The sequence below is a fragment of the Geotrypetes seraphini genome, chromosome 6 (genome assembly GCF_902459505.1).
Source record: "Geotrypetes seraphini chromosome 6, aGeoSer1.1, whole genome shotgun sequence".
Classification (NCBI taxonomy): Eukaryota; Metazoa; Chordata; class Amphibia; order Gymnophiona; family Dermophiidae; genus Geotrypetes; species Geotrypetes seraphini.
In genome coordinates this window covers 244,279,425-244,856,140 of record NC_047089.1, presented here as the reverse complement: position 1 = coordinate 244,856,140, position 576,716 = coordinate 244,279,425, and the positions used below count along the sequence as shown (strand labels likewise).

Sequence of the window (576,716 nt, the reverse complement as noted above, 5' to 3'; positions counted from 1 at the left end):
CTATCAAATGATCTAAGTAGTTTACAATTCAAGTATTTTTCCCTGTCTGTCCTGGTGGACTCACAATTTATCAAACATACCTGGGGTAATGGAGGACTGTCACAAAGAGCAGAGTGGGATTTGAACTCACAACCTCAGGGTGCCGAGGCTGCTGCTCTAACCACTACACCAGGGGTGGGCAACTCCGGTCCTCGAGGGATGGAATCCAGTCGGGTTTTCAGGATTTCCTCAATCAATATGCATGAGATCTATTTGCATGCACTGCTTTCAATGCATATTCATTGGGGAAAACCTGACTGGATTCTGGCCCTCGAGGACCGGAGTTGCATATCCCAACACTACACCATTCCTTCTTCTGTTGTTAAAAAGTGCCATTTTTCGCTTTTGGAAACTCTGGGCTATTAAGTTCTATTTTACCTTTAAGGCTTTCTGCAGAGCAATGAAGGCCTTCCGCTGCCTTAAGTGTGTTGATTCCTCTACAGCAGGGGTAGGGAACTCCGGTCCTCGAGAGCCGTATTCCAGTCAGGTTTTCAGGATTTCCCCAATGAATATGCATTGAAAGCAGTGCATGCAAATAGAACTCATGCATATTCATTGGGGAAATCCTGAAAACCCGACTGGAATACGGCTCTCAAGGACCGGAGTTCCCTACCCCTGATTTAGACTATTGGTGCAATCTTTGATTCCAAGTACCTTGGATTATTGCAACCTGATTTATTTAGCCTTGTGTAAAAAGAATAATATCCAGAACACCGCTGTTAGACTAATATTTAACCTTAAGAGATCTGATCATGTCTCAGGCTACTATCAGAAATTACACTGGTTGCAAATTGAATCAAAGATATTATTCAAACTTGGGTGCTTTTGTTATAAAATACTATTATGGCTTAATTTATAACATTTTATTGAAGAAGTCAGTAAATATACAATAATAAAATACAATAAAATAGTAATTACATTAAAATTCATCATACTACTTTCCATCAAATGTCTTTCATTTCTTCAAAATATATTTCCAAATTACCCATTGCATCTCTCAATACCCTCCCCCTATTTCCTACCTCCTTCTCTTTTCCTTATTCACCTTTCCCGCCATCCTCTGTTCTCTATCCCCCTAAATTATGTGTAAACCTTTTATTAAAGAAATAAAATAATCCAAAAATTAACCCCCCCAAAATCCAATGAAAGTTGACAAAAATAAAGAATAATAAAAAGATAAAAAACTGGAAATTTTAAAATAAATAATCATAGCTTTAATGTAAATCATTAAACTTCTTGCCTTAGTTGAAAGATTCTGAATACAGTATACGGATAATTCCAAGCTATGTCTCTGAGCATTTCTTCTTTGTAAACAGACGGCGCCTTGTTTGTGAAATTAGGTTTTTTTGCTTTTCCCTCTGTAAAGGATTGTTTATATAAGAGATTTTTCAGTGGAATTATGGCTTACCGGGCTGCTCTGCGATAAGATCAGTTCTTATTCCTATATTAACTTTAGAAAATTGTTAAAAACCTATCTTTTTAAGAAAAACCGTTTAGCAACTAAATTGTTATATCCCTGCGTATCTGCAGTCTTCTTTACTTGTAAACCGCACAGAGCTGTGAGGTTGCAGCGGTATATAAGAGTACTGTTATGTTATATGAGGGTCATTTCATAAATAATGCACACTATTTTTTTTTAATTAACATGTTTTATTTTTTTTTCAAATATTTCTTTACAATCCTTCAATATAGTCTCCTTGCTTTGTAATGCCCAAGTCCCAATGTCCGGGAAGCTTCATTATTCCCTCCAAGATACCATTTTTGATTAGTTGGTGAAAGGCTCGGGTGGTTCATAGACAACAACGCGGAAGACAAAGGCGCGCGCCGACAACTGAGCACAAGATGGAGGCGTGCGCCGAAGAAAATTACTGTTTTAGGGGCTCCGACGGGGGGTTTTGTTGGGGAGCACCCCCAGTTTACTTAATACAAATCGCGCCGGTGTTGTGGGGGGTTTGGGGGGTTGTAACCCCCCACATTTTACTGTAAACTTAACTTTTTCCCTAAAAACAGGGAAAAAGTGAAGTTTTCAGTAAAATGTGGGGGGTTACAACCCCCCAAACCCCCCACAATGCCCCCACAACACGGCGCGATCTGTATTAAGTAAAGTGGGCGGTTCCCCCCTCCACGCCCCCTCCCGTCGGAGCCCTAAAAACAGTAATTTTCTTCAGCGCGCGCCTCCACGCTGCGCTCAATTGTCTGCTCGCGCCTTTGTCCCGGCGCGCTTTTGACCTGACACCGGCTCGGGTACTGGCGGAAGAAAGCTCTTCCAGAGATGCAAAATAATGTCCACACATAGGTTGTTTCAACTTTGGAAAAAGGTTGAAGTCTGGTGGACTCATGTCTGGACTGTAGGGAGCAAGAGGTAACACCTCCCAGCCGTATTCGCGTAGTTTTTCAATGACGACATTTCCTATGTGCGTGCAAGCGTCATGAAGAATGAGTGGCCCAGCCAAGAGCAACTGAGGTCGAGTTTGTGCATTTTTCTGCGCATTGTTTTGCAAAAAATCATGTTAATACACTGCTGCGACACTTCTTCCACATGGAACTTTGTCTGTGATGATTGATGCCTTCATGATCATAAGTAAAAATCATTTTTTTTGACTTTTGATTGAGCTCGTCGAAAATTTTTTCGTTGTGGGGAAGATGGACCTCTCCACTCATCATTGAAAAACTACGCAAATATAACTGGGAGGTGTTACCTCTTACTCCCTACAGTCCAGACATGAGTCTACCAGATTTCGACCTTTTTCCAAAGTTGAAACAACCTATGCGTGGACATTGTTTTGCATCTCTGGAAGAGCTTTCTTCCGCCGGTACCTGAGCCATTCGGCATCTGAGCTAAAATGGTGTCTTGGATGGAATCATGAAGCTTCCTGGACGTTGAGACTTGGTCATTGCAAAGCAGGGAGACTATATCGAAGGATTGTAAAGAAATACTTGGAAAAAAACCCCATAAAAACATGTTAATTAAAAAAATAGTGTGCATTATTTATGAAATGACCCTCATAGAATAAGGTGGACAGTAATTTCGCAGTTAAAACTGTGAGCAATTGCTTTGTTGAAAGCAGAGAGGGCCATTAATGCCCATTCCAAGAAACAGTTCAAAACCCCCTTATCCTTTGCTGTCATCCTGTCCTTTCTGAATGAGATGGACGGTGCTGTGTGCTATGAATGACACTGCATTAATCACTTGTCACCTAGCAGAAGATAAATCCCTTTCTGCAGCTCCCAGTAACACCCACCCACTAGAAAATTGCTTCCCACCCTCTTCCCTCTTGGCAATGTTAGAATCATACAAATTTAGTGGTACAAAAATGTTTTTTTATATTATGGAAATTACGGACCATTAAAAAATATTTTAATTCTTTATTTTTGTCAACTTTCATCCAGGGTGAGGGATTTCATTTAGGGGAAGATAGTGGGTAGGGGATGGAATTAAGAGGGGTGTAGATAAGATTGAATTAATTCATATGGAAATTAAATTTGAAAGAATGATTTAAATTTGTATGAAATATTATTGTGATTCTTATTGGATTGAATGTATTTTTGTATTATCCTATTGTACTGATTATTTGATTCTTTCAATAAAAATTGTTATACATAAAAAAAAAAAAATACTTTGATCCAGTGTCTTTTAGGCTATTGGCACAATCATTGATCTTACCCATTCTGGATTATTGTAACATCATTTATTTGGGATCTCCCCTCAAAATTTTAAGATGATTGAGAATAATTCAGAATACCGTGGTTCGTCTGATTTTTGGTCAGAAGAAGAATATCGTCTATTGCAGGGGTGGGCAATTCCAGTCCTCGAGAGCCGGAGTCAGGCCAGGTTTTCAGGATCTCCACCATGAATATGTATGAGATGGATTTGCATGCACTGCCTCCTTGAGATGCAAATCTATCTCATGCATATTTATTGTGGATATCCTGAAAACCTGATCTGGCTTCGGCTCTCGAGGACCGGAATTGCCTACCCCTGGTTTATTGCATTAGTTAGCGCTAGAAGGAAGAGTACTATTTAAATTTTCTTGCATTTGTTTTAAGTTGATATCAGGAGAGTCTCCAGTTTATTTGTCTCCTCATTTCGAGTTATATAGACCAGTGTTCTTCAACCACCGGTCCATGGACCAGTGCCGGTCCACAGAAATTTCCTGCCGGTCCACAGGGCCATGTGCATCAGGTCCAAAACAGTGTTCTTCGACCGCCAGTCCACGGTGCGATCAATGCGGCATTATCTTCGGGCCAGCTCCCTCTTCCTAACTGATTCAGTGCACAAAGCCAAGGGCAGCGGCTCCTATGGGCATCGTGCGCCTAAACCGGAAGCCTTCTCTCTGACGTCGCAACGTCAGAGAGAAGGCTTCCAGATGAGGCACGGGACGTGCAAGGTGCAATTAGTACTATTATGGGGGCGGGGTATGGGGTGGAGATTGGGTAGAAATGGGCGGGGTCTGGCCCACGACTTAGCCCTGTGTTCTTTAACAGCCGGTCCACAGACCGATGCCGGTCCACAGAATAATTATTTTAGTACTGCCGGTCCATAGGTGTAAAAAGGTTGAAAAACACTGATATAGACCATCAAGGAGTACAAGAAGTTCTCACTTATTTGCCTATCCTAAGCCAAATGGTGTCCGATATAAGACCTTCTTCAATAGGAACTTAGCGTTTCAAGCAGGTAAATTATAATTCTGGCTTGGTGAATGTATTCATCAAGCCATGTCTTATTGTTCTTTTCAAAAATTAGTCAAGTCTTCTCTGTTTGACAAATTCATTACTTAGTTGGGTATTTTTAAGATTGTAATCACATTTTTAACTTTTTGTATGATTTTATTTTTATGGTATGAATGTATTTTGCCGGCTGTTCAGTTTCTTATGGTGTAAACCACCTAGAACTGTTGGTAACGGCGGTATAAAAGAATAAATTTATTATTATTATTCTAAGAAGAAACACATGTTGGGAAAATAAATAGGGTCAACGTGGGAATATTTTTGAGTTGACGCTCTTTGCCCTCAAAGATGGAGGTTGCCGGCAGCCACTTATTAGAGCGTTGGAAATCTGGAGTTGGTCGAGATTTGGAAAAACATCACTAGGAAGACAAGCTTATACATAAAATAGAAAGTGGGCGCAGCAATCCTGCTGTCAGGTAGTTTTCTTGGTGGCAAGTTGCAAAAATTGGAATAATTTATTTATAAATGATCTGGAAATTGAAACTATGAGTGAGGTGATTAAATTTGCAGCCTATTATTATGGGGCGGGGTCTGGGGCAGAGCTTGGGCGGAGTCTGGGGCGGAGCTTGAACACTCCCAATCATTTTCAAAAGTTGGTTCCTATGGCCCTGTCTGACTACTTATATATGCATTAAAGAAAATATTTAGTGGTTACTCAATTGTTGAATCAAAACACATTATAACCACTAATAAAAACTGAAACATCACTTATGGTATTAATAATAATAATAATTTATTCTTATATACCGCCATACCAAAAGAGTTGTAGGCGGTTCACAACAACCGGGCAAGCACATAAAATACAGATGAAATACAACAGATTGGAATAATAAAATTTAACAATAATCAGAATGCATATTACAATGTAAAGTTACCTGGGTTGCAAGCCTCAGATTATGGAGCTTTACCCACTATGGGTTTTCTACAGAAGAAATTCCTTTTCTCCTGCTCCTGCTTTTCAAGATAAGTATAGTTTCTGCAGCATTCTGCCCGTTCTGTTGTATGAAATGAACTCGTAGCCCTTTCAGGACCAAGGGACATATTTGTCCCATAACTTTAAAATCCTATAAATTTTGATTGGGATAGTCTACAGTTCTAAATTTGATATGTACGGATTCCATATGATACTGTCTTTATGTAAACAAACTGGTTCCGACATTCATTCATTAGCGTCGTTGCTAGATTGACGAGAAGATTCACTAGCCACACTGTCCATAAGCCAGAAGTGTGATTTTTTTAAATAAAAATAATGATATTTCACAAAAAAAAAAATCAATTTTTTGGCATCTGCAAGCCCTTTTTACCATAAAAATGTCGTCAAAACCACAAAAATTGGCCTACGATCCTTATGGTCCTGAAAGGGTTAAGCTAATTGTCCTAAAAAAAATTAAAAAACAGTGTGCTGAGTCTATAAAAATCAGTGAGACATTTTTTTTAGATTAACTTTTTTATAGTAAGAGTAATTTGTGGATTCAAGCCGGGATGTAAGAAGGAGCAGGAGAAAACCCGTAGTGGGTAAAGCTCCATAATCTGAGGCTTGCGACCCAGGTAACTCTAATACCTTCAATGACGTTTCAGGCATCATCACTGAATATATCTCAAGCCTGCAGAAGAGCCAGATCCTCCCCAGCACCGCCCCTCAGTACCCCAGTGCTGTCCGGCTTTGAGTTGTGTGGTCTGAACTGATATTTTAGCGACAGAATTAAGTGGCGCTCAATATCAGCGCTGGTTCGCTCAGCGTGCTTTCAGCAGACAGGAGCCTCTCCTTCTTACATCGACCGAGCAAACTACCCGGAACCTTGTCCACGCTCTCGGAACCTCACGCTTAGATTACTGCAATCTACTCGGTGTCACCTCCCCTCCCCCCCCCTGCAATCTGTGCAAAACTCTGCTGCGCGACTCATCTTCTACCAACCTCGCTACGCTCATGTCACCCCTCTCCTTAAGTCACTTCACTGGCTCCCTATCTGCCATCGCATACAGTTCAAAGAACATAAGAATTGCCGCTGCTGGGTCAGACCAGTGGTCCATCGTGCCCAGCAGTCCGCTCATGCGGCAGCCCCTTGGTCAAAGACCAGCACCCTAACTGAGACCAGTCCTACCGGCGTTAGTCCTCGTTCATTATGAACTTGTCTAACTTTGTCTTGAATCCCTGCAGGGTGTTTTCCCCTATGACAGACTCCGGAAGAGCGTTCCAGTTTTCCACCACTCTCTGGGTGAAGAAGAACTTCCTTACGTTTGTACAGAATTTATCCCATTTCAACTTTAGAGAGTGCCCTCTCGTTCTCCCTACCTTGGAGAGGGTGAACAACCTGTCTTTATCTACTTTGACTTGAATCCCTGGAGGGTGTTTCCCCCTATGACAGACTTTGGAAGAGCATTCCAGTTTTCTACCACTCTCTGGGTGAAGAAGAACTTCCTTACATTTGTACGGAATCTATCCCCTTTCAACTTTAGAGAGTGTCCTCTCGTTCTCCCTACCTTGGAGAGGGTGAACAACCTGTCTTTATCTACTTTGACTTGAATCTCTGGAGGGTGTTTCCCCCTATGACAGACTTCGGAAGAGCATTACAGTTTTCTACCACTCTCTGGGTGAAGAAGAACTTCCTTACGTTTGTACAGAATCTATCCCATTTTAACTTTAGAGAGTGCCCTCTCGTTCTCCCTATCTTGGAGAGGGTGAACAACCTGTCTTTATCTACTTTGACTTGAATCCCTGGAGGGTGTTTCCCCCTATGACAGACTTCGGAAGAGCATTCCAGTTTTCTACCACTCTCTGGGTGAAGAAGAACTTCCTTACATTTGTACGGAATCCATCCCCTTTCAACTTTAGAGAGTGCCCTCTCGTTCTCTCTACCTTGGAGAGGGTGAACAACCTGTCCTTATCAAGATCTTATTGCTGACCTACAAGTTTGTTCATTCTGTTGCCCCCTCAATCTCTCTCCTTCTACACCTCCCAGAGAACTCCATACCACATCAGTCCTTTTTATCTGCAATTACATTGGTTACCTTTCGAGGCACGCATTCTTTTTAAATTAGGCTGGCTTTGCTTTAAAGCTCTTTTTGGTCTGGCTCTAGGATACCTATCCTCCCAATTCAGTTTTTATAGATCATTAAAAAATACTCATAATAATTTTATGTTTATGTATCCTTCTGTTCAGGCTTGTCATTACAAGAGATTTTTAAATAAGACATTTGCCTTTCAATTAGGAAAAATAAACTCCGGGTTAAGCCTCCTGATCTTTCAAATGTATTCTTATAATGTTTTTAGAAAGTTTTTTAAAAACACACTTGTTTGATAAGTTTATTACATAACTTTGTTCTTAACTGTATATTTTCATCATGTTTTTTTCTGAACTTATGTACATTTCACTGATTATGTACAGATCTTCTCTGTGAACCGCCCGGAACTTTTATGGATGGACGGTATACAAGAATAAAGTTATTATTATTTCTCAGATCAGCTGTTTTAGCTGTACCCTTGTCCTCCACTGCCAATTCCAGACTTCGTTCCTTTCATCTAGCTGCCCCTTATGCCTGGAATAAATTACCTGAGTTTGTCCGTCAATCCCCTTCCCTTTTTTAAAAGCAGACTGAAAACTCACCTTTCTGATATAGCTTTCAATCCTTAACCCTACTCCTCTGCCCTCCAACCCAGCTAGCTAGTGATATCCTGTTTAGATTGTAAGTTTTTTGGAGCAGGGACTGTCTTCTTTGTGACTCTGTACAGTGCTGCGTACTTCTGGTAGTGCTATAGAAATAATTCATAGTAGTAGTGTGAAGAGTTTCAGTCTTTGGGAAGCAGAGCTGAGCTTGTGATTAGAGAATGACACGGTGGCGGTTTACCCGCGGCCACCGCATTTTAGCCGCGGGTCACCGCCGAAAACGGGGAAGAAAACTAGCAGTCGCTGCGGCGACGGGGACAAGGCCATTCACCGCCCGCGGGGCGGTGAATGGGTCTTGTCCCCGCAGTGAGGCATGAAGGATCGCGCGGTCCCCACAGCTCACACCCGCCTGCCCAATCGATTCTAGTGTTTAGCCAGCTCCCTCCCTTCTCCTCACCTTAGTTTGTAGATTTTCTTTTTCGGCGACCCGCACGCTATCAGAGAGCCACGCACCCGCCGCTGCTCAGTTTCGATCTTCTGCTCTGACGCAACCGGAAACAGGAAGTTGCAGCAGAGCAGAAGATTGAACACTGAGCAGCCGCGCGTGTGCGGCTCTTTGGGAAAGCGTGCAGGTCGCTGAAAAAGAAAGCCTGCAAATTAAGGTGAGGAGAAGGGAGAGAGCTGGCTAAACACTAGAATCGATTGGGCAGGCGGGTGGGGGCTGCGAGGACCGTGCGATCACCCGTGTTCCCGGCTCAAACTGTAAGGAGGGAGTGAAAGGGAAAAGGATTCTGGGCCAAGGGGATGAAAACGGAAAGAAAAACCCACAGCAGGAAAGAAAGGGAAGGACAGGCAGGTGAGCCAGATGCTAGAAGCAGGGGGGGGGGGGGGAAGAAAGAGGGAAAAAAGCTAGATGGGGTTGAAAAGAAGAGACACACTGGTATGGAAGAGGAAGATAGGGGAAATCTGGACACAGGAAGGTAACAGAAAGAGGGGAAATTATGTGCATGGGGCATAGGGACAGAGACATAAAGGGGACATGCCATGGGGATGGTATATGGACACAGGGGGGGGGCAATGGCAGATACATAGGGGAGATATTAGAAAAGTATATAAAATCGTACCCGTTTGAGGCTTTTATGTATGCAGCAGTGACGGTGACGGGGCGGTGAATGGGATGGCAGTGGCGGTGACGGGGCGGTGAAGAGGATGGTGAGACGGGGACGGGGCGGTGACGGGGATGGTGAGACGGGGACGGGGCGGTGACGGGGATGGTGAGACGGGGACGGGGCGGTGACGGGGACCAATTTTTTCACCGTGTCATTCTCTACTTGTGATGTCATAATGCCTCATTCCACCAATAAGAGCCAACCTCATCAGTGATGTCACAATGGCTCGATTGTCCTGTACTCCCCTCTGAAACTGTTCCTCTTAACTGTTTCCATGATATCCTGTTTGTCTGTCTTGCCTGTTTAGATTGTAAGCTCTTTGGAGCAGGGACTGTTTTCTTCTTCTTTGTGACTCTGTACAGCGCTGCGTACATCTGGTAGCGCTATAGAAATAATTCATAGTAGTAGTGTGAAGAGTTTGTCTTTGGGAAGCAGAGCTGAGATTGTGATGTCATAATGCCCCATTCCACCAATAAGAGCCAACCTCATCAGTGATGTCACAATGGCTCGATTGTCCTGTACTGCCCTCTGCCCTCCAACCCAGCCAGCTGATTAACCCTTCCCCTTAACTGTATCCATGACATCCTGTTTGTCTGTCTTGGCTGTTTAGATTGTAAGCTTTTTCGAGCAGGGACTGTTTTCTTCTTCTTTGTGACTCGTGCAGCGCTATGTGTGTCTGGTAGCAATATAATAGTCGCTGCTGGCAAAAAAAAAGAGGGAGAAGACCAGAGCCACTGTCTCCTCAAAAACCGGTTTATTCTAGGCATTATTAGCATAGTTCTCCAGTCAGCACACAGCACTTCTTACCTGATTGTTCTCCTGTATGGGCAGAGAGGAATGCAGGCCCCATATATGGAAGTTTTATAGTCGATTGTGGGTCCAAAGTGCTTTTTCTGCCTAAGGCCCACTGAAGGGTTAATCCTGCCTTGACTGTAGCTGATTGTAGCTGGTCTGGAACTATTGATGAAAAGACGTGAGCAAAATCCCAAATAGGCAGACTTTCACTGGTTGCCATAGATTTCTGGAAGGGTTAAAGGTCAGGTCCAGCCCTACAGTCCTTATCCTTTTCTGCAAATGAGTTTCATCGTGAGCGTTGTATTTGACCTTCTAACACATTTGCGTAATTGGCTTTGAAAGCCAGAGAAGGGAATGATTTGATTGGAGGTGCCAATCTGCATAGTTCTCACGCAGGGCGATTTTTTGCAGAATATATCCACCATAAGACTCAGTCAGCTTTTTCGGGATCCAGCTCATGCTCTGAGCAGACACTGGATTTTGTGTTTTCAGGTGAAAGGTTTCTGTCTTGTGCAGTTTTACAGGCTCCACAATCGACATTACTGTCTAATTACAGGTTTAAGGATGGGGGTAAAGTCATTTAGCAAAATTCTCATACTTGTTATCCAGCAAGTCAACATTTGATTGAATGGGTCTGCTCTTGGCTAAAATGCTAGGAAACTGTGACTGGGGGGCACATCACTTTAGTCTTAGGAGAAGTATAGATCCTTCATCACCCTGAGACACAATTCTAGTGATTCACCTGGTTATTGTCACCTCAAAAATGTTACCATACTTAATCCCAACTTTATTCAAATAGTCATTCTAGGTATAAGCTGTGGAACACTTTTTTTTTTTTGGGGGGGGAGGCCCAAAGACCCTACCGCATAATAGTAATAATTGTAATACTATTTTTTCCATTCATTTTTCAAATACAGTATACACACAATATAATCTTATTAACAACACATAATGGTTAACCACAAGATTAAATTACACAATGCATACTGTATGCTTCTCAACATTCATTCCTACCAGAACACAGATAATTCCTGTGCAAATACAAGACCACAAACTAAAAGTACTAATATATACAAATGAAATCCTAAGATTCAAGACTCTGCATGCAGTACAACCCCCAGAGAAATAGAAACAAATGCATCTCTTCCTGAACAGTGCAAAATATAAACAGCAGATGTAAATTCTCAAAATTGACACAATTCAATCGCTAAATTGAAAATAAAATCATTTCCTATACCTTTGTTGTCTGGTGATTTTGTTTTTCAAACCATCTTTTCCCAGCCTCTGGCTGCACTGCCTTCTGTCTGTGCTCTTAACTTTGTATCCAGGGCCACCTTATCCATTTGCTGGCTTTCTCTCCTTCACTTTCTGCCATCCATCCATCTTTAGAATTAAATTTTAATATTCAACTTTCTTCCATTTTTCTGCTTTCTTCTCAAAATCTATCTACTTTTTCATGTCTTCCCTTCCCATGGATCCATGTGTACCATCTCCTCCCTCTTTCTTCTCCCCTATTCCTATCTGCCCATAAGAAGTATTTCTTTTTATCTCTTCCCTGCCACACTCATTGCTGTGCATCATCTCCTCCCTCTGTCTCCCCTTCCCCTCCATCCCTGTGCACCATCTCATCCCTATCCCATGGTCAGACAACTCTGTCTTCCCCCTTCCCCCCTCATATGGTCTGGCATCTTTCTCCTTTCCTTCCCCTAGCCCAGAATCTGTCTCCTCTTTCATGGTCTGGCATCTCTCTCTCCCTCCCTTTTCCCAAGGTCTAATATCTCTCTCCTTTTATCCTCTCCTCCCTTCAGTCTGGCATCTCTTACCTCCCCTCCTTCACTTCCATTCCGTGGTCTGGCATCTCTCTCTCTCTTTCTCATTCCAGTGGTCTGACATCTTTCTCTTACCTCCTTCCATCACCCTTCTCCGAAATCTGACTTCTCTCCCTTCTTTGAGTCATCTCTCCTCTCTCCCAGTGTAACATTTCTCCCTCCCTTCTCTCATGTCCAACAAATCTCTCTCTTCCTCATGTATACCATCTCTTTCCCTCCCACTCCACACACCTAAGTCCAAGAATTTTCTTTTTCTCTTCCCTCACCCACTGTCAGCATCTCTCCCTCCATTCCTATCCCCCAGCCCATGCAGCATCTGTCCGTCTTGCTTTTCCAAACCCCCTCCCCCCGTAGCCCATGCAGCATGTCCTTTCTTCATTCCCAACCCCAGCCCTCCTCTCGCAGCTGGATCCTATGGTTCCCCGACTCCCCCACCTACCTACCACCACCCCACCGCTGAAATTTAAAATCTTCGGGCAGCCGACATGAAGCCAGCCTCCCACCATTGCCCTGCCCCAGAAGTGTTCTTTTTGCAACATGCTGCAGAAAGAACACTTCCGGGGCAGGGCGATGTCAGGAGGCTGGCTTTGCGTTGGCTGCCAGAAGATTTTAAATTTCAGCAGCAGGGAGGTGGTAGGTGGGGGAGTCGGGACTCAAGGAGGTTCCTGAAGAGTGTAGTGTCAGGCGCACAGTTACTGTGGGCCACATAAAATGACCAGATGGGCCGTATTCAGCCTGCGGACCTTGTGTTTGACACATATGATATAGAGAATGACACAGAGACAAAGTTTTCCTCGTCCCCACAGGAACTCATTTTCCCGTCCTGTTCCCATGAGTTCTTTTCCTGACCCCGCCCCATTCCTGCAAGCTCCGTCCTCATCTGCACAAGCCCCAAACACTTTAAAATCCTAAGTAGCAACATTCTAGAGCTCAGACTGTGATGTCATAATGCCTCATTCCACCAATGCCTGAGCTCCGTCCTCATCTGCACAAGCCTCAAACCCTTTAAAATCCTAAGTAGCAACATTCTAGAACTCAGACTGTGATGTCATAATGCCTCATCCCACCAATGCCTAAGCTCCGTCCTCTTCTGCACAAGCCTCAAACCCGTTCAAATCCTAAGTAGCAACATTCTAGAGCTCAGACTGTGATGTCATAATGCCTCATCCCACCAATGCCTGAGCTCCGTCCTCATCTGCACAAGCCTCAAACACTTTAAGATCATAAGTATTCGATGCTTGTGTGGTGAAGGCAGAGCTTGGCGTGAATGGACAGGGACAATACTCGTGGGTCCGGGACGGGAAAATTGAGATCCTGTGGGGACGGGGACAAATTTGTCCCTGTGTCATTCTCTATTATGATCCCAGGGCATGGGAGAGCATTCACCAGTTCAACATGACCTTAATTCTGGGCCGCCTGGAGTGTAAATGACAACAAAACTTAAGATGGAAGAAAAATATATTAAAAAACATAAATAATGAAAAAAAGGTTATACTATTTAGACAGTATGAGAGAACCTGGGGGTATCTGAGGAACTTCCATGACATACTGTCCCCTGGATAACCAAAATAAGTGAGAGCTAACAAGGCCATTAGAGATCAAATCAGATATGGAAGAAATCATTTACTGCACTCACATCAAAACAAACCTTTTATCTGTCATCTGTTATCTGTGCAGAAGAGGCTTTTAATTTCATCTCATTATTTCTGAATAGCAGATCTCGTGTTTGTGATTAGACTCTGGCTCCAAAGCACTCCTAATTTAATCTATTCATTAGGGGACATTTTCAGATCTTATTATTTGATGCAGAACTGGTGTCCATGACAGATTATACCGAAGCTGTCTAGAATTTGGTCATTATAAGCTGCAATAATTTGTAGCCTGCTGTGTCCTCCATGTTGCTAGTTCCCCTAAGTGTTTCTTTATTTGCTGAAGTGTTCAGTGAAGACTATTATCTTTATTCCTTTCTTGAACTTTTTGGTGTCCTTTTCTAGCGTGAAACTCCCTGGGAAGGGAGTTCCATATTGGGGCCAATTGGTGTGACCCAGTATGGCAAATGTATATTACTTCAGTTTGGTTTGAAAGAGAAAAAGGACTACATAGGCAGTGTGTGATAGAAACATTGACTCAAGTAATTGTGCATACAGAAAATGACACAGGGACAAATTTTCCCTGTCCCCGCAAGTTCTTTTCCTGTCCCTGCGCCATTCCTGCAAGCTCCAGCCTCATCTGCACAAGCCTCAAACTCTTTCAAATCATATGTAGCAACATTCTAGAGCTCAGACTGTGATGTCATAATGCCTCATTCCACCAATGCCTAAGCTCCGTCCTCATCTGCACAAGCCTCAAACACTTTAGAATCCTAAGTAGCAACATTCTAGAGCTCAGATTGTGATGTCATAATGCCTCATTCCACCAATGCCTAAGCTCCGTCCTCATCTGCACAAGCCTCAAACACTTTAGAATCCTAAGTAGCAACATTCTAGAGCTCAGATTGTGATGTCATAATGCCTCATTCCACCAATGCCTAAGCTCCGTCCTCATCTGCACAAGCCTCAAACACTTTAGAATCCTAAGTAGCAACATTCTAGAGCTCAGATTGTGATGTCATAATGCCTCATTCCACCAATGCCTAAGCTCCGTCCTCATCTGCACAAGCCTCAAACACTTTAGAATCCTAAGTAGCAACATTCTAGAGCTCAGATTGTGATGCCATAATGCCTCATTCCACCAGTGCCTAAGCTCTGCACAAGCCTCAAACACTTTAGAATCATAAGTAGCAACATTCTAGAGCTCAGATTGTGATGTCATAATGCCTCATTCCACCAGTGCCTAAGCTCTGCACAAGCCTCAAACACTTTAGAATCATAAGTAGCAACATTCTAGAGCTCAGATTGTGATGTCATAATGCCTCATTCCACCAATGCCTAAGCACCGCCCTCATCTGCACAAGCCTCAAACACTTTAAAGTCATAAGTAGCAACATTCCAGAGCTCAGATTGTGATGCCATAATGCCTCATTCCACCAGTGCCTAAGCTCTGCACAAGCCTCAAACACTTTAGAATCATAAGTAGCAACATTCTAGAGCTCAGATTGTGATGTCATAATACCTCATTCCACCAATGCCTAAGCTCCGTCTTCATCTGCACAAGCCTCAAACACTTTAAAGTCATAAGTAGCAACATTCCAGAGCTCAGATTGTGATGCCATAATGCCTCATTCCACCAGTGCCTAAGCTCTGCACAAGCCTCAAACACTTTAGAATCATAAGTAGCAACATTCTAGAGCTCAGATTGTGATGTCATAATACCTCATTCCACCAATGCCTAAGCTCCGTCTTCATCTGCACAAGCCTCAAACACTTTAAAGTCATAAGTAGCAACATTCCAGAGCTCAGATTGTGATGCCATAATGCCTCATTCCACCAGTGCCTAAGCTCTGCACAAGCCTCAAACACTTTAGAATCATAAGTAGCAACATTCTAGAGCTCAGATTGTGATGTCATAATGCCTCATTCCACCAATGCCTGAGCTCCGCCCTCATCTGCGCAAGCCTCAAACACTTTAAAATCCTAAGCAGCAACATTTTAGAGCTCAGATTGTGATGTCATAATGCCTCATTCCACTACTAAGCTGCGTTAGGGCATTAACGCACGGAATAGTGAACGCTACAATGCCGTGCGCGCTAGACGCCGACGCCAGCATTGAGCTGGCGTTAGTTCTAGCCGCGTAGTGCGGGGTTAGCACACGCTAATCTGCTGTGTGCGCTAAAAATGCTAGCGCACCTTAGTAAAAGGAGCCCTAGACAAATGCTGGGTTGCATCAGAAGGAGCTTCATCAGCCGAAAGCCTGAAGTCATCCTGCCGTTATACAGATCCATGGTGAGACCTCACCTGAAGTACTGTGTTCAGTTTTGGATGCCACATGATCAAAAAGATGTGAAGAGAATGGAGTCAATCCAGAGAATGGCCACTAGGATGGTCTCAGGACTTAAAGATCTCCCATATGAAGAACGTCTGAACAGGCTGCGCTTATATTTTCTCGAAGAGCGCAGAGAAAGGGGGGACATGATAGAAACATTCAAAGACATCGCGGGCCGCATTGAGGTGGAGGAAGAAATCTTTTTTTCCTACGGGTCCCACGGCGACAAGAGGGCATCCGCTAAAACTCAGGGGGGGGGGAAGATTTCATGGGGACACCACTTGTATTTCTTTCTTTCTTTTATTATTTTAAAATTCAAAACAACAAAGATTACCATACTAGTGCCTTCTTCTATGCAAGCCCCCAACATCTCTGAACAAATCCTGGTGGAAACAGGAAGCTGCGTGAGAGGGAAGCTTTGGGCTGAGCACCGCTTGCGATCCTCTTACTTGCCGTCAAGGCCAAGGCCTGTCGCGGTTTAAAAAAAAAAAAATAAAATCGGAAAGAAAGGTGAGGGGACGGGAGACCCCCCAGGGCAGCTGCTCTGTTTGCCCATTTTCAGCGGGCCCCCCTGGACCATTTCGGGCCCTAGACCCATGCCTACTGGGCCTACCCTTTAATCTGGCCCTAGATGGGGGGCAGAAGTTGAACACAGAAACAAATCTATCAATAAACAATTACAGAAGCTCTTATTGTTTTTCTCAAAATGCACTAGAGAATCACAGAGAGAGAGAGAGAGAGATGGCGCTTTGAATCCAAGTGTCTGAATTATATAATAATTTGTACTTGTACCTTACTTAATGGAACTCACAGCTGAGAAACTTTTCCCCAAAACAAATCAGTCCAAAACTGAGCTGAATAAAAATTGATTCTGATTACTCCGAGCCAGTCTAGGCATTTCTAGATTGCTTGACAAGCAACAGAAATCATCATTTTCACAGTTTCCACCTGTCACGGAAGCCGCGCTTATCAAGTTTGCTGGATAACATGATAACTCAGCAGAATTTACTTCTGACTGCAGAAAGGGGACATATTAAATCGGGCAGGTGCTAAGGAAAGATGAACAAAGGCAACTGAACTCCACTTCCAACCCTCACAAGAAAAGAAAGCGCTTGCTCTGACAGGATTTCTGTCTCATGCCTTGTGATTTATTCTCCCATAACTGCCTCTCTTGTCCATCAGATACTCTCTGAGACCGAACTCCTTCTCCATCGAGAAGTTTAGGAAGCTAGTGACAGATCAATAAATCATTTCTGAGACTTCCTGAAAGTCTCTTTTGGTGGTGGTCATGGTGGTAGCATAAGAGCGTAAGAATGGCCTCAGCTGGGTCAGACCAGTGGTCCATCGTGCTCAGCAGTCCGCTCAAGCGGCGGCCCTCTGGTCAAAGACCAGCGCCCTAACTGAGACTAGCTCTACCTGAGTATGTTCTGGTTCTGCAGGATCTTGTCCAACTTCGTCTTGAATCCCTGGAGGGTGTTTTCCCCTATAACAGCCTCCGGAAGAGCGTTCCAGTTTTCCACCACTCTCTGGGAAAAGAAGAACTTAATTATGTTTGTACGGAATCTATTCCCTTTTAACTTTAGAGAGTGCCCTCTCGTTCTCTCTATCTTGGAGAGGGTGAACAACCTGTTTTTATCTACTAAGTCTATTCCATTCATTATCTTGAATGTTTCAATCATGTCTCCTCTTTTCAAGGGAGAAGAGGCCCAGTTTCTCTAATCTCTCACTGTACAGCAACTCCTCCAACCCCTTAACCATCTTAGTCGCTCTTCTCTGTAGTACCGTGTCCTTCTTCATGTACGGCGAACAGTGCTGGACGCAGTACTCCAGGTGAGGGCGTACCATGGCCCAGTACAGCGGCATGATAACCTTCTCTGATCTGTTTGTGATCCCCTTCTTTATCATTCCTAGCATTCTCTTCGCCCTTTTTGCCGCCACCACACATTGCATGGACAGCTTCATCGACTTGTCAATCAGAAATCCCAAATTCCTTTCCTGGGAGATCTTTCCAAGTACCGCCCTGGACATCCTGTATTCGTGCATGAGATTTTTGTTACCGACATGCATCACTTTACACTTATCCACGTTGAACCTCATCTGCCATGCATTTTAGTTAGGGTTACAAAACATCCGGATTTCCCCGAACATGTCCTTCTTTTGAGGACATATCTGGGGGTCCGGATTTCTTTTCAAAACCCAGCACTTTGTCCGGGTTTTGAAAAGCTTTCCTTCACGCAGTGGAGCATCCGCGATAACGTCGCGTGCATGTGCACGTGATGTCATCATGACACATCTGCAGATGTCCTGCCCAACAAGAGCAGGGAGCAGGGTGAGTCCAGGGCGGGATTGGATTGAGACCAGGGTGTGACAGGGCAAGGATGGGTTGAACTGGGCGGGTCTAGGGGGTCCGGATTTTCCAGATGGAAAATCTAGTAATCCTAATTTTAGTACATGCATAAGATTGATATTAAAGCCTGGATTCTCAAAATGGAAGGCACTGGTAAGTGACTGAACAGCATCTAAGTTAAGTATTTCATTTGCCCATTAACAGTGCCGTTAAAAGCCAATTAAAAACTAATTAAAAAAGTAGGCACCACGAGGCACCTACAAAAAAAGCCACTTGAATTGTGTCTATGCAGACACTTACTGGTTCTGAACGTCAAAAGAGATGTGGTTATGGATAGGGTTGACAAAATTCATCACCGTTCCCGTCCCCGCGGATAACCACGGGAAATAATCCCATGTCATTTTCTAGTGTCTATTTCAACCTCAGTCCTTCTACACCAGCATTCTTCAAAGCAAAGCTTGCGGGTCAGCGGTTGTGGCCATTCATACTCTGATTCTTCCCTCTCTCCTTAAAGAATGACATGAAGATGGTTTCCCGCGGTTATCCGCGGGGGCGGGAACGGTGATGAATTTTGTCACCATGTCATTCTCTACTTTACATGCTGTGTCATGATTAGACAAGATTCAGAGTCGAGAATGACACGGTGACAAATTCAACACTGTTCCTGTCCCCGCGGATAACTGCGGGAAATAATCCCATGTCATTTTCTAGTGTCTATTTCAACCTCGGTCCTTCTACACCAGCATTCTTCAAAACAAAGCTTGTGGGTCAGTGGTTGTGGCCATTCATACTCTGATTCTTATGTGAGCCAAGGATAATGAAGTCATTGTGACATCACTGATGTGATTGGTTCTTAGGCACTGGTGGAATGAGGCATTATGACATCACAATATCTGCTCTGGATACCAGAGACTGTCATTCTGTAGTGTCTATCTCAACCCCAGTCCTTCTACACCAGCATTCTTCAACGCAAAGCTTGAGGGTCAGTGGTTGTGGCCATTCATATTCTGATTCTTCCCTCTCTCCTTAAAGAATGACATGAAGATGGTTTCCCGCGGTTATCCGCGGGGACGGGAACGGTGATGAGTTTTGTCACCATGTCATTCTCTACCACGGAACACTGACAGCGTCGGACTACACAGAGAAAGTTCAGGATCTCTTGAGCATTTGAAGTAATTGTGAATGGAAATGCTCCAAAAAATCTAACTGCAAGTACAAAAAAAAGAGGCCTTTCAATATATGTAAACTGAGATTGTGATGCTTACAAACACGATGAGAGCCTGTTGCACCAAACCTAGATAAGAAGTTATTTGTAAGTTTGTTTCAATTGTTTGAGCACTTGCTTGGCACTTTTTGAACTTTGACTTTTGCTGGGCATCAGAGGGAAGGTTTTTATGCCGATGACTTAGATCAGTGGTCTCCAACTCCAACCCTTTGCAGGGCCACATTTTGGATTTCTAGGTACTTGGAGGGCCTCAGAAAAAATAGTTAATGTCTTATTAAAGAAATGACAATTTTGCATGAGGTAAAATTACTTATAGCTTATAAATCTTTCCTTTTGGCTAAGTCATAATAATAATATTGTAATTTATAACTAAAGAGACTTATGATCAAGAAACTGTTTTGTTTTACTTTTGTGATTATGATAAACATACCGAGGGCCTCAAAATAGGACCTGGCGGGCCGCATGTGCCCCCCGGGCCGCGAGTTTGAGACCACTGACTTAGACAGAGAATTTGGAGGGTATTCCTCTGTATGACTCCCGTATATACTCTGAGACTTTTCCTTTCCTCTGTTTTGTTCTCTCTTTTGTTATTTGGTGGTGGTAGTAATAATATATTTAAAGCAAGAAATTGAAGAAGTCACTTTTGGAGCTTTTTGTACTAGGTGAGTCCTGTGTGAGTTCTTTGTTATTTTTGAATATTATTACCTACTATCCCATATTTAATGTTTTGGCTTGACGTGTTGAGTCAGGCACTTTGTTCCAGGCATAAGATGCAGCAAGATGGACGGAACAGAGACTGGAGTTGGCTGTAGAGGAGAAGGGTACAGATAAGAGAGACTTATCCAATGAGTGGAGTGCCTGGGGGTGGGGTGGGGGGGGGGGGAGTATGTGGAGAGATTCTGAGCAGCTGCGAAGTGAATGCACTTGTTGGTCAGTAAGAGGAGTTTGAACTGTATGCGGAAATAGATAGGGAGCCAATGAAGTGACTTGAGGAGAGGGGTAATGGTGGCGTAGCGACATAGACGGAACATGAAGCGTGCAACAGCGTTCTGAACAGATTGAGGGGGAGAGAGATGGTTTAGAGGAAGGCCAATGAGAAGCAGACTGCAGTAGTCTAGCAACAGGTGACAAGGGTATGAATGAGGATCTTAGCAGTGCGCTCAGAAAGGAAGGGTCTAAGAACATAAGAATTGCCACTGCTGGGTCAGACCAGTGGTCCATCGTGCCCAGCAGTCCGTTCATGCGGTGGCCCTCTGGTCAAAGACTAGCACCTTAACTGAGACTGGCCCTACCTGCATACGTTCTGGTTCAGCAGGAACTTGTCTAACTTCGTCTTGAATCCCTGGAGGGTGTTTTCCCCTATGACAGACTTTGGAAGAGCGTTCCAGTTTTCCACCACTCTCTGGGTGAAGAAGAACTTCCTTACGTTTGTACGGAATCTATCCCCTTTCAACTTTAGAGAGTGCTCTCTCATTTTCCCTACCTTGGAAAGGATGAACAACCTGTCCTTATCTACTTTGTCTTGAATCCCTGGAGGGTGTTTTCCCCTATAACAGCCTCCAGAAGAGCGTTCCAGTCTTCCACCACTCTCTGGGTGAAGAAGAACTTCCCTACGTTTGTATGGAATCTATCTCCTTTTAACTTTAGAGAGTGCCCTCTCGTTCCCTCTACCTTGGAGAGGGTGAACAACCTGTTCTTATCTACTTTGTCTTGAATCCCTGGAGGGTGATTTCCCCTATAACAGCCTCCGGAAGAGCGTTCCAGCTTTCTACCACTCTCTGGGTGAAGAAGAACTTCCTTACGTTTGTACGGAATCTATTCTCTTTTAACTTTAGAGTGCCCTCTCGTTCTCCCTACCTTGGAAAGGATGAACAACCTGTCCTTATCTACTAAGTCTATTCCCTTCAGTACCTTCAATGTTTCAATCATGTCCCCTCTCAATCTTCTCTGTTCGAGGGAGATAACTCAAACCTTTTGCAGAGCCACATTTTGGAATTGTAGGTTCTTGGAGGGCCTCAGAAAAAAATAGTTAATGTCTTATTAAAGAAATGACAATTTTGCATGAGGTAAAACTCTTTATAGTTTATAAATCTTTCCTCTTGGCCAAGTCTTAATAATAATATTGTAATTTATAGCTAAAGAAACATATGATCAAAAAACTGTTTTATTTTACTTTTGTGATTATGATAAACATACCTAGGGCCTCAAAATAGTACCTGGCAGGCCACGAGTTTGAGACCACTGTTGTAGAGAAAGAAATGACAGGTTTTGGCATTCTGTTGGATAAGTGAAGAGGAGAGAAACGAGTCAAAGATTACTCTAAGGTTACAAGCCAATGAGACAGGGATGATGAAGGCATTGTTTACAGAAATAGAGAGCGGGGAAAGAGGGGAGACAGGTTTAGGTGGAAAGATAAGGAGCTCAACCTTGGCCATGTTCAATTTTAGATGGCGGCGAGACATCCAGGTAGCAAGTTGAGATTTCAGGTGTAGAGAGATAGCTCTGAGAGTCGTCAGCATAGAGGCGATCCGAGCACCAAGGGAAGAAATGTAGATGGAAAAAAGACGTGGTTCCAAGACAGAGCCCCAAAGTACATACATTTAAAAAACAAACCTGCAAAGAACAAAATGAAATAAATAAAAACTATTTTGCAAAAGAAAGCCAAGTGCAATAGCTCCATTTATGATTCCAACTATTGTCTACGATGGAGAAGCTGCTGGGAGCATTAGGGCTCCTTATGATAAACTTCCATTTCATTCTGCTTTCACACTTTATTTATGAATTCAGGTACTATTTCTCACACACATACTTTAGCTCTGTCAAGAGCTGAGCTCCACAGCTCAGTGGGAGCTGATCCTTCAGCGAGATTTATTGTCTCACTGTTAACCTTTCTAAAATTTAATATTCATTGTATAAATACAACTGGGTCGATATTCAGCATCTCCTTCTCCCCCCCCCCCCCCCCGTCTCCCTCCTCTCCCCCTTCTTCCTCCTTGTAGTTCATAATTCTATGATCAATTTGGAATGTAACCTCTTGTAATTTGTTCTAACCAATGTGAACTGCCTAGAACTCTTCTGGGTATGGCGGTATACAAAAATAAAGTTATTATTATTATTATTCTGTATCATTTATGTCAAATGTAATTGTCTGAACCTTGTTCCCACCACCCCTTTTTATTTTTAAAATTTCATGCTCTATATTATGTTAGCATTGTAAGCCGACCAGATACATGTCGATGGTCGGTATAGCAATGTATGAATAAACCTGGAAGAACAGCCATACTGGGTCAGTCCAATGGCCCATCTAGCCCAGTCTCCTCTTTCTAACAGGTCACAGTACAGTACAGTTTTAGAAAAGAGACAGACAGAAACGACCTTTTAAGATGTGATAGTTTACACCCTCACCATCTTGGGGATAACATCCCTATTGGGTCGTTTTTACACTTGAAGCGGTTATGCTCAACCCAAGAGGATTTCATTGGCAAGGCTAAAGAAATGCATTGAAGATTTTTAGCAAGAGGAAGCTTACAAAAGAGCGTTGCAGGCACATCGGTCAATGTTACGGCAATCTACCAAGGAACTGGAGGATTCAACATTAGAATGTGTCTTACTCTATCCCCAGCATGCATTTCATATTAACCGAATAATTAAGTCACGTTGGAGTGTATTACAATATCATCCATGTTTCCAAGAGCCACCCCGTTTTGCGTTTTCTAAAGGTCTTCATTTGAGACAACGCCTTAAGAGGTCTCAATTTTTTTCCGGTATTTCATTACCACTATATGATGGAAGGGGCCATTCTTTTTGCGAGAATTACAAAGAGACCTGAACAAACTAGGGGAGTGGGCGACGAGATGGCAGATGAAGTTCAATGTAGAGAAATGTAAAGTATTGCATGTAGGAAGCAGAAACCCGAGGTACAGCTACAAGATGGGAGGGCTGTTATTGAGTGAGAGTACCCAAGAAAGGGACTTGGGGTAATAGTGGACAAGACAATGAAGCCGTCGGCACAGTGCACAGCGGTCGCTAAGAGAGCGAATAGAATGCTAGGTATAATCAAGAAGGGTATTACAACCAGAACGAAAGAAGTTATCCTGCCCTTGTATCGGGCGATGGTGCATCCGCATCTGGAGTACTGCGTCCAATATTGGTCGACGTACCTTAAGAAGGATATGGCGATACTCGAGAGGGTTCAGAGGAGAGCGACACGTCTGATAAAAGGTTTGGAAAACCTTTCATACGCTGAGATTGGAGAAACTGGGTCTCTTTTCCCTGAGACTCTTCTCCTTTTCTCAAGGGAGAACAATCCCAGTCTCTTCAGTCATATCCACCTTGAGTACGCTGGATTACTGCAACATTCTATATCTGGGAGCTTAAAAGAAGGCACTTAACAAGCTGAGATTAATTCAGAACACTGCGGTCCGGCTCATCTTTGGTTTTAAAAAATGGGAACATATCACCCCATACTTCCAGATACTCCACTGGTTGCCAGTGGAATCCAGAATACTCTTCAAGTTTGCCTGCATCAGCTACAAAACTATCTTTGGGATGCTACCAACTTACCTCGCCTCTCAATTCATGCTCAACAGCTCTAATAAGAGCTCTCGCAGAATAAATCTCTTTAATTACCCATCCCTGAAATCATGTCTCTACAAGAAGTTCCTAGACAGAATGTTATCATTCCAGGCAGCCAAACTGAACACATGGCTCGTAAAACCCATTCTCGAGGCCACTCCTTACGCCGACTTCAGAAAATCACTGAAGACCCGTCTCTTTAACAAATTCTAATTCCCAATTCTTGCCCAATCCCCCTCAGCTATCCTCATTCCAATCCCCAATTCTCTTGATTTTAGATTAACTCATCCTTCTTCCCATTTGTAAAGGTATTCCACCCAAATTGTTTTCCCCTGCACCCCAATCTCTGACTAGATACTTCCTTTTGATTCAAACCATCTTGGTTCTCTTCCATTTGCAATTTGTATCCCAGAAAGTACTTTTTCTGTTCCCCTTACATCTCATACACTCATTGTATGTATCTTGTTGTAAACATCTCTTACTTCTTGTTGTATGTAACTTCTCATTGTATGTAACTTGTTGTAAACCGCTTTGAACTTATGGTATAGCGGTATATAAGAAATAAAATTATTATTATTATTATTATTAAGTCGTTCCTCGTATTCCAAGTTCTCCATACCTTTTATTAGCTTCGCTGCTCGTCTCTGCACCCTCTCCAGCAGTTTTACATCCTTCTTCAGGTTGGGGGACCAATGTTGGATGCAGTATTCCAAGTGGGGTCTGACCATTGCTCTATAAAGCGGCATTATAACTTTCTCCTATCTACTCGTGATTCCATTCTTTATCATGCCCAACATTCTATTTGCTTTCTTTGCCGCCACCGCACATTGTGCTGACGGTTTCAGGGTCCTATCTATCTTTTAAGGCCAAACCTGGCCAAACCCACACATACATCAAAATATAAAATTCCAAAAGTTGTACAAGATGCCTCAATAAAACACATCAATAAACCAGTGTGTGGCACTGTGGTTAGAGCTACAACCTCTGCACCCTGAGGTTGTGGGTTCAATTCCCATGCTGCTCCTTGTGACCCTGGGCAAGGTCCTTAATCCCCCCCTCCCCATTGCCCCAGGTACATTAGACAGAGTGCGAGCCTACCAGGACAAAAAAGGGAAAAATCCTTGAGTACTTGAATGTAAATCACTTCGGTTATAAGTGGTATAAAAATAAAAAAGTGCAAGAAGATAAAACAAAACCAAAGGTTGTGACCTTGTGCATGGTTCCAAATTAATTCTACCCTGCTTCTTGTCCTCACATCACCTTTAAACAAGGACTTTAATGGTAGAAAGATGAAAAACATTTCTAAGTGAGCAAACCTGGATAATTCTAAAGAGATCAATGAATTCCCAATATCCTCCCCACCCCCACCGCAATTTCTCTAGTTGGTACAATTTTGCTGCAGCTACAGCAGTTGGACTGAACATCATAGCTCGGAGTACATGATCACAGCTGTTCTTGTCAAACAGATGAAAACCAGCAATTGCACGAGGCGGGAAACTGACAGGCAGTGGCATAAGTGGTTCCATTCTTGCGTCTAATGGCACGCTCGGAAACATGGCCTTCAAAAGAGATCAGAAAAAGAGTAAAAGCGATGCCACACTGCACCACGGGATGTGGGCTGGGAAACAGCTTCTAATACAAATGTGAATTTTGGCATCGGACGAGCAGAGCCACTGAATTGCCTGCTGGCTCTATAAGAAATAAGAGAGATAATAGGAGATAATTTTCGGTGGCAGCGGTCAGCGTATTTATTTCAATGCCAACCACAGTATTTACATAAACATGTATACTCAGCAGTGACCCCTGCTGTTACTATCTCAAAAAATAAAACAGGAGACTTAGAGTTAGGGTTACCAGATTTTCTGTTTGGAAAATCTGGACCTCTTGGACCAGCCCCCAGGCCCACCCAGTTTCACCCATTCCCGCCCCACCCTGCCCCAGTCCCACCCCTAAGTCCCGCCCCCCCCCCCCCCACTGTCTGCTCTTGTCGAGCAGGAGGACATACGCGCACGCAAGAATGTGACACGATGATGGCACGTGCTCGCGAGCATGACATCATCATGTAGATGTCCTCCTGCCCGACGTGATTTTGAGAAAGCTTTTCAAAACCCGGACGAAGTATACAGCTCGTGGGGGTTAGGTGCAGAGTCGGCCCGTGAATAGGGAAAAAATGGCGAATAAGTTTTTGGCCCGTCTCTGACTGATTCCCCCCCCACACACACACAATACCATAAAAATTGGAATAAGAACATACATACCTGCCTCCAGAACATCAGCACCTGACATAGGAAAGCCTAGTAGAGCTGCACAGAGGTGGCTTAAGTAGTCTGGGGGTTGGGCTTGTGAACCATAGAGAAGAGGACCCAGGCCCATAAGCCACTCTAATCACTGCATTCATGGTGAAACATGTGCACCCCCCAAAACCCTACTGTACTGCCATATACGTGCCACCTGCAGCCATGTGGGCTCCTGGGGTGGTAGACAGATGGGTCTAGTAGGTTTTGGGGGGACTCACCATGACCTATAAGAGAGTTGTGGTGAGATGTTTATGTGGCACCCTTTTTGTGAAGTTCGCAGCAGTGCCCTGTAAGGTGCACCACTACGCTGTTGCCGTGTCTGGGCGTCCAGTCCATTACTTTGCTGACCCCGCCCACGTCCAAAAGGTCTTGTTCTAGGCGTTTTTGTCTTGCATGAATTTTTGGACAAGAATGGGGTATAAGGATAGATGACTTAGCGGTCTGGACGATCAAACGGCCGGACGTAGAAGTAGACGATTCTCTTAAAAAAAAGAAATATTTTGGACGTATTTTTCGAGAATGGTCTTTTAACATGTCCAACTTTGGGCCACGAGTGACTTATATCCCAAACGGACGTATTTTGACATATTCAATGCACAAAGTGCCTTTATTCAAAGCCTTTACAAATGGTTTAATCAGGCCTAGCTTTATATGTAGTGGTGGCAGTAGGATTCTATCTTGTGCTACCAAAGGTTCAATGATTACATATTGTCCTCCAACCACCATATATTCCCTCAGAGGCCAATCTTTATTTTGCCCATTGTTCACGTTTGGCTCTACTATCCCATAACCATATCTAAGAAACTAGAGCTAATGCGGTCTACCCAATGCAATTTTCTGAATCAGCCCTCCAAATAACCCCAGGAACAGGTCAAAAACCCAAGGCACCAATATTTTTTGTTGTTGTTGGCTATTTTATAAGACATTAATGTCACCATTTGACATAAGTTTCTTGGTACCCATATTGCAGGTAAGGGATAGAGTTAGCAAGTTCATTAGCAATGGAAGATTTGGTTTTAATGAACTTGCTAGTTCCCCTCACCTTATGGAGGAAGACAGCTCTCCTAGGACAGACAGACCCTCTGGCGCTCCTGAGCTGAGTCCTCAGTACCTTCTCCATCGCCTTAGCAATTAGCTGTGTTAATGACTAGGGACAACACGCCCTACGACTAGCTAGCCTCAGGAAGACTGACCCCTAAGCTGTGCCTACATTCCTCCGGAGCTTCTGAAGCTCTCTTCCTTCTCTGGATTCCTGTGGAAGATTTAAGACAATGCCTGGCCCTGAATTCATGGCCTTCTATCCTTCTCTTCAAAAGCAATGAAGGAGATACCCCCTGATTAGTGACTGACAGGCAGGCCCATTCTCCATTAACTCACACTACAAGCAGAGTCAAACTGGGGGCCGATAATCCACAACGTTTGTCGGAGCACATTAAGGGGTTGATTTGAGCCCCCGTATCTATAGCCTTAAAAATAGGATCTTTTCCATTTATAAGAAGAAAAACTTAATTAAGGAGTATTATTAGATTTTATAATTGGTACCAAGATGCTAAAGTGATTTTCTTTTTTTTTTTCAATTTAAGGAAAGAGCAACTTCTCTAAGGCCGAGCGTTATTTTAATTAGTTTTCTTGCTGGGAAAAGAATTCAGCCCTTCCAGAGGGCTCTGAATTAAGAGCTACCTCAGATAAGAGAGAATTATCACAGTTTAATTTTCTCCGAAACGATCCACATGGGGAGGGGGGAAGGGGAAACCTAAAATGGTTTACGACGTGAAAAAAACTTTGCACAAAGTTTGAAGGGTGCTGGACATTTCATTTTATATTTGCATAGAACAGAAAATGTCATGCAGCTGTGTGCGGCACTGCAGCTGTTAACTGGGAACATGAATCAGTGGGGACAGAGCTGGCACCGGAGTCCTGGAATTATTTATTACTGGTGCTAAGTAGCTCTGCAGATGTTCTCTGGATGCCATCATTTCCCCATGCAAAGTACTTATGTAAGAAAAAGAGGGACTGGGGAGGGGGGATTAGATATTTTCCACTTAGAAATCCTGTCACATCCACTAAGACAAAAAGGCATGCCCTTGTATGCAAGCTAAGGATAGGCGTGAGAACGGTGGTGTCAAAGGTCTGAGGTTGAGAGACACTCTAAAGCAGTGTTCTTCAACCACCGGTCCATGGACCAGGGCCAGTCCACAGAAATTTCCTGCCGGTCCACAGGGCCAGCACGTGCATCAGGCCCAAAACAGTGTTCTTCGACCGCCGGTCCTAGGTGCGATCGATGCGGCGTTATCTTCGGGCCAGCTCCCTCTTCCTAACTGATTCAGTGCACAAAGCCACGGGTAGCGGCTCCTACGGGCGTCCTGCGCCTGAACCGGAAGCCTTCTCTCTGACGTCGCATCGTCAGAGGGAAGGCTTCCAGATGAGGCACGGGACGTGCAAGGTGCAATTAGTACTATTATGGGGGCGGGGTCTGGGGTGGAGATTGGGTAGAGATGGGCGGGGTCTGGCCCACGACTTAGCCCAGTGTTCTTCAACCGCCGGTCCACGGACCGATGCCAGTCCACAGAATAATTCTTTTATTCCATAGGTGTAAAAAGGTTGAAAAACACTGCTCTAAAGAATGACACGGGATTGTTTCCCATGGTTATCCACAGGGACGGCAACAGTGATGAATTCTGGCACCACGTCATTCTCCAGTTTGAAGGTCTCAGTGGAGTGTGTTAGAAAATTTAGGAGGCGAATGGGGGTGGGGCATTGCTAGACTTAGGAAGGTGATACGTTATGCCAATATATGGGAGATCTTTAGTTATTAAATAAACATATATCTGTCCATCATTTAGGTTCAGGGAGTTAACAGGGTGTGTTAATATGTTTGTGGATCAGTGGATTAATATATTGGGTTTAGATGGTCAATAAAATGTATAGCAACTTTGGGGGGTTTTTTGGGAGGGGGTTCAATTACCAGTGTTATTAGGCTAAGGGGGTAGATAGAGGGCCTCAATTATCTACTCCGCTCCAGGGTAAGGTTACCAGATGTTTGGATTTCCCCAGGCATGTCCTTTTTCTTAGAGGACATGTCTGGGCGTCCTGACGGCTTTTCAAAACCTGGCACTTTGTCCAAGTTTTGAAAAGCTGGTGAGATCAGGGGCGGAGCTGGAGTGCATCTGCACATGATGCATTCCAGCCCCAGCCCAAAGAGATGAGGTTTCGGGGAGGGACCCAGGGGAGAAACGGGACAGACCCTGGGCGGTCCCGGAGCAGAACAGGGCGGGGTCATGAGTCTTCTTTTTGCCAGATGGAAAATCTGATAAACCTACTCCAGGGTGTTTAACCACATCCCAGCCTGAGCCCCACCCTCCGACTCAGCCTCTGACGTGACAGGATTGCGCCACCTGCTGTAAGGTACCTAAACTGCAACCTCAGTGAAGGAATGTTTTTAGGGACAAATGCTGTGCCCCCCAAACCCAGCCCCACACAAACCTCGTCTCTTCGGGCTGGAGTGCATTATGCGCAGATGCACTCCAGCCCTGGCCCTGATCTCACCAGCTTTTCAAAACCTGGACAAAGTGCCAGGTTTTGAAAAGCCGGAGTAGATAGAGGCCCCAAGGGAAGAGATCTCCAGGAGGAACACAAACAATGATCCCAATGGGTAGGGATACCATATGGCTCCAGAGAAAGGAGAACGGATTGGAACATTTGGATTTTACTTCCATTGAAAGTTTTGTTCCTGTCCCTTCCCATTCCTTTAAGGTCTGCCTTAACCACACAAGCCTCAAACACTTATGATTTTAAAGTGTTTGAGGCTTGTGCAGATGAGGACGGAGTGTAGGCATTGGTGGAATGAGGCATTATGACATCACAGTCTGAGCTCTAGAATGTTGCTACTTAGGATTTTAAAGCGTTTGAGGCTTGTGCAGATGAGGACGGAGCTTAGGCATTGGTGGAATGAGGCATTATGACATCACAATCTGAGCTCTAGAATGTTGCTACTTAAGATTTTAAAGCGTTTGAGGCTTGTGCAGATGAGGATAGAGTGTAGGCATTGGTGGAATGAGGCATTATGACATCACAGTCTGAGCTCTAGAATGTTGCTACTTAGGATTTTAAAGCGTTTGAGGCTTGTGCAGATGAGGATGGAGCTTAGGCATTGGTGGAATGAGGCATTATGACATCACAGTCTGAGCTCTAGAATGTTGCCACTTAGGATTTTAAAGTGTTTGAGGCTTGTGCAGATGAGGACAGAGCTTGCAGGTTTGGGGCAGGGACAGGAAAAATAACTCGTCAGGACGGTATGGGAAAAAGTTCCCACAGGGACGGGGAAAAATTTGTCCCCGTGTCATTCTCTACTTCCATTGAAAGCAGTGGAAGTAAAATTCAGATGTCTCAATCTGTCCTCCTTTTTCTGGAGCCATATGGCTACCCTACCAAGGAGTTATGGCTTGGCTATGCCTTTTCTTTATCCATAGCCAGAGGACCCTTTTTCCACAGGTGTTTCTGTGATTCTACTGTTTTCTACTGTGTTCAAAGGTAATAATAATAATAACAACTTTATTCTTGTATCCCGCAATACCATGGAAGTTCAATGCGGTTAACAATAGAAGAGACTGTACATTTACAGCGATGATACATATTACAGTGTTGTTACATTTGCAGAGATGTTACATAAATGGCAGTAATAAAAAGGCATATACTAAAGAAGAGACTGTACATATACAGCGATGTTACATGTTATAGCGGTGATACATTTACAGAGATGTTAAATATGAGGCTATGAAAAGGCAGGGCAATTAGATAAGACAGAGATTGAGAAAGAGAGGCCATAGTGGCTTGGGAGGGGGGCGAAGTCAGGTATCCCTGAAGAAGGCTAAATAGTGCCGAAACACTGCCCGTGCAGGGTCTGACCATCTAAATGCAACAATATATTACACAGTGATTTTATTTTCCTGAAATGTGTTTGGTTTTTAGTACATTGTGATATTTTTATTTGTTAAAGACTAATAAACCGAACCATTTAACCTCTTGGAAGTCCAGGATCTGGTTCCACACTTTTCACTTCTGAACATTCCGGTTTCTTGTGGTACCCAGGCCCCATTTAAGACCCTCCCTGCGATGCAGACCACTCCACATTGCTGTATGTTTGTTAGAAGTATTCTAAATATTTACGGGTGTGATTGGCATGTAAGTGCCAGCGCCTATTTATAGAATTACCCCTTATAAAGTCACCGTGCCCTTAGCAGCCGTAGACTGGGCTTTGGTGCCTGCACTGTGTCTTTAAAAGAATTTTAAAAAAAAAGGTTCACTGAAAATACTCAAATCTCACAGCAGGAGAGACAAGAGGCACAAGAAAGTCTCTGTGGAAGGATTAAAGCAGGGCATCAACAAAAGAAGTGCCGGGGATTTACAACTCTGTCCAAAATGAAATTCAGGCTGAGCCGAGCACAAACCTTTCTAACAGGTTATTGATGTTTGAAGATTGCAAGACACTTGTACTTTCTTTGGCTGGAATCCAAGAGCATTCTAGGTGCTCGACATTAAAATAAATATGTTTTAAATACTGGGGTGTTTTGTTTGTTTTTTTCTTTTTTCCGAAAGCCAGACACTTTGATGAAGAAGGCATTTGACAGCAGGGGCTTTGGAAAATGAGCTGCAGGAGGCACTCGCCGATCCTCCAGAAAAAATAAAGCATGAAATTGCACTGCCTTTATCTCTTAGCGTTGCAGACATATCGGAAAGTTCTGCAAGCACGGTAATAACAGGCGATGGGGAGAGCGTTAAAATGATTTTGATGGGCTCAGCCTTTGGGCTCCGTGTTAGCGCTCTGCAGGGCTCTCAGGGTTTGGATTTTAGAGTTTTAGTTACTTCCCCCCCCCCCAAATTTGAGCTTTTACAGTTCCAGTTTTGTAGGTATTTTCCTACTTACAGCCTAAACTGTCACCGAGTTAATGGCTTTCTCAGGGAGACTCAGCAGACATTAGTTTGAATCCCGAGCCTGACTTCTGCTATCTGGGATGCTTGGGATGGGATTCTATGGAGGCTGCGTTCACAGGAAGTCTTTGCCATTGTGCAACAGTGACACCTAGAGGGCAATTTTATAACGAGTCACCCGATCACCTCTCATTACACAGTTTCATAAAGACATACTGGTGCCTCTTTGTCTCTATAAAATTGCCCTTCAAAAGCAGCAGGAATTGCAGTTATAATGGAGCAATTTATTTTTATACTAGGTGCCGTTGACTTGTGTTCGAGTCCTAGCGATTTGATGATATCATCAAGTATTTTGTGGCAGAATACAGAAGTAGATTGTCAGGCCTTCTGCACTGTGTGAATTCCATGCTGTCGCCGTTGTCACATCAAATGCAATCCTCCGTCTCCAACACTACCCATCCGCTGCTGTCCAGATGGGTGGTGCATCGTTAATCTGTTTTTTTTTTCAAGATGGCGCCAGGATAGGTAGTTGGAGAAGGCGCCACCCTCCTTGTTTGTCTTAATTTTATTTTATTCTCATTTTTATCCCCATCTTAAGTTCGTTTTTATTCTTTTTAATTTTGTTCTCTTTTTTTTTTGTCCCAATTCTGATCTGTCAAGGCTGGACGGTGAAAGGATTAGGTCCCAATTACTGCCCCACCCTCTCCTGTCATTTGCAAGCCAGATGCATCTGGGGACATATCTTAGAGGCAAGAAATTATCTCCGAAACATGTCCAGTTTATTGAATGTTCTGTAGCTCTTTTATATCATTTTACATGAGTCAATGTCGTCAGCATGTGACGTAAATACAAACCATATATGGACACAGGTCACATGAAACTTTAAAGAAATAACAAGCATCTTTCCAAAGGGTGCTTTGGTCAGCAGAGCCTTAGTCTTATCTAAAGCTGCTTGCAAATACAGCTTATGAAAACAATTGAATTCACTTCACAACAAGATAAGAACACATCTTCTCAAACATAAAATGGCCTTGCAGTATTTCAGCAAGAGAAGGCAAACAGTGTCTGGATTTACAGCTTCAAACACAGTTGAAAGAAAAACTGCAAGACACATGAAAAGTATCCCTTCAGACGGGAATTTATCATTTCATTTCATTTCATCGGTGCCGACCGTTGGTTCTAACGGTCTTGACGGCAATGGGCTCTTACCAGTCTTTGGCCGCCAGGAAGATCTTGTGCTGCGGCGAGGTGTGGTGGAGGGGGAATGTTTCTCCCTGCAGTCGGCTTGTCGGGAGGATGGCGCGTTGGAGGGAGCTCGGAGACTGCGCATCTGGAGAGAGAGGACGGCCCTTGAAGTGGGCTGGCGGGACGTTGGAGGGCCCTGCAGTGATCGGTGACATCGCACGGCCAGAGATCCCGACGAATCGGCCCCGCTGCTGCCCCTCCTCCGGCAACGATTTGATGGCTGTCGCTGATGGGTGGGAGCTGCAAGTCAGCGGAAATCAGGTGCTGCTGGCTGATGCTTGGTGCCCGGCGAAGAGTGGCTCTGGGGTTGCAGTCGTCTTCTTGGTCATCCGCTGCCTTCGGGGCCCTGTAGAGACCTCATCTGCTTTGGGACTTTGAGTCTTTTCTTTTTTCTTATTTGAATTGTACCCTTCCCCCATCATTCTTGGAATTTTGTCATATCTTTTCTGTTTTAATGGTTCATAGACAACTCGGCGAAAGACAAAGGCGCGCGCCGACAACTGAACGCAAGACGGAGGCGCGCGCTGAAGAAAATTACAGTTTTTAGGGGCTCCGACGGGGGGTTTTGTTGGGGAGCCCCCCCCAGTTTACTTAATAGAGATCGTGCTTGCGTTGTGGGGGGTTTGGGGGGTTGTAACCCTCCACATTTTACTGTAAACTTAACTTTTTCCCTAAAAACAGGGAAAAAGTGAAGTTTTCAGTAACATGTGGGGGGTTACAACCCCCCACACCCCCCACAACGCCCCCACAACGCGGCACGATCTTTATTAAGTAAAGTGGGGGGGTTCCCCCCTCACGCCCCCCCTGTCGGAGCCGTAAAAATTGTAATTTTCTGCGGCGCGCGCCTCTGCGCTGCGCTCAATTGTCTGTGCGCGCCTTTGTCCCGGCGCGCTTTTCACCTGACACCATTTTCATAATTATTTACCCAGGGACTTTAGCTAGATTGTGAGCCTTCGGGGCAGATAGGGAAGTTCTAAGTACCTAATTTTATTTCATTCTAACCCGTTCTGGGCTCCTGGGAAGGACGGGCTATAAAAATGAATAAATTAGTCTGACATGTCCGCTGAAACCTGTCCGCCTCATTGGCTTCCAGTGTCGCATCGAATAACCTACAAAATATGTCTCTTAACTCCTAAATCACTAATCTACAAAGTCCCATCCTTTATTGATAGAATTGCAAAACCATATTCTTCTTCTAGAATAGTGTTCTTCAACCACCGGTCCGTGGACCGGTGCCGGTCCACAGAAATTTCCTGCTATTCCTGCCCAAAACAATGTTCTTCCACCGCCAGTCCACGGTGCGATCGATGCGGCGTTATCTTCGAGCCAGCTCCCTCTTCCTCACTGATTCAGTGCACAAAACCACGGGCAATGACTCCTACGCGCGTTCTGCGCCTGAACCGTAAGCCTTCTCTCTGATGTCGCAACATCAGAGGGAAGGCTTCCAGATGAGGCGCGGGACACGCAAGGAGCTACTGCCCGCAGCTTTGTGCACCGCATCAGTGAGGAATAGGGAGCCGGCCTGAAGATAACACTGGGGGCAGGCCAGAAGGTAAGGCATGGAAGGAGGGAGACAACAAAGGTAGGGGGGAATGATTTTATTTTTGAATTTAGTGATTGAATTATGTCAATTTTGAGAATCTACATCTGCTGTCAGTGTGCTTTGTGTAGTTTAATTTTGTGGTTAACCATTATGTGTTGTTAATAAGATTATATTGTGTGTATCTATGAAAAATGAATGGAAAAATAGTGTTTCAATTAGTACTATTATGGGGGCGGGGTCTGGGGTGGAGATTGGGTAGAGATGGGCGGGGTCAGGGGGTGGAGATTGGGTAGAGATGGGCGGGGTCAGGGGTGGAGTCTGGGTAGAGATGGGCGGGGTCTGTCCCACGATTTAGCCCAGTGTTCTTCAACCGCCGGTCCGCGGACCGATGCCGGTCCACAAAATAATTCTTTTATTTCTGCCAGTCCATAGGTGTATAAAGGTTGAAGAACACTGTTCTAGAACTAAGTTGCGCAAGCGTTTTTAGCGCACACAGAAAATGACCACACGCTAGACCACGTGCAACGCTTCTAGACCTAACGCCAGCTCAATGCTGGCATTTAGGTGTAGCATGCACGGCCATGTAGCGTGCGCTATTTCATGCGATAAAGATCTAGCGCACCTTAATAAAAGGAGCCTTTAGATCTAGTGACCAACGCTTGTTGGTTGTTCCTTCCCTCAAATCCATCAATACGCGCAGACAATACATATTTTCAGCGAGATAGACAAATTTAGAAGCAAGTTGAAATGCTTTCTTTTTAAAGATGCTTTTGACTGCTAACTCCTTTCAGTTAGGCCACTCTTTTAATCATTAAACATAGAATATGACGGCAGAAAAGGGCTGTAGCCCATCAAGTCTGCCCACCTTAATGACCCACCCCCAGACTTCACCCGGCTAGAGATCCCACATACATATCCCATTTCATTTTGAAATCGAGCACGCTGCTGGCGTTAATCACCTGCAATGGAAGTTCATTCCAATGATCGACTACCCTTTCGGTGAAGAAATACTTCCTGGTGTCGCCATGAAATTGCCCACCTTTGATTTTCAGCGAATGACCTCTTGTGGTTGAAGGTCCTTTAAGAAAGAAGATATCGTCTTCCACCTCGATGCGGCCCGTGATATATTTAAAAGTCTCAATCATGTCCCCCCTCTCTCTACGTTCCTCGAGCGAGTATAGTTGCAGTTTATTCAGTCTTTCCTCATATGGGAGGTCCTTGAGTCCCGAGGCCATCCTGGTGGTCATTCGCTGAACTGACTCGATTCTCCGCACATCTTTTTGATAATGTGGTCTCCAGAATTGAACACAATATTCAAGATGAGGTCTCACCATGGATCTGTACAGGGGCATTATAACTTCGGGCCTCCGGCTGACGAAACCTCTACGGATGCATCCCACCATTTGTCTAGCCTTGGATGCAGCTTTCTCCACCTGCTTGGCAGTTTTCATGTCTGCACTAATGATTACTCCCAAATCACGTTCTGCCCTAGTCCTAGCTAAGGTCTCACCATTCAGAGTGTAAATTCTGCATGGGTTTTTGCTGCCTAGGTGCATGACCTTACATTTTTTGGCATTAAAGCCCAGCTGCCAAGTCAAGGACCAATGTTCCAATAAGAGCAGGTCCTGCTCCATACTGTCGGGTAAGGTGCTGTTATCTACTATGTTGCATATTTGGCGGCGTCGGCGAATAGTGTTATTTTACCTTGAAGCCCTTGAGTCAGGTCTCTTATGTATATGTTGAAAAGGATCGGTCCCAAGACTGATCCCTGTGGCACTCCACTGGTCACCTCCGATGTATTGGAGGGGGTACCGTTAACCACCACCCTCTGGATTCTACCGCTTAACCAGTCATTGACCCATGTCGTCAATATCACTCCCAATCCCATCGAAGTCATCTTGCTCAACAATCTGCGGTGCGGGACGCTATCAAAAGCTTTGCTGAAGTCCAAGTACACGACGTCTAGAGACTTCCCCATATCCAGTTTCCTTGTAACCCAGTCAAAGAAGCTGATCAGATTGGATTGACAGGACCTTCCCTTTGTGAATCCATGCTGCTGGGGATCCTGTAGATTCTCCTCGGTCAGGATCGTATCTAATTCTTGTTTAATAAGTCTTTCCATGAGTTTGCTCACTATTGAGGTGAGACTGACAGGTCTGTAATTCGCAGCCTCCGTTCTGCAACCTTTTTTGTGCAATGGAATGACGTTAGCTGTTTTCCAGTCCATGGGGACTTTTCCGGTACTTAGGGAAAGATTGAACAGCACGGATAGCGGTTCCGCCAGGACATCACACAACTCCCTAAGAATCCTGGGGTGTAGATTGTCCGGTCCCATGGCTTTGTTCACCTTGAGTTTTGATAGTTCACCATGGACGCTGCTGGGTGTAAACTTGAAGTTTTGAAACGGGTCTTCCGAGGTTTGCCTTGCCTGCAGTTGTGGACCGGTCCCCGGCGCCTCACAAGTAAAGACTGAGCAAAAGTATTCATTTAGTAGTTTGGCTTTATCAGAATCCGTTTCTGCATAGGTCCCGTCTGTTTTCCTGAGACGTACTATCCCATCTGTGTTTCGTTTCCTGTCGCTAATGTATCTGAAGAAGGATTTATCCCCTTTTTTAATGTTTTTCGCTAGTTGTTCTTCTGTTTGAATCTTGGCCTCTCTGACTGCCGCTTTGACTGCTTTAGACCTGGTCAGATAGTCTTCTTTTGTCACCCTGTTTCCTGTATGCTTGTAGGAAATAAAAGCTTTTTTTTTTTTCCTTGACAAGATCCGAGATCTCTGCAGAGAACCACTGGGGCTTGTTCTTTCTCCGTCGTTTGCTTACTGTTTTTATATAGCGGTTTGTTGCCTCATGCAAGGTGCATTTCAGGATTGACCACATAGCCTCTACGTGGTCAATCCTGAAATGCACCTTGCATGAGGCAACAAACCGCTATATAAAAACAGTAAGCAAACGACGGAGAAAGAACAAGCCCCAGTGGTTCTCTGCAGAGATCTCGGATCTTGTCAAGGAAAAAAAAAAAAAAGTTTGTTTTTTTTGGGGGTGGAGGGTTCTCTCTCTCTCTCTTTTTTTTTTTTACTATTATTTTATTTTCATTTAACCCTTTTGCTATTTCCCTCGGTCGTCTCATTTCCTATTAACTATTGTATTTCTTCCCTTTTCCTTCCTCCTGGCTCTGTTCGTACTGTGCGTTTTGTCTACGTCATTTCTATTGTTTTCCCGAATTTTGCCATTTTTTTTTATTGCTTCATTGCTTATTTGTTCATCCCTTTGCATTAAGATTATGTTTGTGTTTCTGTTGATTTCAGATTTGCTATACCGCTCCTGCATTTTACTGACCTAAGCGGATTACAATGTATCAAACTAAAATGAAATTAGGTGCTTGAGAAAAATGACCCTATAAGTCCCGAAGGCTCACCAATCTAGCTAAAATACCCGATTAAAATAAAAATATGTAATAACATATAATTTCCAAGATCAAAAATCAAAGAAGGAAAGAAGATTAAAAAATCTAAAATAAAATAAATTTAAGAGATAGAAAAGTCTCTGAAGCGATCCATCAATTTTTAAATAAACTTGAAACTACCGAGGGCATAGCTTTCAGCTTCTCAGAAGCGCACAAGCCCCAGTGGCACGACAAGCCCCACGGACCTGTGTCAAATAAATATGGGTGTACATTGCAATTCCATCCGCACTCCACCTGAAATCTACCCTGACCATGTCTACTCCAGAGTCACAGGCATGGAGGGGCATAATCGAAAGGGACGTCTAAGTCCATTTGCGTCCATCTCGCAAGTCGTTCAAAGTTAAAAAGAGCCTAAGATACATTTTCCAAAGAGATGTCCAACTTTTTTTTACTTTCGAAAATCGTCTAATTATACGTCCTGCCGCTAAATCGTCCATCTTTATACCAAATTTCCGTCCAACCTTCCATCCATGTCCAAAATGCCTAGAATCTAATTTGGACAAATTCAAAAGTAATCTTAAAACTTTTTTATTTAACGACGCTTTTATTATTTAATTTTATTCGGCTTCTTCTTCTATATTTTTACAAGTTTCGGAATCAAATCATTTTTTATTGCTAGAATATTTTTTCAATCTTCTCTCCTTTTATCCCACCCATATGTGTTTTCCTTAATTTGTTTCCCACTCTGCTCAAACATATTGTAATTTCTCCCCCTACTTATCCTAATGTTTCCAATTTGTCTCGTAGCTAGTTTATGTTTTGTTGTGTTTTTTTTATTTTTTTTTTTAATTTAATATATTGTAACTTTTATATATTGTAATTTTAAACATTTGTTAATCGCTTTGAAATTGACAAAGCGATCAATCAAATACATATTAAACTTGGAAACTTGGAAACAAGCCCTGTTGGACATGGGAGGGGTCTGCAAAGTGATGGACTGCACACCCACACATGCCAACTAAATAGTGGGGTACCTTACAGGGCACTGCTGTGAACTTTACAAAAAGGGTGCCATGTCTTCTCCTCACTACAGCTCTCTTATAGGTCATGGTGAACCCCCCAAACCACCTCCAGAATCCCCTAGACCCACTTATCTACCACCCCAATAGCCCTAATGGCTGCAGGAGCCACTTATATGCCAATACAAAAGGGTTTTGGGGGTGTATAGGAGAGTGCACATGTTTAAGTATCAATGCAGTGGTTACAGGGGCTTATGGGCATGGGTCCTCCTCTCTATGGGTCCCTAACCCACCCCCAAGATGACTTAAACTGCCTCTGGGCTGGACAGCAAGGCTTTCCTATGCCAGGCGGCCAGGTGATGATGGTCTGGAGGCTGAAATTTTAAGTTTTGGATAAAATTTTTATGGGGGTGGGGGGGTCTGTGTTATGTTTTGAAGTGCTTATCTGGTGAGTTTAGGTGGGTTTTTGTGACTTAGACCATGTTTTTCATGGTCTAAGTCACAAGGGCCAAGTTCTGTCGATCCTGGGCTGTATAACTTTTGGTTATACATGCTGTACAACTAAGTCTAAGCCGGCCCACGTCCCGCCCAACTCCCGCCCTCGACACACCTCCCGAAACGCCCCGTTTAGCTTTGGACGTTGAGCGGCACTATGAAGGCCTAGATCATTTAGAAATATGTCCAAAACCCGTTTTTATTTTCGGCGCTTGGACGTTTTTGAGAAATGTTCATCCAAGTGCTGACTTAGGCCGGATTTTGGATGTTTTTCTCTTTCGATTATGAGCCCCAAGTATATGAGTTCTCGTTATCACATATATCTGTCTTATGAGCATCAGAGCTTTTACCTCAGTGGCCAGTGATAAAAAAATCCTAAGGCACCTTGATCTCAACTTTTTTTTCTGTTACAATACACCTAATGGACAATGCCTGTGGGTGAGACACACTGCATACTACATTCTAAGGCTTAAATATTTATTGAAAACGCTTATAGCCCACCTAACCCTAAGCGGGTTCCAAAAGCATGTATATAACTACAAAACAAGGCAAACTTAAAATATAAGAAAACATTAAAACAATATACATTTCAACTTACAGACATTAATTCTAACTTAGATCAATAAAAATCTTCAAAACAAACAAACAAACAAATATCTATATACTAGTCTTTAAGCCCGTTACATTAACAGGTGGTAGAATAGATGTGCATCTGTCTTTCTTTCTTTCTCTCTCTCTCTCTTTGGCCACAGTCTGTCTTTTTTTCTGTGTGTCTCTCTCTCCTTGTCCACTGTCTGGTTTTTTCAGTCTCTCTCCTTGGCCGTTTTCTGTCTGTCTTTCTTTCTGTCTCTCTCTCTCTCCTTGGCCGCTGTCTGTCTGTCAGTCTTTTTTTCTGTGTGTGTCTCTCTCCTTGTCTGCTGTCTGTTTTTTTTTGGTCTCTCTCCTTGGCCGCTTTCTGTCTATCTCTCTCCTTGGCCGATGTCTGTCTGTCTTTTTTTCTGTGTGTCTCTCTCTCCTTGTCCACTGTCTGTTGTTTTTTTTCGGTCTCTCTCCTTGACTGCTTTCTGTCTGTCTTTCTTTCTTTCTTTCTTTCTGTCTGTCTCTCTCTCTCTCCTTGGCCAATGTCTGTCTGTCTGTCTGTCTTTTTTTTCTGTGTGTCTCTCTCTCTCCTTGTCCACTGTCTGGGTTTTTTTTTTTTTTTCTTTCAATCTCTCTCCCTGGCCCCTTCTCCTTCTGTCTGTGTCTTTCACTCCCACCTACCTGTCTTTCAGTGTGTGTGTCTCTATTTCTGTCAGTCTGTCAATCTCCCTGCCCACTTTCCCAACTACCTTTTTATTTTTTATCACGCGTTGTGTTGGAAAGGGCAACTGGCACACAGAAAAGTAAATCGCCTCGTAGCTCCCAAAGTGCGCATGCGCCAAATGCGCATGCACTGCACGCTCCAACATTTCTCTGCCGGCCACGGAGCTACGGAGCACGGAATCACGAAGTTTGAAGTGTGCATGCGCGCTAAGGGTATTATTATATAGGATAGGGCTCCTTTTACTAAGCTGCATTAGGATATTACATTATATTACATTACGGATTTCTATTCCGCCTATACCTTGCAGTTCAAGGCGGATTACAAAAGATTTGACTGGACATTTTCCAGTGAAGATACAATTTTTTTTTTTTTACAACAGAGGAGATATAGCTGGAAAGATTCCGAGGGGATTTACAAGTTGGATAGCAAATTGACAGTGCAGAACTGTGTGATATAAACAAATAGATTACATTTAGAGTAGGTAAGATTACAATACATTTCAGGGATCTGTTTACTTGGTAGGTGATTTGGGGAGGATTTTATAGGGGAGAATTATCTGGAGGTAGGTGAAGAGGGGTTAAGATATTTGGATGAATTTTTTGAAAAGCAGGGTTTTGATTTCTTTTCGGAAGGTTTTGTAGTCGTCCGTTGTCGTCAGACAGAAAGCGGCCAAGAAGAGAGACCAAAAAAAAACAGACAGCAGACAAGGAGAGAGACACACACAGAAAAAAAGACTGACAGACAGCCAGCGGCCAAGGAGAGAGAGAGAGACAGAAGGAAAGACAGACAGAAAACGGCCAAGGAGAGAGACTGAAAAAACCAGACAGTGGACAAGGAGAGAGAGACACACAGAAAAAAAGACAGACAGACAGACATCGGCCAAGGAGAGAGAGAGACAGAAAGCGGCCAAGGAGATGGAATGGTTGAGTTTTGCTGCTTGTGTTGCTAGAAGGTTGTCAAACATTTTCTTGCGCTTGAGTGGGGGGGGGGGGGGGAAGGCAAAAGTGTTCGTGTGGAATAGTGCACGCTACATTGCCGTCGCACTAGACCTTAACGCCAGCATTGAGCTAGCGTTAGTTTTTCCACGTAGTGCGCAGGGTAGCGCGTGGTAATTTCCTGCGTGCGCTAAAAACGCTAGCGCACCTTAGAAGAAGGAGCCCATAATTTGGCGCAGTGGTTAGAGCTACAGCCTCAGCACCCTGATGTTGTGGGTTCAAACCCCACGCTGCTCCCTGTGACTCCGGGCAAGTCGCTTAATCCTCCACAGCCCCAGGTACATTAGATAGATTGTGAGCCCATCGGAACAGACAGGGAAAATGTTTGAAGTACCTGTATGTAAAACCACTTTGAATGTGGTTGTTTAACTACAAAAAGGTAGTATATAAGTCCCAATCCCTTTCCCTCTCCAGTATGAATCCTTTCATGAGTTCCAAGGCTATAGTTATCACTGAATCTTTTATCACATTCAGAACATTGAAATGGTTTTTCTTCACTGTGCATTCTTTTATGACTTCTAAGATTATTTTTTGATTGAAACTTTTTATCACTAAAAAAAATGTAAAAAAAATATGTGCTTGATAGTACTTATATACCTCCCCCCTTTTACAAAACTATAGCGCAGTTTTTAGCGCCAGTCGCGGAGGTAAAAACGGACTGTGGCTTTTTTAAAAGGCGGGAACAGTTGGAAAATGTAGGTGAGAAGAACAAAGATTCCTTTGAGGTAAATAAGGAACCAAGAGCTCCTTTTACCAAGGTGCGTTAGGGCCTTAACGCGCAGAGTAGCGCATGCTAAATTGCTACGCGCGCTAGACCTTAACGGCAGCATCGAGCTGGCGTTATTCTAGAAGCGTACCGTGCGGTCTAGCGCGCGATAATTTTGCGCGTGCGCTAAAAACGCTAGCGCACCTTCGTAAAAGGAGCCCCAAGTTATTAGCCAAGAAAGAAGGAAGACCTGAAGACCGAACCTGAGAAGAGCGTACATTGTACTTGAAAGGAGTTCAAGGTCGATGGAGGGTTAGGGATGGCCGCCGACCATAGGAGATAGCCAGGCTACTTCCCGCAGTCTGAATAAAGGGCCATGTGTGCTTATTTCGAAATTCTACAAATATTATTTAATGTTCAATAATTTTTTATTGAGTTTTAAAAATAAAATATACATCACAAAAATCTTACAAAGAATCTCATCTCAACTCAGTTAATACATTGTAGATATATAAATTCAAAGAAATCAACAATCAATTATCATCACAATACAAACACGACGTATGAGGAGAGACTGGAAGCCCTGAATATGTATACCTTAGAGGAAAGGAGAGACAGGGGAGATATGATTCAGACGTTCAAATACTTGAAGGGTATTAACGTAGAACAAAATCTTTTCCAGAGAAAGGAAAATGGTAAAACCAGAGGACATAATTTGAGGTTGAGGGGTGGTAGATTTAGGGGCAATGTTAGGAAATTCTACTTTACGGAGAGGGTAGTGGATGCCTGGAATGCGCTCCCGAGAGAGGTGGTGGAGAGTAAAACTGTGACTGAGTTCAAAGAAGCGTGGGATGAACACAGAGGATCTAGAATCAGAAAATAAGATTAAATATTGAACTAAGGCCAGTACTGGGCAGACTTACACGGTCTGTGTCTGTATATGGCCGTTTGGTGGAGGATGGGCAGGGGAGGGCTTCAATGGCCGGGAGGGTGTAGATGGGCTGGAGTAGGTTTTGACGGAGATTTCGGCAGTTGGAACCCAAGCACAGTACCGGGTAAAGCTTTGGATTCTTGCCCAGAAATAGCTAAGAAGGAAAAATAAAAAAATTTAAATTGAATCAGGTTGGGCAGACTGGATGGACCATTCGGGTCTTTATCTGCCGTCATCTACTATGTTACTATATTACTGTTACGATAAAGTACCTCCCAACACTCCCTCCTCTCTTCCCATCCCCCTTCCCCCCTCCACCCATCCCATTCCCAAATATTACTAATAAATAGTGCTTCACTTTCTAATTACAAATGTAATGAGTTCACTCCAAAACTGCGTGCTCTGACTGACAATTGCTGTCTATAAGGTTCCCAGGTCATCCCAAATTTACCCTGTTTTTTATAAGATGGGGAGGTCGCCCTAGCTTCCAGAATCATAAGAGCATGAAATGCTGCCCTCCAAAAACAAAAGAAGCAAAAATTCATTCTTTTTTTTTTTTCTGTCTTGCTACTGAAACTAATTTTGACAGTGACATTTTCTTTTTAAATAAAAAAGCGCCTAGCTGAAATCAGCATGTGTGGGCATGCTGAGGAAGGAAGGTCAGATGCAAATTAGGTTTTAGTCAGCGCTTCATACTATCTTCCACTCGCTAAGACCTATCATGCAACATCTGTCTCACAGCAGGTGTTAACCGGATAGCTCCTATATTATGTCCGTGCTTTTTGAACTTAATCTCCTCTCTGACCCCATTTTAATAACTGAAAATGTATTTGACCCCCCCACTTCCCCTCCTCTCCCTCGCTGCCCCTCATCTAAGACAGGGAGCCAGCAACAGCAGTGATAGTATCAGCTCAGTGCCTCAGTCCGTGCATGCTGTCAGATTCCAACAGGAAGCCTCCCCTAATCCTAGCAGAGCTCACAGGATCAATGCTGACTGCCTATTGAGAGTAGGGTTACCAGTTTTCGGGCCGCAAAAATCCGGACACAGGGCCCCCCACCCTTTTCTGCCTCCCTGTTCCTCCTTCAGCAATGCCCCACGCCCTCCCAGTTCAGCCCTGCCCCCCATAAACCTCCTCTCTTCTTCCCCGACAAGCTCCGGCCGCGTCTGGAGAGCCTGGAGCACGCGCCGATGTGTGTGACGTCATCCGCCCCTGCTCAGATGCCCTTCAGACGCGGCTGGAGCTCGTCGGGGCTCTCTAAAACCCGTACAAACTTCCAGGTTTTGGAAAGTCCGTCCGGGACCCTGGACAGTCCTCTAAAAAGAGGAAAGGTCTGGGGTTTTCTCGGGCCCTAATTGGGAGGTTCGGAGTGGCACTCTTTTTCTCGACAGCAACATTACAACAGCGAGGACGGCCGGTGACCATCAGGCAACCAATTGTTTTTCAAGTGCTTTTATTAATGCACTTAGGAAACAGATTTAAAAAAAAGACTTGAAATGGGCCGTGTTTCGACGCTTAGCCTGCATCAGGAGCCCATACTATAGTTCCAACAGCCCCACTGAGCAAACTGAATATATATTAAGCAGCTTATATGCTGCTCTAACCTGGCCCAGTCACCAGTTATGTCCGTGAAGTAGCCAGCTAGGGCACAATATTCATTGGCTGACGGCTAAGTTGAGTAGCCAGATAGACTCACCTATCTTTGGCAGCTACAACTTAGCCAGCCAGCAGATGAATATTTTAGCAGTTAAAAATAGACCAAAAATTCAATGCTGGCCACCAGATACGGCTCAGCAATGAATTTCTGGGTCCACGCTGACTGCGGGAGTTAGCCTGGCTAACTTCTGCAGTCTAAGTATCAGTAGCAATCTACCCCAGAGCAAGACTTAATTGTGTGCAAATTCCCTCGGCCAAATTTGCACACACAAACGGACATAGATATCGCCACTTCCAGTTCACCCAAACTATACCCCTGTGCATCCCACAATGACTTCTGGGCTCGAAGCGTCGGAAGAGGTGGTGGAGACAGAGCCTCTGTCTGAATTCAAGAAAGCGTGGGATGTTTAAAGCCAAATTAAAAAGCTACTTATTCAGGGACACCTTTAACTAATCGGATGCTGAGAACATAAGAATAGCCTTACTGGGTCAGACCAATGGTCCATCACGATTTCCAATCCAGGTCACTAGTACCTGGCCAAAACCCAAAGAGTAGTAATATTCCATGCTAACGATCCAGGGCAAACAGTGGCTTCCCCACCAGGGCCGTATTAACGGACAGGCCCAGTAGGCGCATGCCTAGAGCCCAAAACTGTCAGGGGGGTCCGTTGAAGGAGGGCAAACAGATGAGGCAACGGCGACGGCCCCCCCCCCTGACATCGACGGCAATGCGGGCCCGGGCTCCCCCCTCCCCCCAGCATTGACGCTCCTCCATGGGTCCCCTCCCCCCCTCTGGTGCTCAGCCCATAGCTTGTCTTCGAAGACTGAAGTAACATGCTGCCTCCAACTGGAAGGGAGCTAGCTACCCGACCCCTGCCGCCGCAACTTCCTTTTGCCGCGGTGGGTGTGAGTGACCTCAAAGACAAAGCAGAGTGGAGGAGAAGGAAGCGGATTGGGTTTCTGAGAGGCTGAACCGGCAGGGGCCGTGCCTGATAGCTGTCCCTCGCCACGGCTTGCATCTCATTCGCGTCTCTGTGTTTGGGGCTTCTCTTGTCCAGTCCCAACTTTGTGGGTCCGAAAAAGGAGGGCACAAGCCTACAAAGCATCTTGTGGAGCCTTGCGCGACATTGTACGCGCCTGTAAATGGGCCGCTGTCTATGTGCCTTGAAACTTTAGTTTACTGTTGTGATTTGGAGGGGGGAGGCTTTCCTTTTTTTGTTTCCATTTCATTTTAATAAGAGACAGGGTCAGCCTGGAGCGGTTCTGTGCGGCAGAGGAGATGGGGGCATAGAAAGCAGCCATGGCAGAGGACAGAGAAAGTGGCCACAGCAGAGGAAACAGGACTGACCAGAGGAAGCAGCCGGCAGGCAGAGAGCTGCAATCCTGGGCAGCTTTGCTTATAATTAATGCTGGCTAGCAGAGATGGCAATGGGGTGAGGAAAGGACATGCTGATTGGGAGCTTGGGGAAGGGAAACTAGATAGATAGGAGTAAGGGAGGGCAGAATGAGAAACAGGAGCAAGAGGGTCAGGGAGAGAGACAGGAGCAAAGGAGGGCAGGGAAACAGGAGCAGTTCCCTCAGGGCAGGAAAAGACATAGACCTAGAGGCATAGCCATGGGTTGGCCCAGGCCCACCCAGCAGCCGAACATCTCTGATCTAGCTGGACGGGATCCCCAGGCCTTGCTAGCTAAAAACTCCAAAAACCTCTCCGTCCTGCATATTTTGTAAAGTTCAGATCTTCGCCAGCAGCAAGCAGCCTGACTGATACACTGTTCAAACCAGCCCCACAGCTTTCCATCAGACACAACTTCCTGTCTGCTTAGATTGTCAGAAGCACTATATTGGTCAAGCTGGTTGCTGCCAGTGAAGATATGAATCCTAAAAGGTACACAGTCACAGTGGCAACAGAGGAGTTGAGAGACCAGATCACCCAGGTGGGAGAGGAAGAGACTAGATTGCCTGTGGGGTGGGGCTCTTATGCCCACCCACTTCGATTTCTGGCTACCCAAAATTAGGTGCCGGGGAGAGGGTGGAAGAGAGATGGGGAAGATGCTAGGTTGGGGTAAAGAGAGAGAGAACTGGGGAGAAGGGGGAAATTCTGCATTTGGATAGGAGGACAGGGAGAGGGGGAAATTCACAAGGAAGGAAGGGAGAAAGTCTGCATATAGAGGGGGAGGAGAGAGAGGGAGCAACGAAGAGGGGAGATATACTGCACATAAAGGAAAGGGAAGAAGAAAAGATAAACAGATTTGAGAAGGAGGCAGAAAAATTGAAGAAAGCTGAAGGTGAAAGATCCATTCCCACCTTTTTATCTGTCTATTTGGCACTGAACAAGAAATGAAGTGAGAAAAGAAATAGCAGATGGGAAGGAGACCTGGGGGAAGAGAGATGCCAAGATCATGGGAGGGAGGGAAAGAAAGGAGATACCAGGCCATGGAGGGGGAGGCAGAGATGGAAGAGAAGGAGAGGAGAGAGATGCTAGGACATGGGGGAGGGAAGGAAAGGAGATTAGAGATGCCAGACCAGAACAATGGAGAGGGGGTGAAGCTGAGATGAATCATGTACAAAGGAGAGAAGGGGCACAGGATAGACAGTTTATTGAAGGGAAATAAAAGAGGAGAGAGGGCGGACACTGGATGGAAGGAAGAGAATGATGAGAAGATGAGGAAAGCAGAAACCAGACGACAAAGGTAGAAAACAAATTTCTATTTGTTTTATTTATTTTTGCTTTAGGATAAAGTATTATTATAGCTGTGTAGATAATCATTTATTAATAGGAAATGGAAATAAGGTGATCCTGTTTATTGGACTAATTTTAATACATTTTTTAACTAATTCAGAGACCATAACTCCTTTTGTCAGGTCAGGACAGGGATACTGTAACAGCAGTATAGTTTACTGACCTGAAGAAAGCGGTTTTAACCCCTGAAAGCCAATTGAGAAAAGCCAATCCTAAAAGACCCTAAGGGAGCAACAGACCAACCATCTAATTATAGACATATAGCCTCAATCCCACTCTACATCAAACTAATGGAAGGCCTAGTAGCTAAAGACCTAAACGTATACCTAGATCACCATAACTTACTCCACCCCACACAATCCGGCTTCAGAACCAATCACAGCACGGAGACCCTACTTGGAACACTCATGGACATCACGAGACAACACCTCTGCACAGGAAAAAAAATGTTGATCATACAGCTAGACCTTTCTGCAGCCTTTGATCTAGTAGACCACGACATCCTGTGGTAAGCAGACTATGCCTGCTAGGAATGTCCCAAGAGCAGTGCACAAGTCAGGTTTAGGCTCCAATCAAACCGGTTTCCGTACCAACCATTCTACAGAGTACTCATTACTTGGTCTCACTACATCCATAAACTATTATCTAGATCACCACAAATCCGTTCTTCTAATCTCCTTGGATCTTGCTGCAGCTTTTGATACCATCGACCATTATCTCTTATTACAACGTCTTGCATCCATAGGCGTAGTTGATCATGCTCTGGAATGGTTCCGCTCTTATTTCTCCGATAGAACCTATACAGTACAGTTCGACACATCAAAATCAAATCCTTACCACTCTAATTTTGGAATCCCACAAGGTTCTATTTTATCACCTTTATTATTTAACATCTACTTGGCTCCTCTTCTGACTCTCTGTCAATCAATAGGGTTTACAGTATACGCTTACGCCGACGATCTTCAAATTTTGCACCCCATTGACCCAACCAATCATTCCGAGATTCAGGCAATTAATCAAAAATTAAGTAAAATTCACGACTGGCTAAACATTAATAAGCTATCACTGAGTATCTCAAAAACTAATACTCTCCTTTTCCCAGGAAAAGAGGGAGCTCAACTAATTTCTCCAGTCGTCATTGATAACATTCCACTATCATCAGTCACAACCACAAAAAGTTTAGGTGTTCTCATAGACAATAAGTTAACATTTCGACCACAAATAAATGCCTTAGTTAAAAACTGTTTCTATAAACTGAGAATGATCCGATCATTAGCCCCTCTTCTTGACATTAGTTCCCTCAATATTCTGATACATTCACTCGTTATATCAAAATTAGATTATTGTAACTCACTTTTAAAAGGAATTTATCATAAAGACTTAAAACGTCTGCAGCTGATTCAAAATACTGCTATTAAAATAATTTCTGGAGCAAAGAAGTATGATCATGTAACCCCTCTCCTTCAAAATGCCCACTGGTTGCCAGTCTCACAAAGAGTAACATATAAATTGCCCTTTTAACATTCGGAACTCTGCAGTCAAATGCCCCAGCCTTCATAGATAGATTACTGATTCCATACGACCCACCAAGATCCCTAAGGTCCATATCTCAATTTAACCTCAATATTCCTTCCCTAAAAAATATTGGCACACGCCGTACCTCAATTTTTTCAGTTACAGCCCCTACATTCTGGAACGCTCTTCCACTATATTTAAAAATGGAAAAAAAACTTAAAAAAATTTAAAAGCAACTTAAAATGTTTCCTTTTTAACGACGCTTTTAACTGAAAAAAAGGGGCTCATTTTAGAGATTAAATAATATTTGTTTTTAATTCATGCCCATTTCCCTAATTCCTTTTGTGTTTACCCTAAATGTTTCTTTCATTTACTTTACCAATTGTATTTCTTTCCCCCTTTACCATTTGTGTTTATCGCATGCCAGCCCATAATTACCTAGTACGTTCTATAGTCTGTTATGTAGTTTATAGAAAGTTTGTTCTAAATGTTATATTTTCTTTTTTGCTGTAATGTTATTTTATATTCTGTACAACGCTTTGAAGAAACGAAAAAGCGTTTAATCAAAAATTAAATAAACTATAAACTATAAACTCCACACAATTACCTACTTTTAAAACCCAATTTCAGTCAGTGGATGAGTTTCCTTCTGTGTCCTGTAGAGGGAGTAGGAGGGAAGAACTGCGGGATTCCCATCCCCCACACAAGCCTAGGGTGATTAACAGGAAATCACTTCCTCCTGAAGGTTTGGGGCGGGGCTGCAGACTCCTTAACCTGAAGTCCCAGTTACTGGAGAATCAGAAGCAGCAGGGACTTGGAGAGGACAGGTTCCAGCGCTCAGGGCTGAGAGCTCTGAATGCCAGCCAAACTCCAGAAGCTATGGAGCTAACAGAGGCTGGTGAGGACATGTCTCTTAATCTGCTGGAGAAGACACAGGATATGGAACTGGAAGCCAGTACTGAGTCCATTATTGAATTGCCTAGTGAAGATATGGAGATATGCTGTGTGAGAGGCAAGTGACTGACCATTGAATGTTTTTGAAAGTTTGCTTTGTTAATTGCTTGCCTGTGCTGACTATTTTAAGGCAGCTGAAGAACAAAATAAATTATCTTTTGAACTTGGTAAAAGACTGAATTGTTGGAACTTGTTTTCCTTTTTTCTTTGGGAGAAGTGAACTGTTCCCAGTCCCAGACAGAGGGGTTAGCCCTGTGTTCATAGTGGTGGGATAGAGGGCCAATTTTCATGGCAGTTTAACACCACACAGAGCACTCTGTCTGGCCAGCACTCTGATGCTGAAGAAGCCAGTGTAATTACACTGACTTATTTGGAATTGAGGCAACTCTGAAGATTGTGTATTTTGAGTTTTTCTTTTCTTTTGGATACATGCTGATGGACTTTGAGTTTGTGAACTTTGGCAACTTATTTAGTTTTGCCTTATGGACATTGAGTCTGAGTTATGAACAGAATCATCCTGACAAAGCTTGATATTTATTTTTACTTTAAGAATTAAAGCTCAAGTTTATTTTGAAAAGAACTTACCTGGTGTGGTAGTGTCCTTATCTAAACGCCATATTATTTTCCTTGTGCTGCCCGCAGCGGCTCACAAGAGGTTTTTCTTGTACCGGTGGCCCAAGACACCTTGCCCTGAGACTGCCGGTTACAATCCTCATACAAACTCTAAATGCAATAGGAATTACAGGAAAAGTTCTAACATGGTTTAAAGGATTCCTACAATCCAGAACTTATAAAGTAAAAACAAACAAAGAAAAATCGGATCCCTGGTCCAACCCATGTGGAGTGCCACAAGGATCTCCCCTATCTCCCACACTCTTCAACCTATACATTGCCTCCCTAAGTTCCTACCTAGATAAACGAGGCATTACCTCCTACAGCTACGCAGATGACATCACCATACTCATCCCCTTCGACCAACTTGAACCATCCATGATAGGCACAATCCATGAAATACTTGAAACAGTAGCAACATGGATGAAAGAACACAAACTAAAACTTAACCCAGAAAAAACAAACTTCATCCTCCTTGAAAACTGCAAAACCCCAACCCTGACAAACATAGAAATAAATTCAATCTCATACCCCATACTTCCCACGCTAAAACTCCTTGGAGTGCTGATAGATAGAAGTTGCACCATGCAACCACAAATCAACAAAATTATAAAAACATCATTCGCCACCATGAGAAACCGTAGACAAGTCAGAAAATTCTTCGACAGAAAACAATTCCAACTGGTAGTTCAATCTCTAATCCTAGGCCTAATAGATTACTGCAACATTCTATATCTTCCCTGCCCAACATCAAAGATAAAACAAATCCAAACAGTACAAAACACAGCCCTAAGACTTATCTACTCTCTGAAAAAGTACGACCACATCACGGAGGCCTACCACGACTCTCACTGGCTCCCAATTCAAGCCAGAATTCAATTCAAATTCCTTTGCCTACTTTTCAAAGCCACAAATGGAGACAGCCCTTCCTACTGGAACAATCGACTAACTTATTCCACCTCAATCAGACACAGGAGAACACACACAATATTCGCACACCCACCAACCAAAAAGGTCAAACGAAAAAAAATATATGACAACCTACTGGCCACCAGAGCAGCGAACCTGGACCAACAACTTGCCAACCTGCTGACTTCATCCACAGACTATAAAACTTTCAAAAAAGAAACTAAAACCTTACTCTTCAAAAAACACATAAAACCAATTATCACTCTACCAACAAATTTCCAAACTCCGCCAACAACTACTACACTCGCCTCAGCAAATTAGAAAACCTTACCATATAAGCTTATGTATTAAGATCATAACAATTCTTATGTAATCCGCCTTGAACCGCAAGGTAAAGGCGGAATAGAAGTCACTAATGTAATGTAATGTATTAGTCCAATAAAATGGTAGGCACTAAATTTTCTTCCCGCCATGCCCCATGCCTCCTACCCAAATGCATAATATAAATTGGCGGGCTTCCCAAAGCCCTGCCAGCTGAAGAGTTCTTCCTCTATGAAGGAAGGGGGGATTTGGTCAGAGATGTTTGGAGGTTGCATGGAAGAAAAACCACCAGTATGGTAATCTTTGTTGTTTGTTTTGAATTTTAAAATAAAAGAAATAAAGTGAAAGTAAAGAAGAAAATGGGTAAATAAATGGGGACGGAGCAGGGGTGTGGAAGGGGGTGGGGTGGGGTGGGGCAGGGGACCCAGTGGACCTGCGTGCCTAGGGACCCTCAACAAATTAATCCTGCCCTGCTTCCCCTTGTCTTTCTCAATAACAGACTATGAATTTTCCTCCAGGAATATGTCCAAACCTGACTTCCCCCAAGTCTTTCTCAATAACAGATGATGGACTTTTCCTCCAGGAACTTGTCCAAACCTTTCTTAAAACCAGCTACACTATCCGCTCTTACCACATCCTCTGGCAACGCGTTCCAGAGCTTAACTATTCTCTGAGAAAAAAAAAAAAAATTCCCCCTGTTGGTTTTAAAAGTATTTCCCTGTAACTTCATCAAGTATCCCCTAGTCTTTGCAATTTTTAACGGAGTGAAAAATCGATCCACTTGTACCCGTTCTACTCCACTCCGGATTTTGTAGACTTCAATCCTATCTCCTCTCAGCCGTCTCTTTTCCATGCTGAAGAGACCTAACCGTTTTAGTCTTTCCTCATGCGAGAGGAGTTCCATCCCCTTTACCATCTCGGTCGCTTTTCTTTAAACCTTTTCTAGCGCCGCTATATCTTTCTTGAGATAAGGAGACCAGAATTGAACGCAATACTCCAGATGAGGTCGCACCATGGAGCGATACAGTTGCATTATAACCATCCCTTTTTTAATAATTCCTAGCATCCTGTTTGCTTATTTGGCCTCCGTCGCACATTGGGTGGAAGGTTTCATCATATTGTCTACGATGACACCCAGATCCTTTTCTTGGGCGCTAACCCCCAAGGTGGACCCTAGCATCCGGTAACTGTGATTCAGGTTATTCTTCCCAATGTGCATCACTTTGCATTTGTCCACATTAAGGGCTCCTTTTACTAAGCTGCCATAGCGGTTTTAACGCACGCTTAGCACGTGCAGAATTGCCGCGTGCGCTAGACGCTAACGCCAGCATTGAGCTGGAGTTAGTTCTAGCCATGTAGCATGGGTTTAGCGCACGCTAAAAAACGCTATCGCGGCCTAGCGAAAGGAGCCCTTAAATTTCATCTGCCATTTGGCGCCCAGTCTTCCAATTTCCTAAGATCCGCCTGCAATTTTTCCACAATCCACAACTTTGAACGGTTTAGTGTCATCTGCAAATTTAATCACCTCACTCGTCGTTCCAATTTCTAGATCATTTATAAATAAGTTAAATAGCACCGGTCCTAGTACAGACCCCTGCGGCACTCCACTGTTTACTCTCCTCCATTGAGAAAAATGATCATTAAACCCTACCCTCTGTTTTCTATCCAATAACCAATTCCTAATCCACAACTGAACTTTGCCACCTATCCCATGACTCTTTAATTTTATCAGGAGCCTCTCGTGAGGAACTTTATCAAAAGCTTTCTGAAAATCTAGATACACCCCCCTCTCACTCTATCAACCGGCTCCCCTTTCCTCTAGAGTCCATTTGACATCTCCACTTAAAGCAGGCAAGCCTTGATCAATTAAATTCCCTTTTGTGTTTTCCCGTCTTCGTTTTCTTTCCTATACTAATTTGTAGTTCCTCCCTCTATTTCCCTCTCGTTGAAAGTATGTCAGTGATGCCCCCCAATAATCTTCTGTTTCCCCCATTTTTTAACTGTTCATCGCTTTGTGATCTATGAAAAAGCGATTTTATCAAACCTTTAGATAAATTTGAAACTTGGATAGGCTCGTGAGACCTCTTAGAGAGAGAGGAAGAGATAATGGTTACTGCGGATGGGCAGACTGGATGGGCCATTTGGCCTTTATCTGCCATCATGTTAGAATGTTTTATAACCATAAAGATCTATGACCTCACAATGCAGGTGTAAAGAGCCTTAGCCAATAGGAAGAGGAGGAGATAGTAGACGCTATGGATATACCATTTGGCCTTTATCTGCCATCATGTTTCTATGTTTATTTTTCTCTAGGTATTTTCTTGGTAACGCCAATTTTTATAATGAAGCGGCTCAGCCGTCTGATTTATCGTCCTTAAACTGTGCAGGTGTTCTTTAGTACAGTAATCGGGTTTGGACAAACTTCTCCTTTTGAGCTTTGAAGCATGCCCCTGACACCTGAAGATAAGTGATCGTTATTCTTTTCCCCAAGTGTGCTACGAGGACTGGAACAAAGTGACAAAAGCAGCTGCGGCAGTGCATCTGGTCCCCTATATCTAATTGAGCAGAGCAGACTTGAGCGTCATTGTGCGGAATATGAGAATAGTCACTACCTCTGCAAAGAGAAAGTCAAACTAAAATCAAATGCAGGCAGCACCGTGTGAGAACTGTGATGGAGAGAGAATCTGAAAGGACAGAATACAGAGAAAAAAAATGAAATTAATTTGGACTATGGGAGACAATAAGATGCTCAATAATAGACGTGGCAAGGATGTTTTAAGATCTGTCCTGTTACTCGTCACCCCGGCCTTTTCATTTATTCTCAGAAAGGACATGCTGTTCCAGTTATACGGCTGTAACTCCTCGCAAGAGACAGCAGTTACCCTTTTGTATGGTGAAGCTCAGGTCCGTTTTAATGCATAGGAATCCTTAACCTAAGCTCTATCCTGTTAGAGCAGTGGTCTCAAACTCGCAGCCCGCCAGGTACTGTTTTGAGGCCCCTTGGTATGTTTATCATAATCACAAAAGTAAAATAAAACCGTTTCTTGATCATATGTCTCTTTAGCTATAAATGACAACGGATTCAGAACACCGCAGCCAAACTAATCTTCACAAAAGGCAAATTCGACCATGTCTCCCCGCTTCTATCTAAGCTTCACTGGCTCCCAGTCTTCCTCAGGGTTCGTTACAAATGCGCCTGTCTTACCTTCAAATCTCTTCACGGCATCCTTCCTCCCCTCTTTCCTTTATCCTGGCTCTCGAACACTCATTCCACCAGATCCACTCAGAAATTCAAACTATCCTTCCCTTCTCTAAATGGCATCTCTCATACAGGAAAACTCGGAACATCCCTCCTCTTTAGGATCACCGAGCTATGGAACAGCTTTACTGCCCATCTCCGGTGTTCGACCTCCCTCCAACACTTCAGAAAACATCTGAAAACCTGGCTTTACGCCAAAATGTAACTTCCCCCTCCCTTCCCCCCTCACCTTCCATTTACCAAACCCTCCTTCCTTCCATTGGAGTTCCTTTCTCTGTTTTTAATTCCTGTAAACCGTGTCGAGCTCCACTTCTGTGAAGATGACGCGGTATATAAACTTAAGGCTTAGTTTAGTTTAGTTTAGATTATTATTAAGACTTAGCCAAAAGGAAAGATTTATAAGCTATAAAGAGTTTTTACCTCATGCAAAATTGTCATTTCTTTAATAAGACATTAACTATTTTTTCTGAGGCCCTCCAAGTACCTCCAAATTCAAAATGTGGCCCTGCAAAGGGTTTGAGTTGGAGACCACTATGTTAGAGAGAGAGCTCCAGATGGCAACAACAATTCTAATGACCACTAGGGGGCATCAGGTGTCGAGATGGTGTTAATGCTTGCACCTGAATCGCTGAAACAAACACTTATTCACTAATTTACGTGGGTAACTGTGTGCTCTGCCCATGTGTACACCTGCTTTCAAACTACTTTGCACATAGCTGGAATTTTGGCATTTATATACATACAAGGGTGGTTTGATAAGTCTGGTAAATCAGCAAGTTAAGCAACGTAGTCTCCATCGAGGGCTATTTGCTTAGTTCAGTGAGTTTCCAGGTTTTTTCCGTAAGCTGTTTTTCCTACGATATTAAAAACTGGAAACACACTGAACTGTGTTTAGCTCTCGGTTGTGACTACATTGTTTAATTTGCTGTTTTACCAGGGGCGCTAGTGAGCTCTGAAGAGAACGGCTGCTTGAAAGCGAGCCCCGGCGATTCATTTTATAAATCAAAACACACATACAATTTCCAGCTGTTAGTTACCTTTTAAACAACAAATCAAGGTAATCAGAATGTCATCTGGTAAAGGAAATAAGAGATCAAAGCCTGATCTGCCATCTCCAGCCAAACAATCAGGCCCAAAGCAAGAAGAAAATTACACCGCGGAAATACGTGGGGAGCTTAGAGCGCAGAAAGAATTAATGTTGAATACAAAAGAGGATATTGAGGAGATCAAAGATGACATTGTCTCAATGAAAACCAAATTCACCCAATTGTGCAATCAAGTAGAAAAAGTCGTGATGAAACAGAAAACCATGGATGAACATTTTAAAGACCTATGCCAACTTAAGCGCTTGGCGCGACTTGAAAAGGACATAGACCAAGCAAACAATTGAGCGTGGAAGCATAACATTTGTCTCCTTGGACTCCCAGAGGGCAGAGACAGTCAGGATCTAATTCAATTTTTAGGTCCTTGCTCACTTCATTACTTGAGCTTACATTTGACCGGCCATTTGAAATTGAAACTGCTCACCGAGTTCCATCACAACGTCTTAGCCGTGGCAGATTCACTTATTGCATTATAATCATACATTAGAAATTATGCAGAAAGCAAAAATCGAGAGCACCTTTGCAGTTTGAAGGAAACAACACCCTCCTTGTGTCAGACTTAAGCAAAAATACACCTGAGGAAAGAATTGCTGGCATATAGACCTCGGTTGAAGGGGCTCAATGCAAAATTTGGAATATTTTACCCCGCGCGACTCAGTTACACTACAAAATCGCACAAAGGACTTCACGGATCCTGAAGCTCTTGCCAGTGGCGTAGTGAGGGTGATCGGCGCCCGGGGAAGTGGCGACCCTCTCCCACCCTCTTCTCTGCCCCTGCACCTTCCTGACCCTCCCCCCCTGCTGCACACGTGCTCCTCTTCCCTTCCCCCATACCTCTTTAATGTTCCCAGCATGAGCAGCATTACGATCTTGTGGCCCACGTTGTGTCGGCTCTCCTTCTGGCGTCACTTCCTAGGCGCGGGACCTGGAAGTGACATCGGAGAGAACTGACACCACTGCGGGAGGAAGTTCATGATGCTGCTCATGCTGGGAAAATGAAAGAGATACGGGGAAGAGAAGGGACGCACGCACACGACAGGGGGGTTTGGGAAGGCGCAGGGAGGGCGGGTGCCGGTGCTCCCACCAAGATGGCACCCAGGGCAGACCCATAAGAACATAAGAACTGCCATCTCCGGATCAGACCCATGGTCCATCGAGTCCAGCGATCCGCACACGTGGAGGCCCAGTCAGGTATACACCTGATGTAGTTTTAGTCACCCATATCCCTCTATGCCTCTCGTAAGGAGATGTGCATCTAATTTGCCATTGAATCCTAGCACAGTGGATTCCTTAATAACCTCCTTTGGGAGAGCATTCCAGGGGTCTACCACTCGCTGCGTGAAGCAGAACTTCCTGACATTTGTCCTGGACTTGTCCCCCCTTAGCTTCAAACCATGTCCTCTTGTCCGTGTCACGTTGGACAATGTAAATAATTTATTTTCCTGCTCTATTTTATCGATGCCTTTCAGTATTTTGAACGTCTCGATCATGTCCCCTCGCAGCCTCCTCTTCTCAAGGGAGAACAGTCCCAGTTTCTTGAGTCGTTCCTCATATTCCAAGTTCTCCATACCTCTTATTAGCTTTGTTGCTCGTCTCTGCACCCTCTCCAGCAGTTTTATATCCTTCTTTAGGTTGGGAGACCAATGTTGGACACAGTATTCCAAGTGTGATCTGACCCCCCCCTTGCTGAATATTTAGAGTTCATAATGCCCAGCTCAATAGATAAAAGATCATCTTTATAACACTGCACCTTACTTCTATCACATTGTTAATATGAAGACTACGACTACTATTATTATTTATCATTTATATAATGCCGAAAGGCTTGCGCAGTGCTCTCTACATTTTGACATTTTATAGACGGTCCCTGCTCAGAAGAGCTTACAATCTAACTTGGACAGACTGGACATATTAAAGATGCGGAACCCAAAGTGAGAGGAGTTAGGAGTCGAAAGCCTTCTCAAAGAGGTGGGCTTATAAACGGGCCTTGAGCACTGCCAGAGACAGAGCCCGCTGTAGGGATTTGGGCAGCTTGTTCCAAGCATATGGTGCAGCAAGGCAGAAGGGAAGGAGTCTGGACTTGGCAGTTGAAGAGAAGGGTGGAACTCATGGGGAAGGGAGAACATAGGGGGAGATAAGTGAAGAGAAATAGCGAGGGGCAGCTGAATAAGTTCATTTGTAGGTTAATTTCATTTTATTTATTTATTCACTTTTCTATACTGTTCTCCCAAAGGAGCTCGAAACAGTTTACATGAATTTATTCAGGTACTCAAACATTTTTCCCTGTCTGTCCCAGTGGGTTCACAATCTATCTAATGTACCTGGGGCAATGGGGGGATTAAGTGACTTGCCCAGGGTCACAAGGAGCAGTGTGGGATTTGAACCCACAACCTAAGGGTGCTGAGGCTGTAGCTTTAACCACTGTTGGTATATTTCTTCATTATAAGTTTGTGAATTTTGCACTCTCATTATTATGCCACTTAAATGAATCTCTATTAATGTAAAGAGCTTACAAAATCCTATCAAGAGAACCAAGATCATTCAGTACATTTCTAATCAACACCCCAATATTGCACGTCTTCAGGAAACTCATCTGTCAGCTACTGAAAGAAATAAAATCATTTGCAAATGGGCTTTACAACCATTTTCCTCACCTGGGGATGGTAAGAGAAATGGAGTTTCTATATTAGTTAAACGTTAGAAAGATATAGCGTTATTCCATTAAGGGAACCCACTCGGAATGGCCTTGCTTCAACTGCAACCACCTGTAATTGTGAGACTTTAAGAGACCAAATACTTGTTGCAGTCGTGAAAAATCAAACAGTTTTCCATTAGATACGACATCATCCAATGTACGAATGCCTGCCTGCATCCAATTCTTCCAAGCGATCCCAGCACCGCCTATTTGAATCTTGGAGTTCAACCATAAGGCCTGAAAAGTAGAATTCATTATCGGAATATCTGTTAATTTATCAATAAATGTAATTGTTTTCCATGTGTCCAATATTATAATGTATAATGTATGTAATTATAAAAACTTATTATAGCTTGCAGATCCTATGCTACCAGACAGATTTGTTAGGACATCAGGCCGCCGGGTGGTATAAATTAATTTTGGAAACTTTGAACAAAAAAACAAATAGTCTGAGAGATATTTGGAGCATTGAGATTAAGCAGTATATTTCTGCATCTCGATGGCCACAAATTTGGACTTGGAGATTACGATGTACAGCGTCAGCATCTATTGGACAAACTTGGTTATTCTTATTACATAGGATTTTTTGGACCCCCAGTTCGTTTGCATAAGGTAGATAGTTCTAAGTCTAATAGATGCTTGCATTGTCAAATTGATATATTACATTACATTAGGGATTTCTATTCCACCATTACCTTGCAGTTCAAGGCGGATTACAAAAGAATTACCGTATCCAAGATGTATTACAACAAGAACTTACAAAAAAAAAAAAAAAAAATTGGTCATTTTCAAAAAAGAGTAAGAAATGGGTAAGGTTATTTGTTTGGGGTAGTTGGCTTTAGTGAGAGGTGGAGTTTGAGATTTGCGGTATTATAGGGACCTTGGATCATCTGTTTTATTGTTGTCCATTGATACTTAATTTCTGGAAGTCAGTTTGGGGACAAATGAATATTATTCTTGAGTCATCAATCCCGTTAACCTACGAAGCCATAATCTGTGGTACAATATTGCATATTAAGCCTTCTTTAGATAGATATAAAAGTCGGCTCTTCTTGATTATGACCGGAATAGCCATCCAGATGATTACGCGTAACTGGAAGAGTTACGACAGACTGAATTACACATTTTGGTGAGCAAATATTTGTTCCACGTATAAATATGAGAGAATGAATGCGGAGTGTTTGGGGTCTAGTATGACGTTCAATAAGGTGTGGAGCCCATTGACTGCATATGTTGAATTGCAATGAAGGTCAGGTATCTCCCTTTTTACAGATTCCTTACACATCTGGGGGGAGAGGAGGAAGGTATTTGGGATTTCTATAGGTATTTATCTATAATATTGCAATAATATATGCATATGCAGTGTAATAGTTATGTGAGGAAGGGAGGGAGAAAAGGATTGGTAATGGATTAATTTTGTGTATTTTAAGTTCGTTATGTATAATGCTCATATTTAATATAGTTGTATTGCACTGTCAAAATTTGAAAATCAATAAATAATTAAACAAAAAAAGAGAGAAAGATATAGCAGCGTTAGAAAAGATTGAAATAAGAGCGACCAAGATGATGAAGGGGATGGAACTCCTCTCGTATGAGGAAAGACTAAAAAGGTTGGGGGCTCTTCAACTTGGAAAAGAGATGGCTGAGGGGAGATATGACTGAAGTCTACAAAATCCTGAGTGGAATAGAACGGGTACAAGTGGATCGATTTTTCACTCCATCAAAAATTACCAAGACTAGGGGGACACTCTACAGGGAAATACTTTTACAACTATTAGGAAGAAATTTTTTTTTTTCACTCAGAGAATATCTGGAACATGTTGCCAGAGGTTGTGGCAAGAGCAGATAGCATAGCTGGTTTTCAGAAAGGTTTGAACAAATTCCTGGAGGAAAAGTCCATAGTCTGTTATTAAGACATGGGGGAAGCCTCTGCTTGCCCTTGATTGGTAGCATGAAATGTTGCTACTATTTGAAGTTCTAGAATCTTGTTGCTCTTTGGGATTCTGGAATCTTGCTATTCTTTGGATTCTGTATGGAATGTTGCTACTCCTTGGGGTTCCGGAATCTTTTGTTACTCTTTGGGATTCCAGAATTTTGCAATTCTTTAGGATTCTGGATGGAATGTTGCTACTCCTTGGGTTTTGGCAAGGTACTAGTGACCTGGATTGGCCACAGTGAGAATGGGCTACTGGGCTTGATGAACTTTTGGTCTGACCCAGAAGGCTATTCTTATGTTCTTAGTTTTCTAAGTGGTGCAGTTATCCATGGCCTTGGTTTGTATCCTGGTCTAACCACTGTAACCCTTTATGGTGCTACTTTATCTAATGCCTTTGGCAAAACTAAATTCCACCCCGGAATCATGTCTCCTAAATCAAGTTCCTCATCTATTGGTATATTTTCTCTCACTTCTGTTTTTTTAAATCATCTACCTCAAAATTTGGTCTAATCTTAATCTTACTTTCATGTTTCTTTTCCTCAGTTGAATTATCATAATTCTGTAATACAAAATTAATAAGCATATGGTCAGACCAAATTGCTAATTGTCCTATAGGTGATTGATGTAGCATTATTGTCAGTTTCTTCCCCAAAAAGATGAAATCTAATTTATTTTTCCTGCTTTAAAATCAACCATCTGTTTAAAACCACATGCTGTTAATACTTGACGATTCTTAGATTTGCTCTAATTCCTCATATTCACATGGCATATTAAAATCACCTAAAATACATAAAGTTTCCAAATTGATAGAAAGACTTAAAATAAATTCTAAAAAAAAGTGGAACAATCTGTCCTTAAGGAACCTGGAGGTCTGTAAATTAAGCTATAATGATGACCATCCTTTGATTCATTACAAATCACCTTAAATGTTAATTCTTCACAATAAAAGATTACTATCCCAACACCTCTCTTATAAAATCTAAAGGTCCATTCCCATTTATACCCAGAAGGACATTGCCGCACTATAAGCAAATCGGATTTAATCAGCCATGATTCAGTAACACAGAAAATGTCACAATAACCATTCTTCAATGATATAAAAAAATAATTGCTACTTTGTTCCTCACAGATTTTGCATTCACCAAACCAATGTTCATTTCATTCTCATTCTTCCTCTGCCTTAAATCTATGGATTAGAGAATGACACAGAAGAAAAAATTTGTCCCCGTCTCCGCCCCATCCACACAAGCTTGGTACCCGTCCCCGCGAGCTCGGTCCCCGTCCCCGCAAGCTCGATCACCATCCCGCCCCGCGAGCTCAGTCACCATCCCGTCCCCACGAACTCGGTCACCATCCCGTCCCCGCGAGCTCGGTTCCCGTTCCCGCAAGCTCGGTCACCATCCCATCCCCGCGAGCTCGGTTCCCGTTCTCGCAAGCTCGGTCACCATCCCATCCCTGCGAGCTCGGTCCCCGTCTCCGCAAGCTCGGTCACCATCCCATCCCCACGAGCTCGGTTCCCGTTCCCGCAAGCTCGGTCACCATCCCATCCCCACGAGCTCGGTTCCCGTTCCTGCAAGCTCGGTCACCATCCCGTCCCCGCGAGCTCGGTTCCCGTTCCCGCAAGCTCGGTCACCTTCCCGTCCCATGAGCTCGGTTCCCGTTCCCGCAAGCTCGGTCACCATCCCGTCCCTGCGAGCTCGGTCCCCGTCTCCGCAAGCTCAGTCACCATCCCGTCCCCGCGAGCTCGGTTCCCATTCCCGCAAGCTCGGTCACCATCCCGTCCCCGCGAGCTCGGTTCCCATTCCCGCAAGCTCGGTCACCATCCCATCCCTGCGAGCTCAGTCCCCATCTCCGCAAGCTCGGTCACCATCCCATCCCCGCAAGCTCGGTCTCCGTCCCCGCCAACCATCTGATCCCATCCACACAAGCCTTGAATAGTTTCATATTGAACTTATTTTCTTAAAGTATAAAAAGAAACAATAGTCTGTACAATTGTCATTTTATAAATCAAAGTTCTGATCCTTTTGTCCCCCTTATGTTGGAATACCCTTAGACTTTGCCATTTGAGAAACACACAAAGATATAAGTTAGCCTTCCCTTCCTTTAAGGGAATTAAATCTGCTGGGAAGCTCAGTCGATCTTTAGTTTTCAAGTTTGTGAAGATCTGGAATGAACTTCCTGACTCCATTAGGCTTTTAGGCCAGCTGCAATTATTTCGTAAATTCCTGAAAACTTTGTTGTTCTCGCAATTTTTAAATGGTTTAACTACAACCTCAACGAAATGATATTATAGTTATTTTTCTTATGCTTTTTTTATGTACTTTAGTTTTTAATTAGTTCTTCCTTCTCTTATGTTTTCTGCTATGTACTCTAGTCTTAATTATATGTGAACCGAGTCAAGCTCCACTGGGAGATGACCCGGTATATAAACCAAAGATTAGATTATAAATTTTTATCAACACAACTAATATACTACTTTATCCTAAAGCAAAAAAAAGAAGAAAAGAAATAGAATTAATTTTTCTACCTTTGTTGTCTGATCTCTGCTTTCCTCATCTTCTACTCATTCAATTCCTTCCATCCACTGCCTGCCTTCTCTCTGCCTCTTCCATTTGCTCTGTTACTGTAGCTCTCCTCCCCCCCCCCCCCCCCCATTGGTCTGGCATCCATCTTCTTCCCTCCGATCCCCCCATAGTCTGGCATCTCTGTCTTCTTCCCTTCCAGCGTCTCCCCCCATTCTCTCTTCCCCATTTCCCTTCAGCGTCTTCTCCCCACTCTCTCTTCCCAATTTCCCTTTGGTATCTTCTCCTCACTCTCTCTTCCCCATTTCCCTTCAGCTTCTTCTCCCCACTCTCTCTTCCCAATTTCCCTTCGGTATCTTCTCCCCACTCTCTCTTCCCACGCGCTAAACGAAGAATACTAATGCAAGCTCTATGGAGGCATTAGCATTTAGCGTGCACGGCATTGTAGCGTGATGAGGTCTCAAGCGTGCAGGATGAAGCATAGCATGGAAGACATGGAGCGGCAGACAAGGCATGAGAGATCGAAGCATGGCCGACAGTTTGGCAAATGTAGTATGGGGCCAGATTCTGTAAACAGCACCTTAATAGGCAGCCGCCTACAAAAATAGGACTGGCCGCGTTTCAATCACGCTTTGGTGCGTAGGCCGGGGGTTTTGCAGGGTAGGCCAGACAAAGCGACGAAAGTTAGCACAGTAAAAAGGCAGCCCTAACTTTTGTTATCTGAGCAGAGGTACGAATACTGACCAGCACCCAAATAGCTTCCTGTGACTGAGCAAACCCTGAATATTCAATGCCACGGCTCAGCAGTAAATGTTGGGGTGCTAGTGTACCATGGGCGGGATGGTGGCAGGGTCCACTCTGGGTCCAGGGAGTTGGAGGGTGTTTGAAATGGTCCTGTGGCCATGGTTTGCATGTGCGGGGCCGTCAGCTTCACCGGCTCCCGCCCTCTCTGACATGAACTTCCTGTTCCGGGGCAGGAGACTGGCTGAGCCAACGGTCACACGCTGCAACCCATCCATGACTCCCCCTCCTGCTGCCTGGAGAAGGGGGGGATTGCTCCAGCTGGAGGAATGGGCCACTGTTCAGGATGATCGCTAATGCAGATACGTCATTGTATTGTGACTAAGGGGTCCTTTTATTGAGGCATGCGCTCAATGCTAAGGCATCCATTATATTCTATGGGCGTCTTAGCATTGAGCGCGCACTAAGGCCGTGTCCGATCTGGGCAGGTTCGATGGATTCACAAACTAATGGGGGTTGCAGCTCTACTCACTCGAGGAACGTAGAGAGAGGGGAGATATGATCAAGACATTCAAGTATCTCACAGGTCGCATCGAGGTGGAGGAAGATATCTTCTTTTTCAAGGGTCCCGCGGCAACAAGGGGGCATCAGTGGAAAATCAGAGGCGGGAAATTGCACAGTGACACTAGGAAGTTCTTCTTCACCGAAAGGGTGGTTGATCGCTGGAATAATCTTCCACTTCAGGTTATTGAGGCCAGCATCGTGCCAGATTTTAAGGCCAGATAGGACAGACATGTGGGATCTATCCGTAAAGATAGATAGGGAGGGTCATTGGAGTGGGCAGACTTGATGGGCCGTGGCCCTTATCTGCCGTCTATTTCTAGGTTTCTATGATCGGAGGACCGCCCCCATCCACTGACACGGATCGCTAGTGTGCGATCCCGACCCATGGTCTGCGCATGCGTCTAAGACCTGCCTGAGCCGCAACTTTTTGTTATTTCACTTTTACTTTACTTTTAGTAGCCCAACGAGCCCATGGTTTTAACCCGCTTCAAACCCGCGGGTTAAAACCATGGGCTCGCAGTGCGGGGGAGGGGCAGGAGAGATCCGGGGCAGAGCATCGGGGCGGCAGGCAGGAGGGATTCAGGGCAGCAGAGAGCGGGGCAGAGGGCAGGGCGGCAATGGAGCTGGAGAGTCAGATCACGAAATATGTTTTGTGAATCGCGCCCCTGCCTACTTTGCATGCCGTTCCCCTCGTTTGCATGCGCGGATCGGAACCGGATCGGCAGAGAGGTAAGGTGAATCGGGCCGGAGTAAAATCGGGTCGCAAACCGATCGGCACACGATCGGTTTGCTTAGTGAATCTAACCCTCCATGACCCCCCCCCCCCCGCTGCCTGGAGAAGGGGGGGAGGTTTGCTCCAGCTGGAGGAGTGAGGCACTGTCCAGGGTGATCGCTAATGCAGATACGCCATTGTATTGTAACTAAGGGGTCCTTTTATTAAGGCATGCGCTCAATGCTAAGGCATCCATTATATTTTAGGGGCGCCTTAGCATTGAGCACGTTAAATCGGTTAGCGCACCTTAATAAAAAGACCCCTCGATGCTGCCGTGACAATGGCTGACCACCAGGGGCTGAAGATCAGCCTGACTAATTTTTAGATATCCCGTCTTGTTCAATATATCAATACCTGCCTTTCCCTCTGTTCCTTTCTAGTGCGAAGACGGATGTAGCTCCTGAAAAATGGATCTTTTGTAAGCTACAAGATTAATTGGGGGGATGGCCCACTGCAACTTCACTAAATATTGGGAAGCAAATGACTTTTCCCCATACTCTGTCAGTGCATAGGAAAGGACCAGCAGTAAACACCGGTTAACATTCTTGCTGTCTTAGAAAAACCTGTAAAAATGGATTTTCTCTCAGTGGCAGCCTTATTTATTACATTGCAAGTAGCAGAAAAACCAAGTGGGAAAAGAATACAATGCAAAGCTGGAAATCCGGCTTCAAAACCCAGCTTGGTGAGACTGCTTTATAAATCTTAACCCTTGGCTCTCCCGATCATAACCTTATCGGTTTTATCCAATTTCTTATGAAATGAAAATCGCAAAAAGGGTCCTTTTACAAAGCTGGCTTTAGCATCCTCTTACGTAGGTCTTTCCCACGCGCTAAGGCTGTTTCCCTTTTCCGAATTAATGACCATGAGCTGATGCTGCCATCAGCGCTTGGTCATTAACAAAAATTAGTGTGTGAGTCCTTACCACCACTTGTGTTATAGGCCATAAGGCGGAGCTACACAGTTCCTGTCCTCATAGTCCACAGGCAGGTCAGGTTTTCAGACTATCCACAATGAATATGCATGAGAGAGATTTGCATACCAAGGAGGCCATTCATGCAAATCAGTCAGGGGTGAATGTATCTTGAAAACGTGGCCTGCCTGTGGACCTCAAGGATTGGAATTAAGTAGCCCTGCAGTAAAGGCTCACCCGCTAATCCTATGCTAATCAATTAGTGTACAGCAATGAACATAAGAATAGCTTTACTGAGTCAGACCAATGGTCCATCTAGTCTTCATGGTGACCAATTCAGGTCACTAGTACCTGGCCAAAACCCAAGGAGTAGCAACATTCCATTCAGAATCCTAAAATAGCAAGATTCTGGAATCCCAAAGAGTAATAAAAGATTCCGGAACCCCAAGGAGTAGCAACATTCCATTTAGAATCCTAAAATAGCAAAATTCTGGAATTCCAAAGAATAACAAAAGATTCCAGAACCCCAAGGAGTAGCAACATTCCATTCAGAATCCTAAAATAGCAAGATTCTGGAATCCCAAAGAGTAATAAAAGATTCCGGAACCCCAAGGAGTAGCAACATTCCATTCTGAATCCTAAAATAGCAAAATTCTGGAATTCCAAAGAATAACAAAAGATTCCAGAACCCCAAGGAGTAGCAACATTCCATTCAGAATCCTAAAATAGCAAGATTCTGGAATCCCAAAGAGTAATAAAAGATTCCGGAACCCCAAGGAGTAGCAACATTCCATTCAGAATCCTAAAATAGCAAGATTCTGGAATCCCAAAGAGTAATAAAAGATTCCGGAACCCCAAGGAGTAGCAACATTCCATTCAGAATCCTAAAATAGCAAGATTCTGGAACCCCAAAGAGTAATAAAAGATTCTGGAACCCCAAGGAGTAGCAACATTCCATGCTACTGATCCAGGGCATGCAGTGGCTTCCCCCATGTCACTCTCAATAACAGACTATGGACTTTTCCTCCATGAACTTGTCCAAACCTTTCTTAAAACCAGCTACGCTATCCGCTCTTACCACAACCTCTGGCAAAGCGTTCCATTACTTAACTATTCTCTGAGTGGAAAAATAGTTCCTCCTATTGGTTTTAAAAGTATGTCCCTGTAACTTCATTGAGTGTCCCCTAGTCTTTGTAATTTTTGAGAGTGAAACATCGATCCATTTGTACCCATTCTACACTACTCAGAATTTTGTAGACTTCAATCCTATCTCCCCTCAGCCATCTCTTTTCCAAGCTGAAGAGCCCTAACCGTTTTAGTCTTTCCTTATACGAGAGGAGTTCCTTCCCCTTTACCATCTTGGTCGCTCTTCTTTGAACCTTTTCTAGCGCCGCTATATCTTTCCTGAGGTAAGGAGACCAGAATTGAACGCAATACTCCAGATGAGTCTCCACCATAGAGCGATACAGAGCATTATAACATTCTTTGTCTTGTTAACCATCCCTTTTTTAAAGTAATTCCCAGCATCTTGTTTGCTTTTTGGGCGGCAGCTGCACATTAGGTGGAAGGTTTCATCATATTGTCTATAATGACACCCAGATCCTTTTCTTGGGCGCTAACACCCAAGGTGGACCCTACCATCTAGTAACTGTGAATTTTTCACGACTGCAACAATCATTCGGTATTGCAAAGTCTTAAAATTATAGGTGGTTGAAGTTGAAGCAGGCCATTCAGAGTGGGTTCCCTGACTGGCGAAGTCTAAAAAATCATTATGGCTTGCAGGTCCTACGCTTCCAGACAGATTTGCTGGGACATCGGGCCGTCCGGTGGTATAAATTGATTTCTGAATTCTTGAATAAAAAAAACCAAAAAAATAGTCTTAGGGACGTTAGGAGCATCGAGATAAAGCAATATATTTCTGAATCTCGATGGCCACGAATTTGGACTTGGAGGATGAGATGTACAGCGTCAGCATCTATGAGACAAACATGGTTTTTTCTGTTTCATAGATCTTTTTGGACCCCTGTTAGGTTACACAGGTTAGACAGTTCTAAATCTAATAGATGCTGGCACTGTCATCTGTTCAATAGATTTATTTCCTAGTCAAAATACTCCCTCCTTCGAAAACTATTACTCTTCATACTGATTCTACGCTTCCTCTCCAATTGTATCCTGTACTCCCTGTCTGTTCTGTGTCTTCCTCTCCAATTGTATCCTGTACTCCCTGTCTGTTCTGTGTCTTCCTCTCCAATTGTATCCTGTGCTCCCTGTCTGTTCTGTGTCTTCCTCTCCAATTGTATCCTGTGCTCCCTGTCTGTTCTGTGTCTTCCTCTCCAATTGTATCCTGTGCTCTCTGTCTGTTCTGTGTCTTCCTCTCCAATTGTATCCTGTACTCTCTGTCTGTTCTGTGTCTTCCTCTCCAATTGTATCCTGTACTCTCTGTCTGTTCTGTGTCTTCCTCTCCAATTGTATCCTGTACTCTCTGTCTGTTCTGTGTCTTCCTCTCCAATTGTATCCTGTACTCTCTGTCTGTTCTGTGTCTTCCTCTCCATTTGTATTCTGTAATTCGCTGGCCATCCAGCCCCTTCGCTGTAACATGTTAATACTATATTGTAATTCGCTGATTGTACAGCTCTCTTTATTGTGAACCGCCTAGAAGTCGTAAGATTATGGCGGTATAGAAAAATAAAGTTATTATTTATTATTATAAGGACATTGGATCATCTGTTGTTCTATTGTCCTTTGATACTCAGTTTTTGGAAGTCAATATGGGGACAGATTAACCTCATACTGGAATCAACAATCCCTTTGACGTATGAGGTAATTATATGCGGAACATTGCTGAATATTAGGCCTCCCATGGATCGCTACAAAGGTGGGCTTTTCCTAATTATGACAGGAATTGCTATGCAATTGATAACCAGCAATTGGAAAAATTGCGACCACCTCAACTTTCCGTTTTGGTGGGCCAGTTTATGTTTAGGTTACAAATACGAAAAGATGAATGCAGATATATTAGGGAATAGCAAATTATTTAAATTGGTTTGGGGCCCTTTGACATCCTTTGTTAATTCAACATAGTTGTCTTTGTTTAAACTTTAGCTTATTTTTATACATATCCAGGAGGGGGTGGGTCGGTGGGGGGGATATTTTTCTGGTTCATTTCTTGATTAATTTGTTGGATGGGAGGGGAGGGATATTTATTTTCTGCATTGTTATTAATGGAATTTAAGTGCTTATTTTGTTATTAATGTATATATAATTCATAAGAACATAAGCAATGCCTCCGCTGGGTCAGACCTGAGGTCCATCGTGCCCAGCAGTCTGCTCACACGGCAGCCCAACAGGTCCAGGACCTGTGCAGTAATCCTCTATCTATACCCCTCTATCCCCTTTTCCAGCAGGAAATTATCCAATCCTTTCTTGAACCCCAGTACCGTTCTCTGCCCTATTACGTCCTCTGGAAGCGCATTCCAGGTGTCCACCACACATTGGGTAAAGAAGAACTTTGTATTATCTTTTAAAATTAATAAAGATTTAAATTTAAAAAAAGAAATGGTAGACGCCTACCTCAAAATGGTTGACGCCTACATCTAATTAATTGTGGCTTAATTGTTTTTTAATTGCAATTTTCAATTAACGGTGCCAATTAAGGATTTTAAATAATCAACCCTAACAAACAACCAATCTAGGTGCCTAACTTGTCAATGATGGCTGAATTGTCGCTTCTGCGTACAGAGATGTGGCGAGGCCTGGACAACTGCAACAATCTTAGCTTTTTGGGGGGTTCAGATACAGTACAATCTAGAAGAAAGATGCAACCTCCATGGATGTTCATACATTTGAAACAACCGTGACATTTCATATTGTTAATTAGCAATGATATTGCTTCTGCAAGAAAACATTGACCAAAAAAAAAAACACCTAAGCAAAATGAAAGCTCTCATAAATGAAATGGAAAACGATGATGGGATAATCGTGCACCAGACGCCAGCGTGCCGACAATTCGGCGGAAGACAGAAGCGCGCGGGGGAAAAAATAATTTTTAAAGAGCTCCGACTGGAGGTTTGGGGTGGCAACCCCCCCACTTTATTGGTTAGTGTTCGCGCTGCCGTTGGGAGGGGGGTGTGGGGGGTGAAACCCCCCACATTATAGAGAAAACGGAACTTTTCCCGAAAAAAATCAGAAAAAGTTCCGTTTTCGCTATAATGGAGGTTTCCAACCCCCCCGAACCCTCCTCCAACAGCAGCGCGAACACTAACCAATAAAGTGTGAGGGGGTTGCCACCCCAAACCCCCCGTCGGAGCTCTTTAAAAATTACTTTTTCCCCCGCGCGCTTCTGGTTTGCGCCGAATTGTCAGCACTGACGTCTTGCGCTCCACTGTCTATGAACCATGGAAAACGACATGGAACGAGAAGCTATGGGCTACACAACACTGGTATCTTCTCAGTGCTCAAAACAGAGTGGAATTGTATAAGGAGACGTAAGGTGGAAACAGACATCTCCCGTATTTTCTGCGGGATGGACATTCCTTTCTGATTGATTGTTGGTCGTATATCTTCTTGAGTACCAGTATATTTCTTATATCATCATTCATACTTCTAAGACTCCTGAGGCAGGTCTTGATGGCCGAAACATGTACATGTCGAGTCGATGAATGTGTTTTATTGATGTTTGAACAATAAAGATCTTCAAACCACCAGACACATAAGCATTGCCTTGCTGGGTCAGACCAGGGGTCCATCGTGTCCAGCAGTCCGCACCCGCGGCGGCCCCCCCAGGTCCGTGACCTGTCATTGGACCTTACCTAAGTCTTTCATCCCCTATTCATTTAATACCTGTACCTATACCCTTCAATCCCCTTATCCTTCAGGAAGTCATCCAATCCCTCTTTGAAGCCCAATAATGTACTCTGCCCTATCACCTCCTCTGGGAGCGTATTCTAGGTGTCCACCACCCTCTGAGTGAAGAAGAACTTCCTAGCGTTCGTTTTGAAACTGTCTCCTTTCAATTTTTCTGAATGTCCTCTCGTTTTTGTGGGCCCGGCTAGCCTGAAGGATCTGTTCTTTTCCACCTTCTCTATGCCTTTCATGATCTTATAAGTCACATTGGAGGATCCTTTTTTAGTTCCCATCATTTTCTTCTGGACAATTCCACTTTGTTTTGTGCATATTTGAGGTTGTGGTGTTGTTTTCCCCTGTTTTTTCCTGTATCTTCTCAGTGCTCCTCACGGTTGATTCCGTACCCTGCAGCTTGTAGAAAACCACCCATCATCGTTTTAGGGAAAGGCACTCAGGTTTATTAAAAAATTTGATATACCGCTTTATTAAAATTCAAAGCGGTTTTACGTAATATAAAAACAAAGTATAATAAGAACGTACAGTAGAAACAAATAACAAACAATGCTACAATCAAACGCACTGACAAACATTAACTTACAGATACAGGATGGAAATGGGCAGAAATACAATTTATGTAAAGAGAAAGAGAGGGGAAGATGGACCAAAAGAAAAGGAAGGGGAACAAAAATATAAATAGTCCAGAATAATGTAAAATAAGCTAAAGTGATTTAAAAAAATGGCACGGAACAGATTATTATACAACATAAGCGTCTTTAAAAGGAAAAGCCTTCAAGTCAAGGGATATAATTTCTCTTATATAATTTGGTGCTGAATTCCAGATGATAGGGGCCGTAACAGAAAAGATGCTAGTAAGGACATGTGTAACATCAGTAAAACGTCATTCATTGATGCATTGTAGTACTTCTGAAAATTCAGGGCCAAATGATAACCATAGTACCACATTATCTCCATCCATTTCAAATGGCCTTGTTGCAGGTATATCATACCTGACCTTTCAAATCAACCAACAATCTGCTAGCTCAAAACCTAAACAATGCATAGCATGCCAAACAGTACGGGGCTCATTTCTGAAAAATGCAGATGCCCCCCAAATGGCATAAAGCGGCACTTGAACGTCCCAAGACATCCAACTGCTGATTTGCAAAACCATCCTTCTGGACGTCTTGTGAGGTGTTCAACCCGCTGTACATCCATGAGTAAAGGGTGGGGGAGGTGTTGGAGGCTTGCTCTGGGCAGGCTTAGTCTTGGACATCTAATCTAATCTTCCATTTGTGTGTCGCTCATACCTATTCAGGCTCTAGGTGACTTACAGAGAGGGTTAAAGGGGCAGAGGGGAACTGGGCGAGGAGGAGGGAGGAGGGGCAGGATAGGCTCTGTTGACAGGTAGGAGAGTCTGATGCATCTAGAATAAAATGAAGTTAGGTTCAATTCAAGGAGAGGCGTGTGGATTCAGCGGTCAAATAGGAGGGTTTTCAGCTTTGCAGCGATAATAATTGAACCTGGACGGAACTTACACATTCTGAGCTAGACCTGTTTTAGAAGCACCTAAGTGTCACAAAGGTACCCAAACTGACCAAATGACCACTGGAGGGATAAAGTAATGATCCCCCCCCCCACACACACACACACACATACTTCCCCAGTGGTCACCAATCCCCTCCCACCCTCATAAATCTGAATTCCTACCTAGACTCACACTGGCTACCCATACGAGCCAGAATCCAATTCAAATGATACTGTCTATTATACAAAGTAATAAACGGAACTGCACCTACCTACCTAAACAATCGCCTAAATCGAAACCTTTCACCCAGAATTAGGAGAACCCAGACCCCATTCTCCTACCCACCTTTCAAAGGTACCCAATGCAAAAAACTATACGACAGCCTCTTAGCTACTAAAGCAGCGAAACTTGACCCCTCCATATCCAACCTATTGACTGCAACAACAGACTTTAAATCATTCCGAAAAGAAATAAAAACACTACTATTCAAAAAACATATTCAGTTAACCTAACCTAACATGAAACCCATCATGCTGGAATCTTCTTCTCTTTGTCACAAAATATAACCAGAAACCTCACTATGTAACTTGAAACCAACTACCTTCCAATGTAATGTAATTTCAAGGAAATGTCCAGCTATCTTCCAATGTAATGTATCTTCCTGGAAATGTCCAGCTATCTTCAATGTAACGTAACTTCCTGGAAATGCCAAGCTATCTTCAATGTAATGTAACTTCCTGGAAATGTCCAGCTATCTTCAATGTAACGTAACTTCCTGGAAATGTCCAGCTATCTTCAATGTAGCGTATCTTCCTGGAAATGTCCAGCTATCTTCAATGTAACGTAACTTCCTGGAAATGTCCAGCTATCTTCAATGTAGCGTATCTTCCTGGAAATGTCCAGCTATCTTCAATGTAACGTATCTTCCTGGAAATGTCCAGCTATCTTCAATGTAACGTATCTTCCTGGAAATGTCCAGCTATCTTCAATGTAACGTATCTTCCTGGAAATGTCCAGCTATCTTCAATATAACGTATCTTCCTGGAAATGTCCAGCTATCTTCAATGTAGCGTATCTTCCTGGAAATGTCCAGCTATCTTCAATGTAACGTATCTTCCTGGAAATGTCCAGCTATCTTCAATGTAGCGTATCTTCCTGGAAATGTCCAGCTATCTTCAATGTAACGTAACTTCCTGGAAATGTCCAGCTATCTTCAATGTAACATAACTTCCTGGAAATGTCCAGCTATCTTCAATGTAGCGTATCTTCCTGGAAATGTCCAGCTATCTTCAATGTAGCGTATCTTCCTGGAAATGTCCAGCTATCTTCAATGTAGCGTATCTTCCTGGAAATGTCCAGCTATCTTCAATGTAGAGTATCTTCCTGGAAATGTCCAGCTATCTTCAATGTAGAGTATCTTCCTGGAAATGTCCAGCTATCTTCAATGTAACGTAACTTCCTGGAAATGTCCAGCTATCTTCAATGTAGTGTAACTTCCTGGAAATGTCCAGCTATCTTCAATGTAGCGTAACTTCCTGGAAATGTCCAGCTATCTTCAATGTAACGTAACTTCCTGGAAATGTCCAGCTATCTTCAATGTAGCGTATCTTCCTGGAAATGTCCAGCTATCTTCAATGTAACGTATCTTCCTGGAAATGTCCAGCTATCTTCAATGTAGCGTATCTTCCTGGAAATGTCCAGCTATCTTCAATGTAGCGTATCTTCCTGGAAATGTCCAGCTATCTTCAATGTAGCGTAACTTCCTGGAAATGCCAAGCTATCTTCAATGTAACGTAACTTCCTGGAAATGTCCAGCTATCTTCAATGTAACGTAACTTCCTGGAAATGTCCAGCTATCTTCAATGTAACGTAACTTCCTGGAAATGTCCAGCTATCTTCAATGTAACGTAACTTCCTGGAAATGTCCAGCTATCTTCAATGTAGCGTAACTTCCTGGAAATGTCCAGCTATCTTCAATGTAGCGTAACTTCCTGGAAATGTCCAGCTATCTTCAATGTAGCGTATCTTCCTGGAAATGTCCAGCTATCTTCAATGTAGCGTATCTTCCTGGAAATGTCCAGCTATCTTCAATGTAGCGTATCTTCCTGGAAATGTCCAGCTATCTTCAATGTAGAGTATCTTCCTGGAAATGTCCAGCTATCTTCAATGTAGAGTATCTTCCTGGAAATGTCCAGCTATCTTCAATGTAACGTAACTTCCTGGAAATGTCCAGCTATCTTCAATGTAGTGTAACTTCCTGGAAATGTCCAGCTATCTTCAATGTAGCGTAACTTCCTGGAAATGTCCAGCTATCTTCAATGTAACGTAACTTCCTGGAAATGTCCAGCTATCTTCAATGTAGCGTATCTTCCTGGAAATGTCCAGCTATCTTCAATGTAACGTATCTTCCTGGAAATGTCCAGCTATCTTCAATGTAGCGTATCTTCCTGGAAATGTCCAGCTATCTTCAATGTAGCGTAACTTCCTGGAAATGCCAAGCTATCTTCAATGTAACGTAACTTCCTGGAAATGTCCAGCTATCTTCAATGTAACGTAACTTCCTGGAAATGTCCAGCTATCTTCAATGTAACGTAACTTCCTGGAAATGTCCAGCTATCTTCAATGTAATGTAACTTCCTGGAAATGTCCAGCTATCTTCAATGTAGCGTAACTTCCTGGAAATGTCCAGCTATCTTCAATGTAGCGTAACTTCCTGGAAATGTCCAGCTATCTTCAATGTAGCGTATCTTCCTGGAAATGTCCAGCTATCTTCAATGTAGCGTATCTTCCTGGAAATGTCCAGCTATCTTCAATGTAGCGTATCTTCCTGGAAATGTCCAGCTATCTTCAATGTAGCGTATCTTCCTGGAAATGTCCAGCTATCTTCAATGTAATGTATCTTCCTGGAAATGTCCAGCTTTCTTCAATGTGATGTAACTTCCTGGAAATGTCCAGTTATCTTCCAATGTAATCCGCTTAGAACCGCAAGGCACAAGCGGAATAGAAATCTGTAATGTAATGTAATGCCAGCCTCTAGAACTGGTATGGGAAATCCTAGTAGAACATCACACAGGTGTCTTGAGTGGGCTAGTGAGGAGGCATAGAGAGGAGGACACAAGCCCATTAGCCACTCTGACCACTATATTTATGGTGCAAAGTGTGAGCCCACCTAAACCTACCAAAATCCTAACTATAATGCCATATTGGTGCCACCTGCAGCCATATGGGCTATTGGGACGGTAGATAGGTGGGGGAGTTTTGGAGGGCTTACTATTCATTGAAAATGGCCCTCCATGTTAAAAGTGTCAAAGTTTGTTGTCTTGTAAAGATGTGGAGCCAGGTGTATTTAAAAAAAAAGCTTGAAACTGACTCCCAGGCAGATTGTAATACTTGGTATCAAGTTTTATCTCTTTTCTTTTTTAAATCAAGATCCTCGTATAAATCTGATTCAAGCATCTCCCCTGAAGCAGCCAGTCTCATAAATATTTTAATGAGGTCGGCTGTGCCCTTTGAAGAATATTTTTACGAAGGTCTCCAGTAGACAAGAACACTTTATTCAGTAGGCCTTAAGCTAGTAACCCAATGTTACACGCCAGGGAGAATTAATTACCCTTGTATAGATTTTTAGATTTTAAAAAAATATACATGTCAAGTGCATTCAAGGGGAAATTCTGTCTCTCGTATCAATCACTTTTAGGCACCTATTACAGAATTGCCCCTAATTTAAAACTCAGGCACCTGTAATATAGGCCAGGGTTTTAAAAGCCTAGAGGCCCACATAAGGCCTAGAGGCACTAAAGTCAGTCCGTAATGCCTCCTCCTCTCTATGGTTCACTAGCCCACCCACCAGGCTACTTAAGTCACCTGTGTGCAGCTCTACTAGGCTTCCCCATACCAGATTCGGCTGTTTTAGAGACAGGTAGGTACCTTTTTGTTCTCGTTTTGGTGTGGTGGAAGGGGGTCAGTCAGCACTAGAGGAGTGTGGGGGGAGGTGCATGCAGTGGTCTCTGGTCAGTTTGGGCACCTTTGTGGCACTTAAATGCTTTTATGTATAACAATTTTTATTGAAAGAATCAAATAATCAGTACAAATAGGATAATACAAAAAATACATTCAATCCAATAAGAATCACAATACATTTCATACAAATTTAAATCATTCTTTCAAATTTAATTTCCATATGAATTAATTCAATCTTATCTACACCCCCCTTAATTCCATCCCCTACCCACTATCTTCCCCTAAATGAAATCCCTCACCCTGGATGAAAGTTGACAAAAATAAAGAATTAAAATAAATAACTGGAATGTAATTAGGAAACCTAATTTTCATAATAAATCATTGATAACCAAACTTCGTATTTTTGGTGAAAGATTCTGAATATAAGGATCCCAAACCTCCATAAAAAGTCGAGTTTTTTTTAGGCGAACCTCGAACCTCCCAACTCTCAAATAAAAATAAGCCATGTAATTGATTCCTCCAACGCCAAAAACTTGGAGATTCTAAACAGGTCTAGTTTCAAACATCTAAGTTCCGTCCAAGATGTCTTGCAAAATGTTCGATTATCGCTGCAAGACGTCGAAGTCTAACCCGCCCTTAGGCACGCCCAAAGCCCACCCATAACACCCATCTCGAGCTCTGGACGCACAGAGGCTAGGACACCTCGCTAGGCGTCCAGAAAGGCGGTTTTGATTATTAGCACTTGGAGATCTTGGTGATTAGAATGACCAATTGCCCATATATTACGCTTTTTGGGCATTTATATTTTTGGGCATTAAAACATTCAAGAGACAGTTCCTTCTCAGTAGAGCTTACAATCTAATCAAGCAGACAAGCAGTACAAGTCGGAGGTCAGGGAGTTTCTCAGGCATGGAACGCTTTACAAGCGAGTGGGAGTTAGGAGTTAAAAGCAACCTCGTAAAAGAGGGCTTTTAGCCTGGATTTGAATACTGTGGGACGGAGCTTGACGTACTGACTAAGGCAGTCAGCTCCAGGCATATGGTGCAGCAAAAGAGAAAGAATGTAGTCTGGAGTTGGCAGTAGAGGAGAAGGGTACAGATGAGAGAGACTTGCCCGATGCATGGAGATCCCGGGAAGAAGTATATAGAGTGATAACAGAGGACAGTTACTGAAGAGCTAAAGAGTGAATTCACTTGTAGGTCAATAACAGGAGTTTGAACTGAATGCGGGACTGGATAGGGAACCAATGAAGTGACTTGAGGAGATGGATGATGCGAGCATAGTGACTCTGGTGGAATATAAGCCGTGCAGCAGAATTTTGAACGGATTGAAGGGGAGACAAATGGTTACATGAAAGGCCTATGAGAAACACGTTGCAGTAGTCTAGATGAGAGGTGAAAAGGGCGTGGCTAAGTATTTTGGTAGTTATGTAAGTACCAGCACTGAATATCCTGCGTCAACATTAAAAAAAAGCAAACCATGACCGTATATTTATTTATTTATTTATCTATCTATCTTTATTCATTTTAAAACTTTCAATAAGTGTGATACAATATACAATCAATTTCATTTAACATCACTTAACACTCTTACACAATTCCTTCAAAACAATTACCCTGCCTCCCCTACCATCAGTTTATTATTCAAAGACCTTAAATATCCCACCCTTTCCCTCCCTCCTCCTGGATGTATACAATCAACATAGGAAAATAAAAATATTATCAATCCTTACAGTATTTTTTCTAACGGTCCCCAAACCATCCTAAATTTCTTTAAATGCCCCTGCTGTATGGTCAGAATACGTTCCATTTTGTAAATGTGACATAAAGAATTCCACCAAAAGGTATATTTAGATGTCATCCTTTCTTTATACTATACAAATCATGACAACGATATTCACGCTCTCATTATATCAAAAATTGATTACTGCAACTCGTTGTACAAAGGTATATGTCGGAAAGAAATTAGACGCCTCCAGTTAAGTCAAAGCACAGCCATTACAATCATCACTAACTCTTAAGAAATACGATCATGTCACTCCCCTTTTAAAGAAAGCTCATTGGCTACCGATACCACACAGAATAACTTATAAAAATCGCTACCCTAGTATTTAAAACCCCCCAAACCAAGGAATCTGCCTTTATCGATAGACTTCTCATCCCACACGATCCTCCTAGAACCCTAAGATCTACCAGCCAACATCTATTCCACGTGCCCTCATTAAAGATTATTAGCACTCGTCGGGCTACAACTTTCTCAGTAACTGCCCCCATGATCTGGAAGTCACTGCCAGCTAATATTAGGGAAGAGCGTAACCTGGACAAATTCAAAGGAGGATTAACATTCTTCCTTTTTAAAGACGCCTTTGAATATTGACCATTTCCTTTCAAATCTTTTAGGTTCCAACAGTAAACAGGTCACTCCTTTCCCTCATAAGAACATAAGAATTGCCGCTGCTGGGTCAGACCAGTGGTCCATCGTGCCCAGCAGTCCGCTAACACGGCGGCCCTTGGTCAAAGACCAGCACCCTAACTAAGACTAGCGCTACCTGAGTATGTTCTGGTTCAGCAGGAAGTTGTCTAACTTTGTCTTGAATCCCTGGAGGGTGTTTCCCCCTATGACAGACTCGGGAAGAGCGTTCCAGTTTTCTACCACTCTCTGGGTGAAGAAGAACTTCCTTACGTTTCTACGGAATCTATCCCCTTTCAACTTTAGAGAGTGCCCTCTCGTTCTCCCTACCTTGGAGAGGGTGAGCAACCTGTCCTTATCTACTAAGTCTATTTCCTTCAGTACCTTGAATGTTTCGATCATGTCCCCTCTCAATCTCCTCTGTTCGAGGGAGAAGAGGCCCAGTTTCTCTAATCTTTTGCTGTACGACAGCTCCTCCAATCCCTTAACCATCTTAGTCACTCTTCTCTGGACCTAACTGAGGCCAGCCTTACCTGCGTACGTTCCAGTTCAGCAGGAATTTGTCTAACTTTGTCTTGAATCCCTGGAGGGTGTTTTCCCCTATGACAGACTCCGGAAGAGCATTCCAATTTTCCACCACTCTCTGGGTGAAGAAGAACTTCCTTACGTTTGTACGGAATCTATCCTCTTTTAACTTTAGAGAGTGCCCTCTCGTTCTCTCTACCTTGGAGAGGGTGAATAACCTGTCCTTATCTACTAAGTCTATTCCCTTCAGTACCTTGATGTTTCGATCATGTCCCCTCTCAATCTCCTCTGTTGATTTTTTTCCTTCATTGTCTGCTTTACTTTAACTTATTCTAGTTCTACCCAACTTGCCTTGTTTAATTGTGCATCAATTTTATGTCCTGTTTATATTAGTCCAGTGATTTTGTCCCCTCTTTTTTTTTTTTAATTGTAAAATGCCTAGAATTCCAGCTAGACGTTTAATCAAATTTTCATAAAAGTTTAATAAAACTTGGAAAGTATGGCTTGAAAAAGAGTAACATCTATCTGCAGTAAATCCGTTGCTTTCAGAACAGTAGGTGAAGGCTGTGGTAAGGAAAATGGTTTAAGAAAAGCGAGAACTGTTTACTTATTTATGGAACCTGTCAACTCCTTTACACAGAGGAATCTTGACGGGAAATTCAGTGGGGGGAGACGAACTTCGACATTAGTGCAAAATCCAATTTATTCCCAATAGAAATTTTTTTTTTCAAAGGTTGATCATTCTACTCCAGTTCAGATACAAAGGTTGCAAACATGACTTGAAGGAGAAACACCAACTGAAAGAGCAGGTAGAGCATGTGCACGCCAACGTCCCTCTTTCTCAGGCCATAGTTTGAAGAACAAAGCCAGATCGCAGCAAATATTTCAAGCAGTAAAACAGATTTGGTGCTGTTTATCCTAGGAATAATCAGTGGATTTCCCCCAAGCCATCTCAAGAACAGCCTATGGACTTCTCTTTTAGCAAATTATCCAAACCTTTTTTAAACCCTGCTAAGCTAACTGACTTCACTGACATTCTCTGACGACGAATTCCAGTGTTTAATTGCACGTTGTGTGAAGAAATATTTTCTCCGGTATGTTTTAAATGGTTCACGGAAGTTTCGCCCCCCACATTTCGCCCCCAGCAATTCGCCCCTCACATTTCGCCCCCGCACATTTCGCCCCCGCACATTTCGCCCCCCGGATGTTTCGCCCCCACACATTTCGCCCCCGCACATTTCGCCCCCCGGATGTTTCGCCCCCACACATTTCGCCCCCGCACATTTCGCCCCTGATTATGTGTACTGCACATTTCGCATTGGGCTAGTTTAGCGCTGGCCACTGCGGTATTAGCTCCAACGCTCATAGGGGAGCCAGAGAGAGAGAGTCGGGGAGGTGGACCCCGCTTCGGCTCCCGATGTTTAAAAAAAAAAAAAGGGAGGGCGGAAAGGAGCGGTCCGCCCCGCACGGGCGTACCTTCTGCTTGGGAGCGTCGCGCTTTCCGACTCTCTCCTCGTGTGGCTGGGGCAGGGTAAAGGGTGGGGGGGGCTGCTTGAGAGGAGTCGCCGCTGGAGAGGAGTCGCGGCGGTAGCCGCGCCGGCGTTTCTGAGCCGGCGACTCCTTCCTCCTAGGGCGCGGGTCGCGTTGGCGCTGCGACAGCGTTCCGGGCCGGCCTCTCCCTCCCCCCCCCCCAGGCCACGGGCCGCAACTCCCTCCTCACATGCCGCGGGCCGCGTGGGGACTGGCGGCCCGGTGGGAAGGGAGACAAAGTTAGAGTGAGAGAGAGAGAACGGAGGAACGCTCAGGGGCGAAATGTGCGGGGGCAAAACATCCGGGGGGCGAAATGTGTGGGGGCGAAATGTGTGGGGGCGAAATGTGTCTGGGGGCGAAATGTGAGGGGCGAATTGCTGGGGGCGAAATGTGGGGGGCGAACCTTCCGGATCCCGTTTTAAATCTACTACTTAGTAGCTTCATAACAAGCCCCCCCTCCCCAGTCCTAGTATTTCGGAGAAGAGTGAACAAGCGATTCACATCTACCCTTTCCACCCCACTCAGTATTTTATAGACCTCTATTGTATCACCCCTGAGCGGTCTCTTCTCCAAGCTGAAGAGCCCTAGCCGCTTTAGCCTCTCCTCGTAGGGAAGTCGTCCCAGACCTTTTATCATTTTCATTGCCCTTCTCTGTACCTTTTCCGATTCTGCTGTATCTTTTTTGAGCTACAGCGACCAGAACTGCACACAGTATTCGAGTTGCGGCCGTACCATAGAGCGATACAAGGGCATTCTAACATTTTCATAATTGTTTTCCATTCCTTTCCTGATAATTCCATACATTCTATTTGCTTTCTTAGCCACTGCTGCCTGAGCTGAGGGTTTCAGTATATCCTGAAAGGGACTGTCTCTTCCATGTTTAACGTACGCACTGCATGAATCTGGTAGTGCTACAGAAATAATAATTAGTAGTATTTATTTAAAAATTTATATACTGCATACAACTATGCGGTTTCCATATCACATACATAAAATCTTGTTTCCCTGCGATGTCTAGATCAGTGTTTTTCAATCTTTTTCAACCTGTGGACCGGCATCGGTCCGTGGACCGGCGGTTGAAGAACACTGGGCTAAGTCATGGGCAAGACCCTGCCCATCTCTATCCAATCTCCACCCCTGACCCCGCCCATCTCTATCCAATCTCCACCCCTGACCCCGCCCATCTCTACCCAATCTCCATCCCTGACTCCGCCCATCTCTATCCAATCTCCACCCCTGACCCCACCCATCTCTACCCAATCTCCACCCCAGACCCCGCCCCCATAATAGTACTAATTGTAACACTATTTATTTCCATTCATTTTTCACAGATACACAATATAATCTTATTAACAACACATAATGGTTAACCACAAAATTAAACTATATAAAGCACACTGACAGCAGATGTAAATTCTCAAAATTGACATAATTCAATCACTAAATTCAAAAATAAAATCATTCCCCCCCCTACCTTTGTTGTCTCCCTCCCTCCATGCTATGCCTTACCTTCTGGCCTGCTCCCACCTGGCCATTTTATGCCACCCCTGGTATTATCTTCAGACCGGCTCCCTCTTCCTCACTGATGCTGCTGCGGGCAGCAGCGCCTTGCGCATCCCGTGCCTCATCTGGAAGCCTTCCCTCAGAAAGAAGGCTTCCGGTTCAGGCGCAGGATGCCCGTAGGAGCCGCTGCCCGTGGCTTTGTGCACTGAATCAGTGAGGAAGAGGGAGCTGGCTCGAAGATAACGCCGCATCGATCGCACCGTGGACCGGCGGTTGAAGAACACTGTTTTGGGCCTGATGCATGTGCTGGCCCTGTGGACCGGCAGGAAATTTCTGTGAACCGGCACCGGTCCACGGACCAGTGGTTGAAGAACACTGGTCTAGACAACACCATTAATCATCCCTATTATAAACAGGAATAGAGCACCCAATCAAACTTTGACGAAGGCGCATTGGGGCCTTAACACACCTTCGTAAAAGGAGCCCCAAATCATCCATTGCTGTCAAAAGAGTTCTAAAAGGCAGTTATCAACTGAAATATCCCTTAGCATAAGAAGGCATTGGCAAATCATTGAGTTTTCAGCATTTTCTTAAAATTCATCCTCCCCACGGGCAAGGCATTCCATAGTTCTACGCCAGCCACAGATATCATTGAAGTAGTAGTTCCATGCCCGCGCTAACTTCTATAGCAAGGGGGATGAGGGGCTTGTGACTAGGATAGAGTGAGACAAGATGCTGCACCACCAGCTACGGAGCAAAGAGATAGGGAGATAAGACCAACCGATGTGGGGGAGGAAGCAGGAGAAGACTTAGGAGTGGCCAACAGAAAAGCGACCCTTACGCTGGCTAGTGTTCTGTCCTGCTGGTCCCTGGCTTTCCCTATGCTAACAACATATAGAGATGTTTCCAAAGGGATCTTTATTCAAATTCCGAGGCAATAGTGACTCAAAATTGTAAGCTATTGCCTCGGAATCTGAATAAAGATCCCTTTGGAACCATCTCTTCTTTGGGTTGGGTTGTCTTCGATATCGTAGAGGTTTTCCTTCATCCTTTTGGACTTAACCTATTTGGCTCCCCTATGCCAAACCATCAAGGCTGGCCCAAAAAATGTGTCTGGTTGGCAACCCCCATGCAGAGAAGGCATGAAGCAGTTGCTTTCTCTCCTTCCAAAGGTGAATCTCTCTGTCCTTCCTTCGCTTTCTCTTCCACCCAATCCTCTTCCCCTCTCCCTGTCGGCAACAGGAAAGCGTCCTTGAATGTCAAAATGGAATCGTAAAAGAAAGACGTAGGGCGATATCATTGTTAAAATACAGAGATGCCAAGGGTGAACCATCCCAGAGAGTGAGATTTTTCAGAGGGGGCATCCTGCTGTTTTAGAGTCAGGTAGGTACCTTTTTGTTCTCGTTTTGGTGTGATGGAAGGGGGTCAGTGAGCACTAGAGGAGTGTGTGTGTGTGGGGGGGATGTCTTACCTTGTTGCATGCAGTGGTCATTGGTCAGTTTGGGCACCTTTGTGGCACTTAAATGCTTCTAAAACAGGTGTAGTTCCAAACATCTAAGTTTGTCCAAAGCCCACCCATAACACGCCCCCACCACACCCATCTCGAGCTCTGGACGCACAGAGGCTAGGACACCTCGCCAGGCGTCCGGAAAGGCGGTTTTGATTATTAGCACTTGGAGATCTTGGTGATTAGAATGAGCAAGTGCCCATATATTACGCTTTTTGGGCATTTATATTTTTGGGCATTAAAACATTCAAGAGACAGTTCCTTCTCAGTAGAGCTTACAATCTAATCAAGCAGACAAGCAGTACAAGTCGGAGGTCAGGGAGTTTCTCAGGCATGGAACGCTTTACAAGCGAGTGGGAGTTAGGAATTAAAAGCAACCTCGAAAAAGAGGGCTTTTAGCCTGGATTTGAATACTGTGGGACAGAGCTTGACGTACTGACTAAGGCTGGTTTTGGACTAGAGAGTTGCACGGGGACAGAAGTCCCACCCATCCCCACCCGTCCCCACCAGGATCCTCTCCGTCCCCACCCGTCCCCGCCAGGATCCTCTCCGTCCCCACCTGTCCCCATCAGGATCCTCTCTGTCCCCACCCATCCCCACCCGGATCCTCTCCGTCCCCACCCGTCCCCGCCAGGATCCTCTCCGTCCCCACCCGTCCCCGCCAGGATCCTCTCTGTCCCCACCCATCCCCGCAAGGAATTATCTCCATCCCCGCCCGTCCCCATAAAAAGCAGCAATTACTTCTGACAGGATCATCAATTCCACAGTTTCTTTTGTGTTTGCGCTGCTGTTTTCCTTGTGGCATCTCTTTGGTGGAACCCTTTTTTTGTTTTCTGTTCAGGTAATTAACTTATAAACCCCCTCTTTTACTAAGGCTGACGTGTCCATTATATTATATGGACGAACCCTGCTTCCAAAGCCTTCCATCCCCGTGGGAGTCCTGTGGGCCAGAGGGGGTCTCCATGGGAGTCCTGTGTGTTAGGGGGGATTCCCACGGGATTACTGCAATCCCCGTTCCCGTGCAGACTTCTATTTTGGACCCTCTGAAAGAATAGAAAGTGGGGAGCAGGCTGGGCAAATTTTTTGAGCTGAAAATTTCTTCCACCGGTCAGTGGCGTAGCGAGGGTGAGAGGCACCCGTGGCGGTGGCACCCCTCCCCCACCCTCATTTCTGCCTCCCCTCCCCCCACTGTTTCCTCGATCTCCCCTGCTGCACGCGTGTTCCCTTCCCTTCACCACCGTGAACAAGAAGAACTTCAACGTGCTCCTCGTGACCTTGTCACCTCTCCCGCCGACGTCACTTCTTATGTGCGGCCCCCGGAAGGGACATCAGTGGGAGAGATGATGCGGTCGTGAAGAGTGCGTGAAAGTTGTTGCTCATGGCGGTGAAGAACTAGACATATGGGGAGGGAAGGGGGCGCTTGTGTGGTGAGGGGAGGAGGGGTGCCAGCGCCCCCACCAACATGGGGCCTGGGGCGGACCACCTCCCCCCACCCCCTTATTACGCTATTGCCATTGGTACATTGGTTTCAGAAGGAAAAAGGAACTGGGTTAGAGGAAGCAGTAGCTTTCAGTCCTTAAACCTACTCCTCTGCCCTCCAACCCAGCCCGCTGATTAACCGTTCCCCTTAACTGTATCCATGATATCCTGGTTGTCTTGTCTGTTAAGCTCTTTGGGGCAGGGACTGTCTTCTTTGTGACTCTGTACAGTGCTGCGTGCATCTGGTAGCGCTATAGAAATAATTCATAGTAGTAGTGTGAAGAGTTTGTCTTTGGGAAGCAGAACTGAGATTGTGATGTCATAATCCCTCACTCCACCAATAAGAGCCAACCTCATCAGTGATGTCACAATGGCTTGATTGTCCTGTACTCCCCTCTGCCCTCCAACTCAGCCAGCTGATTACCCATTCCCCTTAACTGTATCCATGACATCCTGTTTGTCTGTTTAGACTGTAAGCTCTTTGGAGCAGGGACTGTCTTCTTTGTGACTCTGTACAGTGCTGCGTGCGTCTGGTAGCGCTATAGAAATAATTCATAGTAGTAGTGTGAAGCGTTTCAGTCTTTGGGAAGCAGATCTGAGATTGTGATGTCATAATGCCTCACTCCACCAATAAGAGCCAACCTCATCAGTGATGTCACAATGGCTTGATTGTCCTGTACTCCCCTTTGCCCTCCAACCCAGCCAGCTGATTAACCATTCCCCTTAACTGTATCCATGACATCCTGTTTGTCTGTCTTGCCTGTTTAGATTGTAAGCTCTTTGGAGCAGGGACTGTTTTCTTACTCTTTGTGACTCTGTGCAGCGCTGCGTGTGTCTGGTAGTGCTATAGATATAATTAATAGTAGTATTAGGCAAGAAGGTGTGCTTGGGTTTACTTCTTTAAGGCTTCTCTCTCATGAAAGCAGTAATCAAGATCAGCGCCCTGGTACTGAAGCTCTGATGAGTGAGAAAAGGGTTCAAAGAGTGTGAGAGTGAGAAAACTTTCAAATGAGTGAGACAAACTCCTAATGAGGAGCATTGTAACATAATAAATGGCAGCAGATAAAGACCCAAATGGTCCATCTAGCCCACCCTATAATTACACACATTACAATGTCATGATCAAATTGTCTTTTCACAGACCTTAGAAGTCCAACCATTACTCCCAAATAATCAACTCCTTCACTGAACAGTAAAGAACTCTTCAGAATAGTCAATTCCCTATTTGACATTGAACTACATAAACCTTCCCATGCAGATCTCCCACCCTCTGCTGCAAACCTAGCCGACTACTTCGCTGAAAAAATTCGTAATTTGAAAACGTCTCTGGTTGCTCCAAGCACAGTCCCATCAATCTACCCATCTGCTCTAGAAAAGGAAGGTCTCAACTGCTGACATGATATGGAATCATTTCGAAAACCCAAATTGGAACCAATTCCTCAAACTCTACTCTAAATATGCAAAATCCAACTCCCTACTAGATAACTGTCCTCCGACCATCATGAAAACAGCCCCCTTCCCATTCAAAGCCAAACTTTTCAACTGGGTCTCCCTTTGCTTGTCCACTGGCTACTTCCCATCGGAACTCGGCCACATTCTAGTGACTCCTATTATCAAAAATCCCAAAGAACCAACCTCCTCAGCCGCCAACTACAGACCCATTGCCAATATACCTCTCTTCCTCAAACTAATGGAAGGTCTAGTTAACCTCGACCTCATGAAATACCTAGAGAAGTTTAACATCCTACACGACTCTCAATCAGGATTTCGCACAAACTACAGTACGGAAACTGTCTTAGCATCGTTGACAGACCATCTCTTCCACCTGTTCTCTCTAGGAAAAAGCCCACTTGTCCTTCAGTTTGACTTAAGCAGTACCTTTGACCTTGTCGACCATGACATCCTAATCAAATGCCTCGATTCCATTGGCATTTCGGGACAGGTACTAACCTGGTTCACTGGCTTCTTAAAAAACCTACCAGGTCCACAGCAATGGATCCTTTTCCCAACCTTGGCGTAACCCCTGCAGAGTTCCGCAGAGCTCCCCTCTCTCCCCTTCCCTGTTCAACATCTACATGGCATCACTGGGACATATGCTATCCAACCTAAACCTGAAATCACACATATACACAGATGACATCACAATTATTATCCCCATAACCTCACTAACACAAGAGACCGAAAAACTCACCTCATCTGTTCTCACTAAGGTAGAACAGTGGACCACACAATTCAAACTAAAATTAAACCCAGGAAAAACTAAGCTTTTCCTGGCAAGCCCCAACCACAAACTAACGAGCACCTCTCTGAAATTAAACGGCCTAACTTACCCAATCAATTTCACCATCAAAATCCTTGGAGTCATCCTGGACCAATCCCTGACTTTCAAAGACCATACCAACGCACAGGTTAAAAAATGCTTTTGCACCCTCTGGAAACTCCGCACCATCAAGCACTATTTTGACTTCCCCATCTTCTGCTTACTGGTTCAGTCTCTAATCTTAAGCTCCTTAGATTACTGCAATATCATATATTTGGGATCCTTCAAGAAAACATCAAACGTCTGAGAATCATCCAGAATACTGCCGTCCGCCTCATTTATGGCCTCAAAAAGTCAGACCATGTCATACAGAAAACTTCACTGGCTGCCAATGGAGGCAAGGGTCATCTTCAAATTTGCCTGCCTTTGCTTCAAAATCTTAACAGGTTCATCTTCGATCTACTTGTCACACCACTTTGTATTTCCAAGCACCACTTGTACTCGCAATACCTATCTGTTTGCCTTCCCCTCCCTGAAGGGCTGTATCTACAAGAGATTCCTCGATAGAACACTGTCATTCCAAGCGGGCAAATGGAATAAATGCCTATCCACCCTCATTTCAAATACTCCCTCCTACCAATCCTTCAGGAAATCAATCAAAACCTACCTCTTTGATAAATTTCTCTAACCTCCTTCCTGCCTTGCTGTATCCCTGAAATTCTTGTGGTATCTCTGACATATTCCCGACTTTACCTAACCACTCTCGACTTTCAATGTAATTGAAATTTTTTACTAATGTACCTGACAATATCTACTGTAACATCACTGTATATGTACAGTCTCTTCTTCTGTAAACCACTCTGAACTGCTTGTGGTATTGCGGTATACAAATAAAGTTGTTATTATTATTATTACCGTCCTTAAGTTCCAACTACTGCCTATCCAAACCATCTCCTTCGTTGTATTCAAAAACCCCATCGCAAGAGCTGCTCTAAATCAAAACAACAAAACAAACCCCCCCCCCCAAGCCAACTTTTTATTATTTAAAATATGTATTCAGATAGACTTTGTTTACTGTTTTTTGACCTGACTATAAATTGTTCTCTTTATTCCAAACACCGTCCCTCAACCAGATAGAAGTTTGGAAGAGAAAAGGTCAGTTTGCTAATATATTTAAAATGTGTCATATTTTTCTCCCCGTATTTTCAAACCCATTTGTCACCCGTGGTGGTATGAATAGGTTTTGCAGAAGAACAGGATAAAATTGCATGGTTGCTGTCAAAATATATAAGGTGGTATCTTTTTTGTGGGACTAACAATACATTTTTGACTTGCTTTCAGGAGTTATAAAAAGGAATATACATTATTCATGTCGCATATATTACTGAAGGCAGAAAATATCTAATCTATTTCAGGATCACTCTATACCTCTGCTAGGAAAGCCTTTCAGTTGCACCCCCTCTCTGCAATTTGGAAGGTAAGTTAAAAACAGGATACTGGGCTTGATGGACCTTCGGTCTGTCCCAGTACGGCAGTTCTTATGTTCTTAATTGAGCCAAGTATAGGACAGTCAATCCATTGTCACATCACTGATGAGTTTGACTCTTAGGCATTGGTGGAATGAGGCTTTATGACATCACAATCTCAGCTCTGGAATTTTGCTACTCTTTGGGTTTCTGTCAAGTACTTGGGACCTGGGTTGGCCTTTTGGATACTGGACTTGATGGACCTTCAGTCTGTCCCAGTATGGCAGCTCTTATGTGAGCCATGTATAGAATAATCAAGCCACTGTGACATCACTGCTGAGGTTGGCTCTTGGCATTGGTGGAATGAGGCTTTATGACATCACAATCTCAGCTCTGGAATGTTGCTACTCTTTGAGTTTCTGCCAGGTACTTGTAACCTGGGTTGGCCACTGCTGGAAACAGAATACTGGGCTTGATGGACCTTCAGTCTGTCCCAATATGGCAATTCTTATGTTCTTAACTAGGTTCAAGGTGCCTTACAAATCAAGAAGTTTACCTTATATGTAGGAGTTGCAACAACGAACTTTAAAGTATACTATGAAGTAGTTACCAGAGATAGGAGATGTAGTAATCATTCAATAGAGGAGAACATTGAGCTGTCAGAACTACAGTACAGCAGTTTGAAGTACAATACAGTTGAATTAGATGCAAGTAGATTACTGCGATTATGTTATGTAGAGTTGGGGGAGGGAGCTCTTGTGGTTTCTGGAAGAGTGAAATGCTGTGTAGGTTCCTGTGGAAGAGTATACGGGTTAAATATCGATGGAATATATGTTCTCAAAAAGGAAAGTCTTCAGTTTCTTTCGAAATATGAGGTAACTAGTATTTAAGCCCGTTACATTAACGGGTGCTAGAGTAGATGTCTATCTGTCTGTCTTAAGAACATAAGAACATAAGAAACGCCTTCACCGGATCAGACCTAGGTCCATCTTGTCCGGCGATCCGCACACGCAGAGGCCCAGTTAGGTGCTCCTTGTTGGAGACCCGGGTTTCCCTATCCCCGGCTATGATTTGCAAGAAGGTGTGCATCCAACTTGCGCTTGAAACCCTGAACACTAGTCTCCTCCACAAGCTTCTCTGGGAGAGCATTCCAAGCGCTCACCACTCGCTGTGTGAAAAAGAACTTCCTGATATTTGTCTTGAACCTGCTGCCACACAGTTTCAGGCTATGACCTCTTGTCCGTGTCACGTCTGAAAAAGTCAGTAATGCTTCTTTCTGGTCTATTATGTCAAATCCTTTTAATATTTTAAAAGTCTCTATCAAATCCCCTCTCAATCTTCTCTTTTCGAGGGTGAACAGTCCCAGTTTTCTGAGGCGTTCCTGGTAGCTCAAATTCTCCATACCTTTGACTAGTTTCGTGGCTCGCCTCTGCACCCTCTCCAGCAGAGTTATATCTTTCTTGAGGTATGGAGACCAGTACTGGACACAGTATTCTAAGTGTGGTCTGACCATTGCTCTGTAAAGTGGCATTATGACATCCTCCGACCTACTCGTGATCCCCTTTTTAATCATACCCAACATCCTGTTAGCTTTCTTTGCTGCTGCCGCACATTGAGCCGATGGTTTTAGGGTTCTGTCTATCAGGACTCCCAAGTCCCTTTCTTGTTCGCATTCGGTTAATATCACTCCCAATAATCTATATTCATGTTCTTTGTTCTTCTTTCCCAGATGCATCACCTTGCATTTGTCTATATTGAAATTCATTTGCCACTTTATCGCCCATTTTTCCAGCTGATTCAGATCCTTCTGAAGATCCTCGCAGTCCCTTGGAGAGCCAACCCCCCGACATAGCTTTGTATCATCTGCAAACTTGATTATATTGCACGTCGTTCCCTCCTCAAGGTCATTTATAAAAATGTTGAACAAGATGGGCCCAAGAACCGAGCCCTGGGGCACGCCACTAGTCACCTTCTCCCAATCCGAGAATTTCCCATTTATGATTACCCTCTGTTTTCTGTTCTCTAGCCATTTGCCAATCCATCTGTGCACTTCTCCTCCTATTCCATGACTTAGTAATTTACTCATAAGCCTTGCGTGCGGGACCTTGTCAAACGCCTTCTGGAAGTCCAAGTAAATTATGTCCACCGGGTCTCCACTGTCGATTTGCTTGTTCACCTTGTCAAAAAAATGAATTAAATTTGTCAAACATGACTTCCCTTTCCTGAAGCCGTGTTGACTAGCACTTATTAGGTTGTGCTCTTCCAGGTGTTGTACTATGGTATCTTTAATTAGTGCTTCAATTATCTTCCCAGGAACCGATGTGAGACTCACAGGTCTATAGTTTCCCGGTTCACCTCTTGATCCTTTCTTGAAAATTGGGATGACATTTGCTATCCTCCAGTCATCTGGTATTTGCCCGGTTCTGATTGACATGTTAGCTAAGGATTGTAATAGTTCTCCTATTTCTTTCTTAAGTTCCTTTAATACTCTTGGGTGAATACCGTCCGGTCCAGGGGCCTTGTCACTTTTAAGTTTATCAATATGAAAGTATATCATGTCCAACCCCACATGTACTGTTGCGAGCCTCTCCTCTATGCTTCCGGTGAATATCTTCTTTGTTTCTGGCATTGTTGTAGTGTCCTCATTTGTAAAGACAGAGGCAAAGAATGAATTTAACTTATCGGCAACCTGTTTGTCTTCTTTAATTGACCCTTTTTTTCCTTGGTCGTCTAGAGGACCCACTGCCTCCCTTGCTGGTTTCTTTCCTTTAATCTATATATATAAAATCGGAGGTATGTATGTGTGTATGTGCCGCGATCACGCAAAAACGGCTTGACCGATTTGAACGAAACTTGGTATGCAGATCCCTCACTACCTGGGATGATATGTTCTGGGGGTCTCGCGGCCCACCTGCACACGTGGGAGGAGCTACAAACAGAAAATCAGATTTCACCCATTCATGTCAATGGAAAAAATGTAAAAAGCTGCCATTCTCACAGTAATTCAAAAACGGCTTGACCGATTTGAACAAACCTTGGTATGCAGGTCCCTCACTACCTGGGGTGATATGTTCTGGGGGTCTCGCGGCCCACCTGCACACATGGGCGGAGCTACAAACAGAAAATCAGATTTCACCCATTCATGTCAATGGAAAAAATGTAAAAAGCTGCCATTCTCACAGTAATTCAAAAACGGCTTGACCGATTTGAACAAACCTTGGTATGCAGATCCCTCACTACCTGGGGTGATATGTTCTGGGGGTCTCGTGGCCCACCTGCACATGTGGGCGGAGCTACAAACAGAAAATCAAATTTCACCCATTCATGTCAATGGAAAAAATGTAAAAAGCTGCCATTCTCACTGTAATTCAAAAACGGCTTGACCGATTTGAACGAAACTTGGTATGCAGATCCCTCACTACCTGGGGTGATATGTTCTGGGGGTCTCGCGGCCCACAACTCTATGTTTCTGGGGCCGCGCAAACGCTGCAGCAAGACAGAGGAGGGAGCCGGCAAGACGGTAAACACCAGGGGGCAGCAGAGGAAAACACTGCATCGCCCTCGACCGGGGCCGCACAAAATACTTCACGGGGCTGCAGGTTGGACACCCCTGATCTAGAGCAGTGGTTCCCAACCCTGTCCTGGAGGAACACCAGGCCAATTGGGTTTTCAGGCTAGCCCTAATGAATATGCATGAAGCAAATTTGCATGCCTATCACTTCCATCATATGCAAATCTCTCTCATGCATATTCATTAGGGCTAGCCTGAAAACCCGATTGGCCTGGTGTTCCTCCAGGACAGGGATGGGAATCACTGCTGGGGCCAATCCTGTTCAATATGTATGTAAGTGACATTGCTGAAGGGTTAGAAGGAAAAGTGTGCCTTTTTGCAGATGATACCAAGATTTGTAAGAGTAGATACCGAAGAGGGAGTGGAAAATATGAAAAAGGATCTGCAAAAGTTAGAGGAATGGTCTAATGCCTGGCAACTAAAATTCAATGCAAAGAAATGCAGAGTAATGCATTTGGGGATTAATAATAGGAAGGAACCGTATATGCTGGGAGGAGAGAAGCTGATATGCACGGACAGGGAGAGGGACCTTGGGGTGATAGTGTCCGAAGATCTAAAGGTGAAAAAACAGTGTGACAAGGCAGTGGCTGCTGCCAGAAGGATGCTGGGCTATATAAAGAGAGGCGTAGTCAGTAGAAGGAAGAAGGTGTTGATGCCCCTGTACAGGTCATTGGTGAGGCCCCACTTGGAGTATTGTGTTCAGTTTTGGAGACCGTATCTGGCGAAAGACGTAAGAAGACTTGAGGCGGTCCAGAGGAGGGCGACGAAAATGATAGGAGGCTTGCGCCAGAAGACGTATGAGGAGAGACTGGAAGCCCTGAATATGTATACCCTAGAGCACAGGTGTCAAAGTCTCTCCTCGAGGGCCGCAATCCAGTCGGGTTTTCAGGATTTCCCCAATGAATATGCATGAGATCTATTTGCATGCACTGCTTTCATTGTATGCTAGTAGATCTCATGCATATTCATTGGGGAAATCCTGAAAACCTGACTGGACTGCGGCCCTCAAGGAGGGACTTTGACACCCCTGCCCTAGAGGAAAGGAGAGACAGGGGAGATATGATTCAGACATTCAAATACTTGAAGGGTATTAACGTAGAACAAAATCTTTTCCAGAGAAAGGAAAATGGTAAAACCAGAGGACATAATTTGAGGTTGAGGGGTGGTAGATTCAGGGGCAATGTTAGGAAATTCTACTTTACGGAGAGGGTAGTGGATGCCTGGAATGCGTTCCCGAGAGAGGTGGTGGAGAGTAAAACCGTGACTGAGTTCAAAGAAGCGTGGGATGAACACAGAAGATTTAGAATCAGAAAATAATATTAAATATTGAACTAAGGCCAATACTGGGCAGACTTGCATGGTCTGTGTCTGTATATGGCCGTTTGGTGGAGGATGGGCTGAGGAGGGCTTCAATGGCTGGGAGGGTGTAGATGGGCTGGAGTAAGTCTTAACAGAGATTTCGGCAGTTGGAACCCAAGCACAATACCAGGTAGAGCTTTGGATTCTTGCCCAGAAATAGCTAAGAAGAAAAAATTAAAATAAAAAAAAAATAATAAAATTAAAAAAAAATTTAAATTGAATCAGGTTGGGCAGACTGGATGGACCATTCGGGTCTTTATCTGCCGTCATCTACTATGTTACTTTCCCATAGCTACAAAATATTAGGGAAAAAAATATCTTCCTCTATATATATCAGGCTCACTATAATAGAAGGGAAAGCCCGAAAGATATTCTCAATGGGCCAGAAATAATCTGCCTAATTAACGTTTTATGTCATCCACTGTAAAGATGCAAAGCCTAATTAATTAACTTATGATAGTTACTTCTACCTGCACGTATAATTAGGAGGATTAAATCATAAATTGATCTCTCCAGGAGACGTTTGCCAGTGTTCCGCATAATTAGAAATTGCATAATTAGGAAATAATTGTTCCCAGCAATCAGCCTGGCAGTACAGGTGTAGCACCATTGATTTATTTTGCAAGCTAGGTTAAATTGCATCTTGTCCCGAAATTTGAACGAGCATCTACAGGAGCAATCCGAATGGCAAAGAATCTCCCTCCGCTCATGCTCTTAGTCTGTCTCCCTTCCTATCTCAGAATTGCCTAAATATTCTTCTGGATGGCAGCGTCCAACTTCTTAAAGGGACCCGCGGTGTTCAGCCACACGAGACTGAGCAATAACCCTTAGATGTCCGGACCTGCACGCGCGCTACACTGAACGGATCAGCGTGCGTCTATCTTTGCCGACAGGTGCGGGGAACCTGCTGCGCCCCGTTCACGATAGGGATCGGGGATTGCAACTATTTCCCATGAACGAGGAGTTCCCAGTAAGTATGGGTCATAAGCTCGCGCGGATTAAGTCCCCGCCCTTTGGTTAGTTAAGAGTCTGAAGCAAGACCCTGGGCAGTCTGTCCAAATGAGAACGCCCACAAGAGGTGTTTGGCACGGTGGGCCTGGAAAACCCTGGCCTACCTTTCCGGCACCGCGATTCTCTACGCAGTGCCGTCACGTGATTGACACATGATCGGCGGCTGCTTTTTAGGCGGCCACCTGGTGGCGTGGTCAGGGGACCGGGCGCCGCCTTGGTCGGGCACCAGTACCCATCCTCCTCTCTGTCCCTGCTCCTTTGCCCCCTCACTTCCGTGCGCACGTGGCCTTTCCCTTCCACTTCGTTAATGTTTGTAGCGCAAGCAGCCACCCGAACCTGCTGCATGTGCCGGCGTCGGCTCTTCCTCGGACATCACTTCCCGGACCCGTGCCTAGGAAATGACATCAGAGGAAGACCCATCTCTGGCGTGAGCATCAGGTTTGGGTTGCTGCTCACGCCGGGAACGTTAAAGAGGTACAGGGGGAGGGACGGTGTGTCCGTTCACTGCAGAAGGGATGGGGAAGGAGTGGGTGGGGGAGGGGTGGCACTGCCCTGGGCGCCTCTCACCCTCGCTACGCCACTGCAGCCACCAATATCAGCACTCTATAGAGAATCTGGGCCCTAGTGCATAATTGCAAGGAGCATAACATAGTATGAGCAGACAACTTACATGTGCAACTTAAAGAGTTGCCCATGAAGGCAGGGTAGGATTAAGCAGTAGGCCAAGTAGGCATGTGCCTAGGGCCCGAAATGGTCAGGGGGGCCCAATGAAGGAGGGCATCAACATTGTTTTTTCCCTCCAGCATCGATCGGCAACGCAGGCCCCCCCAAATGGCAACGCGGGCCCCACCCCCATCGACGGAAAATAAGACGAGCAAGCAACGCGGGTAAGAAAGGCAACGGGAACTGTAATTGTGCAAGCGATGCTGCTTGCCCAAAGCTTCCCTCTGACACAGCTTCCTGTTTCCGCCTGGGCGCATGGTGGGGTGGGGCGGGGCAGGGGGCCTAGGGGCCCTCGACGAATTAATCCTGCCCTGCATGAAGGTGCACTTAGGTGTGTCCATTTACACCTGTCATTTCTGTGGCATACGCTGTCACATCTTTACTTAGGCCTGGGGTTCTCAACCTAGTCCTCAGAACACACTTAGCCACTCGGATTTTCAGGCTATGCACAATGAATATGCATGTAATAAATTTGCATATGCTAATAATAATAACTTTATTCTTTCATACCGCCATAACCAAAAGTTCTAGGCGGTTTACACTAAAAAGAGCTGGACAATCAGCGAAATACAATAATACAGTAAAAAATACAAATATTTGTAAAATTGAATTTCAATAGTAAAACTCACTAAGTAATAAACTTATCGAACAAAGTGGTCTTAATTAATTTCCAAAAACTGCAATAGGATAACATAGCTTGCCGAATACATTTACCTAACCAAGATTGTTGCCTACCAGCTTGAAACGCTAGGATCCTATCTAAGAAGGTCTTATATCTACACCCATTAATTTTTGGATAAGCAAATAAGTAGAAGTTTCTAGTTTCTCTTGATGGTCTATGCCAGGGGTGTCAAAGTCCCTCCTCGAGGGCCGCAATCCAGTCGGGTTTTCAGGATTTCCCCAATGAATATGCATGAGATCTATTTGCATGCGCTGCTTTCTTTGTATGCTAATAGATCTCATGCATATCCATGGGGGAAATCCTGAAAACCCGACTGGATTGCGGCCCTCGAGGAGGGACTTTGACACCCCTGGTCTATGCAAATTTGTCTCATATGCATTTGTTGTGAGCATCCTGCAAACTTAATTTGATGGGTATACCTTAAGGACTGGCTTGTGAACAAATGATTCAGGTGTATCAATGTGAGATGACGGAACTATTCTTTGGATGACATAGGAGGAAGCACCAAACACTGAATTGCAGGGGGTACTTTGGCCTATGACATCTTCCTGACTACAGCGCCAAGGAGAAAGAACCTGCCAAAGCTTCTTTAAGAGAGCTCAGATTGAATTTTCCCCCTTCTGTGTAAGGACCAAATGTCAGGTGAATGCTTCCCAAAAAAAAAAGGCTAAATTTGGGATGGGAAGGGAAACAATATATCATCCCCTAAGCTATAAGATTTTTAAAAAAAATTAACTTTAGAAATCAGAGCAAACTTTCTCTCCAATCATTGTTGCTAATGGATGGGTTTTGAAGTGCTGTTGAGGTAGGGAAAGGTGTGCCAAGTTTTTATTGGTATCGAACTAAACCATACGTGCTCATTATTTTGAGCAAAACTAAGGGGGAAAAGGTCCAACAGACCAAGATTATACTTTACAAGCGTATAAATCTTCTTGAAATTGTGTTGGACTGCTTAGTTACGGCTGTTTCATAAATTTAGATCTCTCATATTGTACTTTCGGTCTCCAACTAGCTTGTTTTAGAGGACTGGGCACAGCTCTTGCCAAGAATAATTTTACAATGCATGCAGAAATTTTATCGGAATGAGCAGTTCTTCCAAAAATATATAGAGAGAGAAGTTCTGGAAGGTGAAAATAAATCACAAAACCCCTATGTGGTCGCATGATATGCTGAAACCACTGGGGTTATCTTTGCTCTTTTTAAAAATTTGTCCTTCTGGCCAGAAGTTAGACTCCTTTGTTGTGCCTTGACTATCTCGTCGTTGAGGCCTCCTTGGAGTCCCTTTTTGGTGCTGCTTTTAAAACTCCCATTGTACCAAAAAATAGGGTGGTTTTTTTCCCTACAACTGAGTATAATATGTACAAGCAGCAGATGGAAGGCATCTCCTCTATTTATTCTCTGATAGAGGATCTGAGTCCTGCACGATCAGTTCTTTCCTATTGGAATCAAGGTCAGAGAATAAAAAAACAGACTAGTCATCCAGAAATGATGGCTATTTACAGACTCTAATGTTCCCAAAGAGATGCTCAGCATTCACTTTCACATCTCATCACTACAAATATGTACCTTTAAAAATTTTTTATTCTGCTTAAACCTATGCGGTTTACAATAAAACAAAACAGATGCTTAACAGGACAAATAAAAGTTGGGTTTGTGAAATCAACAAGTGAAAGAACATGACAGCATATGAGTCATAGATAAGGTGACCATACGTCCCGTTTTGAACGGGACAGTCCCTTTTTCACATCCCCTGTTCCGTTGTCCCCAATCACAGCTTCGGGACGCCCGAAATGTCCCGTTTTCAGAGAGGACGACCCAAAGCTGTGAGTGGGGACAACGGGACAGGGGATCGCAGCCTCCTATCTCTCCCTCCCGACCCTCCCAGTGAGTTGACAACCTCCCTCCAGTAGCGTCGGAAGCCACAGCAAGCTAAACAGGCTGCTTCGTGGCTTTCTACTGCCGGTGAAGCGTCACTGATGACATCATCGGTGACGCGGCAGAGGGATTCGCGGGCAGGAGAAAGCCGCGAAGCAGCCTGTTTAGCTTGCTGCGGCTGCCGATGCTACTGGAGGGAGGTTGTCATCTCGCTGAGAGGGTTGGGAGGGAGAGATAGGAGGTCAGCAGGGGTTCGGCTGGGAGGGGGGAGAAGTGGTCTGCCTCGATGCTCCATTTACAATTCGCTGCTGTTGCCGGCTTCAGGCCTTGCTCTCTTCCAGGTCCTGCCTACTTCCTGTTTTCATGAAGACAGGACCCGACAGAAAAGAAGGCCTGAAGCCGGCAACAGCAGTGAATTGTGAATGCTGCTGCTGCCCGATGAAGTTCAGGACACCAGGCCTTGGGGTGACAAGGAGGAAAGGGAGCAGAGGGGGAGAGAATTGGGGAGAGTGTTGAAGGAAGATGAGGGAGGGAATGAAAGGAAATGCCAGGGCTTGGAGGGAAGGAGGAAGGTATGCCAGACCAAGGGAAAAGGAAGGAGGAGATGTCAGAGCATGGAGGGGGAGGGAGAGATGGAAGAAAAGGAAAGGAGAGAGATGCCGGGAATCAGGGAAGGGATGATGCCAGACCATGGGGGGGAAGGAAAGAAAGGAGAAGAGAGAGATGCCAGAGCATAAGGGAGGGGGTGGAGACAGAGAGAGAAAAACGGAGAGGTGACAGAGCTGAAATCAATCATGTACAAAGGAGAGAAGGGGCACGGGATAGATAGTTTATGGAAGGAGCATAGAAAGAGGGAAGATGCCATATGGAAGAGAGAGGGTGGACACTGGATGGAAAGAGCACAGAGGGCAGTGAATGGAAGGGGCGAGATAGAGGGTGAACAGTAGATGGAAGGGATAGAGAGGAGGGACAGCCGCTGAATGGAAGTGTGAGGGACAGGGGGAGCAGACATTGGAAGGAAGTGGGGAGGAGAAATAAAAAAGGGCACATGCAGGATTGAGGGAAGAGGATAGAGTTAGTTACTGGAAGGGGTGAGGGAAAGAGATGGCAAGCTATAGGTAGACACAGTGAAAGAGGGAAATTGAGGACTGAATAGTAAAAAAGAATTTAGACAGAGGCAGAAAATAAATTGAGAAGGAAGACCAGGGAAGAACAGGAGGAAGGGAGTAGAGAGAGAGATGCCAGAGCAGGGGGGAAGGAGAGGAGACAGATACCAGACCTGGGAGGAAGAAAAGAGGAAGGAGACAGAGAATAAAGTTATTATTATTATTATTATTATTATACTAGATCCGAGGGGAAAAAAGGAGGAGAGAGATATGCTAAAATCTGCTGGGAGGGAAGAAGGAAAGAAGGAGAGAAAGAGACAGAGAAAGGGGGGGGGGGGTTGTAAGCATATTAGAAAGACTACAGAGAAAAAGGCTTTGACAAAAGTGGAAAGACAGGAGGCAGATGCATGACTATGGGAGGTTCAAACAGAGGGGGAGAGAGAGGGAGACCTGGAACAAAGGTAGAAAGGAGAACTGACACTGAATCTGGGGAGGGTAACAGAGGGAAAAGAGAGAGAGAGACCTGGACCCAAAGGGGATGGGGCTGGATTCTGAAAGAAATGTTGAATGCAAAAGAAAGATTGGATGCACAGTCAGAAGGAAGTGCAACCAGAGACTCATGAAATCACCAGACAACAAAGGTAGGGAAAATGATTTTATTATCAATTTAGTGATCAAAATGTGTCTGTTTTGAGAATTTATATCTGCTGTCTATATTTTGCACTATATTTGTCTATTATTCTATAGTTACTGAGGTGACATTGCATATTTTAAAGTAATCTGCCTTGACATCTTTGAAAAAATCCTGAAACTCATAAATGATAATTAATATTTTCTCTGCGTACAGTGTGCATTGTGGGGTTTTTAAAATATTTTATGTTTACCATTATGAATGAATAAGATATTGTGTATACAAGAAAATGAATGGAAGAAATTGGGGGCGGGGCTAGGGTGGGGCTGGGGGTGGGGCTAGGGTGGGATTGGGGGCGGGACTGAATATTAATAGATGTCCCGTTTTGAAGAAAAAAATAAATGGTCACATTAGTCATAGAACAAAAACCCCTCGCCCTCGATTGAATGCCCAACACAATTGGCTGTTGTGCTTTTATCTGCTTCCCCTTTCTGGTTGTATGTTCCCTTTGCAATTGCTATTAAAGATATTCACATTAAAAAAAAAAAGTTGGGTTTGTGGATACACATCCATTATAATAGCTCTGTGCTGTCTGCTCTATTAACCCTCCTTACTTAATATAATTGACATAAATGAGTATCCTTTTTGTCTGGTAGCCCATCTGTTTCTGTCGCTTTGCATAGGCGATTGGATTCACTGTTTTCGCATATGCCGACGATATACAGCTGTTACATTCTCGTCATACACATACACCAGACAAAATACAAGAAATCAACCTAAAACCGGAACAAAATTTGCTATCACTGAACATTTCCAAGACCAAAGCACTTCTATTCCCAACTGGGGATGGAGAAATCCTACAGGCTCCAATCTGTATACGACCCATCCCAATCCAAATGGACAACACCATAAAATTGCTTAGGATAATTCTAGATAATAAACGAACCTATCATCATCAAATAAGCTCAGTGGTCCCAAAATGTTTCTATAAACTAAGAATGATTCGCTCCATCTTTGCCCTCCTAGAACCCCCAACTCTTAATTTTCTGATTCATTCCTTAGTCATCTCACACCTCGACTATTGCAACTCTCTTTACCAAGGCATCACTCAGAAAGAAATTAGAAGAATACAAATTATTCAAAACACTGCTGTAAAACCTATATACAAAGCCCCAAAATTTGATCACGTAACCCCTTTATTAAAGGATGCAAACCTACTATCAATTTCTCATCACATAACATTCAAAATTCTTCTTCTTACGTTCAAAACTAAGAACATTCCCTGGCCTTTATCGACAGATTAATTGTTCCTTATACTACACCTGGAACATTACGTTGCACTGATCAAAATCTTTTATCCATTCCATCGATACAATATATTGTTTATGACACTATGCGGAAATCCATCTTTTCTGTCACAGCACCATCCTTTCTGGAACGCTCTCCCCATCCAACTTAGACAGGCAAAGTCCTTATCGAAATTCAGATCTGATCTCAAAACGTTTCTATTTAAAGATGTGGAGGGCTACAGAAATCATGGACTCTGACCTCCAGAAGGCAATGATTAAGGTAAAGGCAGATTGTGTCTCTGTCAGCTCTCAGGTAGGGGTTCATGAGGTAAAGCTAAGAGAACAAGCAAAAGAAATTAAGAACAGATTACTCAAATAAAGAAGGTAGAAATGGAAATGATTAAAGAAAGATCCTTTATTCAAAAAAAAATATAGAAAAGAAACAACTTAAGACTTTTAAATTTTCCCAAATCTCCAGTATTATCTCCACTTGAGATGGTGCGTAGATATTTGAAAGAAATTTTAATGATTCCGCAAGATAATGGTAACATAGTAGATGACGGCAGATAAAGACCCGAATGGTCCATCCAGTCTGCCCAACCTGATTCAATTTAAATTTTTTTTTTTTCTTCTTAGCTATTTCTGGGCAAGAATCCAAAACTCTGCCCGGTACTGTTCTTGGGTTCCAACTGCTGAAGTCTCCGTCAAAGCTCACTCCACCCCATCTACACCCTCCCAGCCATTGAACCCCTCCCCAGCCCGTCCTCAACCAAAGCCCAATATACAGACACAGACCGTGCAAGTCTGCCCAGCACTGGCCTTAGTTCTTCAATATTTGCTATTATTTTCTGATTCTAGATCCTCTGTGTTCTTCCCACGCTTCTTTGAACTCTGTCACCGTTTTTCTTCTCCACCACCACTCATGGGAGCGCATTCCAGGCATCCACCACCCTCTCCGTAAATGTGTAAGATAATCATATCAGGAAAAGATTTTTTTATTTCTACTGCTACTACTATTAATTATTTCTATAGCGCTACCAGACGCACGCAGCACTGTACAGAGTCACAAAGAATAAGAAAACAGTCCCTGCTCCAAAGAGCTTACAATCTAAAAAGCCCAGACAGACAAACAGGATGTCATGGATACAGTTAAGGGGGATGGTTAATCTACTGGCTGGGTTGGAGGGCAGAGGGGAGTACAGGACACTCGAGCCATTGTGACATCACTGATGAGGTTGGCTCTTATTGGTGGAATGGGGCATTATGACATCAGAGGAGTAGGGTTAAGGATTGAAGGCTATATAAAAAAGTGGGCTTTCAGTCTGCTTTTAAACACTCTTTTTAAACCCTTCTTTTTATTTTTTAAAAAAATGGTATTTCTCCCCTATTGCTTGTTTCTCATATTTACTTTTAACCTCTCTTGTAATTGTAATTTTTAAATTTTAACGTATATTTATACAATACACTTTGCTGTACACCGCTTAGATTCTCCTAGATAGGCAGTATATATGAATTCCTTCTCTCACACCTAGCAGCATCATGAACAATTACTTTCGCCCTCTACTTATGAGGAATTTAGGAAACCTGTTCCTAAAACATCTTGACAACTGATCCACTTATCTCTTTCCTCTCAATAGCGACCTACTGTCCTTTTGATCACTTTTCTCCTCAACAATGAATTTTCTGTCTAATTACTTCTCTTTCTTCTTCCCCTCTTGAAGTCAGTCAATTTGTACCTTTGCTTAATCTTTTGTAAACCGCATAGAACTTCACGGTATTGCGGTATATAAGCTGTTATTATTGTTATTATTATTATTATATCAAACCATAAACTTGAAACTTGATCACATTCTTGTTTGACATCACACTGACTTTCTGTAGAAGTAATGGAGATGTTTTAAAATTGAAGGACAGGAGTTGAAAACACTGACCCCACAAAGCTCCTTACCATTACAATAAAATTTTGGTTTGCGAGCATAATTCGTTCCACAACTTAAAAGCTTTAATGCAAAAGAACCATTGGCTAAGTTGTGATGACGTAACATGCGTATAATGTGCGCATTTGTATTGCAAGACCTCGCTCGTTTAGAACAGTCACTACACTCCCGCAGCGTCAGAGAGAGAAGAACCATCGGCTCAGTTGTGATGACGTGACGTGTGTATACTGTATGTACTCGTATCACAAGACCTCGCTCGTTTAGAACAGTCACTATACTCCCACAGCGTCAGAGAGAGAAGAACCATTGGCTCAGCTGTGATGATGTGATGCGTGTATACTGTATGTACTCGTATTGCAAGACTTTGCTCGTTTAGAACAGTCACTACGGGGGGTCACGTGATGACAGCGCTGTGAGCAGACGTCTTGGGCTCGGGCTCCGCTTCCCCTCCGCCTAAAACCCCGATAATCTTTGCTTGTCAGCTATCTCTCCTTTTCGGACGGTGCTATTATCCCTAGCAGAATCCTTGTTCTCTTTGAGGGGGATTCCCCGGAGCTCTTCGCGTCAGGGATAGGCAGTTATGCCTCTTAAAGCGTCGCGGCCTGGTAAAGAGAAGCCTGTCCAGACTCCCATCATGGCGGCGTCCAATGCGGCGCCATGCAGCACGCCTCAGCATGAGGACGACATGCAGGTGTCTGTCCACCATTTATCCACACTGCTCGACGAGAAGCTGTCCAAGCTCCATGCTGTCCTGGAAGAGGTGAAGGACAGTATAGCCGGCCATGCAGCGCGACTCGACCAGGCTGAGGAGCGGATTTCGGCCCAGGAAGACCGGGCTGAGACGGCGGAGCAGCGTATTGCCCTGCTGGAGACCAAGGTAAAAACTTTAGCGGATCGAGCAGAGGACGCTGAAAATCGAGGCCGCCGGAAGAATCTCCGTCTGATCGGGTTATCGGAGACGGTTAAAGACGCTGAATTGGGACAGCTGCTAGAGACCTGGTTACCGCGAACCCTGGGCTTAGAGGACACGTTGGGCCAGGTGCAGGTGGAAAGAGCCCATCGCATCGGAGCACCGCGGGCGGACGGCGCACGACCCAGGCCGGTGATAGCCCGCTTTCTTAATTATGCTACTAAGGCAAAAATCCTGGACGCCTATCGCAAGATCCGCACGTTGGATTACCAGGGCTCCAGGCTCCTGCTGTTCCAGGATTTCTCCGCCCAGCTGTCTGAACGTCAACGAGCCCTTACTCCATACTGCACTCAATTGCATTCGAGGGGGATCAGATTTGCTCTTCAATACCCTGCCAAAGTTCGCATCCAGCATAACAATGGGACGGTTACCTTGGACACCCCTGCAGATCTTCAATCCTTTCTGGCTAAGTTACCGGTGCCTTGAATGGGGACCTTCCTACACGCCGTGGATCTTGCGCTTGACCTGGAACTGATTATCTTGGCATCAGCTTTCCTGGTGAAACCTAGTTCTGGTTTTGGGCAGTTCTATTTTTCTTTTCTGTTCTCTGACTGGGGACAATCCGGCCTGCTGCCATATTCAGTCCTCGTATCTGGGGGGATCACGTTGTTAGATTTGGCTATGGGGTTTGTTTGTTTTCTACCCTGATCCCCCCAGCTATCGTTCTGGTGCTGGACCCTTTTTGTATGCTGACAAGCTTGGACATCTTGCTCCTGATTTCTGTTGATGGGGGGGAGGGGGGGCTGGGGAACTGTATGTACTATTTTGGTTACCTAGGGTGGTCAGTGGGCTGTTTTGCTGAAGTGTTTTTGGGAGGGGGTTGGGGTTAAGGTTGGGTGGGGGGAAGTGCGAAGGGGAGGGTATGCGTGGGACTGGGTGTATGTTAGTGTACATGAGGGTTGTATGTTGGCTAGCTTGGGAGAGTGGGGTTTGGTTTCCTTTCTGGAACCGCCTTGCCATTTTTTTATTTTTTTTTGGAATACCTGAAGGATATGCTTCTTTCTTGGTTTGTGGGGGAGGGACCTGGCTGGGGGGTCCATCCCTATTTTTTATGGGGTGGTTGTGCATTCTTTCTCTCCCCGTCGTGGGCTTGTAGAGGATGGTTCAATTGAAACTTTCCACCCTTAACGTGGATGGGCTTCACTCCCCTATCAAAAGAAAGAAGGTATTGACCTGGATGCGCAAGGCGCGCGTAGATATAGCTTTTCTGCAGGAGACGCACCTTAATACCGTAGAACATGAGAAATTAAGACGGGAATGGGTGGGGGAGGTCTATTATTCTTCATACAGTAGCCGCCATCGAGGGGTTGCTATCTTGATCCACAGGCAGTTGCCCTTTCATTTGCATAGGGTTGTCCAGGACGGGGAGGGTAGATTTGTGCTGGTGCTGGGGGAGATATGGGGACATAAATTGGCGCTTTGTAATATCTATGCACCCAACATTTACTCTCATCATTTTTTTTCAGGGTTGATGGCACGGCTGACACAGTACCCGGGCTACCAATTTGTGCTAGGTGGGGACTTTAATATCACTGCTGATCCCACCTTGGATAGTGCTCCCCCAAAGACTTTTCCACGGGGCCATGGTGGTAAAGGGGTGAATTTTCTCACTCATCAACTCGGGCTGGTGGATATCTGGCGGGTGTTACACCCTACAGAACACAGTTACACTTTTTTTTCTAACCCCCATAATCTTTATACTCGTTTAGACTACTTTTTGCTGTCCTCCTCCCTACTCACGGTGGTCACCGGTGTGGACATTGTAGACGCACCCTTGTCGGATCACTCCCCGGTATTGCTCTCTCTTCAGATTACGTCGGATCCCAAGGAACGCACCTGGCGATTTCCCTGTCATCTGTACAAAGACCTTGCTTTTCGCAGGTATCTCCGCGATAAGTGGTTGGAGTACTATGATAATAATTTCCAGCCCGACATTGACCCGAGCCTCTTTTGGGAGGCCTCCAAAGCAGTTATTCGGGGCTTTATAATAGCCTATACAGCGGGCAGGAGACGACGCCAAGAACGAGAGTTGCTGGAGTTGTTGGGCGAACTGCAACGGTTGCGCCGTAGACATAAGAACATAAGAACATCAAAGTAGCTTGTCCCTTCCAGATAAAACTAGATTGACGGAAATTCGGCGGCAAGTAGATCTTATTCTAACGGCCCGAGCGGAACGGGATATCTACTTTCATCGCTATCGCCTTCACCGCTGGGGAGGCAAGGCGGGTAGTTTACTAGCTCGTTTAATTAGACCATCCCGCAAGAAGCAGGTGATCACGTCTATTACAGATTTGCAGGGTCGGAGGCATACCACAGAACCTGCTATTCATCAACAATTTGTGAAGTATTATCAGGAGTTGTACGCCCATCGGCCGTTCGAGGATGGGGAGAGAGATTTGTTTTTCCAGGACGTCGTGCTTCCTCAACTCGCGCCCGCACAGATACACCGGCTGAACGCCCCTATCACTAGCTTGGAAGTGTCCATGGGTATCAAGGGGCTCAAACTTACCAAATCTCCGGGCCCAGATGGCTATGGGCCTGAATATTACAAGATTCTATCGGACATCATTGCGCCATCTCTTGGGGCGGCTTTTAACACTTCACATTCCCAGAGAGCCCTCGACAGCTACAATATGGCCCATGTAGTTCTATTGCCCAAACCTGGAAAGGACCACTCCCAGGTGGGCTCCTATAGGCCCATCTCCCTTCTTAATCAAGACGCGAAATTGTTGGCCGCTATATTGGCGAAGCGTTTGAACAATTTTCTGCACCTACTCATCCATGAGGATCAGGTGGGCTTTGTGCCGGGTAGATACGCTTCTATGAATTTGACCCGTGCACTTATGGCTATTCATTCCCGGCGGGGGAACGATAGTAGAGCGGCTATAGTTGGCCTCGATATGGAAAAGGCGTTCGATAGCATTTCGTGGTCGTACCTTTTTTGGGTCATGGGACGCTATGGCCTGGATGGCGCCTTTTTGGAGTGGGTTCGCAGTCTATATTTTTCTCCTCAAGCCCGACTTCTGGTAAATGGTCATCTCACCATCCCTTTCCCCCTGGAGAGAGGGACGCGTCAGGGCTGCCCGTTGTCACCGCTACTGTTTCTTCTCGCTATTGAGCCTTTGGCGGTTAAAATTCGATCAGATCCGGTTATTCAGGGCATACGGATAGGAGCGCGAGAAAGTCGCATTAATCTTTTTGCAGATGACATTCTCCTTTATTTCGAGGATGCTTCGCTTTGCCTGCCCAGGGCCCTACAGGTTGTTCGGGCCTTTGGGAATATTTCAGGCCTCCGAGTCAACTGTGCCAAATCTGAACTACTTCCTTTAGCGTCCGAGCACCCGGAACGTTGGCATGATGGGCTTCCCATCCCACCAGTACGAAAGCCGATGCGCTATTTGGGGGTCTATCTGAGCACACAACCCTTTCTTATATATCGCTATAATGTTCTTCACCATCTTGAGGCTATCCGTGCCCTTTGCATCAGGTGGAAAGATTTGCCCCTGACCTTATGGGGGCGGGTGGCTTTATTTAAGATGGTTTTGCTCCCTAAACTGTTGTACCCGTTACAGACTATTCCTTTGTGGATCACTACCAAAGATGAACGGACTTTTAAATCTATCTTGAGCTCTTTTATATGGCGGAACAAGGCAGCCAGAATTAGCTCCAGTACTCTATCGTTGGATGTCCGGTTGGGAGGTTTGAATTTACCGGATATTCGGCTGTATAATGTAGCGTCTTTGATGCGGTTTGTGCATGAAGGTATTACGGGAGACTGCAGATTTTCCCCACCGGGCTGGATGTCCGCATGGTGCGAACCCCACTCCTTTCTTTCCTTGCTGCATGTGGAGTCGCAGAGGGTGATGGGAGCGGGTCCTCGGTTCGCTTTTTTGCGTCCCCTGCGCATGGCGTGGAGGTGGTGGCGCCGGAAACAGGGCCGTACCCCTCAGGCGTCTCCTTTTCTTCCTTTGGTTGGTAATGCTGTCTTTCTTCCGGGGATGGGTGCCTCGGGATTTAAGCTATGGGAGTTAAGGGGCTGTGTCAGTTTACGCCATATTCATGAGACGGGTGGGGGGATTTTTCCTACCTTTGAACAACTCAGGGCCCGATGGGACCTTCCCGCTACTCATTTTTGGGCCTACTTACAGGTGCGCCATTACTGCTCTTCACTGGAGCGCCAATGGGGGATGCAGTGGTCCTTGGGTAGATGGGATGCCCAATTGGTGATGGTACCAGCGCAGATGAACCGGCTAGCCACCTGGTACAAGGTCCTCAAGTTTGCCCCTACAGCACCTTATCTGGAGAGGGTAGCTGGCCTGTGGTCTCGGGATTTGGATGGTGACTATACGGGAGCCCAAGTGTTGGATCTTTTTGCCAATATTTTTCTCCTGGCGGGGCCTGCTGATCTTAAGGAAATGCAATTCAAAATTCTGCATCGTGCCTATATTTCTAGAACCCGGGGTAAGATTATGGGTCTCTGGGACGATGCTCGCTGTTCCCATTGCCAGAAGGCCCAGGGCACCCTAGTTCATATGTTTTTGGAGTGTCCACATGTGGCTCTTTGGCTCCAGGTCCTTCCCTTTTTGGACGACCTGATTGGGAGAGGGGTGCCTAGGGAATATGGCTTGTTGTTATTGGGGGATCAGAGGGATCTTCTTCTTGGGGGGTTTACACTACCGCAGCGGAAGTTTCTATACACTGCACTTTTGCTGGTGAAGAGACTGCTGTTGCACCATTGGGTGTCGCCGACTCCGGCTTCTTTTCACCAGTGGATCCAGAGACTGTTGGAGGTTGCTGCCTTTGAAATCCATGCTTACCAGGATGCCCTCTCTGGGGATCACCAATCTTATGTTTTCTTGTGGAGAGCGGCCAGACTGGCGGCGGAGGCGGCGGTTTCTGCGGCCTCTTCATGACTCAGTTTGCTTTTTAATTTTCGGCACTGGGGCTTTCGGCCCCTTCCCCCCCCCCCCCCCCCCTTTTTCTCTCTCAGGCTGGTCTGTGTGGATGGTATGTATGGGTTGGTATGACTGGGGCTGGGTGGGGTGTAGTATGGGTTTCCTGAGTGTTGCGATTAGGATGGTACGGTCTGTTTGAGTGGTGTTTGTTATTGGTTTGGTTGTGTGGTGTGGATGTTCTGGGGTTGATAAGCTAAATGTTTATTGCGGCTATGGCTTACTTTCCCACGGGAGGTTTTTTCCTTCCTTTGCTTTCACTGTTGGGAGACTTTTGCTCCTAGTGCTCGGGCTTTGCTGATTTATTCTTACTCTTTGGGAATGTGCCTGTTTGCCCTTGACTCTTTATTCCTTATGTTTATTGGTAGTTTATGACTGCTGCCCTCGTGGGCGTGCTCTCTTGTTCTGGATCTTTTGTTCATTGATTGTTACAGGGCTATTGGACCTGAGTCTTGTATTGCTGTTGGCTGCTTTAACAATAAAAATTATTTACAAAAAAAAAAAAAAAAAGAACAGTCACTACACTCTTGCAGCGTCAGAGAGAAAAAAACCATCGGCTCAGCTGTGATGATGTGACGCGTGTATACTGTATGTACTCGTATTGCAAGACCTCGCTCGTTTAGAACAGTCACTACACTCCCACAGCGTCAGAGAGAGAAGAACCATCGGTTCAACTGTGATGATATGACGCGTGTAAACTGTATGTACTCGTATTGCAAGACCTTGCTCGTTTAGAACAGTCGCTACACTCTTGCAGCATCAGAGAGAGAAGAACCATTGGCTCAGCTGTGATGATGTGACACGTGTATACTGTATGTACTCGTATTGCAAGACTTTGCTCGTTTAGAACAGTCACTACACTCTTGCAGCGTCAGAGAGAAAAGAACCATCGGCTCAGCTGTGATGATGTGACGCGTGTATACTGTATGTACTCGTATTGCAAGACCTCGCTCGTTTAGAACAGTCACTACACTCCTGCAGCGTCAGAGAGAGAAGAACCATCGGCTCAGTTGTGATGACGTGACGTGTGTATACTGTATGTACTCGTATCACAAGACCTCGCTCGTTTAGGACAGTCACTATACTCCCGCAGCGTCGGAGAGAGAAGAACCATCGGTTCAACTGTGATGATATGACGCGTGTATACTGTATGTACTCGTATTGCAAGACCTTGCTCGTTTAGAACAGTCGCTACACTCTTGCAGCGTCAGAGAGAGAAGAACCATCGGCTCAGCTGTGATGATGTGACGCGTGTATACTGTTTGTACTCGTATCGCAAGACCTCGCTCGTTTAGAACAGTCGCTATATTCCCGCAGCGTCAGAGAGAGAAGAACCATCGGCTCAGTTGTGATGACGTGGCGCGTGTATACCGTGTGCACTTGTATTGCAAGACCTGGCTCATTTATCGGGTTAAAATTTAATAAAACCTTTTGCTCGTCTTGCAAAACACTCGCACACCACATTACTTGCGAACCAAGGTTTTGCCGTGTAGGCAAGCTGCACCAGTCCTGTTCTTATTATGTCATAGCTATTGTCCTGTCCCTCTTAGAAAATCTGTAAGTATGAATCCACAGATCCAACGAGGTAGCATTTGAATGGGGGGTATTAGCTCCAATGCTCATGGAATTCCTATGAACGAGCTAATACCATCGTGGCTGGTGATTAAAAAAAGCCTAGTGCAGCTTTGTAAAATGGGGAGGGGGGGGGTTAATTAGTACATTGGCTTCAATAATGAGCTTTAACTACAAAACCTTCAAGAAAGATACTAAAACCCTACTCTTCAAAAAATACATAAAACCTATCTAACACGACCAGTTTCTACCCAAACCCCATCTACCCACTCTATACCCTTAATATACTCTAATATGCCCCCAACTATCCAACTAAACATAGAAACATAGAAAATGACGGCAGAAAAAGGCCATAGCCCATCAAGTCTGCCCACTCTAACAACCCTCCCCCAAGCTACACTCTATCAGTCCTCCCCAAGCTGCCCTCCTCTTCGCTACCCTCGTAGGGATCCGACGTGGGCAACCCATTTATTCTTAAAATCTTGTATGCTGCTGGCTACGATCACCTGTTCCAGGAGCTCGTTCCAACGGTCCACCACTCTTTCAGTGAAGAAGTACTTCCTGGTATTACATTACATTACATTAATGGCTTATATTCCGCCTGTACCTTGCAGTTCTAAGCGGATTACATCAAAAAGATAACTGGACATTTCCAGGAAGAGAAATACAATTAAAGACGTTGGACCTAGTACATCAAAAAGATAGCTGGACTTATCCAGGAAGAGGAATACAATTGAAGGCGTAAGGTCTAAAACAATTTTGAAGTGAGGATGCTAAGAGGAGGCGAGAGGGGAAAAGGAAGGGGTTAGGACATTTGGGTGTATTTCTTGAATAGTAGGGTCTTGATTTCTTTGCGGAAAGCCTTCAGGTCAGTTGAAGCTGTCAGTAGGTTGGTGATGGTGGGGTCCAATTTAGCTGCATGTGTTGCTAGTAAGTTGTCATAAGTATCCCCATGAAATTTCCGCCCCCCCCCCTCATTTTCAGCGGATGTCCCCTTGTGGACGAGGGTCCTTTTAGAAGGAAAACGCCTCTATTTACCCAACACTTACCACCGTAAGATCTCGACAACTCTTTGGTAATTCTTATGTAACTCTTACGACGTCTCTTATGCTATTCCTGTAAACTTTTATGTAATTTCTGAAAACTTTTATGTAATCCGCCTTGAACCGCAAGGTATTGGCGGAATAGAAATCACTAACGTAATGTAATGTAATCTGAATTGAAAAAAAAAATTAAAAATTGGGAGATAGGCATCTATTTTCTTAGGTGTGATTCTACAAAAGATAGACGCCTCTCACTTGGTACCTAGCAGCACGTGACACCAAAGTAGGCGTGTTTAGGGGTGGGGAAAGACATAGGCGCCTAGAGGACTTAAGCACCTCTAACACAGGCCAAGTTTTTAAAGGCCTATATTATAGGCACCGAAGTTTTAAGTAAGGCGCAGCCAAGCGCAATTCTCTAATGGGCACCCAAGTGTGATTGACATGCAATAAATAGCCGCCTATGTCTTTTAGGCGACTCAGCCGGCTAGCTGTGAAATTTAAAACGCACGTTGGCCAAGTTTACCAGCCAAATTGGTCTCTCTTTGGCCGCTAGAAACGTAGGGCCTCTTCGATTAAACTGCGCTAGCAGTTTCCAGCGCATGGAGCCGCGCTGAATGGCCCACGCTGCTCCCGATGCTAATAGAGTTTCCTGTGAGCGTCGGGAGCAGCGCGGTCCATTCAGCGCGGCTCACCGCGCTAAAAACTGCAAGCGCAGTTTAATAGAAGAGGAGGTTAGCCAGAGTGTCAACTTAGGCAGCTTAGTTTATAGCGACCCCCCCAAAAAACCCCCCGTATATATAATGCCGGTGAAATGGCCAAGCATTGAATATCCAGGCTTGGTGCCGACCATGGGAGTCGGCCCAGCAATCCCTCAGAGTCTGAATATCAGCCCCATTAAGCCCCTATGTGCTTAATTCACCTTATGTAATGACTAGTGTTTTAGCCCGTTACATTCGTTACAGTAACGGATGCTAGAATAGCCCCACCTATACCCTGACCCTGACTCTGACCCCACCCATGCCCCGCCTCTATCATGCCCGGACCCTGCCTCCCACTGATCCCAGTCCCACCACCTCACCTTTCACCGTTTCCTTTGTACCCTTTTGGCCCTCCTGACAGGGTCTTTACTTACCCGAGGCGGCAGCAGCAGTCCTGACGTACCAACCTTTCCTCCCTCAGTGGTCCTACCATTTCCATCTCTCCCTTTCCCCCTTTCACACCCTCTACCATCTCTCTCTGACCCTGTTTCACCTCTTTTGCCATCTTTCCCTTTCCTGTCCCCCTCTGTCCTTCCCCAAGACCATCTCTCTCTCCTGCCCCCTCCACACTCCCTGAAGTCTATCTCTCCCTATCCCCTACCATCTCTCATGGTCCCCCTAGTAGCCCCTCTGTCCTTCTTATCCATCTGTCTCTGTCTCTCTTTCCTCACCTCCTGCCTCTGCGGAGCTCTCGTCCTCCTCCAGCCAGGCTTCAGCCATCTGCCGCCGCGGCCTGCAGCCGCTGACATCCACCTCGAGGGATTCTCACGCATGCACACTTCTACCTGCGGTGCCCTACAGTGCACAGAAAACGAAAGCACGCAGGTGGGAGTGCGCATGCACACTTAGGGCTTTATTATATTAGATAACATGTTAGTAAATGAGCCTTCAGAGGTACAGAAATATCTACTGTACCTTGAGCTTGGATTTCAAAAGGCAAATAATGAAATCCAAAGGGTAGATTCAGAAAAGGCAATATGCCAGGCAGATTCAGCTCTGTGGTGATATACTGTATGAATAAGCAAGAGACAATTACAGCAGTAAATTCCATCAAATAACAGTATGCAGTAATATATTATGGCACAGTGTGCTACTTACAATGTCAACACAACAAACATTACTCAAATGGGGAAATAAAAACTTTAGGACTATTTGTTCAAGCCTGCCACCCAGGGCATGTAGTTTGGTACTCAATACCCTCAACCTTTAGGCTCTACTAATGTTGAGTTTGACCTTCATGGATTGGGGAGGGGGAGGTTAGATTTTGGGTTGAGAATGGGCAAGGAATATTCAGCACCAGTGCTCAGATTTGATAAACGGGGCCTGAAGCTAGGTTCTAGGCGCCTAACTGCCCCCCTCGCACCCCCCCCTTACTATACTACTGGCTTCCATGAACTTCTGTAAAGGTGTTACAATACATGGGCTCTATACGAGGACTCTATACAGAGATTGTGGTAAGAGCAGATAGCGTAGCTGGTTTTAAGAAAGGTTTGGACAAGTTCCTGGAGGAAAAGTCCATAGTCTGTTATTGAGAAAGATAAGGGGGAAGCCACTGCTTATCCTGGATCGGTGGCATAGAATGTTGCTACTATTTGGGGTTCTAGAATCTTGTTACTCTCTGGGGTTCTAGAACCTTTTGTTATTCTTTGGGATTCTGGAATGTTGTAAGGTAATGCATGTCAGTAACAAAAATCTTATAGAGCGAACAGAATGCAAGGAATGATTAAGAAGGGGATCACAAACAGATCGGAGAAGGTTATCATGCCGCTGTACTGGGCCAGCACTGGTCACTGTACATAAAGAAGGACACGGTACTACTTGAAGGGGTCCAGAGAAGAGCGACTAAAATGGTTAAGGGACTGGAGGAATTGCCGTACAGTGAGAGATTAGAGAAACTGGGCATCTTCTCCTTTGATAAGAGGAGACTGAGAGGGGACATGATCGAAACATTCAAGATAATGTAGGGAATAGACTTAGTAGATAAAGACAGGTTGTTCACCCTCTCCATGGTAGAGAGAACAAGAGGGCACTCTCTAAAGTGAAAGGGGATAGATTCCGTACAAATGTAAGGAAGTTCTTCTTCACCCAGAAAGTGGTAGAAAACTGGAACGCTCTTCCGGAGTCTCATAGGGGAAAACACCCTCCAGGGACTCAAGACAAAGTAGATAAGACAGGTTGTTCACCCTCTCCAAGGTAGAGAGAACGAGAGGGCGCTCTCTAAAATTGAAAGGGGATAGATTCCGTACAAACGTAAGGAAGTTCTTCTTCACCCAGAGAGTGGTAGATAACTGGAACGCTCTTCCGGAAGCTGTTATAGGGGGAAACACCCACCAGGGATTCAAGATAAAGGTAGACAAGTTCCTGCTGAACCAGGACGTACACAGGTAAGGCTAGTCTCAGTTAGGGCACTGGTCTTTGACCTAAGGGCCACCATGTGAGCGGACTGCTGGGCATAATGGACCACTGGTCTGACCCAGCAGTGGCAATTCTTAAGTTCTTATGTACTGTTCTCTCTAAGATGGGTGGAAGTCCTCCAACTGCATTGCTACCAGTAGGAGGTGGTGCTTCAATACTGTGTCTTCAATTATTAGTGACAGGCATGCTCCTTGGAGTCCTGCAGAGCTTGCCTGTCTCTCACTATTGGAAAATATGAAATAGTGTCCTCTACCGGCAGGACTATATAGTAACATAATTGCATAGTAGATGATGGCAGATAAAGACCTGAACGGTCCATCCGGTCTGCCCATAAGTTATACCCATTTATTAGATTAACTTGTCTCTTCTTAGATATTTCTGGGCCATAGATTGTAAAGTCTGGTATTGTCTGGAACCTGGTAGGTTCCAAATGCTAAAGTTGCCGTCCAAGCTCACTCCAGCCTATCCAACCATCCCATTGTTTGCAGGACATCTACTGTAAAGTCTAGCCAGTAACATCCTCATGTTCCATATTAGTGGAGTTCACATTGACGCTCAGTGGAATCTTGTTACTCTTTGGGATTCTGGAATTTTGCTTCTCTTTGGGATTATGGAATTTTGCTAGTCTTTTGGATTCTGGAATCTTGTTATGAGGGGCCACTGAAAAGTTCTCAGCTCAGCTAGTAAAGTTGGAGCAGTCTCCATTGAGGGCTGTAAACTTAGTCCAGCAATTTTCCACTTTTTCATTCCATATTTTTCTGAGAGAACGATATAAATGGCAAATCACTGAACTAAGGGCTGGATTCTGTAAGTGGCACTGACATTGGCGGCTGCCTTAAAAGCAGCTGCTGATGGCGTGTCCATCATGCATCAGCACCGGTTACTGAATTGCATCTACAGGAAAGATAGGCGCTGGAAATAGAGGCCTGGGTTTTCTGGGCCTACATTTCCGCACCTATCTATGCTGTGAATCGCGCCTACATAAACACTTTATGGCAATTAACGCCATTTCCAGCGTTAGGTGCCATAAAGCACCTACATAGGTGCAATTAGGGTACCTTTAATTTAGGCACTGGTAGGCACTTTAACTCAAGAGTTTTTAGCCATTCCTAATGGCGTTTTTCAATTAACTTAGGCACCGGTAGGATGGCTACCGGCACCTACGTTTTGGCGCTGGTTACAAATTTCCCCCTTAGTCTATAACCCTTGATCGAAACTGCCCCAACTTTGTTGGTTGGGCTGAGAACTTTTCAGAAGCCCTTTGTGATCTTTGGGATTCCAGAATTTTGCTTCTCTAAGGGATTCCGGAATCTTGCTACTCTTTGGGATTCCAGAATTTTGCTTCTCTAAGGGATTCCGGAATCTTGCTACTCTTTGGGATTCCAGAATTTTGCTTCTCTAAGGGATTCCGGAATCTTGCTACTCTTTGGGATTCCGGAATTTTATTTCTCTTTGGGGGTTCTGCCACTTGTGACCCGGAGTGGCCAATGTTGGAAGCAGGATACTAGGCTAGAATAGATGGACCATCAGTCTTCCCTAGTATGGCTAGCCTTATGTTCTTAAATATCTCCTTAAATGTATGTTTAAATAAACAGATCTGAAAGAATATATTTGTTAGACATGCAGTAATCAAAGCAAATTTTGCACTGCACTGCATTTAAAGTATTAAGCAGATGATCAAATTGATATAAACCATCGGAATTTGGTGACAGACCCAGGAGATGAACTTGGTTTCTATTATCAGCTCGGGTATATCGCTGGCTAGAGATGCAGCTGAGCGCGCCAGCAAATTTAAGAAACTCAGCTACTCATTTAAAAAACCCACACTGATTTCATAACACATTCTCGAGGATCTTTAAAAAAAATATAATCATGGTTTTAACAAAAAATATCAGCTCGGCTGTCACAGAGCCAGTACATCTGTACCTTGAGCGAGTAATGCCGTACCGTGCTGCCAACTACCAACAGTTTTGAGAAACTTGACATTTTGTGAGAAATACAGCCCAGGACCCAATTGCAATTTCATATTTTCTTTCCAAACAGAAATAAATGTACTAAAAATGGGGACCTAAACTACTGTTTTAGCTTTACAACAAAACAATATCTCTCAAGAGAACTGGGCAACCGAGAGCTGCAAAGCTTGGCATGAAAACGTTGGCAAACCATGTCTACATTCATTATGTTATTGTCTCATTCAAATTGCCCTGCTTTTCTAATTCCGAAGTAGTTTATTCCCTAGGTGTTTTATGGTCCTGCCATACTTCACCATTCTGCTAGAAAATTTTTTTTACACACTAAGTTTCATATTAAGCCAGAGTGAATGTCAGTGAACGAGAGTGATCGAGAAAGGAAGAATTCGGGGAGAGAATCATGCGGTGTCCATAAATCCATTTTAAGCATGCGGCCCTCCAGATGCTATTTTGCAGTCCGCGGTCTGGACGCGATGATCAACTGCTCCCTTGCTGCAGTTGATTGTTCCGGTCAAAGCTGCGGCCGGCGGTGGCTCCTCGCGCCATCCACACCAGCATTTCTCTTCCCCCTTCCCTTCCTTGTGGAGCAGCAGCGTGTCTGGATGGCTCCCTTGCTCAGTCGATCGTTCCGTTCAAAGCCGTGGGTGGCGGCTCCTCGCGCTATTCACTCCTGCATCGGAAGCCTCTCTGACGTCACAATATCAGAGAGGCTTCTGATGCAGGCGTGGATCTCATGAGGAGCGAGAACGGAACGATCGACTGAGCAAGGGAACCAGCCAGACATGCTGCTATTCCACAAGGAAGGGAATTGAAGGGGAGGGGAAAGAGAAATGCTGCTGCTGCATAGGAAAGGGGCACCCTAGGGAAATGCTGCTGCTGCTGTACAGGGAAAGGGAGAGGGAGGGAAGGGGGGAAGAGAAATGCCTCTGCTGCACAGGAAAGGGGGAAGGGAAATGCTGCTTCTGTTGCTGCTGCACCCAATTGGGGAAAGAGAGGGAAGGAAGGGGAATGAAGACAAGAGAGAGGAGAGGAACAAGAGATGCCAAGTTCATGGGAGGGAGGGAAGGAAAGGAGATACCAGACCATGGAGGGGAGGGAGAGATGCCAGACCAGGGGAAAGGAAGGAAGGAGGAAGGGAGAGAAAGGAAGGAAAGAGATGTCAGACCATGGAAATAGGACGGAAGAAGAGAGAGATAGGAAGGGAAGGTAAAACATTGAAACGTAGATTTTGAAAAGAAAGCAGAAAAATTTAATATTAAGTTAATGCCAAAGATGGACGCAAGGCAGAAAGTGAAGACGGAGAGAAAAACAGTCAAAGGACAAGAAGGCCCTGGAAACATAGTTAAATGCACAGAAAAATAAAGTCACCAGCCAACAAAGGTAGGGAAAATGATTTTATTTTCAATATAGTGATTGAAATGTGTCAGTTTTGAGAAAGAAAAGATATTAAACTTTAAATGTGAGGGCTGCAGCAAAAATAGTTAATGTCTTATTAAAGAAATGACAATTTTGCATAAGGTAAAACTCTTTATAGTTTATATATCTTTCCTTTTAACTGTTAAAGAAAGTTTTATAAACTACTAGCTGATGACCCGGCGTTGCACAGGTATTTAATTATAGCAATAACACTGTAAATGGATTCAAATAAAGATACTTTATAGTGGTGAATGAAATTATTTTTTAACAGCTTTATAAAAAGTACAATATTCAAATTATAATGCGAAATATTTGACAAAATGAATACAATACAACTAACACAAAACTTGATTATAAACAACATTTTTAGTTTCACCTCCAGGAGCAAGAACATATAAATTCTTGGGTGAAGAGACCCCCAGAACATATCACCCCAGGTAGTGAGGGATCGGCATACCAAGTTTCGTTCAAATCGGGCAAGCCGTTTTTGCGTTGGCAGCTCTTTACATTTTTTCCATTGACATGAATGGGTGAAATCCGATTATCTGTTTGTAGCTCCGCCCACGTGTGCAGGTGGGCCGCGAGACCCCCAGAACATATCATCCCGGGTAGTGAGGGATCTGCATACCAAGTTTCGTTCAAATCGGTCAAGCCGTTTTTGCGTGATCGTGGCACATACATACATACATCCGATTTTATATATATAGATAAAGAGTTTTACCTCATGCAAAATTGTCATTTCTTTAATAAGACATTAACTATTTTTTCTGCGGCCCTCCAAGTACAGTGGTGCCTCACACAACGAACTTAATTGGTTCCAGGAGCAAGTTTGTTATGCGAAAAGTTCGTTACGTGAAATGCGTTTTCCCATAACAATACATGTTAAAAAAATAATTCGTTCTGTAGCATAAAATATGCTAAGATGACATAAAAAAAGATAAATTTTTTGTTATTATTTTTATTTAGATACATCTAAAAACATAATTGTTTTTTAAAACAACACACATTTTTTAAATTTAAAGACAGACTAAGTAGAGTCTAATTTTACAGTGAGAGAGGGCAGAGTCTCAGCGGCAAAAACTGGGACTTAACTGCGGCGAGAGTAGCTCCGCCCCCCCCAACGCATCAGCAGTAGGCGCCGGGCCCCTGCGAGCCGACGGTCCGCCACTGCACAGGGAGCCAGGCGGAGAGAGGGCAGTTAAGCGCAGTGCCTGCGCGGAAGGATGCAGCTCGGGCGACTTCGTTGTGTGAAACAAAGTTCGTTGTAGGAAGCAAGACATGAAGTTCGTTGTGCGCAGCGTTCGCTGTGCGAGGCGTTCGTTATGCGAGGCACCACTGTACCTACAAATCCAAAATGTGGTCCCGCAAAGGGTTTGAGTTGGAGACCACTGGCTTAAAGCCATGTTTTCATCCACTTTTCCTTAAAAATATGGTAAAGAAAACACAGGGAGATATTTTTTCAACTCTCTTCAATTCATTGACTGTTTTAAAAGAAAATTGGGCTAATTCTCACTTGTTTTAATGCAGAAGGGTTGTAAGATAACAATACGTAAAAAAAACTTCAGACACTCCAGAACACAGCAGCTTGATCACTGTGTTTTAGACAAAATCAAAGACACCACAATCCAGGTGAAAGGATTGGTTTTCCCACTCGAACAAACATTAAAAATACTAGGAGTCACGCTTGACAAACATCTATCCCTAGAAAATCACACAGACCTCACTGTCAAGAAAGGCCTTTCAGCACTCTGGAAACTCCGTACCATAAAGAAATACTTCGATGACACTGCATTTCGACTATTAGTTCAATCCTCTATCCTCAGCATACTGGATTATTGCAATATCATCTACCTAAGCTCCACAAAGAAAATCACCAGAAGACTAAAACTGATTCAAAACACAGCTGTCCGCCTAATTTTCGGCCTGAACAAATGGGAACACATCACCCCCTTCTACCACCAACTGCACTGGCTACCCTTCGAATCCCGAGTCCTCTTCAAGTTCGCCTGCATCTGTTACAAGACAGTATTTGGTCTCTCACCAAAATACCTCTCCCCACATTTCAACATGTATTGCACCAACAAGAAATCCCGCAGAATCCAGTTGTTTACCTTCCCCTCCATAAAATCATGCCAGCTCAAAAGATTCATCGACAAAACCTTCGCCTTCCAGGCGGCCAAGCTGAACCCTTGGCTAGCCCAAATGATGCTAGAGGCCCCGACCTACCTAGACTTCAGAAAACTTCTCAAAACACACCTCTTCCGCGAACAAGACCCTTAATCCTCACCCCCCGCATACACTCCAACCCCCCCACCCCCACATCCCTCTCCCCCCCCTCCTCTGGTTTCCCACACCCTCCATTTTATCTTCTCACCCAACTACGATAAACCTGTGCTAAAACTACTTTGCTTCCTTCCACGCTACCTGCAATTCCGACAAAATTTTTGTAAATCCGGGTTCAGACCGGATCCTAATGTAATGGATGTAAACCGCCTAGAACTCTTTGGGTATGGCGGGATATAAGAACATAATAATAATAATAATAATAATAATTATATTAGTAAATGACACGGGGACAAATTTTTCCCCGTCCCCATGGGTTTTCTCGCTATCTCTATCCCATTCGTGTAAGCTCTGCCTTAACTGCACAAGCCTCGAACATTTATGATTTTAAAGCATTTGAGGCTTGTGCAGATGAAGACGGAGCTCAGGCATTGGTGAAATGAGGCATTATGACATCACAATTACAGCTCTAGAATGTTGCCACTTTTGATCTTAAAGTGTTTGAGGCTTGTGCAGATGAGGACGGAGCTTAGGCATTGGTGGAATGAGGCATTATGACATCACAGTCTGAGCTCTAGAATGTTGCTGCTTATGATTTTAAAGGGTTTGAGGCTTGTGCAGATGAGGATGGAGCTTAGGCATTGGTGGAATGAGGCATTATGACATCACAATCTGAGCTCTAGAATGTTGCCGCTTATGATTTTAAAGCGTTTGAGGCTTGGGCAGATAAGGACGGAGCTTGCGGGAATGGGGCAGAGACAGGGAAAGAACTTGCCGGGACGGACGGGAAAATGAGTTCCCACGGGGACGGAGAAAAATTTGTCCCCATGTCATTCTGTATTCTGTATCCAAATATGATACAGTGACACCGTTGTTTATCTAATTGCATTGGCTCCCAGTTGAAGTTAGGGCTGTTTTCAAGTTATGCATCTTGGATTTTGCATACACAATTTGTAGCATATCAATTAAGGTCAGTTATATGCTTCAAATTAATTTTACCATTTTCCCTTTTCTGAAAAAGATTTGGTCCTATATTAATTCATGATATAAATTAAATTGTCTATTTTCATAGATATTTCTGGGCCAGAGACCTAGAGGTCTGCCCATTTCTGTGCTTAGGTTCCAAATACTGAAAAGTTCTTTTTATTATATAGACTTACACCAAAAAAGCATTACAATTCAATACATTACAAAGTGACAACAGCAAATATCATACAAATAATACAAACATAAGCTGACATTTCACTATCCCCACACCAAACCTGTACATATGAAACTAAACATCCCCAAACCCTGTACACAAAATGACTAGAAACCCCCCCTCCCTCCCAGCAATAAATAAACATAAATACAAAAACTCAGTTAAAACAAAAACTGTAACACGCGTCAGGGAGGCCGAAGCCGCACCCCCTTCCACAGTAAACGCCACTGCTGTTCACTCCTCCTTTTTCTCTCTGCTTCTGCAACTTGGCACACTGCCCGCACCACATCCATCGCCACTGTGTCCGGTGCCAGCTGTCGCTGCCTCAGCGACATCTGGCAACGTGCCATCCAAATGAAATACTTCAGTATGGATAAAATAATAAAAAAAGTTTCACCATACACCCTCTTCCCCCCACCACCCCCATAAACCCAATCCGCATAACTCAGACTTTCAAACAAACCCACCTGAAACCCCAAATCCCTGGCCACCCTCCTCCCCACCTCAACTGAAAAGGGGCAAAAACACAAAAAATGTTCCATTGTCTCTAACACTCCCTGGCACTCCCCCCTTGGACACTCCCTGTCAGTCACAGGTCTACACTTTAGATTTGCCCGGACATACATCTTGCCATGCAGTGCCAGCCATGCCACATCGAAGTACTTAGGGGGCAGGCGTGGCATCGCCACATAACGGAGTGCCTGCTGTTGACATATCCCCGGGCAATCCTTCAGCAGAGGTTCCACCGCATAACACTGGTGCAGCACTCTTTCCGTCCATGTCTTCCTCCCCTCTACTACTTCATCCACCGTTACCCTCCAACTCCTAACTAAACGGGCCATGTCCGCCTGACCTGGCACCCCTGCCAAAACCCCCACCACCCGCTTCTTCCCTATTTCCACTCCCCCCAACCAGTCTTTCCAAAACACTGTACCCCACGTTTGAACACTTTCTACCCATGCCACCCTTTCCTGCTGTCCCCTCACCAACCCCCCCAAATGGAACTGGAGGAAGAGGGAGGAGAAAAAAAGAATGGGGTTCACCATCCCCAAGCCCCCTTGTTCTTTTGCCAAATACGTTACCCCCCTCTTTATTGGATTTAAGCGGTTACCCCAGAGGCACTGAAAAAAAAGACTATACATCGTAGCGTGCAACCCCTGCGGGAGCAAACACACATAACTAAGGAATAAGAACAAAGGAACCAAATATACTTTCATTAGACGCACCCGTTCCAGAAATGTCAGCTTCCACTGCTTCCAGGCTTCCACCTTCTGCCGCCCTTCCTGGATTTTTCCCTTCCAATTCTCCATTTGATACGCCTCATCCCCACTGAAGACAACCCCCAGCACCCTAACCCTCCCCTCTGGAGGCAAGAACCCACTTGTATTCTCCACCTCCCATGCCGGATCCCCGAGTTTCAACAAATGACTCTTTTCCTGGTTAATGCACGCCCCTGTGGCACCTGAATACTCTCCCAGTTTTTCCTCCATCCACCTAAACTCTCTATTTGAAGACACAAACACAGAGATGTCATCGGCATATGCCACCACCCTGACCTTTGTGCCTTCCCCCATATCTATCCCTGTTAAACCACCACCCTTCTCCATCCGCTGCAGCAATGGATCGATGGCAAATACATATAGCAATGGACTTAAGGGACAGCCCTGTCTCACCCCTTTCCCAATGGAGAAACGCTCCCCCCTCCACCCATTTACCAAGGGAAAGGTTGCTGCCTCCCTATACAGAGTCTTCAACCCCTCCACAAACTGCACAGGAATCCCATACTTTGTAAGAACCCCCCACAAATATTTGTATGGCACCCTATCAAAGGCTGTGGCTTGGTCCAAACTAACAAGCACCCGCCCCCCCCCTGGGCCCTCCGACCCCTCTCAACTGCCTCTCTTACTGTTACCACTGCTTCTATCGCCCCCCTCCCCTGCACGCCACACATCTGTGCTGGTGCCAGTACTGATGCCGCCACCTCTCCCAGTCTTGCGCACATCATCTTTGCTAAAATTTTCCTATCTGTATTAAGCAAAGAAATCGGCCTCCAATTTCCCACCCTTGACCCTTCCTTCCCTGGCTTCGCAATCAAAACCAATACCGCCTCCCTTATGGACCTCGGCAGAACAGGCTGACAGCTAAGCTCCGTAAACAGCCGCACCAAGAAAGGTATCATCTGCTCACAAAATGTCTTTAAAAACTCGGCTGTCAACCCATCTGGACCAGGTGATTTCCCTCTGGTCAGGCCGGCTATCGCCCGACTTACCTCCTCCACCGTCCATGGGCCATTCAGCGCTTCTGCCTGCTCCTCTGTTAACCCTCCCCCCACCCCCAGGGTCCCCTCTATATATTCCTCCCACCCCTCCCTTTCCTCTTGCCCAACTTCAAAGAGCCCCCCAAAATGCTCTCCCACCACCCTCAATATCCCTTCTCGTGACTCCTGCTCTTTCCCCTCATTGTCCCACAAACTCCCCACCTTCTGCTGCCTGACCCTCTCTTTGCATGCCCTGAAAGGGTCTGGTGAGATGAAATGCCCATAGTCCCTTTCCCACACTAAGGACCTATATCTATCGTACTGTAGTGCTTCAATTTTTCCCTTGAGTACCTGAATCCCCTCCCCCTTTTCACCCCCTTCCATCCTCCAATTTAATTCCTTCCTCAGGGCTACCAGCCTCCCCTCCCTATTTTGTGATGCCCTCCTACTTATTTTCTTGAAAAAACCCTTGATCCTACCCTTCACAACCTCCCACCATCCCCCCAATGACCCGTACGCGCTTACAATAGACAGCTGGTCTGTCCAGAACTCCCTAAAGGCCTCCTGTACATTCTCCTCCTGGAGCCATGCATTGTTGAGCCTCCACAGACCCCTACCCATAACTGGGTTCTTCCCCCCTACCTGTATGCTCACCAAAGCGTGATCTGTAAATTCAACATGCTGCACTTGGGGAGGGTCCTGACAGTCTTCCCTCCTTACAAAAAACCTGTCGATACGACTGCGGCATTTCCCCCTGCCAAACGTAAACCCCCCTTGCTTCCCAAAGACTGTATAAATATCAACCAGCCCTGCCCCCTCCCCCACCTGTTTCAAAAATAATTCATCATATCCTAAAGAAAATTTCCTCCCTTCCCTATCCTCCTGCCTCACCACTGCATTAAAATCCCCTCCCCACACCACCCTCCTGGCCGTGTATAAATATGGTCTGATCCGGGAGATTAGAGCTTTACGCTCCCACTTCCTCTGAGGACCGTAGATGTTCACCAACCTTACCTCCTCTCCCTCCACCCTTACATCCAATATCTGCCCCCTCCCCCCACCCAATTCCACCACCCTATGCACTTCCACCGCCCTGGAGTTAAATAGAATTGCCACCCCCCCATAAGCCTCCTGGGCTAATACCCAGTATGACGGCCCCCATTTCCAGTCCCTTTTAGCTTTCCACAATAAACTTGGGTGGTCAACCCTTGTTTCTTGCAACATGATAACATCCAATTGTTTGGAAGCCAGGAACATTCAAAGTTGCAATATTCAAACCGGGACCCCCCATCATGACACTAATTTAGATTTCTTCTCCCCCTTCTCTCCGCTCCCTTCTTCCATTCCCCTCTTCACCACCACCCCTGGCGGGACCGCCTCGCCCTCCGCCAGAATCAACTCTTCCCCAATTCCTTCCCTTTCCTTATCTTCCCCTTCCTTAATCACATCCCTCCCAACCAGCAAAACATCCCCTCCATCTACTTCCATACCCTCCTTCCCATCCACCTCTGTATTTAGAAAAGCCCCTCCCCCATCCCCTTCCTCTCCCACTGTCTCAACCCGCAACCTCTCCAGAATCACCGCCGGGTATTCCTGCTGCCCTCCCTCCTGACCTTTCTTCCCTTTCCTCTTCTGGGACACCCCACCTCCATCCTCTTCCTCTTGTGCCAATACACTAAACCTATTAGTATCCTCAACCCTAGCTCCCCTTCTTTTCCTCTGGTGTTTCCCCACCTTCTTACTACGTACCTTTTCCCATGTACCCTCATCCCCACCCCCACCCTCTCTCTCCCCCTCTGCTTCCTGCACCAGCCCTTCACCCTGCCTCACCTTTTCCTGGCTATCTTCCTGACCACCCTCCTGATCCCGTTCCTCCTCCTGGGCCCGCTCCTGCGGTTCCTCCCCTCCCCCATCATTTTCCTCTCGCCACCTGTTATGTGCAGCCCTCGGACACTTGCTGAACGGGTGTCCCAGACATCCACACAAGTTGCACCGAATGAGGTCACACTCCTCCCCAATATGCCCCTTCCCTCCACATTTTACACACATCAGGGTAGGACACACCATACTTAGATGCCTAAACAATCCACATCGAAAACATACCCTGGGCTGCCCCTTGTAAAAACATTGGATGCGCTCTCTCCCAATGTATGCCACTGGTGGAACATGCTGTATCACATTACCCACTTGACTTAGCTTCATGCTGGCCATCCATCCACCAGCCCAGACCCTACTCGGGTCCATGATCTTCACTAATGGAGTCCGAAGCACCCCATACCGATTCAACCAGTATGTCAGGTCTGAACTGGGGATGGACTCATTTCTCACCAACACTGTCACTTGCACAAGGTCAGGCTTACTCACAGGTATGGCTTTAAATTCTGCCCACTGCTCCCTCCCCCTCACCCCCTCATATTTTTCCCAAAATAATTCTAAACCCCTCTGTCTCTGGAAACTGATGTCATACTCCGGAACCATTACCAGATGAATACAGGCATACAGGTCCTCAGGGATGAAGCCCAACCCCAGAACCATTCTCAACACCCTGTCCCTTGTTGGCATATTGCCCACCCCCACCCACTTCAATTGAACCACATTTCTTCTCTTGAAAACACCCCCCTCTCCCCCTCCCCCGCTACCCCAACCCCACCACCATTCCCATTCCCTCCACCATCCTCCCTCCTCCCCCCACTCTCCCCTTGCGCATTCCCCCTCCCTCGATTCCTACCCCCCTGTCCCGATCCCCCAGCCACCACATCTGCAAAAGATATTCCCCGTTTAACCCCTTTCCGGGCACCATGCCCACCACTCTAGCCCAGTGGTCTCAAACTCAAACCCTTTGCAGGGCCACATTTTGGATTTGTAGGTACTTGGAGGGCCTCAGAAATAAATAGTTAATGTCTTATTAAAGAAATGACAATTTTGCATGAGGTAAAACTCTTTATCTATATAATAAAACCGTAGGCGGCGCATGCGCACTCTTATCCGCGTGCTTCCATGATCCGTACGTCCGTGGCCGCCAAGAGTGCAGCATGCCCCGCTCTTACTACGGCCCCACGCAAAGCTGACAAATTTAACAATGCGGCACTTCCCTCCATTTTCGCAACGGCGGTTTCCCCTGATAGGGGAAGCTGAACAGCTCACTCCCGCCTTCACGCCTCTACTCGGCACGGCGCTTTCCCCAGATAGGGGAAGGCGAACAACTCACTCCCGCCTCATGGTCCTGCCACTGCTGCCGCTCCTGTTCACAGCAGCCTGCACGTCGCCGACTCCACCCCCCCTCCCCTCCCGCAACAACCGGTGCTTGGTCCGCCAAACAATTCCTGCCGTTGACCAAATTTGCCCCACCGTTCCTTCCCTTCCTCCATCAGGTACAGTTCAGCTCCGCCTATGTTAAAAGCAGCTGCTTTGAAATTGGAGCCCTGCCGCCACCGTAACACGTTCCCTCTGCCGCGGTCCCATATGTCAGAGAAGGGGCGGGACCAAGGCAGAGGGGAAAGTGCTACGGCAGTGGCAGGGCTCCGATTTCGACGCGGCTGCTTTTAACATTGGTGGAGCTGCACTGCACCTGATGGAGGGAGGGAAGGAAAGGTGGTTGTGCGCTGTTGAGCCCCTCTGCACGGGCCCAAACCAAAAAAGGAGCCAGGACTCTTCCCCACCCGGCGCCGCCAGACCCGACAAAACGGCCCTACACTCACAGACCCGCGAGCAGGGTTGCCATGGAAACCTAACTGGAATTACATGCAGTCACGCAAGGGTCAGTGAGAGGGGATCAGGAGCTAAAGAGAGATTGAAAAAAACAAACAAACAACAGTGCACAAGTAGAGAGAGACACACAGACAGTCACAGAAGGACAGGGGGCTAAAGACACAGATTGAAAAAATAACAAAACACAGAGGACAAGGAGAGAGAGACACAGGAAAAAAAATGACAAACAGACATACAGCAGCCAAGGAGACAGACATACTTACATACAGCGTCCAAGTAGACAGACAGAGAGACAGCAAAAAAATACAAACAGCCAAGGAGACAAACAGAAAAAAATACAATGCCCAAGGATAAATTCAGGAAAAAAAACCTTCCAGACATACAGTGGCCAAGGAGTTAGACTGAAAAAAAGGCATACAGACATACAGCAGCCAATGAGACAGACAGACTGACAGCGACCAAGTAGACAATCAGCAAAAAAACACAAACAAACACACAAAGCAAAAAAAGAGAAACATACAGCGGCCAAGGAGACAGGCATGCAACAAATAGGAAAAATAAAAAAACTTTAAATAAATCAACCATACATGAAGAAGGAATAAAAAAAAAAAAGGAAAAGACACCTACAGGGAAACACAGGATCAAGAGCATACAGAGAAAACAGAAGTTTGCAGGAATCAGGAACATATAGAGAAAGGAGAGCAGAGACCCCTGCAAGAAGAGAAAAATAGCAAAGAGACTGGGGATGAGAAAGAGAGCAGAGATGCTTGCAGGGAGAAAAAGCTAAGCAGTAATGTTACAGCTTGAGAGTGCAGACTGAGGAAGAAAGCAGAGACAGCGCTACACAGGGAAATGGAGGGAGGAAAGAGACAGAAAGAAAAATACAGACAGACATAAATTCTAGCACCCGTTAATGTAACGGGCTTAACGACTAGTAGTTTATAAATCTTTCCTTTTGGCTATGTATTAATAATAATATTGTCATTTATAGCTAAAGAGACATATCAAGAAACTATTTTATTTTACTTTTGTGATTATGATAAACATACCAAGGGCCTCAAAATAGTACCTGGCGGGCCGCATGTGGCCCCCGGGCCACGTATTTGAGACCACTGCTCTAGCCTATCTAAACCATCCCAGCCATCGAAGCCCTCCCCAGCCCATCCTCAACTGAATGGCCATATTTGGGACACAGACCCCTGCAAGTCTGCCCAGTACCAGCCTTAGTTCTTCAATAGATATCCTTTATTTTCTTCTGCCCCACGTATAAATTCTTTTTGTGAACCCTGGTCATGGGTGACCCGGCACCGAACAGCTGGCCAGAGCCCGTGGATCATGTGTGGGCGGAGCCAGGGTTACGCAATTATTAAATTAAGTTACATGCATAACTGATACCATTGTACAACTTTACGGAGAGGGTGATGGATGCCTGGAATGCGCTCCCGAGAGAGGTGGTGGAGAGGAAAACGGTGACTGAGTTCAAAGAAGCATGGGATGAACACAGAGGATCTAGAATCAGAAAATAAGATTAAATATTGAACTAAGGCCAGTACTGGGCAGACTTGCACGGTCTGTGTCTGTGTATGGCTGTTTGGTGGAGGATGGGCTGGGGAGGGTGTAGATGGGCTGGAGTAGGTTTTGACAGAGATTTCGGCAGTAGGAACCCAAGCACAGTACTGGGTAGAGCTTTGGATTCTTGCCCAGAAATAGCTAAGAAGAAAAAATAAAAAAAAATTTAAATTGAATCAGGTTGGGCAGACTGGATGGACCATTCGGGCCTTTATCTGCCGTCATCTACTGTGTTACTATGTAACTTGTGCACACAACTTTGGGTCCTTCTATTAAAGTGTGTTAACCGATGCGTGCCAAATGCTAAGATGTACATAGGAATATAATGGATGTCTTAGCATTTCACGCGTGCTAGTTTTCGTGCTAAATCATTGAGCGAACCTTAATAAAAGGACCCCTTAATGCGCTAAGCTTAAACCTGTGCATGCAAAGATTTTAGAATTAGGGAACTGCAGCTACCAGTATACATACAAATGTATGTATGGATATTGACACGAGAAATGCATCAGCTTGATATAAAACCCAACCTACACTGTGAAATGCAGTTTTTCCCCCTGTTCTTATACACAGGACTTAACTGCAAACATCATTCAAAAAATGATAGAAAATCACTTCTCCCTCAAGGAGAGAATCAGGGCAGGTGATGTTTTAAATCCCCTTGTAATTATTTTGTAAAAAGGGCTAGACCAGGGGTAGGCCATTCTGGTCCTCAAGAGCCGGAGTCAGGTCAGGTTTTCAGGATCTCCATAATAAATATGCATGAGATAGATTTGCATCTCAAGGAGGCAGTGCCTGCAGATCTATCTCGTACATATTCATGGTGGAGATCCTGAAAACCTGACCTGGCTCCGGCTCTTGAGGACCGGAATTGCCTACCCCTGGTGTAGACGATTCTAGAGGTAAGCAACTTACAGGAAGATTCGCATAACTTATCGTGCCCTTAACGATGGTCGCTAAATCAGTTCCAGCCGGTTTAGCGCACATGTGCTTTAGCGGCCGACTATCAATACGACTCACCGCGGTCTTTTCCGAGTTTTCTAGCAGTCTCCGACTCTGCCATGCAAATGTAGCACATTAAGGTCATTAATATTAAAATGACAATACAATGGGCTCATCAATATTCAAAGGAGCACTCCGGGCAATTCTCTATCGTCGCCGTGTGATTCCCCAAGCGTGGTGCTGGCTTTTTGCGACCAAAAATCACCGACTGCTCCGGCGGTGCAGGTACTGTGAAAATCACAACTCATATGATGTGGCTCATGATCAAATTTCTTAACAAATATTAAACCACTCCAGTAAACCTTTGTTGCTGGGTATAACTAACGTGACCATTTATTTTTTTTCCCTCAAAACAGAATAGGACCCTTTCCCCCCCCGACCTTCATACGGATCCTCTGCCCCCCCTCCACCCCCGCCCCCGCCCCCCGGATCCTCCCTGGACCCCTTTAAATATAGTACAAAATATAGACAGCAGATATAAATTGTTTAAACTGACACATTTTGATCACTAAATTGAAAATGAAATCATTTTTCCTACCTTTGTTGTCTGGTGATTTCATGAGTCTCTGGTTGCACTTCCTTCTGACTGTTCATCCTTTCTTTCTTTCTCTCTCTCTCCCTGAACCCCTTTCTTTCTCTCTCTCTCCCTGACCCCCCCCCCCTTTCTTTCTTTCTTGTTCTCTCCCTGTCCCTCCAAGCCGCCGCTGATTTCTCCAAGCCGCCGCAGAAACAGATGTGTGCAACTGGTTTCTCCAAGCCGACGTGCACGCTGATTTCTCCAAGCCGACGCAGCAACAAGTTCCTGCAGCCATGACTGCACAAGCCTCCCCCGATTTCAATTCTGACGCCAGAGAGGAAGTTCCGGGCCAGCCAATCACTGTCTGGCTGGCCCGGAACTACCTCCCGACGTCAGAATCGGCAGGAGGGGGGGGGGGGAGGCACGCACGCACCTGTTCTGTTGCTGCGTGATCGCTTGTCCCATTGTCCCCATGCACAGCTTTGAGACGCTCTCTCTGAAAACGGGACATTTTGGCATCCCGAAACCACTCCTGAATGTTGCACCAGAGCTTTGGGGACCAAGGAGCCTCAATAGCCCCACTCAAACTTCTATCATAGGCCATACTACCCCTCTCTACCTTTTTTTTTTTCTTTGTTTTAATCTTCTCTCTTTCTGAGTCAGATATCTTTTCTTTTAAATCTTACAGCATTGGCACATTCAGTCTCAGGGGGCTGAGGCTGTAGCTTTAACCACTGCGCCAAAGTGGCCTGTTGGAGTTTACAGAGAACATTAGAGAATCTTCCCCTTAATCTTGAGATCTGGGTAATGAGGAGCAGAGGCTAATAGAAGCTGTTGCAGAGCACAGGGTTTTTAAACCAGGGAAAAGGATTAGAGGCTGCTCATTTGGAACTTGTGGCAGCTGAGATCAATGGCGTAGAAAGGGGGAGGGCAGTCCACCCTGGGCGCCATCAAGGTGGGGGCACCGGTACCCCTCCCCCTCTCTGCCCCCCGCCTCTTCCCACTCCTCCCCCCTCCGCACGCCTACCCTCCTATCCCTTCCCCGTGCCTCTAGGTTTTCACCGCCATAGTAACAACGTCAACGTGCTCCTCGCGACCACATAGTAAGTGACGTCAGAGGGAGAGGATATGGTTGCGAGGAGCACATCGAAGTTATTGGTCACTGCAATGAACAACTAGAGGTACAAGGGAAGTTGAGGGCATACGCGTGGCGGGGGGGGAGGAGTCAGGAAAAGAGCGGAGGGTGCCCGATGGTGATTTGGTGGAAGCTCTTCAAAACCCGGATATGTCCGGAAAAATCCGGACGTCTAGTAACCCTACATCAAACATCTCAAATATCATAAAAGCACGTTTAACAAGAATGTGCGCTTGTACAGGAAGCCAGCAAAGAGAAATACGGATCTGGAGAAACTCAAACTTTTTTCAAGGGCCACAATCCAGTTGGGTTTTCAGGATTCCCCCCCCCCACCACCACCACCCATGAATACGCATGAGATCTATTTGCCTGAACCGCCTCCGTTGTATGCAGATAGATTTCACACATATTCACAGAGAAATCCTGAAAGCCCAGCCTGGCGAAGGCTGAGGCTGGACACCTTTGGTTTAGCGCTTCTACGGAATCCCCGGCTACACATGTCACCGCAAGCCACTGCGTATCTTCAGATAGTCAGCAGCACTTAATTGGTTAATGCGGCCGCTGAGTATCACCACAAACTGTTCAAGCGAAGCCGGCTATTTCTTGGGCAGTTCAGGGCAGAGTCGGCACTTAAGCAGTTAAGCTAATCGAACAAATTGGACTTTATAAAACCACGGTCCTTTCTTTACGCAACGCCACCGAGACACTTAAGTGCTGAAAATCGCACTTAACTGCATAAGAGCTTTCCAACTGCGCAAACCCGGATATTTAAGGCTGGTGTCGACGGCTTAAAACATGCTCACCGCCATCCAGCGTTGTAGCAAGGGGGACAGGGGGTGCAGACCGCCCTGGGGGCACCTCTGTACCTGTTAAAATGTTCGCTGGCGCAAGCAGCATTTTCCACCTCCTGCTTGCACTAACCTCGTAACCCTTCCGACGTCACTTTCCAATCGCGGGACTAGGATGTGATGGCAGAAGGGATCTGAGGCCGGCGCGGACATCAGGGGGGGGGGCCGATGCCGCTCACGCCAGCGAACATTTCGAGAGGTAGGCGAGGGGTGGGCGCACAGCGTGATGGGGAAGAGCGAGGGTGCGCACAGCGTGGCGGGGTAGAGCAGGTGGCGCACAGTGATGCCGGGCACCATTGCCCCAGGGTGCCAACCTCCCCAGCTGTCCGCCACTGACCATTGACCCCTCATTTCTCACTCAGAATTACTCCATTCCATGCAATAGAACTGGAAAATTTCTCACCTCTTATTCTTTTCTATAGCTGCTAGGGCCAGTGGTAGCCCTGAATATCAATTAATCTGATCTAACAGAATGCTTTTAATCCGCAGTTACTTTGGAAGTTCTAGTGTGGGTCACAGAAGACGTCAGGAATACTTGAGAAAGTACACATTTGACCTTTTCATAATATATAGGCCCATAAAAACATATCAGTGCAGCCTGACCTTTACTGAAGGAAACATCTTGTTACTGAGAAAGCCACTGCTTGCTCTGGATCGGTAGCATAGAATGTTGCTGCTCTTTGGGATTCTAGAATCCTGTTACTCTTTGGGATTCCGGAATCTTGCTATTCTTTGGGATTCTGTTTGGAATGTTGCTACTCTTTGGGTTTTTGTCAGGTACTAGTGACCTGGATTGGCCACCGTGAGGTCTGATCCAGTAAGCCTATTCTTTTGTCCTTATCTTTCAAATCTAATCTAATCTAATCCTTAGGTTTGTATACCGCATCATCTCCACGTTCGTAGAGCTCGACGCGGTTTACAGTAGGAGAAATAGGAAGGAACCGAGGTTTTAAAACTCTCCAAAACAAAAGATATCTGTTAAAATACCTAAATTCCGTCAGTTAAGCACTCCGCATTTTTGTTGCCACAAAGGGAAAAGAAGACTGAAAGATCTTTTTAAACCTCTTTTAAATGATGGTAAATTCAAAGCCAGAAACTCTGTCAACTTTATAACAGAATCACAGGTTGGAAAAAAATCATCAACAGAAGCATATGCTGAGAGTCATCCCATGTAATATCTTAAAAATGGTAACATAAGCTTTACAATAAATTCTGATCCGAACGAACAGCCAGTGGACCTTAATCAGCAGTGGTGTTACTCTGTCGAATTTGCCTGCAGAGTAAACCTGCCTCATTTTGCAATGTTTGAAGCTTCTTTAAAAGCGTGTCAGTACATCCCACAAATATTTATGTATTAAAAAAATGTATATACTGCTTAAAGTCTAGGCAATTTAAAAACATACAAAATAAATCATAGCAATACAACATATACAGTACTCCCCCGAAATCTGCGGGGGGTTCCGTTCCAGGAACACCCGCAAATTTTCAAAAACCGCAAATGCGGTTTAGGAGCTGATCGAAGGCAGGCGAGGGCAGCTGGGGGCGCCGGTGGGTGCTGAAAATCATTTGCGTTATTATTCCGACCGCCTCTTCCTTGTACTAAAGTCATGGAGAGGAATTGTCAAGGCGTAATTGTAAGTGTAGTGTTTTTTTTGTTGTTTTTTTTGCGGCAATGTTGTAATTAAGAGCAGTCGGCATTGAACATCCATACCTTAGGAAGGATATGGCATTACTCGAGAGGGTTCAGAGGAGAGCAACACGTCTGATAAAAGGTATGGAAAACCTTTCATATGCTGAGAGATTGGAGAAACTGGGACACTTTTCCCTGGAGAAGAGGAGACTTAGAGGGGATATGATAGAGACAAAATCATGAAGGGCATAGAGAGAGTAGAGAGGGACAGATTCTTCAAACTTTCAAAAAATAAAAGAACATTTAATTTAATTTAAGAGGGCATTCAGAAAAGTTGAAAGGGGACAGATTCAAAACGAATGCTCGGAAGTTCTTCTTTACTCAACATGTGGTAGACACCTGGAATGCGCTTCTAGATGACATAATAGGGCAGAGAACGGTACTGGGGTTCAAGAAAGGATTGGACAATTTCCTGCTGGAAAGGGGGATAGAAGGGTATAGATAGCGGATTACTGCACAGGTCCTGGACCTGTTGGGCCGCCACGTGAGCGGACTGCTGGGCACGATGGACCTCAGGTCTGACCCAGCGGAGGCATTGCTTATGTTCTTATGTTCTTATCCCCCCCGAGCGCCCCCGCACCCCCCCTTCTGAGTGCATCACCTCCCTTTAGAATTGCACATCCACCCTCAACGAGAGCGAGAGTGCAGTGGGGTGGGGGTCCTCTCCCCTCAGAGCACAAACAGGAAGTTAGTTGTAAGTGCTCAGAGCGTGAGTTGTAAGTGTAGTGGTGGGTTCCACCCCACACACACACCCCCCCTCAGCGAGAGTGTGAGTGTAGTCATCCCCCTCAACGAGAGCGTCAGTGTAGTGGGGGGATTCCCCCCTCAAAGCACAAACGGGAAAGCATGGGGTGGCGCACATTTGTTCTGCACGCAAATGTCGGGGCGGAATTGTTGGTGCACCAATGTCCTGCGCGCATTTGACCAGTCACCATTATATATAGGTACTAGTGGAGGATTAAGTGACTTGCCCAGTCATAGGGAGGTGCAGTGGGAATTGAAATGGGGGGGGAGTGTCCACCTCTCCTCCCCCCACACTCCTTCCCTCCGCCCCCTCGCCGCCTCCCTTCTCTCATACCTCTGTAACGCTCCTGGCGTGAGCAGCAACCCCAAAACCTGCTATCGCGCCAGCGTTGGCTCTTCCTCTGATGTCAGTTCCTGGACCCGCCCTCAGGGAAGTGATGTCAGAGGAAGAGCCGACGCTGGCGCCACAGCAGCTTGGGCGGTCGCCGCTCGTGCCAGGAGCGTTACAGAGGTACGGGGTAAGGGAAGCGGCGCACACGCGGCAGGAGGGAGCGGGGGTAGGAGGTAGAGAAGAGGGCGGGGGAGGGGTGCCTCTCGTCCTCGCTACGTCACTGCTTGTAGAACTTACTTCAGGAAAAAAAAAAAAAAGCCCAGATGTACTTTACCAAATGTTTAAATAATAATAATAATAATTAGTATCACACCTGTGCAAATAATTCAGGAATGGAAGACGGCTTTCTTAGGTACTTCCAGACTGGAGAGCTGACAAATGGAGCATGCAGGACCCTGTGAAATGATGGCTCCGTTCCTTAGCAGCAAATCCAGGGGAATAATGACTAACGATGTCACCAGGATATGCCACATTACCCGTTAACGTATACCCCTTTGCTGGCATACTAGACGGTCATCTGGCACCAGCTGTTTCTTTATCAACCGAACCAGACACATAAAACTAATACCATAATGCTTCTGTAAGTATATTAGCATGGCATGTGGGAGGAAACAGACCGGATTGCTTTCTTCTTGTATCCCGGATCTCTGTAACCCTCTCCCCCACTATTCCCTCAGATTTTCCTCAAAATAGATGCTGCAGAGGCAGCCTTAACTGTCCAAAAGATGTCGTGCCTCGAAAGGGGTGATGAATGGAAGAGGAAGAATACTCCATCTCATGCAACGTATTCGAGCCCTGTAACGTGAGATTAATGCTTGGGCTTCATCATTCGGCAATCTGGTTTTCTCTCCAGTCTAAGGCGCCCAGGGGAGTGCTTCCTTTGCTAGATCAGGTAGCAGGACTTGCTTGTAATGCTGTGTTTTGACATCCAGGTCTCCACAGGGAACCTCGGTTCCTGGTTGCGTTATCAGTCAGGAGCACACATTCCTTGTGTTCATTTTTGGTCTCTGTAAAATTCAGAATAACTGGCACCAGCACCAGCTGTAGTTCATCTGTGCGTCGGAGAGGGCCTTGTGGGACTTTGGGGTTCTGCCCGATTACAGCCTAACTAGAAGTTTTTGCTCTTGTCAAGATGCGTGCTCAGCGTGACTTCTACAATGGCAGTCCTACAGGAAGGGCCGCTGAAACGTCCTCAGCCCAACCAAGATGAGAATGGTGTTATTCCACACTTTTCTGGACACTTTTCTTTTCAATGATATATGCGCAGAATTGCCGCACACGCCATACGCAGCATTGAGCTGGCGTTAGTTTTAGCCATGCAGCGCGGGGTTAGCGCGGGCCAAATTTTGGCGTGCGCTAAAAACACTAGCGCAGCTTAGTAAAAGAGGGGAAAAGTGTCCAGAAAAGTGTCGAATAACTTGCAAGCTTCATGGCTCCACATCATTCGCTTCTTGATTGAGCTGAGAACTTTTCAGCAGCCCCTCCTATTGTGACATCATAATGCCTGATTCCACCAATGCCTAAGAGCCAACCTCATCGGTGATGTCACAATGACTTGGTTTCCCTATACTTGTGCCCATTTGCTAGATGCATTTGTCTCATTGAAACGAAGAGTGTGGAATAACTTGTAAGTGTCATGGCTCCACATCATTCTCCTCTTGGTTGGGCTGAGAACTTTTCAGCGGCTGTTCGTATTGTGACGTCATAATGCCTCATTCTACCAATGCCTAAGACCCAGCCTCATCGGTGATGTCACAATGGCTTGGTTCCCTATACTTATGCCCATTTCCTAGATGCATTTGCCTCATTGAAATGAAAAATGTCAAGAAAAGTGTGGAATAACTTGTAAGTTTCAAGGCTCCACATTATTCTCTTTTTGGTTGGACTGAGAACTTTTCAGTGGCTCCTTGTAGAATTCTACTGTAAGTCCACTATTTTGCACTTAATTTTAGGTCTGTACATTTTGTAGAAGCGATGCCAATATCTACGCCTAGCTTTAGGCATTCTTTATAGAATCAAAGCCATAATGCATAATGAGCAATAAAGTACAAAGATTATTTCAAGGATACAGATCTACAGCAAGTATATGTATTCTTGCTGCCCAGAAATATATTGCAAGTAGCTTCATGTAGATAACAGTATGAAAACATGGTGATGAAGAAGGTTTGATTGTTGGCTGATACCATTTGGAAGCCTTATGTTGTGTTTCTGCTATATTTTGACATACGATGAACTATGGAAGGCATATCCAGTGAAGAAGATTGAGTATCATTTGTATCCAGTGATAACATAGCATGAAAGACATAAGTATGTCATATAAAGATACCATTATTTATCATGCTTCCATTGAAGCTTTCTCCAGGAATCCTGGACCTCAGTCACAATGCTCAGTCTTTCTCTGCATCCATGGGGAGTGATAGATGCCGGATAAATGTAGTTTCTGGTTGCTTGAGAGTTACTATTAAAAATAGGCCTAACTAATGCTATACCTAGGGCTACTAGACATCCGGATTTCCCCGGACATGTTCTCCTTTTCGAGGACATGTCCGGGGCTCCAGATGGCTTTTCCAAAATCTGGCACTTTGTGCGGATTTTGAAAAGCTTCCTCGAAATCGTGTCGGGCAGGAGGGCGGGGTTGGGGCTGCTTAACCTCTCACTGAAATGACCTCGATGCCAACACAGTGGCTGTTTCATATTATTATTTAATAAAACAAAGGCATCTTACATGAAATGCATCACAAGAATATACAGCAATTGTGGGAGCCGAGACGACACCCCCAGATGCAAGCTTGTCTGAGAGCTCCGAATCTGCTCTAACTTGACTTCTCTTTTACAGCTTCCTTTATACTTTCACGTCTTTGCATAAAAAAAGTTCCTTAGCTTACTTCGATTGGCAGTTGCCTCTGGCATTTTAATTGACGGGTTGTAGTTACATACTTAATTTCTTCTTATAATAATAATAATAACTTTATTTTTCTATACCGCCATAATCTTGCGACTTCTAGGCGGTTCACAGTGAAGAATAGCTGTACAATCAGCGATTACAACATACAGATGGAGAAGAAGCCATTGAGCAGTCAGAGAATACGAAGTACAAAGTACCGAGAGAGGGGGAAAAGTGGATTCAGTATGATGAGCGGTAACTTTAAAAAAGGGGGGAGGAAGACTGGCTATGAAATAAATTTGTTGAACAGGGTGGTCTTTAATTCTTTCCGAAAAGCGCCATATGTCAACCTGGCGCCATCAATGAAGTAACCTAACCAAGTTTGCTGCCTACCAGCTTGAAACTTGATTGTTCTGTCTAGAAAGGTTCGGTATCTGCAGCCTATAATCTTCGGGTAGGCAAAGAGGGTTGTGGTTTCTGGTTATCCTTGTGGGGGAGAAAAGTTCGAAATGAGGTAGTAGATAGTTGGGGGCCATTCCCCACACCAGTTTATAGCAAAAGCAAGAGAATTTGAATAATATTCGAGCCTCAATTGGTAACCAATGCAGCAGTTTGTGGAAGGGACTGACATGGTCTTTTTTCTTTAGACCGAATATTAGGCGGACGGCTGTTTTTTGAACTATTTTCAATTTTCTTACGTTTTTTTTAGGTATACACATATAAATGATGTTACAGTAGTCCATAGTGGATAGAATCAGCGACTGTACCAGAAGTCTGAAAGATAGGGGGGTCGAAGTATTTTTTTTATGGTTTTTAATTTCCAAAGTGTGGAGAAGCACTTTTTTGTCACCGAGTTTATGTTTTCGATCAAGATCAAATGGGTATCTAGGGTGACTCCTAGTATTTTTATAGTTTTGTTATGGGGTGATCGTGACCGTTTAGAAGGATTGATGTGATGATTTTGTCCTTAGGGCTTGCCAAGAAAATTTTCATCTTTTCTGAGTTGAGTTTCAGTTTAAAATTGATAGTCCATTGTTCAATTTCAGTCATGATGTGGGAGATGTGTTTTGAGGTGGCATTGGTCACATTAGTCACCTATTGACATATATCATTACCAGGCCTGGTGTTGCTGAAAGACAGCTATCTTATCCGCTCATGACAGCTTTGTCCCTAAGGCTGACCACAAAGACCCTTTGGACATGTGTTTGACCCTTCTCAGGAATCCCCCTCCTTCTTCTGGGAAAGTGTTGTATCAGTGAGTACGTGCAGAACATCTTGTCACCATGGACCATGGCGCAACTTCTGCTTTTTAGTGCTGTTTTTAGCCCTTTATCTGATGTTCAGCTCTCTGAAGAAATGTCCCCAGCCTTCTTGGAAAGTTTCCTCATAAGCTGTTCAGCAGTCAGCAGAGGTGTGCAGAAAAGAAGTTTTAAAGCTATCATTTTGTCCTTAGAAGAATCCATCTTGTGCTTGGCCTGTTTTTCCCATCTTGGCCAGATTGAGCACAGCATTTCAGGGCCTGTGGTTGGAGGGTCCCCTCAGGGGGGTCTCTCAGGCGGGGCTAGGGTGGGATTGGGGGCGGGACTGGGGTGTAACGGGGCAGGGATGGGTGGAACTGGGCGGGCCTTATTTACGAAAGTAAAATCTGGTAATCCTACTTAAGACACCCGTGTGATGTTCTTGTAGGATTTCCCTTAAGAGGCGCTGCTGTTCTACAGACAGGTATGTACCGTTTCATTCAGATTTTTTGTGGGGTGGGAGGGGGGTCAGTGACCACTGGAGCGGTTTAGGAGGGTCATTGCACAATCCCTCCAGTGGTCATCTGATCAGTTTGAGTACCTTTTTGACACGCTTTTAAAACGATCTCGCTCCGGATGTCTGTTCCATCCTGGACGTCTTCTTAAAGGTTTTAGTATTGCAACAGGAAGTCCAAGTCTAAGCACATCCAAAGCCTGCCCATAACACACCTCTAACATGCCCCCCCCCCCCTTGAATTTTGGATCCACAGCAGCTAGGAAGCCTCGCAAGATGTCCTGAAAATTGGCTCTAGGCCGTCCTGGCAGTTAAGACATCCAAGTGCCGGTTTATGTCATCTTTTGGACATCTTTATTTTTTTGAAAATGAACCCCCCCCATTGTATCAAGGAGATCTCAAAGATAAAGTATAAATTACTGAAAAAGTCGATGCTTTTTACTTGGAAGAAGGACATAACTCTGAGTACCCTTTTTTTCCTTAATGATGTTCCCTTAGAACTGGTACCTTCCTTAAAAATTTTAGGTGTCATTGTCGATGATAAACTTTCGTTTCACGACCATTTAGGCAATATAGTTAAAACATGCTTTTTCAAATTACGCCTGATAAGCTCGATCTCTAAATTTCTTGAGCCTAAATCCATCAATACATTTCTTTGGTCATAGCCAAAATTGATTACTGCAACTCTCTTTTACTCAATATTTCGCAAAAAGAAAAAAGAAGGCTCCAAATAATACAAAATACGGAGGTTAAACTCATCTACAATGCTAAAAAATATGACCACGTCACACCCTTGATGATTGATTCCCATTAGCTTCCAATTAGCCATCGCATCACTTTTAAAATACTACTTCTAGTTTTTAAATCTCTAATTTGTAACGAACCTCAGTTCATAACCAGAACGCTTGCCCCTTATAACACCTCTCTCCGTTCAACTTCTCATAACCTCCTAACTGTTCCATCCCTGAAAATTATAGGCACCAGAAGACACGATATGTTTTCAGTCATGGCCCCTCAGCTGTGGAACTCACTACCACAGTACATCAGAGACGAAAAAGACCTTTTACCTTTTAAAAAAATCTTAAAAGCTTATCTTTTTAAAGATGCATTTAACCTTTCACTTATTGACCAATAACCAGAAGTCTTAGGGTTTTTTTATTTTTTTTTTAATTTTCACCCTCCCTCTTGTTTCTCCCCTCCTGTTTTTTTTTCACTCTAACAAGGAATTGTAACTTTTCCCCCTATCCTCCACGATTCATGTTAGTCTTATTTTGTAAGTGTGAAGTTACTTTTTCTGTATCCACAACCCTGTTTTTATAAAATTGTACATCGCTTAGTAAATTAAATAAGCGATTCATCAAATACTGATAAAAACTTGATCACCAAGCTCCGAAAACAAGTCTCGGTAACATTTTAACTTTGTTCTTCAAGAGATTACACAGAGCATTGAGTCAGTCTCTTCAAAATCCCCGACTGATTCATCGGACCGCAGGCAGTATTAAAGCCAGCGGCAGAATATGTTCACAGCTGTTCTGCAGACACACAAAAACCAGATTATTCCTGTTGATCCTTAATTATAATCGTAGAGAGAGTCAAGTTTATTAATCCGATAAAAGTAATCCATGTGCCTATTTCTGTTTTCTTGAGCCCTCTTGGTGCTTTTTCAATTAAAAAATAAAACATGTATTTTTTAAATTTCAGATTGACATCCTGCTTTTAAATTATTTCTACAAAGAAATTAAAACTGGGATCTCAGCTGATTTCGAAAAGACTCTTTCTTCACCCCATCTAGCTTGCTGGACCTAGAAGATGGTTAGGTTAGTATTACACATGGATATGCAAAGAGTAAAAAATTACCACCCCCCTTCCCCATTTTTACAAAACAGGAAAAGCGGTTTTTAGCGCAGGGAGGCACGCTGAATGCTCTGCACTGCTCTCGACACTCATAAAGTCCATATGAGCATCGGGAGCAGCACGCCGGCCTGCACTAAAAACCGCTTTTGCTGCTTTGTAAAAAAGGGGGGGGGGTTGTAAGTCCATTTTCCCCAATTTTCCCATATATCTGTTAAAAATAATTATAATATCTGTTTTCACGGATAAGATTCAGCTCAATAAGAACATAAGAATAGCCTCACTGGGTCAGACCAATGGTCCATCAAGCCCGGTAGCCCGTTCTCAGGGTGGCCAATCCACATCACTAGGACCTGGCCAAAACCCAAAGAGTAGCAACATTCCATACAGAGTCTCAAAGAATAGCAAGATTCCGGAATCCCAAAGAACAACAAGATTCTAGAACTCCAAAGAGTAGCAACATTCCGTGCTATCTGTGCTGCAAACCTATTCTCTACAACGTCGCTAAAATTCAGCCTTTTTTTTCCGAGTGCGCTGCCGAGACCCTCATCCATGCTCTTATCACCTCTTGCTTAGATTACTGCAATGTGCTTCTCGCAGGTCTTCCGCCAAGCCATCTCCCCTTCAAACTGTTCAGAACGCTGCTGCCAGCCTCATAGTCCACCAGGATCTTTGCGCTCAGGTTGCCCCTCTCCTGAAGTCGCTTCACTGGCTCCCTCTCCGTTTCCGCATACGGTTCAAACTCCTTTTACTGGCCTACATGCGTGTTCACTCTTCGGCTCAGTATCTCTCCTCTCTCACCTCTCCCTACACTCCAGCCCGAGAACTCTGCTCATTGGATAAGTTTCTCTTGTCGGTACCCATCTCCTCTACTGCCAGCTCACGACTCCGTCCCTTCTACCTTGCTGCGCCGTCTGCCTGGAGCAACCTGCCTGACTCGGTCCGTTAGGTTCCTTCTCTGGTGGTATTCAAATCCAGGTTGAGGACCCTACTTTTTCGAAGCTGCATTTTAGTCCTAACCCTTCCAAACTGTAAACCACAAATATCTGTGTCATTCCCTCTATAGTCCCTTACCCTATCCTCATCAGTCCCCTTGTAAATCCTTACCTGAGCAACATGCATAGATTCACATAGTCTTAGCGTTGCCCTTCTCCTCCACTGCCAATTCCAGTCTTCGTTCCATTCATCTAGCTGCCCCCTATACCTGGAATAAATTACCCGTGTTTGTCCGTCAAGCCCCTTCCCTTGTTTAAAAGCAGACCGAAAACCCACCTTTCTGAAGCTTTCAATTCTTAAGCCTACTCCTCTGCTCTCCAACCCAGCCCGCTGATTAACCGTTCCCCTTAACTGTATCCATGACATCCTGTTTGTCTGTCTTGTCTGCTTAGATTGTAAGCTCTTTTGAGCAGGGACTGTCTCCTTCATGACTCTGTACAGCGCTGTGTGGGTCTGGTAGCGCTAAAGAAATAATTCATAGCAGTAGTGTGAAGCGTTTCAGTCTTTGGGAAGCAGAGCTGAGATGATGATGTCATAATGCCTCATTCCACCAATAAAAGCCAACCTCATCAGTGATGTCACAATGGCTTCATTGCCCAATGGCTTGATTGTCCAACCCAGCCAGCAGATTAACCGTTCCCTTTAACTGTATCCATGACATCCTGTTTGTCTGTCTTGCCTGTTTAGATTGTAAGCTCTTTGGAGCAGGGACTATTTTCTTCTTTGTGACTCTGTGCAGCGCTGCGTGCATCTGGTAGCGCTATAGAAATAATAAGTGGTAGAGAGATACACAGTGGAGTCTGGCATTTGAAGACCAACCAAAGGGGAAAAAGACATTCCTTTACTAAGTTAAGTGCTGAGAGATAAGTATCGTCTGTATTAAGTACTCCAGCTCAGCGTAAAATCATCTTTTATTGAGAGCAACTGCCCAGCACTCTCTCTCTCTCTCTCCCATTCTGCAACTGTTGCGTCTTGTCTACTGTGTGAGAATATGGATTTTCACGCTTTTGAGAGAGTGCAGTTCTGATTATTGTATTTCTAGCACCCAGCTACGATGATAGAAAGGATGAAGTGCCCTGAATGGACAGAAAAGATGACCCGAGGTTCACTCCAAGCCAAGGCTAAATGATTGCTAAGAACTCTCCAGCTTTACATTAGCTTTCTGGCTCTTAATTTTCTATTTTTCTGAACCTCTTTGCTTTCTCCCCTTTTGCCAATGATTTATTGACATTTCAGTGTTCTTTTCCGAGTTTATTAAAAAAAAAAAAAGTGTTATACCGCAAAATCAAGCTTTAAGGTTCAGATGACAAACAAAGGACCAACGGACTAACTGGGACATGAGGGAAACGGTAGAACTACTTTATTTAAAATAAAAGTACTGCCAGGTAATTCCTGCTCCTCACAGTGCTCTGTTAACGTGAGAGTGTGGCACAGTGGTTAAAAGCTACAGGCTCAGCACCCTGAGGTTGTGGGTTCAAATCCTGCACTGCTCCTTGTGACCCTGGCCAAGTCACTTAATCCCCCCCATTGCCCCAGGTACATTAGACAGATTGTGAGCCCACCGGGACAGACAGGGAAAAGTGCTTGAGTACCTGAATAAGTTCATGTAAACCAGTGGTCTCCAAATCCAACCCTTTGCAGGGCCACATTTTGGATTTGTAGGTACTTGAAGGGCCGCAGAAAAAATAGTTAATGTCTTATTAAAGAAATGACAATTTTGCATGAGGTAAAACTCTTTATAGTTTATAAATCTTTCCTTTTGGCTAAGTCTTAATAATAATATTGTCATTTATAGCTAAAGAGACATATGATCAAGAAACTGTTTTATTTTACTTTTGTGATTATGATAAACATACCGAAGTCCTCAAAATAGTACCTGGCGGGCCGCATGTGGCCCCCGGGCCACGTGTTTGAGACCACTGATGTAAACCCTTCTGAGCTCCCCTGAGAGAACGATATAGAAAATTGAATAAATAAACTTTCTGGATGTTGGCCTTTCAGAAGTCTACAAAAATATGTGGTAAAAAGTATATATATATATAAAGAAAGTGGAAAGGTCAATAAGCTCTGACCACTGAAGCCAAAAGAGGGGAAGTATTACAAAAGAAGTTTTTGAAAAGTACGAAAGAGGAAGACCTCAGTACTGGAGCCCACATTACAGTAAAGATGTGCGCAGAATTGAATCGGTTCAGCGGACGGCCACCAGGATGATCTTGGGGCTCAAGGGTCTCTCGTACGAAGAGAGACTGAACAAATTGCAGCTCTACACTCTCGAGGAATGTAGGAAGAGAGGAGACATGTTCGAAACATTTAAGTACCTCACGGGACGTGTCGAAGTGGAAGATGATATTTTCTTTCTCAAGGGACCCTCGGCCACAAGAGAGCACCCGCTCAAACTCAGGGGCGGAAAATTTCATGGCGACACCAGAAAGTATTTCTTCACAGAGAGAGTGGTTGATCATTGGAACAAGCTTCCAGTGCAGGTGATCGAGGCAGACAGCGTGCCAGACTTTAAGAATAAATGGGATACCCATGTGGGATCCCTACGAGGGTCAAGATAAGGAAATTGGGTCATTAGGGCATAGACAGGGGGTGGGTAAGCAGAGTGGGCAGACTTGATGGGCTGTAGCCCTTTTCTGCCGTCATCTTCTATGTTATGTTTCTATGTTACTGGGGAACTGCACAAGATCAAAAACCCAGCAGCGGACCCCCGGGCAGACAACTCATATTCTTCTTGGGAGTTGAAACCGAAATGAATTCGCCCTATACATCATATCTCCTCTGTGTGCAAAGTATTACTAATTTAAGTGTAAAAAGTAAAGTGAAAAATGTTTAAAGTGAAAAAAAAATTTTTCCAAAAATATTAAGGCGGCGAGCACTCCTCCTGAGCACGCTGCCAGTAACATGGTGGCAGCCGCGAGGCTTCCCTGACCGGCTCTGCCCTTCCTCCCCCAGTCTGCACCGTGCCGCCGACGTCACCTCTGGGGCATTCCGCTTCATTGGTTGTACTAAGGGAGGAGGGTGGAGCTTTTGGGGAGAGCGGGCCATTTGAAATTGCTGCCACTGAAAAGCCTCTGGTCTTTTCGGGCTCCCCAGCGGCAGGAGCGGCAGTTGTGCCTCAGATTGTGACGGAGGCACCCGAGCAAGTTTCAAGTTTATTTATTATTTGATTAATCGCCTGTTCCAAATTCTAAGCGATGTGCAAATTGGTAAAATAAATTGTCTAAAATATACATAAAATAGACCATATAATTAACAAGGGGATAAGTCACAAAACAAACTAATTAAGATAAGACAAGAATACAATAGGACAGGTGGGATAGAAATACAATCTTAGATAGGAAAGAATCAACAATTAAAGGTAAAACACAACAGGAATCGAAGGACAAATAAATAGGTAAAATAAAAGTAGACAAAAGAGCAATTAACGAAAGAGCAAATTAACATTTCAATTAAGTATTGAACACATCTTTAAAAAGAAAGCTCTTAAGTTGGCTCTTAAATTTTTCCAAATTCTTCTCCTCTCTTAAGTATAGCGGGAGTGAATTTCAGGTCTGAGGCGCCGCAACAGTAAAAATAAATTGCCTTCGAGTATTGATAATTTTGAGAGTGGGGATGACCAACAAAAGTTGGTCGCTTGATCTCAAAAATTTGGGAGAATTATAAGGTATCAATGCTTTATAAATAAAAGCTGGAGTTTTATATAATAGAGATTTAAATGTAAGTAAAGATAATTTGTATAGAATACGATGGGACACCGGAAGCCAATGCGCATTTTGAAGTAAGGGAGTTACATGGTTGAACTTCTTTGCTCCCATAATTAATTTGATAGAGGCATTCTGGATTATCTGCAATCTTCTAATTTCTTTTTGAGCCATTCCCTTGAATAATGCATTACAGTAATCAATTTTTGAGATAATCATGGAGTGAATTAATATATTCACTGATTTTGGACAAAGAAATTTCAAAATGGCCCGTATTTGGCGAAGTCTGTAAAAGGCAGCTTTAACCACATAACTAACGTGGTCATGGTAGGTTAGATTTTCATCTAAAATCACACCTTAAATTCGAATCTTATTTATCTGCTTAAGAGTAACCCCTTGGATGGAAATAGGAACAGCGAACTTATGATTGTCTTTCCAAGGACATTGGGGCAAAAACACATGTGAATGGACTCAAAGGGAGGAGTTTAGCAGCCCTCTCGAAAAATGTCTGCCTCGCTGGCATCCATAGCGGGTGGTAGAGAATTGTGGCCTCGCTGGTAGAAAGGTATGGCGGGCCACAAGGGTTGAAGGATGCGCTCCGTTGCTGGTTTTCATGGCAGGAAGCAATGCATCAGGAGTAAGGCTCGGATGCTTCCTAGGGTTTTATTTACATGGGTGTTATAATAAAGTTGTGGTCTTTTATTCCCAAATTGTTGTCAATTTGTTATGAAGTGGTTTAGGGGAAGCCGGTATGTGTGCCACATGCCTATGTTAACTCCCCTCCTTTAACCACTATTGTCATTCAAATTTCTTTTCTCTGCTCAAAACAGAGTCCAAAAATAAAAATTCAACTTATCTGAATCCAAAGGAAATTATTCACTGTCCGACAGAGCTCCGTTTCGTATCTTCTTCAGGAGCAGGAACTTGTTAATCCTTTATGTGTGTAAGGCAGGCTAAAGTCCCCAAGTTGACCGAAATGAAACTGTCCAAGACCTTATTTGGAGTATTGCGTTCAATTCTGGTCTCCTTATCTCAAGAAAGATATAGCAGCACCGGAAAAGGTTCAGAGAAGAGCGACCAAGATGGTAAAGGGGATGGAACTCCTCTCGTATGAGGAAAGACTAAAACGGTTAGGGCTCTTCAGCTTGGAAAAGAGACGGCTGAGGGGAGATAGGATTGAAGTCTACAAGATCCTGAGCGGAGTAGAACGGGTACAAGTGGTTGTTTTATATTATCTTTTTCAATATTTGTTGTGACATATGTTTTTTCCTTTATCTACCATGGTTTGTATTTTTACATTCATTCGTTTTTCTTTTCTTTTTTTTCCTCTTTCTCCATTTCGTTACTCATATTTTCCTTCATTATTTAAATTTGATGCTATTATTTATGTTTTATCATAACACTGGTTCTCCTTTTTTTCTTTTTTCTTTGCACTACCTTATTGGCTTATGTTCCGTCACAGTTCGTTCATACTTAACACTAGCAGTCATTTATTATTAATTCTGTCTTTTCTGCACGCATTTCTATTGACATGGCATGCGTACTTATCACCTTTTAAAACATATATTTGTCCTCGTGCTTTTAAATTTCTTAATATTATAGTCTATGGTCAAATTGATCATCTTGTTATCTTAATATTTGTTATCTTTTCATTTTTATTATTATTACAACTGTTTATATAATTGTATTTTTAATATTGTGTTTTATGTTATATCTGTACCTAATAGGACCCCTGATGAAGGTTGTCCGAAACACGGACCCTGTTGGGTCCCCCGTTTGGTAAAAAGGTTTTAATATACAGTTTGCTTGTCACAATAAAATTCGCCTACATCGTTGTACGTATCTGCAGTTTTGGTTTGTTTGTTCCTGGCTGTTTTTTTTTACTGCAGACAAGGTTGGACCTCCCTTCTTTTGGTTCTGTTGCTCTGTATTAGATCATATCCCAATAACAGCACGGAGGGGGGATGTGAAGACCGAACTATACCAAAGTGAGCAAACATCCATTTATTTTCTGAATATCATCTGGCCTAATGGCCTTAATCAAAACATAGAATATGCGTTCTACTAGTTTTCTGTTTTTTGATTTTTGACAATCAACACTATGCTTTGTTAATAGAGTTTCCGACGGAAATGACGTCATTAGACACGGAGCTATAAATCAGACTAAATAGTGGAGCAAAAAACATGGACAGAATAGGAGGGAACTCCCTGAAGCAGCCATTCGTTGGTGAAAGAGCCTTGTTGGACTTGGATACTGGTTCCTTATCTTCTCTCTAAATGCCGAATATGCAGGAAGATCATTGCATCGGATCGCGATCCTGGCTCTACTAACATCTGTGAAGATAAATGAAACTTTTCCCTAGGTTCTTTTGCCTGTTCCTCGTGCACAGTGGTGGGATTTGTTCCCATTTTGAAAGATTTCGTTTTTGAAAAATAGTGGAGTTGTTTGCCCATGAAACCGAAAAAGAACGGCTGAAAAACTCATTGGGTTGCCGTCTGCATATGAAAGAAAGTTGAGGCTTTTTCTCCACTGTAAGGAAGTGGTTTTTCAGTGGGCATTTCCACCACTTGGCTAATAACATTTTTTGATTGTAGGTGGATAGTAACATAGTAACATAGTAGATGACGGCAGATAAAGACCCGAATGGTCCATCCAGTCTGCCTAACCTGATTCAATTTAAATTTTTTTTTTTTTTTTTTTTTTTTCTTCTTAGCTATTTCTGGGCAAGAATTCAAAGCTTTACCCGGTACTGTGCTTGGGTTCCAACTGCCGAAATCTCTGTTAAGACTTACTCCAGCCCATCTACACCCTCCCAGCCATTGAAGCCCTCCCCAGCCCATCCTCCACCAAACGGCCATATAAGACACAAACCGTGCAAGTCTGCCCAGTACTGGCCTTAGTTCAATATTTAATCTTATTTTCTGATTCTAGACCCTTTGTGTTCATCCCACGCTTCTTTGAACTCAGTCACAGTTTTACTCTCCACCACCTCTCTCGGGAGCGCATTCCAGGCATCCACTACCCTCTCCGTAAAGTAGAATTTCCTAACATTGCCCCTGAATCTACCACCCCTCAACCTCAAATTATGTCCTCTGGTTTTACCATTTTCCTTTCTCTGAAAAAGATTTTGTTCTACGTTAATACCCTTCAAGTATTTGAACGTCTGAATCATATCTCCCCTGTCTCTCCTTTCCTCTAGGGTATACATATTCAGGGCTTCCAGTCTCTCCTCATACGTCTTCTGGCGCAAGCCTCCTATCATTTTCGTCGCCCTCCTCTGGACCGCCTCAAGTCTTCTTACGTCTTTCGCCAGATACGGTCTCCAAAACTGAACATAATACTCCAAGTGGGGCCTTACCAATGACCTGTACAGGGGCATCAACACCTTCTTCCTTCTACTGACTATGCCTCTCTTTATACAGCCCAGCATCCTTCTGGCAGCAGCCACTGCCTTGTCACACTTATTATTATTATTTTTCTAGAGAGACGTTTAAATACCTATGTAATGTAAATGCGCTTGAGTCGAGTGTCTTTCATTTGAAAGGAAACTCTGCAATGAGAGGGCATAGGATGCAGTTAAGAGGTGATGGGCTCCGGAGTAATCTAAGGAAATACGTTGTTTACAGAAAGAGTGGAAGATGCGTGGAACAGTCTCCTGATAGAAGTAGTGGAGACAGAGACTGTGTCTGAATTCAAGAAAGCCTGGGATGGGCACACGGAATCTCTTAGAGAGAGGAAGAGGTAATGGTTACTGCAGATGGGCAGACTGGATGGGCCATTTGGCCTTTATCTACCGTCATGTTTCTATGTAACTTTGTTTATATAGGCTTTTAATTGAGTAGGCTGGGATACTAATTATGCACATTTTAAATGAGTTTGTTTTGTTTATTTGTATGTTTTGCATGTTATATGATAATTATATTTGTATTTTGTATACCGCTTAAGCGGGTTAGAAATCTTTTAAATAAATAAAAATAATAAGGACTTCCAAATGCCATTTTTCAGACATCCAAAATTTGAATAGAGCTTCTAAACAAGGGCTTTAGTCATATCTTTATTTTTAATTTATAGCTAGGATGCAAATTCTTTTTTTTTTTTCTCTATCTTGCTCCTTTGTCATCATCTGAACACCAGTTTGCAGGCATATAAAGCAAATCCTAGCAAGCCCAAGAATCCTTTTAGTAAATACCACCTGGCTGTGGATGCATTAATCTTTTCTTGTTCTTCTAATACCTGGCTGGCTACTTCTCCGATGTGTCTTGACATCTGTGGATTAGTGAACGCATGAAAAAAGTAAACCTGCAAGTGCAAAGGATTAGTCAGACCGAACCAATTCTATTTTTTTCACTAGCTCCTATGAAAGCATTCATTGATCTGACATCAGTCATGAAATGCAAATCACATGCCCATTAGACATAAGACTTTTAGGCAGGTCACTTTCTTTTAATAAGAACATAATAGACTTACTGATTCAAACCAATGGTCCATCTAGCCCCGTAGCCTGTTCTCATGGTGGCCAATCCAGGTCACTAGTACCTGGCCAAAACCCAAGGAGTAGCAACATTCCAGAATCCCAAAGAGTAACAAAAGATTCTACAATCCCAAAGAGTGTCAAGATTCCAGGCAGAAGCTCAAAGAATAACAAGATTCCGAAATCCCAGAGAGTAACAAGATTCTAGAATTCCAAACAGTAGCAACATTCCGTGCTACCGATCCAGGGCAAGCAGTGGCTTCCCCCATGTCTTTCTCAATAACAGACTATGGACTTTTCCTCCAGGAATTTGTCCAAGCCTTTCTTAAAACCAGCTTCGCTATCCGCTCTTACCACAACCTCTGGCAACACGTTCCAGAGCTTAACTATTCTCTGAGTGAAAAATAATTTCCTCCAAATCGTTTTAAAAGTATTTCCCTGTAACTTCATCGAGTGCACCCTAGTCTTTGTAATTTATGACAGAGTGAAAAATCGATCCACTCAGGATTTTGTAGGCTTCAATCCTATCTCCCCTCAGCCATCTCTTTCCCAAGCTGAAGAGCCCTAACTTTGATGTTGGCCATTAAAAAGGACAAAGGTTCACATGAGGACAATATTTAGTGGGACGACAACTGAATAAAAGTTCCATGGATATGTTATCCATTTATCTTTATGTGGAAGTTAATCTAACCTATGCATTTAAGCCTGATTTGAGGAGAGGAGTAGTGTGAGTATAGCGAGGTTGGCAGAAGATGAATCATGCAGCAAAGTATGGACAGGGGTCAATCCAGGTCTCTAGTACCTGACCAAAACCCAAAGAGAGCAACATTCCATTCAAAATCCTAAAGAATAGCAAGATTCTGGAACCCCAAAGAGTAACAAAAGATACCAGAACCCCAAGGAGTAGCAACATTCCATTCAGAATCCTAAAGAATAACAAAATTCCGGAATCCCAAAGAGTAACAACATTCCATGCTACCGATCCCCCAAAGCCCATATAGATTTAAAGGGCTTTGGGGCTGTTGCCGCACGCAAGGCAGGATTAATTCTTCGAGGGCCCCTAGGCACACAAGTACACTGGGCCCCCCTGGCCCTGTCCCGCCCATGTTCCGCCCCCATTTATCTGTTTTCTTCTTTACTTCTTTATTTCCACTTGTATTTCTTTTTTTTTAATTCAAAACAAAGATTAGTATACCGGTGCACAGTTTTTCTTCTATGCAACCCCCAAACATCTCTGAACAAATTCCCCTTCCTTCCCTTCCCACCTACTTACCCAGGACTTTAACTCTGAATCCTTTCCATGCATATATGAAAGTGTTCAAATATTTGTAAAGCAGTAATACTATCTGAATCTGAAATAAGTCTATATTAATAACCAAGTTTATAACGTTTCTCAACTGCCTCACTCTACATCAACCAACTGTAACCCATATCCTATATAATAAAACTCTAGACGCGCATGCGTGCATCCATGATCTCTGATCTGTGAGATGTAGGTCCATGGCCGCAGGAGTGCGCATGCGCGTGTCCCCAGCCGCCAGCGTTGGACTCCCTCCTCTCCAGATCACGGTGTCGGCTCCTCTCATGAGCCGCACCAGCGTTGGAGAAGGCTTCCGACACTGGCGGGGATCGAGAGGAGCCGCTGCGACACTCGCCCAGAGCAGGCCAGACCACGGGCCGGGCAGGGAAGAACCGAAAAAGACTCCACCTGCGAGCCGCTCAGTGGGACCAAGTAGGCAGCCACGCGAGGGAGGGAAACAGAAACAAAAAAGGATACGTGCAGGGAGAAGCTGGGCCTGCCTGCAGGAAACACGATAAGGGAAGGGGGGGGGTCCTTGGAGCAGGCTACACCGCGGGAGGGAAGGGGGAGGGGCCAAAAGGAGCAGCCCACATCGTCTAAGAGTAGAGAAGGGGGGTGGGGGAAAATGCTGATACTGCTGCACAGGGACTTGGAAGGGAAGGGAAATACCTGCTGCTGCTGCACAGGGAAATGGAGGGGGAGAGAAATTCTGTTGCAGCTGCACAGGGAAATGCAGGGAATGAATGACACACAGACAGCAGGAGGGAGGGAGACAGAAAGAAAGGAGTAAAGACACAGGGGCAGGGAGAGGGACATAAAGACAGAGAAAGGGGGCCAGGGAGAAAGAGAGAGACAGTGGGAGGGAGAGAGACAGAAAGACAGACATACATATATTCTAGCACCCATTTATGTAACGGGCTTAATGAATAGTGTATATATAAACAACCAAATCTGTAACTCCTCTAGTGCGTTCCACTCCATGTATGTTAATTTGCAATGAAACAACAAGGCGCTTAAGTAGTCCACCAAAGAATCCAACGTGAAACAAAAGAAGATTGGCAGAAAATAAGGAGATTCAAATCAGTTTGATTCAAGGTGCTCCTAACAACCATGCCTGATGCATTTCGCCAAACAAGGCTAGTCAACACTAACAAAAAGCCATGTCTTTCATACAAACAGAACACAGAAAACACCTTCGCCTAGTATGGAATAAGTAATGACAAACTAATCTCTCCCCCCTTTTACAAAACTGTTGTATGGTGTTTAGCCACAGCCAGCGCTAAAAAAATGCTCTACAGTTTTGTAAAAGGGGGGATAAAATAGAAATACGTAGACAAAGGTTAAATAAAACCACCAAGAAGCTGGGCTCTGCATACAATGCAACACCACAGAAACAGCAAAGCATGTCCCCTAAAGCAAAAAAATAAATAAATAGAAATTTTTTTTCTACCTTTGTCTTGTCTGGTTTCAGCTCTCCTCATCTTCTTGTCACTCTCTTCCTTTCATCTTCTGTCCTTCTGTGCCACTTCCAGAAACTGTATGCCTCCCCCTTCCATCTTCCCCTTCACTCCCATTGGTCTGGACTCCATCTTCTTACATTCCCTCCTCCAATGGTCTGACATCTCTCTCCTCTCCTTCCCTTCCCTCTCCCACACCCACACCCCCATAGTCTGGAATTTCACTCTCTCCTCTCCCTTCCCCCCACTTCCATCAGCATCAGCCCCCTTTCTTTCCCTCCAACCCAATTCCATCCAGTATCCTTCTCCCTTATGTTTTCCTCCTTTCCCTGCACACCAATTCCATCAGCATCTGCCCTCTTTCTTTCCCTTCAACCCAATTCCATCCAGTATCCTTCCTCTTATATCTCTCCCTTTTCCCTGCACACCAATTCCATCAGCATCTGCCCCTTTCTCTCCCTCCACCACCCTTCTAGGTCAGAGGGGGCCCGCTGAAGAAACAGAGGACTCAGTGTTTTTTTTTCCTTGGCAGCGCTGGGCCCCTCCTGGAAATATCGGCAGTGCTGCTCCCCCCCCCCCCCCCCCCAGGAGATCAACAACACCGCCCTCCCCTGGCATCGCCATCACCATCAACCAACCAGAATAAGTGATGTCGAAGGGGATGGACCGGCAGATGCAAAGAGTTGCTGCAAGGTCCCGCGATGACTGCGTCTGCTGGTCCAACCCCTCCGACGTCACTTACCTCTTCCCTGAGCAGAACCGGCAGATGCAGTCATCATGGGACCTTGCCGCAACTCTTTGCATCTGCCGGTCCACCCCCTCCAACGTCACTTATTCAGGTTGGTTGATGGTGATGGCGATGCCGGGGGAGGGCGGTGTTGTTGATCTCCCGGTGGGGGCCCAGCGCTGCCGATCTTTCCAGGGGGGGGCCCAGCGCTGCTGATCTTTCCCAGGGGGCCCGCGTTGCCAAGGGAAAAAAACCCAAAACGAGTCCTCTGTTTCATCGGGCCCCCCTGACAACTTCGGGCCCTAGGCACATGCCTATTTGGCCTATTGGTTAATCCTGCCCTGACCGCGTGGCTTTGTGAAAGAGGGAGTTAGTGGAGTAGCTTCTGAATATCAGGTGTTTCATTTCAAAAGGGCTGAGTCCAGCAGAGCCTGTTTTCCTGTTGGTATTTCCTCTTATTAAATTCTGCCATCTAACCTCCAGGTCGCTGCTGTGACTCACAGCCCCTAGACAGTTGGTAATCATGCTAAATGTCACCGCAGAGCAAAATGCAAATAGTGGCATGCATTGTTTCTATCGGGGCTGGAAGCTTATGATGCACAAAACCAATCAAAGAGTTTTTCTCTTCATCGTTCTGTCTTGACGATTCGGATCTCTGAAGGGATTACACAGGGGCAGCCCATTGATCTTGCTCCGCTCCTTTCAGGCGACAAATCTCGAAACCATCTCGTGCTTTGAATGACGGCAGCCATCAGCGTGCGATATCTGTTGTCCCAGAAAATTGGGCAAAATTAGAAACTCTGATCAATCTTTTGTTGGAGAAAGATTAACGGCTGCTGGTGCAATCAGTCCAAGTGTGAATTCAGAATGTGTTTTATGATGGGGTTTGTTGGTTTTTTTATTTTTTTTTTTTGCAATGTGCTCTTTGCTTCTCTAAAATGGACTTGGCAAGATATTTATAACGATGGTGGGAAGAAATAGAAAAAAACAAAACAGCCTTACTTTGATTTAGCCGGATTTCCTAAATAGTGTGGATTTGTGATGCATGAACAGTAGAGTCAAATCTCATCAGGACTTCAACCTTAACAATCGAGGTTGGTGCCCAAATAGAAAATAATGGTAAATAGTGAAGAACTAAGGCCAGTCCTGGGCAGACTTGCACGGTCTGTGTCTGTATATGGCCATTTGGTGGAGGATGGGCTGGGGAGGGCTTCAGTGGCTGGGAGGGTGTAGATGGATTGGAGTAGGTTTTGACGGAGATTTCGGAAGTTGGAACCCAAGCACAGTACTGGGTAGAGCTTTGGATTCTTGACCAGAAATAGCTAAGAAGAAGGTTGGGCAGACTGGAAGGACCATTTGGGTCTTTATCTGCTGTCATCTACTATGTTACTATGAGAAAGAGAAAAAGAGAAAGAGAGAGAGAGAAAGACAAAGAAAGAGAGAGAGAGGTGGTGGAGAGGAAAACTGTGACTGAGTTCAAAGAAGCGTGGGATGAACACAGAGGATCTAGAATCAGAAAATAATATTAAAAATTGAACTAAGGCCAGTACTGGGCAGACTTGCACGGTCTGTGTCTATATATGGCCGTTTGGGGGAGAATGGGCTGGGGAGGGCTTCAATGGCTAGGAGGGTGTAGATGGGCTGGAGTAGGTTTTAATGGAGATTTCGGCAGTAGGAACCCAAGCACAGTACTAGGTAGAGCTTTGGATTCTTGCCCAGAAATAGCTAAGAAGAAAAAAAAAACCCCAACAAATTTTTAGATTGAATCAGGTTGGGCAAACTAGATGGACCATATAGATGGGTCTTTATCTGCTGTCATCTACTATGTTACTATGGATATAGCAGCAGATGAGAACTGGGTAAACCCCACATATGTTCCTTGTGTTCTGGGAGCAACTCACTTACTCCTCCACTACCTTAGCACTATCATCAAATCATAGCGAAGTTCTTCACCCATGGTGGTGGAGAGGTGGAACGCTCTTCCGGAGTCTGTTGTAGGGGAAAACACCCTCCGGGGTTTCAAGACTAAGCTGGACAAGTTCCTGCTAAACTGGGACGTACGCAGGTGAGGCTGGACTCATTTAGAGCACTGGTCTTTGACCTGGGGGCTGCCGCGTGCTAGGCAGGATGGACCACTGGTCTGGCCCAGCAGCGGCAATTCTTATGTTCTTATCAGCCCACTGGCTACCCATTACCAAACGTTGTACAGTACTCCCCCGATATTCGTGGGGGTTCCATTCCAGGAACTCCTGCAAATCTAAAAAAAACCACGAATACGGTTATTCATGGGGGAGCCTGAAGAGGGCAGTGGGAGAGCAGCCGGAGCGCCGCGAGTGCAAGAAATCACTCGCGGTACGCTCCGACCGCCTCTTCCTGCACTACGTCGGGCCTTATCCAATCAGGAGCTGCGTGTCAAAGCCCGATAAGGCCCGACGTAGTGCAGGAAGAGGCGGTGGGAGCGTACCGCGAGTGATTTCCTGCACTCGCGGCGCTCCGGCTGCTCTCTCCTGCCTCTCCCGCTGCCCTCTCCTTGTCGGCGGTTCACGGTCGGAAAATACAGCGAATAACCGGGACCGCAAACCACCGACCGCGAACAACCGGGGGAACACTGTATCTTCAAGGGCCTAGTCAAATAACATACAAAGTCCCTACACAACATGGCACCCAGCTACACATCACACAAACTTCCTCCATATGTCCCAAACACACCATTCCGCTCCCAGGAGGAAACATGTCTGCAAATACCTCCCGATCGCGCCTTCCAACTCCAGAGCACCAGACTCCGTTCCTACTAATCTAATCTAATCTAATCTTTAGGTTTGTATACCGCATCATCTCCACGTTCGTAGAGCTCGACGCGGTTTACAGTAGGAGAAATAGGAAGGAACTACAACAGAGGGTTAGAGGTAGAAGTAGGAAGAAAATTTACAGGACTTGGGATGCCAAGATATAAGAGTTTCCTTGATTCCTAAGTTGGAGGGAGACTTACATTTTTTGAGAAAAGCCAGGTTTTCAGATGTTTGCGGAAAACTTGGAGAGAGCTCAAGTTCCGAAGAGGGGAGGTAAGGTTGTTCCAGAGCTCAGTGATTTTGAAGTGGAGGGAGGTCCCTAGCTTTCCTGTGTGGGAAATGCCTCTTAGCGAGGGGAAGGATAATTTTAATTTGTGGGAGGATCTGTTGGTATTAGGGTATGAGGAATTCCAAGAAAGAGGGATTAAGGGAGGGAGGATACCATATATGATTTTGAAAGTTAAACAGGCGCATTTATAGTGGACCCTGGCGATTATCGGAAGCCAGTGGAGCTTGGCCAGGAGCGGGGAGACATGGTCAAATTTACTTTTAGCGAAGATGAGCTTGGCCGCAGCATTCTGAATCCGTTGGAGTCTGCGGAGGTTTTTCTTAGTTAGGCTACTCCCACTTCCTATCAAGTTATAGGAACCAACTGCCTCCTCCTATCAGATACAAAGTTCCAAATATACAATACAATAATCCACATGTATGATAAAAATCCTTTGATTTGTAGGTGGATTTTTATCATACATGTGGATTATTGTATTGTATATTTGGAACTTTGTTTCTCTATTAAAATCCATTTCAGGATCATCGTCTCTCCGCAGTGCTTCTTTGGTTTCTCTTGGACTTTCTTCCCTGTGGATTATTTGGGGTCATTCCCCTTTGTTTGTCCTCATATCAGATCCCTCAAGAGACTTCAGGAAAGCAATAAAAACCTACCTCTTCCCATAAATCCAATCACTCCCTTCAAACCTTATGGATTCTAATGTACACTGAACTGGATCCACTCTGTTAAGTGAAGATGGGAATAACCATAAGTTAACTTAAAATGGCCAAATTGCATTCTAAGCTTGACTCTATGGGTTCCTTTAGCGCCCGCAGCATTTTAGTGCACGCTAAACTCGCACTACGTGGCAAGAACTAAGGCCAGCCCAATGCTGGCGTTAAGGTCTAGCGTGGGCGGCAACTTAGCCCGCTTAGTAAAAGGAGCGTATATCTGTTACTGTACACACGTAAATTCATAATTTGTCTATGCTTTATGTATGTCAAGCCTGTTACCCGTTCTGAGCTCGTTGGGGAGCACGGGATCGACACTTCTCCCTCCGTATTCGCTGTGATTGGGGGATTAACAGAACCGCAAATACAGAAAAAACCGCGAATAACGTTTTCATATCTTATTCGCTGTTTTCTAGTAAAAGCCATCGTGAATAGGGTGAAACCGCGAATCACCTGGTGGGAGACCTGGCCCGTTCCTGAAGGAGAGGCAAAACACGGTGAAGAAAGTGCTGGGAATCGGCGATTTTTCTCTGTAAACGCTTGGAATCGGCGATTTCTCTATGCAACCTGACGTCATTTGGGGGGGAGGAGCCAGCAAGCTTAAAACCGCGAATAATCGAAACGGCGATTGCTGAAACCGCGAATAGGGAGGGGGAAGTGTAAAACTAACCAACCACATAACAATAAAATGAATATTATAATTAGGTACAAACTGGGATTATGAGCCTTCTGCTGACAAGAAAATACTGTATACACTTCCCCCTCCCTGTTCGCAGTTTCAATTATCCGTGATTTTTTTTAAGAACATAAGAATCGCTGCTGTTGGGTCAGACCAGTGGTCCATCGTGCCCAGCAGTCCGCTCACACGGCAGCCCTTGGTCAAAGACCAGCACCCTAACTGAGACTAACCCTACCTGGGGTTCCATTTGGGGGGGGGGGGAAGTATAGTTTAGGACCTTCTCGCCTCCCTACAGGACTTAAAATGTCTAGTAGCGCTATAGAAATACCTGTAAGCAGTAGCAGTAGCAAAATGTTATTTATATATTTAAGTGCCTCATTCAGAACATGACATCTCAGATATAATTCAGATATAATTCAGCATTTCACATGTTTAATTCTTTATTGATTTTACCTGGTGGTCTAGCGGGCTTTCGGGGAAGGAGCGATCTTCCTATGCTCCTGCCCGTGTAGATCGTCAATAGGAAATGGCTGCCGTGAGCTCCCATCGTAGTCTCGAGAGACTACGGGAACTCACGGCAGTCATTTCCTATTGGCGGGTTTTGAAAAGCTTGGACCAAATCACAGTCGGGCAGGAGCGCATCCGCGCGTGTGCGGATGTCACACGATGGTGTTACGCGTGTGACATCATCACGTGGCATCCACACATGCGTGGATGCGCTTCTGCCCGATGAGAGCAGGCAGTAGCGGGCTGGGGCGGGCCTAGGGCAGGGGGGATAATGGGGCGGGGATGGGTGGAACTGAGTGGGCCTGGTGGAGGGTTCTAGGGGTCTGGATTCTCCAGACAAAAAATCTGGTAACCTTAACCGAAAGGAAGAAGTGGCCTAGTGGTTAGAGCTCCAGCCTCGGCACCCTGAGGTTGTGGGTTCAAATCCCACACTGCTCCTTGTGACCCTGGGCAAGTCACTTAATCCTTCTCTGCCTTAACTACACTAGGTAGATTGTGAGCCCACTGGGACAGATAGGGAAAAATGCTCGAGTGCCTGAAAGTAAAACCGCTTAGTCAACCTCCTGGGGGTATTGGTGGATACAACAATGAAGCCAGCGGCGCAATGTGCAGCGGCCTCAAAGAAAGCGAACAGAATGCTGGGCATTATCAAAAAAGGTATCACTACCAGAACGAAGGAGGTTATCCTGCCATTGTATCGAGCGATGATGCGACCACATCTGGAATACTGCGTCCAATACTGGTCACCGTACCTTTAAGAAAGACATGGCGATACTTTAGAGCAGGGGTGTCAAAGTCCCTCCTCGAGGGCTGCAATCCAGTCGGGTTTTCAGGATTTCCCCAATGAATATGCATTGAAAGCAGTGCATGCACATAGATCTCATGCGTATTCATTGGGGAAATCCTGAAAACCCGACTGGAATACGGCTCTCGAGGACCGGAGTTCCCTACCCCTGACTTAGACGGACCAATGTTTGATTTTTGGTAGGTGTTCCAGGTTTACAGCATATCAGGGGTAGGGAACTCCGATCCTTGAGAGCCGTATTCCAGTTGGGTTTTCAGGATTTCCCCAATGACTATGCATTGAAAGCAGTGCATGCAAATAGATCTCATGCATATTCATTGGGGAAATCCTGAAAACCCGACTGGATTCCGGCCCTCGAGGACCGACTTTGACACCTGTGCTTGAGAGGGTCCAGAGGAGAGCAACGAGGATGATAAAAGGAATGGAGAACCTTTCATATGCCGAAAGGTTAGACAAACTGGGGCTCTTTACCCTGGAAAAGCGGAGACTGAGAGGAGACATGATACAGACTTATAAAATCATGAAAGGCATAGAGAAGGCGGAGAGGGGCAGATTCTTCAGACTAGCGGAGACAACAAAAACAAGAGGTCATTCAGAAAAACTGAGAGGGGACAGATTCAAAACGAATGCAAGGAAGTTCTTCTTCGCTCAGAGGGTGGTGGACACCTGGAACACGCTTCCAAATCAGGTAATAGGACAGAGTACAATACTGGGATTTAAAATTGGACTGGATGACTTCCTGGAAGCGAAGGGGATTGCAGGGTACAGATAGAGGGTTACTCTACAGGACATTAAGCGAAAAGCGTATGAGAGTTTTAGGGTAGGAGCACTACCTGAGAGGCCGCCACGTGAGCGGACTGCCGGGCACGATGGACCTCTGGTCTGACCCGACAGGGGCAATACTTATGTTCTTATGATAGGCGGTATATAAATAATCAATAAACTTGGACGTGCTAAATCCAAATAAAGCACAGCAAATTTTTTAAAAAAATTATATTCTGCATAATTCTACAATTCTTTTTTTTTTTTTAAGTTCAAAAAGTTTTATTTATTTTCAAGCTTAAAGTAACAATAAGTATGAGGATTACAAATTATTCAGGTACTCAAGCATTTTTCTCTAACTGTCCTGGCGGCCTCCCACTCTAACGTACCTGGGGCAATGGCGATTTAGAGACTTGCCCAGGGTCACAAGGAGCAGCGTGGGATTTGAACCCACAACCTCAGGGTGCTGAAACTGTAGCTTTAACCACTGCGCCACTCTAGAAATCAAAATGTAGTAAAAGGGAGCCAAGTATAGGACAATCCAGCCAGGTTTTTCAAAAGCCAGCGCTTTGTCCGGGTGTTGAAAAGCTTCCAACAAATCGCCATCAGGCAGGAGGGCATCTGCGCATGCCACGCAATGACACCGCGTGCACGTGTGCAATGTCATCGTGTCATCCTGCCCGACGAGAGCGGGGGGGCAGGGCTAGGGTGCAATGAGCGGGGATGGGTGGAACTGAGTGGGCCTGGGGGCGGGCCTAGAGGTCCAGATTTTCCATTTGGAAAATCCGGTAATCCTAGCCTAGGTTCCTTGCGCAGCCATGATTCTGTAAGCGACGCCTGTCTGTGATTGACACACGGCAGGCGTCGCTTACAGAATTGGCCCCTTTGTGTCCTCTTTTTTTCATCTCCAGAAAAGTGGGTCCTTCAGGGGTCACCACACCCCATAAGGGTGGCCCAGCAAGGGAGTATCGGCATCTTTTTTTTGCTCGACAGTAGCTCTCAATATTGTTTTCTTGCTACTTGTACTCGGTGGCGTAGTAAGGGTGAGCGGTGCCCGGGTGGTGGTGCCCCTCCCCCAGCCTCTCCCCCACTTCCCTGCTACATGCACACCCCCTTTCCTTTCCCCCGTAACTTTTTTAACTTCACCAGAGTGAGGTTTCTGCCTGGGTCGGCATTGGCGCTCTCTTTGACATCACTTAGGCACAGGTCCCAGAAGTGATGTCAGAGAAAGCGCTGAAGCCGACGTGGGCAGCATCCTTGCGCCGGGGACGTAAAAAAGGTATGGGGGAAGGCAAGGAGAGGAGCGAGGGGGGGGGCAGTAAGGAGAAGGGGTGCCGCACAATTAGGAAGACCACACCCGGGGTGGGCCGCCCCCCACCCCCCACCCCGCACCTCTCTTACTGAACCACTGCTTGTACTCTGAAGAAAGGCTAACCCCCTCTTTTACAAAAATGTAGCCTGGTTTATAGCGCTGGCCGCAGCAGTAATAGCTCCAGTGCTGTTGGAGCAAAAAAGCACGCTACGGTTCTATAAAAAGGGGGGCAAAAGGCTTTATCTTTTGGCTTTATGCATTAATTAATTAGTCGATATTCAAAAGCATTTATTTGTATAGCAACAGCTGCCTATCAATGGTTGTCTAAGTAGTTTTCATGGTTCATAGACAACTCGGCGAAAGACAAAGGCGCGCGCCGACAACTGAGCGCAAGACGGAGGCGCGCGCAGAAGAAAATTACAGTTTTTAGGGGCTCCGACGGGGGTTTTTGTTAGGGAGCCCCCCCCAGTTTACTTAATAGAGATTGCGCCAGCGTTGTGGGGGGTTTGGGGGGTTGTAACCCTCCACATTTTACTGTAAACTTAACTTTTTCCCTAAAAACAGGGAAAAAGTGAAGTTTTCAGTAAAATGTGGGGGGTTACAACCTCCCACACCCCCCACAATGCCCCCACAACGCGGCGCGACCTCTATTAAGTAAACTGGGGGGGGTTCCCCCCACGCCCCCCCGTCGGAGCCGTAAAAACTGTAATTTTCTGCGGCGCGCACCTCCGCACTGCGCTCAATTGTCTGCGCGCGCCTTGGTCCCGGCGCGCTTTTGACCTGACACTGTTTTTATTCAGGCACTCAAGCATATTTCCCTATTTGTCTTGGCAGGCTCACAGTCTATCTAATGTACCTGGGGTAACGTTATCAGATTTTACGATTGTAAAATCTGGGCCCGTGGCTCCGCCCCCCAAGCACGCCCAGTTCCGCCCAAGTCTCACCCCATTCCCGCCTCCAACCTCTTCTCAAGCGTGGAGCTGCTTCAGGAGGGCATCTGTGTATGTGTAAGTAACCCTAACCTGGCGCAATGGAGGATTAAGTGACATGCCCAGGGTCACAAGGAGAAGTGTAAGGCTTAAACCCGTAACCTGAGGGTGCTGAGGCTGTAGCTCTAACCTTCCTTCTTATATGGATAAAGATTCTATCCACCAGCTGTCAGTAGCAGAATCTGGATCTTGCCACCATATATTTTTTAAGCCTATCTTAGCACTATCTATGTGGTGCTGGGATGGAACATAAGAGCTGCCATACTGGGACAGACCACATCAAGCCCAGTACCCTCTTTCTAACAGTGGCCAACCCAGGCCACAAGTACCTGGCAAGATCCCAAAGATCCCCTAGAAACAAGCAGTGGATGTCCCCAAGCCATGTTAATCGTGGCTTATGGACATCTCTTTTAGGAAATTATCCAAACCTTTTTTTTTTTTTTAACCCTGCTAAGCTAACTGCTTGCATCACATTATCTGGCAATGAATTCCAGAGTATGGGTGTTCTGCCTAACTCTATGAATAGTTGACTGTGTTCATCCACTATTTGTGGATTGATTTAGACCCGCAAAAGGCTGTCCTAACTTATACCAAATACCGCACAGAGCTGGAGGCCGACACTGCTGTCTAAGTATATTCAGCAATGTTCATTCTCTGGATGCAGGCATAGAAAATGTTTATTTTGTGTTGTTTTCCATGTTGTTCCCAGGAATGTTCATTATATTTGTTTTCATTTTTAACTAGAGCAAAGTTGTTGAGTGCATACGGCCATTATGTGCAAAGAGGGTGAACTGTTTGTGAAAGATTGTACACTATGCACCTGCACAGGGGTTCGCAAATGTAGAGAATGACACGGGGAGCGATCCCCGTGGGGAACCGCGGCGTGGCTGTGGTTTGGCTGCGGGCTATGGAGACTCCATAGCCAAATCGCTGCAGACACGGGGACAAAAGTTTTCACCGCCCGCAAAAACGGTGAAAAGATTTGTCCCCGCAGGCAAATGTATCCCCTTCTACATACCGCGATTTACCAAGTCTTCACCGTGTGTTCGGTTCACTTCGGGACGGGTGTCTGATTTTTTTTCTGGCGGCCATGCTTGTCGGCCATGTGGTCTCCTCCACCTCGTCTCTCTCCACCCGACTTGCACGTTGCCTGACTCCACCCCCTTCAATATTCTGGCTCCTCATTAGTCAGTTCTTTCCTGCTCAAGAAGGGGACCAATTGCTACTGCCACACATGATATTTAATGGGTTGCAGTAGTGATTGGAAATCGGGGGATTTCAGAGCTGAGAGGCAAGCCCAGGATCTTTTTTGGAGTCGCTGCCTGGATTGGAGAGGAGTCACTGCTGCAGACTTGGAGGAGCTGAAATTTCATTGAAAATTTCGGCGCCACAAGTAGAGGTAAGGTGCACACTTTCCTACTACTTGCCTGCCCAGGGTTGGCGGCGGCGGCAGGGGTGGGGGGGTGGGGGGGATTCTTTGACCTGTTGGAGGCGGGAGTCTGGCTGAGCTGGGAGCTGGTTCTTTATTTTTTTTTTTTATCTGAGTGGGATTCTTTGACCGGTTGGAGACGGGAGTCTGGCTGAGCTGGGAGCTGGTTCTTTATTTTTTTTTTTAATCTGAGTGGGATTCTTTGACCGGTTGGAGACGGGAGTTTGGCTGAGCTGGGAGCTGGTTCTTTTTTTTTTTTTTTTAATCTGAGTACATTACATTACATTACATTAGTGATTTCTATTCCGCTTGTACCTTGCGGTTCAAAGCGGATTACATAAGAAGAAGCTGGACATTTCCAGGAGGGTACGTGACATTTAGGGTAAGACATAGTAACAGAATGAGTATAGACTTGGTAACATTGGATGAAAGCAATTATATTACATTACATATTTAATCTTTTTCCAGGTAATATGATTCGGTAGGATGAATTAGGTTTAATTTTTTTTTTTTTTTTTGGTCGGTTGAGGGTATGGTGCCAGGGAATGGGTAAACCTGGTCGGTGTACGTGGAAGAGGAGATTAGGTGTTTTGAATATGCTTTTTGAAAAGTAGCGTTTTGATTTCTTTGCGGAATGCTTTGAAGTCAGATGTTGAGGTTAACAATCTGGTTATGGAGGGTTCGAGTTTTGCTGCATGCGTTGCTATGAGGTTATCGTAAAGCTTTTTACGATGAGTGCCGTTGAGTGGTGGGTATGAGAATGGTGTCAGTGTTCTTCTTATTCTGGGTGGAAGGTTACGGTGTAGGCGATCGATTAGATAGGCAGGTGCTGTACCGTTGAGTACTTTGAAGATTAGACAGTATAGTTTGAATTGGATTCTGGCTCTAATTGGTAGCCAATGTGAGTCTAGGTAGGCGTTAGTTATGTGGTCATATTTTCCGAGGGAATAGATTAGTCTGAGAGCTGTGTTCTGAATGGTCTGTAGTTTTTTGAGTACTAGTGTAGTAGTGTGCTGTGTCCATTCCCATGGGTTACTGAATCCTATTCCTGCAAGAATTGAGGAATCCAGCACATGTTCAGTATGTAACCCATGGGAATACGTTAATAAAGATAAGTATATAAAATCATACCTGTTTGAGGCTTTTATGCATGTTGCGGTGACGGTGACGGGGCGGTGAATGGGATGGCAGTGGCGGTGATGGGGCGGTGACGGGGTGGTGCAGAGGATGGTGGGACAGATTTTTTCCCCGTGTCATTCTCTACGCAAATGTATGGTAGTTCACGTTTGTACAATGGAGCTTGCAAATAGCCCCTTCCTTTACTAATGCATAGCATGGGTTTTAGCATCGGTAACTGCTCCAATGCTCGTAGGAATTCTATGAGCATTGGATCAGTTACCGCCACTGTGTGGATTATTACCAGCGAATGATTAAAAGCAAATTTTCATGGGTTTTTTTCTGATCATTTTTCTTGATAAAGAGAAGTGATAAGGGATATATCATTGGCATTTAAGAACATATGAACATGAGAATATCCATATTGAGTCAGGCCAATGGTCCACTTAGCCCAGTTTCCAGTTTCCAATCCAGGTCACAAGCACCTGTCAGAAAACCCAAATGTAGCAACATTCTAGAATCTCAAAAAGTAGCAAGATTTCGGAACCCCAAATGGTAGCAACATTCCATGCAGAATCCCAAAGAATAGCAAGATTCCGGAATCCCAACGAGCAACAAGATTCTAGAACTCCAAATAGAAGCAACAATCCATGCTACTGATCCATGTCTGTTTCAATACCAGACTATGGACTTTCCTTCCAGGAACTTGTCCAAACCTTTTTTAAAACCAGCTACGCTAACAGCTGTTACCACATTCTCTGGCAACAAGTTTCAGGCGCATGGGATCTCTTAGACTTAGAGAGAGGAAGAATTAATGGTTACTGCAGATGGACAGACTGGATGGGCCATTTGGCCTTTATCTGCCATCATGTTACAGTTTTTCTATAACCATAGAGCTCTATAACCTCACAATGAAGGTTTAAAGAGCCTTAGCCAATAGGAAAAGGAGATGCAAATGTTAAGAGCCTTAGCCAATAGGGAGAGGAGGAGATAGTGGATGTTGCAGATGACCAGACTGGATGGGCCATTTGGCCTTTATCTGCCATTAGGTTTCTATGTTTCTATAACCATAGAGCTCTATGACCTCACAATGCAGGTGTAAAGAGCCTTAGCCAATAGGAAGAGGAGATGCAAATGTTAAGAGCCTTAGCTAATAGGGAGAGGAGGAGATAGTGGATGTTACAGATGGGCAGACTGGATGGGCCATTTGGCCTTTATCTGCCATCATGTTTCTATGTTACTGCAGTTCTATGACCTCACAATGCAGGTGTAAAGAGCCTTAGCCAATAGGAAGAGGAGATGGAAATGTTAAAAGCCTTAGCCAATAGGGAGAGGAGGAGATAGTGGATGTTGCAGATGGGCAGACTGGATGGGCCATTTGGCCTTTATCTGCCATTATGTTTCTATGCAACTACGAGTATTCTTTGAGTGAAAAAAATACTTATTCCTATTGGTTTGAAAAGTATTTCCAAGTAACTTCTCATACTTTTGCATATGAATGCGCGTCTCTACTGAATGCACGGAATATATTTCTGTAGTTTTTGAATATTAGCCTGTGAATATTTATAGCTCTGAATATACATTGATATAGCTTTCACCGTGCTATGATTGCAGTTTCGATGCTCTGCGTCGTTTGTTTTGTCTCTCAGTGGTGACTGATGCTCAGGTTCAACGTGCCGCATCTGCGGTGTCATCCGGTTCCACCTGTCTAAAATTATAGTGTTTATTGTGTTTTTTTGAAATGCTGCCCTCACAACCCGTTCTAATAAATATTTATGTGACTTTATTAACAGTGACTGGAACGTTTCCAGTTGCATGTAAGCCCATATTGCATTTTGAATACTAGAGCAGGATGAAGGAAAATGTCCTAATTATAAAATTATTAGTGGAGCCCAGATTTCATAGAAAGATGGGGGAGGGGGAGTTGATGCCAGAAATCCAAACTGTGAAGAGGATATTTATTTTCAGCAGGATCTGCAATTCGGAATAGTTGCTTTTTCTTAGTAGCTGTTTATGCCTAGTGTTACCAGACATCGGGATTTACCCGGATGGCTTTTGAAAAGCTTCCGGCGCGGGACGTCGTCAGGAGGGCATCTGTAACACATGCGCAGTGGCCTCCCGACACGGCTCCAAGCACTTGAGGGGGCGGGGCTGGGGGTAAGGCTGCGGCGGAACAGGGCTAGATATGGAATAGAGAATGACACGGTGACAAAATTCATCACCGTTCCCGTCCCCGCGGTTAACTGCGGGAAATAATCCCATGTCATTTTTTAGTGTCTATTTCAACCTCAGTCCTTCTACACCGGCATTCTTCAGAGCAAAGCTTGCGGGTCAGTGGTTGTGGCCATTCATACTCTGATTCTTATGTGAGCCAAGGATAATGAAGCCATTGTGACATCACTGATGTGATTGGCTCTTAGGCACTGGTGGAATGAGGCATTATGACATCACAATATCTGCTCTGGATACCAGAGACTGTCATTCTTCAGTGTCTATCTCAACCTCAGTCCTTCTACACCAGCATTCTTCAAAGCAAAGCTTGCGGGTCAGTGGTTGTGGCCATTCATGCTCTGATTCTTCCCTCTCTCCTTAAAGAATGACATGAAGATGGTTTCTCGCGGTTATCCGCGGGGACGGGAACGGTGATGAATTTTGTCACCGTGTCATTCTCTAATATGGAACTGGGCTGGCCTGGGGGCGGGGCATTGGGTCCGGATTTTATATACGTAAAATCTGGTAACCCTAGTTTATGCCTCTCCCTTCTTCTCTACTCCAGCCACAGACGCACACAGAGCCAAAACACCCAAGCATAACACAGACACACAACACAAGCAAAACACAGATGTACATAGGGCTCCACAGAGGCCCGCCCAGTCCCACCCGTCCCCACCCCATCACGCCCCGATTCTGCACCACCCTGCCCCCGATCCCACCCCAACCCCGCCTCCAATCCCGCCCCCCCTCCCCCCGCTCCCTTCTCTTGTTGGGCAGAACATCTGCGCATGCACGGATGCCCTCCTGCCTGAAGGATAGATTTTCAAATCCAGGACAAAGTGCCGGGTTTTGAAAAGCCGTCTGGACCCTTGGACATGTCCTCAAAAGGTGGACATGTCCAGGGAACCCAGACGTTTGGTAACCCTAGCTCCATATGCTTTCCCTAGCTTTCCCTTCTCCCCTCCCTACTGTAAATGCACCTCTATCTCCAGTGAGATGCCTCTTACTGATTCATATTGTGAACTGAAACTAGAGAATGACACGTGGAAAAAATCTGTCCCCATCACTGCCCATTACCGGACCACCGTCCCCTTTACCGCCCCGTCCCCACCGTCCCCTTCAGCGGCCTGAGAATTTCCCTCCCTCCCCCTTACCTTCGCGGCATAAAGAAACTTAAGGGAGGGAAGGCTCACAGTCACCGATCGCGCATGCAGCCCCTTCCCTCCCTCCCTCCGGCCAAATCTATCTCCCTCCCTCCCCCTTACCTTCACGGCGCTTTAGAAAAGAAACTGATGCCGGCGAAGCCTGCCTGTGCCGTCCTGCAGTCACGCGTGTGTGGGCGGAAGCTTCTCATCTGACAATTGTCGTTTTATAAACACAAATAAAACAGAGCAAGGTTCAACAAAACCCCTCTCTCCCCTCCCTTTCACAAATATCCCCTCCACTATTGTGAAAACTGAACAAACCAAATTACTACAGAATGCTACATAGAAAAATCAAGCTAACAGAATACTTCAGTCACACATGGCAGGAATAGTGTTAGGGAAGAGCAACTAGGGCAACTGCCCCCTGGTCATAGAGAGCCCTAAGCCAGCTGGAAGCTAAAGAAGCACAGCCTGGACTTTGCGGTCCCCAATTATGTCTAATACCAGCTCTAGCAGGATACATATTTCAAATCTGAAATATTCTAATCACATAATATAAAATAAATTTATTTTTTTTCTTTTTGTTGTCTGGTAATATTATTCTTCAAATTACATTGGTCTCAGGCTTTGGTTTTGGGTTCCTTCTGTCTTCATCATGGCATGGCTGGCTCCTGAAGGTAAAATAGGCCCAAGAGGTGCTGGGGAGGAGATGTCGAGTCTAACATGGGCGCAATTTTTTTACCACTGGAGCAGGACTTTTCACCGCTCCCACGGGGACCATCTTTTACTAAGCCATGGTAGAAGTTTCTACCGCAGCCCAGAGTGCTAAATGCTCCGACACTCATAGGAATTCTATGAGCATCGGAGCATCTATGAGCGTCTGCAGTGGCTTAGTAAGGGGGGGGGGGCGGACCACGCCAGGAACCATGTCAGTGGGGGCTCTGGCACTGCCCCACCCTGTCCCACCACGCCAAGCTCACACCATCCCTCCCCCCACCCCGTACCTCTGTAGATCTTCGCTAGCATGAGTAATTTCTGCCTGTTGCTCACGTCAGTCTGGTTCCCCTCTGAATCACTTCTGGGTCACGGGGCCAGGAAGTGATGTCAGAGGGAAATCCAATGCTGGCATGAGGAGCATGCTGCAGAAACCACTCACGCTGGTGAAGATGTAGAGGTATGGGGAGAGAGGAAAAGTGGAGGGTAGAGTGGAGGGCAGGAAGAAGCGGGGGGGGGGGTGGAAGGAGAGGAGAGCACGGCGGGGGGGATGCCACCACCCCAGGCGCCTTCTACCCTTACTATGCCACTGGCGTTCCAGGTCGCGGTAGAAACCTCTTCCGTGGCTTAATGAAAGGAGGGGTAAGGATGATTTTAGTGCATTATGTCACTGGTGTGCCCCTTCCTCCCCCCAAAATTAAAACATAACCTCCCCCAAAATATCTATTTTTATGAGGCACAAAAATCTAAGGTACCTTAATACTGGATGAAGCCAGGATCAAGGACGGATTTTCAATGGTAGATTCCTAAATGTTGATAACTCGAGGGGGTCAAAACTTAAGAGCCTAAATTCAGCTGAAATTTATGTTTAACTTTAGGACCTTTAAAACTGGGGCAAAGGAGGTGACAGTGCCTCTGTACAAGACTCTGGTGAGCAGTGACGCAGCGAGGATGACTGGCACCTGGGGCGGTGGTGCCCCTCTCCCGCCCCCCTGTCACACGCGCCCCTTCCATTTCAGTGCGAGCAGCAGTGAAATTTCTGCCTGCGTCGGCTTTGGCGCTCTCTCTGATGTCACTTCCTCCTGGAAGTGGCGTCGGAGAAAGCGCCGAAGCCAACGCAGGCAGCGGTTTCGTTCGCTGCTCGCGCCAAAGTTATAAAGGTATGTGGACGGGGCACAGGGAAGGGGGCAGAAAAGAGGAGGGGTGTCACTGCCCCAAGGAAGTCCATGCCTGGGGAAGACCCCCCCTTCACTCCCCCCTTACTATGCCACTGTTGGTGAGGTCCAATGTGCAGTTCTGGAGACCACACCTTCAATAAAACAGAACTGGGAGGGAGTCATATCTCCAAGGCATAAATGCACCAGAGGCAGGTCTCTTTCAACTGAGGAGAAGCTCGGAAATGAGAGGGCATAAGATCAAGGAAGTTCAAGGGGATCAGCTCAAAAGTAATCTAAGGAAATATTTCTTCACAGATGCATGGATGCATGGAATGACCTCCTGATGGAGGTGGAGACAAGAATTTAGTGGACGAACCCAGGATGAGATGGCTCCCGATCTTGGAGACTCGATCCGATCTGCAGGCTGTCTAAAGGGCTTACTGCAGTTTCAGCTAACAGAGCACCCTCCAGAAGCAGACAATATTTAAGTAAAAGTCTGCGATCTCCCGCTGAACGATCACTCCCACAGAGTGAATCCGCAACATTTGGGCAATACCCGCGTTACCGAACAAATTAAAAGACTAGAAATTGAAAAATAAATCACGAGCATAAGAGACCAGAACCCAGCAGCAAGGCTGCAGGAACAAACTGAGACTCATGAGAAGTATCCAGGGAGGTATTCTCAGAGAGAGGAGACAAAATTTGAATGTGAGCCCTGCAGCCAAGGCTAGAAAGGATGCATTACCCTAGTGTTCAGCCTCCAGAGGGATTGTACACAAAGAACTGTTTTTGAATTCGAGACAGCATGGGACAGGCATGTGGGATCTCTTAGGAGGTGGAAGAGATAGCAGGTGGTGTGGATGGGCCACATGGCCTTTATCTGCTGTCATTTTCTCTGTGTTCTTTGTATCTATGATAGACATTTGGGCTTCTTTTCAATATTGGTTTTGATATATGAGAAAGACTGACTTATAGATAACATTGAATCCCATCTAGATAGGATTGCAAATTGTCAAATTCACCTGATAGATGTCAACAGAAAACTTGACTGACTTTATGAGTTTTCTCAAGCCCAAAGGGTTTTTGTTTCATTTTTCTAAATTAAGGATGAGCCACAGATGTTTTCTTATTCGCATGTAATACAATAAAACACTACATGCTTTTCGAAACCAATACTGGATTTGTTAAACTGTGAAAAGATTAGGCATGAAAAAAATAGACATTTCCGAGTGTACAAAATTCAGCATCAATGAATGCAGACCACTAAGCCCTCTAAACTGAGCAGGAGTTCTTTAACGCATCGCCTCCAGTGGGAGCTGGCGTTTAAATATTGTGTTTTCAATCACTAGCGACGGCAGCTCCTGTGGAGGCCTGCAGACCTTGCCTGTCATTTGCAATGAAAAATGTTGATTTTGAAACAGCTCCCCCTACTGGCAGGCATGTAGATGGAGGACTTTTGCACAGCTTAGAGAGAAGATTTTTCCAGAGAATCCCCCCCCCCCAAAAAAAAAAAACCCAACCATAAATTGGTGCCTCATTTTAGATATACAAAAAATAAGGGCTTCAACAGAAACTGTTACTCATATACACTTATACCAGTGGTCTCAAACTCGCAGTCCATGGGCCACATGTGGCCCCCGCCAGGTCCTATTTTGAGGCCCTCGGTATGTTTATCATAATCACAAAAGTAAAATAAAACCGTTTCTTGATCATATGTTTCTTTAGCTAGAAATTACAATATTATTATTAGCCAAAAGGAAAGATTTATAAACTATAGAGTTTTACCTCATGCAAAGATGTAATTTCTTTAATAAGACATTAACTATTTTTTCTGCGGCCCTTCAAGTACCTACAAATCCAAAATGTGGCCCTGTAAAGGGTTTGAGTTGGAAACCACTGACTTATACTATTGAAAAGTGAAGCCACTGGGTGAGCATATAACAATAAAAACCAATAAAACAGGTCAAAAACACCCCACGCAAAGCAAAGCTACAGTAGAAACCAAGTGGGGAGTGGGACAGTACACGTCAACCTTAAAGGACACAAATTTTATTAGTATGAACACAAATAAAATACACATAAATCAACACATAATTGATAACCCAATATCAATACAGAAATGTAAAGTCCTTAGTTTTGGCGACCCAACAGGGGCCATGTTTCGGCCTCCATATGAAAGCTTGCCTCAGGGGTGTGGTGGTCGGTCCACAAGATGGCATAGTTGTACTTGAACCACAAACTCTGAACAATGATTCTCACACTACATTCTCTGATTTTCTCGTGATTCGGACAAGCGCAGTACGCTTTTGTGAGATTCATTGTGTTTATCGCGACCAATGATTTTTTTTCGCCACCCTGTTGTGTTGAAAAATTTGCAGCATTGATTGTCATACGCTCACCCGTTGGCTTCCCTTTTCAACAGTATAAGTATATATGACCCTCATTTTAGATGCCATGAAAGAAGTGGCATAGCAGGGGTGAGAGGCGCTCGGGCGGAGGTGTCATCCCACCTCCGCTCCTTCTCCTGGACCTCGACTTGTTCAATGCCACGAGTGACAAGAACTTCAACGTGCTCCGCGTGACCCCGTCGTCTCTCCCGCTGATGTCACTTCCTGTGCGCGGCACCCACAAGTGACAGCAGCGGGAGGGACAACCCAGTCACGAGGAGCACATTAAAGTTGTTGCTCACAGTAGTTAACAATGGAAGTAGGGGGAAGGGTAGGGGGCACACGCATGGTGAGAGAAGGAGTGGGATGAGGCGGGGCAGAGAGGAGGAGAGGTGCTGGCACCCCCACCAACATGATGCCCTGGGAGGACCACCCCATCCCCCCCTTACTGTGCCACTGCATGAAGGGGCATGCTTGGTTCCAATTCTCTATGGCTTAAAGGGGCAATACTAGCACCAAGCTCAATTCTAGCCCCTCTTCTCACTCTGGCCCAGTCTATTGGGTTCACAATCTTTGCATATGCAGATGACATCCAATTTCTTCATCCCATTTGTCCCGCCAATTCTCGTGCTATACAGGAAATAAACTCTAAACTGGATAAAATCAGCGACTGGTTTCGAACAAACAAACTTTCTCTCAACATGAATAAATCTTGTGGTATACTCTTCCCGATCAGAAACAACAAAACCATAAATGTACAAATTTCCATCGAAATCCTGCCCAATACAAATGGAATCTTAAAATAAAATTGCTAGGAGTCATCCTAGACAAAGATTTAACTTATCACGATCAGATAAGCTCCGTTATAAAAAGTTGTTTCTACAAACTTCGTCTTATCCGCTCCTTAACTTCTATCCTCGAAACCGCTGCTATTACAACTATGATTCATTCATTGGTCATTTCTCATCTAGACTACTGCAACTCCCTATATAACGGGATCATCCAAAAGGAATCATGTCGTCTGCAGCTTATTCAAAACACGGCAATCAAACTCATATATAAGGTAGGAAATATATAAGGTAGGAAAATATGACCATACCCCTCCTCTTCTGCGAGAAGCACACTGGTTACCCATTTCACATTGCACCGCATATAAAATCCTACTGCTGGCTTTTAAAATCAAACATACGCGTTCACCAGCTTTTCTTGATAAACTTATCATTCCTTACTCTTCTCCACGGACCCTCAGATCAGCTGACCAGAAATTATTGACTGTCCCCCCCAATTAAGGAACTTTATTACACTAGAATTTCTCTGTAACAGCCCCAACCCTTTGGAATGCCATGCCATCTCACCTTCGCCAAGAAAATTCTCTTGATAAATCCAAAACTAAACTAAAAACTTTCTTATTCCAAAATGCATTATATAGCGTTTGACAATACCCCTTTCCAACAGCACTTCAGTATACAACAAGAACCGCTTTTAAGAAGCGACCCCCTCTCCTGGTGTTTTCCCTCCCCCCCTCTTCCCCTCATTTATTTTTATTTTATTTAAAGATGTAATTATAAACTTTCCCCTCCCCCTCTCCCTCAAAATAGCGTACGTCAATGTATTCGTCTATTTTATGTTCAACCTTTTCTTTTTACCCCCATTCTCAAATTTATTTTAATGTTTTTAGCTTTGTAAACCAGCCAGATACATGATGATGGTCGGTATATTAAAATGTAAATAACCTTGGAAAGCCACATTAGCACACCAAACGTTATGCATGCCTATTTGCAACAGGTCAGTGGCTGGCATAATAAGTGGGTACAGTTTTCCCCCGAAATTCACAGGGGTTCCGTTCCAGGAATCCCCGTGAATTTTGAAAAATTGCGAATACGTTTTTTCGCCTATCAAAAGGCAGGGGAGGCAGGAAAGGGCAGCTGGAGCGCCGGCGGGTGAAGAAAATCACTTGCGGTCTGCTCCAACCGCCTCTTCCTGTAGTAAAGTCGGGCTATACCAATCAGGAGCTGCTTTGACAGGCACCTCCTGATTGGTGTAGTAGCTTGACTTTACTACAGGAAGAGGCGGTTGGAGCAGACCGCGAATGAGTGAGTCTGTGAACTGCGAACTGCGAATTCGCGGGGGAACACTGTATACCTAAGTGCTCAACTGCTAGTATTTCTTGTTACCCACTTGTATACCCCACCCAACAGATGAGTGCTAAGAAGTCCTTTCATTAAGCTGTGTTAAGCATTAACGTAAGCATACCGCAGCTTACAAGGGCTTACCACAGGGTGCGCTGAAACGCCCCATGGTAAGTTTCAAATTCTCAAGCGCCACTACGTGCTAAAATCTTTGAAACATTTTTTGGGGTGAGGGGGCACGTCTTGAGGGGAAGACATCGGTCATTTCTGCACTACTCAGTTAATGCATCGGCATGACTTTGAACTAACTGATTAGCGCAGAATTAGCGCGTAAGCCCCTACCACCCACAAAATAGATGACTGCAAGGGCTTGCTTGCTAATGGCCACATGCTAATGATCATTAATTTGAAAAAAACAGAAAATCGTCCATATTCCTGCTGCGGTAGAAATGGGTTTTGTGCTCCCTTACATGGGTCTTTCCCGTGCGCTAAGGCCACTTCCCACCGCAGCAGGCCAATGAGAAGATCAAAGTGGGCTTTATTCTGGGTTTGTGATGCTGCAGGTCTTATTGGTTCATCAAAGGCGCTGGTTACAGAATCCAGGCCCATATGGATAGGGATCGTTTTATAAAAGCTTTATTGCACGCATGTGTCGGTGTACATGTGCAAACCACTGCTTTTAAAATTACCTCCTGGATACAAGTATGACGGGGACAAAAATAAGCGCACATGTACGTAACTCAGGTTCAGGAAGGAGTTTGGGTAGAGCACAGACAGAGTTACGATTTACGTCCATACTTCATACAATCTTCCTACTCTGTGGGATCAATGGCGTAGTAAGAGGGGGAGTGGGGGGGGAACCACCTCAGACGCCATCTTGGTGAGTGGTGCAGGCACCTCTTCTCCTCCTCCCCCCCACCATGCTCAAGTGTTCCTTTCCCCCCTCCCTATACCTATTCAAATCTTCATCAGTGTGAACAAATTCTCTAGCATGCTGCTTGTGCCAGCTTGGCTCCCCTCTGAAATCACATCTGGGGTCGTGGGGCCAGGATGTGACATCAGAGGGAAAGGCAACGCCGGCGCAAACAGCAAGCCAGAGAAGCTGCTCGTGCTGGCAAAGATTTAAACAGGTACGGGGAGGGGGGGAAGGGAGGGCAGAAGAAATGGGGGGCAGCTTCCGCCCCCGGCACCTCCTACCCTTGCTATACCACTGTTTGGGATTCCGGAATCTTGCTACTATTGGGATTCTGCCAGGTAGTTGTGACTTGGATTGGCCACTTTTACTGTCGAAAGCAGGCTACTGGGCTAGATGAACCACTGGCCTGACCCAGAATAGGCTGTTCTTACAGGCTGTTCTGCAGGCACTTTTCCAGATGCTCCAGAGCAAGTTTAATATTGATGGCTTCATGTTAGCCGTGATTTCTGTAACTTAGTCAAGCAATTTTATCATGGCACGGAGACATTTATCTGCATTCATAAAATATTCCTAAGAAGCTAAGAGAGAACAATAAACTAATCGAAAAAATGAGTTTTAAAGAGATAAGCTTTCAACATTTTATGAAAAATAGGATTGGTTGTAATAGTTTTCAGTTTGTTTAGTTGAGCCGCTTGAAAGTCAAATCTGAAAAAGAAAATAACTCTTGATCTGAAACCTTTAAGATTGGGGGATTACAATTGCATGCAAATCCAACTAAAATTGAATAGAGAAAAGACCAAAATCTTTTTAGCAAGTCCAAACTGTAGGAATGATGCTGTACACATAAGGCTCAGAGTGAGATGAGGTGACCTAAATGGATGGTCTCTCCCCCTTTTATTGAGAATCATAGCTCCATTAATTACTTAGCTAATGCTCTACAAGGTTATAATGTCATAATGCATTTACAGTGAGGATTAGACCAAGGCAATACATATTTCATGTGATTCACAAAGTTACTATCTCACGTGACATATGACTACATAATAAGTTACAATAAAGTGATTCTCAATGTGTACATTTCTGATATGTCTCAAATCTTACTATCCAAATCAAACAACCAGCTCAATTGGTTTTCAGAACTCCACTTTACCACATCAGAATATATATCATAAGAGGAGTCTTAATTAATTTATCTATTTTAAACTTTAGGCTTACAGACCTCGGTGGTACCTCCTGTATGCCACTAAACTTTTAGATCATACAGAATACTGGCACCCATAATCGTCATCGGCCACTATTATAAATCTTTTTAAGTATTTTAGTATAAATAACTATAAATACTCATCTTCATCTACGCGGGTAGGGATAGGCACTCCGACATAGATCTACGTTTCGCCCCAAAGGGCGATCAAGGAAATCCCCCTTAAATCAAATGGCTCATGCTCCCCACGTTATAGATTAAATCTTTAAAAAGATTTTAATAGATTTATAATAGATTTAAAAAGATTTATAATAGTGGCCAATGACGACTATGGGTGCCAGTATTCTGTATGATCTAAAAGTTTAGTGGCATACAGAAGGTACCACTGAGGTCTGTAAGCCTAAGAAGTTTAAAATAGATAAATTAAATCTTACTATAGCATGTGACAGTCCAAAGGTTATAATGCATACTCTTTAAGTTCTTAAGTCAATGCCTGCTCAGGCAAAGTCTGATTGTTGCCCATATAAGGGATGCTTAAACAAGATAAGGAATAAGATAAGGGTAAACCTGTGTCAGGTTAATATGTGGCAAAAGTCTTGTGACAAGATGCTAATATTTTCCTTTACTTAAAATGGCTGCATGGCAAGAAGGGAAAGGGAATGGGAATAATTCATAATTCCTCACAGGGGCTCATGATTCTTTCACAGGGGCGGTGAAATCAGTGTGCCGTTTTTGCCCTGTTTCAGAACGGCGTCCCTACACCAAACGACAAAATAACTAAGACATCGCTTCACCTGAATGGTCACGACTATCCAATTCTAAAATCTCTAAAAATATTGGGAGTCACCTTAGACTCCCATCTAACTTTGGTAGAGCACACTAATTTGGTGGTAAAAAAGTGCTTTTTTAATATTTTGGACTTTTAGACTGTTGGTGCAGGCATTGGTATTATCTATATTGGACTACTGTAATATTGTCTACTTGGGCGCACCGAAGAAAGTAGTGAAAAAACTAAGAATAGTGTAGAACACGGCTGTTCGTCTGATATTTGGACTGAAGAAAGGTGATCATGTCAGTCCTTTCTACCGATCATTGCACTGGTTGCCAGTGGAGGCACGAGTAATGTTTAAATTCTCATGCCTCTGTTTCAAGTCAGTTTGGAGAATGATCCCTTATCGTAGGCCTACTGCAACATCCTCTACCTCCCCTGCTCTGCAACAATGACTAAACAACTACAAACACTCCAAAATACAGCTCCGAGACTCATCTACTCACTGAAGAAACACGACTATATTACAGAGGCATACATCGACTCACACTGGCTACCAATTCAAGAAAGAATACAATTTGAATTCTACTGCATGCTATTTAAATCTTTAAACGGAGACAGCCCCAATCTACCTCAACTACCGCCTCAACCAAACTACGTCACCCAGACATAGAAAAACACCCCCCCCCCTTTCACACACCCTCCAATCAAAGAAGTCAAATGGAAAAAAACTGCATGACGGCCTCCTAGTAATACAAGCAGCAAAACTAGATAACCAAATCTCCAACCTACTGATAGCCACCCCCGAATACAAGATATTCAGAAGAGAAATAAAAACGATACTCTTCAAGAAACCACGGAAACACTCTTAACATCTCAATTACCTTCCATCCTCCCACCTTTACCCCGCCCCACAGATACTACCTGTTCTTCTCCTCAATTTCTCTTGAATTCACCAATGATCTTCTATTGTAACCCACCATTTATAACTCTTTTGTAATCTGCCTTGAACTTCAAAGGTAATGGCAGAATAGAAATCTCTAATGTAATGTAATAACCCTGTGCGGATAACCAGGGCCGCCATCAGAAATTTCTGGGCCCCCTACTGAGCAATCCTATTGGGCCCCCCACGCACCCCTCCCCCCTGACCCCCCCCCCCCCTTCTTCCATGGGCCGAATACACACAAACTTTTCCCTGTCGCCGCACTCTTTGACCAAAAGATTTGTAAGCCTGCAACCACGTCAAGGTAGACTCTTTCAGCAGGGCCCTAACCTAACCTAAACTAATCAATACCTATCTATTCTAAACTAACATATGTCTAATACTGAACTAATAACAAACTAACAAACATCTGCATAATAAATAACTAATAAATAGTAGTGCTAGTAGCTATAATTCACTTTTGAATGTAAAATCAAAGTTAAGGATTTCTTTTGACCTTTGTAGGCCAGAAGTAGATCACAATTGCACAATATTTTTTGTAACAAGTATTAAATGTGTTTTTATAAATACTGTAAGCTTAATAAATATATCAGAAAAAACTACACATCTGAGCGCATATCTGAACATACACATCTGTATGATCCCATCCTCCTCAGCTTGCCTATAGCTGCATCATGCATGTTAAAAATGTACGATATGGTGATATGTGCACCTTCCTTCCCATCCATCCTCTTCAGCCTGTCCTTACACATCCACAACTGAATATATAATGATGTTATGAGTGTGCACCTCTTCCTTCCCATCCTCCTCAGCATGTCACATACAGCATGTTACATTACACAGACTTTGTGTAATGTAACATGCTGTATGTGACATGCTAAGGAGGATGGGAAGGAAGAGGTGCACACTCATAACATCATTATATATTCATGAATCAATCTGATAATCATCACCACCAGGCTGTGTGTGTTATGGGATGGAGGAAGAAAGGTGCATGTTTAAATTGCGCGGGGACAGAAATCCCACCCGTCCTTGCCAAAGTCCCACCCGTCCCCACCCATCCCCGTGAGGACTCCCCTCCGTCCCCGCCCATCCCTATAAACTACAGAAATAGTTATTTCATTTAATTATGCTACTGAATTAAAGGCTCTGGTAGAAACCCATTTAAAAATAAGCAAAAATACTTTATTAATTTGGAAATATTAATTGGGAAGAATACATACTTTGTAAACGGGTTTCTACCAGAGCCTCTAATGTTTATAAATTTTTATCAACACAACTAATATACTACTTTATCCTGAAGCAAAAAAAAAAAAAAAATGAATTTTTTTTCCTACCTTTGTTGCCTGGTTTCTGCTTTCCTCATGTTCTCATTTAATTCCTTCCATCCACTGTTTCTCTTCTTTCTGCGTCTTCCATTTGCTCTGTTACTGTGCCTCTCCCTTTCTCCCCCCTTCCAAATTGGTCTGGCACCCATCTTCTTCCGTCCGCTCCCCCCATAGTCTGGCATCTCTGTCTTCTTCCCTGCCAGTGTCTTTTCCCCACTATCTCTTCCCCATTTCCTTTCAGCGTCCTTCTCCCCCCCTCTTCCCCATGTCCTGTCAGCATCCTTCTCCCCCCTCTGTCTTCCACATTTGCTTTCAGTGTCCTTCTCCCCCCTGTCTTCCCCATGTCCTTTCAGCGTTCTTCTCCCCCTCTGTCTTCCCCATGCCCTTTCAGCGTCCTTCTCCCCCCTCTGTATTCCCCATGTGCTTTCAGCATCCTTCTCCCCCCCTTTGTCTTCTCCATATCCTTTCAGGGTCCTTCTCCCACCTCTGTCTTCCCCATGTGCTTTCAGCGTCCTTCTCCCCTCCTGTCTTCCCCATGCCCTTTCAGCGTCCTTCTCCCCCCATCTTCCCATGTCCTTTCAGCGTCCTTCTCCACCCCTTTGTGTTCCCCATGTCCTTTCAGGGTCCTTCTCCCCCCTCTGTCTTCCCCAGTGCTTTCAGCGGCCTTCTACCCCCTCAGTTTTACCCATTTCCCTAAAGCGTCTTTTCTTCTCCACTCCACCTTTCCTCCCTTTCTCCCTCCCTGCCCCTTACCTTTGTGGCGCTTCCCCACCCGACCGACAACAGAACAGGCCCGGTCGGACAAACCTCCCTGCCCTGTAGCCGCGAATCTAAATTACCTTCTTACAGCAGCTGGAGTATTGAAGCTGCTGTAAGAAGGTAATTTAGATTCGCTGCTACAGGGCAGGGAGGTTTGTCGGCCGGGCCTGTTGTCGGTCGGTCGGGGGAAGCGCCACAAGGCTAAGGGGACCTGACCGGCTGTGCACACTCCCCCCCCCATGGCTGCACCGGGGCGGGGCAGACCGCCCCCCCCCCTTCGGTACACGACTGCCTTTTCCCTACTTGCCCTGCCGCAGCGCTGACATCGGGAAGACTTGCGTTCGGCTGTGTGCTGCGGCAGGGCAGGTAAGGAGAAGGAGAGGAGACTATGCTTGCGACCCTGGGGGAGCCCGGGCCCCCTGTCAGCTCCGGGCCCCTGAATGCAGGACTGGTAGTACTGCCCTGATGGCGGCCCTGCGGATAACCAGAAACTGCAACTTATTTGCTTACCCGAAGATTTTAGGCTGTAAACTCAGGTCTTATTTAGAAAGGATGCTTGCCTTCCAAGCAAGCAAACAGTCCTGGTTGGGTAATTATATCAGCGGAGCCACGTTGACCTAAGGGCCTTTAGAAAAGAAATCAAAACAATATTATTTGATAAGTTTATCTCTTAATCTGTACTTTTATCTTTATTTTTAAACATGTTCAATCCTATCCTATTAATTTTAAATTTTTTATGTCTTTTTAATACTACAGACTGTATTCATTTTTCACTCTTTTGTATTTCATTGATTGTCCAGGTTTTATGGAAACCGCCTAGAATTCTTTTGATTAAGGCGGTAGAGAAAAATAAAGTTATGTTATGTTATGAATATTCATTGTGGATATCCTCAAAACTTGATGGTACTGGGTTGGGAATGGCTGTGCTAAAATGTGCACGCATTCATGCAGCCTCATTCTACCTCTGCTGTGCCCAAACTATGCCCCCAGGAACGTCTGCACATGGTGTGTGTATAAGTGCACATGATCTTGTCAAGGTGTGCACGTCTATGTAGGGATACTAGATTTCGTTAAGCTGCAACCTGGACCTGGCCCCACCCCAACCCCGCCCTGTTCTACCCAGCCCCGCCCCTTTCCACCCAAGTCACGCCCCATTCTGCCCCAGCCCTACCCCCAAACCTCTTCTCCAGCTCGGAGCCACATCTGAAGGGCTTCCAAGCATGCGCAGATGTGATCCAATGACTTCACATACCTGTGTGCATGCGTGTGTTGTCATGTCACACGTGCATTCTCGGAGGTAGAGAATGACACGGTGACAAAATTCTTCACCATTCCCGTCCCCGCGGATAACCACGGGAAATAATCCCATGTCATTTTCTAGTGTCTATTTCAACCTCGGCCCTTCTACACCAGCATTCTTCAAAGCAAAGCTTGCGGGTCAGTGGTTGTGGCCATTCATATTCTGATTCTTCCCTCTCTCCTTAAAGAATGACATGAAGATGGTTTCCCGCGGTTATCCGCGGGGACGGGAACGGTGATGAATTTTGTCACCGTGTCATTCTCTAGTAGAGAATGACACGGTGACAAAATTCATCACCGTCCCCGTCCCCGCGGATAACCGCGGGAAATAATCCCATGTCATTTTCTAGTGTCTATTTCAACCTCAGTCCTTCTACACCAGCATTCTTCAAAGCAAAGCTTGCGGGTCAGTGGTTGTGGCCATTCATACTCTGATTCTTATGGGAGCCAAGGATAATGAAGCCATTATGACATCACAGTCTGAGCTCTAGAATGTTGCTACTTAGGATTTTAAAGGGTTTGAGGCTTGTGCAGATGAGGACGGAGCTTAGGCATTGGTGGAATGAGGCATTATGACATCACAGTCTGAGCTACTTAGGATTTTAAAGGGTTTGAGGCTTGTGCAGATGAGGGCGGAGCTTGCAGGAATGGGGCAGGTACCAGAAAAGAACTCGCGGGGACATGACGGGAAAATGGGCTCCCACGGGGACGGGGAAAAATTTGTCCCCCGTGTCATTCTCTACAACCCATCCCATTGGCAATTCTAAGGGTGATGAGCAAGGAGAACAGCGCTGCTTCTACCAGGCTGCTCTCTCTGTCACAAGAAGTAAAAAATAAAATCTGCAAAATTAGTTCTTAGCATGTTAGTTTAGCTCCAATACCTGCAAATGAATCGGCGATGTTTGGCCAAAAGCTACACGGGCAACCAATTTGAAATGTAAATAGGAGGCTTGGAATATGCTGTTAAAATTGAATGCTGTTTTTTTTTTTAATGTAAATTAAACCTTTTAGGGAATGTTAATATAAGCAATGAATTATTTACTGTTGCTATTAAGGGACCGCAGACCTACTACTAATTCTGTTTATTATTTCTAGAACGCTACCAGACGTACACAGAGCTGTACAGAGTCACGAAGGAGGCAGTCGCTGCTCGGATGCGCTTACAATCTAAACAATCAAGACAGGCATATAGGATGCTGGGGTAGAGGGGATGGATGAAGCTGCTCTTTAGGGTTCATTTATTTACTAGCTGATGCCCCGGCGTTGCACGGGTATTTAATTATAGCAATAACACTGTAAATGGATTCAAATAAAGATACTTTATAGTGGTGAATGAAATTATTTTTTTACAGCTTTATAAAAAGTACAATATTCAAATTATAATGTGAAATATTTGACAAAATGAATACAATACAACTAACACAAAACTTGATTATAAACAACATTTTTAGTTTCACCTCCAGGAGCAAGAACATATAAATTCTTGGGTGAACCCACCCTTGAGCAAGCAACATAGAGTTGTGGGCCGAGAGACCCCCAGAACATATCACCCCAGGTAGTGAGGGATCTGCATACCAAGTTTCGTTCAAATCGGGCAAGCCGTTTTTGCGTGATCGCGGCACATACATACATCCATCCGATTTTATATATATAGATTCAGGTACTCAAGCATTTTTCCTGTCTGTCCTGGTGGGCTCACAATCTATCTAATGTACCTGGGGCAATGTAGGGATTAAGTGACTTGCCCAAGGAGCAGCATGGGTTTGAACCCACAACCTCAAGGGGCTGAGGCTATAGCTTTAACCACTGCACCACTTTAGAAATCAAAATGTAGTAAAAGTGAGCCAAGTAAAGGACAATCAAGCCATTGTGACATCACTGATGAGGTTGGCTCTTATTGGTGAATGAGGCATTATGATGTCACAATACCAGCTCTGGTTATCAGAGGCTCTAGGGGAGTGGCTAAACAGCTTCTGAAACAAAGTAACAGCAACATTCTTAACTGATAACAGATTTATTTATTCATTCAATTTTCTATACTGTTCTCCCAGGGAAGCTCAGAATGGTTTACATTAATTTATTCAGGTACTTGAGCATTTTTCCCTGTCTGTCCTAGTGGGCTCACACTCTGTCTAATGTACCTGGGGCAATGCGGGGATTAAGTGACTTGCCCAGGGTCCCAAGGAGCAGCGTGGGTTTGAACCCGCAACCTCAGGGTGCTGAGACTGTAGCTTTAACCACTGCGCCACACCCCAGTAGGTTATGAGTTGAAGGCTATCTTCCATACAATTTTCGGTCTGTGGTACAGGCATTGAGTTTGACTCGCCTAGACCAGTGGTTCCTGGAGGACCCCCAGGCCCATCAGGTTTTCAGGCTAGCTCTAATGAATATGCATGAGAGAGATTAGCATATAATGGAAGTGACAGGCATGCAAATCTGCTCCATGCATATTCATTAGGGCTAGCCTGGGGGAACCACTGGCCTAGACTACTGTAATATGCTTTACCTGGGACTAACTAAGATTAAATGTAAGGCATTACAGCATTGATGGATTCTGCTGCGAGGCTGATTCTGGGAATCTCACGCCGAGAACATATTACCCCAGTGCTAAAACAGCTGCACTGGCTTCCGGTGGCACCAAGGGTTTGGTTCCAGTTGTTATCAATAGTGCATCAGAGTCTGCATGGATCGGTTCCATTGAATTTTCTTTTTTTTCTTTTTTTTAATTCTTTATTCATTTTTATAACTTACATCAAGTGCATCAAAAGGTATCAACCATTTTAACGTAAATATATCACTTGAAATTCTACAATTCTTCATATTAAATAGAATTATCCCTTTCCCTCCCATCCTTTCAACATCTCATAACGCTTATACCATATAATAAAATCCCCCCTCCCCCCACCCCATTCTTACATTTGTACAAATCAGGGAAAATAATACTTATTCATTGCAATAATTTGTTAATGGCCCCCACACATCTTGAATTTTCAAACTCTATGGGAGGTGCACCGGACGAGGAGGAATCGGAGGTCTGAGGGTGCTATGAGATTGACTTCTGTGAAGGAGAAAACTGTTCGGGATGCTAAATCTAGAACCGGCAATTGCGTTCGTGGCGGGAGTAAAATCATGGAAGTCCCCTCCCTGGCATTCTGTTTAGACAAATGTTCACTTACAAAATGGGGGGATCACCGCTAGGGGTGAGCAACCTTGAAAGAGACCTGGGAGTGATGGTGGACACAACATTAAAGGCGTCGGCGCAGTGCGCCACAGCCTCAAGGAAAGCAAACAAAATGTTGGGTATCATTAAGAAGGGTATCACGACCAGGACGAAGGAAGTCATCCTGCCACTGTATCGTGCAATGGTGCGACCGCACCTGGAGTACTGTGTTCAGTACTGGTCGCCGCACCTCAAGAAGGACATGGCAGTACTTGAGAAAGTTCAGAGAAGAGCAATTAAGCTAATAAAGGGCATGGAGGACCTCTCATATACTGACAGACTGAAAAAGCTGGGGCTTTTCTCCCTGGAAAAGCGGAGACTTAGAGGAGACATGATAGAAACCTTCAAGATCATGAAGGGTATAGAAAAAATAGACAGGGACAGACTTTTCAAATTAAGGGGAACCACAAGTACAAGGGGGCACTCAGAGAAATTGAAAGGGGAGAGGTTTAGAACAAACGCCAGGAAGTTCTTTTTCACCCAGAGGGTGGTGGATACATGGAATGCGCTTCCGGAGGCTGTGATAGGCCGGAGCATGTTACAGGGCTTCAAAGAAGGTTTGGATAGGTTCCTAGAGGACAAAGGGATTGAGGGGTACAGATAGGAGTAGAGGTAGGTCATAGGGATAGTCAGGGACCACTGCTCAGGTAATAGGCCTGATGGGCCGCCGCGGGAGCGGACCGCTGGGCGAGATGGACCTCTGGTCTGCCTCAGCGGAGGCAACTCTTATGTTCTTATGTTCAAATGTGAAAGACGCAACTGTATGTAGAGGCTTTTCTCTGAAAATTTGCTAGTAGGTATATTTAATAAGAAACTTGAACCGTGATATTGCACTATATTTTACGAAGGTGCGCTAGGGCCTTAACGCGTGCTAAGTTGCCGTGCGCGCTAGCCGGTACCACCTCCTTTTGAGCAGGTGATAGATTTTCAGCTAGTGCGTGCTATAGCGTGCGATAATCCGGTCCATGCGCTAAAACCGTTAGTGCACCTTCGTAAAAGGAGCCCTAAGTGAAGATGGACAACATATAATTTCCTCCAGCTTGTGACGTTATTTTATAGTGGACTATAAATGATTATGTGATTGCACTGTACTTGAATGAATTACCTGAATCACAGTTAGCGGATGCTAGGGGCCACCTTGGGAGTTAGCGCCCAAGAGAAGGATCTGAGTATCATCGTAGACAATACGATGAAACCTTCCGCCCAATGTGCGGTGGCGGCCAATAAAAAAGCAAACAGGATGCTAGGAATTATTTAAAAAGGGATGGTTAACGAGACTAAAGATATTATAATGCCTCTGAATCGCTCCATGGTATTACCTCACCTCGAGTATTGCGTTCAATTCTGATCGCCTTATCTCAAGAAAGATATAGCGGCACAAGAAAAGGTTCAAGGAAGAGCGACAAAGATGGTAAAGGGGATGGAACTCCTCTCGTATGAGGAAAGACTAAAATGGTTAGGGCTCTTCAGCTTGGAAAAGAGACGGCTGAGGGGAGATACGATTGAAGTCTACAAAATTCTGAGTGGAGTAGAAACGGGTACAAGTGGATCGATTTTTCACTCCATCAAAAATTACAAAGACTAGGGGACACTCGATGAAGTTACAGGGAAATACTTTTAAAACCAATAGGAGGAAATATTTTTTTCACTCAGGGAATAGTTAAGCTCTGGAACGCGTTGCCAGTGGTTGTGGTAAGAGCGGATAGCGTAGCTGGTTTTAAGAAAGGTTTGGACAAGTTCCCGGAGGAAAAGTCCATAGTCTGTTATTGAGAAAGACATGGGGGAAGCATCTGCTTGCCCTGGATCGGTAGCATGGAATGTTGCTATTCCTTGGAGTTCCAGAATCTTTTGTTACTCTTTGGGATTCCGGAATCTTGCTATTCTTTGGATCCTGTATGGAATGTTGCTACTCCTAGGGTTTTGGCCAGGGACCGGGATTGGCCACCGTAAGGACGGGCTACTGAACTTGATGGACCATTGGTCTGACCCAGTAAGACTATTCTTATGCTCTTATTTTGTAACTGTACTGTCTTTGAACTATTGTGAATGTTTTAATAATTAACCGCTTAGTTATAGGCGGTCTAGAAATTTTAGAAATAAATAAATAATAAATCTCGCACAGATGGGTTTTCAGCCAACTTTTGAATAAGGGAAGAGAAGGGGACGCGACACATGGACTCAGGTAGTTTATTGCAGGCATACAGGGCAGCGAGTTGAAAGGAGCGAAGTCTGGAATTGGCCGGGAGGAGATGGGTCCAGAAAAAAGCAGCTTTTCTGAGGAACAGAGTTTTCTGGGAGGTGTATAAGGAGAGGCAAGAGAGGAGAGATGCCGAGTGGCTGGAGCATGAGCAAACGTGTGGGTTAGGAAGAGGGGTTTGAACTGCATGCAAAGGCGGATAGGGAGCCATACAAACCACCCTAAAACTGCCAGGAATAACTATCGACAGATGCTGCACCATGCAACCATAAATCAATAAAACAATACAAAAGTCATAGAAACATAGAAAGATGACGGCAGATAAGGGCCATAGCCCATCAAGTCTGCCCACACTATTTACCCACCCTTTTAAGTCTACTGACCCCCTAAAGAATAATTGTAATTATACTGTCACTCTACTGACCCGCTCATTCAGTCCTAGTGACCCTATCCCTTGGCATGACCTCGTAGGGATCCCACATAGGTATCCCATTTGTTCTTGAAGTCTGAGATGCTGCGTGCCTCGACCACCTGCACTGGAAGCTCGTTCCAATGCTCAATCATTCTCTCCATGAAGAAGTATTTCCTGGTGTCTCCACGAGACTAAGTCATTCTTAGTCAGAAGAAACTTAAGACAAGTTTGGAAATTCTTCGAGAAAACTCAATTCCAGCTCATAGTTCAGTCCTTAATACTAGGCCTACTTGACTACTGTAAAATCCTCTACCTCCCATGCCCTACAACCATAACAAAACAACTACAAACTATCCAAAACACAGCACTAAGACTCATCTACTCATTATTGTTAAATATATTTTATTGAGCATAAAATCAGAATCAAACAAAATACAACAATATAAATAGCTCAAATTTATATATTAAAACCTTCCAACCCACCCTACCAACCCAACCCAACCCACCCCCCCACCCTCCCCCTCTCACTGATGCCAAACAAAAGTAAATAAAAGAACAGACTAACAATTCAAGATTCGGCTACGAGCCACCGGAGATAATGTAGACCCTTTGGCGTAGTCATATGATTACGTTGCTTTCTTGGGAATGGAGAGGTGTTCAAGACATTTCTTCTTTGCCTGGACGAGCTTTTCAAAGAATTTGGGAACCTTTTTGGTCTACATTATCTCATCTACTCATTAAAGAAACATGATCACATTACTGAAGCCTATCTCCAATCGCACTGGCTTCCGATCCCAGCAAGAATACAATTTAAATTCTACTGCCTACTATTTAAGCCTTTATACGGAGACAGTCCAAACTACCTGAATAACCGCCTCATCCACAACACCGCAACCAGACATAGGAAAACTCACACCCCATTCTCATACCCCCCCAATTAAGGAGGTCAAACGGAAAAAACTATACGATGGCCTCCTGGCCACTCAAGCAGCCAAACTAGACAACCAAATCGCCAATCTACTGACGGCATCCCTCGACTACAAGACTTTTAGAAAAGAAATAAAGACCATACTCTTCAAGAAAACTCTGAAAAAAGAAATAATACCGCAAGTCTCAAACTCCACCTCTCACTAAAGCCAACTACCCCAAACAAATAACCTTACCCATTTCTTACTCCTTTTGAAAATGACCAATTTTTTTTTTTTGTAAGTTCTTGTTGTAATACATCTTGGATAATTCTTTTGTAATCCGCCTTGAACTGCAAGGTAATGGCGGAATAGAAATCCCTAATGTAATGTAATGTAATTTGAGGAGAGGGGTACGATGGGTATAGTGAAGTTGGGAGAAGACAAGTCTTGCAGCAGAATTTTGCACTGATTGCAAGGGGAAGAGGCAGTTCAATGGGAGATCTGTTAAAAGTACATTGCAGTAGTCTAAGCGAGAGGTTACAAGAGGGTGGACAAGGGTCCGGGTAGTGTGCTCAGAGGGGAAGGGCATGATTATCCAATTTTAAAATCTATAAAAATAGTAGGAGTCACTTTGGACTCCCATTTAACTTTGGTAGAACATACGAATTTGATGGTGAAAAAGTGCTCTTTTGCGCTACGGAAATTAAAGGCCATCAAAAAATATTTTGACCCACATCTTTTAGATTGTTGGTGCAGGCATTGGTACTATCTATATTGGACTACTGTAATATCGTTTACTTGGGCGCCCCAAAGAAAGTTGTGAGAAAATTGAGAAGGGTGCAGAACACGGCTGTTCGCCTGATATTTGGGCTGAAGGAAAGTGATCCTATCAGCCCCTATTATCGATTATTACCCTGGTTGCCTCCTCTTGAGCAGGCGGTAGTTTTTCAGGCAGCGCGCCAACCCGGTGCGTGCACTAAAAACGCTAGCTCACCCTTGTAAAAGGAGCCCTTAATTGTACGTAACTTCCAAAGAGTGAAGAAAGATTTTTTTAAACCAAGGCATTTGTAAATGGTTTTCATCCTTAAATTCTTATCCAGGTAAACACCCCAAATTTTTTTTTTCAGTTCAAAGAGTTCTATTGATTTTGTAAAATAATATAATACAATACCAACACTGTGAGTGTTCCCTAAAGGGGGAACACATATTAACAAGCATTAACACTTGTGAAGTGTATTCAACAAGAACATGCAAGAAAAAAGGAATTTTAATTTCTGAATCAATAGTGTAATATATCCCGTCTGCTATCATTTTATTAGAAGGGAAGGCATAAAAGAATTTTGTTTTATCAGTATTAAGTTTTAGTTTATACTCCCTCGTCCAATTATTCACTGTAAAAATAATCTCCTGAATAATATTCCTGGAAGTTGAGAGACAAGGACTGAATATTTTCAAGCTAAACGAAGATAATCATAAGAACAGGGTCAGATCAATGATCCATCAAGCCCAGTAGCCCGTCACTAGTACCTGGCCAAAGCCCAAGGTGTAGCAATATTCCATGCTATTGATCAAGGGCAAGCGGTGGCTTCCCCCGTGTCTTTCTCAATAACGGACTATAGACTTTTCCTCCAGGAACATGGCCAAACCTTTCTTAAAACCAGCTACGCTATCCGCTCTTACCACAACCTCTGGCAATGTGTTCCAGAGCTTAACTATTCTCTGACTAAAAAAAAAAAAATTCCTCCTATTGGTTTTAAAAGTATTTCCCTGTAACTTCTTCGAGTGCCCCCTAGTCTTTGCAATTTGTGAAGGAGTGCAAAATCGATCCACTTGTACCCGTTCTACTCCACTCAGGATTTTGTAGACTTCAATCCTATCTCCCCTCAGCCATCTCTTTTCCAAGCTGAAGAGCCCTAACTGTTTTAGTCTTTCCTCATACGAGAGGAGTTCCATCCCCTGTACCATCTTGGTCACTCTTCTTTGAACCTTGCCTAGCGCCACTATATCTTTCTCTTTCTTGAGATATGGAGATCAGAATTGAACGCAATACTCCAAATGAGGTTGCACCATGGAGCGATACAGGGGCTTTATAACATTCTTAGTCTTGTTAACCATCCCTTTTTAAATAATTCCTAGTTTTTTGGCCGCCACCATTGGGCAGAAAATTTCATCGTATTGTCTACGATAACACCCAGATCCTTTTCTTGGGCGCTAAGCTCCAAGCTAAAGTGGCCAGATAAATATTAAAGAGTGCAAAAGTCAACGGTGAACCCTGTGGAACCCCACACGGATTACTCCATCTATTTGAGCATGAACCATTGAAATATACCTGATATATACGAGATTTTTTTAAAAATCTTAAATCCAAGAAAGTACCTTCCCTGTAATTCTCATCATATCCAAACATTCTAGTAAGATATCATGACCTACAAGATCAAAAGCCGAATTAAGATCAAATTGCAGTGAAAGCACTCCAGTACCTTTACTAAACCAAGTACAGTATATAAATAATTCAAGAGCGATCAGTACTGTTCAAAGGTCGAAAACTACACGTTTGCAAAAATTAGATAGTTCCAGGTCTAATAGATGCTGGCACTGTAATCTGGAACCTGGGACGTTGGATCATTTACTGTATCATTGTCCCTACATTAAAAGTTTTTGGAATGCAATTTGGCCACAAATTAATAAATTGATGGAAAATCATGTAGCAATATCATATGATACAGTGTTATTTGGAATGATGATGAGAAAAAAAAGTCAAATTTCACCAGAAAATAACAAGCTTTTATTAATCATGACAGGGGTTGCCATTCAGCATATAACCAACAATTGGAAGAATTATAGTAACCTAAATTATACATTTTGGTGGAATACAATATGTCATATATTCAAAATGGAAAGAGCAATAGCAATACAAAGAGGGACATATACTAAATTTATAAAAATATGGGGGCCATTGACAAAATATTGTAATGAATAAATAGTAGGATTTCTCTTCTTCTTTTCTTCTTTTCAATATCTTCTTTGTGACACACATGAAGGGGAGGGTAGTGAAAATAATTTTTACACAATATGATATAATATGATATACAATATGTAATGTATGATTGGAAAGTACTAGAAGGGTGGGGGGAGGGAGAGGGGATAAATATATATTTAGAATATTATGTATTAGATATAAAAGTGATATTGTGTATTCATTAATTGTATTTCAATATTTTGTACACTTTATGTAAAATTTGAAAATGAATAAAAATTATAAAAAAAAAAGAAAACTTGATTGTGACTCATGTAGAAAAGGGAACACATTCAAATGGTCCAATAATTGATGGTATACTATGCCCTCCATTAATTTCACGAAGAAAGGTATTGAAGCCACTGGCCTATAATTGCTAACATCTGACAAGGGAATTTTTGAATTTTTAACCAGTGGTATAATCACAATATGGGCTTTACTTTTTAGAAAGCTACCTGTCGCCAGACTGTGGTTTAACCAATTGAAAAGATCTTTTTGAAAAGTAAGGCTAGAGACTTTCATAGCTGAAGAGCAAGAATCTAATGAACAAGATGATTTGGAGTATTTTGCATACAGAATTTTAAATTGAAACCAATCCAGTACTTTAAAAGAACCCCAATGTAAGTCTACAAAACATGGCTGATACAGGAACATCGAAATTCATGATGAAAGGATCATGAGTAATAGAGTGGGAATTTCAAGATGACTTTCTTTTCTGTTTGAAATGCAATGCAATCTCTGTAACTGAAGGGGCCACAGGGATCTGTCCCGGGTCGTGTGCTATTTAACATGTTTATAAGTGATCGGAAATTGGAACGACAAATGAGGTGATTCAATTTTGCAGATGACAGAAAACTGTTCAAAGTTGTCAAATCGCATGCAGACTGAGAAAAACTGCAAGAAGCCCAGATGAATTTAGAAGACTAGGCTGAATCGGAACGTACACAGGTAGGGCAGGTTTCGGTTGGGGCGCTGGTCTTTGGCCGGAGGGCCGCTGTGTGAACGGACTGCTGGGCACGATGGACCACCGGTCTGACCCAGCAGCGGCAATTCTTATGTTCTCATGTTCTTATATCAGATGAAATTTAATGAGGCAAAGTGATGCACTTTGGGAAGAATAATCCAAATCATAGCTGGGGACCTCCTTAGGAGTTAGCACTTAAGAAAAATATTTAAGTATTATTGTAGGCAATACACTGAAATGTTCTGCCCAGTGTGCAGCGGGGGTCAAAAAAGCAAACAGGATGCTAGGAGTTATTAGGAACGGGATGGTAAATAATATCAAGAACATTATAATGCCTCTGCATCGCTGCATGGTGCGGTCTCACCTTGAGTGCAGTGTTCAACTCTGGTCACCATATCTCAAAAAAGTTATAGAAAAGGTTCAAAGAAGAACCTCAAAAATGATAAAGGGGATGGAACTAGAGAGTTGCCCGGGGACAGAAATCCCATCCATCCCCGCCCGTCCCCACCAGGATCCTCTCCATCCCCACCCGTCCCCACTAGGATCCTCTCCGTCCCCACCCGTCCCCGTCAGGATCCTCTCTGTCCCCACCCATCCCCGTCAGGATCCTCTCCGTCCCCGCCAGGATCCTCTCCGTCCCCACCTGTCCCTGCTAGGATCCTCTCCGTCCCCACCCGTCCCCGTCAGGATCCTCTCCGTCCCCACCCATCCCCGTCAGGATCCTCTCTGTCCCCGCCAGGATCCTCTCTGTCCCCACCTGTCCCTGCTAGGATCCTCTCCGTCCCCACCCGTCCCCGTCAGGATCCTCTCCGTTCCCACCCGTCCCCATCAGGATCCTCTCCGTCCCCACCCGTCCCCGTCAGGATCCTCTCCGTTCCCACCCGTCCCCATCAGGATCCTCTCCGTCCCCACCCGTCCCCGCCAGGATCCTCTCCTTTCCCACCCGTCCCCATCAGGATCCTCTCCGTCCCCACCCGTCCCCGTCAGGATCCTCTCCGTCCCCACCCATCCCCGTCAGGATCCTCTCCGTCCCCATCCATCCCCGTCAGGATCCTCTCCGTCCCCGCCAGGATCCTCTCCGTCCCCACCTGTCCCCGCTAGGATTCTCTCCGTCCCCATCAGGATCCTCTCCGTCCCCACCCGTCCCCGTCAGGATCCTCTCCATCCCCACCCGTCCCCATCAGGATCCTCTCCGTCCCCACCCGTCCCCGTCAGGATCCTCTCCGTCCCCACCCATCCCCGTCAGGATCCTCTCCGTCCCCACCCATCCCCGTCAGGATCCTCTCCGTCCCCGCCAGGATCCTCTCCGTCCCCACCTGTCCCCGCTAGGATCCTCTCCGTCCCCACCCGTCCCCGTCAGGATCCTCTCCGTTCCCACCCGACCCCATCAGGATCCTCTCCGTCCCCACCCGTCCCCGTCAGGATCCTCTCCATCCCCACCCATCCCCGTCAGGATCCTCTCCGTCCCCACCCATCCCCGTCAGGATCCTCTCCGTCCCCGCCAGGATCCTCTCCGTCCCCACCTGTCCCCGCTAGGATCCTCTCCGTCCCCACCCGTCCCCGTCAGGATCCTCTCCGTTCCCACCCGTCCCCATCAGGATCCTCTCCGTCCCCACCCGTCCCCGTCAGGATCCTCTCCATCCCCACCCATCCCCATCAGGATCCTCTCCGTCCCCACCCATCCCCGTCAGGATCCTCTCCGTCCCCGCCAGGATCCTCTCCGCCCCCACCTGTCCCCGCTAGGATCCTCTCCGTCCCCACCCGTCCCCGTCAGGATCCTCTCCGTTCCCACCCGTCCCCATCAGGATCCTCTCCGTCCCCACCCATCCCCGTCAGGATCCTCTCCATCCCCACCCGTCCCCATCAGGATCCTCTCCGTTCCCACCCGTCCCCATCAGGATCCTCTCCGTCCCCACCCGTCCCCGTCAGGATCCTCTCCATCCCCGCCAGGATCCTCTCCGTCCCCGCCAGGATCCTCTCCGTCCCCATCAGGATCCTCTCAGTCCCCATCCGTCCCCGCTAGGATCCTCTCCGTCTCCACCCATCCCCGCAAGGAATTGCCTCCATCCCCGCCCATCCCCATAAAAAGCATCAATTACTTCTGACAGGATCATCAATTCCACAGTTTCTTTTGTGTTTGCGCTGCTGTTTTCCTTGTGGAATCTCTTTGGTGGAACCCTTTTTTTGTTTTCTGTTCAAGTAATTAACTTATAAATCCCCTCTACTAAGGCTGACGTGTCCATTATATTATATGGATGAACCTTGCTTCCAAAGCCTTCCATCCCCGTGGGAGTCCCGTTGATTAGAGTGGGGGGTCCACGTGGGAGTCCTGTGGGTTTGGGGGAATTCCCGTGGGACCCCAGCGGGACCCGCAGGATTTCCGCGATCCCCGTTCCCGTGCAGACCTCTAGATGGAATTTCTCTCTTATGAGGAAACACCAAAGAGGTTAGAGCTCTTCAGTTTGGAAAAGAGATGGCTGAAGGGGGGATATGGTTCAGGTCTACAAAATCGTGAGTGGGGTAAAACAGGGTAAAGTGAATTGATTTTTCACTCTTTCAAAAGTACAAAGACCAGGGGACACAATGAAATTACATGAAAATACTTTTAAAACAAATAGGAGGAAATATTTTTTCACTCAAAGAATAGGTAAGCTCTGGAACTCATTGCCATTGTAAGAGCGGTTAGCATAGCTGGGTTTAAAAAAAAAAAAGTTTGGACAAGTTCCTGGAGAAAGAGTCCATAGTTTGCTATTGAGACTGAATCGGTAGCAAAGAATGTTGCTACTCTTTGGGTTTCTTAATATAAGCAAAAGGACAGATCAATTATCATTCAAAATTAAATAAATATACACGTAGTTTTTCCAACATAAAAATGGGAGACCTAACTCCGACAACGTCAAAAGCGCTTCTAAGCCATACTGATAAAAATAAATCAATGCCAAAACACTTTCAAAGGGAATTTCAAACTGCGTATATCCGTAAGAACTTTGTAACAACTACACTGGATAGAAACAACTCTAACAAGGTGGGTATATCATAACGCCTGTGACACTCACATAATAGGATCTCCTGTAACACGTTCATGATTAGAAAACCCTCTTCTAATATTTACTATTTGGGTTTCTGCCAGACACTTGGGGCTCCTTTCACGAAGGTGCATTAGGGCCTTAACGCACGGAAATGCCACGCGCGCTAACCGCTACCCATTCCTCTTGAGCAGGCGGTAGTTTTTTTCAGCTAATCCGGTGCGTGCGCTAAAAACACTAGCGCCCCTTCGTAAAAGGAGCCCTTGGAAGCAGAATACCGGGCTCGATGGACCATTGGTCTGACCCAGTTTGGCTGTTCTTATGTTCATACTATGTGCGTCAATATTCATCCAATCTTATTGGACGAAACTTGGGTATGACCAAAAGGTGATGGATTCTTTGTTGGAAGAGCGTCACGTCGGGAGAGCGATTGTTTAATTATTTCTATTAAGTCCCAGTCCTGAGGGCGTCAAAGTGCTTCTCCCCATTGACCGGAAATAAACGTATAAGCATCAGTGACCTTCCCTATGACATCAGAGAGAAGGCTTCCGGTTCAGGCACAGGACGGGTGTAGGAGCCTCTGCCCATGGCTTTGTGCACTGCAGCACTGAGGAAGAGGAAGCCGGCCCGAAGACAACACCATATTGATTGCACCATGGACCAGTGGCTGAAGAGCACTGTCTGGGCCCCGATGCGCATGCCAGCCCTGCGGACCGGCACCGGTCCACGGACCGGTGGTTGAAGAACACTGTTCTAGATCACCCTGAGCCAGCACCTCCCAAAAGATTTAATAGGAGCCAAAATCAAAGGGAATTTGCCCAAATGATCTCTGAAGCTCTATTTATTTTGGTTGAAATTCCCATATAGTGAATATTTATTTTTAAATATATAACATTGGGAGAAATTCTGCATATTAAATGTATGAATTTATCCCTGCTGTTCCTAATTGTTTCTCGGGAAGGCTTCTCCCCATTGACCGGAAATAAACGTATAAGCATCAGTGACCTTCCCTATGACATCAGAGAGAAGGCTTCTGGTTCAGGCGCAGGACGGGTGTAGGAGCCTCTGCCCATGGCTTTGTGCACTGCAGCACTGAGGAAGAGGAAGCCGGCCCAAAGACAACACCACATTGATTGCACCATGGACCAGTGGCTGAGGAGCACTGTCTGTGCCCCGATGCACATGCCAGCCCTGCAGACCGGCACCGGTCCACGGACCGGTGGTTGAAGAACACTGTTCTAGATCACCCTGAGCCAGCACCTCCCAAAAGATTTAATAGGAGCCAAAATCAAAGGGAATTTGCCCAAATGATCTCTGAAGTTCTATTTATTTTGGTTGAAATTCCCATACAGTGAATATTTATTTTTAAATATGTAACATTGGGAGAAATTCTGCATATTAAATGTATGAATTTATCCCTGCTGTTCCTAATTGTTTCTCGGGAAGGCTTCTCCCCATTGACCGGAAATAAATGTATAAGCATCAGTGACCTTCTCACCAGTGCTGGGACCTAGTAGGAGACTTGTATATAATTCTGCCTCCTTGCACTTGGTTGAAGTTTTCTGTTGGGTGATGTGTCTATCCTCGCTCTACCTGCCCTTATTAGAGTAGTTTTGCCTCTTGAGAATGAAATTTTGGAGATCCATTTGGGTTCAAGTGAATAAATTGTTGGAAAATCCAGTGGCATTAACGTACGACGCCATGCTATTTGGCAGGTTAATGAGGGCCAAAAGCCAAATATCTTCTCATAATAATAAACTTCTATATATTATGGCAGGGGTTGCCATACAGCTTATTTTGAGGAATTGGAAAGCCTGGGATCGGTTAAATTATACGTTTTGGTGGGAATCTCTATGCCACATTTTTAAAATGGAGCGTATGATGGCCATACGACAGGGACATTATAAGAGATTTATGGATGTTTGGGACAATTGACAGAATTCTGCAAGGAGTGATTGTTGATTTTGCCCTTTGACCATGCACGTCCAGGGAGGGGGGGTGGGGAGTTATTTTTAATTAGCGTGCAATTGTTGGATATGTGTAAAGGGGGGAATGATATATCTATTTGTCATAAATATAATTGATAGAATTTAAGTGTTGTTAAAGTGAAAAATGTCTGTAAAAATATGTTGCACTTATTTTTGGCTTTAAAACAAATAAAGATATTTAAAATAAAAAAAAGAGTAGTTTTGCCTCTGTTTACATATATATTCCATGATCCGCTGACACCCACGTGTTTTAAAGTAATCTCTTCCATCAATTTTATTGTTGCAAACCACTCTGCAGCCTTTTTTGGGCTGAGCAGTCTAGAAAAGAAATGAATGAAATATAAATAAATAACTCTAGACATACCAGGTAGCTCTGAAGTCAAAGAATGGCTTATCCCTTCCACTGGTTTCCTAGAAAATATTATTTGCTACCATAGAAGAGCAAAGTCTCACAGAAAGACTCCAACAGAGGCAAGGGTGTGGTGCAGTGGTTAAACCTGAAGCCTCAGCACCCGGAGGTTGCGGGTTCAAACCCACACTACTCCTTGTGACCCTGGGCAAGTCTCTTAATCCCCCCCCCTCCCATTGTCCCAGCTACATTAGATAGACAGTGAACCCACCAGCTAGGAAAAATGCTTGAGTACCTGAATAAATTCATGTAAACCGTTCTAAGCTCCCCTGGGAGAGCAGTATAGAAAATGGAATAAATAAATAGTGTGAAAAGTTTCAGCCTCTGACAACCAGAGCTGGTATTGTGACATCATAATGCCTCATTCCACCAATGCCTAAAAGCCAACCTCATCAGTGATGTCATAATGGCTTGATTGTCCTATACTTGGCTCACTTTTACTACATTTTGATTTCTAGGGTGGTGCAGTGATTAAAGCTATAGCCTCAGCACCCACTCTGCTCCTTGTGACCCTGGGCAAGTCACTTAATCCCTCCCATTGCCCCAGGTACATTAGATAGATTGTGAGCCCACCAGGACAGACTGAGAAAAATGCTTGAGTACCTGAATAAATTCATGTAAACTGTTCTGAGCATCCCTGGGAGAACAGTATAGAAAATTGAATAAACAGTGTGAAAAGTTTTTATCTCTGGTAACCAGAGCTGATACTGTGATGTCACAATGCCTCATTCCACCAATAAGAGCCAACCTCATCAGTGATGTCACAATGACTTGATTGTCTTATACTTGGCTCCCTTTAGCTATATTTGATTTCTAGAGTGGTGCAGTGGTTAAAGCTACAGCCTCAGCACCCTGAGGTTGTGGGTTCAAACCCACACTGCTCCTTGTGACCCTGGGCAAGTCACTTAATCCTCCTATTGGCCCAGATACATTAGATAGATTGTGAGCCCACCAAGACAGACAGGGAGAACAGTATAGAAAATTGAATAAATAAATAGTGTGAAAAGATTCAGCCTCTGATAACCAGAGCTGGTATTGTGACATCATAATGCCTCATTCCACCAATAAGAGCCAACCTCATCAGTGATGTCACAATGGTTTCATTGTCCTATACTTGGCTCATTTTTTACTACATTTTGATTTCTAGGGTGGCGCAGTGGTTAAAGCTACAGCCTCAGCACCCTGAGGTTGTGGGTTCAAACCCACACTGCTCCTTGTGACCCTGGGCAAGTCACTTAATCCCCCCCCATTGCCCCAGGTACATTTGATAGATTGTGAGCCCACCAGGACAGACAGGAAAAAATGCTTGAATACCTGAATAAATTCAGGTAAACCGTTCTGAGCTCCCCTGGGAGAACAGTATAGAAAATTGAATAAACAGTGTGAAAAGTTTTTATCTCTGGTAACCAGAGCTGAGACTGTGATGTCACAACGCCTCATTCCACCAATAAGAGCCAACCTCATCAGTGACGTCACAATAGCTTCATTGTCCTATACTTGGCTCATTTTTTGCTACATTTTGATTTCTAGGGTGGCGCAGTGGTTAAAGCTACAGCCTCAGCACCCTGAGGTTGTGGGTTCAAACCCACACTGCTCCTTGTGACCCTGGGCAAGTCACTTAATCCTCCTATTGGCCCAGATACATTAGATAGATTGTGAGCCCACCAGGACAGACAGGGAGAACAGTATAGAAAATTGAATAAATAAATAGTGTGAAAAGATTCAGCCTCTGATAACCAGAGCTGGTATTGTGACATCATAATGCCTCATTCCACCAATAAGAGCCAACCTCATCAGTGATGTCACAATGGCTTCATTGTCCTATACTTGGCTCATTTTTTACTACATTTTGATTTCTAGGGTGGCGTAGTGGTTAAAGCTACAGCCTCAGCACCCTGAGGTTGTGGGTTCAAACCCACACTGCTCCTTGTGACCCTGGGCAAGTCACTTAATCCCCCCCCCCCCATTGCCCCAGGTACATTTGATAGATTGTGAGCCCACCAGGACAGACAGGAAAAAATGCTTGAATACCTGAATAAATTCAGGTAAACCGTTCTGAGCTCCCCTGGGAGAATGGTATAGAAAATGGAATAAATAGAGGGAATGCAGGAAGACACACGAGTCATGACATTAATCTATAAAACAATACCAAGCTAATACACCTTAACGGGCTAAATTACTAACTAGGAAAGAAATACTCTCATTACGACAACCAAGCTGGCATTTAGTTGTTGACGTGGAGTCTGTTTTATCCAACCCCTTATGCGTACAATGCCATCTGAGTAGTGGTTTTTATCTGCTCTTGAAATTCCTTCATAGCAGAATGTAATTTATTTCTTATATACCGCTAAACTCCGTTAGGATTATAAGCGGTTTACAGAAAAATAGACAACAGGGTGCTTTAAAATTATAAGTAAAATAGGTACTTAGAAATTCCCTTACTGTCCCGAAGGCTCACAATCTAACTAAAGTACCTGGAAAAATGACAATTAGTAGAGTAATGAAGAAATAAAATAGAGAATAGATGAGAAAAATAAGAAAATAAACATTCTAATAAGACTACAATGATCTAAAGGACTTTGAAAGGTTGAAAAAAGAGGGGAGATAAGAATAGATGCAGAGGGAGAACCATTGAAGCAATAGAATTCTGGGGAAATTTAAATGAAATTTGAATGATAAAATAAAACAAAATAAGTGGTAAAACAATAAGTGAGATTAAAATTATATCATAAACTAAAAAGAAGAAGTGAAAATAAAATCAAAACAGTCAAAACTGAAGTCCAGCTTGAACGGGCCCCCGAGCCGACCGTTGGTCCGATGGCCAGACTGCAGCCCTCCTCCGTTGGCTCTCCCCTGCTGGAATAGGGGAGGAGCGAAGACAGTGTCGGGTGCCCCGCTGGAACGGGCCCCCAAGCCGACCGTTGGTCCGATGGCCGGACTGCAGCCCTCCTCCGTTGGCTCTCCCCTGCTGGAATGGGGGAGGAGCGAAGACAGTGTCGGGTGCCCCACTGGAACAGGCCCCCAAGCCGACCGTTGGTCCGATGGCCGGACTGCAGCCCTCCTCCGTCGGCTCTCCCCTGCTGGAATGGGGAGGAGCGAAGACAGTGTCGGGTGCCCCCCCGAGCCGACCGTTGGTCCGATGGCCGGACTGCAGCCCTCCTCCGTCGGCTCTCCCCTGCTGGAATGGTGTTAGATGGTGTTACAGGGTTTGGTTTTGGTCTTTTACTTTTCCCATCTGTAGCAAATACAGTATCTAATGTAAGTTGTTTTCTTGAAGCCATCTGAAATCACTTTAGTTAAACTGAAGGGATTAAATAGTTATAAAATCTTTAGTGAGAATGTCCAGGGAGAGGAGCTCTGCACTCAAACTGCCATCCTCCTCGCCTCCAAGTTCCGGACATAAGAACATAAGAATGCCTTACTGGGTCAGATCAATGGTCCATCAAGCCCAGAAGACTCCCCAACGTCAATTGCTAAATCTTTAAACTCCATCGAAATGAAGCGTCTTTATTTCTGAGGATCTTGTCTCTGTGTGATGTAATTGCCGGTAGCAATTGGCAAATTCTCAGCAGAGCAGAGCAGAATATCCATTAGTCACAGTGGGGAAGAAGTTAATAAAGCAGAGAACAGACCGAATAGGATGAGACTTGGCTGACCTTTCCGTTCTATTATTTCAGGAGGAAACATGAGCAAGCAGGTGCTTGAAGTGGATGCAGAAGGGGTTTTTTGCCACCTTTTTGCCACCTGAACAATGGTAAGAAAACTCCAGTTTCCAAGTATCAAACATTCATGAAATTAACATAAAACGCAATAACAGGTAGATTCAAGAGCAATGTTAGGAAATTCTACTTTACGGAGAGGGTGGTGGATGCCTGGAATGCGCTCCCAAGAGAGGTGGTGGAGAGGAAAACGGTGACTGAGTTCATAGAAGTGTGGGATGAACACAGAGGATCTAGAATCATAAAATAGTAAATATTGAACTAAGGCCAGTACTGGGCAGACTTGCACGGTCTGTGTTTGTATATGGCCGTCTGGGGGAGGATGGGCTGGAGTAGGTTTTGACGGAGATTTCGGCAGTTGGAACCCAAGCCCAGTACCGGGTAGAGCTTTGGATTCTTGCCCAGAAGAAGCTAAGAAGAAAAAAATTAAAAAAAATTTAAATTGAATCATGTTGGGTAGACTGGAAGGACCATTCGGGTCTTTATCTGCTGTCATCTACTATGTTACTATGAGAAAGAGAAAGAGAGAGAGAGACAAAGACAAAGAAAGAGAAAGAGAGAGAGAGGTGGTAGAGAGGAAAACGGTGACTGAGTTCAAAGAAGCGTGGGATGAACACAGAGGATCTAGAATCAGAAAATAATATTAAATATTGAACTAAGGCCGGTACTGGGCAGACTTGCACGGTCTGTGTTTGTATATGGCCATTTGGTGGAGGATGGGCTGGGGAGGGTATAGATGGGCTGGAGTAACTCTTAACAGAGATTTCGGCAGTTGGAACCCAAGCACAGTACCGGGTAGAGCTTTGGATTCTTGCCCAGAAATAGCTAAGAAGAAAAAATTAAAAAAATTTAAATTGAATCAGGTTGGGCAGACTGGATGGACCATTCGGGTCTTTATCTGCCGTCATCTACTATGTTACTATGTTTTAAACATATTATCTAGACACAACCTATATTATTTTCTGTAGCCTACATGTAGACAACAACGGACAGCTGGAATATTAAAAGTGTCCTAAAATCAAAGCATATATGTATCGTTCACTGCGGCCTCTACATATAGGCATCAACAAACGACTGAGTTTTTAATCATTTCTTAAATTTAGAACATTCTGTGCATAATCTTAAATGTCCTGCCAAAGCCTTCCACAGGGACGCACCGGCACCGAAAACATTCTGGATGTCGTGGCCACATAACCCACTCCCATTTCCATATTCGCTATTAATTTCATGCCTCCCTCTGATCTCAGCGCTCGTCTAGGTTTTTTTAGATCTTCCCCAAAGTTTGAAACCACGCATGGGCCAACCTATATAGAACCTACGAAAGACTTTGTAGTTCCTGTCTAAGTAGCTTAATTGTGCTGCTTTAGTCACTTGAGCACATGGGTTCTTACTGTGCTAAAGAAACTGTGCTATAGAAGGAGTGGAGGGAATTTTGAAGCATATCTGGGATGGCTGACAAATGGATGATCCGTAGCACAGCTGGTGACCGGAACAACCTTTAAATGTCTGCACCTTTATGTATTTTTATTATGGGGAACTTCAGCTGCTTCATGCTTTCTTCTCCATGAAATAAGAACATAAGAATAGCCTTACTGGGTCAGACCAATGGTCCCTGAAGACCAGTAGCCCGTTCTCATAGTGGCCAATCCAGGTCACTAGTACCTGGCCAAAATCCAAGGTGTAACAATATTCCATGCCACCAATACAGGGCAAACAGTAGCTTTCCTCATGGCTTTCTCAATAACAGACTATGGACTTTTCCTCCAGGAACTTGACAAAACCTTTCTTAAAATCAAATACGCTATCCGCTCTTACTGCATCCTCTGGCAACACGTTCCAGAACTTAACTATTCTCTGAGTGAAAAAAATAAATTTCCTCCTATTGATTTTAAGAATATTTCCCTGTAACGTCATCGAGTGTCCCCTAGTTTTTGTAATTTTTGATGGAGTGAAAAATCGATCCACTTGTACCCGTTCTACTCCACTCAGGATTTTGTAGACTTTAATCATATCTCCCCTCGGCTGTCTCTTTTCCAAGTTGAAGATGCCCTAATTGTTTTAGTCTTTCCTCATACGAGAGGAGTTCCATCCTCTTTACCATCTTGGTCGCTCTTCTTTGAACCTTTCTTGAGATAAGGAGACCAGAATTGAATGCAATACTCCAAATAAATTCCAAGACATCTACATCAGATTACTCTTATGGGATCTTGTCAGGTACTTGTGGCCTGGTTTGGCCACTGTTGGAAACAGGATACTGGGCTTGATGGACCTTCGATCTGTCCCAGTATGGAAACTCATTGCTTTTATGACACAAGATGGGAAATAGTTGTATATTAGATTCTTGATTCTTGTACATCCAGAGAGGGAAGGCTTCCGGGTCAGCTATGAGCCTCGTGCAGGATCCGTGTCTGCGGCTTTGAGAAAAGAAGTATGGTAGAGAGTAGGGAACCGGCCAGAGGATATAACACCTGCGGGAGGGAGGCAAGTGAGAAGGAGGACAAGGGGCATGTTAGGACATGGAAGGGAGGAAGAGGGGCTCATTGGGACAGGAAGGGAAGGCTTCCAAGTCAGCTGCAGGCCACGTATAGGAACTATGGCCACGGCTTTGAGAAGAGAAGTACGGCGAGGAAGAGGGAGCCAGCCAGAGGAGATAACACCTGCGGGAGGGAGGCAAGTGAGAAGGAGGATGAGGGGTGTGTTGGGACCCAGAAGGGAAGAAGAGGGGCATGTTGGGACACAGAAGGAAGGAAGGAAACTTCAGATAAAGGATGGAAGGAAGGAGGGAGGGAGGAGATATGAATTTGGGACACAAAATGGAGGGAGAGGAGCATGAACTTGAGCCATAGGATAGAAGAATGGAGGGAGTAAGGGAAAGAGATGCTGAGATGGAAAAAGGAATAGAAAAGGATCATTGGTGGGCATGGGAGTCTGAGTTAAAGGGAAGAGAGATGGTGTACATGGGGAAATGAAGAAAAAGGAGAATTGCTGGGCATAAGGACATGGTGGTGGGAGGTACAAATGCATGAGGAAGAGAGAGATAAGAGGGAGAAATGTTAGATGTGGTGGTGGAGAGGGAACAGTGGCAGGGAGGAAGAACAAAAGTAAGTGTAAACCTGACTTTTCTTTCTATTTAAACTACAATAATTTATTTTGAAGACTGTTTCTTTAATATTTAATGTTCTTTAATGTTTTTATAGACTGTGTACAGGATACGAATTACATACAAATTCAACTTAAGAACAGTTTAAAAAACGGAACTTGATTTTAACCCAAGGTCTGCCTGTACTAGGGTCCACCTTGGGGCGCCCAAGAAAAAGATCAGTGTCATTGTGGACAAAACAAAGAAACCTTCTGCCCAATGTGTGGTGGCGGCCAAAAAAGCAAACACAATGCTGTGAATTATTAGAAAAGGGATGGTAAATAAGACTAAGAATATTATAATGCCTCACCTTGAGTATCAAGTTCAATTCTGGTCACTATATCTCCAAAAAGATACGAGTATGGTAGAATTAGAAGAGGTTCAAAGAAGAGCGACCAAGATGGTCAAGGGGATGGAACTCCTCTCGTATGAGGAAAGACTAAAACGGGTTAGGGCTCTTCAGCTTGGAAAAGAGACGGCTGAGGGGAGATAGGATTGAAGTCTACAAAATCCAGAGTGGAGTAGAACGGGTACAAGTGGATCAATTTTTTTACTCACTCAAAAATTACGAAGACTAGGGGACACTCAATGAAGTTACAGGGAAATATTTTGAAAGCCTATAGGAGGAAATATTTTTTCACTCAAAGAATAGTTAAGCTCTAGAACTCATTTCCAGAAGATGTAGTAATGGCTGTTAATGTAGATAGGTTTAAGAAAGGTTTGGACAAGTTCCTGGAGGAAAAGTCCATTGTCTGCTACTGAGACAAACATGGGGGAAACCACTGCTTGTCCTAAGAACATAAAAATTGCCACCGCTGGGTAAGACCAATGGTCCATTTTGCCCAGCAGTCCGCTCACGCTGTGGCCCTTAGGTCAAAGACCAATGCTCTAAATGAGTCCAGCCTCACCTGCATACGTTCCAGTTTAGCAGGAATTTGTCCAACTTTGTCTTGAATCCCTGGAGGGTGTTTTTTCCCTATGACAGACTCTGGAAGAGCATTCCAGTTTTCTACCACTCTCTGGGTGAAGAAGAACTTCCTTACGTTTGTACGGAATCGATCCTCTTAATTTCAGAGAGTGCCCTCTCGTTCTCCCTACCTTGGAGAGGGTGAACAACCTGTCTTTATCTTCTAAGTGATTCCCTTCATTATCTTGAATGTTTCGATCATGTCCCCTCTCAGTCTCCTCTTTTCAAGGGAGAAGAGGCCCAGTTTCTCCAATCTCTCACTGTACGGCAACTCATCCAGTCCCTTAACCATTTTAGTGGCTCTGCTCTGGACCCTTTCGAGTAGTACCGTGTCCTTCTTCATGTACGGCGACCAGTGCTGGACGCAGTATTCCAGGTGGGGGCTCACCATGGCCCGGTACAGCGGCATGATAACCTTCTCCGATATGTTTGTGATCCCCTTCTTTATCATTCCTAGCATTCTGGAAGCCCTGTTCGCCGCTGTGCATTGCGTGGACGGCTTCATCGACTTGTCAGCGTGCCGTTGTCGGCACACGTTTGGCCTGTGCGTTTTCTTAGTGTACCCAAATAAGACCCATACTAAAAGCTTAACCCAGTAAAAGGGCCCTGCAGTTCCCTGCGTTCTTAGGAAGCATTTTATTATTACTTTTCACGTTCTGAAGCAAAACTCCATTAAAGTTTTAGAAGCTTTGCAATTATTTTCCCAATGTGCTTCCAGTAAATGAGATCAGACAAGACAAAGCCGTCTAGAAACATGTTCTTTTGGATTCGATTCCTACAGCACGGAACTGAATGACTATGTTTTGAAAAAGAAGCCAGTGTTCGGATTCAAATTGAAGGATGCGGCTCAGATGTCTGGAAGATCAAAGTTTTGTGGCATGCAGTACAGGAAAAATAATTATCACATACATTAGAGGCATAATAATAAACAGACCTAGTAATGCAGCATTTCATATCTTCTCTGTACCTCCCGCAGGTCAGGATCAAGCCACAGGCAAGCCAGGCATGTGCTTAGGACCCAGCCGCACGGCCCCCGCGAAACTCAATCCACTTCATTCTCCTCCATTCCGCTTTGTCTTTGAGGTCACCCACACTCACTGTGGCAAAGGAAGTTGCGGTGGCAGGGGTCGGGTAGCTAGCTCCTTGCCTATGCCGGGGGAGGGGGGCCCGCGTCATCAATGCCATTTGCAAAAAAAAAAAATTGGAAACCTAAGTCATCTGTTAAACCCTCCTTCAGCGGGCCCCCCCTGACAATTTTGGGCCCTAGGCACGTGCCTACTAGGCCTGCCCTTTAATCCGGCCCTGCCCAGGTGTATGTGTCAATGACTCCCCAAGGCAAACATCGGCTCTAGTTATGTGAGAAATGAAAAGACTAATAATTTCATATGGTGTTAATTGTTGCAGAAAACACAAAGGGGGTGAACCCTTAAAGGGATTTGCATATCTAATCAGGTGTGGTTAAATAACCATAACATAGTAACATAGTAGATGACGGCAGATAAAGACCTGAATGGTCCATCCAGTCTGCCCAACCTGATTCAATTTAAATTTTTTAATTTTTTCTTCTTAGCTATTTCTGGGCAAGAATCCAAAGCTTTACCCTGTACTGTGCTTGGGTTCCAACTGCCGAAATCTCTGTTAAGACTTACTCCAGCCCATCTACACCCTCCCAGCCATTGAAGTCCTCCCCAGCCCATCCTCCACCAAACGGCCATTTACAGACACAGACTGTGCAAGTCTGCCCAGTACTGGCCTTAGTTCAATATTTAATCTTATTTTCTGATTCTAGACCCTTTGTGTTCATCCCACGCTTCTTTGAACTCAGTCACAGTTTTACTCTCCACCACCTCTCGGGAGCGCATTCCAGGCATCCACCACCCTCTCCGTAAAGTAGAATTTCCTAACATTGCCCCTGAATCTACCACCCCTCAACCTCAAATTATGTCCTCTGGTTTTACCATTTTCCTTTCTCTGGAAAATATTTTGTTCTACGTTAATACCCTTCAAGTATTTGAACGTCTGAATCATATCTCCCCTGTCTCTCCTTTCCTCTAGGGTATACATATTCAGGGCTTCCAGTCTCTCCTCATACGTCTTCTGGCGCAAGCCTCCTATCATTTTCGTCGCCCTCCTCTGGACCGCCTCAAGTCTTCTTACGTCTTTCGCCAGATACGGTCTCCAAAACTGAACACAATACTCCAAGTGGGGCCTCACCAATGACCTGTACAGGGGCATCAACACCTTCTTCCTTCTACTGACTACGCCTCTCTTTATACAGCCCAGAATCCTTCTGGCAGCAGCCACTGCCTTGTCACACTGTTTTTTCGCCTTTAGATCTTCGGACACTATCACCCCAAGGTCCCTCTCCCCGTCCGTGCATATCAGCTTCTCTCCTCCCAGCATATACGGTTCCTTCCTATTATTAATCCCCAAATGCATTACTCTGCATTTCTTTGCATTGAATTTTAGAGAAACTATAAAGATATTACAAATACATATAATTCTAATAAGGCTGGGGGGGTCACTAAAGAAGTAACATTATGATGAATATATTAATACAGTGGTAATAAAAAACTAAGGACTCCTTTTATTAAGCTGTGATAGCGATTTTAGCGCATACGCTAGACGCTAATGCCAGCACTGAGCTGCCAGCATTGAGCATTGAGCTGGCGTTAGTTCTAGCCACGTAGCGCGGGTTTAGCGTGCACTAAAATTCTATGGTGCGCTAAAAACGTTATCGCAGCTTAGTAAAAGGAGCCCTAATTGAAATACTACTGGTAAAATTCCAGATGGAGTTTGTCTAACGCTGTGTGCGCACACTGTACAAGGAACAAGCATTTTGCGACTTTAGAATTACAGGGTTCTAAGTAGAGAATGACACGGTGAGAAAATTCATCACCGTTCCCGTCCCCGCGGATAACCGCGGGAAATAATCCCATGTCATTTCCTAGTGTCTATTTCAACCTCGGTCCTTCTACACCAGCATTCTTCAAAGCAAAGCTTGCGGGTCAGTGGTTGTGGCCATTCATACTCTGATTCTTATGTGAGCCAAGGATAATGAAGCCATTGTGACATCACTGATGTGATTGGCTCTTAGGCACTGGTGGAATGAGGCATTATGACATCACAATATCTGCTCTGGATACCAGAGACTGTCATTCTTCAGTGTCTATCTCAACCTCAGTCCTTCTACACCAGCATTATTCAAAGCAAAGCTTGAGGGTCAGTGGTTGTGCCCAATTATACTCTGATTCTTTCCTCTCTCCTTAAAGAATGACATGAAGATGATTTCCCGCGGTTATCCGCGGGGACGGGAACGGTGATGAATTTTGTCACCGTGTCATTCTCTAGTTCTAAGTGACAATTTTCAGCATTTATTGCGGCGCCATATGCCTGGAACAGGCTGCCTGAATCAATTTGTCGTGCTCCGTCCCTGGCAGTGTTCAAATCCAAGCTAAAGGCCCCCCCTTTTTTTTTAAACTGCTTTCAATGCTTAACTCCCCTTCACTGCTGTCAGATACCTAGACCCACTATAATCTCCCCAACCCTGAAATGTCCTGTCTAAATTAGATTGTAAGCTCTTCTGAGCAGGGACTGTCTATTTTGTGTTAGAATAGTAGTAGTAATCTTTGCTGTTCTCCTGGGGATAATTTAAATCACATCTTCCTTAAAAAGGAAAAAAAAAAAATGAAGGCAGAATTTGTTGTGCAAATCTAGAAGAATAAACTCGGGTGCCCTTGGAATGTTTCTAGACATGCAACATTAACACAGGCGTAATTATGACATGCAAAATAGAATTCAGCTCGCTACATTGTTTTATTCAGAAACCGCACAAGGGTAAAATGTCGCTCAGGGACTGGATGGCTGAAAGGAATTGCAACAACATCCCCCGATCTCTTTGGTTTCCAGGTCATTCGTTCAAACCTGACTCAGGTCCGTGCGAAATTACAATATCGGCCTCGGTGAAATGAGTTCTTGATCACTAAGCAGCAACAGTCACATCTGTGACTTTGGCCGAAGAGATTATCGCCGATTTGTGACAAGGACGTGGAGCATGAGAGAAACACTTTGCCGGCTGTAGAAAGAGTGAAAGAGCTGCGATCAGGTAGGGTTAAATTGAAAGACAGCGTAGCAATTTGGCTTCCAGAGACTTAGTAGATAAAGACAGGTTGTTCACCCTCTCCAAGGTAGAGAGAACGAGAGGGCACTCTCTAAAGTTAAAAGAGGATAGATTCCGTACAAACATTACGAAGTTCTTCTTCACTCAGAGAGTGGTGGAAAACTGGAACGCTCTTCCGGAGTCTGTCATAGGGGAAAAACACCCTTCAGGGATTCAAGACAAAGTAGATAAAGACAGGTTGTTCACCCTCTCCAAGGTAGGGAGAACGAGAAGGCACTCTCTAAAGTTGAAAGGGGAACGTAAGGAAGTTCTTCTTCACCCAGAGAGTGGTAGAAAACTGGAACGCTTTTCCAGAGTCTGTTATAGGGGAAAACACCCTTCAGGGATTCAAGACAAAGTAGATAAGGACAGGTTGTTCACCCTCTCCAAGGTAGAGAGAACGAGAGGGCACTCTCTAAAGTTAAAAGGGGATAGATTCTGTACAAACGTAAGGAAGTTCTTCTTCACCCAGAGAGTGGTAGAAAACTGGGGATGCTCTTCCGGAGTCTGTCATAGGGGAAAACACCCTTCAGGGACTCAAGACAAAGTTAGACAAGTTCCTGCTAAAGCATAATATACACAGGTAAGGCTAGTCTCAGTTAGGGCACTGGTCTTTGACCTAGGGGCCGCCGCGGGAGCAGACTGCTGGGCACGATGGACCACTGGTCTGACCCAGCGGCGGCAATTCTTAAGTTCTTATGTATATGAACTAGCAGGACCCTATTCTAGTGTGAAGGAGAGTGTGGCACAGTGGTTAGAGATACAGCCTCAGCTCCCTGAGGTTGGGGGCAAGTCACTTATTCCACTACATTAGATAGATTGTGAGCCCACAGGGACAGATAAGGAAAATGCCTAAAGTATCTGTATGTAAACCGCTTTGAGTGTGGTGGAAAAACTACAAGTCACAATCCCTTTCCCTGATGTCATAATGCCTCATTCCACCAATAAGAGCCAACCTCATCAGTGATGTCACAATGGCTTCATTGTTCTATACTTGGCTCACGTCCGATATTGTATTGGAGGAGAGTGTGGAGCAGTGGTTAGAGCTATGGCCTCAGCACCCTACAGGGAATTACTTTTAAAACCAATAGGAGGAAATATTTTTTCATGCAGAGACTAGTTAAGCTCTGGAACGCGTTGCCAGAGGTTATGGTAAGAGCGGATAGTGTAGCTGGTTTTAAAAAAGGTTTGGACGGGTTCCTGGAGGATAAGTCCATAGTCTTTTATTGAGGGAGACTTTGGGGAAGCCACTGCTTGCCCTGGATCGGTATCATGGAATGTTGCTACTCCTTGGGGTTCTGGAATCTTTTGTTACTCTTTGGGATTCCGGAATCTTGCTATTCTTTTGATTCTGTATGGAATGTTGCTACTCCTTGGGGTTACGGAATCTTTTGTTACTCTTTGGGATTCTGGAATCTTGCTATTTTAGGATTCTGAATGGAATGTTGCTAGTCCTTGGGGTTTCGGAATCTTTTGTTACTCTTTGGGATTCCAGAATCTTGCTATTCTTTGGATTCTGAATGGAATGTTGCAAGTCCTTGGGGTTCCGGAATCTTTTGTTACTCTTTGGGATTCCAGAATCTTGCTATTCTTTGCATTCTGAATGGAATGTTGCTACTATTTGGGGTTTTGCCAGGTACTAGTGACCTGGATTGGCCACCGTGAGAACGGGCTACTGGGCTAGATGGTCTGACCCAGTAAGGCTGCTATTATGTTCTTCTGTGAAGTCAGAAAAAGACAGCCCATAAGACCATAAAATTGTGCATATAAACTTTTAACCTGTTCTGATCTCTCCTTTGAAGGCGAGCTATAAAACCAAATAATAAATAAATAAATAAACACTTCAAGTACTTCAAACACAAACAAGTTCCAAACTATGGATCTGCTTCTCACTGCTACCATATTTGTGAAGTGAAAAAAAGAGGCTAGATGACCACGCCCCCACCCACCCTCACCACACCCCTAGCTCCACCCCACCCTGCCCTCACCCCACTCCCAACCCTGCCTCCCACCAATCTTACCCCTGTCCTGCCCCAACCTCCACTTTTTACCCCTTAGTCCTCCTACCCATTCTCTGCATTCTTTTAGCGCTTCTCTTTCCCTCCAACCCCCCTCCCACAGGTACTTTTCTTTGTCCCTCTAACCCAGGGATCTCAAAGTCCCTCCTTGAGGGCCGCAATCCAATGAGGTTTTCAGGATTTCCCCAATGAATATGCATTGAAAGCAGTGCATGCACATAGAACTCATGCATATTCATTGGGAAATACTGAAAACCCGACTGGATTGCGGCCCTCAAGGAGGGACTTTGAGACCCCTGCTCTAACCCAACCCCCATCCCACAGGTGCTTCTCTCTTTCCCTCCCTCCAACCCTTCTGTGGGTGCTTCTCACTGTCTTCCTTCCTCTAATCCCCCCCCCTCACACACACACACACACACACATACACAGGTTCCTCCCTCTCTTGGTGTGGACTCTGTCTCCTCAGCCCCGGCCCAGCCCAGGATCAAGTGCCTCTCCCCTGTTCCCCATCTACTTCCTCCACCAAATATTTAATCTCTGGGCCGGCCAACAGCAGCAGTAAGATGAGCCTGCTGCCGTCGGCCTACCCTGGAAGCCTTCATTCTACATCAACGTCCTGTTTCCACATAGACAGGACAGCTGGAGAATGAAGGCTTCTGGGGCAGGCCGACGGCAGCAGGCTCACCCCGCTGCTGCTGGCCAGTCGGAAGATTAAATATTCAGAGGAGGAGGTAAGTGGGGGAGAGGAAAACCCAGAGTAGGGTGGACCCATGGCCACGCCCCTAGTCCCGCACCATTCAGCCTCTCTCACACCCTGTTCTGCCCCCCAGCCCCACCCACAGATGGCATCTGCATATGCGTGGATGGGATGCAATGATGTCACATGTGCATGATGTCACTGGGTTGCATCCACTCCTGCGCGGATGACCCTTCCCGAAGCGGTTTTGCCGGGAAGCTTTTTAAAACCTGGACAAAGTTCTGGGTTTTGAAAAGCCATCCGGACCCCCCGGATATGTCCTCGAAAAGGAGTTCAAGTCCGGGGAAATCCAGATATCTGGCAACCACTGTTCCCTCTAAGCTGAGCAGGTGTCCTCCAGCTGCATTGCTACCACTAGGGGGTGGAATATTTTCAGTCGCTAAGGACAGGTATGTTCCCTGGAGTCCTGCAGAACTTGCCTGTCCCTCACAATTGAAAAATGTGACAGTAAAACAGCACCCTCTATTGGTGAGACTGTGGGTGGAGGACTCCTGCTCAGCTTACTGGGCAACCCTAACCCTGAGGGCAATCTGCAGCTCTCTTTGCTATTTTTCCAAATTTCAGCTTTCGGAATTTCCGATAAAAGATCTTGTATCTCCAGTATATCAGTAAAATCCAAAAATCTCAGGTTTCTTTTTTTTTTTTTTTTGAATTTAATACATTTACAATATCATAAAGATATCAAGAAAAAAAAAGGTTTTCCATACAAATTTTTCTAAAACAAATCATATAGCAAACAATCCTTTACAAGCCCACTAAAAGGGGAAAACATGTTGCTCATTTATCAACAATATAAACGACTGGGTGATAGTCAAAGAAACAAAAATTGTTCCTAAAGAACAGTGGCAACTGACTAAACTGATAGAGAAACAATAAAGCTACTTCAAAACACTTTTAACCTTTGACGGTGCTCAGAATCCAAGGTGGAATTTAAGAACTCGGAGTGGGGACTGGACCCCTAACGAGACTCTTATGGTATCTATCATTGCACCATAGTGACTGTGAAAGGTAATTTGAAGTGCTTAATAAATTAATTCATAGTATTCAATCGTTGATAATTTGCAAGGTATAATCCAGCTTTAAAGTGACTTTCAACTGGTGAACTTCAAAAATAGTGACTTAACTGAAGATTATAAATGTTATGTGCATCATGTTGTTTATTTCATCAGGACAAGTATTAATAGAAGATTGTCAGCGGGTTCTCTGAGGAAGCCAGTGCGCCGAAACGCGTCAGGACCCAGCTATGCCAACATTAGTTGCAATCTTCAGTTAAGTCACTATTTTTGAAGTTCACTAGTTGAAAGTCACTTTAAAGCTGGATTATACCTTGCAAATTATCAACGATTGAATACTATGAATTAATTTATTAAGCACTTCAAATTACCTTTCACAGTCACTATGGTGCAATGATAGATACCATAAGAGTCTCGTTAGGGGTCCAGTCCCCACTCCGAGTTCTTAAATTCCACCTTGGATTCTGAGCACCGTCAAAGGTTAAAAGTGTTTTGAAGTAGCTTTATTGTTTCTCTATCAGTTTAGACAGTTGCTCATTTATCAACTACATTTAAAGGAAAAACAAAGAAATGGGTTGGATTCCAAAGAACCCAAATCATTCCCTACTATATTTAGGACATGGACTTACCTATCCTATTTTCTCAATAAAGAATGAATGAAAACGAAAAAGAAATCTCACTTCTGTTCACGAGCTAATAGAAATTGTTGCAATTGAATGGGATCCCAAAAAACGAATTCAGTATCTTGTATCTTAACCAAACATTTACAAGGAAACTTTAAATAAAACGATGCTTCAAGTGCTAATACTCTATTTCTCAATTTCAGAAATTCTTTCCTTCTAAGCTGGGTAGCTCTTGAGACATCTGGAAACATACTAACCGAGTCCCCACAGAACTTGGTCAGTCTATTTTTAAAGTAAAGTTTCATTAACAACATTTTATCTGTCTCACTCATACATGTTAGAATCATTGTGGATCGAGTCTGAATAACATCTTGAGAGTCTTCTAAAAACTCTGTCAAATTAACATCATCAGTTCCCAGATGGTCCACATCCTGTACAGTTTCCTTTTTCTTCTGATATCTTTATGATATTGTAAATGTATTAAATTCAAATTAAAAAAAAAATCTCAGGTTTCTAACCCTATTTGCATTCTCCCGCATTTCCAACTTCATAAGAATGCTAAATAATATAATAATATAATAATATAATTTATTTCTTATATACCGCTACATCCGTTAGGTTCTAAGCGGTTTACAGAAAATATACATTAAGATTAGAAATAAGAAAGGTACTTGAAAAATTCCCTTACTGTCCCGAAGGCTCACAATCTAACTAAAGTACCTGGAGGGTAATAGAGAAGTGAAAAGTAGAGTTAGAGGAAAAATAAAAATAAAATAAACATTTTAACAAGACAGCATTGATCTAAATACTTTGGAAGGTAGAAGAGAGGAGAGAAAGGAATAGAAGCAGAAGGGGGAGCCGTTGAACAGTAGAATTCTGGAGAAATTTAAATGATAGAAATAGAACAAAACAAAGACAAAAGGCAAAACAATAGATAAGATTAAAGATAAATCATAAGCTGGAAAGAAAAATAAAATGAGTCTTTAATCGCTGAAAGATCGGATGCCTGAAGGGAAACTCTCTCCAGATAATGCAATTTCTTACTGTTCCATGGCTCGTGGGCTACAGGTTCAGGAAAAGCTCTGAATATCATTTTGGCTGCAGATACTGTAACTTGCAATTTCTGGGAACGGTCCATGGCCGCTTGCCTGTTCAACAATGTATGGATGCAAACTGAAATACTTTGCAATAGAATACCGGTGTTATTGGATTACTTTCAGCAAAAAAAGTTACTCCGTTCGCTAGGGCCATCATCAGATAAGATCACCCACACATCATCGTGCACCTGTGACATTACTGGAAAAAAAACTGAGACGCTGACATTTCTGCATTGGCAGAGCGCCGAGGCAGTAAATTCCACTTCTCAATATTTAGTGCTAAGATTTGATCAGGGTTTGTGGCATCAAAATGTAAATGTCTCCTCTGGTAATTAAACTGCAGGTTCTCTCAGGATTTGCCTGTTGGTGAAAGCGCGACCGCAGGTGAAAGCGTCAATTCTGAAATGTAATAATAAAAAAGGTTTTCATGTGTTGAAGTTCTCTGGTCTGAGATTATGAGTTTGCTTTCTGGCAGACTGCACTGGCTACCATTTCTTTTGACATTGAGTAAAGGTGTGCAGTTGGAGACGGTGAAATAGCCTTAAGGGTATTCAGGAGCATAATTATTTATTGTTAACAAGACTAAGAATGTTATAAGGCCCCTGTATCACTCCATGGTGCGACCTCACCTGGAGTATTGCGTTCAATTCTGGTCTCTTTATCTCAAGAAAGATATAGCGGTGCTGGAAAAGGTTCAGAGAAGAGCGACCAAGATGGTCAAGGGGATGGAACTCCTCTCGCATGAGGAAAGACTAAAACGGGTTAGGGCTCTTCAGCTTGGAAAAGAGACGGCTGAGGGGAGATAGGATTGAAGTCTACAAAATCCTGAGTGGAGTAGAACGGGTACAAGTGAAAAGAATTTTCACTCGGTCAAAAATGACAAAGACTAGGGGACACTCGATGAAGTTACAGGGAAATACTTTTAAAACCAAATTGGAGGAAAATTTTTTTCACTCAGAGAATAGTTAAGCTCTGGAACACATTGCCAGAGAATATGGTAAGAGCGGATAGCGTAGCTGGTTTTAAGAAAGGTTTGGACAAATTCCTGGAAAAGCCTGGATCGGTAGCATGGAGTGTTGCTACTCCTTGGGGTTCCGGAATCTTTTGTTACTTTTTGGGATTCCAGAATCTTGCTATTTTAGCATTCTGAATGGAATGTTGCTACTCCTTGGGTTTTGGCCAGGTACTAGTGACCTGGATTGACCACCGTGAGAACAGACTACTGGCCTTGATGACTCATTAAGGCTATTCTTATGTTCTTATTTATAACCCGCCTATCCACAAATCTAGGCAGGGAACAATAATCATATCAAAAATCGCACATAAAAATACATCACAACAAAAATGAAACAGCATTAAAAAAAAGAACTACACATCCTCAAACTGTCACATAGCTTGCACAAAAGAAGTACACAAACAACACCGTTTTTACCCCCTTTCTGAAATGCCAAAGCATATTGGATTGTCGCAATGACAGAGGTAAGGCATTACACAATACCGGGCCTTGCACAGAAAGCATAGATTTCTAATCTCAAACTATCTGAAGACCGTAGATCACGTGAAGGTCAATGCCACAGAAAAAGAGAGTGGACACTTGATGGAGAGTTATGCTGAAACACCTTGAACATCACACATAGAACCTTAAATTCGACCCGGATACCAACAGGCAGCCAATGAAGCACTCGAAGTATCGGTGTACTGTAATCAAATTTCGAGCAATGAGCACTATCTAGGATTGTATTCTTCAATGCAAGGCCCAGAGGGCCAATGGTGGCCCCTGAAGGCCTTCATCATCATCATTCTGGCTTTGTTTTCTGCTGCTCTTTGCCTCTCTACCCAAGCACATGAGGGGAAAAAGCTACCTGCTTTGAAGAACCCAAGCAGCAAAACTAGGCCATCACCTCTCCAACCTGCCCATCACATCTCCAACTACAAAACCTTCAGGAGAGAATTAAAAACCAAGTTATTCAGGAAATTTGTCAAGTCAAACTAACCTTCTCAATCTATCCCCGGACCCTAATGCTTCTTCTAATCATCTATCTTGTAACTTCTCTGGGTAGGTCCAGACCAATTCTTTTGTTATCTGCCTAGAATTGAAAGGTATTGGCGGAATAGAAGACACTAATGTCATGTAAAGAACAAGGTATTCCTCATTAGAGGAAGAGAATTTAAAATGCCTACCTCCTTGAAGATACCTTCAATGAAGAGTTTGAAGGCGAGATGGTAGGGCAGATGTCATTGGCTCACACTGGCCAGCAGAAGGGAAGATATTTGGCGGCCGTCCTTCTGTTCGTTTGGGTCCATAGTGGCCCTGACTTAAAAACTAGTGAAGACCACTGATCTAGGACATGTAATCTGAACTAGCAGACCCTCTCTCGCCTATGATATGGGACTGGTAGTGTAGGATACGTCAGTCATATCACTCCCATCTGTACCCTCTGTCTGTGGCAGTGTGGGGGTCTCGTCCTTCCTTAAAGGGATGAAATGTGCCAGGTTTTAGAAAAACCCTGCCTTGAGTAGAGAGAAGATTTAATGGGGACAAAAGCCTTTATGCATCAGCTGATACCATTGGCCTATCGTGTTTAATAGATATACAGGAACGGCATGAAAGGCAAAGGAGGTCTGAGGAGGGAATTCAAGAAAGCGAAAGGCCATAGTACAGGCGACTCTGTATGACAGAAGGTTGTGGTGTGACTTACTATGGATCTGTGACAAACATTTCTTCATTTATTTAAAACATTAGCCAAAGCAGCTCACAATTAACATGCACAATCTTTGAGTACACGAAAAGTCTTAAAATTCTCGTCACAGACAAGAGCAAAAGGAGACGGTTCATAGAAAACCCCGCGAAAGACAAAGGCGCGCGCTGACAACTGAGCGCAAGACGGAGGCGCGCGCCGAAGAAAATTACAGTTTTTAGGGGCTCCAACGGGGGGTTTTGTTGGGGAGCCCCCCAGTTTACTTAATAGAGATCGCGCCGGTGTTGTGGGGGGTTTGGGTGGTTGTAACCCTCCACCTTTTATTGTAAACTTAACTTTTTCCCTAAAAACGGGGAAAAAGTGAAGTTTTCAGTAAAATGTGGGGGGTTACAACCCCCCAAACCCCTCACAACGCGTCGTGATCTCTATTAAGTAAAGTGGGGGGGTTCCCCCCCCACGCCCCCCTGTCGGAGCCCTAAAAACAGTAATTTTCTGTGGCGCGCGTCTCAGTGCTGCGCTCAATTGTCTGCGCGCGCCTTTGTCCCGGCGCGCTTTTGACCTGACACCAAAGGAGACGGTGGTCTCAATGTAAACATTATATCATCCTCATTCTAATCAATGATTAGATATTCAGTATAAAACTAGGTACAGCTATACTGAAAAAAATGCTTGTGCAAAAAAAACCCAAAAAACAAGTTATCAACCATTTTCTAAAATATAGCAGATTCCCACAAAATCTCAACGTATCTGTCAAAGCATGCCAAAGAGCAGGTCCGGCAGTAGCGGGATTAAAGCATAGGTAAACCAGATTATTTTTACTGCATTATATTATATTGTCTTTCTGTTGCCCATTTTGTATTTTTCCCTTTTTGTTCTACTTTTCTATATTGATTTTGTATTTCATCTCCCCCCTTTCCTTGTGTATATAAGTTTGTAAAGTTAAACTTTTAATCCCGAATGTCATTATGTATTGTTTTGTAATGTAACTGCTGGAGAGGGTGCAGAGACGAGCAACAAAACTGGTGAAGGGTATGGAGAAACTGGAATACGAGGACAGACTTATAACACTAGGATTGTTCTCCCTTGAGAAAAGGAGACTGCGTGGGGATATGATCGAGACCTTCAAAATACTGAAAGGAATCGACAAAATAGAGCAGAGAAGATTATTTACATTGTCCAATTTGACACGGACTAGAGGACATGTAATGAAGCTATGGGGGGACAGGTTCAGGACTAATGTCAGGAAGTTCTGCTTCACTCAGAGAGTGGTTGACACCTGGAATGCCCTCCCAGATGAGATTATTGCGGAATCGACCGTCCTAGGCTTCAAGAGCAAACTAGATGCATATCTCCTTAAGAGAGGCATATAAGGATATGGTGGACTATAAATTACGCCAGGTGTACACCTGGCAGGGCCTCCGCGTGTGCGGATCGCCGGACTTGATGGACCGAAGGTCTGATCCGGAGATGGCAGTTCTTATGTTCTTATGTTCTTATGTATTGTCTCCCATTAATTGTAATTTTAATTTGTTCATCGCTTAGAAATATGATTAAGCGATTAATCAAAACAATTATTAAACTTGAAACTTGATGTACCTAACATAGAAGCATAGAGTATGACGGCAGAAAAAGGCCAGCGGCCCAACAAGCCTGCCTACTCAAGAACCCTCCCTCCCTTGAGAATCCATCTTTTAAGCATAACTCCGTAGCCATCGTCTCTTGAAGTCGAGCACGCTACTGGCCTCGACCACCTGGCGTGGAAGACCATTCCATCGATCATGAACAAGTATTTCCTGGTGTCACCATGAAATCTTCCCCCCCCCTTAAGGCCTACATGTTTGGGGGCAGAGGGCTCTTTCGGATAGGCTCGGCATTCAGGAAGGTAGGGCATGTATGTGTGAGCAGCAAGAGTGCATGGATGCGCGTGCGCGTTTGAAGAGCAAGAGTGCACGTGTGTTTGTCTCTGAAAAATGAGAGTATACGTGTACTATATGACTGGGGGTATCTGAAGAAAATGAAGGCAAACCTGTGTGGTTCTTTTTTTTCTCTTTCTATTACCATTCTGTACTTTTTATAATTATCGTTAAACGAGTCGAGCTCCTCATTTGGTGATGACCCGGTATACAAAGACAAGTTTTAGCTTCGTTTATATGTGTTATCTGAAGAGAGAGAGAGTTTGTGTGTGTTTCTAGGTCATTCTGTGGTAGGTTTACCAGACATCTTGACATCCAGGTTCAGGGTTGACGTAATGATTGACAGTATGAGTGGGTTGGGAGCCTTAGTGTAATATCCTTACGTGCTGACGTATCTCGCTGATTGGCGCATGATAGCCTTTAAATAGTTCACTCGGCATGCAGTTGCCGTTTGCACCATGAAGAAACCGGCATTAGATAGCAAAAATCGCACATAAGTTTTAATGGTGAGCCCCTTCCTTTAGATCAGTGGCCTCAAACTCAAACCCTTTTTGGATTTGTAGGTACTTGGAGGGCCGCAGAAAAAAAAGTTAATGTCTTATTAAACAAACTAGTCTTTAAGCCCGTTACATTAACGAGTGCGAGAATCCCTCTCCCTAACTGTCTCTCCATGGCCCTCTTCTGTCTTCCCCCCCCCCCCCGCCGAGCAAAGCTGTCTGTCCCCAGCACACCTCCCCCCAAAGTAGCCCCCTTTCCCTCTCCCTATCTCTCCATGGCCCCTTCTGTCTCCTCCCAGAGCAAAGCTGTCCCCAGCACACCTCCCCCCCAAAGCAGCCCCCTTTCCCTTTCCCTCTCCCCCTGGCTCCCGGTATTGATCCCCTTCTTACCCTCCCTCCATCCCGGCGTCTTCTGGCCTGCTCCTCTTCAAAGCAGCCTGCGATCGTGGTGGCCAGCTTTAGCGAACCTCGCAGGCTGCTCTCCAACTCGGTAGCACGATCCCTCTGACGTGATCCTGTGCGTCAGAGGGAGCATGCTACTGAGGTTGGAGAGCGGCCTGCGAGGTTCTTTAAAGCCGGCCATGATCGCAGGCTGCTCTGGAGAGGATCGGCGGCGAGTGAGGTGACACGGCGAGGACGCGGGCAGGCAGCGAGTGAGAGGCAGCGGTGAGTGAGGGCGGGCGGTGACGCGCCGAGGCAGGGAAAGAGCACAGTCGCGCGCCTTCAGCCCCCGCATCTGCCGTGAGGTTAGAATGTTGCCACAGAAGCACACCTCACGGCACCACACCGCATGAATTTTCGAGAGCGCATGCGCGCTCTAGCATTTTATTATATATGATGACAATTTTGCATGAGGTAAAACTCTTTATAGTTTATAAATCTTCCCCCCCCCCCTTCTTTGCAGTGTCCTCCAGCTTCTCCCCTGGCCTCCCGGTCTTAGTTTCAGCTAATTACCATGCCTGCAGAGAGGATCACCAGTGCTGTAACATTCCTTGCGGGCTGCCATCGGCCTCCGCAGCACGTTTCCTCTGCCACAGTCCCGCCCCTCTTCTGACGTCAGGGGCAGGATCGCGGCAGAGGGAACGTGATGCTGAGGATGACGGCAGCCTGCAAGGATCGCTACAGCACTGGCAATCCTCTCTGCATGCTGTAGTAATTATCTGAAGGTAAGAGCTGGAGGCCAGGGGGGAAGCTGGAGGACGCTGCAAAGAGCGGGCAGCACTAGTACAGACCGCGGGCCGCAAAATAGTAGCTGGTGGGCCGCATGTGGCCCCCGGGCTGTGAGTTTCAGACCACTGCTTTAGATTGTACCATGCATAGATTTTTAATATAATAAAGTGAGTATCTTAATTATTTTTTATAATTGGGTTTGTTTACCTCTGTATAGTAAATATACTATTTTTGGGGAACAACATTACAAATTGACTCTTCGCCTGTATATCTCTCCTCGGAGAGCTTTTCTTGCCCGACAGCGGACTGCCGACGCTGTGGTGCTCCGGACGCCGGTCTTGGCCACATGTTTTGGTCTTGTCCATCCATTCAGACCTTTTGGGATGCTGTTTTTCTTTTTATTGACGACATCTGGAACATCACAGTTCAGAGATCTGCCTTGGTGTTATTTGGAGCCTCCTTACACTTCCATCCCCGTAGGCCCCGGGCCTCCGCATTCCTGCATTGGATGGCAGTGGTTGCTATCAAATGCATTTTGCTTAAGTGGATGGAAGCGGAGGCACCTGACTATTCCCTTTGGCGTAGTCACATGATTACGTTGCTTTCCTGGGAACGGAGAGGAGTCCAAGACATTTCTTCCTTGCCCGGACGAGCCTTTCAACAAATTTGGGAGCCTTTTTGGACCACATTGTCTCCGGTGACCCGTAGCCGCCTTTTAAACTGCTAGCCCCTTGGTATTTGTCTTATTTTTTTTTTTTTAATGTTTGGCATCAGTGAGAGTGGGTGGGGGGAATTGTGGGTTGGGTTGGTGGGGTGGGTTTGTTGGTTTATGGTGTGAAATTTCGAGCTGCCTTGTTGATCTTTGACCTTGTTTTGGATTGTTGTTTTTTCTTGGTGCTCAATAAAATATATTTGACGATAATTGGGTTTGTAATATTCATGTACATTTATTTTCGTTGCAGAGCTTCCACCTCCAGTTTAACTGTTTCTGTTTGTCGGTTCCCTGACGCAGGTCCGAAACATGCACGTCGGAACCAGTTATCTTTTCTAAGCTAAGTGAAAGATTTTTTCAGAACTTTACAGTGATCATCAAAGTTAAGCATAGCTGTAATAGCTAGCAGAACAACACTTAAATTTAAACCTGGAGTAAATGATTGGGTTGTGAGGCGGAATACTTTGCCTTCATGTCTCTGAGCAGAGTTTCATTCGATATATGTATTAATAAGTACAATGTTTAAATTTCAAGACTGACTTTCATGAAGTGACTTTCCAGTTAAATCCAAAAGCAGCTTCTGCAGTGTTTTTAATCATTGAATTCAGTTGCCAGTTGTCTAAGATGTGGTAAGTTTTCACGTATTGATATTAGCATTTTTTTAGATGCTGTTCCATCTAGTTCAGTGGTTCCCAACCAGCCAATCAGGTGTTCAGGATAGCCCAAATGAATATGCATGGGGCAGATTTGCATACCTGTCACCTCCACTGTATGCAAATCTCTCTCATACATATTCAGTAGGGCTAGTCCGAAAACCTGACCTGCTGGTGGTCCTCCAGGACAGGGTCGAGAACCACTGATCTATTTGGAACCGTCTGTTTAAGGCTAGTCTCAAGATACTGTGTAAGACAGGGGTGTCAAAGTCCCTCCTCGAGGGCCGCAATCCAGTCGGGTTTTCAGGATTTCCCCAATGAATATGCATGACATCTATTAGCATACAATGAAAGCAGTGCATGCAAATAGATCTCATGCATATTCATTGGGGAAATCCTGAAAACCCGACTGGATTGCAGCCCTCGAGGAGGGACTTTGACACCCCTGGTGTATGAGAATGACATGAAGACAAAGTTTGTTCTTTCCTTGCAGGCTCCGTCCTTGTCCTCCACGGCTCTGTCTTCATCCCCGCCCTGCAGGCTCCGTCCCCGTCACTACCCCCTGGTTATCCGCAGGTACTCACCCCCGTGTCATTTTCTACTGCCCACAGAGAACACCTGCTACAGGTCCGTATCTTTGTTTTCAGCGGGTAGGGCTCGAGGTTCCTTGCCGGCACAGGTATTTTCTTTACTCTGGAGACAGGTGCCAGGAGGGAGAAATTACATTTGGATATTTGCTTGAGTTGGGGGCGAGGGGGCAGAGATGGTCTCAGGCCCGCCCTAAATCAGCTGTCTGTCTATGGCACCGATGTGCGGCCTGCTAGGGACAGCAGCATTAAGAATATAAGATTCGCCGCTGCTGGGTCAGACCAGTGGTCCATCGCGCCCAGCAGTCCGCTCACGCGGCGGCCCTTAGGTCAAAGACCAGTGCCCTGTTTGAGTCTAGCCTTACTTCCAACAGGAACTTATCCAACTGTTTCATGCGGCTCTGTGTATAAAGGTTGCCCACCCCTGATCTTTTAAAGATTAACAGTTGCTGTCTAATGCAGACCCCCATTTTATTCCAGTGGCCCCCCCCCCTAACTGTTAGCAAATGCCACCCTTATTTAGTTTTTCCTAATCATAGAAACATAGAATGTGACGGCAGAAAAGGGCCACGGCCCAACAAGTCTGCCCGCTCTAATGGCCCACCCCCCTAAGTTCTTCCTTGAAGTGATCCCACATGCTTATCCCATTTTCTCTTACAAGTACGCTGCTGGCCTCAATTACCTTCAGCGGAAGATCATTCCAATGATCAACCACCCTTTCGGTGAAGAAATACTTCCTAGTGTCAGTTGGCTAAGCATGGATTCATTTAAGCGAAGGGATCCTTTCCCCCTCCAAAAAGCTAAACTTCGCAAGGGAGAAAGATGGAAGAAGAGAACACAGCTCTTAGAAGCAATTTCTTCTGTAAGTGCCGACATATTTCACCGTTATGTTTCCAGGGTTCTGTCTGGCGTCACTCCATTAAGACAGAGGTTATCCAATACAAACCTAATTGTCGTAACACATGTGGGAATGAGTCGACTGTTTGAATTAGATTAGTAGGCATGGTCAATATGTCAAAGTTGATTCAGAGCTCTGGAGAAATGGATCCTCGTCCAAAAATGCTGACACATTTGTCTGATGTGGAATCAATTTGAGAGATCAGAGCTGGAAACCAGTTTGATTTACTCTTTGTCAAAACTATTATAGATCCGCTTTTTAAATGTATCACAAACATACATATCCCTATCTCACCCCTATTATCTCACCCAAAAAAGCAAGTGTTTAGAATGTATTTATATATTTTGTTTATTAAGATGTATTTACCGCCTTTTTGAAGAAATTCACTTAGGCCAGAGTACAAGAAGAAGAACCTGGACACTGGAAATAACAGGATTACAGTAGTAAAAACAAGTAGTTTTTAAACTACAGCCTCGGCACCCTGAGGTTGTGGGCTCAAATCCCACACTGACCCTGGGAAAGTCACTTAATCCTCCACTGGCCCAGGTACATTAGATAGATTGTGAGGGGCATAACCAAAAACAACGTCTAAGTCCCCTTTTGGCCTAAGGCCCTAGACCAGGGGTGTCAAAGTCCCTCCTCAAGGGCCGCAATCCAGTCGGGTTTTCAGGATTTCCTCAATGAATATGCATGAGATCTATTTGCATGCACTGCTTTCATTGTATGCTCAAAGATCTCCTGCATATTCATGGGGGAAATCCTGAAAACCCGACTGGATTGCGGCCCTCCAGGAGGGACTTTGACACCCCTGCCCTAAACGCACAAAGTGGGCAGCGGGGAAATGTCCATTCTTGAAAAAAAACCATCCAGACCACAAAAATATGATCACATAACAACTGCCTTCTTAGACTCTCACTGGCTACCCATACAAGCACGAATCCAATTCAAATTCCACTGCCTGATATTCAAAGCATTACACGGCTCTTCCCCCTCCTATCTAAACAACCGCTTAAACCAAATCTCCACCTCAAGACACAGAAGAACCTCGAACCCTTTCGCCTTCCCCCCACTCAAAGGCACACAACGCAAGAAAATGTTTGACAACCTTCTGGCAACACAAGCAGCAAAAATCAACCATTCCATCTCCAATCTTATGACAATATCAGACAACTTCAAAACATTCAGAAAAGAAATCAAAACCCTGCTTTTCAAAAAATTCATCCAAATATCTTAACCCCTCCTCTTTGACCTCCAGAAGACTCACCTACCTTCAGATAACCTTCCCCCAAATTACCCACCTTAACACCTTCCAATTAAACAAATACCATCAATAGATTGTAACCTACCCTCTCTAACTGCATTCCATATGTATTTTTCATACAGTTCTTCACTGTCAGTTTAATTTCCATCCTATAAATTCACATAGAATTTTTCTTTTTTCAACCATCTTTATTTTCTCTTCTTTATTAATTTCCAGGTACTTTAGTTAGATTGTGAGCCTTCGGGACAGTAAGGGAATTTTTTAAGTACCTTCTTACTTCTCATTTATAATCTTAATGTATATTTTCTTCAAACCGCTTAGAACCTAACGGATGTAGCGGTATATAAGAAATAAATTACATTACATTACGTGTATGTTTAGAACACATTCCCGACCAAAAAATCGCCCAAGTCCCAAACGGCCAAAGCACGATTCTCTAACCGGCGTCTGTCATAAACAACGCCGGTTAGAGAATCCTGGAACTGTCTGTCAACCCCTCCCCCCCCATACACACACACCCCCACAGAACAATTGTGGCAGGAGAGATGCCCAATCTGGAAACAGGATACTGAACTTGAAGGACCTTCGGTCTATCCCTGTACGGCAGTTCTTATGTGATCTAAGTATAGGACAATGAAGCCATTGTAACATCACTGATGATTTTGACTCTTAGGCATTGGTGGAATGAGGCATTATGACATCACAATCTCAGCTCTGGAATGTTGTTCCTCTTTGGGTTTCTGCCAGGATACTGGGCTTGATGGATCTTTGTTCTGTCCCAGTATGGCAACTCTTCCGTCCTTATGCTCTTATTTAGATTTGAAAATTAAAATTATATACCAAGTTTACAACAAAAAACAAAGGCATTGTCTAATATATAGAGGATCCTAAGTAATAACTCTTAGCAATGCTCAATTTGTTCTGTAAGTCATTCAATGTATTTATGTGCTGATATATTTGTTAATCAAAATAGGAGAAAATAGCCAGTTTCTAGCATTAAAATAAAAATCTATTGTTTGAGAGGATCATGTGGTAATCAATATTGAAACCAAATTCTCTAGCCCAGTGTTTTTCAACCTTTTTACACCTATGGACCGGCAGAAATAAAAGAATTAGTCTGTGGACCGGCAGTTGAAGAACACTGGGCTAAGTCGTGGGCAAGACCCCGCCTATCTCTACCCAATCTCCACCCCTGACCCCGCCCATCTCTACCCAATCTCCACCCCTGACCCCGCCCATCTCTATCCAATCTCCACCCCCTGACCCCGCCCATCTCTACCCAATCTCCACCCCTGACCCCGCCCATCTCTATCCAATCTCCACCCCCTGACCCCGCCCATCTCTACCCAATCTCCACCCCAGACCCCGCCCCCATAATAGTACTAATTGTAACACTATTTTGTTCCATTCATTTTTCAAAGATACACAATATAATCTTATTAACAACACATAATGGTTAACCACAAAATTAAACTACACAAAGCACACTGACAGCAGATGTAAATTCTCAAAATTGACATAATTCAATCACTAAATTCAAAAATAAAATCATTCCCCCCCTACCTTTGTTGTCTCCCTCCCTCCATGCTATGCCTTACCTTCTGGCCTGCTCCTGCCTGGCCATTTTATGCCGCCCCCGGTGTTATCTTCGAGCCAGCTCCCTCTTCCTCACTGACGCAGTGCACAAAGTTGCGGGCAGCAGCTCCTTGTGCGTCCCGTGCCTCATCTGGAAGCCTTCCCTCTGACATTGCAGCGTCAGAGAGAAGGCTTCCAGTTCAGGCACAGGACGTGCGTAGGAGCCACTGCCTGTGGCTTTGTGCACTGAATCAGTGAGGAAGAGGGAGCTGGCTCGAAGATAACGCCACATCGATCGCACCGTGGACCGGCGGTTCAAGAACACTGTTTTGGGCCTGATACACATGCTGGCCCTGTGGACCAGCAGGAAATTTCTGTGGACCGGCACCGGTCCACGGACCGGTGGTTGAAGAACACTGCTCTAGACAGTAGACTCTCAGTTAACCAGCACCCAGGAGGATTGATAGTTGCCGGATAAATGTTGTTTCTGGTTGCTTGAGAGTTACTTTTTAAAATAGAACTAATACTATACCCCATACTATGCCACACCATAAGTTGCTCCAGACAAACTACCGGACATGTGGTAGGCAAAGCGTGGGCATGACAAGTTTACACTTAAATGTCTGCCAGAAACTGATTTTATTTTCACTTAAAGTATTACAGCATTTCTTTGAATGTTTTGTTTTTTTTTTTGCTGGTTGCTTGAGTAACGGTTGACAGAGAGTCTACTGTATTAGGGAATAGCGCAATTCCAGAAAAAGAAACAGTATAATCTCGTTATAACAGACTCGCTTATAATGGAATATTGTCTATAGCGGACTCGCATATAACGGACAACCAATTTGGTCCCCAGAGCCGCTTTTAGCTGTAGTTTTGTTCGGCTATAACAGACATGCAGGCTCCGCCTACAAGGCGCATGGCGTGCCGGTGATATAGTATCAAAATGCAGCCCAGAAGAAAATGACAGAGTATTTTTCTTTCCAGTACAGTACGACATTATGCTTTAGAACATCTTTTAGTATTCTGGTTTTGCAATCGTTTCGTGCCATACCAATGTTTTGCTGAGTTTTGTTATTGACGTTGCTGATATGCTTTTGTGCAGTGACTGTTGTTCATTGATTGAACGTTGTTTCAAGCTGACCTAAATAAAGTTTTGTTTTTTGTTTTTTTTAATTTCTTTATTCATTTTTTCATATTACAAGTGTATCAGAAAAATACATATAATCTTATAAACACACACTTGATTTTCCTTCATGAATACTTTAAGTACAATATATCATATTTATATTCATATTTTTATAATGTTTTAGATAATATGTAAATCATTTAATATGTATGACAAATATAAATAAACTAACCCCCCCCAGCCCTCCCTTCCTATTTCAGAAACTCTAACCTAATACTTCAAAATGCATTAATTAATTCATACATATTGTAAGGTAAATAAAATAATACCCACCCACATCCCCACTTATCAAATCTCTTATTATGGGAAAATGTTATTGATCATTACAAAAATCTGCTAATGGTCTCCAAATCTTCAGAAATTTACCAAAATAACCTTTCTGTGTTGCTATTGTGCGCTCCGTTTTATATATATGGCATTCCGAATTCCACCAAAAGTTATAACTTAATCTGTCATAATTTTTCCAGTTACATGTTATTTGTTGAATTGCTACTCCAGTTAATATGAATAAAAGTTTATTATTATGTGACGAAATTTGACTTTTTGCTCTCATTGTTGTACCAAATAAAATAGTATCATAAGCCAAGGCTACTGGATTGTCCATCATCCTATTTATTTGAGGCCAAATTGATTTCCAAAATAATAATATATATAAAGTTTTAAAAAATGCAACTCTGGATATAACGGACCGTTTTTCCAGGTCCCTTGAAGTCCGTTATAACGAGATTATACTGTATCATATTTCCAGCTTGATGCTAAATTAGATGTGTCCAATAATCTCTTCCCATTAAGAGAAAAAGAAATTAGGGCGAGCAGAAGAATTAGTCAGTGAAAAAAAAGTAGGCTTTTCTGACGTGTAAGTACTATTGTATATGTGCAGATTCCCTCTCCTTGGGGCTCTGCTTGTTCATTTTCTTTTTTTCCATCTTGAAATAAGGCAGCGGTCAATATTTTTCATTTGTTGGGGCTGATTTAGCAAGAAGTTATGGTGTGCTGGAAGCCTCATTAATTGATTTTAACAAACCAAGGAGAGTGTTCGGCTGAAAGGAGCTGAGCTGAGGAGAGCCTCAATCAATATTTTACAAGGGCGGAATAATTTGTAAATGCTTCCGTTTCTAACTTTCTGAACGTGAACGTGAACTCGCAGGCCTTGAGCATGCTCAGAGGCCCAAGGCCCAGCAGACGAGGAGTCTGATCTTCTAGAGTGCCCAGATGAGGGTAAGAAGCGGCGGGGGGGGAACCCAATTGTGTCGGGGGGGATGTCGGATCGTGTCGGGGGGGGGTGCCCAATTGTGTCGGGGGGGGGTTCGGATCGTGTCGGGGGGTGCCCAATCGTGTCGGGGGGGGGGGGTCGGATCATGGCGGGGGGGGGTGCCAGTTCGAGGCAGGGGGGGTGCCTGATCGCAGAGGGGGGGTACCTGATCGCAGGGGGGAGCCTTCAAGGGGAGCAATGCCAGTTCTCGGGGGGGGGAACGCATCAAAGCGAGTTTCCATTATTTCCTATGGGGAAACTCGCTTTGATAAACGAGCATTTTGGATTACGAGCATGCTCCTGGAACGGATTATACTCATAATCCAAGGTACAGTGGTGCCTCACACAACGAACTTAATTCGTTCCAGGAGCAAGTTTGTTATGCGAAAAGTTCGTTATGTGAAACGCGTTTTCCCATAACAATACATGTTAAAAAAAATAATTCGTTCTGTAGCATATAATATGCTAAGATGACATAAAAAAAGATAAATTTACCCCACATTCACTCCTTCTAATTATTTCCCGTTTCATTTCAACAGAAATCACCTTCCTGCTTTTTTTAGAAGCCATGATATATAAAAAATATTGAGTTTATCTTAAAAGGACGACTGTATACAGTGAGAGAGGACAGAGTCTCAGCGGCAAAAACTGGGACTTAACTTTTCTTTTTTTTTTTCTAGCATCGGGGAAGCGGCGAGAGTAGCTCCGCCCCCCCCAACGCATCAGCAGTAGGCGCCGGGCCCCTCCATAAAAGGAGGCGAGCCGACGGTCCGCCACTGCACAGGGAGCCAGGCGAAGGGCTGTGAGAGAGGGCAGTTAAGCGCAGTGAGTAACGTAGCTCGGGCGACTTCGTTGTGTGAAACGAAGTTCGTTGTATGAATCAAGACATGAAGTTCGTTGTGTGCAGCGTTCGCTGTGCGAGGCGTTCGTTATGCGAGGCACCACTGTACTACTGTATAGGCTATTTTCAGGGGGATCGTAGTATAAATCAGATTTTTTTTTTTTTCTTTTGCAGGTTCCAATGTGGCCTAATTATCTGTTTGAATGCAGGGACGAAGGTGAAGTTGTTTATTTAATACATTTTTATCCCACTGTGATAAACAAAACAACTCCGCCGTGGTTTAAAACAGGGGTAGGGAACTCCGGTCCTCGAGAGCCGTATTCCAGTTGGGTTTTCAGGATTTCCCCCATGAATATTGTAACAACCCCAGCCCTAGAGCTAGGCTTGTTCCAAGCAGGAAGCCCCAAAACCCTAGACTGCAGCTGAAAAGAGCAGATCAGTGCAGTAGTTCTGCTGCGCGAGCATAGGAAGTCTAACCTAGTGCAGGAGCCCAGGGGGGAGGGGGAACATTACAGGAACAGCCTCAAAGAGCCTGAGATAACCGGTAGGAAGGAATGGTTCATAGACAACACCGCGAAAGACAAAGGCGCTCGTCGAAAAAAATTACTGTTTTTAGGGGCTCCGACGGGGGGTTTTGTTGGGGAGTTTACTTAATAGAGATCGCGCCGGCGTTGTGGGGGGTTTGGAGGGTTGTAACCAGTGTTCCCGCTAAGCTGCGTTGGCCTGCGCTCGCGCACAAAATATTACATCGCAGCGCAAAGTTTCTCTTCACAGCGCACACACGCGTCGGTAAGGTAAGGGGACGCATTGGGGGGATTGCACTTCCCCACAATTGCCATGCTTCGGTTCCTCTTCTTCCTTCCTTCCCCCCCCCCCCCCCCCGCGGGACCCTGCGGCACCATCAACTCTTACTCCCTCTAATGTCGGCCCTGCAGCTCCAGACTTCCTCGCACCTTCTCCCCTCCCCCTTTGGATCGCTATTATTTTAAATGTTATAGCCGCGGAGCTGTATCCATCAGTGGAGATGTCTAACCTCGGCCTGCCCCGGAACTCTTACTGCAACAGTGACTTCCTGTTCCTGCCTAGACGGGCGGCTGCTGCAGTAAGAGTTCCGGGGCAGGCCGAGGTTAGACATCTCCACTGATGGATACAGCTCCGCGGCTATAACATTTAAAATAATAGCGATCCAAAGGGGGAGGGGAGAAGGTGCGAGGAAGTCTGGAGCTGCAGGGCCGACATTAGAGGGAGTAAGAGTTGATGGTGCCGCAGGGTCCCGCGGGGGGGGGGGAGGAAGGAAGGAAGAAGAGGAACCGAAGCATGGCAATTGTGGGGAAGTGCAGAGCTGCAGGGAAGAGTGTTGCGGTACCCAGCTGGAGGGAGAAGGAAGATGAGGGAGGGAATTAAAGGAGATGCCAGGGCTTGGAGCGTAGGAGGAAGGTATGCCAGTATAAGGGAAAAGGAAGGGGGAGATGTGAGAGCATGGAGGGGGAGCGAAAGATGGAAGAAAAGGAAAGGAGAGAGATGCCAGAGAATCAGGGAAGGGGAGATACCAGACTATGAGGAGAGGTGTGGGAGAGGGAAGGCGAGGAGAGAGATGCCAGACCAATGGGGTGAAAGGAGAGATGGAAGGGGGAGGCATACAGTTTCTGGAAGGGGCATAGAAGGAGAGAAGATGCCATATAGGGGAAGAGAGACGGCAGACAGTGGATGGAAGGAAGAGAGTTACAAGAAGATGAGGAAAGGAGAAACCACAGAAGACAAAGGTAGAAAAAAATTTCTATTTATTTATTGCTTTAGGAGACATGTGTCACTGTTTCTGTGAAGCATTGTATGCAGAGTCCAGCTTCTTGCTGGTTCAATTTAACCTTTGTCTATGTATTTTTATTTTATCCCCCCTTTTACAAAACTGTGAAGCGTTTTTAGCACCAGCCTTGGTGGTAGCAGCTCTGATGCTCAGAATTTTATGAGCATCAGAGCTGTTACCTCCGTAGCTAAAATCCACACTACAGTTTTGTAAAAGAGGGAGGGGTTAGTTTGTGATTACATATTCCTTACTAGGCGAAGGTGTTTTCTGTGTTCTGTGTGTTCGAAAGACATGGTTTTCTGTTAGGATTGACGGTGTAGGATTGATCTGTGCTGGTCTGGCTTGTTTAGTTTTACAATGGGTGTATTGATGTACTGCTCACTGCAATATGTAAGATGCTGCCTTTTCCTAGGTACTCATGTGTGACGTGTGGTTTGTTAATAAAAATCATGTTTTTCTTACAGATGGGGGGGGGGTGCCAAAAAATGATGGGCCCCGGATGTTACATATGCTAGGTACGCCACTGTATGTAAAGATACCAGAAAGCTGGCGTAGCAAAAACTTCTAAGTTTTGAGTATTTAACCCTCCCACAATCTCACGGGCACTCGTTTCAAGTTTATTGAGATTTTGATTTAAACGCAATATCAAATATTTTCAATGCGTATAACAAAAATAAATTTGGGGAAATAAATAAAACCATTTGAACCAGTGTTCCCGCTAAGCTGCGCTGGCGTGCGCTGGCGCACAAAATATTACATCGCAGCGCACACGTTTCTCGTCACAGCGCACGATCGGAAGAGGCGTACGGCAGATGGCAGGGCGGCGAGAGGAGAATCGGGCGAGTTGGCTCATAACTTGCTGGCGCCCGATATTTTTGGCTCACGGTGAAAAAAGTTTGCTCACAACACCCGCCCGCTTAGAGGGAACACTGGTTGTAACCCCCCACATTTTACTGTAAACTTCACTTTTTCCCTAAAAACAGGGAAAAAGTGAAGTTTTCAGTAAAATGTGGGGAGTTACAACCCCCCAACGCCTCCACAACGCGGCACGAACTCTATTAAGTAAAGTTCCCCCCCACGCCCCCCTGTCGGAGCCCTAAAAACAGTAATTTTCTGCAGCGCGCACCTCCGCACTGCGCTCAATTGTCTGCACGTGCCTTTGTCCCGGCGCGCTTTTGACCTGACACCGGAAGGAACAGCCCAGGAGTCAGCCTAATGCTGGAAGTGCTGAGCTGCTGAAGCTAAGTTTAGATTATTAAGATTTTTCCATTCAGGGAACCCCGCCTGAATGGCCTGCTTCAGTTGCAGCCATTTATAACTTTGTGATTTATTCAAGCCAAATTTTTGTTGCAACTGTGAAAAATCAAGCAGTTTACCATTGGACGTTACATCTTCAAGAGTACGTATTCCTGCTATTATCCATTGCTTCCAGACAATCTTAAATCCGCCTATTCGAATCTTGGAGTTAAGCCATATAGTTTGATTTGTAGATTTATGAACTGGATCAGAAGTTAAATTATCTATATATTTTAAAGTTTTCCAGGTGTCAAGTAGTATTTTATTTTCTTTGTATAGCCTAGGCATAAGCAAATGACTCAGCCTCAAAGGAAATATGAGTTGCAATTCCAGCCTTAGCCAGTCACCTGTAGTTTGTTACCAAATGGGAATGATACCAGTGTTTTTTCAGGGTCTTTCTATAAAAAATTAAACAGTATTCTCACAAAATTTATTTGGCAAGGTAAAATAGCTAGAATTGCCTTAGTGACTTTACAAAAATTAATTACAGAGGGTGGGGTAAATTTTCCAAATTTCTATAGGTATCATCAATCCTATATTATGCGCCAAGGTATATATTGGGTCCTCCCAGAACTCATGGAAAAATTCCCAGACTGGATAGGCTGGTATCTTAATGCATTCTGCTTCATTTTTCCAATCAAGTTCCTTAAATTCAACTTTATGTATTTTATCTGTTCTATGTATTACTTCTTTCCTTGCCATGCCGGTATTTTCTGCATTATATTGTAAATGCTTTCTGTCTTTATCTGTTTTTAAGTCCATTATTCTAATTTGTATTTTATCTGGATCCCATGTATTAGCTCACCTTGTTGTGAACCGCCTAGAACTTTTGAGGTATGGTGCTATTTAAGAATAAAATTATTATTATTATTATTATTAATCAATGTGCCTTCAAAAAACATCCAACAGGTATTCCTCACCGTGGAACTTATAGTCCTCAGAGGGTTTCCAATCACTGTCCCTCTCTGTTTGACTCCGGTTTCTTACTCAATTTGGGCACTTGCACATGGTACATAGACTAAACTGAGTGAGACAATCGTGGGCGGACAATGCCGGGCAGACAATCGTGCGCAGGATCTCAGCACGCTGGATTGAAACACTATTTTAAAGCGCTCCGAGGGTATGTGTGTGTGGTGGGGGAATCACCCCACTTTACTTAGAACTGTTGGCGCTCCCATTGGGGGGGGTGTTAGGGGGAACCCCCCATTATAGAGGAAACAGCCTTTTTCCCTCTTTTTTAGGGAAAAATTTGTTTCCTCTTTAATGGGGGAGATCCCCCACCCACTCCCCAACAGGAGCGCCAACAGTTTTAAATAAAGTAAGGGGATTTCCCCCCCCCCCCTCAGAGTGCTTTAAAATAATGTTTCAATCCAGCGCGCTGACGTCCTGTGAGGGAATGTCTGCCCGGTGTTGTCCACGCGCGATTGTCTCCCGCGGTTTTGACTTGTCACCCCTGCACACATTAGTTTATTCAGAAAAGGAAAAACAAGGATTAGCTCCACAAAAATCCAATTCATATGTTTGTCTGGGCAGATATGTGCAGTCCTTTATCCTTCTGTCCTTCCTGTGCTCTTGGAACAGGGTCCAATTCTCCAAGTCTTTTAAGTTAGGCTGCAGCCTAACCCAGGCCTTCTCACATAGGTTATTAGCATTCAAATAAATGGTGAAAACTGCCTTCCATATAATCTTCCAACCATCATTTCACTATCAAGAAATAAAGCTGATAAATATTACCTGTGAGATTTCTCTGCACAGCTCAAAGGAGCGGATTCTGCCTCCCAGAATTCTTCCGATGTACCTATACCAGTGGTTGGAAAGCAGGGCACAGTTTTGCAAACCAAACCAACTGTCGATCGTGAAGACGTATTTCCAACACCACAAACGTCGCCAGTATACATGGACCCCTCCAAATGGCATGTATTGAAATCAAATTGACTACATTTCCATAGGACAGAGATGGAAACTTGCGGTTTTGGCTGCAAGGACTAAACCAGGAGCTGATTTTGGAAGCGACCATGAGCCTTTGACATGCAAGAAGAAGATCATTAGAGACCTCCCAAAATACGACATTGAAAAGATTCCGTCAAACTATTGGATCAAACTAAAAAACAGGTTTCCTTGCTTGATACAGGAGAGAGAGTCTGAAGAGCTAAGGAATAGTGATGAAGCTAAAAGCAAAAAACACTCCAGAAGAAAAAGAAAGCCAAGAGATCACTTTGGATCTCGGAAGAAACCACGGAAACCAAACACTAGACCAGTGGCCCTCAAACTTTGTAAAGCCGCGGCAGACACTAACCCCTTCTTTTATGAAACTGCGATAGCAGTCAGGGCAGGATTAATTCGTCGAGGGCCCCTAGGCACACAAGTACCCTGCCCCACCCCATGTATTTACCCATTTTCTTATTTACTTCTTTATTTCCACTTTATTTCTTTTATTTTAATATTCAAAACAAACAAATATTACCATACCAGTGCCAATGTACAGTTTTTCTTCTATGCAGCCTCCAAACATCTCTGAACAAATCCCTCTTGCTTCCTAGAGGAAGAGATCTTCAGCTGGCAGGGCTTTGGGAAACCCACCAATTTATATTTTGCATTTGGTTAGGAGGCATGGGGGGAAGAAAATGTAGTGCCCATCATTTTATTGAACTAATACATTTCATTCTTAGCATTCAGAGGTTAAAACCTCTTTCTTCAGATCATTAAACTATACTGCTGTTACAGTATCCCTGTCCTGACCTGAAGAAAGGAGTTATAGTTACAATAATACCTTAGCAAAAATAATCCTAGAGCAAAAATAAATAAATAAAACAAATAGAAATTTTTTTCTACCTTTGTTGTCTGGTTTCTGCTTTCCTCATCTTCTCATCATTCTCTTCCACTGTCTGCTCTTCCAAATGGCATCTGCTCTCTTTCTATGCCTCTTCCATAAATTGTCTATTTCTCCCTTCCATCTCTCTCTCCCTCCCCCCCCCCCCATTGGTGTAGCATCCATCTTCTTCCCTTCCCTCCTCCGAATGGTCTGGCATCTCTCTCCTCTCTTTCCCTTCCCTCTCCCACACCCCCGTGGTCTAGCATTTCACTCTCTCTTTTCCCTTCCTCCCACTTCCATCAGCATCTACTCCCTTACTTTCCCTCCAACCCAATTGCATCCAGTATCCTTCCCTCTTCTGTCTCTCTCCCCTTTCCCTACACACCAATTCCATCAGCATCTGCCCCCTTTCTCTCCCTCCACCACCCTTCCATACCATCCTTCTCACAACCCTTCTATACCACCTTGCCCCCTTTCTCTTCCTCTACCACCCTTCCATATCATCCTTCTCACAATCATTCCATACCACCCTGCCTCCTTTCTCTCCTTCCACCATCCTTCCATACCATCCTTCTCACAACCCTTCCATACCACCCTGCCCCCTTTCTCTCCCTCCACTACCCTTCCATGTTCCTTTCTCTCTCAGCCTCCAAACATTGCAGCTGTCAGCTCTTCCATCTGAGCTCCATTAGAACAGCTGATGGCAACGGGTTACCCCCCCCCCGCCCCCCGCATCAATGGCAATGCCTCCTGAATCAACGCTCCCCGCCCCCCGCATCAACGGCAATGGGCCTCCCCCTCCGCATCAACGGCAACGCGGCCGGATCTGTTACAGGAAGGTCCCGCGATGCTCCCCCCTCCGACGTCACTTCTTCCAGAGCAAGTAGGTGACGTCGGAGGGGGTTGGACTGGCAGACGCAGTCATCGTGGGACCTTCCTGTAACAGAGCCAGCCACATTGCCGTTGATGTGGAGGGCCTGTTACCGTTGATGCCGGGAGGGGGCCGTTGCTGTTTTAAAAAAAATGTCACGGTGAATCGTCCTCCTTCAGCAGGCCTCCCTCACAGTTTCAGGCCCTAGGCACGTGCCTACTGGGCCTATTGATTAATCCAGCCCTGATAGCAGTTTCTAAGAACTCAATGAGCGTCGAGAGCAGCGCGGCTCCCCTTGCTAGAATCTGCTATCACAGTTTCGTAAAAGGAGGCCTATATGTAGTGGCTATGGCTCGAGGCATCCATAAGTGCATGGCCGTTAAAGCAATGACATCACGAACAGTGGGGGATCCTGGCAGGGAAGAGGTGCAGAGGCGCTGGTGCCAGTTGATTGCCTACAGGATGTGCCTCTTGCCACGAGAGGCACGTCCTGTAGGTAGTCAGCCAACACTGACACCTCTCCTCATCCCCAGCGTCTCGCAGCACACCTGAAATCTCAGGAGGCACACTGGTTGGTTTGTTTTTTGTTACACAGAACTTTCTGGACCCCTGTTCATTTGCAAACGTTAGATAGTTCTAAATCTAATAGATGCTGGCACTGTCATCTTGAAATAGGGACACTGGATCATTTGGTGTTCTATTGTCCTTTGATACTAAACTTTTGGAAATCTATATGGGGTCATATTAATTTGATTCAGGAGTCTGCAGTAGAGAGTGGCACGGTGACAGAAATCCCACCCATCCCCGCACATCCCCGCCAGGATCCTCTCCGTCTCCACCCATCCCCATCAGGATCCTCTCCGTCCCCACCCATCCCCGCAAGGAAATACCTCCATCCCCGCCCGTCCCCATAAAAAGCAGCAATTACTTCTGACAGGATCATCAATTCCACCGTTTCTTTTGTGTTTGAGCTGCTGTTTTCCTTGTGGAATCACTTTGGTGGAACCCTTTTTTTATTTTCTGTTCAGGTAATTAACTTATAAACCCCCTCTTTTACTAAGGCTGATGTGTTCATTATATTATATATAATGAACACATTATATATAATGTGTATATAATGTGTATATAATGAACACATTATATATAAACTTCCAAAGCCTTCCATCCCCATGGGAGTCCCGTGGGCTAGAGTGGGGTCCCCGTGGGAGTCCCGTGGGTTAGGGGGGATTTCCGCGGGACCCGCAGGATTCCCGCAATCCCCATTCCCGTGCAGACCTCTAGTCTGCAGTTCCGCTGTCATATGAAGCAGTAATCTGGGACATTGTTATCTCCTACACCCTCAATGGATAGACATAAAAACAGATTACTTGGTATAATGACTGGGGTAGCCATGCAAATGGTCACCAAAAATCGGAAGAAATTTTACAGAATAAATTTCCCTTTTTGGTGGAATTCATTATGCTTGTATTATAAATACGAGAAAATGAATTCTGAACTAATGGGTAAAAATAAGTTGTATAAACCGACGTGGGGTCCATTGACCAATTTTATTAATTTTAATTAAATGGTTTATTCCCTTATTTCCGGTTTGATTTGCACATCCAGGGAAAGGGGGTGGGTGGGAGGGAGGGAGAGGGATATTATATTAGGATTTGTTTATTAATTACATGTATGTACTGTTATATGGTTTTATTAAATAAATTGGAATTAGGGTGGCTGGGAGGGGGGGAGAAAATGGTTTCTCATGTATTTATTGATGGATGGAAGTGCTGTTTTTCAAATTACTTGTATGTATTCCTTTATGCACTGTGTTTAGACTGAAAAATTAATAAAGATATATATATATATAAAGGAGGCACTCAATTTGCGAAATACTGCACTAGACTGTCAACCATGTGCATTCCTGAAACACAAAGCTGCATTCAACCAGTGTTTCTCAACTAGGTCCTGGAGTACCGCCTTGCCAGTCGGGTTTTCAAGATGATAAAGGGGAAGGCCTCTCATATGAGGAAAGACTAAAAAGGTTAGAGCTCTTCAGCTTGAAAAAGAGACGGCTAAGGGAAGATATGATTGAAGTCTACAAAATCCTGAGTGGAGTAGAACCGGTACAAGTGGATTGATTTTTTACTCCGTCAAAAATTAGAAAGACTAGGGGACACTCGATGAAGTTACAGGGAAATACTTTTAAAACCAAAAGGAGGAAACTTTTTTTCACTCAGAGAATAATTACGCTCTGCAACACATTGCCAGAGGTTGTGGTAAGAGTGGATAGCGTAGCTGGTTTTAAGAAAGGTTTGGACAAGTTCCTGGAGGAAAAGTCCATAGTCTGTTATTGAGAAAGACACGGAGGAAGCCACTGCTTGCCCTGGATCGGTAGCATGGAATGTTGTTACTCCATGGGATTCCGGAATCTTTTGTTACTCTTTGGGATTCCGGAATCTTGCTATTGTAAGATTCTGAATGGAATGTTGCTACTCCTTGGACTTTGGCCAGGTACTAGGGGCCTGGATTGGCCACCATGAGAATGGTTACTGGGCTTAATGGACCATTGGTCTGACCCAGTAAGGCTATTCTTATGTTCTTAATGCGTTCTCCTTTTTCTGGAGCTATATAATAACCCTAGGAAGGCTGTTCCCACCATTTCATTTCAGTCTCCAGAGCTGCAGGGGTATTCTTCTCCATCTTTTTCCTCGCACCCAGTCTGGAGGAAGGGGAGGCGAGGAGTAAACCTAGATTTGTAGATAGGCAGGTTAGAAATATTTTTAAATAAATAAATAAAAGCAGAGCATACCCTGTTTCCCCGATGGTAAGACACTGTCTTATTTTTTTTGGAAGGCCAAAATATGCTCTAGGGCTTATTTTCGGGGGGGATGCCTTATTTACATTTTTTTCTAAAAAGGGGGGGCTGTCTTATTTGACGGCTGAAGAATCGGTCGGCCGAAAAATCGTACCGTGTATGGCCAGCTTTATCCATCATACCATATATTGTACCATTTAATGTCCCCAATGTTCTCCATCAGGGAAACACAGTAAAGAGATTATTCTGTAGTGCAGCATCAGAGGGGACTTGACAATGTGAAACCATTGTTTATATACCGTATGCATTTTAAACAGGCTTTATATACGGTAAGTGGTATTGCTCACAGCAAAAGAAACCTGTCTGCGTGTCTCACTTTTGGATGTTCTGGCCGTGAACAAACTCCTGCAGTCTCCGTTAGGGAGGGATGAGGGAAGCTGCCTGTGTTTCCTTGCGCGGAGTCACGTACGCGCGCTGCAGTCCTGTCACTTCCTCCTCTTCACTTCATGACGAGGCGCGGCACGCAGCCATGGAGGCAAATACGGTAGACGGAGGGACCACACGGAGTCACCCACCGTACCACCCGATTCGGGTAAGCGCAGGTATTGGTGGGTGGCTTATTTGCGGGGGGGGGGGTGCTTTATTTTACATTTTTTTCTAAAAAGGGGGGGGCTGTCTTATTTGATGGCCCTGCCTTATCATCGGGGAAACAGGGTAGTCTAATCCAAATCCTCTTTTTCTGTTGTTTGTGCTCCTTCCCCAGATCCCATAGTCCCCCCTTCTTTTTTTCTCTACAAAATAAGCCCTGCATGTGGGTCCCCACATTTACTGCAATTGCCTATTGTCATCATTCAGTCTAGCCCTGCAGGCCAATTTTTGGATGCATAGACATGTGGACTTTCGGCAAGATCAAATGCTCCCCTGAAAAATCATCAAGAGACAACTCCAAACTACGATCTTTCTCTTGTTTCCTAACTGTGAACTGAAACATAACTGATTTTAATTCACTCACAGAAAGCCATAGCGAATTTAGCACTAGAAAAAGCAAGCAGGCTTTCGCTAATCAAGGACTCGGTATGCTGCCGAGCCTGCAAATATGCATAAAGGTCCCTCGCCAGTATGCTGCGTTTGTTTTGGAGTACTGAAGAGAATGCACAGATGGTCGACTGGCCCTTACAAATTGGCCAACAGTACACAACGCTTAGATTTCTTAGAAAAATCCCACTCTCCAACCCTGAGATAAATTGTTTATTGCCTAAAAGAAGAGGTGAAAAGAACAAGGTCGAACTGACCAAGCTCATCGACCTGGTTTGATTAATGAGTGATTAAGTATCTCTGGGAGAAGTAAAGCTGGTCAGACGGACCTTGGATAAACTCAAGACAGTTATCACTACTGTATATTTAGCAGAGTATGCTAATACATAGAAACATGATGGCAGATAAAGGCCAATCCAGTCTGCCCATCTGCGGCATACACTATCTCCTCCTCTCCCTATAGGCTAAGGCTCTATACACCTGCATTGTGAGGTCATAGAGCATTATGGGTATAATAAGTCATACCATGCCTATTCTCCATCCCTAACCATGGCTGCTTTTGAGCTAGGTGTCAGTAGGCAACAGACTGAGTTCTACGGAAGTGATGTAAGACGCCTTGAGTTTCGCCGAGGCAATAACGGTCTGGTGATCCTTAATTTAGGTCCCAGTACTAGCAAACAGTGCCGATAAAAATAATGATATTGTTCCTGAGGAAGCTCTACTGTGTATAAAGAGAGCGAAACCGAGATCTTCCGTCGTTTCCAGTTGGCCGGGTAGCACATCTATACCTGAGCTAAGTACCATTACGATATTGACATAAGAAGATTATTTAAGTAAAACAACGTTAGTGAATGGTATAATATGAAATAAATAAGATAGAAATCAAATTAAATTGTGGAATAAATGATTTAGTGGACCGATGATAGTGCACAAGATAGTTATACGCCGAGACTTGTTCTAGTGGCTGTATAACTGTGAACACTTGAGATCCACAATAAATTGTTGAATGAATTTCATTTAATTTAATATATGAGATTTTGGACTTATGACTCTGGCAGTAGCCTATATATTTTTGGAGTAAGAGTGCGTAGCACAATATTTTTCAAGGAGTAGTTAATGATCACAATCTTGATATTATTGTGACATCATCAATATGCACCTAGTTGGCAGAATGTCACTAAAAAATAACATGAACCCCTGCCTAAACGAAAGCTCCTGGGAGTGGAGGGACCTGTTTGGCACGTACGAAGGAAGCTTAGGGCTTCTTTTATCAAGGTGCGCTAGGGGGGTTAGCGCGTCGGACATTTCATCACGCGCTAACCCCCGCGGCAAGCCTAAAAACTAACGCCTCGTCAATGGAGGCGTTAGCGACTAGCGCGGCAGGTGGTTGAACGCGCGGTATTCTGCGCATTAACCGCCTACTGCACCTTGACAAAAGGAGCCCTTAGTTGTCATATAGCCTGACGCCAAGTCATGCGAGGTCTGTAAAGAATTTGTTTTCTCTCATTTCTCTTCCAGTAGCGTCATTGTTTCCCGTTTCCTTTTACAAAGTATATTTGCTAAGAGGCATTTTGTCTAATAATATAGCCTGGGTTTTTTTTTTTTTCTAGTCTACATAGCAGCATCATTTCCCTCACCAGCATGAAGCAAAACAACAGAAAGGCAAAGCCGATGGCACAATACAACACAAGGGATTTTATTGAAAGTTCCTAAGGGAAGTCCCAACTAGGATCCTGGTTTCGGTAGAACACTGGCTTCCTCAGGGGACATACCAGATGGATATCAGGATATTACAGTGGTATCTCTATTTCAGGTAGTCTTGAAAAAGACCTTTAGGAATGTACTGACAGCCAAACTTCTAAAGAAACTTGCAGAAGAACTCACAGTGAAAACCGAAACATAGAAACATAGAAATAGAAATAGACGGCAGATAAGGGCCAAGGCCCATCCAGTCTGCCCGCCCTAATGACCCTCCCCTACCTTTCCCTGTGAAGAGATCCCATGTGATGATCCCATTTTGTCTTAAAATCAGGCACGCTGCTGGCCTCGATCGCCTGAAGTGGAAGGCTATTCCAGCGATCAACCACTCTCTCGGTGAAAAAGTACTTCCTGGCGTCACCGTGCAGCTTCCCGCCCCTGATTTTCCACGGATGCCCTCTTGTAGTCAACCAGGATCCTAGTTAGGGGCTTCCCATAGGGACTTTCAATAAAATCCCTTGTGTTGTAGTGTGACATCGGCTTTGCCTTTCTTTTATTTTGCTTCTCGCCGTGCTGGGCAAAGGAAGACTCCTCTTTTTTCTGTCGAGTTCTTCACCGGCATGAACCATATCCCTAGATTGAGCCGTCATTTTCCGCCTCTTCTAAAAATGTCCTGGAACTAATACAATTATAAATTAAATAACGGTGTGCTAAATTCATCCCTCATAACGGCTGTCCGTGGAGAGATTGCATGGCCTGCTAAACTTCATCCCCCTGCTCATTTGTCTGCGACACGGCAAAGGCAGTAAATAACGCTTGTGTTTTCTATGAGATGTCACAGTTGAATCCTTCAAGGCCCGGGGACTTAAACTGTGGGTAATTAACTACGGTGCAGGAGAGTGACCGCTATCATTTATTAAATCATGGCAGATTTAAAGTCGCTTCTCCTAACTGCAGTTAAGTATAATGCTCATCTGATACTTATCCAACGCCCGGCATCCATAAATTCTGCTGTTTTCTAACTCAAAGGCAACACAAAACTGCCTGAGATGGAATGAGTCATGACTCGCTTCTGGAGATTAGCACAAGCTACCTTCAGAGATAAATAACACTGTAGGCCTCCCATATATCAAGTGAATAAAGAGATTTTCTGGTTCAAAATCTTAACACATTATTTGAATATGCATGGACAAAATCCCTGAGAAAAAAATTGGCGGTTTCTGCTCTTTCACAGCAGCACTGGAAAGTTCGATGCAATATTTCTTATCAGACATGACATTGTTATGCTGATTAGATCTGCATTTGTAAGCGAAGAGCGTGTGATTTTGCCACATCGACGGACTGTGCAGTCAAGGATTCCCTCTCAGCGCACGGCATTTGTAGACGTCATGCTCCAAAACCCTTTGCCCCCAGGTTCGTGTACATGGCACTCGGATTTGGGGGCGCTGCCAAGATGTGCACGCAACTTAGGAAGAACCATTTTTTTTTTTAAATCTTTATTTATTTGATTATTCATTACAATACCTTAGTAACAAACATTCATGAATGAACACAAAAAAAGCAAATGTAAATTCCATATAAGGAACAACAAAATATATAAGGAAACTAATCAACCATGTCCTAGTCCACATTATTGCTGATCGCCAGTATTTTAAAATAAAACATCAAATCAAATCTATCTGTCTACTATCTAGGAACAGGCAAATGGCTTTTATATATATTATACATCATCCTCCAAAAGTAAACTCGATATTAGAAATTAAACTTTCAACAAAGGTTTCTCTTTTTTCTTTTTTTTTTCCTTGAAAATTTATTGAAAGTTTTACAAAATACAAATGCAAAAGGGAAAATGGTACACAAGAAAAGTACAATAGTCAATAATGTACAGACAAAGTGTTGGTATCATATGAAAAGTACATCAATGTAAGTGAGGAAGGGGTATACGTAATATATAATACTCAAGTATCCCAAATCTAATACAGGTAGGGACAGAAAAAAGAAGGATAAGTAGACAGGGGAGGAAAGGAAAGAAAAAAAGGAGGAAGGGCAAGATAGAATTGGTAGGAGGGAAAGGAGAAGCTATCTAGGAAAGGGAGGAAGAGGAGAGGGGCAAGAAAGAAAAGGAAGAGGGAAAGAGATCCTCAGAGGCCTGGAAAAAAGAAAAGGAAGGAAGAAGAAGAAAAAGATAGGAATAAGCAACAAGTAAGTAAGGTTTCGCTTTAATAAAATCCCCTTTCTCCTTCCCCCCTTTTAAAGGAACTAAACGCAAAAAGATGTATGACAACTTACTTGCAACACATGCAGCCAAATTGGACCCCTCCATCACCAACCTACTGACAGCATCAACTGACCTCAAGGCTTTCCGCAAAGAAATCAAGACCCTACTATTCAAGAAATTCACCCAAACGTCCTAATCCCTTCCTTTCCCCCTCTCTCCCCCTCTTAGAACCCACTCATCAAAATTGCTTTAGACCTTACGCCTTAATTGTAATTTGTATTTCTCTTCCTGGAAATGTCCAGTTATCGTTCTGATGTAATCCGCTTAGAACTGAAAGGTACAGGCGGAATATAAGCCAGTTATGTAATGTAATGTAATGTAAAATCTTCCAACTGGACTGGATCAAAAAACACATATTTATCACTCCCATACGAAATAAGGCATTTTCATGGAAATTTCAAAAAGAAAGTAGCTCCAACTGCCAAAACCTTAGGCTTTAGCTGAAGAAACTGTTTCCTCTTGAACTGAGTTTGTCTGGAAACATCCGGGAGAATTATCACCCGTTGGCCACAAAAAGGAAGAACCATTTTAATTAAATTTTAGAGCAGTACAAGCAGAGCAGGATTAAGGCATAGGCAAGCCAGGGCCCAAAAGTTTAAGGGGGTCCCTGTCAGATGCGCTCAGGAATCAGGAGGCCAACTGTCTGGATTTTTTTCAAGATTCTAAAAAGTTGTAAATTATCCATCTCCAAGCCAGAAGGATGGCTAAGTGTGTAGATATTTTCAAAGTTTAGAACATAAGAATTATCATACTATGATAGACCAAAGGTCCATTAAGCCCAGTATCCTGTTTCCAACACTGGCCAATCCAGGTCCCAAGTATTTGGCAGAAACCGAAAGAGTAGCAACATTCCAGAGCTGAGATTATGATATCATACAGCCTCATTCCACCAATGCCTAAGAGCCAAACTCATTAGTGATGTCACAATGGCTTGATTGTCCTATTCTTGGCTCACATAAGAACATAAGAGCTGCCACTCTGGGATAGATTGAAGGTCCATCAAGCCCAGTATCCTGTTCCCAACGGTGGCCAACCCAGGTCCAAAGTACCTAATTAGATCCCACTACACCTCTCTAATACTCCTCCACTCCACTGCAGAGGCCATGGTAGGCTCCAGCTAATGGGAAGGCTGCTCTAGTCATAGGAAGGAGAGGCTGAGCAGCAAGGGCTGGGGGGGAATTTGATGAGCTTTGCATTTGGGTCTTGGGAGAGAATCAGTGGAAAGAGTGAGTGGTCTGGGAGTGGGGCTGTTGAAAAACACTCTCTGACCCTGACACTACCCCATACCTCAAGATCCTCCATACCCTCCCCCGAATGCCCCCCCATACCTTTATCTGATGGCCGACAAGAGGGATGCCCACTCCCTCCTGCCAGCAGGCCTGCCACTGCATAATGGCGGGCCTTCCCCTTCCTGGTGTATGCATTCTGGGACAACCTTTCCAATGCATCTCGGGATGCACTGGGAGTGGCCTAAAACTACAATTGGCCAGATGCCTAAAGCCCCTCCAAGCGGCAATGTCAAACAGACAGGCTGAGATTTGGGCCTGGGTTCCAGTAAAGGTTTGGAGAAGTAGATCTGAGAGTCATCAGCATAGAGCTAATACTGAAAACCATGGGAGGAGATCAGTGCACCAAGGAAGTGGGTATAGATGGAGAAAAGGAGAGGTCCTAAGACAGAGCCTCGATTGATAGTAGGATACCAGTTGAGGAGAATCCACCATTGCATACACGGAAAGTGCAATGGGAAAGATAGGAAGAAAACCAGGAGAGAAGAGAACCCTGGTATTCCAGTGAGGACAGTGTATCAAGGAGTAGGTGGTGATCAACAGCGTCGAAAGTGGCAGATAAATCAAGAAGGATGAGGATAGAGTAGAGGTCATTGGATCTGGCCAGGAACAGGTTATTGGAGATGTTAGAAAGGAAAAAGCCTAACTAAAGTGGGTCAAGAATAGCTTAGAAACATAGAAAGATGGCGGCAGAAAAGGGCTATAGCCCATCAAGTCTGCCCACCCTACTGACCCTTCCTCTTAAGTCTATACCTAGTGACCAATTCTTCAGATCGACCTTCGTAGGGATCCCCATAGGCATCCCATTTATTCTTAGAGTCCAGCACGATGCTGGTCTCGATTGGCCCATCAAGTCTGCTGACCCATCCTCTTAAGTCTATACCTAGTGACCGATTTTTCAGTTTGACCCTCGTAGGGATCCCACATAGGTATCCCAATTATTCTTAAAGTCCAGCACGCTGCTGGCCTCGATCACCTGCGCTGGAAGCTTATTCCAATGGTCAACCACTCTTTCTGTGAAGAAATACTTCCTGATGTCGCCATGAAATTTCCCGCCCCTGAGTTTGAGCGGATGCTCTCTAGTGGCCAAGGGTCCCCTGAGAAAGAAGATATCATCTTCCACCTCGATACGTCCCATGATGTATTTAAATGTCTCAATCATGTCCCCCCTCTCCCTACGTTCTTCCACAGTGTAGAGCTGCAGTTTGTTTAGTCTCTCTTTGTACGAGAGACCCTTGAGCCCCGAAATCCTCCTGGTGGCCATCCGTTGAACCGACTCAATTCTGAGCACATCTTTATGGTAATGGTCTCACCATGGTTCTGTACAATGGCATTATGACTTCAGGCTTCCTGCTAACGAAACTTCTATTGATACATCCCATCATCTGCCTTGCTTTAGATGAAGCCTTCTCCACGATTGGCAGTTTTCATGTCTGCACTGATGATTACTCCTAAATCTCGTTCTGCCGAAGTACTAGTTAAAGTTTCTCCATTCAAGGTGTAATTTCTGCATGGATTACCGCTACCGAGGTGCATAACCTTACATTTCCTAGCGTTGAAGCCCAGCTGCCAGGTCGAGGACCATCTTTCCAGGCAATGGTCGTGAACAGCCTGTTCAAGTAACTTGGATAAGAAGGGGAGGAGGGAGATGGGGTGATAGTTGGAGGGGGATGTGGGGGTCTAGTGAGGGTTTGTTTTAGGAGAGGTGTAACTACAGCAAGTTTGTAGACATCGGGAACAGTTGCAGTGGAGAGTTCTTTGTCTACGCACACAGAGGAGCATAATCAAAACAGGCGTCTAAGTCTGTTTTAGGCCTAGGGCGCTAGTCACCCAAAGTCGGCAGCACCTAAAGTTCATTCTCAAAAAATACGTCAGAATTTTTTTTTAATTGTCTACTTCTACATCCAGACCGCTAGTACGTCTATTTTTATTCTACATTCTCATCCAAAAAATCGTCCAAGTCCCAAACGCCTAGAACAAGACCTTTTGGTCATGGGAGGGGGCCAGCAAAGTGATGGCCTGGCCACCCAGACATGACAACAAAGTAGTGGGGCACCTTGCAGGGCACTGCTGTGAACTTCACAAAAAGGATGCCACGTAAACATCTCACCACAATTCCCTTATAGGTCATGGTGAGCCCCCCCAAACACCCCTAAAACTTACTATACCCACCTGTCTATAACCCCAATAGCTCTTATGGCTGCAGGTGCCACCTATATGGCAGGGTTTTGGGTTTTTTTGGTAGACTCATATTTTCCTTCATGAATGCAGTGGTTAGAGTGGTTTATGGGCCTGGGTCCTCCTCTCTATGGCTCACTAGCCCATCCCCCAGGCTACTTAAGCCACCTCTGTGCAGCACTACTAGGCTTTCCTATGCCAGGTACTGATGTTCTGGAGGCAGGTATGTACATTTTTATTCCGATTTTTATGATGGGGTGGGCTCAGTGATCAGTGGGGGAGTGTGTGGGCACCTGTACTTTGTGTCTGCCATGGTTATCTTGTCACATTGGATACTTTCTGGGCACTTAGATCTATTTTTAGATCGCCTAAGTCACAACGTATAAATTCCGTCTAGGCAGCCTCGTAAAACTTTCGATTATCCCTGCAGAACGACTAAGTCTAGGTCAACCCACATCCCGCCCTAACCACTTCTCCAAAAACGTCCCTTTCAGTTCTGAGCGCACAGCGGGATTCAGAGACCTAAAAAGTCTCTGGATACATCTAAAGACCCATTTCTATTATCGGCACTTAGACGATCTGTCTTCTAGGTCATCCAACTGCCGATTTGGGCAGATTTTTAGACATATTTCTGTTTCAATTATGAGCCCCACAGTCTCCCAAATGAAACAATTAAAAACAGATAGTCCAAAAACAAAGCATTCTTGCATGACATCCCTTTGTCAAGCGAGGTTCTTGGAAACACGATAACTGGGCTTGATGAACCTTTCATCTGGCCCACTATGGCGATGCTTATGTTCTTATGAACTGCAACCGAAAGACTCGGACATCAGTCAGAATTCGCCCCGGTGGACCAAATTATCATCAGAAACATGAGAGATTCATTTAAGAAATTAAAAAATTTAATTAGATAATCCTCGACTAATAAAAGAGAAAATGTTTCTTCTCATCGTTAATGTCAAAATTACTTAACCTGGCTTCAGTTTAGTGTTTAAGACTTCGTACTGACTTATGTAAATGCTCTTTTGACAGGAGAGCAGCGTAAGAAGCTCACAAAGGCCCTTTGCCATGCAAGTAAGACTGGCCGTGCACTCCAGGTAGGCACTATTTTTTTTAATTTTTTTTTTAAATAACTGTTTCGTTGGCATCTTGAGCACAGCACATGTCAACCACAAAATGATATGACAAAGATCGCAAAGAACTAACAATGATAATGCAAAGTGAATCTGGCATTATGTCATATTTAATCAGAAGAAAACGAGCCACAGATATAATGGGAAGACATTCAATGTTTTAACCAAGTGAAAACCAGGAATGAGGGCACTTATAAAGAGATAGAGATGCCCAGGATAAATGTCTATAGGTCTAAGAGAAATATTAAAAACACATCAAATGTTGCCTGCAGAGCCAGCAATGCCACAGTAAAGGGGTGCAGGGGTGGCAGACAGCCCCAAACGCTGACTTGATGGGGTGGCCGGTACCTCTACGCCCTCCCACGCAACACTTGTGCCCTTCCTTTCCCACCCCAAGTACCTCTTTAAATCTTTACCGGGGCGAGAAACTACTCTGGTCTGCTTCTCATGCTGGCCTGGCTCCCTCTGACATCGCTTCCGGGTCGCAGGGCCACCCTCTCCGTAAAGAAGAATTTCCTTACATTGCTCTTGAGTCTCCCACCCTTCAACCTCAAATTATGTCCTCTGGTTTTACCATTGTCCTTTCTCTGGAAAAGATTTTGTTCTACGTTAATACCTTTCAAGTATTTGAACGTCTGAATCATATCTCCCCTGTCCCTCCTTTCCTCTAGGACAGGGGTGTCAAAGTCCCTCCTCGAGGGCAGCAATACAGTCGTGTTTTCAGGATTTCCCCATTGAATATGCATGAGATCTATTTGCATGCACCGCTTTCATTGTATGCTAATAGATCTCATGCATATTCATTGGGGAAATCCTGAAAACCCGACTGGACTGAAATCACTTCCGGGTCGCAGGGCCACCCTCTCCGTAAAGAAGAATTTCCTTACATTGCTCTTGAGTCTCCCACCCCTCAACCTCAAATTATGTCCTCTGGTTTTACCATTGTCCTTTCTCTGGAAAAGATTTTGTTCTACGTTAATGCCTTTCAAGCTGAGTAAACTTCCATTTGAACGACAGAAATGTTTCTAAATATTACTGTGAAAATGTAATAAATGAAGATTTAGCAAAGTATAAAAATATAAAAGAAAATGTATATAAAAAGTTAAAACAAGATGGACTGATGATTAGGGTGAATTTCATGTTTCAAGTTTATTTAAAATTTCTTATACCGCCCAATCAACCTTCTAGGCCAGGGGTGTCCAATGTCGGTCCTCGAGGGCCGCAGTCCAGTCGGGTTTTCAGGATTTCCCCAATGAATATGCATGAGATCTATTTGCATGCACTGCTTTCAATGCATATTCATTGGGGAAATCCTGAAAACCCGACTGGACTGCGGCCCTCGAGGACCGACATTGGACACCCCTGTTCTAGGCGGTGTACAAATTCATAATAACATAAAACATACTTTAGCTAAAATAAAATTTGTCCCACTTGAAGAACATAAGAATAGCCTCATTGGGTCAGACCAATGGCCCATCAAGCCCAGTAGCACGTTCTCACGGTGGCCAATCCAGGTCCCTAGTACCTCGCCAAAACCCAAGGTGTGACAATATTCCATGCTACCGATCCAGGGCAAGCAGAGGCTTCCCCCATGTCTTTTTCAATATCAGACTATGGACTTTTCCTCCAGGAACTTGTCCAAACCTTTCTTAAAACCAGCTACCCTATCCGCTCTCACCACAACCTCTGGCAACGCGTTCCAGAGCTTAACTATTCTCTGAGTGAAAAAAAAATTCCTCCAATTTGGTTTTAAAAGTATTTCCCTGTAACTTCATCGAGTGTCCCCTAGTTTTTGTAATTTTTGACGGAGCGAAAAATTGATCCACTTGTACCCGTTCTACTCCACTCAGGATTTTGTAGACTTCATTCATATCTCCCCTCAGCCGTCTCTTTTCCAAGCTAAAGAGCCCTAATCCGTTTTAGTCTTTGCTCATACGAGAGGAGTTCCATCTCCTTTACCATCTTGGTGGCTCTTCTTTGAACCTTTTCTAGCGCCACTATATCTTTCTTGAGATAAGGAGACCAGAATTGAACACAATGCTCCAGATGAGGTCGCACCACGGAGCAATACAGGGGCATTATAACATTCTTAGTCTTGTTAACAATCCCTTTTTTAATAATTCCCAGCATCCTGTTTGCTTTTTTGGCCACTGCCGCACATTGGGCAGAAGATTTCATCGTATTGTCTACAATGATACCCAGATCCTTTTCTTGGGCGCTAACCCCCAAAGTGGACCCTAGCATCTGGTATCTGTGATTCAGGTTATTCTTCCCAATGTGCATCACTTTGCATTTGTCCACATTAAATTTCATCTGCCATTTGGACGCCCAGTCTTCCAATTTTCTAAGGTCCTAAGGTATTTTTTATAAAAATAAATAGAAATTCAAAGCTTCATTAAAACATCATACAATGTGAGGAATTGCAAAAGAATGTTTAACTTTCAAAATCCTATATGGTATCCTCCCTCCCTTTATCCCTCTTTCTTGGAATTCCTCAAACCCTAATACCACCAGATCCTCCCACAAATTAAAACTATCCTTCCCCTCGCTAAAAGGCATTTCCCACACAGGAAAGCTAGGGACCTCCCTCCACTTCAAAATCACTGAGCTCTGGAACAACCTTACCTCCCCTCTTCGGAACTTGAGTTCTCTCCAAGTTTTCCGCAAACATCTGAAAACCTGGCTTTTCTCAAAAAATGTAAGTCTCCCTCCAAATTAGGAATCAAGGAAACTCTTATATCTTGGCATCCCAAGTCCTCTAAATTTTCTTCACACTTCTACCTCTAACCCTCTGTTGTAGTTCCTTCCTATTTCTCCTACTGTAAATCTACGAACGTGGAGATGATGCGGTATACAAACCTAAGGATTAGATTAGATTAGATTAGATTAGGATGATATTCAAAACAGAGACTCCTATCTGGTTAAATTTCGCTGAGCTACATGGCATTGGGGAATGAAAGGAAGACATCCACTTATTGAATTGCTCCGTATTTTATCTTTAACCATGAGTTGTATCCTTTACTATGGTCCAGTCTAGAGTAGCTTTATTACAAATTGTGATGTTTGATTGAACTAGACAAGAAATGAACATAATGCAAAGAATGGATTTAACTTCTCTCTCTCCCTCTACCAAGGCAGAAGGTTTCTCCAGACACAACAAATCTTACTTGGCTGATCCCCATGGCACCATATCAGATGGATATTTTCCCGCCTGCCTAAGCAAAATGAATTTTCGCACAGCAGACAGTGTGAGAGAATAAGACTCCTGTAAATCTCTTGGATACTTTTGTTTGCAGACAAAATGTCAATTTTCATATCCAAGACCCTTGTAATGAAACGCCAACCTTAGTAATCTTGCTTATTTGATTGAAAACTCCCAAACAAAAGCCCTGTAGCCTAAGATATGAATAAAGGAACGCTGGAACGCTTTTCCAGTGTTGCGTTCAAGACAATACTGGCTGATTTGAAATCTTAAACCCTAGCTGTCTTTCATCATACAGCAGACTTGTCGATTTCTTCAATTATGTTTCCTATAATAAATTTCCAGAAGACTTTTGTCTTGTCTGTGTGAAAGCTGCAAGGGGCAGGGCCTGTCTCTTCTTTGTATCCTTAGGTCACTGCAGAAGTCTAGTAGCATAATAAGCCTGTGTAAAATGCTGTTCCTTTTCAAGTGGAGCTTTGTTAGGCCTCTTCTGCCTCTGTATCTGTATCCTTAATGCACTGCACTGCACTGCATTGCACTGCACTGCCTCTGTATCTATATCCTTAATGCACAGCAGAAGTCTAGTAGCATAAACCTGTGTAAAATACTGTTCCTTTTCAGGCCTTAGGATTAGTGGGGATGGGCAGACCCGCTATGCCTAAGGCCTGATTGGTCCAGGCTTCTAGAGCCTGGGCCAATCAGGCCTTAGATTTAGCGGGGAAGGGCCGGGAAGGGGCGGGCCCGTCGGCTGGACGGCAGCAAGACCCGTCCAGCCAACCAACATGTAAAGGTTAGTTGGGGGAGGGTGGTTAGTTTTGGGGGGGGGGGGGGGGATCGTCGGGTCGTCAGGCTTTCCGGCAGGAGGATTGGGCATCCTCCTGTCGGCGATTACCAGTTGGGGGGGGAGGGGGGTTCCGGGGGGTTCCGGCAGGAGGATTGGGCATCCTCCTGTTGGCGATGGGACAGGCGGTCGCGACTGCGGCCGCTATACTTATTGCAGCAGGTAGATCCCTTGCTGCCATAAGTATAGCGGCCGCGTCTACTTACAATGTAGACCAGCATTTTGCTGGCCTACATTTTAAGCATCTCTTCCTCTACTAGGGAGACGCGTAGGGCCGCCTAGGTTCGCCTAAGGCCCTTAGGAGAGCTTAGGCGTCTTGAGGGCCTCCCTAGGCTCCCGGAGGCGCCTTCAATATAGGCGGCCTGCCTGGGGCGCATTTTTTTTAAAAACGTGCAAAGAGTGAGATAATAAAATTTGCGGACAACACCAAACTATTTAGTGGAGCTCGGACAAAGGAAGACTGTGAAAAATTGCAAAGGGACTTGGACAAATTGGGAGAATGGGCAGAGAGATGGCAGATGAAGTTCAATGTTGAGAAATGTAAAGTATTGCATGTGGGAATCAGAAACCCGAGGCACAGCTATACGATGGGAGGGATGTTATTGAATGAGAGTACCCAAGAAAGGGACTTGGGGGTAATGGTGGACATGACAATGAAGCCGACGGCACAGTGCGCAGCGGCCGCCAAGAGAGCGAATAAAATGCTGGGGATAATCAAGAAGGGTATTACAACAAGAACGAAAGAAGTTATCCTGCCGCTGTACCGGGCAATGGTGCGTCCGCATCTTGAGTACTGCATCCAGTATTGGTCACCATACCTTAAGAAGGATATGGTGTTACTCGAGAGAGTTCAGAGGAGAGCGACACGACTGATTAAGGGGATGGAAAACCTTTCATACGCTGAGAGATTGGAGAAACTGGGTCTCTTTTCCCTGGAGAAGAGAAGACTTAGAGGGGATATGATAGAGACTTACAAGATCATGAAGGGCATAGAGAGAGTAGAGAGGGACAGATTCTTCAAACTTTCAGAACATAAAAAATAAAAAAACAAGAGGGCATTCGGAAAAGTTGAAAGGGGACAGATTCAAAACAAATGCTAGGAAGTTCTTCTTTACCCAACGTGTGGTGGACACCTGGAATGCACTTCCAGAGGACGTTATAGGGCAGAGTACGGTACTGGGGTTTAAGAAAGGATTGGACAATTTCCTGCTGGAAAAGGGGATAGAGGGGTATAGATAAAAGATTACTGCACAGGTCCTGGACCTGATGGGCCACCGCGTGAGCGGACTGCTGGGCGCGATGGACCTTAGGTCTGACCCAGCGGAGGCATTTCTTATGTTCTTATGTTCTTATGATTGGCTGATTATATTGCTTTGGCCTTCCTCTTCCCCATATTGAGGAGTCGATAGCCCTACTCCCTGCTCCTCTTGGGCTCCGAAGGGGCTCAAAAGGGGCAAGCCCCTTTAGCCACGCCCCTTCAGCTCGCGACCCGAGGCTCGCAACCGCGGGCCACGTACCGCGGCTGGTCTGTAGTTAAGGCTCCCCGAAGAACCTTCTCAGCAAGCTGGGTCGGGCAGCTGCGGGACTGCCTGTCCCGATGTGAAGAAGTGCTAAACAGCACTGGCTACAGGCTCCCTCGCGGCTGATCCGTAGTTAAGGATGTTGTATAGATATATAAAATGCCAGTTGCCTGTCCCTAGATAAGAAGACAGAATGATTTTTGAAGTTTTATTTTAAAATACTGGCTATTAGTGATAATGTGGACTAGGACATGGTTGAATTATTGCCTAATATGTTTTATTGTTCTTTTTATGGATTTTGTATTTTTTCTGTGGTCATTCATGGATTTGTTATTAAGATATAACGAATAATCAAATAAATAAATAATAATTTAAAAAAAGTATGTGCTAAACACGCACTAAAACCCATAGCGCACCTTAGTAAAACAGGGGGCAAGTTTCATTTTTCTATTTGTTATTGTGTTGTTGTTGTTTTTAATAAATCTTTATTGATTTTCTTTTTTTTTAATCTTTATTGATTTTCTTTTTTCTTTTTTAATCTTTATTGATTTTCTTTTTTTTTATCTTTATTGATTTTATTTTTATTTTTTTAAAATCTGTATTCATTTCAAATCTTAAATCAAGTACAATATTGACATTTATCAATTAAGCATTCAAATGCACTTGAAATCCTATAATTGATCATCATAATATAAAACATTATCCCCCTCCCTTATTTATTTATGAAAATGATTTGTTTCAATTCTTCCCTGTATAAAATTTTAAGACATTAAGGGGGGAGGGGTGGATATTTTTGATTATAATTGAAACAAATCATTTTCATAAATCTTTATTGATTTTCAAGTAGTAATAGTGCAATACATATGAATCTGAACATATAACAAATCAAGGAAAGCACTCTGAATTTACAAAAATTCGAAAGTAATATTTCCCCCCAACCCCTTTACTTAATCAATAATATAATTGCAATTATTCTCCCAATAAGCCACTCTTATTTAAGGTAATAACACATTCCCCCCCACCCTGGTTGCATAAGGAAATCAGACAAAATTTAAGGAAAAATGACAATTATATAGAAGCAATAAAAGATGCCAATGGGCTCCACACCAAATTAAATACATTCCTATGCCCCAAGATTTCAGCATTCATTTTTTCAGATTTGTAGCTGGAGCATAAGTTCGCCCACCAGAAAGGCAAGTTAAGTCGAACATAGTTCTTCCAATTGCGTGTTATCATTTGCATGGCTATTCCCATCATAATTAAGAAAAACCGGCATTTGTAACGGTCCATAGGGGGTTTAACATATAATAGTGTTCCACATATTATGACTTCATAAGTCAACGGGATCAATGACTCAAGTACAACATTAATTTGACCCCATATCGACTTCCAAAAATTAAGTATCAAAGGACAATAGAATAACAGATGATCCAAAGTCCCTATATCAAGATGACAATGCCAGCATCTATTAGATTTAGAACTGTCTAACTTTTGCAAACGAACTGGGATCCAAAACATCCTATGCAACAAGAAAAACCAGGTTTGTCTCATAGATGTACATTTCAACCTCCAAGTCAAAAATCGTGGCCATCGAGACGCAGAAATATACTGCTTTATCTCAATGCTCCAAATGTCTCTAAGACTATTTTGGGGGTTTTTATTCAAGAATTCAGAAATTAATTTATACCACCGGGCAGCCTGATGTCCTAATAAATCTGTCTGGAAGCTATAATGATTTTTTAGATTTCGCCAATCAGGGAACCCACTCTGAATGGCCTGCTTCAACTGCAACCACCTATAATTTTGAGACTTTTAAAATACCAAATGATTGTTGCAGTCGTGAAAAATCAAGCAGTTTCCCATTAGATATAACATCATCCAATGTACGAATGCCTGCCTGCATCCAATGCTTCCAGAAGATCCCAGATCCGCCTATTTGAATCTTGGAGTTTAGCAATAAGGATTGATAAGTAGATTTCTCTTTTGGAACATCTGTTAATTTATTAATAAACTAGTCATTAAGCCCATTACATTAATGGGTGCTAGAATATGTCTATCTGTCTTTCTTTCTTTCTGTGTATCTCCCTGCCCCTGTCTCTTTCTTCCTTTCTTTGTCTCTCTCCCTCCCACTGTCTGTCTTTCTTTCTGTCTGTCTCTCTCCCTGGCTCCCTTTGCCTGTCTGTGTTTCTTTCTTTCTGTCTCTCTCCATGCCTGCTGTCTTTGTGTGTGTCTGTTTTTCATTCTCGTGCGTGCCTGCCTATCTTTCTGTCTCTCTCCATGGCCCCCTTTTGTCTCCCCCCAAAGCAAACCAAGATTGCTCCCTGGCCCCCTTTCCCTTTCCCCCCTCCCCCACTTCCCTGTGCAGCAACAGCAGCATTCCCCCCCTTCCCTATACAGCAGCAGCATTCCCTCCTTCCCTGTGCAGCAGCATTCCCCCTTTCCCTGTGTAGCAGCAGCATTCCTCCCTTCCCTGTGCACCCCCCCTTGCCTGCTCCCCATGTTCCCTTTCTTTTCTCTCCCCCGTCCAGCAGCATTCGTTTCCTGCTCCCCCTGTGCATATGCCCCATAGAAATCTACTTGCCTCACAGAAAAGCGCTGCACCGCGCTGTTGCTGGCCTCGGTGTCTTCTCTACACTGCGGCCAACCCTAGCGGAAATAGGAAGTTATGAGAGGGTGGGCCGCAGTGGAGAGAAGATGGTGAGGCCAGTGGCAGCACAGCGTAGCGCTTTTCATTTAAACGCTGTGAGCATGCGAGAGGGAGGAGGAGGAAAAATACTATTGTCCTTAACATATCTAGGTAATTTACATAGTAACATAGTAACATAGTAGATGACGGCAGATAAAGACCCGAATGGTCCATCCAGTCTGCCCAACCTGATTCAATTTAAATTATTATTATTTTTTTTTTTTTCTTCTTCTTAGCTATTTCTGGGCAAGAATCCAAAGCTTTACCCGGTACTGTGCTTGGGTTCCAACTGCCGAAATCTCTGTTAAGACTTACTCCAGCCCATCTACACCCTCCCAGCCATTGAAGCCCTCCCTTGCCCATCCTCCTCCAAACGGCCATGCACAGACACAGACCGTACAAGTCTGCCCAGTAACTGGCCTTAGTTCAATATTTAATATTATTTTCTGATTCTAGATCCTCTGTGTTCATCCCACGCTTCTTTGAACTCAGTCACAGTTTTACTCTCCACCACCTCTCTCGGGAGCGCATTCCAGGCATCCACTACCCTCTCCGTAAAGTAGAATTTCCTAACATTGCCCCTGAATCTACCACCCCTCAACCTCAAATTATGTCCTCTGGTTTTACCATTTTCCTTTCTCTGGAAAAGATTTTGTTCTACGTTATACCCTTTAAGTATTTGAACGTCTGAATCATATCTCCCCTGTCTCTCCTTTCCTCTAGGGTATACATATTCAGGGCTTCCAGTCTCTCCTCATACGTCTTCTGGCGCAAGCCTCCTATCATTTTCGTCGCCCTCCTCTGGCGATACTCAACATATGAAACAGTCTATTTGTTATTGAAAACAAAAAAGAATCAATGTGGCCAGTCAATAATTACCTAAAATAGTAATTAAAGGCAGCTTCTAAGTGAATGTTGAATGCATTGTCTGTAATACATGTCCCAGTGAGAAGGGGCAGCAGCCGATGAATAGGGAATAACCTTTCACAGTGGTAATTCATCACAGAGCTTTCACTCCTTTTGAGGAAATTCAAAGCCTAGGACAAAGAATTGTATAACGGAAGATAAAAAAACATGAGAAAAAGTCATCTTTTAGCATTCAAAAATTTTTAAAAAATCTATCCTGGAAGTGTTTGATGTTTGCTTGCTCTCAATAGACAGACAATTGGATCGAGGGAGAGCAATAAATGTGGAGTACGAGACGTGGATTATCAGGATATATTCTCCCGTTATGTAGACTAGAGGAGATAGTGAATTATACTTGAAATATTTTATTTTTCTGTAATCTTTCCTTTCTTTATTATTATCTGTAAAATGATAATGATGAAAACTTAATAAATAAAATTTTTTTAAAAAAATGTGGTGTACTTAGATTTATTTTAAAAATTTGTCAACCGCCTATTCCTAGGCAGCATTACAAGAGTAACATATACAAAATAGAACAAACAAAACTTATAGAAATATCTAATAGATGCTGGCATTGTCATCTTGATATAGGGACATTGGATCATTTGCTATATTATTGTCCCTTGATACTCAAATTCTGGAAATCCATTTGGGGGTCAAATTATTACGATATTGGAAGTTCCACTGTCACTATCATATGATATAATATTATTTGGAACAATATTATTACCCAAGAAACCAATTAATGCAAATCAGAATAAATTGTTCCTTATCATGACAGGAGTAGCCATGCAGCTGATAATGAAAAATTGGAAAAGTTGGGATAACTTAAATTATAGTTTTTGTTGGGAATCCTTATGTCAAATTTATAAGTTTGAAAACATTCATTCTGTACAGAGGGGACACCATAGCAAATTTAAGGAAATTTGGGGCCCATTAACAAAATATTGTAAGTTATGAAATATTAATATTATTTCCCTTTTATATATGAAAGATTGTTATTTAATAACTGTATATTATTTGTTGAAATAGAAACATAGAAACATAGAAGATGACGGCAGAAAAGGGCTACAGCCCATCAAGTCTGCCCACTCTGCTTACCCACTCCCTGTCTATGCCCTAATGACCCAATTTCCTTATCTTGACCCTCGTAGGGATCCCACATGGGTATCCCATTTATTCTTAAAGTCTGGCACGCTGTCTGCCTCGATCACCTGCACTGGAAGCTTGTTCCAATGATCAACCACTCTCTCTGTGAAGAAATACTTTCTGGTGTCGCCATGAAATTTTCCGCCCCTGTGTTTGAGCGGGTGCCCTCTTGTGGCCGAGGGTCCCTTGAGAAAGAAAATATCATCTTCCACTTCGACACATCCCATGAGGTACTTAAATGTTTCGATCATGTCTCCCCTCTCCCTACGTTCCTCGAGAGTGTAGAGCTGCAATTTGTTCAGTCTCTCTTCATACGAGAGACTCTTGAGCCCCGAGATCATCCTGGTGGCCGTCCGCTGAACCGATTCAATTCTGCGCACATCTTTTACTGTAATGTGGCCTCCAGAATTGCACATAGTACTCCAGATGAGGTCTCACCATGGCCCTGTACAACGGCATTACGACTTCAGGCTTTCGGCTGACAAAACTTCTATTGATTCAACCCAATATCTGCCTTGCCTTAGATGAAGCCTTCTCCACTTGATTGGCAGTTTTCATGTCTGCACTGATGATTACTCCTAAATCTCGTTCTGCTGAAGTCCTAGTTAAAGTTTCTCCGTTCAAGAAGTACGTCCTGCATGGATTTCCGCTTCCGAGGTGCATGACCTTACATTTCTTAGCATTGAAGCCTAGCTGCCAGGTTGAGGACCAACTTTCCAATGTAAGCAGGTCCTGCACCATATAAATTCTGTAAACTGCATTCACTTACTATATTACATAGTTTGGCGTCATCGGCGAATAGTGTTATTTTACCTTGAAGCCCTTGAGTCAGATCCCCTATGAATATGTTGAAAAGGAGTGGACCTAGGACCGAGCCCTGCAGCACTCCACTGGTCACCTCCGATGTTTTAGAGAGGGTACCATTAACCACCACCCTCTGAAGTCTGCCACTCAGCCAATCATTGACCCATGCAGTTAGTGTCTCTCCTAACCCCATCGATTCCATCTTGTTTAGCAGCCTGCGGTGTGGGACACTGTCAAAAGCTTTCCTGAAGTCCAGGTACACGACGTCCAAAGACTCTCCCAAGTCCAACTTTCTTGTTACCCAGTCAAAGAAGCTGATGAGATTGGATTGGCAGGACCTACCCTTGGTGAATCCATGCTGACTGGGATCCCGAAGATTCCCTTCATTCAAGATCGTGTCCAATTTGCTTTTAATTAGTGTTTCCATGAGTTTGCAGGTTGTTATATTACATGGTTGTTCATATGTTTGCACTATGTGTTTGAATTAAAAACGAATAAAGAATTAAAAAAAAGAAAAGAAAAAATCTTAAATTACAATGAGTAGTTACATCTTTAAAAACCTCAACATTTCATAGGTCCTCACTACCATTTATTCTAAAACCAGCACTTGGCAACACATCTTTTATTGAAATGCCTCTAGAAATAAAGTAGTTTTTAAGTATTTTTTTTAACTTCTGAATATCAGATAGAGCCCTCAGTGGTCCAGTTAATTTGTTCCACAGCGTTACTCCCATGATAGAAACAGCACTCCAGTCATTCAAGTTGTCAAGATATCCACAATCAATATGCATGAGAGAGATCTGTGTGCACTGCCTCAATTGCATGCAAATCTCTCTCTTGATAATAATAATAACTTTATTCTTGTATACCGCCCATCCATAAATGTTCCAGGCAGTTCACAAAGAAGAAGAACTGTACAATCAGTGAAATATACATAAGTTCAGGAAAAAACATGATAAAAATATACGGTTAAGAACAAAGTTCTGTAACAAACTTATCAAACAAGTGTGTTTTTAAAAACTTTCTAAAAACATTATAAGAATATATTTGAAAGATCAGGTGGCTTAACCAAGAGTTTATTTTTCCTAATTGAAAGGCAAATGTTTTATTTAAAAATCTCTTGTAACGGCAAGCCTGAACAGAAGGGTACATAAACATAAAATTATTACGAGTATTTTTTAATGATCTATAAAAGTTAAATTGAAAGGATAGGTATCCCAGAGCCAAACCAAAAAGAGCTTTAAAGCAAAGAGAGCCTAATTTAAAAAGAATGCGTGCCTCGAAAGGTAACCAATGTAATTGCAGATAAAAAGGGCTGATGTGGTCATATTTCTTTATTAAACGAATACGTTTTAAGTTTTTCTTATAGGATGCCAAATAAATAATATTACAATAGTCGAGGACAGACAGAATTGAAGACTGTACCAAAAGTCTAAAAGAGGCAAAGTCAAAATATTTTTTAATAGTTCGAAGCTTCCAGAGGATCAGAAAACATTTCATAATCATAAAATCCGTATGTTCTTCAAACGCTAAGTGGCGATCTAATATAACCCCCAGAATCCTAATAGAGGGGACAATTTCAAAAGTTTGGTCGTTGATTAGAACTTGTTTGTCTGAAATAATATCGTTTGGACAACCTGAATGGCTGGGTGCCCTCCAGGACCAGATTGGGAACCAATGCCTTAGTGCAGGGGTGTCAAAGTCAGGTTTTCAGATTTCCCCCAATGAATATGCATGAGATCTATTTGCATGCACTGCTTTCATGTTAATAGATCTCATGCATATTCATTGGGAAATCCTGAAAACCCGACTTAGTGCCCTTAATCTGCCATCATTTTCCACATTTCTATAGAAAACTGCAGTACCAGAGACCTTGGCCTCTTTTGCAAAGGCGTGCTAAGCGCTAAAACGCTTAATGCGTCCATGGAGATAACATGTAGGCATTAGCGTTTAGCATGTGTTTAACGTGTGCTAATATTGTAACGCACGCTAAAAAAGCTTATTGTACCTTTGTAAAAAGGGGGGTGGGGCTTGTTTTTCAGGTGTATGTAAGCCACAGTAAGGAGTCGCTTGTTTGGCTAAAAATTCACAAGGCTTACGTTCCAGGAGCACCTGCGAATTTCGGAAAAACCGCAAATACATGGATGCGAGGGTCGGAGGCGGGAGAGGCCACTTTGCTGCTTTGTTTTGGGATCTCGCCGGCGGTACTCCCCGCAGCCCTCTCAGTCTCTTTTTTTCACTCCCCGCATAGTTTTAGCAGATGGGGCAGTTTGAATTGGTGCAGTAGGATCAGGGGGAAGGGGGTGGAGGCTGCGCACGGCGGGGGGTAACAGGTCACGGAATGGGTGGCCGAAAAAGAACTGCGAATGACTGGGGGCCACGTGCTCGGAACCATGAGTTCGGGCGGGGGAGTACTGTGTTCTAATTTCTTTCAATTAGCAGTGTCACTTTTGTAATGGGCTTCGTGTAAGCACAGGAACGCATTTGCATGATAAATCCTTTATAAAATTACATTACATTACATTAGAGATTTCTATTCCGCCATTACCTTGCGGTTCAAGGCGGATTATAAAAGATTTAAGGTTGGTCTGTTACAAGAAGAGATCAGTGGTCATGACTAGTGAAGGTAGAGAATAGGGCGGTTATTTTCAGGGAGTTAAGAAGATAGGAGGGATCCAGAGTAGGTCCACTATGCTAATAACATGCATGAGTGAGATAGATAAATGTTAATAAGTGAAACTTTATTTTAAAAATAGATTGACAAACTTTTGTGGAGACTTGGTTAGAATTTTTCCCGATGTCTCGAGAGCTACGCAATTAAGAAGGAAAGAATTTTTAAAACTAAAAAACAAGAGTGGTAGCCTCGACGCATCGTATTATCTAAAATGTCCTTGTAAATGTCTTGTTAAATTACAAAGAACAAAAAAATGAACCCTAACAATAATGGAGGTTGAAAAAATTACAAATAGAAAAAAACCTCCCAAAACCCAAGACTAGAAAAATGGTTAGGGGAAAGAGACAAAGGCCAACTAAATAATAATAACCAAAATTAATTTTGGTTATTATTATTTAGTTGGCCTTTGTCTCTTTCCCTAACCATTTTCTAGTCTTGAGGTTTGGGAGGTTTTTTTCTATTTTGTTAAATTACAAGACATTAATATGTATTTTGGGATCCCATTTCAGTTGCAAACAAATTTTTATTTAGCTCGAGAACAGAAATGAGGTTTTTCCTTTATTAAATATGTTTCACTACTGAGAAATAGGAGGATGTGATAGTCCATAAATAGTAGGGATTGGTTTAAGATTCACAAGGATGAATTCAAGAACCAATTCTTTAATTTTCTTCTTATTTTTGTAGTTGAATTTAGTAGTATGTCTTCCCATGTTTGTGGGTTTGGAAAGGAATTTTGTTTATATGTTTAATTATTCTTAATTATGTGTACGTATCCTTTTTCCTGGTATCATCTGATATTGTAATTATTAAATGAGTAATAAAAAAAAAAGAAGATAGGAGGAATGAGGTAATCGTGATCTTAAGACTTAATCAAGGATTTATTGAAGAGTACGGTCTGTATTTCTTTTCTGAATAACCTGTAGTCCGTGATCGTTATCAGCAGATTGGAGATTTGGTTATCGAGTTTCGCTGCTTGGGTGGCTAGGAGGCCGTCGTAAAGTTTTTTTTTTTCGTTTAACTTCTTTGATTGGCGGGTGTGTGAATGGGGGTGTGAGATTTTCTATGTCTGGTTGAGGTATTATGGATGAGTCGGCTGTTCAGGTAGGTTGGGCTGTCTCCGTTTATGGTTTTAAATAGCGTGGGGTAAAATGTGGAATAATTTAAAATGACCTTCTTATATGTCACCGTTGCGAAAGGTCCGTAGTTCACACATTGATGTTCCTTCTAAAGTCAGTTTATGTCCTGATACCTAAAGTACCGATCCAGATCGAAGCTCCTTAGGACAGGGCTGTATTGCATCTCTGTTCTAATAACGCAACACTACAAATCAGGGTACAATTAAACAAACTACCTATCCAAAAAGTATTTGATCCATATAATATAACTAGACAGGCTTTCTACATAAATACACTATCGGTCCTCTTATACTAAGGTGCGCTAATCGAATTAGTGCACGCTATGCGCTAACGCTTGCATGTCAGTCTATGGACACGACGGCGTTTAGCATGCGCTAACTTGATTATCGCGCGCTAATCGGTTAGCACACCTTAGTAAAAGAGGGGGTATATTTATTAAATAGCTCAAATCAGAGCACCGTTTTACATATTAAACAAAGTGAATGAATCCATCCTGCACTTCCACTGATAAAATCCGTATTGTCCAGCTGGGCAGCAGCCTGGTGGAAGAAAACCCGGAGCTTGTGCTCAGCTCATTCCAAGACCTTTTCTGAATAAAGTCAACCGGTTCCACCTCATACTCTATGGCGTTGTATTGCACGTCTCCAATGTTCTAACAAGCGTTTGCTGGTTCTTAGACAAAGATGATAAAATACCTTCTTATTCCAATTCAGACTGTGTCCAGCCAGCCCGACGTAGCACCACGTTTCGCTATCACATCATCTTGTGCATTGTTTGGAAAGGTGTGCTACAAATTATATTAAAAATTGTTATTTTTTTTATTTAAATAGCTGTTTGAATAAAATAACCGACCCCCCAAAAAGTCAAGTCATTACAAAACCCCCCCACACATACTGTATATTTTCAAACATAGAACTGACAAGCTGCCCACAATGAAATACGGCCGACAGCTGCGCTGTGACTGCTTATTTCCTGGACTAGATTACCAATCAGATTGGCTCTGGTTTTTTTTTTTTTCACCTTATCATACAGCATAATAGATTGTTATATCAGATCCAAGGGCAGAAGCAAATTCATAAAAGCATTGATGAAATCACAAGGTCCCATTAAAATGTAATGTCTTCCCATGCAATAAAAAAACAAAATCCTCACTAGCTAATCCCAGTGGTAATGCAGTGAGGTCGATCGACAACAAAAGAGATTTTAAAAAAGCCAGAGGACACACTGATTTAATGAAAAATTCACAAAAAATGATGTGAAACATAAGTTTATGTAATTTTTACATATTGTTGGCTGACCTTATTGCATTACCATAAATCTTTCCAAGCCAGGTTTAAGGCGTTTGTGATCTAGGAGTCCCTTTACCAAGCTGCAGTAAGCACTAAAGCAAAGCTACTTACACTCTCCCCCCCACAGGTCCTGGCATCCCTCTATACCAGGGGTGTCCAACCTTTTGGCTTCGCTGGGCCGCATTGGCCGAAAAAAATGTTTCTGGGGCCGCACAAACATGCAAACACTGCAGCAAGACAGAGGAGGGATCCGGCACAACGGTAAACACCCGGGGGCAGCAGACGAAAACACTGCATCGCCCTCGAACGGGGCCGCACAAAATACTTCACTGGGCCGCAGGTTGGACACCCCTGCTCTATAATCTCACTCCCTGCAAGTCCTGGTATCCCTCTAAACTCCCCCTCCCTCCGAGAAACAGGTCCCGGCAATCCTCTAAACCCCCTCCTCACAGGTCCCAACATCCTTCTATCCCCCTCACCTCCTGCAGGTTCCCAGCATCCCTCTAAACCTCCTTCCCTCCACCTCGGGTCTCAAGATCCACAATGAGCAGCTGGCACAGGCAGAGAGGTAAACAGCCTTTCCGCTGCCACATCCCATCCACAGGAAGTGACATCAGAGAGGTGGGACGCAAAAGTAGAAAGGCCCTAGGTAGCACCAGCTGGAAGTTGGCTGTTTATTTTGCGGGAAGGGACACTGCACATTAGCCTCGAGAACAATTAATTAATTGAAAACATAAAACATATGTATGGAATAATGCAAGCGTATTAGAGAGTCTTTGATCCTTTTTATACTGGATCCCAACACGCTCCGTGTTTCGGCTTTTAGAAAGAGCCTTCCTCAGGGGTGTGCTCGTAATCCAGTAGATGGTGCCAATGTACTGGAGAAAACAAAAAAGGATAGCTCTCAATTTGTGAGAAATAGCTTTGCAGAGTACGTAATATCAAATCCAAAGTGCTGCAGATGTGTGCCTCTGCAAATAGCGTCGCTTGTGCCAGATGTTTGTTGTGAATTTCAAAGGCCCAAGAAGGGGAGAGGGGGGAGAAACACCGGCACCTGCAGGACGGTACTAGTGCAACAGCAGGCGGACCCTACTATTGAGCGTCCCTGGGCATTTTTCTGGGCACGCCCATTGGTAGTCAATCTTTTGCTTACAAACTAGTAGAAACTTGCAACGGGCCTCCTGACTCTGTCAGATTGATAGGTCAGTTACAACAATTTCGTAAAGTCCTAAAAACTTGATTCTTTACACAATACCTGAACAGCATACCTAAAGATTCGACGAACTGATAGCTCTGTAAAACTTATTTCCTCTTATGCCCTTTGTTCTCATTTCTCTGGTCTTTAATTACTTGTAAACCGAGTCGAGCTCCGTTGGGAGATGACCCGGTATATAAATTGAAGACTAGATTAAATTAGATGTCAGAGCCATCTTTTCAAAAATTTCTTCAGACCGTTTATTCGGTCAGTGCACCTGCTCCCGATGAAGGAGGTGTCTCCTCCGAAACAGAGCTTGGTCGAGCGAACATCATAAGGCACGCTCGATCATTCAAGCTAAGTCTACTGGATTTTCTATCTTGTGGATACCAGCAACTTTATTGCGTTTTGCTGCCTGAACTTTTGTATTTTTGAACTGAACCATACAATTGAATTTTTGAGTTGAACTCTTTGGGTTCCTTTTACGAAGCTGCGATAGCGTTTTTAGCTCGCGCAGAATTTTAGTAAACCCACGCTACATGTCTAGAACTAACGCCAGCTCAATTCAGCCACGTGAGTGTGGCTCGCGGCTCGTCTAGAGCAGGGGTACCCAACCTGCTTCCCTTTCCTTCTCCCTGCCCTCCCCCAAGCCACCACCATTGTAGAACAGGCTGCCACCCGCCGCTGAGGAAGAGGCTGCCAATGCCGCCATCGGGGAACAGGCGGGAGCCGAGTTCTGAGCTCTCCCTGCTTCCCTTCCCCTTAAAGTGCTGAAACGTGGGGTCAACAACTCTCGCCACCCGATGTCAATTCTGACGTCGGAGAGGAAGTTCCTGGGCCAGCCAATCGTTAATAATAAGTTCAGTATAAAACTCGGGCGAGCGAGGTGTCAGTCGGGTTGACGTAGCTGTCGTAGCTCTCAAAAAAAATTTTAATCATTGTACTTCTGATTTTGGCTCTTTTGACTAATGAGTTTGCCTACCACTGCCTTAGCTCATGCATATGCATGAGAGCGATTTGATTGCGTTGCCTCCATATTCACTGTGGTTGTACCGAGAACCAGACAAGCTGAGATAATCTTCTGTTTGAGAAGCAGCGGTCTGTGGTCGCAGAAATATCAACGTGACTGGTGTGACCTTGCGGACTAATCAATTTATTGAGGCATGAGCTTTCAAGAGCAAAGGTCCACTTCATTAGAATGCTTTTGTTTTCATTAAATAGTCCATTTCCTAAGAGAAACTAGTTGCTGCCAAGGTAACTGGATTTCGAGTTCAGATTCAGCTCTTCATCTTTCTAAGCCAGTGCTCAAGCGAGAGCTGGGAGGACCCTTTCCAGAGAGCTTCCCATTTACTAATGTGCATTAATGTGTTGTGCACATTTTTGCATATTAACGAGTACAATTACAATTCAATGCATGCTATTTAATGTCACTGGGGCCTATTTCTTAATTACACACAGTATAAATGATGTAGCAGCCGAGTTAGTCCAGTTTTAAAGGAAACATATAGAAATAAAACAAATCTCAGACGGTAGAGAAACGTAGCCAAATCAACACACTTATGCTCTTTTTGGACCGTCAGAGGTGATATTCTCAACAGAGTTTTAGTGAGAATATAAATCCACCGCAGTTCGTTAATTAGTCCAGTATTTTCGCAGTGTTCAATCCACTCTTCATCAATGATAGGTTCAAGAAGTTATTGAAGAGACATTTAGGGGTCCTTTAACTAAGGCGCGCTGGCGGTTTCAGCGCACGCAGGAAATTACCACGCGCTACGCTTCTAGAACTAACGCCAGCTCAATGCAGCGTTAAGGTCTAGCGCGCGCTATTCCACGCGTTAAACCCTAGCGCACCTTAGTAAAAGGAGCCCTTAGTGTGCGCTAAAAATTAGCACGCGCTAAATGCGACCATGTGGCAACGTGTTCATAGGATATAATGGACGCATTCGCATTTATCGCATGTTACGAAACACTAGCGTGCCTTAGTAAAAGGGCCCCTTTGTTTGCAATATGAAATATGGGCACTCAGGCATTTGCATTGGGTAAGCGCTGGCCGCTTATTTTGTTTGTTTTTGGTTCATAGTCAAAAGCGAGCGCCGACAAAGGCACGCCGAGACAACTGAGCGCAAGGCGGAAGCCCGCGCCGAAGAAAAACTGTTTTAAGGGGCTCCGACAGGGGGGTGTTGGTGGGGACCCCCCTACACTTTACTGAATACAGATCGCACCGGCGTTGTGGGGGGTTTGGGGGGGTTGTAACCCCCCTCATTATACTGGAAACTTAAGTTTTTCTCTGTTTTGTAGAGAAAAAGTGAAGTTTTCAGTATAATGTGGGGGGTTACAAGCCCCCAAACCCCCCCCCCCAACGCCGGCCGATCTGTATTTAGTAAAGTGGGAGGTTCTCCCCCCACATCCCCCGTTGGAGCCCCTTAAAACAGTTTTTCTTCGGCGCGGGCTTCCACCTTGCACTGTTGTCTCGGCGCATTTTTGTCGGCACGCGCTTTTACATGTATTTTATGTATTTTTTATGCATGTTTTAAAATAAAATTTAAAAAAAATAAAAATTAGAAATCACTAAGGTGGTCCTTTGACTAAGGCGCTTTAGTGCGTCTTAGCGTGCACTAAAAATTAGTACACGCTAAATGCTAACGTGTGGGAACGCGTCCATAGGATATAATGCGTTAGGACGCATTAGCATTTAGCGTGCGCTAAGACGCACTAGCGCGCCTTAGTCAAAGGACCCCTAACGCACCTGGTTTTTTTTCAGAAAACAGAAAGCACTTATCTGAATTTGCATCGGGGAAGTTAGATTTGCCGACACAAATTTATATTTTGCCTAAATAGGCTGTTTCATACGTCTGTTTCTCGCACCACTTCTGTATGCGGTGGATTCCTATTCTCACTAATTCTCTATTGAGAATATCACCTATGACGGTCCAAAAAGGTATAAGTGCTCAGAATGCTCAGAGAATTGAGCGATGTCCTGGCGAAACCGTTGGCTGACCTATTCAATCTCTCCCTAAGTAAGGGGAAAGTTCCCCTGGACTGGAAATTAGCTAATGTCGTTCCTCTGCATAAAAAGGGTTGCAGGGCAGAGGCTGCGAATTATAGACCGGTGAGTCTCACATCAATAGTGTGCAAACTCATGGAAACACTAATTAAAAAGCAAATTGACACGATCTTGAATGAAGGGAATCTTCGGGATCCCAGTCAGCATGGATTCACCAAGGGTAGGTCCTGCCAATCCAATCTCATCAGCTTCTTTGACTGGGTAACAAGAAAGTTGGACTTGGGAGAGTCTTTGGATGTCGTGTACCTGGACTTCAGGAAAGCTTTTGACAGTGTCCCACACCGCAGGCTGCTAAGCAAGATGGAATCGATGGGGTTAGGAGAGACACTAACTGCATGGGTCAATGATTGGCTGAGTGGCAGACTTCAGAGGGTGGTGGTTAATGGTACCCTCTCTAAAACATCGGAGGTGACCAGTGGAGTGGCGCAGGGCTCGATCCTGGGTCCACTCCTTTTCAACATATTCATAGGGGATCTGACTCAAGGGCTTCAAGGTAAAATAACACTATTCGCCGATGACGCCAAACTATGTAATATAGTAAGTGAATGCAGTTTACAGAATTATATGGCGCAGGACCTGCTTACATTGGAAAGTTGGTCCTCAACCTGGCAGCTAGGCTTCAATGCTAAGAAATGTAAGGTCATGCACCTCGGAAGCGGAAATCCATGCAGGACGTACTTCTTGAACGGAGAAACTTTAACTAGGACTTCAGCAGAATGAGATTTAGGAGTAATCATCAGTGCAGACATGAAAACTGCCAATCAAGTGGAGAAGGCTTCATCTAAGGCAAGGCAGATATTGGGTTGTATCAATAGAAGTTTCGTCAGCCGAAAGCCTGAAGTCATAATGCCGTTGTACAGGGTCATGGTGAGACCTCATCTGGAGTACTGTGTGCAATTCTGGAGGCCACATTACAGTAAAGATGTGCGCAGAATTGAATCGGTTCAACGGACGGCCACCAGGATGATCTCGGGGCTCAAGGGTCTCTCGTACGAAGAGAGACTGAACAAATTGCAGCTCTACACTCTTGAGGAACGTAGGAAGAGGGGAGACATGATCGAAACATTTAAGTACCTCACGGGACGTGTCGAAGTGGAAGATGATATTTTCTTTCTCAAGGGACCCTCGGCCACAAGAGGGCACCCGCTCAAACACAGGGGCGGAAAATTTCATGGCGACACCAGAAAGTATTTCTTCACAGAGAGAGTGGTTGATCATTGGAACAAGCTTCCAGCGCAGGTGATCGAGGCAGACAGCGTGCCAGACTTTAAGAATAAATGGGATACCCATGTGGGATCCCTACAAGGGTCAAGATAAGGAAATTGGGTCATTAGGGCATAGACAGGGGGTGGGTAAGCAGAGTGGGCAGACTTGATGGGCTGTAGCCCTTTTCTGCCGTCATCTTCTATGTTTCTATGTTTCTAAGTGTATCGATTTGGATATATTTCTCTACTGTCTGATATCTGTCTATCATAATAAAACCCTTAACGCGCATGCGCACTTTAATCTCCGTGCCTCCGTGCTTTGTGCTACCATGCAGCACATGCGCAGTACAATAATTCGCCTGCCGCCGATCATCCGTGCCTGACTCAGATGATTTCCTGCCTTCTGCCCCGATCTCCGACGCCGGCTGACTTCCTGCCTTCTGCCTACGTTGCCGGGACGCCTCCTCTTCTCACCCCCGGACCAGCAGCCATGGTTTCATCAAGCAGCTGCGGGGCTTTTGCTAGGCAGGCCCACTTCAATAATGTGAGGCGGGCCGGCCTAGCAAAAGCCCCGAGGCTGCCTGGGATAGCGGATGCTGGACAGGGGGAGCAGAAAAGGGAGAAGGGGTACTGCTGGACAGGGGGAGCAGGAAAGGGGTGCTGCTGAACAGGGGGAGCAGGAAGCAAAGAAAGAGAAAGAAAGAAAGGCCTCAGTGTCTCATTGTGCTAAAAGTTTATACATTATTCTAGCACCCGTTAATGTAATGGGCTTAAACACTAGTATACATATATATCTCCATAAATGTTCTTGAAGGTGTGCAATTTCTCAAATTTAGAAATAAAACAAATCATGGAGGAGATAAGGTGATACCTCTTTTATTGGACTAACATAATGCATTTTTTAATTAGCTTTCGAAGGTAACCCTTCTTCTTCAGATCAGAAATCAGCAAATGTTAATAAGCATCAGTTTATATAAGTGAAATATCAAACCATTCCATCACCTCATCCACCCCTTCCCTCGTCCTGTGAGACAGCCATTGGAATGCTTTGATGTTTCACTTATATATAGAACCCCCCCCCCCCCCGAACTCGTGATTCAGTGTTCGCGGCCCCAGTCGTTCGCGGGTTTTTTTCCCTCCTCAAAAATATACTGGTTTTCATATTACCCCGCGTGCTTCGCTCCCGTGCTGCGAACACTCAGCACTCTGTGCAGCCGCTTTCTCCAGCACCCAAGGTTGTTCTGTTGCACCTTTCCTTTCCAGAGGTTCTGCAGTAAAGAGGAAGAGAGGGGTGAGCCCAAAGTCGGGCAACCTGCGCCGAGTGACGATCCAGAGAAAGCCGGCCCTTCAGCCCTCTCCCGCCTCCCCTAAACTGCATCCAATTATTGCGGGTTTTCAAAATTCATGGGTGCTCCTGGAACGGAACCCCCGTGAATTTCAGGGGAGTACTGTTTACTAATATTTGTCAACATTTGCTTATTTCTGATCTGAAGAAGGGTTACCTTCGAAAGCTAATTAAAAAATGCATTATATTAGTCCAATAAAAAAGGTATCACCTTATTTCTTATGTTTTGGATTTATTTCTATTTATTGTTTATTGAAAACTTCTATACCACTGCTAATGGCTGGGGGGAGTCAATTCAGAGTGGTTTATATGAGCCCTGTAATGATGTTACAATACATGAGCTTCTGTAAAGGTGTTACAGTACCGAGTTTGTGTTTCCTGGGATGGTTTCAATACAGGCATTATTAAACCATAAGAACATAAGCAGTGCCTCTGCTGGGTCAGACCAGGGGTCCATTATGCCCAGCAGTCCGCTCACACGGTGGCCCATCAGGTCCAGGGAAAACCAAAAAAACTCTGTGGAGTGACGATGTTCCTAAATGAACTTTATTTGAAAGTGTCAAAGTTCCAAAGGTACATTGAAATCATCCACATAAAATAATTCCATCCACATAAAAATAAATCATCCACATAAGAGCCTTAAAGGACCTAGTCCGCTAGGGATACAGGACCCAACACGGTCCACGTTTCGACAAAAAGTCTTCTTTGTTGATATTTCGTGGTCAATTCCTTTTGTTTTTCCATCAGGTTCAGGACCTGTATAGTAATCCTCTATCTATACCCTTCTATCCCCTTTTCCTTCAGGAAATTATCTAATCCCTTCTTGAACCCCAAAACCATACTATGTCCTATCACACCCTTGTGCTTTTTGTAAAGGAGTTACCTAATTACACACATAAATCCCATTAATGTGTATTAATAATAATAATAACATTTTTTTATATACCGCAGGACCGTGAAATTCTATGCGGTTTACAATGATTAAAGATGTTACAGAAAGAGTGGAATCAACAAAGTCTAGACTTGGTGATCGACAGTTCTAGAGATCATTTGTTGAGGGCTAGGATTGTATATTAATGCACCTTTGTAAATCTAGCCCAAATTTACACCTGCCCTGACGTTGATGTCGGTGGCCTTCCATGTTTGCTGGATATTAAAAGCGATTTCGGTGGGCAGGAGAGACTGCGACCTATTTAAATCACACTCAGCGGGGCTGACAATATTCAGTGCTGCTTAACTGGGGAGTACTGCTGAATACATATCCACACTACGAGACTATATCAATCCAGGCAGGGAAAGGTGGCCATGGGGAGGAGTCTGGAGTAGAGGTCTGCAAGGGAACGGGTATCGCGGGAATCCCGCGGGGGTCTCGTGGGAATCCCCCCCTAACCCACGGGACTGCCACGGGGATCCCCCTCTAGCCAACGGGACTCCCACGGGGATGGAAGGCTTTGGAAGCAGGGTTCGTCCATAGAATATAATGGACACGTCAGCCTTAGTAAAAGAGGGGGTTTATAAGTTAATTAACTAAACAGAAAACAAAAAAAGGGTTCCACCAAAGAGATTCCACAAGGAAAACAGCAGCGCAAACACAAAAGAAACTGTGGAATTGATGATCCTGTCAGAAGTAATTGCTGCTTTTTTGGGGACAGGCGGGGATGGAGGTAATTCCTTGCGGGGATAGGTGGGGACGGAGAGGATCATGACGGGGACGGGTGGGGACGGAGAAGATCCTGGTGGGGACGGAGAGGATCCTGGCGGGGATGAGTGGGGACAGAGAGGATCCTGGCGGGGACAGGTGGGCACGGAGAGGATCCTGGCGGGGACGAGTGGGGACGGAGAGGATCCTGGCGGGGACAGGTGGGCACGGAGAGGATCCTGGCGGAGACGGGCATGGATGGGTGGGATTTCTGTCTCCGTGCAACTCTCTAGTCAGGAGTCATACGGGTGCTGGTGACATCCACTGGCAGTGCCCTCATAGTTCTAACTCCGCTCGCTTAGCTAAGCAGGTGCTGGGGATGAATAAGCACCAGCACTCACATAGCTTTCAGACGGCATCAGCCGACGTGCAAAGGTCTCCCCTCTCTCCTGACCCCTCTCCAATACAACCTAGCCCCTCACTCCTAGGGTTACCAGACGTCCGGATTTTTTTTTTTGAGGACATGTCTGGGGGGGTCCGGACGGCTTTTCAAAGCCCGGCACTTTGTCAGGGTTTTGAAAAGCTGTCAGGCAGAGCAGGAAGTCCGCGCATGTGCGGCCATCGCGCATGACATCATCACGTAGCATCCGCGACGTCCTCCCTGCCTGACAAGGGCAGAGGGCGGGGCTAGGGCGGGCCTGGGGCTCTAGATTTTCCGAAAGGAAAATCTGGCAATTCTACTCACTCCTGAAGTCTAAAAGTTTCCCTGATCCTCCTTCTCCTCTCTCAAAGGGAAAAAGATCCTCCAGTCCTATCTACCACCCCACATGCCCCACCACCATACACACACCCTGAAGGCCCCTTGGGGCCGTTGTTCAAATCCCTGGTGGTCTAGGGGTCGTTGAGGCAGGCCAGATTTTAAAATATCTCTAGAGGTTGTGGCGTTCATTTTGAATTTGGAGCTGCAATGAGCAGGAATGAGAGGATCATTCTTGCCCTGATGACCAGAAGGCCACTAAGGATTTGAATGGGAGGCCAAGGGGAGGTTATAGGTACAGGGAGAGCCATATTGAGGGCTAAGAGTCTCTGGGGAGGGGGAATCAGATTGGGGGACTTTTGCCCTTGGAAAGGAGGGACGGAGGGGGATCAGATTAGAGCAGTGGTCTCCAATTCCAACCCTTTGCAGGGCCACATTTTGGATTTGTAGGTACTTGGAGGGCCGAAGAAAAAAATAGTTAATGTCTTATTAAAGAAATGACAATTTTGCATGAGGTAAAACTCTATAGTTTATAAATCTTTCCTTTTGGCTAAGTCTTAATAATAATATTGTCATTTCTAGCTAAAGAGACTTATGATCAAAAAACTGTTTTGTTTTACTTTTGTGATTATGATAAACATACCGAGGGCCTCAAAATAGTACCTGGCGTGCCACAAGTTTGAGACCACTGTTTTAAAGTGTTTTTTATGGCTTGTGCAGATGAGGACGGAGCTTAGGCATTGGTGGAATGAGGCATTATGACATCACAATCTGAGCTCTAGAATGTTGCTACTTAGGATTTTAAAGCTTTTGAGGCTTGTGCAGATGAGAACGGAGCTCAGGCATTGGTGGAATGAGGCATTATGACATCACAGTCTGAGCTCTAGAATGTTGCCAGTTAGGATTTTAAAGCAATGGTCTCCAAATCCAACCATTTGCAGGGCCACATTTTGGATTTGTAGGTACTTGAAGGGCCACAGAAAAAATAGTTAATGTCTTATTAAAGAAATGACAATTTTACATGAGGTAAAACTCTTTATAGTTTATAAATCTTTCCGTTGGGCTAAGTCTTAATAATAATATTCCAATTTATAGCTAAAGAGACATATGATCAAGAAACTGTTTTATTTTACTTTTGTGATTAAGATAAACATGATAAACATACTGAGGGCCTCAAAATAGCACCTGGCGGGCCATATGTGGCCCCCCTGGGCCGCGAGTTTGAGACCACTGGATTAGAGGGATTTTTGCTCTTAAGGAACGAAAGGGTTTAGACTTAGGGGCTTGAGCTTTGCATTTGAGGAGGGGGGATCAGATCTGAGAGGGTGGCAGGAAGCCTGAACCGAAACCCCTATGTGGGTCCCAAATAAGCTCCGGCAGCTGCCATCAATCTGGCCAAATCCAGATATTTATTGTCACATGGCCCAGCATTGAATATTCAGGTCTAACTTAGCCACTGATAGAAAACTTTTTTTTTTTTTTTTCTCAATGCTCACCACCACTAGCTGAATTGACTGGCTAGAATTTAGCAGACAGCTACGCCATCACTACAGGACAGAAAGGGCAGTATCAGGTCTCTGAGCCTGAAGGTTTTGTTTTAGAAAATCCTTGTGCATATTATAGGTCAAAGTCAAACAAACAAATGATACACAGAAATCCGATTTTGCTGTGGACTCTGGGGAGTGTGTGGTTAGAGCTATAGCCCCAACACCCTGGGGTTGTGGGTTCAAATCCTGCACTGCTCCTTGTGACCCTGGGCAAGTCACTTAATCCCCCAGTGCCCCAGATACATTAGATAGAGTGTGAGCCCGCCAGGACAGACAGGGAAAAATGCTTTGAGTACCTGATTAATTTGTAATCCACATAGAATTGTAGGATATGTGGAATATAAATAAATTATATATATCTAATATAATAAAGCCCTAAGCGCGCATGTGCACTCCCACCTGCGTGCTCCTGTTTTCCGTGCGCTGTAGCGATCCGCAGGTAGGAGTGCACGTGCGCGTGGAGCCTGCGGCTACCGCGGCTCTTGTCATCTGAAGGATGTGAACTGGCCAGGGCGACATCAGCGGGGACCGGAACGGACTTTAATTCCTGCCTCCCAGGCTTCTCCTCCTGCTCCGGCTGGGCCCGCGTAAACAAAACAAAAAACCCCAGAGCTCGCTTCGGGTCCGGCAAGGGCTGCGGGTCCTGAAACCTTCCAATTCAAGCAGCGTCTGCAGCACTCTACACACGCTGCTTCGGGGACTTCTACTGCCCTAATTTGCTGGGCAGTAGAAGGCCCCGAAGCAGCAGTGTGTAGAGTGCTGCAGACGCTGCTGGAATCGGAAGGTTTGTCGGGACCGCGTGAAGGGAAGCGAGGGCGGTAAGGGACTAAGGGAGCCGGCCAGACCGCAGGAAGGGAAAGGGGGGGTAGGGGAAACGCTGCTGCTGCACAGGGAAGTGGTGTGGGGGGAGGGAAATGGAGGGGAATGGAATGCTACTGTGGCTGCTGCACAGGGAAGTAGTGGGAGAGAAATGCTGCTGCATAGGAGGCAGGGAGAGAGACAGATAGATAGAAAGAAAAGAAGAAAGACACAGGGGCAGGGAGAGACACAGAAAGACAAAGGGGGTCAGGGAGAGAGACAGACAGCGGGAGGGAGAGAGAGACAGAAATAAAGACACATAGACATATATTCTAGCACCTGTTAATGTAACGGGCTAAAATACTAGTATATATACACACATTCACTGCAAACTGCAGGGTTCCCTTCTGTTTGATCTACAAACTCTTTGTGATTCTTCTTTCAAGCTGCAAAAACATTGTTTTATTTCATAAAATCTTGCAAACGTTTTAACTACTGCGTTCTACAATGTTTTATGGTAAAAACAGAGTCACTCGAGGATTTCCTCTTCCTCAGAGCAGAAGAGACCTATTTCATGCTCTGTTCAATACATTCTTCATTAAGAGATTATTTTCTGTTTGCTGGATGAAGTATGAATTAAAGCAGTACAGAAAAGTGCATTTAAAACAGAGTAGCTACGTGTTCAGCTTCTAGAGGCTGACTTGGTGGGGGAGAATGTGGGCTTCCCTCTTCCGTGTTCATTTGCTTAATTGTAACTGGATTTTTCTTGGGCTCCGCTGTGCTCTTCCTATGGAACGGTGGTTAACGAATTATCTTTAAGCTTGTGCAACGCAGGGGAAGATATTGAAATCCTTGAGGTAATTCACACAGGTAATTCAGTCACTGTCATGAGGGCAATCTGCAGGGAGAGAAAATATATTTTAAAAACAAACAATAATACTGTGATTTTCAAGGGGAAAAAATGAAGAAAAATAATTTAGTAAAGCAGTCAGAGGACAGTTCTATAAACTGTATCCAGATTTAGACACTAGGAAAGCATCTTTTTGAAGCTTATTCTATGAAGAAAAATATTTTTTTTATATAGAATACTACTAGTGCAACTGGCCAAAACCAAGCTTATATTTAAAGATGCAAACACTGAAAGAACTGTGCATAATCCACTCAGACCTTTTTAGGGAACATTTCAAAGTGCTTGTCCAGTTGTTGATTCTTGGGAGTTAGCGCCCAAGAAAAGAATGTGGGTGTCATCGTAGACAATACGATGAAACCTTCTGCCCAATTTGCGGCAGCAGCCAAAAAAGCAAACAAGATGCTAGGAATTATTTAAAAAGGGATGGTTAACAAGACTAAAAATATTATAATGCTTCTGTATCGCTCCATGTTGCGACCTCACCTTGAGTATTGTGTTCAGTTCTGGTCTCCTTATCTCAAGAAAGATATAGCGGCACTAGAAAAGGTTCAAAGAAGAGCATCCAAGATGGTAAAAGGGATGGAACTCCTCGTATGAGGAAAGACTAAAATGGTTAGGGCTCTTCAGCTTGGAAAAGAGACGGCTGAGGGGAGATATGATTGAAGTCTACAAAATCCTGAGTGGAGTAGAATGGGTACAAGTGGATCGATTTTTCACTCCGTCAAAAATTACAAAGACTAGAGGACACTCGATGAAGTTACAGGGAAATATTTTTAAAACCAACTGGAAGAAATTTTTGTACGCTCTGGAACGCATTGCCAGAAGTTGTGGTAAGAGCGGATAGCGTAGCTGGTTTTAAGAAAGGTTTGGACAAGTTCCCGGAAGAAAAGTCCATAGTCTGTTATTGAGAAAGACATGGGGGAAGTCTCTGCTTGCCCTGGATCGGTAGCATGGAATGTTGCTACTCCTTGGGGTTCGGGAATCTGACTATTCTTTTAGATTCTGCCTGGAATCTTGATACTCTTTGGGATTCTAGAATCTTTTGTTACTCTTTGGGATTCTGGAATGTTGCTACTCTTTGGGTTTTGTGGATAGTAAAAAGTTCCTCAAAAAAGTTTTTTATACACACACGTGTCACAGCTTATAAATGACTCAGTATAGTATAGATCAGTGTTTTTCAACCTTTTTACACCTATGGACCGGCAGAAATAAAAGAATTATTCTGTGGACCGGCATTGATCCGTGGACCGGCGGTCAAAGAACACTGGGCTAAGTCGTGGGCCAGACCCCACCCATCTCTACCCAATCTCCATCCCAGACCCCGCCCCCATAATAGTACTAATTGAAACACTATTTTTTCCATTCATTTTTCATAGATACATTACATTACATTACATTAGGGATTTCTATTCCGCCTGTGCCTTGTGGTTCTAGGCGGATTACAATATAGAAGATATCTGGGCATTTCCAGTAGAATTACATTACAGGCTAAGAGTAAGTTACAGGAACCGTAAAGAATTATGATACTTCAATTTCACGGAAGATAATACATATCACAGAAGATAATACATATCACAGAAGATAATATATATCACCGTAGATAATACATATCACAGAAGATAATACATATCAACTGAAACAAGTTAAGTCAGGTGGGGTGTAAAAGAGTTACAGTAATTCTAGATCACAGACAAAGAGATACTATAGGTGGGTGTTTCCAAAGGCGTTGATTGGGAACTCATTGGATGGTGGTTAGAGTGATGGGAGATATTTTTTGAACAGTAGTTATATAATCTTATTAACAACATAATGGTTAACCACAAAATTAAAGTACACAAAGCATACTGACAGCAGATGTAAATTCTCAAAATTGACATAATTCAATCACTAAATTCAAAAATAAAATCATTCCCCCCCTACCTTTGTTGTCTCCCTCCCTCCATGCTATGCCTTACCTTCTGGCCTGCTCCCGCCTGGCCATTTTATGCCGCCCCGGTATTATCTTCAGGCCGGCTCCCTCTTCCTCACTGATGCAGTGCACAAAACTGTGGGCAGCAGCTCCTTGCGCGTCCCGTGCCTCATCTGGAAGCCTTCCCTCTGGCGTTGCAATGTCAGAGAGAAGGCTTCCGGTTCAGGCGCAGGATGCGCGCAGGAGACACTGCCCGTGGCTTTGTGCACTGAATCAGTGAGGAAGAGGGAGCTGGCTCTAAGATAACGCCGCATCAATCGCACTGTGGACCGGCGGTTCAAGAACACTGTTTTGGGCCTGATGCACGTGCTAGCCCTGTGAAGCAGCAGGAAATGTCTGTGGACTGGTGGTTGAAAAACACTGGTATAGATGATCCACCACTCAAGCCATTCACAAAGCCCCCAACTTATAAACTAACTCTCCCGAGTAATGAATTAACTAGGAGGTTGAAGTATCATATGGAGGCTAAAAGCTCACTACATAGAAAAGTATTTTTCGCTCCGTAAGACACACTTTTTCCCACCCCAAAAGTGGCTGGCCCGGACCTTCTCTCCGACATCGGGGGTAAGGTTTCTGGGCCGGCGGCGTGCAATCGCTGCACCCGCCTGGCCCTTCCCAGCAATTGGTTTCATTCATTGGGGGTGAAACGCCGCTGGGTCCCGCTCATCCCTCACTCTCGGCCACTCGGTGCCGCGCTTAAGAGTTTGACCCGCTGCTTTAGCCAGGAGTTCCCCCCCCCCCCCCACCCGCCGCTACTGCTTCATGGACATGTTCTCACAGCAGCAGCAGCGGGAGGCAATTTAAACCGGTGGGCGGGCAGGCTTGCGGGGGGGGGGGGTTTGTGTTTTGGGGGGTTATTTTCTTTTTGTGTTTCTTCTGCACACCAGCGATGGGCATGCGCAAATTTAGCGAGTCTTCGCTACTCCCCGCCATCCTTATTTACATGAGCGTTTTTTGGGAGAATGACTTGCTTTCATTCGCTACCAGAACGGCTGCAAGAGCAGCCCGTCGTCTTTTTAATGCCGTTTTTTGAGAATCTAGGCTTGAGTCTGTTCCCTCGCAACCCGGGGATGAAAATGATTCTCAGTTCAAGAAAAAAGTCTCAGCCAGACCCAAGAATATATTCCACAGTTTTCAGAATAAGAAGCTTCTTACCTAAGCCTGGTAAAGCCCAACTTTCTCTCTTTTAAGTGTCGTCAGCTCCTCAGCGCTACTGCCTCAGCCACATCTAGGGAAAAGCCCCAGAGTCCCTTTCTCCTCCAAGGACCTCCCCAGTGCGTGAACGCATCCACTGCTAGGGAAGGCTTCTCTCCCTTGGGCTCCTTGAACTCTGGGGGCCTCCCCCCAGTGATTCTCCTCTGTGGCAGATAAGCACCTCCCTGCTGAGACCCAGCCCCCTGACTCAGCAGGGCTCCCTTACTATGGTGGCTCACCACTGAGCTGTAGAACCCAGTGCGTTCTGGGGCATGTAGTCCGCTCAGTTTTGGGCTAGCAGCCCCTGCTGTATGGAGGTGGAATGGTAACATTAGCGGACAGGGCCGGATTTAGATGAAAAGAGGCCCTAGGCTATTGCACTTATGAGGCCCTTTCACCTCCCATTTTTAAGTTTGTAAATTACATGAGAGATAATAAAATACATCATTACTGTGATATATATCAATATGTTAAATGAAACATGTTGTTATTGGTACTAACCTTTATAAAAAATGTGACACGGATAATAAATAAAAAAAAAGTCGAGAACACTTATTTGGACATTTATTCTCAGCACCATATATAGTACTTGTAACAATAACTAATCAAACATAACACACAACATTGCCCCTTCTTATGTCCATAGTGCCCCCAGTGCGTCCTTCCTCACCTCACCCCCCTCCGATGCCCGCCTGCCTCCCATTCCCCTTCCATTGAACACCCCCCCATGCCATCCTGCCTGCCTGTCTTCCATTAAACCCCCCTACCCCCCCTCCGATGCCAGCCTGCCTGCCTCCCATCCCCCTTCCACTGAACCCCCCTCCCGATGCCAGTCTGGGCTGCCCTGTCCTGACGGATCCACGTTTTGCCTCTCTCCCCGCGGGGCTGGGCTTTGCCCAGCTGTTTCCGGACTGACGTCTTTCCCTCTCCGATCCTCCTCCCAGGGCGAGAAAAAGAAAGGGAGAAGCCGAGTCGGCGCCCCGTTGCGGCCGGAGCCGGTTCCGATCCCGAAGCGTAGAATTTCTCCTTATTTTCGGTTCAGTGTTTTAGTGTTCACTGTTTTTAGAATAGTGTAATTTTAATTTTGCTAACAATTTGAATGTAGGCCGCTCTTGATCTTGAGGCCCTAGGCTGAAGCCTAGTTAGCCTATAGGAAAATCCGGCCCTGTTAGCGGAAGATAACCCCTTACTCTTCCGTAAAATAGGTTCCCAGATGCAGCCTTAAGGGTGCAATAATACTGGCTAGGTGTGTCCTGGGGACTGGGTTGAGAACCCCTGATTTAGGATAATGTAGGGTTACCAGAAGTCCGGATTTCCCCGGACACGTCTGGGGGTCCGGACGGCTTTTCAAAGCCCGGCACTTTGTCTGGGTTTTGAAAAGCCTCCTCTCACTTACATTGGGCAAAGCAGGCATTGGGGGCAGGACTGGGGCAAAGAAGGGTGGGCCTGGGGGGCGGATCTAGGGTGTCCGGATTTTACAATCGTAAAATCTGGCAACCCTAGGATAATGGATTACGGATATTAGACTCCAAGGGAACAGACATGGGAGAAATCAGAAAATGGTCGGGGAGAAAGACTGCTGGATGCATGAACTGGCCTCCCACTGGAGGACCTGGAAACAAAAAAAGTAAAGGCGTTCAAGAAAGCCTGTACGAAAATCAGAAAGTCCCCAGTTGAAGAAGGAAAAAACTCAAATTTAGCAAAGTTACTGAGCCAGGAACAAAAGAAGGCAGCCCAGATGAACCTTCTTTTCATCATCTGACACCATATGGTACAGTGGGTTTAAGCAGAGAGAAAGGCATTTAAAAGCTGAAAACTCTCTTTTGTTAGTTAAACCTATTTCTGTCATTGATTCACACTGAGAAGTACTTGAATTGTAGCCAAACTCACTGGCATCACACTTATCCTTGCATAGAGCTGTGGTTTATAAAGATACCCACGGCAATGTTCTCCGATATAATTGCAAACGCTAAGTATAGCAGCTATGCAGAGTCTCTCTTGGACTGACCTCTGTTGTCTTCCAGCTTGATTTCACTCGATTAGCACCTCATACTTTATTTTCTCTCTCTTTTTTTTTTTTAACAGCTGATCAGTCTACTATATGAGTACCCTGAATCTGGTCAGTAGGTGTCACTGTAGAATCATGATGGAAGTAGGGTTGCCAGAGGTTTGGATTTGCCCGGACATGTCCTCCTTTTGAGGACATGTTCGGTGGTCCGGATGGTTTTTCAAAACCCGGCTCCTTGTCCGGGTTTTGAAAAGCCTTCTCAAATCGTGTCAGGCAGGGAGGAAGTCCACACATGCGCAGACTTCCTCCCTGCGCAATGCGATTTGCGGACAAGAGCAGGCAGTGGGGAGTGGCTGACAAGAGCAGGCAGCGGGGGCAGGGCTAGAATGGGACTGGGGGCGGGATTAGGGTTGCGAAGGGCGGGGCCTAGGGGTCCGGATTTTCCGACTGGAAAATCTGGCAACCCTAGATGGAAGACTCCATCTCCCTATGGCAAACTGGTATGAAAATCTAACTTTTGCACATTGGCCAGACTTTCCAAAACCCGCGGTTTTGAAAAGTCCCGCCGCATCTGGAGGGCCTCTGAGCATGTGTGGATGATGTCACGCACATCTGCGTAGGCTCGGAGGCCCTCCAGACCCGGCAGGAAAGAAGAGACGAGGCTGTATTGGGGCAGGGCTGTTGGCAAAACGAGGCAGGGTTTGTGTTTGAACTGGGTGGGGCCATGCGGCCATGATTTTTAGCTTCAGATACGGTAACCCTAATTAAGGATATCCTGAAAACCTCGTCTGTTTGCAGTACTTAGCTGGTAAAAGAAGCAGACACTTGACCCGGGAACCAAACTCAGTCCCCCTCCCACATAAGCAGTGTGCTTCTATTTGATTCCACATGGGTCATGTTGACCAGGTTTGGGCTTTGGCCTTGGAATAAAGGATCAGCGTTGAGTGGTGTGGCAGACAACCCCCTCTGTTACATGTCCATGGATATCTGCCAAGTCCTACTAAGCTTTAACTTAACAAGACCGTTGCTTATTCCAAAAAGACTGCACTCGCCATTGAGCTGAGGCCTAGGGCTTCAGACGCCACGCTACTCCCAGCTCCTTAGAGTAGGTTACCAGATTTCCTCTACTGTCTGTGTCTGTATATGGCCGTTTGGTGGAGGATGGGCTGGGGAGGGCTTCAATGGCTGGGAGGGTGTAGATGGGCTGGAGTAGGTTTTAACAGAGATTTCGGCAGTAGGAACCCAAGCACAGTACCGGGTAAAGCTTTGGATTCTTGCCCAGAAATAGCAAAGAAGAAAAAATAAAAAAATAAATGTAAATTGAATCAGGTTGGGCAGACTGGATGGACCATTCGGGTCTTTATCTGCCATCATCTACTATGTTACTATGTTACTAAAAGAGGATACCTGGCTCCACCCTTGTTCTTCCCCCAGCCCCGCCTCCACACAAACCTCGTGTATCCTTCCCCCAGCTCAGGGTAAGTTTTGTTTTTTAAGGCATTTGCAGATCTGCCTACAACACTATGTGCAGGTCACAAAGTCGGCAAAAGCACTCTTGGACAAGTGTTGTCAATGATATCATCCTTCTTTTGCAATCAGGCAAATAAAAAAAGTCTTTTCAAAGAATGGCAAAAAAAATTTTCACAAGCTGGAAGCTACAGAAGTACAGCCTGGGCTTTGCAGTCCCCAGTTATGTCTAACACCAAATCTAAAAGGATACATATTTCAAATCTGATATATTTTATTCAATAAATAGAAAATACAATTTTTATCTACCTTTTTTATCTCATCATTTTATTCTTCAAATCATGTTGAAGGTGCTGGTCTCTGTTTTCTTTTGTCTTCTCTTAACTCACTTGCCTATGTCCCTTTCTAGTATTTCCCCTGTGCCCATCTCCCTTCCTTAATCTCTGGACAATCCATGTGTAATCCACCTTGAACCACAAGGTAATGGCAGAATAAAAATCCCTAATGTAATGTAATGTAATCATCTCTCCATTCTATGACCCCCCCCCCTCCTCCAGTATACAGTATCACTCCTCTATAATACCCCCTGTCCAGCATCTTCCTTCTGCGTTCTTATTCTCCATATCTAGCCATCTTCTCTCTGTATCCATATACTCTCCCATGTCTGGCATTGCCCTGTGTCCATATACCATCCCCATGCAGCATTCCCATTTTTGTCCCTGTTCATATGCTCCCATCCATGCCCATCTTCCCTCTTTTTGTGTATCTCCCTGTGTCTCTCGAGAGACTACGGGAACTCCCCATAGCCATTTCCTAATGGCTATCTGCACGGGGCAGGAGCATAGGAAGATCGCTCCTGCCCCAAAAACCAGCTAGACCACCAGGTAAGGCCGGGATGCCAGGGGAAGGCGGAAGGGAGGCGAGGGTGGGTCAGAGCCGGATATTCGTGGTTTTTCGCCATTCGCGGTCCGGCTCTGCCCCTATCCCCAGCGAATAACGAGGGAGAAGTGTAGTTCTTTCTTTTCTGAACATCTTGTAGTCTGGGGTAGTTGTCAGTAGATTGGAGATCTGGTTATCTAGTTTTGCTGCTTCAGATTTAGAAAAAGAGAGCGTGAACAAAGTCGGGCCCATAAATCTTTGCCCCGTGGAAACAGAAACTTAATCTCATTTGAAATTGCAAAAAAGGTAAAAAATTAAACAAAGTTTCCGTTCTGTATTTTACTTGGTGTTATTAGCTTGCAGCATTTTATTCTCAGTCTTTGAAACCTGGCACGTAAACCCCAGCAGCACGCAGTTCGAGTCACCTGGGAAGCCTGACAAAGTAAGCGACGGGCGTTTCAGGTTACTAAACGCTGCCAAGAAGACATTCCAGACTTTCTGCATATTATCATAATTTACTTAAAAAAAACCATATTCCTTACAAGATGATCTACTTTCACAACCAGTCCAGATGTGGCCAGGTGTTAACCTGGTGTGGCTAGGACTGCGGCCTCGGCACCCTGAGGTTGAAGGTCACTGTTATTTTATTTGATATACTGCAATTTTTAACAAAAAGTTAAATCAAAGCGGCTTACAAGGATAAAATCAAGGGCAAAAGTTAAAATTCAGTAAAAAAAAACCAAAAACAAAAAACCCCAAAAACAAGACAAGTCACTTAACACTCCATTCATTGCCCCAAGTATATTACATAAGAACATAAGAATAGGCTTACTGGGTCAGACCAATGGTCCATCAAGCCCAGTAGCCCGTTCTCATGGTGGCCAATCCAGGTCACTAGTACCTGACCAAAACCCAAGGTGTAGCAACATTCCATGCTACCGATCCAGGGCAAGCAGTGGCTTCCCCCGTGTCTTTCTCAATAACAGACTATGGACTTTTCCTCCAGGAACTTGTCCAAACCTTTCTTAAAACCAGCTACGCTATCTGCTCTTATCACATCCTTTGGCAACGCATTCCAGAGCTTAAATACTCTCTGAGTGAAAAGAAATTTTCTCCAATTGGTTTTAGAAAGTATTTCCCTGTAACTTCATCGAGTGTCCCCCTAGGACAGGGCTGCCCAAGTCCGGTCCTCGAGATCTAATGGCAGGCTAGGTTTTCAGAATATCCACAATGAATATGCATGAGAGAGAGATTTGCCTATGCAAATCTCTCTCAATTGGATATTCTGAAAACCTGGCCTGCCAGTAGATCTCGAGGACCGGACTTGGGCAGCCCTGCCCTAGGACATATAGGGAGAAAGTGTAGCCCGAGAGCTTGTCTCAGGGTTGGGAGGCCCGTGTGTCGCCCATCAAGCAAGCAGGTAGTTGGTGGGAGGGGGGAAGGAGATCGCTAGGGACTGGGTGAGGAATTTTCCCGCCAGGAGAATTTAAATGAATTGGTTCAGAGGAAAAGATGGGACGCGGGGGCTGAGGTTTTAAAGCCGGGACCTTGGAGAAGCTGGCTCCTTCTGGGGTCCTCCAGGGCGGCTTTTCCCACCTATGGTTTGGGCTGGTGATAGTAGCTCAGGATGACGGTTCTCCCGACCCACTGGATGCTGGGGCTCATCCGGCGATGAGCAGTGAGCCGGCTGGGAGCCGTGCCTTGGGTCAAGTGACCGGGGTAAAGGGGCATGCCACCCCTCAGACTCTTGCTGATGTGGCAGGGTCGGGGGCCACATAACACTAAGTATACCTGGTAGCTCGGGAGGAGCTCTTGGTTATGTTATGTTAATTAAGTTATGTTAATTTATGCTATAACATGTTGAGGCTATTATTTTGTTATTGGTGATCAATAAACAGAGCTGCGGCCATATTCACCATATTTGAGATTGTGTAGTGACTTGATAGATTGGGTATGAGGGTATGTAGGTGGAGTGGGGGGTGTGGATGGGAGACAGCCGGGTCTATCCAGATCCCGCTGTTAATACCCGACACCAGGAAGTTCTTCTTCACCAAAAGGGTGGTCAATCATTGAAATGAACTTCTACTTCAGGTGATTCAGGCCAGCAGTGTGCCAGATTTTAAAAGAAAATGGGATACACATGTGGTATCTCTAGGGGGGTAAATTCAAGGGGGTGAGGTCGTTAGAGTGGGCAGACTTGATGGGCCCTTTTCTGCCGTCATCTTCTATGTTTCTATGAGTACCTGAATTTATAGTACTTAGGCTATAAGCAGTGTTTAAATACTTACGCGCTATTTAATGGGCTCAGCTACCTAGACACCATTGTGGCTTCAGGGCGACAGCAATGTGGCTGCAGCAGTTATTGAAGGGGGTAATTGATCAACTTTTGCCACATGTAAAGCCTTAATTTATGTAAAGGGTTTTATAAAATTACCCCACAGAATATTTGCATAAAAGTCTGCATGGGGCTGAGGACCTATATACTTTTACATGACATATCTGCAAGGATGTTCTGGGATAGAGGTTGGGCCGATACGGAGGCCGCGGGAGGCCAGTTATCTTCCACGGTTGGTACTGAGCCTGGATATTCAAAGCTGGGCCATTTCTGGGGATTGGCATTGAACATCCAGTCTAGTTTGGGCTGGCTAAAATTTAGCAGGCTAAGCCACTTTTAAGCCCTGGCTGGTTAAGTTGTAGCCGCCAAAGATGGGCCAGCTGTTTGTGTGGCCCGATCTGGCCACTAAACTAGGCCTGTCCGCACTTAAAATCAGTGGCTATTGTGCTAGAGAATGACCGCGGGAAACCATTGTGGTGTCATCCTTTAAGGAGAGAGGGAAGAATCAGAATTTGAATGGGTCCAGCCAATGACCCTCAAGCCTGGCCAATGCTGGTGCAGAAGGACTGAGGTTGAGATAGACACTACAGAATGACAGTCTCTGGTATCCAGAGCAGATACTGTGATGTCATAATGCCTCATTCCACCAGTGCCTAAGAATCAATCACATCAGTGATGTCACAATGGCTTCATTATCCTTGGCTCACATAAGAATCAGAGTATGAATGGCCACAACCACTGACCCGCAAGCTTTGCTTTGAAGAATGCTGGTGTAGAAGGACTGAGGTTGAAAGAGACACTAAAGAATGACAGTCTCTGGTATCCAGAGCAGAAATTGTGATGTCATAATGCCTCATTCCTCCAATGCCTAAGAGCCAACCTCATCAGTGATGTCACAATGGCTTGACTGTCCTATACTTGGCTCACATAAAAGAATCATAGTGTGAATGGGCCCAGCCACTGACCCTCAAGCCTTGCATTGAAGAATGCTGGTGTAGAAGGACTGAGTTTGAGAGAGATACTAAATAATGACATAAGACCATAAACGTTGCCATACTGGGACAGACCGAAGGTCCATCAAGCCCAGTATCCTGTTTCCAACAGTGGCCAACCCAGGTCCCAAGTACCTGGTAGAAACCCAAAGAACAGCAGCATTCCAGAGCTGAGATTGTGATGTCATAATGCCTCATTCCACCAATGCCTAAGAGCCAACCTCATCAGTGATGTCACAATGGCTTTGCTGTCCTATACTTGACTCACATAAGAATCAGAGTATGAATGGGCCCAACCACTGACCCTCAAGCCTTGCATTGAAGAATGCTGGTGTAGAAGGACTGAGGTTGAGAGAGACACTAAAGAATGACAGTCTCTGGTATCCAGAGCCTAAGAGCCAACCTCATCAGTGATGTCACAATGGCTTGGCTGTCCTATACTTGACTCACATAAGAATCAGAGTATGAATGGGAAAAAGTTAAGTTTACTCTATAATGGAGGGTTCCAACCCACCCCAACTCCCCCCCCAACGGCAGCGCGAAGAGTATGAAGTAAACTGGGGGGGTTCCCCACTCACACCCCACGTCGGAGCTCTTTAAAAGTCACTTTTTAGGCGGCGCGCTGGTGTCTTGCGCCGAATTGTCGGCACTGCAATGTCAGCACCCTGAAGTCTCGTGCGCGAATGACTATGAACCAAAAGAACAGGTCATCACAGAAAAGGTTACAACTGCCTCTATCGGAACAATATAACCAGACGCTTGTTGCTCTGCTGAAAACAAAGCAAAAAACCTCATTTCAGAGAAATGAAAGTAAGAAATATCATAAGGGTTTCTATGCATTGTTTTCCTATCAGCTTCAGAGTGAATTTGCTTCAGGCAAGCAGAACAAATTGTTCCATCAGGATTACCAAACCAGGAAGGGCTGAACAGAGCTGTTATCTAGATTCCAATCCTACCAATGTCAGCAGGTCCCAAACATTGCAACAATTTTCAAAGCCTTCTTTTTCAATCACATAAACAAATGGGGAAAGCATGCAGAGCAAGGCTCATGAAATGCTTCCAGCCTCTGTGTGTGTTCATGTGTCTGCATTTTCTTTATGAATGTATGCAATTATTATTTTTTTTTTTTTGGAGGGGGGAAGAGATTAAGAACATAAGAAGTTGCCACCACTGGGTCAGACCAGAGGTCCATCGCGCCCAGCGGTTCGCTCCCGTGGCGGCCCATCAGGTCTATGACATGTGAAGTGGTTCCTGACCATTTCTATAACCTACCTCTGCTTCTATCTGTACCCCTCAATCCCCTCAACCTTTAGGAACCTATCTAAACCTTCCTTGAACCCCTGTACTGTGCTCTGGCCTATCACAACCTCCAGAAGCGCGTTCCATGTGTCCACCACCTTCTGGGTAAAAAAGAACTTCCTAGCATTTGTTCTAAACCTGTCCCCTCTCAATTTCTCCGAGTGCCCCCTTGTACTTGTGGTTCCACACAGTCTGAAGAATCTGTCCCTGTCTACCTTCTCTATGCCCTTCAGGATTTTGAAGGTTTCTATCATGTCTCCTCTTCTCTAGGGAGAACAGCCCCAGCTTTTTCAACCTGTCAGCATATGAAAAGTTTTCCATACCTTTTATCAGTTTAGTCGCTCTTCTCTGGACCCCCTCCAGTACTGCCATGTCCTTCTTGAGGTGCGGCGACCAGTACTGGACACAGTACTCCAGGTGCGGGCGCACCATTGCACGATAAAGCGGCAGGATGACTTCCTTCGTCCTGGTCGTGATGCCCTTTTTAATGATACCCAACATTCTGTTCGCTTTCTTTGAGGCTATCGCACACTGTGCCGATGCTTTCAATGTTGAGTCCACCATCACCCCCAGGTCTCTTTCAAGGTTGCTCACTCCTAGCAATGATCCCCCCATTTTGTAGTTGAACTTTGGGTTCTTTTTCCCTACATGCATGACCTTGCATTTCTCTATGTTAAAACTCATTTGCCACTTTTTTGCCCACTCTTCCAGTCTTGTGTTAGGTCCCTTTGTAGGTCTTCGCAGTCTTCCGTGGTTCTAACCCTGCCACAGAGTTTGGTGTCATCAGCAAATTTAATAACCTCACATTTCGTCCCCATCTCCAGGTCGTTAATAAATATATTGAACAGGAGCGGTCCCGGCACCGATCCCTGTGGAACTCTGCTCGTGACCCATTGCCAGTCTGAGACGGTACAGAAATTTGAAAAGAGCAGTTCCCTAACTGGAACCACTCTTCATAGGAAGGTGCACTTATTTCTGTGGAAGCCAGTATCAGATCGGGTCCATTTTCAAACTAAACCAGGTTTCCCCCATGCTATAGACCCCTTTTACACCGACATGGTAGCGATTCTTGCACATCAAATGCAACGCAGCCCATTCGGTTCCTATGCGCTGGGTCACATTTGCCGCACCGGGACTTGCGGCTTTGGTAAAAGGGGCCCAAAGTTTGGTCCCGTTTCATTAAAATTTTGGATTGTTATTTTGCCCTCAGACAGACATTTCTGACCACAGATGCATTACTTCTTTCCAACATTTTATTTTGTTGGAAAGAATAAAATGTAATGCAGTATATACAAAAGTCTTTAAATTAAGAATATATTTGGGTGCCTTTCAATTTTGGAAACGCATTGCTAAACGAGCTTCTCAGATTTCTCATTAACCCATGTTAGGACAATTTTCCTAGCAACATCGTCTACATAACAAACATATGTGGGGTATAAATATTTTTAAATAAAATAAAAACAACCATCCCAAGGGATAAGTAGTAGAGAATGACACATAAGTACATAAGAAATGCCTTCGCCGGATCAGACCCTAGATCCATCCTGTCCGGCGACCCGCACACATGGAAGCCAATCCCGGGGTTCCCTGCTAACACCTTGTTTACCCGTATCCCTCGATGTGATTTGCAAGAAGGTGTGCATCCAACCTGCCCCTTGAATCCCGAACTGGTGGTGTCCGACACAACCCCCTCCGGGAGAGCATTCCAAGCGTCCACCATCCGCTGTGAGAAACAGAACTTTCTGATATTTGTCCTGGGCCTCTTGCCCCTCAGTTTCAGTCCATGATCCCTTGTCCAAGTCACATTTGACAATGTGAATAACGATGTTTCTTGCTCTATTTTGTCAAATCCTTTTAGTATTTTAAAAGTCTCTATCATGTCCCCTTGCAGTCTTCTCTTCTCGAGAGTGAACAATCCCAGTTTTTCGAGGCGTTCATTGTAGCTCAAATTCTCGATGCCTCTTACTAGCTTCGTGGCTCGCCTCTGCACCCTTTCCAACAGGGTTATATCCTTCTTTAGGTATGGAGACCAGTGTTGGATACAGTATTTCAAGTGTGGTCTGACCACTGCTCTGTAAAGCGGCATTATGACGTCCGCCGATCTACTCGTGATTCCCTTCTTTATCATGCCCAACATCCTGTTTGCATTCTTTGCCGCCGCTGCGCATTGAGCCAACGGCTTCAGGGTCTGCTCATACGCAGGTGAGGCTGGACTCATTTAGAGCACTGGTCTTTGACCTGGGGGGCCAGCGTGTGAGTGGACTGCTGGGCACGGTGGACCACTGGTCTGACCCAGCAGCGGCAATTCTTATGTTCAAGAAAGTCGGTAAGGTTCAATTCAGTGGATACAAGCTGATCCATTCCCTGTTGAATATGGAGCTTTTGCTTTTCAGGAATGCAATAATGAGTAGAGATCATTAACGTATCAACATTCTGTAATCCTAATATCTCTCTGAGATATTTCTTAAAAAGAATCACGGAAAATATTAAATGCGTCATTGGAAAATTAACCAAAACGCAGATTTCTGGATCTTGCAACGTTTTCCATCATTTCAAGTTTTAAATGAATATTATGAGAATCTTTAAGTGAAGACGTAGGGAATAGTTGCAAGTTAGACGCACATATACGCATTTTTCCTACAAGCAGACCGCTCCACTGATGAGTCATCTTCATGCAATGGCACCTCCAGACCTGCTGGAACTTTCTGGAGTGGCGGGCAGCTTGTTGGGATAAAGAGTTTGTAAACCCGTTAGTTAGCTCCAGTCTCTTACCAGCAGTTCAGGAAATTATTGAAAACCAACTTATTTAAGAAATGTTTGTAATTTCTAGGTCATTTGTTTTTATTGTCACCGTTTCAATTTTCTTTTCTAAACCGCATAGAACTCCTAAGGCACTGCGGTATATAAATAAATGTTTAGATTTTATTTAACTTCTTTTCTGCTCCGTTTTCCCCAAGGAGCTCAGAACGAGCTACAGGTTAAACATACATAAAATAGAATTAACAGGTTACAATATGACAGTTACAGGACAATTTTACGATACAAGGTTCTGTCCTAATTCGATACATACTTGGGGTCTAATACCAATAAATATAAAATAAAGTTCACAGGTTACAATTTGTCATTGTTATCCTTAACACCGCACGTTTTTCAATAAAAAAATTTTTTCCTAACGTGACACATACTGGTTCTGGTACCAATATACATTTCTTTGTAATCCTATCGGTTGTAGGCAGGCGGTTTAGATAGGTTTCTATCACTTTCCTAAAGCTGAGTCTTTCAAGGGATCTGATCTGCGTGGGCAGTCGACTCCATTGACCCGGTATGAAGTGGAACGTCACAAGGAACGTCGTTTGGTGGTTTGAAGTAGAGAATGACACGGGGATAAATTATGTCCCCGTCACCCCGCCCCGTCCCCGGACCACCATCCTCTGCACCGCCCCGTCCCCACTGTCCCTTTTACCGCCCCGTCTCCGCCGTCCCCTTCACTGTCCCGTCACCGCCCCGTTGTCTCTTTCACCGCCCCGGCCCTATCCCCGTCTTCAGCGTCTTCTCCTCTCCATCCCCCCACCCTCAGCACCCTCCCCGCGGTCCAGCAGCTCCCTCCCACCGGCCAGCCGTGCATTTCCCTCCCTCCCTTCTTTTCCCTTCCCTTTTCTTGTTAAAACGCGCGTTTTCTATAAGGCTAGGAGCTGTATTACAGCCGAAGCCTTGAAGTCGCGTCGGGTTGCCGGCTAGAAAAGTCTCCTCCGATGCAACCGAAAACAGGAAGTTGCGTCAGAGGAGACTTTCTCAGTGTGCAACGCGACTTGACTTCAAGGCTCCGGCTGTAATACAGCTCCTAGCCTTATAGAAAACGCGCGTTTTAACAAGAAAAGGTAAGGGAAAAGAAGGGAGGGAGGGAGATGCAAGGTCAGCCGGCCGGCGAGAGAGAGTGGGCTGCCGCTCGTTCACCGCGCGTTCCAGATGGTTCACCGCCCCGTGCTACCATTCACCGCCCCACGGGGCGGTGAATTGCTTTGTCCCCGAACTTGCGGTGACCATTTTTTTTGGTCACCATTTTGGCGGGTTACCTGCGGCTAAAGGGTAATCGCCACCGTGTAGTGAAGTTCTCTAGTTTGCAGTTGAAGGGCATGACCAGCAGGCGTTTTGAAGCGTATTTTATCCTGGAAGCGGAAGGATCAGTTTGGCACAAACAAAGGAAGCTTTTTAATGTTATCTTATGTGTCAGCACTTCTTTCTGTGCATTTTTTAAATACTAATGGTCTCATTGTAATACATTTGAAAAGGATTATCGGTAACTGCTACTGCGAAAGGTGGAAGCAACAAAGAACCCTGTGATGCATTAAGCACTGTATAATTTGCATGCGAAACACGCTGTATAATTTGCATGTGAAACACGGCGTATAATTTACATACGAAACGCGCTGTATAATTTGTATGCTAAACTGGCTGTATAATTTGCATGCAAAACGCGCTGTATAATTTGTATGCTAAACTGGCTGTATAATTTGCATGCGAAACGCGCTGTATAATTTGTATGCTAAACTGGCTGTATAATTTGCATGCGAAACACGCTGTATAATTTGTATGCTAAACTGGCTGTATAATTTGCATGCGAAACGCGCTGTATAATTTGTATGCTAAACTGGCTGTATAATTTGCATGCGAAACGCGCTGTATAATTTGTATGCTAAACTGGCTGTATAATTTGCATGCGAAACGTGCTGTATAATTTGTATGCTAAAATGGCTGTATAATTTGCATGCGAAACGCGCTGTATAATTTGCATGCTAAACTGGCTGTATAATTTGCATGCGAAACGCGCTGTATAATTTGTATGCTAAACTGGCTGTATAATTTGCATGCGAAACACGCTGTATAATTTGCACGTGAAACACGGTGTATAATTTACATACGAAACGCGCTTTAAAATTTGCATGCTAAACTGGCTGTATAATTTGCATGCGAAACGCGCTGTATAATTTGTATGCTAAACTGGCTGTATAATTTACATACGAAATGCGCTGTATAATTTGCGTGCTAAACTGACTGTATAATTTGCATGCGAAACGTGCTGTATAATTTGCATGTGAAACACGGTGTATAATTTACATACGAAACACGCTGTATAATTTGCGTGCTAAACTGGCTGTATAATTTGCATGCGAAACGCGCTGTATAATTTGCATGCTAAACTGGCTGTATAATTTGCATGCAAAACGCGCTGTATAATTTGCATGCTAAACTGGCTGTATAATTTGCATGCTAAACTGGCTGTATAATTTGCATGCGAAACGCACTGTATAATTTGCATGTGAAACACGGTGTATAATTTACATACGAAACGCGCTGTATAATTTGCGTGCTAAACTGGCTGTATAATTTGCATGCGAAACGCACTGTATAATTTGCATGTGAAACACGGTGTATAATTTACATACGAAACGCGCTGTATAATTTGCGTGCTAAACTGGCTGTATAATTTGCATGCGAAACGCGCTGTATAATTTGCATGTGAAACACGGTGTATAATTTACATACGAAACGCGCTGTATAATTTGCATGCTAAACTGGCTGTATAATTTGCATGCTAAACTGGCTGTATAATTTGCATGCGAAACGCGCTGTATAATTTGTATGCTAAACTGGCTGTATAATTTGTATGCGAAACTGGCTGTATAATTTGCATGTGAAATGCACTGTATAATTTGTATGCTAAACTGGCTGTATAATTTGCATGTGAAACGCGCTGTATAATTTGTATGCTAAACTGGCTGTATAATTTGCATGTGAAACGCACTGTATAATTTGTATGCTAAGCTGGCTGTATAATTTGTATGCGAAACGCGCTGTAAAATTTGTATGCGAAACTGGCTGTATAATTTGCATGTGAAACGCACTGTATAATTTGCATGCTAAACTGGCTGTATAATTTGCATGTGAAACGCACTGTATAATTTGTATGCTAAACTGGCTGTATAATTTGTATGCGAAACGCGCTGTATAATTTGCATGCGAAACTGGCTGTATAATTTGCATGTGAAATGCACTGTATAATTTGCATGCGAAACGCGCTGTATAATTTGTATGCTAAACTGGCTGTATAATTTGCATGCGAAACTGGCTGTATAATTTGTATGCTAAACTGGCTGTATAATTTGCATGCGAAACTGGCTGTATAATTTGCATGTGAAACGCACTGTATAATTTGTATGCTAAACTGGCTGTATAATTTGCATGTGAAACGCACTGTATAATTTGTATGCTAAACTGGCTGTATAATTTGCATGTGAAACGCACTGTATAATTTGTATGCTAAACTGGCTGTATAATTTGTATGCGAAACTGGCTGTATAATTTGCATGTGAAACGCGCTGTATAATTTGTATGCTAAACTGGCTGTATAATTTGCATGTGAAACGCCCTGTATAATTTGTATGCTAAACTGGCTGTATAATTTGCATGTGAAACGCCCTGTATAATTTGTATGCTAAACTGGCTGTATAATTTGCATGTGAAACGCCCTGTATAATTTGTATGCGAAACTGGCTGTATAATTTGTATGCTAAACTGGCTGTATAATTTACATATGAAACGCGCTGTATAATTTGCATGCTAAACTGGCTGTATAATTTGCATGCTAAACTGGCTGTATAATTTGCATGCGAAACGCGCTGTATAATTTGTATGCTAAACTGGCTGTATAATTTGCATGCGAAACACGCTGTATAATTTGCACGTGAAACACGGTGTATAATTTACATACGAAACGCGCTGTATAATTTGTATGCTAAACTGGCTGTATAATTTGCATGCGAAACGCGCTGTATAATTTGTATGCTAAACTGGCTGTATAATTTGCATGCGAAACACGCTGTATAATTTGCATGTGAAACACGGTGTATAATTTACATACGAAATGCACTGTATAATTTGCATGCGAAACTGGCTGTATAATTTGCATGTGAAATGCACTGTATAATTTGTATGCTAAACTGGCTGTATAATTTGCATGTGAAACGCACTGTATAATTTGTATGCTAAACTGGCTGTATAATTTGCATGTGAAATGCACTGTATAATTTGTATGCTAAACTGGCTGTATAATTTGTATGCGAAACTAGCTGTATAATTTGCATGTGAAATGCACTGTATAATTTGTATGCTAAACTGGCTATATAATTTGCATGCTAAACTGGCTGTATAATTTGCATGTGAAATGCACTGTATAATTTGTATGCTAAACTGGCTGTATAATTTGCATGTGAAACACGGTGTGTAATTTACATACGAAATGCGCTGTATAATTTGCATGCTAAACTGGCCATAATTTGCATGTGAAACGCGCTGTATAATTTGCATGCGAAACTGGCTGTATAATTTGCATGTGAAATGCACTGTATAATTTGTATGCTAAACTGGCTATATAATTTGCATGTGAAATGCACTGTATAATTTGTATGCTAAACTGGCTGTATAATTTGCATGTGAAATGCACTGTATAATTTGTATGCTAAACTGGCTGTATAATTTGCATGTGAAATGCACTGTATAATTTGCATGCTAAACTGGCTGTATAATTTGCATGTGAAATGCACTGTATAATTTGCATGTTAAACTGGCCGTATAATTTGCATGCTAAACTGTCTGTATAATTTGTATGCGAAACGCGCTGTATAATTTGTATGCTAAACTGGCTGTATAATTTGCATGTGAAACACGGTGTATAATTTACATACAAAATGCGCTGTATAATTTGCATGTGAAACACGGTGTATAATTTACATACGAAATGCGCTGTATAATTTGCGTGCTAAACTGGCCATAATTTGCATGTGAAACGCGCTGTATAATTTGCATGCTAAACTGGCTGTATAATTTGCATGTGAAATGCACTGTATAATTTGTATGCTAAACTGGCTGTATAATTTGCATGTGAAACACGGTGTATAATTTACATACGAAATGCGCTGTATAATTTGCGCGCTAAACTGGCCATAATTTGCATGTGAAACGCGCTGTATAATTTGCACTCGAAAAACGCTGTATAATTTACGCACTAAACTGGCTACAGTCAATCTTTATTCAAACGTCAGCGTGGGAAGCTTTGTGCATCTAGGCCTCGGTGCTTACAGGGACAATCTAGTAGCTTCCCAAGAACACAGGAGTTGCTCCTGCTACTGACCAGTGATGCAGACATAGTAATGGGTGTGGGGGGCAGTCCGCCCCGGGCGCCATGTTTGTGGAGGCACCGGAACCCCTCCTCTCTCCGCACCTGCCTCTTCCCACTCCTCCTCTCGCCACACGCGCCCCCCCCATTCTCTTCACCGCCACGAGCAACAACTTCAACGTGCTCCTCTTGACTGCGTCATCTCTCCCGCTGACGTCACATCCAGATGCCGCGCAAAGGAAGTGGCGTCAGAAGGAGAGGGAACGGGGTCGCGAGGAGCACGTTGAATTTCTTGTTGCTCGTGGCGGTGAAGGGAAGGGGGGCGGGCACGCGCATGGCATGGGGGATTGGGAAAGGAGCAAGGGGGCCGGGGACCAAGGTGGGGGAGGGGCACCACCGCCCCGGGAGCCTCTCACCCTCGCTACGCCACTGCTGCCGACGGCAACTGCGCAGGCAGAAGCAAAAGTTAGAAGTTGCAGCAATCCATCACAACCTGCAACTGACTGTGCGGCTTAGAAGAAATTCGAGAGGGTTGCCAATTGTGGCACTGTCATGGTTTGTTGACCGTTTACAGCTGTGGCATAGTGCCAAAAGAGAGAGAACAAAAGACACAGGAATGTCCTGCAAAGTCCATCTAATATAAAATAAAACCAAGAGCCATCAATTATTTCTAGAAAATAAAATTGTCTTTTTTCGTTCCTATAGAGCAGGGGTAGGGAACTCCGGTCCTCGAGAGCCGTATTCCAGTCGGGTTTTCAGGATTTCCCCAATGAACATGCATGAGATCTATTTGCATGAACTGCTTTCAATGCATATTCATTGGGGAAATCCTGATAACCCGACTGGAATACGGCTCTCGAGGACCGGAGTTCCCTACCCCTGCTGTAGAGGAATCAACACACTTAAGGCAGCGGAAGGCCTTAATTGCTCTGCAGAAAGCCTTCCTGATGAGTGAAACGCTCTGCATTCTGATCATCTATCTCTGCATTCAGCTCTCTGTTCATTAAAAACAAGTTGCTCACCAGCACAGTTCCCCAAACACCTTTCGTATTAACCTTCTCCGTTCAGAAGTCAAACTCGATGGTGTGCGGTTAATGCAGAACAAAAATAAGACTTCTCCTTTCCCTTTTGTGCACATCTTCACTGGTGCGTACTTTGCAAGTGGTCCTTCACATGGGCGGAATTTGGGCAGGATGCAAATTTACACACATACATTACAGAATACGATACCCTTGTATGTATAGAATACAGTAAGTGGCAGGGTGAAGTTTCTATCACAGGCCAGCAGAGGGAGCCTGAGCAGTGGTGTGTGTGGAGCTCATTTGCATAAGAGCTACAAAGGCACATGGGAGCTGTCTATTCACCCTGAGTGGAAAAGGATGCTTAAAAGAACAGCTCCAGGAAAGAAAGCTAAGAACATCAAGAGCTTCATTGGGAGCCTGGACAATCCGGAGGAGGAGGAGGAGGAGGAATAGGAGGAATAGGAATGCTGGCTTAGGCCCTAACACCCAGTAAGCCCTCAATATCAGTATTAACCGGTGCTGACAGGGGGAGTTAGTGCATTAGAGAAGCTAACCAGTACTGACAGAGGGCATGGTGCAGTAGAGAGACTGTCCCTGTACTAGCCTACCTGGTAGAGCTTGGAGTGACTGAAGAGTACTCAGGCTTGATGATCAGCAGATGGCTCAATGAGAGCACCTGAGGGACTAGGAGAGTCCTCAAAGAGAGTTGGTAACCAGCAGAGGAGTGAAGTAGTCAGTGACCAGGAGAGTACCCCAGGCTTGATGAACGGTGGAGGGACCAGTGAAGAGCACCCAGGACTGGTGGGGACCCAAGATGCCGGGAAGCAGAGGACCAACGGTGGCCCCACAAAAGCTTAGGGGGACTGACTTTAGGTATCTGTCCAATCAAAGTCTTAGGACACTCCCAGTGCATCCCAGAATTCACTAGGAAGGAGGCCTAAGACTCCAGTTGACTCAGGTGCCTAAAGCCACTCCTACGGTAGGGGCCTTAGCCACCTGAGCCAATAAGGACCTTAGGCTCCTCCCTGATGCAATCCAAGATGCACTGTGAAGGCCTGCCATTCTGAAGAGGTGGGCCTGCCGGTTTGGACAAGTTCCTGGAGGAAAAGTCCATAGTCTGCTATTGAGACAGTTATAGAGAAATCCACTGAATGCCCTGGATCAGTAGCACAAAATGTTGCTACTATTTGGGTTTTTTCCACGTACTTATGATATAGATTGGCCACTGTTGGAAACAGAAAACTGGGCTAGATGGGCCACTGGTCTGATCCAGTATAGCTAGTCTTACGTTCTGAGGCAGCACTGGAGCAATTTCAAGCAGTGAATCTCATTGGCTGGCAGGGATTGGGCACTCCCGCCATCCATTCAAGAGGTACCCTGGGTTGTGGAGAGGGCTTGAGCCCAAACTAGTGTGTGTGTGGGGGGGGGGGGGAGCCAGCTAAGTCACAGGTGGGGGGGGGGGAGCCAGCTATGTCACAGGTGCAGACTTTTATCACCCCTGACAAAGGACAGTCACTGGAACAGATAAGCTAGATGAGAGGTTCAGAGGGTGAAATTAGGAAATCTTTCCCCTCTGGGGGTAAAGTGAAGGCTGGAGGCACTGCTGTTTAAGAGGTTCAAGAAATGGGTTGGAAGCTACAGGAAACAGGAAGAAACGTCTCCCCAAGTCCCCCAAGCAACAATGGCTTGGATTTATGTAACTCTTAGAAAAAGGATTCTGAAGTATTTGTGACCGAAAAGTTCATAAGCATTCATGCAGTCACCTCCAGGTTCTGGAATAAGTGAAAGTTTCCGAAGCAAAGGGACAAGAGGGAACAATGAAGGGTTGGAGCGAGCATTTTGTTCCTTTTGCAGACCTTTTTACTATACAAGCGAAAGCTGCCGCTGCTGCCTTCTAGCAGGGGGCGGCTGTCTGCAGCTCAGTTGGTGAATTTGAAGAACTCTGATTTGGCCATTTTCAAGGGGAACTGGTTTAAAAAATGCACTTCTAGCCCAACCACCTGTGAGGGCAGGAACAGAATTTACCACACTCTCTCGTTATAAATGTCGGCTCTTCCTTATTATGACTGGGATAGCTATGCAGATGATTAACACGTAATTGGAAAAATCATGATGGCCTCAATTTTCCTTTTTGGTGGGCGAACCTATGCTCCAGTTTTAGGTATGAAAGAATGAATGTCGAAATGCTAGGGCATAGTAATGTATGGAGCCCGTTGACATCCTTTATTACTTCTCTGTAGTAGTTCTTATCTTTAATTTCTGTGCTATTCCTTACACATCCAGGGTGGGAGGGAAGGATGGGGGCGGATTTATAATATTGTATTATTGAAAGAATATATATATATATATTTGTGTTATTGATTAATTAATGGATGGGTGGGGGGGGGGGAGGATAAAATGAATAATGTTAGAATATCCGTAAGTTGAATGTGCTTTTCTTGACTTAACTTATGTTCTTATACCTGTGTATGATACTGTTAATATTTGAAAATTAATAAAGATTAAAAAAAAAAAAAAAACTTACCACACTCTCGTGCTTTGTCTGCCGTTCCATGTCAACCATGCTAGGTTTCATCATGCTACTTACTATTTTTGCCACATCGTGTTATACTAGGTTAACCTTGCTTGTAATACTATGTTTCGCCGTATTATGCTGTTTTTATGTATATTTTATTTATTTAAAAATGTATATACCGCATATGACCTACGTATCATAAAATAACATCAAAAGGCATAAATCAAATCTTTACCTCGACTATGCACACAGCCGCATCTTGATCACATTCGCACTCCATTGCACAAAAGCGTCAACAAACAAATAGGTTTTCAAGTGTTTCTTAAAACCCAGTCTGGGTAAAGAAAACCGCAAGGTTCCAGTCAAGCTATTCCCAAAGCTTGACCCCCCACCCCCACCCCTTACCAACACCATAGCATCTTGGATCTTGGAATGAACAATAGACTTCTTTTTCAAGGGTCCCACGACAACAAGAGGGCATCCGTTGAAAATCAGGGGCGGGAAACTACGAGGTGACACCAGGAAATTCTTTTTCACTGAAAGAGTGGTTGATCGCTGGAATAGTCTTCCACTACAGGTGATTGAGGCCAGCAGCGTGCCTGATTTTAAGGCCAAATGGGATCGGCACATGGGATCTATTCACAGGGCAAAGGTAGGGAAGGGACATTAAGGTGGGCAGACTAGATGGGCCGTGGGCCTTTATCTGCCGTCTATTTCTATGTTTCTATGTTACTGAAAGGATTCCGAGGAAGGCGTCAATGGTGAGGGGAGCTGCCATGGCAAATTCAAAATTAAATCAGCACCACACTCGCACCAGGCGGGGATCGACAGAGGAGCCGCAGCGTCTGCCGCCGCTGCACCTTTTCAAACCCTCCCCAGCACTTCCGCCATCGTTGGTAAGTTTTTAAAGTCCTGAAAAGCCGTCGGCCCTGAAGTATGCAGGCGACATACTTCACGGCCGATGGCTTTTCAAACCCCCCCAGCACTGCCGTCGCTGTACCTTTTAAAACCCTCCACCCCCCCCCAGCATTGCCGCCATCGTTGGTAAGTTGTTTTTTTTTTGTTTTTTTTTTAAACCTGGTGGTCCAGCGGTATCCCTACCTTGCTAGAAGGCTCTCGCGGCTGCCAACGCTGGAGGAAGCTTTGTTGTTAAGGCCTGGCTTCTTTGGGCAGCAGCTTCAGGCCTTCCTCTCTGGCGGGTTCTGCCTACTTCCTGTTTTCATGAAGACAGGACCCGCCAGAGAGGAAGACCTGAAGCTGGCAACAGCAATTAATTGTGAATGCTGCTGCTGCTGGCCGATGAAATTCAAGGAGGAAAGGGAGCAGAGGGGGAGAGAATGGTAGGACATGGAGGTAAGGAGGAAGGTATGGAGGGCAGTGAATGGAAGAGGCAAGACAGAGGGTGAACAGTAGATAAAAGGGTTAGAGAGAGGGAGATAGACACTGAATGGAAGTGTGGTGGAGAGGAGGGACAGCTGCTGAATGTAAGTCTGAGGGACAGGGGGAGCAGATGTTGGAAAGAAGTGGGGAGGAGACAGAAAAAAGGGCACATGTGAGGGAAGAGTTAGAAATAAAGATAGACAGACAGGGGCCAGGGAGAAACACAGACAGAAAGAATGACAGACAGCGTCCAAGGAGAGAGAGACAAATAAAAAAACAAACAAACCAGACAGACAGACATCTACTCTAGCACCCGTTTATGTAATGGGCTAACACCCACAGAAAAAAAACAAACACACATACAGCAGGCAAAGAGACAAACACCAAAACAAACACAGACAGAGAGACCACAGGGAAGTGGGGTGGGAGGGAAATGCTGCAGCACAGGGAAATGGAGGGAGGAGGGAGGGAATGCTGATGTAACTACTGCACAGGGAAGTGGAGGGGGGTAGAGAAATGCTGCTGCATAGGGGGCAGGGAGAGAGACAGATAGAAAGAAAGAGAGATAGTGGGAGGGAGGGAGACAGAAAGAAAAGAAGAAAGAGACAGGGGCAGGGAGAGAGACAGAAAGAAAGAAAGACAGCGGCAGAGAGAGACAGAAGTAAATAAAGACAGACAAACATATATTCTAGCACCTGTTAATGTAACGGGCTTAAAGACTAGTAAATAATATAATAATCCTTACTTACTCACAAGCTCTTCAGGTCAGCTCAGGATCATTGTTCTCCTTTTCTGAAGAACTGTCTTCACTAAGATCATTGTAACTGGGGGGAGGAATGAAGAATATGTAAGGGAAGCATTTACAATGGAGCAGTCCATAAAGATTTGTTGTGAACAGCAAGCTCTGCTTCAGTCCACGTCTAAACTTGCACCTTCTGGTTTTGTATTCAGCCCCTGATGCAGCCCTTAAGGGGTCAAAACATGGCCATGTTGGGCTTTTAGACAGTGTTTTATTACGTTTGATCTGTTTGGGGGGGGGGGGGGTTAGCTGGCAAAGAATCTCTAAACCAAACTTTTATCCAATAAAACCTTTTTTTTTTTTTTTAGTTTTAAACCTTATTAAGCCATATAAAAGCAGTACAAAAGCAGAAAAAACATGACAAGAAAACCCCAAACACAACAACACTAACTCACCCATATTCTTTGGTACATACTTATAGAAAACAGAACAAAACTACACCCCTCCCCCCTACCATTCCCACCCTCTAACCCCCCCCTTCCCCCCGGAAAAGGATGTGTGCATCTGATGCAGCCAAAAACCACCCAAAGAAGTCCACTCAAGAAGGTAAAAGTCCTGAATCAGGCTGTGCATGAAGCCAGGTTTCAAATGCTTTTAACACTTAAAAATTCACATGACCCCCTGATTAGGGCTACCAGACGTCTGGATTTCCCCGATCATGTCCTCCTTTGGACATGTCCAGGGGTCTGGAAAAGCTTTTCAAAACCTGACACTTTGTCCGGGTTTTGAAAAGCCTCCTCAATTTGCATCGGCGGGTGGGGCTAGGGCAGGATTGGGGGCGGGATTAGAGCATTACAGGGCAGGGATGGGCGGAACTGGGGGGGCGGATCTAGGGATCTGGATTTTCCAATTGGAAAATCTGGCAACCCTACCCCTGATGATGGAGACAAAGCTGTTTTCACTCTCCGCCCTTCTTTCATCCACATCCTCTTTCCCAGCAAGTTAGCGACAGCAGTAGCAGTAAGTACAAGATCCAATGTGTCGGTGAGTACTCACAGCTTTCTTACTGGGAAAGAGGAAGATGACATGGATGAAAGAGGGGCGGGGAGAGTGGAGGTAGTTTTCTTGTCATCACCTGGAACTCATCTGAATTTTTTAGTCTTAAAATAGACTTCTCCCTCTGTATTCGCTATGATAGGGGATTAACAGACCCACGAATATAGAAAAACCGCAAATAACTTTTTCATATGTTATTTGTTGGGTTTTTTTGTGTTTTTAATTCTTTATTCATTTTGAAAACTTACAGCAAGTGTACAGGAATATATCATTAGTAATAACACTTGTAATTCTCATATAATTCTAAAAACATAAAAATTATATCCCCTCCCACCTACCTTCTTTCAAATATTATAATCAATTATATCATAAATATAATTATAAACATATAATTTAGTGAAATTTCCAGAAAAACTCCCCCCCACCCCCCCTATGTGTACATATATACATCCAAGGAAAATGTTGTTTACTCATTACAATATCGTTCCAATGGCCCCCAGACCTTTATAAAATTATTATAGTTCCCTTTCTGTATTGCAATTGCTCTTTCCATCTTAAAAATATGGCATACCGAATTCCACCAAAATGTATAATTGAGATTAGTATAATTTTTCCAGTTATTGGTGATATGCTGAATAGCAACCCCAGTCAAGATTAATAATAGTTGGTTATTATGTGCTGATATCTGACTTTTTTCCCTCATAGACATGCCAAACAGAATAGTATCATAGGATAATGCAACATGGTTTTCTAATAGACAATTTATTTGAGTCCAAATTGAATTCCAAAATAATCTTATACAGGGACAATAGTAAATTAAATGGCGTTGAAATCTCTTATAGTTGGATCCGCTCCAGGTGGTGATGGTTTTACAGTAGAATTTTATAAATCTTTTCAAATTCTCCTTTTACCTCATTTGTTAAACTTATTATTTGTTGTTTTCTATTAAAAACCATTGTGAATATGGTAAAACCGTGAATAACATGGTGCGGGACCTGGCCTTTTCCTGAAGGAGAGGCAAAACACGGTGAAGAAAGTGCCGGGAATCAGCGATTTTCTCTGTAAACGCTTGGCATCAGCGATTTCCCTATTCAAGCTGATGTATTTTTGGGGGAGGAGCCAGCATGCTAAAAACTGCGAATAATCGAAACCGCGATTGCTGAAACTGCGAATACGGAGGGAGAAGTGTAAGGTCTTTTTTAAAATTGTTATCAATTTACCAATATACTTTAAGCATATAATGTTTGATAAAGAAAAGCACAACCAATGAAGCAAATATCAATTAAAAAATTTACAGGGAATAAAATGCACAATATAGAGGAACCCCCAAATTAGAAAATCCCCAAAGTTGGGAAATAAGAAAAGAAAATATAAAGGAAAGCCAAATTACATCTAAATTCAATATAGCCCCAAATACTCCCAATCTTAACTTTCAGTGCGAGTCAGTAAAAGTAGGTCGAGCTGTTTAGCATTCAGAAGAATTTTCAATTGATCTGGTTCAAAGAACTGTATATTTTACTGAAGAAATAACTACCATGCGTTCATAAGGAAAATGTACCTGAAAAGTAGCCAGGCCCAGACGCTCAAAATAAGAGTGGTTAAAACCAGTCTTACTTGCAAGAAAGCGCCACATACTACGCTCAAACATTCAAAATACTGAAGGGAATAGACTTAATAGATAAAGACAGACTGTCCAAGGTAGGGAGAACAAGAGGGAACTCTCTAAAGTTGAAAGGGGACAGATTCCGTACAAACGTAAGGAAGTTCTTCTTCAGTCAGAGAGTGGTGGAGAGCTGGAACACTCTTCCAGAGTCTGTTATAGGGGAAAACATCCTCCGGGGTTTCAAGACTAAGCTGGACAAGTTCCTGCTAAACTGGGATGTTCGCAGGTGAGGCTGGACTCATTTAGAGCACTGGTCTTTGATCTGGGGGCTGCTGCATGAGCGGACTGCTGGGCAGGATGGACCACTGGTCTGACCCAGCAGCGACAATTCTTATGTTCTTATGTTCTCCGGGGCTTCTACCGATAGCAGCCACCAAGAACCCTATGCAAATGCATTACAAGGAGCTCATTAGTATATATGTTTAAATCTGTTTATTATGAAATAGACATGTACATAAAAAAATCAGAAGTTCAGATGGGATTGTTACAGCAAACTAATACTTCAGCAATTAAGGATAGTCTAGGTTGCAAAGGCAATGTGAAATTATGGAAAATTATGAGGACTTCTAACTTGAGAATAGTGAATTTTCCAAAATGTTCTCTGCTTTCTCCTGAGATATTACTTAGAAAATATCTCAAAGAGATTCCAGAAATGAGCGATGCTGATACTACTGTTTTGAATAGATGTTTCCATCTCCAGTGAGAGGGTCAGAAAGCCAAGAGCGAGGTATACCTGATGGATCTAATCAGAAGAAAGATCCATTGGAAAATGTTACCTTATTTTTCGAAACAACTCAGGATGAAATTTCTGAACGTGCCACACTCTTGGTTACTTTCGCCTCAGAGTCTTGTAAAAAAATATTGTTTAAAAAAATTATTTCTTGAAAAAAGATTTCTTGTTTTGTGAGCAGAAACTACAAATGTTTCCGGATGTTTGTATCCAATACAGACAGAAACATTTTCTTCAGTATAAGTCTCGAGTACTATCACTGGGAGCAACTTTTTTCCTAAAATTTTTCTGCTAAATGTATGGTTACTTATTTAAATATACTCGAACACAAGCAGAATATCAAAAAATAAAGTATAGCCACCAACAGATATTCTTAAGTTATAGCCCCTTCCCAGAGACTTAAATAGAGCAGGTATCAAAAATACAGAGAAAAGACCCCGAGAACAAACTCCGGAAACTACTATGACAAGTGCAAGGTTGTCATAGATCACACATCCTCGGTCCAAGAAAAACTCCATTTAAGTTCAATATATATCAAAATTTTTAAAGTTTTCAAAATATAGTGGTACCTTGGTTTATGAGCATAATCCGTTCCAGGATCATGCTCGTAATCCAAAATGCTCGTTTTTCAAAGCAAAGTTCCCCATAGGCTTTAATGCAAACTCAGAAGATTCGTTCCACAACCGAAGTTTGCAATGGTGGCCCAGGGGTGAGTACCTGCCTGCGGGTGCTGCACAGCGATTCCAAAGTGGTGCCTTCCTTGCCTCGGGGTCCCCATGCGGCTGCCCTCCTGCTTCAGCGATGCCTCTGCCGTCCGTCAGCGCTCTCCCGGCTCCCATCTAAACCGGCCGCCATCCTGAATGAGCATGCGTGCGACTTCTCTCTCCTCTCCTAAGTAAGCCGCTCCCCCGACAACACGCTCACCACGTACAAGAACGTCCTGCAGGACGAAGCAGGAGGGCAGCCGCATGGGGACCCCGAGGTAAGGAAGGCACCACTTTGGAATCGCTGTGCAGCACCCGCAGGCAAGTACTCACCCTTGGGCCACCATTGCTGAGTGCTCGTTTATCGGGGCAGTGCTCGGTTTACGAGACAAAAGTTTGCTGAGTGTTTTGCTCGTCTTGCAAAACACTCGCAAACCGGTACACTCGTAAACCGAGGTACCACTGTAATTTAAATAGAATCAAAACCCGCACTTGTCTTATGTATCCTCTGGTGTAGGCAAGATCACCGCAGCGCAGTGAAAAAACTCCTGGTGCTGATTTCTTTCAATATAACATTGCACTGGAAGTAATCTTAGTATTCCCGACAGGCCCTGTTTCAGGGTCAAGTTGCATCAGGGGAATTTATTTGAATAACGAGCTCCTGCTTCAAAGATCTTCATCCAGAAAAACTGGCGTTAGTTCTTGGTAATTTCCTGCGTGTGCTACAAACGCTAGTAAAAGGAGCCCTCAGTTTCAAGTTAAGGTCATTTTCCATCTCAATACAACTTTAAACACAACACTTTGACTGTTTCTTAACATCTCACAAGCAAAGAATCTGTACTTTCTTAAACTACTGATATCCTAATTTCTCAAAATATACCCCATCCCTCTCCTCTCCTACCCACCCAAACCCCAAATATTCTAGAGCATTTCGGGAAGGATTTTTTATTTATCTAAATCAGGGGTCTCTAAACATTTCGCCATGCGAGCCACGTTGGGTACTTCTGCACTTTTCAGCGGGCTGTAGTTAAAAAAAAAAAAAGATTAGTCACAGCGCCAGAGCTACCTACAACGCCGCAAATTGACACTGTTGATCGAGGCCGAACAAGTATGAAGAAATACCGTAAAGTATACAATTACAATTCAGTATTAAATAAAGTTGTGAATAATACTAACATAATATGGAATATCAATATATTTTGAACACAATTTTAATTAATGCATTTGAAATCTATCAACACCTCATTTTTATTTTTGCGGATTCTCATTGGAAAATTAGTCCATTTGGTGCATTTCTGCACAATTCTTTCGCGAGCTGGATAAAATCATATTGCGGGCCGTACTCTGGAGATCTAAATAACCTATTATCCCTTGTAAGTCTCCATCCAATTAACGCTTTGAAAAAGAATCTCTCTTGTTCCAATCATAAATCATTCCATCCCAAATTTAAAGAAGGATCGACTGTCCAGAGGAGTTGTGTTCTGATATTCCCCAAAACACTATGCCAACAAAAAGTAAAATGTCACAACTAAATCTCCCGCCCTCTATTAAATCGATAGATATGGGTAGTCTAGGTTCCACCTTCCTTAAGGTCAATGAAGCTGGATTGCAGTTTGGAAGAGGCTACAAGCTTTTGGAGACAAGGATTGGATCTATACCTCCCATGTAGATACAAAATGTTGTTTTTACGTTGAAGACACAATTTGGAATGATTTAGTTCTAGCAACATCAGAGAACGGAACCGTGTCTGCCGAGCCCAATAACACGGTGTGGCTGTGTCCAAAATCCCAAAAATTATTTTCTTCCCCAGTGTCCCGGCCTTTCATTACAAAAGGCGATGTCCGCGATGAGACAGATGAAAGGGCTCATAGTTGACCAGAAGTAAGTCTGCTGGCGAGAATGTAATTGATCGATCAAAGGGAGGCCCTGATGAAGGAGCCTGATCAAAAATCTAATAAAGGCTTTATCCTAGACACTAGGGACATAACACATTACAGCGCAACACGTCTTTACAATTGAGAGTTATGAGTGGCGTTCAATAACTTATGTACTTCAGTAGGAAAGAAGAGTTTTCAAACAATTTTGATTTCTCAATATAATTCCCTGATAGCTCTCATCCACTTTTCCTGCAAGGACTTTGGAAAGAATTCTTCTGTATGATCTTCAAACCAAGAATTCTATGAGCGTCGGAGCTTTTACTGCCGTGGCCGGTAACGCAGCTTCATAGGGGGGAGGGGGTAAATTTGCACATGCACATACTATTGGTAAAGAGTGAACACTCTTTGAAAACCCCATCTAGTACCTTTTCCTCTCTCTGTCCACTTCCATCGTCTGCTCCCCTCTTTCTCTCCTCCCATTTCCTTCCTGCATTTGCTCCCTTATCTCTCCCATCTGCACTTCCATCCAGCATAGGCTCCCCCTCTACCTGCCACACTACCATCCAATGTCTGCCCCTTCTCCCTCCCCCTTCTCTCCACTTTCATCGTCTGCCCCTTCTCCCCACTTCCATCATCTGCCCTCTTCTCTCTCCCCTTTGTCCCCACTTCCATCATCTGCCCCCTTCTCTCAATCTCTCCATCCACCACAGGCCCATCTTTCTCCCTTCCTCACCTTCTGATTTTGGCAACAAGATCAGCAACGCCCCCCCCCACCCCGCGTTGACACTTAAGATCGGCAACAGGCCTCCTTCTACCCCTGGCATCAACAGAACTTCAGATCGGCAACGCGGTGCTCAGTCAAAAGCGGAAACAGGAAGCTGAATCAGAGGGAAGCTTTTGACGTGAGCACTAGAGAATGACAAGGGGGAAAAAATCTGTCCCCGTCACTGCACCGTCCCCTTCACCGCTCCGTCTCCGCCATTCCCTTCACTGCCCCGTCACCGTCCCCGCAGCATCCATACAAGCCTCAGTACTGCAATATTTAGCTTATTCCTTCCTTATAAATCAAAGTTCTGGCTGCTGAACTGGAGAAAGAGATGTTCAGCTGGCAGGGCTTTGTTTATAAATTTTTATCAACACAACTAATATACTACTTTATCCTGAAGCAAAAAAAAAAGAAAAAGAAATAGAATTTTTTTTTTCTACCTTTGTTGTCTGGTTTCTGCTTTCCTCATCTTCTCATTCAATTCCTTCCATCCACTGTCTCTCTTCTCTCTGTGTCTTCCATTTGCTCTGTTACTGTGCCTCTCCCTTTCTCCTCCCTTCCAAATTGGTCTGGCACCCATCTTCTTCCCCATAGTCTGGCATCTCTGTCTTCTTCCCTTCCAGCATCTTCTCCCCACTCTCTGTTCCCCATTTCTCTTCAGCGTCTTATAAAGGGCATTACAATAATTTATACAAGAAATTACCAAAGAATGCATTAGTGTATTCAGGGATGCTGGGTCTAATAGTTTGGAAAGGTAACGTATCATTCTAAGGTGGTGGAAACATTTCTGGACCACCATACTAATATGATTGTGATAGGAGAATTTACAGTCAAAAGTGACTCCTAGTAGCTTTAAAGTGGGTTCGGCTTTAATTGGGAGGGATTCAAATTTCAAGGGTGCCTGAAGAGTTATTCCCTCTTTAAAGAGAAAAATAATTAGTTTAGATTTATTAATGTTAAGGGACTAGAATAGATGTGTGTGTCTGTCTTTCTTTCTTTCTGTCTCTCTCTTTCCTCGGCTGTCCACCACCACCCCTTGCCTGCTCCCCCTGTCCAGAAGCAGCCCTTCTCCCTTCGTTTTACCTCCCCTTGTCCTGTATTTCTCTATTGCGCCATGCCTGCCTGTCTCTCCATGGCCCCCTTCTATTTCCCCCCCTCCCAGAGCACAGCATGATTGCTGTCTGCCCCCCCAGCATACCCCTCCCCCAAAGCAGCCCCCTTTCCCTCTCCCCCTCCACTTCTTACTCGCAATGGACACCTCGCAGCACCTGCACGACAAACTCCTGCTTTTGCTGAGACAAACCGCCACTCAATCCACTGCACGCGCCCCAAGCCGGTGCATGCACCACAAGCCGCCCCAAGCCAGCGCACATGCTGCAAGCCGTCTCATGCCCACACACGAGCCGCAAGCTGTCCCGTGTGCTGCAAATGGGAAGCACAAAGCACGGCGTCCTAAGTGTGCATGCGCGCTTAGGGTTTTATTATAGAGGATAATCTCAGAAATACAACTTTGACGGCACATTTACCAAAAAACCGGTCATCATGATTTATGATGTGTAAGTTCTACGGCAGCCAAGACCCCATAAATAAAAGCATCGCACATTGAAAAAGCCATAAAAATAAAAAAAGACGGGATGAAATTGATCCAAGTTTTGCTGAGAGCTAATGAGACTTTTCAGAATTCCACGGGGCCCTAATAGCAGACTTTGTACAACATAAAGGAATTTGAATAGATAAATTGCTTGAATATTTGAGGTAGGGGGAAAAAAAAGCCATTGTTATGGTGGCCATCACTGGGATGATGGCTTACACTCATCACAACAAAGAGAGCTTTCATACGCTGTGAGGAATGAAGCAAAAGCGGCTCATTAAAGGATAACGTGGAATATGAATGTTAAAATGAAAAATCACCTGCAAAAAATAAAGAGACTACCGACTGATCGACTCGGCCTCTTTCCACACAAATAGGTCTGTTAAGATTGCCGAGCGCCTGAAGAAAGAAACACACCTTCAATTAACACGCCACAATGCACTGGAAAAACACAACTGTGGGAAAACCCATAAAAGTGGGCATGCAGAGGGTAATGGCACCTAGGTGGGAAGGACACACTTATGTTTATTCGGGGCTGTATTGGGAAATAGCCTCACGAAATCTGTGATAATCCTGGTCAAAAAAAAGCAGGCCTGTGGAGTCAGTACATCCAGAGCTGCTTTCACCAATGGGGAAAAGGGGCAGCCGTCCCAGGCCCCTACATAGGATTTCCCGGACATGTCCTTCTTTTAAAAACATGTCCTGGGGAGGGGGGGGTCTGGATGGCTTTTCAAATCCTGGCAGTTTGTCTGGGTTTTGAAAAGCTTCCAACAAATCACCGTCGGGCAGGAGGGCATCCGTGCATGCATGGATGCCCTCCTGTCCGATGAGAGCAGACAGTGGTAGGGGGGCGGGGCTGGGGGAGGGACTGGGGCGGGGATGGGTAGAAGTGGGCAGGCTTGGGGGGGCGGGTCTAGGGGGGGTCCGGCTTTTCCGTTTGGAAAATCTGGTAACTCTACCCCTACACAAAGGGGGCTCGTCTGCCCACTGGAAAATTCAGCCCCAAGCCCAAAACTTCTCAGCTGCTCTCCCACCTGCCCACTACAGGTACATCATCTCTCCTTCTCTTCCTCCCCCTTCCCTGTGGTCTTACATCCTTGACCCCAACAGTGATTACATCAAGCAAAGTAAGCAAGCAAGCAAGTAAATTAAGCATATGTAAAGTAAGAAAGTAAATAAATAAATAAGCTTGCAAGTACAGTAAGTAAAGTAAGCAAGTATGTAAGAAAGTAAGCAAGCATGTAAAGTAAGTATGTAAAGAAGTTAAGTAAGTAAACAAGTAAAGTAAGCATGTAAAGAAAGCAAGTAAGTAAACAAGCAAGGTAAGTAAGCAAGCAAGTTAAATAAGTAAGTAAGCAAGTAAAGTAAGTATGTATGTAAAGAAAACAAATAAGTAAGCAAGCAAGGTAAATAAGCAAGCAAGTTAAATAAGTAAGCAAGCAAGCAAAGTAAGTATGTAAAGAAAACAAGTAAGCAAGCAAGGTAAATAAGTAAGCAAGCAAGTAAAGTAAGTATGTAAAGAAAGCAAGTAAGCAAGCAAGTTAAATAAGTAAGCAAGCAAGTAAAATAAGTATGTAAAGAAAGCAAGTAAGCAAGCAAGTTAAATAAGTAAGCAAGCATGTAAAGTAATTATGTGAAGAAAGCAAGTAAGTAAGCAAGCAAGGTAAGTAAGCAAGCAAGTTAAATAAGTAAGCAAAGTAAGTATATAAAGAAAACAAATAAGTAAACAAGCAAGGTAAGTAAGCAAGCAAGTCAAATAAGTAAGCAAACAAGTAAAGTAAGTATGTAAAGAAAGCAAGTAAGTAAGTTAACAAGTATGCAAGCAAGTAAAGTAAGCATGTAAAGAAAGTAAGTAAGTAAGTTAACAAGTATGCAAGCAAGTAAAGTAAGCATGTAAAGAAAGCAAGTAAGCAAGCAAGTAAAGTAAGTAAGCAAGCCAGCAATTAAGAAAGTAAGCAAGTAAATAAAGTAAGTATGTAAAGAAAGCAAGTAATTAAAGTAAGCAAGCAAGAAAGTAAGCAAGTATGTAAGTAAAGTAAACAAACAAGCATGTAAAGTAAGTAAGTAAGCAAGTAAAGCAAATAAGCAAACAAGCAAGTAAAGTAAGGAACTAAGTAAGCAAGTAAAGCAAGTAAGCAAGCAAGCATGTAAAGTAAGCAAGTTTCAAGTTTTATTAAAATTTGATATAATCGCCTATCAATAAATTTCTAGGAAAAGTACAAGCATATATAAAATACAGGTTAAAACAGTACGAGTATATAAAATACAAAAGAACAAGTGCATAAGACATAAATTTCCAATGTGGAAAAATGAGCAGGAACATGGAGGGAAGATGGGAAGAAATACAATAATTATAGGATAGAAAAACATATAAGGTTAATACATTTAGAAGCAGGAATAAAAAAAGAAGCAAGTAAAATAAGAAAGTAAGCATGCAAGTATGAAAGTAAGCATGCAATTATGAAAGTAAGCATGCAAGTACAGTAAGTAAGTAAAGTAAGCAAGCAAGAAAGTAAGCAATTAAGTAAAGTAAGTATGTAAAGAATGTAAGTAAGCAAGCAAGAAGGTAAGCAAGTAAATTAAGCAAGTAAGTAGCAAGCAAACAAGTACAGTAAGTAAATTAAGCAAGTATGTAAGTAAAGTAAACAAGCAAGCATGTAAAGTAAGTAAGCAAGCAAGCAAGTAAAGTAAGTAAGCAAGCAAGCATGTAAAGTAAGCAAGTTTCAGTTTTTATAAAAATTTGATATAATCGCCTATCAATAAATTTCTAGGCAAAGTACAAGTATATATTAAATACAGATTAAAACAGTATAGAAGCAGGGATTAAAAAAGTAAAGTAGAGTAAGAAAGTAAGCATGCAAATACAGTAAGTAAGTAAAGTAAGCAAGCAAGAAAGTAAGCAAGCAAACAAGTAAAAGTAAGCAAGCAAGTAAAGTAAGAAAGTAAGTAAGTAAAGTAAGCAAGCAAGCATAAGAACATAAGAAGTTGCCCCCGCTGAGTCAGACCAGAGGTCCATCTTGCTCAGCGGTCCGCTCCCGCGGCGGCCCATCAGGCCTAGTGCCTGAACAGTGGTCCCTGATTAATTTTGTAACTTACCTCTAATCCCATCCCTATAATCTACCTTTACTCTTATCTGTACCCCTCAATCCCTTTGTCTTCCAAGTACCTATCCAAAGCTTCTTTGAACCCCTGTAGCGTGCTCCTGTTTATCACATCCTCTGGTAGCGCGTTCCATGTATCCACCACCCTCTGTGTGAAAAAGAACTTCCTGGCGTTTGTTCTAAACATCTCCCCTTTCAATTTCTCTGAGTGCCCCCTTGTACTTATTGATCCCCTTAATTTGAAAAATCTGTCCCTGTCTATTTTTTCTATGCCCTTCATGATCTTGAAGGTTTCTATCATGTCTCCTCTAAGTCTCCGCTTTTCCAGGGAGAAAAGCCCTAGCTTTTTCAGTCTGTCAGTATATGAGAGGTCCTCCATGCCCTTTATTAGCTTAGTTGCTCTTCTCTGGACCCTCTCAAGTACCTCCATGTCCTTCTTGAGGTACGGCGACCAGAACTGAACACAGTACTCCAGGTGCGGGCGCACCATAGCACGATACAGTGGCAGGATGACTTCCTTTGTCCTGGTCGTGATACCCTTCTTAATGATACCCAACATTCTGTTTGCTTTCCTTGAGGCCGTGGCACACTGCGCCGACGCCTTCAATGTTGTGTCTACCATCACTCCCAGGTCTCTTTCAAGGTCGCTCACCCCTAGCGCTGATCCCCCCATTTTGTAAGTGAACATCGGGGGGGTTTTTCCCTATATGCATGACCTTGCATTTCCCTATGTTGAAACTCATTTGCCACTTTTTGGCCCATTTTTCTAGTGTTGTCAGATCTTTTTGGAGATCTTCGCAGTCCTCCATGTTATTGACCTTGCGATATAGTTTGGTATCATCCGCAAATTTAATAACCTCACATTTTGTTCCTGCTTCCAGGTCGTTAATGAATATATTTTAATAGGAGCGGTCCCAGCACCGACCCCTGTGGAACCCCGCTTGTGACCCATTGCCAGTCTGAGTAATGTCCCTTTACTCCAACCCTCTGTTTCCTGTCCGCCAGCCAGTTTTTGATCCATCGGTGGACCTCCCGTTGCACCCCATGGTTCCATAGCTTCCTTAGTAGTCTTTCGTGTGGCACCTTGTCGAAGGCTTTTTGGAAGTCAAGGTAAATGATTTCTATGGATTCCCCTTTATCCACCTGGCTGGTTACCCCCTCAAAGAAGTATAATAAGTTTGTGAGGCATGACCTGCCCTTGCAGAAGCCATGCTGGCTCGACTTTAGCTGCCCATAGTTGTCAATGTGTTCCCAGATGCTGTCTTTAATCAGTGCTTCCATCATCTTTCCCGGGACCGAGGTCAAGCTCACCGGCCTGTAGTTTCCTGGGTCTCTCCTTGAGCCTTTCTTGAAGATGGGCGTGACATTTGCTATTTTCCAGTCTTCCGGAATCTCTCCAGTTTTTAGGGATAGGTTGCATATTTGTCGAAGTGGCTCAGCTATTTTGTTCCTTCGTTCCTTGAGTACCCTTGGGTGAATGCCATCCGGACCTGGCGATTTGTCGCTCTTTAGCCTGTCTATCTGCCTGAGGACATCCACCTTGCTCACCTCTAGCTGGACCAGATTTTCATCCTGCTCTCCTTTTACGATCTCCTCGGGCTCCGGAATGTTGGTTGTGTCCTCCCTCGTGAAAACTGTTGTGAAGAACTTATTTAGCCTGTCAGCTATCTCCTTTTCCTCTTTTACCACTCCCTTTCTGTCCCCATCATCCAAGGGTCCCACTTCCTCCCTTGCTGACACTGTGTGAAAGTGTGTAGTGCAGTGGTTAGAGCTACAGTGTCAGCACCCTGCGATTGTGAGTTCAAATCTCACTCTGTTCCATGTGACCCTGGGTAAGTCACTTAATCTTCCATTGCCCTAGTACATTAGGTAGAATGGGAGCCCACTGGGACAGATAAGGAAAAAATGCTTGAGTACTTGAATGTAAACCACTTAGGCTATAAGTGGTATATAAATATATAAATTCTTACTCTTTGGACTCTGTATAGTGCTGCGTGCATCTGGTAGCACTATAGAAATAATTCATAGTAGTAGTACACTTTCCCCTCCTGATTTGCGGTTTTAGGACTCACAATGTCGATTATTAACAATTTCCTAAAACCGGCATTACCCCCACTTCCCTCCCACCTCCCTGGACCTTACCTGGTGGTCTGGCGGTCTTTCAGGGCAGGCGCAATCTTCCTACGCTCTTGCCCCGTGCAGATCACTCATTCAAAATGGCTGCCACGAGTTCCCGTCGTAGTCTCGAAAGATTACAAGAACTCACGGCAGCCATTTTGAGATGAGTGATCTGCACGGGGCAGGCGCTTAGGAAGATTTCTCCTGCCCCGAAAGACCGCTAGACCACCAGGTACGGTCCGGGATGCCAGAGGGAAGGCAAGAGGGAGGCGGGGGTGGGTCAAAGCCGGCCCAAAAGTTATTTGCGAATTTTCAATATTTGCGGGCTGGCTCTGCCTCTAACCCCCGCGAATATTGAGGAAGGAGTGTAGTAGTATAAATATCTAATCTGAAATCTCAAAATTTTTCACCTGATGGCTATAAATACGGCATCAGGACTTTATCATTTATATCACAGAATGCCAAATCTATTACATAGCACAGACTCCACTCAGCCAATATGAAACTTACTGCTGCAGCAACAAAGTTTGGGGAAAAAATATTAATGGATGAGCGAGCAATAATAGGGACTGAATGAGCATTCAGAGCAAATTAATCCTATCAGATTGTCTTGATTTTCCCCTTAGAAACATAGAAATAGACGGCAGATAAGGGCCACGACCCACCAAGTCTGCCCACCCCAATAACCCTCCCCTACCTTTCTCTGTGAAGAGATCCCACGTGGCGATCCCATTTTGACTTAAAATCAGGCACGCTCCTGGCCTCGACCACCTGCAGTGGAAGATTATTCCAGTGATCAACCACCCTCTCGGTGAAGAAGTATTTCCTGGTGTCACCGTGTAGTTTCCCGCCCCTGATTTTCCACGGATGCCCTCTTGTTGCCATGGGGCCTTTGAAAAAGAAGATATCCTCCTCCACCTCTATACGGCCCGTGAGATATTTGAACGTCTCGATCATGTCCCCCCTCTCTCTGAGTTCCTCGAGTTGTAGCTGTGCAGGATCCAGGTCTCACAAGCAGTGTTGGTGCTATCCTGTGTTTTTATCACAGCATCTGACATACTGCCACATAACTGCTAATTTAAAAAAAAAACAACCCACAAAAAAGCCCATTCATAACGCAGAAATAAGTGCAAAATATATAAAATGGATTGAAAACTGGACAAGCGGTTGAAAACCGTGACTCACTATAAATAAAGTATCAAATCAGACAGCTATAAGAAGTGGAGGGATGAACAGTTTGGTAGTTGGTTCATGTCGTTAATATACAGGAGGTGAATCTTTTTCAAATGAAGGAAAACCCTGGAAGGAGAGAGCGTAGGATGAAGTTTAGAGGCTGATAGGCTCAGGAGTAATCTAAGGAAATACAGAAAGGGTGGTAGATACGTAGAACAGTCTCCTGGAAAAGGTGGTGGAGACAGAGACTGCGTCTGATTTCAAGAAAGCCAGAGATAGGCACGTGGGATCCCTTAGAGAGAGGAAGAGATAATGGTTACTGCGGATGGGCAGACTGGATGGGCCATTTGGCCTTTATCTGCCATCATGCTACTATGTTTAACCATAATGTTCTGTGACCTCACAATGTAGGTGTAAAAAGCCTTAGCCTATAGGAAGAGGAGATGCAAATGTTAAGAGCCTCAGCCAATAGGGAGAGGAGGAGATAGTGGATGCTGCGGAGGGGCCATTTGGCCTATATCTGCCATCATGCTTCTATGATACTATAAAATAGATTGGCTTCAGATGGGATTTTCATTTCTCACAGAGGGAAAGAAGGCAAGCTGAAGCCAGTCAAACAGCACTGGAAGGAGCACCTTAGTCTAGCCCTAGAGAGGAAAAACAAAAAGGGAAAGCCTTAGAGGTTGAGTTCCCTAGAGAGGGGTCAGACCTCCATGCCGGAGGATTGGGGCAGAAACCCAAACAAGTAAGGAGTGTGGCACGCAAGATTTAACTTCTGCAGACCACAGGAAGCGCTGACCCTGTCTACAGATGATGGAGAAGGTGGCCTGGTAAGCCCAAGTCCTGTGACCGAGGATAAAGGGAGGCAAGGGGGCGAAACATCCTGGAGAAATCAACACTTCTGGTTAGCCTGTAGACAACCAAAGTAAAAGACTCAGAGGGATCAAGCCAAGGTAAGAATAGACTGCTAAAGCATGTGTGTGAAATGCGGTCTGAATCTGAACTCAAGCCTGGAATCTAGAATTATCAAGGTATTTGAAAGGGATGGAGGGGGGGGAGACCATTGCATGTTGGAATACAACCTATGGTTCAGGGCTACAGTGATAAAGGGCACCAAAATCCCAGTCTGATCTATCTTCATACTCCTAGCGGGACAGATGCCAGACTGGGATTTTGCCAAACAAAAAGGAAACTGCAGACGAAATGTACAAGATGCAGGCTATGTTTATTATATCAAATATAGATGTGGCAAATGTTATTGCCCTTGAAACAAACCTAAGGACCCGACATGGTCCGTGTTTCGGTAAACACGCCTTCTTCAGGGGTCCAGGGTTGGTACGGTTTGAATAAAACCGCAATATCAAATGATAATAGACATAGGCCTGTGAGAACTCTGACATAAATTTGAACCAACACATTCGGCAAAAAGCTTCCAGACTCGGATTTTGGTCAATGTACACCTTTCGTCCCATCCTTGCTGTTATTTTGAATTACCATATATTTTTGTTTAATCTATAAATATCACTAATGAAAAAGGCTAATCACTGCTGACTGGCAATATTATATTATAGGAGGAAAAGACCTCAAGGAGGAAAAGACCTGGCATAAGGTGCAGAATTACTTCTTGCTATATGTTTCTATCAGGAGCTATTATCGGTCATAAAAACCTCCCAAAGTGGTCCAAGTCAGCACTGCAATTATTTAACAGTTTCTGAAGGAGTCGTGGTTACATTACATTATATTTCTAAACCGCAAAACCTCACGGATCAATGTGGTTCACAAAAGATAAAGAACTGGACATTCCCAGTGAACTACAGAGTAATCATTAATCAATTTAATTCTCCAGAAATTTTATGAACAAGAATGATTTTAATAACTTTCTGAAATGTATGTAAGAAGAAGACCTTCTGAATAGCTAACTGGCCTGAAAAGCAAACAGACGTTGCTGGAAATTCTTGTAAATACACCCTCGAACTGGGGGGGAAACAAATAAAGCCATATTACGCAGTGGGCGATTCGATGTGAATAAGGTATATTATTTGAGCAGGTGTGTTGTTCCATTTTGGGGGCCAAAATTTATGAGTGATTTTTCACCTGTTACCCAGTTTTTGGTGACTTGTTACAAGCGTACTGGACAATAATAGTGCACCGACAATCCCAAAGTAACATTTATGCGCCACTTTAAAGGCCTTCCTGTTTGTGCTGCAAGGTGGGGTGTGGGGAGAACACCCCCACACTAAATTTACAAGTCCTTGCGCTCCCCCTACCGCACTGAAAACTCCCGAAGAGAGAAAAAACAGGACTTTTCTGTGTACTGGGGGAATCCCCCCAAACCCTCTCCAATGGGAGCGCGAGGATGTGTAAGTTTACCCACACCCCCACTCACAACGCAAACAGGAAGGCCTCAAAGTGGAGGAAATGGCAGCATGTATTTGTCCTGCGTGCAAATGTCACCATGGGATTTTCAGCATGCCAATGTCTGGCGTGCTTTTGACGGTGTACCCAGTTTTGGGGTGCTTTAACCACTGTGCCACATTCTCCCCTTGGGTTCAGTCTGAGTGTTTTGTTGACAGTGGCGTACCTAGCATGACCGCTGCCTGGGTAAGCACCCCCTCCTCCATGAAGTGGGGGAGGGGATACATGACACAGTCGCGGAGCCAAAGTCCACATGCACACGGCCGCTGGCTCTGCCGGTTCCTTACCCTGGAATAGGAAATTAACATTACAGGGGGCAGAGCCTGCGGAGTTGACAGCCACATATATGTGGACTGTGGCCCCTTGAATGCTTCACGCACCCCCCACCCCCACTGTCTGCACTCAGGGCGGACCACCTCCACTGCTCCACCTGTTTTCGTGCTCATGTCTGTTCTCTTTCCTATTATCGAAGGCATTCTTTGTCGATTGGGATTCTATGTGATTGAATACCACTTTGAGCTGGTTTAAAAAAGCAGTATATTATAGTGCAATAAATCATAAAAAGCATATTGTTGGATGTTTCTTTACTTGGTCATTACAAGAAATCTGGGAAAGCTCTGAAAACATGGTTGTTTCTGGGTAATATCTGTAATAAGGGTACACTTTTTGCTGCAATCACGTCTCCTGGAGGTAATTGTTGAATGGAAAGCTGCCCTTGCTATTAAAAGTAAGGAAGGATGATATGATGGGAGAATGCTTTATGGTATTTTATTTTTTTAAGTATGTTATTATGTTTTATTGTCTTCACATAAAAGGTTTTATTGTCTTCACATAAAAGAGTAATAAAACTGTCCAAAGATGCACAGTAAAAATGCTGTGGTATGGATGGACCCGACCTCTGCCTGCATTTCCTTATCGGAAGCGTTACGCACGTTAATACAAGGTACTCTGTTTGCTTCAAAGCACACCATACATTGTGGTTACATCTGATAGGACCCTAGAGGAAACATGGACCGTGTACAATTCTGGAAGCCGCAACTTCAAAAAGATATTAAAAAGATGGCAGTCCAGAGGAAGGTGCGTGGTCTTCGTCATAAGGCGTATGGGGGACAGACTTAAAGATCTCAATCTGTATACTTTGGAGGAAAAGCGGGAGAGAAGAAATATGATAGAGACGTTTAAATACCTACGTAATGTAAATGCGCATGAGTCGAGTCTCTTTCATTCAAAAGGAAACTCTGCAATGAGAGGGCATAAGATGAAGATAAGAGGTAATGGGCTCCGGAGTAATCTAAGGAAATACTTCTTTACAGAAAGGGTGGTAGATGCGCGGAACAGTCTCCCGGAAGAGGTGGTGGAGACAGACTGTGTCTGAATTCAAGAAAGCGTTGGAACGGCATGTTGGATCTCTTAGAGAGAGAGGAAGAGATAATGGTTACTGCGGATGGGCAGACTAGATGGGCCATTTGGCCTTTATCTGCCATCATGTTTCTATAACCATAAAGCTCTATGACATCACAATGCAGGTGTAAAGAGTTTTAGCCAATAGGGAGAGGAGGAGATCGTGAATGTTGTGGATGGGCCAATTGGCCTTTATCTATCATCATGTTACAATGTTTCTATAACCATAAAGCTCTATGACCTCACAATGCAGGTGTAAAGAGCCTTAGCCAATAGGGAGAGGAGGAGATGGTGGATGCTGCGAAAGTGCAGACTGGATGAGCCAATTGGTCTTTATCTGCCATCATATTACAATGTTTCTGTGTTTCTTTTATGTCAAGACCTTTTAATATATTCATGCACCACAGTTATTAGTTCCACAGTTTTTCGTCTCTTGTGTTGGTTTCCCCTGCTTATCCATTGAATCTCTTTGGTGGATCATTTTTGTTGCTCATTATGCTTTATTGTAACGGAGGAAGAGGTAGTGCAAGGTTAATGGTTAGATTTTAATTACATACCACTTTGACAGTTTTAACTGGTAGATGGTATAAATGGGTACGTATACATAGGATGACTGATTATGGTATAAATTTGTCTACAGTGTTCCTCCGGTCGTTCGCAGTTGGCGGTTGGCGGTCCTGGTCATTCGCGGTATTTTCCGACCGCAAACTGCTGACAAGGAGAGGGCAGCGGGAGAGGCAGGACAGAGCAGCCAGAGAGTGCAGAAAATCACTCGCTGTATGCTCCGACCGCCTCTTCCTGCACTAAGTCGGGCCTTATCCAATCAGGAGCTGCTTTGACACGCAGCTCCTGATTGGTAAGGCCCGAATTAGTGCAGGAAGAGGCGGTCGGAGCATAGTGCGAGTGATTTCCTGCACTCGCCGGCACTCCGGCTGCTCTCTCCTGCCTCTCCTGGTCCGGCCCTCTCCAGTCTCCTCCATTGAAAAACCGTATTCACCGGTTTTTCACGATTCGCGGGGGTTCCTGGAACAGAACCCCCGCAAATATCGGGGGAGTACTGTATATTGAAAACCATCTCAAAAAATGCCAACTCTACGCCAATGGGTTTCCAGTTTATAATGACAACCCTGATATTACCCTTGAACTGAAATTTTCCTATCGCTTCCTCCCAATCTGTACCTTCAAATAACCTCATCTCAGAGCTTTTTTGGCTTTTCCGCATTTATCATGTTTAGACTATTGCTTCAAATCAGCCCAGCTTAATTCTTTTGAATCAGCTCAACTACTGTGACAAGGAACAGGTGGACTCTATTTAAAATATTACTGGCCTTGTTAAGGCAATTTTCGGAAACAGGTTAATTTTTAATTACTTTATAATCCTTTCTATAATTGCTCTTTCACATTTAATGTGTACTGTAGAGCATGATGAGAAGATCAGTGGAAAAACTCCTGTTTTACAAAGCCGTTAGGTTTTTTTTATCGCCAGCCGCAATGGTATTCGCTCTGACAATCGCAAGAATTCTATGAGCCTCAGCGCTAATACCGCCACGGCTGGTGATAAAAAAAGCCTAACGCGTCTTCATAAAAGGGAACCTTCAAGAATTTGAATTATATTTATTATTATTTTTTTTACACAGCAGAATGTAAAAGTTCTTCCTGCCCACCACTGTAGAAGACACTCTACAGGCAGTGGTGCAGTAGGGGGTGAGTGGCCCCCCTCCCCTCCGTCGCGCACGTGTCCCCCTTTCTCTTTCCCCGTAACTTTTGAACTTCCACAGCGTAAGCAGCATGCCCACGTCGGTGGCAGCTCGCCATTTGACGCCACCTCCTAAGCGTGGGTCCTGGAAATGCAATCAGAGAGAGTGCCGGTGTCGACGCGGGCAGCAACCTCGCGCCGGGGAAGTAAAAAAAGGGGGAAGGCAAGGGCACTTTTTGGAAACTGCTTTCAACTCTTCAACTCCCCCTCACTGCTGTTAGATACCTAGACCCACTATAAATCTCCTCAACCCTGAAATGTCCTGTCTAAATTAGGTTCATAGACAACGGCGCGAAAGACAAAAGCGCGCGCCGACAATTGAGCGCAGCGCGCGCACTGTTGCGCCGCTCTAAATTACAGTTTTTAGGGGCTCCGACGGGGGGTTTTGTTGGGGAACCCCCCAGTTTACTTAATAGACATCGCGCCGGCGTTATGGGGGGTTTGGGGGGTTGTAACCCTCCACATTTTACTGTAAACTGAACTTTTTCCCTAAAAACAGGGAAAAAGTGAAGTTTTCAGTAAAATGTGGGGGGTTACAACCCCCCAAACCCCCCACAACGCGGCGCAATGTCTATTAAGTAAAGTGGGGGGGTTCCCCCCCACACACCCCCGTCGGAGCACTAAAAACAGTCATTTAGAGCGGCGTGGCGGCGCGCGCTGCGCTCAATTGTCTGGGCACGCCTTTGTCCCGGCGCGCTTTTGACCTGACACCTCTAAATTAGATTGTAAGCTCTTCTGAACAGGGACTGTCTATTGTATGTTAAAATGTACGGCGCTGCGTACGCCTTTCAGCGCTATAGAAATAATAAATAGCAGTAGTAGGTTGGAGAGGGGGAGGGGTGAAGTGCCCTTAGGACAACCTCGCCTGGGGTGGACCCCTTCCCCGCACCCCCCTTCCTACCCCACTGTCTACAGGTAACTCATCAGTTTGCTTTTTCACAGCTGCTTAGCAAAAAAAGTAAATAAACAAATGCAAAAAAAGAAATAGCTTGCAGTGCTTTATCTAGAGTTTTCGGCAGTGACAAAAATTGACTTTTAGGATCTGCCTGAGGGATCACGAGTAAATGGCAATTGAAGACCTCAGCACATCTCCCAGAATTTTTATTCACAGATGAAGCGTTAAGAAAAACCGCAGGATGAAGGGGTTGGGGTTTGTTTTTTTTTTTTTTTATTGCTCATCTCTTTTTACCAGCTTTAATTTGGGATAATTTATTGAGGTACATATTAGAAATCTCCTGCCAGACAGGTCACAGCTGACGTGCCTCTCCTCACCTCGTTACGCACATGGCTTCAGATTTATCATTCAAGACATAATTTACTGCTTTTATAATAATAAGTAGCACACCTACAGGTACACGTCATAACAAGCTGCAAAGATCATTTCTTATGTAACCGCCGTGCTTAAAACTGCCCATGGATTCTTTTCTTTTAGTTTTGGATTAAACACACCAAATGAAAACAGGTAGAGAGAGACTGAAATCTTTTTTTTATTTATTTATTCAATTTTCTCTACTGTTCTCCCTGGGGAGCTCAGAATTGTTTACATGAATTTATTCAGTTACTCAAGCATTTTCCCTGTCTATCCTGGGGGGCTCACAATCTATCTAATGTGCCTGGGGCAATGGGGGGATTAAGTGACTTGCCCAGGGTCACAAGGAGCAGTGCTGGATTTGAACCCACAACTTCGGGGTAGCTTTAACCACTGCGCCACTGTAAAAATCAAAATGTAGCCAAAGTGAGCCAAATATAGGACAATCAAGCCATTGTGACATCACTGTTGAGGTTGACTTTTATTGGTGGAATGAGGCATTGTGACATCACAGTATCGCTCTGGTTACCAGAGAAACTTGTCACACTATTTATTCAATTTTCTATACTGTTCTCCCAGGGGAGCTCAGAACAGTTTACGTGAATTTATTCAGGTACTCAAGCATTTTTCCCTCGCACAATCTATCTAATGTACCTGGGGCAATGGGGGGATTAAGTGACTTGCCCAGGGTCACAAGGAGCAGCGTGGGTTTGAACCCACAATCTGAGGGTGCTGAGGCTGTAGCTTTAACCACTGCACCACTCTAGAAATCAAAATGTCGCAAAAGTGAGCCAAGTAAAGGACAATCAAGCCATTGTGACATCACTGATGAGGTTGGCTCTTAGGCATTGGTTGGAATGAGGCATTATGATGTCACAATACCAGCTCTGCTTATCAGAGGCTGAAAATTTTCACACTATTTATTTGTTCAATTTTCTCTATTGTTCTCCTAGGGGAACTCAGAATGGTTTACATGCATTTATTCAGATACTCAAGCATTTTTCCCTGTTTGTCCTGGTGGGATCACAATCTATCTAATGTACCTGGGGAAATGGAGGGGATTAAGTGACTTGCCCAGGGTCACAAGGAGCAGCATGATTTTGAACCCACAATCTCAAGGCTGCTAAGGCTGTAGCTTTAACCAGTGCACCACTCTCTCCCCTGATGAATCAGCCTGATATTCAAGTCAAGTAAGTCCTGGAACATCATGTTCTCTTTGGGCCTTTAATTCCTACAATCTATCTATATGCATGCAGTATATCAACATAAATATCTATGACTATGAGGCTCATTTTCAAAACAGAAACGCATCCAAAAAGTGGCCCCAAAACGGCATATGGATGTTTTTCTCACCAAATCCTTCCAATTAACTATTTTCAGAACCTATTTTCTAGACGGATATACATGCTGTTCATTCGCAGTTCGTCTAAATCTTAAGGGGGTACATTAGAGGCGTGATGCGGCCTTATGATCTGGAGTTTTTTCTGCCATAATCGAATAGTTTAGAATATATACAAGGTACAATTTGGATGTTTGGGACTAGACCTATTTTAACAATGAATAAGTGCCAATAAGGTGCCCAAACTCACCAGATGACCATTGGAGGGATATAACCATGACCCTCCCCCCCCCAATGGTCACCCTCCAAGTGGTCAATGACTCCCTCCCAACCCTTAAAAATGAGGGAGTGTATGGTGCAGTGGTTAAAGCTACAGCCTCAGCCCCCTGAGGTTGTGGGTTCAAACCCATGCTGGCTCCTTGTGACCCCTGGGCAAGTCACTTAATCCCCCCATTGCCCCAGGTACATTAGATAGATTGTGAGCCCACCGAGACAGGGAAAAATGCTTGAGTACCTGAATAAATTCATGTAAACAATTCTGAGCTCCCCTAGGAGAACAGTATAGAAAATTAAATAAATAAATATGGTGAAGAGTTTCAGCCTCTGACAACCAGAGCTGGTATTGTGACATCATAATGCCTCATTCCATCAATGCCTAAGAGCCAACCTCATCAGTGATGTCACAATGGCTTGATTGTCCTAGACTTGGCTCACTTTTGCTACATTTTGAGCAGTGGTTAAAGCTACAGCCTAAGCACCCTGAGGTTGTGGGTTCAAACCCATGCTGTTCCTTGTGACCCTGGGCAAAGTCGCTTAATCCCCCCCCATTGCCCCAGGTACATTAGATAGATTGTGAGAGGGAAAAATGCTTCAGTACCTGAATAAATTCATGTAAACTGTTCTGAGCTCCCCTGGGAGAACAATAGAGAAAATTAAATAAATAAATAGTGTGAAGAGTTTCAGCCTCTGACAACCAGAGCTGGTATTGTGACATCATAATGCCTCATTCCATCAATGCCTAAGAGCCAACCTCATCAGTGATGTCACAATGGCTTGATTGTCCTATACTTAGCTCCCTTTTATTACATTTTGATTTCTAGAGTGGCGCAGTGGTTAAAGCTACAGCCTCAGCACCCTCAGATTGTGGGTTCAAACCCACGCTGCTCCTTGTGACCCTGGGCAAGTCACTTAATCCCCCCCCATTGCCCCAGGTACATTTGATAGATTGTGAGCCCACCAGGACAGACAGGAAAAAATGCTTGAGTACCTAAATAAATTCACGTAAAACCGTTCTGAGCTCTCCTGGGGGGGGGGGGGAATGGTATAGAAATATTGAATGAATAAAATAAATTCAATAGTACATGTTTTTCAATTCTATGGAAGCTACGTACCATCAAAATATATTTTGACTCAACATCTTTTAGGATACTGGTTCAGTAATCAATCTTGTCTGCAATGGACTACTATAATATTGTTTACTTAGGGCTCCTTTTACTAAGCTGCGTTAGGGCGTTGCCGCACGTGCTAGACGCTAACAGCGTTCTTTCTAGCCATGTAGCGCGTGCTAATCTGCTGCGTGCGCTAAAAACGCTAGCGTACCTTAATAAAGGAGCCCTTAGGTTCCAATAAAATAAACCCTTAGTAGACTAAGAATAGTTCAGAATACAGCGGTGACAGGTCAAAAGCGCGCGACGACAACCCAGCGTAAGGTGGAAGCGCACCGAAGAAAAACAGTATTTTAAAGGGCTCCGACTGGGGGTGTGGGGGGACTGTCTCTTCTATACTTTGATGTACAGCGCTGTGTATGTCTAGTAGCGCTATAGAAATGATAAGTAGTAATAGCACGGAATGTTGCTATTCTTCGGAGATTCTTCATGGAACGTTGCTACTCTTTGGGGATTCCAAATAATAGCAACATTCCAGAACCTCAAAGAACAATAACATTACGGAATCCTGACTCGATACATCAGGCTCCGCCTCTGCAAGTCTTCAAATCCAGACTCAAAGCCCACTTCTTGGAAGATGCTTTCGGTTCCAAACTCCAACCCACCCTCTAAGCACCAATATCTGTCTTATCATTCCCTCTCTAATTCCCCCCACTTATTGATGCACTCTCTTGTCCAGTTTATCTGTCTTGACTAGATCATAAGCTCTTTTGTGCAGGGACTGTCTCTTCTATGTTTTGATGTACAGCACTGCGTATGTCTAGTAGTGCTATAGAAATGATAAGTAGTAGTAGCACGGAATGTTGCTATTCTTCGGAGATTCTTCATGGAATGTTGCTATTCTTCGGAGATTCTTCATGGAACGCTGCTACTCTTTGGGGATTCCAAACAATAGCAACATTCCAGAACCTCAAAGAATAACATTCCGGAATCCTGACTCGATACATCAGGCTCCGTCTCTGGCAGTATTCAAAGCTGCTTTCACTTCCAATCTCCAACCTACCTGCTAAGAACCAATATCTGCCTTATCATTCCCTCTCTAATTCCCCCACTTGAGCACTGTGTATTGATGCACCTTTTTGTCCAGTTTGTCTGTCTTGACTAGACTGTAAGCTCTTTTGAGCAGGGACTGTCTCTTCTATGCTTTGATGTACAGCACTGCGTATGTCTCATAGCGCTAGAGAAATGACAAGTAGCAGTGGTCGTGCAGTGCAAGATACAGTAAGAAGTCATATTATGAGCAACATTGTGAATTAACACACAACCTCTAGCACTTCCTTTAACTGATCCCTAACCTTCCCATCCCTCCCTTCCCCCTCCCCAAACTGTTATCAAAAATAGGAAGAATACAGGAAAATACAATATACAGTAGAATCAAACCAATGAGGGAACAGCATTATTAAACCAGCAAACTATCCCAACCACTTGACCATCCCATCGTAGTAGTAGTACTTATTAATGTACATATGGATGAATTTTGAAGAGAGAGCAGAGAGCGTCAAACTCCTTCCCTGCCCCAACCCCGGAAATGCATCTGCTCAGTCTTGGTAATCTTTCTTTCGTTTACCTTGGAGAAAACCTGCATCCATTCTGCAAGAAAGTGCTAAGCATCCCAGCTGCGGCCAGCATTAGGCCAAGGTACGGAGGCGAGGGCTTCAAGGGTCTGGAAGAAAACTCTGGATGGAACTGCACGCCGACAAAGTACGGGTGACCTAAACGAAGGAACGGACAGGAGCTTTAAGAACGTGCTGGAAAATGGAGAAAGTCACACAGGAAGCAATACATAACCAATGAAACAGAAGCGGCACAAAGTAGGAAAGGGTTTACATAGAATGTGCCAGGCTGAGTCACATCCATGTGGATGGTTGACCTCTAGTGGTAGTACTGCGAGACTGCTACTGGGAGTCAGGATGGCCATTTTGACACCCAGAGTCAGACAGGATGGAACCAGAGGGAGACAATTTAAACTACCAGTAAACCCCTGGTAGAGTCCCAGTAAGGAGGAGAAAGGGGTTGCAGGAGCACATTGCAGGGTAGATCCTGGGCAGGGGGAGTTGCTATGTGTGGCAGTGTTGATTTGAGGAGGTTATGATGCTAAGGGGCACTTGAAGCAGGGGGGCAGTCTTCATCAGAGGTGGGGGGACACCTTGTAATGGTGAGGGTCTTGATGACTTGGTCTTCACCAGGGGCATTTTTGCATCTGTTCAAAGGAGGGGGGGGAGGAGGCATTTGCACCACCACAGCATTTTAACTTCAGATTTACCACTGGGGCCCATGTTTCATGCCCTGAAAGATAGCAGGGATGCAGCTCTCTGGTGGGACATGTGCTTATACGATAAGTTTCTGTCCTGTGCATTGAGAACAAGGAAGACGCTGGACATGCCTCCAGCATTTACCATGCAAGCGTCGCACTCACAACCTCTTGACTTGCATAGCTGGGTTTTAAAATGTTTTTGGGTAGGTTTCTGGGGGAAAGTCCATAATCAGCTATTGAGACAGACATGGGGGAATCCATTGCTTGCCCAGGGATTGGTAGCATGGGATGTTGCTTCTATATGGGATTTTTCCAGGTATTTGTGACCTGGATTGGCCTCTGTTGGGATAAAAGGATACTGGGCTAGATGGACCATCAGTCTGACCCAATGAGGCTATTCTTATCTTCTCCATTCTTCATACCTGAGTTCAAAACTTTAACTGTGAGTAATCATTTTTAAAAATAGATTAGTCTGCAACAATTTAATTGGATCCTTTACCAGCCAAGGACAGATTTTGTGAGAATGGTGCCATTTCTAAAAAAAAAAAAAAATCAGGCTTGCAAAAATTTGGAATGATTTTTGTACATTTCTAGCTGCTGATAGAATTTTTGATGGGCAGATTCTGGCACAGCTCAAGGGGGGAGATTTTAGGCCAATTCTAGATTTCTGACAATTCCCCGCAACGCATTACGAGACATACACACTCAGTGTGGATATTGTGACTTTTACCAGGAAGATTTAGGAAGCCCAGCACCAGGCCAAATTAATAACATCCTATTGTAAGGCCAGGATGTAAGTATTTTTATTTGCTTCATTTATTGTCACTGGTGATCTAGTGAGCTCTGTTACTCTTCAAATTATGCATTATCCAAAACTGCAAAGATAAAACCCATTAATGGAACGCTATTTGTTTTACAGCTTTATAAAAAGTTTAAAGCAATCCACAGTTGTATCAATCTTACAGATTTTCTTTCCATGATCATCTAGAGAAAGTATTATTTTCCTCCAATGTAAATTAATTACAACTATATCCTTAGGCCATTTCTGAAAACTTGATTTTTATTTTTTATTTTTGTAATAAATGGTATTGTATGTATGTATCTAATTTAAATTGACTAAACTCTAGACCAAAAGCAACTGCTGATATTACCGAGATAAAATAAAATAACATACATTAATGTCATCTCATTGGATTATATGCTTCATCAAGGACATTTCAGTGAAGTACAATATGTCTGGAAACTGCAAAAACAAAAATCAAGTATCCATAAAGCAATAAATTTTACCCAATCTCTATTCAATTATAAAAAATTATTCAACTCAGATAAACCCCTAAACTCTGGGCTTGTGCCTCTCCTATTAGATTATAAGAACATAAGAATTGCCATACTGCGGCCAACCCAGGTCCCAAGTTCCTGGCAGAAACCCAAACAATGTCAACATTCCAGAACTGAGATTGTGATGTCATAATGCCTCATTCCTCCAATGCCTAAGAGCCAAACTCATCAGTGATGTCACGATGGCTTGATTGTCCTATACTTGGCTCACATAAGAACATAGGAATTGCTTTAGTGGGACAGACCAAAGGTTCATCAAGCCCAGTATCCTGTTTCCAACAGTGGCCAACCCAGGTCCCAAGTTCCTGGCAGAAACCCAAACAATGTCAACATTCCAGAGCTGAGATTGTGATGTCATAATGCCTCATTCCACCAATGCCTAAGAGCCAACCTCATCAGAAATCTTTCATAAGGTACTTTGTCAAATGCCTTTTGAAAATCCAAACACACAATATCAGCTGGTTCACCTTTATCCACATGCTCATTCACCCCTTCAAAGAAATGCAGTAGATTGGAGAGGCAACTAAGATTTCCTTTGACTAAATCCATGTTGGCTTTCTCTCATTAATCCATCATTACGTATATGTTCTATCAAGAAAATGCCCTTCTACATATCCAGGCCTAGGGTTAACAGATGTCTGGATTTTCCCGTACGGCTTTTCAAAACCCGGCACTTTGTTCGGGTTTTGAAAAGCCTCCTCATATCACGTTGGACAGGAAGGAAGTCCGCGCGTGACGTCATTGTGTTTCATCTGCACATGTGCGAACTTCCTCCCTGCCCGACAAGAACAGGCGGGGGGGGGGGGGGGGGGAGCCACGGCGTGACTGGAGGCAGGGTCAGGCGGGGCAGTTCTAGGGGCCCGGATTGGAAAATCTGGCAACCGTATCCAGGCCTCAATCACAGTAGAACCCTGGAATCGCAAGTTCTAATTTTCTCTTGGGAATGAAATGCCAATAGTTACAGAAGAAAACAGCAGATATACCTCTTCTAGAAACGCTTTCATAAAATCATTTTTGTAAAATTGGCTCTCTTAACTTTTCTCACAGATAGGTAATGAACTGCTTGGCAGAACTTTGCAAGGAATTTCATAAACATAAAACTATGGGCAAAAACAACTGCAAAAAGTTACATTTTGCATAACAAAGTTAAAATTTTGCATTCTTAGGAAGAAGATCCTGTGTGATATCCCATTTAATGTACATTATTTGTATTTGCGGGTGCTGTAAATCTCAGTGGGGGAGGGGAAGACCTCTTAAGGTTGAAATTGGTGAACAAAGTGTTAATCGGCAGCATTGTTGGATTGTAGGTTTAGGGAATACTTTATCAATATAGGCTACCGTTAAAGTCAGTTTATTTTATCACAAGGTTCCGTTTTATGCAACGTAGCCCTAGTTACTAATAAGTGGGGATAACAGTAAAACAGCATGCTTTAGTAGTTGCCCAATGAAAGGAAAAAGAGACGTTTCAACAAACTGAAATTGAGCCATATATGTAATAAAGTGAGCCGAGTATAGGACAGTCAAGCCACTGTGACATCACTGAGGAGGTTGGCTCTTAGGCATTGGTGGAATGAGGCATTATGATGTCACAATCTCATCTCTGGAATGCTGCTACTCTTTGGGTTTCTGCCAGGCACTTGTGACCTGGGTTGGCCACTGTTGGAAACAGGATACTGGGCTTGATGGACCTTTGGTCTGTCCCAGTACGGCAATTCTTATGTTCTTATGTGAGCCAAGTATAGGAGAATCAAGCCATTGTGACATCACTGATGAGGTTGGCTCTTAGGCATTGGTGGAATGAGGCATTATGATGTCACAATACCAGCTCTGGTTACCAGAGGCTGAAACTCTTCACACTAAGGGGAAAAGTTGTCAAAATGGGCTACCATTAAGATGAGTTATTTTAACAGTAAGGTGTAGTAAGGTGGGGCTGTCTTGGTGGGGGCGCCAGCACCCATCCTCCTCTCCACCACCCCCTACCACTCGCTTGCACCCCTTCCCTCATACATTTTTAACATTGGGGGGTTGCTGCTCACGCTGGCATTAGCTCTTCCTCCGACCTCACTTCCTGGACCCGCACCTAGGAAGTGACGTCGGAGAAAGAGCAGACGCTGGCGCGAGCGGCAGGTTGGGGTTGCCGCTCGCGCTGGGAATGCTAAAGAGGAACAGGGGCAGGGAAGGGGTGCAAGGCAGGAGGAAGCGGGGAAGGTGCGGAAGAGGGTGGAGGAGGGGAACCTCTCACACTCGCTACGCCACTGACAGTAGTAACTCGTGCTATTTTATCACAGGTCCCATTTTATGCAATGACACCTAGTTACTAATAACCCAGGTTACTACCTAGTTACTAACAACCCGGGTTAACAATAAAATAACCTGACGATACAGCCATGTTACTAACCTCTCCTTTTAATTGTCTATCAATAATAAAAGTGACTATGGCTCAGCAGTAGTATTAGTGTGGCTTTGGCTGCATTGTTGTGCAGACTAGATGGACCCTGAAGGTCTATATCTGCGGTCATTTCATTTTCTATTTCTCACAACTATCAGTTGTAGCTATTAGTGATTTTGCAGCACAAAGTGGTCTTTCAAAACCTGATCCCAATTTATTACATCAGCCTCCAGCTTTGCAAAATTAAACTAATCTCTCACCGTGGGGGACCTGTGTGCACCAGAAAAAGGATCTATTTCACAGGCCTGCAAGTAGAGAATGACACGGGGACAAATTTTTCCCCGGCCCCGCAGGAGTTCATTTTCCCGTCTCTGCGAGTTTTGTCCCTGCCCCATTCCTGTAAGCTCTGCCTGAACCGCACAAGCCTCAAACACTTTAAAATCATACGTTTTTGAGGTTTGTGCGGTTCAGGCAGAGCTTACAGGAATGGGGCAAGGGCAGGGACAAAACTCGCAAAGACAGGGGCGAGGAAATTGAGTTCCTATGAGGACAAATTTGTCCCCGTGTCATTCTCTACTTGCAAGCATCTGTTCAGCTCCTGCCACTACAATTGGGAATACTTAGAACTGCCCTGAGCGGTGTTTTCTACTTAAAAGGGTAGAAATGATTAGAAAAGGCCATCCTGTTTCACCAAATTAAAGCACAGCATCACACAAGGTTTTAATGGCCTTCTCTCAAACCTCCTGGGTTTTCTATAGCTGGACCTATCGACTGGAACCACCTCCCTCAAGCACTAAGGATTATGACCCACACAACAGATCTTAAGAGGAAGCTGGAGGCACATTTCTATAAGCAGGCCCTTGACTGGAAGGCAATCTTGAACGGCTGATGTGCAGCTTGACTATTTGAAGCAGTTTATACCACGTTCTTTGCCTTGCTGAGGTGAAGAGAGCTTCTTGAGTGCTGCGGTTCAGGAAATTTGTGAAAACTAATCCCCTCCTTTTACAAAACTGTAACGCGTTTTTTTAGTGCCTGAGCTAAATAACCGCGGAAGCGGTTTTTTGCGCAAGCCAGCACGCCGAATGCTCTGCGCTGCTCGTAGGAGCTCTATGAGGGTTGGAAGCAGTACAGAGCATTCAGCGTGCTGGCATGCGTTATAAACCATTTCCGCGGTTTTGTAATAACCGGGGGGGGGGGGAGGGAGGTTAAGTTTGAGAGACACCGTTTTAACTCTTATTGTATCTCTGGTTCCACTAACACAGTAACACAATGTCCCTTTAAATTCTGCTAAACACATTCTTCTTTCAAGAGAGTCTATTGCAAGGCTTCCCAAACCTGTCCTAGGGCCCCACAGCCAGTCAGCTTAACCACAATGAATAGGCATGAGGATAAATTTGAATACATTGGAAACCTAGTATATGCTAACTTTATAGTATATTGTTTTGTTTACAGGGTTTACAGGGAAAGGGAAAAAGAAAAGGGAGAGGATGAGCTACAATCAAAGGAGTTTACATATTATATACAGTTACAGTCAAACCTCGGTTTGTGAGTAACATAAGAACATAAGAACTGCCATCTCCGGATCAGACCTTCGGTCCATCAAGTCTGGCGATCCGCACACGCGGAGGCCCTGCCAGGTGTACACCTGGCGTAATTTATAGTCCACCATATCCTTATATGCCTCTCTTAAGGAGATATGCATCTAGTTTGCTCTTGAAGCCTAGGACGGTCGATTCCGCAATAATCTCATCTGGGAGGGCATTCCAGGTGTAAACCACTCTCTGAGTGAAGCAGAACTTCCTGACATTAGTCCTGAACCTGTCCCCCCTTAGCTTCATTACATGTCCTCTAGTCCGTGTCAAATTGGACAATGTAAATAATCTTCTCTGCTCTATTTTGTCGATTCCTTTCAGCATTTTGAAGGTCTCGATCATATCCCCACGCAGTCTCCTTTTCTCAAGGGAGAACAATCCCAGTGTTTTAAGTCGATCCTCATATTCCAGTTTCTCCATACCCTTCACTAGTTTAGTTGCTCGTCTCTGCACCCTCTCCAGCAGTTTTATATCCTTCTTTAGGTAGGGAGACCAATGTTGGACGCAGTATTCCAAGTGTGGTCTGACCATTGCCCTATAAAGCGGCATTATAACTTTCTCCGATCTACTCGAGATTCCTTTCTTTATCATGCCCAACATTCTATTTGCCTTCTTTGCTGCTGCCGCGCATTGTGCCGACGGCTTCAGGGTCCTATCTATCAGTACACCCAGGTCCTTTTCTTGTTCACTCTTCCCCAGAGTTGCACCTGACATTGTATACTCGTATTCCTTATTCTTATTGCCTAGATGCATTACCTTGCATTTCTCCACATTGAACTTCATCTGCCATTTCTCCGCCCATGTTTCTAACCGACACAAGTCGCTCTGGAGTTTCTCTCTATCATCCTGCGATCTGATCGCCCGGCATAGTTTTGTAACGCGGTTTGCGAGTGTTTTGCAAGACGAGCAAAACACTCGAGCAAACTGTAACTCGCAAAACGAGTGTTGACTCGATCAGCGAGCATGGCCCACCCCCAAACCCTTACCCTCCAGAGACATCAACAAACCACGCCGGCACCACCGCCTTGCCCATGCCACATCCAGCTCCTCCGGAAACAGGAAGCGCAATGAAAAGGGGGGTGGAGCTTGGATGACGGCATGGACGCAGTGGCGGACTGGGCTCTCGACGAGGCCTGCTCAAAAAGGACAAGTACTGGCGGGCTGTTGGCAGCTGGCACCGGCGGAGGCCCCGGGGTCAGCACAGGAGTCAGGGTGAGTTGGGCAGGGGTGGGTCAGCGCCTAGAAAGTCCTGGCGGGGGGGGGGCGGCTAAGCAAATGAACGGCAGGGCCAACGATGCCTATCCGGGCTCGGTAGCAGTGGCGATTTGACTTCCGCCAGCACCCTGGAGCCGGGGCGCACCATTACCACCCACACAACCCGCCCTGCAGGACAGCCCCCTCTCCGGTTCCCAGAGCTACGTGAGAGGCAGCGAACAGCGGCAGAGTCCTTCCCAAGAGAACTGGAGGAGCCGCGCGAATAGGTCCATGGCCAAGGCAGCGGTAGAGGCGTCGCTAATGGTAATTAAGTTTTTGGGAAGTGGAACAAACTGTCCGAGTTTCCATTAATTCTTTTGGGGAAAGTTGCTTTGATGTATGAGCGGCTTTGGATTACGAGCATGCTTCTGGAACGAATTATGCTCGTAAACCAAGGTACTACAGTACTTATTTTGTACCTGGGGCAAAGGAGAATTAAGTGGCTTGCCTAGCCTGGAGTGACAAGGAGCTACAGTGGGAATTGAACCAAGTTTCCTGGCTGCTGCACTAATCACTCGTAATAAAAAGTCAACATATCAAACAACATAAAAAAATAAAATTACTCTAAAATCTGAGTTATACAAACTAGAGTTCTTGAAGATTACATCTGTTCGCCTATCGCTCAGTAAAATTTTGCCAGTATAAAAGGTTTTGTGAAAGAATCTTTGCCTTTCAGGCAGCTAAATTAAATATTTGGCTTGCCCGGTGTGTGTTAGAAGCCTCTTCTTACCTGGATTTTAGAAAACAGATAAAAACTCAATTATTTAATAGGCCAGGGTCTTAATATTTTTTTATATTTTTATCTTGCTTTGTAAAATTCTCCGCATTCTTTTATACTGCATGCATTTTATATTTTATGTATTTCTTCCACTAGATGCCTTCAATTGCTGTCTTTTTAAATAACTCGTACTGTTTGTATCTTATCCAATTGTTGTGAACCGCTTAGAACTCTCGGGTATGGCGGTATATACAAATAAATGTATTTATTATTATTAAAACATGTGCTTTAAGGCTGATACTCATGCATAAAATCAAGTGCCCCTAATCAATCACTGTCAACAAAAATTTTTTTTTTTTAACCTATTTTGTTAAGTGTATTTTGGGTGCAGTGATTAGAAGGACAACCTCAGCCTGTTAAGCACTATTTAACTGGTGAGCGCCCTTTCTGGCCAGTAAAATAGCGATAAGTGCTCAGCAAGCCGCATCCAGGCATCTAATTTGAGGCTCCCAATTTCTCTAAATTCTCCATATCTTCCGTTGTAGAAAGCTCAGGCTTTAAAATGTTTCTCGTCTCTTGCGTGATTTCTTCGGGTCAGGAAGATTTTCCTAAACTTCATCTGCGTGAAGATTAGAGAAGGTCACGTTCCTCTGACCGTCTAGTCAGACCGTCTAGAACTGAGAGGTATTGGCGGGATAGAAGACACCAATGTACTGTAATTTTGCAGAGGGGGATGCCTTGACATTTGCGATACGTTTGTCGATTTCCTAGCTCCGTGGACGGGGAAGGATTTCTGATTAGTGTTTATTTATTATCGGAAGTTTGCTGCGGTGTAAGATATGTGTCAATCCGATGTGCAGGCTGCTGCGGACAGTACTGGAAGCCTCTTGCTTGGGGCTATCATTTAATTCACAGAACTGGGGAAACAATTTGCTTTTATCTTCAGAACACATGGTGAAAATGAAACTTCAGATTTCAATATGTTCCACATCAAACGCTACACTGCTTTCTGACCTAGATGCCTTTGTGAAAGGCTAATCAGCTAAAGGGGTCACTGCGTGCAACAGCTGCCAGAACATCTGCAGGCTGGAGTTTATTTTAAAAATTTTAACTTATAATTTTCAGCCGTAACTTATTTCATTATTTTGTTCACTCTCTCTTTCCTGTTTTCTATCTCTTTTATTTTCTGACGAATACCAATCCATGTCTGATCTACGACTCCAATTTTGCACCGTAGCCGTTATTTCACTCTTTGGGTGATTGCTGTTAATATCCTGTTGTTCTCTCTGGGGTTTCTTTTTAGCTTATCTTTATATAAATGTTATTTTTTCCCCTAGGCGCTTTAGCTTCTCATTGGGGGGGTGGGGGAGGGGAAACTCCCTCCCTCAATGCAGAGGAAACAGTCATTTTTCTCTAAAAATCAGGAAAAAGGCTGTTTCCTCTGTTTCCTCCACCCCCAACGGGAGCGCAAACATTTCTAATTACAGCGCTTTAAAATAGTGTTGAAATCCAGAACGCTGACATCCTGCGCGGTTGTCTGGGCGGGTTTGTCCACGCGCAATTGTCTCGCACGGTTTCATCTGTGAGCCATAAAAACACAGATAATCATAAATTACCTAACATCACAAACACAATCAAAAAACAAACTATAACATGCAACGTTAAAAACAAACTCCAAAAAAGGGTGATCCATTATAACTGATAACTCAGTGTCAAGGCCCTATTCAAGTACGGTTCCTTATTAGAGGTCGACCAAATTCCAGTTTCAAATTCAGCACCAAAACCAACCTGTGCATTTTCAGTGGAAACCCAAAACTGTAGCCCTATCTCCCCTCCCCTGCCACCACCGTAGATCAGCCTTCCCCCATGCCCCCTTTGAAGTAAAGCATGTCCCCCCCACCCAGGCTGCCCACAACTCCACTCTCCTCCTACCTCTCCCCCTCCCTCATAGGCCCTCCCCGGACCTACCTTATAAAGGACCTGGTAGTTTAGCAGTATCTTCAGGGCAGGAGCATCCCCCAATTGCTCTCTCCCCATTGGCTGCACTGAAAAAAAAAAAGGTGGCCTTGGCTTCCCACAGCAGCCTCGCAAGACTACCGCAGGTGGTCACGACCACCATTTTGATTACAGACAAAACAACTTGCCTTCCAGTTCAATAACCTCCATTCTCTTGCCCTCAACATCTTGGCCAACAAACTTCAATCCTTTTTCTTCAAACTGGCATGTCAGCTCCGGATTCACCTAAAAAAAGAAAGTACAAATTTTTAGACAGAGGCAGCCATTTAGAAGCAGCACAAAACAATCCCCCCCCCCTCTCCCAAGTTTCGCTGGAATTTATAGAGATTGCTTTTCATTTTTGGAAAGAAGGAATAAGATAAGAACATAAGAAGTTGCCTCTGCTGGGTCCATCACGCCCAGCAGTCCGCTCCCGCGGTGGCCCATCAGGTCCATGACCTGTAAGTGATCCTTTGTCTAAAAACCCTTTAATCCCCCATTTTTCTTCTATCTATACCAGTGGTTCCCAAACCTGTCCTGGGGGACCCCCAGCCAGTCAGGTTTTCAAGATATCCCTAATGAATATGCATGAGAGAGATTTGCATATAATGGAAGTGACAGGTATGCAAATCTCTCTCATGCATATTCATTATGAATATCTAGAAAACCTGACTGGCTGGGGGTCCCCCAGGACAGGTTTGGGAACCACTGATCTATACCCTTTCATGGTCCTATCTCTACCTCTATCTATATCCCTCAATCCCCGTATCCTTCAGGAACTTGTCCAATCCCTCTTTGAATCCCCTTAATGTGCTCTGTCCTATCACAGCTTCCGGAAGCGCATTCCAGGTGTCCACCACCCTCTGAGTGAAGAAAAATTTCCTTTCATTGGTTCTAAACCTGTCCCCTTTCAGTTTCTCTGAGTGCCCCCTTGTTCTTGTGGTTCCCAATAGGCTGAAGAATCTGTCCCTTTCCACCTTCTCTATGCCCTTCATGATCTTGTAAGTCTCTATCATGTCTCCTCTGAGTCTTTGCTTCTCCAGGGTGAAGAGCCCCAGCCTTTCTAGCCTCTCTGCATATGAGAGGTTTTCCATACCTTTTATCATTTTTGTCGCTCTTCTCTGAACCCTCTCAAGTATCTCCATGTCCTTCTTTAGATACGGCGACCAATATGAGTGGGAAACATAAAAAAGTACGTTTGTGAAGAAAGTGCAAAGTGGTCAAAGTAGCTCACATTGAGCTTGAATTACTGGCGTCCACTACCACACCAGCGTATGCTAACATGGCGTTCTTATGTCTTATTTATCGTAGGTCCAATATTGTGTATTTATTTACCACCCTGTTTCCCTGAAAATAAGACCTATCCCGAAAATAAGCCCTAGTTAAGATTGACCCCCAAAGCCCCCCTCCCTCAAATGTCCCCAATACTCCATGACTCCATCCCTGACACTAGTGCTGCCTGATTTACTGAAAAAAATCAGACTCGTCAATTCAGCAACCTCCACCCCTGCTGCTTTAGGAAGCCTTGAAGCGAAGGTATGTCAGTCTCGCGGTGAAAGGGTTGGTGGGGTTCTGCTGCACAGGCGGATATGAGGGAGGGATAGAAAGATGTTGCACAAGAGGATGGGTGAGAGGGGAGGAATGATGCTGCATATGGGGGGGGGGTGGAGAAAGGAAAGAAGAGGAATTGAGGTGGAAGAGAGGAAGTGAGAGATGATTGTTGTACAAGAAAAAAATAAGACATTCCCAAAAATAAGCCCCAGTGTGTTTTTTGGACCCAAAATTAACATAAGACACATTTGTACGGAATCTATCCCCTTTTAACGAGAGGGCACTCTCTAAAGTTGAAAGGGAATGGATTCCGTACAAACGTAAGGAAGTTTTTCTTCACCCAGAGAGTGGTAGAAATCTGGAACGCTCTTCCGGAGGCTCTAATAGGGGAAAACACCCTCCAGGGATTCAAGACAAGGTTGGACAAGTTCCTGCTGAACCAGAACGAACGCAGGTAGGGCGGGTCTTGGTTAGGGTACAGGTCTTTGACCTGGGGGCCACCGCGTGAGTGGACTGCTGGGCGTGATGGACCACTGGTCTGACCCAGCAGCGGCAATTCTTATGTTCCTACGTCTTATTTTCGGGGAAACACAGTACTAGCAAAAAGCAGTAATGCCCTTTGATAAATCTAGCCCATTGCTGCTGACCAGTTTTCAAAGCCTGCTTTGAAATAGAAGTAGGTAGAGAAGAAGTTTGGGCTTGTGACCTAGAAGTTTCTTCCAGCACCCATACGCTTTTACCTCAGTTGGAATCAGGGCTGGGAACTGGCACACAGGTTTGTTGCAGGGATGAACATAAGAGCTGCCATACTGGGACAGACCAAAGGTCCATCAAGCTTAGTATCCTGTTTCCAACAGTGGTCAGCCCAGGTCACAAGAACCTGGTAGAAACCCAAAGAGTAGCAACATTCCAGGCCTGAGATTGTGATGTCATAAAGCCTCATTCCATCAATGCCTAAGAGCCAACCTCATCAGTGATGTCACAATGGTTTGATTGTCTTATAGTTGGCTCATATAAGAACATAAGAATTGCCATACTGGGACAAAGCAAAGGTCTATCAAGCCCAGTATCCTATTTCCAACAATGGCCAACCCAAAGTACCTGGCAAGATCTCAAGGAGTGAAAACTGCAGATGTGATGTACAAAATCTTTATTGGAGACAATACAATGTAGCAATCCAAATAATCGTTCTCATATGTGAAGACATGGTCCGTGTTTCGGAAAAAACTCCTTCCTCAGGGGTCCGGGACGTTGTGGTCATTTTTGTGTTTAAAATTCAAGCTCAAAAAAATCTAGGTACTGCGGCAAAGGAAGAACAAACACTAAGGAATACAGAGGCACAAAGGAGTGACAGAGTGAATACCAACGTAATTAGAGAACAGAAGAACTGTCTGCCAACCACAAGAGATGGAGAGGTGAATTCTGGGCTTAAACTCTGCCCAAAGGCTTACATTAACTGCTACAGGAGATAGAGGATCTACCAACTAATATCAAGGAAGAGAAAAACACCATAAGAGGGAGCGGGAATTTCCACCAATATCTATCAAGCGAATATGTGTAAAAGACTCTTGAGCTTGACGTAGAAAATACTATTCAGATAAGACCAATAAGAGGAATGGGACATGCAGACCACTTTTCCTGTGTGGTTACACAATCAAAGCAGTTTACATATTTTGTACCTGGGGCAATAAAGTGTTAAGTGACTAGCCCAGAGTCACAAGGCTGCAGTGGGAATTAAACTCACAACCTCGGGGCGCTGAGGCAGATGCTCTAACCTCTAGGCCACTCCTCCACTCCCAGTGGCCTATGTTGCTGACTCCGCCCCCTTGGTGTGAAGAGTTTCCGTCTCTGGTAAGCAGAGCTGAGATTGTGATGTCACAATACCTCATTCCACCAATAAGAGTCAACCTCATCAATGATGTCACAATAGCTTGATTGTAAAGGACTTGATACACTGCTTTTTTCTCTCTCTGGTTACAATCAAAGCAGTTCACATATTTTAGACAGGTACTTATTTTGTACCTGGGGCAATGAAGAGTTAAGTGCCCAGAGTCACAAGTTGCTGAAGTTGGAGTTGAACTCGCAACCTCAGGGCGCTGAGGCAGCTGCTCTATCCTCTGCTGAAATTGTTTCTTTTATAACTACTTCTCTTTGTTTCTTTGGGCTTTGTGTCTTATTTTTTTTCCATCTTTTCTTTAGTACTGCATCTACTTGTAAATTATTAGGAATTTAATTATAAGTTGAAAACAATCTACTGTGCCTAATTATTATTACAATTATCACAGTCAACTTAATATCAGGAGATCCCTTAATAGACGGTGTGTCGTGAGAAGGAAGCTTGAGGAGAGTTGTGTATTTTTGGCCACAAACCCTACAAATGAAGTTCTGCACCAGCTTCTGAGGCCTTGTCAGTCTGAGAGGTTCGCTACAATGTTACAGCATATCTTTCAGACCTCCCCATCTTATAAAAAACAGAGTAAATTTGGGATGACCTGGGAACCTTATATACAGCAATTATCAGTCAGAGCTCGCAGTTTTGGAGTGAACTCATTACATTTATTAGTAATACAGTGTTTCCCTGGTCGTTCGCGGTCGGCGGTTCGCAGTCCCGGTCATTCGTGGTATTTTCCGACCGCGAACCACCAAGGAGAGGGCAGCGGAAGAAGCAGGAGAGAGCAGCCGGAGCGCCGCGAGTGCGGGAAATCTTCCTGCTTTGACACGCAGCTCCTGACTGGATAAGGCCCGGCTTAGTGCAGGAAGAGGCGGTCGGAGCATACCGCGAGTGATTCCCTGCACTCGCCGGCGCTCCTGCTGCCCTCTCCAGTCTCCCCCATGAAAAACCGTATTTGTGGTTTTTCAAGATTCGCGGGGGGTTCCTGGAACGGAACCCCTGCGAATATCGGGGGGAGTACTTTATTTGGAAATGGGATAGGTGGAGGGGGGGAGGGGGGAGCATTGGAAGGTACTTTGTCTGTTTGTATTGTGATGATAATTGATTGTTGATTTTTTTGAATTTATATATCTACAATGTATTAACTCGAGTTGAGGTAATATTCTTTGAAAGATTTTTGTTATGTATATTTTAGTCTTAAAACTCAATAAAAAATTATTGAACAAAAAAAAAAAATAAATTTATATACCACATAATAACTATGCAGTTTACAAAATTACATGCAATTACTGCTATTTAAAAAGAGAAGGACAACGGAGAAGATTACAGCATGCTACAGTTATAGAGTTCAGGCAGACGTGATGCCCAGTGACTTCAGGCCCCTGAAGCTTGTAATTGTAGAGCAGTCGCAGTTGTCATGCTTTTATTGGAAAATAGATTTCTGCTATGTGGAACAGGGCCTCTGCACCGGTACGCCCTTGTCCTGACAGCAGAGCTCTTAAAAGTTCCACATTGGAGCTAAAAACAGTTAAGTTGTCATAGCTTGATGTGCTTCCTGAGGAAGAGAACGAAACAGGGGACTCTATAGAGCATTCGGTTGAGGCACCCCCCTAAAGAGAGAGCTTTGACTCCATGAGGACTCTTGAAAACTAAGTTTTTCTGCATATTACATTCTATGGAGAAAACTGCTATACAGTGGTACCTTGGATTACGAGCATAATCCGTTCCAGGAGCATGCTCGTAATCCAAAATGCTCGTTTATCAAAGCGAGTTTCCCCATAGGAAATAATGGAAACTCGCTTTGATACGTTCCTACCCCCCGATAATCGGCATCGCTCCCCCCCCCCACTCGCAAAGGCCCCCTCGCTCCAACCGCCCCCCCCCCACGTGAACCGGCCCCCCTCCCGAACAACTTAAACTTACCCCCCACCCCGGTCTAGCGCAGGCACAGATCGTCTGCCTATCTTCCGGCTTCTGGCGCTTGCTCCTGCCTGCCTTGAGCATGCATCTGCGCATGCTCAAGGACTTCTAATTCTCCCTCTCTCCGAGAATCTTGGCGAGAGGGAGAATTAGAAGTCCTTGAGCATGCGCAGATGCATGCTCAAGGCAGGCAGGAGCAAGCCAGAAGATCTTATAGGCACACGATCTGTGCCTGTACTAGATGGGGGGGGGTAAGTTTAAGTTGTTCGGGCAGGGGGGTGCCGGTTGGAGCGAGGGGGCCTTTGCGAGCGGGAGGGGGGAGCGATGCCGGTTATCGGGGGGGGGGCTCGCAAATCAAGTCAACACTCGGTTTGCGAGTCAAAAGTTTGCTGAGTGTTTTGCTCATCTTGCAAAACACTCGCAAACCGGGTTACTCGCAAACCGAGGTTTGACTGTATTTAAGAACTGTTAGATTTAAACGTTTTCACCGATACATTATTAATTTATTTGATTCCAAACTTGCACTTGGCACTTTACTATTTATTGATTGTTATATATGAAAGACAATTTGATAATTAAAAGGTTCATGGGGAGACTGAAGGTGATATTTGTGGATATAATCCTATAGGGCGCTTCTTGCGCTGAGGATACACCCAGGTGAACTCCGTTCCCAGGCCTGATTAGTTCTTCTTTGTTAACCATTCCACAAATTTAATTTTTCTTAATCATGTTTGAATAGAGTGAGTGCTGGTGCACAGTTGGAATACGAGGAACTGAAGCAGGTCTGTGTGAATGTACTATATACAGTATTTGGCTTATCGCCAAGCTACATCAACCCTCACTTCAATCTGAATTGCACCAATAAGAAATCCCGCAGAATTCAGTTGTTCGCCTTCCCCTCCCTAAAACTATGTCATCTCAAAAGATTCCTAGACAAAACCTTCGCCTTCCAGGCGGCTAAGCTGAACCCATGGCTAGCCCAAAGGTACTCGAGGCTCCTACTTACCTCGGCTTCAGAAAATTACTCAAAACTCACCTATTCCGCGAACAGGACCCTTTCCCCCTCCCTCCTCCCGCAATAAAACCTCTCCCCTCCCCTCTTACTGCTCCTCTCCTTCCTACCTGATCTCTCTCGCTCTCTCCTCCCTTCTAACCTCACCCTCTTCTCTGCCTGCAACTCTGATAAATGTTGTAAATCCGCATGTCATCGCGGATCTTAATTAATTGATGTGAACCGCCTAGAACTCGCTGGGTATGGCGGTATACAAGAATAAAATTATTATTATTATTATATTTGAAATTGACCCCTTTGAATTTATATAGAACTTCAGGCTTTGGATATTTTAGGATTATAGCTTGATGTCAACCGCTGTGCAATTCTTGTCCTCACAATAGTGACCTATTATTAATACTTGACCAGTCCTGCTACATCAATTTAATTTCCAAATTTAGGCTGCGACTTAAAAGATTATAGTAGCTGGCTTTCCTGGTCTACTTTTAAATGACCCCCCAAGGTTTGTGTTCCATTTTCAAGATGAATTCCACAGGTAAAAAGCATTGTACCTGCGTGAGAAGGCTGAACGCACCCCACCCTCAATTACATTACATCTCTAAGCTACCTCAACCCTCACTTCAAGCTAAGTCACAACCATAAGAACTCTCGCAGAATTCATCTGTTCGCCTTCCCCTCCCTAAAATTATGTCGCCTCAAAAGGTTCCTCGACAAAACCTTCTCCTTCCAGGCAGCCAAACTAAACTCATGGCTAGCCCAAATTGTACTCGACACCCCCACCTACCTTGACTTCAGAAAAAAACTCAAAACACACTTATTCCACGTACAGAACTCTTAACACACCCTCTCACCTCTTCAACTCCCATCAATACACGGGAACCTCCACCTTCCCTTCTTATCGTACCCTCCAAACCTATTAACCTCAATGACCGGTATATTCCTGAAAATAAAATATTACCTTCCTAGTGTACATTCTTGTATATTCCTGTCAACTTCAATGACCTGTACATTCCTAAAATGTTAATTCCAATGATTTCATCGTTTGTAATCTTAATTTAATTCCGCCTAGAACTCTCTGGGTATGGCGGTATACAAAATAAAGTTATTATTATTATTATTACATTTCATTTCTAAACCGCAAAACCTCTCAGATCGATACGGTTTACAAAAGCAAGAGAATGAACAATCCCAGTGACTTACAGAGGGCCATTATCAACATTAATTTCCTAAAATCCTCACAAATAAACTTGATTTTAATAATTTTCTAAAATTTATATACAAACGTGACAGCGCAAACAAATTGCGTAACGCCTTATCCTAACTGCTCCTGCTTCGGAGTCGGCAAAGATCAGCTGGGGATTTTTTTTTTTTTTAAATGGGCGCAGCTGTTGTGTGTGTACAACATAAGCACAACAGCAGAGACCATTAAAAAAAAGACCCCATGTTCCCGAACCCCCAACCACAAAATACAACAAAAAAAAAAACACCAGGTGGTCCAGTGGAACCCCACACAAACATCCCGTATCTTTTTTGTTGAAAGATTAAGCAGGAAGGATAACCCACTCTCTCCTGCCTCGGGCTGCCTCCTCAAAATGGCAGCCCTGCCCCTTCCCTGTGCATCCTGGGATGCACTGGGAAGGGCCCAAGGCCCTGATTGGCTCAGGCACCTAAGGCCTCTCCCAGTACATCCCAGGATGCACCGGGATGGGTCAGGGCTGCCACTTTGAAGAGGCGGCCCGAGGCAGGAGGGAGTGGGCAGCCCTCCTGCAGAACTTATCAACAAAAAAGATATGGGGTGTGTATGGGGAATCCTGGCTCATAAGGCTGTGTGTGTGTATGTGTGTGTGGGGGGGGGTGTTCCCACTGGACCACAGGGTAGATTTTTGGTGTTGGGGGGCTTGGCGGGAGAAAGGACGGCAAGGACAAAGATGTGTGGGGGGGATTCTTTTTTTTAACTGGGCATTGGGGCCTTTAACAGCAAGGTCTTCTGTCATAGCCTTAATTTCCTGATAGTGCCTGAGCCAATCAGCACTCAGGCACTGACAGTCCACATCTCTAGCTCCCTTCCCCAGATCTAGTATCTCTCTCTCTTTCTCCTTCTCCACTGCTCTCTTCCCCCTCCCCCAAGTCCAGCAGCACCTTTCCCTCTTCCACTAAATCCAAAAGCATCACTCCCTCTCATCTCCTCCCCACCACCCAGGTCCTGCAGCACCTCACCCTCTCACCTCCCAGGTCCAGCAGCACCTCTCCTTCTTGCTCCCCTACCACCCAGTAGCACCTCTTCTTCGCCCTTCTCTGTCCCTTTTATGTTCCACAGTGGTTAAAGCTACAGCCTCAGCACCCTGCAGTTGTGGGTTCAAACCCACACTGTTCCTTGGTACTCTGGGCAAGTCACTCAATCCCTCCCCCACCCATTACCCCAGGTACATTAGATCAATTATAATCCCACTGCGACAGACAGGGAAAAATGCTTGAGTATCTGAATAAATTCATGTAAACCATTCTGAGCGACCCTTACTAAAAAAATAGTGTGACAAGTTTCAGCCTTTGATAACCAGAGCTGTTACTGTGATATCATAATGCCTCGTTCCACCAATGCCTAAGAGCCAACCTCATCAGTGATGTCACAATGGCTCGATCATCCTTTACTTGGCTCACTAATGCTGCATTTTGATTTCTAGAGTGGCGCACTGGTTAAAGCTATAGCCTCAGCACCCTGAGGTTGTGGGTTCAAATCCCATGCTGCTCCTTGTGACCCTGGGCGAGTCACTTAATCTCTCCATTGTCCCAGGTACATTAGATAGATTGTGAGCCCATCAGGACAGGGAAAAATGCTTGAGTATCTGAATAAATTCATGTAAAGCATTCTGAGCACCCCTTAATAAAAAAATAGTGTGACAAGTTTCAGCCTCTGATAACCAGAGCTGTTATTGTGACATCATAATGCCTCGTTCCACCAATGTCTAAGAGCCAACCTCATCAGTGATGTCACAATGGCTTGACTGTCCTTTACTTGGCTCACTTTGGCTACATTTTGATTTCTAGAGTGTCGCAGTGGTTAAAGCTAAAGCCTCAGCACCCTGAGGTTGTGGGTTCAAATCCCATGCTGCTCCTTGTGACCCTGGGCGAGTCACTTAATCCCCCCCCATTGCCCCATGTACATTAGATAGATTGTGAGCCCATCATGACAGGGAAAAATGCTTGAGTTCCTGAATAAATTCATGTAAACCATTCTGAGCTCCCTTGGAAGAACGGTATAGAAAATTGAATAAATAAATAAATACTTTGCTGGCAGCGAACAACATCTCATGCTGGTCTCAGCTCCCCTTCTGACGTTATTCGGGACCAGGAATTGAGGCCGCCATAAGCAGCAGGCAAGACATGCTGCTCGCTGCCGGCAAACATTTGAAGAGGTAAGTGGCGCATACCCCCCCTGAACTTGTCTTGCATACCTCCTAGGGGTACAAATGCCACATGTTGGGGAAACTCTGTCTTAAACCACGATGTTGATCGGTGTCAATAATGTTCATTCTCACCTCATATCGATGCCTGTGTCTTTCTTCTACAAAAGGGACATTGCCGTAAAGTTTCCCTAAAGAATGAGAAAAAAAAAATTGCATTCAGGTAGATGTGAGCCGAACACAAAGGAGCATAGGACACCTAGAGAAACAGGGAGACAGGTCCCTTGGTTTATATCAGTATTTTTCAACCTTTTTACAGCTATGAACTGGCAGAAATAAAAGAATTATTCTGTGGACTGGCGGTTGAAGAACACTGGGCTAAGTTGTGGGCCAGACCCCGCCCCATAATAGTACTAATTGCACCTTGCACATCCTGTGTCTCATCTGGAAGCCTTCCCTCTGACGTTGCAACGTCAGAGAGAAGGCTTCCGGTTCAGGCGTAGGACGCCCGTAGGAGCCGCTGCCCATGGCTTTATGCACTGAATCACTGAGGAAGAGGGAGCTGGCTCGAAGATAACGCCGGATCGATTGCACCGTGGACCGGCGGTTGAAGAACACTGTTTTGGGCCTGATGCACGTGCTGGCCCTGTGGACTGGAAGGAAATTTCTGTGGACCGGCACTGGTCCATGGACCGGTGGTTGAAGAACACTGGTCTATATAATGCACTAATTAAGTATCTAACTTTTGGCACCTCAGATGGAAGATAAGTGCCAAAACAGAGCTGAAACGGGAGTTAAGACTCCTGAGTGCACATGGGTACTAAGCTATAACTACTTCTACTATTAATTATAGCGCTACAGCGTTCTAGCTTGTACCCACATAATGACGTTCACATGGGAGGGGCTCAGGTGGATCACAGGCATTTAAGGTTTATTGAACAAAAACACAGAAAAATAAATGCAGATGACCATGTAGCCTATCCAGTCTGCCCAGCCATGCCATTTACCATCCCCTTCCTCTCCCTAAGAGATCCTATGCACTTACACCGAGCTTTCTCAAAATCAGACACAGTTTTCATCCGCATCCCCAACCCTCTATGTCATGTCTGTCTGTCCAAGTTAAGATTGTAAGCTCTTCCAAGCAGGGACCGTCTATAAGTGTCAAACTGGAAATCGCTGCCTTTCAGCGCTAACTGATACGTACCGTGTTTCCCCCCAAAATAGGCCCTAGCTTCTTTGGTGGAGGCACAGAGTGGAAGATTTCTCTTCTCTCCTCTGGACCTCCCTGACTGATTTGATCTGAGGGTTTTTACCCTGCCTTGACCACACCCTCCCTGCTCTGCACCTGCTGAGTCATCTCTTCTCTGCTCTGGACCTCCCTCACTGATTTGATCTGAGGGTTTTTACCCTGCCTTGACCACACCCTCCCTGCTCTGCACCTGCTGAGTCATCTCTTCTCTGCTCTGGACCTCCCTCACTGATTTGATCTGAGGGTTTTTACCCTGCCTTGACCACACCCTCCCTGCTCTGCACCTGCTGAGTCATCTCTTCTCTGCTCTATGGTCTGCCATTTAAGGTGGCTCTGTAACTATGAGGGAGTGCTGTTAAGATGGAGCAATCATTTTCTATAGACTCCCTCACAGAGACCATATCAGTCCTAAAGAGCATGACAGTATTATCCAAAGAAAATTTTTATCCAAAAGTATAGATGGAGGGTCCACCTAAAAAAACTCGTCTTTTTATGGAGGTTTGGGATCCTTATATTCAGAATCTTTCACCAAAAATACGAAGTTTGGTTATCAATGATTTATTATGAAAATTAGGTTTACTAATTACATTCCAGTTATTTATTTTAATTCTTTATTTTTGTTAACTTTCATCCAGGGTGAGGGATTTCATTTAGGGGAAGATAGTGGGTAGGGGATGGAATTAAGGGGGGTGTAGATAACATTGAATTAATTCATATGGAAATTAAATTTGAAAGAATGATTTAAATTTGTATGAAATTTATTGTGATCCTTATTGTATTGAATGTATTTTTGTATTATCCTATTGTACTGATTATTTGATTCTTTCAATAAAAATTGTTATACATTTAAAAAAAAAGTTCTCCATCATGAACCTCTGTGGACATTGGTTCTTCTCTCTGTTATCTGGCCATATTCAACCGCAATCCAGATAACTAAGCTGGATAATATTTAAATTCTGCAGTCAAAGTTTCATTTAAACTGGAGCTTGCCAAACCGAGGATCGCAACCACAAATGAGGTCGTGAAACCTGCATTTGGAGTCACACAACCTGGCTGGGCGATCCATAGGACATCGTTGTCCTGCACTTTCTGCAGCTGCAGAAAAATTGGTGAGCTCTGCTTTAAATGCGGCATTAAAACATCTGCCCCAGTGTCCCGCAAACTTTGTCGAGCCGCAGCACACTAAGGACTCCTTTTACGAAGGAGCGTTAGGGCCTTAACGGGCGGAATAGCGCGCGCTAGCCGCTACCGCCTCCTCTTGAGCGGGCGGTGGTTTTTCGGCTAGCGCGCGCTAATCCGGTGTGTGCGCTAAAAACGCTTGCGCACCTTTGTAAAAGGAGCCCTAAATGAAATCCGGAAGCGTGCGGACGTCGTCATGATGATGTCACGCCCATGCGCAAAGGCTCTCCAGACAGGCCCTGAGCCACCAGTGGGGGGTGCCAACAGGGAAGAGGCATGGAGAGAAGGAGAGGCACCAGCTCCAGCTGATTGCCTACAGGACGTGCCTCTCGCCGCGACAGGGAGGTTTTTATTTCTTTATTTTTCAAATGGAAAACATCTTACAGAAAACTGAATATAGCCTACTTAAGACTGAGTCTTCCATCTTGAATACGGTTCTCCGTTTCCCCAGTCTCATTGTTCCTCCCATTTCTCCGGGATGGTGCTCAGGCATGTCAATGACCTAGGCAGAAATACAATTATTCAGTTGTGATCGTTTTACAAAACATGACAAGGCAAACAACTTTTAATGTTCAATAATTTTTATTGAGTTTTAAAAATAAATACACATGACAAAAATCTTACAAAGAATATCATCTCAACTCAGTTAATACATTGTAGATATAAAAATTTAAAAAAAAAATCAACAATCAATTATCATTACAATACAGACATGATAAAGTACCTCCCTCCTCTCTTCCCATCCCATTTCCAAATATTACTAATAAATAGTGCTTCACTTTCTAATTACAAATGTAATGAGTTCACTCCAAAACTGCGTGCTCTGACTGATAATTGCTGCATATAAGGTTCCCAGGTCAACCAAAATTTACTCTGTTTTTTATAAGATGGGGAGGTCGCCCTAGCTTCCATAATCATAAAGAGCATGAAATGCTGCCCTCCAATGCCAAAATGAGGGTGGACTTTTTGACCTATAATAAAGGATTTATGAAATAATTCCCTAACCCCTTTCTTAAAAATCCTGTCCTGTTGAAGAAATAATACCATCTGCGGGGAAGGAACCACAATTCTAGAAATAATCAATCCAAGAAAAACACAAACAGCATTCCAAAATTTCTGAATTTTGGGCCATAACCAAAAAGCATGACCCAATGTATTATCCTTTTTTTTTTTTTTACATTTATGCATATTCTTGTCTCAACACAACCAAAATGTGAAGCCTGAACTTGAGAAACATAAGCTCTCATAACCATTCGAAATAGACTCTCTCTATAATAAGTGCATTTTAAAACAGCCATTTTGGGAGCAACAGCATCAAAACATCTACTGATACAGCACAGTCTTGGTTTTTGCTAGTCTGACCAAGAGCTGTTTCAGACTAAACACAATTCTTTCTGTATTTCCTCCATCAAAAAAAAAATGAAATGAGGGACCCTTTTTATTCCCCAAAAGCCTCCGATATATGCAGCTCTGATTTCATTGATGTTGACAGGATGCCAGCAGGGGCAGTATAAACCATATCACCAGCAGGAACCAATGGCCTCTAGCAATTCAAAAACATAAAAACAAGTCTATCTTCTATTCTTACAACAACTTGGACTTAACTAATAGATAAGCAACAGCAAACTGACTTGCAGAAGGGATGTCTTAGAAGTGCCCAAATTTGGCTTGGGATATTATCCATAGCAATTTAGTCAAGAACAACTGGATGGAATGCATGAGCCAGCTGACTTTTACCTGTCATCCTGTGAATTACGATGTGTTAATAACCACAATAAGATCTGTGGTAACAGCGGACAGTGCAGCTGGTTTTAAGAAAGGTTTGGACAATTTCCTGGAGGAAAAGTCCATAGTCTGTTATTGAGAAAGACATGGGGGAAGCCACCGCTTGCCCTGGATCGGAAGCATGGAATGTTGCTACTCTTTGGGGTTCCGGAATCTTTTGTTACTCTTTGGGATTCCAGAATCTTGCTATTCTTTAGGATTCTGAATGGAATGTTGTTACTCCTTGGGTTTTGGCCAGGTACTAGAGACCTGGATTGGCCACCGTGAGAACAGGCTACTGGGCTTGATGGACCGTTGGTCTAACCCAGTAAGGCTATTCTTATGTTCTTACGTGAGCCAAGTATAGGACAATCAAGCCATTGTGACATCACTGATGAGGTTGGCTCTGAGGCACTGTGGAATGAGGCATTATGACATCACAATCTCAGCTCCGGAATGTTGCTCTCATTGGGGTTCCGGAATCTTGCTTTTCTTTGAGATACTGGAATGTTGCTACTCCTTGGGTTTTGGCCAGGTACTAGTGACCTGGATTGGCCACCGTGAGAACGGGCCACTGGGCTTGATGGACTATTGATCTGACCCGTAAGGCTATTCTTATGTTCTTATGTTGGGTTTCCACTTTTAGGTCGTCCAGAACATTGCTCATATTAGAAATCCACTCTATCATTCATCAACGTATCCCAAGCAATAGCAATGTCTCAAACAGACTCTGGAGCAAGCAAATGTTGCTTACTGTTTCTTTTCCGTGCCAGTTTTCCTGCATTCATAACAAGTTTATCATCTACATGCCAGCTTGTTTCTTCTTGGCACACTGGGGTTTTATGAAGATGATTTTATTATTTTCAATACTCGAACATGAATTTACAACCCCCAGTGGAGGTGCTAGTCAGAATATATTTGCTGAAATATTTATAGACTTTCTTCTTTATGGGAAATCTATTTCTCATCAGTGGAAAAAAAAGAAATGAAAGTTTGGGTACGTTTAAACTTCCAAGAATAAAACAGGCACAGAAAGAATAAAATATTCTGTTTCTCTGTTATCTTGCTGAATAGGTATCACACACACCGAGATTGTTCCTTGATACAAATCGGTTTGCAGTTCAATGCGCAGGAACCTAAGGGCAAGTGCACGAGTGCAGATATTTGAATTCTGGTCCCAAAAATCTATAAAAGCCAAAAGAAGCGACCAATGTTCCACAACACAATCAAATGTATCAAGAGCAACACAAAATGGAACACAAGGTCCTGGAGTCACAGGTATTAAAAAAAAAAAAAAAAAAAGCCTTATAATAACAATGATTTTCTGCCTGCTCTGTTTTTATGCTTACTTTGATCCTGGTTGTTAATAAAGACAATTTAAAAAAAAACAAAAAAACAATTATTAAAGGTTAATAAAAACCAATGCATTTAAGGTACATGGAGTCTGTGTCAAGATGTTATAGTCTGAACACCCTACATTCAATGCTCAGAGTGAGAACAGGACCCTACACGGGCCGTGTTTCGGCAATGATTTGGCCTTCCTCAGGGCCCCATTGCTTGAACTTTGAATGAGATTTTGAGCTTCAAAGACTATTAAGCAAAAGAGGGCGTCAAATTGTGGATATCCATAGCGTTGACACAACATGGTCTGTACCCTAACGTTTTAAAGCAGTATAGCAGCGTTTACCATCTAGCATAGGGGTAGGGAACTCCGGTCCTCGAGAGCCGTATTCCAGTCGAGTTTTCAGGATTTCCCCAATGAATATGCATTGAAAGCAGTGCATGCAAATAAATCTCACGCATATTCATTGGGGAAATCCTGAAAACCCGACTGGAATATGGATCTCGAGGACCGGAGTTCCCTACCCCTGCTCTAATGTAATGATTTAAGACAGGTGTTTGGTACTATAATTATTAGCGAGCTCTGCTAGTTACATTCTTACCATGGGTGTTTAAGTGTGAAATAAGGTCCTACATGAACAAACCCACCGTGGAGACGTTGAAAGATGCAGGTGTGCTGATTTTATTTCCAAACTCTTATTTATTTGTGCGATGGCTCGACACGCACGTGCTTCGGCCTGAAAAGGCTTACCTCAGGAGCCTCCAATTTACTGACACACAGAACAAATAATAAAACATATGTATATCCTGTATATGCAAAATAACAAGATAAAACATAAAAATGACATTCTTAAAAAACAGTGATAAAATATGAGGATAACCATAAAAACATTGCAAATTAGCCCAATGATCAATATACAGAAGATGCACATCGAAAACATTTACAAACATTTATAGATGGATCTAACGATGTTGGCCAGAGGTTCAAAGGCAATGTTTTAAGACAAGTTTTATAATATAACTAGTCTTATAGCCCGTTACATTAACGGGTGCTAGAATATGTGTGTGTGTATGTCTGTATTTATTTCTTTCTCTCTTTCTCTCTCTCCTTAGCCTGTTTCTGTATTTCTTTCTTTTTCCTCGGCTGTCCACCACCACCCCATGCCTGCTCCCCCTGTGCATTCTAACGGATGATAGAATATGTCTGTCTGTCTGTCTTTCTGTCTGTCCCCCTTTGTCTGTCTGTCTTTCTGTCTCTCTTCCTGCCCCTATGTCCTTCTTCCTTTCTTTCTCCCTCCCGCTGTCTGTCTTTCTTTTCATCAGCAGCATTTATTCCCCCCTCCCTGTGCAGCAACCACAGCACGTCCTTTCCCCTACCCCCGTTTCCCTTCCCACGTTCTGGCCTGCACATAGCCTTCAAAAATCGCCCTTAGGACTCTGGCTTCCTACTGCCAGGGTCCCTGTCACTCCCCACCACAGCACCTTGTACTTCTGCGCCCATTGCCAACCTCCTTGGGCTCTTCAGGCCCTCTGAAGCCTACCTTTAATCTTCGGGACCTGGCCACTACTGGACCAGGTCCCCGACGATACTCCAGTGCCGAGGCCGGGGTTGTGTGGAGCAGCAACGGCAGCAGCTAGGCATTGCTAGGGTCGGGCATGGACCTTGCGCCGCCCAGGCCAGCTCCTCACTTCAGTCGTAGAGGCGATCGGCGGCTGTCTGTGGTCCCCGGGCCACTTTCAAAGTTCATTTGTTAGTTCAAAGCCGACGCCGCAGCTCCTCTCTCGATCCCCGCCTGGTGCGGTCGAGAGAGGAGCCGCGGTGGCGGCTTGAGCTAAAAAATGAACTTGTGTTGAAGCCCGCTGGGAGAGAGAGCTGGTGGTAAGCGCGCATGTGCACTCTTGTGGCCACATCACGACAGATCAGATCTCAGGGAACACGGCTTAAGAGTGCGCATGCGCGCTTAGCATTTTATTATTATAGATTATTATACAATTAATACCATGGGTGTTTAAGTGTGAAATAAAGTCCTACAACATGACACCAGCTCAAAATAATCTTATGAGCTAGGCAGCAGGGTACCAGGAGAGCACAGAAATTAAATCCTGAAATACTTACGGCCTTTTTCAACAATGTGTGTAATGATGCCACATGTAAATATGGGGAATCGTATAGGGAAAAGTTGCAGAACATTTGACATTCTGTCACTGCAAACATGTTTATTTTGACAATGTGCTGCAGAAGTTTACCATTCTCTCTGCCTGTGGAAGTTTTAATTGCGTATCCCATGTGCTTTCGCTGCACTTACCCTGGGGAGCGCTGCGAGCAATCCACCTCTTTCTCTTGGCCATGTTTATAATGTGATTCTTCTGATGCCGTCAAAGGACTAGGCTGAGTTATCTAACTCGACAAGTATTATTAGCCGACAAGATCCACACTGCCTACGTGGTACAACAGTGTAGTTTTATGTACTTGCAAATATGCCCTCCCCCCAAAAAAAAGGGAAAAAAAAAACCAGGTCTCAAATCTTCTGCCACTGCATTTTTTTTTTTTTCAGTTCAAAGATTTTATTGATTTTAATATACAGCAAGAACAGTTACCTATTTCCAGGCTGGAGATTTTTGGCCAGTCCTAGTTTTGAACTTCATCCTAAAGCAGTGTGGGATTTGTAGTGCCAAACCCTGCCCATTGAAATCAGTGCTGCAAGTCCCACAATGCATCAGAAATCTGGGACTGCTCAAAATGTTCCATCCTAGAACTGGCTAACTTGGAATCTCTGGAGCCAGACATACTAAATGCTGACTATTTATTAGAAGCTTTCAACACTATGTAAAAAAAAAACCATTATAGCTATTGATTCTTCAAAATGAAAGTTCCAGTTGAGTTCTTTGTGTGAGATTTGAGAGAGATTAAAGAAAGGAGAGGGAAAAACAGATTCTTAATAAATTAAGCAGGATCCCTGTAAGGCAATACCACTTCAGGTGTATGCCACCATCTGCCAGTTTAATTCCCAGTACCGTGCTGTGTGCTGGAAATGACCAATTATCCAAAAGATTTTAGTGTCTCTCCAGCAATCATTCTATAGCAGCACATATTCTGATCTTCCATTTCCTAGAAGCAACCTGCTCACTGCTACCACTCCAGTAAGACTATATCGTCCTGTTTTAAAGAGAAGAATCCGTTTTCAAAGAGGAAAATTTTGCTTTTGAAATATGGGAAAAAGACTTGCATGGATTTGGAACTGTTATTTGTGCAAGTACTTTCACTGCCCCAGGTACATTAGATAAGAGTTTGAGCCCACTGGATTAAAAACTGGCTGGAGCATAGGAAACAGAGAGTGGGGGGTAAATGGACAATACTCGGACTGGAAGAGCGTCACCAGTGGGGTGCCGCGGGGCTCGGGGCTTGGACCCGTGCTCTTCACCAAAACTGGGCCTCTTCTCCCTCGAAAAGAGGAGATTGAGAGGGGACATGATTGAAACATTCAAGATAATGAAGGGAATAGATTTAGTAGATAAGGACAGGTTGTTCACCCTCTCCAAGGTAGAGAGAACGAGAGGGCACTCTCTAAAGTTGAAAGGGGATAGATTCCGTACGAACGTAAGGAAGTTTTTCTTCACCCAGAGAGTGGTGGAAAACTGGAATGCTCTTCTGGAGTCTGTTATAGGGGAAAACACCCTCCAGGAATTCAAAACAAAGTAGATAAAGACAGGTTTGTTCAACCTCTCCAAGGTAGGGAGAACAAGAGGGCACTCTCTAAAGTTGAAAGAGGATAGATTCTGTACAAACGTAAGGAAGTTCTTCTTCACCCAGAGAGTGGTAGAAAACTGGAACGCTCTTCTGGAATCTGTCGTAGGGGAAAACACCCTCCAGAGATTCAAGACAAAGTTAGACAAGTTCCTGCTGAACCAGAATGTACGCAGGTAGGGCTGGTCTCAATGCGCTGGTCTTTGACCGGAGGGCCGCCGCGTGAGCGGACTGCTGGGCACGATGGACCACTGGTCTGACCCAGCAGCGGCAATTCTTATGTTCTTATGAGTGTGGTTGTAAAACTATACAAAGGCAGTATAAAAGTCCCAATCCCTTTCCCCTTTTCTGTGAAAATTTGCAGACAAGCTTTTGGAAATCCCACCCCATCCCCCCTTACTACACCACTGAGTGTGGGTTTCTTTTGCCTATTATTTTGAACTATAGTTGTTACAGTCATTGGCAGGTAGCCATTTTGTAAAATTACTCTATTTACCTTACCGCAATTCATTTTTACGAGATGGTACGGGCTGACACATATCCCTGCAGTAATCACTTAGGGGTAAGTTCCATAAAAGGCGTCCTGATTTTAGGTGGCCTACCACTGCCGATCAGGACGCACAAAAAACATCCTGAGGCGGGCCGTCTATACTATAGGCATGCAGAGCCACCTAAGGCTAGGTGTAGACATGGTTTCACCCGGAAATGGCCTTAGGCACCTCCCTAGGCCCGAGGTAGCCGCATGAAATGTAGGCCAGCAAAATGCAAGGGAATCTCCCCGTCGCGATCAGTTTAGCGGCTACAGCAGACAACCCTTAAACACACCGCGAAGATGGCGAGCAAGAGGGATGCCCAGTCTCTCCTGCCAGGACCGCCAAAGACATACCCTCACCCGCGAATGTCAGCAGCAAGAGGAGTACCCAATTCCTCCTGCCAACACCCCCAAAGACATCCCCCAGCAGTAAGGACACCCACTCCCTCCTGCTGGAATCCCCCCTCCCAAAGATCATCAGCAGGAGGGATGCCCAGTTCCTCCTGCCAGAAACGTCTCTCCAGAAGGACAGACCCCTTGACATCCTCCCCCCCACCCGGCCCCTAAAATACCTGATATTAAGTTGGTCAGCCGGATGCTTCCTCCATCTGGCCAGCAGGCCCGCCTTCGCTGAATGGCGGGCCTGCCCCTTCCTGGTGCATCGTGGGATGCACCAGGGAGGGGCCTAAGGCTTTGACTGATTCAGATGCCTAAGGCCCCTCCCAAAGGAGGGGCCTTAGTCACCCGGACCAACTGGAGTCTTAGACCTCCTTCCTGGTGCTTCTTAGGCGGCTGCAGTATCCTATATAGAATTTTCCCCTTAATATCTATGCATATATTTTAATTTAAGATGGATGTTTATAGGCCAATTAAACCAAGCAGCTTACAAAAGAGAATAATGCATCCCCAAATTAAGAAGTTACAAAATAGACTAAATACAATAAAGATTCCATTTCTGTACAATTCAAACAGATATTAATAAAAATATTTACGAAAAAAAGGGGCTAGGTCTTCACTGCACTTCAAAAAGAGAATAACCTCTGAAAGCTCTCCACTGGTAGAGAATTCCATATAATAGAACCTTTACCTATAACTGATTTCTTGTTTCTGTTAAACTGCAATATTTTATACTTGGTACTGCAAATCTTAAATCTGAGAGCAAGCGTGAATACCTTAATGGATTTAACAGAGAGATGAAACCAGTGAGGCAAGCCGGGCAGAGACCATATAGAACCTTAACAATAAAAGCCAGAAATTTAAATTCAGGCCTAGCCTTTGCTGGAAGCCTGCGAGGACTAATTAAATAAGGCATAACACAGTCCATAACCCTCCCTGCATTACCATATTTGCTGTAATATTTTGTAAAACTTGGATTCTTTGCATTGGCCTCTCAGGAAGTTCCAACAATAATAATAATAATAATTTATTTTCTTGTATACCACCCTAACAACAGTTCTGGGCGATTTACAACAGAAAAACTGGAACATTTCAGTTAAAAAATACAATTTCAAACACATAATGTTATATTGCAATAAGGTATAAATGACAATATTATCGGTTGTATAATTAATTAAAAAATAAATACAGATCATATGAAGAAATACAGACTTTATTAAATAAACTTCCAGGATTCAGAAACTGTCTGACCACGTTTCGCCAGAACCGGCTGCATCAGGGGCAAAACTACTTAAAAAATATAAATAATGATCAATACAAGCATTATATAAAGAAATGTTACATATATATATATAATGCTTCTTCATATGGTCTGCTTTTTCTTTCTGACTTCCATGTTGGATCTAGTGGACCATTTGCCTTTACCCCTTCCCCCACTTTTACTAAGATGTAGTAGAGATTTTGAATTCAGCCCAAAGCACCAAATGCTCTGACGCTGCTCCGACGCTCATAGAACTATGAGCATTGGAGCATTTAGAGCTCTGGGCCGTGGTAGAAACCTCTTCCACGGCTTAATAAAAGTGTGGTTTTTTTTTGGGGGGGGTTATTGTTTTCTCACTTCTTAATTCCAAATGCATAATTTTTCCCCCAAAAGGTTTAACAAAACAAATCATCTTAAGAACATAAGAATAGCCTTACTGGGTCAGACCAAAGGGTCCATCAAGCCCAGTAGCCCGTTCTCACAGTGGCCAATCCAGGTCATTAGTACCTGGCCAAAACCCAAAGAGTAGTAACATTCCAGTATCTCAAAGAATAACAAGATTCCGGAACCCCAATGAGAGCAACATTCCAGAGCTGAGATTGTGATGTCATAATGCCTCAGTCCACAGTGCCTCAGAGCCAACCTCATCAGTGATGTCACAATGGCTTGATTGCTCACATAAGAATAACCTTACTGGGTCAGACCAAGCCCAGTAGCCCGTTCTCACGGTGGCCAATTCAGGTCACTAGTATCTGGCCAAAACCCGATCCAGGGCAAGCAGTACGGTGTTTAGGGCTGCATCTGCTGCTCCATACACAATCCAAAGAATAGCAACCTCATCAGTGATGTCACAATGGCTTAATTGTCCTATACTTCGCTCACGTAAGAACACCCATACTGGGTCAAACCAAAGGTCCATTAAGCCCAGTAGCCTATTCTCACGGTGGCCAATCCAGGTCCCCAGGACTTTTTTCACCAATAAGTTTACATGCTTTTCCATTGACAAATTGGAGTCAAGTATTACTTCCAAGATCTTTATCGCAAATTTCAACCATATTTCTGATTCCACTAACCTTAATGGATGACTTAAGAACATGTGTAAATTAGCATACTTTCAGTCAATAAAAAGTAGGAGTGGCATTCATCTGCAGCGGCAGGAAAAAGAATCAGATGTAAAGCACAGTTACTTACCGTAACAGGTGTTATCCAGGGACAGCAGGCAGATATTCTTAACACATGGGTGACGTCACCGACGGAGCCCTCGGTACGGACCTTTTTAACTAGAAGTTTCTAGTTGGCCGCACCGCGCGTGCGCGAGTGCCTTCCCGCCCGACGGAGGAGTGCGTGGTCCCCAGTTAGTATAAGCCAGCTAAGAAGCCAACCCGGGGAGGTGGGTGGGACGTAAGAATATCTGCCTGCTGTCCCTGGATAACACCTGTTACGGTAAGTAACTGTGCTTTATCCCAGGACAAGCAGGCAGCATATTCTTAACACATGGGTGACCTCCAAGCTAACAAAGAGGGAGGTGGGATGGTTGGCCATTAGGAAAATAAATTTTGTAACACAGATTGGCCGAAGTGTCCATCCCGTCTGGAGAACGCATCCAGACAGTAGTGAGTAGTGAACGTGTGAACTGAGGACCAAGTGGCCGCCTTGCAGATTTCCTCGATGGGCGTGGAACGGAGGAAAGCAACAGAAGCAGCCATAGCTCGGACTCTGTGGGCCGTGACAGTTCCTTCCAGTGAGAGACCGGCCCGAGCATAACAGAAGGCAATACAGGCAGCAAGCCAATTTGAAAGGGTCCGTTTGGAGACAGGACGACCCAAACGGTTGGGATCGAAAGATACAAATAGCTGAGGAGATGATCGGTGAGCTCTGGTACGATCAAGATAGTAAGCAAGGGCACGCTTACAATCCAGTGTGTGCAACGCCTGTTCCCCAGGATGCGAGTGAGGCTTAGGGAAGAAGACGGGGAGCACAATGGACTGGTTAAGGTGAAAAGCTGAGACCACCTTGGGAAGGAATTTAGGGTGGGTACGCAGAACAACCTTGTCATGGTGAAAAACAGTGAAAGGTGGGTCGGCAACCAGTGCATGCAGTTCGCTAACCCTCCTGGCAGAGGTGATGGCAATTAGGAAAAGCACCTTCCAGGTAAGAAGCCTGAGCGAAGTTGTGGCAAGAGGCTCAAACGGAGGCTTCATGAGTGCTGAGAGAACCACATTCAGGTCCCAGACGACAGGAGGAGGCTTGAGAGGCGGCTTGATATTGAAGAGCCCTCTCATAAATCTGGAAACCAGAGGATGAGCCGTGAGGGGTTTTCCGAGAATAGGCTCATGAAACGCAGTGATGGCACTGAGGTGGACTCTAATTGAGGTGGTTTTGAGGCCAGCATTGGACAGTGAGAGCAAATATTCCAAGACAGCTTCCACCGCTAAGGAGGTAGGTTCCTGATGATGCCGGAGACACCACGAGGAGAATCTGGTCCACTTCTGATGGTAACATTGGAGAGTGGCCGGTTTCCTGGAGGCGTCCAAAATGAGGCGGACCGGTTGAGATAGATTCTCCGGAGAGGTCAGCCCGAGAGAAACCAAGCTGTCAGGTGGAGGGAAGACAGATTGGGATGCAGTAGAGACTGATGCTGCTGTGTAAGCAGAGTAGGAAACACAGGAAGAGGAATGGGCTCCCTGGAGCTGAGTTGAAGCAGGAGGGAGAACCAGTGTTGACGAGGCCACCGAGGGGCGATGAGAATCATGGTGGCGTTGTCCTTGCGGAGTTTGGACAAGGTCCGCAACATCAGAGGAAGTGGAGGGAAGGCATAGAGGAACCGATCCCTCCAGTCGAGCAGGAATGCATCCGGAGCCAGACGGTGAGGAGAGAAGAGTCTGGAACAGAATTGGGGCAGCTGATGGTTGTGAGGTGCTGCAAAGAGGTCCACCTGCGGAGTGCCCCATCGAGCAAAGATGGAGAGCAGAGTCGGAGGGTCCAACGTCCACTCGTGAGGTTGAAGGATGCGGCTGAGATTGTCGGCCAGAGAGTTCTGTTCGCCCTGGATATAGACCGCCCTGAGAAAGAGATTGCGGTCCGTGGCCCAGGTCCAGATGCGCAGAGCCTCCAAACAAAGGGGGCGAGATCCGGTGCCGCCTTGCTTGTTTATGTAGTACATGGCGACTTGATTGTCTGTGCACAGGAGGAGGACTTGAGGGCAGAGAAGATGTTGGAAAGCCTTGAGGGCGTAGAACATGGCTCTGAGTTCCAGGAAATTTATGTGATGACGACGCTCCTGTGGGGTCCAAAGTCCCTGGGTGCGTAGATCTCCTAGGTGAGCTCCCCATGCGTAGGGGGACGCATCGGTGGTGATGATCATAGAGTGGGGGGGCAGATGAAAAAGAAGACCCCTGGAAAGATTTGAGGAGTTCAACCACCATTGGAGAGATTGCTGAAGAGATGATGTCACAGAGATGGGATGAGAAAGAAGATCTGTAGTCTGTGACCATTGGTTGGCGAGAGTCCACTGAGGTGTACGAAGGTGGAGACGTGCCAGAGGAAGGACATGCACCGTCGAGGCCATGTGACCCAGGAGGACCATCATCTGTCGGGCAGGAATGGAGGGATGCCTGAGTACCTGACGGCAGAGGTGGAGCAGGGTCTGCTGACGATCGGAGGGGAGAAAGGCCCTCATCAGCGTGGTGTCCAGAACTGCTCCAATAAATTGAAGTCGCTGGGTGGGAAGCAGATGCGACTTGGGGTAGTTGATCTCGAACCCCAGGAGGTGGAGGAGAGAGATGGTGTGATGAGTAGCTTGTAGCACGAGTTGAGATGAGGGTGCTTTCACCAACCAATCGTCCAAGTAGGGGAACACCTGGAGGTTGTGAGACCTGAGGAAGGCCGCCACCACTATCAGGCATTTGGTGAAGACTCTGGGGGAGGAAGCGAGGCCAAACGGTAGCACTTTGTACTGATAGTGGTGGTGTAGCACCTGGAACCGCAGGTAGCGGCGAGAGTTCTGATGGATGGAGATGTGAGTGTAGGCCTCTTTGAGGTCCAGGGAACATAGCCAGTCGTGTTGAGAAAGTAGAGGGTAAAGTGTGGCAAGGGAGAGCATTCTGAACTTCTCCTTGACCAGACACTTGTTGAGGTCCCTGAGATCGAGAATGGGACGGAGGTCTCCCGTCTTTTTGGGTACTAGGAAGTAGCGGGAGTAGAATCCCTGACCCCTTTGATCTGGAGGTACTTCTTCGATGGCATTGAGAAGGAGGAGGGATTGAACCTCCCTCAGGAGGAGGAGGGTTTGAGATGAGTGTGAAGCAGACTCTACGGGAAGGTTGTCCGGTGGAAGAGTCTGGAAGTTGAGAGAGTAGCCGTGGCGGATGATGTTGAGGACCCACTGGTCCGACGTGATGACTTCCCAACGGCTTGAGAAAATGGTGAGACGACCCCCGATAGGCTGTGGAAGAGGCAGCGAGGGTGGATGACTGGCTATGCCCTGGAGAGAAGAGTCAAAAGGGCTGAGATTGTTTAGCAGGCTGAGGAGGCTTGGAGGGTTGAGTGGCCTGAGACCGAGCCTGGGCATGGTGCTGCTGTTGACGGGGTCGCCGAGATTGTTGGGGAGGCGGATTGAGTGGCCTGGCTGAGAACCTCCGCTGGTAAGATGATTGAGGCCGATAGGGTCGAGCAGGCGGAGCCTTCTTTTTCGGCTTGATCAGGGTGTCCCACCTGGTCTCATGGGCCGAGAGTTTCTGGGTGGTGGAATCCAGGGACTCTCCAAAGAGTTCATCCCCGAGACAGGGGGCGTTGGCCAAACGATCCTGGTGGTTAATGTCCAGGTCGGAGACTCTGAGCCAGGCTAAGCGACGCATGGCTACGGCCATGGCAGAGGCCCGAGAGGTGAGCTCGAAGGAGTCGTATATTGAGCGGACCATATATTTTCGCATCTGGAGAAGACCAGAGATGTGCTGTTGGAATAGCGGGACCTTGCGCTCAGGAAGGTACTTCTGGAGGGCAGACAGTTGTTGGACCAAATGTTTCAGATAGAAAGAAAAATGGAAGGAATAGTTGTTTGCCCTGTTGGCAAGCATGGCATTCTGGTAAAGCCTCTTGCCAAACTTGTCCATAGTCTTACCTTCTCTGCCAGGAGGGGTAGAGGCATAGACACTGGAGCCCTGAGTCTTTTTTAAGGTGGATTCCACCAGAAGGGACTCATGGGGCAATTGAGATTTGTCGAATCCAGGAATGGGAATGACACGGTAAAGGTTGTCCAGTTTACGGGGGGCTCCCGGTACCGTGAGGGGATTTTCCAAGTTTTTGTAGAACGTTTCCCGTAGGATGTCATGCACGGGAAGCTTGAGGAACTCCTTAGGAGGTTGCTCAAAGTCTAAAGCCTCTAGAAAGGCTTGAGACTTTTTTGAGTCAGATTCCAGAGGAAGGGACAGGGCAGCAGACATTTCTCTCAGAAATTTAGAAAATGAGGACTGCTCTGGTTTAGAGGTGGCATCGGGTGCCGATGGTTCCTCACCAGATGAGGAGGGATCCTCCTCGGTACCGAGAGGAGTTTCCTCCCATAAGTCAGGGTCCCTGACTTCTGGTGCATGTCGAGACACCGGGGTGGAGGGCGCGGTATGGCGAGTTTTGGACAAAGACTTTCCAGAGCGCACCGAAACGGTACCAGGGGAGGACGACCGGCGTCTATCTCGGTCCCGAGAAGAATGCCGTACCGCCTGGTGCCGAGGAGGATCCAATGTGGCCTGAGAATGAACCACCGGATCGCCCTGAAGTTGTTGGGCCGAAAGGATCGGCATGGATGTGTTCACCGGTACCAAAGGGGTGGACACCGGGGGCTCGGTGCGGGGCTCGGGCCGGTCTGGTACCGGAAGGAGCGGTGCCAGGATAGTGGGCAACAGTTGTTCAAGTTGTTTCTTCAACTGTTCTTGGAGTTGAGCCTTTAAGATGGCCGAGATACGGTCATCTAGGGGTGGCATCGGAACCGCTTTCTTTTTCTTCGGTTCCTTAGATGCCGCTCCACGCCCCGGCGATGAGGAGGCCGATGACGAGGCACTCACCGAGATCGGGGCGGAGCGTTTGCGGGACCGGTGCGATGCCGGTAGGGACGGTGTCGCCACCGTAGCTGGAGGGCGCTCGAGGGAAGAGGAAGGCTTCTTAGCCGGCTTACCTGGCGCCAGCGACGCCGATGCGGGGTCGGTCGGTGTCGAGGTCGACGGTGCCGATTTTTGAGGTACCACCGTTGAAGGTGAGGAGTCCATCGCCGACTCGGTGCCGAAGAGAAGAGTTTGTTGAATTCTTCGGTTTTTAAGAGTTCTCTTTTGAAGAGTGGCACAGCGGGTGCAGGAGTCCGCCCGATGCTCCGGACCCAGACACTGCAAGCACCAATTGTGTGGGTCAATTATGGAGATCGGGCGTGCACACCGCTGGCACTTCTTAAAACCGACCTGCGGGGGCATGAAGGGGAAGATAGCCTCCGCAAAATCGAAGCCCGAGGCCTGTATACTGGCAACAGGCCCCGCTGGGGCAAAAACGAAAGAAAAAAGGGAAAAAGCAAAGTTTTTTTTTTGCAAATCAAAGAAAAATAAACCCGAAGGTAAAGAAAGAAAAAATAAGGAAAAAAGCGCGAGCGGGAAGGCAAAAAAGTGGTTTCAACGGCCATTGAAAAAACACACGCGTCTTCTTCGCTCCGCGGAAACGAAGAAACTGGGGACCACGCACTCCTCCGTCGGGCGGGAAGGCACTCGCGCACGCGCGGTGCGGCCAACTAGAAACTTCTAGTTAAAAAGGTCCGTACCGAGGGCTCCGTCGGTGACGTCACCCATGTGTTAAGAATATGCTGCCTGCTTGTCCTGGGATAATACTCGTATTCTGCTCCACAAAACAGAACTCAGTCACCGTTTCAAAGCATTCTCCTGTTGTACCAATTTTGAAGCTGTTAATGCTTGAAACTGAAGTCACTTTTCAATTGCAGTCGCCTTGCATATTGATAGTGACTGTGCATCTTGATTAGCAAGGGAATTTGTTTTGTGGTTGGAATGTTACGCCATTTACACACATGCTACAATGTGTTAAAATGACTTTATAAAATGATCCCCTAATATAGTAAATAGCACTTTCTCTGAATCATGCAGACACGTTTCTGCATCATAAGAGATTTATTCTATGTACTGTATCAAAAGAAACAAATCTTTGAAAGCTCTTGGGCTCCCCCTATGGACTACAAAAGTGCAGTGCAGTGCAGTGCAGTGCAATTCCAGAAACTCTCCCCCCCCCCCCATTGATCACTCATTCGTGTTGGAATTATAGGATATTTGTGAATCTTTAACATGCAGAGGTTATAAGAAACTGAAAGAGATATACGAGGGCTGTGTATGGGTTAAAACATACTTGATCTAGAACAATACGGAATGTGTTATCAGTTGAAATGAAACAGGAAATATCAACAAAATTTGTTATTGTGTTTCCCTTCATTTATGAAACAGCATAAAATCTCCCCAAAACAGACAAAATATCATTTGATTTCCCTTTTCATTTTGCTTTGGCCACTATTTCTTCATATTATATGCAGGCTGCCAACGTCTGGCTTCCCTCCACCCATACCATTACTTAGGGTCACCTGACATCCGGGAAAACCTGGACATGTCCTCTTTTTAGAGGACTGTCCAGGGTCCAGGACGGACTTTCCAAAACCCAGCAGTTTCTCCGGAATTTGGAAAGCCCCCGACGAGCTCCGGCTGCATCTGGAGAGCATCTGAGCATGCGTGGAGGACGTCACACACATCCGCACATGCTCCAGGCTCTCCAGACGTGGCCGGAGCTTGTCGGGGAAGAAGAGAGGAGGTTTGTGGTGGCGGGGCTGGAGGCTGAACTGGGAGGGGCTGGGGCAGAATGGGGCGGAACTGAAGGCAGAACTGGGCGGGGCCAGGGCAGAACGGAACTGGGACAGAATAAGGCGGGGCCATGTGTCTGGGTTTTTTGCGGCCTGAAAAATGGTAACCCTACCATTACTGCCAAAATTATTTTTTCTATAATGCACCTCCCAGATCCCTCTCAGGTCCGACACCTACCCAAGCTCCCCTTTCACCCTATGTGAAATATTTTACAGACAGAAGTGATCTCCTGCCCCCTCCTTTGCGGCTTCTCAAAATAGCTCCAACCTTGGATTGGCTGTCATTTTGAGAAGCAGAAGTGGTGAGCCAATAGCAACAGGGTTGCCAACCCCTTCATTTACAAGACAGCACATCGCATAAAGATAGGGTCAGGGCATAGGTTGGGGGGGGTCTGGCGGAGGTCTGGAGAGGCTTTTAGTTACTCAGCAATACTAATTTGTGAATGGGGAGGCATTTTACAAAGCAAAACAAATGAAACAAAAAGAAGTAAATAAAGTAATAAGTCAAAAACATATTCACATCCCTAACATTTATTAAGAACTAGTCTTTTAGCACATTAACGGGTGCTAGAATAGATGTCTGTCTGTCTTTCTTTGTCTCTCTCTCTCATTGGCCGCTGTCTTTCTTTCTGTCTCTCTCTCTCTCTTTGGCCGCTGTCTGTCTGTCTTTCTTTCTTTCTGTGTCTCTCCTTGACCACTATCTGTGTGTCTTTCTGTCTCTCCCTCTCTCCTTGGCCACTGTCTGTCTTTCTGTCTCTCTCTCTCTCTCTCTCTCCTTGGTTGCTGTCTGTGTGTCTGTATGTATGTCTTTCTGTCTCTTTCTCTCTTTCTCGTTGGCAGCTGTGTGTCTGTCTGTCTCTTTCTTTCTCTCTCTCTCCTTAGCCGCTCTCTGTGTATGTTTCTGTCTCTTTCTCTCTCTTTCTCCTTGGCCGCTGTCTGTGTGCCTTTCTGTCTCTTTCTCTCTCTCATTGGCCGCTGTGTGTCTGTCTTTCTGTCTCTCTCTCTCTCTCTCTCTCTCTCCTTGGCCACTGTCTGTGTATGTTTCTGCCTCTTTCTCGCTCTTTCTCCTTGGCCACTGTTTATGTGCCTTTCTGTCTCTTTCTCTCTCTCTCATTGGCCGTTGTCTGTCTCTCTATCTCCTTGGCCGCTGTCTGTGTGTCTGTCTGTCTTTCTATCTTTCTCTCCTTGGCTGCTGTCTGTGTATGTTTCTGTCTTTTACTCTCTCTTTCTCCTTGGCCGCTGTTTGTGCCTTTCTGTCTCTTTCTCTCTCTCATTGGCCGCTGTGTGTCTGTCTTTCTGTCTCTTTCTTTCTCTCTCTCTCTCCTTGGCCACTGTCTGTGTATGTTTCTGTCTCTTTCTCTCTCTTTCTCCTTGGCCACTGTTTATGTGCCTTTCTGTCTTTTTCTCTCTCTCTCATTGCCGCTGTGTGACTGTCTGTCTTTCTGTCTCTTTCTCTCTCGTTGGCCGCTGTCTGTCTCTCTATCTCCTTGGCTACTGTCTGTGTGTCTGTCTGTCTTTCTATCTCTTTCTCTCCTTGGCTGCTGTCTATGTATGTTTCTGTCTTTTTCTCTCTCTCTTTCCTTGGCCGCTGTTTATGTGCCTTTCAGTCTCTTTCTCTCTCTTTCCTTGGCCGCTGCCTATGTGTCTTTCTGTCTCTCTCTCTCTCTCTCTTTGGCCGCTGTCTGTCTTTCTATCTCTTTCTCTCTCTCCCGTTCCCTGCCTGCGCCCTGCTCCCCTTCCTTTGACCGCCCCCCCCCCCCAGCCCATCCCACCCCCTCTACGGCAGTGCCACCAGCCTCCAACAAATCCTCATCCTCGACCTGGAAATTCACCCAGAGGGGAGAGTGGAGGCAGAGGAGAAGACTGTGCGACCACAGAGCGGCAGTAGTTGTGGCCTTCCCTCCCCTAGCTCCGTAGCTCGGACGCCACCACCGCCGCCTCCTTCTCTCCCCGATGTCGGCTCCCAATGTGTACACGTGCCACATTCTGCAACATTTCTCTGCCGACCACAGCGCGATGGACGCACGGAGCCACAAAAATTGAAGTGCGCATGTGCACTAAGGGTATTATTATCTTAAGATTATACAGAACATGAGCTTGTTGAACAAGAGTAGGGTTACCAGATGTCCGGGAAAACCCAGACAAGTCCTTTTTTAGTGGACTGTCCAGGCCACCCGGATGGACTTTCCAAAACCCGGCATTTGTCTGGGTTTTGGAAAGCCCCAACGAGCTCCGGCCACATCTGAAGGGCCTCTGAAGCATGAACGGATGATGTCAGACACATTCACGCATGCTCCAGGCCCTCCAAACGTAGCTGGAGCTTGTCCGGAAGAAAGGAGGCTTTGTGGGAGCTGGAGGCAGAACTGGGTGTGGATGGAGGTGGAACTGGGCGTGGCTGGAGAAGAACTGGGCGTGGCTGAGACCGGAACAGGTTGGGGTCATATGTCTGGGGTTTCGCAGAGAAAAATACGGTAACCCCACACAAGACAGCAGTGAGAGGGCAGAGATGTAAAAATGATACTGAGATAGCCAGGGAAATTTTAATTATCACAGCCAGGAAAACTGCTCCTTTAACTTAGAATTCCAGCTTAAAGATGGCAAGTTCACTTATTAAGAGATCTGGCTGTGTTTAAATCAGTGGTTCCCAAACCTGTCCTGGTCAGGTTTTCAAGATATCCTTAATGAATATGCATGAGAGAGATATGCATACCTGTCACTTCCATTATATGCAAATCTCTCTCATGCATATTCATTAGGGATATTTTGAAAACCTGACTGGCTGGGGGTCCCCCAGGACAGGTTTGGGAACCACTGGTTTAAATTAACCTAAGATTAGACCTCTGTGACCACCTGAAGACTCAACTTCAAGTAAGACCTGAAGAAAGAGTTCCTGTTTCCAGGCATCATCAAACTTCATGAATAACTATCAAAGGATAGGAACTCTATGAGCGTCGGGAGCAGAGCGGAGTATTCAGTGCGGCTCTTTGCGCTAGTAACCGCTATCGCGGTTTCGTAAAACGGGGGTGGGGGGAATTTAGCTGAAAGTGCAATGAAGTTCCTACATAGTGTAAGAAACAGCCCTTCTGTGCTCAAACATCCTTAAGAACATATGAACAGCCTTACTGGTTCAGACCAATGGTCCATCAAGCCCAGTAGCTCATTCTCACGGTAGCCAATCCAAGTCCCTAGTACCTGACAAAACCCCAAAGAGTAGCAGCATTCCATCCAGAATCCCAAAAAAATAGCAAGATTCCGGAATCCCAGAGAGCAACAAGATTCTAGAACTCCAAATAGTAGCAACATTCCATTCAGAATCCGAAGAATAGCAAGATTCTGGAATCCCAAGGAGTAGTAACATTCCATGCTACTAATCCAAGGCAAGCAGTGGCTTCCCCCATGTCTTTCTCAATAACAGACTGAGGACTTTTCCTCCAGAAACTTGTCCAAACCTTTCTTAAAACCAGCTACGCTATCCGCTCTTACCACAACCTCTGGCAACACGTTCCAGAGCTTAACTATTCTCCGAGTGAAAAAAATATTTCCTCCTATTGGTTTTAAAAGTATTTCCCTGTAACTTCATCGAGTGTCCCCTAGTCTTTGTAATTTTTGACGGAGTGAAAAATCGATCCACTTGTACCCGTTCTACTCCACTCAGGATTCATTTGTCCACTCAGCCGTCTCTTTTCCAAGCTGAAGAGCCCTAACTGTTTTAGTCTTTCCTCATACGAGAGGAATTCCATCCCCTTTACCATCTTGGTTGGTCTTCTTTGAACCTTTTCTAGGTCCTTAGGCTGTGTATGTCAGGATCTCGCTGCTTTGAACAAGTTAATTGCCAGCTAAAAGCCACAGCAGAACACCCAACAGCAGAACAAGAAAAGCTCGGTACTTACCACAGGATAGCTGGTATTTGGCTCAAATTCTGTAGAATTTGCACCTAGAAAATGAAAAGAAGTCACAGAGCATCAACAGCCATTAAAAATTAATCTACAGGAAAGCTGACAGGCTGGAATAATTAAAGATCTCTGAAAGAGAAAGCAATTAATCCCAGGACTATTTGTTCTCATCAACACACACTTGGCATTTGCCACTGGTAGCTGCTATTTTGTTGCTTTTTAAATTTCTGAATGAGGGCTAATGTGAGTCTGCAGGATACAGTCAGGTTTTTATTTTCTCAGCTGCTGAGTGAAGTGAAATTTCAGACTCGCGAAATTCAGCATAAAAAGTACATTTCCACAGAGGAAACCACTGTAAATACCACATCGGAGAAATCTTACTGTAACCCAGACCGACTGTCCTGCAATTCTAGTGTAAACCGCAATGAATCCTAGTAGAAAATCGTGGGATATAAGCAATTGTACGGTACGATATGCGCATGGCGTACAGTCCTCCCCCGAAATTTGAGGGGGTTCCGTTCCAGGAACCCCCGCGAATTTCCAGGGGAGGCAGGAGAGGGCAGCTGGAGCGCCGGCCGGTGAAAAAAATCGCTCACGGTCTGCTTCGACCGCCTCTTCCTGTAGTAAAGTCGGGCTATACCAATCAGGAGCTGCTTTGACCCGCAGCTACTGATTGGTGTAGACCAGGGATCTCAAAGTCCCTCCTTGAGGGCCGCAATCCGGTCGGGTTTTCAGGATTTCCTCAATGAATATGCATTGAAAGCAGTGCACGCACATAGATCTCATGCATATTCATTGGGGAAATCCTGAAAACCCTACTGGATTGCGGCCCTCAAGGAGGGACTTTGAGATCCCTGGTGTAGCCTGACTTTACTACAGGAAGAGGCGGTCGGAGCAGACCGCGAAAGAGTGAGTCCGTGATTCGTGAACCGCGAATTCGTGGGGGAACACTGTATATGTATTTTTTTCAGCGAATTTCAATTATTAATCTGTTTTCATATTTTTTTTTTTTAGGGGGACCTGCCTTGAAACAGCCTGGACAGGGCGAAACATGGATTCGTGTCGGCATTTAAGTCAAGTTTCAAGTTTATTTAAAATATTTGATATAATCGCAGTATCCAAATCCAATGCGATTTACAAAATTAAAAATAGAAAAAATAAAAAATTTCCAACAAACAGGACATTAAAGACTTAACTGTGTTCCTTGTCCAGATAAATTCCAGGGAATGAGATAATGTGATTATGAAAAGGGTCAGTTAAAGGCGTCCTTAAACAGCCAGCTTTTTAGTAGGCCTTTGAACTTAGTAGGTAATTTTTCTTCTCTTATATTGAGAGGAAGCGAGTTCCAAGTTTGGGGAGCTGTAACAGAAAAGATCGAATCCCTCCTTGAATAAATAATTTTTAGTGAGGGACTTACCAGCAGGGATTTTTCTTCTGATCTAAGAGATCTTACAGGAGTGGATGGTATTAAAAATCTTTCTAAAGATGCTGGGGCTTTGTTTACTAATATCTTATGTGTCAGTAAGGCAATTTTATAAATGATTCTGTGGTTTACCGGTAACCAGTGATTTTCCTTGAACAATAGGGTTACATGATCAAATTTTTTTCTATTCATGATCATTTTTATTGCGGTGTTTTGGATAATCTGTAGTCTATGTGTTTCTTTTAAGGTAATCCCTTTGTATAGAAAGTGACGGCAGAAAAAGGCTGAGGCCCATCGAGTCTGCCCACACCATTGACCCACCCCCCCTATTTAATCGCCCTCGTAGAGATCCGACATGAGCATCCCATCTGTTCTTAAAATCTGGCACACTGCTGGCCTCGATCACCTGCACTGGGAGCTTATTCCAGCTGTCAACCACTCTTTCGGTGAAGAAGTATTTCCTGGTGTCGCCATGAAACTTCCCGCCCTTTATTTTCAGCGGGTGTCCTCTTGTGGCCGAGGGTCCTTTAAGAAGGCTGAGAGCTGTGCAATACGAAAGCCCGGTGCATAAGCATGATAAACTCAGGTGAAAAAACGCCCAGCCCAGATGCCTCTGAACTTGCCTGTTCTGCGCCGTAAAGAGCTACCGTGGCTCCTCCCGGCGCGCCCGACTCCCGGACGGCCTCCGAACTCCCTTCCGCCGCGGAAGAGCCCTGCAGCCCGATCGAGTCGACCGCAAGAGAAGGGGACGTTGAGCGCGCTTCCCCAACTCGGGAAATGGCTAAATCACAGGCCTGTAAAAATGAATCATCTGCCGGTGTGTCCGTGCAACCGGCAGAGCAGAATCCCGACAGTGTTCTGCGCTTTCCACAGCGCGAACACCGGTGAACAGACTCTGTCGCCATAATTCGGGTTCGGCAAAAAAAAACCTCTCATATATATATTTGTTTTTTTTTAAACGGAGAAAGTCGCCAAACCGCCGCCGCCGCCCTGAACAACCAAAACGGCACTCGGGAACGAACAAATTGCAACCACAGAAAGCATAAGTCTTACTCACCAGCACACACTCAGACCGCCCCTAGGAAGGAAGGTAATGGCTGGGAATTGTCCTGAAAGCTGACTGAAACAAAGGCACAGCTCAGCCCAGGCAGGATGGTTTTTTTTCCAAACTGGAATGAAGAAAACACCACAGAGTCCTAGGAAACCCCTCAATCAACCGGAGGGGAGGGTGGAGTAGGGACCTGGGAGGGCCCAGGTGTAGCTCCCAAAGCCGCACACCTCAGCCAGGCACCTCTGTCCTACTGAAGAGAGCGAGTCTCAACAGAGGAACAGAACTGAACACCAATGCACCCGGCACAGCCAGAATCCAGGAGCCAGAGAGATAGCTCCAACCCCTGCTGGGAGATAGAGCAAAACTGAATGAGCAGGAGGAACACCAGTCTATAAGACCAACTGTTAATCAGTTTCTCTATCTCCACCTACTGGTCGATGTGAGCTATCCCACTTGTCTCTGGATTCATCTGCTGCTTTGCTAAGGAAAGGAAGTATTAAAAGTGGGTCTGAAGGGGGTGCAATGAAAGGGAGCCCGGGAAGGTGTCTGATGTAGGAGAGTCTAGGAAGGGTGTCTGGGGTGGGGGGAATTTAGTGGATGGGAGCCTGGGAGATATCAATTGGTTAGGGGGTACACTTTAGTACAGCCTGGGGACGTGTCCGGTTTGGGTCTGAAAGCAGGTACAGAGGAACAGAGAAGCACTTTCCTGCCGTTATATTCTCTTGCTGTGAGTTGGAATAGAGTGTAAAAGTCCAGCAGGGGGTGAAAAGGCAAATACTGACTTCCTGGCACTAAAGAGCCAAGCGATCAACTTCCGTGTCCCTACGGCTCGCAACCTTGGGGTGACCTTTCACTCGTCCCTCTCCTTCTCTTTTCAAGTTCAGCACACTTCCAAAACCCGCCGTTTTCATTCTTTACAGCATCGTTGAAATCTGGCATTTCCTAGCTGAGGGCAACGCTAAGACCCTCATCACCTCCCACCTAGACTACTGCAACCTGCTTCTCACTGGCCTCCTGCTAAGACTCGCTAAGACCCTCATCCATACTCTCATCACCTCTCACCTAGACTACTGCAACCTGCTTCTCACTGGCCTCCTGCTAAGACCCGCTAAGACCCTCATCCATATCCTCATCACCTCTCACCTAGACTACTGCAACCTGCTTCTCACTGACCTCCTGCTAAGACCCGCTAAGACCCTCATCCATATCCTCATCACCTCTCACCTAGACTACTGCAACCTGCTTCTCACTGGCCTCCCGCTATGCCATCTCCCTCCACTTCAATCTGTCCAGAGCTCGGCTGCGTGCTTCGTATTCTGTCAGTGTCACCATCCCTCTCCTCAACTCACTTCATTGGCTCCCTATCCATTTCTGCGTACAGTTCAGACTCCTCTTACTGACCTGCAAGTGTTCGCACTTTGCAGCTACTCACTATCTCTCCTCTCTGATCTCTCCCTATATTTCCCCCCCCTCCCCCGGGCACTCTGCTCATCTGATAAGTGTCTCTTATTGGTACCTTTCTCCTCTACAGCCAACTCCACTGTCCCTTCTACTTTGTCGCACCGTATGCCTAGAACAAACTGCCTGACTCAGTACGTCAAGCTCCATTTCTGGCAGTATTCAAATCCAGACTCCATAGCTGCTTTCAATTCCAAACTCCAACCCACCCTCTAAGCACCAATATCTGTCTTATCATTCCCTCTCTAATTCCCCCCTTACTGATGCACTCTCTTGTCCAATTTATCTGTCTTGACTAGATCATAAGCTCTTTTGTGCAGGGACTGTCTCTTCTATGTTTTGATGTATAACACTGCGTATGTCTAGTAGCGCTATAGAAATGGTAAGTAGTAGTAGCATGGAATGTTGCTAATCTTCGGAGATTCTTCATGGAATGTTGCTACTCTTTGGCGATTCCAAATAATAGCAACATTCCAGAACCTCAAAGAACAATAACATTCCAGAATCCTGACTCGATACATCAGGCTCCGCCTCTACAAGTATTCAAATCCAGTCTCAAAGCCCACTTCTTGGAAGATGCTTTCAGTTCCAAACTCCAACCCACCCTCTAAGCACCAATATCTGTCTGTCTTATCATTCCCTCTCTAATTCCCCCACCTGAGCACTGTGCAGTGATGCACCTTCTTGTCCAGTTTGTGTTTGATTGACTTCTTATCTGTAGATTACAACATTACAGTGACCCCTGATGCAGACTTTTGATTTGCCGAAACAAAGTGCTGTGTCGGATCCACAGCTTATATATGCCCTTTTATTGGAATAAACAAGATTCTTTTACATCCGTGATCCTACATGGAGTGTTCATTGTCCATTCCCACTGTTTCTTGTGTAAATATTTGAAAGCCACATTTATGAACATTTATATGTTAGCCAGATTATACATGTGCATTTCTTTAACAAAGAGAAGAACGACTTGAATCTCACCTTTCCAGTTCAGGCAATTTCTTGCAAATTCTACCACCGCCAACTGCATTCCAAGGCAGATTCCTATTGGAAAGGTTAGGGGTGGGAAACAGAGGAGAGAGAATTGAAAGACACCTTGAGAACAACTTACACTGTGCAAATTTGTTTCCACTTAATCTTTCCCGCCTATATGACACGGCAAAGCTCTTAGACAAAGTGAACCTTTTCATCTTACTCATGCAGCGACCTGTAATGAAAAGCTTTCCAGATGACAGCTATCCCTGACTCCATCTGCTTCATGGCTGAGCACAGAGAAGAGCCCCCAAAATGTAAGGTTTTGCAGGGGATGATGAAGCAGACAAGCCCCCAATATGTAAGGTTGTGGGTTCAATACCCTCAGGAGATTCAATAGGAAGTGAAATAAAGAATATATTGTGCAGAAATAGGCTTAATATTACAGAAAAGCAATGTTTATAAAGATACTAATGTACAGAAAGATATTCTATTATGTAGCTGCTTCTGTGCTCTTGTGAATGAGAGAGAAAAGACAACTTCCTGAATAGGTGCTGTGAGGGCAAAGAGAGGAAACAGACAGACAGACAGAGAGAGACACACACACACAGAGACATAGAGAGACAAACAAGAGTTCAGAGAGAGAGAGAGAGAGGGTAAATAAGGGTCCAGAGACAGGCAGACAGAGACAGAGAGGCAAACAAGAGTTCAGAGAAGGTAAATAAGAGTCCAGAAAGAGACAGAGAGAGAGGGTCAACAAGGGTCCAGGGAGAGAGACAGACAGACAGACAGACAGAAAGATAGACAGACAGAGAGACAAACAAGAGTTCAGAGAGAGAGAGAGAGAGAGAGAGGGTAAATAAAGGTCCAGAAAGAGACAGAGAGAGAGGGTCAACAAGGGTCCAGAGAGAGAGAGACAGACAGAAAGACAGACAGAGAGACAAACAAGAGTTCAGAGAGAGAGAGAGGGTAAACAAGGGTCCAGAAAGAAACAGAGAGAGACAAACAAGAAAGAGACAGAGAGGGTCGGCAAGGGTCCAGAGAGAGAGAGAGGGTCGACAAGGGTCCAGAGAAACAGACAGAGAGAGAAACAGACATAGAGAGAGAGAGAGTAAACAAGGGTCCAGAGAGAGAGAAAGAGAGTGTAAACAAGGGTCTAAAAAGAGACAGAGAGAGAGGGTCAACAAGGGTCCAGAGAGAGAGAGAGAGAGACAAACAAGGGTCCAGAGAGAGAGAGAGAGAGAGAGGGAGATAGAGACAAACAAGAGTTCAGAGAGAGAGAGAGAGAGAAGGTAAACAAGGGTCCAGAGAGAGAGAGAGAGAGAGAGAGAGACAAACAAGAGTTCAGAGAGAGAGAGAGAGAGAGAGAGAGAGAAGGTAAACAAGGGTCCAGAAAGAGACAGAGAGAGATAAACAAAAGTCCAGAGAGCGAGGGGGGTAAACAAGAGTCCAGAGAGAGAGAGAGAGACAGAAAGAGAGAGAGAGAGAGGCAGAGACAGAGAGAGAGGGGGGTGTTTCAGAGAGGAGGCTTTTATAGGTAGGAATCTTATTCTAAAAATAGAATCTATTGTACTTCCCAGTATCTTTCTGTTTATAATTTGTAAACTGTTTGAAACAATGGTTAGCTTAATTGATAAGGAAGGTGTGACACTTACAGAAATGGTAGATGGAATTAGTCTGCCTGTATGGGTTCAATCAATTATTTTGTCAAGGCTGGATTACTGCAATTCAGTGTATTTGGGTCTTTCAAAGGTCAGTCTGCAGAGACTTCAATTAATACAGAACACTGCAGCTAAACTTATCTTTGGTAAGAGTAAATTTGATCACGCAACTCCTCTGCTCAAGGAATTACATTGGCTTCCAGTGTATCTCGGAATTCAACTGAAGGGCATTTGTATCGCATTTAAGATCCTATTTGGCATTTTAGACTGGAATGTTCATAGATCTCATCTTGCCAGAAGTTCTCCAAAATTAAAACTTACATTTCCCTCTCTCAGTGGTAAAAACAGAACCTTTAAGAGATTTAGTTCTTCTTTTGCTTTTAAATTAACCGAATTCTGGAATGCTTTACCGCTTACATGAAGAAGTTTAGGTTCTTTTGCTTTATTCCGGAAAGTTGTGAAAACTTGTTTGTTTGCTAAACATTTTGGAAATTAACTATTTCAGTCTACTTTTTCTCGTCAAATTTATGGATTATGTTTTACATTATTGTAAACCGAGTCAAGCTCCTCTTGGTTGATGACTCGGTCTATAAAATTAAATTTTAGTTTGGTTTCTTTGTCCCATTCGAGTAGAATACCTTCTTGCTAAACAATCCAGTCTGGCTGGATGCTTAAAGTATGTGGATTCTGTGCAGGAGCATTTAGGGTCTATCTGCATCAACATTCCAGAGTCAGACTGATATAATGTCCATAGGCCTCTGCTGACATGGGTTAGGCCAGGGGTAGGCAATTCTAGTCCTTGAGAGCCGGAGCCCGGTCAGGTTTTCAGGATATCCACAATGAATATGTATGAGATGGATTTTCATGCGCTGCCTCCTTGAGATGTAAATCTATCTTATGCATATTTATTGTGGATATCCTGAAAACCTGACCTGGCTCCAGCTCTCGAGGACCGGAATTGCCTACCCCTGGGTTAGGCCAACAGAAAATGCTAACAGCTAGCAATGTAAGGCTGGGCTGACAATGTGCTATTTTATAACCAAAGAATTCATGTGAAATGAAAAAAGGCCCCCCTCGAGTATTTTTTTTTAAATGGGTGAGGGTGTCTGCTGGCTCTTTCTGTCACTTGGCAAAGCAGTAGGACCCTGACAATTTCAGGACCTGGTCTTCTTTCCTTCATATCCCAATGCGTTTCCTTTCTGAGCAAGCTCATATGAAGCGGGCGGGGTGATATGGAATGAGAACGCAGGATCTTATCTTGGTTCCTGACTGCCAATTTTATTCCTTCTGTGGCTCAAGGGAGGTGAGACTTTGGTGAGAGAAGGAGTGGAAGAAAAAACAGGGCGAGAAGAACATGAGGGAAGAGTGGCGGATAGCAGGTATATGAGTAGAGATATGTAGAGAGAGGATATGAAAAGGCCGATAGGGAGAGAAACAGAAAAATAGGAGCAGATAATGACTACTACCGTATTTTCACTCATATACCGCGCACCCATGTAAAACGCGCACACGGGTATAGCGCGTGGGAAACTGTAATTTATGTAAATAAATTTTTATATACCGCGCACACCCGTATACCGCGCATGCCGCCCCGACTCTCCCGTCGCCGCCCGACTCTCCTTTCGCCCGCCCCAACTCTCCTCTGGCCACCCCGACTCTCCTTTCGCCCTCCCCGACTCTCCTCTCCCCCTTGAAGTCCTGTCCCCACCCTGAAAGCCTGATGCCCCCCCGACGTCCGATTCACCCCCCCCCCGCAGGACCGCTCACACCCCCACCCCGAAGGACCGCTCGCACGCACTCGCACCCGCACCCCCACCCCGAAGGACCGCTCGCACCCCCACAGCCTCCCGACCCCCCCCCATCATGTAGAAGCTCCTACCGTTGTCCTACTGCTTCCTCTGTCGGCGGTCCCGCCCTTTCTCTGACATCAGAGAAAGGGCGGGACCACCGGAAGAGGAAGCAGCGCAGACGCAGGGCTCACAGAAGGGCCGGGACCGCCGGCAGAGGAAGCAGTAGGACAACGGTAGGAGCTTCTACATGATGGGGAGGGGGTCGGGAGGCTGTGGGGGTGCGAGTGGTCCTTCGGGGTAGGGGTGCGGGTGCGAGTGCGTGCGAGCGGTCCTTCGGGGTGGGGGGGTGGGTGCGAGTGGTCCTTCAGGGTGGGGGTGCGAGCGGTCCTGCGGGGTGAATCAGACGTCGGAGGGGGGAACTATGTAAAAAAAAAGTTGTAAAACATGCTCACGCGTATAACGCGCATGGTTATGCACAGTTTGTAAAATCGTGTATAACGCGCGCGTTATATGCGTGAAAATACGGTAAGCTTAAGGGATTCTCTGTGCTTCTCTCATGTTATATTGAATTCAGGGGTCCAGTCTATACATTTATATTTTCATGCTTGATCTAGGCCAGTGATGGCTAACCTTTTTGAGCCCGAGTGCCCAAACTGCCGCACAAAACCAAAGAATTTCCTCAAAGTGCCAGTACGTCAATTAAACCTTAATAACAAGATTTTAGTATCTAAAAACTCTTTATAAATTTGCCTGAACTATGTAATATCATTTTTAAAGGTTGGAATCTTTGTATTGTCAGAGAATCAATTTGATTCACAATCCTTTGGTTTTCATTTCAATTTATTGGCAATTTATAATGTTTTAATGATTTCATTCATGGGCCGAATACACACATACTTTTCTCTGTCGCCGCACTCTTTGACCAAAAGATTTGTAAGCCTGCAACCACGTCAAGGTAGACTCTTTCAGCAGCTCCCCTCCCTCCCCTTACCTTTGTGGCCAAGTCAAAATGATCTACCAACAATAAAATTTTAAAAACACAAAGCATGCTGTACGCAGAGAAAATGTTAATTATCATTTATATTCCGCGGGTTTTCAAAGAGGTCAAGGCAGATGACTTTATGCAATGTCACCTCAGTAACAACTACACAAAAATAGACAAATATTCCCCCTCCCTTTTTACTAAACCGCGATAGACGTTTTTAGCGCAGGGACCTGCGCTGAATACCCCACGCTGCTCTTGAAGCTCATAGGCTCCCTGCGCTAAAAAATGCTATTGCGGTTTAGTAAAAGGGGGCCATAGTGCAAAATATAGACAGCATATATAAATTCTCAAAACGGACACATTTTGATCACTAAATTGAAAATAAAATCATTTTCCTACCTTTGGTAATTTCATCAGTCTCTGGTTGCACTTTATTCTTCTGACTGTGCATCCAATATTTCTTCCCTTTTTTCAGCCTCCTGTATGCTTTCTCTCCTCCAGACCTCATTCCCTCCCCAAACTTTTTCTTTGTTTCACCCTGCCCCCTTCTTTCTTTTTCTCTCTCTCCATACCCCCTTTCATTCTGTATGTCTGTCTTTCTCTCTCTCTCCGTGCCCCATTTTTCTTTGTTTCACCCAGCCCTCTTTCTTTTTTTTTTTTTTGGCTCCCTGTCCCCCCCTTTCTTTCTTTCTCCTTGCTCTCCCCTATGCCACCACCATTGGGAAAATGCTGCCACCGCCACTGGGGAATAGACTGCCACTGCCGCTATCGGAAACAGGCCGGCGCCGAGTTCGCCCTGCTTCTCTTCCCCACGGGGCCGACCAACTCTTGCCACTCGACGTCAATTCTAACATCGGAGAGGACGTTCTGGGCCAGCCAGGCAGCGATTGGCTGACCCAGAACGTCCTCTCCGACATCAGAATTGACGCGGGTGGCGAGAGTTGGTCGGCCCCACAGGGAAAAGCAGGGAGAACTTGACACCGGCCTGTTCCCAATGGCGGCAGTGGCACTCAAGTGGCTAAAGAGACGCAGTTTGCCAGCCTAGGGAGAACACTGGAGGGTGGCCAGCTGTGCACCCCCTTGGGGCGTAAAACCGAGGCAGACCGCCCCCACCCTGGTATGCCACTGTCTGTACCTCACTCCCTCCCTATGACCAAAAATTCTCCTTTCTTCTATTCCCCGTGTACACAACCATCTCTTTCCCTCCCTTCCTCTCTCCCAAGTCCTTGCCTTCTGTGTCCAAAAACACATTCTCTCTCCCACCTCAGCATCTCTTTCCCTCCCTTCCTCTCTCCCAAGTCCATGCCTTCTGTGTCCAAAAACCCATTCCCTCCCCCACCTCAGCATCTATTTCCCTCCCTTCCTCTCTCCCAAGTCCATGCCTTGTGTCCAAAAACCCATTCCCTCCCCCACCTCAGCATCTCTTTCCCTCCCTTCCTCTCTCCCAAGTTCATGCCTTGTGTCCAAAAACCCATTCCCTCCCCCTCAGCATCTATTTCCCTCCCTTCCTCTCTCCCAAGTCCATGCCTTCTGTGTCCAAAAACCCATTCCCTCCCCCACCTCAGCATCTATTTCCCTCCCTTCCTCTCTCCCAAGTTCATGCCTTGTGTCCAAAAACCCATTCCCTCCCCCACCTCAGCATCTCTTTCCCTCCCTTCCTCTCTCCCAAGTTCATGCCTTGTGTCCAAAAACCCATTCCCTCCCCCACCTCAGCATCTATTTCCCTCCCTTCCTCTCTCCCAAGTCCATGCCTTCTGTGTGCAAAAACCCATTCCCTCCCCCACCTCAGCATCTCTTTCCCTCCTTTCCTCTCTCCCGCCTTCTGTGTCCAAAAACCCATTCCCTCCCCCACCTCAGCATTTCTTTCCCTCCCTTCCTTTCTCCCAAGTTCATGCCTTGTGTCCAAAACACACTCCCTCCCCCTTCTGTGTTCCCCGTTTGTCTCCCAGCCCATCTTAGCAACTTTCTCAGCAAAATGTAGCTCGAGCCGCATAGGCTTGTCTTCTATTTCCTGCCTGTCCCGCCGCGCACACAAAGCCGATCGGAAATCTTCCCCGACTTCAGCGCTGACGTCGGAGGGCGGGCTTTGCTTAAGCCCTCCCTCCAACGTCAGCGCTGACGTCGGGGAAGATTTCCGATCGGCTGTGTGAGCGGCAGAGCAGTCGGAGTAGAAGACGAGCCTCGCGGCTCGAGTTATATTTAACCCCGCGGGTCCCCCATCGTCCCCGTTCAGCTCTCTCTCCTGTGCACCCCCTGGTAGTACTGCCCTGATGGCGGCCCTGTGCGTGCCAGCTGCAAGGCCTTCGCGTGCCACAGTTGGCACGCGTGCCATAGGTTCGCCATCGCTGATCTAGGGTGTCCGGATTTTACAATCGTAAAATCTGGCAACCCTAGCTATGGTATCTCTTAGAACATAATAACAAGTTCTTCAAATGGCAATAAAGCTTATCAGGTGACACGTACTTTGAGCTCTGGATTCAGGAAATCAACCAAGCAATGTAATTTTCAGAGTTAAATGGTCCTACCAAGAAAAGGTTTTTTCTTTTCTCTGGCCCACGAGATTGCTTGAAGTTTGCCCTCGGTTCCCCTTAGTCCAAAGCCTCCTGGTACTAAAATACCACTGAAAGACAACAGACAAGTGACTTGTTAGAATGGGGCGGAGGGAGGAGGAAACTGACTCATCGGTTTCTTGCATTCTGCACTTAAGTACTGTATAATACTGATTTATAATCACAAAGTGTTATACAAAGACAGGCAATTATACTTAGAGCTGAAATGACCAGAAGGGACCACTGGAATTAAGGACCCAACTGGGTGACACTGGTTTTCTCTATCGAATGAACTACGTAACATGAAAGTTCAGCAAATTACTTTTACTATATGTAATATATTTTTATGTTATTTTATTATATTGCAATCTTCTTCCCTCTGCTTCCCCTCCTCCCCCAGTCTGGCATCTTTGTCTTCTTCTCTTCCATCTTTCCTTCCCTACCCCAGGTGGTTTTTAGCATCTCTTTCCTCCCCTCAGATCTGGTATCTGTTTCCCCAATTAAGCATGTACCCTTTTTTCTTTATCCCCTCCTTCCATCCATTATGTGTCCCCTCTATCTCTCCTCCCCACTTTCCTTCAGCATCTTCTCCCCTCTCTCTCCTACCCATTTCCATGCAGCATCTGCTCCCCACTCTCTCCTCCCCATTTCCCTTCAGCATCTGTCCCTCTCTCCCTTCGCCGTGGTCTAGACATCTCCCTCCCGCCCTTCCCCTCACCTTAGCTGGCGATTTTCATTTTTCTGTCTTCGAGTGGCACGGGCCTTTAAACAAGTTGCATGTGGCTGAACTGAAACTTCTCCTCTGACGCAACTTCCTGTTTCCAGTTGTATCAGAAGAGAAGTTTCAGGCAGCCGCGCGTGACTTGTTTAAAGGCTCGTGCCATTCAGAGAAAGAAAAATGAAAATCACCAGCAACGGTGAGGGGAAGAGAGGGAGGGAGATGCCCAGATCACAGTGATCAGGAGGAAGGAAATAGGGGGCTGCTGGACCACACAATCAGGAGGGGTGATAAGTGAGGCTACACGCGCAAAATATTTAACTGCGGGGAAAAGGCCATTCACCGCTCCACGGGGCAATGAATGGCCTTGTCCCCGTACCTGCAGCAACCAGTTTTTTTCCTCCCCATTTCAGCAGGTTATCAGCGGCTAGCCATGGGCAATAGTCACCATGTCATTCTCTAACAGATACTAAAGAATGACATGGGATGGTTTCCTGTAGTTATCTGTGGGGACAGGAACGGTGATAAATTCTTCACCACATCATTCTCTACTCCCAGGTCCCCATCCCCGTCCCCATGCAGTTGCATGCTATGGATTTTGTACGCTCAGTTTGTAGACCACCAGCTAAAAGCAGTTATGTGTTTAACTGCAAATTAATAATAATAATTTTATTTTTATATACCACCAAAACCATGGAAGTTCGAGGCGGTTTACAGCAAGAAGCGCTGGACAATCAGCGAAGAGGTTACAATCAAAGTCAACAATACAATCTTACATAATGAAAGAATTGGAAAACTATATAGTTCTTAGGGTTACTGGCAAAACGTGATTTGGGAGTAATCATTAGTGAAGACATGAAAACTGCCAAGCAGGTGGAGAAAGCTGCATCCAAGGCTAGACAAATGGTGGGATGCATTCGTAGAGGTTTCGTCAGCCGGAGGCCCGAAGTCATAATGCCCCTGTACAGATCCATGGTGAGACCTCATCTTGAATATTGTGTTCAATTCTGGAGACCACATTATCAAAAAGATGTGCGGAGAATCGAGTCGGTTCAGCGAATGACCACCAGGATGGTCTCGGGACTCAAGAACCTCCCATATGAGGAAAGACTGAATAGACTGCAACTATACTCGCTCGAGGAACGTAGAGAGAGGGGGGACATGATTGAGACTTTTAAATATATCACGGGCCGCATCGAGGTGGAAGACGATATATTCTTTCTTAAAGGACCTTCAACCACAAGAGGTCATCCGCTGAAAATCAAAGGTGGGGAGGGCGTGGCTTAACGCGAGCACGGATGGAGGTGTGATCGTGAAGCTCCTCACCATCCAGGCAATGAAATAAAAAAAAAAATTATTTTTCCTTCAAAATAATTATATAGAAAATATATATATAAAAAGCTGAACAAAAGATACAAGATAAAATCCTAAATTGCGGCATTTAAAGAGAGGTATGTGCTGACAAGAGTCGGGAAAGCAGAGAGCCGTTTGTGTTGGCGGTTACATAAAATTGAATACAGCGCTGAAGTACATGTTTATATTCCGACCAGATACAAAAAAAAAAATAGCTGATAAGAATCGGGAAAGCAGTCTGTGTTTTCGGAGGTTTTAAGAGGCTTTAAAGCAGTGCTGAGACTGCGAGATGAATGTGAACTGAAAAAAAAAAAAAAAGCTGATAAGAGTCGGGAAATAGAGAGTTGTCTGTGTTTTCAGCGATTTCAAGAGACTGCGAGATGTATGTTTAATTGAGAAATTGTAAAGAAAGGTTGTGTTCTGACAAGATATAACTGTAGAAAAAAAAAACAACTGAATTGCTACATTTGAAGCGTGATATGTGCTGATAAGAGTCGGGAAGACAGAGAACCGTTTGTAATGGCGGTTTTATGAAGTTTGAATGCAGCGCTGAAACCGCGAAGTAGATGTGAGTGATCAAACAGTTTGGCGAAATTGTGGAAAAAAAAAGGAAAAAAGTTTATATTCTGAACAAATATAACAGAAACAGAAAAAAGCTGGTAAGAGTCAGGAAAGCTGAGAGCTGTCTGTGTTTTCAACAGTTTCAAGAGGCTTGAAAGCAATACTGATACAGCGAGATGAATGTGAATGACCAGATAATCTGATTGGGAAATTGTGAAGAAAGATTGTGTTCCGATCAGATATAACCAAAAAAAAAAAAAAAAAAAAAAAAACCTGAATTACTACAGTTGAAGTGAGATAAGTGCAGACAAGAAACGGGAAGGCAGAGAACCAATTGTATTTTTGGCGGTTTCATTAAACTTGAATGCAGCACTGAAACCGCGAAGTACAAGTGAGAGATCAAACAATTTGATTGGAGAAATTGTGAAAGAATTTGTATTCTGACCAGATATATTAAAACCAAAAAAGGAAAAAGATTATTCTTTGATAAAAAAGGGGATTAAAAAAAAAAATTGAGAGAGAGGAATACTTGCATTTTCTCTCAATAATTAAGTGCCGAAGCGCTGAAGACAAATAAATATCAGCTTACTAAAATAAATACTGAATTGAATATTATTTTCCTCTGACAAAGCTGCGATTGGGCTTGTGAGAGAGGAGACAGAGAAAAGGTTCAACGGAACTTTAAAAAACTGAAACAGCAAGACATTGAGGAAATTGAGAGACGCTGAGAAAAAACAGAAGAAAATTGCTTAAAGTTGGTCAAAATAGGAAAAATAACTCTAAAAAAAGTGTTGCTCTCCTTAATCAGGGCTGCGATTGGGCTTGTGAGAGGAGAAAAAAAGTTCCCCTACTTCATTGAAAAAGTGAAAGTGAGAAAAGAATTTTCAAACTGACATAGGTAAAGGAAAAGAAAAGAGCTTAAAAAGAAAAATTTCTACTTCAAAAGATAGAACAAAATCTTGGAAGAAAAGAGATTAAAAACCTAAGAATACCAAATCTAAAAGACTAAATACAAGAAATAATAATAATAACCAAGAAAAATAAAACAATAACATGGCAAGTACCAGACAAAACAAAAATGAGGCTGGTACATCTGCAAAAAGACAGAAACAAGAACAAATAACTCCAAGCAAGATACCACTTCCTATCGAAGAATCAGACACATTAAGCAAAACAGAAGTTATGGAAGAACTAAAACAAATCAAACAAATGCTCAAGGAAACTATAACTAATATGTCGGAAATGAAAGAAGAAATTTTAAATATTCATAGACAAATGGAAGTTAACAACAAAAGAACAACTGAACTAGAATCAAAAATGGAAACTATAGAATGTGAATCAAAAAGATGTAAAAACGACAACCTGGAATTAAATAAATTAAAAGATCAACTGGAGGACTACGAGAATAGAGGAAGAAGGAAAAACATCAAACTTTTTGGAATACAAGAAAATTTAGAGGGAAAAAATACTATCCTTTTCCTTGAGAATTTAATTCCAAAAATACTACAGTTAGACTTGAAACAACCAATTGAAATTGAAAGGGCGCATAGAATCCCAATTAAAAATTTAGAAAACAAAAACAGACCAAGACCAATAATTTTCAAAATGCTGAGATACCAACAAGCACTAGAGATACTAAATGCAGCAAAAAAAGATAAAAACCTAAATTATAAAGGATCAAGATTATGGTTTTTACCAGACTTCGCCAAAAACACAGCAACTAAAAGAAAAAGACTACTAGACATGAGACCTCTACTAAAAGAAAAAGGATTTAAATATGGTCTATACTACCCGGCGAAAATGAGAGTGTCATCTGGAGACAAGTCCTTATATTTTGAGGATCCCGAAAAACTAAAAGATTTTCTCTCTAAACCAGAACCTATGATATATTAACATAATACATTAAGATGGTTTTGAAGACTCTATGAAAAATTAGAAAATATAACATATCGAAATATTTGAAGAAATGGAGGAAATACAATACAAAGAAAAGACAATAATAATTATATGAAAGAAAGAACAGAATATAGGAAAATTATTAAATAATACACTGCATATATGTTTAAAATAATTATATGTTGAAATCATAATACTAAGGAAATACAAATTAACATATTGTTAAATGGATAATGATACATTAATAAAATGTTATGGAAAATGATTAAATAAATATAAAAGATCAATATAGATAGATAGAAGGGAAATTTGTTTAAACAATTGAATATTGATTGCCTGGAATGGGGAGAATGTTAGGATTACAGTTCCAATGTGTATCCTTAAGCAGCCAATGTATTGGGAGGGAAAGGGAGGGATAAGGAGAATATTTATTAGAATAATTAAGGGAGATACATTAGGGTTAAATATGTGTGTCATGAAGAAAATTTTTTGGATATTAAATATGAAAGAGGAGAGGAAGAATAAGATAATGAAAAGTATTAAAATATATAATGTCTTTTAAAATATATTCTATTAATGTCAATGGCCTGAATCACGTAATTAAAAGGAAAAAAATATTAACATTTTTAAAAAAACAAAATGCAGATATTTACTGTCTGCAAGAGACCCATCTTAATATGAAGGAATCACAGAAATTATCAGGTGGATGGATAAAAGAATGTTTTTTTGCTCCAGCAGTGGGTAAAAAAGCAGGGGTTGCAATCCTTATTAATAAAAAATGTATGGCCAATATAAAGGTAAAAAATTCAGATCCACATGGAAGATGGATACATATCGATATAGGTATGGGAAATGATACCCTGACGTTATTTAATATATATGCCCCTAATTCGAATCAATCAGAATTTTTCAAAAAGCTACAAAATATGTTATTACCACTGGCTGCCTCTAATTTAGTGGTGGCTGGAGATTTTAATGCTGTAATGGATCCATTATTGGATAAAAAACCAGGTAAAAATATTAAATCTTTAGGTCTAGATAATTTAGTTCGATCATGTGATTTGAAAGATATATGGCGTATTCTTCATTTTAATGATCAGGAATATTCCTTTTGTTCACAGGTTCATAAATCATTTTCAAGAATAGATTATATTTTTGTTTCAACAAATAAAGTGCAACAAGTGATTAAAGCCTCCATTGATCCTATTATCATTTCGGATCATGCGGGAATATGGATAGAATTACAATTAGATCAATTAGAAAATAATAGACCTCTTTGGAGATTTGATAATGCATTGCTTGTGGATGACAAATTTTTGAAAAATTTCAAAACACAAATTAATGAATTTTTTCAAATAAATTTAGTGGAAGATACATCTATAGAGAATGTATGGGATGCATTTAAAGCAACTATGAGGGGTAATATCATATCATATTCAGCTTTTATTAGGAAACAAATTAAAAAACAATATATAGAATTAGAAAAAGAAATAAAAATATTAGAAGCTAAATTGATAAGTAAATGGGAATATGAAGTTTTGCAAGCTCTTTTGAAAGTAAAAGGTAAATATAATGAATTAACTTCAAAAATGATAAGAAAAGATTTGTTTTCCAAACAAGCAGTGTATTATGGAAATTCTAATAAGGCGGGAAAATTATTAGCAAATTATCTTAAGGCAAAAAAAAGGAGAACTAATATTAATGGAATAAAAGATGATAATGGTATAATAACAAATCAAACAAATATAATATTAAAACAATTTTTAAATTTTTATAAGGATCTATATTCTTCCGAACCTTATTTGGAGAAACAAAAAGATGGAAAAAAATTTTTAGATTTAATAAATGGACCTAAGATTCCTGATCATATAAAACGAAGTTTAGAAGAACCTATATCATTAAAAGAATTAGAAACAGCATTGAGATCTCTTAGAGTTGGATCCGCTCCAGGTGGTGATGGTTACACAGTAGAATTTTATAAAACATTTCAAAATATCCTCTCCCCACATTTATTAAAATTATATCAGACACAACTTATAAAAGGTAATATAAAAGGTACTATGGCTGAATCAATAATAATTGTTTTGCCTAAGCCAAATAAAGATCCTACTTTGGTTTCGAACTACAGGCCTATATCTTTGATAAATGTTGATAATAAAATTTTGGCGAAAATTTTGGCTTTGAGATTAGCCAAAGCTCTCCCACATATTATAGATATACATCAAACGGGTTTCGTTGCTAAAAGACATTCCTCCAATAACTCTAGACTATTATTTCACATGCTAAACTTGTCAAAAAAAATGGATGAACCGGCTTTTACAGTTTCATTAGATGCTGAAAAAGCATTTGATAGAGTAGAATGGAATTTTATGTATCAGGCTTTAGAATGGTTTGGTATAGGTTCTGGATTTATACAAATGGTAAAAACTTTGTATAGCTTCCCAATTGCAAGATTAAATATTAATAATAAGATATCTGATGGTTTTCAATTGCAGAGGGGAGTTAGACAAGGATGTCCGTTATCTCCTTTGTTATTTGATGTTGTATTAGAACCCTTATTGTTAGCAATACAGCAAACGAGGGAGATACAAGGTATTCCATATTCAGATATGGAATATAAAATTTCGGCTTATGCGGATGATATTTTGCTTTATTTGAGAAACCCAGAGTCTACCTTATCTTCTTTATTGGAATTAATTGATAAGTTTGGCAAATTTTCAGGTTATAAAATTAATTGGAATAAATCTGAAATTATACCCTTGAATGTTTACTGTGTAAAAGGATTATTTGATATTTTTCCATTCATATGGAAAGAAGAAGGATTTAAATATCTAGGCATTCAAGTTAAAAAAACAATTGAAGATACTGTAAAAGAAAATGAAAAATATGTATTAAAAAAAGTTACGGAGTTATGTGAGCAATGGAACCCATTACATATTTCTTGGTGGGGAAGAGTTCAAACTATTAAAATGATGATGTTGCCTGTAGTTTGCTACCAAATGAGTATGATACCTATTTATTTTCAGGGGTCCTTTTATAAAAAGCTTAATAGAATTTTAACAAAATTTCTTTGGCTTGGTAAAACACCTAGAATAGCTTTAGTAACCTTACAAAAATCAATTAAGGAGGGAGGGGTAAATTTTCCAAATTTCTATAGGTACCATCAAGCCTATATTCTACGTCAGGGTATGTATTGGATCCTCCCAGAACTTATAGATAATGCACCAGATTGGTTATATTTGGAATGGCGCCTTATGTTTCCCCTAAATTTAGTTCATATACCAAGTATTAATATACCTAAAAGATACAAAGAAAATAAAATAATAATGGATACTTGGAAAACATTGAGATTTATTGATAAATTAACACCCATCCCAATATACAAATCAACTAATCAATCCATATGGATAAACTCCAAGATCAAAATTGGCGGAACTCAAATCCTTTGGAAGAACTGGATTATTGCAGGCATTAGATCTCTAGACGATGTTATTTCAGAAGGTAAACTGCTGGATTTTTCACAATTGCAACATAGATTTGGTCTTAATAAAACACAAAGTTTTAAATGGTTGCAATTGAAGCAGGCCATTCAGGTTGGGTTCCCTGAATGGAAATCATTAAACAATCAATATAGTTTAAAGTTCTTATGCTTTAAAGCAGACTTCCTAGGACATCAAGCCGCATTGTGGTATAAATTAATATCTGGATATTTAATTAAAAAACCAAAAAATGGTCTAAGAGACATTTGGAGCATTGAGATTGGACATCAAATTAATGCATCTCAATGGCCACTAATTTGGTCTTGGAGAATGGGATGTACAGTGTCAGCGTCTATGAGACAAACATGGTTCTTTTTATTACATAGAGCTTTTTGGACCCCTACTCGTTTGCAAAAACTAGACAGTTCTAAGTCTAATAGATGCTGGCACTGTAATCTAGAACCAGGGACATTAGATCATTTATTATATCATTGTCCTTATATTAAAATTTTTTGGAATTCAATTTGGCCACAAATTAATAAATTAATGGAAAATCATATTGCAATATCATATGATACAATTTTATTTGGAACAATGATGAGAAAAAAAAGTCAAATTTCACCAGAAAATAATAAGCTTTTATTAATTATGACAGGGGTTGCCATTCAACATATAACTAATAATTGGAAAAATTACAACAACCTAAATTACACATTTTGGTGGAATACAATATGCCATATTTTTAAAATGGAAAGAATAATAGCAATACAAAAGGGGACATATAATAAATTTATAAAAATATGGGGGCCATTGACAAAATACTGTAATGAATAAATAATAGAATACTTTTTCTTCTTTTCTTCTTTTAGAGATTTTTTTTTTATTTTTATGACACACATATAGGGGGGGTAAGGAAAACAATTTATATATAATATATTATAATATATGATACAAAATGTAACATATGATTAAAAAATAATAGAAGGGTGGGGGGAGGGAAAATGAATAAATTTATCCAGAATATATTGTATTAGATATAAATATGTTATTGAATAATTGTATTCTAATATGTTGTATACTTTTATAAAATTTGAAAATTAAAAATATTATATTAAAGCAATAAAAGGGTGGGGGGAGGGTGAAGGGGAAAATCAAATTCAGACATACATTGTGTTAGATATAAAAGTGATACCATGCATTTATCAAATGTATTTTATTATTATGTACACTTTTTGTAAAATTTGAAAATAAAAATATAATGGAAAAAAAAAAAAAAAAAAAAAAAAAAAGAAAATCAAAGGTGGGCAATTTCATGGCGACGCCAGGAAGTATTTCTTCACCGAAAGGGTGGTCGATCATTGGAATGAACTTCCATTGCAGGTGATTAACGCCAGCAACGTGCTCGATTTCAAAAAGAAATGGGATATGTATGTGGGATCTCTAGCCGGGTGAAGTCTGGGGGTGGGTCATTAAGGTGGGCAGACTTGATGGGCTACAGCCCTTTTCTGCCGTCATATTCTATGTTTCTATGTTTCTATGAATAAGCAGAGCAGTATAGAATCTTAGTTTACAAATCGATTGAACAAACTCGTTTTTACCAGTTTTCTTAAAACTGAAGTAGGATGAGGAGAGCGTGATAACGTTACTATGCCAATCGTTCCATTTGCCTGCCTGGAAGGCAAGAGTTCTGTCCAAGAATCTTTTGTAGTGGCAGGCTTTTATTGTCGGATCGGTGAACAGATGTATTCATCGTGTGGGCCTAAAAGAACTTGCCAGATTAAAATGGGAAACTATTCCTAGTACTAATTAACATCAGTTAAGACCAATGATAGTCCATTGTTGGTTGTTAGAATATAAAAACATAAGAGTTGCCGTACTGGGACAGACTGAAGGTCTATCAAGCCCAGTATCCTGTGGCCAACCCAGGTTCCAAATACCTGGCAAGATCTCAAAGAGCAAAACAGATTTTATGCTGCTTATCCTGGGAATAAGCAGTAGATTTCCCCAAGACTATCTTAATAATGGCTCATGGAATTTTGTTTTAGGAAATTAGCCATACCTTTTCTAAACCCTGCTAAGCTCATCTCTAGCAACAAATTCTAGAGGTTAATTGCACGCTGAGTGAAGAAATAGTTTCTACGGCTTATGTTTTAAATCTACTTCATAAAGCCTCAAAGCCCATGGAGATATAAAGGGCTTCGGGGCTTTGCTGCGCAGCTTTCTAAACGAGGCCGTTAGTAGCTTCATTGCATGACCCCTAGTCTTAGTATTTTTGGAAACAGTAAACAAGTGATTCATGTCTACCCGTTCTATTCCACTTAGGGCTCCTTTTACTAAGGTGCGCTAGCGTTTTTAGCGCGCGCTATGTTGAAAATACTAATGCAAGCTCTATAGAGGTGTTAGCATGTAGCGCGCACGCTAAAACCGCTAGGGCATGTTAGTAAAAGGAGCCCTTAGTATTTTATATCGGTGGTTCCCAACCCTCTCCTGCAGGACCACCAGGATAGTCGGGTTTTCAGGATAGACTTAATGAATATGCATGAGAGAGATTTGCATATAATGGACGTGCCAGGCATGCAAATCTTCTCCATGCATATTCATTAGGGCTATCCTGAAAACCCGACTGGCCTGGTGGTACTCCAGGAGAGGGTTGGGAACCACTGTTTTATAGACTCTATCATATCTACGCATTTTCCCCCTACAAACCTGAAGCAATCTCTCAGGCAATTCCTACCCCTCTCACTTCCCCTCCCCTTACAACCCCTCTTACATTCCCTCCCCTTACACCCCTTTTTCTTCTGCAACATTCCCCTCTTGCATTTGTAATTCGCTGAATGTCCAGCCTTCTTTCGATGTGAACCGTCTAGAAGTCGTCTGACTATGGCGGTATAGAAAAATAAAGTTGTTATTATTATTATTATTATTATCTCCTCTCAGCTGTCTCTTATTCTCCAAGTTGAAAAGCCCCGACTGCTTTAGCCTTTCCTTATAGAGAAGTTGCCCCATTCTTTTTATCATTCTTGATGCCCTTCTCTGTACCTTTTCTAATTCCGCTATATCTTCTTTGAGATGTGGCGATCAGAATTGTACACAGTATTCGAGGTGACAAATGCCTGTATCTTGGTGTTGTAAACAGACCTCCAAGGCAACAGGATGATATGGACATAGAATTAATCGAAGACATCGAGACCATCACACTGCGTGGAGACACAGTACTGTTGGGGGACTTCAATATGCCTGATGCAGACTGGAACAAACTTTCAGCTACGACCAGCGGCACCAGGAGGCTACTAACCTCCATACGGGAAGCGCACAACTCAAACAGATGGTATTGGAGCCCACAGAGGTTTCAGTGGGCAAAGCGTTAGCCTCCAGTGACCACAACATGGTGTGGTTTCACCTCAGGAAAGGTTTCACTAGATCAAACACATCCACAAAGGTCCTTAGCTTTAAAGGTACTAAATTCAAGAGCATGGGAAATTTTGTCTACGAGGCGCTGCAAAACCAGGACACAACAGATAGTGTGGAGGTACTGTGGTCAACTCTAAAATCTACACTACAGGAAGCAACCAACCTCTATATAAAAATAGTGAGTAAACGGCGGAGAAATAATAAACCTCAGTGGTTTTCCGTGGAGATCTCGGAACTCGTGAAACAGAAGAAATGAGCATTTGTATCCTACAAACAATCAGAAAGACTAGAAGCTAAAGAAGACTATCGGGCGAAATCTAGAAATGTCAAAACAGCAGTCAGAGATGCCAAACTTCGGATGGAAGAGAATCTAGCAAAGAATATCAAAAAAGGGGATAAATCCTTTTTCAGGTATGTTAGTGACAGAAAAAGGAACGCAGGTGGGATAGTGCGCCTTAGGAAACCTGACGGTAAATATGTAGCATCGGACTCCGCTAAAGCCGAACTACTCAATGAATACTTCTGCTCAGTCTTTACCTGCGAGGCGCTGGGATCCGGTCCACAGCTGCAGGCAAGGGATAGCTCAAACGACCCGTTCCAGAATTTTGAATTTACCACCGGCAGGGTCACAAGGAGCTGCGCGTGGGTTTGAACTCACAACCTCAGGGTGCCGAGTCTGTAGCTTTAACCACTGCGCCATGGGGGAAGCCACTGCTTGCCCTGGATCGGTAGCATGGAATCTAATCTAATCTAAACCTTAAGTTTATATACCGCATCAGGAATGTTTCTACTCCTTGGGTTTTGGCCAGGTACTAGTGACCTGGAGTGTGCTACCATGAGAGCGGGCTACTGGGCTTGATGGACCATTGGTCTAACCCAGTAAGGCTATTCTTATGTTATCATATTTCCAGTAATGTGGGACAGGCAAGCCCCTTTAGGACTCCAGGGAATCTGCCGGTCCCTAATAATTGAAACACTATATTGAAACACTGCCCTCTAGTGGTAGCAATGCAGTTGGAGGACTCCTGCTTAACTTAGAGTGAACGATGGTTCAACTCCTATTCTAACCAGTGCCATCCTGTCATCCAAGGCTAAAGTTTTGTCAAATACCTCTCTCCTCCACCCTCCCAAGGGATAAGCTCTGTAACATGAAAATCATCCTCTCAATGGTACTTACTCTGCCTTGCACAACTTTTCCCAAGCCCGATGATACTTGATGGGGTTTTCAGCTTCCATGGATTCCTCCAGCTCTGCAGAGTCTATGTACTAGGAAAGGGAAGGAAAAAAAGATAAAAAGCCGGGCTTGAGGATAATTATACAAAAGTTTACTATAGGCAGATAATAAAACTGCTTTGTTTTTAAGGATTTTAGGGGCTCTTTTACTAAGCTGTGGTAAAAGGTGGCCTTAGCCAGCCTTGCATGAAGGCTATAAAAATGGCCTTTTTCTATGGCCTGGTTAGTGCAAGATTGTCTACTCTCCACCCCTGGCCATGCCCCCTCTGTAGTCTTAGGGACCCTTATTTATTTAATCAATTTTCTCTACTGTTCTCCCAGGGGAGCTCAGAATGGTTTACATTAATTTATTCAGGTACTGAAGCATTTTCCCCTATCTGTCTTGGTGGGCTCACAATCTATCTAATGTGCCTGGGGCAGTGGGGGGATTAAGTGACTTGCCCAGAGTCACAAGGAGCCAGCGTGGGTTTGAACCCATAATCTCAAGGCTGCTAAGGCTGTAGCTTTAGCCACTGTGTTGCTCTAGAAATCAAAATGTAGTAAAAGTGAGCCAAGTATAAGACAATCCAGCCATTGTGACATCACTGGTTGGCTCTTATTGGTGGAATGAGGCACTGTGACATCACAGTATCAGCTCTGGTTACCAGAAACTTTTCGCACTATTTATTCAATTTTCTATACTGTTCTCTCAGGGGAGCTCAGAATGGTTTACATGAATTTATTCAGGTACTTAAGCATTTTTCCCTGTCTTTCCAGGCGGGCTCACAATCTATCTAATGAACCTGTGGTAAGGGGGGGATTAAACGAATTGCCCAGGGTCACAGGAAACAGCGTGGGTTTAAACTAGAGAGTTGCGTGGGGACAGAAATCCCATCCATCCCCGCCCGTCCCCGCCAAGATCCTCTCCATCCCCACCCGTCCCCGCCAGGATCCTCTCCATCCCCACCCGTCCCCGTCAGGAACCTCTCCATCCCCACCCATCCCCGCAAGGAATTATTTCCATCCCTGCCCGTCCCATAAAAAGCAGCAATTACTTCTGACAGAATCATCAATTCCAGTTTCTTTTGTGTTTGAGCTGCTGTTTTCCTTGTGGAATCTCTTTGGTGGAACCCTTTTTTTGTTTTCTGTTCAGGTAATTAATTTATAAACCCCCTCTTTTACTAAGGCTGACGTGTCCATTATATTATATGGACGAACCTTGCTTCCAAAGCCTTCCATCCCCGTAGGAGTCCCTTTGGCTAGAGGGGGGGTCCCTGTGGGAGTCCCGTGGGCCAGAGGGGGGTCCCCGTGGGAGTCCCGCGGGTTAGGGTGGATTCCCGCTGGATTCCCGCGATCCCCGTTCCCGTGCAGACCTCTAGTTTAAACCCACAACCTCAGGGCGCTGAAGCTACAGCTTTAACCACCATGCCACACTCTACCCTCCCACGCTCGGTCTCTCTCACTAAGTAACAGCAGTCGCTTCCGGAACATACAAAACTGGGTTAATTAAAAACCACCTGAAAAGAAAAGTCACCTTGAGCACATACAATAACCCTCACCATCAAGTTCAGTTTGTGGTTCATCGCCAGAGCAGAGTGTTCCAAGGCCTTGAAGACTGACGCGTAGCAGTCACTCAGCTTGGTATATTTTCCAACCAAAGCTATGGAGCAGGTCTGCATCAGCCTCTCATACCTGAGATGAAAAATGTGCACAGTTACTGGCGAGGTCCGCTCCGCAGGGCTGCTTACCAACAGCTGTTACAAACACTTGCTTTGCTAAAGGCCTTAGTAAGATAGTAAATGACGGAAGATAAAAATCTAGAGCAGTGGTTCTTAACCTGGGTTCAACCGAACCCCAGGGGTTCGGTGAGTCAGTCTCATGGGTTCGGCGGAGGTCAAAACACACCTCCGACTCATATAGCGCTTCGGTCACGTTCAATCATCTATCAGTTATTCGGTGATTTTGATCAAGACTGATCGTGGACTCGGTTTCTTGATCTATCAATCTGTAACTAACGCCTTATATACATCAATCAATTCCTGATCAAAATTTGTGATTTAACTGATAGATGATTGAACGTGACCGAAGCGTTTATGATTCGTGATGATACGCCCCGCTTGTCCATAATTGGCTGCAGGTGATCACGCAACATCGCTTGGCCTATCTGTGCTGCAGGGGATTTGATGTGCACAGTAGTCGAATTGTAACTGTTGTGATGGTACGTCATGTGATACCTATCTTAATATTTTAATCCCTTACTAACTATGTCGAGCAAAATACGAAAGTGGTCGGACGAATATGTACAATATGGATTCACATGTATAACGGAACGTGATGGGAGTCAGCGTCCTAATTGCATGATTTGCAATGCCAAGTTGAGTAATTCTAGTCTAGCTCCGGCAAAACTAAGGGAATAAAGAAGGGTTCGGTGAACACGCATATGAAACTGGTGGGGTTAAGTACCTCCAACAAGGTTAAGAACCACTGATCTAGATGATCCATCCAGTCTGTCCAACAGTCACATTCATTAGAACCAACAATCCAATAGCATTATTACAGTTTACTTGCTAAGTTTCACTTTAGGATTTAAAAGCAAACTAGATGCACATCTCCTTACGAGAGGCATAGAGGGATATGGGTGACTAAAATTACGCCAGGTGTACACCTGGCTGGGCCTCCGCGTGAGCGGATCGCCGGACTTGATGGTTTGATCCGGAGATGACGGTTCTTATGTTCTTATGAATAGCAAGATTCCGGAATCCCAGAGAGTAGCAACATTCCAGAGCTGAGATTGTGACATGGACAAGAGGACATGGACTGAAGCTAAGGGGGGACAAGTCCAGGAAGTTCTGCTTCACGCAACGAGTGGTGCTCTCCCAGAGGAGGTTATTGCGGAATCCACCGTTCTAGGATTTCAAAGTAAACTAGATGCATATCTCCTTACGAGAGGCATAGAGGGATATGGGTGACTAAAAATACGCCAGATGTACACCTGACAGGGCCTCTGCGTGTGCGGATCGCCGGACTTGATCTGATCCGGAGATGGCGGTTCTTATGTAACTTAAGTAACTTCCCCTTCCCCACCAAGATAAACAGGACCCCCACCTATAACATACAATATTATTTACTCCTGGTGGAATTCAGCACAAAAAAATTTCAAAATTCTGCGCACAAAATTAACAAATTCTGCAAATTTATTTGTCAATGTTTAAACAATATTTCTGCTCATTATTATCCATATTCCATTTAAAACATTCAAAATACTGTAAAAGGCTTTTTCTCTACCTTTATTGTCTTAACATTTTATTTTCCCAGTTTCTCTTTTCTGCTTTCCTGTCTGTTGTCTGCTAATTCTCCTTCAAGCAGCTGCCATTTGCCTTTCTCCTCTCTCCTATTTCTTCACTACAACTGCCTCTGGCATTCTGTTTTAGCTTTTTTCTGCCTCTCTCACCCTTCTTCTCCTCGTTCATTTTTCAGCTACCTATCAAATTTCCATCTTCTCTCCCCTTTCCCATCTCATTCCTTCCTCAGCCCTCTATTTCCTTTCATCTTCAATGTACTCCCCATTACTATATTTCCTTTGTAACTACTATCTTCCCATCAATGTCCTTGCCACCCCTCCCCCCTCCCTCAGGGCTCTACCATTCTCAGCCTCTTCCTTCCTTCACTCTTAGAGCACTCTGCTCCCTCTTCCTTCCCTCCCCCAACCTCATAGACTGACATCACTCTGATCCTTCTCTCTTCCCTCTTGCACTCTCCCCCACAGTCCAGAATTTCTACCACTCTCTTCCCTCACTCCCATTGTCAGCCATCATTCCATCATTCTGGCTCCTGGATCCAACATCTCCCTCTTTCTCCCATTTCTATCTCCTGTGTAACTCTCCCTCCCTCTCATACACCTCCATGTCCAACATCTCACTGTCTACCTCCCTTGTGCCCTGAGTCCAATATCTCTCTTCTCCCTCACCCCATGAAGCATTCTCTCCCTTTCTCCCTTCCACTGCCATATTCTGTTTCTTTCGCTCTATCCACCATTCCTTTCTCTCCCTACCGTGTGCCCTAGGTATAATATCTCTATCCTACCCTCTTTGCAGCTTCTCAACCTTCCTCTCTCCATCTTTATGTGCCAACATTTTTTCTCTCTCCCATGCAATATCACTTTCTCTCTTCCACCTCTATGTCTAACATTTCGCTCCCTCTCCCCCACTCACAGCTCTCCCTATGGTATTTTTTCAACAGGTCCTAACATAGGTGTGTCCACATTTTTTGGACTTGCGAGCTACTTTTAAAATGACCAAGTTAAAATGATCTACCAAAAATAAAATTAAAAAAAAAAAACACAAAGCACACTGTACACAGAGAAAATGTTAATTATCATTTATGTTCTGGGTTGGTTTTTTTTTCAAAGAGATCAAGGCAGATGACTTCATACAATGTCACCTCAGTAGCAACTATACAAAAATAGACAAATATACTCCCTCCCTTTTCACTAAACCGCGATAGCGGTTTTTAGCACAGGGAGCTGCGCTGAATGCCCTGCGCTGTTCTCGATGCTCATAGGCTCCCTGCGCTAAAAACTGCTATTGCGGTTTAGTAAAAGGGGGCCATAGTGCAAAATATAGACAGCAGATATAAATTCTCAAAACGGTCACATTTTGATCACTAAATTGAAAATAAAATCATTTTTCCTACCTTTGTTGGCTGGTCATTATTCAAATCTTGTTGGTCCCAGGCTCTGGTTGTCTTCCGATAACTTGCTTGCCAGAGTCTCCTTCTTTCTCCATGCTAACCATCCATAACCTTCCATTTCCCTTCCCTCCCCCGGAAGTATGGCATCTTTCCATTTTTTCGTCTCCATCCACAGATCCACCTTTTCTCAACTACCTTTTCATCCAGCATCTCTCCCTCCTTCCCCACCACCCCAGGGTCCATCATATCTCCCTTTCTTTTCCCAACTACCTTCCTATCCAGTATCTCTATCCTCCCCTCCACACCATCGCTTATGTCAAACTTCTCTCCTTTTCTGTTCCTTCCCTCCTTAAATCTCATTGTCCAGCATCTCTCTCCCTCTCCTCTGTTTTTAGACCCATTATTTCTCCCCCCCAAAGTCAGGCATATGCATGTCTCTTTGAACCCCCATTTCCTCCCTCCCCCCACTCCCTCTCCCGAAGGCCTGTCCCCCCCTGAAGGCCTGAACTGTCCCCTCTGAAGTCCTGCACCCCACCCCTGAAGGCCTGCCTGTGTCCCCCTAAAGGCCTGCACCACCACCCCTGAAGGCTTGTCCCTCCCCCCCGTAGGACTACCCCCCCCCCCCCGGAAGGCCTGCATGCTCCTCCCTGACCTCCCACACCAAGTTGAGCAAGCTATTTTTCCATTGATCCCTTTGGATTATCCCAAATAAATATTCATAAATCTTACTCAAAAAAAGCAGTGTAGAAAATATTTTCATGTATTTAACATAATCATTACACCATGCTCTATAAATAATTCAAATATCCTATAAGACATTATTTATAAATACTTATATATAGAACTAGAGTCCCCTTCCTAATTATAATGACTAAGATAAATGTCCTGTTCTCACAGTATTTCAAACCACAATCTTCTTCTTTGTATCTCCTTGAATTCAAATATCTTGTTTGCTGTGAAATGTAATTGAATGCTGGCTATCTTTGTTTCCAGAATCCACTGGTGACAAAAAGGGTATTTCAATATTTCAGTTAACTTGTAACTGTCCAGCTCAACATAAGACTGTGTTTCACCATCTAGGCATCATCAGGAGCTGAGATCAAAGGAGACTCTAAATCAGCGGTCTCAAACACGCAGCCCACAGGCCGCATGTGGCTCTCCAGGTTTTATTTGCAGCCCGCAGTCTGGAGGCATCATTCTCTTCCTTTTGGAGCAGCAGCCGGCACGTTCGTTCAAAGCCGTGGGTTGGCGGCTCCTTGCGCTATCCACTCCTGCATCGGAAGCCTCTCTGATGTCACAACATCAGAGAGGCTTCAGACGCAGGCGCGGATCTCGCAAGGAGCCGCCACCTGTGGCTTTGAACAAACGAGTCGGCCAGACACACTGCTGCTCCAGTGGCGTACCAAGGGGGGGGGGGCGGCGGTCCACTGTTCTCCCTAGAGTGCCGAACCTGTTTCCCTTCCCTTCTCATTGCTGCCATCGGGGATCAGGCCGGCACCGTGTTCTTTGATCTCCCTGCTTCTCTTCCCTGCGGGGCCGACCAACTCTCGTGGCCCAACGTCAATTCTGACGTCGAGAGGACGTTCTGGCTAGCCAATCGCTGCCTGGCTGCCCGGAACGTCCTTTCCGACGTTAGAATTGACGTCGGGCAGCGAGAGTTGGTCGGCCCCGTGCAGAAGAGAAGCAGGGAGATCTCTGCCTGTTCCCGATAGCGGCAGAAACAGCAGCCTATTCCGCGGCGGCGGTGGCATGGGGGAGGGCAGGAAGGAAGGAAGAAAGAAAGAAAGAAGGTGGGGTGGGGACAGGGAGCCAGAAAAAAAAGCAAAAAATGGGGCACGGAGGAAGGAAGAAAGAAGGAGGGGGGACAGGGAACCAGAAACAAAGCAAAAAATGGGGCACGGAATCAGAGAAAGACAGACAGAGAAAGAAAGAAAAAGTTGGGGGAGGGAATGAGGTCTGGAGGAGAGGAAGCATACAGGAGGCTGAAAGAAGGGAAGAAGTATTGGATGCACAGTCAGAAGAATAAAGTGCAACCAGAGACTGATGAAATTACCAAACAAAGGTAGGAAAATGAATTTATTTTCAATTTAGTGATTGAAATGTGCCAGTTTTGAGAAAGAAAAGATATTGAACTTTAAATGTGAGTGCTGCAGAAAAAAATAGAGTACTTGGAGGGCCGCAGAAAAAATAGTTAATGTCTTATTAAAGAAATGACAATTTTGCATGAGGTAAAACTCTTTATAGTTTATATATCTTTCCTTTTAACTGTTAAAGGAAAGTTTTATAAACTATAAACAGTTTTACCTCATGCAAAATTGTCATTTCTTTAATAAGACATTAACTATTTTTTCTGCGGCCTTCCAAGTATCTACAAATCCAAAATGTGGCACCGCAAAGGGTTTGAGTTTGAGACCACTGCTCTAAATGCTCTCAAATACCTTAATACAGGGGTGTCATGAGAGAGATCTACATACCTACTGTCTCCACTGCAAGCAAATCTCTTTCATATTCAGAATCATTAGGTATATCCTGAAGATTTGACCTGTTGGTGGTACATGGAAGACCAAAGCTAGTGTGTCCGGCCCATGCTGTGGCAACCGTGCCATTACTGGCAATTTTTTCTAACCCAAAACCTGAATCAAAAGATGGGAAAATGGGAGGAGCGTGACCTTCGGTGTGACCTTCACATCAGCTGCCACCCTCTAATTAGCTCTCAGCAGGTAAGACTCTGTCTTCTACAGCGCATCGCGTGAGCTGTCTCCTACTCTTTCCCAGTTCACCTGCCTTGCTGAAAGTGACGTCAACTCTGCACTTCTGGCCCAGCTCAGGCTTTCTCTCCCTCATCCAGTGGGGGCTTGAGGCAGGTGCCTATGGTACGAGGCACAGGAAAAATAAAAAAATAAAAAAAGAAGGCAACGTGGCCACAGAGGGTTTGAAGGGAGAGTGATGGGTCGGAGAAGGGCAGGGAGAGAGGGGCTGGGGAAGGGAAATTTTACGTGACTGTGCAATTCTGTGGAAATTCTGCATTGCGCAGTCAACTTAGGTGCTGGTGTATTAGGCCAGGGTATTCCTGGCCTAATTTACCGGAGCCCAAGTCATACCACACCAATTCTCCACCCCTAACCACACTTTCACTATTCAGATAGGCGGTGTTAGGCGCCGCTCTGAGTTCTGTGCAGAAATAAATTGGGTTTTTTTAATGAGTTTTAAAAACCATGGTCAATTAACTTGCCAATTATTTATTCATTCATTCCGTTTTCTATACTGTTCTCCCAGGGAGCTCAGAACGGTTTACGTTAACTTATTTATTTATTTTTAACATTTGTATTCCACTTAAACCTAAGTGTAAAAATTGCATTGTCTTAAGGCACGTTGAAAACTTCCCTCTTTGTCCCAAGCGGGCTCACATTCTAAACTAAAGTGCCTGAGGAAACAAAGAAGATGAAAAATATTATAAATATGTATATATCTGTCAAAAAAAAAAAATAAAATAAATGAGAGGAAATTAAATAGGAAGGCAAAAATTAGAATTTTGGAGTGTGTGGCACAGTGGTTAGAGCTACAGCCTCAGGACCCTGAGGTTGTGGGTTCAAATCCAATGCTGCTCCTTGTGACCCTGGGCAAGTCACTTAATCCCCTCCATTGCTCCAGGTACATTAGATAGATTGTGAGAGGGAAAAATGCTTCAGTACCTGAATCAATTCATGTAAACCCTTCTGAGCTCCCCTGGGAGAACAATAGAGAAAGCTAAATAATGTGAAAAGTTACTGTCTCTGGTAACCAGAGCTGAGATTGTGACATCACAATGCCTCATTCCACCAATAAGAGCCAATTTAATCAGTGATGTCACAATGGCTGGATTGTCCTTTACTTGGCTCACTTTTGCTATATTTTGATTTCTAGAGTGGCGCAGTGGTTAAAGCTACAGCCTCAGCATGGACTGAAGTTGAGAGGCGACAGGCCCAGGACAAATGTTAGGAAGTTCTGTTTCACACAGCGAGTGGTGGACGCTTGGAACGCTCTCCCGGAAGAGGTTGTGATGGAGACCTCCACTATAGGATTCAAGAGCAAGTTGGATGCACACCTCCTTGATAATCACATTGAGGGATATAGGTAAACAAGGTCTCATCTGGGACCACCTAGGCCTTCATTAGCAAGCACCTAGTTGAGCCTCCGTGTGTGCGGGTCACCGGGCTAGATGGACCTAGGGTCTGATACGGTGAAGGCATTTCTTATGTTCTTATGTTCTTTACTCGGCTAAGCATCCCCAACTGGAGCGCTTATTGTCGCCTAACCGAGGCACCATTTAGAGCAGTGTTTTTCAACCGCTGTTCCGCGGCACACTAGTGTGCCGCGAGATGTTGCTTGGTGTGCCGTACGGTCAGGGCCGCCATCAGGGCAGTACCACCAGTTCTGCATTCAGGGGCCCGGAGCTGACAGGGGGCCCGGGCTCCCCCAGGGTCCTAGGCCACAGTCTAGGAAGAGGGGCGGTCCGCCCCACGTGGACAGGAGAGAGCTGAACAGGGGACCCGCGGAGTTCAATACATCTCGAGCCGCGAGGCTCGTCTTCTGTTCCTGCCTGCCCTGCAGCTAACATATAGCCGATCGCAAACGTTCCCCGAAGTCAGCGCTGACGTCGGAGGGAAGGCTTAAGCAAAGCCTGCCCTCCGACGTCAGAGCTGACGTCGGAGAATACTTCCGTTCGGCTATTTGTGCGCGGCAGGGCAGGCAGGAAGCAGAAGACAAGCCTCGCGGCTTGAGCTTCGTTTTGCTGAGAAAGTTGTAAAGATGGGCTGGGAGGCAAACACGGAACACAAAAGGGGGGAGGGAGTGCGTTTTGGACACAAGGCATGAACTTGGGAGAGAGGAAGGGAGGGAAAGAGATGCTGAGGTGGGGGAGGGAATGCGTTTTTGGACACAGAAGAAATGGACTTGGGAGAGAGGAAGGGAGGGAAAGAGATGCTGAGGTGGGGGAGGGAATGAGTGTTTGGACACAGAAGGCATGGACTTTGGAGAGAGGAAGGGAGGGAAAGAGATGGTTGTGTACACGGGGAATAGAAGAAAGGAGAATTTTTGGTCATAGGGAGGGAGTGAGGTACAGATAGTGGCATACCAGGGGGGGGGGGGGCGGTCTGCCCCACCCCGGGTTTACGTCCCAAGGGGGTGCACAGCTGGCCACCCTCCAGTGTTGTCCCTAGGCCGGCAAACTGCGGCTTTTTAGCCACTTGAGTGCCACCGCCACCATCGGGAACAGGCCGGCGCCAAGTTCTCCCTGCTTTTCCCTGTGGGGCCGGCCAACTCTCGCCACTCGCGTCAATTCTGACATCGGAGAGGACGTTCTGGGCCAGCCAATCGCTGCCTGGCTGGCCTAGAACGTCCTCTCCGACGTTAGAATTGACGACGGGTGGCGAGAGTTGGTCGGCCCCACGGGGACGAGAAGCAGGGAGAACTTGGCGCCGGCCTGTTCCCGATGGCGGCGGTGGCACTCAAGTGAATTACTTTATATATAGTCAATATAGGCACAGAGTTAAATTTTTTAACATTTTCTAATGGTGGTGTGCCTCGTGATTTTTTTCAAGAAACAAGTGTGCCTTTGCCCAAAAAAGGTTGAAAAACACTGATTTAGAGAATCTGGCCTTCAGTGCTATAGAATACCGCAAAGGTAGTTCCACACAAGTGTCCTAATTAGTGTTAATTAACATCCATAACTGATTGTTAATGGCTGATTAACACTAATTAGTTTGCACGTGGATCTGGGATCCATGACCAAATTTGGAGAATCTTTTAAGGGATCCGGAGGTGGGCGTCTCTTGCTTAGGTGGCATCGCAGCAAAAGTGACGTCGCGCAGTTAAGTACCGAGCCTTAACTGTACCATGCATTTTCTTTTTTTACTGTGTTCAGTAAAGTGGGGGGGTTCCCCACCAACACCCCCCATCGGAGCCCCTTAAAACACTGTTTTTCTTCGGCGCGGGCTTCCGCCTTGCGCTCAGTTGTCTCAGCGCGCCTTTGTCGACGTGTGCTTTTGACTATGAACCCCGGGCAGGGCTCTGGGTTTCTGGCCCAGAAATATCTAAGAAAAAGGACAATTTAAATGAATTTGCGGAGCATGTATGGCTGGGCAGACTTCATGGACCGTTCGGGGTCATTTGCCCTCATTTACTATGCTTCTGCCCTCTATGACAACATGCTACTTGGCACGCAAAAGAGCGGTATTGTAGTCCACACAAATTCACGCATTAACAACTTTGCACACCTTATTAAAACCAATAAACCAATTGGAAAAACTATGACAGGTTAAATTATAACTTTTGGTGGAATTCAGTATGCCGTATATATAAAACTAGTCTTTAGGCCCGTTACATTAATGGGTGCTAGAATAGATGTATGTCTTTGTGTTTCTTTTATTAATTTTCTCTTCTTGGCTGCTTTCTTACATAATCGATTATTTGTTTGTAAATCTGCTTGTTAACGTAGATCCTAATGTAATTGATGTAAACCGCCTAGAACTCTCCGGGTATGGCGGTATATAAAAAATAAAATTATTATTATTATTATTATTCTGTCTGTCTTTCTTTCTGTCTCTCTTCCTCCTGCTGTATGTCTTTCTTTCTGTGTCTCTTTCCTTGACTGTCCAGCCCTTCTCCCTTCATTTTACCTCCCTCCTGCCCAGCAGCACCTGTTCCTCTCTTCCCCTGTCCAGCAGTAGAGCTCCCTTCTTGTTACCCCCCTCAGCCTGTTACATTAATGGGTGCTAGAGTAATGTCTGTCTGTCTGTTTTGGTTTTTTTTATTTTTCTCTCTCTCCTTGGATGCTGTCTGTAATTCTTTCAGTCTTTCTCCCTGGCCCCCTGTCTGTCTATCTTTATTTCTAACTCTATCCTCTTCCCTCACATGTGCCTTTTTTACTTTCTCCTCCCCATTTCCTTCCAAGTCTGCTCCCCCTATCCCTCAGATTTCCATTCAGCAGCTGTCCCTCCTCTCCCCCGCACTTCCATTCATTGTCTGTCTCCCTCTCTCTACTTGCTTGGATTAGTAATTCCTCCTAGTTCTCTCTCTCTCTCAACTCATACCCTTGGACAAACTATTTTTTATATATCTTTTTCACTTCAGCATTGTCTTCACATATCTGCAAGCCATGGCTTTAGCCCTTCCTGTCTGGCGGGTCCTGTGTTCATGAAAACAGGAAGTAGGCAGGACCCGCCAGAGAGGAAGGGCTGAAGCCGGCAACAGCAGTGAATTTTAAACACTGCTGCTGCCCGAAGAAGCCAGGCCTTAACCGCAGCCGGCAATGCTGGTGGGAGTGGAGGGTTTTCAAATGTTCAGCGGCGGCGGTGCTGGGGGGAGGGGGTTGAAAAGCCGTCGGTCGTGAAGTATGCCGCCTACATACTTTATGGCCGACGGTTTTTCATGACTTTAAAAACTTAGCAGCGTAGTCTTTTTGTGCCCTCTCCCCTTCCCGCGTTCTGTCCGTCTCCCAGCGGCTCCTCTCACGACCGCCGGCTGCGTCGGAAGCCTTCTCCGACGCAGGTGCGGCTCACCCTTACCGCGCTATCTGCCTGCCCCGGAAATGTTAATTTTGGTTGTTTTGTCGCTGACTCGGGCTTGGGGCCTTGCGCTGTTGGAGGAGCGGAGCGGGCTTCTGGAGGCGATCGGGAAGACTGACTGCGAGGTGCACTGGTAAATAGGAAGACGTCGGGAAGGGGTGGGCAGCAGACAATGCGGTTCTCCAAAGTCCCGATCCGTTCCCGAAGGTGGAGAGGGGCGGGAAAAACTCGCGATCGCCTCTTTTTTCGCTCTCCTGTGCCTGCTCTCCTTCCCCTCAGTACCAACTCCTCACTCCCCACCATCTAGCACATGCGCCACAGCGCGACAGATCAGCGCGAGGTGGAGAGTAGGTGGTGACGTAAAACGCGCGCATGCGCACTCGTGTTTCCGCGACGGGATCAGGGAACACGATTTTTTTAGTGCGCATGCGCGGCCCAGCATTTTATTATATTAGATGGAGCGTACATTTGCAATACAAAAAGGGTATATAGATAAGTTTAAGAAGATTTGGGGACCATTAACAGACTTTTGCAATGAATGATATAATTTTCCCATAATAAGATATTTGATAAGGGGGGTGGTGGGTGGGTTTAGTTTATTCATCATAAAATATAAATAATTTAACATTATATTTTGTTTTATTGTATGCATTTCCCAAAGTAAGGGGAGGGAGGGGGGTTATAATTGAGTAATAGTTGACATACTTATTACTTATTAAGTATTATATGCTGTTTAAAAATTATAGTAAAAGAGTATATAATGAAATATTATATTTATAGTAAGGTATAAAAGAATGTCAAGTGTATACTTAATGAATTTGTGTGAATTTAGATTGTACACTTGTTGTTATATGAAAAATGAATAAAAAACTTAAAAAAAAACAAAAAATAATAAACCAAACAAGCCTTGAACAGCTGCGGTTAACAAGAGCAGCACCCAGCATCCCGGACCTACGGCGGCATCCCTTCGCAATTACCATACCTGTCAGCTATCCTCTTCCATTTGAAGAGACGCTCGGTTGGGTGGTCGTCAATAGGTAAATTCAATCTCCGTTTAAAGTACTTGATAATGCCTTGTTCCTCGAGCAGAATGGGCACTCGATACGTGGAAGACACATCATGGACGAATATAACCTACCGAGATGCAATTCAATAGCCACAATTAAAGATGCAATGGGTGGTTTTGTTTTTCAGACATCAATAAAAGAAATTGCCAGATAATTGTCTGGATTCTGTATGCAGCCATCTGAACAATTATAGTCTGACAAGCGGCATCGTTTCTAAATTCAGAAAGCCACAAGCACTAATAGAATTACATGCTGAGCTTGGAAAAGTTGCTTACTTGGCACAAGGGTTCTCTATAAACCAGTGAATCGCAAACTGTGTGCCACGGCAAGATAGGAGCCCGTCACTGCTGGCACAGGTACCTCTCCTCCTCTCTGCCCACCCACTCCGGGTTTTGGAAGGCCCCCGGGTTCAGGGCTGCATCTCAAAGTCCCGTCTCGAGGGCCGCAATCCAGTCGGGTTTTCAGGATTTCCCCAATGAATATGCATGAGATCTATTAGCACACAATGAAAGCAGTGCATGCAACTAGATCTCATGCATATGACTTTAGGGAAATCCTGAAAACCCGACTGGATTGCGGCCCTTGAGGAGAGATTATGACACCCCTGATCTACAGGGACCCCGAGTATGTGTGGATGTTGACCTGATGATGCCACGCATGTGTGTGTGACATCACCAGCTCGACATCCGGCCATGGAGGGATTTTCAAAACCCGTCAGTTTGTCCGGGTTTTAGAAGGCCCCCGAGCTCAGGGCTGCATCTACAGCACAGGTGTCAAAGTGCCTCCTCGAGGGCCGCAATCCAGTCAGGTTTTCAGGATTTCCCCAATGAATATGCATGAGATCTATTTGCATGCACTGCTTTCATTGTACGCTAATAGATCTCAGGCATATTCATTGGGGAAATCCTAAAAACCCGACTGGATTGCGGCCCTTGAGGAGGGACTTTGACACCCCTAGTCTACAGGGATGCGCAGATGTCGAAGTGATAATGTCACGCATGTGCATGTGACATCACTGGTCGACGTCCGCACATACTCAGAGGCTCTGTAGACAAGGCCCTGAGTTTAGTGTGCCACGGAGGAAAAAGTTTGCGATACACTGCTATAAACAGTAGGATAAATCAATTATACAAGTGGATGATGTTATCCGATGGCATCAAAACAAATCAGCTCTTTTAGAGCTCAAAAAGTACTGAACATTTTTCTAAGCGTGCATGAGAGTTCCTATGTGGTCAACCCCCTAAGAGTTATCTTGGTTAAGTGCAAAGCTAAGTTTCAACTCTATAAGGAAGGAGGGACAAAATATTTGGTTGATTTACTCGGGAAGGGTTAAAACGCGGACCTCGCTGATCTCAACTGCACGTTTCAGATTTCATGTCTTCAGGTCCGCGTTTTAGCCCCTCATTCCACCGCTGTAACTGTTGCCATTTCTGACCCCACGGATCTGTGCGGACAGTCTTATTAATAATGAATTAATCTGAGGAAAGACTTCAGCTAAGGGAGGTCTGCGTTTTACCCCAGAGTTGCGGCAGGAAAATGTATTTTTGTTTGGTTCAAGCCGGTCTTGAACCCAGATCAGCAGGGCCCAAGACAGTTGCTCTAACCTCTAGGCTACTTTCGTAGCTTGTGAAATGATAAAAGTTTTGCCACGTTTAGTCTCAGCATAGGTCATGGCTCTGACAGCCCTCCATGGCATTTTAGCTCTGACGGAACTGAGAGGACATGCTTGGCCCTCCCTGGCTACCCTTGGGCTCCCTCCCAGTAAAGAGTTCTGGCAACACCCCTGCTTGCAGGTACAAGGATTGTGGAATCTGTTTTTTGCTTATATTCTTTTATGGTGGCAAGGTGGTTCATATAGGAGGAACCATGAGTGAGGGGAGCTGTTTCTGTTGAAAATATTGGTTAGGTGATTGACTTCTATAGGCCAGGGGTAGGCAGTTCTGGTCCTCGAGAGCCACAGGCAGGTCAGGTTTTCAGGATATCCACAATGAATATGTATGAGATGCAAATCTATCTCATGTATATTGTGACAGGAAGAGTCTTGTCATGATGGAAGAAACCCTGCAGTGCTCTAAAACTATCCCTAAACACACCCCTAGAAGCAGGCAGGTTAGGGAAACTGCCCTGCAGAATTTATCCCCAGTGAAAGGTAACCCAAAAGTGATCTGATTATACTTGCCTAGTTCTAGTGTAGGAAATGCTAAAGGCAAAGAACTACAGGTTCCAGCATGCACCAGGCAGCTGATAGCAAAAACCACAAAGGGATTAGCTCCTGCAATCAGCTCTGCTGGGGGCAGGGTTAGTGAGCAGGAAATCTATCCAGTCTCATTAGCAAAGCACCAGAGAACCACAGGTGTTTTGAGAGGCATTCAGCCCCATACTAGAGAAAAGGGTGTGGTCTCTAGGCCAACGAGGCAACCATAAACTTACAGCATTGCTGAATCCTTGGAGGGAGGCAGACCTATGCAAGCCCGGATTCAGAAAGCAGAGACTAGCACTTCCCAAAGCAAGCAGGTAGAAAACCTCAGAACTAAAGCCTCTAATCATGCTTTTGAATATACTGAATATGATGAGGAAATACCAGAAGAAATGTTAGTAGGGGATATTGAAATGGAGCCTGAGGAATTAGACATGTTTGAAGGCATGGTTACAGAATAACGTTTGGGGGAAGTTAAAGCTGTTTCTGATAATGTGGTGTTGTCTCACAAAACAAAGTAACAAAGAAATTAAGAATTACTACTTCTGATTAACTAAAAGTAAGAGAAGAGTTAAGAAGCCCATGCTTAGGGTGAGAGGGCTAATTACACCCTGAGAATTGCTACAGAGGCAAGATGTTTGAAGTTGCCATATTTTCTTTTTCTTGAACTGTAAAGTGGATAAGCATGGTGTGCTAACAGGCTGTTTAGGCACCAATGGGAGTTTTTTTTGTTTGTATGTTTTGAATGCACTACAGTATAAAGCCAGAAAATAAAGTCATCTTAAAAGTCACACTAAACACCTGTACTGGACCTTTTTATTTTGATGCAGACACCCCTCTAACCCTCCATGCCTCGTTCAACCACTCGGCTGAGGTTTGGATGACCCAGGTCAGGGATCGAGCTACTCCAGCCCAGGTCTTACCCGGTCACAATATTCATTGTGGATATCCTAAAAACCTGACCTGCCTGTGGCTCTCGAGGAATGGAATTGCCTACCCCTGTTGTAGATTGATGTTAATTTGCTGTGTTGATGTTGAGAATTGCATGAAAATTAAAATAACAAACAAACCAGGCTCTATCTAAAAGGGTCAATTACCTGTTCAAATGAGCCATTTACTAACAAGACACTCTAATGCAGGGATCTCAAAGTCCCTCCTTGAGGGCCGCAATCTAGTCGGGCTTTCAGAATTTGCTCAATGAATATGCATTGAAAGCAGTGCATGCACATAGATCTCATGCATATTCATTGGGGAAATCCTGAAAACCCAACTGGATTGTGGCCCTCAAGGAGGGACTTTGAGACCCGTGCTCTAATGCCATTAACATGTAATATTTACCACAAGGCCCATTTGGTAGATAATACCCATTAGTGGGCACAGTTGATAAACGATCTCCTCAAAGGTTAATGCAGCCCTGCCTCAAGCGAGTCAATATTTTGATCCAAAGAAATCAAAACTAACTCGGTGTTACTCCTGCTGAAATATCTAGTGTTTCCTTCCGTCAAACAGATCTGTGTCACCCTTAAAGCAAAGAATTCATGTGTCCCCCCCCCCTTCAAGTGAACTGAAATGAGTCATGCTAAGCACAAACCTGTTCTGGGTCCACATGGCAGAACATGGAGATCTTTTCCTTCACAGCCATTTCAATCGGTTTGCTGCTCCTGCAAACAATCTATAAAAACATGGCTGTTAAAACCACGTCACGTCACGAAACTTTATTTCAAAAATAGGTTAATGAAATTTTGTGGGGATTTTGTTAGGATTTTTCCGGATGTCTCTAGAACCACTCAATTGAGAAGGAAAGAATTTCTGAAATTGAAGGATAGAGTTCTGGCTCTAGAGGCATCTTTCTACCTGAAATCTCCTTGTAAATGTTTGATTAAGTTACAAGATATTGAGTATGCTTTTTGGGATCCTATACAACTACAACAATTTTTAGTTGCGAGAGAACAGAAATGAGTTTGTTTCATCTAGCTGAGAATAAGAGGAGAAATTAAATTAATATCCCATAGTAAGGAATGATTCAAGGTGGTCTAGTACAAACCGAGAATTATTGTCCTTTAGTTTTCTTGAATTTATTTGATTAGAAATAGTACCATGTTCTCCCCATTGATGTGGGCTTAAAAGGAATTGTGTATGTATGATTTGATTATGTACTGCTTTGTGTGATTTTTCCTTTTTTCCTTTGGAATTATTGGATATTGTAATGTATTCAAAACCATAATAAAAAATAATAAAAAAAAACAACCACGTCAGAGCCAATATATTAGTCGATTGCATGTGAATGACAAAACTCTAAGGGCTCCTTTTATCAAGCCACGCTAGCAGGGTTAACGCGCGTGACGTTTCATCACGCGCTAACCCCTGCGCTGGCCAAAAACTACCACCTGCTCAAGAGGAGGTGGTAGCGGCTAGCGCAGCCGGCGGTTTAATGCGCGCTATTACGCGCGATAAACCGCTAGCGTGGCTTGAGAAAAGGAGCCCTAAATGTAACGGGGGTAATTCTGTAAAAAAAATGTGGTTGTCCGGTTACGTCCGTGTTACATGTATGGAGATCGTAGGGAGCAGAAGATATTATGTATGTAAACCGCATAGTTGTATGCGATATGTAAATTTTTTAATAAATAAATAACAAAAGAGGTTAACATGTATATGTGTATATGTCAATGGCAGGGTAAATCCAGAGATACATAAATAACAACAATAAAGTACGCCATATCCCCCCATTCAACCCCTCCCACCTCTCTTCCCCCCCCTCAATTTCCCCCCTGAGTAAGCTATTTCTTGCCCAGAAATAGCTAAGAAGAAAAAATTTAAAAAAATTTAAATCGAATCAGGTTGGGCAGACTGGATGGACCATTCGGGTCTTTATCTGCCATCATCTACTATGTTACGTGCAATTCTTATCCCCTTATCTAACCTTTTACCAAGTGGTGCAGAATTGACGGGCAAGTAAGGGGGTGTGGGGGGTGCGGACTGCTCTGGACGCCAGTAAGGGCGCTGACAGCTCTCCGCCCCGCCTTGCCACATCACGCCATCCTCGTGCCATCCCTACCCTCTACCCTGTACCTCTATATTATCTTTGCTAGTGCGAGCAACTTCTCCCTGTTGCTCATGCCAGCCTGGCTCCCCTCTGAATCATTTCCGGGTCACGGGGCCAGAAGTGACATCAGAGGGAAATCCAACACTGGCGCAAGGAGCATGCTTGCAGAAGCCCCTAGCATAGGCGAAGATTAAGAGGCAGGCGGGCCTTCCAAACCACTACCGCCACCCCTCTCTTCTTCTTCTTCACTTCCATATCCAGTATTTACCCCTGCCTTCTGTTCCAGCAACTCCCCCTTTTCCAGTGTAGCTCGCCATGTTTGCAGATGGCAGAAAAAAAACACACATCTAATGCCGGCACTCATCTCTGCAGGTTTCCCTCTTCCACATCCTGCCAGAGAAACTGGGAAGTGACTATGCCCTCTCTAATCTAATCAAATCTAATCCTTAGGTTTGTATACCGCATCATCTCCACGTTCGTAGAGCTCGGCGCAGTTTACAGAGAAGAAATAGGAAGGAACTACAACAGAGGGTTAGAGGTAGAAGTGTGAAGAAAATTTAGAGGACTTGGGATGCCAAGATAAAAAAGTTTCCTTGATTTCTAATTTGGAGGGAGACTTACATTATTGAGAAAAGCCAGGTTTTCAGATGCTTACGGAAAACTTGGAGAGAGCTCAAGTTCCGAAGAGGGGAGGTAAGGTTGTTCCAGAGCTCGGTGATTTTGAAGTGGAGGGAGGTCCCTAGCTTTCCTGTGTGGGAAATGCCTTTTAGCGAGGGGAAGGATAGTTTTAATTTGTGGGAGGATCTGGTGGTATTGGGGTTTGAGGAATTCCAAGAAAGAGGGATAAAGGGAGGGAGGATACCGTGTAGGATTTTGAAAGCTAAACAGGCGCCTTTGTAGTGGACCCTGGCGATTATCCTTTCAAATGAAAGAGATTCGACTCATGCGCATTTACATTACGTAGGTATTTAAACATAATGTAAATGACATTTGGGGAGGGATAGGCACACAGAAGAATGATGCTGGACATCTGGGGTGTGGATAGGGACACCAAGGGCAATGCTGAACACAGGGATAGAAGGACACAGAAGAGTGATTGATTTGATTTTAATACATTATATACCACTTAGCACCAAAATATTAAATCAATTTTCAGTGCAAAAATTAATACAGGTCTAATAGATACTATATTTTTTTGCTCCATAGGATGCACTTTTTCCATCCCCAAAATGAGGGTGGAAATAAGGGTGCATCTTATGGAGTGAATATCCCCCCTCCCCCCCCCCGTAAGAAGCCCCCCCAGTACCTTTTTTTAAGTCCCCTTTCCATGCTCCTGCCTGTCTCCCTCGCTGAATGGCTCTTCTTCAGTTTGGGCAGAGCAGCGCAGAAGGAAGGCGCATGCTGTCCGTGTTCCTGCCTGGTCTGGCGCCGCTCCCCGATTGGCTGCAGTCAGTTTTCCAAGGGAAACAGGCAGGAGTGCAGAAACAGGACTTTAAAAAAAGGTACCGTGGGGCTGCTTACATGGGGGGTGCCTATGTTGCCTATGGGGGTGCCTACGCTGCCTATGGATTTTTTGCTCTATAACACCCTGTCCCTGCCTACCACTAGAAGGGGTACATGGCGGGGTGGTGGGAATTTTTTTTCTTGGGTTTTTCTCCTTTAAAGGTGGGTGCGTCTTATGGTTGGGTGCGTCTTATAGAGCGAAAAATACGGTACTTAAAATAGAAAATAAATAAAAATCAGCACAATTCCATATTAAACAATTACAAAACCATTAAAAACACACACACAATACATCAGAAAACAATTATATACCAAGTTTCATCATTAAATTTCATAACTTTGCTGGAAAAACCAAGTCTTCAGAGCTTTACAAAATCTTAGATAACTAGTAAGAATGAACCGTTCAGTCAGCAAAATTATTCCACAGTGCAGAACTAGTATGACAAAATGTCCTTTCAAGAAGTATTTAATTTGACAACACTCAATAAAGGTAACTGCAGTAAAAAATTGCTGAGAAGAGCACAAAGTTTTCGAAGGAAAATACTCCTTCAATTTATCCAAAGATAAGTCAGAAGACTCGTGTAAAAAAAACCTTACAAACCAGGCACAGCAGTTTAAATTAAATTTGAGTAGAAACTGAAAGAAAACTTGCATTTTGAGAATGAAAAACACAGCTCAGGCGAAGGACCTTGGAGTGATTGTGTCCGAGGATCTCAAGGTGATGAAACAATATGACAAGGTGATGGCCATGGCTAGAAGGTTGCTAGGCTGCACAGAGAGAGGTATAAGAAACAGAAGAAAGGATAGGAGTGTACTAGATGTGGTGAATTTGGATTTTAGCAAAGCTTTTGACAGTGTTCCACATAGGCACCTAATACCGTATCTTCACGCATATAACGCGCGCGTTATACACGATTTTTACAAACCGTGCATAACCTTGCGCGTTTTACAACGTTTTTATTACATAGTTCCCCCCCTCCCCCGACGTCCGATTCACCCTGCAGGACCGCTCGCACCCCCCCCCGATGTCCGATTCACCCCGCCCACAGGAGCGCTCGCACCCCCACCCCGAAGGACCGCTCGCATCTTCACAGCCTCCCCCCCCCCATCATGGAGAAGCTCCTACCGTTCTCCTGCTGCTTCCTCTGTCGGCGATCCCGGGCCTTCTGTGAGCCCTGCTCTGAAATGCTTCCTCTTCCGGCGGTCCCGGCCCTTCTGTGAGCCCTGCGTCTGCGCTGCTTCCTCTTCGGCGGTCCTGCCCTTTCTCTGACGTCAGAGGAAGCAGCAGGAGAATGGTAGGAGCTTTGCTAAAATCCAAATTCACCACATCTAGTACACTCCTATCGGGGGGGGGGGGCATCAGGCTTTCAGGGTGGGGACAGGACTTCAAGGGGGAGAGGAGAGTCGGGGCGGGCCAGAGGAGAGTTGGGGCGGGCAAAAGGAGAGTCGGGCGGCAACGGGAGAGTCGGGGCGGCATGTGCGGTATACGAGTGTGCGCGGTATATAAAAATTTCTTTACATAAATTACAGTTTCCCGCACGCTATACCCGTGTGCGCGTTTTACATGGGTGCGCAGTATATGAGTGAAAATAAGAGTCTTGGGGCTCTGATGACAGCTTCAGCAGTTGGGGAACAAGCCCAGTGCCAGGCAGACTTCTGTAGTCTGTGCCCTGAAAATGGAAAGGACAAATCGAGATCAAATATGCAAATGCAGCATCGCGTCACATGAGGTTGAGCAGACTGGATGGACCGTACAGGTCTTTATCTGCTGTCATCTACTATATTACCATGGTGAGATTTCTTTTTGTCAGTGATCAACTGAGTCACTGTATTCTGGACCAAATGCAGCCTTTGAATATTATGTTTTGACAGTCCCTAATATAAAGAGTTACAGTAGTCTAGTTGGCTTGTTATCATGCCATGAATCACCTTAATTACATTTGCGATAGTCAGAAAGGGTTTAGACTGACTCATCATATTAAGACGATAAAAACAAGACCACAGAACCCACTTGTCAAGGGAATTTCATAGATTCATTATAAAGAAGTCCTAGAGTGACTATCTCATCTAAAAGAGAAATTGGTTTTCCTTGCTCTAAGGGCTTAATTAATAAAAGTTTCTCATGCCTGAAAAGCCACATCGCAAATGATTTATCTAAATTTATAAACAAATCACGATTCAAAAAGCCAGAGCTTTATTTCATCCAGTATTTCATCATAAGCTAGCATGAACTTTTCTCGATCATCACACATAACCGGCTGAATGTCAGTAGCACAGAAATGGAAATGTTTATCAAAACCACTCAAAAACTCAGCCAGAGGGGTCAGAAGGTGACGCCTGTTGGCACAGAAGGGAATTTCTGAATGGGGCAAGAACAGGGACATAGAGAAGAGTGATGCTCCATACTGAGGAAGAATCGGAGAAGGGAGATGCTGGACAAGGCAGACAGGGGCAAAAAGGGAAGATGGAGAGAGAAGAAATGTTAAATGGACAAGGAGACCCTGGCAGGAGAAGGCAAAGGAAAGCAAAAACTAGCGATTGGGGCCAACATGATTAGAAAAATAAAATGATCAGACAACAAAGGTAGAAAAAAATACTTTTATTCTTTACTAATTAGAAAGTGTCAGATTTTGGAACGTATATCTGCTAAAGTTGATGTTAGACACGACCAGGGCCTCGCACACTGGCCTTAATCTCACTCTTTGGGATGGATCATCCTTTGTGCCTTGCTGTCCTTCTTGTTATCCTATACGGACCACGTTTGGAGAGTCATCTTGAAACTGGTGAGCATCACTTTCTCCATGACTGCTGCAGTTGTCCAGGTTTTGCCGTATCTGAGTAGGTAGAACCAACGTTTCAGCCATTACGCTGTGGCTTTCTTCAGGGTGTGCTGTGAGATCTGCAGTGTGTCTTTGTATGACTCCTCCCCCCCCCTGAAAAATGCCTCTGCCTCAAGGTCAGTGGTGTTGTATTTTTCAGGAAGTCACTGAGATTTTATGCATGTGGACAAAATTAAATCAGTAAATATCCAAATCTTTTGACCTATGAAAAGTTTCTGTCTGTAGCAGAAGTACAATTTCAAAATATGATCACAATCTGAGCTCTAGAATGTTGCTACTTAGGATTTTTAAGTGTTTGAGGCTTGTGCAGATGAGGGCGGAGCTTAGGCATTGGTGGAATGAGGCATTATGACATCACAATCTGAGCTCTAGAATGTTGCTACTTAGGATTTTAAAGTGTTTGAGGCTTGTGCAGATGAGGACGGAGCTTAGACATTGGTGGAATGAGGCATTATGACATCACAATCTGAACTCTAGAATGTTGCTACTTAGGATTTTAAAGCATTTGAGGCTTGTGGGGATGGGACAGGAATGGAGATAGATCCTATGGGAATGGGGCCAAATTGTGGAAAAACAAACGTCACTAAGAGTGTTTCACGAGCCACAGCTTGTATCTCAGATTTTTCCATACAAGCAGTCACATCTAAGCTGTCCTGGGACATCTCTTCCACACTTAAAGTTGAGCAGCTCCAGAGGGATTTTCATGCACAAACAAAGCTTTAAATCTATTTGAAAGATAGTAAACTTTAGTAGTCGGTGGAAGACCTTCTTTAGGCGACAAAAACAATTTTCTCAAAGCAGTGGCGTAATGAGGATGAGAGGTGCCCGGGCAATGGCGCCCCCCCCCCCCAATCCACTCCTTCCATTCCCTTCCCCCGTATCTCTTTAGCGTTTGGGGCGCAAGCAGCAACCCCAACCTGCTGCTCGCACCAGCATCGGCTCTTTCTCTGACATCACTTCCTGTGCGCAGGTCCAGGAAGTGATGTCAGCGGAAGAGCCAATGCTGGCGCGAGCAGCAGGTTAGGGTTGTTGTTTGCACCCCGAACGTTACAGAGGTACAGGAGAAGGGGCAGGGGTGGCGGAGAGGACAGATGGTTAGAAAGGTTTCCCTCCCCCAAGTTAACTCTGAACTAAAGAATGACAGAGGGACAAATTTGGCCCCATTCCCATAGGATCTATCTCCATCCCCATCCCATCCCCACAAGCTCTATCCTCATCTGCACAAGCCTCAAACGCTTTAAAATCATAAGTAGCAACATTCTAGAGCTCAGATTGTGATGTCATAATGCCTCATTCCACCAATGCCTAAGCTCCGTCCTCATCTGCACAAGCCTCAAACACTTTAAAATCATAAGTAGCAACAATCTAGAGCTCAGATTGTGATGTCATAATGTCTCATTCCACCAATGCCTAAGCTCCGTCCTCATCTGCACACGCCTCAAACCCTTTAAAATCCTAAGTAGCAACAATATAGAGCTCAGATTGTGATGTCATAATGCCTCATTCCACCAATGCCTAAACTCCGTCCTCATCTGCACAAGCCTCAAACACTTTAAAATCATAAGTAGCAACATTCTAGAGCTCAGACTGTGATGTCATAATGCCTCATTCCACCAATGCCTAAGCTCCGTCCTCATCTGCACACGCCTCAAACCCTTTAAAATCCTAAGTAGCAACAATATAGAGCTCAGATTGTGATGTCATAATGCCTCATTCCACCAATGCCTAAGCTCCATCCTCACGTGCACAAGCCTCAAACGCTTTAAAATCCTAAGTAGCAACATTCTAGAGCTCAGATTGTGATGTCATAATGCCTCATTCCACCAATGCCTAAGCTCCATCCTCATCTGCACACGCCTCAAACCCTTTAAAATCCTAAGTAGCAACAATATAGAGCTCAGACTGTGATGTCATAATGCCTCATTCCACCAATGCCTAAACTCCGTCCTCATCTGCACAAGCCTCAAACACTTTAAAATCATAAGTGTTCGAGGCTTGTGTGGTTAAGGCAAAGCTTACAGGAATGGGGCAGGGGCAGCGACAGCAACAGAACTTTAGATCTTCGGACACTATCACCCCAAGGTCCCTCTCCCCGTCCGTGCATATCAGCTTCTCTCCTCCCAGCATATACGGTTCCTTCCTATTATTAATCCCCAAATGCATTACTCTGCATTTCTTTGCATTGAATTTTAGTTGCCAGACATTAGACCATTCCTCTAACTTTTGCAGATCCTTTTTCATATTTTCCACTCCCTCTTCGGTGTCTACTCTGTTACAAATCTTGGTATCATCTGCAAAAAGGCACACTTTTCCTTCTAACCCTTCAGCAATGTCACTCACAAACATATTGAACAGGATTGGCCCCAGCACCGAACCCTGAGGGACTCCACTAGTCACCTTTCCTTCCTTCGAGCGACTTCCATTAACCACCACCCTCTGGCGTCTGTCCGATAGACGCCAGAGGGTGTCATATGATGCACGTTCAGGCACCTTCATCACTTACCAGATCTGGTGATAAGCCCAGCCCTCTCAAAGCTCGAACACTGTTTTGGGTTGGTTTCGTTTTTTGCTCTCCAGTTGAACTAGGCTAGGAAAAAAAATATATATAATATATATAAAACCAAAATAAAATTCTGACATTCACATTTCATGTTTATTAAAATGTGATGCAAACACTTATAACACAGTTTCAAAGCGAATTACACATGTAAAAAAAGGGGTAACAAACATTTTTGCACATACATTTACAGACAGAAGCCATTTTTAAAAGAAAGAAACTCATAAAAAAAATCTTGTAATTAAACTCAAATCAGAGCACTAATATACATAGGACCACAAGAGAAAGACTTTCTTCTCACGTACATGATTACATTTTAACCTACTGACTAGTCTAAAAGACCTTGCACAGACTGGTCCCTGCCTATCTGATAATTTGGGGGAACTAAATGTTCCTGCGTGTGTACTGCAAATGACCGAAGTTGTATCTGTCAGCAAATTTTCGGAGCAGGGCAGAAAGTGATGATAGATTTGCACAGAGAAAAGGGAAGATGGAGATATGCCAGGCCCACGTGGAAGGGGGGGGGGTGAGATAGAGAGATGCCAGGACTGCTCCAGAGGAGATGATGGAGAGATTACTAATCCACATAGATGGGGAAGATAGAGAAAGGCAGGAGCTGCAGAGGGGATGATGGAGAAATGCTGGACCCATGCAGAATGGAGATGGGATGGAGAGATGTCAGACTCATAAGGAAGGGGATGATGAAAAGATGTCACATCTGAACTAAGGTGGAGAAATGCTGGCCCATGCAGGATGGAGATGGGATGGAGAGATGTCAGACTCATAAAGAAGGTGGAGAAATGGAGAGATGCCAGACCCATGCAAAGAAAGGGGAAGATAGAGAGAGGTTTGGCCTACAGGGAGAGGGGGAGAGAGACCAAAATGGGGGTGAAGGCCAGCAGGGGACAAGGGGGAGAGACACTAGAGAACAGAGGGAGGACGAGAGAGATGCCAGACCATGGAAAGATGGGGTTCAGGGTGCAAGAGGGAGAAATGATGATCCTGGGGGTCAGGGTCCAGGAAGAAAGAAAGATAAAGGGAAGGAAATGGACATTGGAAGGGACAGGGAAATATAGAAGAGATGCAGGGAATGGAGGGAGCATAGGGATGGGGACACAGTGGGGCTATGCTGCACACAGGAGAATTGGTCAAGGACAGAGGAGAGATGCTGGTCAGGATGGATAAGAAGACACAGAGGGAAGATCGATGGTAGACGGAGAGAAAAGAAGGACATGAGACCTGAAAAGAAAGAGTTAATAAAAGCAGAGATAGGCAGAAAAGAGACACTGGGACCAAAACAAAGCTCAGGCAACAGAAGCAGACAAAAACAATTTTTTCTGAATGTATTAATTATAATATATCGACCCCGAGAAATATTCATGATATCTTGCATTTCAGTTTCTATTTCTCTTAACATGACAGGTTTTCTCTATAGATCTGGAATGTGTTTGCCTTTTGCAGGATTTGTTTCATCTCCCCCTCTCAAGTCCCTGTACCTTGGGAGAAATGGGGGGTGTTCCACTTTATTTTAACTCCTGAGCTCTACTAACTCCTAGCTATACCACAGAGTCAAACCACGTTTGGGTTTTAGTAATGCATTTAATAAAATATGGAGCCCGTTGATTGCATTTGTTAATACGCAATAATAGTAATGTATTTTTCTTTCTTAGATTTCCTTACACATCCAGGGTGGGGGGGGAGGGGAGGGAAGGATATTTTGAGGAGTTAATTATTTGAGTATAATGCTACATAAATAATATGATTTAATGTATTTATAATTGAGAGAGGGTGAGAGAAATGGTTGTTTTTGCTGTTCTATTTGTGTATTATGGTGCATTTTATGTGATCTTCTAATGTTATATTATTTGTAATGCACTGTTAAAGTTTGAAAAACAATAAAGAATTTATAAAAAGAAAAAGAGAATATGCAATCAGTAACAGCTATATAAAAATAGACAACAATAGAGCAAAATATAGACAGCAAATATAAATTCATAAAACTGACACATTTTGATCACTAAATTGAAAATAAAATTATTTTTCCTAAAAAAAAAAAAATCTCAGTCTTCTCCAGCAACTTGGCACTGAGGCTGAAGACTGGCAAAGAAGCGCAGAAGCCCGTCACTCCTGTGGCGTGTGGTACCTGTGGTACGAGGCTCACGTGGATGTTACAGAAGTTCTCTCTTTTCGCTCTGAACTGGAATTGCCGGAATGCTTCGACGAATGCCATCCCTTCAATGTCACCGATGGTGCCACCCAGCTGAAAAAGAGCAAACGCATCTCACAGGTCAGCACAGCACGACAAAGGGGCAGCCACCGTTGACAGCTACTGCATTTTCGGCTAGTTTCACTAAGCAAATCGATCATGTACCAATCGGTTGGCGACCCGGTTTTCCTCCGGCCCGATTCACTTACCTCTGTGCCGATCCGATTCCGATCCATACATGCAAATGAGGGGAACGGTATGCAAAGTAGGCAGGGACGCGATTTCACAGAAGAAAATCTTTGAAACCGACTGGGCTGGCCGATCAACACGAGAAGCGACTGCTGGGTCGCAAACGTCCTTTCCAACTGTCCTCGGGCCTGAAATCCCAACCCTGCAGCCCGTCACTGCAGCTCTGCTCTCTGCCCCTTCCAGCCGAGCCCTGCCGCCCCGACTCTCCTGCTCTCTGCCGCCCTCCCCCGCAGTGTGAGCCCGTGGTTTTAAAGCGGGGCTGCACTGCGGGGAAGGGCGGCAGAGAGCAGGAGAGTCAATAATTGCCTGCTTTTAAAGAGGCTGCTGCCGCCGGGAATCGCCCTTCCAGAGCAGGAGAGTCGGGGCCAGTGAGTTAGCCTTTGTAACAACTGTATTAGTTAAACATGCAGCCCACTTTCCAGCTACTTCCTGAATGGGTGCAGGCGTTACACCTCTTCTTATAGAATTGTCTTTGGGTGGGGGGAGGTTGGATCTTAAAACAACAGGGCTGTTGCACGAACCCTGCTCTTGCCGCTCTCTGCTCCCTTGGAGTTTAACACTCAGCGACCACTTCTCATCATTTCCCAGAGCAAGAGAGTAGGGGCCAGTAAAAAAAAACCCAAAAAAACCCCAGCTAAACAAACACCAAACGCATGTGCAGACCATCTACAGGGATCCCGTCAGGATCGCACACTAGCAATCCGTGCGGTCGGAAGGGGGCGTTCTTCCGATCGCCCTCATTTTAATTTTTTTGTTTGACGATTTGGTCGGGCCTGCGCAGATCGGCCACGGATCAGGTAAGTGAATCTAGCCCTTCATTTATTTTTTTCATTATTTCTTTATTGATTTTAAATTAAATACCAAGTATAACTTGTACAGAAACGCATAATTAGTCAAAGTCTTAAATTTTGTTAAAGTATAACACCTATTATACGTCAACTACATCAAGAAGAAAAAAAACAAACAGAAGAATATACATTTTAGACTAATTCAGCTCAAGTACTCTCTTTTGAATCCAAGACTTCAATTTAGCGAGAAAAAATAAAATATTAATCAATACATTAAAGAATGCTATAGACCAAGGGTAGGGAATTCCGGTCCTCGAGAGCCGCATTCCAGTCGGGTTTTCAGGATTTCCCCAATGAATATGCATGAGATCTACTTGCATGCACTGCTTTCAATCCATATTCATTGGGGAAATCCTGAAAACCCAACTGGAATACGGCTCTCGAGGACCGGAGTTTCCTACCCCTGCTATAGACTATAGAGCTGAGATAGGAGTTACATATAACCTATGGAGCACTTGATCTGTTCTCATCCAGTCGAGATAACGCCAAAAAAGTAGTTAATTGTTGAGGTTCAAAGAAAACATATTTAACTGAACGGTGGCAAACTATACACTTGCGAGGGTGCCTCAAATTGAACATAGCCCCCAGTGAAATCTCAAATAAACTACTGATTGAGTTTTGGAAAAGCGCTCTTCAAAAGAGAAGTACCAAGGCATTACACAGATCATCACAAAAGGGAAAAAAAACCCCAAAGGAGAAGAGTATCAATTATGTTCACTGCAGGTCCCGAAGGCCTAGATCAGGGGTGCCCAACGCGTCGATCGCGATCGACCAGTAGCTCAGGAAGGCAACTCGAGTCGATCGCACTCGTGTTGCCGTCCTGATCTACGGGCCGATCAGCCTTCCTCTCCAGTGTTCTCCCTAGGGCCTTTTAGCTGGGCGGTCCGCCCAGCTGTCATCTGCCGCTGCTGAACATTTAAAAAACCCCCAAAAAAACCGGCTTGGAGATTTCAGCCCCTAGCGAACTTATGCTCCGGGCTCTAAAGTGTGCGTGCAGGCTTCTCTTCTCTTCCCTCCAAAACCGGAAGTTATGTCCGGGGGGGGGGGGGAGAAGGGAAGCCTGCACGCACATGTTGAGAGCCCTGAAGCAAGCGTTCGCTACGGGCTAAGGCGGGAGACATGTTAGTGAAGCATTTCCTCTTCTTGCTGCCGGGTCCTGCCTACTTTCTGTTTCCGCGAAGGCAGGACCCGGCAGCATTTCCCCCAACAGTTCCTCGCGATGCTGGTCGGCCGAAGCAGGGAGAGGTTGGGGCGTCGTCGGCTTTTGGGCGTGTTATTGGTGGCGGTTTGGGTCCTGGTCCCCGATGGCAGTTTGGGTCCCCGATGGCAGTGGCAGTGTCTTGGGGGAGGGCAGGGAGAAAGAAAGAAAGAAAGAAAAAGGGCAGGCAGGGAGACAGAAGGAAAGAAGAGAAACAGAAAAAAAGGAAAGGGAGGCAGAGAGAAAGAAAGGGCAGGGAGAGAGGAAGGAAAAGTTGGGGGAGGGAATGAGGTGTGGAGGAGAGGAAGCATACAGGCTGAAAGAAGGGAAGAAAGACTGGATGCACAGTCAGAAGAAGAAAGTGCAACCAGAGACTCATGAAATCACCAGACAAGGTAGGAAAAATGATTTTATTTTAAATTTAGTGATCGAAATGTGTCTCAATTTATATCTGCTGTCTATATTTTACACTAAGGTCCCCTTTTACTAAACCGCAATAGAGTTTTTTTAGCGCAGGGAGCCTATGAGCGTCGAGAGCAGCGCTGGGCATTCAGCGCAGCTCCCTGCGCTCTAAAAACTGCTATCATGGTTTAGTAAAAAGGGAGGGGGGTATATTTGTCTATTTTTGTATGGTTGTTACTGAGGTGATAGTGCATAGAGTCATCTGCTTTGACCTCTTTGAAAAACCCTGGAATAGGAATGATAATTAACATTTTCTATGCGTACAGTGTGCGTTGTGTTTTTTTAAAATTTTATTGTTGGTAGATCATTTTGACTTGGTCATTTTAAAAGTAGCTCGCAAGCCCAAAAAGTGTGGGCACCCCTGGCCTAGATAAATCAAGGGCTGGCACCACAAACAGTTCAGAAAATGGCTCGTGTATCACAGTCCGCATGCAAGAACCTTCCCTCCAGCCTCCCTCACCACACAGAACAAATCTGCCTCACTGTCTATTGGGTTCACAATCATAAGCGCGCTGGACAAACGGGCGCCGACAAATTGGAGCGGACAATTGAGCGCAAGACAGTAGCGCGCCGCACAAAAACCTTATTTTAAAGGGCTCCGACGGGGGTGGGGGGTACCCCCCCCAGTTTACTAAATACTGTTCGCGCTGCCATTGGGGATGGTTTTGGGGGTTTGTAACCCCCCCCATTATAGAGGAAACTTAACTTTTTCCCTATTTTTAGGGGAAAAGTTACGTTTTCTGTATAATGTGGGGGGGTTACACCCCACACACACCCCCAACACAGCAGCGCGACCAGTATTTAATAAACTGGGGAGTTCCCCCCCCACACACACACACCCCTGTCAGAGCCCTTTAAAATAAAGTTTTTGTGCAGCATGCTGTCTTGCGCTCAATTGTCCGCTCCAATTTGTCGGCGCCCGTTTGTCCGGCGCGCTTATGACCCGTCACCATATAAGTCTAAGCAATTAACAATAGCTTAATTAAGGGGTGGAGACACTCGCACAAGAGCAACAAAGATAAAACATGAAATTGCCAAAACGTATCTAGCTGCTGTGACTAATTTAAAGTCATGCAAGTTAAATTTACATGCACTGCTTCAGAGATTTTAATCAGCATTCTTTATGCTCGTAAAGTTTTCATCCCTAATACAGAGATTCTCAACTCTGTCACTGAGACACACCCGGCCAGTCAGGTTTCATTTATTTAAAACATTTATAATCCGCTTTTCTCCAAATCGGCTCACAATTTAACATACATCATTTTAGACTTATAGATTTAAAAGGACCACATATAGGCAGATGAAAATTTAGAGGCCAAAATTACTGATAATACGTTACAACGAGCTGAAATATCGTCATTTTCTGAGAGACAAAGTGCTAACCGAGGAAGACCTGAGCAAAAAGATAGGTTTTGAGTAATTTTCTAAACTGCAGCAAATTTCCACAAAGAAAATGCATCAGATAAATTTAAATGCACTACCTCTATTGTATGCAAATCTTATCTCATGCATATTTCATTGTTGGGTATCCTGAAAACCTGACTGGCTAAGCATGCCCCAAGTCTGGGTTAAGAAAGTGAAGTTGCTTACCTGTAACAGGGGTTTCTCTGTAGACAGCAGGGGAATGCAGCCACACTTGATGGTGAACTCCTTAAACTAAACTAAACCTTAAGCTTATTTACCGCATCCTCTCTATAAAGATAGAGCTCGGAACGGTTTACATGAACATTAAAATAAGGAAAAATACATAATAAGAATTAGTGAATATAAAGAGAGCAGCGAGATTTACATTTTTGAGAATAGCCAAGTTTTCAGATGTTCAGTCCTCAGACTATCATGTGTTGATGTATATCCCCTGCTTGCCTCCGGAGAAAGTGAAGTTGCTTACCTGTAACAGGGGTTCTCCGTAGACAGCAGGGGAATGCAGCAACACTTACCATCCCCACTACGATATACATATTTTTCAGCTAGAGACAAAACTGACAGACAAGGGGAGGAGCTTTGGAAGGAGGGAGTCCCTGCATATGCCCAGTAAGCCAAAAGCTTACTGTAGCCATGGGATAGCACCGACACACAGGATCAGTCTAAGGACTTCACCATCAAGTGTGGCTGCATACCCCCTGCTTGTCTCCGGAGAACCACTACTCTAATTGACATGGTGATCTTAAAAGTCCACTTTTCCTGTTCCCCGATGGCGGCAGTGGCTTGAGGGACGATGAGGAGAAAGAAAGGGGGGGTGGGGCAAGGAGACAGACAGAAAGAAAGGGGGGTAGGGAGACAGAAAGAAAGACAGACATACAGAAAGAAAGGGGGCAGGGAGAGAGAACGACAGACAGAAAGAAAGGGGGGCAGGAAGACAGAAAGACAGACAGACAGAAAGAAAGGGGGCAGGGAGACAGAAAGACAGACAGAAAGAAAGGGGGCAGGGAGACAGAAGGCGGCCATAATATCAGCGGCAGCATGACTGAGTTCAAATCTAAAAGCCCACTTTTTAAAATCTGTTTTAAACTCCTAACTCCCACTCACAGCTGTCACATACGTATACCCACTGTATCATTTCCTCTACCATAATCTCACCAGCCCTGAAATGTCCTGTCTAAATTAGATTGTAAGCTCTTCTGAGCAAGGACTGTCTATTGTATGTTAAAATGTACAGTGCTGCATAATAATAATAATAATAACAGCTTATATACCGCAATACCGTGAAGTTCTATGCGGTTTACAAAAGATTAAGCAAAGGTACAAATTGACTGACTTCAAGAGGGGAAGAAGAAAGAGAAGTAATTACACAGAAAATTCATTGTTGAGGAGAAAAGTGATCAAAAGGACAGTAGGTCGCTATTGAGAGGAAAGAGATAAGTGGATCAGTACACATCAGTGCATACGTATACCTTTCAGCGCTATAGAAATAATAAATATTAGTAGTAATAGACGACTCACAAGCGGGTAACATCATCCGAAGGCACCTGGGTGGAACTGATCCCCAGACTCAAAACTTAATGAAATGTTACTGACATGCGCAGCCCTTTCCAGGAGCAGCGTCTCTGAAATTCCTAACTTGGAAAGTGCTTTTCCGGGCGACAATCACTTCAGCTAGAGGAATTGGTGAGATCGCAGCATTGGTAACACAAAAACCTTATACCCAATTTCATTAGCACAAAGTTGTCTTTCAAACACACCAAGTTTTTCCTAAGGCTATCACACTTTTCTGTTTAAATGAAGAAAGCACAGATACTTGCTTGTAACAGGTGTTATCCGAGGACAACAGGCAGAGATATTCTCACATGTGGATGACATCATCCACGGAGCCCGGTACAGACAGTGCAAAAGCGTACTGTCACTTTAAAAGACTGAAAATCTCGAGACTGCCCATACCATGCATGTGCTGGTGCCTTTCACTTTATGTCAGTTCAACAACTAAGAAGCCAACTAGGGCAGATGGGAGGGTTGTAAGAATATTTGCCTGCTGTCCACAGATAACACCTGTTACAGGTAAGTAATTATGCTTTATCCTAGGACAGGCAGCATATTCTCACACATGGGACTCCCTAGCTGTCAGGATCATGATTGTGAGCCTGGCAAAATCAAAAGTAGAAAATAAATTCTGTAGAACTGTTTGGTTGAACTGACTTCCTTCTGGAATGGTTCTAAAAAACAATAGTGAGATGTGAAATGTATGAATTGAGGACCAAGCAGACAGTGTAGCTGGTTTTAAGAAAGGTTTGGACAAATTCCTGGAGGAAAAGTCCTTAGACTTTTTCTGTTATTAAGACATGGGGGGAAGCCTCTGCTTGCCCTGGATTGGTACCATGGAATGTTGCTACTATTTGGAATTCTAGAATCTTGTTGCTCTTTGGGATTCCGGAATCTTGCTATTCTTTGGATCCTGTATGGAATGTTGCTACTCTTTGGAGTTCTAGAATCTTGTTGCTCTTTGGGATTCCAGAATCTTGCTATTCTTTGGATCCTGTATGGAATGTTGCTACTCTTTGGAGTTCTAGAATCTTGTTGCTCTTTGGGATTCCGGAATCTTGCTATTCTTTGGATCCTGTTTGGAATGTTGCTACTCTATGGAGTTCTAGAATCTTGTTGCTCTTTGGGATTCTGGAATCTTGCTACTCTTTGGATCCTGTATGGAATGTTGCTACTCTTTGGAGTTCTAGAATCTTGTTGCTTTTTGGGATTCCGGAATCTTGCTATTCTTTGGATCCTGTATGGAATGTTGCTACTCTTTGGAGTTCTAGAATCTTGTTGCTCTTTGGGATTTCGGAATCTTGCTACTCTTTGGATCCTGTATGGAATGTTGCTACTTTTTGGAATTCTAGAATCTTGTTGCTTTTTGGGATTTCGGAATCTTGCTATTCTTTGGATCCTGTATGGAATGTTGCTACTTTTTGGGTTTTGGCCAGGTACTAGTGATCTGGATTGGCTACCATGAGAACAGGCTACTGGGCTTGATAGACCATCGGCTGACCCAGTAAGGCTATTCTTATGTTCTTATGTTATGTTCCTAAGTTGCTGCTTTACAGAAGTCCTCAATAGGAGTGAATCATACTGTAGATGGGCTACTGAAGTTGCCATAGCTTTTACTTTACGTGCAGTGACCCGACCTTTCAGCGATAACCCAATCCAAGTGTAGCCCTGGGGAGATAGTTCTCTTGGTGACAGGAGCTCCCCATCTGTTTGGATCACTACTACTATTTATTATAAGGTGTACACAGCGCTGTACATTTTAACATACAATAGACCAGGGCTGTCCAAGTCCGGTCCTCGAGATCTACTGGCAGGCCAGGTTTTCAGGATATCCACAATGAATATGCATGAGAGAGAGATTTGCATTCCAAGAAAGCAATGCAGGCAAATCTCTCATATGCATATTCATTGTGGATATCCTGAAAACCTGGCCTGCCAGTAGATCTCAAGGACCAGACTTGGGTAGCCCTGCAATCGATAGTCTCTGCACAGAAAAGCTTACAATCTAATTTAGACAGGACATTAAAGGGTGCAGGGAGAGACGCTTGTTTGATTGATTGGCGATTACACTCTGAGGCAGCATGGAACTGTGAAACGCTGGCCATCGTTGGTGCGCTGATCCTCGGCAAAAGATAAGTAGTTTTTTCACTGTTGTCTTGTTTATTCTTTGATTGCATTGCACAGAGTTATTTTAAAACATAATAAAGGAGAATTTTTTTATGCCCGTGAGGCATTGTCTGGTCTGGCCTTGAGCCACTATCATGGCTGGCTTGCAATGTGTTTTCTGAGGGCGTAATAGGGCAGAGTACGGTACTGGGGTTCAAGAAAGGATTGGACAATTTCCTGCTGGAAAAGGGGATAGAGGGGTATAGATAGAGGATTACTGCACAGGTCCTGGACCTGTTGGGCCGCCACGTGAGCGGACTGCTGGGCACGATGGACCTCAGGTCTGACCCAGCGGAGGCATTTCTTATGTTCTTATGCAATTAACTCGTGCTTGCTATATGCGGCTAGGTACTAATCACAGTGAAGTTCTTATTCAGTGCACTTCTTGGTGTGAAAAGAGTCATTTGTCATATATTGTTTGTTTTTCACTTGTTCATTGGACTGTACCAAAATAGAACATGTTTGGATACAGAAAAAGTCGCATTATTTTAAATAAAGTAATTATTTTTTAAAACTTTCTAATACTGTCTCGTCCACAGTCTTAATTCAAATCAGTCACAGTACCACTTGTTAAATTCCCTTGCCACTGCCAATGCGTCGGAGTTTGCTACTCGTGGACCAGGTCACGTGACGCTATCGGACTGCTTAATTTCTCTCAGTAACTATTAAACAAGCGTTATAGGGCTGATTTATTAATGCTCTACACCCACTCTGCTGCTATGGGAAATGGACTGGATGACTCGGGTCCCTACACTTACTATGCAAAGTCTCTGTGTGCATACAAATTTGCATAAGAGAAAGTTAGACAAGTTCCTGCTGAACCAGAACGTACGCAGGTAAAGCTAGTCTCAGGGCACTGGTCTTTGACCTAAGGGCCACCGCGGGAGCGGACTGCTGGGCATGATGGATCACTGGTCTGACCCAGCAGCGGCAATTCTTATAAATGATCATAAAGCACTCACCTCAATGACACATATCTGAGGCTCTCTCTTGTCGCCATCCACAGGAACCTTCGCCTGATTCATCACCCACTCCTGAATAGCATCAGTGATATGAGGAACAACTGGAAAACAAACCAATATTTTCATTTATTTAGTTGCGTCCACATCTTCTTCCGAATACACTCAAATCCCCAAATCTATAAAGTCTACCTAAAGTTAGGCACCTAACATAATAGGCCAAATCAGCACTGATAGGTAGGTTCCTTGTAAAAAAAAAAAAAAAAAAAAGGTTGCCTTCCCAGCTACAGCCCTCTGATGCAGAGACTGTATCTTCTCCCAGGCAGCGCTGTCCCAGGATTACTGGTAACCTCAGTAGCACCAGAAAGTCTCAAAAATCAGATTTTAAAAAACAACGCTCAAAAATAATAAAGCAGATGCAGAGCAGGAAAAAAAGATACCAGCGGCGCAGAAAGGGAGGTTAGCGCCTGGGGCGATGGCATCCCGCAACACCACGCAGTGTGCCCCCTTCCACTTTTCCCCTCCACTTGAGCACCCTCCCACTCTTTCCACTGCTTGAGTGTGTCCCCCTCCATCTCCTGCATACCTCTTGAAACGATCACCGGTGCGAGCAGCATCTTCCACCTGCTGCTCGCGCCAGCCGTGGCTCCATTCTGACGCCATGTCCTGGTTCCTGCAACCAGGAAGTGACATCAGAAAGGAGCTGAGAATGGCACAAGCAGCAAGTAGGACAGGCTACTCGCGTCGATGAACATTTAAGAAGGTACGTGGGGGGTGGTGGTGAGGAGAGGTACTGGTTCCCCCCACAAAGTTGGCACTCAGGACGGACTATTTTCCCGCACCACCTTACTACGCCACTGAAAGAGCAGCGAGTGAGGGGGAACAGGGTGCGGAACCTGGCAGCGAAGGGCAAGGCAAGGCACTGCACTTGAATATTAACACCCCCACCCCCTCAGTTTATATTCGAGTCAACCTTTTTTCCTTTGACAGAAAAAAAGGTTACCTCAGTTTATATTTGGTTCGGTTTATATTCGAGTATAGACGGTATTTCTATATAGTGTCTCTCTGTGTTTAGTCCATACTTTCTTGAATGAGTCAAAATGTTGTGTAATCGTGGCACCGAGGTACCCTCCCCCCCTCTTCAAATCCAGCATGCACCCAAAAAGAGGGAGAAAAAGCCTCAGACGAATGTAGCAGTATAGAACCAAAAGGTACCAATCAAAACTGCTTTTGATACTTTCACTGGCAAAAAAAACCTCCCTCACAGGACAGCTCAGGTTTAGAAAAGGACAAAGTCACCTGGAGGCACGTTCAAAGACTTAGCTGACAAGACGCCTTGAGCTCCAACGCTGTCACGTCTTCTCCAATCTTTCCAACAAGCGACCTTGTTTCACCAATGTTTGGCTCATCAGGGGAACAAACAATACAGCCTTGAATAGTGCAGCCACGGGGGAGTGGCTACATAAGCACATAAGCAATGCCTCTGCTGGGTCAGACCTGAGGTCCATCATGCCCAGCAGTCCGCTCACACGGCGGCCCAACAGGTCCAGGACCTGTGCAGTAATCCTCTTTTTGTTAACCGCATAGAACTTCTATGGTAATGCAGTATACAAGAATAAAGTTATTATTATTATTATTTATACCCTTCTATCCTCTTTTCCAACAGGAAACTGTCCAATCCTTTCTTAAACCCCAGTACTGTACTCTGCTCTATTACATTCTCTGGAAGCGCATTCCAGGTGTCCACACACGTTGGGTAAAGAAGAACTTCCTAGCATCCCCACTCTCAAAATTATCAATACTCGAAGGCATTTTATTTTTACTGTTGCGGCGCCTCAGACCTGAAATTCACTCCCGCTATACTTAAGAGAGGAGAAGAATTTGGAAAAATTTAAGAGCCAACTTAAGAGCTTTCTTTTTAAAGATGCGTTCAATACTTAATTGAAATGTTAATTTGCTCTTTCGTTAATTGCTCTTTTGTCTACTTTTATTTTACCTATTTATTTGTCCTTCGATTCCTGTTGTGTTTTACCTTTAATTGTTGATTCTTTCCTATCTAAGATTGTATTTCTATCCCACCTGTCCTATTGTATTCTTGTCTTATCTTAATTAGTTTGTTTTGTGACTTATCCCCTTGTTAATTATATGGTCTATTTTATGTATATTTTAGACAATTTATTTTACCAATTTGTACATCGCTTAGAATTTGGAACAGGCGATTAATCAAATAATAAATAAACTTGAAACTTGATTTGTTTTGAATCTGTCCCCTTTCAACTTTTCCAAGTGCCCTCTTGTTCTTTTATTATTCGAAAGTTTGAAGAATCTGTCCCTCTCTACTCTCTGTATGCCCTTCATGATCTTGTAAGTCTCTATCATATCCCCTCTAAGTCTCCTCTTCTCCAGGGAAAAGAGTCCCAGTTTCTCCAATCTTTCTCTCTCTCTCTATTTCTCTCTGTCTCCCTTTCTCTCTCTCTTTCTATCCCTCTCTACTCTCTCTATGCCCTTCATGATCTTATAAGTCTCTATCATATCCCATCTAAGTCTCCTCTTCTCCAGGGAAAAGAGACCCAGTTTCTCCAATCTCTCAGCGTATGAGAGGTTTTCCATCCCTTTTATCAGACGTTTCGCTCTCCTCTGAACCCTCTCGAGTAACACCATATCCTTCTTAAGGTACGGCGACCAATTTTGGACGCATTATTCCAGATGCGGGCGCACCATCGCCCGATACAACGGCAGGATAACTTCTTTCATCCTGGTTGTGATACCCTTCTTGATTATATCTAGCATTCTATTTGCTTTCTTAGCGGCCGCTGCGCACTGTGCCGTCGGCTTCATTATCATAGTAAAATAGTAGATGACGGCAGATAAAGACCTGAATGGTCCATCCAGTCTGCCCAACCTAATTCAATTTAAATTCATGTCCACCATTACCCCCAAGTCCCTTTCCTGGGTACTCTCATTCAATAGCATCCCTCCCATTGTATAGTTGTACCTCGGGTTTCTGCTTCCCACATGCAGTACTTTACATTTCTCAACATTGAACTTCATCTGCCATCTCGTCGCCCATTCCCCTAGTTTGTTCAGGTCCCTTTGCAATTCTTCGCAGTCCTCTTTAGTCCGAGCTCCACTAAATAGTTTGGTGTCGTCTGCAAATTTTATTATCTCACACGTCGTCCCTATTTCTAGATCATTTATGAATATATTAAATAGTAGTGGCCCGAGCACCGAGCCCTGTGGAACACCACTCGTGACCCTCTACCAGTCCGAGTAGTGGCCCTTCACCCCTACCCTCTGTTTCCTACCCGCCAACCAGTTTCTGATCCATCTATGTACGTCTACGTCCACCCCATGGTTCTTCAGTTTCCGGAATAGACGCTCGTGAGGCATCTTGTCAAAGGCTTTTTGGAAATCTATGTCTATGGGGTTTCCTTTGTCCATCCGTTTGTTGATTCCTTCAAAGAAGTGCAAGAAGTTAGTTAAGCAGGATCTCCCCCTGCAGAAACCATGTTGGCTTGGTATCAGAAGTTCGTTTCTTTCCAAATATTCATCGATGTTTTTTTTATCAGCGCTTCCGCCATTTTCCCCAGAACCGAGGTCAGACTCACCGGTCTGTAGTGTCCCGGGTCATCTCTTGATCCCTTTTTAAAGATGGGCGTGACGTTGGCTATTTTCCAATCCTCTGGTATCACGCTAAGATGGCAGCGGCTTGTGAGTACTAGTCAGGTGAGCTATTACCTTGCTAGCGTCCTGCTAGATTTTCCTCAGTGCTGTCTCATACCAAACAGAAAGGCGCTGTCCAGATGGGACCTCCACCAACAGACTCGTCAACTCCTATGCGCCAGACTCTGCTCGACTTTACAGCAAGAGCCCCTTTGGAAACTGGAGAGCAAGGCTTGCTTGCGACGGAAGTTTCATTATCGCCTCCAGCTCCGTAGCTCCTCCATATCCCGTGGTGCAATCGCCTGAGATTCAGAGTCACCCCAACCCCGTGGTTGCTACGGGTGTGTATTCTTTGGAGGGTATCGGGCGGAAAGAGATCCCACAGTGAATGTGAAGCCATCTGGAGTAGAGAATGACACGGGGACTGTTTACCACGGTAAACCACAGGTCATCGCAGTAAATCTGCACGAATGGAGACATTTGCAACTGGTTTACCACAGGAATGGGGACAAGACCTTTTACTGCCCCATGGGAGCAGTGAAAAGTCTTACTCCTGTGGTAAAAAAAATTGCACCCGTGTCAGATTCGGCATCTTCTCCCCAGCTCCTCTTGTGCCTATTTTACCTTCAGGAGCCAGCCATGCCACGATGAAGACAGAAGGAACCTAAAACCAAAGCCATGTGATTTGAAGAATAAAACAAAAAGAAAAAAAATAAGACAACATAAAGAAAAAAAGTAAATTTATTTTATATTTTGTGATTAGAATATTTCAGATTTGAAATATGTATCCTGCTAGAGCTGGTATTAGACATAATTGGGGACCGCAAAGTCCAGGCTGTGCTTCTTTAGCTTCCAGCTGGCTTAGGGCTCTCTCTCTCTGACCAGGGGGCAGTTGCCCTAGTTGCTCTCCCCTAACACTATTCCTGCCATGTGTGACTGAAATATTCTGTTAGCTTGATTTTTCTATGTAGCATTCTGTAGTAATTTGGTTTGTTCAGTTTTCAGAATAGTAAAGGGGATATTTGAGAAAGGGAGGGGAGAGAGGGGTTTTGTTGAACCTTGCTCTGTTTTATTTGTGTTTATAAAATGACAATTGTCAGAGGAAAAGCTTCCGCCCACACACATGCGACTGCAGGGCGGCACAGGCAGGCTTCGCCGGCATCAGTTTCTTTTCTAAAACGCCGCGAGGGTAAGGGGGAGGAAGGGAGTTAGATTTGGCTGGAGGGAGGGAAGGGGCTGCGCGCGATCAGTGACCATGCGCCTTCCCTCCCTTAAGTTTCTTTACGCCGCGAAGATAAGAGGGAGATTCTTGGGCTGCTGAAGGGGCGGTGAGGTGGTGATAGGGAAAGGTGGATGCTGCAGGGATGGCGGGTTCGGGGACAGGGCGGTGAAGGGGACTGCGGGGCCGGTGGGCCGGTGATGGGGCAATGGCAGGGACAGATTTTTTTCCCTGTGTCATTCTCTAATCTGGAGTTGGGGTTTGTACCTCAACTCCCTCGGAGGTTACCCTGCTGGATGTCTGGTGAATCCTCCAAAAAATGGAAGGAACAGTACAGCAGTCTGCCCAAGAAATGTCAGGATTGGTGAGAAAAAGGGACTCTCTATCTAAAAATATTAAAGCTGACAATGAAGTCCAATTCCAAGTGGTAAATGAAGATACAAAAACGTTGAAATCAGTAGTTGAGAGTTTGATTAAAGAAAAAACTGGTGGTCCATAGAAAACTTTAACAGGAGGCAAAATTTGCGTTTGTTGAATTTCCCGAAGACATCGGAAATATCAGCTGCTGAATTGTTTAGGAAGTATTTAGTACAAAAATTAGGGCTCCTTTTACAAAGCCGCGCTAGCGGGGTTAACGCGCGTGACTTTTCATCACGCGCTAACCCCTGCGCTGGCCGTAAAACTACCGCCTGCTCAAGAGGAGGCGCTAGCGGCTAGCGCGTCTGGCGGTTTAGCGCATGCTATTACGCGCATTAAACCACTACCGTGCCTTTGTAAAAGGAGCCCTTAACCCTTTCAGGACCATAAGGATCGTAGGCCAATTTTTGTGGTTTTGACGACATTTTTATGGTAAAAAGGGCTTGCAGATGCCAAAAAATTGATTTTTTTTTGTGAAATATCATTTTTTTTTTTTTTTAAAAATCAAACTTCTGGCTTATGGACAGTGTGGCAAGTGAATCTTCTCGTCAATCTGGCAACGACGCTAATGAATGAATGTCGGAACCAGTTTGTTTACATAAAGGCAGTTATCATATGGAATCCGTACATATCAAATTTAGAACTGTAGACTATCCCAAAATCAAAATTTATAGGATTTTAAAGTTATGGGACAAATATGTCCCTTGGTCCTGAAAGGGGTAGCCCTTCTCTCCCGAGGCTATTCCTCCATTGAACAAGATTTATTATTTGCCTATGGAAAAAAACAAACAAACAACCAACCCTGGGAGTGAAGAGGAAACAGAAAATCGGAATCAGCAAGCCCAAGTAACTATGGAACCGGACAATTTGTCAGCGATATCGGAGACAACTACTTCTATGATTGAAGAGAGAGCAACATCGCTTGTGTCTTTTACCTTGCAACAAGATTTGAAGTCGGTACAGAAACTTTATCTTCGGAAAACTCAAACTCCTTTCTTGGGCCAACGTATATGGATTTTCCCTGACACAAATAAAGAAACTCAAGAGAGACCAATCTCCCATATGGTCTAGCGGTTAGGATTCCTGGTTTTCACCCAGGCGGCCCGGGTTCGACTCCCGGTATGGGAACTACAAATTTTCATTATATGTATAAAAGGGAAAGAGTAATAGCAACACAGCGAGGATATATTAGGAAATTTCAAGATGTGTGGGAGCCATTAACAAAATTTTGTAATGATTAGTTGTTACTTTTCCCTTAATTCTTAAAGTTCATTTTTCAGGGGGGGAGGGGATTTTAAGTATAACATCATATATAAAGTAATTTAATTACTTGTTATGAAGGGAAGGGAGGGAGATAAGATTTTATGATTGGTATTATTGCTGAATATTAAGTGACATTCTCAATGTGCAAATGTGTTTATGTATTATCACACTTATTGTACATATAAAAATGAATAAAGATTTACAAAAAAAAAAAAAAAAAAGAAACACAAGAGAGAAGGAAATTTTTCCTAGCTACGAGGCGAGAAGCTAAAGGAATTGGAGCAGTGTTTCCACTGATGTATCCATGTAAATAATAATAATAATAATTTTATTTCTTATATACCGTCAAAGCCATGAAGTTCTAGGCGGTTTACAGTAAGAAGAGCTGGACAATCAGCGACATAGTTACAATGAAGAATCAATGAATGCAAGTACAATAAGAAAAGCCTCATTAAATATGCAGGGACTAAGGGCTCCTTTTACGAAGGTGCGTTAGGGCCTTAACGTGCGCTAAATTGCCCCGCGCGCTAGCCGCTACAGCCCCCTTTTAAGCAGGTGGTAATTTTTCAGCTAGCGCGCGCTAATCTTGTGCATGCGCTAAGAACGTTAGTGCACCTTAGTAAAAGGAGCCCTAAATCTACCTTCTTTGTTCCAGCCCATTTGCGAGCATTCCTGGACTTGAAGAAAACCACCAGGGGGTAATTTTGAAGAGGCGAGCCTGCTGGCAAGAGGCAGTGGGCACCTGGGTATCCCCCCAAAAAAACAGTACAAAAATTAAGATTAGTGCAAAACACTGCAGTTTGCTTGATCTTCGGACTGAGAAAAAAAGACCACATTAGCCCCTATTACAAGAAGTTACACTGACTACCTGTGGAGACGCGAATACTTGTTCAAATTCGCTTGTATCTGCTTCAAACAAGTCTGGGGCCTAGCACCTTCCTACCTGCAAACACACTTCACCCTACACAACCCCACACATACAACCAGAAACAAAAACATCTTTGCATACCCAAAGATCACAGGCTGCAAATACAAATCCTTCCTAGACAGAACCTTCATGTTCCAAGCAAACGGACAGCAATCCTGGCTGGGAAACCACATAAATAAAGCCAGGCAGACCTACAACACATTCCGAAAATCAATTAAAACTGTTCTATTTGGCAAATTCCTTGCTTAATCAGATCACCTCTCTCAAGTTTGTTTGTTTGTTTTCCTCCCCCTTATAACCCCATTGTATTATGTAACATCTTTCTTCTCTCATGTATTTTTCCCCCATGCTTCTCCAATTCATGATGTAACTTCATTCTTCTTGCATTTTGTAATTCGCTGATTGTCCAGCCGTCTTTCTATGTGAACCGCCTAGAAGTCAGTTTGACTATGGCGGTATAGAAAAATAAAGTTATTATTATTATTAATTATGGGAAGTAATTGGATTTTTAAGGGGCCTTGGTTAAGTCATTAAGCCTTTTCTTTTTTTCAAGGAATATTTTGGTCCCAATATTAGCTTTCTCCCCCCTCTCAATATTGTTGAGGTCTAAGGAGAAAATAAATGAGTTTCTATGATGCTGATATCCTGCGATTTATATTTGTTTCCTTTTCGTTTTGCCTGCACAAGTTGTATTACTTGTATATTATTTCAATCATTTTTTTTTTTTAATCTTTATTCATTTTCAAATCAAAACAAGTGCACAAAAATACATCATACAAGTAATTCCAATATAGCACTATAATATCTAACACATAAAATCTAATAGTGTAATAACCCCCACCCATCCACCCACCCTTCATCACATTTTCAACTAAAATAGAATATACACATGTTACATAACATATTATAACATATCTTATAAAATTACTCCCCAACTCCACCCTCCCCCTTGAGTGTGCTAAATACAGCTAAGAAAGAAAAAAAAAAAAAAAGGAAAAGAACTGATGACTATTCATCGCAATACTTTGCCAATGGCCCCCATATCTTTACAAAGTTATTATATGTCCCTTTTTGTATCGCTATTGCTCTTTCCATCTTAAAAATATGGCATAATGAATTCCACCAGAATGTGTGATTAAGATTCTTGTAATTTTTCCAATTATTGGTAATATGTTGAATGGCAACCCCTGTCATGACTAATAAAAGTTTGTTATTATATGACGACATTTGACTCTTCTTTCTCATAGCCATTCCGAATAAAACAGTATCATAGGAAAGCGCAACATGGTTTTCCAATAAAGAGTTTTATAAAATATTTTAATAATTATTTAAAAAAAAAAAAAAAAGTGCAACCATGTTGAGACCAGCCCCATCATCATTTTCTCCTTAACAACATTCTGCAAGAGAGCCTTCCAGCCATCTACCACCCTTTCTGTGAAATAGTATTTCCTAACATTGCTCCTAAATACGAAGACTACAAATTATACAAAACACAGCAATAAAAATTATTACTAACTAAAAAATATGATCACGTCACTCCTCTTTTGCAAGAAGCACACTGGCTACCTATTTCACATAGAATAACATATAAAATCATATTGTTAACATTCAAAATTCAGAAAACTAATACAGTGGTACCTCGGTTTACGAGTGCACCAGTTTGCGAGTGTTTTGCAAGACGAGCAAAACATTCGCAAACTTGGTGCCTCGAAAACCGAGCTTGCCTCGCTGTACGAGCGCCGCCCTCCCGCGATCCGGCATCCCCCCAGCGATCCAGCATCCCCCCCCCCCCGCTTGCATTGCCCCCCTCCACCGCGATCCTACTTCCCCCCGAGCAGTCAATGACACCCTTTACCCGACTTTGCACCAGTGCCGGTGCCCAAAGATCCTCCCTCTTCTGGCACGGCCTGAGCTGGGCGGTGCGTCGGAGATCCTCCTTCTTCTGGTCTGGGCTGGGCTGGACTGGCTTTGAGCATTTGCGCATGCTCAAAGCCTTCTGGTCTCGCTCTCAATCTCAGAGAGAACGAGACCAGAAGGCTTTGAGCATGCGCAAATGCTCAAAGCCAGTCTAGCCCAGCCCAGACCAGAAGAAGGAGGATCTCCGACGCACCGCCCAGCCGCGCCAGAAGAGGGAGAATCTTCGGGCACCGGCACTGGTGCCAAGTCGGGTAAAGGGTGTCATTGACTGCTCGGGAGGGGGGAAGTAGGATCGCGGTGGAGGGGGGGCAATGCGAGCGGGGGGGGAAGCTGGATCACAGGGAGGGGTTTGGAACAGCGTCGGATTCCTCAAGGGGGGGGAGAATGGAGCAGTGCCGGTAGCCTCGTGGTGGGGGGGAGGAGGTGGAACCAATCAAAGCAGTTTCCCTTACTTCCTATGGGGAAACTTGCTTTGATATACGAGCAATTTGGTTTACGAGCATGCTTCTGGAACGAATTATGCTCGTAAACCAAGGTTCCACTGTACTCCAATATTCTTATATTGATATTTAATACCTTATTCTCCAGTTAGATCTCTTAGATCAACAGATCAGTATTTGTTGACCATTCCATCACTGAAAATAATTGGCACCAGAAGAACCGCAACCTTTTCTATCTTCGGACCCCAGCTTTGGAACAAACTTCCAATCTATTTGCGCTCTGAAACCTCCTTAGAAAAATTTAAAAGCAATCTAAAAAGCTATGTTTATAAAGATGCTTATGAATCTTAGATCAGACAATCCTTTTGACTCTCCTATTTACTTTTAGATCAGGTCTTACCTAAACAATTACTCTTAGACTAAGTCTTCATAAAAAAAATTTTTTTTTTCCCTCTTTAATACCTCTCCTAAAATTGTTCTTCCCTAACTGTTATTTTATTTTTAATTGTTTATTTTAAATCAAATGTAATTTAACCTTTCATTCCTTACGTATCTTTAATGTAACTATGGATAAAACTGTATGTTTTTGGTTTTAAACTGTTTTATTTGTCCCCCCAAATTATTATTGTTATATGCATTGAAAATACTTGATATTGCGTTTAAATCAAAATCTCAATAAACTTGAAACTTTTCTCAAATTTGGAGGTTTTTTTTACTGTGTCGTCCCCCGGTTGTAAGAGGAGCCTATGATTGAGGCGCTGCCGCAGGTGTGGCTGAGAAAGGCTTGGTTAAGGTTCGATGTGCCTTGCCTAAGGGCTCCTTTTACACATTCCACTCCACAAGAAAGGCTCAAAGATGGAGACAGCAAACTACAGACCAGTGAGTCTAACATCAATAGTGAGCAAACTTAAGGAAACTCTGATCAAACGACAATTGGATAAGATCCCGGATGAGGAAAATCTACGGGACCCCCGTCAACATGGATTTACTAAGGGGAGATCATGTCAATCCAACCTGATCAGCTTCTTTGGCTGGGTGACGGGGAAGCTGGATGTTGGGGAGTCCCTGGACATCGTGTACCTGGACTTTAGCAAAGCATTCGATAGCGTACCACACCGCAGGTTGCTGAGCAAGATGAGTTCTATAGGATTAGGTGACACATTGACGAAATGGGTTAGGAACTGGCTTGGTGATAGGCTTCAAAGGGTAGTGGTGAACGGCACCCCCTCAGAAATGACGGAGGTGATCAGTGGAGTGCCACAGGGTTCGGTCTTGGGACCGACCCTATTCAACATCTTTATAAGAGTCTTGGCAGAAGGGCTTCGAGGTAAAATAGCATTATTCGCCGATGACGCCAAACTAAGTAATGTAGTGGGAAAATGCACAACGGACGAAGATTCAATGCCCGACAACATGATGCACGATCTACTCCTACTGGAGCGCTGGTCTAGGACCTGGCAACTCAGCTTCAATGCCAAAAAATGCAAACTCATGCACCTAGGCAACCATAATCCATACAAGACTTATACTCTTAATGGTGAGATCCTAACAAGAACGGTAGCAGAACGGGACTTGGGGGTGATCGTCAGTGAGGACATGAAGGCTGCCAGTCAGGTAGAGCAGGCCTCATCCAAGGCAAGACAGATCCTAGGTTGCATACGCAGGGGTTTCGTCAGCCGGAAGTCATTATGCCATTGTATAGATCCATGGTGAGGCCCCACCAGGAATACTGTGTGCAATTCTGGAGACCACATTATCGCAAAGATGTGCTGAGATTGGAGTCGGTTCAGAGAATGGCCACCTGGATGGTCTCGGGACTCAAAGATCTCCCGTACGAAGAAAGGTTAGACAAACTGCAGCTATACTCGCTTGAGGAGCGCAGAGAGAGGGGGGACATGATCGAAACGTTCAAGTATCTCACGGGCCGCATCGAAGCGGAAGAAGATATCTTCTTTTTCAAGGGACCCACGGCAACAAGAGGGCATCCGTGGAAAATCAGAGGCGGGAAACTACGAGGTGACACCAGGAAATTCTTTTTCACTGAAAGGGTGGTTGATCGCTGGAATAGTCTTCCACTGCAGGTGATTGAGGCCAGCAGCGTGCCTGATTTTAAGGCCAAATGGGATCGACATGTGGGCTTTATTCACTAGGCAAAGGTAGGGGAGGGTCATTAGGGTGGGCAGACTAGATGGGCCGTGGCCCTTATCTGCCGTCTATTTCTATGTTTCTATGTTTCTAACTGCGTTAGGCCTTAAGCACACGCTAGACCTTAACGCTAGCATTGAGCTGGCGTTAGTTCTAGCCGTGTAGCGCGGGTTTAGTGCATGTTTCTGGGGCCGCACAAACGCTGCAGCAAGACAGAGGAGGGAGGGGGCAAGACGGTAAACAACTGGGGGCAGCAGAGGAAAACACTTCATCGCCCTCGACCGGGGCCGCACAAAATACTTCATGGGGCCGTATGCGGCCCTCGGGCCATAAGTTGGACACCCCTGCTCTAATACCTAATTTTAATCAGACCTTATATGTAGGTCGCAATCTTCTTTACCTTCTCTTCTAGGCTTATCCATGCTTTCATGATTATTCTTTGTTACCCTCCAGATGTATTTTCCCTAAATGTTTCTTTATTTTCTTTAAAGATTGTAGTTCAACCCCCTTTCCTTTTGGATCGGTAATTATCTGTACGTATGTACTGTATGTTTATTTGTATAAAATTGTTGTTTTTTTTGTCATACGCATTGAAGTACTTGACTTTGCGTGTACAACAAATTTTTAATAAACTTGAAACTTGTTTCCACAATTTAAGAGAGCTCATCGACAGCTTAAAGGGCGCCCCTTGCTGTGTGCAGCTAAGTACTGGGCTTATTTTTGTATTTTTTTGTGGGGGTTTTGTTTTTTGTTGGGTTTTTTTTTTTTGTATGACCATATTTTTGCACACAGTTTTGTGCTAGTGCACCGTGATATTTATGTTCTGCAACCGGGAGCGGCATAGGTTTTCCTCAAAGTTGGAATTTTCGACTGTGTCGGCCCCCGGTTGTAAGAGGAGCCTGTGATTGATGCGCTGCCGCAGGTGTGGCTGAGAACGGCTTGGTTAAGGCTGGATGTGCCTTGCCTGTGTTTCTGAAGCTCGTTATCAGTAAATTGTTGTATGCTGCCAGTAGCTTTAGACAACAGTGTGTGGAATTTTGGCAGATATTATATGCAAATCTGCCTCATGCATATTCATGAGGGATATCTAGAAAACCCGAATGGCTGGGGATCCCCCAGGCCAGGTTTAAGAACCACTGCACTAGGGCAGTGTTTTTCAACCTTTTTACACCTATGGAACGGCAGAAATAAAATAATTATTCTGTGGACCGGCATTGATCCGTGGACCGGCGGTTGAAGAACACTGGGCTAAGTCGTGGGCCAGACCCCGCCCATCTCTACCCAATCTCCACCCCTGACCCCGCCCATCTCTACCCAATCTCCACCCCAGACCCCGCCCCATAATAGTACTAATTGTAACACTATTTTTTTCCATTCATTTTTCAAAGATACACAATATAATCTTATTAACAACACATAATGGTTAACCACGAAATTAAACTACACAAAGCACACTGACAGCAGATGTAAATTCTCAAAATTGACATAATTCAATCACTAAATTCAAAAATAAAATCATTCCCCCACTACCTTTGTTGTCTCCCTCCCTCCATGCTATGCCTTACCTTCTGGCCTGCTCCCGCCTGGCCATTTTATGCCGCCCCCGGTGTTATCTTCAGGACGGCTCCCTCTTCCTCACTGATGCAGTGCACAAAGCTGCGGGCAGCAGCTCCTTGCGCGTCCCTTGCCTCAACTGGAAGACTTCCCTCTGACGTTGCAACTTCAGAAAGAAGGCTTCCGGTTCAGGCACAGGATGCCCGTAGGAGCCACTGCCCGTGGCTTTGTGCACTGAATCAGTAAGGAAAAGGGAGCTGGCTCGAAGATAATGCCGCATCGATCGCACCGTGGACTGGCGGTTGAAGAACACTGTTTTGGGCCTGATGCACGAGCTTGCCCTGTGGACCGGCACCGGTCCATGGACCGGTGGTTGAAGAACACTGCTCTAGGGTATCCATATTCCGGTCTTCAAGTCTCTTCTCATAGGTCTTGTGGCAGAAGCCCCATACCATTTTTGCCGCCTTCCTCTGGCAAACCCGCGGCAAGGTGCTACATACATGCTCCCTTCAGAATACAGGGTGTGTGCATCCCAAGCCAAAGTTGTAGGTATCACTGTTAACCTCCTCTTTTACAGAAGCTGGCAGTGTGGGTTGGCGCAGTAAATGCTCCGAAGCCCACAGGAATTGAATGGGCGTCAGAGTATTTGCCACGCAGCCGTTTTGTAAAACGGAGGCCACAATTTCTACACGTGCTGGCTACCAGACTACAACAAACTTTAGCAAGAAAAAGTTCATCTGCTATCATTTTAAATTATCTCAACTGTAAATATCCATTTTCTAAAATACCTTGCACAGTTTTCCCCAGGTAATCGCCACGCCGTTCCTTGTTGATGACATGTTGATATATCTTTCCTGTTGTGATGTTGTTATCTCTATAAAGGTTGATGTCTAAGAATCTTTCATAGTTACCCAAATCCAAATCAACCTCTCCGCCGTCGTCCAAGACAAAAACTTCCCCTTAAAACAAGAAATATGTACAGGTCTATAAAAATCCTGAATGTACTGGAACAGATGAACTAAGGGATATACGATTACCACCACCACCCTCTTTTCCACAAAGCTGCGCTACAAGAGCCCCAAAGCCCTTAAAATTCGTATGGGCTGTGGAGCAATTACCACAGTGGCTCGTGCTAAACGGCTTCGTAAAAGAGGCCCCAAGTGATTAAATAACATTGTTTAAAACAAATTTAAAAAAATAATATTTTCAAATCAACATAAAATTAATTCCTGTAATCTGCTACTGGAGGTAGCAGATTATAGTTAGCATAGCAGGGTTTAAAAATGGTTCAGATAAGTACCTGAAAAAAACATTCCATAAATCGTTATCAAGGTACACTAGAAGAAAGTCACAGCTTATTCCTGGGCAAACAGCATGGAATCTACCTAGTTTGGGGGATTCTGTACCCAGACTAGAGCCACAATGACATAGGTCTAGGCCAGGGGTGGGCAACTCCGGTCCACAAGGGCCAGAATCCAGTCAGGTTTTCAGGATATGCATATGCAGGTTTTCAGGATATGCATCGAAAGCAGTGCATGCAAATAGATCTCATGCATATTCATTGGAGAAATCCTGAAAACCTGACTGGATTCTGTCCCTCGAGGACCGGAGTTGCCTACCCCTTGTCTAAGCAATTACTTTCAATCAGCCAGTCATTGAGTTGAGTGCAGACTATCCACTCTATAAGTTTTGCAAGGAAAGGAATGTTAGAGACCGATTGGTAGTTTTCAAGCTTGCCCTACTCAAGGGAGCTCTTTTGAGTGTTGTTGGCATCTGTCCTTCCCACAAGAGAGGAGTTAATTTTAGTAGCCCCTTCAATCGAGCTTATGCTCGGACCTTGTACTCTCTTTGCTAGGCAGGGGTTGAGAGGGCAGGTTGTAGGCCACAGACCTTTCAGGATTTTTTCCAAGGTCTTCCTCTGTGATCCAGTTCAATGAGTCCCATACACAACCCAATATACAGTGCTCCCCCGGTCATTCGCGGTATTTTCCGACTGCGAATGACCGGGCAGGAGAGGGCAGCCGGAGCGCCGGTGAGTGAAGGAAATCACTCGTGGTATGCTCCGACCGCCTCTTCCTGCACTAAAGTCGGGCCTCACCAACCGGGAGCTGCTTTGACATAATATATATCTCCTCTATAATAAAACCCTAAGCGTGCATACGTACTTAGGACGGCGTGTTCACTGCGTCCGTGCTGAATTCCATTTTCGAACACGGAGGCAGGGAACAGGCCGGCGACTTCCCCCTCCCGCCCTCACCCACCTCCAGATAAACCGCTGCCGCCGCTGATTCCGAACCGGAAGGGGGAGCACAGGCGCCCCTGCCGGCATCTACTTCTCCCCCTCCTCCCTCTCGCCTGCTCACCCACCCGCAGCATTCTTAGAAAAGCGCTGCGCCGTGCTGCCGCTGGCCTCGCCGTCTTCTCTCCACTGTGGCCCGCCCTCTGACAACTTCCTGTTTCCGCTAGGGCTGGCCGCAGTGGACAGGAGACTCCGAGGCCAGCAACAGCGCAGCGCAGCGCTTTGAAGTTAAACACGGTATTACATAAAGGCTTTCTATGAAGAATACACTTTAGAAAAATTTTCTCATTGAGGGTAGTTTTATGGCAGGATACGTAGGCTTCAAAGACACTGTCGCAGCCATCCCCAGGCAAGTAGATCTCTGCGGGGCGTATGACAAGAATCAAGCGTTGCACCCCTTATCCAGTTCAGGGTTTCACTGGAGACCTGAGAGTCATCTTTCGAACCACTCCCTCAGACAACCACACAGGGACTTTCCACAGCAAAACAAACCTTGATTGTAACCAGGGTTCCGACAAAATGGTTTCACTTTTCAGCATTAAAGCACTGCACTGACAGGAAAACAGGTTGGTGGGTCAGGATGCTCCTCAAGCAATACTTATTAGCGCAGTCACTGATAAGGTAAAAGAAGATATCAAGGAGAATGCTCTCGGGCCCGCACAGACCAGCTATAGGGTCCCACGGTGCACACCAACTCCCAAAAAGGTAAGCTTCAGCTGGTCAAGTTCTGTCTTCCACAGCCCCCTTTTCCAGTTTGTTTTACACAGTAAACTTTCTAAAGCTATACTATTGAGACTTTGTTTAGCTTATGAAAACAAGTACACATTTGTGTGGTCTATAAGAAGTCACAACAGAAAGTAGGTGAGGTGGGAAAGGCGTAGATGATTAAAACATGGTTTCAGGATGTGGACCTGGAATCTAATATAATCAAACCCTTACCCGCGCATGCGTAATTGAAACGGCGTGATCCCTGCCGCTGTGATCTGTGCTTCCGTGGCCGTGTTCTATGTGCGGCGCGTGCGCGGCGATGGAGTCTGTGGCGGTTTGATTTGCCAATGCCACTTCCTGCCAAAGGCTGTGTGAGACCCGGGAGGAGGGGGGATAAGAAACGCTACTGATGGCTGGCCTACAACAGGATAGGGGGAGCAGGGAAGAGTTGCTGCTGGACAGGGGGAGGTAAAAGGAAAGGAGAAGGGTTACTGCAGGACAGGGGGAGCAGGCAAGGGGTGGGTGCACAAGGAAGGGGGGGATGCTGCTGCTGCAAAGGGAAGGGGGGGAAATGCTGCTGCTGCTATACAGGGAAGTGGGGGGGGGGACGGGGAATGCTGCTGCTGCACAGGGAAGGTAGGGAGAAGGAAAGGAGGCCAGGGAGCAATATTGGTTTGCTTGGGGGGGGGGGAAGACAGAAAGGGGCCATGGAGAGAGACGGAAAGACAGGCAGGCAGCACATGAGAATGAAAGTCAGAAACACAGAAAGACAGCGGGCAGGGAGAGAGAAAGAAAGACAGATAGACAGACAAAGGGGGCCAGGGAGAGAGACACAGAAAGAAAGACAGACACACAGAAAGATAGTGGGCAGGGAGAGAGAAAGAAAGACAGACAGACAAGCAAAGGGGGCCAGAGAGAGAGACACAGAAAAAAAGACAGACATATTCTTTAATGTAACAGGCTTAAACACTAATATATATATATCCTATATAATAAAAGGCTAACTCGCGCATGCGCAGTCCTATTTTCGTGTTCCGTGCGCTGTAGGTCTGTGGCCGAAGGAGTGCGCATGCGCGCGAATACGTCACCACCCGATCGCCTCCACAAGCCGGACCGCAGCCAGACGACGTTCTCCGTTTCTCCTGTCGCCGCCGCCGATCTCCGTTTCTCCTTTGCCGCCCACCCCCTTCTCTTCCCGCGGGTCCGAATGGCGATTCAAGCAGCGTGTACATCAGTCTCCACACGCTGCTTCGGGCCCTTCTACTGCCCTGATTTGCTCTGCCGCGTCTCTGATGATGTCATCAGGGACGTGCCAGAGTAAATCAGGGCAGAAGGGCCCGAAGCAGCGTGTGGAGACTGATAAAAGCGCTGCTGGAATCACCACCTTTGTAGTCCGGCCCGCGGGAAGGGGAAGGGGAAGGGACAGGGGCGGGTAGAGGAAACGCTAATGCTGCTGCACAGGGAAATGGTGGGGGGGGGAGGGAAATGGAGGGGAAGGGAATGCTGCTTTGGACGGACAGACAGACAGAGAGAGGAAGGGAAACACAAAGAAAATAAGAAATACACAGGGGCAGGTGCTCAGGGAACTGGTGTGGGGGGAGGGAAATGGAGGGGGATGGAATGCTGCTTTGGACAGACAGAGAGAGGAAGGGAAACACAAAGAAAATAAGAAAGACACAGGGGCAGGTGCACAGGGAACTGGTGTGGGGGGAGGGGGATGGAATGCTGCTTTGGACAGACAGACAGAGGGAGGAAGGGAGACAGAAAGGAAAGAAGAAAGACACAGGGTCAGGGAGATACACAGAAAGACAGACAGGCAAAGGGGGCCAGGGACAGAGACAGACAGAAAGGACAGCGGGAGCCGCGTCAGGAGGGGTGCGGGATGCGGCAGTGGGAACTTTTCCAATGGGTGCAACTGGGCAGCTGTCGGGAACCTCTGATCAGGGGCAGAGCAAGGTAAGAGTATCATAGGGATAAGAAGGAGGAGGGAGGATAAAAAAGGAAGGGATGCCTACTGCTGGACAGGGGGAGAAGGAAAGAGATGCTGATGGACAGGGGAGGTGAAGAAAAAAGAACGGAGGACTAATGTTGGACAGGGGGAGAAGGAAAGAGGTGCTGCTGGACAGGGGGGAGGTAAAACAAAGGGAGAAGGGCTGCTGCTGCATAAGGAGAGCAGTGAAGGGGTGGTGGTGGACACAGTGGAGGTAAAAGGAAGGGAAAATGGACAGGGGGAGCAGGCAAGGGGTGGTGATGGACAGCCAAGGAAAAAGAAAGGCAGAAAGAAAGAAAGCGGCTAAGGAGAGAGAGAGAAAAAAAGACAGACACACACACATATGTTCTAGCACCCGTTAATCTAACGGGCTTAAAGACTAGTATATATATATATATATATATAAATAAATGTGCTGGCTCAAGCATAAGAAGACTGAATACCTAAACCCACACTTAAAGAAGGACAGTCAAGATGTGCTACCCCTAACGCAGCAGTCCAGCAAAACGGGGATTCCCCTGTCGGATGAAGTGCTCCTGTGCCCGATCACTGGACTACGGAGTGGAGTTTGATGCAGTGAAGCCTATTTGAGAGCATAAACCAGCGAAGGATCTACAGCCAAAACGGAACCAGGGCAGAAATTCAACTAAGTCTGACTTTCATTGCACATATGCCTCGCAAGATAGATTAACTTTGTGTGAGCACTGAACCGCTTCTAGTAATGTATGAGATAGACTGAAATCTACAAACACGCTGCCAGTTTGAAAGGCTTTTTCTGGCAGTATGGTGGAAGAAGGCTTATAAAGAGAATGGAGGTTTGGTGTTATAAGTGGACTTTTTTAGACCTATGAAGCCAAACTGAGGTCTTTTTTATTTCTTCCTCTTTGTTTATTTGGGGTTTTCTTTCCTTCTTTTTGCTTGTCGTTCCTTAAGTGTGGGTTTAGGTATTCAGTCTTCTTATACTTCTGCCAGCACATTTCTCTTTTGATATATATGGTTATATAAGGTAAAATTATGGTCTTACCTGTTAATTTTCTTTCCTTTAGAAGCAGCAGATGAATCCAGAGACTAGTGGGTATAGCTCACATCGACCAGCAGGTGGAGATAGAGAACTGATTAACAGTTGGCCTTAAAGCCTGGTGTTCCTCCTGTTGATTCAGTTATGCACTTTGCCCAAGCATCCCGAAAGGAGAATGAGCATCCACAAAACTTCATTCCAGTAGAAAATGTGCCCCTCAGCAATGAAATAATACAATTACCAACCATAGCCCAACTAAACAAACAAACAAACACCCTATACACAGACAGTGCACTTGGGGAGGGGCTCTGGATTCATCTGCTGCTTCTAAAGGAAAGAAAATTAACAGGTAAGACCATAATTTTACCTTCCATAGCAAAGCAGCAGATGAATCCAGAGACTAGTGGGATGTAGCAAAGCAAACTCAAACCGGGTGGGATGCCAATGCCGCCTCTGCCAGCACTGCAGCGCCAAAACTTGCCTCCGAACGGGCCGCTACGTCTAAACGGTAATGCTTTGAAAAGGTATTTCCCGACGACCAAGTGGCCGCCCGGCAAATTTCCTCTAAAGACATCCCCCCGGACTCCGCCCAAGACGTAGCCAATGCCCGAGTGGAATGAGCATGAAGGTGCTCCGGTACTTTCTTCCCTGTCAACACATAAGCCAAAGCAATAGTTTCCTTGACCCAACGCGCAATGGACGATTTAGACGCCACCATCCCCTTGTTTTTACCCGCGAACAACACGAAGAGATGGTCCGACCTACGAAAATCATTCGTCACCCCCAAATAATGGAGAAGCATACGTCGTACATCCAGTAGACGCAAAGACAAAAATCGTTTTCCCCAATCCTCCTTCCGGAAGGATGGAAGGAACAAACTCTGGTTCTCATGAAAGGAAGAAATAACCTTAGGCAGGAAGGACGGCACCGTACGCACCGACACCCCAGTTTCCGAAAAACGTAAAAAGGGTTCTCTGCAAGAAAGCGCCTGTAGTTCCGATACTCGCCTTGCTGAAGCCATCGCCACCAAAAACACTGTTTTCAGCGTGACATCTTTCAAAGTGGCCGCTGACAGGGGCTCAAAAGGTGCCCCCTGCAACTTCCCAAGGACGAGTTTAAGGTTCCATGTTGGACAAATTCGCTTTACCGGCGGGCGGATATGGTGAACCCCCTTGAGGAAACGGACCACGTCCGGCTGTGAAGCGAGCGTCGAGCGAGCCACCCGGCCCCTGTAACAGGCAATGGCCGCCACCTGAACCTTTAAAGAGTTATAGGCTAACCCTTTCTCTACGCCCTCCTGCAGGAAAGCAAGAATAGCCGGCAGAGATGCATGGAAGGGCGCAATTCCCTGTCGTCCGCACCATGCATCAAAAATCTTCCAGACTCTCGCATAGGAGGCTGAAGTCGAAATTTTCTTAGCTTTAAGCAGGGTGGCAATCACCTGTTCTGAATAGCCCTTCTTTTTTAGCCATGACCGCTCAATAGCCAGGCCGTAAGACCAAAGCGGGCCGGATCTCCCATCAAGACTGGACCCTGAGTTAGTAAGTCCGGAGTTACCTGGAACGTTACCCGATCGCCTACAGAAAGCTGAATCAGATCTGCGTACCACGGCCGACGCGGCCAATCCGGAGCCACCAGGATCACTCTTCCGTGAAAGCGAGAGATGCGTTGTAACACCCGACCTATCATGGGCCAAGGCGGGAACACATACAGAAGGGAATTTGGAGGCCATGGGAGAGCTAACGCGTCCACCCCCTCCGAGCCCTTCTCCTTGCGTCTGCTGAAGAACCGAGGCAACTTCGCATTGCGGGACGAGGCCATGAGATCCATCTCTGGCAACCCCCAACGACGGACTAGCAGGCCGAACGCTCAAGCAGACAACTCCCACTCGCCCGGATCTAGAAGATTTCTGCTGAGGAAGTCCGCTTGCACGTTTTCGTGACCTGCAATGTGTGCCGCCTGACAGAAGCGGAACATGCCCCTCTGCCCACCGAAACAATCTTCTTGCCTCTTCGGCCAACTGCGGACTCCGGGTGCCCCCCTGACGATTGACATATGCGACCGCCGTGACACTGTCCGAAAAGATCCTGGTCGGCCTGTCCTGAATCAGTGACTGAAAAGCCTGCAGCGCCAGCCTGATCGCTCTTAATTCCAGCAAATTGATGGGCCACTGGGCCTCCTGGAAGGACCACACCCCCTGCACTGAAGTTTGCAGGCACTGGGCCCCCCAGCCCCGCAGACTGGCATCCGTTGTAACTACCACCCAGTCCGGCGTGGCCAACGGCATGCCCCTCCAAAGATGCAACTCGTGGAGCCACCAGTGCATGCTGCGAGCTGCTCGAAGACTCCATTGGAGACGCACATTGTAGTTCAGAGAAGCTGGGGACCAGCGAGAGAGCAGAGACTGTTGTAAGGGCCTCATGTGGCACCGAGCCCAGGGGACCACCTCCAGAGTCGCCACCATGGAGCCCAGAACCTGTACATAATCCCAAACTCGAGGTCTGGCCGACCCGAGAAGTAGGCGAATCTGAGCCTGCAATTTCTCCCCCCGGTCTCGGGGTAGAAACACTTTCCCCAGAGCCGTGTCGAACCGCACCCCCAGATGCACCAACGACTACGACGGGGACAGAAAACTCTTGGGAAAGTTGACAATCCACCCCAACGACTGAAGGAGAGAGATTACTCTCTGAGTTACCGACAAACTCTCCTGTCTGGACGAGGCGCGGATCAACCAGTCGTCTAAGTAAGGGTGTACACGAATCCCTTCCTTGCGTAGAAAGGCGGCTACCACCACCATGACTTTGGAAAAGGTGCGGGGAGCCGTTGCCAGGCCAAAGGGCATTGTCCGAAACTGATAATGCTGGCCAAGAATCGCAAACCGCAGATACCGCTGATGCGGAGGCCAGATCGGGATATGGAGGTACGCCTCCTTGAGATCGAGGGACGTGAGAAACTCTCCCGGTCTTACAGCCGCAATAACCGAGCGTACCGTCTCCATCCGGAAATGGCGAACACTGAGAAATCTGTTGACCCCTTTGAGATCCAGCACCGGTCTGAATGACCCCCCCTTCTTTGGTACAATGAAGTAAAGGGAATATATCCCGCGGCCTACCTCTTCCGGGGGCACCGGTACCACCGCCTCCAGATCGAGCAGCACCTGAAGAGTCATGCGGACCGCGTCTCCCTTGGCCGCCCCATTGCACGGGGACACCAAGAAAGAATCTACGACGGGAGAGGCGAACTCCAACTTGTACCCTTCTTGAACAATGTCCAACACCCACTGATCTGACGTGATTGTGGCCCACTCCGCCCGGAACGCCGAAAGCCGGCCCCCTAAGGGAAAGGCGGAGGGAGCCAAGCCCCCGTCATTGTGGAGTGCGATTGGCTGGGGTACGTGTTGGCTGCCCTGAAGAGGGTTTCGTCGTACGAAAGGAACCCCTCTGCTGAAACCTAGGTCTCGAAGCAGAGAACGAACCAGATGCAGATCTGAAGAAAGGTTTACCAGACCTGGATCTCCTAACATCCCTGAAGCGCGGTCTAGACGATGAGGACCTCACCGGGGGCCTAGCCCTATCCTCCGATAAACGCTGAGTTTTGGTATCCCCAAAATCCTTCACCAGTTTATCTAAATCTTCTCCAAACAATAAACCCCCTTTAAAAGGGAGTCTCACCAGCCGAAGCTTGGATGCTGCATCTGCCGCCCAATGACGGAGCCATAAGGATCTGCGTGATACCACCGAAAGAGACATCTGTTTCGCAGATGCCCGAATAATATCATATAAGGAGTCTGCCAAATAAGCCAAGCCTGACTCCAAATCAGCCAGCTCCGAAGGGACAGAACCCCCAGACTCCATTAAATTATCGGTCATCCCTTGCGACCACTGCAGACATGCTCGCGCCGCATAAGAGCTGCAGATTGCGGCCTGTAAGGTAACCGCAGCTACTTCAAAGGACATTTTTAGTGAAGATTCAATCTTCCTATCCTGCGCATCCTTCAACGTAACCCCCCCTTCCACCGGTAAGGTAGTCTTTATGGTTACCGCTGCCACCAAAGCGTCCACCCTGGGTAATCTAAACTTATCCAGTTCAGTCGGGTCAACCGGATACAAGAGCCGCATGGCTTTTGCCACTCTTAAACTGGCCTCCGGCGTATCCCATTGCGCCGAGATCAGCTCCTGCATGGCTTCATGCACCGGAAAGGACTTAGGTGGCCTACGTGTACCTGCCATCAGGGGGTTACCCGACACCTTAGCATCTGCCTGAGAAATATTCAACCCCTGCAAAGCCTTAGAAATCAAGGAAGCCAGTTCCTCTCTATGAAACAGACGGAGAGCTGAAGGATCATCAACTTCCCTACCCGGGGGATCCTCTGCTTCCCAATCTAAGACCTCACCTTCCTCCAACGATTCAGGAAGAGAGAAAGGGGATAATGGAAGATTACCTTCTGCGTCCGCAGTTGCGAGTCTGCGTTTTTTCGCCCCCTGCGACCGCCCAGGCGACAACATAGGACCCGTAGCCGGTCCGGTATTATCATAGGTCAAACCAGTAGAGGTGGACGGCCCAGGGAGGGACGGACCGGTCACCGGCACTGACTGGGCAGGCTGCAAGCCCTGCAGCAGAAATGCTCGGTGCAACAACATAATAAATTCAGGGGAGAAGGCACTCAATCCAAGTGATGCTGACCCGCTCAGATCCATGCCTGGGCGCGAAGCCGCGACGTCCCCAAGCGGTCCCGGCTCCCCGAACGCCGCTGACCCCCCCTCAGCCGTGGAAGAGTCTTGCAGCACCCCCGAGTCGCTCTTGAGAACCGGGGACTTAGACCGTGCCTCTCTGACATGGGAGATGGCTATATCACAAGCCTGCAGGAAAGCGTCTTCTGCCGGTGAATCCGAACAACCGGCAGAACAGATGCCAGACAGTGCTCTGCGCTTCCCACAGCGCGAGCACCGCTGGCTAGCTTCCGCTGCCATCTCACAAACCGGCGACTCAAAAAACTTTTTTTTTTTTTTTTTTTGTTGCACACACGCGGCGACTCGCCGCCGACCGCTGACTCCGCCCACCAGCTACCGCGGTCTTCGTGAACGAGAAACCGAACACAGCCCAATAAATCAGAAAGCCAAAAACTTACTCACCAACCTTTCCCCCGCTCAATCTGGCCAGGTTACAGATGGTAATTGCCCTGAAAGCCGACTCGAAAACGGCACGGCTCAGCACAGGCAGGAAGTCCTTTTTTTTTTTTTATACTGGAATGAAGAAACAAACTCCTGCAGTGGCCAAGGAAATCCCTCAAACAAACGGAGGGGAGGGTGGAGAAGGGACCTGGGAGGGCCCAGGTGTAGCTCCCAAAGCCAGCACCGCTCAGCCAGGCACCCCTGTCCTACTGAAGAGAACTAGTCTCAACAGAGGAAGCCACAGGAACACCACATAAACCGGCCCCAGCCAGAATCCAGGAGCTAACGAGTAAGCTCCATCCCTGCTGGGAGATAGAGCAAAACTGAATCAACAGGAGGAACACCAGGCTTTAAGGCCAACTGTTAATCAGTTCTCTATCTCCACCTGCTGGTCGATGTGAGCTATACCCACTAGTCTCTGGATTCATCTGCTGCTTTGCTATGGAAGTGTGCTATTCTTAAAATTAGGGTCATTAGATTATTGTCCCTGTGCACAACGCGGCTCAGAAATTTGAAACACCTTAGCTAAAAATCCAAACAACTTGCTTATTTAACAAAGAAACATAGAAGATGACAGCAAAAAAGGGCTACAGCCCATCAAGTCTGCCCACTCTGCTTACCCACCCCCTGTCTGTGCCCTAATGACCCAATTTCCTTATCTTGACCCTCGTAGGGATCCCACATGGGTATCCCATTTATTCTTAAAGTCTGGCACGCTGTCTGCCTCGATCACCTGCACTGGAAGCTTATTCCAATGATCAACCACTCTCTCTGTGAAGAAATACTTTCTGGTGTCGCCATGAAATTTTCCGCCCCTGAGTTTGAGCGGGTGCCCTCTTGTGGCCGAGGGTCCCTTGAGAACGAAAATATCATCTTCCACTTCGACACGTCCCATGAGGTACTTAAATGTTTCGATCATGTCTCCCCTCTCCCTACGTTCCTCGAGAGTGTAGAGCTGCAATTTGTTCAGTCTCTCTTCGTACGAGAGACCCTTGAGCCCCGAGATCATCCTGGTGGCCGTCCGCTGAACCGATTCAATTCTGCGCACATCTTTACTGTAATGTGGCCTCCAGAATTGCACACAGTACTCCAGATGAGGTCTCACCATGGCCCTGTACAACGGCATTATGACTTCAGGCTTTCGGCTGACGAAACTTCTGTTGATACAACCCAATATCTGCCTTGCCTTAGATGAAGCCTTCTCCACTTGATTAGCAATTTTCATGTCTGCACTGATGATTACTCCTAAATCTCGTTCTGCTGAAGTCCTAGTTAAAGTTTCTCCGTTCAAGAAGTACGTCCTGCATGGATTTCCGCTTCCGAGGTGCATGACCTTACATTTCTTAGCATTGAAGCCTAGCTGCCAGGTTGAGGACCAACTTTCCAATGTAAGCAGGTCCTGCACATTGTTTTAGGTTACATTGGAACAAGTTATAGAACACACTTTATGTGTTTTTTGTTTGAATTTACAAGACGTTTTAAATGCGCTTTGGTTACGCAGACAGGAAAGAAAACTGTGGGGATGGTGACAATCTGATGGGGACGGAGTAGAGACGGACAAGAACTGACTGAGGGACAGGTGGGGACGAGGACACACCTCTACTTTCAAACTCATTAGTCTCTCTGAGTTTTTCTTACAAAATGCAAGCTGGCAGGGGAATGTGAGCAACTTTGTTTGAACTTAGGCATACTGGGTCAGCACCAATGGTCCATCTAGCCCAGGGGTAGGCAATTCCGGTCCTCGAGAGCCGGAGCCAGGTCAGGTTTTCAGGACAGACACAATAAATATGCACGAGATAGAGTTGCATCTCAAAGAGGCAGTGCATGCAAATCCATTTCATACCTGGCCTGGCTCCGGCACTCCAGGACCGGAATTGCCTACCCCTGGTCTAGCCCAATATCTTGTTTCCAACAGTGACCCATCTGGGTCTCAAGTACCTGGAAGAAACCCAAATAGTAGCATCTGTCTTCAAATCAGTGCAAAGTACACATGTGAAAGGTTCCATCCTGACTTGTCCTTTTTTCTCATGTAGCTAAAAATGCATGCACTTTTCACAGCACTTGAGTACTTCTACTCACATGGGGGAAAGCCAGGTGTCAAAAAACAAAAGGAATTGACCCCAAAATATCCACAAAGAAGAAAATCCAGAGAAAACCAAAAAAACTCTGTGGAGTGACGATGTTCCTAAATGGACTTTATTTGAAAGTATCAAAGTTCCAAAGGTACACTGAAATCATCCACATAAAATAATTCCATCCACATAAAAATAAATCATCCACATAAAAGCCTTAAAGGACCTAGTCCGCTAGGGATACAGGACCCAACACGGTCCGCATTTCGACAAAAAGTTTTCTTCAGGGGTCCCTGGGGGTCCTATAAAGATGAGTACATGTCTCACTTCCGGCTCACCACACAATTGTTTCCCACGTACTCACCTTTATAGGACCCCCAGGGACCCCTGAAGAAGACTTTTTGTCGAAACACGGACCATGTTGGGTCCTGTATCCCTAGCGGACTAGGTCCTTTAAGGCTCTTATGTGGATGATTTATTTTTATGTGGATGGAATTATTTTATGTGGATGATTTTAGTGTACCTTTGAAACTTTGATACTTTCAAATAAAGTCCATTTTGGAAAGCCAGGTGTCAACATTCAAACTACATTTGTACTCATGTAAAACGTGTATATTCTGTCCTTCCCATGTACCACATTGGTAATATTACTGGGAGATAACGAGCAGAGTTACATTCTATTCATAAAGTCAAGTTTTAAAGAATCCCTCTTGCCTCATACCATGTTCATAGGGTGAAAATGTCCCAGCGTCGATATTAATGTACGGATCGATTTTGATGGCAGTGACCCGAAGACCGCAGTTCTTGAGGATGGTGCCGATGCTGCTGGCAATGATCCCTTTGCCAACGCCGGAGATGACCCCACCCGTGACCAGGATGTACTTCATTGGGGCTACCGGGAGCTTAGACAGGGTTCGGAATGGCAATCTGCCGGGAGAGAAAACACAGCTGCTAGGCTAGGCTACGCAATGACTCGGGTAGGCGGCAGTATGCCAGAACAGACCTTACCAGGGTTGGCAACACTGTTGCCAGTGAGGGAGGTTCTAAGTTCTATTTTGAAAAAGTAACAAAGCCTCCAGAACAGACAGCTGCCACATTTCTCAGCTGTTGCATTTAAAGTTGCAATACAATACAGCTAAGACAGCATTTTGTAACTCTGTGTATGATTCAATATATACAAAAAAGTTATACTACACCTTGGAAGTCTACGGAACACTCTAGAGCAGGGGTGTCAAACTCAATCACATAAGGGCCCAAATCTGAAAAAAAAAGGCTAAGTCGCAGGCTGAATTTTTAATTAAGATAATTAGAGATCCTTTAATTAAGGTACGCTAACCGATTTAATAACCTTATAAAAGGTCCCCTAAGTGACTAAGGCTTAGGCTTAGTAGAAGTACAGGGTTACAACATCTCCAACCTCACACCAGCTCTGTGGTGTAAACAAAATAAATATTGTAATCACAAAACAGAAAATAAAATTATTTTTTCTACCTTTTGTTGTTTCATGCAGCATCCCTCCCTCCTTCCCCACCACCCCAGGGTCCACCATATCTCTGTTTCTCTTCCCAACTACCCTCCTACCCAGTATCTCTATCCCCCCTTCACACCATCCCTTGTGTCCAACTTCTCTCTCTTTCTGTTCCTTCCCTCCCTCCATCCCATTGCCCACCATCTCTCTCCCTCTTCTCTGCTTTATTTCTTACCCCACCCTCCACTCAGTCCGGCATATGTACATCTGGACCCCTCCTTCTCTCCCTCTGGGTACTTCTACACCAGGGCTCGCCCCCATCCCGAAGGCCTGCATGTTTTCCTCTTTTCTTCTTCCTGGTCTCACCTTCAGATTTAGCTCGCCGTTCTTACCCTCCCTCCATCCCGACTTCCTGGTCTCCTCTGGCCCGCCGGCATGAACCGCTACCGCCGCTCTTCACTCGCATCTGTTGTCACCTGGTCTCCTCTTCAAAGCAGCCTGCTGAGGATCGCCAGCCGGCTGTAGCGAACCTCACAGACCGCTGTCAACCTTGGTAGCACGTTCCCTCTGGCGCAGTCCCGCCCCTCCTCTGACGAGAGGGAAAGTGCTACTGAGGTCAACAGCAGTCTGCGAGGTTCGCTACAGCCGGCCGGTGATCCTCAGCAGGCTGCTTTGAAGAGCAGACGCGAAGGCAGACGGGAGTGAAGAGCAGCGGCAGCGGTTCGTGCCGTCGGGCCAGATTTAGTATAAAATTTTAAATGTCTGGCAGGCCAATTTTTAACACACCACGGGCCAGAGTTTGACATGTCTGCTCTAGAAAATTCCATGAACACATACACACATACCACACTATATAAGTAGCACAAGTATTCATCTTTAAAAAAAAAAAAAAAAGCTTCTCTCGCAAATTATCATAGCTTTGCATCATTTACTGAAACCTTCATCTGAAATTAGGGACACAATAAAAGGTAGGCATGACAAGTTTATCACAAAAGAAAACTCAAGTCATCTGTAGTTACATAATGCCATCTGTGTTGCAGCATTTAATTACTGCAAAGACTTGAAGAGTTTCCGTTTGAGAAATATCGTCACACTGACTTTTTAGATAAGATAGTTTCCCTAATTCACAAATTTCGGTTAAAACCACCAGGATGTCCAAATCTAGCTAGCATGGGTTCCTTGGAGCCTTTATACATTTATTGGAACAAATGTATGTGCCCCGTTAACAGCCCAAAGGAAATCACATGAGATTCAATGCATTTGCTGCAAAATCTAGCATTGTGGGTTTTGGTCATTGAGGTCATTACGGAATTACACTGCAAAAAAAATCAGTGGTGGAAACGACCATAAGGATGAAGGTGGGTGATCCAATGTGTGGAGTCCTTTATTGGAAGCAAAAATAAGTTACCACACAATAAAACGATGCAAGATGATAACAAATTAGGGCTGCACATTGATTAATCGCAATTAAAATTTTTAACCACATAAAGCGTCTCCCTCCTCACATTTCCTTCTGTGCTCCTACTGTGGCAGAAGTAAATTCTCAAAACCAACATGGAGAAAGTGGAGAGGGACAGATTCGTCAAACTTTCGACCACTATGAGAACGAGAGGGCATTCGGAAAAATTAAGAGGGGACGGATTCGGAACCAATGCCAGGAAGTTCTTCTTCGCCCAACGGGTGGTGGACGCCTGGAATGCACTTCTGGAGGGCGTGATAAGACCGACTACGGTATTGGGGTTCAAGAAGGGATTAGATCAATGGTCTCCAACCCTGTCCTGGAGGACCACCAGGCCAATCGTGTTTTCAGGCTAGCCCTAATGAATATGCATGAAGCAGATTTGCATGCCTGTCATATCCATTATATGCAAATCTCTCTCATGCATATTCATTAGGGCTAGCCTGAAAACACGATTGGCCTGGTGGTCCTCCAGGACAGGGTTGGGGACCACTGGATTAGATGATTTCCTGAAGTAAAAGGGGATAGAGGGGTATAGATATAGGATTACTATACAGGTCCTGGACCTGATGGGCCGCCGCGTGGGCAGACTGCTGGGTGCGATGGACCTTTGGTCTGACCCAGCGGAGGCACCACTTATGTTCTTATGTACTAAAATAAAAATAATTAATTTTTCTTACCTTTGAGGCCTGATGATTTTTAAAAAAAACGGAACAAAATGATTAGAAAAATAAAATCACCAAGCAATGAAAGGTAAGAAAAATGATTTTCATTTTAGTAATTAAAACATGTCGGTTCTGAGAATTTACTTCTGCTTTCTATATTTGCCACAGTAGGAGTATAGAAGGAAATGTGAGGGGGGAGATGCTTTATGTTAGGGGTGCCCAAAAGGTCGATCACGATCGAACAGTAGATCGCGAAGGCAACGCGAGTTGATCTCGGAGCCCATTGCCTAGTTGCATTCTCCCTGCTTCCCAACGCCGTAAACAGGACAGCAAAAGAATTGACGTCAGGGGGAAGACTGTTTGGCCTGGCACTTCTGTTGTCCTGTTTATGACGTCGGAAAGCAGGGAGAGCTCAGAACTCAGCAGCTGTAGCTTAGGGTACTGTTCTCCGATGGCGGCGGTGGCTTGGGGGGGGGGGGACAGGAAGAAAGAAAGACAAAGAAAGAAAGGGGGCTGGCAAGGAGACAGAAAGAAAGGGGGGAAGGGAGACAAAAAGAAAGAAGGGAAACAGAAAGAAAGAAAGGGGGCATGGAGAGAGAAAGAGAAAGATAGAAAGAAGGGGGCAGGGAGAGAGGCAGAAAAAGTTGGGGGAGGGAATGAGGTCTGGAGGAGAGGTACCATACAGAAGGCTAAAAGAAGAGAAAAAATATTGGATGCACAGTCAGAAGAAGAAAGTGCAACTAGAGACTCATGAAATCACCAGACAACAAAGATAGGAAAAATGATTTTATTTTCAATTTAGTGATCAAAATGTGTCCGTTTTGAAAATTTATATCTGCTGTCTATATTTTGCACTATGGCCCCTTTTTGCTAAACCGCAATAGTGGATTTTAGCGCAGGGAGCCTATGAGCGTTGAGAGCAGTGCAGGGCATTCAGCGCAGCTTCCTGCGCTAAAAACCGCTATCGTGGTTTAGTAAAAAGGGAGAGGGTAATTTGTATATTTTTGTATAGTTGTTACTGAGGTGACATTGCATATTTTAAAGTCATCTATCTTGACCTCTTTGATAAAAACAAAACCCCCGAATATAAATGATAATTAACATTTTCTCTGCGTACAGTGTGCTTTGTGTTTTTTTAAAATTTTATTGTTGGTAGATCATTTTGACTTGGTCATTTTAAAAATAGCTCGCAAGCCCAAAAAGTGTGGGCACCCCTGCTTTATGAGATTAAAACTTTTAATTGCAATTAATCACGATTAATCGATGTGCAGCCCTATAAAAAAATATATATCCAGATTTGACACAGGCCAAGTTTCAGCATAGCCACCTTCATCAGGAGTCCAATTTGAAACTAAAAAGATAGATAGCAATATGACAAGTAGATAACGGCAGATGGAACATTCAAGTCTCTCTCTATCTGCTGTCATCTACAACAGTGTTTTTCAACCTTTTTACACCTATGGACCGGCAGAAATAAAAGAATTATTCTGTGGACCGGCATCAGTCCATGGACCAGCGGTTGAAGAACACTGGGCTAAGCCGTGGGCCAGACCCCGCCCATCTCTACCCAATCTCCACCCCAGACCCCGCCCCCATAAAGCACAGTTACTTACCGTAACAGGTGTTATCCAGGGACAGCAGGCAGATATTCTTAACGTATGGGTGACGTCACCGACGGAGCCCCAGTACGGACACTTTTAACTAGAAAGTTCTAGTTGACCGCACCGCGCATGCGCGGGTGCCTTCCCGCTCGACGGAGGAGAGCGTGGTCCCCAGTTAAGATAAGCCAGCTAAGAAGCCAACCCGGGGAGGAGGGCGGATCCTAAGAATATCTGCCTGCTGTCCCTGGATAACACCTGTTACGGTAAGTAACTGTGCTTTATCCCAGGACAAGCAGGCAGCATATTCTTAACGTATGGGTGACCTCCAAGCTAACAGAGAGGGAGGAGGGATGGTTGGCCATTAGGAAAATAAATTTTGTAACACAGATTGGCCGAAGTGTCCATCCCGTCTGGAGAAGGCATCCAGACAGTAGTGAGTAGTGAACGTGTGAACTGAGGACCAAGTGGCAGCCTTGAAGATTTCCTCGATGGGCGTGGAATGGAGGAAAGCCACAGAAGCAGCCATAGCTCTGACCCTGTGGGCCGTGACAGCACCTTCCAGTGAGAGACCGGCCCGAGCATAACAGAACGCAATGCAGGCAGCAAGCCAGTTGGAAAGCGTTCGTTTAGAGACAGGGCAACCTAGACGGTTAGGTTCGAAGGACAGAAAGAGCTGAGGTGAAGAGCGGTGAGCCCTGGTACGGTCAAGGTAGTATGCAAGGGCACGCTTACAGTCCAGCGTGTGCAACGCCTGTTCCCCAGGATGAGAATGGGGCTTAGGGAAAAAGACAGGCAACACAATGGACTGGTTGAGGTGGAAGTCCGAGACCACCTTGGGAAGGAATTTAGGATGGGTACGCAGAACCACCTTGTCATGGTGAAAAACAGTGAAAGGAGGGTCGGCAACCAGTGCATGCATCTCACTAACCCTCCTGGTAGAGGTGATGGCAATGAGGAAAAGCACCTTCCATGTTAGAAGTTTGAGCGAAGTTGTGGCAAGAGGCTCAAAAGGAGGTTTCATGAGAGCTGATAAAACCACATTCAGGTCCCAGACGACAGGAGGAGGCTTCAGAGGTGGTTTGACATTGAAGAGGCCTCTCATGAACCGGGAAACCAAAGGATGAGTCGTAAGCGGTTTTCCGAGGATAGGCTCATGAAACGCAGTGATGGCACTGAGGTGGACTCTGATTGAGGTAGACTTGAGGCCAGCGTCGGAGAGAGAGAGCAAATAGTCCAATACAGTTTCCACCGCCAATGAGGTGGGATCGTGATGACGCAGTAGACACCAAGAGGAGAACCTGGTCCACTTCTGATGGTAACATTGGAGGGTGGCCGGTTTCCTAGAGGCATCCAAAATGCGACGGACGGGCTGAGACAGATTCTCTGAAGAGGTTAGCCCGAGAGAAACCAAGCTGTCAGGTGGAGCGAAGACAGATTGGGATGTAGTAGAGACTGATGCTGCTGCGTAAGTAGAGTAGGAAACACAGGAAGAGGAATGGGCTCCCTGGAGCTGAGCTGAAGCAGGAGGGAGAACCAGTGTTGGCGAGAACACCGAGGGGCGATGAGAATCATGGTGGCCCTGTCCCTGCGGAGTTTGGATAACGTCCACAACATCAGAGGTAGAGGAGAAAAGGCATAGAGGAACCAATCCGTCCAGTCGAGCAGGAATGCGTCTGGGGTCAGACGATGAGGAGAGAAGAGTCTGGAACAGAACTGGGGCAGCTGATGGTTGTGAGGAGCTGCAAAGAGGTCCACCTGTGGAGTTCCCCAGCGAGCAAAGATGGAGTGGAGTGTTGGAGGGTCCAGAGTCCACTCGTGGGGTTGAAGGATGCGGCTGAGATTGTCGGCCAGGGAGTTCTGTTCGCCCTGGATGTATACAGCCTTGAGGAAGAGACTGTGGGTCGTGGCCCAGGTCCATATTCGGAGGGCCTCCTGACAGAGGAGGGGAGATCCGGTGCTGCCTTGCTTGTTTATGTAGTACATGGCGACTTGATTGTCTGTGCACAGGAGAAGAACCTGAGGGCAGAGAAGGTGCTGGAAGGCCTTGAGAGCATAGAACATGGCTCTGAGTTCCAGGAAATTGATGTGATGTTGACGCTCCTGAGGGGTCCAGAGTCCCTGGGTGCGTAGATCTCCCAGGTGAGCTCCCCACGCATAGGGGGAGGCATCCGTGGTTATGATCATGGAGTGAGGGGGTAGATGAAAGAGTAGACCCCTGGAAAGATTTGAGGAGTTCAACCACCAGTGAAGAGATTGCTGAAGAGACGATGTCACAGAGATGGGATGAGAAAGAAGATCCGTGGTCTGTGACCATTGGTTGGCAAGAGTCCATTGAGGTGTCCTGAGGTGGAGTCGCGCCAGAGGAAGCACATGGACCGTCGAGGCCATGTGGCCCAGGAGGACCATCATCTGCCGAGCTGGGACGGAGTGATGAAGGAGCACCTGATGACAGAGATGGAGCAGGGTCCGTTGTCGGTCGGCGGGAAGAAACACCCTCATCAGAGTGGTGTCCAGAACTGCTCCAATGAATTGAAGTCGCTGTGTGGGAAGTAGAAACATAGAAACATAGAAAAATGACGGCAGAAAAGGGCCAAAGCCCATCAAGTCTGCCCACTCTATTGACCCTTCTCTTTGATTTTGCTCACCAACCCCTGCCCTTACGTCATTAGAGATCCCACATGAATATCCCATTTATTTTTGAAATCTGATACGCTGTTGGCCTCAATCACCTGCCGTGGGAGTTCATTCCAATGATCGACCACCCTCTCAGTGAAGAAATACTTTCTGGAGTCACTATGAAATTTCCCTCCCCTGATTTTCAGCGGATGCCCTCTGGTGGAAGAAGGTCCTATAAGATGGAAGATATCCTCTTCCACCTCGATACAACCCGTGATATATTTAAATGTCTCGATCATGTCCCCTCTCTCTCTTCGTTCTTCAAGTGAGTACAGCTGCAATTTATTCAGCCTTACTTTATACGGAAGATCTTTGAGCCCCGAGACCATCCTGGTGGCCATCCGCTGAACTGACTCCATTCTCAGCACATCTTTCCGGTAATGTGGTCTCCAGAATTGAACACAATATTCCAAATGAGGTCTCACCATGGATCTGTACAGTGGCATTATGACCTCTGGCATCCTGCTGATAAAACCTCTACGGATACAACCCATCGTTTGCCTTGCCTTAGAGGAAGCCTTTTCCATCTGAAAAGTAGGTGCGACTTGGGGTAGTTGATCTCGAACCCCAGTAGATGGAGGAGCGAGATGGTGTGATGAGTGGCTTGTAGCACAAGCGGAGATGTAGGCGCTTTCACCAACCAATCGTCCAAGTAGGGGGAACACCTGGAGGTCGTGAGACCTGAGGAAGGCCGCCACCACAATAAGGCACTTGGTGAACACCCTGGGTGATGATGCGAGGCCAAAGGGTAGCACTTTGTACTGATAGTGACGGTGCTGTATCTGAAACCGTAGGTAGCGACGTGAAGTCGGATTAATTGGGATGTGAGTGCAGGCCTCTTTGAGGTCCAGGGAACATAGCCAGTCGTGTTGAGAGAGAAGAGGGTAAAGCGTGGCAAGGGAGAGCATTCTGAACTTCTCCTTGACCAGACACTTGTTGAGGTCCCTGAGATCGAGGATGGGACGGAGGTCTCCTGTCTTCTTGGGAACCAGGAAGTAGCGGGAGTAGAATCCCTGACCCCTTTGGTCCGGAGGCACCTCTTCGATGGCATTGAGAAGAAGGAGGGATTGGACCTCCCTCAGGAGGAGGGGGGTTTGGGAGGAGTGAGAAGCAGACTCTACGGGAGGATTGTCTGGTGGAAGAGTCTGGAAGTTGAGAGAGTAGCCGTGGCGAATGATGTTGAGGACCCATTGGTCTGATGTGATGACCTCCCAACGGCTGAGGAAGATTTGGAGGCGACCTCCGATAGGCTGAGGAAGAGGCAATGATGGTGGGAGACTGGCTATGCCCTGGAGGAAAAAGTCAAAAGGGCTGAGAAGGTTTTGACGGAGGGAGAGGCTTGGCAGGTTGGTGAGACTGTGAGCGAGCCTGAGTTTGATGCTGTTGACGAGGTCGGCGAGGCTGCTGTTGAGGCGGGATGAGAGGTCTGGCCGAGAACCTGCGTTGGTAGGAAGACTGCTGTCTGTAGGGGCAAGCAGGCGGGGTCTTCTTTTTAGGCTTCACCAGGGTGTCCCACCTGGTCTCGTGAGCCGAGAGTTTTTGGGTTGTTGAGTCCAGGGACTCCCCGAAGAGTTCATCACCAAGACAAGGTGCATTAGCCAGGCGGTCTTGGTGGTTAATGTCGAGGTCAGAAACTCTCAACCAGGCCAGACGCCGCATGGCAACAGCCATGGCAGACGCTCGAGAGGTCAGCTCAAATGAGTCATAAATGGAGCGCACCATGAATTTCTGGAGTTGGAGCAGACTGGAAATTTGTTGTTGAAAAAGAGGTACCTTACGTTCAGGGATGTATTTTTGTAAGGCGGAGAGTTGTTGCACCAGATGCTTCATGTAGAAGGAGAAGTGAAAGGTGTAATTATTTGCCCTGTTGGCCAGCATTGCATTCTGGAAAAGGCGCTTGCCAAACTTATCCATAGTTTTTCCCTCTCTGCCAGGAGAGGTGGAGGCATAGACACTGGAGCCCTGAGTTTTCTTTAAGGTGGACTCCACCAGGAGAGATTCATGGGGCAATTGAGGCTTGTCAAACCCTGGGATGGGAATGACCCGATACAAGCTATCCAATTTGCGAGGGGCCCCCGGGACAGTGAGGGGGTTCTCCCAGTTCTTATAAAAAGTTTCCCGTAGGATGTCATGTACGGATAACTTGAGGAATTCCTTAGGAGGTTGCTCAAAGTCTAAGGCAGGGGTGCCCACACTTTTTGGGCTTGCGAGCTACTTTTTAAATGACCAAGTCACAATGATCTACCAACAATAAAATTTAAAAAAAACACAACGCACACTGTACGCATAGAAAATGTTAATCATCATTCCTATTCCAGGGTTTTCAAAGAGGTCAAAGCAGATGACTCTATGCACTGTCACCTCAGTAACAACCATACAAAAGTAGACAAATACCCACCCCCTCCCTTTTTACTAAACCACGTTAGCAGTTTTTAGTGCAGGGAGCTGCGCTGAATGCCCAGCGCTGCTCTCGACACTCCTAGGCTCCCTGCGCTAAAAACCTCTATTGTGGTTTAGTAAAAGGGGACCATAGTGTAAAATATAGACAGCAGATATAAATTCAGACACATTTTGATCACAAAATTTAAAATAAAATCATTTTCCCTACCTTATCTGGTGATTTCATGAGTCTCTGGTTGCACTTTCTTCTTCTGACTGTGCATCCAATCTTTCTTCCCTTCTTTTAGCCTGTATGCTTCTTCTCCTCCAGACCTCATTTCTTCCCCCCAACTTTTCCTTCCTCTTCCCTGCCCTTTCTTTCTCTCTGCCTCCCTTTCATTTTTTTCTGTTTCTCTTCTTTCCTTCTGTCTCCCTGCCTGCCCTTTTTCTTTCTTTCTCCCTGCCCTCCCCCAAGCCACTGCCACTGCCATTGCCATCGGGGACCAGGACCCAAACGCCACCAATAACAGGCCCCAAGCTCTCCCTGCTTCGCCCAACCAGCATTCCTCTCCCTGACGTCAATTTTGCCATCGGGAAGAGGAAGGCTGATCAGCCCAAGATCGCGATCAACCTATTGGGGGAAATGCTGCCGGGTCCTGCCTTCGCGGAAACAGAAAGTAGGCAGGACCCGGCAGGAAGAAGAACAAATGCTTGTCTCCCGCATTAGCCCGTAGCGAACGCTTGCTTCAGGGCTCTCAACATGTGCGCGCCGGCTTCTCTTCTCTTCCCTCCGAAACCGGAAGTTATGTCCGGGGGGGGGAGGGGAGAAGGGAAGCCGGCGCGCACATGTTGAGAGCCCTGAAGCAAGCGTTCGCTACGGGCTAATGCGGGAGACAAGCATTTGTTCTTCTTCCTGCCGGGTCCTGCCTACTTTCTGTTTCCGCGAAGGCAGGACCCGGTTTTTTGTTCAGCAGCGGCAGATGACAGCTGGGCGGATCGCCCAGCTAAAAGGCCCTAGGGAGAAAGAAAACTGGAGAGGAAGGCTGATCGGCCCGTAGATCAGGACGGCAACACGAGTCTATCACAGAGCCCGGGATAGGCTCCGCGATCGACTCGCGTTGCCTTCCTGAGCTACTGGTCGATCGCGATCGACGCGTTGGGCACCCCTGGTCTAAGGCATCGAGAAAGGCCTGTGACTTTTTAGAGTCGGACTCTAAGGGAATGGAAAGAGCAGCAGACATCTCCCTAAGGAATTTGGTGAACGAGGACTGTTCAGGTTTTGAGACGGTATCAGTCACTGAAGGTTCCTCGTCCGTGGAGGAAGCGTCTTCCTCGGTACCGTGTGGGGATTCTTCCCATAAGTCTGGGTCCCTGATGTCGGGGTGCGCACGGCGGGACATCGGTGTGGAGGGCTCGGCATGGCGGGTTTTGGAGAGAGACTTGCTAGAGCGGACCGAGGCGGTACCGGGTGAGGAAGACCGGTGCCATACCTGGTACCGAGGAGGATCGGCATCAGAGCGGGTCTGTACCGTAGGTTGGGAAAGATGTGGCTCAGCCGAGAGGACCGGCATGGAAGTGTTGAGCGGTACCGAGGGGATCGACACCGATGGAACGGTGCGAGGCTCGGACCGGTCCCGTACCGGAAGGTGCGGTGCCAGCAACGCCGGCAACAGTTGTTGGAGCTGTTGTTGTAGCTGCTCCTGTAACTGTGTTTGGAGTATGGCCGCAATGCGGTCGTCCAGGGGAGGCATCGGTACCGCTTTTTTCTTCTTCGGTACCATAGGTGCCGCTCTACGCTCCGGCGATGAGGAGGCCGATGACGAGGCACTCACCGATATCGGAGCGGAGCGTTTGCGGGGTCGATGCGGTGCCGGGGTTGCCGGTGTCGCAACCGTGGCAGGAGGGCGCTCAAGGGAAGTGGAAGGCTTCTTAGCCGGCTTACCTGGGGCCAGCGACCCCGAAGAAGGGTCCGGTGGAGTCGAAGTAGTCGGTGTCGACTTTTGCGGTGCCGTCAACGTCGCGGCAGATTCCATGGCAGATCCGGTACCGAATAGAATATTTTGCTGGATCTGCCTATTTTTTAAGGTGCGCTTTTTAAGCGTAGCACAGCGGGTGCAGGTGTCCGCCCGATGCTCTGGACTCAAGCACTGCAGGCACCAATTGTGCGGGTCGGTAAGAGAGATTGGGCGTGCACAACGCTGGCACTTCTTAAAGCCCGGTTGAGGGGGCATGAAGGGAAACAAGGCCTCCGCAAAATCAAAGTCGGAGGCCTGTATGGTGGCAACAGGCCCCGCTGGGGCCGGCCTGAAAAATAAAGAAAATCCGACAATTTTTTTTTTTTTTTTTAATAAAAAGGAAAGTAACCCGAAGGGAAAAAAAGAGAAAAACAACGAAAAATTACGCGAGCGGAAAGGCAGGAATTGATTTTTCAACGGCCGTTGAAAACACATGCGTCTTCTTCGCTCCGCGGAAACGAAGAAACTGGGGACCACGCTCTCCTCCGTCGAGCGGGAAGGCACCCGCGCATGCGCAGTGCGGTCAACTAGAACTTTCTAGTTAAAAGTGTCCGTACCAGGGCTCCGTCGGTGACGTCACCCATACGTTAAGAATATGCTGCCTGCTTGTCCTGGGATAATAGTACTAATTGCACCTTGCATGTCCCGTGCCTCATCTAGAAGCCTTCCCTCTGACGTTGCAATGTCAAAGAGAAGGCTTCCGGTTCAGGCGCAGGACGCTCGTAGGAGCCACTGCCCATGGCTTTGTGCACTGAATCAGTTAGGAAGAGGGAGCTGGCTTGAAGATAACGCTGCATCAATCGCACCGTGGACCGGCTGTGAAGAACACAGTTTTGGCCTGATGCACATGCCCTGTGGACCGGCAGGAAATTTCTGTGGACCGGTGGTTGAAGAACACTGATCTACAATGTTATTATGACAAATTTAGCTGCAAATTGGCAGAAAAGTCTCACTTTTGCCAAATTCCAGCCCAATCTGTCTACAGAGAGCGCCAGATACAGGTATATGGGTAAACACAGGCTTAGTATCAACAACAGATGGTTGAGAAAACTATACCTAACTTGCATATTTATTCTCTGCAGAAAACTTTCCAGGTGATCCTGCAGCAGAGACCTTTCTGTGTTATCATTCTAGGCAACAAGCAATCTTATCCAACAACAAATGTTGCTGTCCACCAAATGGACTGGGGATATGAAGCCAATAGCAACACGGCCTATAAAGCAGGACAACATCCTCCTACTGACCCTTTTTTTAAAGGTGCTACAGTGCTAGGAAGTAAGAGAAAATTTCAGAGCCAGCGTAGAACAAGATAAGAAATGTATCAGTGGAACCTTACCTTTGTCCCCAGATAGCTGTCCGCAGGGCGATCTTTGCAATCATTAGAACACCAAAGTCCACTATAACCTGAAAAGAAAAATAACTTTTCACTGAAGCACACTGCAATGGAAACTGATACTTTTAAAGCAGGACATTAATTTCAGCGCTCTTTTTAAAAGACTCAAAAGTGTCTATATATCTCTTCTCCCTTGGAAAGAGGGGACATGATCGAAACATTCAAGACAATGAAGGGAATAGACTTAATAGATAAAGACAAGTTGTTCACCCTCTCCAAGGTAGGGAGAACGAGAGGGCACTCTCTAAAGTTAAAAGGGGAACGTAAGGAAGTTCTTCTTCACCCAGAGAGTGGTAAGAGAACTGGAACGCTCTTCCGGAGTCTGTCATAGGGGAAAACACCCTCCAGGGATTCAAGACAAAGTTAGACAAGTTCCTGCTAAACTGGAACGTATGCAGGTGAGGCTGGACTCATTTAGAGCACTGGTCTTTGACCTGGGAGCTGCCGCGTGAGCGGACTGCTGGGCAGGATGGACCACTGGTCTGACCCAGCAGCGGCAATTCTTATGTTCTCGAGCAGGTGTAAATATCTATGCCTGAATTATTCAATTTCTCACGTAAATTAGCATATTTTATAATGCGCGCGTGTACTTGTGAACTCCACCCTTGCCCAATCCAAACTCTGCCTGGCAAATTAGACACCATCATGTCACAGGCACTGGTGTAGCTGGGGGTGGGGGGCAAGGACTGCCCCAGGCCCCACCTTGGCAGGGGTGCCAGCACCTTTCCTCTTCCCCCCTTATGTCACCTAAAAAATATCAGTGCTAAGCGAGATTCTATAAACGTTATGGGGCTCATAATCGAAAGAGAAAAACGTCCAAAAACCGGCCTAAGTCGGCACTTGGACGAACATTTCTCAAAAACGTCCAAGTGCTGATAATAAAAACGGGTTTTGGACGTATTTCTAAACGACCTAGGCCTTCATAGTGCCGCTGAACGACCAAAGCTAAATGGGGCGTTTCGGGAGGTGTGTCGAGGGCGGGAGTTGGGCGGGACGTGGGCCAGCTTAGACTTAGTCGTACAGCATGTATAACCAAAAGATTTACAACAGAGCCTAGACGGAACTTGGATGTTGTGACTTAGACCATTTAAAACATGGTCTAAGTCACAAAAACCCACCTAAAGTCACCAGATAAACACTGAAAACACATAAAACAGACCCCCATACACTACCCCAGTGATCACCAGCCTCCCCCACCCCCATAAAACTTTTAATCATAACTTTAAATTCAGCCTCCAGACCATCATCACCTGGCCGCCTGGCATAGGAAAGCCTAGTCGTCCAGCCCAGAGGCAGCTTAAGTCATCTTGGGGGTGGGTTAGAGACCCATAGAGAGGAGGACCCATGCTCATAAGCCCCTGTAATCACTGCATTGATATTTAAACATGTGCACTCCCCCATACACCCCCAAAACCCTTTTGTACTGGCATATAAATGGCTACTGCAGCCATAAAGGCTATTGGGGTGGTAGATAAGTGGGTCTAGGGGATTCTGGAGGTGGTTTGGGGGGCTCACCGTGATCTATAAGGGAGCTGTAGGGAGGAGAAGACATGGCACCCTTTTTGTGAAGTTCACAGCAGTGCCCTGTAAGGTACCCCACTATTTAGGTGCCATGTGTGGGTGTTCAGTCCCTCACTTTGCAGACCCCTCCCACGTCCAACAGGGCTTGTTCTAGGCGTTTTGGACTTGGACTGAAAGTTGGACGAAAATGTGGTATAAAGACGGACGATTTAGCAGCTTGGACGATCAGATCGGCAGGACGTAGAGTTAAGACGATTTTTGAAACGAAAAAAAAAGTTGGACGTATCTTTCGAAAATGTGTCTTAGGCTCTTTTTAACTTTGGACGACTTGCGAGATGGACGTAAACGGACTTAGACGTCCCTTTCGATTATGCCCCTCCATGCGTACTCTATACAATTGCACCTAGAATTGCTAGGTGATCCAGGATTTACGCATACCCTGTTTATGCAAGGGCTTCCTTGGCCTAAAAGCCTGCACAACAGCATCTAAGTCATAAACATGTGCGTAATGGAAACTGGCCGCTATGAATACACTTATGCAATTGTTGCGGCACAAACCCCTATCCCGAGGAAGATTTGCAACGCGTTGAGGGGGGACTAGTGCGACAACAGCGTTAAGCTAAGTTAAAACGCTATTAGCACTAGGAATAGCAACGAGTTACGAAAAGATGAATTGAAAGAAAATGAAATTGATAAGTTAACATTTATATGAAATTAAGATAAAAATATATAAAACCAAACCAAAAGAACACAAAAGTATAAAAAAAAAGATATCACAATTTTGGGTTGAATCAGTGAAGAGTGCTGCCACGCTGTTCCTGTCTGGACAGGATGGCGTTCTGAGAATCCCTAGTGATATAAAAATTATATCGAAGGCAAAACAAAGCAAGGAGAACTGCAGTAACATGTATAATGATACAGGCAAAGTTTATTAAAATAATTGCGGTTAAAAACAACACCTTAAAATTACACCACGGGACCCAACGCGGTCCGTGTTTCCGTACACGCCTTCTTCAGGGGTTCTAGGCTGGAAAGAACACAAGAACATAAGAAATGCCTTCTCCGGATCAGACCTAGGTCCATCTAGTCCGGCGATCCGCACACGCGGAGGCCCATTTAGGTACTCCTTTATGGAGACCCGGTTTTCCCGAATCCCTCAATATGATTAGCAAGAAGGTATGCATCCAACTTGCGTTTGAAACCCAGAACAGTAGTCTCCATCACAACCTCTTCCGGGAGAGCATTCCAAGTGCCCACCACTCGTTGTACGAAACAGAACTTTCCGACGTTGGTCCTGAACCTGCTGCCGCTCAGTTTCAGGCTATGACCTCTTGTCCATGTCACATCTGAACCGCAAAAAGTATGCTGAAGGCGAACGTCAAAGAGCAGCTTGTACGCGGGCTGATTTTTTTGAAATCTATCAGCCCACGTACAAGCTGCTCTTTGACGTTCGTCTTCACACAGGCTTCAGCATGCTTTTTGCGGTTCAATTTGACTCCTTTCCAACCTAGGACCCCTGAAGAAGGCGTGTACCGAAACACGGACCGCGCTGGGTCCCGTGGTTTAATTTTAAAGTGTTATTTTTAACCGCAATTATTTTAATAAACTTTGCCTGTATCATTGTACGTGTTACTGCAGTTCTCCTTGCTTTGTTTTGTCTTCGACCCTTTTACTGCCGATTTTGTTGGTTCTTCCTTTTTTTGTTTGTATAAAAATGATATCAGCATGTTAGTTTGAGCTTTTGTATGGCTATTGACATTCAGTGAAAGCCAAACTAGTGCGTAACTCAAAAACATGCCATGATCTGCCTCCTAACCATACTAGACGCCTGGTATACGTGTCGAGTTAGGATAAAAACTTGTACAGTAATTATAGCAAATCATAACCTGTTAAACTGCATATTAAGTATATTCAATGTTGAGAAATGTAAAGTACTACATGTGGGAAGCAGAAACCTGAGGTACAGCTAAACGATGGGAGGGATGTTATTGACTGAGAGTACCCAAGAAAGGGACTTGGGGGTAATGGTGGACATAACAATGAAGCCAACGGCACAGTGCACAGCGGCCGCTAAGAGAGCGAATAGAATGCTAGGTATAATCAAGAAGGGTATTACAACCAGAATGAAAGAAGTTATCCTGCCATTGTATCGGGCAATGGTGCATCCACATCTGAAGTACTGCGTCCAATATTGGTCGCCGTACCTTAAGAAGGATATGGCGTTACTCGAGCGGGTTCAGAGGAGAACGACGCGTCTGATAAAGGGGATGGAAAACCTCTCATACGCTGAGAGATTGGAGAAACTGGGGCTCTTTTCCCTGGAGAAGAGGAGACTTAGAGGGGACATGATAGAGACTTATAAGATCATGAGGGGCATAGAGAGAGTGGAGAGGGACAGAAAGAGAGAGAGAAAGAGAGAGAGAGAGAGAGAAAGAGAGAGATAGAGAAAGATTGGAGAAACTGGGGCTCTTTTCCCTGGAGAAGAGGAGACTTAGAGGGGATATGATAGAGACTTACAAGATCAAGAAGGGCATAGAGAGAGTAGAGAGGGACAAATTCTTCAAACTTTCAAAAAATAAAAGAACAAGAGGACATTCGGAAAAGTTGAAAGGGGACAGATTCAAAACGAATGCTAGGAAGTTCTTCTTTACCCAACGTGTGTTGGACACCTGGAATGCGCTTCCAGAGGGCATAATAGGGCAGAGTACGGTACTGGGGTTCAAGAAAGGATTGGACAATTTCCTGCTGGAAAAAGGGATAGAGGGGTATAGTTAGGGGATTACTGCACAGGTCCTGGACCTGTTGGGCCGCCGCATGAGCGGACTGCTGGAAACGATGGACCTCAGGTCTGACCCAGTGGAGGCATTGCTTATGTTCTTATGTTTAACCTGTAACCCATTTTGAGCTCTTTGGGGATAATGGGACAGAAAATGAACTACTAAATAAATAAAGGCCATTTTTTTTTAAAGCCTACTTTAGACAAGTATAAAAGTCGCCTTTTTCTGATCATGACAGGAACAGGTGTTCAACTGATCACACATAATTGGAAGAATCATGACAGGGTTAATTATACTTTTTTGGTGGGTAAATGTGTGTACTACATATAAGTTTGAAAGAATGATGGCGGAACGTTTGTGGACTAGTAAGTCCTTTAATGATGTATGGAGTCCATTGACTACTTTTGTTTCTTCCCTTTTCATTAGATTGCTTTACACATCCAGGGAGGGTGGGGGGAGGGAAATATACTTTGAAGAGTCAAATTATTTAATTATAACATTACAAGTACATTATATGTATTATTGTATTAGTAATTAAGTTGAGGATGGGAGAAAATGATTGTTTAATGCATCAATTGTATAGTTAATAGTGTGTTTCATATAGTATTCATGATTAATCAAATGTATTGCACTATCAAAGTTTGAAAATCAATAAAGATTTTTTTTTTTAAAGCCCACTTTTAACTACACTTCTCCTTCCATATTCGCTGATTAACAGACCCGCAAATACAGAAAAACCGTGAATAGCTTTTTCATATGTTATTCGCTGTTTTCTATTAAAAACCATCGTGAATAGGGTGAAACCACGAATAACACAGTGGGAGACCTGGCCTGTTCCTGAAGGAAAGGCAAAACACGGGGAAGATAGTGCTGGGAATCCGCGATTTTCTCTGTAAAGGCTTGGAATCAGCGATTTCTCTATGCAAACTGATGTAATGGGGGGGGGGGGAGGAGCTAGCAAGCTACAAACCGCAAATAATCGAAACCGCGAATGCTGAAACCACAAATACGCAGGGAGAAGTGTACATGCTTTGGACTAGGTGCATATCTTTTGTAAAAATTGCAATTGCGAGCCTGATTTTCAATTAAGTCAAATTAACCTGGATTATGAATTAATTGCTAGTTACTGATGTCAATTAATTGATTTAAGTTAGGCACCTATATCTGCGGGACATGAGCACATAACTCAGGGAGGTCCTTGTACTAAAGTGTGCTGATTTAGTACATGCTAAATGCTAAGGCACTCATATTCCTACGGCATCTTAGCATTTAGCATGCACTAAATCAATTAACACACCTTAGTTAAAGGACCCCTTAGAGCAGGGGTGTCAAAGTCCATCCTTGAGGGCCGCAATCTAGCCGGGTTTTCAGGATTTCCCCAATGAATATGCATGGAGATCTATATGCATGCACTGCTTTCAATGCATATTCATTGGGGAAATCCTGAAAACCCGACTGGATTGCGGCCCTCAAGGAGGGAGTTTGAGATCACTGCGCTAAATCAATTAGCACACCTTAGTTAAAGGATCCCTTAGAGCAGGGGTGTCAAAGTCCCTCCTCGGGGGCCGCAATCCAGTCAGGTTTTCAGGATTTTCCTAATGAATATGCATGAGATCTATTTGCATACAATGAAAGCAGTGCAAGCAATAGATCTCATGCATATTCATTAGGGAAATCTAGAAAACTCAAGTGGATTGCGGCCCTCGAGAAGGGACTTTGAGACCCCTGCCTTGGAGAATACTGCAAGTTATATATGTCCTTGCCACATTTACGAATTTGCACTTATGCCGGTCTACTGCTGATGTAACTGCAGACATAGAAATATTAGGTGTGCTGATACTGGGTTATGATAGCAATCTATAATAGAACCTGGGCACCCATGTACAATTGCCCCCAATTATGCGGTTAATTTTCAAAGGGTTTATGTAACTTTGGGGTCCTTTAACTAAACTGTGGTAATCATGGGGGTAGCGCAGGGGCCCTCAACGCCTGCAAAATAGCTGGCAGTAGGGGATCAAGCAGTAAGTTTTAATAACGAATGGGCACTAATGGCCTAATAGCACATGGCCATGAATTTAGAAAGTGGAAAAATGTTCCATTTTCCGGTTGTGGCACAAGTGGCCATAATGCGCAGGAAAACCCCGCATAAGGGGCATACTAAATCCACTTTTGCTGCAGCTTTAGTAAAAGGACCCCAAATTTAGGCGCCTCACTTGAGTGAAAAAATTTATGAGCTCAGCTTTTCTGAATTTCTTCCTTAGTGGAGTTAACCAAACTTTGAGATGTTATCTATGGTAGAAGCCTGATAGAGAACCAAGATTATGTAGTACAGTCTGCCAGACAGACCCAGCTGTGTTCTTGCTTATACCATTCTTAAATTCACAGCTTTTATTTTGTCTGACTGATCTACAGGGCCTCCTTACACTACTGCATATGTAGTCCTGCTAAACCATACTAAAGTCGGGATAAGTAAATCCAACCCAGCCAGCTGATTAACCGTTCCCCTTAACTGTATCCATGATATCTCATTTGTCTGTTTAGATTTTAAGCTCTTTGGAGGAGGGGCTGTCTTCTTTGTGACTCTGTACAGTGCTTCATATGTCTGGTAGCACTATAGAAATAATTCATAGTAGTAGTGTGAAGTTTCAGTCTTTGGGAAGCAGAGCTGAGATTGTGATGTCATAATGCCTCATTCCACCAATAAGAGCCAACCTCATCAGTGATGTCACAATGGATTGATTGTCTTGTATTCCCCTCTGCCCTCCAACCCAACCAGCATATTAACCGCTCCCCTTAACTGTATCCATGACATCCTGTTTGTCTGTCTTGCTTATTTAGATTGTATGCTCTTTGGAGCAGGGACTGTTTTCTTACTCTTTGTGATTCTGTACAGCGCTGTGTGCGTCTGGTAGCGCTAGAGCAGGGGTAGGGAACTCCGGTCCTCGAGAGCCGTATTCCAGTCGGGTTTTCAGGATTTCCCCAATGAATATGTATTGAAAGCAGTGCATGCAAATAGGGTCTACCTCTGAGGATCTCGCATCATGTGCGGCAGCGGTGGAGATTACCTTGCCAGAGATGTCGCCTGTTCTTGGAGGAAACTCGGGACCCAAATGATAGCCATCGGAACTGGGGTTGACGGCAGTTAAAGAATAGAATGGGAATGGTGGCTGAAATGAATTGGGGTGGAGATGGTGGTGGGTATGGAGAGGGATAGGGATATGATGCATTCCGGAAAGGCATTTAAGATCTGGTGTTAAATGATCATAATAATTACAAGTCAAAGATCTTGATGCTTTTTTGGAATGTGTTTCTGTTTCTCTCTATGCTTATTTTTATCTCTATTTTGTTTACTTTAATTATTATTTTAATTCTATCTTTAAATTATTTATTCATTACTTGTTGGAATATTTCATTTCTATCTCTATCTCTACCTCTGTCTTTTTATTTTTCATACTGTTTCTTCAGGTACTTTAGTTAGATTGTGAGCCTTTGGGACAGTTAGGGAATTCCCAAGTACCTATCTTATTTGTTTAGTTTTTATTTATTGTATCTTTAATGCATCATTTTTGTAAACCGCTTAGAAACCTCACGGTTATTAGCGGTATATAAGAATTAAATTAAATCTCATGCATATTAATTGGGGAAATCCTGAAAACCCGACTGGAATACGGCTCTCGAGGACCAGAGTTCCCTACCCCTGCGCTAGAGAAATAATAGTAGTAGTAGTAAATACCTCCAACTGCTAAACTGGGACAACCTATTTAACTTAATAAACCAACAGGAAGCAAAGAGACTGTCACTCAGAAAGCAAGTAGTGAGCCCACTAAGGACAGAGGAAGCACCTGCACATAATGTCTGTAAACTGCTTTGGTTGTACCACAGAAAGGTGGTACTGTATTTCTCCTAGGACAAGCAGGATGAGTCAGCCACATATGGGTGTTGTCCCAACAGCTCCCAATTTGCGGATAAGCTCTCTAATAGCTCAGAGAGATTTTTTTTTTTTTTCTCTGAGCACGTGCGGTGCCCGGGCTCCATTGGGCATGCCCGAGCCCTATCCATTTCCCCCTGCTTCCCCCTAATCCCCAGTCTTTAGTTTCCGCCCGTTCCCATCGGTCGGATTTTCTACAGCTCTCCATTACAACTTTTCTACTCATCACCTTGAAGATGCCTGAATCATCTAAAGAAACAACTAGGATGCAGAAGGATGAACACACTGGATCCTCATCAATTGTGTGCCCACTGATTGGATCCGGCACTCGAGGTTTCCGTGTTGCTTGATTTGTGCGCACATGTCACCACGTGCACGCAAGCTAAGGAAGAGGGCACTGAGAGACTTCATGAAGAGAAGTGAAGCCCGAGAATCTTCCTCCAGCAGCCATCCTCATCGGAATGCAGCAGCGGGGGATCCACAAGCTACAGTAGCAAGGAGCCTCCAGGATGCCCTGGCTCAGCTAATCCCCCCGCCTGCACTCGGCCCGGTAGAGAAATATCTCCCGGAGTCCCTGCATGTTGCCGCTTACAGCCAGCCTCTGCAGGGCAGCCGATAGGAGTCTCACCAGACCAAAAGATCTCTCCAGGAGTCACTGCATGCTGCCGCGTAAAGCCAGCCTCTGCGGTCAGCAGATCGGGGTTTTCGCCCTCCAGACTGAGAGATCTCCCCCGGAGTTTTTGCATGCTGCCGCGTAAGGCCAGCCTCTGCAATCAGCAGATTGGGGTTTTTGCCCTCCAGACTGCATGCTGCCGCGTACAGCCAGACTCTGCAGGGAGCTGATCAGGGATCCCCCTCCAGCCCCAAAGGTAATTCCTATCTGCTTGTTTTTGGGAAAACCTCTGATAATCTTTTGCAGCCCCGAGTTCTCTGCCCCACCCTCCTCCCAATCTGAATTTAAGGAGAAAGAAACTCCCATGCTTCTTTCCCTCGGAAGGGACCTGCAGACCTCTCCCACCAGCAGGAAACATGCTGCCCCAGAGTTCAGCTTGTAAAGGACATGCTGAAAAAACAACAAACAAACAAACAAAAAAAAACAACTCGATGCTTCTTTCCCTCTTGGGGTCCTGCAGAGTCTGCAGTTCACACCTCTCCCACCCTGCCCCCCTCCCCCTCTCATTTCAGAAACGAGGAGTCTGCCTTTCACAGCAGGGTGCTGATATCATCAGTGATGCGGCATGTCAGACCACGCTTCTCCAAAGGTGAGGGTTTGAAACTCCTCAGCCTAAAGAGCAGTTCACTGCACTTCAGATGCTTTTCCAGCCAGCATGAGGGACTCTGCTACTATTTATGATTTCTATAGCACTGAAAGGTATATGCAGCACTGTACAGTTTAATAAACAATAGGCAGTACAGCAGGAGAAGCCCACTCAAGAGGCATTATCACTCCTCTTTCTCTGCCTCCAGGCACAGTGGGAAATGCAGCCAGGAGCACTGGCACAAATGAAGGGGTGCATCCTGCCCCCTCTCTGCAGGCTCTCCCCCCCCCTCTCAAGAAGGACAGAGAATGTTGGTGGGGTACATGGAGCCACCCAATCAGTCAAGTGGAGCAGCACATGAACCTGCGAACCACCAGGATTGGGACCAGCAGCAACAGTTAATCCTCCTGCTGACCCACTCCTCTCTCAGCGGGCAACACTCCCCCCAATGCCCCCCTTTAGCATCTTAGTGAAACTTAGATCGGGTGGCCAGCCGTGTAAAATTAACACAAAAGGGATAGTAGCCCTGAAGAAACCCCCTTTTTAGGGGTAAAACATGTTGGCATATGTATCCCTTACCAACAGCTACTAACCATCCCGGTGAAGCTAAGTATCGACCTTAAACTCATTAGCCATATTTATTGTTTTAAAATTAGCAAAGAGAGTTTAACACACATGAGTAAAATAAGTAAAAGTAAAAAGCAAAAAGAAAAAAAGTTTATATCATTTTCACATTTGATATTGACCCGATGACGATAGGGTGTGTAAAGCCAAGGGATATGATCACATTGATCCCTGGGTGGCATCTCTGAGGGCCATATAGACTAATTGATACGCCTTAGTTACAAGGTATAAAGGGTGATCTACAACATCACCTTGGGTGAATAATTAATAGCACCTTGTAAAAGAATATTGTTCAAGCCTATTGTTCTTAACCCCTTTAAAGGGAGCCACGCACAACAACATGGCGCGTTCCAGCGGCATGCCATGCACCCAAGCAACGGAGGAACAAGCAACACACCAGCCTCCAGCTACGCCCTGAGTCACCACCCACAAAAATAAATAAATAAATAAATAACTAACAAAAAAAAAAAGAAAACCCACAAACGAGGACTCACCCCAAGTCCCTCCAGAAACGCACAGCCTTTCTCAAGATCCACGTAGGTGGACAACAAGTACCCAAGACAGAGTACTACAAGGCCTGAACTACCAGTACCAGTACTTCACGCAGGCGATTCCAGTCCACAAGAACCTCCTGGACTGCAGAGACAAGATTTTGGCTGACTCCCTCTTCAGGGCAACCAACATCAAGGAGACTGGGATTGAAGTACCAGATCTTTCCAGCCCAGAGATTCGACAACCCGCAGCAGCCATACATGGACATTGCGGTAGCCTTGGCGCTTAAGAGAAACAGGGCAGCACAACCCCCCCCCCCCCAACACCCCGTCAGGGAAGGACCTGAAAAACCGTGGATTCCACGGGGAAAAAGACCTTTGAGGGCGCAATGCTGAGCGCACGAATTGCTGTGCTCCAGTTCCAGATGCGGCTTTGTCAGGAGGCCAGTGAGAGAAAATAAATAAATAAAATAAAATATGGACTCCAGCTCACTACCGAGCCAGTCCACACTGGCAGCAGTCTGTGCCCCAGCGCTCGCAACAGTAACATAACTGCTACGCAAACAAGCACCGCCCCAGGGGCAGGGGCATCCAAGGGCAGCCCTCTCCCCAAGACAAAAACAGAACCTTGACCACCCTCCAGCCCAGCAGGATCAGATTGATTGCAAAGGCTTGGCCCAGGATCACCATCGACCAGTGGGCCCTCAGCATCATCAAGCGGGAATTCCGAATTCGTCTCCACTCCCGCCCCCCCCCCCCCCGAGTGGGCGGGGCACCCTCCATCTGACGACCCCAATTTTCCTGCAGCAAGGAGAGGACCTGCTTCGGCAGAATCAATAGAGGCGGTGATGAACAGAGGAGATCACCAAGGGGTTTCTACTCCAGGAACCTCCGCGTCCCCATGGACAAGGATAACGCTCGATCCTGGATCGCTGCAAGCTCAACAGGTGCATACACAAGGTCCAGAAGCACTCTCTGGGTACAGTCTTGGCCCTGTTACAGCCCGAGTATTGGCTAGTATCCCTGGACTTACATGATGCATACACTCACGTGCCCATGCACCCAGCCCACAGGAGGCATCGTCGCTTCTAAAGCCAAAACAGACGCCTCCAGTACAAGGTCCTACCCCTTGGACTCTCAACGGCTCCAAAAGCATTCACAAAGTGCGTGGCAGTGGCACATCCTTGCCTTCAAGGGGTGTGCATCCTATCTTATCTCGACAGCTGGCAGCCCCGACAACCACCATAACCCTCCTCCAAGAACTGGGGTTCCTCATCAACTACATGAAATCCCACCTGATATCCCCCCAGGGGATATCGTTCATCTGGGCAGTCATCGACACCACACAGACCAAGGCCATCCTATGGGACTACCAGATCGACGCCATGACATCCCTGGCCCAGTGCATCCCTGCCAGCAGCTCATCGTTAGCACGCTCCCTCCTGTGTCTCGGCTGCGGTCTTTGTTGTCCAGCACACCAGACTATACATGAGATCCCTGAAAGGGACCAGTGTACCCAACCTCTGACAACCCAGATACCCATTCGCCAGCCCATACACAAGACGCTTCACTGGTGAACAGCCCGAGATAACTTAGCAAAAGGGAAACCAGACCACCACCTCACCAGCTGGTGGCCACCATGGATGCCTCCAAACATGGAGGGGGGACACACCTTCTCGATCCTCACACAGGCGTCCTCACTCCATATCTACCTACTGGAGCTCAGGGACATAGGGAATGCCCTCGAAACCTTCAAACAATGGGTGACAGGCAGGGCAGTCCTCACCCAAACAGAAAACCAGGTGGCCATGCACTATATCAACAAGCAGGGAGGGACAGGGTCAGCCTCGCTATGCAAGGAAGCTTGCCGCATGTGGGAGTTCACCAACTCCATTCAATGCCCCATCCAGGCAACTTACCTCCCAGGGGAGCAGAACGACCTGGCAGAAAGCCTCAGCCACCAGCTGGATCTCAATGAATGGTGTCTCAATCCAGCGGCGACGAAGAAGATCTTCAGCACCTGGGGTACATCGAGCATCGACCTGTTTGCAACCGAACCGAACTCAAAATACTCGACCTTCTGCGCAAAGAGATCAACCCATTGCCGTCTCAGCCCCGACGGTCTGCCTGTGAGTTGGAACCAAGGACTCTTATACGCCTACCCGCCATACCCTAAGTCCTGCAGAAGATCCTTCAGGACAGAGCAACGGTGATCATGATTGCCCTGTCCGGGCCCCTGCAACCATGGTTTCCGTTCCGGCAAGGGATAGCAGTTCACCCACCTCTCCCCCCTCCCGATCAGTGCAGTTCTCATAACACAACGCGGGAATTTTACCCTCCACCACGACCTGCGTTCCTTAGCCCTGACCGCATGGATGATAAGAGGATGAACCTACCACAAAACGTGGAGCACACACTTATGGCAGCCAGAAGACCTTCAACCAGAAAATGCTATGGGATTGAAATGGAGAAGGTTCCGCTACCGGTGCACAGACATGCAGTGAGACCCCTACAACTGCCCCATACCGGACATCCTGCAGTGCATACTGAGCTTATCTCAGTGGGACCTAAAACCCACTTCCATCAAGGTCCACTTAAGTGCAATCGCGGCATACCACACTGGCCTAGACAACAAACCAGTGTCGAGGCATTCAGTAATCACAAAATTTCATGAAGAGACTGTCCAATCTGCACCCACCGGTCAGACCACCACCGCCCGGATGGGACCTCAACTTGGTGCCGCATCAGCTCACCTTGACCCCTTCAAACCTTTGGGGGAGGCAGATCCCGTATTCCTGGCCGGGAAAACCCTGACCATCGTGTCGGCCGACACACTCCTCCATGAGAACAGGGTGGTACCCAGAACCCACCCCCGATTCTTGCCGAAGGTGGCTTCAGCGTGCCTCCCGGCACTCTACATCTCCCCACAGGGAGGCACACAGCCACCTCAGCAACACCTCCTGGACTGTGTGCAGGCCCTGACTATGCAGCAGATTAGACAAGCCTCAATTGTTCGTCTCCTACGACCAAAACAGACCAGGACTTCCGGCCACCAAACGCAGGCGCTCGCGCTGGATATACAAGTGCATCCCCTTCACCTATAGAAAAGCGCAGCGTCAACCGCAGGTGGGAGCCCACGCCCACCAGCACAGAGCCATAGCCACCACAACGGCTCATCTGCACCACACACCAATAGGGGATATCTGCGATGCAGCCACTTGGTCCTCCATGCACACCTTCACCAAGCACTACTGCCTTGACATAGCATTCCACGCTCCAAATGCATTCGGCCGAGCAGTCTTGGAAGTGGCTCTTCCCTCCCGGGAGGGACAGCAACCACTAGCACAGCCTTGATGAACACTGATCAAGTAGGGTGTTATAAATATCGACAAACATTGATCAAGTAGGGTGTTTAGATATTGATTAAGTAGGTCTTCCAGCACTCCTGTCTAGACTGAATGTGGAATAGGCAAGTATGAATTCTCACATGCAAGTACGAATTGTCACTGTTGACCAGTTGGTTTCTCACTGTTCATTGATTGTCATTGACCAGTTTCACTGTTCTGTGAGTTAAGTATGTCTTCCAGCACTCCTGTCTAGACTGAATGTGGAATATGCAAGCATGAATTCTCACATGCAAGTATGAATTCTCACTGTTGATAATGGTTTCTCACTGTTCATGGATTGTCATTGACCAGTTCACTGTTCTGTGAGTATTATTGCTCAGTTAACACAGCACTTTATCTAAAACCTTGTTTCCACAACTTCACCTGCTTCGCCTGATTACCCTGCCCGGCTCGGCCTCCACAGCCAGGCGAGGGATGCACAGAGCGCTAAGGCTGTACATCCAGTCAGTACATCCCTCAGCTAGGGAGTCACCCATATGTGGCTGACTCATCCTGCTTGTCCTAGGAGAAAGTGTAGTTACTTACCTGTAACGTAGGTTCTCCGTGGACAGCAGGATAGTCAGCCACACAACCCACCCGCCTCCCCATAGGGCCGACCCGGCCACAGCTAGGAACATCCTGGGGATTAGGGGGAAATGGGTAGGGCTCGGGCATGCCCAGTGGGGCCCGGGCACTGCACGTGCTCAGAGAGAGAAAAAAAAAAAAAAAATTCTCTCTGAGCTATTGGAGAGCTTATCCGCAAATTGGGAGCTGTTGGAACAACACCCATATGTGGCTGACTATCCTGCTGTCCACGGAGAACCTACGCTACAGGTAAGTAACTACACCATCAAATCCATAACCCTAATACCCTTTCTGCAGTGACGTTTCATTGCCCACCTTCATAAGCCTCATAGCCCGAGCTCTTTAAACTCTCTCCTGTGTTACTGACCGCACCAGGAACTGGTTCCATTGGGCCTCAGAGGAACTCTTCTTCCACTACTGGTTTCTTTTTAATGTACAGCAAGTGACTGATCAGACCTAGAAGGACTTTACCCTTTGTTTGTATTCATCTCCTCTGCTGTTTGAGAACGATATGCAGCGGTGTAAGGAAGCAGGAACTAGTTCCTGGAACTTTTCATACTGCAAAGGAGACGTTTTAAACCCTGCTTCTCCAAAGGAGAACTGTTGTGTCCTTCGGGTCCCATTTCCTTTTTTTTTTTTTCTCTCCTTACTCTGTGGCTTTAGGGTGGAGAGTTTCTCACCGGCTGCAATTCCTTATCAAAATCCTGGGCCAGGGGCTCATCGTGCCCGGCCAGAATCTGCTCTAAACGGGTTCGCTTCTGCCCCTCCCCCTCCTCCGCGAAGGCACTGGAATAAACGCCGCGCAGGGTTCAACGAACGCTGTACAAACCCGAGGCGGGATCCGCAGCCTCTGACAAGCCGCCACCTGCTGCACCTTGACTCCTCCCTCAGCCACGCGCGCGCAGTTCTGATCCGCTTATCACCCTCCCCCCCTCCTCCTCCCACTCGATTACCCAACGCCGGCCGCAACGCGACCTCCCGCCGCCAGAGGACCCCCTATCAGCGCCTCCAGCTAGACCTACGAGGCGCGCGCGCGCACGGCCATTCGGGCTCCTCCAGGGGGAGCGCGGGACGACGCCGGCCGGAAAGAGAGGGAAGCTTGGAACGCGCGCGCGCGCGCCGGAGGTGCTGCCGTTGGTTTTGGGTGACGTCGAGGGTCATGACCCCCATTGGCTCGAGCTGAAAGTAAGCCGCCGCCTCCTCTTCGTCGTCTGCTAACAACAACAACAACGACGACAACTTCGACGGCAGCGGCGCTCGAAGGGGAGTCCGGAGAGCGGCGGCACGATGCTGCGAGGGCTGGGCAGTTGGCTGGGCCTGGAGGCCGCGCCCGCCGCCGGTGGCGGCGACTCCAAGGCGGAGGAGCCAGAGGCGCGTGAGGAACCGGCGAAGGAGGAAGACCTCATCGTGCAGGCCAAGGGGCTGGGCAGTGAGTATCGCCCGGAAACCCTGGAGGGGGAGGGGAGACACCGTGTCCCTAACGGTGTCTCCTCCCTATTCCAATTTGTCCTTTCTGTAGCGCTGTCATCGACAACCCCTGCCCCGTAGAGCTTACAATCGAATTAAAGCGGACAGACGGGTCAGAAAGGGATCAGGGAACGATAAAACAGACGTGGGTAATAGGAGTCAAAAAAGCTCTGTGGAGTGACGATGTTCCAAAATGGACTTTATTTGAAAGTGTCAAAGTTCCAGAGGTACAATGAAATCATCCACATAAAATAATTTCATCCACATAAAAATAGGTTATCCACATAAAAGCTTTAAAGGACCTAGTCCGCTAGGGATTCAGGACCCAACACGGTCTGCGTTTTGACAAAAAAGTGTTCTTCAGGGGTCCCTGGGGGGCCTATAAAGGTGAGTCCGTGGGAAACAACTGTGTAGTGAGCCGGAAGTGAGACACCTTTATAAGAAGACTTTTTGTCGAAACGCGAACCGTGTTGGGTTCTGTATCCCTAGTGGACTAGGTCCTTTAAGGCTCTTATGTGGATGGAACTATTTTATGTGGATGATTTAAGTGTACCTTTGGAACTTTGACACTTTCAAATAAAGTCCATTTTGGAACATCGTCACTCCACAGAGCTTTTTTGGTTTTCTCTGGATTTTCTTCTCTGTGGATATTTCGGGGTCAAAACCTTTTGTTTTTTTTAATAGGAGGCAAAGGCAGGTGGGGGATAGGTTCCTAGAAAAACACAAATAGAAAACCGGTGCAATACCATTTAATAAAACAAAAACAGCGCCATGAATTCCGACTTGTTATTTTTTGAAAATCAGCAGCACTGCTCATCACATGTTCATATTTATTATCAGTAATATAGTGAAATAAAATAAAAACACAAAGGAAATAAGGTAATACCTTTTTTAAAAAAAATTGAACTAACTTAATGCATCCCCTCCCCGTTTACAAAACTGTAGCAATAACAGCTCCGATGCTCATGGGAATTTTATGAGCACTGGAGCAAATACCGCCATGGTTGGCACTAAAAACCACGCTACGGTTTTGGTAAAAGGGGGGGTGCTTATGATTAGCTTTCAAATATAACCTCTTCTTTGTTAACTGCAAGCCAAAAGGTGCTTGCCAGTTTGCAAGTCACATACATAATTATCACCCCCCCCCCCTTTACTAAGCCGCAGTAGAGGTTTCTACCATGGCCCGAAACATTAAATGCTCTGACGCTGCTCCAACGCACATAGAATTCCTATGAGGGTTCGAGCAGCATTGGAGCATTTAGCGCTCCAGTCCGCGGTAGAAACCTCTACCACGGTTTAGTAAAAGAGGGCCTATATTAAAAACAACAAATTGAAATACAGTGCATTCTCGCTGTTCACTTGGGTTAGGTTCCTAGAAAACCCCATGAATACCAAAAACACGAATACAAAACCAGTGATCTTATGGGGAAAAGGGGGTTAGGCTAGGGAAAGAGATTGGGATTTGTACACCGCCTTTTTGTAGTTTTACAACCACACTCAAAGTGGTTTGCATACAGGTACTTCAAGCGACCCTGCTTATTATGCATTTTTGCTGCCTAACACTGTAAAGTAGGGGTGTCAAAGTCCCTCCTTGAGGGACACAATCCAGTTGGGTTTTCATGATTTCCCCAATGAATATGCTTGAGATCTATTAGCATACAATAAAATCAGTGCATGCAAATAGATCTCATGCATATTAATTGTGGAAATCCTGAAAACCCGACTGGAATGTGGCCCTCGAGGAGGAATATAGACACCCCTGCTGTAAAGTCATCATTTCATGTACCCTTCTTGTAAAGAGCAGCTTGTTGTTTATATTCTGCATTTTATAAGGGTATTTTATGCACACACCTTTTTTTTTTTTTTTTTTTTTTGTAAAAAAAGCAATCTTTTGGTGTAACAATACTTACACACAGCTCTACGAATATCTTCATCCTCATGGGAACACAGTTTGAATGAATAAGTGAAAATGTCTCGTGACTAGCAAATATGGGTTACATTTTATTTTGTGTGAATAGCGAATTTGTGAATATAGAACATGTGGATAATGAGAACGCACTCTATATAAATATTTATAGGTTAAAATAAAAGGGAAATGAAATAGCTTTACCAAACAGTGGCCCCGTTTTATCAAGCTACGCAAGGGTTTTTTTTTATTGCAGACTGCTACGGTAAAAGCTCCAATACTCATAGGAATTCTATGAGTGTCGGAGCTTTTACCGCAGTGGTCTGAGATAAAAAACCTTACACAGCTTGATAAAAGGGGGCCTGTGCTAGTGACTAAAATAAAAGGGAATAGATTTGCCAAATTCTGCTAAAAACTGTTAAGAGAAAATTAGAAGAAAATCGGAAAGATAGATGTAGTTATTACAATTACTGTGCTAATAACCATGAACATGTGTTATGTAGAAGTTAAATCAGCAGCCCAACATCCACAAAGAAGTCTCTGTTTTTCATGAATTTCATCCGTGTCTTACAGAATAAGTATGAGGAACTTCCTCCTTTTACAAAGCCGCGTTAGCCGAAAAACTACCGCCTGCTCAAGAGGAGGTGGTAGCAGCTAGCGCGGCCGGCAAATTAGCGCACGCTATTACGCACATTAAACCGCTAATGCTGCTTCGTAAAAGCCCTTAATTACTGCATACAGAAGCTGGAACTGGAAAACTTTCTTCCCTAGAGCAAGAGTCTCTGAGCTGGGTATTCAGTTGCTGATAGTTATGTAGAGAGAGCTGGATATGTCTGAAGAATGGGTTGATTTATTGCAAGAGATGGAGTTATATGGGTAATAAGCTGAAGAAGTTCAGAAGTTAGGCAAGGTTGGGGCTTAAAAGATAATTTATGACCCCCCTACACACACACACCCACACTTTTTATCAAGCCACGCTGCCTAGCAGCACAAGTTAAATTTTGAGCCGCCCATTCTAATCCTATTGATGGTTTTGCACTTAGCTCGTCTTGCCTGGCAGTGTGACTTGATAAAAGAAAGGGAATTTAATGAAAACAGAAGGCAAGGAAAAGGATCAATAGGATCTGGATCTGAGACTAAGGCACAGTGTATGTTGCTAAAATCACTGAAGCCAGCACTTGTCATGCTTCATTGATTGGATGGAGAAGACCCCATGCACAGTTTGGAAGAACAATCAGGGAGTGGCAGCAGCATTGAACTACAGTACAATATGAAAACAAAATGTAGAACATGCACACATTGAGGAGGCAGGGCAGACCACATTTTGTATTGCACTGTACAGAATATAAGAATAATCAGAGATACACTTCCAAAACTGAAAACAGAGGAAATCAAAGACGTCCTGAAAAAGAATGATAAGGGAAAACTGCATAATCCTGGGTGAAAGAGAATAAACAGCAGATGTAGTAGCAAACTGTAGTATCCAGCCACCAGGCAAAAAAATGTAATTCAACCAGAACCTGGAAATTTATTTTTGTTATTGTCTTTTCTTTACATAGTTAATTTTCCCCCTTCTTTTACTAAGCTGCGGTAGAGGTCTCTACAGCAGCCTGGGATGCTAAATTCTCCAACGCTGCTCTAACGCTCATAAAATTTTATGAGCGTTGGCGCATTTAGCGCTCTGGGCCATGGTAGAAACCTCTACTAGGGGGGTGTTATTTGTTAGTATTACTTTGTAATCTCCTGTTTTATTTTCTCTATCTTCCAGTAAACGCATTACATTTGGTAGTGCTCACAAAATTATGCCAATAACGCTATCTGAATCTGAAAGTTCTCTAGTTCTGCTGCTTCTCTGTGCTGTGCCTGGTCTAGCAGCAGGATGCCATGCATTTTGCAGTTATTGATGCTATTTCTTCCTGGTATTAAGCAAGCAAAGTATTTTTCCCTACGTATTGTTTTTCAGTTAGGAGCAGCATTCACTGAGAAAGCAATAAGTGAGGAACCAGAATATTTAGGGCTAGCCTGACCACCAGATGGACCAGGTGTCTACCTAGAATAGCACAGTTAAAAAGGTGGAGGTAGAACAGCAAGTCTCCAAAAGATTCAACAGAAGACTTCAATAACCTAGATAACTTTTCTTTCCTAGTAGAGGCCAAAACATCAAAAATCATACTCATTATCACTATTCAAGGCTTGCAGAGTTCTGCCCTCTCTGAACTTCCTGCAAGGTAACCACTAATTCTAGTACTTTATGAAGGCACATAGGTACTTATGTGTCTTTATAAAACAGTGTTTTCTCTCTTAAATCAGTCACCGTGTTCTATGAGATTCCCCTCTTAAAAGTTCTAAATGTATGTTGAGTCGGGGTATTTGTTCATTGATTAGGCTCAAAACATCTATCTGTCATAGAAGGATTATCATGTTAAAACCTGGGAGAGAGACAAAACCTAAGGTAGGTCAGCTTGATGATTTCTAAATGGCCAAATATCTGGAGGTATTCTACCCACAGCATTTGATATAGTACGCAAATAAAATATTGTCACCAGCTCAGGAAATATTTGACTCTTTTCCATGATTATGCAAAATTGTGTTTGCTTTTGTTTTTTTGCACTTTGAATTTTATAGATTTGAGGTTTGTTTTATAAAACTCTAGAGGGGCTGTGCAAAACAAAACTGTATCTCCTTCCATAATTTGGCCCACAGCTTTGATTATATCTTCCATAAGTTTACAACATAAGAATATAAGAATAGCCTTACAGGGTCAGAACAATGGTCAATCAAGCCCAGTAGCCCTTTCTCACAGTGGCCAATCCAGGTCACTAGTACCTGGCCCAAACCCAAGGAGTAGCAATATTCCATGCTACCAATCCAGGGCAAGCAGTGGCTTCCCCCATGGCTTTCTCAATAACAGTCTATGAACTTTTCCTCCTGGAACTTTTCCAAACCTTTCTTAAAACCAGCTAGGGTATCCGCTCTTACCACAACCTCTGGCAACGCTTCCTCAGATTTCAGGTGTGCCATGGCACACTGGGGAGAAGGAGAGGCGCCAGCAGACTGCCTACAGGATGTGCCTCTCGCGGCGAGAGGCACGTCCTATAGCCAATCAGCTGGCACCAGTGCCTCTCCTCTCCAGCCCTCTTCCTTGCTGGCACTCCCCACTGGCATCTCAGGGCCCGTCTGGAGGGCCTTCGTGCATGCACAGATGTTAGCATGATGACATCACACATGCACATGATATCATTGCAACGTCCACGCACTTCCAGATGCCTCGAGCCGCGGCCACTACATTTAGTGTGCTGTGGCTTGATAAAGTTTGCAGGACACTGGTTTACAAGAAAACCTTGTAAGAAAACTTGTAAGAAATTTTTAGGAAGGGAAGCAAGATTTAGTTTATCCCTTTTCATTGATGAGCAGTACTGAAATCAGTATTTCCTGATGGGCAGTTAGTGTAGTGGACAAGAGGACTTCACACCTAGCTTTCTGAGTCAGAGAGTGTGTTAACTGATGCTAATTGTCTTGTCCAGCGAAGATTATTGCTATAATCTAATCTTTGTGTGCATGTGCTCCAAGGAATTTTGTTCATGGTATCTCTAAAAAGAGTATAAAAGAACAAAACCATTAAAGGAACTTCTACAATTTAAGTTGTTCCTTTAATGGTTTTGTTGTTTTATACTCAACTATTTAATTAACTATTTAGTTCTATAGATTGATTGTTATATTATCTCTAAAAAGAGGCAATCAGTATACAGTATACACAGTCTGATGAAAATTTATATGTACAGATCCAACGATGGAACAGGCAATACTGGACCTATTGCTTACCAATGGTGAAAGTGTCACTGAGGTCTCAGTGGGCGACAAGTTGGCCTCCAGCGACCACAATATGATATGGTTCAAACTCAGGAAGGGTTTCGACAAAACTAACACATTGACCAGGGTCCTTAGCTTCAAGAACGCCAACTTTGAGGGTATGGGGGATTTCATCCATCAAGCACTACAAAACCAAGCAGGAACAGATAACGTAGAGGAACTGTGGTCGACTCTGAAAGCTACCATTCAGGAGGCAACCAATCGCTATATAAAATCAGTGAGCAAACGGCGCAGGAACAATAAGCCACAATGGTTCTCTGCGGAGATCTCGGACCTCATAAAAGAGAAGAAAAAAGCGTTCATCTCCTACAAACATACAGGATCTCAGGATTCTAGAGAAGTCTATTTGACTAGGGCATGAGCCGTCAAAACAGCAGTTAGAGAGGCCAAATTTCGAATGGAGGAAACTTTAGCAAAGAACATCAAGAAGGGCGATAAATCCTTCTTCAGATACATTAGCGACAGAAACCGCAGCACAAGCGGGATAGTACGCCTTAGGAAACCAGACGGGACCTATGTAGAAGCAGACTCGGAAAAAGCTGAAATGTTAAACGAATACTTCTGTTCGGTCTTCACCCGTGAGGCGCCGGGTTCCGGCCCTCAGCTACAAAAAAAGGATGGCTCAGTAGACCCGTTTAGTAATTTAAAATTTACAACAAGCAGTGTCTACTCAAGGTTAACTCAAGGTTAACAGAGTAATGGGGCCAAACAACCTACACCCCAGGGTGCTCAGGGAGTTAAGGGACGTCCTGGCGGAACCACTATCCGCGCTCTTCAATCTCTCCCTTAGTACAGGTAGAGTCCCATTGGACTGGAAAACGGCTAACGTCATTCCACTCCACAAAAAAGGTTGCAGGACAGAGGCTGAGAACTACAGACCAGTGAGTCTCGCATCAATAGTGAGCAAACTAATGGAAACTCTAATCAAACACCAATTAGATAAGATCCAGGATGTGGAGAATCGACGGGATCCCCGTCAACATGGATTTACCAAGGGGAAATCCTGCCAATCCAATTTGATCAGCTTCTTTAACTGGGTGACGGGGAAGCTTGATGTTGGAGAGTCCTTGGACATTGTATACTTGGACTTCAGCAAAGCATTTGATAGTGTCCTTCACCGCAGGTTGTTGTGCAAAATAAGTTCTATAGGATTAGGTGACACTTTGACAAAATGGATTGGGGACTAGCTTGGTGGTAGGCTTCAGAGGGTGGTGGTGAACGGCACCCCCTCCGTAACGACGGCAGTGATCAGCGGAGTGCCGCAGGGCTCGGTCTTGGGCCCGATCCTTTTCAATATCTTTATAAGGGACTTGGCTGAGGGGCTTCGCGGTAAAATAACGTTATTCGCCGATGACGCCAAACTGTGTAACATAACAAGCAAGAGCACAACGGACAATATGAAACACGACCTACTCCTATTGGAGCAATGGTCTAGGACCTGGCAACTGAGTTTCAATGCCAAGAAATGCAAAGTCATGCACCTTGGCAGTCAAAATCCATGCGAGACTTACACCCTAAATGGCGAGATTCTAGCAAGAACTGTTGCAGAACGGGACTTAGGGGTAATCATCAGTGAAGACATGAAGACTGCCAATCAAGTGGAGCGGGCTTCATCTAAGGCTAAGCAGATCATAGGATGTATACGTAGGAGTTTCGTCAGCCGCAAACCTGAAGTCATTATGCCGTTGTATAGATCCATGGTGAGGCCCCATCTGGAATACTGCGTACAATTCTGGAGGCCTCATTACCGCAAGGATGTACTGAGGCTTGAGTCAGTCCAGCGAATGGCCACCTGGATGGTCTCGGGACTCAAGGATCTCCCGTACGAGGAACGGCTGGATAAATTACGGCTATACTCACTCGAGGAACGCAGAGAGAGGGGAGACATGATCGAGACGTTCAAATACCTCACGGGCCGTATCGAGGTAGAAGAAGATATCTTCTTTTTCAAAAGTCCGACGGCGACAAGAGGATATCCATGGAAAATCAGGGGCGGGAAATTGCACGGCGACACCAGGAAATACTTTTTCACCGAAAGAGTGGTTGATCGCTGGAATAGACTTCCACTTCAGGTGATCGAGGCAAGCAGCGTGCCTGATTTTAAGAAGAAATGGGATCGCCACGTGGGATCTCTGCACAGAGCTAAATAGGGGGGAGGGTCATTAGGGTGGGCAGACTAGATGGGCCGCGGCCCTTATCTGCCGTCTTTTTCTATGTTTCTATGATCATTAGTAGCAAATTAATGTTTCTACCCAATCAGCTGGCTCGGAGTCAAACTTGATTGGTAGAAGAGCTGAGATCAGTTATATATTTGATTATTTAGAACAGCTGGGTCAAAAATGTTTATGAAAGCAGTTTTGAAAAGCCTTTCTGTGAGTAAAGCAGTGTGTTTTTGCACAAAGATCGTCTTTTACAAAATAGCTTTTCTGATTAGTGCATAGGGCATGTAAATACATCTACCCCACAGTGCACAGAAATGTTCTGGGAGGAGGTTGGGGAGAAATTTCATTTTTGCACTGGTGTTTGAAGATACAGTACACATGTATGCACCTAAATTAGATGGGAAAAGTTCTAATATAAAACAGGTCTATAGGTTTCCAGGAATAATTTTCAAAGCAGAACTATATGCATACTTTACTTTTGAAAACATTGCTAAAACCTGTACAGGGTAAAGCATACACAGTATGAATTGCCTTTTTATGCTCCTACCCAGTTATAGTTATCTCCATGTGACCAGATTTCATCAAGCAAAACTTCACTTTCCAAAGTTAGATCTGTGTGTTTGTAGGCTTGTCTGTCTGTTTGTATATATCATGGCTAGAAAAAGTTCTTAGGATATAAGAGACTTGCTTTTGATTTTTGTTTCTTGATTTGCTAAAAGGTTACCTAATTAACTTTGCCACCACCGCCACAAAGAAAATTTCTGAATCAGTCACGGAAACTGCACATACCATAAAGAAGTCTGTAGAAGAAGGAAAAATTGATGGTTTAATCGACAAGGTACTCTTTCAAGTAATATTTCTCCTACTAATTTGGAGTTCAGCATCAATTAGGCAGTCCAGACAAGACAATTTACATGGATTTGGTGGTCCTCCTTAGAGGAGATTTAGGAGTAGATATCAAGCTGTGTTAGGCGCTAACTATTATTTGCCCTTTAATGTGTTAAAAGGCTCTAATACGGTATTGGTTGTGGTGCACCGCACATTACCTACAAAACATGCAGTGTTTGTGAAGCAACTCATTGCTACATAAATATTGTAATGCATGCCAGAAGTTGCGTTATAGCTACTAAAATAACCCTAGCTAAAAGCTACCAAGCTGGGGCCCAGTGACCCTGAGCCAAATAACAAAGGCGCTGGATAGCACACAAATTACTAATGACCAGAGCACCCCTTCCCAACCAGAAGATGTAACCCCTTGCTTTCCCTCCCCCCCCCCCCCGGCCAACTTTTGTAAAATCCCTGATCTATAATGATTTTGAGAAGGAGTGATTTCCATTCGCTCCTACCCTTGCTGGTGGGGTGGAGGGTGGGGGTTCTTATCTAAAATGGTGAAAGTAACCCCTAGTAGTAATCACGTGGTATTGCCATTAGGGGTCATGTTTCCACGGGTGGGATGGTTTGCATAGAGCATTATTCATTTACCAAGGAAATTAGCAATCTACGATACTGACTGCAAATTTGGTGACTCCTTGTTAAATCAATGTGCTTTTTACCACAACTTGATAACTTTCACCATTAGTGTTGTATTTCATTGTTTTATGTTCATTGTAGTTAAACTCTGAGAAAAACTTAAGAATTGTAAACAAATATAATTGCCCCTTGAAAATGTTCTTATAGTTTGAATGTTAGTTCAACAAAGATGTGTTTGCCAGAAGGTAACTTGAGCACTACTTTGGCTTCTCTTTAAGTAGTTATGAAACAGACTTGTTTGTGCCCTTTGGAAGTAAGTCAGCAAAAGACTTGCTTTGAATCTACCTGGTTGCACAATACATGTAGGATGTCGAGCCATATACAAACCCCAGGAATGTATTACTAGACAATTTGCAGCTCTACACTCTAGAGGAGCGCAGGGAGAGGGGAGACATGATTGAGACGTTTAAATACATCACCGGACGTATAGAAGTGGAAGATGACATCTTCCTTCTTAGAGGCCCCTCAACCACAAGAGGGCACCCGCTCAAACTCAGGGGCGGAAAGTTTCACGGCGACACCAGGAAGTATTTCTTCACGGAGCGAGTGATTGATCGGTGGAACGGGCTTCCAGTGCAGGTGATCGAGGCAAGCAGCGTGCCAGATTTTAAGAATAAATGGGACGCCCATGTGGGATCCCTAAGAGGGTCAGGGCAAAACACTAGCTAATCTTAAGGGGAGGGTCTATAGTGGGCAGACTTGATGGGCCTTGGCCCTTTTCTGCCGTCATCTTTCTATGTTTCTATGTTTCTACAGCTTGCTAACCAGTTCAGGTATCTTCAAAACTGTCCTCTGTCCGCACAGTCTTTGTCTGTCTCTTAAACAACATGAAAGAAATGTGTACAGGACACTAGTACCGTAGATCTAGACTAGTTAAAAAGAAGAGCATAAGGATGCTAGTAATTTATTAAAAAAGGGATTTTAAGGATTATAAGTAAGATTGTCAAGTGATTTGTTTAAAAATTTTTCTGACTGAATATTATACACTTGTTGTAAGACTTGAAAATGAATAAAGATTAAAAAAAAAAAAGGGATGGTTAACAAGACTAAGAATGTTATAATGCCCCCGTATCGCTCCATGGTGTGACCTCATTTGGAGTATTACGTTCAATTCTGGTCTCCTTATCTCAAGAAAGATATAGCGGCGCTAGAAAAGGTTCAAAGAAGAGTGACCAAGATGATAAAGGGGATGGAAAAGAGATGGCTGAGGGGAGATATGATTGAAGTCTACAAATCCTGAGTAGAGTAGAACGGGTGCAAGTGGATTGATTTTTCATTCTCAAAAATTACACTCAATGAAGTTACAGGGAAATACTTTTGAAACCAATAGGAAGAAATATTTTTTTCACTCAGAGAATAGTTAAGCTCTGGAACGCATTGCCAGAGGTTGTGGTAAGAGTGGATAGCATAGCTGGTTTTAAGAAAGGCTTGGACAAGTTCCTGGAGGAAAAGTCCATAGTCTGTTATTGAGAATCTAATCTAATGCTTGGCTTTTTATACTGAGACATCAGTCCAAGAAAGTTCGATTCGGTTTACAATAATTAACTTAACAAATAAACCATAAAGAATAAAACTAAGGTTTCAGAAGATTAATTTTCAAAGTGTTTAGCAAATAAATAGTTTTTAAAGATTTATGAAAATGTTGGAGTGAACCGGAACTCCTTAAAAGGAGTGGAAGGTCATTCCTGAGTTGAGAGAGCTTAAAAATCAGAGAAAGACATGGGAAGCCACTTCTTGCCCTGGTTCGGTAGCATAGAGTGTTGTTACTCTTTGGATTTTGGTCAGGTACTAGTGACCTGGATTGGCCTCTGAGAACGGGCTACTGGGATTGATGGACCTTTGGTCGGACCCAGTAAGGCTATTCTTATGTTCTTAATACTCTGTGTTACTTAAAAATATATATATATAGTTTTCTAACACAGCTCAAGAAACATTACAGGAAATCAAACCAGTACTGGACATAGCGGGTAAACATCGAATCAGAATCCACTCCTTCGCTGACGACCTACAACTCTATCTTCCCCTAGGCCGTCACCGAGACACACAAATCAAAAATCTCCAGTCTTGCTTAACTGAAATAAAGTCTTGGATGACCGTAAACAAGTTACAGTTAAATGAATCCAAGACAGAACTTCTCTGGATCCACAAAGATTTATGCATATACCCCCATCCGCCCTTTTCCTGGGCCACAAACACCCTTACACCCAAAGACAACGTCCGCAGCCTAGGAGTAACTCTTGACTCTTAATTTATCAATGACAGATCACTTATCCAAACTAGTATCATCCTCCTTCTACTACCTCCGCCAGCTAAAAAACATACATGCCTACTTCTCAGAACCTACTCTACACTTTTGTTCTATCCCGCGTAGACTATTGTAACACTCTACTAGTGGGCCTGCCTACCAAAACTCTCTCCCGCCTCCAAAGGGTGCAAAACGCTGCAATCCACCTTCTGAAAAACCTAGGCATCCGTGACCATGTTACCCCTGCATTAGCTTCCATGCACTGGCTGCCCATTCAAAAACGCTGCACCTTCAAGGCCCTGCTCCTCGCTTTCAAAACCTTCCATGAATCGATTCCATACTACATGAAAACTAAACTACAAATCTTCTTCCCAAAGCGACCACTGAGGTCCCAAGGAGAAAAATGACTGACCATACTTTTTAGCCACTTGCTCAAAACTGAAACCGCCCGCAAACGCTCCTACTCGCATTTCATACCCAAACTTTGGCACACAATCCCTCCATCTGTCAGATCACTAGATGGACTCTGGAACTTCAGGAAGGCTGTGAAAACCTTCCTCTTTACTAACCCAGCACCTTAAAGTCATTCACCCTGAAATGCCACCCAGTCAATGCACCTATGTCACTTAATCTCACCAGATGCTACTAAGTACATATGTTTTATTGTCACGTCTATATTGTAATTTATGTAAACTATGTCATCTCTGCTCTGTCTGGACTATTATGGATGTACTTTGTAACCCGTTCTGGGCTCCTTTGGGAGGACGTGCTAAAAAATCAAATAAATAAATAAATAAAAATATGTTATCCAGATTAAATGTACAAGACAAACACACAATCCCATAAGTCCACCAAATGGGAGGAGCTGGTGTAGAGTTCTCAAAACTTGTGAAGGAGCAGCCTAGTGGTTAGAGCTCAGGACAGAAAGGTGTGAAAAAAGGTTTGATTTAAATCCAAATAAATGAAGGAAACATACCTCTCATAATGCTACAGACTTTACTAGTCCCAAATTCTGTATATGGCACCTTAAATTGTGCATGCATATTGCTGTGCATAGCTATTGTGCATGTACAACTTAGAGGATTGGTGCCAATAATTGACAATTAACACCTCATAACAGATGCTAATTGACACAAATTAAAAGCTATATGCACAACTCGAAGGCCCAATGCTATAAAAAGCTTGCGCCAGTTGCAGCACACAAATTTGAAAATGGAGCATGACGAGGGGCAGATCGTGGACATTCCTAAAAGTTTTGCACATATTTATAGAATATGCCTGATCTGCAAACAACGTAACATAAGAATAGCCTTACTGGGTCAGACCAAAGGTCCATCAAGCCCTGTGGCCCGTTCATATGGTGGCTAATCCAGGTGACTAGTATCTGGCCAAAACCCAAACAGTAACAACCATGCTACCGATCCAGGGCAAGCAGTGGCTTCCCCCATGTCTTTCTCAATAACAAGACTATGGACTTTTCCTCCAGGAAATTGTCCACACTTTTCTTAAAACCAGCTACGCTATCTGCTCTTACCATATTCTCTGGCAATGTGTTCAAGAGCTTAACTATTTTCTGAGTGAAAAAATATTCCCTCCTATTTGTTTTAAAAGTATTTCCCTGTAACTTCATCCAATGTCCCCTAGTCTTTGTCATTTTTGATGGAGTGAAAAATCGATCCACTTGTGCCCATTCTACTCCACTCAGGGTTTTGTAGACTTCAATCATATCTCCTTTCAGCTTTCTCTTTTCCAAGCTGAAGAATTCTAACCTTTCCTAATACGAGAGGAGTTCCATGCCGTTTATCATTTTGGTTGCTCTTCTTTGAACCTTTTCTAGTGCCGCTATATCTTTTTTGAGATAAGGAGACCAGAACTGAACACAATACTCAAGGTGAGGTTGCAACATGGAGCAATACAGAGACTTTATAACATTCTTAATCTTGTTAACCATCCCTTTTTAATATTTCCTAGCATCTTGTTTGGCTGCTGCCACACATTGAGCTGAAGGTTTCATCGTATTGTCTACAATGACATCCAGATCCTTTTCTTGGGCGCTAGCCCCCAAGGTGGACTTTGGGTTATTCTTCCCAATGTGCATCACTTTGCATTTGTCTGCATTAAATTTCATCTGCCACTTAGAAGCCCAGTCTTCCAATTTCCTACGGTCTGCTTGCAATTTTTCACAATCTGCATGCGTTTTGCAGGCAGACCTTTAGGCATAAGCATTTAGACCGGTTTTAGCTTGCCTATATGAGTAATCAATAAAAAAAAAAAGAAGGGAGGGTGGGAGGGGTAAGATTTTTATTCTTTTTGTCATAAATTATAAATACTTTATCATAATAGATGTTATTCTTATGTGACAATAACAAAATAAAGGGAGGGAAGAAGATTCATAATTACATAATAATTGATAAAATCATTACAGTTTACATGATATGTAAAATCATAATAAGGATAATATAAGATATGTTTTATATAGAGTACATTATAGAAATATCAAGTGTATTGTTAAAATACTTGTATGAAAATTTATGACACTTGTTGTTATATGAAAAAATCAATAAAAAACTTAAAACAAAAAAAAAACAAAAAAAATCAGGCCTTAGGCTTCGGCGGGATGGGCCGGGAAGGGGCGAGCCCGCCTCATTTCGACCAGGCGGGCCTACAGGCTGGACGGGCAAGAACCGTCTGGCCTGAAGAACAGGTTAGTTTGGAGGTTGTTAGCAGCGGGGGGGTGCGTCTTCGGGCAGGAGGGATTGGACACCCTCCTGCCAGCAATCGGTGGTGTCGGGGTGGGAGGGAGATCGGTAATGTCGGGGGGGGGCGGTTGGTAGTGTCGGGGGGGGGGCGGCATCCGATCGGACAGGCCGCGGCCCGCTAGTGTAGGCCGATTCTGAATAGGACGCCTCTCCCGGGCGTCCTATACAGAATCAGGGCCTAGGTGTCTTTTTAAAAAAAATATTTTATTTATAAATTTTTCATTCTTACAATAATTTAATTGTACATAAAACTTCAATTAACACATGAAAAATTGTGATTACAAATAATTCATCTTATCACATAAAATATAACCCTCCCCCTTTTTTTCATTTCTTAAATCCATATAATATACATTCCCCTCCCCTCCTCATTCTTATATAATCATTACTAATGTGCTATGAAATCTGATCATTGGAATAACGAGTCAATGGTTCCCAAATTTTCTTAAAATTATGAATATTTCCCTGTTGTAATGCTATTGTTTTTTCCATTTTGTATATATGACAGACTGACTTCCACCAAAATGTATAGTTTAATTTGGTATAATCCTTCCAATTTTGAGTTATTTGTTGCATGGCGACCCCTGTCAATATTAATAATAGTTTGTTATTGTTTGCTGTAATCGGACTCTGAGTTCTCATTGCTGTACCAAATAGTATAGTATCATATGAGAGTCCTACATGATTTTCTAGTAATTCATTAATTTGGGACCAAATTAGTTTCCAAAATGCATTTACACAGGGACAAAAAAAAATTAAGTGGTCTAATGTCCCAACTTCTATTCTGCAATGCCAGCATCTATTAGATCTAGTACTATCTATCTTTTGTAAGCACGTAGGGGTCCATAAAACTCTATGTAACAAAAACATCCAAGTTTGACTCATAGATGCTGACTTTGTAGATCTTAATCTCCAGGACCAAAATCGTGGCCATTGAGGCTCAGATATTGTCTGACCAATCTCAATACTCCAAATATCCCTAAGTCCAGTTTTCTTTTTTTTATTTAAAAATCCATTTAACAATTTGTACCATTTTGCGGCTTGGTGACCCAAGAAATCCGCCTGGAAACATAGAACCTGCATACTATATTGAGTATTAAGCACTTTCCATTCAGGGAACCCTGCCTGAATAGCTTGCTTCAATTGCAACCATTTAAAATATTGTGTTTTATTTAATCCAAATTTATGTTGCAATTGTGAAAAACTAAGCATTGTTCCTTCTGAAATAACATCATTCAATGTTCGTATACCTGCAATTATCCATTGTTTCCAGACAATTTTGTATCCGCCAATCTTGATCCTGGAGTTTACCCAAATTGATTGATTTAATGATTTAGCAATTGGTTCTGGTGATAGATTACTAATATATCTTAATGTCTTCCAAGTATCCAATAGAATTCTGTTATCCTTATATTGTCTTGGCATGTTTATACTAATTAGATGTTCTAAATGTAGTGGGAACAGGAGCCGCCATTCTAGATATAGCCAATCTGGTACATTCTCCATGAGATCTGGGAGGATCCAATACATACCCTGTCTTAGAATATAGGCTTGATGGTACCTATAAAAATTTGGAAAATTTACCCCTCCCTCCACAACTGGTCTTTGTAAAGATACTAAAGCAATTCTGGGTCTTTTCCCAAACCAAACAAACTTTGTAAGAATATTATTTAACTTTTTATAGAATGACCCCTGAAAAAATATTGGTATCATACTCATTTGATAACAAACCACAGGCAACATCATCATTTTAATTGTTTGGACTCTTCCCCACCAAGAAAGATGTAAAGGATTCCATTGCTCACACATTTCTGTTATTTTTTTTAATAAAAGTTTTTCATTTTCTTTGACTGTATCTTCAATTGTATTTTTGATAATAATTCCTAAATATTTTAATCCTTCTTCTTTCCAAATAAATGAATATGAATCAAATAAGCCTTTGGTACAGTGAACATTAATTGGAAGAATTTCCGATTTACTCAAATTAATTTTATATCCAGAAAATTTCCCAAATTTCTCTAGAAGATTAAGTAAACTTGGAACAGTATTCCCCGGTTCTCTTAAATATAATAATATATCATCTGCATATGCAGAAAGTTTAAATTCCCAGTAAGAAAATGGGATTCCCTTTATCTCCTTAGTTTGATTAATTGCAATTAATAAGGGTTCTAAAACAATATCAAAAAGTAAGGGGGACAAAGGACATCCTTGTCTAACTCCCCTACGCAAGTTAAATCTATCTGATAAATTGTTATTAATATATAATCTTGCACCAGGAGAGCTATACAAGGTCTGAACCATTTTAATAAAACCGGGGCCTATTCCAAACCATTCCAGAGCTTGATACATATAACGCCATTCCACTCTATCAAATGCTTTTTCTGCATCTAAAGATAGCATAAAAGCTGGATCATTCAAATTTTTCACTAAATTTAAAGAGTGAAATGCTATTCTAGTATTGTTTGATGAGTGTCTTTTAGCAATAAATCCTGTTTGGTGTACATCAATAATAAAAGGAAGAGCTTTTGCCAATCTTATTGCTAATACTTTAGCAAGCAACTTACCATCTACATTTAATAAAGATATAGGCCTATAATTTGAAACCAAGGTAGGATCCCTGTTTGGTTTTGGTAAGACAATAATTACCGAATCAGCCATAGTACCTGATATATTCCCATTATTTATTTGGTATTGATACAAATTTAATAAATATAGTAAGATGATATTTTGAAATGTTTTATAGAATTCAACAGTATAACCATCACCACCCGGAGCGGATCCAACTCTAAGAGACTTCAATTCTGATTCTATTTCTTTTAAAGATATAGGATCTTCTAAACTTCGTTTTATATGATCCGGAACATTTGGTCCAATAAATGAGTTTAAGAAATTTAATCCCTCTTGTTCTTTATTTTCATAAGATTCAGAAGAATATAAATCTTTATAAAAATCAAGAAATTGTATTAAAATATCTTTGGTGTTAGTGTGTGTGTTGCCTTGTGTGTCTTTAATTGCAATAATCTTAGATTTCCTTTTTATTTGCTTTGAGAAAATTAGCTAATAATCTTCCAGCCTTGTTTGAATTACCATAATACTGAACTTGCTTATAGAAGATATCTTTCCTCACAAATTGAGAAGAAATCTCATTATATTTTGCTTTTACTTTTAATAAATTTTATAATGTATTATGTTCCCATTTCTCAATTAATTTATTCTCTAATACTTTAATTTGTTTTTCCAAATCAACATAGTGTTTTTTAAGTTGTTTTTTGATAAATGCTGAATATGAAATAATATTTCCTCTTATTGTTGCTTTAAATGCGTCCCACAAAATCTCAGCATTAATATTGTCCGAATTATTTATTTGAAAAAATTCATTCGTCTTTAATTTAAAATCTTCCAGAAAGTTCGAATCCGCAAGTAAAGCATTATCAAATCTCCAAATTGGATTGAAATGTACTACATCATTATTCTGAAAGTCAATCCACACACCAGCATGATCTGAAATTACAATGGGATCAATAACTGCATTCATCACTCGCTGCGCTATATTATTAGACACAAATATATAATCAATTCATGAGAAAGATTTGTGGATTTTGTTCATCAAGTGTACAAAAATTTATAATAAATAAAATAAATCTAAGCACTTGTGCATCTTATCATTATATCTTATAATTATAAATATAACCTTCCCCCTCCCACCCTCGAATCTCTCTACTTATTATATTTTCATATAATGGAAACCCACCCCCCACCTAACCCTAAATCTTACATAATTAATAGAAAAATATTAGAAAATAGCATCAGTCATGACAAAAGGATGTTACTGGCTCCCAAATTGTAATAAAATTTTTATAATTTCCATTCTGTACCGCTATTGATCTTTCCATTTTATATATGTGACATACTGAATTCCACCAAAACAAAATTGAGCCTACTATGATCTTTCCAGTTATTAGTAATATGTTGGATGGCAACTCCAGTCAAAATCAATAAAAGTTTGTTATTACATATTGATATCTGACTCTTTTTTCTCATAGACATACCAAAAAGCACAGTATCATAAGATAACGCTACATGGTTTTCCAATATACAATTTACTTGATCCCAGATTAAGTTCCAAAAGGCTAAGATATGGGGACAATAGAACAAAAGAAGATATTATTATGAATAATTTATAGATTTACATTTTGTCTCTTTTTTATACATTCAAATAATAGTATTAAAGGATATTAAGAATATTTATTTATTGGATATTTTTTTTTTTTTCTTCTTAGCTATTTCTGAGCAAGAATCCAAAGCTTTACCCGGTACTGTGCTTGGGTTCCAACTTTTGAAATCTCTGTTAAGACTTACTCCAGCCCATCTACACCTTCCCAACCATTGAAGCCCTCCCCAGCCCATCCTCCACCAAACAGCCATACACAGACTGTGCAAGTCTGCCCAGTACTGGCCTAGTTCAATATTTAATATTATTTTCTGATTCTAAATCTTCTGTGTTCATCCCACGCTTCTTTGAACTCAGTCACAGTTTTACTCTCCACCACCTCTCTCGGGAGCGCATTCCAGGCATCCACTACCTTCTCCGTAAAGTAGAATTTCCTAACATTGCCCCTGAATCTACCCCTCAACCTCAAATTATGTCCTCTGGTTGTACCATTTTCCTTTCTCTGGAAAAGATTTTGTTCTACGTTAATACCCTTCAAGTATTTGAACGTCTGAATCATATCTCCCCTGTCTCTCCTTTCCTCTAGGGTATACATATTCAGGGCTTCCAGTCTCTCCTCATACGTCTTCTGGCGCAAGCCTCCTATCATTTTCGTCGCCCTCCTCTGGACCGCCTCAAGTCTTCTTATGTCTTTCGCCAGATACGGTCTCCAAAACTGAACACAATACTCCAAGTGGGGCCTTACCAATGACCTGTACAGGGGCATCAACACCTTCCTTCTACTGACTACGCCTCTCTTTATACAGCCCAGCATCCTTCTGGCAGCAGCCACTGCCTTGTCACACTGTTTTTTCGCCTTTAGATCTTCGGACACTATAACCCCAAGGACCCTCTCCCCGTCCGTGCATATCAGCTTCTCTCCTCCCAGCATATACGGTTCCTTCCTATTATTAATCCCCAAGTGCATTACTCTGCATTTCTTTGCATTGAATTGAATTACTTTTATGTTGGCAGTGTTTTTAGGTTACGACAGCCTTTCACAGATGTTGAGAGAGGATTCAATCGCAGACAAACCACAAATAAAAATATGCTCAAAGGAAAAGATTTATTCATCTGGGTTACGGTCTGTTGCCTCACAGACTTCACAATATAGTTTGAGGTTCTTCAAGTCCGTGGAAAAGTAGGATAGAACAAACTAACTTAGAAGTTTCCCCACCCAAACACATTTCTCGCAGCTTGCCTCTGCTTGTGTAGGTTCAGCTAATCAGGCATAAGAATAAAGGTTCCCATTAGAGAATTGACACGTGGAAAAAATTTATCCCCGTTACCGCCCCATCCCCACAACATCCATACAAAGCATCCATGCAAGCCTCAGTACTGCAATATTTAGCTTATTCCTTCCTTACAAATCAGAGTTCTGGCTGCTGAACTAGAGAAAGAGATTCTCGGCTGGCAGGGCTTTGTTTATAAATTTTTATCAACACTACTAATATACTACTTTATCCAGGACAAGAAGGCAGCATATTCTCATATGTGGGTAACATCATCCACGGAGCCCCAATGCGGACAGCCTCACAAGCAGACTTGCTTGTAAAACTTTTAGAAAGTTTACGACTGCCACACCACTCATGTGTGAATGCCTTCCCGCTCGACGTAGGGCGCGTGTCTCCTCAGTTTTCTGCGGAGCCGAGAAGTCCTCGTTTCGACGCTCTGCGCTAGACTTAGTTCTACTCATGCCTTCTCTCACTGCGACTCGTGTTTTTTCCTTTCAGGGTCGCTGTGTTTATTGCCGGTTTCATTTTCATAAATCCACATCCATTCGAGTCCATCTCGGTGCAGTTGCGGCTTTTCATCAGCCACTAGAAGGGAAATCACTATCTGCTCATCCTGTGGTTTCCAGATTTATGGAAAGGACTTTTCAATGTCAAGCCTCCTCTCAAACCACCTCCAGTGGTTTGGGATCTCAATGTGGTTCTTACTCAATTGGTGAAGCCTCCATTTGAACCAATGTCTTCGGCTCATCTCAGATATCTCACTTGGAAAGTGGTTTTTCTCATTGCTCTCACATCTGCTTGCAGAGTCAGTGAGCTACAAGCTTTAGTAGCGGACCCACCTTTCACAGTATTCCATCACGACAAGGTGGTCCTCCATACTCATCCTAAATTCTTACCTAAAGTGGTTTCAGAATTTCATCTCAATCAATCCATTGTACTTCCAGTGTTTTTTCCAAAGCCTCACTCTCACCCTGGAGAAATAGCTCTTCATACTCTGGACTGTAAACATGCTTTCGCTTTCTACTTGCAAAGGACTAAGCCACAGAGATCTCAACTTTTTGTCCTCTTTGAGCCAAACAAGTTGGGACATCCAGTTTCCAAGTGCACCATCTCCAACTGGTTGGCTGCTTGCATCTCTTTCTGCTCTGCTCAGGTTGGACTGCATCTACAGAGTGGAGTCACAGCCCATAAAGTTAGAGCCATGGCAGCATCTGGAGCTTTCCTTAGATCTACTCCTATTGAGGAAATCTGCAAAGCTGCCACTTGGTTCTCAGTTCATACATTCACTTCTCATTATTGTCTGGATTCTTTTTCCAGACAGGATGGCCACTTTGGACAGTCAGTTTTACAAAATTTATTCTCCTGAATTACCAACACTCCCACCATCCCATTCTGGTTAGCTTGGAGGTCACTCATATGTGAGAATATAGAAACATAGAATATGATGGCAGAAAAGGGCCATCAGCCCAACAAGTCTGCCCACTCTAAGAACCCTCCCTCCTAAGCACTTCCTTGAAGTGACCCCACATGCTTATCCCATTTTTTTCTTAAAATCGAGCACGTTGCTGGCCTCAATTACCTGAAGTGGAAGATCATTCCAACGATCAACCACCCTTTCGGTGAAGAAATACTTCCTAGTGTCACTGTGAAATCTCCCACCCTTGATTTTTAACGGATGCCCTCTTGTTGCCTTAGGTCCTGTAAGGAAAAAGATGTCTTCTCTACCTCAATAGGGCCAGTAACATATTTGAATGTCTCTATCATATCTCCCCTCTCTCTGCGTTCCTCGAGAGAGTATAGCTGCAACTTACCTAGACGTTCTTCATATGGGAGATCCTTGAGTCCTGAGACCATCCTAGTGTCCATTCGCTGATCCGACTCCATTCTCAGCACATCCTTTTGATAATGTGGCCTCCAAAATTGAACACAATATTCCAGATGAAGTCTCACCATGGACTTGTACAACGACATTACAACTTCGGGCTTTAGGCTGACAAAACTTCTACGGATGCAACCTAGCATTTGTCTAGCTTTGGATGATGCTTTCTCCACTTGATTGGCAGTCTTCATATCTTCAGTAATGATTACTCCTAGGTTCTACAACAGTTCTTGTTAAGGTCTCACCATTCAGGGTGTAAGTTCTGTGTGGGTTTCCGCTGCCAAGGTGCATAACCTTACACTTTTTGGCATTAAAACTCAGTTGCCAAGTTGTGGACCATTGTTCTAGTAATAGTAGGTCCTGCGTCAAAATGTCGTGCATGGTGCTTTTGTCCACTGTGTTGCACAGTTTAGCGTCATAGATGCTGACATTGTACCTCTCAACCTCCAAGTCCAGATTTGTGGCCATTGAGATGCAGGAATTTGGTGCTTAATCTCAATATTCCAAATGTCCCTAAGACCATTTTTTGGTTTCTTATTTATAAATTCAGCTAACAGTTTATACCACTCTGCGGCCTCGTGTCCCAGGAAGTCTGTCTGAAAGCATAAGAATTCCAAACTATATTGATTATTTAAATTTTTCCATTCAGGGAACCCTACCTGAATGGCCTGCTTCAGTTGCAACCATCTATAACTTTGGATTTATTAAGTCCAAATTTATGTTGCAACTGTGAAAAGTCAAGCAGCTTATCATTAGATATAACATCCTCTAAAATATGTATTCCTGCTATCATCCAATGCTTCCAGATGACCTTAAATCCGCCAATTTGAATCTTGGAGTTTAGCCAAATAGTTTGATTTGTTGATTTGTGAATTGGAATAGGTGTTAAATTATTGACATATCGTAACGTTTTCCACGTATCTACTAGTATTCTGTTTTCCTTATATAATCTAGGCATTTTGATACTGAGAACATGGCATAATCGCAGAGGAAACATGAGTCGCCATATCAACCATAACCAATGTGGGATATTTTTAATGAGCTCAGGGAGGACCCAATACATACCTTGATGCAAAATATAAGCTTGATGATACCTATAAAAAGTGGGAAAATTTACCCCTCCCTCCTTAATTGGTTTTTGTAAAGATACTAAAGCAACTCTAGGAGTTTTACCCAGCCAAATAAATTTTGTAATAATACTATTTAACTTTTTATAGAAGGACCCCTTAAAGAAAACTGATAACATACCCATTTGATAGCAAACCACAGGCAATATCATCATTTTAATAGTTTGGACTCTCCCGCACCAAGAAAGATGTAAAGGATTCCATTGCTCACACATTTCTGTTACCTTCTGTAATAAAATTGTTTCATCCAATGTGTTTTTTATCCAAATGCCTAAATATTTTATTCCATCTTCTTTCCACAGAAAGGAGAATTTTTCAAAAGTTGGACAGCTCTAGGTCTAATAGATGCTGGCATTGTAATTTAGATGCTGGGACTCTAGATCATTTACTTTTTTTCTGTCCCTTTGTCAATGCCTTTTGGAAGTTAATTTGGCCCAAAATTAATTCAATGTTAGAAAATCATGTTGCCCTTTCATATGATACTATTTTATTTGGTACATCTATGAGATTCAAGAGTCAAATTTCAACAAATAACAATAAGCTTTTGCTTATATTGACAGGGGTTGCCATTCAACATATTACTGGAAATTGGAAGGATTATACTAAACTTAATTATATCTTTTGGTGGAATTCAGTGTGTCATATTTATAAAATGGAGAGAATGCTTGCTCTACAGCAAGGTAATTACAATAGTTTTAAAAAGATTTTGGGGCCATTGATTACATATTCTAATGATTAGACACCTTGGACACCTTTTTATTACATAGGAATATTTTTAGTGTGGGATTGGGGAGGTATGTCTTGTATTTTAATGGGTTTGTTCCTGATGAATGGGTTGGGTGTGGATGGAGTCTCTTTTATATGCATTTAATATTAATTGATTGAATATTGTACACTTGTTGCAAGATTTGAAAATGAATAAAGAATATAAAAAAACAAACAAACAAATAATCCTTTTGTGCAATGGACATTAGTAGGAAGAACTTCTGATTTACTCCAATTTATTTTGTATCCTGAAAATTTTCCAAATTTCTCTATTACATCAAGTAAGCATGGAATGGTTGTTTCAGGATTCCTCAAATGAAGTAGTATATCATCTGCATATGCAGAGACCTTATATTCCCGCCAAGCCACACCCCCCCCCAAGAGAGAGAGAAAATATTTTAACAACTGGAAAAGAGCAAAATCTATACTTTCATACTGCTCGTATCAGCGGTTCCTATTGTCATCTCGGGTTTGGAAAAAAAATCTCCATTTCAAGTCTTTACTGCAAAGATATGTTTTTAGCCCATTCTTTCAAAAAATGTGTTTTTAATGAAAATCCTTCTTTTTCACGGAAGAAAAGTCATTTTTATTTTTTTCAAAAGCACAAAAAAAAAATGATATCCAATCACTTTCCCAACAGGGCCCATTTCACCCGTTATTTGGACTTCCTCAGGGGTTATCTATCAAAAAGTGCCAACCTGTTAAAACAGAAAAAAATATGTTAGAGGCAATAAAAATTCAAATATATCACATATCATTGTTAGTTTTTCTGACCGCAGTGCTCTGAAGTTCATCTGCTCATCCAATATGAAATAATGATGCCAGCTACAAATACAAAACGCTGATGCATGTGCTTGGCTCTATAACATTATATAAATACTATCTATTAATTATACTATGTATTAATTGAGATGATATTCTTTGTAAGATTTTTATTATATAAATACTATCTATTAATTATACTATGTATTAATTGAGATGATATTCTTTGTAAGATTTTTGTTATATTTAATAATGACAGGAGTTGCCATTCAACATATCACCAGAAACTGGAAATATTACACCAGACTTAATTTCACCTTCTGGTGGAATTCATTGTGCCATATATACAAAATGGAAAGGACAATTGCCATACAAAAAGGGAATTATAATAATTTTAAAAAGATTTGGGGGCCATTGATAACATATTGTAATGATTAGACACCTTTTTACACTAAAAGTATAATTATAATATTGGTTTTAATCTATTTTTGAATATAACACATGTATCATATGCTTGATTTACAATATTTGTGGAAAGGGAGGGTGGGGGAGGGGCTTAATTTATGTATTTAAGATGATAATAGAAAATAATTTCAAGCGATGTGTATGATTCAATTGATGTATTATTGTACACTTGATGTAAGATGAAAAATGAATAAAGAATTGGGGAAAAAAAAAGATTTTTGTTATGGATATTTTATTTTAAAAACTCAATAAAAAATGATTGAATAAATACTATCTAGTGGCCGAACTTATGCTTGATATTACAAAGCCACAGTAGAGGGTTCTACTGCTGGCTGATGAGGTAAATGCTCCAATGCTCATAGGAATTGAATGAGCGTCAAGAGAATTTAGCTTGCCAGCCCGCGGTAAAAACTCTACCACTGCTTGATAAAAGGAGCCCTTATTAGTTGTGAATCACACAAAATATCCATTTATATTGCTGCAAAGAGCATTTAATTGTCGTTTAGTCTGTCTCTTATATTTTAATTTAAGCCCTCTTTTACTAAAGGCAATAGCATGGTAAATGCTCTGACATCCATAAGATATGAATGGGCATTGGAGCATTTGCTGCGTGACACCATGCTTTGTGGCTTTGTAAAAGGGAGCCTTAATTTAGAAATGATTTAAATGGTTCTTTCTTCTAAATTAATCATTTTACACATGTTGACTCATTATAATATCAATATTTTCAAGCATTCCATAATGGTTAAATAATGTCCTGATAGAAAAATTTGGAAAGTTTTCAGGACATAAGATAAATTGGAGCAAGTCAGAAATTCTTCCTCTCAATGTGCACTGTACTAAAGGATTATTCGACTCATTTTCATTTGTATGGAAAGAAGATGGATTAAAATATTTAGGTATTAGATTAAAAAACACAATAGAAGACACAGTGAAGGAGAATGATAAACGTTTATTTAAAAAAGTAACAGAAGTGTGTGAGCAATGGAATCCTTTACATCTTTCTTGGTGGGGGAGAGTTCAAACTATTAAAATGATGATATTGCCAGTAGTTTGTTATCAAATGAGTATGATACCGGTATTTTTTTCAGGGTCATTTTCTAAAAAATTAAATAGTATTCTTACAAAATTTGTTTGGCTGGGTAAAATGCCTAGAATTGTCTTAGTATCTTTACAAAAATCAATTGTGGAGGGTGGGGTAAATTTTCCAAACTTATATAGGTATCATAAAGCCTATATTTTATGCCAGGGTATGTATTGGGTCCTCCCAGAGCTCATGGAAAACATCCCAGACTGGTTGTATTTGGAATGGCGACTCATGTTTCCTTTACATCTCTCTCATTGTTATCAGTATAAAAATGCCTAGGAAATATAAAGAAAATAGAATATTGATGGATACATGGAAAACATTATGTTATGTCAGCAATTTAACACCTGACCCAATATATAAATCAACAAATCAATCCATTTGGCTGAACTCCAAGATTCAAATTGGCAGTTTTAAAATCGTATGGAAGCATTGGATTATTGCAGGCATATGAACTTTAAATGATGTTATTTCAAATGGAAAACTGCTTGATTTTTCACAGTTGCAACATAAATATGGTCTAAATAATTCACAAAGTTTTAAATGGTTGCAGCTGAAGCAGGCTATTCAGGAGGGGTTCCCTGAATGGAGAAATCTTAGCAATCGGTATAGTCTGGAATTTTTATGCTTTCAGGCGGATTTTCTGGGACACCAGGCCGCACAGTGGTATAAATTGTTATCTGGATTTATGAATAAAAAACCAAAAAATGGTCTTAGAGACATTTGGAGCATTGAGATTAAGCATCAAATTTCTGCATCTCAATGGCCATGAATTTGGTCTTGGAGAATGAGATGTACAGTGTCTGCATCTATGAGATAAACTTGGTTCTTTTTGTTACATAGAGCATTTTGGACCCCAGTTAGATTACAAAAGTTGGATAGCTCTAAGTCTAATAGATGCTGGCATTGTAATCTGGAAGCAGTGATTCTAGATCATTTGTTATACTTTTGTCCCTGTGTCATGGCCTTTTGGAAATCAATTTGGTCTCAAATTAATTGTTTATTAGAAAACCATGTAGCTCTATCATATGATACAATTCTATTTGGGACATCTATGAGAATAAAAAGTCAAATTTCATCAAGTAATAATAAACTTGTTAATAATGACAGGAGTCGCCATTCAACATATCACCAGAAATTGGAAAAATTATACTAGACTTAATTACACCTTCTGATGGAATTCGTTGTGCCATATATTCAAAATGGAAAGAACAATTGCCATGCAAAAAGGAAATTATAACAATTTTAAAAAGATTTGGGGGCCATTGATAACATATTGTAATGATTAGACACCTTTTTACACTAAAAGTATATTTATAATAAGGGGAAAGGGGGGATTTATTGTTATATTATTGGTCTTTGTATTTTTGATTATAACACTTGTATGATATACTTGATTTATAATATTTGTGGAAAGGGAGGATGGGGGAAGGGTTTAATTTATGTTTTAAAGATGACAGTAGATAAGAATGTCAAGTGATATGTATGACTTTAATTGATGTAATATTGTACACTTGATGAAAGATGAAAAAATGAATAAAAAATTGGGAAAAAAAACCCAGATGTTAAATTAAAAAATTCTTCAAACATGAAGCATCACATTAAAATTATTGTTATGATTAAAAAATAATAATAATAATGTCCTGGCACCCTCTGCTGGCCAAACTGTATAAGCCTGATCCACAAAAAAAATCTCAGATATCGCAATACCCTTTATGACCCTGTTCAGATTGTCCTATAAGCAAACATCAAATACCTTCAAAAACATATATATATCCATCAGAAAACATGAATATATCAAAACCAGTCCAGCCTATGCAGTTGTTAAACTTTATTGATCCAAAAACTTCTTTGTTGTAATAAATTTCTTCTATCGCCTCCTTTTTTTTGTCCAGTAAAATAGTATCAAGTAACCCAACATCTATGTTGTTCATAAGCGTGCATTAATTCACTACAGTGCATTACCACATAGTAACATAGTCTCAGAAAACTCCACCAAACTCCTTGCAACTCTAAAAGGTTTCCCGGGGGTGTGCCTCTTAGTCTATGTTCCTTCAGTCTCATGCTAGTAGTTCCAGAGCTTTTATTGACCATGGAAGGCATGCCTTAATGATATTATCATCCCTCCAAGCATCACGGTTGCAGCTTGTCGATAACAGAGACTTCCATTGAAGGTCCTTTATGCTCCTTGAGCCTCCAACAGGTCTCAGGTTCTAAGTCCTCCGTAAAGTACTGGCACCGCTAGAGCTTTTATCAAACTTTGGATAGTATGCATTGATGTATGTGATCCTCTGTTCCTAATGAGTCCTCCATGTTCCTTGAGACTTCAGTAGATCTCAGACAACCATCTTCTCTACAGACTTGCTTTTGAATTTTGCTATGAATGAGACCTGTAAAATTGATATTGTGTTACAAATCTCTAAAGCCTTTTCTTCTATTATGTGCTCATGGCAAGAATCCAGAGTGAAAGAGTCATGCTGTTGAATAATTCAAATTTATGTACAGTATACTGTTATACATTGTAGTTTTCAACAAATAAACTACCCTTTTAAGTAGAAAGTCCTGTTATATACTTAAGCTTAAACTAAACAATATGGACTCAATTTTGTAATTGGTGCCCAAATTTGGATGCTAAATAAAATGCAATCCTAAGTACTACTACTGTTTAATTGCGAGGGTCATTTCATAAATAATGTACACTTTTTTTTTCCCCCCAAGTATTTCTTTACAGGCCTTCGATATAGTCTCCCTGCTTTGCAGTTACCGAGTCCCAACGTCTGGGAAGCTTCATTATTCCATCCAAGACACCGTTTTAGTTCAGTTGCCGAATGATTCGGGTACAGGCGGAAGAAAGCTCTTCCAGAGATGCAAAATGATGTCCACGCATAGGTTGTTTCAACTTTGGAAAAAGGTTGAAGTCTGGTAGACTCATGTCTGGACTGTAGGGAGCAAGAGGTAACACCTCCCAGCTGTATTTGCGTAGTTTTCAGTGACATTCCCTATGTACGGGTGAGCGTTGTGAAGAATGAGTGGCCCAGCCAAGAGCAACTGAGGTCGGGTTTTGTGCATTTTTTGCAAAAAAAATCACGATAATACACTGCTGTGACACTTCTTCCACATGGATGATGATGCTTTCTTCCATTGCTGTGATGATGATGCCTTCATGACCATAAGCAAAAATCATCATTTGTTTGACTGTTGTTTGAGCTCATTTAAATTTTTTTGATCATGGGGAAGATGGAGCTATCCACTCGTCATTGAAAAACTACGTGAATATGGCTGGGAGGTGTTACCTCTTGCTCCCTACAGTCCACACATGAGTCCACCAGACTTCGACCTTTTTCCAAAGTTGAAACAACCTATGTGTGGACATCGTTTTGCATCTCTGGAAGAGCTTTCTTCCGCCGGTACCCGAGCCATTTGGCAACTGAACTAAAACGGTGTCTTGGATGGAATAATGAAGCTTCCCGGATGTTGGGACTCGATCATTGCAAAGCAGGGAGACTATATGGAAGGATTGTAAAGAAATACTTGAAAAACAAAACAAAACATGTAAATTAAAAAAAAAAAAAGTGCATTATTTATGAAATGACCCTCGTATTTCTAGAGTGCTACCAGATGTATGCAGCGCTGTACAGAGTCACAAATGAGACAGTCCCTGCTCAAAAGTGCTTACAATTTATTTATTTAAAACATTTATGATCCGCTTTAAACCAACGGTTCACAATAAACATACACAGTATGGAATACATCACATTTCCACAACAATCTTTAACAGTAAAAACTGAGTCAATAAAAACATAGAAGGCAAAGAAGAATACTAGCATCAAGTCTTCACAAAGATGAGGAAGTTATCAAGACACATCACCTGCAATTAATCTAATCCTCTCATTTCAAGAAAAACATTTGTGCAAAAAGATGAGTTTTCAATAATTTCCTAACTGCAATAAATTTCCATAGAATCCCAAAATTCCTGAAAGGGCATTCCATAAATTAGGCCCAGCAATGGAGAAACAGAATTTCCTTGTACTTGCGTATCTTACTGTGTTTCCTTTTACATGTATCAAGCAACAAACGGTTCTCAGATCTTGGAGTTTTAGTCCGTTTGTACACAGTCAAACAGTTAGGGGGATGGTTAGGGTGGTGAGCAGAGGGCAATGGGGAGTAAGGTTATAGATTGAAGGCTATATCAAAAATGTGGGTTTTCAGTCTGCTTTTAAATAAGGGAAGGGGCATGGTGGACAAACTCAAGTAACTTATTCCAGGCATAGGGGGCAGCTAGATGAAAGAAACAAAGTCTAGAATTAGCAGTGGAGGAGAAGGGTACAGACAAAAGCAGCTTATCTGAGGAACGGAGTTCTCGAGGAAGCCTATAAGGAGAGAGGAGAGATAGAAACATAGAAAGATGACGGCAGATAAGGGCCATATAGCCCATCAAGTCTGCCCACACTATTTACCCACCCTCTTAAGTCTTCTGACCCCTTAAGTATAATTGTAATTATACTGTCACTCTACTGACCCGCTCATTCAAGTCCTAGTGACCCTATCCCTTGGCATGACCTCGTAGGGATCCCACATGGGTATCCCATTTGTTCTTGAAGTCTGGGATGCTGCGTGCCTCGACCACCTGCACTGGAAGCTTGTTCCAATGCTCGATCACTCTCTCCGTGAAGAAGTACTTCCTGGCGTCTCCACGAAACTTCCCTCCCCTGAGTTTGAGCGGATGTCCTCTTGTGGTCGAGGGTCCCCTGAGAAGAAAGATATCCTCTTCCACCTCGACCCGTCCCGTGATGTACTTAAATGTCTCAATCATGTCTCCCCTCTCCCTACGCTCTTCAAGAGTGTAGAGCTGCAATTTGCTCAGTCTTTCCTCGTACGGGAGACCCTTTAGCCCCGAGACCATCCTGGTGGCCATCCGCTGAACCGACTCAATTCTGAGCACATCCTTACGGTAATGTACGATACTGAGAGGCTGCGGCATGAAGACACGTGTAGTTTAGTTACAGGAATTTGAACTGTATGTGGAGGTGGATAGGGTGCCAGTGAAGTGATTTGAGAAAGGGTTGAGTGAGTGTAGCGAGGTTGGCAGTACATAAGTTGTGCAGCTGAGTTTTGCACTGATCGCAGGGAGGAAAGGCTTAGAAATTTTTAGAAGCATTTAATCAAATTTTAAAGAAAACTTGTTCAGCGGGAGACCTTTTAGAAGCAAATTGCAGTAGTTTAAGCGTGAGGTTACAAGAGTGTGGACAGGGGGTGGGTAGTGTGCTCAGAGAGGACGAGGCGAAGTTTGGCGATGCTGTACAGACTGAAGCAACTGGCTTGAGCAGTCTGTTGGATGTACATAGCAAATGAGAGGTCGGAGCCATTCTATAAATGGCACTCGAAATTGGGTGCCATTTATAAGATTAGCATTTAGCTCCAGGATCCGCGTATGAGGATTTACATCTACTGAACCCCAGTGTAAATCTCTGTGCCAAATTGGGTATGGATCCGCTGAATCTATAACACTGCATGCAAATCCTAGAAATGCTTCTGATCTACCCACGCCCATCCCATGGCCACACCCCCTTCTCAGATCTGCAGCAAAACATTTACACCCACTTTTATAGGATGTGCCTAAAGTCCAATTAGTGATAATTAGGCCCTGGTTTTTTGTTTTTTTAATTCTTTATTCATTTTTAAAAACTTACAATAAGTGTAACAGCATATGTAACATTTTAAACTTAGATACAACACTTAATATTCTGTTAAAATCCATATCTGAATTTATCTCCCCTAATCAATAAGTCTTTAAATTCAAGAAAACATACAATAAACCCCAATCCTATATACCTTACTTTAATAATCAAACCAAAATCCCCCTCCCCCCACCTTGAATGTGCATATTTAAGGGAAAAATAATATTCAATCATTACAATATTTTGTTAATGGCTCCCAAATCTCCTGAAATTTTCTAAAATTCTCCTGCTGTGTAGTTATTGTCCTTTCCATTTTATAAATGTGACATAAAGAGTTCACCAGAAACTGTAATTCAGCCTCTCCCAGTTTTTCTAGTTATTCGTAATCTGTTGTATGGCAACCCCTGTCATAATAAGTAGAAGCCTGTTATTATTAGATGATATTTGGCTCTTAGTCCTTATTGACATGCCAAACAGTACAGTACAGTATCAGGCCTTAGGCTTAGTGGGGATGGGCGGACCTGCTATGCCTAAGGCCTGATTGGTCCAGGCTTCTAGAGCCTGGGCCAATCAGGCCTTAGGCTTAGCGAGGAAGGGGCGGGCTCGCCTCATTTTGACAAGGTTAGTTGGGAGGGGGAGGTTAGTTGGGGAGTTTAGGGGGTAATCGGGGGGTGTTAGCGTGGTGGGGTATTAGCGTTGGGGGGTCCGGATGGGGGGGCGGACTTCCAGCAGGCAGGGTTGGGCACCCTACTGCTGGCGATTGGGAATGTTGGGGAGGGGGGGTGGCGTTCCGGCAGGAGGGGTTGGACATCCTTCTGCCGGCGATCGGACAGGCGGCCGCTATACTTATCGCGGCAGGGAGATCCCTTGCCGCGATAAATGTAGCGGCCGCATCTACTCAATAACATGATTCTGTAACCAGCGTCTGTAATATGGACGCCGGTTACAGAATCGGGGTTAGTGTAGGCCTGATTCTGTATAGGACGCCCCTCACAGGCGTCCTATACAGAATCCGGACCTCAGTGCCAATACTTGTGTAGCACCCAATTGGCTCAATAAGAAATTGAATTTTGAGCGCTATATTTATGTATTGGGATTTATTAACTGCCTTTTTCATGAAGAGATTCACCTAAAATGGTTTACAATACATTGACTAGAAATCAGGTATTTTTTAGTATTTACAGTAACCTGTTGCAGCAGGCTCACAATCTAACTGTGGTATCTGTAATGTAATGTAATGTAATGTAATTTATTTCTTATATACCGCTACATCCGTTGGGGCAATGGAGAGTCGCACGGAGCAGACTGGAATTGAACTCACAACCTCAGGGTGCTGAGGCAGCAGCTCTAACCACTAGGCCACTCTTCCCCTATATCCTAGTAGGGGTGTAATGCAAGCAAAATCAGTTTAATGCATATTTAACTTACAAATTAATGTGCATGTGATTGATCTGTGCATGTTAAAAAAAGTTATAATGCTTATTAAAAAAAATTTTTTTAACTTTATTGCGTTTCTAAAGCCAACAAAAATGCAATGCAGTGGGGGCGTGGCTTGGACGCGAACTCTGACGGTTGGATGAGAGAGTAGCTCCGCATAAACAAGCTATATATATAAGAATACTACCAAAAAAAATATATATTTTAAAAGAAAATAACTGAAATATATCAGAACATGGCTTCAAACAAACAAAATAAATCTGACTTGGGAGCCGGAGTATCCGGAACAGGTAGCAACAAGAGATCGAAACCAGAACCGGGTACACCCTCTAAAGTACCGCTGCCATCAGAAAAAAATCTCGACGTTATGGAAGAACTGAGACAAATAAAAGAGATTGTCTTAGACAGTAATAAAAAACTACAAAAAGCGATTGAAGAAGCTGCAGTCCTTACAAAAAGAGTAGACATGACAGAAAACAGAATTTCTACATTGGAGGATAATTCAGAACAACTAAACATAGATATGAGATACAGCAAAACCATTTGGAAAGAGGTGACAGAAATTAAAAGAAATCTTGAAGATAGCCGGAATCGTGAGCGAAGGAACAATTTAAGAATTATTGGACTACCGGAAGGAGTGGAAAAAAACGATCCGATAGCCTTTCTGGAAAAATTTTTACCTAAAATATTACCATTAAAATTTAAAACAGAATTGGAAATCGAAAGAGCACATAGGATTCCAACACAAAGAAACAATACTCAAACGGGACCAAGGACTTTAATATTTAAACTTTTAAGACATCAACAAGCAATAGAAATATGTCAACTTGCCAAGGAAAACAAAAATCTAAAATGCCAAGACTCAAAAATACATATTGTACCAGATTTCGCAAAAGAAACAGCATCAAAAAGAAAACAATTCCTGGACATGAGACCCCAACTGAGATCCTTAGGAGCTAGGTTTGGTCTCCTTTATCCAGCGATAATGAAAGTTACTATCGCTAACAAAACCCAAAACTTTATGGAACCCAAAAAACTACAAGAATTTATGGACCAACTTGATCAACCAATGACAACTTAAAAACAATTGATGGCTACTTTAATATTTATTTACTTATGTATACTCATATAGTAAATAAATCTTTCAATATAGAAGAAAATTGAAAACATCGGTTAAAGATTCAAAACTCTCAAGACAACGGAAAATTTGCACGAGGACCGAATTAAAAATTTGAACAGCATACAACGTTCTCAATAGGAAGCAAAGAAGAAATAAAAATCTAAAGAAATCCACATGATTCAATTCTAGAACTTTTAAAGAAGAATAGACTTACATGTAAAACTCTTAACTGGACAGAGATCCATCTTGAAATGGTGACGAAGGAAGATTTTCTCTTTGACAAAAGAATAAGGGATGTGCTGATTGGTTAGAAACTATTAGGGGCGGAGTATAGAAAGAAAACAGAGCCATCCTTCAATCATAACATGATTGGTTTAATCGGGAGATTTCCTGTAAGAGGCGGTACTTCCGGCTAAACTTGCGTTTCAAATATAATAGATTGCGTTTCAATAGTAAATATATACAAAAAAAAAAAAAAAAAAATCTCAATCTGAAACGAAAGTTTACCGGATAAGTTTTTGATTTTACTTTATAGATTCTCTTATACCTCATAAATATTCCTCATATAAATACATATATTCCTCATACAAAATATTTATAGTGAATAAATTTAAAATAACAAACTCTGATACTTTGGAATACAGTAATGGGAGAATGAATTTCTTTTGATATTAATACTTCATTTATATATAAGAAAGGTTCTTAAAATCATATTATTATATAGAGAGTATATCATATGAACAAAGAGGATGAACAATGTTTTATATTTAATCACTTAATATTACAAATTATTTTATCATATACAAAAATTTATATAATATGATGATATAATTTTATATATTATTTCATTTGGAATGAATCATCCTTATAAAATTAAAAATATACAAATATGGATAAAAATCTTTTAAATTAAGAAAGATCAAACTAATGAAAAATGTTTATGATTAAAATTTTTTTTTTATTTTGTCTGTTAATTTGATTTAAAGATCTATTGATATATAAAAAAATTGATAATAATTTAGATATTTTTTTATATATGTTAATTTGATTTAAAAATCTATTGATATATATAAAAAGAGAAAAAAAAAATTGGTAGTAATTTAGATAATTTATTAATAGCTTGGGGGAGTTATTTAAATCTAACCTCAATCTGCGTATCCAAGTTTTCGTAATAAAAAGGGGAGGGAAGGGAGGGATGGGAGGGAATAAAGGGGGGATATATAAGAAATGGATGGATAAGGGGAGGGGAAAGGATATAAAATATTTAAATTACTGGGAAAATTTTTTCTTAAAATCACTTATTGTTTACTATCTGAAAATTAAAAATAAATAAATAAATAAATAAATGGATTTTAAAATAATGTCCTTAAATGTTAATGGTCTAAATCATATGATAAAAAGGAAAAAAGCTATATCATTTTTAAAGAGGCAAAATTCAGATATATGCTTTATACAAGAGACCCACCTTTCACATATTGAATCTAATAAGCTAGAAGGAGGTTGGGTCAAACACTGTTTTTTCTCACCAGCTATAGGGAAAAAGGCAGGTGTTGCTATTCTAGTTAGTAAAAAATGTTCTGCTTCATTCAAATTAAAAGCTTCAGATACTCATGGAAGATGGGTAATTGTGGAAATGAATATGGGAAATACTACCATGATGTTGATTAATATATATGCCCCTAATTCGAACCAAAATGAATTTTTTAAAACCCTTCAACAACTGATCTTATCACTAGCTACTTCAAATCTAATAGTAGCAGGGGATTTCAATGCTGTAATGGATCCTTTATTAGATAAAAACCCAAGTAGAGTTATGAAATCTATGGGATTAGATAATTTGACACAATCTTGTGATTTAACAGATATTTGGAGAATACTTCATTTTAATGATCGGGAATTTTCCTTTTGTTCTCATGTTCACAATTCTTTTTCAAGAATAGATTATATATTTATTTCAAATCATCTAGCACAGCAAGTGACACAAGCAGCCATTGATCCTATTATTTTATCTGATCATGGTGGAGTATGGATAAAAATTAAAATTATTGATCAAAATAATAATAGACCAATTTGGAAGTTCGATAATACATTGTTGGCTGATCCAATTTTTTGTGAAAATCTTTTAATAAAAATGAAAGAATTTTTTCAAATTAATGATAAAGATGAGATTAATAGAGAAATTTTATGGGATGCTTTTAAAGCATCAATTAGAGGACAAATAATTTCCTATTCGGCTTTTCTCAAAAAACAAAATAAAAAACAATTTTTAATTTTAGAAAAAGAGATTAAAAATTTGGAAACAAAATTAATAGAAAAATGGGAATATTCAATTCAACAAGAATTATTAAAATTAAAAATTAAATATAATGAAATCTCATCTAAAATGATTAGAAAAGAATTATTTTCTCAGCAAACATTGTATTATGGTAACTCAAATAAGTCGGGAAGAATATTAGCAAACTATCTTAAAACAAAAAAAAGAAAAACAAAATTAATAGCTATAAAAAATGAAAATGGAGACACATTTACACAAATTGAACCTATATTAAAACAATTCCTAAAATATTATAAATCTCTTTATTCTTCCGAGACTTATAAAAATAAAGAAAAAGATGGTTTAGAATTTTTGAAAATGTTAGAGGGTCCAAAAGTTCCTGAACATATAAAACGAAGTTTTAGATATTGATATTAGAAGAACCAATATCAATAAAAGAATTAGAAACAGCCTTGAAATCCCTTAGAGTTGGATCCGCTCCAGGTGGTGATGGATATACAGTTGAATTTTATAAAACATTTCAAAATTTTTTACTACCCTATCTACTAAATCTTTATCAATATCAACTTAATAAAGGTTGTATTAAAGGCACTATATCAGAATCTTTAACTATTGTTTTACCAAAACCTAATAAAGATCCCACTTTGGTCTCAAACTATAGGCCAATATCTTTAATAAATGTAGACGGAAAATTATTAGCAAAAATACTTGCGTTAAGATTGGCTAATGCTCTCCCCCACATTATAGGTATGCATCAAACAGGATTCGTTGCTCAAAGACATTCATCTCACAATACCAGATTAGCATTCCATATGCTATATTTAACAAAGAAAATGAATGAACCTACTTTTGCTATTTCATTGGATGCAGAAAAGGCTTTCGATAGAATAGAATGGCCTTTTATGTATCAGGCAATGGAATGGTTTGGTATAGGTCCTGGATTTACACAAATGATAAAAACATTGTATAGCTCCCCTTCTGCAAGATTATATATCAATAATACTTTTTCAGAAAAATTTAATCTACAGAGAGGAGTTAGACAAGGATGTCCCTTGTCTCCTTTACTGTTTGATATTGTTTTAGAACCCTTAATATTAGCTATCCAACAAACAAAGGAGATACAGGGTATACCTCACTCAGACAGAGAATATAAAATATCTGCTTATGCAGACGATTTATTATTATATTTGAGAAATCCAGAATCTACCATTCCATATCTACTTGAATTAATTGAGAAATTTGGAACTTTTTCAGGATATAAAATTAATTGGAATAAATCAGAAGTTCTTCCTCTAAATGTATATTGTACAAAAGGGTTATTTGATACATTCTCTTTTGTTTGGAAGGAAGAATCTATTAAATATCTTGGAATTTGGATAACAAAAACAATAGATGAAACAATGAAAATTAATGAAAAATGTCTAATACAGAAAGTGACAGAACTCTGTGAGCAATGGAATCCTTTACATTTATCTTGGTGGGGAAGAGTACAAACAGTTAAAATGATGATTTTGCCTATAGTTTGCTACCAAATGGGAATGATACCAATTTTCTTTCAAGAATCTTTTTATACAAAATTAAATAGAATTTTGACAAAATTTATTTGGCTTAATAAAAAACCAAGAATTGCTTTAGTGTCGCTGCAAAAACCAATTAAGGAGGGAGGGGTAAATTTTCCCAACTTTTATAGGTATCATCAAGCCTATATTTTACAACATGGTATGTATTGGATCCTCCCAGAACCCACTGATAATATTCCAGACTGGTTTTGGCTGGAATGGAGACTTATATTTCCATTACGTCTTAGTCATGTAATTAGTATCAAAATGCCAAAGTTATACAAAGATCATAAAATATTTATGGATACCTGGAAAACTCTAAGATACATAAGTAATCTAACTCAAATTCCAATTAATAAATCAACTACTCAAACAATATGGCTAAACCCCAAGATCAAAATTGGCGGTTTTAAAGTCATCTGGAAACATTGGATGATAGCAGGTATTCGTATTTTGGATGATGTGATAAAAAATGACAAATTGCTGGAGTTTTCACAATTGCAACATAAATTTGGTCTTAATAAAACACAATATTTTAAATGGTTGCAATTGAAGCAATCTATTCAGGAAGGGTTCCCTGAATGGAAAAACCTTGCTAAATATCACAGTTTAGAATTCTTATGTTTCCAGATGGACTCAATAGGACATAAAGCCGCACAGTGGTATAAATTAATATCTGGATTTATAAATAAAAAACCAAAAAATGCTCTTAGAGACATTTGGAGCATTGAGATAAAACACCAAATTAGTGCATCTCAATGGCCACGACTTTGGTCTTGGAGACTAAAATGTACGATATCAGCATCTATGAGACAAACTTGGTTTTTTCTTCTTCACAGAGCATTTTGGACCCCTACACGTTTACATAGAATAGATAGCTCTAAATCCAATAGATGCTGGCACTGTCATGTTGAAATTGGGACATTAGATCATCTTTTATTCTTTTGTCCATTTATCTTATCATTTTGGAAATCAATTTGGCCCCAAATTAATAGAATATTAGAAAATCCAGTAGCCTTGACATATGATACTATATTATTTGGAACAACCATGAGAGCAAAGAGCCAAATCTCATCAAATAATAACAAACTTTTATTTATCCTAACTGGAATAGCAATACAACAAATCACCTTTAATTGGAAACAACATGATAGATTGAATTATATGTTCTGGTGGAATTCTGTATGCCATATATATAAAATGGAACTCGCTATTGCAACACATAAAGGATATATGAATAAATTTCAAAAAATATGGGGACCACTAAAAGATTTTTGCAAAGAATGATAAACTTTCTCATGAATAAAATTTGGAAAAATATGAAGACCGTTAACAGATTTCTTTAATGGATGATTAACTTTTCCCATGATAAGACATTTGAATAGAGGGGAAGGGGGTGGGCTTTTAATTCTAATTATTATATAATAATTAATATATGAATGAATACAATAAAAAATTGATTTATATATTAATGATTGGGAGGGAGGGAGGGAAAAGGGATTATTATATCTAATAATAATTATATAAATTTTGATTTCTTGCATAATATTATAACTTTATATAATATTAAATTTCTAATGAAATGTTAAATTTGTTATTAATATATGAGTTAATCAAGTGTGTATATTCAAATTTCTAATGAGTTTATTGAAACACTTGTTGTAACATAAGAAAATGAATAAAGATTTTAAAATAAAAAAAAATAAAAATGCAATGCAGTATCCACACAAACAATATCAATCATATATACATATACAATCAATCAAAATCCATACAAATTTTTTTTAAAAACCCACCCAACCAATATTTCACATGGGAATGAAACCATGGCAGAAATACCCCCCACCTGCCCTCCCTCTCCCTGGTTGTGTGTGCATTATACCAACAAAGGAAAAGAGAACTATAATGAATCTATAAAAGACGTCAAAGGGCCCCAAATTAACTTGAATCTTAGTAAACCCCAAAAATGAAAAAAGTCCCTCAAATAGTCTGAAAATGAACTGACAGTTTTTGTTTGTGCGCTTTTCTAGTGACTAGACTGCTTTTATGTTGAAGTGACAGTGAGTTACTAAAGAAAACATGAAACCCCTGAAACAAAAAAAGTATTGAAACTTGGCACCATGTTGGACTGATGCTGCTTGAGAGGTGCCATGCTTTGTCTGGGAAGTAGCAGTTGCATGGAGCGCAGTGATTGTTATGCTAGGAATTGAGTCAGTATTAGAACCATATAATTATATTTTGTTGGCAGGCACTATTTTTACTAAATAGAAGTGGTATATGGTTATTGTGTTGCCACTTATTGGCTGGCCTACCCAGCAGTGCTTTTATTACACTTCCACTCCAGTGAAGCTTTAGTTTCAAAAGGGCTTGCGCTTCTCAAATTAAAATATCAACTTCTGAAAGGGGAGGATGTGGTAGAACACAGTGCTAGGATGTGGTAGAACACCGAAGAGACCTCCATGGTGGAAGTGAATCCTGAGGTTATGGCCTCACCTCCTGAACAGGGATAAGGGCAGAAATTTTTTTTGGGGGGTGTAGAAACTGGTTAGAGAAGGGGAAGAGAGTGAAGAGGAAAGAAGGAATAGAGCAGAGGAAGAAGGGAGGGGGAAAGGTAAGAGAATGGAGAGTGGAAGGGAGGGAGATAAAAGGGGAGAGGTGGGGACTAGGGAGTGCAAGCAGAAATAATGTACTATCATGCTCTCGCACTTCTCCGACACCTCCCACACATGCGTTCCATGTCCTGTGTAGAAATACAGATTGCCACTGGGAATAGTTCCAGAGAGATGTTCGCAGTATTTCCGAAGATAGCGTTAGGTTCACAGACTGCTCATTTTAGGGAGAAAGTGGCTTGTTTGAGTGTCTAGGTTAGACGAGACTGTAATGGCTCCTGAAGAGTGGTATTTGGATAATTTGTTGTGAGGAAAGAGAGGGGCACAGATTGATAGAATGGAGAATTAGGGGGTGTCTGTGAAAGTCAGCGATCATGAAGTAGTAGGAACAGGCAGTGAGTGAAAGATGTTGGGTTAATTTCCATGGATTTTTTTTTTAAAGAATAAAATGTAGTCTGCTATCTTCACAAATTCAAAGCTGACCCAAACCTTACTGAACACTGCAGGACCACATTCCTCTTAAGAGTAGATCTCACAACTGCCCTTTTCCTTTAAAATCTGTGTGGCAGGAGATATCAAAACTCAGGTGTAATAATTTTCACTGGCTTTTAAATGTCCAAGCATTGTTATCATGCTTCCTGCCCTGCCGCAGCACAACAGAGAAGTCATGAGGATGAGATGTCAATAATTCAGCTTGGTTTTTTTTTCTCTGCTCGCTTCAAACATTGACCTACGCTTAATGCTCTATTCATGTGATAGAGAAATCAGCCAAAGGCATAGATGCCAAAACACTGTTGGTGTGTACTGTGTAGTCTTCGAGTCTTTGCAGTGCTGCTACTAATAAAGTAGCTGAATTATTGACATCTCATCCTCTCGACTTCTCTTGTGCTGTGCTTCCCTCGTCGTCGGGGCCTTTCTGGGCTTTCTCTTCAGTGTCCTGCCCTTGCTGCAACATCTCATGCTCTCCAAAAGCTAATACAGTGAAACTAAACACTTCTCTCTCAAAATCAATGTAGCCATTAGTGAGGATGGCCTTCCTTTTCCACAGCCTATTAATGTTTTGGCCATTGCCCACTTCATGGGTCTTGTCATAGCTTCGCTAGAGTTGAACATATAAAGTTTGAAAGCCAGTAAAAATTATTAGCCATACCCATGTTTTGATGTCTCCTAGTACATAAGAGAGAGAGCTTTTTTTTTTTTTTTTTCCCCTTGTCTTGGTTTTCATTTTTGCCTATGTAATATCTGAGTTGGTTTTTTTTTTATAATTTCTTTATTCAGTTTTACATATTACAAGTGTATCAGAAAAATTCATATGATCTTATAAATACACACTTGATTTTCCTTCATGTAACACTTTAAGTACAACATATCATTCTTATATTCATATTTTAAAAATTGGAGCCTCAAATGTCAGGATGCGAGAATACACATCGTGCCTGACTTCGCTAAAGAAACTGCTTTTAAAAGGAAGCAGTTATTAGCTCTGCGTCCAAAATTGAGAGCACTGGGGGCAAGATATGGACTGCTACACCCGGCAGTAATGAAGGTTACTTTGGCTAACAAAACTCAAAATTTCACTGACCCTATAAAGCTGCAGGAGTATTTAGAGGAATTTAAACAGCAAATGTAATATGTGAGTTTTACATACGAATAGCCTTGGTCCATCAAGCCCAGTACTTGTTCTCACGGGGCCAATCCAGTTTTATTTTTATTTTATTTTTTATTTATTCAGTTTTCTATACCGTTCTCCCAGGGAATCTCAGAATGGTACACATGAATTTATTTAGGTACTCGGGCATTTTCCCTGTCTGTCCCGGCAAGCTCACAATCTAACTAATGTACCTGGCCAAACCCCAAGGAGTAGCAACATTCTATACAGAATCCAAGCAATAGCAAGATTCCAGAATCCCAAAGAGCAACAAGATTCTAGAACTCCAAATAGTCGCAACATTCCATGCTACCGATCCAGGGCAAGCATTGGCTTTCCCCCATGTCTGTCTCAATAACAGACTATGGACTTTTCCTCCAGGAATTTGTCCAAACCTTCCTTTAAACCTACGCTATCCGCTCTTACCACATCCTCTGGCAACGCGTTCCAGAGCTTAACTATTCTCTGAGTGAAAAAAATTTCCTCTCATTGGTTTGAAAAGTATTTCCCTGTAACTTCATTGAGTGTCCCCTAGTCTTTGTCATTTTTGAAGGAGTGAAAAATCGATCCACTTGGACCCGTTCTACTCCACTCCGGATTTTAGATACTGCCACTTTATTTTCTTGGTTATATTTTTTTAATCTTAACAACCAAAACATTTTTATTTTTATATTTTGCAGACAATTATTGGAGATTTTCAGAAGGAGCAGGAAAAATTTGTTCAAGAACAGCATATTAAGAAGTCGGGTACAGTATAATTAACATTTGAGTCACCAGTGTTGATAACATGGGTGCTGTTTCTGATCGGGCCTTCATAGATTTTTCACCAGAGTTTTTGCAGGGCTGTGGAGTCGGTACACCAATCCTTCCACTCTGACTCCTTCATTTATGGTACCTCTGACGACTCTGTGTAATTAGCCTAATTAAAGATTTCCTATACTGATTGAAAGCATTCAAGGCATTTCATCACTGCCAATGTGAATCAGGCTACTTTTGTAGCAGCCTAACCCATTAAAGTTTGGGTTTAAAGGCTATAGTTATGCACTCTACTTTGGCACTACCACAGTCGCAACTCACAAGCAAAAGGAAAAGCCTCAGTTACACTGGTGAGGGAAAACCCACTCTATCAACCACACATCATAGGCATAAAAAACTTTCACTGTGAGAATTTTATGCATATTTTATATAGAAAAACATGACAATTTGGGAACAATCTCTCATGCAAAAACGTAATCCATATATAATCCTGCTATTTATGAAGAGCCTTCTTCAGGGCAAGACCACAATAGCATAGCAATTCTTCTGCGTTCTTCATACATAGCATATAAATGAAATTATTTCCTGTAAAGAACAAAATAGGTTAATCAAATTAGTATCTGTGAAATTAATACCATTTGCACTGAGTCGGATTCGGTACAATTTTTTTCCCAACTCCAGTAACCCTATAATTGCTTCCTACACCACAGCCCTGGTTTGTGTAAGATCATTTGCCATGCTCTCTTTCTGGAGATTGTAAACCATTTTGATGTCTATAGATGAAGAACAGTTTATGAAATGAGTAAATACATAAAAAATCAAAGTGGTTTGCCTGCTACAGAGGCTGCTTTCAGTGATTATGCACCATTTCTGGTATTCTACTTGACATCCCTTTTCTTGCATAACCATGTATAATGTGTTATTTTATATTCTATATATGTACCATCTTTTAGTGACTATTAGCTAGATGCAGCTATCACAGCCACATATGAGGGCTGATTCTATAAAGGGCGCCTAACTTACCCCCCCATCCCTTTTACAAAACTGTGAAAGCAGTTCTTAGCGCAGGCCGGCTCGCTGAATGCTCTTTGCTGCTCCCAACACTATTATAGAGTTCCTATGAGTGTCAGGAGCGCAGAGCATTCAGTGTGCCGGCCTGCGCTAAAAACCACGTCTGCGGTTTTGTAAAAGGGGAGATTAATTGGCAAAATACCATTAATAGGCTCAACAATTGCTATAAATAAATGAGTGATAGGGGCCTATCACATGGCGCTTAGCGGCGCCCAACTCCTAAGTGGGCATTTCTGTGGGCAGAGAGTGATTTAGACGCCACTAAGCAAGATTCTGTAAAAGCTTGGGTGCCTGGAATGTAGGTCTTTAAAACCCTTACCTACAATTCAGGCGTTACACAGGCGCTGCTAGCCCCGATTCTGTAAATGGTGCCTAAGCGTGATTGACATGTGGCCGACGCCGTTTGTAGAAGCAGTACACTGGTTCTTATGCATGTACTGCGTATCTTCTCATTTCCGCTTCCAGAGTACTCGTACCCTGGGCCTAAGCAGCAGCAGAGATCAAATTGATTTGCACGCAGGTCTAATAATGAGATTGTTGGACTTTTTTACAGCTCATTCATTATTTTCCTGCACACTTACCTGTTCTATTGCTGTTTTCTTTTCTTTTTTGTTTTTAATTCTTTATTCATTTTTAAAAACTTACAATAAGTGTGTCAGCAAATAAAAACATTTTAAACTTAGATACAACACTTAATGTTCTTCAAAAAATCCAATTTAGAACTTATCTACCCCCACCCCACTAATCAATAACAATCTTTATTAAAGGCTCCCAAATATCCTGAAATTTTCTTAACTTCCCCTGCTGTGTGGCTATTACCCTTTCCATTTTATATATGTGACATAAAGAGCTCCACCAAAAACGATAATTTTTTTTTTTTTAATTCTTTATTCATTTTATAATTCACAAGTGTACAATAAATATCAAACAATTAGAATACAATATCACTTGAAAACCTACCATATCATACAACAAAAAGATATAACCCCCACCCCCTCCCACTTCCATATACAACAAAAAATATACCACATGAATATAATATCTTATCATTCATATATATTATTAATAGAAATCTAACCCCACCCCACCCCCGATCCACATGTAAGAATTAAAGTTGGGAAAAATGTAAATTATTCATTATAATAATTTAAAAATGGCCCCCACACATAATTAAATTTAAACTATAAAAACTATAATTCAATCTACTCCAATTCTTCCAATTATTCGTAATCTGTTGTATGGCAACCCCTGCGATAATAAGTAGAAGCTTATTATTGTTAGAGGATATTTAGCTCTTAGCCCTCATTGACATGCCAAACAGTACAGTATCATACAATAATGCCACTGGATTTTCCACTAAACAATTTATTTGACCCCCTATTGATTTCCAAAAAGCCAAAATCGATGGACAGTAGAATAACAGATGATCTAAAGTCCCAGCTTCAAGATGACAGTGCCAGCATCTATTAGACTTAGAGCTATCCAACTTCTGTAAACGAACCGGGGTCCAAAATGCTCTATGCAACAGAAAAAAACAAGTTTGTCTCATAGATGCAGACACTGTACATCTCATCCTCCAAGTCCAAATTTTCTTAAAAAGTATAAAGTCTCTTGCTGCATAAGAGCTTTGAAACTGGCCAACAGTGTTTTGCTTTCATTGGCAGAAGCTGCAGTACTTCCCTGGGTTGGTTATAATGAAGAAGAAACAATTCAGCAGCAAATCTTGGCTTTATCAGCAGTAAGGCTGGTTTTTTTCAGATTTCACATGTTCAGATGTATTTTAAATGTGTTTTATATGTAAAATTTATGTGATGTTTTCATTAAAGAAGAAAATGCTAGCATCTATCTCAAGCATAGAACAAGTTGTCTAGATATTTGCCTCAGCAAGCTTTACACTCATCTCAAAAGGGCTAGTTTCAACTCCCAGGCCTTGGACAGGTTAAACTTGCATCAATGCATAAAGAAGCATTTTCATATACAGGACCAAATCTCTGGAATTCTTCATTTTATTTTTGTGACTGTTTATCCTATTTTGCCTTTAGGAAATTACTTTAAACAACTTTATTTCAACAGTACAATGGACAGACCAATTTTGAAAGATAACTGGTTTATCATAGTTTGACGCATATTAGATAATTCTGTACAGAATTTGCTTAAGTTGATTTTATAATGGATTAGGTATATTGTATACTTTATGATCTGCAAAATTTCTATGTTGATTTCTAGTGCAATAGGCACATCATTCTGGAACAGATGGGTAGTGACCCTCTTATCACAAGCTCTTGTGTAGAGAGCCTCATTAGCATTTTTCTGTTCTGCCTCCCATCACTCTGTAAATTCTTAGTTTTACTCTCTACACATGAAATGGTAGGAGCCTGGCTGTTCTGCGTGTGTTTATTTTAAATTTAATTTTGTGGGTTTTTAAAAAATTATTAATCTGGTTGTGAAGCTTTTCAGCGCTGCAGAGGCTCCCAATTTAGGGACATCTCTAGTTGCAGAGAACATAGTCTGTAGCCAAGGGAAAGCCTGCTTGACAGGGCACATGTTTGGCCATCCTGCATTAAAAGTCTGGGAACTCAGGGACTATTCCCTTGGGAGCATTGCTTTCTCCAGGTTTTGTCTGCAGTGAGCTTAAATGCAGGCTGAGTGGCCCCTCACCAGGAACAGGTGCCAACTGCATTTCTCTGGAGACGAGCAGGGGATATGCAGGCACACTTGTTGGTGAAGTCCGCTGACAGCCTGAATGCCGGAACTCTCCCCTAGATAAGTAAGCTTTTAAGCTTACTGGGCATGTGCAGGAATCCCTACATCTACAGCCCCTCCCCTCTGCTTGTCAGTTTTTTCTTTTACTGCTCCTGACAGGTTGCGGCTCTCCCCTCTCTTCTTCAAAGATGTTTTCTCTCAGAGAATTTCTAGTTAGGTTTTTTCATTAGTTAAAAACAGAGAAAAGCAAAAAGAGAAGGCAGATTTTTTTTTTTTTTCTTAATGCATTTTTGGTTAAAAGAAAACCCCAAAACTAAACTAAACTGAGGAGCCCGCTTTCGTGGGGAACAGCTCTTTTTCAGCCTTCAAATTTGTTTCAATTGCAGCGCCAGTATTATAAACTACCAGGCACTAGGACCACAAAGTAATTTTCTGACTACTTCTTCAAGCCCCGATGTACGGAGAATGTGGCGCCGGAACTTTACCTCAGGCAAGTCAGCAGCCAACACCGCTGCTAGCTCCCTCCCCCCAAGCAGGCAACTTGCAGGTTCAGATGTGTCTAGTAGCCCTAAATGCTAGGACTATGCATCAGAACCTGCAAGTTGCCTGTGATATGCTGTCAATCAACTTTGAACTCCGCCTCCTTTCCTGGCAGTTGCTCCTGCCCCCTCAGTTTGTACAAAAATAATCAAGGAGCTCTGTAATGACAGACATAACTGGAAGGAGGGAAACAGGGAAAACATCCCCAACACTACAATTCTGTTCTGCTTTGTAACAAACATATCAATGAACATTATAACATTCAAGTAACTGATCAAAACAGATACCAAAACTATGTGCAATCAGCACTATTATATAGAGTTGGTAGCTACTTGCATGTCCAGCTATCAAGCAGAGACTTAGACCAGACTTTACTTTCTTGCATGTTGTGTGCGGGGTGGGGGTGGGGTTCCAGCTTATCTGAGATTCATAGAAGTCTCCAAATCCAGACTAACCCCACGGCAGAAGGCAGGCAAAGCCCACATACAGGGTACAGCTTCAGGACTACTAGACACATCTACAAGAAAGAAGATTATCAAGGTAAGAACCTAATCTTTCTTTAGCACTATTGCAGAGGAGACAGTTGCTCTTTTGTGTGTACTGCAATACACAGGCATATAGACCTCTATTGCAGCAATAGCATCGCTTCTGTTTCTCAGGTTGCTAATGCTGTTTTGTTTTCCTAAGGATAGACGAAACTTCTTACGAGATCCACCTGCAGGTGTGCAGTTTCATTTCGACTTTGAACAGATGTATCCAGTTGCTCTGATAATGCTGCAGGAAGATGAACTTCTCAACAGAATGCGATTTGATCTTGTTCCAAAACTGTAAGAAATTTTGCTTTTAATTATCAAAAGCTTCTGATAAGTGTTCCCATTAATGTTACCACTAAACTGATTTAATTTAACCAATTATTTTGTTCTGACATGTAATATATTTATGGGAATGTTAAATGTGTTAGGGAAATAAATTATGTTTCCTTTTCATCCAACTAGACTACTAGTCCATTCCAGGTGCGATTTTTACACTAGCGGCGTATATGTGGGTCTCGGGATTGATATGGAGAAGTCAGCTGATTTGCAAAGGAAACTTATAGCTCGAGGATACCCAAGGGGGATTGTAAACAAAAGCATGTATCCGAGTGCTATATAACCCTAGAGAAGAGTTGCTTAAACAAAAGAACGATACAAGTGACAAATTGATTTTGCCTTTTGTTATGAAGTATACTAATTTGGTCTACTAAACTACAGCATGCTATACATCCTCACTTTCAATGCTCAGGATGCATTCCTGCTTCAAACAATCAACAATACTACTGTTTCTTTTCAAAGAAATAGGAATCTGGGTGATATGTTGAGCTCAAATGTTTTGCCCACTGAGATAGAAACAAAATTGCAGGAAAGGATATTATTACCGTGTTTCCCTGAAAATAAGACATATGCCAAAAATAAGCCCTAGCATGATTTTTGGGGTAGATCTTAATATAATACTTAATATAATATAATCTTAATATAATTCGGTATTTCAAAATCTCAAACATATAAATGGTTGCAGTTGAAGCAAGGCATTCAGAAAGGGTTCCTTGATTGCCAAAATCTCAAAAATCAGTATAGCTTGCCGTGCTTATGCTTCCAGACTGATTTCCTAGGACATCAGGCAGCCAAGTGGTATAAATTAATTTCTAAATAAAAACCCAAAAACCTCTTTAAAAATTCCACTGGTTACCAGTAGAATCCAGAATACTTTTCAAGTTTGCCTGCATCAGCTTCAAAGCGATCTTCGGGATGCTACCAACCTACCTAGCTTCCCAATTCCTCGCCTACTGCCCAAATAAGACCTCACGCAGAACAAACCTCTTTACTTACCCAACCCTGAAATCTTGTCACTACAAGAAGTACCTAAACAGAATGCTTTCTTTCAGGCAGCCCAACTGAACACATGGCTAGCAAAACCAATACTCGAAGCCACATCATACGTGGACTTCAGAAAATCTCTGAAGACCCGCCTCTTCAGCACCCCTAAACTCTCCCCCTACCAATTATAAACCGCCTCGAAAGCCCTCCCCTTCCTTTCCCCTCCCCCACGTCTAATGCTGTACCTCTCCTATGCCCATCATATATATCTAGCTGTAAACATCACTGATCCCTAGTAACTGTTCATATTGTATCATCCTATAACTTAGTATAACATCCTGTATCTGATTGTAAACATCCTGTAACTGTTCTCTTGTTAATATCTTGAACCTACTGTAATCACCCAGTACCCACTCACCTTGTACTTTCCTGTATCTTACTGTAAACATCATGTAACTGTTCTCTTGTTAATATCTTGAACCTTTTGTAAACACCCCAGTACCTTGTAAACATACTGTAACTGTTTATCGTGCTAATATTTCGTACCTTATTGTATCACCCAGTATCCTGTATCCTTCTGTTAACACTGTACTCTCTCTAGACACGACTTCACTGTAAACCGCTTCGAACTTAGGGTTTAGCGGTATATAAGAAATAAAATTATTATTATTATTAAAAGATATTTGGAACATTGAGATTAAGCAACAAATTTCTGCTACTCAATGGCCACGAATCTGATCTTGGAGAATGAGATGTACAGCGTCAGCATCAATGAAACAAACTTGGTTTTTCTTGTTGCATAGGAGTTTTTGGATCCCGATTCGATTGCAGAAGTTAGATAGTTCTAAGTCTAACAAATGCTGGCACTGTCATCTTGAAATAGGGACGTTGGATCATCTGTTGTTTTATTGTCCTTTAATACTTAATTTTTGGAAATTGATATGGGGACAGATTAATACCATATTGGAGTCATCGATTCCGTTGGCTTATGATGTAGTCATATGTGGGACATTGTTAAATCTTAAACCCCCTTTGGACCGATATAAAATCAGACTGCTCCTTATTATGACCAGGATAGCCATGCAGATGATCACTTGCAATTGGAAAAATTATGATTGTCTTAATTTTCCTTTCTGGTGAGCAAATTTATGCTTATGCTATAGGTATGAAAAGATAAATGCAGATTGAAGTCTCCTTGAAGTCTTTTATCACTTCATCATAATTGTCTCTTATTTTTACGTTTTGGGCTCCTTTTATCGAGTTGTGGTAGGGGTTTAACGCGCGGAATACCGTGCGTTGAACCTCCTGCTGCGCTAGTCGCTAATGCCTCCATTGATGAGGCGTTAGTTTTTTGGCTTGCCGCAGGGATTAGCAATAATAAACTTCTATTTATTTTTTTTCTAAATTCTTTATTCATTTTTTCATCTTGCAACAAGTACACAATATTACATCATTTAAAACTTTTTTTTTTAAATTTATTTATTGATTTTCATTTAAGTACATAAATGTGCTTAACAGGAAATTAACAGAAATTAATACATCCAATTCACTAATGGATTTAAAAATTAAATTAAGCCAAAATGGCTGTGAAATAATATACCTTAATACATAGTCCTCAAATTTTAGAGAAAGGAGGCAAGAAAGAAATTCTTCCAGGAAAGAAAAACACCTTATCAATATTATTATAGGAAATTAGAGCATTAACTTCGGCTTTAATTACAGACTTGAGTTACTTTATCATTCACTGGGGTGCAAAAGAAATCCCTTTCCCTTCTAAAAAGAAACGCAGCTGATCAGGATCATAAAATATATACTTATTATTCTGATATAATAGAAAACACTTGCATGGAAACCTTAACTGAAAAGAAGCACCCAATGAAATCACTTTATCACGATAACCTAAGAATTCTTTTCTTCTTAATTGTGTCCATTTGGAAACATCAGGATATACAAATATTCTTTCTCCTAGATAGGTAACTTGTTTTAAATTATAATAAAGCCTCAAAATTTGAGTCTTTATCCTGGTGAAAAACCAAAGAGACTATTAATGTAGTCTGTCCTGTTAATTCAATATCTGATGATTCCAATATTGATGAAATTTCTTTATCTGTAGTTACGTGTAGCTCTCTTAGTGTTCTTTTCAAAAAATAAATCTTCTGTAAAGGGGGCAGATGCCCATCCGGTATTTTCAATGTTGAAGTTAGAAAATCATTAAAAATCTCCCTAGGTGTTTTGAATTTAGGTATAGGAAAATTCAAAATCCTTAGATTTAAGCTCCTATTTTTTTTTTAATTCTTTATTGATTTTAAAACTTTCATCAAGTGTACAAAAATTGCAATACAATAACATAGATTTAATCACTTGTACATCTTAACGTTATATCTTATAATTGCAAATATAACCCTCCCTCTCCCACCCTGAAATCCCTCTAGTAATGTTATTTTTCATATGATAGAAATCCTCCCCCCACCCCACCCTTATCTTACATATTAAATATAGAAATATTTAAAAAAAATGGCATTAATCATGACAAAAGGGCGTTAATGGTTCCCAAATTTTAATGAAGTTTTTATAATTTCCATTAAGCTCCTATTTTGATTTTCCAGATTTTCTATTTTACGCAGAAGAAAAGTTTTATCCAATACTTTCTGTTTAGTTGAGGATTTTATATCTACCATAGTCTTCTGGATCTCCCCCATCTTCTCTTTTTTGATCCTGTATATCAGTCTCAAGTTGTTTAACTTTAGTTGAAACATTAGCCATAAGGGAAATGAACCCAGAACATACCAATTGCAAGTTTTCTGTGGCTCCCCACAGTGAGTCCAAAGTAACCACTGCCGGTTTGACAAGAGGCTTGAGCTCTGGCAACTGAGGAAGTTCTTGTTCGGGTGTCCTCCTTGCTTCCCGGATCTCTCTTCCCCTGAGCTCACCATCGCTTGTCTGCAGTGCTTCTCCTCCATTTGATGCTCCCCCTGGAGTTACCGGCAATGGTATCGCCTCCACACTCAGTTGCTCCTGAGGTCCCTCCTCACGGGGGTCGATCACCGCTGCCATAACCGGGGGTGGAGGAGGATCAGGTCCCAAAGGGCTCAGCGATGTCTCGCTGTCCATGCTGAGTCGCTCCTGGGGCTCAGCTAAGGAAACGCCCAACGCCGAGGATAATGAGACTGCATAAGATGTAATGGCAGTCTGTCGTGGTGTTGAAGACACTGACAGAGAAAGAGGGATACTTCTCTGCCTTCCCCTTCTCTTAGGCATCAGTGTGTTGCAGGTAATTATCGTTTTAAGAAAAAATCGCTGCCGAAGTGGGAGCTTAAACACACACGTCTGCTCAGATCGCCATCTTGCCTCACCATCCCTCATTTAAAACTTTTACACATCACTTGAATTTCTTTCTATTGTCATCGTAAATACATAAATTTATTCCCTCCCCACCCACCCTTCCCTCAAATATTTCAGTCAAAAATATCATATAAATATTGTATTCTTATCTATTGATTAACCTTTAAATAGAACTTTATACCATCCCCCTCCCCCCTATGTATAAATATACTGTCAGTGAAAAATGATGTCTAATCATTACAATAATTTGCCAATAGCCCCCAGATCTTTTTAAAATTATTATAATTCTCTTTCTGCAAAGCAATTACCGTATTTTCACGTAGATAACGCGCACCCGTGTAAAACGCGCGCACGGGTATAGCGCGCGAAAAACACAAATTTATGTACAGAAATTTTTATATACCATGCACACCCGTATACCGCGCATGCTGCCCGACTCTCCTCTGGCCACCCCGACTCCTTTCGCCCGCCCCGACTCTCCTCTCCCCCTTGAAGTCCTGTCCCCACCCTGAAATCCTGATGCCCCCCCCCGCAGGACCGCTCGCACCCCCACCCCGAAGGACCGCTCGCACGCACCCGCACCCCCACCCCGAAGGACCGCTCGCACGCACTCACACCCGCACCCCCACCCTGAAGGACCGCTCGCACCCCCACAGCCTCCCGACCCCCCCCCATCATGTAGAAGCTCCTACCGGTGTCCTGCTGCTTTCTCTTGGCGGTCCCGACTCCCCGACACGATTGGGGCAAGAGGGAGCTCAAGCCCTCTTGCCCCCCCGACTCCCCAACACGATCGAGGCAAAAGGGAGCCCAAGCCCTCTTGCCCCGCCGACTCCCCAACTCCCCGACAATATCGGGCCAGGAGGGAGCCCAAATCCTCTTGGCCCTGGCGACCCCCCCCCTCCCCCGCTAGTTGTTCGGGCCAGGAGGGAGCCCAAACCCTTCTGGCCACGGCGACCCCCACCCCGCACTACATTACGGGCAGGAGGGATCCCAGGCCCTCCTGCCCTCGACGCAAACCCCCTCCCCCCAACGACCGCCCCCCCCAAGAAGCTCCGCCCGCCCCCCCCCAACCGACCCGCGACCCCCCTGGCTGACCCCCACGACACCCCCACCCCCCTTCCCCGTACTATTGTGTAGTTGGCCAGACAGACGGGAGCCAAACCCGCCTGTCCGGCAGGCAGCCAACGACGGAATGAGGCCGGATTGGCCCATCCGTCCCAAAGCTCCGCCTACTGGTGGGGCCTAAGGCGCCTGGGCCAATCAGAATAGGCCCGGGAGCCTTAGGTCCCTCCTGGGGGCGGGGCCTTGGGCACATGGTCGGGTTGGGCCCATGTGTCTCAGGCCCCGCCCCCAGGTGGAACCTAAGGCTCCCGGGCCTATTCTGATTGGCCCAGGCGCCTTAGGCCCCACCAGTAGGCGGAGCTTTGGGACGGATGGGCCAATCCGGCCTCATTCCGTCGTTGGCTGCCTGCCAGACAGGCGAGTTTGACTCCCGTCTGTCCGGCCAACTACACAAAGGTACGGGGAAGGAGGATGGGGGTGTCGTGGGGGTCGGCCAGAGGGGTCGCGGGTTGGCTGGGGGGGCGGTCGTTGGGGGGAGGGGGTTTTGTGTCGAGGGCAGGAGGGCCTGGGATCCCTCCTGCCCGTAATATAGTGCGGGGTGGGGGTAGGGGGTCGCCATGGCCAGGAGGACTTGGGCTCCCTCCTGGCCCGATATTGTCGGGGAGTTGGGGAGTCGGCGGGGCAAGAGGGCTTGTGCTCCCTTTTGCCCCGATCGTGTCGGGGAGTCGGGGGGGCAAGAGGGCTTGAGCTCCCTCTTGCCCCGATCGTGTCGGGGGTGCCGCGGTTGGCTGGGGCAAGAGGGCTTGAGCTCCCTCTTGCCCCGATCATGTCGGGTGTCGGGACCGCCAAGAGGAAGCAGCAGGACACCGGTAGGAGCTTCTACATGATGGGGGGGGGTCGGGAGGCTGTGGGGGTGCGAGCGGTCCTTCAGGGTGGGGGTGCGGGTGGGAGTGCGTGCGAGCGGTCCTTCGGGGTGGGGATGCGGGTGCATGCGAGCGGTCCTTCGGGGTGAGGGTGCGAGCGGTCCTGCGGGGGGTGAATCGGACGTCGGGGGTGGGGGGAGGAACTATGTAAAAAAAAATTTGTACAAACGCGCAAGGGTATGCGCGGTATGTAAAAACACGTATAACGCGCGCGTTATATGCGAGAAAATACGGTATTCTTTCCATTTTGTAAATGTGGCACAATGAATTCCACCAGAATGTATAGCTAAGATTATTGTAATTTTTCTAATTACTGGTAATATGTTGCATGGCGACTCCTGTCATAATCAATTGAAACGTCTATTGATTATGACAGGAGTCGCCATGCAAAATTAATAAAGATTAATTATTTTTAAAAAAAGGTATAAATGAGTCATAAGAACTGCCATCTCCAGATCAGACCTTAGGTCCATCAAGTCCAGTGATCTGCTCACGCGGAGGCCCATCCAGGTGTAACCTGGCGAAAATTTAGTCACCTGTATCCTTCTATGCATCTTTCAAGGAGATGTGCATCTAATTTGCCCTTAAATCCTAGAACGGTGGATTCTGCAGCAATCTCCACCGGGAGAGCGCTCCAGTCGTCTACCACTTGCTGTGTGAAGCAGAACTTCCTGGCATTTGTCATGGGCTTGTCCCCCCTCAGCTTCAGTCCATGACCTCTTGTCCTACTCACATTTGACATCGTAAATAACTTTTTATCCTGCTCTATCTTGTCGATTCCTTTTATTATTAGATTTCTGATAACTGAATTCATGCATAACCACTTAATGTCTCACCATCACCACTGTTGGTTTTCAGTGTAAAAGAGGAGGTGTTCTGGAGAAATTATTTCTACCGCGTCTCCCTGATTAAACAGTCTGCACAACTCACTGCGATGGCAGCTCAGCAACAAGCCAAGGGCAAGGAGGAGAGCAGCAGCTGGCAAGATGATGCTGAGCTGACAGGTTTGCACCTTCCGAATACACACAATGTTCAGCTGGCTCTCTATAAAGACTCCAGCACAGTACATTTCTGAAATTTACAAAAAAAAACAAAAAAATACCCAAAAGTAACACAACAGAAAATTGACTTTTACATGAAAAATCTGCAGTTAGGTAATGGGTACATAAATGCATCCTAAATTAAAACAGTGAAACAAATAGCATTCCAGCATACGTAAGGCCATTTTTTTTTCTTTTTCTGATCAGAAACGGTACGTCCCAAGACACCACCTGTTGCAGTTAAATCACAGCGGAAGCCTGAAGAGGTAACAGGAATTTTCTTTTATTTCACCCTATTACATCAATTTACTGTTTAGTTTGTGCTTTGTCCCTGTTCATACAGAAAAAGGAAATTATTTTTAAATTTTTGTTATACTGTATATGTCACGACAGACAGACACAGGAAAGAGTGCAGCAGCGCTGCCTCCCCCCCCACTGACCCTTCCATCAGAACCGCTGACCGCGAGACCAATATACCGTCTTCCAAACGGCATCATCGGCAGCAATCTAATCAGGCTGCTTCGCGGCCTTCTCCCGCCAGGGCGTTCCGTGTGCTATGTTGCTGATGACATCATCAGTGATGCGACGGAGGAATGCATCGGTGGGAGAAGGCTGCAAAGCAGCCTGATTAGATTGCTGCCGACACGGCTGTTTGGAAGAAGGTATACCGGCCTCACGGTCGGCGGTTCTGATGGGAGGATGGAAGGGGCAGAGGGAAGCTCTGCTAATCCAGCGCTTCAACTAGGGCTTATTTTAAGACCTACCCCAAAAATCATGTTAGATCTTATTTTCGAGGTAGGTCTTATTTTTGGGGAAACACAGTATATAGTCATTTCAAAGCAGTTTACAAACTACATTCATAATTTCAAATGGCATCACATATTCACAGTTACCCACATATACAAAGTAAAAATATCACAGTATTCTCCTACAAGGGACTAGCAGTATAATCTTAATAAAAATAGTTCATAAAAAGCTGTGCCTTCAGTTTTCTTTTGAATTTACATATATCCTTTTTTTTTGTAGTTCTTTATTTATTTTTTAAAACTTACATCAAGTGTACAATTAATAAAACATTTAAGATTAAATACATCACTTGAATTTTCTTAATATATTCAGATACATAAGTTTATTCCCTTCCCACCCACCCATTCCATTCATATTTAATCAAAAATATACAAATATAAATACTCTTATTTATATGTTAAAACCTTCCGTATAATTTAGACAACCCACCCTCCTTCTCTCCCCCCATTTGCAAATATACTTCCAATAGAAAATAGCATCTATTCATTACAGTAGGCTGTCAATGGCCCCCAATTTACATATATCCAATTCTGCTCTCAGTTCCTTAGGCAAGGCATTCCACCATACTAAACTCCCTATCATTTGTTCATTTGGAATCTAAGAGTCTTCATTATTTTCATCAAACTTTAACTTAAGATGGCAATGATGATTTTGCCTGTAGTTTGTTATCAAATGGGTATGATACCAGTATTTTTTCACGGGTCTTTTTATAAAAAATTGAATTTGATTATTATAAAATTTATTTGGCTTGGTAAAACTCCTAGAATTGCTATAGCATCTTTGCAAAGATCAATTAGGGAGGGCGGGGTAAATTTTCCAAACTTTTATAGGTACCATCAGGCCTATATTTTACGTCAAGGTATGTATTGGGTCCTCCCAGATCTCATTGAATATACTCCTGATTGGTTATATTTGGAATGGCGACTCATGTTTCCTTTACATCTTTCTCATGTTCTCAGTATCAAGATGCCCAGATTGTACAAAGAAAATAGAATTTTAATGGATACTTGGAAAACATTAAGATTTGTTAGTAATTTAACAGCAATTTCTATTAATAATTCAACGAATCAATCCATATGGCTAAACTCCAAAATTCAAATTGGTGGTTTCAAGGTTGTCTGGAAACATTGGATAATTGCAGGAATCAGAACTTTAAATGATGTAACTACTAATGGTAAGCTTCTGGATTTTACACAATTGCAACATAAATTTGGGCTTCACAAATCACAATATTTTCATTGGTTGCAATTGAAGCAGGCCATTCAGGCAGGGTTCCCTGAATGGAAAAATTTGAATACACAACCTAGCATAGAATTTTTATGTTTTCAGGTGGCACAGTGGTATAAAACTATTAGTGATTTGGTTAAAAAAAAGCCTAAAAATACTCTTAGGGATATTTGGAGCATTGAGATTTCAGCATCTCAATGGCCACAAATTTGGTCTTGGAGAATGAGATGTACAATGTCAGCGTCTATGAAACAAACTTGGTTTTTTTTGTTACATAGAGCTTTTTGGACCCCAGTTAGATTGCAAAAGTTAAATAGTTCTTTGTCTAATAGATGCTGGCATTGTAATCTGGATATAGGGACTTTAGATCATCTTTTGTTCTATTGTCCCCATATCTTAGCCTTTTGGAACTCAATCTGGGATCAAGTAAATTGTTTATTGGAAAACCATGTAGCATTAACTTATGATACTGTACTTTTTGGTATGTCTATGAGAAAAAAGAGTCAGATATCAATGTGTAATAACAAACTTTTATTGATTTTGACCGGAGTAGCCATCCAACATATTACTAATAACTGGAAAGATCATAGTAGGCTTAATTTTAAGTTTTGGTGGAATTCAGTTTGTCACATATATAGAATGGAAAGATCAATAGCGGTGCAGAATGGAAATTATAAAAACTTTATTAAAATTTGGGAACCATTAACGTCCTTTTGTCATGATTGATGCCATTTTTCTAATATTTTTCTATTAACTATGTAAGATTAGGGTTGGGTGGGGAGTGGGTTTCTATTATATTATATGAAAATAAAAATAACTAGAGGGATCTCAGGGTGGGAGGGGGAGGGTTATATTTATAACTATAAGATATAATGATAAGATGTACAAGTGCTTAAATTTATTTTATTTGTTATAATTTTTGTACACTTGATGAAAGTTTTAAAATGAATAAAGCATTTAAAAAAAAAAAAAAAAAGATGGCAAGTTGAAATTGTTTCCTGATCTGCAAACGGAATTTAAAATTTCCCATACGGACTATTTTGCTTATATATAATTTGCATATATTTGCTTACATATAATTATCATATTAAATGTCCAAAAACTCTTTTCAAAATGTCCAAGTGTCGATAATCGAAACAAGAACTTAAATGTTTTGCGGGGGTGTTCACCTCCAAAACGTGTAACTCAGAAAGGGGCATGTTAGCAGCATGTTTTGGGTGGGATATGGGCAGGCTGTGGGCTGGGTTAGACTTAGATGTTTTGTGGCAATAATCAAACCTTTTGCAGAATGTCCTAGACGGAACTTACACGTTCCAAGCTAAACCTGTTTTAGAAGTGTCTTAGTGCCATAAAGGTACTCAGACGGACCAGATGACCATTAAGTAATTACCCACCCACACTCCCCCAGTGGTCACACACTCCTCCCACCCCACAACTCTGAATGAAAAAGTACATACCTCTCTCTAGAAGAGCACCACCATGTATAGGAAAACCTACTAGAGTAGCACAAATGTGTCTTAAATAGCCTATTGAGTGGGCTAGTGAACCATAGAGAGGAGGAACCAGGCCCAAAAGACACACTAACCGCTACATTTATGGTGGAAAGTGTGAGGCCACAGAAACATCCAAGTTAGAAACATCCAAATCTAGACCATTTAGATGTGGGAGGGGCCAGCATTGTAATGGTTCTCTGCTTTTTATTCTCTGAAGCTATTCTTTTCAAGAAAATTTTGCTTTTGTTTGATTGCGAAATTCCTTTCCCTTTTTCATTCATATCTACTCAGGCATAGGACTGGTTTCAACTGTTCGTTAGGTCGGCTACTCTATATAGATGCATTAATCAGTAGCCTCTCTTATTTGATTCTTAAATCTTTTTAGCATCTCCATTGCATATATTTGGATTCCACTGACTCTAGGAGGTCATTTATTATTTTTCAACCTCCGTGCATATAGGATTTCTCAGAATCCTCTGTTTACCTCTAGTAGAGCATGTAATTCCTTTATTTATTTATTTTCCATTATGTTCCTTCCCTTGCCTCCGTGCTCTCGCATCAGGCTTTAGGCCTAAGTTTTACAAGGCTACTCAAATTTTTCTAAAATCTTGGAACCCAACTCTCCCTCCCTCCATCCTTTTTATTGGAGCTAGGGAGTCCCACATGTGAGAATGTGTTGCCTGCTTGTCCTTAGAGGGCACTGCTGTGAACTTCACGTAAAGGGTGTCAGATATACATTTCACCATAACCCCTTTAAAATGTATGGTGATTTTTCCAAAACTCTCTCAAACCCTACTATACCCACCTGTCTACCACCCCAAAAGCCCTTATGGCTGCAGGTAGCATTTATGTGATAGTATAGTAGGTTTTTGGTGGACTCACACTTTCTAAAATAAATATAGTGGTTAGAGTGTCTTATGGGCCTGGGTCCTCCTCTCTATGGCCCATCCACCAGGCAAGAAAATACTGCATCAAGGTTTGATGGTCATCGATGCTACGATGCAAGAACCTGGAGAATGTAACGTTGTTGGATATGCTACACTTAGCATGGATTGGTTCTGATGCAGATCGATGCACTCCAAAACAACAATCTGTATTGATGAAGAGGAGACACCATGACCATGTAACATCAAGTAGTATCGAAGGTGCTGCAGGCGTCTAAGCGCTTCAGAAATTACTACTACTGCTATTAATAATAATAGTTTATTTTTGTATACCGCCACACCATCAGTTCTTGGCAGTTTACACAGTAAATTACAAAGTATTTAAGATACAAAGCCAGATAACAGTGTCTTATAAAAGGAAATAACACAATTCTTTTTTTTTTTTTTTTAATTCTTTATTCATTTGAAAACTTTCATCAAGTGTACAAAAATTGCAACAAATAAAATAAATTTAAACACTTGTACATCTTATCATTATATCTTATAGTTCTAAATATAACCCTCCCCCTCCCACCCTGAGATCCCTCTAGTTATTTTTATTTTCATATAACACAATTCAATAAGATACTAACTGACAAAGTACAACCCTAACTTATTCAAAGTATGCACAATACAGATTATTTATACTAAGATAGATAAGCTTCTGTAAACCTTATTCCATAAAAATAATAAAAATCCATTTATAAAATTGATATTGATATCTATTAAGTATTGTACTGTTTAAATAGATAGGTCTTAAAATCTTTCTGAAATTGCTGATGAGGGCTGGAGTAATAAGAGCATTCAAGTATGTATTCATTATTCCTGCTTGAAACGCCAGAGTCCTATCTAAAAATTTCTTAAAACGGCACGCTTTCGCTGAAGGAAAATAAAACCAACCCAAATAAGATTTTGTAGCAAATACATCCAAATTTAAATTAATTATCTCTATAGCACTACCAGATGCACACAGCGCTGCACAAAGTCACAAAGAGTAAGAAAACAGTGCCTGCTCGAAATAATTTACAATCTAAACAAGATGTCATGGATACAGTTAAGGGGAACGGTTAATCAGCGGGCTGGGTTGGAGGGCAGAGGAGTAGGGTTAAGGATTGAAAGCTATATCAAAAAGGTGGGTTTTTGGTCTGCTTTTAGGGAAGGGAAGAGGCTTGACGGACAAACTCGGGTAATTTATTCCAGGCATAGGGGGCAGCTAGATGAAAGGAATGAAGTCTGGAATTGGCAGGAGGAGAAGGGTAATGCTAAGAATGACTTATCTGAGGAACGGAGGAGAGAGATTGAGGGGCAGCAGAATGAACACACTTGTAGTCAGCAATAATTACAACCTGTATCGCCCAGAAAGCCATGCATCAAAATGGACTCGATGCTTAATTGGCAGGGCACTGTCTACTGCGATGCAACTGCGTTAACATGGTAGAAACATCGGTTACAGAAAGACAAGCATCATGTTTCTATGTGGCACGTGAAATTTCTTAGAGAGAGGAAGAGATAATGGTTACTGTGGATGGGCAGACTGGACGGGCCATTTGGCCTTTATCTGCCATCATGTTTCTAACTAAACTCGATGCTAATATGCCACCGATGTAAGTAGATGGAGGTATCAATGTATACTGGTACCGGCAAGACCCAGTCGTTGAAAGTCCAACTCCAGACCTATAAGTTGCAATAGAGAAACAGAAAAACAACAATTTTTGACATTAATCAACAGTATTTATCTTCTTTTTTTTAACAAATCTTTATTCATTTTGCATCATATAACAAGTGTAACAATAAATAACAGTTAAAATTGAATACAACACTTGTAACTTTATCATATTCAGCATTAAAACATAATTTTAACCCAATCCCTCCCAACCCAACCATAATCTATGCATTCACAAAACTCCTATATAATATTCTTTATTATTGGTCTAAATAGTAATAAAATTATAAAATCTCTCCCCCATCCCTTCCTTTTTATTGTATTTATAATGGAAAAATGGTCTTCTTTATCTTCTGATCTATAGCCCTGGAGTCAGATATAATTGGAGAGGGGGAGATGAGTTAGAGTAGAAACAAAGCCAAAATCCATCGATGATCACAGGTCTCTGGAACGACCTTACTATCCCGTTGCGGAACCTGGGCTCTCTCCAACTATTCCGCAAGCAACTGAAAACTTGGCTCTTCTCTAACATGTAATTCTATTTTCCCCCTTACTCTTCCATTCTATATATAAGCTCATGTAAACCTTTTCCTTTTCTCTTCTTATATTTTAAGTTCTTGTAAACCGTGCCGAGCTCCACTTCCGTGGACAGGATGCGGTATATAAACTTAAGGTTTAGTTTAGTTTAGATGATCACGGTATGAAGTAAGGATGGAACTTTGCGTGAGGGCCGTTGAACTTTGAAAGAAGGGTTTGTTTTTTAAAGAAAGTCCAAAATTTCTTTCTACTAATCTGTGTGGAGCAGTGGTTGAAGCTACAGCCTCAGCTGTAGGAATGTGGGTTCAAACCCCGGTCTGCTCCTTATGACACTGATCAAGTCACACAGTCCTCCATAGCCCCAGGTACATTAGATAGATTGTGAGCACACCGGGACAGATAGGGAAAATGCTTGAGTACCTGATTGTAAAAAACACTTAGATATCTTTGATAGGCAGTATATAAAAACCTAATAAACTTGAAACTGCTTTACTAATTTTCAAAAGAAAAGAAAAGTAAAGAACAGAGAGGAAAAAAACTTAACACTTAAAAAAGTTCATTAAAAATTTAAACGGGAAGGCAACTCGACGGAGAAGAAACAAGCGATACGTCTTCTTCACTCCGCGGAAAATGAAAAACTGCCTGCTTGTCAGAGGATAACACCTGTTATGGTAAGTAACTGTGCTATACCTACATAAAAAGCCTTAATGAGAATTTGGAAGGGGCAGAAAGAAATAGGGAAGAAAAAATGGCTTGCCCAGGGTCACAAGGAGCAGCGTGGGTTTGAACCCCCAACCCTAGGGTGTTGAGGCTGTAGCTTTAACCGCTGCACCACACACTCCCCCACTTATGGTCTGCTGTTTGCTGTAGTGTGTGCAGAGGAGAGGCTGCAGAGACACAGAAGAACTTGAATCAGCAAGTGCTAACAAACTACTAATATCCAGCATGAGTGAGCGTGAGTTTCAGAGGCCTAATTTATTAATGGTCTGCAGTTCCTTGACCGCAGCATTATCCTGGTGGGAAGCACAGCAATTTGTCATATTGCTATCATTTTGCACAACATGACTGCAATTGCTGCTCTTAAACCTAAACTCTTTTCCAGCTTGAAGACGAGATTTCCACAAGCCCTGGCGTATCGGAGTTTGTGAGTGACGCTTTCGATGCTTGCGACCTAAATCGAGATGACCTGAGGAAAGAAATGGAACAGCTGGTCCTTGACAAGAAGGATGAACTAAGTGGAGCAGAAGGTAGGGGGATTCTATTTCTTAATTTCCAGCAACCTCAACATTTAGAGCAATAGTAGATGAAAGCAAATAAAGAGCCAGTGGCCCAGGGAACTTGACTACTTGTAGAATATCTCGCTCTTTATCCAGTCAGTGCTGGGAACTTGTTTGCTTATATATCCACTTTATTCCAAAACTGGGCAAACCCCTTTCCCTCATCACTAATAATAAAACCCTAAGCACGCATGCGCACTCCTACCTCCATGATCCATAGCTCCGTGGCTGGCAGAGAAATTGTAAAGCGTGCGGCACATGGCATGTGCCTTTGGCGCGTGCACATGTTTGGCACGTGCACGCATGACGATTTGATACGAGTGGCGGTTTACTTTATCCAGCAGCGGTTACTGCACAACTTATCTAGAAGAGGGGCAAGAATGAATAAAAGAAGCTTAGCCAAATGATACTGCAGACCATGTGGTAGCCGTGTTTCTACTAGCAGGCTGCAAATGGCCAGAAGCCAGCTTTATCGGTAGCAGCAAATTGATTGTGACAACAGCATGCAGTGAGGTAGACCTACAAGGCTGTATTTTTAGGCAAAATGATTTCTGATTATCACAATGCTTGGATGTGGTATTTTCTTACCTCTGTTACTCTAAAAAGGTAGGTGACAGAAGGCCAGGGAGAGAAATTGAAAGAAAAAAAAAGAACAGATGGGACATTGACAGAAATAGAGACACACACACTGAAAGACAGGTAGGTGGGAGTGAAAGACACACAGAAGGACAGGGGGCCAAGGAGCCAGGGAGAGAGATTGAAAGAAAAAAAAAAAAAACCAGACAGCGGACAAGGAGAGAGAGAAAAAGAAAGAAAGACAGACAGAGGCCAAGGGGAGAGTGAGAGAAAGAAAGACAGCACCCGTTAATGTAACGGGCTTAAAGACTAGTGTTTATTATAAAGTCTGTAATAATAAACGTGCTAAAACTAATGAGGCTGTTATCTAGATATCTGACTGTCCAGGTCCTGGAACTCAATCTGGGATCAAGTAAATTGTTTATTGGAAAATCACGTAGCATTAACTTATGATACTGTACTTTTTGGTATGTCTATGAGAAAAAAGAGTCGGATATCAATGTGTAATAACAAACTTTTATTGATTTTGACTGGAGTAGCCATTCAACATATTACTAATAACTGGAAAGACCATAGTAGGACTCAATTTTAAATTTTGGTGGGAATTCAGTTTGCCACATAATACAGAATGGAAAGATCAATAGCGGTGCAAATATGGAAATTATAAAAACTTCATTAAAATTTGGTAACCATTAACGTCCTTTTGTCATGATTGATGCCATTTTCCTAATATTTCTATATTTAATATGTAAGATTAAGGGTGGGGTGGGGGAGGGGTTTATATTACATGAAAAATATAAAATTACTAAAAGGATTTCAGGATGGGAGAGGGAGGGTTATATTTACAACTATAAGTTATAATGATAAGATGTACAAGTGGTTAAATCTTATGTTATGGTGTTGCAATTTTTGTACACTTGATGAAAGTTTTAAAATGAATAATGAATTATAAAAAAAAAACAAACAGTAGCTGTTCATCACCAATCTAATGGATCAACAAGCTAAAACCAACACGGCTAACCTGTTGTCTGCAGTGTCACTAGGCCAAACTACCACTATTTTTTGCCAGCCCATGCTTCCCAATCCAGTTCTACCACTGTCCTCCCTGTCTGCCCCATGCATGTTTGAATCCTGGCACAATATTATTTGTTTTTACTATCTCACAGCAAAGAAGCGTTTTCTCAAGGCACCAGTTTTAGAATTTTCTCCTTCATCTCTGATTTCAAGTGCTTCTTTTATTATTTGTTAAAGCTATAATGCCCATTTTTCAGTTGAATAATTTTTATTTATATTTCACCAGATAGTAAAATATGCTATTCTGTACAGCTGTAAAGATATAAAAAACAAAGGCAAAAACGGCAGTCATAAAATATAAGCAATCATAAAATATAAATGTAATCATAAAACAGTTTGTATCCAAAAAGATTGATGAACCCGGATCCGACACAGTCTGTGTTCGAAGAAACACTCCTTTCCTCAGGGGTCCAATTGATATGTAATGAATGAAATTATACATGAGTAAGATTGGTGACAATTTTGAAAAATATGAAAAAACGACAAATGTGTCATCCAAATGAAGCACTAATGGGTCAATTATGACTGCAAAGAAATGAAGTGAAAGGAATTGAAAGGATACAATGTGTGATCCAAGTTATCTGTAATATAAGACAATAATGTTCAAAATTCTCAAAGTATAACCTGAGCATACACGAAAAAATGATGTGAACAAAAGGGTGAAGTGAGTGGTGAGGTAGGTGAAATGTACATAAAAGATTATCATAAAACGTGAAATAAGTGAGATAAATCGTAGGATACAAGAGAATAAATGTGAAATAAAAAAGGGAAAGAAAATAGATAGATATAAAAGCAAAACTACATACCTATAATGTGTCATAAACAAAAAAAACTGATGGATAACAACTGGAATTGGCTAAGAAAATGATAAAATGATATGAATCCTTTGTCAGCAAACGTGGGAATGAATGTAAAAATCTATATAGATAAAGGGGGGGTGCCGTGAAAACGAGTTTTGAGACGGTAAACAGCTGAGCAGACGTTGATGAAAATATTGACATATCCTGGAGCGGTTTTGGAAGATGGCATGGTCAACCGTCGGAGCCGCGCACGGTCAAAATGGCACAATACCTGTCCAAAAAGAGACAAATTCATCAGGTTTGGCATGCAGGAGGAGGATGTGAACTTCTCGGTCGAGTTCGAAAAGCAAGAGACACTGGATTTGGGGGCTTCCGATGTGTTGGCAAGGATTGGATTGATACCTGGTGAAATTTGGCGGCCCTAACAGTGAAGTCATCTCAATCTGGACTTTATTACGACTGTTATAGATTTTATTATTTGTCACTTTTTTTCCAGTTTATGTTACATTGTTAATTTCATCATTGATTTGCCCCTTGTTTTGTTTTTATTTTTAACATTTGAATTACTCCAGAATTCTATATGCTCAATGGTTCCCCCTTTCTGCAGCTATTCCTATCTCTCTTCTTTTCTACCTTTCAAAGTCCTTGGATCAATGTAGTCTTGTTGGAATTTTTATTTTCTTATTTTTTTCTTCTATTCTATTTCTTACTTATTATTACTCAACTAATTGTTAATTTTCCAGGTACTTCAGTTAGATTGTGAGCCTTCGGGACAGTAAGGGAAGTTCTAAGTACCTATTCTTTATTTATTTATCTTTATTTATTCATTCTTATTTTTATTGTATCCTTTAATGTATATTTTCTCTGTAAACCTATATTACTTATAATTTTTAATGCATACTATTGTCTATTTTCTGTAAACCCGCTTAGAATCCTAACGGAGTTTAGCGGTATATAAGAAATAAATTACAATACATTACTATACAAACTACAGCAGATAAACAATATGCCATTATATTCCTCTTGCTCTTTATACACCACTTTCCCGTACTCGCAAATAACCTATAGCCTTCACTAATGCATTTTCCTTGTTTAAACCCATATTGACACTCATGGCCATCAGTTCCATGACTAGCTGACCCCAAGCCTGCACAATCAACTCGAAGGCTGCGGGACTGGGATATCACTCTCCTGGATGTAGCACGTGAAGACTGAGGAAGTTTGCCATGGACATTCTCAACTCCCGCTATGTGGGAAGCCGAGATATCCTGAAGATGATGACTCAGCCCAGGCCATGAGTAGAGCCATCTCCTGCACCAACCTGATGACTCCTGGTTCCTCCCTGATGATTGATGTAAGCCACCGCTGTGATGTTGTCCAAGAGAACCCAGACCGACTTGCCTGTCAGCAATGTCTGGAACGCTAGCAACACCAGCCGAATGTCTCTGGTCTCCAGAATATTGATCAACACCTCCTCTGGAGACCAGCTGCCCTGAGCTCCACAGCCGAGGAAACTGGCGTCCATGAGAAGCACTGTTCACTGGGGCTGATCCAGACTCACTCCCTGCACAAAATTGGAAGACTGCAGCCACCAATGGAGGCTGCGATGAACTAACTCCCAAAGAGGAATAGGAGAGTCCAGACCATGCAACTGAGGTGACCACTGCTGAAGAAGAGCCTGGTCCATATGAGCCCTGTCCCAGCAAATCACATACAAGGAGTCCGCCATCAACCCCAAAACCTGGAGAAAATTCTGAACCCGAGAACACTGGGAAGCCATCAGAAGGCGAATCTGCAGCATGTTCACTTGAGCTTCTGAGAGGAAGACCTTCCCCAAGCCAGTGTCTAAGAGAACCCCAAGATACTCCAGGTGCTGAGACGGGGTCAAACCGGCTCTTGGACAGGTTGACCACCCATCCCAGCAACTGAGCAGAAATTCCACAACCCCAGCCTTAACCCGGGAGCTCTGCTGACAAGACTTTAGCCCGGATCAACCAGTTGTCCAGACAGGGATGAACAAGAATGCCCTTTTTGTGCAAGGCTGCCACCACGACCACCAATAATCTTGGTGAACGTCCACAGAGCCGTGGCCAAACCAAAAGGAAGCACACAAAACTGATAGTGCTTTCACAAGATTGCAAAGCGAAGGAACCTCTGATGGGAGGCGTGAATTGGAACATGCAAGTAGGCCTCCTTCAGATTGAGAGAAGTCAGGAATTCACCCGCCTGAACTGCTAGAATGACAGATCTCAGGGTCTCCATATGAAAAGACGGAACTCGGAGCATCCTGTTGACTCCCTTCAGATCCAAGATGGGCCAAAAATACACCTCTTTCTTGGGCACAACGAAGTAAATGGAATATCTGCCGGTGTGAAACTCTTGAGTAGGCACTGGAACCACCACTTTGAGGTCTAGCTACCACTAGCATCCACCGAAAAGCCTGCTTCTTCCATACCGCCTGACAAGGAGAAGAGAGAAAACAGTCTGGGAAGGGCCAGGAAAACTCCAGAGCATAACCATCCCGAATCACCTCCAGGACTCACTGATCCGTTGTGATCTTGGCCCACCCCGGGTAAAACTCCCACAACTGGATGCCCACCGGCACCAGGAGAAGAGCCCACAAGGAGTCATTGGGCGGGGCAAGCGGCGAGGGACCGGCGAAGGAATCACACACATACCCCCCATAGGCCCCTCGAAAGGACTGCATGTGCAGAAAAAAAACAGCCCTGGAGAGATCCCGGTGGAAGGAGAAGCTGCCCCATGACCAGGGCAGTATCGGCAAAAACCAAGCTATATCGGGGACCAGAAGGCCACTAAACAACTTCCAACAGCCCTACACTAAACCAGGGGAAGACTGCAACAGCTTACCACCATCTGCTGGAGACTGAGTGTATTAGGAATTGCACAGTCCCCTTGTACTACAGCCAAAAGTTTGTCTCAGTCTCCACTTGCTGGTCATGGTTATCAGTGAACTGTGCCGTATGGAGAGACGCTTAAGAATATGAGGCTAACATTTAGGCATGATCTCTTCCACAAGCTGTAGAATTGGTGTAAGTGTTGTCACACTTAAGTATTACATTACATTACATTACATTAGGGATTTCTATTCCGCCATTACCTTGGCGGTTCAAGGCGGATTACAAAAGGTAATTTAAAAAGAACAGAGTTACAATGATTAGCTAGAGAGGTAAATTTTTAGATCTTATGGACTATTATGCGGGTTGTTGAGGGTGAGGTGGTTTGTAAAAGAGTTAATAGGTGGTCATAGTGGAGATTCTTTTGTTATTATTAGTGCAGTAATGGGTAGATCAAATGTCAGTTTTAGAGTTACTAAGATGTCGTGGTGTTATTGCTGTTTCAGGAATTTCTTGAAAAGTGTGGTTTTTATTTCTTTTCTGAACGTCCTATAGTCTGGGGTGGTCATCAGAGGTTGGAGATCTGGTTGTCCAGCCTTGCGGCTTGAAGTGGCTAGGAGGCCGTACGTGTAGTTATTGTTCTTTTTACTTCCTTGATTGGGGGGGGTATGAAATGGGGAGTGCGTTTTTCTGTGTCTGGTAGTGGGTGCTTGGATGAGGCGAGTTGTTCAAGTATGATGGGCTGTCTCCGTGTAGGGTTTTAAATAATATGCAGTAGAATTTGAATTGGATTCTTTCTTGGATTGGAAGCCAATGTGGAGTTGATGAAGGCTTCAGTGATGTGGTCATGTTTTTTTCAATGAGTAGATGAGTCTCAGAGCTGTATTTTGGATTGTTTGGAGTTGTCTTATCGTAGTTGCAGGGCAAGGAAGGAAGAGGGATGTTACATGTAGTCCAATATACCTAGTATTAGGGATTGTACTATAAGTTGAAATTGTGTTCTTTCAAAGAATTTTCGGACTTTGTCTCAGATTTCTCATGATTGCGAATGATTTCTGAATTGTTTAATTTATTTGCGGTTGCATAGTGCAGCATCTGTCTATGGTCATGCCATAGTAGTTTTATGGTGGTTTGGATGGGATATTTGATTGCGTTTATATCTAAGTTGGTTGTGGTTTGGGCCTTGTCATTTTCGAGGAGGATGAATTTGGTTTTGTCTTGGTTGAGTTTATAGTTTGTGATTTTTTCATCCAGGTTGTGACTGTTTCAGTGTTTGGTGAATTTTTGTCTGTCATGGTAGGTTTAGAATGATCGTATGGGATGAGGATGGTGATGTCATCAGCATAACTATAGGTGGTTATGTCCTAGATTGTCCAGATGCGTTCCTAGAGAAGCAGTGTAGAGATTGAAGAGGGTAGGGGATAGTGGAGATCCTTGTGGTACGCCGCAGGGGTTTGACCAGGATTTGACTTTTCTTTGTTTGATTTTACACTATAGGTTCTGAGTTTTAAGGAATCCTTCAAACCAAGAGTATACTTTATCTGAGATGCCTATTGCGTCTAAGATCTGTAGAAGGATGTTGTGGTCCACTAAGTCGAATGCCGCAGTTTAGTCCAGTTGTATGAGAAGCATTTTTTTTCCCTGTACTAAGTTTGTATCTGACGGTATCCATAAGGGAGCCTAGTAGTGTCTCTGTACTGAAGTTTGTTCCTGAAGCCTGATTGCATGGGGTGGAGTAGTGTGTGGTCATCTATGTAATCGGTGAGGAGTTTGGCTACTAGGCCTTCTATTAATTTTGACATATTGCGGAATTGAGGCTATAGGTCTAAAGTTAGTTGGGTGTTTTGTGGTGCTTTTGGGTCTTTTTGGTATTGGGGTGATGACGATTTCGCTGAGGTCAGCAGGGAATGTGCCTTCTGTGAGCGTGAGTATGATAAAACCCACATAACTTATGGTCGTAGCATATATTTGCAAGGAAGCGGAGCATGGAAATGTTTAGTGTGCATCTGCATATGTAGTATCCTATGACCTTGGATCAGAAGCCAAGAACTGGTCTCGAACGACGAGACGAGAAAACACAACAAGAAGTCGTTGAGGACAAGATTGTCAGAAGATTCAGCCAAGGGGTGTATAGTTCAAAAAATCACCTTATATTGATGAATAGGTTTGGGAAAAAATGGACATCTCCAGAGCTTCTGGACTTATTAAAAAAAAAAACAAAAAAAAAAACACTTCTCAAAATAAACGAGTATACTGTTCCATTAACCAGGGAGAGGATGATAGGAGTAACCATGTTCAAATGCAAGACGGTGTAGGATTGGCTGGGGAGGACTTCAACGGCAACTCCAGTAGGTGGAATGTAAGGACAGTGCTGGGCAGATGTCTAAGACCAGGGTCAGGTATTTTATACCACCTTTGTTGTTGGTTTAATCATGAATTGATAATGAATATGATTGTTGGGCAGTCTGGATGGATTGTCATCTACTATATTACCTGTTCTTATCTAATTTGTTGATTTAATTATATATTTTTGGAAATCAATTTGGTCTCAAATTAATTGTTTATTAGAGAACCATGTAGCTCTATCATATGATACAATTCTATTCAGGACGTCAATGAGAATAAAAAGACAAATTTCATCAAGCAATAACAAACTTTTATTGATAATGACAGGAGTTGCCATTCAACATATCACTAAGAATTGGAAAAATTATACTAGACTTAATTACACCTTCTGGTGGAATTTGTTGTGCCATATATACAAAATGGAAAGAACAATTGCCATACAAAAAGGGAATTATAATAATTTTAAAAATATTTGAGGGCCATTGATAACTTATTGTAATGATTAGACGCCTTTTTACACTGAAAGTATATTTATAATTAGGGGAAGGGGGTGGTATATAGTTATATTAAAGGTTTAATCAATAATTATGAATGTAATGTTTATATGATATTTTTGAGTACAATATTTGTGGGAAGGGTGGGTGGTGGAGGGAGTAAATTTATGTATTTAAGATTTTGGATTTTTATATTGTACATTTGGAACTTTGATTCTTTCATTAAAGTCCATCTCTGGATCATCGTCATTTCACAGTGTCTTCTTGGTTTTTCTTGGACTTTCTTCTCTGGATTCCCTGGGGGGGGTCAATTTTTTCTTGTTTGCCTTAATTTACGGAAGCAGGACTCTCCTTCTGCACTGTTCCTTCCTTCTTACCAAAAGTAGTCTGGGTCTTCCATGTCAATCAGGAAGTCCAGTTGCCTACCTTTCACTCTATGTGATAAGAAAAAGGATAGAGCTTTGCATTTGCTGGTTGTCAAGTTTCAGGTACCTTGAGGTTACCAATGAGTTTTGTGTATTGAATCACCTTTCTTGTTCTGACCAGTCATGCCAAGAAAGGGAGGCCGGCATCTAAAGCCTTGATTTCCAGATGGATTAAAATAGCCATTTCCTCCACATATATGGGCTGTGGTAGCAGCTGCCAATCACATTGAAAGCGCACTGCACTTGAGGAGTTGCTACTTATGGGCAGAGACTCGGGTGGTTTCGCCTGAAGAAATCTGTAGAGCAAGCTACTTGGTCTACCCTTCATATCTTTACCAGGTTCTATAGGATGGACATAGCAGCCAGGAAAGATGCTGTATTCTGGCCCTCCATTTTTTGATTGCAATCTCAGCAGACCCACCCTAGACTTCGGGGGTGTCTTTGGTACATCTGTGGCATTCAGGACCACTAGAGGCATTTTGGTACATCTGTGGCATTCAGGACCACTAGAGGCATTGCACTAAAAAGATTAGGTTCTTACTTCAATCTTCTTTCTTGTAGATGTGTCTAGTGGTTCTGAAGCCCCACCCTGTCAGTGGGCTTTGCCTAACTTCTGCCTTAAGATCAGTGTGAATTTAGAGAATTCTCTGTCTCTCAGATTAACTGAGAGGATATATAAAAAAAGGAAAAACTCAATAACATGAAAATTGGTTTGTCTCTGCTTATTATCAGGGCATGGGAGTATCTACGAGCTCTAAATAAGATTAGTGCTGGTTGCACATGTTCTTTTAAATCTGGTTTGAGCAGTTACTTGAATGTTATAATGTTAATTGGTAATGTTTGTTACAGAGCAGAACAGAAGTATAGTGTCAGGGATTTTTCCCTGTTTCCCTCCTCCTGGTTCTATATTTCATTACCGTGCTACTTGATTGCTTTTTTACAAACTTAGGGGGCTGGAGCAGCTCCCTGAGAAGGAGGTGGCATTCAAAAGGTGACTGACAGCATTCTGTAAGCAACTTGCGGGTTCAGATGTATAACTAGCAGTCAAGACCACTAGAAACTTCTACAAGAAAGAAGATTATCAAGGTAAGAACCTAATTTTCTTTTCCTTTAATATTTTCTTAAAGTGTCTTCCCTTTTTTTTACTCCCCCTGGTTAGATTAGATTGAGGATTCAAGGAGCTCCAGATTTCATTTTATCTTTAATGTTATTTCCTTGTTTTGTGTGTTCAAATGTTTCTTCCTCCAAGTTATGTTATGTATGTTAGAATTGTTTAAAGAAAGATTTGAAATTCATGAAAAAGTGGCTGCCATCCCACTTAATAAATTAGCTTACTTTTATTTTTATATGATGTCAACTAAACGGAAAAGTGTATATGTGCGGGGGTAATAAATAAACCTGTATTTGTATTATGATACTTGGCTTCTGTCCTGTAATTCTCTATTTTCTTGTAGAATCTGCAGATTGGGAAAAGGAACTACAGCAAGAACTTCAAGACTATGAGGTGGTCACAGAGTCTGACAAGGAAATGACGAAAGCTGGGATAAGGAAATGAAGATATGCTCAAATGAAAATGATTAAACTGCCGCTAGCAATATGGCATATACTCGCAGAAACCCCCACCTGCTTCAGTCCACATTCTACGTGGAGGAGGTGGAGTTAACGTGCCACTCTTTGAATGAGACAGATTTAAGGCTGTTCACCCATTACGTAAGACACATCCTACTGAGGTTCACAAGGTTGCCAATTGGCCTTTGGGAACCGATCCCAGTTTTATCGAACGTTTTCTATAAGGGGTGACAATCAATCTATTTTATGCTGCAACATACCAGAATACAAAATCTGGAAATCTACTATTTCAGCAGTGGTTCAAACCCTGTGCATAAACCATGAGGCAGGTGTTTATGTGACTTTGGTTTGTTTAGTGGGGAGCAGGTTTGAAGGGAATTTTTTTTTTTTTTTTTTACATTGTCCAGTCACTCAAATTCATATTTTGCATTCACACACACACAAATACAAAATGTCATGCATGTCTAATTATTTTAGTTTAAAGATAAATTGTGCCAAGTTTTCCCAGATAGATTCTCCAGGTACCACAATTTGCTGCTTTCTTTTTCTCATTAAAACTAAACCCCTTAGAGGCCAAAATGTCAGTTGTAGTTTTGATTAAAAGTTGCACTTAACTTTTTGAAAATGCTTTTTTCACCAGTTAACATGAGGTTTGTTTGGCTTTTTCCTTTTGGCTGAAGCATTCTCTTGTTTGAATCAACATAGTAGGCGCTGCATCGTTGGTATTGGAGCACCAACTCTTTTTTTGAATAAACTGATTTCCTTTTTTGACATCTCTATGTACATCAAAGATAGGTCAACATATCAGTAAGGTGTACATCACTGCAAGTGTACTATGGCAGTTAATCTGAAAAAAAAGTGCATATTTTCTACAGCACACAAATGCGAACAGAAAACAATCTCCACGTAGATTACGGTACACTCCAATCAAACAACAAAGGAAGGAATGAAAAGATGCTTCCACTCAAGATTCTAAAACCAACATTTATTCATAAAAGAATACAACACATTCCAAATAGGATCCAACATGGCCAGTGTTTTGCCATTCAAGATGCCTTCCTGAAGGGTCTAGTGTTGTACCTTATAGGATAAGCTGGAGACTGTGGAGTATTGGCTGATTCTCTTCTGTATAATTAGAAACAGAATAACAACGCCTTGGCTTGCTCCTTAGAAGCAGAAAGGAATCAGCTGCTACTGTCTTCAGCTTATGCTAAAAGATGCAACATTAGACCCCTGTGGAAGGCATCTTGTTTGTAGAAACATTGGCCATGTTGGATCCTGTTTGGAATGGGTTGAATTCTTCAATGAATAAATGCTAGTTTGGGAATCTGAATCTTGCGTGGAAGTACCTACAGTATTTATCCCTGCTTTTGTGTTTTCTACACAGATTAAAGCATTTAAGTATTGTTGCTTGTTCAGTTTTTTAACTCTACTGGACAGTGCAGGAAAGAATCTGCACAGTAGGAAAGCTCTAGGAAAAGCATTTCCTTATAAATGAGAGTACTGTAAATGCCTGGTTACTTATGAAGGAAAGGATAATATGTAGAAATGAAATGAACCAAGGTGATACCTTTTATATTAAAATCTAACTTAGTGCATTGTTTAATTAGCCTTTGCAGGTAACCCTTTTTCACATTAGAAATAAGCAAATGCTGACAAATATATAAGTGAAACATAAAAGTATGGAGGGCTGGGTGGGTGAGAGGAGAGATGGATAAGTGATATAGTGAGAAAGCAGTAAAATGTCATGGTTTGTAATGCAATAGAAAATCGAGGTCATTGTTGATAAAATTGCCAGGACTCAACGACAACCTTGGTTTTCTTTCACATTACAAACCATGACATTTTACTGCTTTGTCACCCTATCACCCACCCAGCCCTCCCTGCTTTTATGTTTCACTTATATATTTGTCAACATTTGCTTATTTCGGATCTGCAGAAGAAGGGTTACCTTCGAAAGCTAATTAACAGTGTCCTAAGGCCTTCTTTTACTAAGCTGCAGCGCTAAATGCTCCGACAGCAGCTGCCACTAGAGAAATGCCAGCCATCTAAGCTTAACATACAGCTGCCTGGTGTTAAATTAGCACACAAGATCAAGCAAAACGTAATATTGAGACACGAGGGAAAAACAACATGTACTGCTGTATGAGAAAAAAATAGAACCTGTAGAAGGAGAAAGCTGCCTTTTCTAGACTGAAGCCATAGACAAAATTGTTCCCAGAATTCTCCACAAAGACCATCGAGAAGTAATCCAAAAACTTTTGGGATATAGCAGAAGTATCACAGTGGCAAGCACCAAAACTTGCACAAATACAAGTAATTGTAAGTAAAAGCAGCATCTAGAAAAATCAGATGCCCAAGGAAGAAACCCAAAGAAAGCTAAAACTACATTCAGCAGAAAGCAAGCAAGCATATACTTGAAGTTTGTGAAGGAAAATCTAGTGCTTATTTCTAGGAAAAGCATCATACACTCTGTTTAACTCTTTTGGGATCTTGCCAGGTACTTGTGGAAACAGGATCCTGGACTTGATCTACCTTCGGTCTGTTCCAGTATGACAACTCAGGTTCTTATGTTAATTTCTGATCTAAGAGTCTGAGTAGCAGTGGGAGAGGAAGGCAGTGATAAGGATCGGCCAAGCATTGCCCTTTGGCTTAAATAATTTTCAGTATGGGGTCCAGGAGTCGGCCTCAATCGTGCAGTCATGAGGCACCTCAACCCCAAGAACCCCTCCCAGGTTAGGGGGAGGTAAAAAAGGGACTTGGAATTTCATTTCCTTCCAAATGAAGTTGCCTCATCATCTTGATTAGAATCTCTGCTCCAACTAGTAAAACTAGCTCAAGAGGCATTAGGGCTATGTTGCCAAAGAGTTGCATGATCTACTACTTCCATCTGCTAGAGACGAAGAAATAATGTGCCAGTGCAGTGCCATTAGCTGAACCATATGGCACTACTTTTTTTGTCTCCTGCTGAACAATGGACACAACCCACTTGTTTTGGATTGGTTTGCTATGAATGCTAAGGAATGAATAGGGTTGTTTATTTTTCTCTTAGCATCTCTTTTGGGCCACATACATATATTCAGAAGAAATATAAGGTAGGCCCTTTTACTAAACTACAGTAAGATTTGCCATTACTGTGACTTAGTGCTGGATTTTTACCACCAGATAGCTGTAGAATCTAGGTAGCACTTTTTGGGAGCCATCCTACTTTTTTTTAACTTGCAGATTGTGCTGCTGAGAATTAATTTGGGACCACTTCCTGTGTAGGAAGCACTAAGCGGTCCTGCATTAAGAGCTTGTTAGCCAGTTCCAAGCACTGTAAGAGCAACACCCATTCCCTGCCCCATCAGAATTTTTTTAACATTATGAACAGTTTAAAAGATCAGGCAGACTACTGCAACCCCCTTAATATAGTCACATGGTAGCCTGTTTAATTACCTATTACCAGCAACTGTTTAAATAAATTGGCTATAAGAACGGAAACCAACCATACTCTATTCCAGGGGTGTCAAAGTCCCTCCTCGAGAGCCGCCATCCAGTTGGGTTTTCAGGATTTCCTCCAATGAATATGCATGAGATCTGTTAGCATACAATGAAAGCAGTGCATGCAAATAGATCTCGTGCATATTCATTGGGAAATCCTGAAAACCCGATTAGATTGTGGCCCTCGAGGAGGGACTTTGACACCCCTGCCCTATTCTGAAAGAAACTGAAAATTTCACTCTTTGACAATTCTTCTAAGATCATCTTAAGCACCTGACCTTACTTAATTCCCCTAAGTTTTAAGTTTCCTATCCCCCTCCGCTCCTTCTTCCCACCCTGACCCTTTTCCCTTTCCTTTCCTCAAGCCACCTAGAGCAGGGGTCCCCAAAGTCCCTCCTTGAGGGCTGAATCCAGTCGGGTTTTCAGGATTTCCTCAATAAATATGCATTGAAAGCAGTGCATGCACATAGATCTCATGCATATTCATTGGGGAAATCCTGAAAACCCGACTGGATTTGGCCCTCAAGGAGGAACTTTGGGGAACCCTGACTTAGAGCCTGTATAGCAGGATTAGGGAACTCTGGTCTTTGAGAGCCGTATTCCGGTCGGGTTTTCAGGATTTCCCCAATGAATATGCATTGAAAGCAGTGCATGCAAATAGATCTCATACATATTCATTGGGGAAATCCGACTGGAATACGGCTCTCGAGGACCGGCGTTCCTTACCCCTGCTGTATAGGTATGCATGACACACAAGTACTAGTAGATTATTTAATTTGTATGTTTTTCTATTTTAAAAAATCACCTGCCCAGATAAATGGTGCCATCGGTCATTTGCTGTGCAGAAAGTAAATATTGCAAGATTATTACTTAAAATAGAAAGTATAAAGGATAGAAATGATGCAAGAGACAATACGGTCTTTATTCCAACATTTTTAATTGAAGGTAATATAAGAACTACTAAAACCCAGTATCCTCTTTTGAACCATGACTAATTCAGGTCACAAGTACCTGGCAGGATCTCAGAGCAGTGAGATGTAAGATTCTGCACTGTTTATCCCCCTGCTTGCCTTAATGGTTTATGGACTTCTCTTCTAGGACCTTGTCCAAGTCCTCCTTAAACCTAGTCACACTAACTTACTTACATCCCCCTCAACAAATTTCAGAGCCTAGTGTGAAAGAAAAATATTTTATCCTATTTGTTTTAAATGTACAACACTGTAACTTCATGGAGTATCCCTCATCTTTTTATTTTAGAAAGCGTAATTCACATCTACCCATTCTGTTCCACTCATGTTTTTATAGACTTCTCTCATCGCTTCCCTCAGCTGTCTCCTCATCAAGCTGAAGAGTGAAATCATTCTTTTCCCTTTATTTGGTCACCTTACGTAATAATATAGTAAATGATGATAAAGACCGTAACGGTCTCCCCAACCGTCACATTCATCAATACGTAAGACTTTGAAATACGGATCTTTGTTTTGGGTGTTTCCTCAAGGAGGTCAGCGTTTGCAAATGCATTCTCTTTGGCCTTCAAGCATGTGGCTCTTCCTGACATCCACTTCACCCTTTCTGCTGTGAGCTTGGGTATAAGAGCAGATTATAGCAGAAAAAAAGGCAGAAATGATGAGGGCCTGCCTAGAGGTTTCCAGGGACCACTAGCCCCTGGGCCTTACATTGAAGAACTCTACCTTAGAGTGATAGAGGAGTGTCTTTGTATCAGGAAGAGGCATCTTTTCAAAGCACTTAAGACTTACAAAGTTACATAGTAACCTATTTTAAGGCTAAGTGCTTTTAAAATGACCCCCTTAGTAGAGAATGACACGGGGACAAATTTTTCCCGGTCCCTGCAGCAACTTGATTTCCCCATCCCCATGAGTTTTGTCGCTGTCCTTGTCCCATTCCTGTAAGCTCCCCCTTAACCGCACAAGCCTCGAACACTTATGATTTTTAAGTGTTTGAGGCTTGTGCAGATGAGGTCAGAACATGCAGGAATAGGGCAGGGACAGGAAAAGAACTTGCCAGAATGGGAAAATCAGTTCCCGTGGGGATGGGGAAAAATTTGTCCCCGTATCGTTCACTACCCCTTCCATTCTGCCCAGCAGTCACGTCCTTTATCAAATTATTATTGAACTAACATGATTTTTACATTTTACTTTCTAAGTTCCATTTCACTATGTCTACCCCCCTCCCCCGATATACAGCATCCACACTTATAGCATACACTTGCACTTGAGCCTGACCTATCCTTGCCATTTTCAGGGCTGACCATTAAAAAAAGTCTGCCCGTCACTAGCTCTACTTCCCATGTGCTGGAGTTGCCATCAAACCCAGTCCAGCCATATACAGGAGACAAACTTGTGCCTCCACAATAGAACTATTGCTTGGACAAAACACTCCTAATCTAACATGTAAAGTGTTCAAGAAGCAGCGTTCTAAGAATGCTTCAGTGGGCCATGTTGATGGTTTTAATTTTCATCTAAATATTTCCTTTCTTTCACAGCTGGATCCTGCAGTGTACCTCCATTGGTAAACATGGAAATGTATATGTTTTTAAAGTATGTAAGGAAACGTTTCACATTTAAGTCCTGGACTTGCTGGCTTTAATTTCTATCCCAAATCATAACTGCCCTGTAATAAAACTTATCAGTACTGGGCTTTTGTTTAAAGAGAGAATGAGGACATAGCTAATTTTTTCATGGCGGGTTTAGTCTTCGGCTAAAGAACATATTTGTATATTTGTTTTAGAAATGAGATTTACATCCATTTAAAGTAGACCAATACCTGATTTTAAAAGCTACACAAGATAATTTTTGATGACTCATTACATTCAGGTTTTTAAATACCATAACTGTCTTGCTATTCTATTTAGGGATGAGATTTTTTATCTAGTAAATTTTAATACTGACAAATTTGGTAAGATTAGGTTGAGTATAATGGGTAGACTAAAAGCAAGGGAGAGTTTCTTTATAAATTTATATATAAAGCTATGTTTCTATTCTGTAAAGGTTATCTAGAATGTAATTTAGTGAAATAAATTATGACAATAAACATCTTAAGTGTAGTCATTTGAAGGTCATTAATTTGATACTGTCCAACTTTTTTAAGGTTGACTATTTTGTAAAAGTAAAAAGACTGCATTTTGCAAGAGAAAGGATGTGAAAAACTACAGGTGAAAAGCAGCCTGTGGGAACCTTTTAATCAGCCCTCTGCTAAAAAAATCTTAAATAGAATGCTGGTGTATGGAGGTCTTGGTTTATCAAGCTTCCCTCAATTAAGGATTCTTTTACAAAGCTGTGCGGAAAACACGCTGACATCTATTAATTCCCTATGGATGAGGAAGCAATTATTGTAGCGTGGCTACCAGGCCCAAACTCACTTAAGCAAGTGTCTCAGGCCCAAACTCACTTAAGCAAGTGTCTCAGAAAACTGCTGAGCTGGCTTAGACAGGTCGGTCCACAGCAAAGGCAGCACAACGCAGGGCATCTACATTCTTGTAAAACACCAAACAAGGAAAACAGGAATAGCTCACCCTATGTAGAAAGAGTCATTCTTCAGCAGAGCTGCAGAGAGTGGGCAGGAAAGGCACGCTGAGCTCGTGTACCATTAATAAATGTGCATCTTTTTATTACCCTTTTTTCATGTGGTAGGAGACTGAAAAGAAATATCACAATTTTCTAAATATACAAGAAACTTCTGCAGGTGATCCATTGAACCAAACTAGATCAACAGGATGTCATCTATAAACCTTTTCCAACTTACCATGACTAAATTCCATTGGATGAAGATGACAATTTTCAAAAGGTGCCATAGCTACAGCTTTAGTTTGTAAATAAAAATGCTCCTTAAATTTAAAATAATTGAAGTTTATTATCAATTGTGCAAATTCCCCAACACATCTTTTTGTTGATAGAGATTGAAATATGGCTAATTTGTTCACCAAGTAGATCAATTGCTCCATTTGGGGGTAAATTTGTATACAAGACTTTAACATTTAGTGTAACAATGACTGATTCTAGAGGAGGTAGCTCTCCTAATGCAAGTCCATAAACCAGGCAGAGAGGGAATGAGTGAACTCCAACATGTAGCTGTCCCCGATGACTTCCAGAACCTATTTGTTGGTTGTGGTAGCCTCCCATGCTACCAGGGAGACCTGCAGTCTGCCTCTTATCGTGCACAGGGAGGCAGGGAGCCTAGCATCATTGCGATTTTTTTTTTTAATTGTTTATTTACCTTTATTTTACATCAAAAGAAATTATTTGATAAAGAAACATAACAATATCCAATAGGAAATAAAATATCAAATAATACTTATACATTACCATGATAGCAGTCCACAACTAAGGAGAGAGAATCAAGCACAAATCAGGGATAGCTGATTATAACAAGAAACCAACAATATAAGATAAATGCAGAGCACAACGATTGTATATTAACTTATACGGTCTGGTTGGTGACTTCGGTGGGCATCTGAGAGGATATGGAAGCCGCTTTACCCTCCAAGAAAAATTGTAATTGATCAGGTTCATAAAAAACATATCTACTTGCTTGATAAATAATACAACATTTACATGGAAAGCGCAGCTGAAAGGTAGCTCCTAACCCCAATACAGATTGACGTAACATTAGAAATTTTTTACGACGCAATTGCGTCCATTTGGAAACATCAGGAAATATAGCTATTCTTGAACCATAAAATTCAACATTCTCAGTCCTAAAGAATAGACGAAGAACTGCTTCTTTGTCTTGTAAGAAAACAAAGGTCACAAGCAACGTAGCCCTTTCAGAGATTTCTAGAATATGAGGACTCAAGAATATTTGTAATATCTAATTCAGTCTGTTGATTTTCTAAGTCCTGAGTTGTTGATTTGGAAGTATTTAGATAGTATAATTTCTATAAAGGAGGCATTGAGGTCTCTGAATATTTTAAGACTGAAGTAAAGAACTGATGAAAAAGTTCCTTGGGTGATTGTAATCTGGTGACTGGAAAATTAATTAGTCTTAAATTTAAATTCCTGTTAGCATTTTCCAGATTTTCAATCTTCCTGGACAACATTGCTTTATCTTTAACTTGAAGATTAGAATTTTTCTGTAAATCAGAGACTTGTTTCTCAAATTTATCTAGTCTCTGGTCTTGGTGTTGAATTTTCCCCTCAATATCTTTCAATTGCAATGAGGAAGTTTGCATAACTGTAACAGAATAGGAGCATACCTTATGAAGGCTTTCAATAGCCTCCCAGAGTGCTTCCAAGTTAATCACCGGTGGTTTCTTCAGCAGGGTCAGGAGGGAAACAGGAATCGTGGTTGAAACTGAAGAGTCCAAATCAGGTTTAAATGTTCCATTTCTTGAACCGCCATGAACTCCTAGTCCCCCCCATCGCTGGCAATTATTGTAACAGATCCAGCGAGACTGGAACTACCTCCGGGGTCAGGGGTAAACCAGACAGCGCAAGCGGGGTTGATAGTGTCCTCGCCACTTCCTGCAACACCGTCAGCGTCCCCGACATTCTCCCTGGGCATGGGGGGGCTCCCGGACCAGCTGGGCTAAGCAAAACTTCGCTTCCCGAAGTCGAGATTGATCCCTCTCGACGAGCCTGAACGCCCTGAACAACCGGGACAGCAAGGTGGCGGAGGAGGCAGGAAGATCACCCCTCTGTTTCCCTCTGCGCTTGGGCATACTGAAGAGCAAAGTAAAAAAGGTACAGGATGATTAAGTTGCCGATGCAGGGAGAGCCTCCAGCTATGCGACTAGCTCCGTCGCCATCTTGAATCTCTCCATCCATTGCGATTTTTTTGGGCTGCCCCCTTGGTAGGAGACAGAGCCCGGGGATTTTCTATTCCTAGAGAATCTCTGAGACAAAGACCTGGAGGAGAAAAGGCATGCACGTGAGCTT

The 576,716-nt window shown here is 44.0% G+C and overlaps 2 protein-coding genes and 1 non-coding gene across 9 annotated transcripts; 2 read left to right on the top strand and 1 right to left on the bottom strand.

Annotated features, from left to right (window-relative positions):
• Positions 1 to 280,515: 280,515 nt before the first annotated feature.
• Positions 280,516 to 493,101, bottom strand: CTPS2 (CTP synthase 2). 7 transcript variants are annotated; one of them, XM_033948181.1, is made up of 21 exons: positions 493,018 to 493,101; positions 477,561 to 477,628; positions 464,683 to 464,888; positions 451,492 to 451,662; positions 437,161 to 437,261; positions 428,240 to 428,356; positions 426,043 to 426,126; positions 417,745 to 417,825; positions 413,872 to 414,023; positions 402,216 to 402,348; positions 400,622 to 400,710; positions 388,003 to 388,097; positions 381,051 to 381,113; positions 376,135 to 376,178; positions 355,723 to 355,819; positions 353,025 to 353,080; positions 343,264 to 343,360; positions 334,328 to 334,363; positions 333,142 to 333,286; positions 307,141 to 307,215; positions 280,516 to 281,146 (listed from the first exon to the last, which is right to left on the bottom strand). In XM_033948181.1, the coding sequence occupies exons 2-20, from the start codon at positions 477,602 to 477,604 to the stop codon at positions 307,152 to 307,154; spliced, it is 1,875 nt and encodes a 624-aa protein (XP_033804072.1). In that variant the 5' UTR covers positions 477,605 to 477,628; positions 493,018 to 493,101; the 3' UTR covers positions 280,516 to 281,146; positions 307,141 to 307,151. The 7 variants fall into 7 exon arrangements, with proteins under 7 accessions (XP_033804072.1, XP_033804074.1, XP_033804070.1 ...); XM_033948183.1 differs by having other exon boundaries at positions 492,869 to 493,077; XM_033948179.1 differs by lacking the exon at positions 493,018 to 493,101 and adding an exon at positions 492,504 to 492,820 and having other exon boundaries at positions 307,145 to 307,215.
• Positions 443,513 to 443,584, top strand: TRNAE-UUC. Its single transcript has one exon. It is a non-coding gene; the product is annotated as a tRNA-Glu (tRNA).
• A 78-nt stretch (positions 493,102 to 493,179) lies between the features above and the next one.
• SYAP1 (synapse associated protein 1) lies at positions 493,180 to 567,325 on the top strand. The gene is made up of 9 exons (XM_033950056.1): positions 493,180 to 493,617; positions 502,313 to 502,431; positions 536,664 to 536,730; positions 539,475 to 539,548; positions 541,741 to 541,880; positions 549,092 to 549,237; positions 549,481 to 549,539; positions 557,026 to 557,170; positions 567,225 to 567,325. Exons 1-9 carry the CDS (start codon positions 493,476 to 493,478, stop codon positions 567,323 to 567,325), a joined length of 993 nt encoding a protein of 330 aa, XP_033805947.1. The 5' UTR covers positions 493,180 to 493,475.
• The last annotated feature ends 9,391 nt before the right edge of the window (positions 567,326 to 576,716 follow it).

Coding starts and splice junctions, on each gene's coding strand:
- SYAP1 (XM_033950056.1), top strand. CDS start 493,476: ATGCTGCGAGGGCTGGGCAGTTGGCTGGGCCTGGAGGCCGCGCCCGCC. Junction 493,618..502,312: donor GCAGGCCAAGGGGCTGGGCA/GTGAGTATCGCC, acceptor ATTTGCTAAAAG/GTTACCTAATTAACTTTGCC. Junction 557,171..567,224: donor TGAACTAAGTGGAGCAGAAG/GTAGGGGGATTC, acceptor ATTTTCTTGTAG/AATCTGCAGATTGGGAAAAG.
- CTPS2 (XM_033948179.1), bottom strand. Junction 388,098..400,621: donor GAAAAGTTGTGCAAGGCAGA/GTAAGTACCATT, acceptor GTTGTCTTTCAG/TGGTATTTTAGTACCAGGAG. Junction 334,364..343,263: donor GGAGGTTATTGAACTGGAAG/GCAAGTTGTTTT, acceptor TTTTTTTTTTAG/AAATGGCACCATTCTCACAA.